At 47.9% G+C, this 576,716-nt stretch overlaps 4 protein-coding genes and 1 long non-coding RNA gene across 10 annotated transcripts; 3 read left to right on the top strand and 2 right to left on the bottom strand.

The window, feature by feature from the left end:
- The first annotated feature begins 50,085 nt into the window (after positions 1–50,085).
- Tamm41 (TAM41 mitochondrial translocator assembly and maintenance homolog) lies at positions 50,086–87,656 on the top strand. Of its 2 annotated transcripts, XM_059258398.1 has the most exons (8): positions 50,091–50,276; positions 53,583–53,765; positions 56,511–56,603; positions 64,005–64,155; positions 76,505–76,650; positions 79,031–79,196; positions 80,590–80,652; positions 87,526–87,656. In XM_059258398.1, the coding sequence occupies exons 1-8, from the start codon at positions 50,142–50,144 to the stop codon at positions 87,600–87,602; spliced, it is 1,014 nt and encodes a 337-aa protein (XP_059114381.1). In that variant the 5' UTR covers positions 50,091–50,141; the 3' UTR covers positions 87,603–87,656. The 2 variants fall into 2 exon arrangements, with proteins under 2 accessions (XP_059114382.1, XP_059114381.1); XM_059258399.1 differs by lacking the exons at positions 80,590–80,652; positions 87,526–87,656 and having other exon boundaries at positions 50,086–50,276; positions 79,035–79,181.
- Positions 87,657–124,427: 36,771 nt separating this feature from the next.
- Vgll4 (vestigial like family member 4) lies at positions 124,428–243,929 on the top strand. 3 transcript variants are annotated; one of them, XM_059258395.1, is made up of 6 exons: positions 124,428–124,666; positions 136,591–136,666; positions 210,970–211,159; positions 239,704–239,902; positions 240,997–241,123; positions 241,429–243,929. In XM_059258395.1, the coding sequence occupies exons 2-6, from the start codon at positions 136,603–136,605 to the stop codon at positions 241,698–241,700; spliced, it is 852 nt and encodes a 283-aa protein (XP_059114378.1). In that variant the 5' UTR covers positions 124,428–124,666; positions 136,591–136,602; the 3' UTR covers positions 241,701–243,929. The 3 variants fall into 3 exon arrangements, with proteins under 3 accessions (XP_059114378.1, XP_059114377.1, XP_059114379.1); XM_059258394.1 differs by lacking the exons at positions 124,428–124,666; positions 136,591–136,666 and adding an exon at positions 176,167–176,720; XM_059258396.1 differs by lacking the exons at positions 124,428–124,666; positions 136,591–136,666; positions 210,970–211,159 and adding an exon at positions 228,566–228,664.
- Positions 243,930–244,605: 676 nt separating this feature from the next.
- Positions 244,606–471,092, bottom strand: Atg7 (autophagy related 7). 3 transcript variants are annotated; one of them, XM_059258393.1, is made up of 20 exons: positions 471,035–471,086; positions 439,613–439,779; positions 439,001–439,055; positions 434,687–434,804; positions 432,209–432,286; positions 427,808–427,924; positions 426,085–426,234; positions 409,257–409,345; positions 407,471–407,592; positions 402,467–402,557; positions 399,926–400,070; positions 398,494–398,652; positions 395,792–395,986; positions 394,610–394,810; positions 393,500–393,615; positions 389,067–389,142; positions 377,044–377,124; positions 335,098–335,220; positions 269,742–269,809; positions 244,606–244,840 (listed from the first exon to the last, which is right to left on the bottom strand). In XM_059258393.1, the coding sequence occupies exons 2-19, from the start codon at positions 439,758–439,760 to the stop codon at positions 269,789–269,791; spliced, it is 2,085 nt and encodes a 694-aa protein (XP_059114376.1). In that variant the 5' UTR covers positions 439,761–439,779; positions 471,035–471,086; the 3' UTR covers positions 244,606–244,840; positions 269,742–269,788. The 3 variants fall into 3 exon arrangements, with proteins under 3 accessions (XP_059114376.1, XP_059114374.1, XP_059114373.1); XM_059258391.1 differs by lacking the exon at positions 269,742–269,809 and having other exon boundaries at positions 439,613–439,775; positions 471,035–471,092; XM_059258390.1 differs by lacking the exon at positions 269,742–269,809.
- On the top strand, positions 264,938–271,894 carry LOC131907299 (uncharacterized). Its single transcript, XR_009378361.1, has 3 exons — positions 264,938–265,253; positions 266,091–266,197; positions 271,820–271,894. It is a non-coding gene; the product is annotated as an uncharacterized LOC131907299 (long non-coding RNA).
- Positions 471,093–538,176: 67,084 nt separating the features above from the next.
- On the bottom strand, positions 538,177–540,339 carry Hrh1 (histamine receptor H1). Its single transcript, XM_059256841.1, has one exon. The coding sequence runs from the start codon at positions 540,315–540,317 to the stop codon at positions 538,848–538,850; it is 1,470 nt and encodes a 489-aa protein (XP_059112824.1). The 5' UTR covers positions 540,318–540,339; the 3' UTR covers positions 538,177–538,847.
- Positions 540,340–576,716: the final 36,377 nt, after the last annotated feature.

Below are 576,716 nucleotides of genomic sequence, written 5' to 3'. Positions count from 1 at the left end.
TTAGACAAGACGATCTTCAAGATCTTGCAGCTTGTGGAGTCTGCAATTACAGATGGCATCTCAATGTGCGCCCAGAGTCGTGCCCTCCCACGCAGCACAGCCCATCTCCCTCCTGCTCGCTGGAGGCAGCATCACTAGAGCTGACCTACTTTGTACGGCCAGGAGAGAAGGACAGAGAGTGGGGCTCCCTCCTCTCCCCAGACCCTTCTCCCCTCCTCTGGACCCTGTCTCCCATTGATCCTCTGAATGCAGCAGACTTAAAACGTCCCCAGGTGGCAGGGTGACTTCCACACAGGGCCTTTGTTGTTCTGTGATGGTGACTCACCTGGGGAAACTGACTTTTCAAGCCAGGCTTTGTCAAAGCCAGGCTGCATGATCCGCAGGGTGTTTAGGTACAATGTAATGGCAAGGTGCAGGAAAGCCTGGGTCGGGGAGCAAACAGCGGACCTGAAGCCCTCTGGGCTCATGCCAGGAGAAAGAATAACCGCCCCTGGAAGGCAGCCTGAGCCTGGTGATCATGTGTTTGTGAGAGGGAAGCTGTGCGGAGGTGGGCAGAGCAGGACAGGAGCCTTGCTGGGTCTCTGTATGTGTGTGCCCAGGTTTTAAAACATCAGGAAGCAGACATTCCTCCCCAGTGCTTCCTAACTCCAGACGACTGCTATCACAAAGTGCCACAGACAGTGGTTTGAACAAGAGGAGTGTATTTTTATTCATTCCAGAAACTGGAAGCCTGAAACCAAATGTTGGCCGAGTTAGTTCTCGCTGAGATGGCCTCTTTTCTTGACTTGTAGGCCACCTTCTCCATATGGCCATCCTTATGTGTTTGTCTAAAGCTCCTCCTTCTCATGAGGACCCTGATAATATCTAATCAGGGCCCACCTAAATGATTCATTTATTTTTGAATCAGTTTCTCACATATCCCAGACTAGCCAACAACTCACTATAACCAAAGGTATGCTTAAACTTTTGAACATCACACACACATTGAGTATGGAGATTGCCAGTATGGACAACCACATGAGCTGGAACCTTATATTAATCAACTAAAAAAAAAAATTAAAAACAAAACACACATACATATGTGTACACACCCATCTCCAAATGCAGTCATACTCTGCAGTAGAGGGATATTTAGGACTTCTGTGTATGAATTCAGGCCCTGGCACTGGCCTGTGCTGATGAGCTTAGCCCTCTAAGACCAGGGGTCCCCGAGGAACAGGAACAGGTTTTCATATTCACTCAACTCTCTCTGAACATCTTCATGAGTAAAGCTGTGCTTTAGGGTGGAGGCTAATGCCAACTTGCGTGAGATTTCATTCTGGTCAGGAAGGCCACAGGTAAATGAAAAAGAGTGTTTGGCTGGGAGCCAAAAGATCGGGTCATCAGATTCTGGCTTTGGGCTGAGGAGTGTGCCTCACTCAGTGGTAGAGCTCTGGGCTCCATCCCCAGCACCAAAAAGAATAAAAATAAATTAAAAAGGTTTAAATCCAGGCGCTGTCGCTTGCCCACTGAGTCTCAGAAAGCCTGTGGGCCTCTGTGCTGTCTGTAAAGTGCAGATCATAATATATGCTTCGAAAGGGAGCAGAAGAGATGAGAGAGGGCAGGTCTGTGAATGCCTGGGGTGCTGTCGGTGTTCAGTGTACAGCAGGGCCTTTCACATCATCTCTTCTATTGTTACCTTTTCTTTGAAAAAAAAAATGGTTCTTTTATGTGTACAGGTGTTTTGTGTATGCCTGAGCACCATGACTGCTGGCAGCGAAAGCCAAAAGAGAGCATCAGATCTCCTGTGGCTGGAGTTACAGGTCATTGCGAGTCACGTGTGAAGGTGCTGGGACCCGAACTCCAGTCCTCTGCCAGAGCAGCAAGTGCTCTTAATTGCTGACCCACCCTTCCAGCCCTCAAATTTATTTTTAATTGATATGTAAAGACCTAAAGATTGTACATATTTATAGGGTACTACATGGTGTTTTAATACATGTATATAATGCATAATGCTTATGTTGGAAGGAACTTATTTCCTCATACATTTATCACTTCTTTTGTGGGGGGGAGCATATTGTGTATGTTGGGGTGTGTGTATGTGTGTATATGAAATCAGTGGCACTGGGGAGCATTCAGAGGACAATCGTGCTATTTCTCAGGTACCTTCCACCTTTTGGTTTGAGAAATGGTCTCTCCTCAGCCTGGGACTTTACCAAGTAGGCTGAACTGGTCAGTGAATGCCAGGGATCCTCCTGTCCCTGCCTCCCAAGTGATGGGGTTATAGACACATGCCACCAACCCAGATTTTTATGTGGGTTCCGGGTATTGAACTCAGGTCCTCCCACTTGCAATACAAGCATGTTATTAACTGAGCCATCTCCCCAGGCCTGTTTATGATTTCTTTATACTGAAAATATTCAAAACCCTTCCTCCTAGCTGGATTTCATGGTGTACACCTTTAATCCCAGCTACTCAGGAGCCTGAAGCTGCACAGATCATTCAAGCCCAGAAATTCAAGACCAGATCAGCAATACAGCAAGAATTTGGCTGTCAAGGCAAAATCAAACCAAACTTGCCTTTTTTTCATTTTTATTTTTTAAATACATACTACCTTTCATCATCTATAGTCACAGCCTAATATTCATCTTGTGTCACCTGCACAGTGAGTTCCCCGGAGCAGAGGGTGACATGCCATTGTTATGGCTCCACAATGTAGCTATGAACAAGGCACTGGCCACCCCTTTTTCTGGAAGCAGTTCACCAGACCAATCTGAGAGACCATGTGGGTATTCCCCAGAGGGGCTCTCAGAAATACCATATAGGCCATGTCTAAAAGCAGGCTTCCTAGATGAATAAAATATGAGTATTAATGTAGCATGACCCTCTAGGGAGCCAGAGACTGAGGATCTGAAGGATGTCTGAGCTATATGTGAAACTGCCTTCCACGCCCCCTCAGAACTCCCCCAGCATCATGGGCAACACATCAGATTGTAGCAGACATCTGGAGTTTGGACCTGTCGGGTGTAAAGCACTGTTAGGCTTTCCAGAGAAGCAGGACCAGAACCATGGGATATATATCAGTATAATATATATAATATATCTATTCTTCCATATATATACTATATGGAAGAAGAGGTATGCAACAGCATTGGCTCATGTGCCTTTGGAGGCTGAGATTCATCACAAGCTTCTCTCTACAAACTAAGGAGCTTGTCACAAGCCAGTGTCCTTCAGTCCAAGGCTAATGGCTAAAAATGGAAGCCTGGGAGAGTAGTCCCAGTCTGAGTATCAGGAGCACTAATGACCAAGCATGGAAAAGATAGGTGTGGTGGTTTGAATGAGCTGTCCCCCATAGTTTTGGGGATTTAACACATGATCTCCAATTGATGGGACTGTTTGGGAGGCTTAGGAGGTAGGCATGGCCTTCCTGGAGAAAGCATGTCACTGGAGGCCCGCTTTCAAAGCCTTCAAAAAAGAAGTCTCGCCGGGCGGTGGTGGCGCACGCCTTTAATCTCAGCACTTGGAAGGCAGAGGCAGGCGGATCTCTGTGAGTTCGAGGCCAGCCTGGTCTCCAAAGCGAGTTCCAGGAAAGGCGCAAAGTTACACAGCAAAGCCTCTTGCCGTTCTTAAGAAGTGAGCTCTCAGCCGCTGCTGCAGCTGCCATGCCTGACGCTTGCTGCCTCTGTTCCACGCTCTAGAACTGTAAACCCAAACAAACTCTGCCTTCCGGGAGTTTCCTTAGACATGCCTTTATCACAGCCACAGAAAAGTAACTAGGACCACAAGTCTCGGCTCAAGGGGCAAGGGATTGTCGTCTCCTCCCTCTGCTTTCCTTTCCATCCAGGCCACATCAATTGTACGATGGCCACCCATTGAAAGAAGGGGGAAGAGTGGGGGCTGAGGCGAACATTGATTGCTGCCATGGACACCCTCATAGATACCCTGAGAGATCACACCTGTTTAGACAGCCCTTAGTCAGTCAAGCTGACACACGAAATTAATCATCACGGTCTCCTTTCTTCTGCTAGCTCAATTCTACTGTCCCTTAGGGATCTACCGTCATGCATGCTCCAGCCTTGTGTTTAAATGGCAGACAACATCTCCATCTCTGGGAATCCACACATGGCTCAGACCTGGCCTTAGGGAGTACTTCATTTCCTTGTTTTTCTAGTTCACCATTTCTAGTTAGTTGACTCAGAGACTAACACATGATCCCAGGTGGACCAATCAGAGTAGTTTCTTCAGGTTTCACTGGGATTGTCAGAAGATGTAAAAGCACTCTTGCTTCAATCAAGGTTAATTAACTGGAACTTCTGGTAGCCATTTGCCACCATGAAGGGAAATCATGCCTGAGTTCTTACATACCTTATTTGAGCACCTAAATCTAGCTTTTCCTGGAGCTAGGAAGACTAAACAACCCGGTTATATAAGGAGCCAGTGAGCATTTCTTATACTATATCTTGGTTTTCATTGATTTTTCTGTCATTCACAGTGAGATGAGTAGCATGCAAAGGTTTCCTTCTCTGTGGTTTCTCTCTGCCCTAAGTCCTCTCTGAGTGACCTAGAGTGATTCCCTGCTAAACATCCATTCACTCAGCAAACAGCTTACCTTTTGAATTTATGGAAGTTTTTCACATATTGAGGGAAGGCTAGCATACAAATGGAGGGGTGTAAACAGATACTAAAGCCAGGAAACAAAATGAGGTTTAACTGATAACCCCATCTGTCAGTTGTATCCAGATGCTGATGGTGATTCAGCTGGGACACCTCTCTATCTGGTGATAAATTTCATATTCTAGGCCAGTGTTGTAAAGTGGGCTTGCACTTGCTAGTGAGATGGTCTGTTAAACATTAGGGGACTGGAGCTCATTGTTGGTCACTTGACACAGCCACAGCTGTTCACACTATAGACTTCACTAATTCTACACATCAAGCTATTGCCCTTTCTTGCAAAATCAGCAAAGAACAACAGACCCCAGCCTTGATTCCACAGAACCCCAAATAAGCAGCAAGAAGGGATAGTGACCAACAGTGACAATCACCACCAACATCAATATCCTTCCTCCTTAAACTTCTTACGTGTGTTTTATGTGTGGGTGTACACATGAGTGTGCAGGTACACCTGCCCATGTGGGCACCTGTGGCGGCCAGAGGTTGGCATTGTGTGTCTTTCTCTATCTTCTCATCTTATTTATTAAGACAGGGTCTCTCATTGAACCCAGAGCTCATCGATTGAGCTAGACTGCTGGCCAGGAGCTCCCCGGATCCTCACGTCTCCTTCCCACATCCCCTGCCAGGGCTGGAGCTATATATGCATGCTGCCACACCCAGGGTTTTATGTAGATTCTGGAGGTCTGAACTCAGGTCCTCCACTTGGCTGAACTATCTCCTCTTCCTTCCCAATATCATCACTGCTCCAGCCGTGGGTGGCTATAGAATTTACTGCTCTCCTCTTTTTGTTAAAGAGTCAGAGCCTGGGAGATACCGACCCGAGGTCCAGTGGCAAAACTAAGAAATGAACACAGGGTTTTGGATCCCTTGTCTACGGCTGCTTCCCAATGCTGTGGGAGGTGACAAGAACATCAAAACATGGCCTAAACAAGCAACTTGGTTCTGGGCCTAAAAAAGCTGTTTCTGTAAAAACAGCATTTTAACAACGTCTTTCTGAACAGAGGTGGCCAATTAGCCAAGATGTTGCCCAAGGATTAGCAACAACACGACATATTTAATCTGCTGGGAAAACAGCACTACCGCTAATAAATTATATACCTCACATTTGCACACAAGGCTTTGGGGAATAAAGCCTTCCAAGTCTGTCACTGCTGTACACCAATTCCCTTTAAATAATTTAAATAGTTGGGCCCCACGTGGCAGATTGATTAACCCAAAACCCACACCCACACTCCTCTCTCTTGACTGTAACTATTAAAACAGTCCAATAGAAACAAATATTTTTTACATTTGTGATATCCCTCAGAGTCCTACAGACATGTGGTCTGGCTTCTTTCTTTTGTTATTTCTCAATTTAATCAAGTTGACAGTCAAGATGTGATGCCTGGGACCATAGCAGCCATTTTGTAATCATGAGTTGACAAGACAAAAAGCTAATTAAAGTAAAGCAAATAGACAAGAGAGATGCGGAAAACAGTCTAAATACTGAACTGAATAGGAAGTTTCTGAAATAAATTATGTCAGGTGCACATTGTACACTATTTGGTTATTGAAAAAAATAATATTTTGTACATATATGTGTGCATCTGTGTGAGTTTATGTGCATTGTGTGCATGTATGCAGGAGCCTGAGGGGGCCAGAGGAGGGCAGCAGATTCCCTGAAATGGGACAAGCAGTTGTGAATCACGGTGTGGGAGCTGGGAACTAAACACAGGTCCTTTGCAAGAAAAGTAAAAGCTCTTACCTGCTGAGCCATCCCTCCAGCCCCAAGTTATTGTAAATTGATACAAGATTCTTAAATTTGTATTCTTAAACACTATCCTTAAGTTACACATAGATATTTCTTAGGTGAATGTGTGTGTGTGTGTGTGTGTGTGTGTGTGTGTGTGTGTGTGTGTATACACAGCTGTCCCTGGGCATGTTGCTCATCTCAGACTTTTAAGGGTTTCAACAAAACACTGAAGAATTTTTATAATGAATAAATACATGCAGTTGTAAAAAGTTGTATCTTGGGGAGGAAATTTACAAAACTGTATTTTTCCATGTTAGAAAATTTACATATATGTTTTAAATGAAGGCATTTGTGCCTTGTTCAAAAAGTTGTTGGTTTTGATTTTTAAAAAAAAAATTTTGAGACAGGGTCTCACTATGTAGCCCTGGCTTGCTTGGAATTTACTGTATAGACCAGGGTGGCTTCAAACTCACAGAGATCTGCCGACTTCTGCCTCCTAAATGTTAGGGGTAAAGCCATGAGCCACCATACCCAGCCCAATAATTTTAATATTTTAAAGATTTATTTCTTATTTTATATGTGTGTCTATGTGACTATACGCCATGTGTACAGATTCCCCTGGAGCTGGAGTTCCAGGAAGTTGTGAACCACCCAATACGGGTGCTGGGAACAGAACTTGTGTCCTTGAAGGAGCAGCAAGCTTGCTTAAACACTGAGCAATCGCTTCATATTAAAAAAAAGAAGAAGAAGAAGAAGAAAATGTTTAAGGGAGTGTAGTTCAGTGGCCAAGCACTTGTGTGAAGTCTTGGGTTAAGGACCAGAGAAACCCTTTCTTGAAAAACAAACAAACAAAAACACACTCAGCCTTCATTAGTTTCTTTAAAGTAAACATGCCTTCAGTTCACTGGGTTGGCACCAATTACCCTTGTACTGTGCTCCCTGGCCCCCTCTGCCCCCTGACTGCATTCTCTGCCTAGCCTTTCCTTCCCACCACCACCAGCAACCGTCACTCAATGGAACTGGGTCCAATTTCTCTTCATTCTCTCCAGAGTCTCAGTCCTGCTTCTCCACTTGCCTGTCAGCATCCCAGCAGGGAGATGCTCCACCCACCCCCACCTCCCCACCCCCAGCCCTCAGATCCTTTAGCTGTTACTTGACAAATCATTACTTATCTGGTAGGGTTGACTTGGTGATTTATACAACAGCTGCCTGAAGCTTGAGTGTGGACCACAACACTTGGGGTGAGCAGAGTCCATCACACGGATAACCCAGAAGCCCTGCAGTTTCTGACATCTCATCCTATAGCCTGGAACGATGAACTCTCTAAGGAGGAAGCCAGAACAACAGATCACAACTACACCATTGGCCCACAGAGCTGTCACTGTGGATCAGGGGAGGCTGATTTTTGAGCAAACCTTAATGACCCTAGCAGTTGGTCAAGTGTGAGTCAGCTTTCTGCAACTTTAACAAACACCTAAACTAATTTACTTATAAAGAGACAGGGGTTGTTTTTGCTCCCAGGTCCTTAATTGGTTGACCCTACTGTTGTGGGTCTGCGGCAAGACAGCACAGTCTGGAAACACTTGAGGGAAGGAACTAGAAAGTGAAGGGAAAATAGGAAAAGAGGCCAGGGTCCTACAATTCTCTTCACGGGGATGCTTCTGATGGTCTCACTTCCTCTCACTGGGCTTCACCTGCTCAATGTTCTGAATGTTCTGCTGCCTCCCAGTGGCACCATGGGTTGGGGGCCTTGGCCTGTGGGGGGCAGTGTAGATTCAATACCAATAGGTGGTTTCAACTGCAGGTGGTTGTAGTCCTGTTTCTGATGCTGGTTAGCTACGGCCTTGGTGGATCACAGCTGGTTTATTTAAAGAATGAGGGTGACAAGAGTAGAGACATTTGTCCCCACAGTGAGTACAGGACTACAGTTATAGCTCAGTGGATGACCAAGGGCAAAGCCCCGAGGGCAGTGCCTGACACATTAGTGTGTCACACAGCTCTTGGCTGTTGGTATAATGGCATAGAACACTTTCTCTGTGCCATGGCCATGAGAGCAGTGAGTCTGTCCTCAGTGCAAGGGTTGTGGTGCAGAATTTGAACTTGGAGCTACCGGACACTGTCAGAATCCTAATCATTAACTTGTCTCAGCTGCTCTCTCTAACCACCTTCCCAGTTCCTTCTACTCCCCATAACCTTGTCCCCCCTTTATGCTAGGGATACGGGCCTTTGCCCTGTCCTTATCCATTCCTGTAGTTATCTTTCTATCCTTCTTCTCTGTCTCTCTGTGCCACAAGCACAGTGCTGAGGAATGACTGTAACACCGGTCATATCAAAGGTCCAACTACAGTGGCTCAAACACATTTGTATTTTATTTCCTCCCTCTCTTATATCAAAGAAGAGAGCACTTTAGAGCAGGTATGGTGCTACATCATCAAATAGACGTTCTTATCTCATGGCTTCCATCTTCAAAGTCATGGTGACAAGATCAGGGCTTCACTTCCAACTACCACACGCTCATTCTAAGCAGGAGGAAAGGCCAAGATGACAAGAGGTGACGGCACTGTCAACGCCCTTTAAAGACCTTTCATGAGCACCTCACTCGGGTTCTGTCTTTTGACCACTCTTATCTTCAGCGGAGAGCTGCGGTCTTTCATGTGGGCACACTGTTGTTTCTGACTGAAATCAGAGTCTTCCTACGGAAAAAGAAGAAAGCCGGCCGTGTGTAGGGCCGCACTACCTTCTGTAAGTAGTGGGAGAGGCTGGGGACTTAACTCAGTTGGTACAGTACTCACCGAACAGGCAGGAAGGCCTGGGTGCAAGGCCCAACACCACGTACACAGGACAGGGTGGTGCAAGCCTATAATCCCACCTCTTGGAAAGAAGAAGCAAACAGATGAAAAGTGCAAGATCATCTTCAGTTATGGAGCGAGTTTGAAGCCAATGTGGGCTTCTGGAGACTGTCGGAGAGGGAAAGAAAGAAAGAGGGGAGACGGCAGGTAGGCAGCTGTCTCTTCACCACTGTCCTTAAAATTCCTTCAAAGAACGCTGTACAGGGTTGGGAAGAATTCTTTTGGGGACTTTTTAGGCAGGGTGATAACACACCAGAAAATATGACCAAAGATGTATGTGTCCCGTCCTTAACTCACCTTTCAGAGGAGAAAGCTGAGATTGGTTGGGGCCTTTTGTTTTGCCAAATGGAGATGTAGTTTGAAGGCCAGGCTGTTTCCTCTTAGAAAACAGAGAGAGTAAATACTGCCAAGAGGCCGATTTGTTTGCATTCTCAACACCCAACATCGCCCAGCCTCATCTCCAAACACTCTCTTAGACATTCAAAGAATGAGAGCTTAAAGAGGAGCCTGATTGATTATTAGCCTGCCTGGAAGAATGACTCGTGCTCTGGACGGACGTCTGGCTCTTTTCCTCCTGAGTACACAGAAAGAGGCTCACTTCCAGCCCTCTGCAGTGACCCAGGGCCTGATGGCTAATGCTGGCTGGCAGGCTGCTAGCAGAGGTAACAGATTTCAGGTCCAAAACAGAAGCTTCCTAGAGCTGATCAGTGTGCCTGGCTTCTCTCCTCCCCAGCAGGGGTCTTTGCTCAGGGAGTGGAGCCACAAAACAGAAGCATCCTCAAGTCTCTTGAGTCTTAGTGCATGGCTGCTTGGAAGTCAGGCTCCCTGAGGACTTTTACCACTCAAGAAATAAAATTTTTATAATACCACAGAATCTGATAAAGAGGTTAATGGATTATGGTGTGTCTCTACAATGAAATATTATTCAGCAATAAAAATATTCAGAACTACTGATCCATGCCACAAGGGTAAATATTGAAAATATTATTCTTGCTGGGTGTAGTAGAGTATGCCTTTGATCCCAGCACTTGGGAGGCAGAGGCAGACAAATCCCTGTGGGTGCTAGGCCAGCCTGGTTTACATAGTAAACAACAATAACAACAAATTATACTAAATGAAAAAGTGCCAGACACAAAAGGCCATGTGTTGCCTGACTCCGTTTCTGTGAAATTCCCAGAAGAGACAGGGACAGGAAGCAGATTGATGGCTGCCAGGAGCTGGGCTGAGGAGTCGATGGAGAGGCCATTCATTCATGTGTTCCTGTATATAGGGTTTCTTCATGGCACAGGGAAAATTTCTAACATTAGGTTGGTGATAGTTGCATAACTCTGTGAATATACCAAAAATCATTTAATTGAACCATTTAATCAGGTGAATTTGATGTCATACGCATTTTACCTAACATATTCATCAAAGGAACACATCTTTGTTGTGCTTAAACACTGAGACTGCCGGGCTAATTTGCCACCACTGCAGCATAATCTTGTCTGGCCTAGATAAAATACTGCCTGAGGTGCCTCTATGTCTCCAGGCAGCCTTTCCTCCTTCCTTTAACAGAGTATAAAAGAGGTCATATGGCAGCATAGATCAGGAATTAGCTAATTCTGGCTAGTGAGTGGTGGAAGAAGTAACATCTGAGTTCTGTAATGAATAATGAGGGGACTAAGTCCTCTTCCCCAGAAATGGATGGATGGGTGGGTGGGTGGTAGATGGGTGGGTAGATAGGATGTATGTATGTATGTATGTATGTATGTATGTATGTATGTATGTATGTGTGGTGGGTATGTGGATGGATGGATGGATGGATGAATGAGTGGGTGGATGGATGGATGGATGGGTGGGTAGATAGGATATATGTATGTATGTGTAGATGAGTATGTGGATGGATGGATGGATGGATGGTAGATGGGTGGGTAGATAAGATGTATGTGTGTATGTGTGGGTGGGTATGTGGATGGATGGATGGATGGATGGATGGATGGATGGATGGATGGGTGGATGGGTGGGTAGATAGGATGTATGTATGTATGGGTGGGTATGTGGATGGATGGATGGATGGATGGATGGATGGATGGATGGGTAGGTGGATGGTAGATGGGTGGGTAGATAAGATGTATGTATGTATGTGTGGGTGGGTATGTGGATGGATGGACGGATGGATGGATGGATGGATGGATGGATGGATGGATGGATGGTAGATGGGTGGGTAGATAAGATGTATGTATGGGTGGGTGGATGGATGGATGAATGGATGGATGGATGGGTGGATGGATGGATGGATGGGTGGATGGATGGATGGATGGATGGGTGGGTGGGTGGGTGGATAGTAGATGGGTGGGTAGGTAAGATGTATGATGTATGTATGTATGGGTGGGTGAATGGATGGATAGATGGATGGATGGACAGATAGATGGACAGATGGATGGACAGATGGATAAATGGGCAGGCAGACAAGCAATTGTATGGATGGATGATGGATAGAATATGAGTAGTTATGACAGAACATAGACTCATTGGAAGAAGACCTTGAAGAAACTGGACCTCACTGGACATGACAGGGAACGATGCCTCCATCACCTGTGATGGATATGGTAAGACAACAAAGGGCCTTGAGCTCCCAGCCAAGATGCCAGGACTTGATCGAGCTAGATAACAAGGACTTCAGAAGGACTTTTAGGAGAAGATTGGGGTGGGGACAGGACTCTTTCAGATCACTCATGTGCACCAGGACAAAGCCAGATTTGTGGAAGGCAAATACTGGGTCAGAGACTGGGTAGCCTGCGCCTCTGGGTTCCTGAACACAGCTTTTCCTACCACCCAGTAGATCTACGTGCCTTGCACATGCTTCCCTTGCCTCTTCTCCCAGTATGCCATCTCACCCCAAGCTGCAGCACCCAAGTCTATTCCTGTAGGAAGCCCACCTTGATCCACAGATGAGAGGGGTCCTTACCACTGCTTTTAGAGCACACTGTCCTAGCAGTTGTCTCAATTGGGCTTTCAGTAATCCCTTGTCCATGGTTTCAGCTTCCTATAGTCATCCATGGTCCGAGAATATTAAATGGAAAATTCCTGAAGTAAACAATCCATACATTAAAAATAACTTTTGGTGCAATATATTGTTATAATTGCAAGATTGTATCATTAAATATCATTGCTAATATCTTACTGTATCTAATTTATAGATTAAAACTTATCATAGGTGTGCATAAGGAAAACCACAGTATATATAGAGTTGGGTACTGCCTGTAGCTTCAAATATATTCTAAGACCTCTGGGGGTCTTGGAATATTTGCTTTATAGATAAGGGGGTGCTGCTGTGTGTGTTTGTGTTGTTAAGGTCAATCCAGCTTGTCATTTCACTTTATTATATATATATAGAGAGAAAGGGGGGCATGGTCTCATGTAGCTATGTGGCCTCAAACTTACTATATAGCAAGGATAGCCTTGAACTCTTGATCCTCTTTCCTCTACCTCCCAAGTATTCAGTTTGTCCTTTTAGATTGCAAGCATCTCAAGATGCTGGTGTCATTTACCACTGTTGGAAGCCTTGGGTTCTCAGCTGACTCCTCCCTGAGTCTGGAGCACACTGGGCTTGCCTCTCTGCTGCACCCTCACTGGCCAGCCCAGCAGCTTGCCCACAGCACCACCTAACACACACTGAGTGAATAAACCAAGTAGGTACATGGTGACTATTGATCTTCATTGCTCCAGTACCCCACAGAACATGTGTTTGAGAGCCACTGGTTTAGGTCAACAACACACCATTCAAACTGATAAACACCCATGGAAGATTATGAACTGTGACCATCTTCACTCTCAACTTAACAGGATTTAGAATCCCCTAGGAGACACACATCTTGATAGGCCTGTCTGTGAGAGCATTCCTGGACAGACTTAGCTGAGGAAGAAAGACCCACCTTGAATATGGACAGCATCATCCTACGGGTCTTAATGAAATAAAAAGGGAGAAGGAAAAAGTGAGCTGAGCACCAGTATTCATCTCTCTCTGCTCCCTGACTACAGAAGAAATATGACCAGCTGCCTCAGGCTCCTGCTGCTGCACCTTCCTGCCATGATGAGTGGGGAGCCAGGGCAAAGCCTTGTTCCTCTTAAGTTGCTCTTTGTTGGGTATTTGGTCACAGTAATGAGTAAGTAACTGAAGGTGACACTGAGCCAGGTATCTCTGAGAGAAAATACAAAACTGTGCTGTTAGTCCAAGTGTTGTCGTCATTGGAGAGGGACGGGGAAACTCTACAAATAGGAGGAGAACAACAGAAAACTAGGGAATCGAATCTGCAACTGTTGTTTACGGCCATAGCCCCCATCCTCCAAAAAATCTAATCTCATCCGATTTTGAAAGCCAAACAGAATCAGGCCTGGTTAGTTCTTGAAGGATCTGAGCCTTCAGCAGGAGGTAGGCCGGGCCCCCGGGACAAGCAGTGTGGCCTAGGAGAGAGAAGCTGGCTCTTCCCAGCTGCAGGCAGACAAAAGCAGACAATTGTGGGTGTGTGGCACCTCCTCTCCCTCTGGCAGATCTCCAAAGGGCAGAAGCAGTTGCTGAGGCCCAAGCTTACCTCACACCCACGAGTCTAGCTTTCCCCACAGACGGAGAAAAAAAGCCAGACTGCCCTGGTCCTGAAATGAGGAGACAACTGGACAGCTTTGGGAACATTGTAGCAGCCCCTAACTCAATTTCTTGCCTATCATCCTGGTGAAATGTCTGCAAGGAACACAGGTCTGTGGCCTGGTTAATGGGAGCACCAGACATCTGGAGGCAGACAAGCATCCCAGCCACAGAATTCATCTGGAAGACTCAAAATGGGAAAGGGGGAGGGGAGTCACAAAAGATAGGCTCTGATTTCAGTATCCATGAGAGAGACCACGTGATGCAAATAAAAGCCACACCCAAGGCCAGGATGCAGCTCAGTGGTACAATACATGATAGGGTTGAAGCCCTGGGGGTGGGGGGAAGCAATTTTATTAGTTACTTTTCTTATTACTGTAATAGAACACCTGACAGCAGCAACTTCAGGGAGTTCCGGTCCACTTTGACTCAGAGTTTGAGGTGGAGAAGTCACGGTGGGAGGAACAGGTGGCTGGCACACAGCACCTGCAGTGAGGAACAGAGAGATGAATGCTTGTGTCCTGCTCAGTCCAGGGTCCCAGCCCACAGAACGGCACTGCCCACATTTAGGGTGGGTCTTGCTGAATGAAACCCGTCCTAGAAGCTCCCTCACAGATCCCCTCAGAGCTTTGTCTCTTAGGAGATTCAAGAGCCTGTCAAGGCTGTGGTAACATTAACCACCACAGCAGCCCTTCTGTCGGAGCTGCCCCCTGCGGCAAGAGCACTAAGTGCTCACATAATCCTCACCACAACCCTACAGAGCGGATCCAGTAGGCCTTCTGAACAGAAGGGCATTCAAGTTCACAGGGGAGGGCTCAAGGTCACACCTCAGCAGCAGCAGTGTGGACTCAGTGCTCTCTTTCAACCACTTTCCATCTTGCTTCTCCCGTATAGTGGAGCCTATACATCATTGCCTGCTTTGGCTTTTAAACAGAAAAAGACAAGTTCTTTCTCTAACTGTGGAGCATGATCACTTCCCCTGCTGAGTCCAGGAGACACAGAGAGCGGCAGACCCTTGCTCCCCACATCTAGCCCAGTTCCCGCTCTGCAGCCATGAAAGGGACTGGCTTAAAGATGGCTAGGAGGCCCGGGCTACAACCTAATGAACATCCAAAGCTTTGAAGGGGGCCTGTACCTGAGAAGGGGAGGCTGTTCTGAACAACTGCCTTTGGTTTAGCATCAGAGCTTTCTGCTGTTTGAATTTGCCCTGGGCATCTTCAGGGACAAACCTTCTGTTTCAAAGAGTCACGCTGAAGTGGCCACAAGCACAGCCATTTCATTTCCTATGTGAAAAAAAAAAAAAAGGCCCAGTGACATTTTGAACCAGCTGGCAGGTTTTTGTTCTCAAGAGCAGCATTGTCATTGTCCCTAGTTCTTATTTTATGCCTCCACCCCAGGGCACTCCACGGCTCCATGACCTCCACCAAGGTCTGGTCTTCATCCCCCTGGCTGAGCTCAGAAGCTGGAAAGCCCCGGCAGGCGAGGACAAATTGTCTGTTTCCACAATGAGAAGGAAAGGCTGAATGGCAGATGCCACGAGGAAGACGAGGTGAGATCTTTGCAGAGCAGCAGCCAGCAAAGACCTGACATCACCTCCAATCCTAACTCTGCCCTTTGATGGCCCACCCCTCAGATTGTCTGGGTGACAGCCGTAGCAGACACAGGGCTGGAAGCAGACTCCAAGTCAGGCTTTCTAACAGCCAACAAGTTAGTGAACCAAGAAAACAAGAACTTCAATTCCTTTTTTTTTCTTTGTGAGCTAATGAGAAAACCTCTTCCCTTAGGTTTTGAGCTTGCCAGTAAGCTAGGGAATGACTGGATTCTATAGTAGATTCTGAGTTCATTTGTTGGCTTGCATCCAATCATTTGGATTTGGGATCTACCTAGCTAGCAAGTTTACAAGCAAACCCTTGGTTGTGGCTCAGTAGGAGAATACTTACCTAGCCCCCAGCATGCACAAAGCCCTGAGTGTGACCTCTAGCACCAAAATAAAGCAACAAGCCAGTTCTCACTAAACCCTCTTGATTTCTTCTTTGAAGGCAGTCTTGGTATTTCAGATAGCAATAGCACACTCCTTTCTCTTCCTGTCTAGTATTCCATCTAGATCAATAGCTCGCAATTTTTCCATTCTACTCAAGTAGATGTTTGGTTTATTTCCTCATGATCACTGAAGTTAGCATTATTGTGAATATCAATCACTGCTTTTGTGTTGTCACGAATACATGTGGGCTTTTTTTTCTGTTGGGCACATGCCTACGAATGCAATATATATGTTCCATTTTAGTAAACACTACCAAATTCTTTTCCGTTATCAATATGTAAGGGTTCCAGGGTTGGGACTGTAGCTCAACAGTAGCACGTACAAGGTCCTAGTTTTGATCCTTAACACTGGGGAAAAGGCAAAAAGAAGGATGAGGAGGATGGAAAAGAGAAAGAGAGATCTCAGCTGCTCTGTGTCTTTGCTGACTCTTAGGTCTGTCTGTGTAGGTGGATGTACAGTAGTATCATTTTTCATTTGGAGAGTAGACTTTTTTTTTTCAGTGCTGGGCATCAAACCCAAGTCTTCCCCTGGCTGGGCAAGTGCTGTACCACTGGGCTGCACCCTGGTACTCAGACTCATTTTAAATTCAACTCTACCAGAACTAATGAAATTGAATGCCTTCTCAGTTCTTGTCCATTTGGACATCTTCTTGATAAGGTTCCTAATTAAGTCTCCTCATCCTCCTCCTCTTCTTCTTCTTCAAGCTTTGTGCCTTTCCCTTACTTACTTGCAGACATTCTCTCAGGACTCTGGGTGGAAGTCCTTCAAAGGGCACATGTATGACAACTTCTCTACCTAATGGGCAGCCTTTTCACTCTATTAGTCCTAGTTTTAACAGACAAGAGTGTATCACAGCTTTATTGAGCCGTGATCTGGACCTTGACTGTCTCCCAAAGTACCACATGTTAAAGGTTTAGTGACAAACCCGTGATGCTACCCAGAGGCAGTGAAATCTTTAGGAGGGATGTGGTGGAAGAAGGGAGGTCACTAGCATATGCTCTTAAAGGAGATATTGGGGCCCTGGCCCCCTCTTCTCTCTTTGATACACAAATACCACAAGGTAAGCAGCTCTACCCACTCTTCTCTACCATAATGTGTAGCCTCCTCACAGGCCTGAGAATCAGTGGCACCAACTGACTACACAGTAGCCATGAGCCAAAGTGAACCTTTCCTCGGGTGCTGTGAATAAGAATGGTCCCTCTAGGCTCATATATTTGAGTGCTTGGTCATTAGAGAGTGGTGCTACTTGACAGGGATTAGGAGGTGTGGCCTTGATGGAGGAAGGGTGTCACTGGGGTAGGCTTTGACATTTCAAAAGCTCAAGTTAGGCCCAGTGTTTCTCTCTTCCTGTTGCCTACCTATTCGTGTGTAGAACTCTCAGCTACCTCTCCAACACCATCTCTGCCTGCATGCCACTATGCTTCCCGCCATGACCATAATGGACTAAACCTCTGAAACCGTAAGCCAACCCCAAATAAATGTTTTATTTTGTAAGAGTTGTTGTGGTCATGATGTCTCTTCACAGTAATAGAGCATTGACTAAGACACTTCCTTTAGGTTAATTTAGATGCTTGTTGCCATAACAAAAGCCATGTGACACAGTGGAGTGCCATCTTAGGATAGTTTCTTGCTCACATGGCCCTTGGTGCTCTAGTGAACCAGGATCCTCATCTGAATCCCCACTCATGTAGTAAGTACACTAAAAACTAGGAAACAAAGTCAGTTTCAGAGTGCTTTTGAATGCAAGTGACAAAGCAGTTTTGATTTTTTTGTTTGGTTGGTTTGGTTTTTGGTGTTTGAGACAGGCTCTCTCTATATAGTTTTGGCTGTCTTGAGTTCATTGTATAAACCAGGCTGGCCTTGAACTCACAGAGATCTGCCTGCCTCTGCCTCCTGAATTCTAGCTGGGCTTGAAAGTGTGCACCACCCACCCAACCTCTTGATTTTTTCTTAAGCTAGCTGGAAGATAAAGAAACCATGGGTCTAGATAGACAACAAACATAGGTAGGTAGACCAGATGGCTTCATATGTTCAATCCAGTTCACCTGTCTTTCATGCTCTTCCCATGAGAATTTGTCCTTCAGGACTTATCAGTTTAGATCCTGGGTACCCTAGGAAGAGGTTTCACTACTATCCCCTCTGATAAATGAGGAGAACTTACGACAAATACCCAATGGACCCAGGGCCTCATGCACACAAGACAAGTACTCTGCCTCTGAGCTATATATCCCAGCCCTGGATCCAAGATTTGAAGCAGGTGTGTTTGTCTCTATCCCAGGCTCTGGACCACTCCACTCTGTGGCCTCTACCAATACTATCTCAGAGAATTCTGCCTGAGAGCAAAGCTTCTGGAAGAAACTGTGCGGTCTCTCATCTGCAGCAATGTTCTGGCTTCTGGTTGGAGTATAAAGAGCTCCCAGGTGAAGGGCAGGGCTGTCATCCACCCACCCATCCCTCCTGTGCATTGTCTGCCTACACTGTTAAATTTTTCTGCTAAACCCTCAGCTTTCCTCTGCCTTTCCCTCCCATGGCTTCTTTTTTATGGCTTCAATATAAATAATTTACCGGGAATTGTCAAGCCCTCAACTGCTCAGACTGCTAGAAAAACCAATTTCTGCAAATCTACAGTGTAATTGAATGGTTGGAGCACAAGTACCCTTACCTCGACAAGTCCACAATGGAGACAGAAGGGGGCCACCACAGCAGCCACAGTGTGGTGTGTGCAGTGGTGCATCTCAGAACCTGCCTGGGGATGCTGTGGACAGAAGCAGGCATGTGCCTTCGCTCTCATCTCCAAGGGTGGCTATTGACTCGTTCTGTTTTTGTGAAAACTTGTATCTGATTTGTTGAGCTGCCTCGCTTTTCCCAAAGCACCCATCCTTTGGGGTGACAAAAGGCAAAAAACAGTTGGTGAATATTCAGTTTATTGACCATTTCCTAAGACAAACAGTCAGCCAGCCAGGACCCCAAAGTTCTGCCACCACCCACAGTCACTAAGTGTGGACATTTTCTGGGGAGATTTGAAGTCATCCAAACAGTACACATCTCTTGGGACTTTATTGTCTGCAGTGCTAGTGAGCTTTGGTGGCCCTGGAGAACTGAAAAGGACTCCTTTTGTCCTTCCTACTCAAGGTCTCAGTTGATACTCCTTAATGTCCCTAGTGAAGGACAATTTCCCCAAGCTGTCATGAACAAAAACTTTCATAAAATACAATAAAAATGAATTACTAGCAGAAAAATTTAAAGTCATGAAATAAAAGCTCAGATATTTTATTAGATTAAATGGCTGGAAATTTACTGTCAGATTGCTCTAAAATTTTCTAAGTGCTTCTGATTTCAGTTCTTACCTTGTCCTAGACCAGTTCCAAATGGTTTACAAACCAGTGCTGACCCACAGACCACAGATAAACAGTCCTTTTACCAAGATGTAGAAAGCAAATTTACCGTGTATGTGCCTGAGACCAAAGCAGGCATTACTAGTTGATCACAGTGCCCACTCTTCACTGGGGCCCCAGATTCAACATGCTCATCCATATCCCTAATCAGACTGGGTATACAAAATGAAAACAGTTTGGTGTTCTTGGCTCCTTTTATCCAGAGTCACATTTTGTCTTTTTTGATAGTTCTTCACTGGTCTTCCACTGAACTCTCCTTTCTGCTCTTTCTGGTCTGGGAAAGTCATTCTTGCCATGGGATTCATGGAGGAAAGGCAAAGCAAAACAAACCTCAAGTTTCGGAGGAAGAAAAGACCAAGAGAGTTCTCCTCCATCTAGCTCTATTTTCACTCTCTTTAAAACCTTCTAGAATACAACCTAATCGTATGCTTGGCATCTTTTAGTGGAGGTGCCATATGTGGAGCACCTGCAATGTTCCTGGCATTATTCTTGGTGGTAATTTTTGCTATCTTAAGTTATTATGCAACAATCCCACGAAATAGCCATCATGCTGACCCCACTTTAAACAGATGATAAAACTTGGAGAGGGAAAACGATTTACTTAAGGTAATGGCTTTGCGCTAGAGCAAGCATTGCCACAGGGGTCTGCTGCCAAGTTTGCATCATCCCCATGTAGACGTGGTGGGTAAGACAAGTTCTAGTCCCCGCTCTAGGTGACCCTTCACAATGCACAGCCTTCTCCAAAAGGTACTACCAAGCAGGAGATGGAGACATTTCCCCCTCCTTACCCCTAGAGGGCAGTGGAGGGCAGACCAATGCTCAGCCCCACACTCAACGTTGTTTATTTTAAACATCATAATTTAAGGTACCTGAAGGGATACCAGTGGGTGTCCCTTCCCACAGCCCGTGGATGATGCTAAGGCATTTCACTGACAGTATTCATTTGCTTCTTGGGGTCCTGGAAGCTTGGCATTTTAAGGTGGGAGTCAGAGTGTCCACCCAGAATAACTGAAGGAATGAGTTAGTATTTTACCAAAATCATTGGCTGGAGAATTCACCCATCTGGCCCCAGCAATCTGGCTTCCTAGACAACTACAGAAATAAATAAAACCAAATAAGCGAATGAGAATAACAACCACTACTATTTATTGATCTCCATATGCTGAGCACTGCTGAGCAGATAGATGTATACCTAAAAGTAGACAGTATTCTCTTCCCGTGCTGCATGCAGCAAAGGGAAATCTTCATTCTTTGAGAGAGTGCTTTTTTTTCCTCCCCACAAGACCCTGAAGTCATTTTGGTATACAGGCAGATGAATAAGGTGGGTGATGGACCTGAATCACAGCTGTATTTATGTAAAATGAAACGGATGACTTCAGAATAATGAGACCAATTTCCTATGTGCTTTAGAAACTCACTCTGAGAAATGTTGAAGAGAAAGCTATGGAAAATTTTGTACAGTGGCAGTCCTTCAAAAGAGTACTTGTAGTTAAGGAGATTTTCCCCCCTCCTTTCCAAAACACAGCCTTTGTTTGTTTTCTGAATTACAGAGGCTATTTATCATTACTGTAGAAGGTAGAAAATAGGGAAATTAAAAACAAAAATTAATACTCTGTCATCTCACCACAATTCTTGTGTCCAATTTTGTTGCTATTAAAATTATTCCACAATGAATATTTTCTTAGTTATATACTTCTTGTACATCTTTGATTATTTCCTTAACACGTCTTGAGAAATAGAATGTCTGGGTCAAAGGGTATGTATATTGCCAAAGCTTTGAAAAAGCATTACTGATCCCACTAGGTGACAAATCTTACCAAATTTTAAAGTGAGTGTTTTGATTATTCATAAGCCAGAACTTGTAACCTTTGGGAGCGTTTTCTTGTCTATGGGTTGCTGGTTCATGACTTCTGGTTATTTTCATTAAAAATATCTTGGGCTGGGCATGGTGGCACATGCCTTTAATCCCAGTATTTAGGAGGCAGAGGAAGGTAGATCTCTCAGTTCAAGGTCAGCCTGGTCTACAGAGAGAATTTCAGGACAGCCAGGGCTACACAGAGAAACCCTGTCTCGGAAACACATATATGCGTGTGTATACAATATATATGTATATGTATGTATGTATGTATGTATGTATGTATATATACACATACACATATGTACTTTGGATGAATTGGTTAATTTTCTGAGGGCTGCTTACATACTAGAGAAGCTAACCCTTTGTGTATCATGGTTTGTGCTTTCTCTCATTTGTTGATTACTTTTGAATGAAATGGGTCTTTTTTTTTTCCCAAAGCTAGGACTGGATCTTAGGGCCTTAGACATGTTGTTTACACTGAAGATCATACATTGGCATGCTTTTAAAAATAGCAATGCATGTCATTCCCATAGCCTGTGGAGCATGCCCTCAATACTTTTAAAAGACTTTTCAATTTTATTCTTTGATAATTGCATACATGTATCTTGATTATAGTCAACCCAAGCTAGGCTTGGCATCTCCAAAACCCTTCTCCCATCTATGTTAGGATGTTGATTGGCTTGATCTTGTGCAGGTGACCATAGCTGCAATGAGTTCATGAGTGTGATGGCCCTGTTGTGTCTGTAAGACAGCATTTTACAGCGCTATTCCCATCCTCTGGCTCCCATGTGTTATTCTGCTCTCTCTCTCTCTCTCTCTCTCTCTCTCTCTCTCTCTCTCTCTCTCTCTCTCTCTCTCTCTCTTTCTGGTACACTTTTAGCTTCTTTACAGTGGGGTCTGTTAAGCTTTTCTTGCATTGCACTCATTCTTACTTATATTCTTTTTTTGTCAAGACTTATTTTATTTTTAATTCTGTGTATGTATATGTATCCATGGGTGGGTATGCATTGAATTCCCTGAACTGAAGATTCAGGCAGTTTTAAGATGCCTGGTGTGGATGCCTGGGCATTGAACTCAGGTCTTCTGCAAGAGCAGAACGTGTTCTCTTTGCCTCTGAGCCATCTCTCCAGTCCCTGTGTTATATTCTAAAGAGGCCTTTCCTACTTGGAGGTACATATTCACTAGAGTGACAGTATTGTATGGAACAACACATTTTGAGATAGAGTGAAGAGTTACATTGTTTTTAAAGTCTCATATAGTCAGAGTTATAATCTCAAATTCATTCATTTGATCTTTTCTCCGATTCACTAAATCCTCACTGACATCTGAGGTGAGTCTCTGTCCTAGTTAGCTTTCTATGAATGTGATAAACACCATAACCAAAAGCAACCTGGGGAGTAGAGGGTTTATTTCAGCTCATAATTGCAGTTCATCAAAATGGAAGCCAAGGCGGAAACTGAAGCTGAGGCCACTGAGGAATGCTAATTCCTCGTTTGCTTCCCGTGGTTTGCCTAGTTTGCTGTCTTACATAACTCAGGACCACCTGCCCAGAACAGCTGCCCACCGTGGGATGAGCCCTTTCATACTAATCACCAATCAAGAAAGCGCCCCCACAGGCTGGCCTGCAGGCCGGTCTGATGAAGGCACTCTTTCAATTAAGGTTCCCTCTTGTCAGATAATTTCAGCTTGAAGTTGACAAAACCTACCCAGCAGAGTCCCTCTATTTGCAGTAGCTGGAAATGCAGATACATTTAGTCCAAGCATTTGTGGACCCACCTGACCCTCTTCCACATTGGCCATGGTCCAGTGTGACAACCAAGGAAGCCACAGGAAAAGGAGGGGGACTTGGGACTTGGAGTAGCTCTCCTCATTGCTCTCCTGCCCTTGACCTCCGACTGTCCCTCACATGCTCGTGTTTCCCAGAATTTTTGTCCAGGTCTTTCCCGCCTCACATCCCACAAGGTGTGCTGCCTTCATATCCATGTGGGACCCTGAGCACATCAAACCCACATCCTCCAATCAACTGCATTTCCACATCCACTCCCAAGACCTTGTTCTGGGCCACTTTAAACTTGTTCTTCAATTACTGCCCAGCCTCCAAACTAAGCCACTTGTTTCCTGTCTGGTTCCCACAGCAGCCAGGAGATCTGACCATGTCACATGTTTCCTTTAAGACCCATTAGTTTGTCCTCACCAGCCTCAGGGTGAAAGTCATGCTTCTTTTTCTGCAGACCCCTGTGATACGACATCTTTATACACGTCTGTCCAAGTTCTCTCCGCACCTCCCTCCTCCTCCCAACCACAGAGACCCTCCACAAATCTCTGGATAAACCAAGATTTCTCTCAACTCCTGAGCATTTGAAATGCTGCTTCCTCTGCTTGGAACTCCTTCACCTGACTCCTTCACCTGTCTAATTCCTCTTCATCCACAAGGCTTAACTTAGAGACAACTTCCTCCAGGAAGAGTCACTCAAAATTCACCCTCATGCTCAATGCTTGAGTAAATAGCCCTCCTCTGTGCCCCCACACTCTCTTTTCTTGTTTAACATCAGTGTTGTGCATAGCTTCCTATTTATCCGTTTCCCTCTTTCAACCACAGCACAGCTGCACAGACATTTTATTGTACAGCTCCCAAGAGACAATGCTGTCGACAGTGACCTCACCCAACCCCAGAGAGCAAGAAGACTATGTCTTCTTCACTCATGTTTAACAGAACACAGCTGTTAAATGTTAGAACATATTTGGAGTATGTTGGGCTACATGAGACCCTGTCTCAAAAACTTAATAAATAAACAAATAAATAAACAAAACAGGGGCTGGAGAGATGGCTCAATGGTTAAAAGCATCAGCTACTTTTGCAAAGAACTCAGGTTCTGTTCCCAGCACCCACATGACAGCTCACAGCCATTTGTAACTCCAGTTCTGGGGCACTCCAACCTTGCGACCTTCACAGGCACCAGGCCCTCACTAGGTACACATACATACATGTAAACAAACACTCATATACATAAAATAAAATATTTTAAAAGAGACTATTCCATTCTAAAAGTAAAATAAAATAAATCTGGGCATGGTGATGTAGGCTTATAAGGCCAGCACACAGGAAGCAGAGGCACGAGGGTCAGGGGCCTCAGTAGCATATTGAGGTCAAGGCCATATTGAATAGAGACCTTAACTGAAAATAATAAATAAATTGTTAAAATAAAAAATAAAAATAGGGGTTGGGGATTTAGCTCAGTGGTAGAGTGCTTGCCTAGCATGTATGAGGCCCTGGGTTTGGTCCTCAGTTCTGAAAAATAAACTAATAAAATAAGATAAAAAATAAATAAATAAAATAAGAGCATACTTGTTGGCTTTTGGGATGGATAATGGGTTGGATGGATGAATGGAAGGATGGATTGGATAGGTAGGTGGATAGATGAGTAGGTGGGTGGATGGATGGATGGATGGATGAATGGATGGATGGATGGGTGGGTAGGTAGGTGGGTGGATGGATGGGTGGGGAGGTGGGTCATGGATGGGTGGGTGGGTGGGTGGATGGATGGGTGGGTGGGTAGGTAGGTGGGTGGGTGGATGGGTGGGTGGGTAGGTAGGTGGGTGGGTGGATGGATGGATGGGTGGGTGGGTGGATGGATGGATGGGTGGGGAGGTGGGTCATGGATGGGTGGGTGGGTGGGTGGGTGGATGGATGGGTGGGTGGGTGGATGGATGGATGGGTGGGGAGGTGGGTGGGTGGATGGATGGATGGGTGGGTAGGTGGGTGGATGGATGGATGGGTGGGTGGGTGGGTGGGTGGATGGATGGATGGATGGGTGGGTGGGTGGGTGGGTGGGTGGGTGGGTGGGTGGGTGGGTGTATGGATGGATGGATGGGTGGGTAGGTAGGTGGGTGGGTGGATGGGTGGGTGGGTAGGTAGGTGGGTGGGTGGATGGATGGATGGGTGGGTGGGGAGGTGGGTGGATGGATACAGAACATGCTCTTTGATCTCCATGATCATTGGTGTGGCCAACAAAAGTCCACACTATTCATTGTCCTTACCATCTCCCATTTGCTTACCTATGACCAGTTCATCAACCCCTCTCTTCCAAGACAAAACTGACTCATTCCTAGAAATCATTTGCTTAAAATCAAGACATACGTTGTTTAATTGGTGCCCCAATTCCTAAGATGGAGTCAGAAATGGCAGATCACCTAAGATTATATTGGTTTCATTTCTGATACCATTACAAACTAACCAGGCTCTCTCCCATGCTTTCTGGGGCATAGAAGATTTGAAAAGAAAGCAGCCTGCCTACATCTTCTTTCCTTTCCTTTTCTCTCCCTTTGTCCACTGTCTAAAGTGAAATTGCTTTTAGAAAATTACAGACATTTTCCCCTCATGTGAAAGACGGGGAGGAAAAGCTTTGAAGAATTTTGCTGGAGGTTTGAGTCTGGCAGGGGTGTTTCTCACCAGCAGAGCACTTACCTAGCAGGTGCAAGACCCTGGGTTTAATCCCCAGCACTGCCAGAGGGAACACCAAAGTCTCACCAATCCAATTCAGAGGCTCCCTCTTAGCCCTAACATTGTTTTAAATCAGGTTATGAAACAGTCAATATTATGGAACACAGCATTGCTTGTGACTTAGCTTTTCTTCATTCTGTCTTTTCTACATTTTCCAAATCTCTTCACGAACATGTGTTGCTTTTTAATCAGAAAGGAAACATTGCTGTTTTTAAAGCCAATCTGTACATTACAATCCCATATTGGTAAAATCAAAGCTACAAAACATACAAGTATATCTACACATGCGCACATGTACATGCACACAGCTTGTAAGTATGTGATATATGTCAACAGTTACAAATCCACAAGAAAAACACTAAAAGGCTCAGCACCAAAATATTAGCAAGGATTGTCTCTATGTGGTAGGGCTCTAAACAGTTATGGTTTTCTTCTATTTGCTAAAGTGTGTTTTTGTATAATAGACATAGTTTATGTGACAGCTACTGTTAGTGGTCAACTTGAGAATCACCTAGGAGATGGGCCGATGGCCATGCCTGTGAGGGATTATCTGATTAGGTTAATTGATGAAGACCCATCTTTACTATGGGCGGGACCATTCCCCGGGCAGGAGTCCTGTACTCTCTAAAGTGGAGAGGGCTCATTAGGCAGTCACATTCATTGTGCTCTGCCTCCAGACTATGGGTGTAATGTCACCAACTATGTCCAGCTCCTGTTGCTGTGACTTCTTGCCATGGTGGATTTTACTACAACAGTGAGACAAAAAACAAACAAAAAACGCTCTTGTCCCTAAAGTTGGTTCTATCAGGATATTTTATCACCACAACAGGAGAGTAAGATTTTTAATAATCAGAATAATATTCTTTTTAATAATTTGGGGGTTTTTTAACTTCAGCATCAGAATTCTCTTATAGAAAACTGTCAGTGAGCTGGGTGGTAGTGGCACATGCCTTTAATCCCAGCATTCAGGAGGCAGAGGCAGGTGGATCTCTGTGAGTTCAAGGCCAGCCTGGTCTACAGAGTGAGTTCCAGGACAGCCAGGGCTGTTACAAAGAGAAACCCTGTCTCAACAAACCAAAGAAGGAGAAGAAAACTGTCAGTGTTTTTTAAAGCCATATTTCTACTCCCCCTCCCACAAAAAGTTGATCTTATTTTTCTATCATGTAAAGCATACTCCATTATTCATGGAGGAGTGAAACCTGAGGGGCTTCCTGAGAAACTGCCAGCTGAAGCCTCGGCTTTGGGATTTGCCTGCAATCATGCTGTTTTAAATAAAGACTAGAAACATGTACTGCCTTCATTACATAACATGCAGCTCTTGCTAATGCATGATGCTCTTCCCTCTAAATTACCAACTCTGGGCATTAGAGCCAGTCCTTCTGGGCTGTTATGGTTTTAATGTAAAATGTCTCATAGGTCCCAGCTCCTGAAACCTTTTTTAGGGGGCAGTGTTCTGGATGCTTTAGGACATGAGGCCTGGCTGGAGGAACTAGGTCACCAGGGGCTGGTCCTTGGGGTATCTTGTCCCTGGCTTCTTCCTATCTCCCTCTCTCTGCTTCCTGTCTTCCATAAGGTGAGGAAAATCTTCTGCCCACATGCCTGCTGACACAGTGTTCTGCCTAAGTTTGTGGGACTAAGCACAGGAATTGGGGTGTCTGAAACTGGGAGCCAAAATGAAGATCTCCCCTTCTCAGTTGTTTCTATTAGGTACCCAGAAAGTAACAACGACACTGACTGCCTGGAGGATTATAACATCACACAGACCTAGTTCAAACTCTGATTGCTGAGGGGAAGGGGTGAAGATTGGTGGTAGGACACTTGTCTAGCTACTGTGAGGCCTTGCACACATACACACACATACACACACACACACACACCAGTGAAAGTAACACGTTCCTTTCAGGGTCAACGTGAAAAAGAACCAGTGAAGGCTGGAGGGATGGCTAATTGGTTAAGAGCACGGTCTGCTCTTCTAGAACATCCACATGCTGTCTCACAACTGTCTATAACCCCAGTTCCAGGGGATCTTGTGCCCTTTCCTGACCTCTGGTGGCACCACCTGCCCATGGTGCACAGACATGTGTTCATGTAAAACACCCATACATGTACAATAAACATTTAAAGAAGAACCGGTGAGGGGAAGGTCAGGAAAATCCTGGGTAGATAACACAGATGCTCTCAGCGCTGGTTCTTCTCAGAAACTTGGGTTAGAAAGGGGCTGTTGGCTGTTTAGCCTCCATTTCCTCGTTTGCAGTGAGGGTGTTTCCGTTCGCCTCCATGCTGCTGCAGTGGCCGTGGAGATGAGCCGCCCAGATGTCCCTTCAAGGAGTGGCTTGTCCCCGCTGCCAGCTCCTCTGCTCAGAGGCAAGCCCTCACCGAAGACTGAACTGAGAGACGGAGGGCCAGCCTCATCCAGTCACTGCAGCACACCTCTGCAAGCATCAGCCCAGGGTCTGTTTTGTCTGCGTCGTAGTTCAGCTTCTCTCTCTTCCCAGCCCTCTCCCTCCCCAGCTAATGATCCCTGATCAATATCCCACATAGGCAACTCCATCTCAGCAGCTGTTCAGAGAGCCTGATTGGTGACAGTGTCCAGAGGAGTCTGATAAAGCAGGCAATAGCAGGGGGTGGTGGGAGCTTGGATCCCGATGACTAATCAAAAGGTGAGGACAGATAGACCCAAGTGTGAGGTGACCCTGACTTGAGTGTTACATGCCACCTGTGGGGACTTGGGGCAGGGTATATGTGTGGAAGGGATGCACTAGCTGGCATGCCATACGAGGCATGGGAGATGTGCAGGCAAGTCGTTGCCATGGAGACAATACAGTTAGATGGAGGCTTAGTTTCCTGACTGCCATAATAAATTACCACTAACTTGGCAGCTTATAAGAGCAGGAAAATGTTCCATAGTCCAGAGTCCAAAGTCAAGGTAGCGCCCTGCCTGCTCTTCTGGGAACTCTTTCTCCTCATGGCTCCCGAGAAAGCCTGGGGCTTCAGACTCTAGGTCTGAGTCCACCTTCATTTGGTGTTGTTCCCAGTGTCCTCTGGGTTTCTACACTTCCTCCTCCCTTCTCTCATGAAGAAGATCTCTCTCGCCTGAAGGAATGCTCACCTAGAGTATGCGTTCATGTTGAGGACCTTGAAGCGTACCTGCAACGACCCCATTTCCCCCTCAGATGTCTGAGATAGATGTGTGTTAGAGGAACCACAGTTGAACCCAGGGCAGATGCTTACTGAATAATATGTTACTATTAATGCCTGTTGTTCCAGCTACTGAAGCAGAAGGATGGCTTGTACCCAGGGGCTTAAGGCCAACCTGGGCAACAGAATGAGACGCTGTCTCTAAACAAAACCAAAGAACAACACCATTAAGTATGAGAGGAGGGGGGGGGAGGGAGGGAGGGAGGGAGGGAGGGAGGAAGAGAGCATGAAAAGTTGCTGGGTAGAAAGAAAACTGACATTGACAGCTACCTGTGAAAGTCAAAGGACCCTCCCACCAGGAGCACACAAAAAGGCTGTCATCTAGAGCAAGTGGACAGAGGGGCCAGGTGAGATCCTGGACTTCATACTTAGAATGGCCACGGTCCAGAGAACATGAAGTATCCAATCAAGGCAGATCCATATGCCAGGGCTGGGCCCTGCCTAGGAGAAGAAATAGGGGCTGACACTTGAGCTGGGGCCATCTGGTCTGGAGTATCTGCCTGAGAAGCTCTGAGCCGGCAGCAGCAGCTGCCCAGTCTTTCCCAGCCAGCCCTTGCTCAACAATAATGGGGTGACTTCTCCCCAACAGCACAAGAGCGTCCCTTCTGCCCTCCTGGCCATGAGGTCCACATCTAGATGAGTGTAATGAAGAAAGAAAAAGGTAACACCCTCAGAGAGAGACCTGGACAGCATGTGTCCATACTCAGATACAAGCAGAACGGGATACTAAGGACGTCTGGTTAGCAGGCCTGGGGATTTAAAAAAAAAAAAAAAGGATTCTGGGGAGTTTTTTAGTAATTTCTAAGCACACTCCCAGGAAATGAGAGTTAACACTCTGGAAAGAACACGCAGGAATGGAGCAAAGTCCTTGGTATGTTTATTCTCGAAAGCACAAAGGAACAGTGGCTCACACTGAGCTGTCTTTGCCAAGGAAGGCTGCAGAGAAGATGAGAACACTCAGACAGTCTGGGAAGATGGCTCGATGGTGTCCAGCATTTCCATAAATGCCAGGCAGGTGTTGTGGCCTGCCTGTAACCCCAGTACCTGGGAGATGGAGACAGGATCGTTGGGAGCAAACTGGCTAGTTATGACCAGGTAAGCGGGCAATCTCTGGGTTCAAGTGAGAGATCCTGCCTTAAAATGTAAGGTGGAGAGTGACCAACGAAGACACCCAATATTAACCTCTGGCCTCCATGTGCATGCACATGAATGCACACATGTACACACACACTGTGAACATATATATATATATATATATATATACACACACACACACACACACACACACACACACACATACACACACACACACACACACACACACACACACACACACACACATATATATATATATATATATATATATATATATATATATACCATGCACACACATACAAGCAAAATCATTATTTTTTTAATGCTCAAAGAAGATGATTGTGTCAGAGTCTGAAGAGAAACAGAAGCAACAGAACACACACACTGTGGACTGGCTTACAGTACTATGGAAGCTGACAGGCCCTAAGATCTGCACTTGGCAAGCAGGGGACCCAAGGGAGCTGGTACTGTAGCCAGACCCAGGGAAAAAGTCTTTCAGTTTGCTTGTCAAGGCAGGAAAACCTAGCCGTGGTAGCAGACACTGGCTACATAGTAAGCTGAGGCAGGTGGATCACACGATGCTAGGGATTTGAGGCCAGGCTTGGCTCCACAGCAAGACCCACAAAACAAAACTGCATCGCAGACCTTCTGTGTAGCCAGGACTACGGAGAGTCGGGGCTGTTAACAGTCGGAGGACCGGACTCCAGAACAATGGCGGCCAGGTGGTGGAAACCATTGCCAGAAGCCAGGTGGAGATTATTACACCTGGAAGAATGCCCAAAGTGGATGACTCAGAGAACAGCTCACGGTACACGACATCTGAAGGCAGCACAGATGACAAAGTGTGCTACCCAAGGGAAAAAAAAATAGAGGTGATCTGCAGGTTTAGCACGAGGCTCCCAAGGGACAGCACAACGCCGTGCCCTCTTCCAAACCTGAGTCAGTTTGGAGATCTAGAATTCCACAAAGAGAGGCTGAGTTAGGACTGTGCCTCCACACCAGCAAACACAGTGGGGACTAACTGGATCCTGCCCTAAAGGTACCCATGGCAACCGTTCCCGTCACTGTTCTCTAGAGAAAGGTGGATGTGCTTACAAGACTTAGAAGACATGAGGACATGCCTGCAGTGTCCTAACCTCCTCTGACAGAGTAGGGACACATGGGGACAAAGTCATAAATGGATTCCTGGCTCCAGAGACTAGGAAAATGACTACCCCCTCCTCGCTGCCCTTCATCTCTGCTTCCGCTCCCCATCTCTCTCCGCCTCTCTTCAAGCTTAAAGCTCTTCCCTGCCCTCTGTCTCTCTGTTGCACTTCTCTCTCTACAGCCCTCCCCTCTTAGCCCTCCACAGTCTCGCCCATCCCTGCCCTGTTAGAAGCTTAGGCACTGGGTCCATAGGCCCTCTCCTCCCTTTCTTCTAACTAACTTCTATACTCAGTTCAGAAATCACCTCTGAGGCTCTAGGGGGATTTCCTCAAGGTCTCTGTACTCTGCTCAAGGTAACCATCAGAGTCCCTGAACTGATGTGCGGACTCAGTGCAATCCCTGTCAAACGCAAACTGACTTCCACTCCGAAGCTGGAAAGTTGATCCTAAAATTCACCCAGGAACACAGGTGGTCCAAAACAGACAACCCCACGGCAAAGCAAGGCAGCGCAGATTAACCTCAGGCTCCTACAGCCACGGAGGAGAACTGATGCACAGAATAAAGCCTCAGGTCTAAGGACAACTGATTTTTGTCAGGAAATTCAATGAAGAACTGATCATCCCTTCAACAAACGGTGCAAGAACAAGAGGAATCCACGTGTGCCCGAGATCCAGTTCACAACAATTGGCTGAAACAGCTCCAAGACCAGAACTGAAGAGATGAAAATGTCTACTTGAAAACTGGAAATTAAAAGCCCTTCTCCATCAGGGATATACAAGTCAAAACCACGAGATCCGACAAACATGACTATAATAAAAAGACAATTAATACGATGGTCCTTTAAGAAATTAAACAGAACCAGGCAGGGTGTTGCAGGGCAGGAATGCCAACCCTCAGGAGGCAGAAACAGGGAAATCAGAAGTTCAAGGCTAGTCTCAGCTACATAGTAAATGCTGCCTGGGTGTGGTGGTTAATGTGAACTGCCAACCTGACAGACTCTAGAATCACCTGGTGGATGGACCTCTGAGTATGCCTGTGGGAGGACTGTCTAGATCTCAGAAATTGAGGTGAGAAGACAATCCCACCCCCACTGTGGGTGGCTCCATTCACCTGGCTGAGATCTTAGACTGTGTAAGCAGAGAAAAGGAACTGAGCAGCAGTAGGTATTCATACCTCTCTGCTTTGTGCTTATGAAGCCATCTGCTTCCAGCTGCCGCCACCTTGACCTCCCCACCACAATGGACTGTACTCTTGAGACTGTGAGCCAAAAGAAACCCTTTCTCCCCTAGGTTGTTTTTGTCAATTTGGGGGTGTGTGTTTGTTTGTTTGTTTGTTTGTTTTATCACAGCAACAGGAGAAAATGAAGACACTGGGCTGTTGCTAGAGTTTTCCTGCCTGGCCCACAGTCAGGACAAATCTCTCTCACCTGCCAGTCCCACAGCCACTCAGACCCTACCAAGTAAACACAGAGACTTATATTGGTTACAAACTGTATGGCCGTGGCAGGCTTCTTGCTAACTGTTCTTACAGCTTAAATTAATCCATTTCTATAAATCTATACCTTGCCACATGGCTCGTGGCTTACTGGCATCTTCACATGCTGTTTCTCATCGTGGCAGCTGGCAGTGTCTCTCTGACTCAGCCTTCCACTTCCCAGCTTTATTCTCCTCCTTGTCCCGCCTACACTTCCTGCCTAGCCAATGGCCAATCAGTGTTTTATTTATTGACTAATTAGCAACACATTTGCCATACAGAACATCCCACAGCACTGGGCTATGTAAGACATTGTCTCCAAACAACAGAAAAAGAAATGAAGCAGAATTCCCCTATGATCTAGCAGTTTCACTCTGGGAAGCGAACAAAGCAGGAACATGAAAGGCTGTCTGTACACTTGCCTTCACGACAGTGCTGTTCACAGTGAGCAAAATGCTGAAGCAATCCCAGCATCTGTCTACTGAAGCGCTGATAGATGCTGTCTGCTCAGACAAGGGAATGTTATTACTCGGCCCTTTTTACGGCGTTTTATTTATTTATTGTGTGTGCACATACACCCACAACATGATGCATCTGTAGATAAGTCAGAGGACAATTGGAAGGAGTCACTTCTCTCCTTCCACCATGTGGGCTCCAGGGATTCAGTTCAGGTTGTCAGACTCGGTGACAAACACCTTTACTGAGCCCACTTATCACATACTCAACCTTCAAAAGGAAGGGGAGGGGCTGGGGGATGGCTCCGTGGTTAAAGTACTTATTACTGAAACTTAAGGTCCCAAATTTGGATCCCAGAACCTACGTGGTGGGTGTGGGGGCCCATCTGCAATTCCAGCCTCAGAAGGTGGAGACAGAGGATTCCCAGAACAAGACGACTAGCAAGACTAGCCATATCGATGAGATCTGGGTTTGATTAAGAGAATAAAGTGAACAGTGGAATGAAATGGAACAGTGATAGAAGGTGATTTCCAACATCAGCCTCAGACCTCCACAAAGACTTGCCCAGTTTCCCATGCATTCACACACACCTGCACTCACACGTGTAAAACACACTTATACCAGAGAGAGAGAGAGAGAGAGAGAGAGAGAGAGAGAGAGAGAGAGAGAGAGAGAGAGAGAGAATGAGAAAGAAAGGAAGGAGATAAGGAGATTCTGGCATGGGCCACCACATGGATGAACTTTAAGGACACCATGCTAGGTAAAATAAGCCAATCAGGATAAAAGACAAATGCTGATTGACTCCATGATAACAGCACCTAACATCATAAAACTGGTCAAGTAGACAGGCAATTGCCCAGGCTGGGAGAAAAGAGGAGGGGACATTCATAGTCAATGGATAAAGAATCGCAGTTTAGGATGATGTTGGTTTTGGCAATGGGTGGTGATGGCCGAAGAGCATCATGAGTTTACTTAATGCCCCTGAGTTGTGAGATTAAAATGGAAACTTTTTCATTATATATGTTTTGCTACAAAAGTAAATAAAGTGATTTTATAGTTGCCTAACCATACCCAAAATAAATGGGCTCAGTAGAGTAAGCATGTAAAAGGCCTGGGATTCCATCCCAGCATGCCCATCCCTAAGCATGTAGAAGACCTGGGATTCCATACCCAGCATGCCCATCCCTAAGCATGTAAAAGGCCTAGGATTCCATCCCAGCATGCCCATCCCTAAGCATGTAGAAGACCTGGGATTCCATCCCAGCATGCCCATCCCTAAGCATGTAAAAGGCCTAGGATTCCATCCCAGCATGTCCATCCCTAAGCATGTAGAAGACCTGGGATTCCATCCCAGCATGCCTATCCTTGCACTAAGCATGACTAAAGGTCAAAAAAAAAATGTGAAAAGCATGGGAAGACCATGGATCAAGACCTGCTCCCAGCTTGGAGTCTCGGGAAACTTGTGGCCTCCAAGTGTAATTTTAAAATGTCTTCTAATCATTTTAAATCCTTCCAAACACAACCTAATAAAACATTCTCTTGCCTTTCAAGGGCTGCCCAGAACAATAAAGACACTGGTTTCCTCCCTGTGGACTGGGATTATATCGCTTCAAGGTGGACCCACAAGTTATTAGTTATAATTTTTGTGGAGAAGGAAGGGATCAGTCTGTGGTGCTTACATAACAAGCTGCTGTAAGAGACTCGAGTGGACTAGGAGCCTGTAGGCATCCTGGGGAGGTGGTGAAGAGCCAGCAAGGGTACAGCAGATGGAGCTGGGGCCACTGCAGCCACAGCTTGAGAAGGAAGGGTGTCACATCTGAACAGGCAGAGTAACCTGAGTCACAGAAATCTCATCACAGTGGCGCCAGAAGTCCTATCACAACCAGGAAAGGGACGGAGGAACAGTGCCTCCCACACAGCAGCTGAGACAGAGAGCTGTTCCCAGGACTGCTGATTCCCTAAGTCAGCGGCTCTCAGAGGACTTGTTAAAGCACAGAGAGCCGGGCCACCAGAGATGCTGTTTAACAGGCTGGAGGAAGAAAGAGAATGTGCCTCTGGTGTTGCTGCCTTGAGGACCACATGTTGAGGATTCTGCCGTCCTGTGCTGATGCAGACAGGGTGTGGTGTGCTACAGAAACGAATTCTCAAAGCCCAGTGGATTGACACCATGCAAGCTTGTTTCTGGTTTACATCACTGTCCAATGCAACCTGGAAGATCCACCAGATTAAAAGAGAGAATACTGGAAAAGCACAGGAGAAGTTTCGAAAGACAAGGTTCAGAGCTTCCTGCTTCCCATTGGCCAGACCCCAGCCTCACTGGGATGTAGTCTTCTGGAGGCCCAAGAAGAAGTTAGCTCCACCACACCAACTCACGATGCCCTCCCACCATTGTTCTTTTCTCCTTCTCCTGTTTCTGCCTAACAGATTTCTTCTCTTTCCCCAGGAGAGGAATGTTGGTCCATCCTCTGCTCTAGAAGAGGGTCCCTTAGACTAAGATGAACACTTTACCAGCAACGTCACCAGGAAGCCAGGTTTGAGCCAATTAGTGCCTGTTCTCAGCCGTCATTGGTCCAGGGGTGGTCATGTGACTGAATTCAGCTATGGAGTGTAGTGGGCAGTCATTCCAGCTTTGACCTGGAAGTACTGCCCCTAGTGAGGCTTCTAGTAACTGTCATGCCTACCTATGACCTGCTCCTGGGGTGGGGCCAAGACAGGTGCCCTTAAGACCCAACATCCGGATATGCTGGGTCTCTTGGTTCCTTGTGATCCTGGATGCTGGATAGTAGACTGAGAAGAGTTCTCTAGAGAACACTCCTGGACTGCACTCCACCTCTCCTGGATCCTGTAACCAACCCCTTTACTGGCTGTAAGTTACCCCAAAATAAACCTCCTTTTTAACTATGTGGAGTTGCCTTAATAAATTCCCTAATAATAGAGTGAGGAAGTTCCTGCTTCAGTTGTCACTAGCAACCACCTCTGGCCAAGCCAGATGATGGCAGGACCAAGAGAAGAGTGGAAAAAAAGAAACCAAAGCCCTGTTGTCCACCTCAAGCCTACCTGACCTCTGAATTTATTTTAATTTGTCAAACTCCAGATCTGTTACAGGTAGCAGGAGATGAGTAATCATTTCTTAAAGCATCAGGGCAAGAACAGAGATAATTCATTTCCCTACCCTATACCTTAATTTCTGCAATCTCCTACAAATGAAGAGATGATGTCATGTTCAATAAAGAGCCAGAGTTATTATGGGACCAGGATCTTGTAATATCTACAGCGGTAAGAGAAACATGTAGCAGGAATTGTTAGGAGGTCTTATTAATAAAAAAAAAAAAAAAAAACCCGAGCTGGGTATTGGGGTGAATGCTGGAAGGTCAGAGAAGCAGAACAAGCCACAGCCCCCTCACCTTGCCAATTCCTCAGCTGATCCTGTTTCCTCGGACTGGAAGCCTCTGTGTCCTTATCCAAATGGACCTCAGCTAAACTGCTTCTCGAAAGCCTAAAAGCTTAACCAGCTAAAAGCTTCTAGTTCCTGGTCTTCACGCCTTAAATACCTTTCTGCTTTCTGCCCTTACTTCCTAGGATTAAAGGCTCACTTCTTGGGATTAAAGGCGTGAGTCACCATGCCTGGCTGTTTCCAGTGTGGCTTTAAACTCAGAGATCCAGATGGATCTCTGCCTCCCAAGTGATAGGATTAAAGTTGTGAGTGCCACCATTTTCTGGCCTCTATATCTAGTAGCTATTCTGTTCTCTGACCCCAGATAAGTTTATTAAGGTGCACAATATTTTAGGGAACACATTATCACCATAGAAACACTGTCAACCCAGAGTTCTATATGTAGCAAAAACAAAAACAAAAATCCCCAGAAATGAAGAAATCAAGAGAATCTTAAACAGAGGAACCTGAAGAGCACTCATGACCAGCAGGCCTGGTCTAAAGGAAGTGCTTCAAGCAATTTCTTCAGGTATAAAAATCAAGATGACACCAAAAGGAATTTTGGATTCAGAATGAGGAGAAACCATAATAAATGTATTTGGGGGGTGGGAATGTAACAAAATACAATATCCATTTAGGGCCACAATTTTCGATATCCTCAACCCAATAATATTTACTTTAAAAGGGGGGGGGAGTAGCCTATCCTTGATGCCACATAAATGAAGGACAACAGGACAAACAGAAGGATGTCCACTTTTGCCATCCCCATCAACTGGAGCTCAGTGGATGCAATAAGACAAGAAAAGAAATAGAAATCAAAGATACTGGAATAGAGGAAATTATACTGTCCACAGTTGCAGACAACAGGTTTTCTCTGAAGAAAAACTGAAAGGAATCTACAATAACTTATGGGACTAATAAGTAAGTTTAGCAAGGTTAGAGGCTATCAGACAAATATAAAATATATTTTTGGTAGTTTTTTTGAGACAGGGTTTGTAGTTGGCCTTTTTGTTTTGTTTTTTACTCTTTGCTCTTTGGGAGCCTGCCACCCAGCTCCCAAATAAACACGTGGAGACTTATTGTTACTTGTGGATACCTGGCCTTAGTTCGGCTTGTTTCTAGTCAGCTTTTCCTAACAATTATCCCACCTACCTTTTGCCCCTGGGTTTTTACCTTTCTCTATTCTCTGTTCTTCTCTTTACTTCTTACTCCATTTTTGACTGTGTGGCTATGTGGCTGTGTGGCTGGGTGGTTGGATGTCTGTGTGGCTGGGTGGCTGGGTGGCTGGGTGGCTGGCCCCTGGTGTCCTCTCTCTTCTTCTACTTCTCTCACTCCTCCCTCTTCTTCTCTTCTCTCCTATTTATTCTCTCTGCCTGCCAGCCCTGCCTATCCTTTCTCCTGCCTTGCTATTGGCCATTCAGCTCTTTATTACACCAATCAGGTGTTTTACACAGGCACAGTAACACAGCTTTACAGAGTTAAACAAATGCAACATAAAAGAATGCAACACGTCTTTGCATGATTAAACAAATATTCCACAGCATTAATGAATGCAACACATCTTCAACTAATAATCCACAACAAGGGTTTCTCTTCATACATAGCATTGGCTGTCCTGGAACTTGCTTTGTAGACCAGGCTGGCCTCAAACTCATAGAGATTGGCCTACCTCTGCCTCTTGAGTACTGAGTTTAAAGGGGTGAGTCACATCATCTGGAGAATAAAAATATTTTTAGACAGCAGTGAAAATTGGAAATGAAATTTTGTAAATGTGGGCTATTTTCTAGAGCTCAAAAACTCTCAGGTATTACTCTAACATAGATTGTTCAGTAATCTATAGGCTGAAGATTATAAAAGAGAATTACTGCTTCAGCTCCAGCAAGTAGAAGGTGTGGATGCCACAGCTGCCATTCACACAAGAAAAGGCTGGGCAGCTTGAAAAATGATGGTATTTCCTGAACCCACTGAACAAGGAAGCAAAGAGCCCCAGCTCCCTGAGGTCTAGAGACACACACAAATCCAGAGACGCAAACCTGATCTCCTTACTTCTGGAATCAGAAGACTGTAGGATCCTGTTAAATGCTAACTTTGAAGAACTGCTGAAGGTTGAGATTGGACTAGCACCTGTGTGAGGAACCCCCTGGGGGGTGTACAGTCTAAGAGTTGGTTACTTCCATGCAGCTCACCAGACTCCCCTAGTTATGGGTCTAAAGGGTTTGAGAAGGGGAAAGGGGAAGCAACCACTGTGAAAGAGCCCAGAGCACCCCCTGCTTCTACGCACCACACCCCTGGGTCTTTCAGAGTCCTGGTCTACCCACAGAAAGGGCATTTCCCTGACTCTGGCGCCCCCTAGCCTTCCTATGTCACTGAACAGCACCAGGGGAGAAACGCTGAAGGTCACAGGCTGTGTTCTCAGGTCCGAGACTGAGAGTTAGTCAGTTAATCCCTTTCCTATACTTCTGGGCTTGTGAGCAGTGTCCCAGTGCAGGAACAGCAGGTGACAGCCACAGAGCCTGGACCAGCAGGGCCCCAGTGCAGTGACAGGTGACAGCCACAGAGCCTGGACCAGCAGGGCCCCAGTGCAGCAACAGCCACAGAGCCTGGGCCAGCAGGGCCCCAGTGCAGTAACAGAGGGTGACAGCCACAGAGCCTGGACCAGCAGGGCCCCAGTGCAGTGACAGCCACAGAGCCTGGGAAGACAGAGACTTGGTCTGAGGAGGACTAGCTAGGGAGGACAGGACAGCAAGGAAGACAGAAAAACAACTTCAGAGGAACGAGAAGCTTCCGCACTTGCGGCTTCAGCAAACAAACAGCCGAACCATAGCCAGGTCAACATGGAAACTTCCCTCTAAAGAACTACATGCTTGGCACTTGGAAGGTAGAGACAGGTGAATCTCTGTGAGTTCGAGGCCAGGCTGGTATACATAGTGAGTTGCAAGCTAGCCAAGGCTACAGAGTGGTAACCTGTCTTTAAAAAAGGAAAAGAAAAATTCCATTTTCTGATGCACGCACATCACTTTCACAAACTGTTACAAGGTGTGCTAAAAAGCAAGAGAAAGTAACAGTCTAGGGGCTGGGGAGATGGCTCTCTGCAAGAGCACAAAGACCTCAGTTTGGATCCCAAAAACCCATGAACATGACGGTGTGTGAATTCGCAAGGCTCCAAGGGCGAGATGGGAGGTAGACAGAGGGGAATCCCGGGAAACTTCTGCCAGCTACACTGGTGGATACAGTGGTAAAGAAGAGACCCTGCCCCTCTCTCTCTCTCTCTCTCTCTCTCTCTCTCTCTCTCTCTCTCTCTCACACACACACACACACACACACACACACACACACACACACACAGATAGGATACAGACTCAGATGTCTCCGATGGGACACAGATGGTGGAATTACCACATAGAAAACTTGAAGTACTCATCATTAGTGTGCCAAGGGCTCTGGTGGAAGACACAGGCTACATGCAAGAAGAGGCAGGCCATGGAAGTGCAGTGGCAGAAGTGCTAAGAATCAGAAGGAGGGACTGGAGAGATGGCTCAGAGGTTAAGAGCACTGACTGCTCTTCCAGAGGTCCTGAGTTCAATTCCCAGCAACCACATGGTGGCTCACAACCATCTGTAATGAGATCTGGCGCCCTCTTCTGGCTTGCAGTCATACATGCTGTATATACAATAAATAAATAAATCTTTAAAAAAAAAAGAATCAGAAGGAAATGCAAGAAAAGTATTTAATGCAACAAAGAAGAACAAAAAATGCCTTCGATGGGGCTCACCACACCATGGATGTGACTAGGAAAAGCCCCTGACTTGAACACAAGTCCATATAGACCCCCAGACTGAAGTGTGAGGAGGAAAATGAGTGTGGAGAAAATAGAATAGTGAGATGAGGTGGGTCAAAGGACAGAGTACAAGGAGGGGACCCCAGCTTCTGTGCACTCCTAGGCATGGACCCCAGCTTCTGTGTGCTCCTAGGCATGGACCCCGAGATTCTATACACTCCTAGGCATGGACCCCAGATTCTGTGCACTTTTAGGCATGTCTTCCTCCTAGCATCCTGATGTGGTCATTGACCCAGAAGCTCATCAAATATGCTCAGTCAGAGGGTTTTTTTTAAAAATATTTCTTTTTAATTTTATGTGCATTGGTGTTTGCCTGCATGTATGTCTGTGTATGGGAGTTGGAGACTCTGGAACTGGAGTTACAAACAGTTGTGAGCTGCCATATGTGTACTAGGAATCGAACCTGGTGCCTCTGGAAGAGCAGCCAGGGCTCTTAACTGCTGAGCCGTCTCTCCAGCCCCTGATGTTGGAGTCTTAATAGCACTTATTCTCCAGCCTCTGTGTCACCTTTGTAGATCTGGCCCAGAGGATGGGGCTGAGGGTTCCAACCCTTCAGTCATCTGGTCTTTCCTGTGACCAGTCTCATCCCAGAGAGTCTCATCCTAGACTCAGTCTTCTCAGGTATGATCAAACGGGAGCTCTTTGCTTTGTTGTATGCGTGCGTGCATGCATGTGTGCGTGCCTGTCCACGTGTGTGGTGCATATGTGTGTGTAAGTGCAGATGTGTGCACATGTGTATGGAGGCCTGAAGTTGACATGATCACTCCACTTCTTTTATTGAGGCAGTCTCTCGCTGGAGCCAGAGCCCCCTGCTTCTGGATAGTTTAGCTAGTGAGCTTGAGGTGCTCTCTGAGTAGTAAAAGACACTCAAATATCCTAGGAAATTCCAAGGATTTTAGGAATGCTGTGCCAGAAACCAAAGAAAAGAGCGAACTGACTTCTTCTACAGGGTGCTTATGCCTGGTGTAATATGTCTTCTCCATTCTTCTGCCTATGAAAAGGCCCCAGTGATGTCCAAAGCAGTAAGATGCCAAGTGAAAGGCTCACAAGCATATCCTACAAGTTCTTGGGGTTTTACAGCCACAGATTATGAGTACTGAGTGAAAATGACAGGAGGTATTGTTTTGGATGGGGCTTCTGAACAGGCCAAAACTAAAAATCAAAATGGAGTCACTGGTCCTAAAGTCACCCATCACCCACTGAAAGCTGTTTACCAAGCTGATTAGGCAGAAGAGAGAGCTAACAGCCAACTCCCCAGGCATGACAGCTCCAACTGCCATACTAGAATTTTCTCTGCCTTAATTGTCACACTGATATGGAACCTACAGTTACCTAGTGCTAACCCATCAGATATCTGCCTGTTGTTCTGTCTACCTGTCCCCACCTGACCCGGAACTGAATTCAAAATAAACACTATGCATTTGTTCTTCTGTCTGCTCTGTTCCCATCCTTCTCTGTCTGTGAAGCTTAGCCCCGCTTGGCTCACGGGCACACTGACTCTGTTTTAGAAAATGAAGTATTACCCGATGCTGGAATAAAACAATAGAGCTGATTAAGAACTCTAAAGTAAACTCTGGTCATTTTGTTCTCTGACAACAGTAATTAATGTGCCGGGAAGCTATCCAATTTCTCTCCCGGCCACAGGATGCTCCAGTGTCTTCAGGCAAAAGAAGTTTGTGCAAATTGGCCTTGATTAGTTTGGGAGACTGAGATAGTTCTGTGACTAGGGAGTGACTAGCACCAACCTAAATTGATACCACAGAATATGAACCCCGATGGTAAGAAAGGAGCGGGGAGAGGGAGGGAGACGGGAGGAAACCCAGGCTTGGAAATCTCCAAGTGATACCTGTTCCATTTTTCCTGTGAAGGTCCCTAGTGACACCGTAATGCCCTGAGAACTCCATGACGAAGGGGCCCACTTTTCTTTATTTAACCCAGAATTTCCAAATTTTAGTTGACTTTGGAATTTTTTCCAAAATGTCAGGTAAACCCATCTGGGGATAGACTAAAGATCTGATTGCAGGCCTCGGTGTCTGGGGGATGGATTTTGTATACAGCAATTAGTTCTTTTCTTTAGACTAGATTTTTTTGCCATCTCATTTTCTTCCAAACTTTAGGCCAGTTTTGGGGACATAAAGTAGCTAGCTGTTCCTTGCCTGAAGATCAGGGACAGTAGAGAGTAATAGCAACCACATCCATGGGGCCCACTACACATCAGGAGTTGTAGACACTCTGTTTGTCAGCCATTTTAGTTGTCATGACAACCGAAGTATATCATGTACACATGAAAATGGAGGCAGTCACTCATCAAGTCATAAGTCAAACACGTAGAGAAGTTTTCAGTTTTACTCTTTCCCTCCAAAGTTTTAATGATTTCAGTTCAGTCCATGAAATAAACTGACACTCAAAAGAAAAAAAAAAAAACAGCAAAAAGAATGCACAGATGGTCGGGCGGTGGTGGCGCACGCCTTTAATCCCAGCACTCGGGAGGCAGAGCCAGGCAGATCTCTGTGAGTTCGAGGCCAGCCTGGTCTACAGAGCGAGATCCAGGACAGGCTCCAAAACTACACAGAGAACCCTGTCTTGGGAAGAAAAAAAAAGAATACACAGATTTTTTTCCCATGTTTAAATGTAAGAGCCACACATATCCGGTAATAGTCTCACAGAGGGACAATATGGCTGAACTCCTGCTGGAGTTTACAGAGGAAAGGGGGTACAGCTTTTAGGCTGTGGAAGGCCAGGGAGAGGAGGAGGGCAGCAAGCAAGGGTTACCTTTTTTGTTGTGTTGTGGGATATTTGTTTAACCAGATAAAGATGTGTTACATTTGTTTATGCTGTGGAATATTACTTTAACTGTGCAAAGGTGTGTTACATTTGTTTATACAGCATTTGTTTAATATGTAAGGCTGTGTGTTTAATATGTAAGGATGTGTGTTTAATTATGTAAAGATGTGTTGCATTTGTTTCACCTTGCCTGCCTAAAGCACCTGATTGGTCCAATAAAAAGCTGAACGGCCAATAGCTAGACAGGAGAGGGATAGGCTGGGCTGGCTGGCAGAGAGAATAAATAGGAGAAATCCAGACTGAAGAAGAGAGGAAGGAGAGAAGAAGGAGAGGAGAGAATGAAGGACACACCTGGGGCCAGAAGCCAGGCAGCTGACAGACAGACAGACAGACAGACAGAAATGGTAAAAGTAAGTTATACAGAAAGAAAAGTAAAAAGCCCTGAGGCAAAAGGTACATAAAGAGAAACGGGTTAATTTAAGGTAAAAGAGCTAGCCAGAAACGTGTCTAATCTAGGCCAAGCATTCAAAACTCACCAGAAGTCTCCCTGTCATGGTTTGGGAGCTGGTTGGTGGGCGAAAGCCTGGTACACTGTTGTCTTTCATCTCAGTGCTCAGGAATTAAACCCAGGTCCTCACACAGCTAAACACTCTGCTATTAAGCCCCAGCCCACGGGCTGTATTAACACATGGGTGAAGTCTCCCAGTTCATCTGTCTGAGCTGCACATGTCCAACCCTTCTCCCCAGCCCCCCTACTCCCTCGAGCTGTTCATGTGAAAATATCCTTCTAAAGCAAAAAGAGTCTCGGGAGTGTCACACAGGAATGTCTCTACCAAATCCATTGTTTACTACTGTAGAGAGATGTAAATTTCCTTCTGCAGGGCCCGGAATGTAGCTTAGCAGAAGAACATGATGATGAAGACCTAGGTTAGGTCCACGGTACCACAAAAAGAACTAGATTAAATTGTCCGGAGAAGTTCCATCTGTATGTTCTAAGTGTCACAAGTACACTAGCTATGATTACACCAAATTCCTTTCATACATTGTCTCTTAAGAATTCAGGAATTGGGGTGTGACTGGGTGGTGGGGTGCCTGCATACTGTGGCTGAGGCCCTGAGAGTTTTGTCTCCAGCACTGAGAGAACTGAGTAAGATGGAGAGTGCTCGTTGAGAGCTTACTCTACGGCAGGCGCCAGGCTACTACGTACATGCTAGGCGGCATCTTATATACTCAGTCCTCTGAGATAGGTGTCACTACTAGCCCCACTTTACAAACCAGGGATAAAAGGTGGGGGGGGGGGAGAAGCTGGCCATGGTAGTGCACGCCTTTAATTCCAGCACTCAGGAGGCAGAGGCAGGCAGATCTCTGTAAGTTTGAGGCCAGCCTGGTCTACAGAGTGAGTTCTAGGACAGCCAGGGCTACACAGAGAAACCCTGTCTTGAAGGGGAAAAAAAAAGACACAGAGAGGTTAAATTTTCTTGTTCAAAGTCACACAGCTATTATTAAATCTTGGGGTCTGGATTCAAATTCAGGTGATAGTCCAGAACCCCTGACCAGAAACTAAAGCTTTGTTAAGGTACGCTCAGGTCGGGGCACACTTCAACAGTTGAGCAGTTTCCTAGGATGCTTCAGGCTCTGGGTTTGACTCCCAGCACTGAGGAGGCAGAAAACAACTCTGTTATTCTGCCCTAGCTGTGACAGACTGATGGGGTGAATATGAGAGCATGAGCTCCCTTTGATAAGACAGGGATCCAGGGGCTGGAGAGATGGCTTAAAGGTTAAGAGCACTGGCTGCTCTTGCAGAAGACCTGGGTCCGGTTCCCAGCACCTACCTGGTGGCTCACAGCCTCTGTTTCCCCAGTTCCAGGGTATCTGATGCCCTTTTCTGGCCTCCTTGGGTCCCTAGCCCTCACATGGTACATACATACATGCAGGCAAAACACCACACATAAAACAAATACATCTTTTTTTTTTTAAGTATTACACATTTAAGAGCTGGAGAGCTGTCTCAGTGGTTAAGAGCACATGCTACTCTTCCAGAGGACCTAGGATTTGATCCCATGACCCACATCAGACAGCTCACAACTGCCTGTGAGTCCAGTTCCTGGGGCTCCAAAGCCCTCCTCTGGCCTCAGATGAACACACACACATCTTTTTAAAATCAAAGAAAAAAAAAAAAGAGTATACACCTTTATTTTAAAAGAAAAAGAAAGACAGACCAAGACCCCTCTCTGCTTTGGGCAGCAGTCAGCTAAACAAGTGGTTTAATTGTAACCCCCCCCCCAGACCCCAGATCTCGGGGTGCATCTCAAGAGCAGAGTATGAGGCCCTGGGTTCCAACCCCAACATCACAGAAAAAGTGAAGGAATAATATAACCAGAATTTTTTCCCCAATTATTTTTCCTGTTCTTTTAAAGCACCGATGAAAATAAAACCCAAGGCCTGAAAGGTACAGGCATTATACAGAGCACGCGCACACAGCCTGGGTGAATCTTGTAGGCAAATCCTAGCCTGGCAATGTCCTTGTTAAGGGCCACAGAGACACCTGCTAGATAAGCTAGATAGGAGGCTCAGCATTCACTGAAATCAAGTGGCATTTATCTTTGGAAATGGCTCTCAAACATTTTTATTTCGTTGGCATGAGCTTTCCAACAGAACCTTGGAGCTATTAGATAGAACACAAGGGCTTTTTAATAGCTCCTAACGCAGCGAGCCACGGTAATTTAGAAGAGAGCGGATGAGCTGAAGGGAGCAGGGGGATTTCTGCCGAAGAAAACAAATGTGTTCTCTGTTGCTCGGCTTCTGCTTCTGCCCGGGCAGAGGCAAAAACACACACAGGAGTGGGGTGGAACTTTCCAGCTGGAGGTTTTGTGTTAGCAGGAGGGAGTGTGCTGTGAAAATGAAAATTACTGATAATTAGATGTAAGAGCCTGTAAGGGAGAAAAATGGTGTCGCATTATAGACTCTATTTCCATCAGGGACTGAGCCCTACCGGTGCCTGTGTGAATTCATGTGTCTTTTGCAGGGGGATTTAGCAATGTGCTGACACTTAGACCCAGCAATTCCACTTCTAGGCAATAAGCTTTTTAGAGATGATGTATTAGTGTGTGTGTGTGTGTGTGTGTGTGTGTGTGTGTGTGTGTGTGTGTGTGTGTTATGCGTATGGGGATGCATGGATGACAGCCTATGTGTGAAGGTCAGAGGGCAACTTCTGTGGAGTCAGTTCTCTCCCTTCTCCCTTCTGTGGGTTTCAGGAATTGAACGCAGATTGTTCGGCCTCCAGAGCAAGCACCTCTACCTGCTGAGTCATCCTGCCAGCCCTGGGAATCAACTTTACATCAATATAATACTTGGCATGGACAAAAAGAAAGACCCAGAGGGCTAGCCCAGCAGACAAGAGCACTTGCCACTCAGCCTGATGACCTGAGTCCAAGTCCTGGAATCCACTTGGGAAAAGAGAGAACCAACTCCTCCAAATTGTCCTCAGACCTCCCCAGGCATGCCGTAGCATGTATGCGCCCACACACATGCACATAAATGTAAAAACACCGTTAAAGGAATAGCCAAAAAGATATTCACCGTAGTACCGTTTTCATGTATGAAAACTAGAAACGGAGCTGGGGGTCTGGCTCGGTGCTACAGTATTGGCTGCTGCACGCGAGGCCCTGGGCTGCACTCCCACGATTGCAGAAATGAAAGAAGAGAAGTCATCTATGTCCATCAATATGGCATATCCATATTTTAGAATAATTCTCTGCTAGCAAATGGAATGAAATCTATATACTCTGACAAAGATGCCCTTGGTACGTGAGGTGGGGGGGGAAAGGCAAAGTGAAAAATAATATCCATCATCCGATTCCATTTAAAAATGTTTTTAATGTTAATATATTCATAAGAATATCTGGAAGACTATGTACTGAAGATTACCAGTGGTTTTCTCAGGGGGGAGATGAGACACATAGTTTGTAATGTTTACATTTTTATGAGCATGCATTACTCTTGCCAACGAGGGGGTGGGAAGAATGTTGAGTTACTTCCTCCAGGGGAGAAAGAAGATGAGAAACGGCTGGAAACATTGTTCATTCAGTCTCTAGGTGGAAGGGTTCCGTGTACTTCCACAGTGAGAGCCTCTCAGATCCAGACCATCTGGACAAGGGTGAGGGTTCTGCAGCATGAATCAAAATGCCTGTTGCCACACGGGGAGCCCGAAGCTCCAAGTCTTTCAGCCTGCCTTTCTCCCGACTCCTTCTCCTGAAATTATGCTCATGTTTCCACCCAGCTGATTTCCCATGCCTGCAAAGCATCTCCCAGGCCATGCCAAGACCTGGCTTTGTGGCCTGCCCTTCCCCTCTGCGGCCCCGCAGCTCCCCCAGAGCTGATTCATGTCCTCTTCTTGGAAGGATAAGTTGGTCCCTCACAGCACCGGGTGCCTGCTGCATTACTGCATGTTTTGTTGCTTAACTGTCTGTCTGCCACGGACCCTGGATTCCTGCAAAATTCTGGGCACCAACCTCACTGCAGCGTGGAGAGCGTGAATCCAGGTAACTGACCTTCCAATGGAATGAGTCTGTGCTGTTCCTGCCTCTGTCCCCAGCCCTGCTGGGCCTGGCCACTCTTTATTTAGTTCATGGTGACCCTGTGGCAAGAGCTTCATCTTCGGTTTCCCTGCCTCTCCTCATAGGTCATTTGACCCCACTGGGTCCCTGCTCAAAACCCTTCAGGGATGGACTAGAACGAGAGAGACCTGGACGTGTGGCCAGGCCTGAAGCCACATGCTTCTGTGAGTTCAATCAGGTTGCTCTCTCCTGAGCTTCACTTGTAAGATGGAGATGATGTTACTACTTATCTTTCTCATTTTTTTGTGTGTGTGTGTGTGTGTGTGTGTGTGTGTGTGTGTGTGTACATACATGTAATGGTATTTGATCCACCCGTGACCTTGGACTATAAGGCCTGAAGGAGATGGTGCTTCTTACTGTTGTACATGACCTCTTAGAGGAGAAACGGGTTACGTGGTCCCTTTTTCCTTTAAATTATTTATTTATTTTTAAGCCTGGCATGATGGACTCCGGACGACCTGGGAATTGAACCTGGTTCCTCTGGAACAACAGTCAGTGTTCCTAACCGCTGAGCCACCTCCTGACTCCTTCAGGCCGTATAGCCCAAGGTCATGGGTGGAGCAAATACCACTACACATACTCACGCATGCAGAAGTGCCACAGCACACACATGGAGGTCAGAGGACAACCTCCAGCGTAGGTTTGAGACAGGTCTCTGGGTGTCCTCTGTTGTGTACCACAGGCTAGCCAACCCTCAAGCTGTTCTCCTGCTTCTGCCCCCCCCTCACCATAGGAGTTTGGGGGTTCGGCGGTTACAGACTTGGGCCACATATGACTTTATATGCTTCTGGTGATCTAAGCTCAGGTTTCCATGTTTGCACGTGTAAGCACTTTTCTAGCTGGACCCTCTCCCCAGTCCCTTAGTTGGGGTTGTTGTTTTAAATTTTTATTTTTATGTGTCTGAGTGATCACCTGCATGTACGTACGTATGCCATGGGCACGGCCTGGTGCCCTCGAGAGCTCAGAAGGAGGCATCAGATACGAGATCCCCTGGAGCTGGAGTTCCAGATGGTTGTGAGCCACTGTGTGAATGCTGGGAACTTCATCACTGAGCTGCAGTCCCAACCCCATTGGTTAGTACGTTGTCATTTGCTGTGCTTGGGATGGAACCCAGGACTTTGCTCATGCCAGACAATTTCCCCAGCACTGAGCCACGCCACCCAGCCCTAATACTTTGTTGCCATTTCCTTTGAGAGCAGGATCTTTCAGAATATCTCAGTCCGACCTAAAACTCACTATGTAGCTAAAGCCTGCTGAGAACTCACCATCCTCCTGCCGGAGCCCCACAAGTAGCTTGGACTGCAGGTGGCCATGCTCATCTTTGAGAGGCCGTGCAAGTTAGAAAAGAAAGCGCAGCTTCAAAGAATCTGGGAGCTCAACCATGTCCCAAAGACTCCTGCCGTCTTGAGCAAGTGTCTCTCATGGTGTAAAGAACTCTATGGTATCTTCTACCAGATCCCATTTTCTCCAGAAAAGGCATGTAAATTAAAGAGCCCTTTGTGAGACCATTCCCAAAGGGGCATGGACTTTCTTCTCTAATCCTAAAATTGAACGAAAATATGAGGGAATGTTTGTACAATGTGTTCACATTTATGGAGCACTTTATCTATTATCAGACTTGAATGGGGCTTTTAATGTGAAGAAACCACGGCCAGTTTCTAACAATCACAATCTCCTGGTGGTAGAGTGGGCATGTTTTAAAATTTTTTGTTTCTCTAAATCTTTAAAATCTCCTACAGTTTAAAGTTAGAGATGATAAAGTGCACAATATTTTGAACATGGTAGCCCATGCCTTTATCCCAGCTCTTGGGAGACAGAGGCAGGTAGAGGGCTATGAGTTCAAAGCCAGCCTGGTCTACATAGCAAATTCCAGGCCAGTTGCATAGTGAGACCCTGTCTAAAAGAAAAAAGAAAAAAATTCGTACACAATAAATGCATGACTTAAAAATCATTCGTAGAAAAAACAAAGGGGTGGTGGTGTGAGCTTGGGAGAGACGGCTCAGAGGTTAAGTACTCTGGCCGCTCTTCCAGAGGTCCTGATTTCAATTCCCAGCAACCACATGGTGGTTCACTACCATCTATAATGAGATTTTGTGCCCTCTTCTGGCGTGCAGGCATTCATGCAGGCAGAACACTGTATACATAATAAATAAATCTTAAAAAAAAAATCGTTCCTGGCTTGAGTGCTACAGAGGATTTGCAAGGCTCTGTAGCAGGTTAGCAGTCCCAGGCTGGGCTTGCAGCGCGCTCCTCCGCCCGCTAGGGGGCGCGACGGAGTCCCGGCTTCCCTGCTGGCCGCCAGCCGCCCGCTCTGAAGCGCGTGTGCGTGGAGGGGCGGGGCCCAGGCGGAAGCGCGGTCCTCGGGACCCCGAGTTGGGAACACGGGGTAGGCGCTGCACTCCCTACCCTGTCAGCGTGCTCGCCTGCCCGCCCGCCCGCCCGCCGGCCCATGGCGGTGCAGGCGCTGCAGAGCTCGGGCGTGGGCCTGCGCAGGATTCTGGCTCACTTCCCCGAGGACCTGAGCCTGGCCTTCGCCTACGGCTCGGCGGTGTACCGCCAGGCGGGACCCAGTGCACACCAGGAGGTGAGTCCCCAGGCCCGCGTCTTCCCGACCAGCCTCAGCCTGGCACCTGCTCGCCGGTCCCTGTATGCCTTCAGTCCCCGCAGAGCCCCGGACACGCCAAGCGCCAACTAGTAAAATGTTCATCCTACCAAAGTGACCTCGGTGTGAGCTGAACTAGTGGGTTTCTCAGGTCGGGGGCTGGCTGGAACTCACTACATAGACCAGGCTGGCCTCGAACTCACAGTGCTGGGATTAAAGGCTCGTGCACGCCCAGGAAAATGTGTATGTTGACGTTTCTGTTTACTTACTTGCTGGTTATGTGGCAGGCGCACATGCATAACCAGCGTACACTTGAAGGTCAGAGGACATCTTAAGGGAGTTGGTTCTCTCCTTGCACCACGTGGGTCCTGTGGGGGGATTGAGCTCAGTTTGTCTTGTTTAGCTTCAAGTTCCACTGTCTACTGAGACATCTCTCTGGCCTGAGCTGATAAGTGAAGGATAAGTAGTCTATTTACTTAAATCTAAATCGGGAGCTGTTAGGAAAAGGTGGTGGGGAAAGTAGCAGATCCTGTTGAAGGGTTTTCAGCCTTTGGAGTTTTCCAGAGGGTTTTTGGGTTTGTTTTTTTTTTTTTTTTAGAAATACAAAGGCTGGTTTTGTCTGCGGGTTGATTTCGCTGGCCTAGGATGAGGCTTGGACTTGAACAGTGTGTAAAACATCTCAGGTGACTCTAATTCGCAGCCAAGTTTGAAAATCACATCTAAAGATAAGGAGAGAATACAAAATGATTCCTGGGCTTCAAGAAAGCTGGTAGACTGGGCAAGGGCTGGGGCAGGAGACAGTGCATGTATTCAGCTCAACACATTTAACAAGAGTCTGGTTAGGATTGAGCCTTACTGCTCTTCAGAGTTGACTGGGAAGAGCAGTACACATCCTAATGTGGTCTGCAGAATTAAGTGTACAGGTTACAGTAGGGCATCCTGGATTTAGCGCCTAGCCATATCTGTCTTCTGCTTAAAATTCACCTCCTGGTGTTGCTTGAATTTCTTCTGTCTCCCACCTGTTTTCTGTAACTTGGCTGCATATGCATTATCATAATTACTGCTTTTTGACAATTGTCCATCAGCCAGGCGTTGTGGTGTACACTTGTAATCCCAGCCTTAGCGAGGCAGAGACAGGTGGATCCCAGGGGCTTCCTGGCTCCCTACTTGGTGAACTCCAGGCTAGTGAGAAACCCTGTCTCAGAAAATGAGAGTGTAATTGAAATTGAGAGCAACAACCAGCGTCCTCTGGCCTGTAAACACATGGACTCGGGCATCTGTACACACATACACAAACACACACACACACAACAGTGCCCTATCCAAATTACCTCCAATTCTTTTTTTTTTTTTTTTTTTTTTTTTTTTTTGGTTTTTCAAGACAGGGTTTCTCTGTGTAGCTTTGCGCCTTTCCTGGAATTCACTTGGTAGCCCAGGCTGGCCTCGAACTCACAGAGATCCACCTGGCTCTGCCTCCCAAGTGCTGGGATTAAAGGCGTGCGCCACCACCGCCCGGCTACCTCCAATTCTTAAATAATATTACCAATGGTTTGAGGTTGCCCTGGGAAATGCATAGCATTTCTTAGCCTCCTGATAGCCATCCTGTACTCAAGGAGGGTTTTTTGTTTGTTTGTTTGGTGTTTTTTTTGGGGGGGAAGGGATTTGTTTTGTTTTTTTGAGCTGACCTAGGATTCTCTCCTAGAAAGGGTCCTTCTTTCTCCTTAATTTCCATTCTCTACGTTCATGCTAAGAAGTCCGATGTATTCTCTCACTCACTCAGTGCCTTAGCTAATAACACCATTTTGTTTCTTGAGTGGAACCTTTCAGTTTCTCTCTAGCAGAGTTTCCTCATCTGTGATCTCCTCCCTCCATTCAGCTACTCTGGAAAATTCTTTAGTATGGAAAATCACCCTGCTCTCATTTAGTACCACAAGAGTATGTTTTGTGACACCAGCATCAAACTGCAGGTCCTGGAGCACGCCTGGCCCCCAGCCTACGGGGAGCAGTTTCCTCTAACCTAGCTACCCTTTGCCATGCTTCCCGGGTTACTTTTCCGTCCTGTGTTTCTCTCTTACATTCTTGAGAATGCATAAGTGTCATGTCCAAGAAAAATCTTCCTTATTCTCTTGTTCCAATCGGTTCTGAGTGAAGTTGATATATGTTCCTTCATAGAGTCAATTTAGGCATAATTTGTCTATCTTAAGTGGTAGACTCTTGAGATCTTTGCCCTGAAACTTATCAGAACTTGAGTTTTTTGTTTGTTTGTTTGTTTGTTTGTTTGTTGGCTTTTTTCTTAATGATTTTTTAAAGATTTATTTATGTGTTTGTGTAGCTAGAGTTTTCCTGCCTGGCCCACAGTCAGGGCAAATCTCTCTCACCCGCCAGTCCCACAGCCACTCAGACCCGATCAAGTAAACACAGAGACTTACATTAGTTACAAACTGTATGGCCGTGGCAGGTTTCTTGCTAACTGTTCTTATATCTTAAATTAATCCATTTCCATTAATCTATACCTTGCCACATGGCTCATGGCTTACCGGTACTTTACATCTTCCTTGTCCTGATGGCGGCTGGCAGTGTCTCTCTCACTCAGCCTTCCACTTCCCAGAATTCTTCTCTTTGTCCCGCCTATACTTCCTGCCTAGCCAATGGCCAATCAGTGATTTATTTACTGACCAATCAGCAACACACTTGACATACAGACCATCCCACAGCATGTTTGAGTATTTTACCAATGTGAATGTATGTGGACCACATGCATGCCTTGTGCCCACAGAAGTCAGAAGGCATCAGTCCTCTCGAGCTAGAGCCACAGATGGTTGCGAGCCACCATGTGGATGCTGGGAATGAAATTCAGGTCCTCTGGAAGAGCAGCCAGTGCTCTTAACCACTGAGCCAGCTCTCCTTGCCACACTTGGGCTCTACACCTTTGGGCAGAGCGCTTTCCCTGGCCCTTCATTTCCTTTCTATACAGTTGGATAACATACTTGCCTTGTGGGATCGTGTTGGAAGTAAACTGACTGATTGTATGTCAGCAATCAGACGAGTGCTGGCCCTGTGGCACACAGCGAGCGAGCGAGCGAGCGAGCGAGCGACAGTGCAATGTCATCGTTCGTATGGATAAAGCCAAGGTAGCGCTGCTCTGTGGGACTTGCTCAGGTTCCCGATGACAGCCCTTGGCCTTCTGACCATGGCATGTAATATTGTAGCACTTTAGAATTCTGTTATTTCTCTAGTGTTTTCTTCAGGTGTTAGTGCTGAACACTTCCTTGTTCCTCCACTTTCCAGAACCCCATGCTAGACTTAGTGTTCACAGTAGATGACCCTGTCGCCTGGCACACCAAAAACCTGAAGAAGAATTGGGGCCACTACTCCTTCCTCAAACTCTTGGGGCCCAGGATCATCTCCTCTGTGCAGAATAACTATGGTGCCGGAGTCTACTTCAACCCACTGATCATGTGTGATGGGAAGGTGAGTGCCTTCAGCCCTTGGCCCTAACTGGGGAGCTGTAAAATGACAGCAAAACCCTGGTGAAATATGTGTGTCCACCTTCTCAGGAAACAGTCACAGCTTGTCCTGCTTTCTTAAAAACCCAGGCACAGACAGAACTAGAGTCTCGATCTGTCAGGCTGTGACCGGGGTGTAAGAAAATGGCTGCCAGAGACTGGACTTTACCTTTTGACCTTCGACCAAGTAGTTTTCAGGTTTTAATCTGTTGGCCACACTGCTAAGTGGGTCCTGGGTAGGGATTCACATTTGAGGACTGCTGTCTGGGCCGTATGGAGAAACAGTGGGGCCACTGAGGAGCAGGATGGAGTGATGTCCTCTGGAAGAAGGAGCAGGTACTACCAGGAAGTGAAGAGGCCGTCTGCTGCCTGGGAGCAGTTCTTGGTGTCAGCGGGTGGGTAGAATTTGAGTTGCATGTCAGAGGGCAGGTGAGACGTTTGGATCCCGCCCCCAGTAGATCGTCTTATGTCAGGAACCCTATGTAGACATAACACTTCGGGCACTGGCGATCCAGCTTAGTGACGGCACTTTCCTAGGTCCTGGGTTTGATCCCCAGCATGGGGCGGTCTAACCTTCACAGGGTGAGTCTCCTAGGGATCGGGTTGAAATGCAGCTCCACGTTCAGTTAGTCTAGGATGGAACCTGAGATTCTGCATATTTGACAAGCCCCAGAAAATGATACTATGATTGGTCAAAGGACCAGGCTGTGAAGGGCAGGAGGTTGGTGTAATGACAGGAGAGGCTTTGAAAACCCGTCTGAACTTGGCAGAGAAATGATTATGTGGCTGTGCAGTGATGTCTTCATAGTCTTCAGGCCGTGCCTTTTCTTTTTTCCTTATCATTGTGTTGTTTTTGTTTAGTTGTTTTGAGATAGGGTTTCTCTGTGTACCTCTGGCTGTCCTGGAACTCATACTATAGACCAGGCTGGACTTGAACTCAGAGACCCGCCTGCCTCTGTCTCCCAAGTACTGGGATTAAAGGTGTGCGCCACCATGCCCAGATAGGAATGGGTTTTCTGGTCTTTTGAGTACCTTCCTGCTCAGTGCAGACAAGGAAACCTCAGTTCAGAGAGGGCAAGTGACGTTTTAAGGTCCCGCAGCTACCTAGTGACAGGCCCCTGAACTTCCAGGCCCACAGTGTCCCTGGGGCCTCCTAGCTGTCACTTGTCTGAAGCAACACAGCCCTTCTGCCTCCCCTTTTGCTATGCACGGCACACGGCTTGGTTCTTCCTTCATAATTAGTACTCTGCCAAGCCTGTCTTTGATTAATAATTTCCAAACAATATTATAAGCTCCAGTAACCAAATGTTTGCGCATGCTTGTATGCCACAAGGGCTGTACTTTTTTATTGTAATTTTTTAGCTACTTTGTAAATATTTGCAGCCTGAGAAGGCTGCTTAGATACTTGTTGACACAATGAAAGAGTAAGTAAGCTAGGAAATCCACATTGGAGCTTTATACACATTACCTCCTCTGTCATTCCATGTGCTTGGCACTGAGAGGTGGGTTTTCATCTTTGGGTGTTCATTTGCAGTTTGTCACCATTTGAAAGAGTCAACAGCACTGAAAGTGACTGTGGGGAAAAGGCCATTGAAAATTTTAGTTGAAGAATTTCTAGTATTTTGTAATGCAAAGAATGTGGGAAGCCCGGGCTGCAATTCTAGGATGTAAGTGTTAAGCCCTTATGGTTATCTGTTATTTGAGACACTTTGCTATCCAGCTGATCCCAAACTACTCCTGGGTTGAAGCAATCCAGCATTCCACTAGGCTCTGGGATAGCAGGCATGTGGGCATGCATTGCTGTGTTAAGCTACAGGACCTAGGAGGCATGCATTGCTGTGCCCAGCTGCAGGACCTAGGAGGCATGCATTGCTGTGCCCAGCTGCAGGACCACGCTCTCAATCTGCTGGTGCAGTGCCACTGTGACATGCCATTTACTGTGGCTGGACCTCAGATTTCTTTTTAAGATTTACAGTGTGTGTGTGTGTGTGTGTGTGTGTGTGTGTGTGTGTGTGTGTTTCAGTCAGAAGACAACTGGCGGGATTCAGTTCTCTCTTTCATCTCACGGGTTCTAGGGTCAAACTCAAGTCATCAGGATTGGCCGCAAGCAGCTTTACCTACTGAGCCCTTTCACTGGCCCCTGGCACTCAGTTTCTTATTTCTCAAATGAGGAACATTACCTAAATCATCGTTTCTGAAATTGGAAGGATCTAGCATTGAGGACTGATACTAGATGGTGTCTAAGAGCCGTTCTGCCTTTAACAATCATATACGTTAAAATACTGGTCACCTCACTTCCTGTACCTTGGGAGCCAGGTCAGTCTTGACACTAAATCTCTGGGCAGTTTTGATAGAGATAATGGGTTTTCTTTTTCAGTTTGATTTGGGTTTTTTGTTTGTTTGTTTGGGGGTTGTTTGTTTGTGAGACAGGGTTTCTCTGTGTAGTCCTGGCTGTCCTGGAACTCGCTCTGTAAACCAGGCTGGCCTCTAACTCAGAGATCTGCTTGCTTCTGTCTCCCGAGTGCTGGGATTAAAGGTGGGCGCCACCACTGCCCAGCAAGATGTGGGGTTTTGAAGGGTAGGTATTTTTAGTTGCTTAGCAGATGAGCCTCCTGTTCCTGAACAAGCCCTTAGCCCCTCCCTCCCTTCTGCCTGTGGCAGCAGCAGCCTGGTGGTTTGATATTTGTCATGCTCGTGTCTTCTCTTGCAGCTTATCAAATACGGGGTCATCTCCACTGGTACCCTAATTGACGACCTCCTGAACTGGAATAGTCTGTACATCGCCGGACGCCTCCAAAAGCCGGTGAGTCTGTGCCCTCCATGCCACCACAGCTAGCACAGCCACTTGTCTCTGAACTTGACCTCGATTTGATCTCTGTGAGCTCATAGATAGGAAATTCCAGGAAATGGAAATGTTGGTGGTCCTCTTACCCTCTACGAAGTTCATTACCCCACAGTATAAAGAGATTCCTCTATGGTGTTGTGCTATAAAAGGAGATTTTGTGCATAACATGTAGACATGCATCTGCGTGCATGTAGTATGTGTGTAAGACGTATAGTGGGCTTTGTCCTGGCTCCTGGCAGAGAGCTCCTAAAACCCTTGGAATTCCTGAATGGAACAGAGGGGCTAGGGCTGTCACCACTGAGCCACACTCCCAGGCCCTGAGACTGGATGAGCATGTGCTTAGCTTCAGGACAGGGCTGATTAGCAGAGGAACAAACCGTGCAATGGGTAGGCTCCAGGCTGCCCAGAAGGCTCCCCAGCTCCAGGAAGTGAGGGGTACTGGAAATTGAGTTACTCAGAAAAGGCTGTGAGTTAATCAGAACTCAGATATCAGAACTGCCTTAAACAGGAAGCTGGAGAAATGGCTCAGTGGTTAAGAGCAGTGCTCTTCCAGAAGACTCTCAAGTTCAGTTCCCAGCACCCACATGGTTACTCACAGCCATCTGTAACTTCAGTTTCAGGGAATCCAGAGTCATCTTCTGACCCCAAACACCAGGCACATACATAAATATGCAGCCAAAACACTCATGCACATAAAATACATACATCTTCAAAAACAAAATCCTAAACAGCAAGATCCAGAGTCATGTTGGTGAACACAGTGAGGCACTGGAGGTGGTGTTTTTCTTTTTTCATTTATTTATGTATTTGGGGAGATAGGGGGCGGGGGGTAGAGAGAGAGAGAGAGAGAGAGAGAGAGAGAGAGAGAGAACGAACAAGAGAGAACACTCTGTGTTGATGGATGTGAACTCTAAAGAGTCTCCCATCTTAGAATCTGTACTTTAAATGTGGTAGTGCAGCTCATTCACATGGCCAGGATTGTGTATTTGGAGCAATATGACACATGTATATGCATATTACACATGCTTGTGCTCAGGTAAACACCTACGGGGGTGCCTTACCTATGTCTATGTGTGCTGTAGTCTCTACTTCAGGTAGAGCATGTGGGTGTCCTGGGATTGGAACCCAGGGCCTGCTGCAGACTGGTTGAAGCACCCTACAGCTGAGCAGCATCCCTATCCCAGGAGAAACATTTGTAAATGTCCATGAGCAGCAGGCATCCTGAAATTGTTCCACAAGTATTCATAAGAAATAATTTTATGTTTCGTGAATGTCTCAGGGTTTTCATTGCTGTGAAGAGACACCCTGACCGTGGCAACTCTTATAAAGAAAACATTTAAGTGAGGTGGTTCACGTACAGTTTCAGAGGTTTAGTCCTTTATGGTGGTGGCGTGCAGGCAGATGTGATTCTGGAGCTGAGAGTCCTACACCTTTCAGGCCACAGGAAGTCAGCTGACAGTCACACTGAGTGAAGCTTGAGAAAAAGACCTCAAAGCCCACCCCCACCGTGACATACTTCCTCCAACAAGGCCACACCTCCTAATGGTGCCACTCCCTTTGGGGGCCATTTTCTTTCAAACCATCACAGTGGACAAATCACTTCAAGGCCCTATACTTGTAAAACCTGACATTAAGCAAATGACTGCAGTTGGAAGTTTGTAAATACACATTTTCTGTCCCAAGTTTTCTTCCTGGTTTTTGTTTTGTTTTTTCCTTGAGACATGGTCCTGTCGTGTTCCCCAGAGTAACTGGTACTACAGGTGTGCACCAGCGTATCCAATCCCAAGAGTGTGAGCAACTGCTGCTCCGCCACTGGGGGGACATCCTCAGACCTGTGAGGTTGTTGGGATTTTATTTTGGTGGGATTTTATTGGAGGGGGTGTTTATTTTTGTTTTTGCAAAATCTGTAGCTTAATGGGGAGTAGTGACTAAAATAAGAAGCCTTGGGTCCTCCTCTTTTTCTGCCTCTGTTAGCTGTTCATGTGAACTTGCACAGTTGGGTTTTGTCTCTAAATCTCAGTTAACCCATCTGTAGAATGGGTGTGGCGGTCCTGCCCTGCCTGGAAACTGGAAGAAGGGTGTGCTCGAAAGAACACAACTTTTTAGAACCCAATACAACTAGTCTTTGGTGTCTGCTTCTCATCTAACTGCATGCCTCACGCCGATGGCTGGGTCTCCCTCCCCTCAGGACATTCTGTCTGTGGGTGGACATTCCGAAGTGTTTGATTTAGTAGACACTCAGAAAATGCTGGTTCCTTCCCAGTGTTCTTGGCTGTCTGTTATTTTCAAGTAAAAAGAGCTTGAATCAAAATATAATAGTCTCTGTGCTACACTTTTGCCTGGAATACTTTAAAACTTTTTTTCAAAATTTATTTTTTATTTTATATAAATTGTGTGTCTGTGCACCGTGTGCATGCAGTGCCTATAGAGGCCAGGAGAGGGCATCTGATCCCCTGGACCTGAGTTATAGACAGTTGTGAGCTGCCATATGGGTGCTGGGAATCAAACCTAGGCCCTCAACTGCTGAGCCTTCTCTTCAGCCCTTTAAAGAAAGTTTTTTAAACTAGCCTTTAGAAAACAAAAAATGCTAGCTGGGCAGTGGTGCATGCCGTTAATCCCAGTACTTGGGAGTCAGAGGCAGGCAGATCTCTGAGTTCAAGGCCAGCCTGGTCTACAGAATTGAGTTCCAGGACAGCCACGGCAACATAGAGAAACCCTGTTTCTAAAGAAAAAAGAAAGAAAGAAAGAAAGAAAGAAAAACCAAAATGCTGTGGAATCACAGAATGAACACATTCTAAATGCCCTTGGTGGTATTTGTTTGTTATGCTGGGGATTGGACCTAGATCTTCCTGTGAGCTGTCTATAACTGTAGTTGCAAAGGTCTGATATACATATTAAAATTAAATCTTTTGAATAAATCACTGAAGACAGTGAGCAACATTAACACCCCCACCCCACCCCCACACACACCCCACACTGCCAGCCTCTCCCCATTGGGAGTTGCAGATAAACTTTTGACCTGTAGGTGGCAGCAAATACTTGTGACGATTGAGCAAAGCTGATACAGGTTGATGGCATCTTCTACAAGAAAATGAGCAAATGTCTCAAAGAATTCTGAAATGTGTGAACTCCTCATCTTTTATGTTTTAAAAGGCATCGCATCAAATTATATTGTCAAAAGCTTCCAAAGTGTCTGTGTCTTGCAAACTGAAAAGGGATTTCTCACCCACTAGCAAGCTAAGTGTTCAAAAGGAATATAAAGGATTTGAAAAGATGGACATTTCTAGAAAGGGTTGACTGTAAATTATACTTCTATTACACTTTCACTGGGTAAGGTGGTGCATGCTTTTACCCCTGCTCTCAGGAGGCAGGGGCAGGTGGATATCTAAGTTCCAGGACAGCCAGAGGTGCATAAGTGAGACCCTATCTCAAAAATAGAAAAAAAAAAAAATTAAAAAATTTATTTCCTACTTTCCTGTCAGCTTGCCTCATGGTTGAAAAGATACCCTATTTTTATTTCCTGGACAGCTTTAAGTCCTGAGTCACTCGCTGTCTGTGTATGTGTTAATGTAGGTGGGTGGGTGTGCTTGCCCATGCATAGTGCAGGGCATGGAACCCAAGGCCAGCAATGAGCTATATCCAAGGCCTACAACAGATATGTTTCCAGTAAAGAATCATGGAGTTTGAAGTATTTAATGGAGCTAGGCGTGTGGTACAAGCTTTTAATCCCAGCTCTCAGGTGGCAGAGATAGTTGACTCTGATTCGAGGCCATCCTGGTCTACCTAGCATTCAGACCAGCCAGAGTTACACAGTGAGACATTGTCTCAAAAAATAAAAAGTAACTAAAAATAACAGCTTTATTGAGAAAGAATTGATATCCCATATGGTTCATCTGTATAAAGCATAAGATGGAGTGGTTTTTTAGTATGTTCACACTTAGGTGATTTTCTCCATGTTGCAGCTTCATCGATGTACATTCTGAATCCCAGTGGTGTAAGGGAGGCCTGAACTAAGAATTGGGAGACCTGGTTTCTCAGTTCCGGCTCTGCCCTACTGTGAGCTAGCCTTTGGGCATCTCACCTTTGAAATGCAAAGATTGAGCCGTTCATTTAGTGACTCGGAGGCAGCCAAGTTTCTCCTCCATGCATGCTGAAGGAATAAAACTATAAGACCCCCATATCAGTTGTCCTCAGGGCCCCCAGTCCAGCAGGTGGAGCAAGCAGCCACCTGCCCTGGGGTTTAGATGGGGAGGTTCTGGTGGAGACCGAGTGTCACAGGACTGCAAGGGTCTGGGTTCTTTGAGACTACAGGTTCACTCTGCACTTTGAGTAGTCTCTGCCTGTCACTGTGTTATACTGGAGTCCCTCGTGTGACTCTTTTTTTCCGGGCTTGAAAGGTACTCACAAATCTCCCTTTGAAAGACCCTTCAAGCCTCGTCCCCTCCTCCCGGCAGTTCAGATTGCTAATGCCGTCTGCAGTCCAGGTCGGAGCATTCCCAGTAGGTACAAACAGCTATTCACAAATCTGAGGGCTGGCTTCTTTTCCCAGGCCTCTCTGGCAGGGCCCCAAGCTTTCACTGGCTTTTCACTCTGAACAACAAATAGCAGAGCTACGGAAGGAGACGAGGTCCTGGTTCACCTTTCGTCGGAGAACCAGAGCCACACATTTTCCCCTGGAGTAAGGATGCTTTTATGTTCAGTCTCTTAACCTTAAATAGCAAGCAGACTGCTCTCTGACAACGCAAGGAGAGGGGCCTTCTTAGAGAACAAGTGGTATTTTGTTAACCAGGAAAAGACGCCCAAGGTTATTCGTTTCTCTGCATCTTTTAGTTATTCACATCCCAAAATAGCTTCTGATTCCACTGGGTTTCTGTAAAAGCCACAGAAATGTACACAAAGAGATTGTGGCACTGTTAAGAAGGACCTGGTAGATGAGGCTGAGAGTGGGAATGTGGACGTCGAGAGGCATCATGGGACAAATCAGGAGTCGGTCCTCTGGAGGCAGCAGAACCACTCTGTCCTCAGTTTCCCCGTTAGTGAGATGAAGGTTGCCTTCCTGGATCCGTGATTGCAGATGGAATGCAAGGCTTGAGAGAGCTGTCAAATAAGAGGCCGGTGAGATTTGATTCCTGGAATCTGTGGGGTGGAAGGAGAGAACCGACTCCCACAAGCTGTCCTCTGACATCTGCACATGCGCGCGCACGCGCGCGCACACACACACACACACACACACACACACACACACACGCACACACTCTCTCTCTCTCTCTCTCAATTAAAATGTTTAAAGGAAAGTTAGGGAATGAGCACAGCAGTTATTTTAGACCTTTAAAGTGGGGCAGGGAGCGTGGCTGAGGGTGCCGTGCGTGTGGAAGAGCTTGGGTTTGGGCTATCCTTAGCACTGGAAAAAAATGTTGTTGTTGTTGTTTTTGTTTGTTTTAACCATCTGTCAAGATGAGAAGTACCTCCCCGACTGACTCCGTGAGGCAAACTCCAAACACTAGAACTTGGTTGTCGAGCACAGGCTTCACTTTAGCTTGCTGTTACTTCATCACTCAGCCTTTGGCTGTCCTAGACCGTTTACTTTTACTCAGTGAATTTAGTGATACTAAGCTCACTGGGTACTGAAAGACTTAACTACGGACCCATCATGTTCTCATCATGAGGGTGGAAGAGGAGGTGTTGAATTAAGTGCCTTTGCCTCGCCTGCTGTATATGAGGCTTGAGTGTTAAAAATATTCCTACCTCAGGTAACACACACCTGCGATCTCACCACATACAAACAGGGTGGAGTATTACCACAAGGTCAAGGCTAGCCTGGGCTACATTAAAAAAAATACCCAGATTCAAAGACCCAAGCATAGTGGTTCGCCCCTTTAATCCAACACTCAGGAGGCAGAGGCAGGAGGATCTGAGTTTGAGGCTAGCCTGGTCTACATAGCAAGTTCCAGGCCAGCCAAGGTTACATGGTGAGAGCCTGTCTTTAAAAAAGAAAAAAGGAAGGAAGGAAGGGGGACTGTTGGGCTTATTTCCAGGGTTCTCCTAGGTCTGTCTAATTAGAACATGATGATAAACTGCCGTTAATGCTAGCCCAAAAAAGAAAGAATGAAAAAAACGAACCCTTAAAAAGATAAAACCAGAGAAAGTTGTTCGGTGCATAAGAAACCCAAAGAGGTTCCATCAGTCTGGGGCTGTTTGCAATGTCTCCTTCCGTTATCCCAGCAAACTTGTGGGATTGGTTGGTGAGGCCATTTTATTGCTAAGGATTTTGGGAAGCCACAGAGCTGGGATTTGGAAGGTCCTGTTAACCATAGCACAGACTTTAAGCCTAGAGTCTCAGAGCAGGCTGGCTGCTGTGCAGCCACACAGGGAGTCAGGGAGCAGCTCCTGCTGCGTTGGAAGGAGAAAGCCCTTGTGTTGAGCAAGGTGATTATAGTACAGTGGGTACCGTGGCTTGTATTATACTCAACCTTTGTGACAACTCTGGATAGATTTGGATCTGGACTTGAGTCCTGAGAGGGTAATTGGCCCTAGGCTCACACAGTTGATAAAGACCTCAGCTTAACTCCAGACAGCTTCAAAACCCAGGGTGTGTCTTGTCAAGATTTCCTTTTGTTTTTATTTGTGTGACTGTCAGCCTGTGGGGGCCAGAAGAGGATGTCAGATCCCCCGGAGCTAGAGTTACAGGCAGTGGTGAGCCACCCGATGTGATTGCTGGGAACTGAATCCAGGTCCTCTGGAAGAGCAGCAATAAAACATGAACTACCCAGGTTACATGTGGGCAAGAAGAGAGCAAATTCTGTAAAAAGTAAAATACAGTCAGTGCAAGAATTATAAAATTTTTAAGTTTAATTCCTCCCAGGACATTTTTTCTTTTCCAAAGCCTGTGAGAGTTTCCTCATTTAAGAAGACTATTCGGAGCTGGAGGGAGGGCTCGGTGACTAAGAGCACTGGCTGCACTTGCAGAGGATCTGGGTTCCATGCCTACCAACCATGTGGGGCCTCACAACCACGTGTAGCTCCGGTTGCAGGGCATCTGACCCCCTCTTCTGGCCTCTGTAGGCAGTACATGCACATGCTACATGTATTTACATGCAGGCAAAACACTCAGAAATATAAAAAAATATATATTTAATAAGAATATTAACTGATTTTCCTTGAGATCGTGATCCTTTGCTTTGTCACACTTTCTCTGACTGTCATTCAGCAGGAGACTCTGGGACTTCTTGTTAGAGTCCTGAGAGCTTCAGGTCACTGGGCATATGTTCTTATCTTTTCCGTGGCCGGCAGAGGGGACCGTCAGTGTTGGAGCAACACCTGCCCCTGCAGTGCTTCCTCTCAATGGTCCACCTTTTCCAGGTGAAGATTGTATCGATGAACGAGAACATGGTTCTTAGATCAGCCCTGGATAAGAACCTGAAGAGCGCGGTGACCGCCGCCTGCCTCATGCTCCCTGAAAGCTTCTCCGAGGAAGACCTCTTCATAGAGATTGCTGGGCTCTCCTACTCAGGTTTGTAGGGTGCGTGCCCGGACCTTCCCCAGGGAGACCTCCAGAGAGTTTATGGTACCAGCCCCACCCCCAGGCAGCTGTTAGTACATTTGGGGTGTGGCCCAAGCACATGTATTTCCAGCCAGTTTGTGGGTGACTGGTGCCTCTGCAGGGGTCCCCGTTTGAGAACCACTGTCCGCTGGTGTTCACCATACTGCCCCACCCCAACCCCACCTGGCTGTTAGAACTATGTTGTGTAGCCAGAAGGTTTCTCTGGTCCCGCCTGGCCCTTGGTCCCACCGCTTATAAAATAATCACTCAGAGGCTTAATATATTTACAAACTGCATGGCCTATGGCAGGCTTCTCGCTAGCTAGCTCTTTCATCTTAAATTAACCCATTTCTATTAATCTGTGTTTTGCCACCTGGCCATGGTGCTGCCGGTCTGCTGACATCTTGCTTCTCCTTGGGCAGAGGCTAGGCATCTCTCCCACTCTCCTTTCTTCTTTCCATATATCTGCTTGGATTTTCCCACCTGCCTCTAAGCTGCCTTGCCATAGGACAATGCAGCTTTATTTATCAACCAATCAGAGCAACACATATTCACAGCATACAGAAAGACATCCACAGCTATGTTGTACCCCTGTATCCCCTTTAGGTTATACGTCCCAGTGTGTGTTTCCTAAGAGTAAAGAGATTCTCTTCATGTTCTCTGATCGTGTGCCATCTGTGTACATGAAACTTGTGCACATAACATTCCCATGCCATCCTTGACTTAGCCGCTGCCTCAGCTGCCCGTTCACACTGCACTTCTCTGTACCAGTGACAGTGTGGCAGGTCCTCAGGTCCTCAAGTCCACCTCTTCCCAAACTTAAAGGCTTTTCTTTCTCCTCTGTTGATTCATTTGTGTTATTTGTCTAAATGTTCACTTTTCCTTTGAACCAGTTGTGTCCCTCAGTCTTGGCAAAGCTTCCCCCCACGCCCCCCCCCACCACTCCCCTCACCCCAATGAAGTCTAGAGGGTGGCAGAGAGGACAGAGTCCCTGCCTCACCCCAGCTGCAAGGGGATATTACAGTTGTCTGTTCAGCACAGTAAGCTTCCATGTACAGAGGACAATGGAGTGCTTCACCAGCACGCACTCAGCTCAGGTTCAGTCCCAGCACCACATGTATACACAGATCTTAACCGACAGAAATGATGCTTTAAAAAAGGTATTTGTGGCCAGCAGATGACTCGGTGGGTAAGGGTCTCTGCCATGGAGCTTGATGATCTGAGACCCACATGAGAGAACCAATTCTGGTGAGTTGTCCTCTGATCCTCTACGCGCGCGCGCGCGCGCGCACACACACACACACACACACACACACACACACAGTTTGAGGTCTGAGAGTGTAGCCAGTGGCAGAGTGCTTGATTCACACAAACGAGACCCTGGATTCAATCCCCAAAACCACAAAAAGGAAAAAAGATTTGAGAATGACTCCCTTAAATAAATACCCTGTTTCCCAGTGTTTAAGTTAAGGAACCTTGAACACACAGCAGTGGTGCGCTGATTCTCTGAAGCCCAGCGCACAGATAAGGTTTCATGGAAATGTAATGCCTTGAGGGGCTCTGGAGGCCCCGTTCTCCGGTCTTCTCCTAAACCTCGTCCATCACAGCACAGCTGTAACTGCAGCTGGGGAGAGAGGAAGTGGGCTCGGCTCCACCTTGGCGGCCTCTGCCTTTACCTGGCAGCACCCCACCCCTCATGAGAGCACAGACCGAGTGGTCTGGTCGCACACCCCAGGCACAGGCCTGGGAGCACTGAGTGGGAGAGAGCAGCCTCTCATTAGCACAGTTTCCTCCTCCGAACTGCTGGAAAGAAAAGGGCCCAAGTCCTCTGTGCCCGGCTGACTGTGGCTGATGCAGGACTTCTGGGTTTGGCCCACAGCATTGCAATCACTCCATTGTTCCAATAAAGTCAGTGTCACCATCGTGCTGGGTGGATTCTGGGAGTAGTTATCTATAAATGTTGAAACTTGACTGAAGTTTATCAAATTATAAAGCAGTTTTCATCTATTTATGGGCTGTTTTCTCCCCCACCCACCCCCCCATGGGAATAGAGCCCGGGGGCCTTCTGCCTGCTGACCACATACTCAAACACTGAACTAAAGCCCCAGGTCCTGACCTTTAAAACAATATATAGGAGACTTTGTCTCCCAACAATATATATATATATTGTTGGGAGACAAAGTCTCCTATAATACCAGCTGGCCTTGAACTTGAGCACCCCCTGCCTCTACCTCCTGGGATTACAGGTGGGCACCACTGTCCCTGAACCCCGTTTTTGCAGCGAACCTTCAAACCGCGCTGAACCTGCAGCTGGTTTTTCTTCAGGAAGTAAAGGATCCAGCTGTCCGCGGAGAGCTCACCACGGACCACCTCAGGCAGTGTGTGGAAGGGCTCTGCTTCCTCCTGGCTTTTCTGGGCTCTTGAGAACCCAGTGTCCTTGGGCTGCTCAGATTCTATCCCTTTGGCAAATACCCAGATCTCCCAAGTTTTCAAAACGTTCCAGCATTTAAATTGCCCCATTTTAGTCTTCCAAGTTGAAAGCTTTGAAATGTAATTGGGGGGCGGGGGGGCACCTGTCTGTGATTGGACAGGTTCCTGCCAGTACTTGGCAAAGGCAAGCTGGGCCAGTATTGGCAGGAATAGTACTATGCCTGTTCATTTTGTGTGACACCCATGACCACTTTGCTGGCAGCATTCATGTAAATGACAGGTAAGGAAGGAGTAGGTTGGGAAAGCTGCCTGGCCCTTAAGTTGTTCTGAGAAGTGACAGAAGAGAGAGTCCTAATGAGTGGGATCACCTTGAACTTCCTTATGTGGCTTTAAAGTATTAAAATGACTAGTTTCAGGCAAGGATCCCCGTGTAGCATTCAGGCGGTTCAGTATCCCACCTTCAAAAGCTGGAGAGAGAATTCTGCTGTACGGAGTCAGAGAGACAGCTTGGCTCACACTGCTCCTGTACAGGACCCCGGCTTGTTCCCACAACAGACAACTGCCTATAGCTCCAGCTTCTGGGGCCCAGCACCCTCTTCTTGATGGTAAAGGCACCTGTACTCATGCATGTATGTACACACACAAAATTAAAATAAATCTTTACAAAGGAAAAATACCAGTGCATGAAACAGACGAGGGAATGTTTAGGGGGAAGTGTGTGGTGTGCCTGGAGCTTGTGGCTTACAGCAGGAGAAAATGGCATGCATTGTTGTGCGATAGGAAAACCCCCAGCAATTCCAGATGTGACAACTAATTAAACAACGACTTTGCATTGTGTTGTCGCCCATTCTACAGATTCAAGAACTGAGATTCCCTCCATCTAGTAGGGGCAGCCTTTCTGTGGGTGTTTAACCCTTTCAAAGTCTCCCCCTCCATTTTCTTGTTTGTAAAATAGAAATATGTATATTATAAGGCGGTTCCAATGTGATAATACAAAGCTACACTAGCTATATGATTGATAAGTAATGCTCAAATAATGACCGCTATTGCTTCTAGTTATTTTTATGGGCTGTGTAGACTTCCTCAGGCTGGAGCACCGCTGTTTCCTCCAGTCAGTGGTTGACACAGCTCTCTTTATCATTTTTATTGATAATCGCAGCAGGTCTATTTGTATAAATTACTAGGTAGGAAAGGGCAAAGTAGGCACCAGTTACCTTGGGTGTATCTCCAGGCAGGAGTTGAGCTGTCAGTCATAAGTCCTATACATGCTGATAAAACATATTAGGCAAAACCAGGTGAGCATTTAGATCATGGGGTGATGGGCCTGTTTTTCCTGCTCTTTAGATCTAAGGGGTGACAGGACTGTTAGGTGCTTGGGTAAGAGAGAACCAGCTGCTTTCCATGCCAGAGCTGAGGGGATCCACAAGTGATGGGCTCTGCTGAGAGCCACTAAAGGGGCCACTTTGTGTGGCTTTCATTGCCAGGGCCTGGGCAGGGGCCTGGGTGCTGTGGACTGGGTTAGGAGTTACAGGACCCTGCTTGGGCTGCAGGTCCGCACACAGCAGCTCCTGGGCTCCTGGGCGGCCTCCCCTCCCCCATCACTGGGTCCCAGGCCTGAGTCTTTCAGTCCTGGGATTACAAACTGGGTCCGAGCCACATTTGTGTACTCAGGTCCATAGCTGCTGAGTGCTGGCTGAGCTAAGGGTGGGCCTGGAATCTGATCCTTGAGGGAAGGAGTGGCCATGGGTTTTCTTCTCAGGTCGCCCTCTGCCAGGGCACAGGCCTCTGACCTGTGCTGGCACCCCAGCTCCTTCCCTGCTTTTGTTCTGTTTCACTTTCTGGTTAGAGACAGCATGTATCTTTAACCTTTGTTCCAACAACTAGGATGAGATTTTTTTAAAAATGCCTTTTTGGTGTGTGTGTGCGCGCTCTCTCTCTCTCTCTCTCTCTCTCTCTCTCTCTCTCTCTCTCTCACACACACACACACACACACACACACACACACACACACACACACTCACTCACTCATCGGAACCCTGCCTGTGCCCGCCAGCCATGCCTGACTCCTGTACACTAGGTGCCCAGTCAGTGTCTGAGGATGGGCAGACGGCCATTTGGGTGGGAGAGGGGAATTCTGTCCTAAACCATATGGTGGGCCTGGTTCTTTATTCCTCCCTGAGCTCAGCTGTGTTGCATTTGCGTGAAGTGTGAAGGGGAAACATGCCTGTCAGCAGCCCCTCAGCATTCTCTGCACTCACACTCTCGTGTCGGTTAGCCAGACCAGTGTCTTTTCTGCAGCTAGGGAAGAACCTTCCAGAGTGACATCAGGGCCACCTGAAAACACTGCCTTAGTTACATCTGTTCAAATCAACCGTGTGCCCACTTGCAGGAGAATGAAATTGGGTTCCTAAGTCACACCATATACAAAATGAATTCAAACTGGATCCTGGACGTAGAGCTAATTAATGTACAAGCTAAAACTGGAAAACTCTTAGACTTGGGATTAGGAACTAAGATTACACCAGAAGCTGAAACAACAAAGAAGGAAAAGGCCGGGCGGTGGTGGCGCACGCCTTTAATCCCAGCACTTGGGAGGCAGAGCCAGGCGGATCTCTGTGAGTTCGAGGCCAGCCTGGGCTACCAAGTGAGTTCCAGGAAAGGCGCAAAGCTACACAGAGAAACCCTGTCTCGAAAAACCAAAAAAAAAAAAAAAAAACAAAGAAGGAAAAGAAAACAAACAGAAACAGTACACCCTTAATCCCAGCACGCAGAGGCAGGGAGTCTCTGTGAGTTTGAGGCCAGCCTTGTCCACAGAGCGAGATCCAGGCCAGCCAGGCTACGGGATGAGACTTTGTCACAACAAATTAAGTAAATGGAACCGTATTAAAAATTGTAATGTCCTGTAAATAGTGTCTTCCCAGGAGGTGAAAAGACACATGAAATGGGATGATGTTTCAAACCAGTGTCCTTAGAATCCCAGCAAAAATAACCCAAATTAAAAGCAGGCAAGGCCTTAGGGAAGAAGTGTGAAGTTCCGGCAGGCACACGGGTGCTCAGCCATCATCGTGAGGGGACAGCCAGCAGAGCCAGATAGATCCCGCCTTCAACCTCAAGCCAGTGTCCTCGAGAGGAGGCAGGAATGAGTGCTAATAAGTGGAGGAATCGGAGCCCTCTGGGTTGCTGATGGGAAAGTAAAGTGGCACAGAACGCGCTTCCTCGGAATACTAAGCATGTTAGCGTGACGAAACACCCCCCACCCCCCACCCCCCACCCCCGTCTACTCCCACATGAGTAACTCAAGATAAATGAAAACATGCTTACCTGAAAATTTCTCCGTGAATGTCACCACATCGTTGATAATGAATAGCTTAAAAGTTGAGACAACCCAACATTCATCTACTGAAGTGGGTAGATAAAATGGGTACGTCCTCACAGTAGAGTTCACAAAACGAGTTGATGACTGATCTACTACACACAGCATGGTGTATCATGACACATTTTCTAAGGTTGTGTGAGACCACAGGCAGTGGTTCCACATGAACCAGAGGGACTGGGTGCAGCTCAGTAGGGTAGCACTTGCCTATCAGGCATAAACTCCTAGGCTTGAAGAACCAGGAATGGAGGGGCACAAGTGTAACCCCAGAAGTTGGCAGGCCGAGGCAGGAGGATTGTGAGTTCCAGGCTGGCCTGAGTTGGGTAGCCAGTAAGTTAAAACTGTGGAGACACTCTGTCAGCCTCTGCCTGAGGCTTGGGTAAGGAGTGACAGGAGATGGTGGGTGGTTATTAGTGGCACGGAGTTTTTTGTGGGGAGAACAGAACGCTCTTAGGCTGATGTGATGGTTTCATTATGCCTAGACATAAAAACATTTGAGTCGTGCACCTTAAGTGGATGAATTGTCTGGTGTGTGAGCTCAGAAACTGAAAAGTTGGTGTTTTATTTTTGCCATGGCAGATTCAGTTCGAGCTGCAATCTTTAAACACTGAAACCTGTGCATGCTTCATGGAGTAGGGTCTGTACGTCTCCAGGGTCCAGTGTGGCTTCTGGTGCTTAGCAGCCACGCAAATACTCATTGTACTGCAGTGATGTTGGTACTGTGTTAGTTTGGAAAGGCAAAGGGACCCAGTAGTTGTTACTTTAGACCAAGGGCTTTGTCCACCCACTGTCCTTTCCCTGCCACCAGTGTCCGCTTGTTCCTTAACAACCGTTCATCTGTTCCCCAACTGAAGTCTGAAAGCAACTGAGGCATTTTGTGACTCGCGTAAAATGTGATTTTCATTTTACTGAAAAGGAAACTGGTTCAGGTGGTGTCTTAGAGTCACTATTGCTATGATGAAACACCATGACCAAAAGCAAGTTGGGGAGGAAAGGGCTTATTTGGCTTACACTTCCTCATGACTATCCATCATTGAAGGAAATCAGGACAGGAACAAACAGGGCAGGAAGCTGAAAGCAGGAGCTGATCAGAGGCCATGGAGGGGTGCTGCTTGCTGCCTTGCTCCTCAGCCTGCGTTCTTATAGACCTGCCAGCCCAGGTATGGCACCACCCACAGTGGGCTGGGCCCTTCCCATCAATCACTAATTAAGAAAATGCCTTACAGCCGGATATTATGGAGGCATTTTCTCAACTGAGGTTCCCTCCTTTTAGATAGCTTTAGCTAGTGTTGAGTGGATAGGAAACTAGCCAGCACAGGTGGAGGTTGTTTGTTTTGAGGTAGTATAGCCTCATTGTGTAGCCCAGGTTAGCCTAGAACTTAAGATCTTTCTATTCAGGAAGATGAAGTAACTTGACTCAGATCACCATGGGGCACTGTCTGTCCTGAAAGCCAGAATCTGTGTGCAGGTACTCCCGTCCCTCCCTGCTGAGCATGTCTGAATCACAGCTGGCCAGCTACCCAGGGTTCCCAGGCCTCTGAGCTCAGCCCCTGTCAAAGGCGGAGACAAGTTGTCCCTCCGTGGTTTATCCTCGCAGCTCTCTGAGTAGAGCAGCCAAGGGTTAAAACCATCCGGAGAGATACAAAAGAAAAAGCAGTCGTCGTCTGTTTCTCTGGGTCCCTGCGTTTAGTTGCAAAGGGATTTCTGAGGGTGAGAAACGGAACCGTCAGGTGTGGTTCGTGCTGTGCCCGTTGTTTTGCCCCTCCGTTCTGAAGAAAGGAGAAGCCCCCCGTTTCTCTCCCCTCCCGATCTGAGCTGCTGTTACTGCACTGCCCTGGGAGAGTTCAGCCCAGCAGACGGCTGTCAGTGCACCTTGCCTGCCCCGGACAGCTTGCAAGTGGCCAAGGGTCCAGAGGCAAACAAGCGCAGTCCTTGTTCTGGGAGACCAGAGTGTTTGCTGAAGTCTGTAATCACAACTGTCACTTTGTGGGAGGGTTTGGGTTAGCTTGCTTCTTCACATTGGTCAAGTGCAGTCCTTCTGTAGAAAGTAACTGTCTCGGACGTAAGAACCTGAGTTTGCGGGGTCTAGAGAAAGGGAAGGGATGACACAAGCTGGTCTTACACTCAGAGCTTGCCTTAGACTCGGAGTCTGGTGACATTTCAGTCCTTTGGCAATCGAGAGTCCAGTTTTATATTAAATGTTTGTCTTGCTTTGTATTGTTTTTGTTTTCCATGTTTTATGTGTATGGGTATTTGCCAGCATGCTTGCAATGCCCTTGGAGGCCAGAAGAGGGTATTGGATTGCCTGGGATTGGTGTTAAAGATGGTTGTGAGCCACCATGTGGGTTCTGGGAAAGGCAGCCTGTGTTTTAACCACTGAGCCATCTTCAGCCCCAGGATGGTTGTTTTATTGTCATAAAAGCATAAAGAAGTTAGCGGAGAGGGCTCCATAGGTCAAGTGCTTGCCAAGCAAGTGTTAAGACCAGAGTTTGGATCCTCAGGCAGGTGTGGTAGCTGCCTGTAATCCCAACATTTGGGAAGCAAAGATGAGATTCCCCACCATTCCCTAGCAGGATGAGCTGCCAAGCTGAACTGTCTGGAATTGCAAGCTGCAGGTTCAGTGAGAGACCCTGCCTCAGTAAATAAATTGGAGAGCAATTGAAAACAATAGCCACCAGGCAGTGGTGGCGCACGCCTTTAGTCCCAGCACTTGGGAGGCAGAGCCAGGCGGATCTCTGTGAGTTCGAGGACAGCCTGGTCTACAGAGTGAGATCCAGGACAGGCACCAAAACTACACAGAGAAACCCAGCCTCAAAAAAAAGAAGAAGAAGAAGAAGAAGAGGAAGAAGAGGAGGAGGAGGAGGAGGAGGGGGAGGAAGAAGAGGAGGAAGAAAAAGAAAAAAAAAACAGTAGCCAATCAGCCTCCACATACATATACATGCATGTGCCCACACACATAAAAAAGGCATAATAAGGGTTACACATTGGACACTAACCCAGCCACCATTCTGTTTTTACTTGATAAATCATTACAAGTGTGCGTCCCATGCATTTTAAAATGTGGGAATATACCAACATGGCAGAAATGAGGGAAATAGTTGTCTCAGCCATGGGTACCCTGGTACTGAGGAACATTTTCTCGGCATCCCAGTCTCCTCATCTGTCCAACTTGGAATGGAAATAGCTCCTGCTTCAGAGAGCTTTGACACTAAATGAGAGAGCGTATGTATGCTTGTACACATAAAAGCCTATTACAAGGCTGGTGAGATCTTAGCAGTTAAAGCACTTGCCTCAAGAGCCTGGCAGGCAATCTGAGTCCATCCCTGAAACCCTCTAAAAAAGCCAGATGCAGTGTCTTAAAACTGTAATCTCAGCATTCCTTAGTAAAGTGGGGGACAGAGCCCAGGGCCTGCTAACCTGGTGTGCAGAAACAGGAGAGCCTTACCGACTTCCAAAAGTCACCCTCTGACCTCCACATGCATGCTATGGCGTGGGTGCACTCACACATAGGGACATAAGTAAACAATTGAAAACGGTTATGTGCGTGTGTAGAAACCAGGGCCTTGCTGATGGTAGGCAAGCCTCTGCCACCGCTGCCCTTCAGGTTAGACTATACCATTGTCTTGCTTTATATACATATTTTAAAGATTTTTAAATTTTATTTTATGTGTATAATGAGTGTTTTGCCTACATGTATGTATACTACATGCGTGCCTGGTGCCTGCAGAGGCCAGAAGAGGACATCGGATCTTCTTGGCCTGGGGTTCCAGATAGTTGTGAGCCACCAAGTGAGTGCTGAGGTCCAAACCCTGTCCTCTAAAGAGCAGCAAGCACTCCTCACGGTTGAGTCATCTTACCAGCCCCTTGTTTTATATGTTTTTGTCAGTATCTTTTATACATTTTTTACTCATTTTCTACCAACTTTTATATAGTTTTCTAACTTGCTGTGTACGATGACTCCTTTTTAGTGGTAATGTACGTGGTAGAGCATGGGTGGACCATCTAGTGTACGGCTTTTCTGTGCCCCTCAGATGCTTGAGCTCTTTCCTTACAGATAATGCTGTCATGAACTGTGGGAACTGGGGGAGCTGAGCGGTTGAACCAGTGTTCTTCTCACTTTCCACTAATGAGGCAAAAGAAGCAAAGACAGAAGAAATGTCTTGGCTGCGGAGGCTGCTGTTGGTCAGCTTGCTCCGTTGCCTGTGGTCAGTCAGGCCGCAGCGTCAACGGAAGTCATGCTGAGGGAATGCCATTCACTTCATGGCAACCAGGAATCAGAGAGACAGAGGGCCCGAGAGACAAGATAGACCCTTCAAGGCATGCTTGAATAGCCCATTGACGTGTGAGCCAGCCCATCCGTAGAGTAACCACATGATAATGTTAGCACCTTTACAATCCAGGCCCCTTTCGGTAGCACCACTAACTGAGACCAAGCCTTCAACACATGGACTTTTGTATGGGGGTGGGAGGACCATGGCTAAACCCTGACACTAGGGCCTGTGTGTGTTAGGCAAACACTCAGCCACTGAGCCTATACACCCTCAGCCTAATGAGCAGATTTTTCTTGTATGTTACACGTAGCATATTAATTTGCACCCTGGAAAGTCTGAGGCACATGACCTAACCTTCAGGCTTCCTCTCCAGAGATGGCTTTACCGACTGACTGCTTTCCAGAAGGACTTTGGCAGATCGTGATGTCAACGGCAGCATTGAGACAACCAATGTCTTGACACTCTTAGCAATGTCCCTTGGCATTCACTGTGTAAATAGTAATGAAAAAGCAAGTTCATCCGAATGTGGGCAGCTTCTAGAGACTTGAGTAGGCAGACTTGGTCTGTACCAAGGTCAGCCTCCACAGGCTCTTTAGAAGGCTCGCCCTCCTCAGCTGCATGTCCGTCATATTACAGTGGAAGTTGGGCCTTTGATGCTTAAACGTCAGTGTGTCACACTCCTCACTACAGTACATGCTGTCGGGCATGGGCTCGGTCTGTTTTCTGTTGCTGGTAGTGCAACACCCTAGGCTGGGCAGTTCCTAAGGAAGGATTCCAGTTCTGGCCAAGGTCATAGGGCCTCATCTGGTGACCTTCTTGCTGGCAGTGTCCCAAGATGGCACATGGGATGAGAGCAGGTTAATAACTATCTTCTGCTCAGTATTCCTATGAGGCCACCCATATCCAGTCCTGGGAACTCCCACCATGAGGACCCTGTCTAGTCAGGGCCACTCCAAAGGCCATGGACAGACAGTTTCTACCCTCTTTCCTCACAGTAGAGACTACACCCCAACATGAGCCTGGGAGCCACACTCATCCTGTTGCAGACAGCCTCATACTTGTACTTTTCCCCCAGAAGCCACCAGTGTGCTCAAGGAAATTCCACTATGGCAGGCCATAGCCTCTTAGAATCCTTCTCCCTCCAAGAAAAGAAATTGGCAAAGGTAATATAGGCTCCGATATAATTACCACAGTGCTCTCTTTACCCCCAGAAGTGCCTCTTTTGAGTGACAGATTCTCTCACCATCCTACTCCCAAGGAGCCTCTTCGGCAGCTGTGGCCTCTGTCTGCCCGATGAGGGCTTCAGGACATCACTCGTGGGACTTCACCTGGGAGTCCTACCTGTTCTTTCCTGGCAGCACCAGGATGTAACCCGGAGCCTTGCGCCAGCCAGAAGAGTGCTCCACCCCTGGGGCACATACCCTCCCCAGCCCACCAGCCTCTTGCATTCACTCAAGCGGTCTAGTTTACTGTGCTTTCTCTAGGACTGGCCGGTCATCCTCAGGAGCAGAGGAGTCACTTCTCATTTGCTTCAAAAGTTGCTCCAGTGGGTCTGGTGGCATGTGCCTAGAACCCCAGCAGAGCAGGAGAATCAAGAGTTGAAGACCAACTTGGGCTACATAGCAAGTTCTAGGCCAGCGTAGGCTTATATGAGGCCCTGACTCAAAAAGTCCAAAGTAAACAAGATAGAAATTGCTCTTTTTCTTTCAGAGTAATTATTTTGCCCGAAATTCATCCTGTAGCAAATGTTACATCCTTCATTTCTTTCCACTTGAAATTTTTAAAGGTGTATTTTATGTGAATGAGTGTTTTGCCTGCATGTGTGCCTTTGTGTTATGTGCATGCAGTGCCCTCAGAGGCCAGAGATGGTGTTGAATCTGCCAGATCTGGAGTTACAGGTGGTTGGTTGTGACGGCCACGTGGGTGCTGGGAACCTATAGTGACGGTCCTAGGCAGGGTTTCCATATTTGCCAACCCAAAGGTTTCCTTAGTGGAAAAACAAGCTCTCATGGCCAGGCCAGTGACTTCTGTGAGAGGACCACTAGACAGTAGCTGGCGTGCAGGGTTCTGGGACTTCAGAGGCTCTTTTTGCCCAGACTCTCGAATGCCTCTGTACCATGATAGGCATTTTAAAAGAGAAGGTGTTCTGCTGAGGGATCCTGCCACACTGCTCAGTGAGCCACGGTTGTTCATGGATCAGGTGTGAATTCTTCTCAAGACTGACTTTCCTACTTGTTTTTACTAGGTGACTTTCGCATGGTGATTGGCGAGGAAAAAGCAAAAGTCTTGAACATCGTGAAGCCCAACGTGGCCCACTTCCGAGAGCTCTATGAGAACATACTCCAGGAGGACCCCCAGGTGGTCTATAAAATGCAGCAAGGCCGACTAGAGGTGAGCTGTGCGAGCCCTGACTCCGAACTCCCAAAGGAAGAGGTAGTGTGTGTGTATTCGTTCCTTATTCATGGTTTCTGAGTTGGTAGTGGTTGAAGCTGTCCCTCACACATACTAGACAAGAATTCTACCACTAAACTACGTCCAACCCTCTGGCCAGGATTTCTGCTTGCTAGGGTTTGCAGTCATGGGCTGTAACGCACTAGGATTCATTGAGTTCTTGTAAAGACCAGACTTCCTGGGGACGTGATGGGGGCCATCAACACTTTATTTTTTTGCTGGGGCTCTCTAGAGAGATGGCATTGTTGGGGTGATGGAGGTTGGGTAGGAGAGAGACCACTTACTAGTTCATCAATCTGTAGGCCAGGCTAGCAGGCTGGAGACCCAGGGAAGAGTTGATGCTGTAGATTTGAGTCTGGAGGCAGACTGCCTTCTTCAAGGGACCATGGACGTTTCTCTTATATCCTTCAGCTGTTCACTGAGCCTACCCTGCTGTGATGGAGGGTAGTCAGCTGATTTACACTCGCCTGGTCTAAATATTCATTCTCCTCGACATCTGGACTGGTATTTGACCGAGTAGCTGAGCACTGCAGATTAATCGAGACACACAAAATGGCCACCACACCCCTACGTCTTCCTTGTGTGCAAGTAGCACTAATCCCTCCTCCTGAGATGTGATTCTACTTTCTCGTACTGCTTTGCCCGGGCGGGGTGTGTGTGTGTGTGTGTGTGTGTTTGTGTGTGTGTCAGCCTCAGAGCCTCCGCTTAGTCCTCCACAGTGGTAGCTCCAACATGCCTCCATGACGTTTGCTCACGGGAACAATCTCAGGTCAGGCGCCTCTGCACCCAAGGGCCTCATCTGGCTCTGTGAGGCTGCTGGGAGCTGGAGAGCCCTTCAGAGTTCTTCCGGTTCAGAGCAGGAGGCCAGGTCTTTACCTCTGACCAACCTACTTAAACAGCAAGCCAAGTGAATGCGTTCATCCTGAGACTGTTCCTTTTCTTTGTTTGTTGTTAATGTTTGGGACAGGGTCTCACTATGTAGTCCTGGCTGGCCTAGAACTCACTATGTAGACCAGGATGGCCCTGACCTTAAGTGATGCGTGTGTGGCCCCACATGACTCTGTGGAGTCGGTTCTTTCCTACATGGATCCCAGGGGTGAAACTCAGGCCACCAGGCTGCTGAGCCTTCTCACCTGGCCCTGAAGCTGTTCTTTTCTTCGATGCTAAAATCTCAGCATTTGTGAAGGTGCTGTGAGGTGTGAGGAAGGGGTTGCTGCTGCTGCTGCTGCTGCTGCTGCTGCTGCTGCTGCTGCTGCTGCTAACAGAGCAGGCAGCTGCACTCCCGTGTCACTTCCCTGTTTTTATATTTTCAATTCCGTGAAGCAAATACACTGTATTAGGGAGCTGGTCTGGTCTCAGTAGTGGGGCTAACTTTTGATTCAGGGGTCTCCAGCAATACATAGTTTTATTTCTGTCTTTGTCCCTGAACAACTTGCTGTATTTAGACTGCATTAGAAACAGACGCAGCTGGGTGGCTCAGTCCTGTGTAACAAGTAATGACAACTAAGTTACGATAATCAGTTACAGCCGCTGCCTCCTGAGCTCTGGAGGAGTCAGGGTGAGGCAGCTTTTGTCATTTGTGAAGTCCAGCATGGAGGCCCAGAGCAGAGGCCCAGATTCCGATCCCGTTGTCTCCTGTTGACTTCCCTCACAGCATTCAGTGTGAGGAAGAACCTGTAGCCCTGGAGTTGATCTGCACTTGTTAGCTGCAGCCCCGCCTCCTTTAGCTGTTGGTTTAAGACAAGTAGAACGTTGTAAACTGCACGTCAGAAACTGATCCACCAAAGAGGTTTCCCTGGGAGCCGGAGAGATGGCTCAGTGGTGAAGAGCTCTTGCAGAGGACCTGGAATCAATTCCTAGCACCTCCATGGTAGCTAACAACTTTCTAACCCTTAATTCCAGGGGATCTGACACCCAGTTCTGGGCTCTTCTGGAACTAGGCACACATGTGGTGCACAGACATACGTGCAATCAAAACACCAATGCATAAATAAAATATTTTTTTTAATGTTTAAAAGGCTTTTCTTCTTTACTCATGAAGAAGTGAAATATTCTAGAACCAGGGCTGTCCCTTTTGAAGGGACTGTAATCCTGACCATGTAAATAAGTACTCAGTTTCCTTTGCCACCTGGGGTAGGTGTGGCACTTACGTCAGAGGACAGAAAACCTTATTTAATTACAGATGTATGCATGGGAGTCCCACATAGTGTGAGAGTCTTTCTGTGGGATTTCTAAATAGAAGCCATGTGTCCTACTGTGTCTAGACTTCAGGGCACTTGTGAAGACGTCATCTCTCTCTCTCTCTCTCTCTTTTTCCCAGATAGATAAAAGCCCAGAAGGACAGTTCACTCAGCTAATGACATTGCCCAGAACCTTACAGCAGCAAATCAATCACATCATGGACCCTCCTGGGAGAAACAGGGATGTGGAAGAGACCTTACTGCAAGTGGCTCAAGACCCTGACTGTGGTGACGTGGTGCGGCTAGGTGTGTCCACGAGTTTGGTGTTAGGCAAGGGCTGGCTGCGGTGGAAGCAGCCTCTGTGGCCTTCAGACGCATTCTTTCTTCCTCCTTGCCTAATGAGATCAAGAGAGTGATTCCGTCTGGGGAGAAGAAAAACATGAACAGTTTGGGGTTTTTCAAATCTCAGTGTTCACTTGCTTGAAGCACGTGGTGGGAACATTTTCAGGGTCCTGGGCCCTAAATCACCACCAGAGGTTGAAGCAGTGCTTGGGTTTCCAGATGTCAATTGAGAGATGTGTCTGTCCCTTGTGGTATGAGAAGGACAGAGACCGCTGCCATCTCCAGCTTCTCTCTGACTAGCCCCAGGCTCTGTCCACCTGAAACACGAAGTCTATTTATTAGGGTACACAATATATGACCACATCTACCCTCTGGGGCCTCTCAGGCTGTGTTTCTCCAAATTTGCCCCAGGACCGGACCTCCCTAATGTTTTATCAAAAGATTCAAATCTGTGTGGTGGGGCAGGCCTGTAATCTCTGCACTCAGGAGACTGGAGCAGGAGATTTGCCCGTAGTTCATAACCAGCAGAGACTACACAGTGAGTTAGTTCAGGGCCAGCCTGGGCTAAGTAGCAAGGCAGGGCTCTGTCTAAAATCAACAGAAAAAATCTCACCCTTTTCTTGAGAGACCCACCTCTCTCTAGGGTAGCAAAGGACAGTAGGGAAGAAGTAATTATGAAACTGAAGATGGCCCTGTCTCTCAAACGAGTCCATTGTCCTGCTTTTCCTCAGGAAGTATTTGTTGATTGGCAGTGCAGTTTGCAGTAAGGAACTTGGAGGGTGACTCACAGCTAACGTGAGGCTGGCCCCACTCGCCCTCACTCAGGAACCTGCAGCACCAGGTTTCGTGAGTGTACCCATGTACTCGCTCCCCTGCAGCCCAGACAGGCTGTTACTGGGTCGTGCTGTCGTAAGGCGATGGGAGATTTGGAATCCGTGTCTTAGCATGTCCTTTTTATTTACTTTTACAGTGGACGCTTTTCTCCTAGATAAAAAGGAAACATTTCTTTCAATCTTTCTGCATCTTGGAACTGAGAACTAGAAGACCCAAGCAGCTTTAAACTCCTAAGATGACCCTTGAGGGTCACCTGCCACCGCTCTTGTTTTGAGGTGGCCAAGTTGGACAGCAGCCCAGGCCTTTGCCAGTGGTCACACAGCTCGGGCTGACCCCAGCTGCCCTCCCCAGTGCCCAACCTCTGTTTGAACGCCCTTGTCACAGTCACCCCCAACAGGGACATCACTCCCCCGCTAGTGCTGTTGAATAGCTGCAGATACCTGGTTTCAGAGTTTTAAGACTGCTCAGATGACCACCATCCGCCTGGCTTCTCTTGATGTCCTTTTGTTTTTGTGTTTCACAGGGGTCTCGTCAATCGTCAGGCCTTCGAGCATCAGGCAGAGCACCAAAGGCATTTTTACTGCCGGTAAGAGTTTTGGCACTAGGCGCCTGTGGTGTGCCTGCTGGACAGAACGGCTTACAAAGCTTTGCACATGCCTCTCCCCTGTACACTTCACTACCGTACACCGGGGCACTGTAGTACCGTAGACACAGTTGTGACTGCAGTGTGCCCTGAACACAGTGACCCTACCAGGTCACTGTCGGAGGTGCTGGCGGGAGGCTGGGCCTCTCCTCTTCGTCCCTCTGAGAGCTCCTGTGTGGGGTCACGCCCTCACATTCCTGTATTGAAGCAGTGGTGCCAGGTGCCCCCTCCCCAGCACCCCCCCCTCCCCAGCACCCCTTCACAGAGAGCTGCTGGGCTCTCAGGCTCTCAGTCTCTCAGTGAGGGGTTTCTTTCCCTGCTGTTCCCTGAATAATGAATTTGTTGCCCTTCCTCTGCTCTCCAGCTCTAGGACGTCTCCTGTGGGTAATCAGAAGGCAGTGCTTGGGCCCGTTATGTCCTCCCTTCTGTCCCTGTCCTCCTGTCCGGCCCGCCCACTCACGGCCTCCCTCCTGCCTCAGTACTCCCAGTCGTTACTGAAGGTTCAATGCTGAGATGTGGCACGTGGTGTGCTTTTCCTCCTCTGCCCCAGGGAGTGTCTTCGGCTGCCCCGTGGGCTCTGCCTGGCCCCTCTGTCTGTGCATTTTCCTCGCTTGGTGCATGCACAGTGTCCTTTGGATGAGCAGGTTCCTGAAAAAGGCTGAATCTGCAGACTGTGTGCGTGAAACCTTCTCTCTCTATCCTTACGCGTAGTTAGCAGTTAGGCCGGGTAGAGAATACAAATAACTGCCCTTCAAACCTTGAGGTCACTGGGTCTGGTGGCGCACACCCGTGACCCCAGCACCCAGGAACTCACAGTTCAAGGCCATCCTTGTCTCCATAGCAAGACCCTGTTTCAGAGCAGAAAAGAGAGGGGAGGGAGAGACAGAATTTTTAAATAATTACTGCAATTATTCTCTCACTTTCCAGACTACCGTTGAAGTTCAAAGCCTTGCTGCTCCTTAATCCATCGTGTGTGTTCTTTCTGGTAGCTTGTGGAGTCTTCCTTCTCCCCGGGGCTCTGGAGGCTCAGTGGCATGCTGTGATGTGATTGTTTTGATCTCTTTTCCTGGCCACTCTCTCAGTGGGAAAACCCAGAATAGTCTCTCCTTCCCCATTTGTTTCTCAGTCCTCTCTATCCAGACGCTCGCGTTCCTAGACCAGGGGTTTTCTTTCTCTTGTCCCCATGTGTTAGCCTTGTGGTCTTTTCCCTCTGCTCTCTGGGAGGTTTTCTCAACTGTGATTCTGATCCTGCAGGTCTGTCTGTGTGTGGGTGTGTCGTGTGGGGGGTGCTGGGTATCACACACTATACAAGTACTTTCCCACTGAATTTCTTCCCTGGCTCTGCTCCTTTGGTTTTTTTTTATTTCCAGCACTTTTGTCAAATGTATCCTCAGATACTGCCAATTGCCCACCAAAGTGGCTCTACCGATGAGTGGGGTGGGTAAATCTTCTTTCTCCCCACTTTCCAGCACTTAGTATCATCATGGTTGTTCAGAGACCCGTGCGTTAAGCATCTGTCCTGGGCTGGCTGCTCAGGATATGAAAGTGGGCATTGGCCATCCTGCCTCTTGAGCTGGAAAGGGAGACAGACACACGTGTTAATGGAAATGGGACAGAGGTAGCTCCCAAACTGAGTGACCCTTCATCCTGTACCTGCTCCTTGGGTGTGAGACTGCCCTGGAGCTGGTGTGGCCACACTTCTTAGAGTCTCACAGCCCAGTGCATGCCCCTTGAAGTACTTGTTCCCAGGATACGGCATTGCCCTTCTGAGGCTGTGGAAAGACCTGGCCAGGTTTCAACAGTAGTAAACACTAAGTCAGCTGCAGAAAAGATCTCCCACAACTCAGTGCATAGCCTTGTATTTCTAACTAAGATAGTCATTTATTCTGTGCTCCTGCTAGTGTGCCCTGGCAAGGCTGACATGGGGGTGCTTTTGCTTGGGTGAATCGGGCTCTGGATTTGTGCTGTGCCTGTGGCTGGCTGCTCCTTGTCATGATCATCCTTGAGCGAGACTTACAGGTTGATTTTCTTGAGCAGGGACTTCCTAGAAGGAACATTTAATGCTTTTAGTTGTAATAATGGTGTTATTGGGTTTGTCTTTTAATCTTATTCTTTCAGAGAGACATACAAAAATATTTATGGATAAAATAATATGATACCTGAGATTTGCTTTATAATAAATGATGGAAGGTAGTGGATTCTGGATTGTTTCTGAGCTGGTGTGTTATTGAAACCCAGTAAAGATAAGTAGGACTGTATTGATACTCTGTTATTCTATCAGTATTTGTATATTTTTATTTAAGACAGGGTATCATATAGCCCTGGCCAGCCTCAAACTTGCTATGTAGCCAAGGATGACCTCAAACTCTTGATCCTCCTGCTTCACTTCCCATGTACTAAGACATAACAGGTTTGCACCACCACACCTGGGTTTATGTAGTGCTGATCAAATCCAGGGCCTCATTCATGCTGGGCATGTGTTCAAACTGAGCCACATCCAGACCTTGTTGGTTTTTTGAGAGACAGTATGTTGCTATGTAGAACAGGGTGAGCCTCTGAATGCTGGAATTTCTGTCTGTTAATGTCAGTTTGTGAGTATGTTTGAGTCTTTCTGTAATTAAAGATTTAGGGGTGGGGGATTTTAGAAAAACCAAACTATTTTTCTTCACTGGACTCCTTTGGCCAATGAGAAGCTTTACTTACTGCTCCATCCACGTACACTGTGGGGTAGAACCATACTGTTTGTCACTTAAAATTTTTTGGCACTTTGGGTCCAAACAATGGAGAAACTGAAGGATTTCATCCCATTGTGTGCCTGATTTTAATGAAAGTAACTTCAGTTGTGGCAATGTCTTACTGAGAAAAGCAGCCTCTGTAAAAACTGAATAATGGTCCCGTCATAACACACACCAAAATAAACCCAAAAATTGCTTCTCCTGTTTGAATAGTGAAGATTGGATAGGCATGAAAAAATCAGTGTGAATCCCAGCCCCACCTCCTGATAACCTCCAGCCTGAGCCAGGCCCGGGTCCTCTTTCCACTAATTCCTTCTGTTTGCCAGCAGAGGGCAGTGTCAGCAGAACCTGCCACCCGGGTTCCCTCTAGGCTCCGGACAATGACTTGCTCCATCTTCCTTTCCAAGGCGCCCACACTGCACTGTGGGAGCCCATAGGCGGCGGAAACTGTAGGAAAGGATGAGTCCTGCAGTTCTGTGGGTCTTCTGGCCTTGCTCCTGGCCTCTCTGTGGATGCCGTGGCTTGTGACATCTGTAACCAGCCCCTCAGATTGTGTTGGGAAGCGTGGCCAGTGTGGTGTGGGCCCGACCCCTCTGTCTTCATGGCTTCCCTCTGTAGTTCTCCCTATCAAACACACTCGTTCTGGTTGAGTACAGAAATATTCGGTTCCTTTTCTCTGGAAGTTTCTTCTTTAGGAGCTGATCTCCGTCTCTCTTAGACCATGTTGTTAGCAGAGCAGCAGGGCTCTCCTCAAGTTTTGTGGGTCATCAAGAACTGAAGCCAGCAGGGTGCCCCTGAAGAAAGTACTTTGCTGTTGAGGGTGTCACATCTCTGCTAACAAAAGACTAGCTAAGCCAACTGTCATTGTCTGAGCAGCAGCCCGTTACAAAGTGTCTCTGCCAGGCTAGAGACAGCAGCCGAGGAAGCTGGTGTGGGGACAGGCAGGCAACAAATGGGAGAGGCAGTGACCAGCCTGAGAGATAGGCCAGAGCCCCACAGAGGATGGCCCCAAAGCTGCATTCAGCCTTCAGGAGTACAGAGCTTCCTGAGGGCAGAGGGGAGCCACTGGCCCATGTTGGAAGACTGCAGCGGCAGCGGCAGATGGAGAGGGGAGAGCTGTAGCCAGAGAGACCCGCAGATAGGGGTACAGCCAGCCAGCTGAGGGACCCCTGCAGCCCGAGCCCAGTCCAGGGCAGCACAGACCATAGAAGAGCTCCCAGAATGGAGTGTGGGGCACATGAGTGGGAGCGAGCAGTCAAACTCAACTCAAAAAGTTTCCGCCTTGGGAGGCCGTGGGGCCACCCTCTGAGGTGCTGGGAGCTGGGAAGGCTCTTTTCTGATTTTCCCCACCTGTCTTTATGGTCAATCAGAATTAACTCTAGGGGCAGATCCCTCTCCCAACTTCAAAAGATTCAGCTGAATTAACAAGACAGGTTTAGTCTTGTCCCTAAAAAATATCCCAGCATGCCTCACTGCTTCTCAGCCCTTTCCTGAAACACAGTGGAGCCATGGTTATTTTCTTTTTACATCGCCTTTCTAATGTTTATCACTTAATCCTGAACATCTACCCTCCCTCTCTCCCCCTCCTCTTCCTCCCCCCTCCCTCCCTCCCTCCCAGCGGGGTCTGTGTCTGAGGCTGCAGTGAACTCGGCTCTTCTGGCTTTGGTCCCTGAGTTCTAGGACTGTAGAGGTGTACTGCCACGCCCAGCTAAATCTAAAACTTGTCAGATTAAGTTGTAGCTCTGCCTCGGATGACCTTTCCCGTGTGGATAGGTCTTCATTTGGAAGTCACTGCAAGTATTTGGAGGCTTACCTGCTTTCTCCTTGAAGGTGTGAATATAGAATTGCAGGTTAGAGTTTTGAACAGCTGAGGCACACCCCTGCCTTAGAGTGTTTTCTGGAGAATGCCCTGCACTAATGGCCCCTTCTTGTTGATGCTTTTTCTTTCTGAATTGAACGTGTGGTCTAGATGGATTTTTTTTTTTCCTCTCCTTCTGGCCTGCCTTTGTTGCTAGACCAGGGCCCCCTGCATACTGAGCACTGAGCATATACCTCAGAGTAGAGTAGAGCAGCCCCTGGAGCCCAGTTCTATGGATGTGGTTAATGCAAACAACCCCACCCTGGAGTTCCACTCTGCACTCTCCGTAGCCTCTTCATGGGGCTTTCCCCTCCCCAGTCAGGGTCACCGACCTGTTCCCTGTGTTTCACAGCCCTTGCTGTCTTTTGAGGAACACTTGGCCTGTTTCAATTTTATGAAATTGATGGTTGAAAACTTCAAAGCCTTTGTTGAAATTAACCTGTTTGTTCTTAACCTTGCGCAAACCTCAGAGCCTGTGAAAACCTGGTGGGATTGAGCACTTTCAGGGTGGTATGGCTACGGACAGAGCCCATGAAATTTTGACCTCCGGCCCCTCTGCGTGGAAGTACACATAAACACAGCCAACTTTCCTGCAGCTTTGGGGAGCTCGCATTCACAGCCAAGCCTGTCTGTGGCTGGACCCTCTGTTACCTAGGGTAGCATCCTACAAATGAGGCCCAGAAAGGGGAAGTCACTGTCACACTCCTAGTCCAGCCGCACCCACAACCCAAGCCTCTGCTCTTTGTAGCACGGTTCCCTGCTGCAGCCTTTCTGACAGAGCTGAAGGAGGGAGTGTGTTCAGTCAGGGGAGGCTTTCAGTCATCTCAGCAGCTGAAGGTGGCCACTCAGCTATGTTCAGTATTTACCTGCCGTTCCAGCTCGGAGGAGCTTGTCACTAAGCTCTCTGAAGGCCTCTAGCCATGACTCAGCAGCCTGGGCTTGCTGCGCTGAGTCTTGCATGTGTGACTCCCTGGCTTCCACTCGGTCTTCTGGTTGGTTCCGCTGGAATTTGAAACAGCACCTTATGTAATAATCGTCCAGCCCCAGTGCTCAGGTGGGTGAGGCTGGCCAGAGTCATGGCTCCAGGGAGAAAATTAAGAGGGGTGGAGGCAGGGAGAAAGCTCTGGGTTTCTCAACAAGATCGTGTCGAGCCAGGAGCACACATCCAGACTCCTCACTAATGATTTTGGGAGCCCTGCCTTTGTCTCTGTCACTGCCTGCAGTAGCCACAGGTTCCAAGCAGGCGAGGCAGCTTCGGGGTCACAGGGCCAGGTAGTTTAGAAGATCACTCCTTGGAATGAATTGTGCCCCCTCGCCAGCATGTTCACCAAGCCCACAGCCAGAAGCATGCTCTTCCAACCACAGCACAGATCACAGTGTACAACTCCAAGAGAAAAAGGCTTCAGCTCCTCAGGCCACACCCTAAAGCACTGGGCGACCTCACCCTCAACACAAGGAAGTCAGATCTGTAATAACTTCCACTGGCGGAGGAGCTGGGGAACACTAGCCTACCACTTATCCCTTTGTATGCGTTTCCCATCAGCCCCAGCGAGCCTCTTCTCTGGGGTCTGGTAGTTGGGATGAAGTCAGAGCCGGGAGGGCCGGCCTTCCCTCTGCCACTTCAAAAGACTCAGCTGAGAACCTGTTGTGTGTTGCTGGGGAGCAGGTACTGCACTAGCTGAAAGGGATACAGGGTGACTAGAACAAGGTCCCTGTCCTGCAAGAGCTGTCAGTCTAGGCAGAGAGGCAGGAGAATCGAACACTGTACAGTGTGGTAAATGTTAGGTGAGAGACGAACACCAGGCCTGAGAGCGACCTGGCATACGTACTAAGCAGGAAATAGTGAGAGTAGCATTTGGTCTAGGCAGACAGGAGGCATGTGTGGGTCACAGAAGCTGCGAGCTGCCGAGGCTGGGTGCAGGTGTTCCTCTCCTCTGAAGGACCTGTGAAACTCAGTGGCTGCCAGTACCCCTGTAACTCAAAGACATGCTACCCCAGGAAGTCTAGTTCCATGAGCAGCGTTGTATGCACAGCAGAGGCCCAGCTCAGAATCTCTACTACACGTCTCTCTTGGCCTTCAGCTCCCAGGTTCTTAGGAATGTCCGGTCAGCCCATCATAGCCCCAATCCAAAGACAAGCCTCCGGTCAGCAACACTGGCACCCTCGCTATGTGTCCGCTGAGCAAGGCTCATTTTCTCATCCACACTTCTTTTTCTCTTGCAGGTGTGAAGAAGTCCGTGATTTATAGTTCCCGGAAACTGAACAAAATGTGGAAAGGCTGGTTGAGGAAAACACCCTGACTTGCTGTGTTTGTGTTGTGTATAGATTATGAATAAATGCTCTGTGCTTTTTGATGGGGCTTTCTTTGTCACTCGGACTGGCTGCTTGGATTGAGGAGATCGGGGTTGACAGCATGCTTGGTAGGGTTTGTTTTGGGTTTGTATTTTGCTTTTAGACAGGGTTTCACTCTAGCCCTGGTTGGCCTCAAACTCACAGAGATCCACCTGTCTCTGCCTCCTGAGTACTGGGATTGAAGGCGTGTGCCACCATGCCTGGCCATGCTTGTTCCGTTTTTTGTTTTTTTTTTTAATTCACGAGTCAGACCCTAACTCAGGTACAACCCAAGCACATGAGAGGACTTTGCATCCCAGGAAATGTCTTCTGTGTACAGAGTTGAAAGGATGTTTTGTGATCCAGGTTGGCGAAGGGGTTCTGACTTTGAGAACACAGTCTGGGTCATGATGCGTGCTGCTGTGCTTTTGAACTTGCAGCCTGGAAAGACTATAAGCCTCCCGAGCTGCTTACCTTCCCACGGGAGGCAGCTTCCTCCCAGGCTCGGATGGCAGGAGCAGAGGAGCTCCCTGGATGTGAACCAAGGCGGAAGGACACCGGCAAGCAGTTGCGTCATCCACCACAGGTGGCTTATCTGTCCCGTCACCTCAGGGTCTTCGTAGCCTCGTGTCCTCTCTGTCCACCTCATACTGTTTCCGTTGTCAGTACTTTGGTGCTGACCCTCCAATTCTGTGTGAATTCTGACAATGTAAGTTTCCTACCTTAGAGTTCATCTCATTTCAACCTAAATTAGAAGCTTGTACTTAGTGCCCCAGCTTGGCTTCCTATTGCTGAGATAAAAGACCATGACCGAAACCAACTTGGGGAGGAAAGGGTTTATTTCAGCTTGCAGTTTGTAGTCTTATCATCCGGGGAAGACAGAATAGGAACTGGAGGCAGGAACCGAAGCAGAGGCCATGGAGGGGTGCTGTTTCCTATAGTGCTCCTCTTGGCTTGCTCGGCCTGCTTCCTTACAGCACCCAGGACCACCTGTCCAAAGGTGGCACTGCCCAGAGAGGGATGGGCCCTGCCATATCATCAGTCAAGAAAATATCCCGCAGACTTGCCTACAGGCTAGTCTGATGGAGGCACCTTCTCAGTTGGGGTTTTCTCTCCCCAGATGACCTTGGCTTGTGAAGTTGACAGAATTAACCAGCGTACTTAGCAGATGAGTAAACTCTATTGAACACAGCTTCACTACCAACTCTGAAGACTTTAGGCAAGTTGTTTAGTCTGTGTGAACAGTGTTTCCCTCTGTGAAATGGGGATGGCGTTTCACAGTTCCTCCGGGGGCTCTCTGGTGCCCGTTTTGTGCTGTAAGCCCACCTGTTTCTTCTTTCCGTGGTGGTTACTGCCGCTGTCTTTCTGTATCATGGCATCAGTGACTTTTTTTTCCCATAGGAAGCTAATATGATCCCTGCTGTTTAAAGACACAACAGGAACCTCCCCCCAGGCCAGGCAGCATCCTCTGCTAGAGCTCTGTTGCACCTTCTGTCCCATATCCGGTAAAGTCTTTTCTGTCCCACAGTAACTTCTGTGCACTCAGAAGAGCTTGCAACATCAGGTTCATTTTCCAGATGTGGAACCTGAGGTCTCCTGAGAGGAAGATACAGTCTAAGGTCGTAACACAGCTAAGTAACAGCTGGGACAGCAGCCCTGGCCCGTTGGCTTCTGTCCCTGCCTTTTCCCATACATACAGCCCGCAGGGTTTACAGGTCATGAGCGTGTGAGCCTTCCCTTCCTCCTGCCCTGGACTCTTGCCTCTCCTCTGTGCATTCCTAGCAGCAGATTTATATCTAAATTGGAACTCATCAGGCATGTATATAAGAATGAAAAATGAGGTGTCGTATGAGGAAAACTTCGAGGCAAGAAGTCCTTTCTCAACCCAGAGACCTGAGGTAGGTCCAGCTCTGCCTCTCTTCACAGCTGTATCCCGGCTGTTCAACCTGAGGAGCCTCGGGTTTTTGCATCCATAATACTGTCAACCTCAAACCAGTATGTCTAGGTTGTTGTCAGAACTAAATGAGATGGCATCCATAAAGCATCTAGTGTGTTTCGTAGCACAGTGTTTCTTCAAGCATCTGCTAGTGTGTTCAGATGGTGTGTTTGTATAGCATAACCACAGATAAAACCAGATGTATCTGTCAGTCTTGTCAAGAAAAGAAAAACTCCCAAGGTGTATCAGATAGAGTTTAATACTAGTTCCCAAACATTGGAGGGGCCAGTAAACAAAAGAGGGTACTTGAGAGGAGGAGAGGGGTGACATTCGGAAGGCAAGGAAGGTGCTGGCACCCCTGGGCTGGAACCAACAGGCCCGTACCTGCTGCTGAGTTGCTAAAGTAACTGCCTGTGGAGGTTTTAAAATGTGCATTAATGTTGGCCCTCCTCCCACCAGTGGGCGGAATCTAATTCTTCCTTGACTGTGAGCTGGCTTTAGTGACTTCTAACAGATAGAATGCAGTGAGCAAGATCTTAATGTGATTCCAGAGGCCAGCTCCTAAAGACAGCTTCCACTTGGCTCTTCTAGATACCTACCGTTTTTTTTTTTTTATTATTATTATTATTTTATGTGCATTGGTGTTTCGCCTGCATGTATGTCTGTGTGAGGTTGTCAGGTCCCCTGGAACAGGAGTTCTAGAAAGTTGTGAGTTGCCATGTGGGTGCTGGGAATTGAACCCAGGTCCTCTGGAAGAGCAGTCAGTGCTCTTAACCACTGAGCCGCCTCTCCAGCCCCTAAATACCTGCTCTTAGAACCAAGCTGCAGAGGCCACCATTTAGAGAGCCCAATGTTTTTGACCTGGCAGGTAAGTGAGTGGGTAAAGCTTTGTGATACCTCAGCCTGGCCTCTGCCTACCTGGGTCGTCAGCTCCCCGGTCTAAGGGTGAATAAGCAAATGAATGCTGTTCACAGTAAGTTTGCTTGAGGCCTGTATGCCAGGTTAGACAAAGAGGACAGTGTCCTGCCACTGCCAGATGCCACTTGGCAGCCACCATGATGGCTGCTGCTGTGATATGAGTCAGGCCAGGCACCTCTCTTCCTCCTACCTCGTCTCCCACAGTGTCCCCAGTGGACAGTAAATGCCTAATGGGAAGCTGGCTACTGAGATGGCCTGAAGAACATAGTTTGCGGGCTCTGGTCCCCAGCATAACAGCGTGGAGCAGATAGCACCTGGCCTGGTCCCCTTCTGGGGTGACTTAGCCTCTGCTCTGCCCTTCATTCCACACGGAGACATCAGTCCAGCAACAGCTACAGCCAACAACTTCAAACAAGAAGCAACTGTAAGGGAAATGGGCTCAAGCTGGCTGGAAAGGATAGACGTGTACCTAGCTCTTAAAGCTATCCCGTTCTGCTCTGGACAGTGGCGATGGTCTTAAAACCGCAACCCTAGATGAGTTCTGCTTATTCTAGAGACTCACTGTAGAGAAGTGCAGGCATGAGGGTGGAAACGTGGTATCAAGAGCACATTTCTTCCTCCTGCATCTGTGTCCTTGCTGGCCTTTGTAGTCCTGCCACTAAACATGCCATCAGGATCTACTATTGAAGCCCAGCAGTGGTGGTGCTCACCTTTAATCCCAGCATTTAAGAGGCAGAGGCAGGTGGATCTCTGTGAGTTTGAGGCCAGCCTGGTCTGCAGAGTGAAGTTTGGAGGACAGCCAGAGCTACCCAGAAAAGTCCTGTCTCGAAACACACACACACACACACACACACACACACACACACACACACACACACACACACACACACGGAGCAAAAGAAGATCTATTGAGCAGTGAGCCTGATGTAACCGAGCAGCAACCCTATAAGGCATTATAGGGTTTTATTCTAACTTGACAGTTGAGGAACTAAGACTCGGCTGTTAAGTAATTCACACTCAGAGCCACTTAGTTAAGTGACAGACTGGGTTCAAACCAACTCCTTTGAGTGGTGTGGTTTCAGCTAGTACCTTAGCTGCCGCCTACCTTGGCCGAGCAAGCAAAAGGGCTCTGAACAGTAACTCTTGGTGCTATTTCACTAGGTACTGCCTCTTGGATTTATGGATCTTCTTTTACTCCCTTGCCTAAAAACAGTCCACTAAAGTGATGCCTGGCAAAGAAGCTGTTGTCCCATTTCTGGTAGAATTTCCTAAAACACTGCTTCAGAACTCAGAACTGCCATTGCAAGTAGTCTACATCCCAAAGACAGAGCTTTTCCATATTAATCCTGGGGATGGAGAGATGACTCAGTGGTTAAGAGCACTGGCTGCTTGTTCTTCTAGGACCTGGGTTTGGTTTCCAGCATCCACGTGGCAGCTCACAATTATCTATAACTCCAGGTCAGGGGATCCAACACCCTCTTCTGACCTCTGCAGGCACTGTATACATACCTGCAAACAAGCAGGTATACACACACAGGAAAAATACTTTTTTAAGATTTATTTTTAAACATGCCTCTGTGCATGCGTGCATTCCTAAGAAGGCCAGTGGTGTTAGATCCTCATGCATTTGTGAGACACCTCACTATGTGAGTTGAACTCAGGTTCCCTGGAAAAGTAATACGTACTCTTAACCTAAACTGAGCCATCTCTCTACCCCATCCAAAAAAAAAATTTATTTTAAAAAGAGAAAAGTATAAAATAGCAATTGAGGAAGACACCTGGCATTACTGACCTCCCCGCATACATGCATACATAAACATAAATACATACACACACACACACACACACACACACACACACACACACACACACACACACACGAAAAAGTAGGGGTTGCAGAGATGACTCAGCAGTTAAGAGCACTTGTGGCTCTTGCAGAGGACCTGGGTTCAGTTCCCAACGTTCACATAAGATGACTCACAACCACCTGTAACTCCAGCTCCAGTGGATCCACTGACTTCTAAATACATTCAGGCATGCACAGTAAATACTTTTCTAGGTAGGGAAGATGACCTAGCACTAATGGTAGACTGCTAACATGATGTGTAACTGCCCTCATTAATCCTACAACAAAGCTAGGACCTTCCTTTTCTTTCCTTGGCCATCAGGGAAACAGGAGTGTAACGGTCAGGGAACAGGGGCAGTCTCAGCAGGCTCTGAATTCAGTCTGTGCCTCCCAAGTCTTCATCCCCAGCACGTGGGGCCTTCGGAACTCACCTTCAAGGTGTGGTCCCTTCTCTCTGGGTTCACCCAGATGACGTCCCTTGCCCTCCACTGGTGGCTACAATATAAAGACACTTGTGCTTCCTTCCATTTTCTGTTTCCTGCTGATATCAAATCAGGCTGTAGAAAATTCCCTCCCAAGGCTGCCTAGGATGGAATTCAGTGGCCCAGCACTTAGCTGTATGAAGATGCCTTTGCCTTGGGCTCCATCCCCAGCATTGCGTCCTCCACAAACAAAAAAAAAAGCCTACCTAGAACGAGTCACCTTGGAGAGATGGTGTATGACCTGACAGAATTAATAGACTTCAAAACCAGCGAAATGGTCTCCCTTTGCAGGTAAGGCAGGCCAGTCACACATGTGACTTCCAGGGTCACAGCTATTTGTTGACAGTACCAAACCCAAGTGTCTTCTTTTACATTCCCCTTTATTTCCACTGTCTCTTTTACCCCCTCAGCACACAGGGAGGTGGTTTTATAGTCCAGGGCCTCCACATCTACGAGTCTGAAAGAACACAGTCTCTGGGCTAAGTGTTTTTAAACGGTACAGGACACCCATAAATGTGATCCCTCCCTTTGGCTTGCATTCATTGTCCTTAACCAATCCCTGTGTGACTAAGTGAGCGTACAGCAGGTTGTGTTAGAAGTATTTGGCAGAATGTGGAATGTAGAAGAGTCTAAAGGCTATTCACGGGAGAGTGTGTTCCACCTGGTTTCAGCTAAGGGTCTGCCAATAATAAAAAGCCACTAATCAGCCTTGGGTTGGGGAGAGAGGTGTGCCACGGTGACTGTTGTGGAGATTCTGTCTAAATAGGAGAGAGGATAAGTCTCTCCCCTCACAAGACAACATGAGTCATGAGGGTCATTCATTCATTTAGTCCAATAAGTAACAAAAATTTAACAAATTCAACCAAGTGTGGCGGCACAGGCCTTTATCTCAGCGCTTCAGAGGAACCAGATCTCTGTGAGTTCAAGGCTAATCTGCATATTGAGTTCCAGGCCAGCTAGAGATACATAGGAAGATCCTGTCTTAAAAGAAGCTAGGTGGTGGTGGCACAAGCCTTTAATCCCAGCATTCAGAGGCAGGCAGATCTCTGTGAGTTCGAGGTCAACCTGGGCTACAGAGTGAGTTCCAGGACAGGGTCTAAAGCTACACAGAAAAACCCTGTCTCAAAAAACAAAAAAAGAAAAAAGAAAAAGAAAGAAAGAAAAAGAAAGAAAGAAAGAAAGAAAGAAAGAAAGAAAGAAAGAAAGAGAAAGAAAGAAAAAGAAGAAAGAAAGAAAGAAAGAAAGAAAGAAAGAAAAAATGAACAATTTTTTATGGTGTTCTAGGATCCCGAGGCCTGGAGCATTGTCTCAACTCTAATGATCTTAGAATACAGAAAGTGGTCACGTGGGTAAATTATGGATCTGTTTCTCTATAAGTGCTTAATTGTAGGGGTAATTATAGTGTGCCATGGAGTTTCATCAAAGCAATGGCAAACATTGGGTGAGCCATTACAGTATGTCAGGTACTGTCCTAAGGACCTTCTTCATACTTACTTGTTTAATCCTGACCGCAACCTTATGTAATAAGACTCTTTTTATCTCTGTTTTCTGCATGAGGCAACCGAGGCGCAGAGATGTAAGATCTTGTGTACAGTGTTGCAGGCGGCGATACATGGAAGCCAGGATTCAAAACCGGGCCATCCAGTTCCAAGGCCCTTTCTCTCTCACCCTCTTGGTTAAAGCACTTTTAATTACTTACTGTTTTCGTCAGGAGGGAGAAGTGAGTGATGCCTGGCTTTTGCCATAAGAACAAGGAGAAGTTGCCCAGAGGAGAGCAAAGTGTCCCAGGCATAGGGTGTGGATATTTAGAAGCTCTGAGTGTGGAGAGTGAGGGATTTAGGGAACGATTGGCCGAAGGTGAATAAAGTAGCAGGCAGATTCTGTTCAGCAGTGCGGCTGTGAGAGGCCCAGTCAGGAAAGGCCTCATAGGGCCTGTTAGGTCAGTCCTGATCCCCAGAGCTGTGATGGTCAGCAGGGAAGTTTGTGTTAGTGACAGAGCAGGGTTTGCACTTTGTGAAAATTAATATAGATGCAACATAGAGAATGGATTGAAGGGGAAAGACTAGTCAGTGGCAGAATCCTTGAGAGTGGGTGGCAAGGGGCTGATGGAGGTGGTGTTACAGAAGCAGACTCGGGACACACAGTGGCTGACTGGGGAAAAGGCGGGTGGCACCAAGGTTCTGGTTGGGTGGGGGGCAAGGAGGACAGTGATGCTCACATGTCTGCAGCTGGGAACCCAGAAGAATAGATTTAGGGGTGCGTGAGGACCGTGATAAGTTCCTGTCTGAGCATCACCTGGGATGTCTGTGGACCGTGTTCAGTAGATCACTATGTACCCATTCCAGAGCTAGAGATGTCAGTGTGAGACCCGGCATTTAATAGATGGCTGTTTCCGACACCATGACAGTGGATGAGATATATCGAGGAAGGCTGCAGAAAGCAGAGAACCCAAGATTGTACCCATCAGAAGGGAAGGGAACAGGCAAAGTCCTCAGAGTGGTGCCTGGAAGTCACAAGATACCTGTGTGGTGAAGATGTGTTTGTGCCGGTGCTTTCCCTGAATAGCCTGGTGCCTCTTGCAATGGCTGCATCCCTGAGAGAGGAACAATTTTCCTCCCTGGCTGCCAACAGGGTTGGCATCATGACTTATGTTGACCAATAAAGTGAGAGTGGAATGGTGCATGTCACTCCTGAAAAGAAACCTTAGTGCAGCCCCAAGTTTACTCATTTTCCCTCAGCCACAGACTGGGGAGAGTCTAGATCAATGCTGCTCTAGCAACTGGGGCCTGGTATAATGACCATGTTGAGCAGGGTCACAGCTGACCATGATCTCCCCTGACCTTGAGTGAGAGAATTATCTGTTGCAGTCTGTGTGATTTGGGAATCACTTGTTGCTATCACACCTAGCCTGGCCTGACTGACAGAGAAGTCAGACTTAGCTGGAAGGGGCAACCGAAGTTTTTGATGATTTGACAAGGGTTCCAACACGTAAATGAAGGAGGGAATAACCCTTTCAATGACTCGTACTGGGCAACGGGATACCCACCGTCAAGAAAATGACATTGATCCCTCATCACACACTATCTACCATACCAACTCAATAGGGCGAAGACTGAAATATAACAGCTAAACAACAAAGTTCAGAGGAAAAGATGAAAGTAAATCTTCTCAACCTTATTCAGTGACTTCTCAGGCACATCTCCAAAGTGTAATCAATAAGTAGTTAAACTGAGTATCACAGGGCTAGGGATGACTTCATTTGGTAGAGTGCTTGCCTGGTGTGTACAGAGCCCTGGCTCCAGTCCCCAGCACTGCACAAAGCAGGTGTGGTGGGGAATGCCTGTCATCCCAGCCTACAGAGAGGGAGGCGGAGCCAGAAGTTCAGGTCATCCTCAGCTGTATATGAGTTGGAGGGCAGCCTAGACTATATTGAGGCATTGTCTACAAATAAAGTTGTGTGTGTGTGTGTGTGTGTATGTATGTATGTATGTATGTATGTATGTATGTATGCAGGGTCTCCTATCCCAGCCTAGCCTCAAACTGACTTTGTATGACCTTGAACTTCTGATCTTCTTGCCTCTACCTCCACATTAGAGCTGTATGCCACCAGACCTGTTTTGAAGATCAAAGTGCACCGTCAAGAAAATTAAGGTGGGTGCACGCCTTTGATCCCAGCACTGGAGGCAGGGCAGGTGGATCTCTGTGAATTTAAAGCTAGTCTGGCCTACATAGAGAGACACTGTCTAAATAAATAAACAAACCACAGTGAGATACAGTTCCACAGCCACTAGGAAGGCTTAAGTGAAAAAACATTCTAACGAATGTGAAGAAATGAGAACCCAGTTTTGCTGCTGATAGGAACATAAAGAGGTGAGGCCGCTTTGGAAAATATTTGGGCAGTTCCTTACAAGGTTAAACACCCAGTTACTGTATGACCTGGCGATTCTACTCCTGGGTCTATATCCAAGAGAAATGGGTACATACATCCATACAAAACCTTGGACATGGCTGTGCCTGGTACCCTCATCCACCATAGTTAAATAAAAACAATCCCATTTTATCAACTGGTGAATGAATAAATTAACAAGTGCCAGGGCTGGAGAGATAGCTTAGTGGTTAAGAGCACTGGCTGCTCTTCCAGAGGTCCTGAGTTCGATTCCCAGCAACCATATGGTGGCTCACAACCAACTGTAATGAGATCTGGTGCCCTCTTCTGGCCTGTAGGTAAACATGCAGGCAGAACACTGTAAACATAATAAATAAATAAATAGATCTTTAAAAACAAACAAACAAAAACCCCAAATGCCATGCAATGGACTATTTGTCAGCAGCAACCACAAAGAATAAAGAGGCAGAGGAGATGGCTCAGCCACAAAAGTGCTTGCCATACAAGCCTGCAGACTTGAGTGCGATCCCCAGCACTCATGTGAAAAGCTGGGCACCTCAGTGTGTGCCTCTAATCCCAGCACTTTGGAGGAAGAGACGGGCGCATTCCTGGGACTTACTAGCTAGCCTAGCTAAAATAGGTGAGCTCCAGCTGCAATGGGATAGTCTCTCTCAAAAAAACGAGGTGGGGGTGGTTGCTGAGGAGACATCTCAGTGTTTAAAGTGCTTGCTGTGTGAGCATGAGGACCTCAGCCTGCATCTCAGACCCCACATGAAAGCAGAGCATGGCATCATTCATCTGTAACCCCAGCACCGGGAAACATGAGAGAGTGCAAAGACAGATCCGCAAAGCTCAGTGGGCAGACCAATTGGGGAGATTCAGGTTTGCTGAGAGACCATTCCTCAAACATGAATGCAGAGGGGCTAGGGAGATGGTGCAGCATTTAAGAACACTTGTTCGTTCCTCTTGCAAGATGAACTGTTTGTGCAATTTCCAGCATCCACATGGTGGCTCACAATCATGTATAACTCTGGTTCTAGGGAATTCCATGACATTTTCTGAATCCTGCAGGCACTAGGTATGCAGGTGGTGCTCATACATAGATGCAAACAAATCTTCCATACACATAAAGTAAATAATCTTATTGGATATGGTGATGCATGCCTTGAATCTCAACACTCCAGAGGCAGAGGCAAGCAGATCTCAGTTATTTTGAGGCCAACCTATTTACATAGTGAGTTCCAGGCCAGCAAGCCTGTAGTGAGTGAGACTCGGTTTCTAAATAAATTAATTAATCTTTTTAAAATTTGCCTAAGGGCTGGTGAGATGGCTCATTGGTTAAAAACACTGGCTGCTCTTACACAGGTCCCAGGTTCAGTTCCCAGCACCCACATGGCAACTCCAGATCCAAGGAATCAATCACCCTCTTCTGGCCTCAGTAGGCACTGCATACATATGATAAGCCAACATAGATGCTGGCAGAATACTCCTACACATAAAATGAAAATAAGGACCATGATGCCTACAAGATGTAGGACTCTCAGCTACTCCTCCGGCACCATGTCTGACTGCATGCCACCATGCTCCTCGCCATGATGATAATGAACTGAAACTGTAAGCGAGCCACCCCAATTAAATGTTTTCTTTGTAAGAGTTGCTATGGTCTGGTTCAGGGTCTCTGGTTTCTGGCACATCATCATCACTGGGCCCTCATCAAAACTCCTCTCTAATAGCCTGTTGTTGCCCCGAGTCATGGAGATTCTGTAGTTATAGTTCTGCAGGACCAGTCCCTTTCACACACTGTGTGACACACTGCAGCTCCCGATGCCATTAGGATGAAGAGATGTCGGAAAGATGGAGGAGCAAGAGTTGCCATGGTCATGGTATCTCTTCTTCACAGCAGTAAAATCCCAAACTAAGACAGTTGCCCACTTCACTGTCTTGTGCATGTACTCATACCACTGAACTGCCTGGGACTCTTCAAATTCTCCCCCATGACCATTATACCCCAGCTAGTACCACACTGACTCTTCAGTTTTACCAAATCGCCAAATTGAGTCTAAGACCTGTAATTTTACACACACGCGTGCACACACAGGAAGGAAGGAAGGAAGGAAGGAAGGAAGGAAGGAAGGAAGGAAGAAAGAAAGAATAAATCTTTTTTAAACTTTCCCTTAAGCTATTAAAATGTAAGAAGGATTTCACAGAGGAGATATTTGAAATGATCGCAAAAGAGTTAGAAGTTAAGTAAGTAATAGAAGAATGTCCCTAGTGCCTGGCATGGGGTGGGGGTGGGGCAAGAAAGAGAGGGATTTTTTTTTCTCCTTAGTTCAGTATTTTGTTTTGGGTTCTGAAGCCAGAGCTGCCTCTCTTCATAAAGCAAATCTGAATTTAAAATACGTGTGTGTGCCTGTGTGCACATACGTGTTTATTCAGACATACACATATACATCATTAACAATTAAAAGCTTAAATATGCCGGGCGGTGGTGGCGCACGCCTTTAATCCCAGCACTCGGGAGGCAGAGCCAGGTGGATCTCCGTGAGTTCGAGGCCAGCCTGGGCTACCAAGTGAGTTCCAGGAGAGGCGCAAAGCTACACAGAGAAACCCTGTCTCGAAAAACCAAAAAAAAAAAAAAAAGCTTAAATATAACATTTCTTTATTGTGTGTCTGTATGTATGCAAGCATGCTCAAAGATCAGAGGACCATTTGGGAGACTCCATTCTCTCTTTCCACCGTGTGGATCCCAGGGAACAAATTCCAGACCAGGCTCTGTGGCTATTGCCTTGACTGCTGGGCCAGCTTGCTGGCCCTAAAGCCGAATTTAAAGACACAAACGAGAGCCAGGCTACACAGAGAAACCCTGTCTTGAAAACCACAGTGTGTGTGTGTGTGTGTGTGTGTGTGTGTGTGTGTGTGTGTGTGTGTACAATAAAAAGACACAGACATAAATCAGAGAATGTCATCCTGTCTGTCTCTTGTCAAATGCTGTGCAAAAATCCCTGGTGTCCTCTCCACTGTCTCCAGCACTCTGCCAGAAGATAGGAACCATTGGCCATCCCCAGAGCTGATCATGAATCAGTTGTTGAGAGCTGAGTGTTTATGAACCTTGTATGGATAGGGAGGCAGGGCAAGAATGGCAGCTGTGTGGCACCTAATCTCTTGTTTGCATGCTGAGGGGAAGGTTCCCACCTTTCTTTATAGAAATGATAAGATTTCTGAAGCTAGGAAGTTGTTTTGTTGGCCTTGGACTCACAGAGATCCGCCTGCCTCTGCCTCCCGAGTGCTGGGATTAAAGGCGTGCGCCACCAACGCCCAGCCCGGTGGACAGCCTTTGTATGGTACTATCCATATTATCAGAGCTGAAGGCTTGAGCCTGCCAGGTGACTTTCCAAATTGAGGCAAGGCAGACAGCCTTTGTATAGTTCTATCCATATTACCAGAGCTGAAGGCTTGAGCCTGGCAGGTGACTTTCTTCAGATGTTACTATTTGCACAGTAGGACTCAGCTGGGAGCCTTCAGAGTCAAGAGGCTTACCAGCTGAAGCAATGCCTGCCCCTTTCTAGAAAGAAAATCCCAATAGTGCTGAAGTCAGAAAGCCTTCTGGATTTTTTTTTTTTTTTTAATGGTTGGAAACCTTGGTGCCTCCATAATTCAGGAGAAACCTCCAGAGAGCTCTTTCCAACCAAACCTTCTTTTCTAGACGTCATAAAACAGTGTAGCATCGAAGCAAGCCAGTAAGCAGTGTGCCTCCAGGTTCTCTGCCTCAAGCTCCTGCCATGAATGCCTACCCTGGCTTCCCTCAATGACAGACTGTAACCTGGACGCTAAATAAACCTTTTTCTTCTCAAGTTGCTTTTGGTCAGTGTCTTGCCGCAAAGAAGTGAACTAGAACATACATTCTAGTTGTTTCTCTGACAGGGGTAGGTATCTTTCTTAACTCACGGATTATTTTAAAGTTTCCTTTTTGGGAGTAACAGCTGTGTGCTTCAAATTTTGGAACTACTTCCAAACATGAAACTATTGGAAGCAGAAAACTGAATTCGCTTCGAGGTGGGCCTCGCCAGTTCAGCCGGCTGGGAAGGGTGGGGGCTTGGGTTTTCCATGCTTTTATTAGGACTGCAGGCACAGCTCACACAAGTGCAGAGAAAGCAGTGGTTTGATTTAACTAGAACAACAAGCATATGCTTTGCAGATATTTTTACTCAAGACAAAAAAAAAGCATCTGCCTTTCCTTCCAATAGAGTGAAGGCTTAACTTGTTTATAAGTGTGAAATGCACTTAAAAAAATAGAGTCACCCCAGGGGAGAAATAGATGATACATCTACATGAAATGCCATCATGAAACCCATGGATTTCAGTGTTAGCTTAAAACAGGTTTTGAGGCTGGGCAAGTGCTGCACACCTTTAATCCCAGCACTCAGGAGGCAGAGGCAGGTGGATCTCTGAGTTCAAGGCCAGATCTGGGCTACAGAGCAAGTTTAAGAACAGCCAGGGCTTCACAGAGAAGCCCGTCTGGAAAAGCAAAAATCAAAACAACAACAAAAAAAAAACAAATTCAGCTGTGTGTCAGCATACACTTGCTGTATAAGTTCCATGTACTAACAGATTAGGCCACTGCAGACACACACACACACACACACACACACACACACACATAAGATTCTCTGGGTTTGCCCTGTGACTCCGCTGACTAGTTCTCTCACTTCTGGTAGATCACTTAAACTGTGCCTCAGTTACATCATCTTGTAAAAGAGTACTTTTGTCTTTCCTTATCTACAAGGGATTGCTTCTAGGGCCTCAAAGGTACCAAAATCTGCAGGTGCTCCTGTTACCAGTGGGGTCGTGTTTGCATAGAACCTATGATCATCCTTCTGCATGCTTTATATCTTCTAGGGTGCTTTGTAATGCTGGCTTCAATGTGTAGACTATGTAAATCGCTGTGACATACTATTTAGGGAATAAGGAAAAGGAAAAAAGTCACAGACCTTCAGTCCAGAAGCAACCATCGTAGGCTTCACTGTGTACATGTGACAGTCTATGGTTGGGTGACTCTGGAAGCAGATGGTCTCACGAGGCTGGAGCACGTGGCCATTTTGCAGATGGTTACATAGTTACAGGATCCTGCAGCCTCACTTTCAACTTCTCCTTCCTCATTAGTCACAGGAGAGCACATTTCTACTCTAGCAGTTCAAAACAGCGCCTGCATGCGATCCTTCCCTCTGCAGAGCAAATCCCCAGCCTTTCCATGCCACTGCAGTTCCAGGCTCACTTTCTGCCTCAGAAAGTGGGTTTCACAGGCCTCAGCAGGTAGTCAGAACTCAGTTCAAATCCCAGAGTACTGCTCCTGAGCAGAAGGCCCCGGGAGCCCGTTTATCCTCCAAGAAGTTGCCTTTCTTCCCCTGGAAAACAAGGATAACATCTACCTCCCAGGGTTGGCTGGAGTCTCAGATAACTGCCATAGTATCTTATCCATCCTTAAGCGTGTGGATGTTGTCTTCTTGGATTAAGTCAGGTGATTATGAGCTTGTGGTGTCTTCTGACAGAGAGAATGCTGGATGTGGAGTCCACAGAGGGAGAGAGGGCCACAACACATAAGTACCCACTACCAGACTGGCACCTTCTGGAAGCCGTATTACTCTCCTTCAACAGTGCGGGGGGGGGGGGGGGGGGGGCAGTTGCTGATATTTCCATTCTGCAGCATTCATCTCGCTGTGCCTCGCAGGCTCAAGTTCAAATTTCCATTCACCACTTACTGTGTGGCCTTGGGGATTTCACTTATCCTCATCAGTGCCCTCGGTTTTCTCTGTGAAGCTGTAGTCTCATCAATCCTGGCACCACTTAGTAACCCCTCCACTCCTTTTTGAAACCTCAAACTCCTTGGAGCTCCAGTGACCCTGAAAAAAGCAAGGAAGCTCCATGGTTCTTTGCTTTTCTTCCGGCTTTATTAAGGCCTGGCCGACAGGGCTGGAGAGACGGCTCAGTCGTGAAGAGTGTGCACTGTGTTTACAGAACACCGGGGTTCAGTGCCCAACACCGCATTGGGTGACTCATAACTGCCTGGGACTCCAGCTTCTGGGAGATCTGATGCCCTGCACTCATGTGTACATTCCTACCTGCACAGTCACGTGTACACACACACACACACAGATATGTAAGTCTGTGATGCTTTGATTGTCTCTGTTTCATGCCTGATGTGACTCAGTCTATTCAAATGGTTAATTTCAGGTCCAGTCAGAAAACATACTGTAATACCTTGTGCACAGTTGAATCATGGTAAGTGAACAGTAAACCCAACATGAGCCAAGTCACTTCCACCAGCATACTAGTGTGGCTTTCTATAAAATGTCTTAACATACAAACCTCCTTAGGACTAGTTTACACTCTTAAAGATCTCTTTTACAAGCATGGGGGCCAAGGTCTGATCCCCAGAACCCATATTTTTTTGAAAAAAAAGTTGTGGCTAGGCATGGTGACATATGCCTTTAATTCCAGCACCTGAGAGGCTGAGGCAGGTGAATCTCTGAGTTTGAGGCTAGCCTGATCTATATAGTACATTCTAGGCCAGCCAGGGCTACATAGTAAGACCTTGTCTCAAAACAAAACAGAAAGTCGGGCCCTGCAGCTTGTCCCTGTAATCGGGCAGCTAGTCTAGTTGACTCAGCAGCTCCAGGTTCAGTGGGAGACTGTCTCAACAAATAAGATGAACAGAAACTGAGGAAGACAACCAACATCAACCTGAGCCTGCACATGCGCACACATGGACACACGCAGACACACACACACACACACACACACACACACACACACACACACACACACATGAGTATACATACACAGAGACAGACAGACCAAAAGCAAAACGAAAACAAAAACTGGGTAGGTTTGTATATAGCTGTTGGAAATGAATGGCCAGGCTCACCCCATCTTGATGAAGGGTTAACACGGAGAAGCTGTGTTCCTGAGATGCATGGCTTCAGGGCAGGTCATTTAAGTGGGTTTTCGAAAGGATGGAGTTAGGAATGTGACAGAGATGAAGGAGGTGCAGGGAGCGCAAAGCCGGGGGCCAATATGGTGGCTGAACAATGATTAGTGAGTGGCAGCCATGAGGAATCGGTCTAGTTCATAGTTCGAACCCTGCTACGTCTGAAGGGTTTTGTTCCCCCAAACTCCCCTGTTGAAACTCTTGCCCTTGAGATGACTGCGTTGAGAGATGGGCTGTGGGCTGGAGAGATGGCTCAGCTGTTAAGGGCATGTGCTGCTCTTCCAGAGGACCTGAGTTCTGTCCCTGCATCCACATCCATCGACTCACAACTGCTTGTAACTCTAGCTGCAGAGGCTCTGATGTCCTCTTCTGACTCTGTGGGTGATGCACTCACACTCGCACAAACCCCTACACACACATGCACACACACAAATTTAAAAAATTAAATAAATCTTTACAAAAAAGGGTGGAGCCTTTGAGGCAATTAGTCCTTTATAGGAGACCCCCAAAGGACATGATCTCCTTCTGCCACTGAGAGGTGAACCTTACCAGATATCGACTCTACCAAGGCTTCCAGAACTGTGAAAAATGCTTTTTTAATTGTTTATAAGCCGTTCAGTTACAGCAGTTTCTTAAGAAGTCAAATTGGTGAAGACAAAATCTCAAAGGGAGAAGGGTAGGGTCAGGCCCAGAGCATGTCTTGTGTCTGGGGCCTGCAGGTTCGGGCCATAGGACAGTGGCATGTGGCTGTTCTATGGAAAACACTCCCTTTTCTGCCCTTGGTACAGCTGGCAGGTCCTAGGGCAGCCTTCCAGTTACCACCTGCTCATCCTGCAATGTTGCTGTTGGGAGAAGGGTAGTGGTGGGCCTGGTCTGCCACTCCGGTTCTGAGAAGAGCATTCTCCTCAGACAAAAGGCTGTTGTACCTACTGATTCTCTGTGCCTTCCAAGCTGCTAAGAGAACTCTCCTTGGCCCTGCTTTCTCCAGGAAGTTCCCTGTATGTGCACGGAGCACCCATCTAATCAAAGCATAAGGTGCCCAAACCTGTTTTAAGTGTCTGCTTAGCTCAGAACACATCAGTGGGTTTAGTGTTGAGCTCCACCTAGGAGCATTCTGCTTAATTAAATATGCACGCTGTTGTAAATTAGAAAAATCACAGCCATAAGCACAGTGGCTCTCAAGAAAACAAGCTAGTGAGCTGGCCAGGACCATGTTTGCAAGTGTCTCTCTCAGCCAATAGTTTCGGTCATCAAAGAAAACTTAAAATTGCCACTAGTCTTTTGTTTGTGTGTTTCGTTGTTATTTAACGGTTTTATTTATTTTTGTAAGAGTATGTATGTGGTATATGCACATATGTGTGAGGCCATGTGTGTGGAGGCCAGAGGAGGAAAAAGGGGTTCTTCTCTGTCGCTCTCTGCTGTATTCTCTTGAACCAGGGTCTCCCAGTGAACCTAGGGCTGGGCTGGCAGCCAGCAAGCCGCAGTGATTCTCCTGTCCTCGTCCCCTGCAGCACTGAGGTTCCAGGACCCTGCAAAGACATGTCTGCCTTTTTACCTGGGTGCTGGAGACTCAGCCAAGTCCTCAGTCCTGCGGAGCAGGCATCTCCGCATCTTGTGTTTTTGCTATTATTTGTTGGGGTTTTTGTTTTGTTTTGTTTTGTTCTGTTTTTGTTTTTGTTTTTTAAGCAAATCACATTTGGGAAACTTCAGAGTAACCAGACCAGAGGTTTGAATCAAAAGCCTTAGGTTTGTGACACTGAGCATCTTGGTCCTAGGAACCCACATTCTCCTCTGGGACCTACTGCACAAGGAAGGATTCTCAGGACTAGCTTGCATACATGTGAAGCCCATGACACGGTTCCTGCCCTTAATCTGAGGTAGTATCAGAACTCTTTGTCCAGCTCATGAAGCACCAAGAGGGCCAAGCTGCGCTGGAAAAGGTGGGGGGGCTCCTGACTCAAGTTCCCTCATTAGCAAAGGAGGCAGCTGAGGTCATGCAGAGGGGGACCTGGATCATCCAGAGAGAGCAAGGTCCCACGGAATCCCAGGCCTGGTGGCTCTCCACGGGCTCTGCTGTCCTCTTCTGCAAACCACAGCCTCTCTAAGATGCCCCACATGCCTCCCTGGAGGCCACAGGCTATTGCCTGTGTTCCCTTCTCTTTTGGTAGCCAGCCAAGAGGAACAAGCTTGCCGTGACTCACCAGGTGAGCCAGTCCCCAGTGACTCTTCCTGTTACAGAAAACACTCCTCCCTGACAGTGCCCACAGGTTTGTATTCCCTGTTATTTTTTTTCCTCCATATTGTTTGGAGAATTCATAACGTGTGTTTCAAGGCTACCCCAGCACACGGCCAAAGCCTGGCATGCTGACCATGTGGCCACCTGGAGCAGAAAAAGTCTGGGTAGGTAGTTTGGCATGAGTTCAAGGAGGTGCTGATGCAGCCTCAGGGCTGCAGGGAGCAGGTTTGGGCAGTAGGAGGGGACGGAGCGAAGGAGGAACTTGTTGGCGCTTGTCTGCATACTCAGCCTGCTCTCTGGGGAGAAAGAGACACCTGGCATATTCAGAAGACAGAGGCAACACAGAGGAACCCAGGAGGCCCTTAGAAGTAGCGTTGTTTCTCGGATGTGAGACTCTCTTTTCTTGCTTACAACACACCATGTGCTTTAAAAGTTCCTGGTTGGTGGCCCCCATAAGCTCCTCAAATACACTGGCCGCCCTTAAGCAAGGCTATCAGTTTGCATGCTCCGCCTTTCTGCTTTGTGGTTCTGCGGGTTATGAGTGACTGCCAACCCAATGGTGCTCCTGAAATCCCCATTAGGTCATCAGCAGCCAATCAGAGCTGCTGATCAACTTGGCCTAACCAGTGTTTCTACCTGGGTTGACTTAATCCTAAAAGCAAAGAAACTTGACAGCTTTCTTCAGGCAGCAGAGCCTTTAAAACATCTCTTTGAAAGCCTACAAGTGTTTGCAGGGGGACCCTGTTATTCCCTTGGGGAAATCCCAGTCAAGAGACAATGTGTAGCCCAGACTCAGTCTCAGGCTCAGCTACTGGATGGGGCTACACAGGCGTTCTGAGCAGATCACATTTAGCTGACCTCCAGTCTCCTCCGCAGAGCCATGTTTTTACAGAAGCGTTGCATACACTCATACATTTCTCAGGCTCTTCATCCTAAGCTGACTGATAAGTGCACTAGGCTAAACAGTGAGATCCTGGCCAACTTGGGCTATGGAATGAGACCCTGCCTAAAAAAAAAAAAAAAAAAAAAAAGGCAAAACAAGCATAAATCTCCCAGTCCAGGGCTGTCCATGTGGCTCAGCTGACAGAGTGTGTGCCTATCACATACAGGGCATTGGGCTCAATCCTCAGCACTCTACCAACCAAGCACCATGGTATATACTACAACTCCAGCACCTAGGAAATGGGAGGCCGGAAAGTCAGAAGTTCAAGGCTATGTTCTCTCTTGTCCTGTCAAACTTATAAATAACCTTTAAGACCAAATCCAAACAGCTAGAGAGAAGGCTCAGGGGCACCCACTGCTCTATCAGGGGACCTGAGTTTGGATCCCAGTACCCACACAGGGCAGCTCACAAATGCCTGTAACTACAGCTCCCAGGCATCTGACACCCCACTTCTGACCTCCCTGGACACCTGAACACAAAAACATACATAAGCACACATGTAAATAAAACAAATCCTTAAGGGAAAAAAGCCAGAGCCAAGCAGGGTGTGGTGCGACCCACCTTTGAGCCCTGCCCTCGGGAGGCAGAGACAGGTAGATCTTTGGGAGTCCAAGGCCAGCCTGGTCTACATAGCAAGACCCAGGACAGCCAGAGCTATAGAGAGAGACTCTGCCTCCAAAAACAAAACAAAAGAGTTCAGGGCCATCCTCAGCTACATAGTGAGTTTGAGGCCAGCCTGGGACACGTCAGACTGTCATCACTGCCATTTCTATGGCTCCCGCCTCTGTGCTCCTGGAGCCTGGTGTGTGAGACACTGAGCCATGAGAAACCAGGGATCTTGTTTCATTCTACCCCTGCCAGGAACAGATAAACGTTCTGGACAAAAGCCAAGTTAGGTTCAGACTTTCATTAGACTGCCAGGAAGCTGAGCATGGCATTGTGTCTATGGTTTGACTTCTGCCTTGGCCTTCTTCATCTCTGTGTCTTCTGGTAGCTGGAGCAGCAAACGTGCTCAAAAGATGACTGGATGGGTGTGTAACTCCAGAAATACAGGCTGTTGTTCTTCTAACAAGATGCAAGAAACTAACTGTCCTACTCACTTCATCTTCGGGTACATTCGGGACCTACCATAGGAAGCATGCCAGTGAGCACACGGAAATGCTCATCAGGACAGTGGAAATCAAAGGCCCAAGGCCGTCAGTGCTTCGCACGCACGAGGACGGCACTCGTGGTAAAAGGCATAACCCTGGCACATTGCCAGTGGAGCTGTAACACAGTAAAGCCGCTATAGATGGCAGTCTGGTGGCTGGCTCCACATGGCTATCAAGACTCCACTAATCTGCTGCCTCAGCATTTGAGAAGCTGTGGCTACAGGCAGGCACCACTGCATCTTTTTAGTATACATACATACATACATACATACATACATACATACATACATACATGCTTGTGTGCATGCACGTGTACGCACATGACATGTCACTACATGTGGAGGTCAGAGGACAGCTTGCAGAAGTGGATTCTTCCATCATGTGAGTCTGAGAATCAAACTCAGGTTGTCAGGCTTAGCAGCAACCTCCTTTGCTTGCTGAGCCATCCTGCTGGCCCCAACAGCCCAAGAATATTAAGTGGTGTTCCTGTTGGATGATATTTTACACTTGTTAGGAACCATAGGCTGAGCCCATACAGCCTATAAAAATTTTCACAGCAGACTCAAGTGTTAATGCACTGCTTAAGTTATTTAGTTAGTTATTCTGTGCTCATATATTCTAAGCAAGTGTCTAGCATTGAGATCTTTTAGTCCCCAGAGTTAGGAAGGAAGGAAACGGAGCTATAATGTTAATGTTGAATGTGTTTCAAATATGAGCTTACAGAATAACTGCAGAAATTCAGTGTGTGTGTGTGTGTGTGTGTGTGTGTGTAGCATGCATATATGTATTTAATGTGGAGCGTATTCTAAGGATTTGAAACTAGAAGTGACTTGGTTTGGAATGCTGTCTATACCTCTTGTAGATCCATAACTCACATAAGTTTCATAACTTCTTCAAATCTCAATTTGACTATGTATTGAAAAGGAAATTATGGTGTGGCCACCATAGACTTTTGATGACTAGAGTTTAATGAATGGCTAACACATGTAAAAGGCCTGATATGATCTGCCCCTTGGTTAGGGGTTGACACATGGCGACTGGTGAAGCGTGGTGATTTATGCACAGCTGCCTCCACGTATACTTGTGCGTGGTGGTGGTAGGGGTATAAAAGCTGGGAGCCCAGAAGGTCCTGAGTCCATTTAATAATGGGATTGTCCCTAAAGAGAACCACACAAAAGGCTTATATCTGTTGTCAACTCTGCAGGAGAAACGATGGGAAGAAAACAAAGCCGGGTACCATCGCATACAATTTAAATGAAATGAGAACAGCAAAACTCCAGAAAAGCAAGAGCAGGGCGCCTGCAGCATGTCAGTGGGTGCTAAGTCATAGCGCTGCCTGCAGGCCGCGGTCTGACAGGACTGAGTTTTCTTTGCCAGCACAGCACCGGATTTTTCTTTCCTTTTTTGTGGGGAGGGGGGAGGATTGGCTTAAGACAGGGTTTCTCCATGTTGCCCTGGCTGTCCTGGAACTCACTCTGTAGACCAGGATGGCCTTGAATTCAAAGATCCGCCTGCCTCTGCCTCCTGAGTGCTGGGATTAAAGGCGTGCGCCGCCGCCGCCGCCGCCGCCGCCGCCGCCGCCGCCGCCGCCGCCACCACCACCACCTGGCTTAGCAACACTGACTTCTAAAAGGGGTGTGTGTGTGTGTGTGTGTGTGTGTGTGTGTGTGTGTGTGTGAGTGATTTGTGTTACTTTATACATGAAAAGGCTCATATACAGCTTAAATAAAATTTGTAAAGATTTATTTTTATTATTTTTATCTATGTGTATGTGTGTGCTCCTGTGGAGTGTAGAAGAAGCTGGAGTTGTAGCTTAGAATATAGAATATATGAACACAGAACAAATAAATAACTTCACGGTGCACCTGACACTTTAGTCCCTTGAAGGCACATGTGACAGCTTGGTCCTGTCTATTACAGTGAGGTTGGGAGCTGGTGAAGGCCTGCAGAGGTGGGGTCCAGATGGAGGTTCTGGGCCCCGCCCTTCCTTTCTCTTCCTCTTCTCCCAGCTGCCATAAACAGAGCCATTTCTTCCATCACCAAGATGTGTTACCTCACGGGCTCCAAAGCAAAGGAGCCAGGAAAGGGGACTGAGAGGGTGAGAAAAAGGAACGGAATAAGCCCTGAGGGGGAGTTTTCTCAACACACACACACACACTAATATACTATATTTTTGGGTGTATATGTTTATATATTATATATAATTTATTACATATTGTATTGTATATAATTGTATATATATTTAAATTATATTTTATAAATTTTTAAATTAAATTCTAAAGAAAACAAGTAAGGCTGAATCTTATTCTTAAGCAACTAGCCCATAACCAGGCTTGAAAGAGACCCTGAGTGTGTGTGGTGTCTCCAAGCACACTGCTGTCACCCTGCCCTTAATTAGGGTGACTGCCACGGTCAGTGACGGGAGTGACACAGAATCGTCTCTAAACTGTGGAATTAGAGCAAAGATTAAGCAACCCTGTGATTTACTTCTGGGTGACCTGCGGCTGAGGAGCTGCTGGTGGCACAGAGAGTAAGTCACAAGGCATTGTCATTTTGCTGTCTGAGACCAGCAGTTCATCAAGCCTCTGTGTGGGCCTGATTCCCACCCAGGGAATAAACAAGGTGACATCATGGTGCCACACTCTCAAGGGACTGTTTGAGTTGGCCTGCTGTTTGCTGGTTGGAAGAGGCTGGTCTCTTGGGATGCTTGTCATCTCTATGGCTCACAGTCCTGTCACTCTCAAGGGACGGGTGACAAACTGCAGTCTCTCGGTCCCTTTGCCCTCCTCATGGCCTCTGTACTCAGTCTGCTTGTTTCCACAGTCCAGAGAGTTCTGGAAAGTACCTGAGCATCTTAGGTTCACAGTCCGCTCTGCTAGGGAGCAGAGTACTACTGACTCCAAGGAGTCACTGTGAGTTTCAGCTACGCATCTACGTGGATCACCCCTGGTGAAGGCCAGGCAGAGTGTGGACACCCCACAGATGACGGCTCCTGACTGCTCTTCATGGAAAAGACACCACTTCAAATGTGTATTGAGGGGGCTGGAGAGATGGCTCAGTGGTTAAGAGCACTGGCTGTTCGTGTGGAGGATCCAGGTTAGATTGCCAGCATCCACTCAACTGTCTGCAACTCCAGTTCCAGAAGATCCAATGTCCTTGACTGGCCTCTGCAGGCACTATATATGCATGTGGCACACACACACACACACACACACACACACACACACACACACCTCTTCAAATATCCATTAAGTGAGAATAGCACTCAGTGACCAGAAAAGGGAGGAGAAACCATCCTATCAGATACCATTGCCAGTATCCAACATGCATTAGCTGTTCAATGACTATGACATTGAGAACCAACACTTATTGAGCACCTCAAGAAGCAGCAACATTTAGTGAGCATCTACTATATAACAGGTACTATTTATAGGTCATTTGAGCCTCAAAAAGACCTGAAAGGACTTGTTTTTAACAGGAAAGTTAGAATTTGAATCCAAGACTATCTGATGATCAGCCATTATATAATGCTGGACCATGTCACTCATGAGGATGAAGAGACAGGTTCCAGCTTGTGGAGGACAGCTATTTTATGAATGAAAACACTGTGGGTCCTGTAAGCAGTCTAGCAAATCTGGAGCCTATAACCAGCAGCCTCCACAGAGTGAATGAGTCAGTCAGCTCAGGGCTGTTAAGTGGTGTGGTCAGCAATGCAGAGCTGTTTGGAGGCTTCTCTGTAGCTCTAGGGCCCCTTGGCTGTGACAGGAGGGGGTACTTTACCAAGCAGTCTTGGCAGGGACTGTGGAATACATTTCAGCAGAGGTGACATGATCCTTCTCTTCCGGGGCAAGCTGAGCATCATGGGTGGACAGGATCAGGTGTTCCCATCCCTGGAAGGCGGTTGCATTTGCCTGACTCCCTGTCCATCACCTTGGGAAGATGATGTACTGGTTAGTATTTTGTCAACTTGATCCAAGGTAGGACCATCTGGGAAGGAGGAGCCTCAGCTGAGAAAGAGCTTCCATTTTTTGGCCTGTGGACAAGTCTGCGAGGTTTTTTTTTCTTGATTAATGATTGAGGGTCTAACCCAGTGTAGCTAGTGCCACGCCTGGCCAGATGGTTCTGGGTTATGTGAAAAAAATCAAAGAGGCCAGGCGGTAGTGGCGCAGGCCTTTAATACTAGCACTTGGGAGGCAGAGGCAGGCGGATCTCTGTGAGTTCGAGGCCAGCCTGGTCTACAAAACAAGTTCTAGGGCAGCTAGGGCTGTTATATAGAGAAACCCTGTCTTGAAAAATACAAATAAATAAATAAATAAATAAATAAATAAATAAATAAATAAATAGGCAATCAAAGCAAGCCACGAGAAGCAAGCCAGTAAGCGGCATTCATCCGTGGCTCCTGCTTCAGTTCCTGCCTGCAGGCTCCTGCCCTGAGTTCGTGCCCCGACTTCCCTCAGTGATGGGCTGTGAGCTGCGAGTTGGAAGTTGTAAAATAAACCCTTTCCTCCCCAAGCTGCTTTATCACAGCAATAGTAAGCCATGGAGGACAAGTAGATTTTCTGACACGGGTGCTTGGTGGACACTGTCCACCTCCTCTCATAGTCAAACCTCCTCCCTCTCCCTCTCTTCCCTGACAGCCCTATCTCCATGTCTTTAGTCTGTCCATGTCCTTCTCTGTTCCTGTGTGGTTGGGAGAGGGGCTAGCACTGGTGACCTTGTGTTTTGGGTCACATGGGGGAGGTCTGTAATGCCCAGACTTCTGACGAAACCTAGTCATGTCATTCTTTGCCTGATCCCTACGTGTTACGTTGTCTGGTCTCTCTAACCTTGAATCCCATTCGTAAGTACCCTTTATCAGCTTAGTGTAGACATCTGGCCAGGCTGGGGCTGAGGGAGTTAGGGAGGTAGGAGGAAGGGGGCCACCACCCAGGATCAGGACAGTGGGCTTTCCCAGGGTTTCTCAGGCTAAGTGGGTACTCTTAGCAAGCTTACTCTGTGGACAATGTGAAGAGCCAATTGGAAGGGAGCGGGATTCGGGTCAGATGTGCTCAGTGCTGTGGCCCTTCAGGGAAGGGTTGTGAGCATCTGGTTTAGATGGCCTTCTGCACTTCTGCCTGGCTCTGTCAGGCTGACTGTGGGCTTTGGAGAAAAAGCTGAACCTCTCTGAGTCTTTATTTGCTCAGCTATAAGGTAGCAAGTGATACTCCTGTCCTCCCGGTCATTGTAAAGGTGGAATTTAATCCCCACTGTGAGACACTGAAGAAGGACCTGTGACCTGATGCTTGATGCTTGGAGGAGGGACTGCTGGAGGTGGTCAGGGTTTAGTGAGGTCACCAGGGTGCAGCCTCATGGTTGACTCCAGCCGCTTTGTAAAGACTGTGAGAGGGGCTAGGATGCAACTGGGTGGTTCAGTTCTTGTTTAGCACGCATGGAATCCCGTGTTCAATCCCCAGAACTGCCAAAAAAAAAAAAAAGGTTAAACTTAAAAGAAGAGAAAGCAGGACTCATATGCTCCTCTCCCTGTCTGTCACTGATTTCTGCACCTTCTGAGACTGGGCCAGCAAGCCGGCCCTCGCCAGATGCTGGTGCCATGCGCTTGAACTCCCCACCTCCGAAACTATGAGCCGAATTATTCATTTTTAAAATTAAATTATTAAATTATTAAAAAATTAAAATTATTCATTTTAAAAATTAAAAAATTAAACTAGCTTATGTGCTCATTTGTGTGTATATGTGTGTGGTGCACACACGCCACAGCACATGTGTGGGGGTCAGAGAACAGCCTGTACCAGCTGGTTCTTCTCTTCCACCATGTGATTCCTGGGGTCAAGCTCAATCGTTAGACTTGGTAAGCACTTTTACCCACCAAGTCCAAACCTTTATTTTTTTTTTTTTTATAAAATTACCATGTCTGTGACATTTGAGTATAGCAACAGAAAACAGATTAAGATACTTGGTTTTGATCTTTTTCTCCTGAAAGTAACCAGTTCCCAAGACAGACTTATTTTATTTTATTTTATTTACAAGGTCTCTTGTAGCCCAGGCTGGCCTTGAACTCTCTATGCTGCTGAGGATGGCCTTGAGCTTCTGATTCTCCTGCCCCCACCTCCTAGGTGGTGAGATTACAGGTGTCCTCCACCAGGAGCTCTCCATACCTCCTGATGACTCCATACCTCTCCATACCCACAGAAGTCATGGCACTGCCCGTGACTTTACTGAGCTAGAGTGTAAATCTAAGCTCCAAGACTTCAGTCACCATGTGTGTGTCATGGAGCTGTTGGCCGTGGTCCATATTTGTGAACATTACAACCTAAGGGTTATTTTAGAGGGCCAGACTCAAGCCTGCATCCTAGAAAGTGTTTTACAGCTAACTCACTACAGAGGAAGCTTCCTTGAGATGGAAGTCTGTGATGTCTTGACTCTGTGCACAAATGTTCTGGTACCTTAACTGCCACTGAGCAAAACCAACTCTTGCCCTCCTTGGAAACCAACGTGCCAGCTAGCAGTGGCCAGGGGTCTCAAGCTGCTGTGGGTGTGAAGGGGCCCTGCCTGCTGCTTGGAATCTGAATGCCCCACATCTGCTTCTAATGATTCATTGTGTTGGCTTGGTCATGTTTGGATTTGTAGACATTTCTTATGTTATGGGATTGATTTATAGTGAAGAGAAGTATAAATAAAATTAAATATATAGTTGGGAGAGAGGGAGAGGAAGGGAGGCAGGGAAGGAGAAGAGGGAGGGAAAAGGGAGGGTAGGACTACTGTCTCCTGGGAAATGTTCATATCCCACATACATTGCTCCCTTCTGAACAAAACCCTGTGCCCGTTGCCCATTGTTCGTGAGAACCGAGCTCCCAGCAAGTGCAGGTGGGGATTAGTTTGTCTGGCATGCTGCTGCAGCAGAGGGCCCAGTGAGAGGTCAGAAGGGCTTTTCTATACTTTGGATCTTTGTGGGGTTGAAGTTGTGGGGTGTTGGAACAGAGTCTTACTATGTGGCCTAGACTGGCCATGCAGTTATTATTTCTCCTCTCCGGGAACGCTGAGATTTCCAGCCTGTACCACCATGCCCAGGTTATAGCTCGGATACTCCCTAGTGGAGCATGTTCTGAAGGCTTCATTACTACTGGGGTGTTACTGGGAAATGGAAGAATCTTTAGGAGGTACAGCCTAGTCAGAAGTTAGGACATTTGGGGTGTGCCCCTGTTGGTTTGTGTGTGTGTGTGTGTGTGTGTGTGTGTGTGTGTGTGTGTGCACATGCATGCATGATGTGTGTGTGTGTATATCACAGCACACATGTGGAGATCAGAAGATCTCCTCTGACAAGTGAAGGATCTCCACCTTGGGTGTCAGTCCTACCTCGTTTGAGACAGTACACTTGGTTGTTTGGTCCTGTGAACACCAGGCTAGCCAGACTGCAAGCTTCTAGGATTCTCCTATCTCCACCTCCCATCTTGCTGTAGCAGCACTGGGCTTACAGACATGTGCTACTGTGCCTGGTTCCGAGGATCTGGACTCAGGTCCTCAGGCCTGCACAGCAAGCACCTTGCCCGCGGAGTCATCTCCCCAGCCCATGGGATACGCCCTTGAAGGGGATGGTGGGACCCCAGCCCTTCCTTTCTCTCTTTTCTGCTTCCTGGCTGCCATGAGGTGACAGCCTCCTCCTCCATGTACTCCCGCCATGATAACTATGCTGCCATGAGCTCAAGGAAACAAGTGACCGTGCACTAAAATCTCGGAATCTGCAAGCCAAAATAAGCATTTCCTCCTGGGAAGTTACTGCACGTATTCACCACAACATTAAAAAGCTAGCGAACAGTGTTCTAAAAGCAGTAGAGCAGTAGAGTCATGTTATCATGTGTCTCATACATGTGTATATATGGCAAGCACAAGCTATTAGTAACTGTTCTCATTTTTCTTTAAACTATTTATTTTTTATTTTTAATTAATTGTGTGTATCTCCGTGTGTATGTATGTGTGTGTCCTGTCTCTCTGTCTGTCTGTCTGTCTGAGGGTTTGTACACATGAGTGTGAGTGCTCTCAGAAGCCAGAAGAAGGCATCAGATCCCTCAGAGCTGGAGTTACAGGCAGCTGTGATCCACACACCGTGGGTACTAGGAACTGAACTCAGGTGGGTCCTATGCAAGGGTAGCACGTGCTCTTAACCACGGAACCATCTCTTCAGCCCCCTTTTCTCATTTTATTCCAACAAAAGCAACTCAAGGAAGGGAGTGTTCTTGTGGTTCACGATTGTGGGTACAGTTTATCATGGCGGGGAAGGCATTCCAGCAGGAGCCTGAGGCAGAGGTCACAGTATGTCCCCAGTCGGGAAGCAGACGATGGAGAGAGGATGCTGCTCAGCTCACTTCCCTGTTTTTATTCACTCTGGGAACCCAGCCTACGAGATGGTGCTGCCCGCAATCAGGATGGGGCTTTCCTCCTCAGTTAAGCCTTGCTAGACACATTCCTATAAACACATCCACAGGTGTGTTTCCATGGTGATTCTAAATGTCAGTTTGGCAATGAAGATGAACATTTACATGCAAGAATGTTCTTCACTGGCCTTGGTGTGTAGCTTAAAACCAAGATGAGCCCTGAGGTTTGTCCACAGCTGAGTGGCTACACAAACTCTGGTCTGTCCACACTACAGTCTTGCTCAGCAAGATGAATGGGCTAATGATACATATAACTGCATGGATGGATTGCCAGCGAATTACACAGAGAGAAGGAAGAAGATACCCCAAACTGCCCCCATCCTGTATAACTCCACTTCCGTAAGTTTGAGAGGATGATATTTTAGAAATGGAGAATATATTGCTGTTTTCCAAGGGTCAGTGGTGGTGGGAGGCTATAGGGTCAGGGAAGAGAATGTGGTAACAAAAAATGTCACATCAGGGGGCCAGTCATGGTGGCACAGGACTTTAATCTCAATATTCAGGGGGCAGGGGCAGGTGGATCTCTGTAAGTTCAAGGCCACCCTGGTCTACATAGTGAGTTCCAGGCCAGCCAGGGCTACTTAAAGTGAAACCTTGTCACAAAAATAGAGAAACTTAAACAACATAAAGCCATTTCGAAAATCTTTGCGTGACAGAACCATCCTATGTCTTAAGTGGGGAGCCGCACATGTGAACCTACACACAAGCTATGATGCTTAGAACTGAACGCATACTCGTATACACACACTACTGTGGTTGGCATGTGTGTGCACCCATTGAAACTTAACCACCACGGTGTTGGAATTAAAAAGTGGGGCTTTTCTGGGGCAATTCAGACCCTTCCTCCATGGGATTAGGTACTGTTGGAAATGAGTATTAATCATCCACTTGACATAATCTGGGATGACCAGGGAGATAGATAGGCCTCTGGGCATGCCTGTGGGGAATTACCTTGATTGCATTAATTGAGCTGGGAAGACCTGCCACTGTGGGTGGCACCATTCCTCTGGCTGGGATCTTGGACTGCCTAAGCAGAGAAAGGGAGCTGAGCAGCAGCCTTCATCCCTGTCTGCTCCCTGACTGTGGATGAGACATGACCAGATGCTTCAGGCTGTCTTGACTCCCCACCGTGATGGACCGCAGCCTGGAATCATGAGCCCGAAGACACCACTTCTTCCTTAGGTTGCTTAGTCAGTGTGTTATCACAGCACGAGATAAGTAAGATAGGACCCTTTATACAAGGGCTTGAGAGTAGAATTCAGCTCTCCTGCTCTCCCGCCTGCCACCAGATGAAGACTAAGCATCAGGCACCATCTTGAAAGCAGAGGTCAGCCCCCACAATACCAATGCCCAGGCTTAGACTTCCTGGCTTTTGTGCTAATGTCAGTGTCCTAGCTGTGAGAAAATTGTGCCCTGGGGGTCCTGGGGCCCTCCGGGGGAGGGGGGGGGAGTATATGGGATCTCACTGCTATATTGCTTATCTCAAGTATCTGTGAATCTAAAACTGTCTCCATTATTTTTTAAAGTGTATGTGTAGGGGGTAGCAGTAGGGAGCCAAAAACACTAGGAATCTGGGGTTTTATTTTAAGGGCTGTGGGCAACTGTTGAGGAATTTTTCTCAGGCGTGACACGTGTCTTCATTTAGCATCTATTTTCTGTCCAACGCTAGGATAATATTATCCTGGCCTGACTTACGACTGTGACATTTTAATTTAAAATACTACCCCCCCCCCCACCGCCTTTTTTTTTTTTTTGTCCCTGTATACTTTCCCAGATTTTCTAGGGAAGCAGTTTCAGGCTCCATGCATGAGCTCGGATTCTTTCTGCAGCAGAAAGAACCAACCGGGAAGGGTTCTTCCCCTCCTTCCTTCCACAGACATTTTGTAAGCATCTGCGGGGAAGCCAGACACCAGAGACTGCAGAAGTAACAAGACAGTCCTTCCCACCTGTCGGAGGCTGCATCGTTAGCTCTGGGGGGAAAACAAAACACAGGCTCCAGAAAGAAGTGGATCCACTTGAGCCTCATGTAGTCAGTCTCAAGTCTGGGGACAAAGGGACCAGAGTTAAGGCAGGGGCCTCACGGGGCCGGCAATGTCCCAGTTTCCACCATCTTTAATGTGTCTTCCATCTCCCATATGTGTCTTCAGACAGAGGCTCTCCTTAAAGGTCAGGCTAGCCTGGAACTCCCCGTGTAGCCTCGGCTGGGCTTGAATTCATGGTAATCCTCCTGCCTTTGCCCCTCCAGTGCTGCTGTGATTACAGGTGTTAGCCACCATAACCAGCTACATGTTTCCATCCTTAAGCTTGCCATGAGAGCGTTTTAGCTCATCACTATGAGTACATTAATATATGTTCTATTACTGTAATGAAGTACTTGAGGATGGATATTTCTTTAAAACAGCATCGCACTATGTAGCCCTAAACAGCCTGGAATTAGCTACAGAGAGCAGGCTGGTCTTGAACTCACAGAGATCCACCTGCCTCTGCCTCCTTAGTGCTGGGAATAAAGGTGGGCACAACCATGCCTGGTAACTCCGTCTTGCTTAATATGACTTCCTCAAAAAATGGATATTATAATTCCATTTTCTAGGGGAGGTAATTGAGATGCAGGGGTGTGTTAAGTACCTTGCTTAAGATTCCAAGACTAACAAGAGTGGGGCTATGATTCAAAACCAGGGTTAGCTTAACTGATGGACTGCTTTGCCATGGTTTCTGAAATTGGGGCTGATAGATACATTTGTAAGAATTTATGAGCTGCCTCCTGGGGAAGCCTTTTGTTGTTGTTGTTGGTTGGTTGGTTTTTTGAGACAGGGTTTCTCTGTGTAGCTCTGGTTGTCCTGGAACTCACTTTGTAGTCCAGGCTGGCCTCGAACTTGCAAAGATCCACCTCCACCTGCCTCTGCCTCCCGAGTGCTGGGATTAAAGGTGTGCGCCACCACTGCCCAGCTCAATTTATCAGTTTTAAAGATTTATTTATGTTTATTTTGTATGTATTGGTATTTGTCTGTGCACCACATACATACAGTGCCCCCAGAGCCCAAAAGAAGGCATCAGGTCCCCTGGAACTGGAGTCACAGACAGTTGTAAGCCACTATGTGGGCGCTGGGACCCCCAGGTCCTCTGGAAAAGTAGCCAGTGTTCTTAACCACTGAGTAACCTCCTCAGCCTCTCAATTTAGCAATTTTTATATTCATCTTTAAAGATTTGATATAGGCAAATACCAGAGGTAGACACAGTTTCTAGCTGATTTCAGGGCTGCCATTGCTGGCACAGGCTGGGCAGTTAAAATGTGTTTTATTGTTATTGCGGGAGGGGTTTTTGCATTCCAAAGCATGTGGTGTAGAGGTCAGAGGACAACCTTATGGAGTTCTCTTCCACCTTTACATGGGATCCAGGGACTCACACTCAGGTCCTCACAAGGACTTTTACCCACTGACCGTCCCAAGGACCCATGCTGAGCAATTAAAACTGCCCCAGCTAAATGACAAAGACCCCAGCTGGTTTTAAGGTGTTTAAAAGCTGAAAGCCTCTAGGGGTTTCTCTTGGTTTTATGCTCTTCATATCCGAGTTACAGGAAAACAAAAATAATATGTCAGGCTGGAGAAATGGCTCAGGTTCAGGTCCCAGATCCCAAATGGTGGCTCACAACTGTCTGTAACTTTAGTCCCAGGGGCCCCAAGGCCCTCTTCTTGCTCTGGGTTTGGTTGCAAACCCTCCACCGCACGTGTTATATTTGGGAACAGGAAGCCCCCTACGTGCACCTCTTTCTTTGTAAGATTCTGACCTGGAAGCAGGTAGTTTTTTGTTTAGTTTAGTTTAATTTTGTTTGTTTTTCTCTTTCCTCCCAAGTTCAATGAAGATGTTGGGGAAACACCTCTGCTGAGGGTCCAGAATGATTTGCTCTTCCCTCACCTCTCTCCGATGTCATTTATTTATTTATTTTGAGACAGCTAACCTCTAACTGGCTTTGTACCTGAGGAAGACCTTGAACTCCTGAAGCTCCAGCCTCCACCCCACAAGTCCTCAAGTGCTGGGATTACAGGAGATTTGGGGGGCACAAATAGAGAGACAAGGAGGCCAGAAAACAGCTTGTGGAACAGGGAGAGGCCCAGAGCTGGTCTACACAGTGTCCTCAGGTCTTGTGTGTGTTCTTATTCCTTTTATTTAATTAAAAATGTTTTTTATTTTTATCTCAGGTATATGTATGAGTGCTTTGCCTGCAGATATGACTTGTACCATGTGCATGCAGCACCCCTATAGACCTGAAGAGGGCGTCAGATCCCCAGAACTGGAGTTACAGATGATTGTGAGCCATCATATGGGTGCTGGGGATTTAACATAGATCCTCCGCAAGAGCTCTTAACCACTGGGCCATTTCTCCAGTCTCTATTTTAATTTTTTAATGGTTAAGCAGGAAAAGTTCTAGACACAGGTTAAAAGCAGACAGGACAGGACACACCTTCTCCCATCCTCCTAACACCATCCTCCCAGTGCCTTTAGGGAGCTCTGAAGAGGACCAAGGCAGGCCAGCTTCTCTCTTCCCCACCTCCAGGTACTCTGCTCCTTAATTACTTGAAGTTTTTTTTTTTGTTTGTTTGTTTGTTTTCAAGGCAGGGTTTCTCTGTGTAGCCCTAGCTGTCCTAGAACTTGCTCTGTAGACCAGGCTGGCCTTGAACTCACAGAGATCTACCTGCCTCTGCCTCCTGAGTGTTGGGATTAAAGGCTGGTGGCATTTATAACTATTTTTTTAAAAATAAGCTGGTAATTTGTGAATTCTTGATTTTGAGACACATTTTCAGCAGTTGTGTATGTACGAGCTAACCTTCACTTATTCAGTGGGCTGTGTAGGTAATATTCACTTATGATTTTTTCCCCAATATTTTTCTTGAGTTTCTTAGGCATTAAAAAATGTGGTAAAGCCAGGCAGTGGTGGTACACGCCTGTAATCCCAGCACTCGGGAGGCAGAGGCAAGTGGATTTCTGTGAGTTCGAGGCCACTGTGTTCTATAAAGCAAGTTCTAGGACAGCCAGGACTACACAGAGAAACCCTGTCTCAAAAAAACAAAAACCAAACCAACCATGAAAATTACCATTCTAACTTGTTCTTGTTGATAAGAATGGGTCCTGCTGTATCATCCAGGCTGGCATTTTCCTGCTTTAGTCTTCTGAATAGCTCAGACTACAGGTGTCTACCACCATACTCAGCTTTTAACTTAAAAAGGTCTTATTGCATATATATTATATGTATATACATGTATATATGTATATATATAATATATATTATATATATATTATATATATCCTCCTAAAATTGCTTTTCATTTCATTTTTAGCATCACATATAAGGTACTTTGCCAAGTGCCTGAGTTTGTCATTTAATACCTGGATCCATGCAAAGTGTTGCAGACCACTGTGCACTGTCAGGCTGATTACTGACCACAGGACATTAGAGTTTTGGCTCTAATTCTCCTGGTTCCTTACAGCATCCCCACCCTGTGTTTTCCACTCACCTGTTTACACCAACACACTGAAAACAGCCAGATTCATAGGGTATTGGACGCTGCCAGAGTTAAGTTCGCTCCTGCTGATGTAAGGCAGGGAGTGAGATTAAGCCCCACCAAGGTCAAAGACTGGTCACATCCATGAGAAAAGCCGTTGGTCCCTATGATTTATCTACAGAGCAAGGCTCCGTCTAGCCAGTGATGGAAATTAAAGAGGCAGTTTTAGACCTCTGCCCCGACCCCAAACGAAAATCCCTTAGCAGCCAAGGAGTGCCAACGTTGTCGCGGAGATCCAATGAGATAATGATATGTGGGGTCGCTTTGTCAGCCAGAGGCTGGGGTTTGAGATGTGCAGTTGTGTTACTTGTTATTCTTGTTCATGTGCTCCATCCGAGCAAGTTTCTCCCCTAGTCCTCTGTGTAAAGTGCCAGTCAAGAGAGAACTGGGGAGATGGAACTTCGTGACACCCCTCTGCCTCTTCCTTAGTCCCTCCTGAGAAAGAAGTAACAAGCCAGAGCCCTCATTCTCTATTTGTGTATTTTGCACATATTCTTTATCAGCTCTCCCCCCCACCCCAAGACAGGGTTTCTCTGTGTAGTTTTGGCGCCTGTCCTGGATCTTGCTCTGTTCTGGCCTCGAACTCGCAGAGATCTGCCTGGCTCTGCCTCCCGAGTGTTAGGATTAAAGGCATGTGCCACCGCCACCACCCAGCTCTCTTTATTAACTCTTGAGACTTGATGAACTAAACAGAGTCTAAGTTTGAAAACAGCATTGTGAGGCTGGAGAGATGTCTCAGAGAGTAAGGATGCTTGCAGTCAAGTCTGAGACCCAAGTACTATCCCGGGACCACTTGAACGAAGGAGAGAACCAACTCTTGCAAATTGTCTTTCCATCTCCACACTCAGGTGCTTACACACACCATCAGAAAGTTGGGGAGCCTTCCTAGCTAGCACTGATCCACGATTTTCTTTTCAAGGTTTATTTTTATTTTTAAATTATGTGTATACATGGGTGTATGCACATGTGAGTGCAGGTGCCTGCAGAGTCCAGAAGAGGGTGCCAGTTATCCTAGAGCTGGAGTTACAGACAGTCGTGAGCCTCCAACGTGGGTGCTGGGAATAGAAGTGGGGTCCTCTAGAAGAACAGCCAATCCCCTTAACAGTTGAGCTATTTCTCTAGCCTCTTGTTGGGATCCTGATCCATGAATTTTTGTTGTTGTTGTTTTGTTTTTTGAGACAGGGTTTCTCCGTGTAGTTTTGGTGCCTGTCCTGGATCTCCCTCTGTAGACCAGGCTGGCCTCGAACTCACAGAGATCTGCCTGGCTCTGCCTCCTGGAGTGCTAGGATTAAAGGTGCCACCACCACCTGGCTCTGATCCATGAATTTTAAAGGAGGAACTAGGAAACCCCAGGGTGGCCACACTTGGATCTTCTCATCCTGTGCCTGTGTGCCTCACAAGGGGCCACAAGCCCCCAGGGAACTGCTTTGCAAAACGAATGGCCTCTACCTCTATTGTTATTCGTAGGGGTGACATTCTGGGGATGTCATATGACCCAGTAACAGAAGGGAAAACAGCTTGGTACTCAAAAAACAATTTTTTTCTTTTCAACGGTGAAGTAACCTACTGATTATTTTTATGGCATCTTGGGAGCCCCCTCCTAGGGAAAGCCCTTGTGATATGGGTTGTCATTGTCTAATATGATTTCTGTGCTGTGATAAACACCTTGATCCAAAGTATCTCCAGGAGGAAAGGGTTCATTTCAGCTTACAGCTTGCAGGGAAGTCGGAGCGCGGACTGAAGCAGATGCCATGGAGGAATGCTGCTTACTGGCTTGCTCCCCAAGGCTTGTTCAGCTTGTACCACCCAGGACCACCTGCCCAGGGTGTCCCCACCCACAGTGGGCTGGGCCCTTCCACATCAATACTAACTAAGAAAATGCCCCCACGGGTTTGTAAAATGGAGGCAGCATTTTTTCTCAGTGGAGGTTCCTTTTTCTCAAATGACTCTAGCTTGTGTCAAATGAACAAAAAACTAACCAAGACTGTGGTGTGGTGTGGTGTGTGGTGTGGGGTGTGTGGTGTGGGGTGTGTGGTGTGGGGTGTGGGAGCTTTCTAGAAACAAAGGTTCGAGGACAGCCAGAAGGCATGCAGGTGGAGCTGTGGTAAAACCAGCCAGAAGTCCAGCCTCTGCCTGTTTTATGAAGTTAGCGACTGGTTATGCTAAGCAAATGTTTTTCTTAATTGTGGAAGTATGAGAAAAACAATGGAGGGCCCAGGGCTGCCGGGGCGGGGGCGTGTCCACTTCCCCCACCCCAAACATCTCCAGAGAATGACAGCTAAAAATTAAAGCCAGGCTTGGCCTTCTCCGGGTCACGTGCCCTCGCCAGAACCTGCACCAATAGGAAGCGTTTCCCTCCTCCCCCGCCCCTGCCCGTCCCACTGCAGAGCTGGCTGGTGGCAGCACGAGTTTGCCCAGCGCAGCAAAGTGCAGCGCGCCCCCAGAGTGCCCTGTCCGCGGCTCCGATTTTCCTGAGTTTCCTCTTCGCAGCTCGGGGGTGGGGAAGCCGCGCGTGAGTGCGGACGCGTGTGCGCGCGCGTGGAGTGCTGGAATGGGAGGGAGCCCAGCCGGCTCGGAGTGTTTTGATCCGAGGCTGTGCTTCTGATTCTGTGGCACCCCGAGTCCCCACCTTCCAAGCTTGTGCGACCGCTCTGTGCCTTCAGGTACGTGTGGCTGTCGGGCAGGCGCGTCCCAGTGGCTTTGGGCGTAGGGTTTGGTGACCAGAGGGTGAGGCTGCGAGTGGCGCTCCACCGAGCTGCCGCCGCGTGGGTGCGAACGTGGAGCCTAGACTCCTGGGCGGCTACCGCCCCGCCTGCCCTCGGGCTGCAGGGAGACGGGTCGGTGTGGGGTCTGAGATGGTGGCCCGGGTGCCCCGTGTGGCCGACTGAGCGGGCAGGTTACGGGGAGACGGGCACGGAGCGTGGCGGGACGGTGGGGCGGAAGCCTGCTGTGAGCGCGTGGCTGGTTGCGGCGGGCACCTAGACGCCGCGCCCCGGAGTGCCCGCGGGTGTTCGCGCGTGTGCCGGGAAGGTGCGTCCGTGGGACTCGGGGGGCGTGACGCGCGAGGGATGCTGAGGGACGCCATGTCCATGTGCCCTGCCCCGCAGAAGCAGCTCGGGGGAGCATCGCGTCCCCAGCGACGTTCGGGCCGGGAGCTCTGGATTCCGAGCGCGCGGCGCCGGAGGGTACGCGCCGCTCGTGGCCGTGCAGCGCGGCCCCGCGGGCTCACCTGGGTGCGGCCCCACCTGCCCGGCCCGAGGGGCGTGTCCCGGGCGTGCGTAGGGCGTGGCTATGCCGGCCAGGAGGGGACCCGGCGCGGGCGGGCTGCGCCTCATTCCAGGGATTCCTCGCGCTCCCGAGCGTGCGCGCGTTTGGAGAAGCCGGAGGAGAGGAGCGCGTTCCCGAGTCCGCGCGCCCCTGAGCGTGCCCCGCCTCCGTCCTCTGCGCCCCCGGCGGGGCCCCGCCAGCCCGAGGCGCGCAAGCGGTGAGTGCAGGAAACCCTGGCCCAGGTCCGGCGACCTGAGGAGACAGGGACCCGCCGCGGAGCGAGAGCGGCTGCTCGTGCTCGCGGGTCGGTCCAGCTCCGGCTGACCCGGGTCCCAGGCGCGCGCGCAGGCCCCGAAGCTAGGTACCCGCTGGGTCCCGGCCGCGACGCTTTCCTCACACTTCCTGCCCCCTGCTCAAAACAGGGCTGTGCGCCCTTCCAGGACTTCGTGAGGCCTCCCCGGAAAGCTCCGGTCTTTGCCTTTTTTTGGGTTTTGTTTTGCCTTGCTCAAGAGTCTTGAATTCATCACACGGAGACGTTGAGGTCTTAGGCGAGGATGACAAGACTTGCTGGGGCGGCCTCGTCGTTAGCGCTTTCCTGGCTTTGCGTTCGTCGGTTTCAACGAGATGATTAAAAAGTCGGTTTCACTTTGATCGTTGGTCCCGTTTGTCTGTTCCTTGTGTTTCCTCCTCTGGTTAATAAGAACCAGCAGCCTGGTGTGGGGGAGGTGGGCGGTCTTGGAGTGTTTATCAGAACCCGCTTTAATTTTTTTTTTTTTTTTTTTTTTTTTTTTTTTTTTTTTTTTGAGACAGGATCTCTCTCTTTGTAGTTCTAGCGGGTCTGGAACTCGCTTTGTGGACCAGGCTGGCCTCAAATCCAAAGCGATCCACCTGCCTCTGCCTCTCGAGTGCTGAGACTAAAGGCGTAAGCCACCAGGTCGCACAGCGCCCTCAATTTGAAAGCTACTACCACTCTAGCTATGGAGTTTTGACTTTTTTTCCACCCTAAACCCAAGAAAGTAGGCGCCTGTTTTTTCCTTCTGGGAACAAGGTCAAAAAACAACACAGGTCCATTTGCAATTTAGGATTTGAAGGTCAGTTTTGCATACCATTCTGACGTGCCAAACTTTACCTCCTCTTCAGTCTCTGCGGTCATTGTTCCCTGCAGCCGCTAATTAGGAGTCCGCGCATGCCCACGAGGCCAACAGAGTGGGACGTATGGAGACCTCAGGGCTGGGTGGCGCAGAGTCCGAGCTGGTAGTGTCTTCTAGCAAGATCTTGTTTCTCCCCCTCTCCCTTTAAATGATGGATTTATGGGCACTTTTCTCAGAAGATTCTTACACCCAATATAGTTTGTAAAGCCCCTTTCCTCCGGCGGGGAGCGAGGTTCAAGTTACAGTTAGATGTGGCTGAGAAGCTGTCTCCCTTGCTTTATGTTTTATTTTTATTAATTTGTTTGGTTGGTTAGTTAGTTTTGTGAGACAGCCTTCCTCTGTGTAGCCCTGGCTGTCCTGAAGTTCACTCTGTAGACCAGGCTGGCCTCGAACTCAGAGATCCTCCTGCCTCTGCCTCCTGAGTGCTGAGACAAAAGGTGTGTGCCACCTCGCCCAGTGTGCTTTGTGTGTGAACTCTGGTTTAGCACTGCTGGGCTGTCATCTGCCTTTGCTTTTGATTTGGAAGAGAGAATGTGAACTAATTTTTTGTATTGACCAAAACACAATACAATTAGGAAGATAATTCTACTGTAAATAACGACGTCTGCGTGGTGAATGTTGTAGTAAAAACAGCTTCAGCTCATTGTTTCTGCCACTTACTGGTTCCGTCCCAGATAAATCTAAATACACCAGATGATAACCTAACATTCTGTTTTTTTTTTTTTAATTACAAATTTTAAAGATTTATTTTATAAGTTTGGGTGTTTTACCTGCATATGTCTGTGTACTATATGCCTGCAGTGCTGTGGAGGCCAGAAGAGGGCTTCATGTCCCCTGGAACTGGGGTTACAGATGTTTGTGAGCCACCGTGTGGGTGCCGGCTCCTAACCCCAGAGTCATCTCTCCAGTGCGTTCTCTTTTCTTCTGTGAGAGACTGACACTCTACGCCAGTGCATCAGAGAGTTTCAGAATTCCAGGAGAAGCATGCACTTCCAGCAGATTTTGTATCAGGTTTGGGAAAAGCCTCTGAAGAGGCAAAAGCATATCATAAGCGTGGACCTTAAAGCTGGTTCCCCAGGTGACTTTGCAGTGACTTGAAGATTTCAACAGTTGCAGACATAGCTCTGAGAGTAACACTTTCACCTTTAACTATTCTGTATTGGAAAGTTCCAGTCCTTCTGGAGTCAGCCTTGTTACCCACCTCTGGTGACTGTTCAACCCCACAGCAAAGTCTCTGTGTCTCCTAAGGTTACGTTGTCTGGAGATTATCTGCACAACCTTTAAAAAAAAATAAAATAGGTGAGTTACGACAATAAAAGCTGTCTTGTGGGGGTTGGAGATGGTTATGTGGGTGAAATCTTCAGTGAAGAAGCATGAGGACCCGAGTTCAGAACCCCAGGATCCATTTAAATCTGGGCCTAGGGGCTTGGCTGCTCTTGCAGAGGGCTGGGGACAGTCCCCCCCCCCCCACACACACATGACAACTCACAACCATCTATAACTCCAATTCTAGAAGATCAGATGCCCTCTTTTGGCAGCGAGAGACTGTCTCCAAACACATTCACTTAGGAGCCGGGAAGGTACCCAAATGTAAAAAGTTTTCTTGGAACTTTGAATATGATTTTATAAAATACTGTCAGTTGAAAGTTCTGATAACAAAAGCCACACCTGGGAAATGTGAGGGAATTGAGGACAACTGGTGATTTTCAATGTCAGGTTTTTTTATGGCCTGAGATAAGGTGTTGGAGATAGGAGAAACCAGAGAAAGAGAAAAGTATGTGTAAGAACTTTCTGAGGCTTGGTATAGCTATACACACGTGTAATGCCAGCAGGTGCCAGAAACTGTCCCCCAGGGCTGCGGGTCAAGTTCTAGGCAACCTGGGTAAAGGAGACCCTATCTTAAAAAATAAACAAAAAGCCATCTCCAGTGTGGTATGATAGCCACGGGTCATTCATGGTTGTAGTTGGGTGGAGGACTGGGTGAATTCAGGTGAATGGTGCCAGCTGGTTAGCAGGGGCTTGTGCACCTAAAGAACAAATAGCCATGACAAGAAACTTGGGCAGGGTTGCCAGAACTGGAAGGCACATACTGCCAAGACAGGAAAGTAAGGAAGTGTTGACACCAGGCCTAGGAGGCGGAAATCTGTGTGGGATATAGTTTAATGGCTCTTTGGCAAAGGAGGAAAACCTTTCAGAACTCCTTTGTGTGTCTTACGCTTCGTGTCTGCCTAATGAGGTGTAGTCAGTTGCCATTATTCACGTTTACACGTTGTCTGATCACTGCAGTTTGTGACTGCCTCCCGGAGCAGAGCTCGCACTGTGGGAGGTGGAGGTGGAGGGGCAGGTTTAAGTCTCTCCGTGCACACTTCCAGGGTGATGCTCAGGCTTTTCCTAGTGCTGTGTGAGCATTGGTGTGTGTTGGGGGGAGGGGAGGAGGGCTGGTTCTCTCCATTTTCATGCTTTTCGTGGTTGATTTGTTTCAAACAACCTCCAAGCATGATGGTGAAGATGCTTTAGGGCCTTCAGCTAGGGAGACTGTGCTGTGCCGTGTGTGGGAAATGTGTATTGGAAGGAAGAGGAAGTTATGGGTGCCTGGCAGAGCTGGGAGCTGTGAATTCCACGTTAATGAATCCACAGGTATTCAGTAAGATATGTTTAAACAGAAACACGCTTGAAACAAGGCTGTATATTGGTCAGTCAGCAAAATGTGTCTAGAGGCTGAAAGGAACCTCACTGAATATTTATGGTGTTTAAAAATTTTTTATTTTTATTTATGTGTATATATATATGTGTGTGTGTGTGTGTGTGTGTGTGTGTGTGTGTGTGTGTGTGTGTGTGTGTGTGTATGTGCTTGTGTGTATGTGTATCACATGTGTGCAGAGTCCACTGAGGTTAGAAGAGGGTGCTAGAGCCCATGGAACTGGAGTTATAAATCATGTGAGCTGCCATGTGGGTGCTGTGAATTGACCCAGGTTCTTTGCGAGAGCATGGAGTCCTCTTCACTGCTGAGCCATCTCTCCAGCCCCCAATTCATGATGGTTTTGCAGAACTTAATTATAGTAAGTTAAGAGAACTAACTGCAGTTACTAATGGCCATGACCAGTGTGTCTAATGATACAGTATATCCTGATTTAGAAGACTTATCTAGAAGCTGGGCATGGTGGTGCACGCCTTTAATCCCAGCACTGGGGAGGCAGAGGCAGGAGGATGTCTGTGAGTTTGAGTTCAGCCTGGTCTACAGAGCAAGTTCCAAGACAGCCAGGGCTGTAACACAGAGAATTCCAGTCTCGGAAAAAAAAAAACAAAACAAAACCAAACTACAACAAAAAAGACTTATCTAGGTTTTGACAGGCTGGGAGTTAAGGCCAGAAGAGGGCGTGGGATCCCCTGGAGCTGGAGTTACAGGTGATTGTGAGTCATAGAGTTCACTTTTATGTAGGCTGACAACAGTGGGAAAAATGCTGAGAATTGGTAGTCTGTTAAAAAAAAAAAAAAAGGTCAAGCCTTAAGCTTTTAGACATAGTAGGTCAGTGTGTGCCTGTCACAAGGTTTACTCTCCATGGGTTCCTTGAGAGAGATGAATGAACTTCAACCGGCAGAAAGAATGTAGGCCGGCACCACACAGCCTTGCACAGGGTCCTATGGTGTGCTGTGCAGCTTTGAGCCTGTGTAGATGGCCTCGGTTGGCTCACGGTCTACTACTGTGGAGGCTGAGAAGGAACTGTGTTGTCAGGGCTGAGCATGTAGCTCAGTGTAGAGTGGGATCCTAATGTGCTCAAGGTCCTGGATTCTATTCCTAACACTGTGTGCAAAGGCAACGACTTTCTGGTGCTGATGGCAGTGTAGTGACTGAGGTGGTTAGACACCGCATGGTAGCGCTGTCTACTACCAACTGGGGTTGTCAGGGTCAGTGAGAAGTCATCCCTCCCTTTATGTGGGGCTGAGGAAGGCTGCAGAGTCAAGCCTTGGGCCACTATAGCACGAGAAAACATGAACACAGTTAAGCAGCACATTCCTTTAGGATTCTGGCCCAGAACAGTGTTCCTTTGTACTGTTCAAGTCCACTGAGGTCTTCTCTAGCTCTGGGCAGTGGGAGGTAGACAGACCATGGGTAGAGACGAAATGGCAGGTGCCTCCTGCTACCGCCTTCTGAAATCCAGTGTGCCCAATTTGAAGAGTAGGAGGATGAATCATTCCAGAGGAGACTTGTTTCCTGCAGAGGTGACCCAGGAGGGTCCTCAAGCCCTTGCAGGTAGAGGACACACCTGGAGCTTCATTCTGGGCCACGTTCTAGGACCATAGGGGGGTCATAGACAACAGTACTAGCTCTTGATGTGCAGCTGATTGTGGAGGCCAACAGCTACCTGGAAGATCCCTAACTAGGATTTTAAGTATGCACACACCTTTTTAATTCATAGGACATGCAGGGATATTACCTGTATTTCAGGCATCTGCCCTGATGGATTTTCAGGCATGACGGTGTACAGATACAAGGAGGTGGATATAAGTCAAAGCTGGCCAAGTCCTTGGTATCCCTGGTGCTTCAAAGGGTAGCCATGTGGGTCAGTTGCCCATCCTTGAACATGCCCAGGGTTGGAAAGCTGGCGGTATCAAAGGCTCTGCTGTGGACGTTTGTTAGTGGTACGCCTGGGGAAAGAGCAATTTTTAATAGGCTGTAACTCCATGGCTGGGGAGGCGGAGACAGGAAGATGTCTGGCCAGCCAGTTTAGCGAAATCGGCAAGGTCCAGGTTCAGTGGCAAACCCTGTTTCAAAAGGTAGGGTACAGAGTGATTGAGGAGGACACCTGGTGCTGGCTTCTGCCCTTTACGTTGCATGTGCACACTCATGTGTACATACATGGTCACCACACACATATTTAAAAAAAAATAGTAAAAGCAGGAGGGGATGGATGGGGAGAGGTTGACTCATGGGTACCAAGTTACACATCATTGTCTTTAAGGGGTTGTATTAGTTACTGTCCTGTTGCTGTGATAACGTATTATGGCCATGAGCAACCTGGGGAAGAAAGGCCTTATATATGTATGGCTTACAGGTTCAGGATAGAGACTCCTGGCAGGGCAGGCATAGGGTGGTGGGAGCTGGAAGCTGGCTGATCACATTTTTTTTTTTTTTTTTTGGTTTTTCGAGACAGAGTTTCTCTGTGTAGCTTTGCGCCTTTCCTGGAACTCGCTTTGGAGACCAGGCTGGCCTCGAACTCACAGTGATCTTCTGGCCAAGTTTTACCTCCGAAAGGTTCCATAATCTCCCCCAAACAGCACTACAACCAGGACCAGGTGTTCAAACACACGAGCCTATTGGAATGTGTGTGTGTGTGTGTGTGTGTGTGTGTGTGTGTGTGCGCGCGCGTGCGCGCGCGCGCTCCACATTTTTAAAAATTTATTTTTATTTTATGTTTGTTCACTTGGTATTTTGCCTGCATGTATGTCTGTATGAGGGTGTCAGAAGCCCCAAAAGTGGAGTTTACAGACAGGTGTGAGCTGCCATGTAGGTGCTGGGAATTGAACCCGGGTCCTCTGGAAGAGCAGCCAGTGCTTTTAACTGCTGAGCTATCTCTCCTGCCCCTGTGTATACACATTTCTTGTTCAGACCATCACAGGGACAGGGACCTGGGGAGAAGGTAAGTGGCTGGCCATCCCATTGGCTTTGGACATGCACAGGAAAGCCTAGCATACAATGGCATTTCTGTGAATAAATTGGTTTTCTGATACTAGTGCCCTGTCTGTATTGACTTGACAGATGGTAAACCATAAGAAAGAAAAGAAGGAACACAAATGGAACATATTTTTTAGCAAGAAGAACAGAGAGTGTTGGTCTGACATGCGGCTGTGAAGACATGTATTACAAGAAGCTGGGTCTTCATGGAGCTGTGGTTGTCTGTGGTCTCTAGATTTTGGTGACTGCGTGGCCTGTGTCTTAGTTAGGGTTTCTGTTGTTGCTATGAAACACCGTGACCAAAAAGCAAGTTGGGGATGAAAGGGTTTATTCAGCTTATACTTGCTGTTCATCACCGAAGGAAGTCAGGACAGGAACTCAAGCGAGGCGGGAGCTGATGCAGAGGCCGTGGAGAAGAGCTGCTTTCTTCCCATGGCTTGCTCAGCCTGTTTTCTTATAGAACCCAGGACCACCAGCCCAGGGATGGCACCACCCACCATGGGCTGGACCCTCCTCTGTTGATTACTAATTGAGAAAATGCTGTACAGATGGATCTCATGGAAACATTTCCTCAACTGAGGCTCCTTCCTCTCTGATGACTCCAGCTATGTCAAGTTGACACAAAACCAGCCAGGACAGGCTGACTCTTCATTTCAGCTTCCTAGCTGACCACAGTGTGGGCTGCTCTGGGTATAAATAAGCTGCTCCCAGACAGGGCGCTCACCGTTTGTTTTTGGTGCTGTCGCATCTGCTACTGGATAGAAAGAGAGGAGGCCCAGTGAAGCCCTCTAAGCTCTTGATGGCCAAGAAGGCCATAGCCCTGGCAGTACTCACACTTCTGGCTTGTACTGTTGTCTCTATTGGAGGAGGGGGAGCTCCTGGCAGGGGAATGGTTTGGACTGCTGATGGAACAGGGCCTGTAGGAATTTGGGGGTACTTAATCATGTGCAGCTGGAAGTTGGGGAACCATCAAGTGTCTCTGGGATAGTTTCTCACACATGGCCAAGTGATGGAGTGGCAGGAACTTGAGGCAGCCTGACTGTAACTTCTGCTGTCCCCGTCTCCTCCAGTGACCATGCTGGCTAAAGAAGAAGGTTGTTCCAGGCCAGCCTACGTAGGCAGATGTAGTAGTCACTGGTGCTCTTTGGGCAGAGTCCGGCAGCTCTGTACCGCCCATCTGGAACTCTCCTGGGAAACTTCCGTGACACACGCCTTGAATTCTGTTCCTTCCCTTGGGAAAAAAATAAATCAAATATCCATCATAATTTTGTTCCCAAGGCAGGTGCTGTTGTCCCCTTGTTGGCTGAGAGGGCACAGATATTTATTTTGGTGAGGAAGGGCAAAATGGCTTTTAGGTTTGTAGTTGAACTTCATGGTAGCGCTGAGTGCTCCCAAGTTTTAATAAGTAGCTTTGGAGTTGGAGACCTCTTCCTTCCTCCATCACAGTAAGCTGACTGGGGACAAGATAATCTTAGGAAGGGAGTGAGGCTGGCAGAGAAAATATATGAGCATTCTCTCTCTCTCTCTCTCTCTCTCTCTCTCTCTCTCTCTCTCTCTCTCTCTCTCTCACACACACACACACACACACACACACACACACACACACACACACACACACGATACCCATACATGTGTGTTCTGGTTCTGTTCCTCATGAGTGATGCTTGCATTTGACAATGTAGAAAGGCCACAGGGCTGTGAGAATGGGCTTGTGTCCCGGTGGTGTGCTGTTCCGCTCACTTCAGTCCTAGTCCAGGTGTCAGGTGGCACACAGTCTGTATTTGGTTAGTGCTGCACTATGTGTCGGAGCAGAAGACGGCATTCTGGGGCTGCACATAGACTGCCTTCCGGTTAGCTCTTGAGACTCCTCTGCCATCTGAACTTGGGTTTTGAGAAGGACGGAGAGGAGCCGGGCAGCCACCCCCCTCCTGAAGACGCTGGACTGTCTTCCATGTTGCACCTCCTCTGCCCTAATTCCTGCCTCCACTGCCGTCTTCAGGGAGACCACCCTAGCTCACCCTGTGAAAATAGTGGCTGATGCTTGGCCCGTTTTAATCATTTTCCTCTTTTTATCATAGGACATTATTTGCTTGTTTTGTTTTTACCGAGTATGGGGACTGAGCCTTGCTCTCCTGCTGACCTACATACCCAGTCCTCATCATGTAGGAACATATGCATATGTTATTTACAGTTTGCTTAATACACTTGCACATGTATTGACATTTTGTTTCCTTTTGGTTCTTGTTTTGGGATAGGGTCTCATGTAACTCAGGTTGGCCTTGAACTCTCAAGTTATCCCCATGTATGTGTGGTTGTTGTGGGTATGTGCACATGAGTGCAGGTGCCCACAGAGGCCAGTGGTGTTAGATTCTTCAGAAGCTGGAGTTACAGGTGGTTGTGAGCGACCCAGTGTGGGTGTTGGGAACCAAACTCAGGTTCTCTGCAAGTGGATGGAGTACAAACTATTAACCTTCGAGGCATCTCCGCAGCCCTGCAGCCCCTGAACTCCCTCAATCTCTTCTTGCTTTGGCCTCCCTGGTGCTGGGATGAACTCCCTTGTAGAGCAAATGCTTCGAAAGCCCATTCTCTGTCCTTATCTCACGTCGTCCGGTTCCCACAGATGTCCTTTTATTAAGAGCCTCAGCTGCTTCCTCCATCAGCCTTTCAGAATCCACCCTAGTCTCTGCAGGGCTTGGCTCATGAAATGGTTTGGAATTTCACACAACTGTTTGTAATCCACCATCACCCTTTCGGAGACGCTTCAGGTTAGCAGGGTGGCTGGTGGAGGTGGGGTAAGGTCTAGTCCCCTGCAGAGGGTCCAGCAACACAGTGACAGCACATGCAAGAAATCTGCTGCTCACCAGTTTGCTTCAGGATTCTCCAAGTGAATTTACCATAGACAAATTTCGTTTTGTTTTCCTGGGCCAGCAAGATGGCTCAGCAGGTAAAGGCGTTTGCCATCAAACCTGATGACTGGAGTTCTATTTCTAGGACCTATTTCCAGGAAGGGGAGAACCAGCTATGAGCTGGCTTCTCACTTCTACGTATATGCCATGGTGAGCACTGGGGTGGGAGGTAGGAGAGAAAAATAAATGTGATGGCCATGTAGGTGCTGGGAATCACACTTCGTTCCTTTGCAAGAGCAGCAAGTGCTCTTAACCACTGAGTCATCTCAAAGCAGTGCTTTGGAAACCCATCCCTATGGCCTGAGTTCTTAGAGAGTCGTGTGCCACACAGACCACAAGCTCTTTGGAGGCAGCTGCTTGTCTTGGTCCCGTTCCTTCCTTTAACCCCAAGTACATACTGTACGATTATTGAGTGAAGTCACACTGCAGGATCAAGAATTGATGCCTCCTCGGAGGCCTGAAGTATTTATATTAGAAAGAGAAGCCCGGCTGGCACAACCAAGTGACCTTCATAGTAGGTTGTAGTAAATGTTTGCTAATACTGAATAAATAATTCTGAGTGTCTTTAAAAAGTGGAGTTTCAGGCTTTCTCCCTTTAGTTCCTGAATTAATAAACAGTGTTCTCGTGATAATTGAATGTGTTTATTTATTTGGTGGGGTTGTTTGATTCAGAAAGGGAAGCGGGTCAGAACCAGCCTCATTTTTAGGGATTTCTTCTCCCTTTAAGTCTCTTGCAGCCTCTGCTTTTACAGCTATATCATCTCTATGGGGACAGTTCACTGGAGTCCAGTGTCAATAAAAGCATGGTGATCTGGGCTGGGGTAAGGTCTGTGTAGCATGCACGGCTGGGGTTCACTGCACGGGACTGCAAAACAAGCAGGCTTGTAAAACACCGTGGTACAGAATTCAACACTAGTGGTCACGGTACACGACACTGGGAAGATCCCTGTTGGAACCAGAGTGCGCTTTAGCTCTCCAGAAGGTTGAGTGTTTCGGGCACACACTGCAGATGGGAGTCTGCGGCTCTCTGGCTGTCCTGAAACCCTCAGCTAGGAAGGCAAAAGCACAGAGTGCTCCAATTATGGTTGTTTCTGCAAAGACTCCTCACTGGCAGAGAGCATCACCACCACCAAACTCTCAGATGGGTGGCAAGTCCGTGTTCACAGACAGCCTTTGTTCCCCAGACTAATTTTTATGGGGTGTGTCTGCACAGGCTCGCCATGAACGAGCATAGACACTTATAAACACTAGTGACGTGGGCAGGAACATTCAGTATCTCTCCTTAGAGCGCCAGCAGAGTTCCTGGGCTTGGCAACTTCCTGACCAGGGCCCTGCTGTCTCTATAAGCAGGAGGAACTTCACTCTAGAAGAGGTATTTGCGGCTGATGGAGGAGTTACTTTGTGGACTACTAAAATTATTTTCAATTCTCTTTTTGGTGCTGGGCTTGAACCCAGGGCCTTGTATGTGCCAAGCATGCACTTCAAGCTGTAACCCTAGTACGCTCTTAGCTACCAGAATTCCAGATGAGTCTTGGCAAGTTCTATTTACGTGTTTTGTTTTTTTATTCATCTATTCTGTTCCCCTGCAGGCTCCCCCAGGAATGGAGACGCCATTGGATGTGTTGTCCAGGGCAGCCTCTCTGGTGCATGCTGACGATGAAAAACGTGAGTCGAGTTATCTGTATTGAGTGCCTCCTGTGCCAAGATTAAGCTACCTCCTTCTCTACCTAGTTTTGTGACTGTGTGTTGATAATTTTGGTTGCTTTTCCAAAAAGATAACAGTGTGTTTTCCTCGTGCTCATGTCCAAATTACCAGGGGATGGTTTATTTGTATTTGTTGCATGCCAGGCAAGTGCCCCACCTCCAAGCCTCATCCCAGAACATGTATTTTAGCTGCCACTTTGGTTGCTAGGGCTTGAACTGCAGTTTGTCCTTCTGCAGTCTGGTTTTTGAGATCAGTAATGGAGATAATTCTTTCTTGGTTTGAGACAGTGTCACAGTGTGTAACCCTGGCTAGCCCGGGTGGGATTCATTGTGTAGACCAGTCTAGGCCTGAAGTCACAGTACTGGGAACAAAGGTGTGCACCACCCATGCCTGGTGCTCACTGAGCTTCATGACCTCGTGGTGTACAATGCTTGCTATTAGCTGTTGGGCCAACTTTTCTAATCCTGGTTATATATATCATCAAGGATGGGAAATGATGCCTGCCCGCCAAGTGCTGTGGAACTGTGATGGGCTCTCATGTGTTGGTGCCAACTTTCGTTTTCACCTCCTGGTGGAGAGCGCCCATGTCAGGCCCTCTCCTAGTCTTTGTTGTTATCAAGGGATCTCCGCCTCCAGTCACACAAGGTCATCATTAAAGAAGTGATTGGACAAGATAGCCATCAACCCTGCCCCACCTCCCCAGCCTCTTGCACAATTCCCAGGTATTGAGTTTTTGATCACTGGGGGATGTGACTGAATACCTTGTGATGAGGTGTAATTACCCCTCCCCAGGGAAATGGAAGCTTCAGGATGCTGAGTGTCATTTCCAAGGCCACAGGGAGAGGCAGCTCTGGTGACAGGATGTTATCGGAACTTCAGAAAACTCCTTGGCGTCCTTAAGATGGCAGCACATGGGGCTGACTTGAGTAGTTGTCTGGGATGTGTGGCACACTGATGTAGCGGTGGGAAAGTTCCCTCTAGGTAGCATTTGGCTTTCTGTATGTTAATACCCAGTCTGGGATCATTTAAGACAATGAAAATTGATGTGACCCTTTGTATCCTTGAGTGTGGATTTGGAGAATTTATTATCCTCTTTGCCCTGACTCAGGCCCCTCTCCTCCCAATTCATGAATATCAGTTCCAGAATCCTACCCACCTACCTAGGTTCCAAACAAGCAGTGATTGTGTAAGGGGGGACCTAACGATGGAGGGCCATAACGATGAAGCTCTTGTAGCGCTTAGGAACATGTTTTTGTAGAAATTCAAAATGTGTAGAGGAGGTGGTGAGTATAGAGATCAGAGCCACCTTCACAGAAAGAATTACTGCCAAGGGGGAGAGGACATCTTGCTCTCTCTGCCCATGAGGCCCTGGCCTGGAAGTGTTTTGGCAGAATAAGAGTGAATCACAGGGAAGGCCACAATGGTCAGATGGTAGACTCAGGAGCATTCCTTACCCCTGATGACTCCAGTTGGTTCAGGAATGGGCTGGGGTGCTTCTGTAATCCTCCATGTTCCCCACATGGTTGCAGCTTCTTGGAATCTGGTTTTGCAGAAGAGGGGGAAAGTGCAGAGATGTCTGTAGTTGCTCTAACATGTAGACATTCCTTTTTGTATGTGGTCTTAGGGAATGACCCAGGGAGCCTCACATGGGAGGCATTCACTCCGCTGCTAAGCTGCATTCAGCCCCTGGCAACATCTTGAGAGGATTTCCTTCTGGTCTTATTCTGTTTGCCAATAGTAGGTTCAAAGGATTCGAGACATAGGCATTGTTAGGATTCTGCCACTCCTCTAGCTGCATGACCGCACATGCGCAGTTCAGTAGCTAAGCAAGGGGCCCTACGTCTTACGTCATCAGCACACTGCGCATGTGTGGCGTAGCTCTGTGTGGGGAAATCCTTAAAAAGCTGGTCACAGACTCCTCCCTTCTCTTCTGCCCCCCACCCCCTTCACAGGCCTGGTCACACACTCTTCTGTTCCCTCTCCTCCTCCTAATAAAGCTCTGATACTGGGTTTTGTCGTACCTCATGGCCTTCCTCGCATCATAACAAGTACCACATTTAAAACTAACAGGCATTGATTTTCTGTGTCTATCCACTACAGCAGTGGTGTATCTATCTTCTGTGAGTGCGTGAGAGTTCACAGAGACACAGTTGACCTGACGCCGCCAACATCTCTCACTAGATTTCTTAGACTTATCTGGACCCGCCCAGCCCGCACGACTCAGCTTACTTTGCCCTAGATTAATTCTATTTTGGCTTTTGTTATAAATTGCTCTTACACTTTAGGGGTGGTTAACATTCTCTCCAACACTTTTAAAAAGCCTGTGTGTGTGTATAATCTGATTTGGGTGTCTCATTACGAACACAGAACTGTTTCTTGAGATCAGCTTCTCAGTACATCTCGGTGACCCAAATGAGTCTCTCCGCTTTTCTTCAGCTCCTGGAGAACCGAAAACTTGGGGCATTTTGGAGGGTATGATTGTTCTAGCATTTGGGAGCGAATGGAAGGCCTCGTGGTAGCTGATAGCCTTAAGGTTCCATGAGGTCATCCAGCAGAGAATAAAGGCAATATCTGAGGACACCAGCGAAAGTAAGTGGAGAAAGGGAGGTTTTGTGGTAACACAAGCTTATCTGGGTATCCTAGAAGGAATAAATTTACCCAAAATAATCATTCTACCACTCATGAGACTTTGGTCAATTCCATGAGCCACCAGGGCACAGGTGGAACGTACCCAGTGAAAATACAACTTGACGCTGCCATTCTTGTTCTCTTTGACTGGGAGAAACTCTCCTTTTGGGGGTCGTTCATGCTGAGGTTGGTGTCCGCAACTTTCTTTAACTTTTACTCACTTAGTAGTTAAAAAAAAAAAGCACCCCCCCCCAAAAAAAAGGTGATCAAAATAGGGACCAGATACCTGACATATTGAATAATAATACCTTTGTGTCTTTATATTTGCCTGCGTGGATGTTTGTATATGTGTGGGTATGGGTGTGTCATGGCTCACAAGTGAAGGTCAGAGGACGACTTTGTGGTATCATTTCTTCTCTACTACCATATGGGTTCTGAGGATTGAGCCAGATTCGTCAGGCTTGGTGGCAAGTGTCTTTTCCCGCTGTATTAGTTACTTTCCTATTGCTGTGATAAAATACCATGACCAAGGTAACTTAGTTCTCTGGAAGAGCAGCAAGTGCTGTTAATGACTGAGCCATCAGCTCTTGGAGAACAGCTTTATTTTAGGGGTTTGTGGGGAGGGGTCCACGTGAAGAACAGCATGGGAGGGCGCAGCATTGTGCCCCTGTTTCATACCTGCTCTGCTGGCTCCTTCTTTGGCAAAGGCCCTTGAAAGGTGACTGATGAATGAAGCATAAGTGACCATAGCCCTTCCCAATAAGGAAGTCTGAGGAGTCCAAGCTTTCATTTGTAAGAAAGAGATTGGCACCCAGCTGTGTGGAACATTTTCATCTCTCTAGGTTGATGTTTATTTTGCCTAAAAATTAAAGAAGCAGAATGTGATGGAACACACCTTTAATCCCAGCACTTGGGAGGCAGAGGCAGGTGGATCTCTCTGAGTTTGAGGCCATCCTGGTCTACAGAGTGAGTTCCAGGACAGCCGGGTTACATAGTAAGACCCTGTCTCAAACAAACAAACAAACAAACAAACAAACAAACACACAGGAGGAAATAACAGATTCTGTCCCAGTGAAAATGCGCTCACATCGTTTTCTCAGCGTGAGAGATTGTGACGGCTTGTTTTGGCCCCCACATCAAACCAGCCTGTGCAGGGCTGGAGTTTGCTCCTCCCTCCTGTGCTTTCCCCTCGTTATCTTGCCCTTCCTCAACACCTAATGTTGTGGCTTTTGGACAGTGTGAAGATGGTACCTAGTGCGAAAGCAGTTTGTGTCATGCTTGACCTTGTGCCCTTGCATGGATCTGATCCTTGAAGCGCTGGAGAGAGCCCCACACTCTGACTGCGCAGTGCGGTTCTGTTAAGGCCCAGGGTGACGACCCACAGTTGGAGCAACCTTGATGGCATCTCTCTGCTTTGAGATAAACTTCCTCCTCTTATGTGCGAGGAGGATTGACCAGCATATGGGCTGTGGAATTGCAACTAACTGGGGTACTTGTCCCAACAGAAGTGGACCGTGAAATAAGGGGGACACATTGATCAGGAAGCCTCTATCCGGAAAGTGGTCACTGTCTGTGTCTCTGTAGTTTACAGATTCCCGGTTTCCTTAACTTGTACTTCAGAAAAGCAAGATCTACAAATAGTTTGTTATAAGATCTCCTTATAACAAAAGACTCTGATCCCGAGAGTCTGTGCATCGAAACCTCCGCCTGTCGAGGGCTAGTTCCCTCTGCCTTGTCCTAAGCATAAGCATACACCATTTGGTACATATGTCACACACTTAAACATTTATTGGCAATAAAATAGCCACTGGCATGGCTTCTCTCTGAGGAATTGGTTTATTTGGCACCAGTGAAACCGACTTATAATGACCATTGTTGTAGTTGAAATGTACAGTTTCTGAGCCCCACCCCTACCCCATTGTATTTGATAGCACACTGTAGTTCAGAAAGCATTTTCTTTTGATTCTTACAGCAAGAGCATGCAAATGGCCATCTTAGAAATACCAGAAAGTTAAGCTTGTAGAAGCTAGATGCCTAATTGAAGATTAAAACAAACAAAAAAGAAACATGGATGGAGCTTGCAAAACTCAGCATGATCTCTCCCTAACAAGCAGTCCTTGAGGAGCAGGTATTAACTGGGTGTGTTAATCCCCAGTACTTGGGAGGCGGAGGCAGGAGGATCAGGAGCTGAAGGACATCCTTGGCTACACAGCAAGTGTGAGGCTGGTCTCAAACAGAACAACTGATAGATGAGGTTAACCACTACTGAGTACTGCAGAGCTCTTCAGGATTGAGTGTCACAGGGTGCAGAGGAGCCCTTTCTTGGTCTCTTTTATTTTTTAAAATTGTTTATTTATTTACTTCTTTTTCTTTCTTTCTTTCTTTTTTTTTTTTTTTTTTTTGAGACAGTCCTAGCTGTCCCAGAACTCCACTTTGTAGAACAAGGTGTCCTCGAACTCACCTGCCTCTGCCTCCAAAGTATTGGGAATTAGCACACCCAGCTAATAGCTGCTTGTAGCGCCAGATGTAGCATGAATCTTAACAGGTCTTATTAATAAAATCAAACCTGAGGCCAGTTATTGGGGTGAATGCTGGAAGATCAGAGAAGCAGAACAAGCCACAGCTACCTCGCCTTGCCAGTTCTTCAGCTGATCCTGTTTCCTTAGACTGGAAGCTTCTGAGTCCTCATCCAAAATGGATCTCAGCTGAACTGTGCTGCTCAAAGTCTAAAAGCTTAACCAGGCAAATGTTTCTTGTTTCTGGTCTTCACGCCTTATATACCTTTCTGCTTTCTACCATCACTCCCTGGGATTAAAGGCGTGAGTCACAATGCTTGGTTGTATCCTTGAATACATGGATTTCTGTCTCTGGAATGCTAGGATTACAGGTGTGAGTGCCGCCATTTTCTAGCCTTTATATCTAGTGGCTGTTCTGTCTCTGACCCCAGATAAGTTTATTAGGGTGCACAATATTTTGGGGAACACAATACCATCACAGCTGCTCTTCAAGGACTGCATGTTAGGGAGAAATCATGTTGAGTGCTGGGATTAAAAGGCATGGGCCTCCTCCGCCCTGTTTGGTCTCTTTTATTTTTGATGGTGCCTGGAGCATGAAAGGCACACGCTCCCATCACTGAACACCCTCTACCACCAAGCTTCCTTTTGCTTCTTAATGTAAACACGGGATGAGGCTGTGTTCTGAGCTTGCTTCAAGCTCCTTTCAGTGTGTGGGCAGTTACCCTAATCAGATTTGCATCCCAGGCTAGGCATTGAATCAGAAGGGCTTCCTCCCTCCAGAGGCAGCTATTTAAAATCTGCTGTTTTTATAGTTTCATATCAGATCAGATTAGCATAATGAGTGTTAGAAATGGATCTGTGCTCTGGAAAAATAAAGTGGCTTGTTAATTAGCATAATGGATGTAGAAAATGGCATTGAATAGCTCTTCAGACATTTGAGGCCAGGTTATGTTTCCCTTAGATGAATATTTCTCAACCTTTTGGAAACTCATGTTTTTCTTTATTACACACACAAAAAAATGTGACAGTCTATTTTCATGTCATTTGCAATTCAAATTAAAATATCAGAGCCAAGAATCCATGGAAGAACGACTTGATTTTTTTTTTTCTAATACACTTCCTTATTTTATGTTATGTGTATGAGTGTTTTGCCTGCATGTATGTGTGGGCACCACGTGCATACCTGATGCCCACGGAGGCCAGAAGGATCACCCAGAGCTGGGATTACAAATGGCTGTGAGCCACCATGTGGTTGCTGCGAACTGAACCCGGGTCCTCTGGAAGAGCTGCCAGTGCTCTAACCACTGAGCCATCTCTCCAGCCCACGCCCCCATCTCGAGTGAAGGATTTTTTTTCTGTTTTGTTGGCTGCTTTCCTTCTCTCCTGGTCCTTCCCTGTGCGTTGTGAGGATCCTCTGCCTTAATCAGATCTGATGAAGCATCTCTGGCACACACACTCTGCTGTCTTTGTGTCTTCTCCACCAGCCCTGGCTTGTCAGTGTCCCCCTGAGTACTCTGACTGGAAGTGCTTTTTATGTGCAGTCTGGTGAGCACAGTGTGCCCAAGACCATCTTGGCTTTTAAATCACCATGGGGGCAGGCTGGTGTTCTTACAGCAAGGTGGCCCTCCTCAGCTGCAACCCAGCAGGGCTAGTTCAAGAGCCTTCTGCATGCCGGGTGGTGGTGGCGCACACCTTTAATCCCAGCGCTCGGGAGACAGAGGATCTCTGTGAGTTCGAGGCCAGCCTGGTCTACAGAGCGAGCTCCAGGAAAGGCACAAAGCTACACAGAGAAACCCTGTCTCAAAAAACCAAAAAAAAAAAAAAAAAGCCTCCTGCCTGTGTCCCAGTTACAGCTCTAGAGAGCTCAGGTCAGCCGTGGTGGGGGTATTTACACAATGGCCAGTGCCTGGGGCTTAATTTCTCTTTGTAGAAACTGTTTATTTTTTATTGATTTTATTTCATTTGCCAGCACATACCAGCTCCAGCTAGTTGCTTTTCCATGGGTTGTGGGGCTAGCATTGTCAAATTTTGTAATTGTTGTGGAAAAAACAGCTTTTACGCAACTTTTTATGAAGAGTTTATGCTAATTTCACAAGTTTTAGAATTTAGTGAGTTCTTTAGCCAGACTGGACTTTATAAATGGCTTCTGGTCTAGTGACAGGTAACGGTAGGTTTTTTTTCCCCATTTTGAAGTACTGGGGACCAGCCTAGGACTTCACCTGTGACTCAAGTGTGCAACCTCTGAAGTATGCTCTCAGTCCTAGCAGAGTTCTTTTTGCAGCTCCCTTTTTTTTTTTTTTTTTGAGACAGGGTTTCATTATGTAGACCTGGATGGCCTGGAAAACTTTATATTGACCAGGCTGACCTTGAACTTCCAGACCCACCTGCCTCTACTGAGACTAAAAGCAAGTGCACCATGCCCAGCCTTACTGCACCCTCCCTACTCCAGGTGTGAGTGAGGGTAGCAGATTTTTTTTTTTTTTTTTTTTTTTGAGACAGGGTGTCTCTGTGTAACAGCCCTGGCTGTCCTGGAACTCACCCTGTGGACCAGGCGGGCCAAACTTAGAGATCTACCTGCCTCTGCCTCCTGAGTGCTGGGATTAAAGATGTGTGCCGGGCTCATTCGGTAGCAGATCTTTAAGCACAGAAGGAAAGTGATCCGTACCTTAATCCCTCTCACAGCTTTGTCATTATCTCCGTGAGGAAGTTCATTAAAAACTTGAACATGCCGGGCATTGGTGGCGCATGCCTTTAATCCTAGCACTCGGGAGGCAGAGCCAGGCGGATCTCTGTGAGTTCGAGGCCAGCCTGGACTACCAAGTGAGTCCCAGGAAAGGCGCAAAGCTACACAGAGAAACCCTGTCTCGAAAAACCAAAAAAAAAAAAAAAAAAAAAACCCAAAAAAACTTGAACATTTGTGTATCTTTGTGTGTGTCTGTGTGTATATGTAAGTGTGTATGGGTGCGTGCGTGCCATGGTATTAGTGTGGATGTCAGGACAGCTCGCGGGGTGTGCGAGCTCTCTCCTTCCACCATGTGGGTTCTGGGGATTGAACTCAGGTTGTCAGGCTTGGCAGTAAGCACCTTTACCCATGCTTCAGAGTTTTTTTTATTCATTATTTTTGGAGAATTCCATACATGACTACATTTTTAAAAGTAAGTTCTTTCTCCCTGTGTAGTTCAAGCTGGCCCCAGCTCATCTCCTTGAGTGCACAGATTTCAGGTGGTCACTAGCTCCCCAGACTCGGAATTTAATTTTGCTGTGTGCATATCTTTCCTCTCCTTTCAGGTTTTTCTCTTCCTAAAAGGCTAAATAAAGCTGCATCCCTTCCCATCTTTCGCTTTTTTAGGGATGAATGTCACGGGCTTACAGAATTCTTGTTGCCTGAGCATTTGATGTAGGTGTAATGTGAGGCAATATTACGTTAGTGTTCACACGCTCAGAGAAATTGAATCAAGCGTGAACAATCAAACCAGCGCCTCCTGCTTGGTTTAGATTTGCTGCAGCGGCCGTTTTATTGAATCTAACTCTCGATTCCTTGTAAATGAAATGGATAAATCTTTGCCTTTCCAATTGGATAAAGGGCTCATGCTCCTTTCGCCCTGCTTTTCTCATCCATCCTTCTGCAGAGTGTTCCTTCCTTACTTTGTTAAAATGTTGCTTACATGTCTCTTGTTTCAGAGAACTTATCTCGCTAATTAGACTGTAGTCCATTTTTTTAGAAATTAATTGAATGCAAGATAAATTTATTTTTTCTTTTTCTTTTTTCTTTTTTTGGTTTTTTGAGACAGGGTTTCTCTGTGTAGTTTTGGTGCCTGTCTTGGATCTCAGGCTGTAGACCAGGCTGGCCTCGAACTCACTGAGATCCGCCTGCCTCTGCCTCCCGAGTGCTGGGATCAAAGGCATGTGCCACCGCTGCCCGGCAAGATAAATTTCTTGATTTTGTGTGTGTGTGTGTGTCTGTGTATGTGTCTGTGTCTGTGTATGTGTATCTGTGTGTATTGTGTACTTGAGTGTAATGCTCACAGAGGCCAGAAGTGGGTGCGAGATCCCCTGGAGCTGGAGTTATAGGTCATTGTGAACCACTTGACGTGGGTGTTGAGAACTGAATTTGGGTCCTTGAGCCTTCTCTCCAACCCTTGTAGTTCAGTTTTTGAGATCAAGTCTTGAAATGTAGCCCAGGCTGGCCTTCAGTGTTCCTTGCCTCCTGGCAGGCTGTACAACCACGCTAGACTCTGTCGTTGACATTTGTTCTTTTGGCTGACTTTGCCAGCTGCTGAGATTGCAGGTACACAGCACTGCACCCAGCCTGTATTGACCTTTAGAATAAATTCCACTGAGCAGGAAAGCTGTAACCTGGGGCATCTAGAGGAAAGGCTTTGTAGTTCTGGAGAGAAGAGCCTGCTTATCTATTGAATAAAACAATTTGAATTAGAAAGGACTATCTCCTTGGGAATTCTAGAAGACAAACTTAATTCTGAATCCATAGGTATGCCTTTGCCAGAAGTCCTTTAGAATAACAAAAAAGGGATATTTATTAAAAACAAATCGACAGCATCAACATCAAACGGTGCTGGAAAATTAGGGAGGGGGCTACTTTCCTGCCAGAGGGGAAGCAGGTGAGTTAAGATGGACAAGACAAAATTAAAAACAAAATTGTAACTTGAAACAGCTCCTAGGGAGAGGGGGGTTAAAGCCTGAGTTCTTTGTGTTGTATGGCTCAGGGGTTAGAACTCAGGGCCTTGTGCGTGCTGGACTAGCATTCCAGTCTGCTGTGCCCAGCTCCTGTTCCTCTTGCTTATACCTAAAACAAATCTAGCCTTTGACCATCTCTGTCCCCCCAACGTTTTTCCTTTGAGATTGGGTGTTACTATGAGCCCTTGACTGGCCTGGAGCTTTTTATGTAGACCAAGCTGTCCTTGAACTTCAGAGATCCCTTTATTAAAAACCTCAACACTGGTTCCTGGGACTGCATGGTACTAAGATGAACATATTAAAATTATGTATTAAAGCATTATCTTTCCTTCCTAGTCATTTTTTTTTCCCTTCAGAGCAAAAGATAGGATGTTCCGACGAATTGAGATCTGAGTCATAGTTTTTCCTGGATGAATGAAAGGCACGACGAGCCCTGTTCTTGAGCAGTAAACTCCTGATACCACTTCATTGTTCAGCTGCTCAGTTAAGTTGTAAAACTGTGTGATGCACAGCGTTAATCCCAGCACGAGGGAGACAGAGGCAGGTGGAGCTCTGTGAGTTTAAGCCCAGCTTGGTCTACATAGCGAGGTCCAGACCAGCCAGGGCTACACAGAGAGGCTTTGTCTCAAGAAACAGACAAAAAAATAACAGAGCAAATCAAAAAAGACCCTGAAACAATATTCTGGTGGTAGGACACTGATTCTGCCAAAAAAGCAGAAAATCTGTAATTATGTGAAGGGTCAGATCAGAAGTCCCCTTTCCCCTGTATTTTAAAATGTTAATGGATTAACATAAAACGATCACGTTTTAACTTATTTACTTATTTCATGAACTTCATTTAGCATTGTGGCTTACTAATCTCCTTTTGTTAAGTAAGGTGCTTACGGTTAGTGACTTTGTTCTGCTTAGTTGTTTCATAATTTCAGAAACAAAATTCTCAAGTAAAAGAATATTATTAATTATTATTTGAGCAGCACAAATGTAGATTTAAGAAAGAACTTCTGAGAATGGGAGGGGGTCCAAGGGAGGAGAACCCTGTTATTATTGAGAAAAGATCTCTAGTAGCCCAGGCTGGCCTTGAAGTCACCATGTAGCCAAGGATGACCTTGAATTTCCACCTACCCTGGATGGAAGCACACCTAGTTTGGTTCTGTTTTTTAAGATTTATTTATTTTATCTGTATGGGTGTTTTGCCTGCGTGTGTGTCTGAGTACCACAGGCATGCAGGTGCCTGGAGGTCAGAGGAAGACGTCAGATCTCCTGAAACTAGAATTTACCGATGGTTGTGAGCCCTCATGTGGGTGCTGGGAACTGAACCTGGGTCCTCTGCAAGAGCAACCAGGGCTCTTAACCAACGAGCCATCTCTCCAGCTTCTACACCTGGTTTAATGCAACCCTGGAGATCCAGTCCAGCGTGCCAGGCATTCTACCGACGGAGCTACATGAGTAGTGTCAGTGTTTTGAACTGTTTCTTTTTGTTGTCAATGTGTGTGTGTGCATTTGTGTGGGAGCATGTGCATGTGCATGTGAATGCACGAGCAGGTGGAGGCTAGGCAGCCTGGATCCCCTGCAGACAGAGTTACAGGTGAGCCTCTGCCCTGGGAGCAGGGAATTGAACTCTGGCCCTCTCTGCAAGAGTGGTACACGCTCTGAGCTGTTGAGTCGCCGCTCCAGTTCCCCCAAGACTTTTATTACCTGCTATTTTTATATCTTTCTAGAAGGTTTTGCACCAATTTACTGTGTCACCGAGGTCATGTGTTTATATTAATGTTCCCTGTGGTGGATATTAGACCGGTTTTCCTTTTTTTGAGAATTTGTGACTCACTAGATAAAACGTTAAACTTCAGGGCCTTGCTCTTTTGTTCTTTGGTGGTTAGAATGGCCTGTGGGTGTTGTAAAGGAGTTTTTGTTGTTTAAACCTATAGGAGTTTTGAGTTGTTCGGATTCACTGTGGGTTTTAGAGCCACAGGAGAAGTGTAGCTAAGAGAGAGTGTAGAGGAGCCCAAAGCAGTCCCAGAACTGGGAAGACGGAAGCAGGAGGTCTGTGAGTTTGAGGTCAGCCTGGCTACATAGTGAGTCCTGGTCTTTGATCAATCTGTTGGTTCTGTTTCCTTGGCCTGCCCTCCAGTCTGTCTCTTCCATCACCATTTTTTCTTTTTAAGCTTATTGAGTCCACGCAGCTCTGCCAGTATGTGTATGGGAAAGTAGTTTTGTTTCATTTGTTTGTTTTTGAAACATGGTCTCTGTCTAGCCCTTGTTGGAGTGGAACTCACTATGTAGACCAGGCTGGCCTAGAACACCTGCCTCTGCCTCCCCAGTGTTGGGATTGAAGGTGTGTGCCACCACCGCCCAGTGGGAAAATATATACTACGGTGTGGGGTGGGAGTGAAATGCAGGAAAATACAGAGAATCAGAGCAGTTTACACTAGTCCAGTATTAAACTATTAGTACCAATTAGACTTTGAATAGGTGTTTCATCTCCACCCAGTGTAGTTGATGCCATGTATTTGCTTTGATTGAAAATGATTAACCAAATGACGTTTATTGCCTCATCTTTTAAGAGATCTAAAAATAGTTCCGATTGACTATTCTGGCAGAACAGGTGTCAGATGTCAGCCAGATTCATTTTCATAAGGACAGGCATTGTTTGTCTTAATTTTTAAACTGGCTTGCTTGTGGCCCAGGCTGGCCTTGAACAGACACTCAGATTCTCTTCTTTTTTCCCATTGTTGGGATTACGTGTGCACTAACTACCCAGCCCAGTTCAGGCCCTTGTTCCCATGAGCTTCTGTAAAGGTTTATGGAGCCGATAACTTATGTATTATACATTTATGGCTTCCTGTGGACCATTTTCCTTGTTACAAATTGAGGTGTAAGTCCCTAACATGTTACCTAGCTCACCTGAGATCCCGAATTCAGTCTCCAGGACGTAAAGACAGTGAAAGTGAAGGAACTGAGTAAAACCATGAGTTGGCTTGTGAGTCACCAAGCCCGCAGAGTCAGATGAGCCCCACGGTACCTGGGGATGCTCTGAACCCAGCAGATGCAGCCGAGAGGCGGAAGGCAGTGTGGTCCATTGCATTGCGATGAAATCGGAAGACATGATTTGAAGGGTGTGCTGACTTAGTGACAAGTGAGGCCTGTCACTTGATGCCATTGAGGTTGGATGCTCCAAAGCCATTTTGTAAACTGTGAGGCCTGCATTTCCAGACTCCTGCCTTTCTGGGGATGGAACCCAGGTCCTCCGCATGCAATGCACTTGCTCCCCACTGAGAGATGCCCCAGCCCCTAGAGATGTCCTTTATTGCCTCTCCACTTCCTGTGTTCGCCATTCTTTCCCCTTTCCTTACCACGTTTTCTTTTTCTTTATCCTTCCTTTGTTAATTTGTGTATGCCGGGGGTGGGGGGTGGGGGGTGGGGGTGGGGGTGGGGGGTGGACACCAAAAATCTTTAAAATCAGGAAATAAGTATTGCAGGTCTTACATTTCTGGGCTCTTCCTAGTGGCTACTTTGAAATTGGTAGTTGTGTCCAATGGGTAGCTGCATGCTTGGTTTATTAGTAACAGTAATAGGAAAGCGTGAACACGAAGTTGGGAGGGAGATGGGATGGGGGCACTGGGTGGGTGGGGGCTAGAGGAAAGGTGTGATGGATTGGATATGACCAATACACATTGTATGCATTTATGAAAATTTCAAGCTGGAGAGATGGTTCCACAGTTAAGAGCACTTGTTGCTCTTGCTGAGGACCCAAGTTCAATTCCCAGCACCCACATGGTGGGTTTTAACCATCTGAAACTTCAGTTCCAGGAGATCAGATGCCCTCTTCTGACCACTGGAGGGCACCGAGCATGCACAGGATGCACATACATACATGCATGCATGTAAACACACAAAATGAATAAATCTAATTTTAAAAGTGTACAACTAGAAAAGATGTGCTTTCAAAGAATAAAAAGTATTATTTTAAAAGAAAATACAAAAAAAACAAAAAAATTGTGTCTCTGATGAACACGTGTAGACTCTTATTTGCAAAGACTACGGTAAGAAATGATTGCTGTAGTTTCTACTGATTGTATTTGTGTTATCAACCGTTTAGAGATGATCTCAGGTGCCCGGAAGATTTGAGTCCCGTTGGACACCCACTCAGTGTCCCTCTCTTTTTTGTTCAGGTTGAGACCTCTGTCTTGTTACCTTGTTTCTTTGTTCTGACCCAAGCATGTGCTTCCTCTTAGCATCCTGCTGAGGCCATGGCTACACTCGCCAGAGACCGACTGACAGCCATGTGATCCTGGAGCTTACTCTTTCTGTTAGTTATTTTAAAGGATGGTTGTTGTTCACTGTAGTTACAGTGTGATGCATAGGATATCAGGGGTCACTCTTCTATCCAGCTGTAACCTTGAACCTCAGCTGTTGTGGGTGTTTGTTCTTCTTCATTTGGTGGCCCAGGCAGCCCCTCTACCTGTACGTTCTTTCCTGGGAAACTTGTACATAATCTTATCGTAACTTTCCTTGTGTCTGCTAACTCCTTTCTTTCCTGGCGACAGGATTTTTCTGCCCTGTCATGGCCGGCTTTCCATCTTTGCCCCTTCTTGCCATCTTGATCTAATACCATTTTTTCCTTCTTCTCCCCCCGTCCACCCCAGACAGGTTTTACTCTTGCATAGGCCAGTCTTAAACTTCTGGCCTCAACTTTATTTTCTAATCCATCATTTTCTTTCTTACAGTTATTTAAAGCATCATATTTGATTTAATGGATGGTATTTTGCTCTGAGGGAGTTGATATATATATATTTTACTTATTTTTTCAGATGTGTGTGTGTGTGTGTGTGTGTGTGTGTGTGTGTGTGTGTGTGTTTGTGTGTATGTGTGTTGCTGGGTATCAGACCCAGGGCCTCATACATGTAAAACACATGTTCTGCCTCCCTCACCCCAGCCAAAAAAAGAGAGTTTTCAAGATTTCTTAGTTGTAGACTTGTATTATGTGTTAGAGACACAGCAGATACTCAGACTGAAGAGAATTAAAAGCCCCATGCACTTTGGTTGCTTTCTTTAATCATTTTTTTTTTTTTTTTCAAGACAGGGTTTCTCTGTGTAGCCTTGGCTGTCCTGGAGCTCACTTTGTAGACCAGGCTGGCCATGAACTCGGAGATCAGCCTGCCTCTGCCTTCTGTGTATTGGGGATTAAAGGTGTGCACCACCATGGTTGACTTGGGTTGTTTTCTTTGATTTGAAGTCTTCCACATTTGAACTTTGCTCAAATATCTAGTTATTTTCTCAGGGAATGAATGATTGAGTTCTAGTATAGGGAGATCCCTGAGGGACATCTGGTGTGGAACCCCCAGCCTCAGGATCTGGGCCTTTCCTTCTGGACTGGTCAGGTTTCTCAGAGGTTCCCAGAATCCAGAAGTCCAGCTGCTGGCTTTCTGAGAGCCACGTGGGGAATGTGTCATCAGTGTGCCATTTTCACTTGGTGTTTAAAGTAGCGGAGAACGGGGATGCTGAAGACCCAGCCTTGTTCACGAGTCTACTCTGCCCGCCTTCAAACATGGCTTCATCGAGATGCTGGGACACGCACACTGTTCCACTGACCAGTTAAGCTGCAGTTCAGCAGTGGTGGTGGTCTGCTTGCACAGTTGTATGGCCCATGCTTCTTTTTTATAATATTTGTTATTTATTATAATATAATTTCTGATGTTACAGTGTGCTTGTTAGTTTTTGTCAATTTTATAGAAACCTAGACCTAGCTGGGAAAAGAAATTTATTTATTTATTTATTTATTTATTTATTTTTTGAGACAGGGTTTCTCTGTGTAGCTTTGCGCCTTTCCTGGGACTCACTTGGTAGCCCAGGCTGGCCTTGAACTCACAGAGATCCGCCTGGCTCTGCCTCCCGAGTGCTGGGATTGAAAATTTTAATTGAGACGATACCTCCAGAAGACTGGCCTTATGCAAGTCTGTGTGGCATTTTCTTTATTATTGATGTGAGAGAAGCCCAGCCTACTGTGGGTGGTGCCAGCAGCCCTGGGCAGGTGATTCTGAGGTGTATAAGAAAGCAGGCTGAGTGGATCCTCCATGGTCTCTGCTTCTGTTTCTGCTGCCAGATTCCTGCCCCCACTTCCCTTCACCATAGACCGTGATCAGGACATGGAAGTTGCAATAAACTTTCCTCCCCAAGTTGCTTTTGGCTTCGGTCTTTTTCACAGCAGCGGAAGCCTAATTAGGACACGCAATGTGCAAGATCTAAGACCCTCACTGGAGGGGAAGCTTTGTAAGGGGTGGGAATTTATATTATTAGTAACTCCTATAGGCATGGAATGTGTGTGCATGTGCCTCTGTGTGTGTGTGTGTGTGTGTGTACACATGCGCACACATGAGCACATGTTGTCCACACAGTTGCCCATAGGTCAGAGGTCAGGCAATTCTTGGGATTTCGTTCTCTCCTTCTTCCCTGTAGGGTCCTGGGATTGAGCTGTTTGGAGGGATTCGTTCAAGAGCCTCTATGCACTGATCCTCTGTTGATTTTCTTTGCCCTGCTTAAATTAACCGTACTTAGTAAAAAAAAAAAAAAAAATAATAATTAGTAGCAGATTGACTGACAGACCTATCCTGGTAGAACAGACGTGTGGATTTGCTGTTTTAAAACAAGTAAATGGGCTCTGTCTACCTGGAGAGCCAGCAACAGCCACAAAGTGCAGAGCCGGAAAGGAACCGAAGTAAGGGGAGGGCTCATAGGCAGAGGGATCGTTGGGTTGTTGGGACCAAGAGGTCTGGCTAGAGTTTTAGGCAGATGTCCTTCTCTGGGGAAAAAAAAATTCTAGGCATTTTGAAAATCTGCTTTTGGGAAGCACGTGACTGGGATCCTGGGCTTTGAGCCAGGGTCTAGCTTGGTGGAATTTACCCAGTTGAATTTAAAACAAAACAAACAAACAAAAAGCAAAACCAAAAGTAAAGTTTAGCTTATGAACCCTCAGTGAGACCCCTCAGGTTGCGTGCTGCCCCCCAGGGGCCGTTCTTGACACCTCTGTGCCGTGAGCCTGGGGCTCTGGGTGGTGGCTTGTTTGGCACAGAGTCCCAAGAGTGCCTATTTCGACAAGATCTGCAAGTGAGTAGTGTGTGCTGGAAACGTTGGAAGCTCAGAGCTTTACCATGGTAAGAATGTTCTTTTTGATTTTCTCAATTGACTATTATTGCAAGGTGGTATTTTGGTGTTTCTTTAAAGAGGTCTGGCATGTTGACCTAAGGTCCTCTGCCTCAATGCTTCATTTGCGTTTGAGGCCAGCCCATAATCTTCTTCAGGTCAGGATGGATCCTGCTTACTGTTGTGGGGTGTTAGCCAGAAGACTGCTCGGTCATAGGTTTAAGCCATGGAAAGTCTTTATTAGCTGGCCGGCGAGTACACTGGGTGCTCAGGATCTCAGTGTAGCCCTGAATCTTTCTCAGGGTGAGCTTTTAAGCACAAAACCATGTTCCGAGTTGACATACTTCAGTTAACAAGAACAGTTAGCCAGAAGTGGAACATAGAAGCTTAAAAAGCAAAGTTAGTACATTTAGAGACTTTCCCAGAACTGTGGACTTTGATGGATTAGGCCTTTGTTTTCACGTGTGGCCTGAATGGTACTTCTGTCATGGAGTTAGTTGTGCTAAGGTCTGGGGCCCTGTTCCACTTATTGTCTTTCATTGAAATTTACACTTTTCCACACTCACGTGCCAGCAGGTGATTTCCACCAAGGATATGGGGAAAAGGTATAGGAAATTGACAGAGAAGTTTTATTTATATCACTTTAGTCTTAAAAAATAAGTGACTTTTACAACTGTTTAATAGAGGTATTAATGATATTACTTGTATATAACACAGATTGAAAGCATGTCTAGGGTATGGATGTTCACACGTTTCATGGTGGGTCCTTGCTTAGATCACTTCTGAAGGGGCCTCTGCGACTCAGGTGAGTTAGACCCTCCTTTGGATCTGGAAACACTGGGAGATACTGTGTTACACTAGAGGGAGCAGACACGTGTCTTAATGTAAATGTACAGAAACTGCCATGCAGCTGCGTACCATGGCTTGTGCCCATTATCTTGGCTACTTGGAAGATGAGGCAGGAGGATCACTTGAAATCAAGACTGGTTAATATAACGAGTCTCTGTCTCTTAAATATGGGAGGAGTAGGTTGGAAAGACTGGAGAGAAAGCCAGTGGGGTCTGTGGCTGGCAGGTCTGTCTATGGTAGTACCTTGGCTGGCAGGTGCAGGGCCCTGGGTCTGCAGGAACAAACAGCATGGAAATTTACCTGCTGAAGTATGATTCTGTTTGACTTTGCACGGTCACATCAGAATTGATACAGGTGGAAGAATATTCTAGAATCAGCACCCAAGTATAAAAACATGTCACATTGATACCGTTCCTGTGCATACCCACAGTAGCTCTCTCAGCCTTAAGCTCTGTTTTGAAATAGCATTTGAATTTCCAGATAATCGCCTTCTTATGAATAACACATATCCAAGTAATTAGACATTTCCTAGGATCATAATGCCTGCCGAGGATATTTTCTGTCACTTAAAAGAAGAATGTTGCTGGGTGGTGGCGCACGCCTTTGATCCCAGCACTCGGGAGGCAGAGCCAGGCGGATCTCTGTGAGTTCGAGGCCAGCCTGGGCTACCACGTGAGTTCCAGGAAAGGCGCAAAGCTACACAGAGAAACCCTGTCTCGAAAAACCAAAAAAAAAAAAAAAAAAAGAGAGAGAGAGAAGGAAAAAAGAAGAATGTCAGACTTAGGAGGAAGATTAGATGTTTTCCCAAAGGCAACATCTGTGAGCTGCAAGTTAGAAACCCTCTGGTCACAAACTGATTATGCCAAGCCCTGGGTGCCAGAGTGAGGGATGTGTGGTCCTGCCCTTGAGGTGTTCCACCCAGGAAGGAGGAGACGTTAGGCGTGAGTCCCAGTGTGGCTGAGCAGGAGCCCAGGGTGGGGGTGTTTTGGCTTGCTTGGTACTGAGCTGGCCACAGAAGTTTAGCCAGTGGCTTCGTGGAAGATGAGTTGAAAAGATTTTCTTTGTTTCAGGGAGGGAGACAGCCATGAATTGACAAGTGTACAGGCAGGGGTGGGTGTTGTGCACCTTAACGTGATGGCTCAGTTTGTGTGAACCACGTGCCCAGCGGCAGTCCTGAAAGGTTATTAATGAAGCAGAAAGATTCTTGTCACCTAGTGATGTAGGAGCCACGGATGGATTAATTCTTCACTCCTGGGCTTGTGGTGACACTGGTTTAAAAGAGACTGACTGTGCTGACAGTGTGTGTCATCACACACGGACCGGCGGACCGCACAGGGTATTTGATGATGGTGACGAAGGACTGTTGTTGGTTATATGTTTATTGTACTTTTTATGGTTAGAGTTTGCTCTTCTACCTACTGGGGGGCAGGGGGACGGTGCAAGGGGGAGGTTTAGGGGCTAGCAAAACGGCTCAACAGGTAAATGTTGCCTGCTGCCAAGCCTGAGGACTTGAGTATCATCCCTGGGATTCACATGAAGAAAAAACTGACGCCTGCAAGTTGATCTCTGATCTTCACACATGTATGCTGAATTCAAGCCCAGGAATTTAAGACCAGTATGGAAAACACACACACACACACACACACACCTCTCAGTTAAATTTTATTTTTTTATTTTTATTATTTTTTTATTATTTTTAGGAGCTCACCATGTAGCCCTGGATGGCCTGGAATTCACTATGTAGGTCAGGCTGGCCTTGAACTCACAGGTATTCTCCTATCTGCGTTCTTAGAGACCTGAAAAGTACACTGGTGTAGTTGGTTTGATTTCTTCGTTTCCTTTCCTTTTCTTACTGCTTTCTCTCTTTATCTTGAAGAAATGTGTTGTTTCCTAGTTTAAAGATAGGAAATTGAGGCCAGACATGGCGGGTACACACCTTTAAGCCCAGCACTTGGGGAGGGAAAGGCAGGTGGATCTCTCTTGAGTTTGAGGCCAGCCTGGTTTACATAGTGAGTTCCAGGACAGCCAAGGCTACATAGTGAGACCCTGTCTCAAAACAAACAAACAAACAAAACAAAAAACAACCCCAAAAACCCACCACCAACAAAAAAAACACCAAAACAAACAAATAAAAACCAAAAGATAGGAAGTCTATACCATGAGATCAGGTCAGAATAGTTGTTTGCAGGGAACCTTTGTTCTGGAATCAAATGCTAGGCTAGTACTGGTGGAGAGCTTTAGAGTTAATTTTCCTTATCTGTTTTCCATGCCGGGTCTCCTCCTGTTGTCTCACATTCGTCCATGGTATTTCCTGTTCTGTTCCATTTGTTTCTGTGGCACTGGGGCTGAAACCCAGGGCATCATGTGTGCCAGACATGATGCTCTGCCACCGAGCCACATCCCAGTTCTTGTACGAGTGAGTATTCATTGTGTGCTGCATCTGTATGCTGGCCATACACAGAAGTTATATAAAGGCAATCAGAGTGATCCTGCCTGATTGTACAGCCTTATGGGGAAGATAAAACAAACAGATAAGAGGTATGTGGGATTTTGTCGCAGCACACGCTGTCACTTTCTGCCATTAAGCAGATTGAAATGACGCACTCTGAAGATAAACATGTGATAAAATGTTATGCAAGTTAGAGAGCTAGTATCAGAAAACTCGCCTGTCCTTTGTTGCTACAGAGAGGGGTCCTAGCTATGGCTTCTGTCCCCAGCCATGTACCTCTGGCTGTAGCAAGAGATGTTGGTGAAGGTGAGTGGCTCAGAGTAGGTCTGAGTGGGTTGGAGATGCAGGACGATAAGTACATGTATCCAGGATACTGTTTTAATATACAGTGGTGCTCCAGAGCGTCTGTCTAGGGATGCGCCTGTGTGCACCTGTGTGTAGGGATCATTGCTTAGAACCATCAGAGCCGCTCAATGAAAGAAGTAAAGGTGGGTTGGGGATGTGGGCGTGCTGGAACAGGCCTATCATCCCAACACTAGGGAGGCTAAGCCCAGAGGATTTCAAGTTCAAGGCCAGCCTGGGTTATAGGGTGGTTTCAAAGCCAGCTACGGCAGGCATCCTACCACTGGGTACATTCCCAACCCTTTTTGTAGTTTCTGAAGTGACCTATAGTGTAGCAGAAGTTTACAGGCTTCAGCTCTTCTACCCTCTTTTCAGTGTGAATAGCAGTGATGGTCAAGTACGCATTTAAAAGTTTGGTTGACTGGTCAAGCCACACAACTGTCACCCTCATTCAGAGGGCCTAGTGCTGTCACATGCAGGCTCCCCGGCTGTCAGTCCAGAGTCCCAGAGCTGGCAGTGGGACCAGGACTTACCCGGGGCACATGAACTGACTTTTTAGAGCCCATTCCCTATGGTGTGATGCCATACTCAGCCTTGATGCATCGGGGAGGGCTTGGTCCTGCCCCAGTTTGGTATGCCAGCCTGTGTAGAATACCCAAGGCCTTACCCCCTATGAGGAGTGGATGGGGGTCGGGGTGGGGGGAAGTAGAAGGGGGTGGGAGAAGGGGAGGGAGGAGGAACAGTGCTTGGTATGTAAAATGAAAGAGAATTTTCAAATTAATTAATTAATTAAAAAGAAAGAAAAGAAAGTTTGGTTAACTGATGGTGCTGGAGAGATGGCTCAGTGGTTATGAGCACATACTGTTCTTGCAGAGGACCTGGGTTCAGTTCCCAGCACCCATGTGGATGTTCACAACTGCGTGCAACTCCAGTTTCAGAGGATCTGACACCCTCTTCTGGCCTCTCCTGAGCACTGTATACATGTGGTACATATACATACATTCAGGCAGACACTCATACATGTAAAATATAAATTAGTTGACATTTTTTCATTGTTGTTAATAGAGGTCCAGTCACACACAACTTCCAACTGGTAAATCTGCTGGGTCTGCCCTTGCACATAGGCTAGACCTGGCCACCTCTTACTGTCCCCATAGCTGGTACCCTTGTTCTCATACAACCAGCTCTTGCCTGGATGATGGCAGCAGCTTCCCCCATGTCCCCATGGCTTCTGACCCTGTGCCCTTTCACTCAGGTCTCAACACAGATCCTTTAGAAATGTCAATCAGATTGTGTGGCTCCTGCTCAGCACACTTCCTGTAGCTGTCCATCCCACACAGAGGTAAAGCCTGAAGGTCTTAGGTGACCTCTGAGCCAAGCTGGCTTTTCTGCTGTTCAGATGAGTATCTTCCCCAGGACCTCAGGGCCTTTGCAGTTACCCCACAGCCCAGAAAGTTCTGCCTTTACAAATCCCTGTGGATTTATGTGCAGATGTTTTCATGTGTTCCCTTCAAACACACCCTTTTAGAGTGAGTGGTCTTCCTGGTTTTACACTCTGTCCCCACCACTGACTTAATCATGTTTTTCCACTTTATTTTTTATTTATCCTCTGCTTCCTACATACACTAGGATGTACAGCCCCGGGAGTAGAGATTCCTGCTTCATGTACGGTTGAGTCTATGCTGTCCAGAACAGATCCTAGAATATAGTAAGTGGTCAGGAACTTGTGTGCAGAAGGGAGAGACACTGTGTTGTCTTCCATCCTTCCTGCAAGGTCTCCTCTGCAGCAGGTCAATTGTCCTTTCGGGTAAGACATTTATCAGAGGAATCATTAACACCTTATGCAGACAGACAGAAAGCAACATGATAGAGCTCTGAGGAGACTTCACACCCATTAGACAGGGGTGATGATCCCTTCTTAGAGGTCCCAGAGGAAGAGGGGAAGTTTCACATGGTCGGGCTGGCTCTCATTCCTGAGTGTCAGGGAGAAGGGAGGAAATTCCTGGGAAGGAATGTATGTGCCACTCTGAGGGTGAGGGTACACGTGTAGTTCATGTGTATCCATCATTTCTTGGGGATGTAAGAATGGTACCAGTCATTCTCCTGGAATCCAGGCATCATACAATCAGCTGTAGAGAGGGCTGCTGCAGATGGGCGTGACCTGAGCAGCATCTGGGATTCTGAAACTTACTTCTCTGATAGTTAATGATGATTGACACCTGTGGACAAGGATGGACGCTGGTTGTCTGCTTGGTGTCTTCCTCCAGCTGCTTGGCTGGTGTTTTGTCTGCTCAGCACTTTCTCACCTCTGGGTGTGGGCTGGCAGCATGGTGCCTGATGGTCAGCAGAGCCACGGGGTGGGGGTGGAGCAGGGGTGAGCTGTGGTGGGATCTGAACACGGGCTTTTAGAGCAGATGAGGATGTGGGGATTTCTTTAACTTTCGGCAAGCAATGCTTAGAATTTGGTTTTGTAAGAAACGTCTTTTTTTTTTTTAAAAAAAGATAGTTAAGAAGCATTTTAAAAATCTCTGGTTGCTCTGGCAGAGAACATGTGGACAGATGGAAGACAGAGAGACTGCTGAGCTGTGAGGAGGAAGCGGAGAAGTGCGTTTTTAACTGCGATGTAACTGTTCAGTTGGAGTTAAGGTCTGCTCTGCTTTATGAGAGTTCTTTTGTGTATGTAATGGGTGAGCGCAGACGCCACAGCACTGCAGAGGTCAGAGGCGAGCTTTCAGGAGTCCTGCCCCTGCCCCCCCTCACTGAGTTAGGGCCTCTGGCTTCTGCTCCCTCGCTGTGGATCCAGGCCCATGAGCTTCCGGCCGATTCTCCTGTCTCCGACTCCCATCTTTCCACTGGAGTGCTGGGATTGCGGATGCGTGCTCCTGCGTGTCACTTTCCGCAGGAGTCTCTGGAATTAAACTCTGTCATCTGGCTTGCACTCCAGGCACTTTTTTTACCCATAGAGCTATCTCAATGGCTCCGAAGCCAAAGTTTAAATGTGTGCTGTGGTTTGTCCTGTTCAGATGGTGAGCATTTCCTAGTGTACAGAATGCAGTGGTCTCATGTGATGGTGCGGGCCTGTAATCCCAGCATTTGGGAGGAGGTAGAGGCAGGAAGATCAGGAGTTCAGGGCCAGCCTGGGCTATGGAGACTATCAGGACAAAATTTAAGACTGAAAGCCCACAAACCAACCGAAAGAACACTGTCGTGAATTTTCACATAATATTTCTGTGGTGGTTCGGTTTCTCTTGTTTTTGGTTCCTCTTGGAGCCAGGGTCTCATGTAACCCAAGTTGGCCTCAGAATTACCATGAAGCCAAGGATGGCCTTGAACTCTTGATCCCCCCTGCCTCCACTTCCCCTGTGCTGGGCTCACAATCAGGTGCCACCACACCTGGCTTTATTAGGAAGCTTTTGAAAAAAAATTTTAAGTTTATTTTTATTCGTGTGTGTGTGTGTGTGTGTGTGTGTGTGTGTGTGTGTGTGTGTGTGAATTAATGAATACCACATGCTTGTGTGTGTGTACACACCTATATACGCCAGAAGAGGGTGCTGGATCTTCTGGAGCTGGAGTTAGTGGCTTTGGCCTCCCAAGATGGATAAGTGTTTTCATCTGTTGGTATTTATTCAGCCTCCTGTGAGGGAGCTTTTAAAGACAGTTTGCTTAGATATGTGATGGAAATAATGATTACTTATCTTCAAGTAAACCACCAAGACCCCACAGCCAGGTAAATACTGCCTTTGTCGAGTCTGTGTGTTTAACTTGATGTCATTACTAAGGTAAAGAAATACAGGTATAGGGCTGGTGGGATGATTCAGGGAGTAAGATCACTGTGCAATCCTGACAACCAGGTTCGATTTCCCCAAAACTCACTTAAAGGTGGAAGGAGAGAACTGACTCCACAGTTTTCCCTTGACCGCCCCATATGTGCACCATAGCAACCATGGCCACACATATCATGTGCACATACATGCATGATAATAATAAGTAAAACATTAAAAAAGCAATACAAGCACTTTTAGCTGTTTGCCTCCAAGCAGACCCTGCAGGAACTGGCAGCAGGGACAAAGCCACTCCTTGAAGGGACATCTGGGTGGCTCATCTCCACGGTCACTGCAGCAGCATGGAGGCGAACGGAAACACCCTCACTGCAAACGAGGAAATGGAGGCTAAACAGCCAACAGCCCCTTTCTAACCCAAGTTTCTGAGAAGAACCAGCGCTGAGAGCGTCTGTGTTATCTACCCAGGATTTTCCTGACCTTCCCCTCACCGGTTCTTCTTTAAATGTTTATTGTACATGTATGGGTGTTTTACATGAACACATGTCTGTGCACCATGGGCAGGCGGTGCCACCAGAGGTCAGAAAAGGGCACAAGAGCCCCTGGACAGTTGTGAGACAGCATGTGGATGCTGGGAACCAAACCCAGGTCTTCTGCAGGAGCAACAAGTGCTCTTAACTGCTGAATCATCTCTCCAGCTCTACACTCCCTTTTTCAAAATGAAAATGAGTAAATAAATAAGAACAGCAGTTACACAGAAGGACCCTGCTGAGATGGAGACACACGAAAACTTGCATGGTAAGCTCAATTTAAAACTGGGGTGCCGTCATTTGCAGGACCGACAGCACATTCAGTGGCACTGAGGGGCGTGTTCTGAGAGTAAGGGGAACGAGTAGGAGGCGGAGTGCCTGGCCTTTGGGGGGTCTGCTGCCATTAGCACTCTGTGACAGTGCTGTGAGGCAAACAGCACATCTGGGAAGCCCACCTTGCTCCCTGTGAGATCCAAGCCGGCAGAGTTACAGTAGGTTGTTGTAGATGCCAGCGTGGCATGGAAGGAGAATGGCCAGACAGATGTTAACTTGGTTTTCCAGAGAATAGGAGGTAACATGTCCAAGCCCACATCCTCGAAGGATCGTGCTTCCCTTCTCCAGCATGGGGCCTTCGGGGGTATCTTCGTATTTTCAGGGACTGCGTGTGGTTTTTATTGAGACGAGGTTTCTGTATGTAGTCCAGGCTGTCCGTGTGTCTGCCACCAGCCCTAGGTTCTCAGTAATGCTTGTCTAAATAGTCAGCACCCGGCCGGGCGGTGGTGGCGCACGCCTTTAATCCCAGCACTCGGGAGGCAGAGTCAGGTGGATCTCTGTGAGTTCGAGGCCAGCCTGGGCTACCAAGTGAGTCCCAGGAAAGGCGCAAAGCTACACAGAGAAACCCTGTCTCGGAAAACCAAAAAAAAAAAAAAAAAAAAAAAAAAAAAAAAAAAAAAAAATAGTCAGCACCCACCCAATTGTTCATAGATGACCCTGCTTTGCAGTTCTGTTAAGGTCTTGGACAGATGTCACTTTATGAAAATCTACACTCAAGTCTCTGTGCAAAGTGGGCTTTCTCCCTTCCCTGCCTTCTAGTGTGTGTGTGTTTGTAGCTCTTGTGTTTTGTACTCAGATACAAGCCTTTCTAGAACATAGGCTTTGAAGTCTTTCTGTCCAGACCCCATTAGCTGCTAGGCCAGTGAGGTGGGAGTTTTTTCTCTTTGCGGTGCTGAGCGGAAATCTCTCTGCGGAGCTAGAGTTCTAGCCTATATGGAGGCGTTGCCGCTCTGTCCATGGGTCCTAATTCTGTGATGTCTTGCTTGCTGTGCACAGAGCCACCGAAATCAGCACAGAGTACTTGAAAACACAGACAAAAAATTTGTCTGTACCTTGGTGTTAGCACATTTCAGATTGTCATGTGCACCTTGATCCTGTATGGTGTGAATTTATGACCAAGGCATGCAGGCAGGGTCAAGTGTGCCCGCTGTGATCCTGCTGTGGGGACTCAGCTACCGTCTATCTAATAGAATAAAGGCTAGGTGTTTGTCTGAAAACTTTTTGGCTCTTTAAGATATCTCCATGTACATAACAGGCTGTTGCACATTTCGTAAGTGTACACTGGCCACCTTGTTCAAGCTCACTTTCTTGTTCAACATTAACTAAATGTGCATTTACGAGGGGGAATCTGAGGGCATGAGCTCTCTCTTTGATGAAGAGTCCTGGGCCACATGCCAGGCCAATAAAGTGAATGAATTCCTGTGTTCTCATTCTCTGGCCTTCCTGCTGCATTAAACTGGTAGCTAGCTTTTGTTTTTATTTTTGTTTTAATTAGTCATGATACTGAACGCAGGAATGCTGCTGCCGTGATCTGCCGTGAGGGTGGTGGAGGGGAGCTCCTGGCTCAGTGATTGGAGGGAAGTGGTTGCTGTTTCTGTCAGCTTTCCCTGCGAGGAGATGGGGGGGCTGGGAATGGGAGGTGGTAGCCCCTTCCTTGGGGTTTCCAAAGCCAAGCTAGAAACTGTTACCCAGGACTTTGATGGCAGCCATTCTGAATTCGGTGGCTTGGTTACTGCTCTGGGGAGGGGATGCCCCTGAGCCTGCCTACACAGGCTGCATTTTCTCTCCTCCCTCACAATGGGCTTTACTGAGAAAATGGAAGAGTGAGTGGGAGGAAGCATTTATTTGGGTGCAATGTGAGTTGGAAGCACTCTACTTGGAGTCATCACTTTCTTGGTCAGTAGGCACTGTGGGGCTGTGTATACAGGTACCTTGCAGCTGGAAGCCTTGTATACACTTTAGACAGAGTGGATGGTGGAGGAGCCATTCACAAGTAATAGGATCTTCCCTGAAACTTGGGTGAGTGAAGTCTGCTATGGTCCCTAGTCCGCCAGGCTGGCCTCATCCAGACCTGTGTGCAACCAGCCACTCATCTCAGGTAACCATGACTCCCTCAGTGGGGCCCGCAGAGGAACACAGACCTTGGGGTTAACTGTAAATGATTGTTGCAGAGCTAACTCAACCAGGAGAATGAGAAGCAGATTCTGTGTTCGTTATGATCGATAGATAGTCTCTTGCCCAGTGTCTCTCTGTTTCTGTCTGTCTGTCTTGCCTCCTGGAAGGCAGAGCACTAACTAATGTGCCCCCCTGTATGTAGTAAGAAAACAATGTAACCCAGCAGAAGGTGGCAGGCACCAGTGTTCTGTGAACCAGTGTTCATGTGGGAGTGGGTGGGGGTGAGGGGCTCAGGGGAAAGAGGAGCCCCCAGAACGCTGGGGTTTTAGAGGGGTGCAGGTGGGGTGGTGGTGGAAAGGCACCTGGTGTTCCATACCTCAGTCTGCAGGGGAGGAGAGGCTGGGCCAGGTGATTAACCTTTTGTGGGAAGTCAGGGGAAGTGTACCCTCCTTCAGTGCAGTCTGCTTAAGTGATAGATGTGTGCTCCATGTGAGTTTTGAATATTTTGTAGCTTTTTAGAGCAATAATCTTTTTTTTAAAAAATGTATTATGTATACAGTGTTCTGCCTGCATGTCAGAAGAGGTCATCAAATCTTGTTACAGTTGGTTGTGAGCCATCATGTGGTTGCTGGGAATTGAACTCAGGGCCTCTGGAAGAGCAATCAGTGCTCTTACTAACCTCTGAGCCATCTCTCCAGCCCCAGAGCAATAATCTTAAAATTTTCTGAGCAATTCACCTGAGTGTTAAGGGGGCAGGGCCAGTTGAGTCTTAGAAATCCACCCGAGTGTTAAGAGAGCCGTTAAACGGGCAGTGGCAGTGACCTTTGCTCCCGCTCTTTTTTTTTTTTTATGGCTAGTCCTGTTTGACGTTCTTTGGGGTTGGGGGCAGGGCAGGCCTGTCACCCTAACAGCCTTGGCATCTCTTCCGGAACACGATGAAACCATCGTGCAGGAAGAATGACAGCGGGAACTCTGGGTTTGAATTTCCTGGTTTGGCCCTAGACACCCCTTCGTGATGCAGGGATGGGGCTTCTGCCATGCTCATTCGCACACCAGGAAGTCAGGAGCTGTGCAGTTACTTGATAGAGACCAAGCAGCCGAATCTGTCAGAGCTGGGCCGTGAGCCCAATCCTTTCTGACTGTCTAGGGCTCTTTTCTCAGGAAGCCACAGTGCATTCAGAGAGAAAAGCAGGTCAGGTGTCCTGCTGCCCCCCACCCCCCACCCCCCCACCCCCCCACCCCCCCGTGACGCCTGCAATGTCCATTTCATGCTCCTCCTGAGCTCACTGCAGGAGCACATTCTGTGTGTCCTTCTGGGCTCTGTCTTCTATGTCTACACCTTCTTTGCTCTTTCTAGACGGTGTCTGCTCCCTCACCACGGCTTCCCTCTGTGGCTCCCTGTGACTGGGGCTGCTGTTCCTTTTCAAAACCTGGTTAGAACCTCAGACTTATGGAGTGTGGTTCAGTGGTTAGAACCCCGGGCTTATGGAGTGTGGTTCAGTGGTCAGAACCTTGGGCTTATGGAGTGTGGTTCAGTGGTCAGAACCTTGGGCTTATGGAGTGTGGTTCAGTGGTTAGAACCCCGGGCTTATGGAGTGTGGTTCAGTGGTTAGAACCCCGGGCTTATGGAGTGTGGTTCAGTGGTGGAGTGCTTGCCTAGCTTGCTCCAGGCCCTGGCCTCCATCCCCAGCACTGGTGGTGGTTTGAGGCCGCAGGGAACCTAGTGCATTTCCAAAGCTGTCTCATGTGTCACAGAGCTGGGAAACGATTCTAGACTTGCAGCTGGCTACGAGGTCATTGTGGTAAGAACTTGCTCCCCTGTGCTGGGGAGATCGAGTTAACTTTTCAGACCCCACATGTGAGATCTGATTGGAAGTCCTCTCCTTCTTGAGAATTTGACAGTGTGTTCTCACTGCAGGACTTGGAGACGTAGAAACACGGAAGCTGACAGAGAGTTGGTGTTGTGGCAGCTCTGCTCTGTGTTACTGAGGACCTCATTGTCCTCGGGCATCCCTGCTCTGCTGGATGCCATCCATACGCCTGAAAATTCAGGAGTCCATTGCCACCCCAGGTGGTATTATTGAATGGTTCTGGGACTTCGTATGGTGTATGTACCTTATCTCTCTGTTGTATTCCTTGTGAGGTCTGTTCTCCCCCTTCTTTACACATTATGAAGGGACCTAAGGGAAAAAGAAGCCATGGGATCATGATGTCTGCTTTGGCCATCTCTGTTCTCTGACTGTTCAAAGCATCAGGAGCTGTGGGGTGTAGAAGGCAGGGGTCCCTTTCCAGTGCCCGGGACTCAATCAGAACCAAGCAGTGCCTTGCCTGCTTTCTTAGGTGCCCAGCTAAATGTACAGGTCCTTGTTCCAATTGGTTCTCTCAGTACACATTTATTGACACCCAGCGGTGCCAGGTGTCAGGTGCTGGGGAAGGCATGGACTGTGAATGGGAGGCCCGTGCTTGAGGGCACTGCGGTAAAGAGACAATGACCTCCACTCAATACAGCCGGAGAAGACTGGAAGTTCTCTACCAGCTGCCTCGCAGGGACAGCCTCTGGGAGGGACCTCCCTCTGAGGATGGGTCGACAGGAAAGCCTGCTGAGCCTAGTTCCCAGCTGCCTGATGGAGAGAGCTAGGAAGCCTACCGAAGAAGACAGGCTGATGGTGTGTGTGTGCCTGTGTGTCCTTCCCTGTAAAGTAAAGGAATACTGAAAGCTTAAGTGTAATGGGGAGGATGTGGTGTTGAGTCTTAGGTTGGCTCACAGTGTCCCCTAGCTGTAGTGAGGAGTACTGCACCAGTAAGGCTGGGCCTGCCGCCAGGGGCTCCCACTAGGAGAAGCATTTTTTTTTTTTTTTTTTTAAACTGTCTGTGGTGTACTCTTGTAAGTCGGAACTTCAGGTTTCTGCTTCCCTCACCAGAGAAGTCCTGGTGCCCTGGTGAAGGAAGTAGGGACTGGACTATGCATGGCGGCTTTGAAAACTCCTGGCTGGCTCCAGTGCATGGGAAAACGGCCTCTTCTTCCTTTGTGTTTTTAGAAATAGGCTTTCAGTGTAGCCCAGGCTAGCCTAAAGCATATGCTCTATTTCAGGCTCTTATGTGCTGGGTTGACAGTTGTGGATGACAACACCCTGCTCAAAAACCCTGTGACTTCTATTACGTTTATTTATTTTGTGAACATGTGTGTGGTGCAGAGATTGGAGCCCAGCTTGCCAGAGTAGGTTCTGTCCTTCCACCATGCGGGGCTCCAGGGATCAAACTCAGATTGTCAGGCTTGTCACTGAGGTTCCTCCCAGGCCCCAAACTGGCCCATCTTGTGGGTGGAATTCGGGTGGTCATATTAATCTCCACATAAACACAGCATCAGTACAGACATCGGAGGGATGTCTCTAGGGTGACTATGGCAGATCCATCTTGGAAAACCTGGGCTGTTTGCTTAGTGAGAAGACTTAAACATCACTGGCCATTATTTGGCTTAGTGGTACTTTCAACAGAAGTACTTAGTTTCACTTTACAGTACTGAATGCAGTTGACAGGATTAAAAAATACTAATGGGAGCTAAGAGAGGTGGTTCTATGGTTGAGAGTGCTTACTGCTTTTGCAGAGGACCTTGGTTTGGTTCCCAGCACCCACATGGCAGCTCACACTGTCTGTAATTCCTGTTCCAAGGGATCTGATGCCCTCTTCTGGCCTCTGTGGGTACCACATGCATGTGTTACATAGGCGGACACTCGGGCACAAACACGTAGACAAATTAAAAATAAGAAAAATCTAAAAAAAGGAAAAAAAAGATCTGACCTCGCTCTGACTATACCGTTGAGAGGATTGAAATAGGAACTGGGCTGGGTGTGACTCCAGGTGCTTCCCTCATGTGGGTGGAACTCTGCTTGCAAAGACCCTTATACTATGCCATACGCCCTCCCCATGCAAAGAAAAATGCCCTTTGCCCTCTATCCCTCAGCTCGGGAGAGGTGACAGCTCTGGGGTGATGGGCAGCAGACCCTTGAGTTGCATCAGACAGTTGTTCTTGTCTAAGGAGGAAAAGTCAGGAAATGATCTGTTTAGACTTTAGCATAGCACAATTACCGTTTTTGTCTAGGTAATTGTGTGTGTGTGTGTGTGTGTGAGAGAGAGACAGAGAGAGACAGAGAGAGACAGAGACAGAGACAGAGACACACAGAGACAATGTGAGTGAAGCCACCCAGTGCATTATGGGTGGTCAGCAGCACCGCAGACTTCATCTTGTATGTGTTGGTAGCACCCCCAGTTAATAACAAGACAGGGACAATAGGGGCTGTCTTACATTAACAGGATTAACAGGTATGTTTTTTGATTTGTAAATGGGACCCTGACTGAGGAAGGCTGCCTCTGAAGTGCTGTGTAAGCCAAGGAGCTCGGAGGCCACAGGACTGGTTAAAGGATCGTGGGTCATCAGCACTGGCGGTGAGCACTTTCAAGGCCGACCCTCTGGGACACTAGCCCCACCTGGTCTCTCGGAACTGTCTCGTCTCATCTTTGCTGCAGAAGTTAGTTCTGGTCAATCTTGCAGGATATACCTGTGGATATTTAGGATTTGTTACAGTGTGACTATCAGTAATGCTTCTCCAGTGAGTGATCTGTGGATAGGATTTCACGAAACCTAAATTGCTTGTTGTCTTGGTCAGGGTTACTATTACTGTGATGAAACACTATGACCAAAGCAATGTGGGGAGAAAGGGTTTATTTGGCTTATGCTTCCACATCACTGTTCTTCATCAAAGGAAATCAGGACAGGAACTCAGACAGGGTGGGAATCAGAAGGCAGGAGCTGATGCAGAGGCCATGGAGGAGTGCTGCTTACTGGCTTTCTCCCCATGGCGTGCTCAGCCTACTTTCTTATAGAACCCAGGACCACCAACCCAGGGATGACCCCACCCACAGTGGACTGGGCCCTCCCACATCAGTCAGTAATTTGAAAACCATTCTACAGGCTTGCCTACAACCCAGAAAATACCTTACAGAGGTATTTTCTCAATTGGGGTTCCGTCCTCTCAAATGACTTCAGCTGTGTCAGGAGAAATAAAATGAGCCAGCACGCTTGTAGAAACAAAAATCAGTCGTCATTTTTGGTTGCTCTCGTTGTTGGGCATGGAAAGCAGTAGCTGTAACACTTGGGCACAGTGCTTTGCTGGAACACACTTTCTGGGATGATAAATTGTCCTTTTCCCATAGCGCCAGATGTTGGCGGTGGCGGTGGCGGTGGCGGTGGCGGTGGCGGTGAACTGGAACTCACAGTGGTCCTCCAGGATCAAAGACTCACAAGTGCTAGGATTGCAGGCATTAGCCCCACTCCACTTGGCTTTTTCTAATTATTTCAAATGCCAGGAGGCTGAAGAGATGGCTCACTGGTGAAGGGCTCTGGCTTCATTGGCAGAAGCCTGGCTTTTGATTTCCAGCACCTATATGGTGGCTCACAACCTTTGTAACTCCAGTCCTGGTGGGCTGGCGCCCCCTTTTGGCCTCCATGGGTATTGCCTGGGTATGAACAGGGTGCACAGGTATGCGTGCAGACAAACCATACGTGTAAAATAAAAATAAAGTTAAAAAAGGAAAAGAGGCACCATGATTCTGAGTATGTACTCTTTAAGTTTACTTATGCCTTGAGTTCATCTTAAAGCCAGTTTCCTGTTAGTCCTGTGATACCAATAGAATTGGTTCTTCATCGTATTTTTGTTTTAATTTTAAAATTAGTTTTAATTTTGTTTTTAGTTTAATAAAGGTGAAGCTGTTTGGTAAGAGGCATTTTCTATGACCTATCTAGATAAAAACAAGGAGCTTTTGTGTTTGAGACACAATGTCCACTGGGGACTTCGATTTTCCGAGTTGCTACTGTGATTTAAAAGTGGCCCCTAGGGGGAGGCGTTGTACTGAAAATCTACATCTTATTCGAAGAGCTCTTTTATGTTGTTTTTCTAAATTACACGAAAGTGTGTTAAACCCCCTCAACACACTTAATGAGCATCCTATGTTACTTAAAAGAAGTTGAGTATATTTGAACTTACAACTGGTCCCGTTTTGCAAGGAACAAAATTTAAGACATAGGTTAATGATATACTTTGAAAAGGGTTTTTGACACAATACATTTTAAAGTGTGTCAGTTTGAGCAATTCCACCTTGCAGAAGTAGTATGACAAACTAGAGGTCTTTCTCAGAAGGAAGTGTGATAGAGGGAACCTAATAGATAATTCAGATTTACCGTGTTGGTACTTGGACCACTTGAAATTTGATTTCACCCTTTCCATGTGGTTCAGATAAAAGTGCCCCTGCCGAATCAGCGTTCAAACTATGTAGGCCGCGTAAAAGTGGAAGGAGAAGCTGCAGGGTATCACTACACACACACACACACACACACACACACACACACACACACACACACGCAGAAATTTGATTATTTTCCCTCCACCTGGATAACAGTGTGCACCTGTTTAAACACTCCACCTCATATAATAGGTCTTCATTCACTCGTCTTAAGACCTACTATGTGCAGATTGGACTTTATTGGGTGAGACAAAAAACAAACAAACAAACAAACAAACAAAAAACCCACAACTTCTCAATCTTGAGTTAGAGCTGAGTGCAAGTTTGATCTCAAGTACAGTGGCCTGGACAGCTTAGTCCTCCTTTGGTAATGGTTCTTAGAGGAGAGTTGCCACCAGGTCTTGGACTTTGCGTCCTTAGTGGTGCTTACACAAGCCAGTTTCAAGTGTTTTTCCTTTGTCATCAGTACAAAGTTTTAACTTAAAACTCTTTGTAGCATGGTGGCTGTGGCTGACATGCTTGAGGCCCTGGTCCCACTCTGGGCACTGCAAACACCAACTAACCAATCTCTCCCCACACCCTATGGTTTCGTTCTCACAAGGGTAATATCATGATTAAGAAAGGCTAGGAGTGAAAGTGCCCTGGCCAGTGCAGTGTCTTGGATGGTTGATCATCTTCTGCTGAGGAGTGCCTGTAAGCTTGAGTTCTCACTCATCCAATTATTGAGCTGATGCCAGATATCAGCTCATTTTCTCCATTTGCTAAAGTCTTTTTTGGATTTTTTATTTATCCACATATCAGGTTAGGCTTATTTTAATTGCTGTAAATGGTGAGGGGAACCACCTTTAGAAAAAAACATTGTCTAATATCTAACTACTGTAGAATTCCAGAGCAAAGAGTTGACTGTGCAGTCATGGGGACTGGATAGCTCAGCAGGGTTGTGTGTGTTCCCAGAGTCTTCAGGGAGATACTGTCAGACTTAAGACAAATGTTCCCTTCTCTGAATGATTTCTGTGGAAACATTTGATTCTAATAAGTATCTGGAAAGTGCTCCCAGACCCCTGGCTTTTCTTAAGCTTACCATGGGTTTTGCTGGTGTAGTCTAACTCAGTCGTCAGCCTTCTGGCAGGGAGAGTGACTTAGTGATTCCTGGACCTGCTCCTGTGACGATCACTCCATCTCTGTTTCACCAGGAGGCTGAGCCATAACCAACATTTACAGATCACCTGTTGTGTGCTGTGGGGAGATTTATATTCACAGCTGGGCTTGGTTTTCATCTTTTCCACAAGTCATGTGCTTTGGGCATCTGATACCAACTGATGCCAGTATGTGACCCACTCAGTGAATAGCAGGAGTGTGTCACATGAGTGTGCACACCCCCTACACACACACACACACACACACACACACACTCACCATATAGACATGCATTTCTGTGGTCCTGAATGTTTAGAATTCCCTGTCAACTTTGCTTTTTAGGGTAGATGATTCAATCGTGGTTCTTTGAAGATAATTAAATACTTAGAATTTTACTGTCTTTAGTTATTAAGCTTAAATCCAAAGATTAACAACCATGTGCCACTGCCCCCTGCAGTTAGGGGTGGCGGTGGCACATGGTGTGGTCTTGGCATTAGCGGTGCTGAGACAGGAGGATCATGTGTTCAAGTCAACCTTGACTTTAAAGTGACTATAAAGTGAGACCCTGGCTTAAAACAAAAACAAGATGTATAGGGGCTGAAGAGATGGCACAGTGGTTAATAGCACATCGTGCTCTTACCGGGGATCCAAGTTCAGTTCCCAGCACCCACAGTGGGCAGCTCACAACCATAGTTACAACTCCAGCTCCAAAGGACCCAACACCCTATTCTGGACTCTGTAGGTACCTGCACTCACATGCATAGCCCCATACTCTACACACATGCACATAATTAAAAATAAAAATAAATCTTAAAAAGTAACATGTGGTCCCTTGATTATGTCTTCCTAGGAAATATTGTCTTGCCTTTTAACTTCAAAGAGGAGAACTTCCTCCTTCATTTTCATTACATAAGAGAAATACTGCTTGTGGGCTGATGAGAAATATGGAGAAATGTGAAAGCACCTGCCGTTAAAGCTGAGTGTATCTGAACTGGGCATAGTGGAGTATGCCTTTAATTCCTGCACTTGATGGGCAGAGGCAGGTGGATGTATGTGTTTGAGGTCAGCCTGGTCTACATAGTGAGTTCTAGGACAGCCAGAGCTTTAAAGTGAGACCTTGCCTATGGGGGTGGGGGTGGGGGGGATGGTGGTGGGAGCTGAGCATGTCTGTGTTGGCTGTGCTTCCCAGTCTCTCATAGTTTGTGTATGTCAGCATGTGGTCATAAACATACATGCAGGATTTGGGGTATGGTGAGTGTGTTTCCGTTTAGTGGTTTGGTTTCTTTCAGGTGTCCTGGGGCACACAGTGTAGCTGGGGGCACTGCATGCTCTTACAGGGAGTGTGGCTGCTGCACCATCCACAGCCACAGCTTTGATTCACTGTTAAGGGTCTCCTGTGTCCACACTCTTGTCCGTAGCAGCAGGAGCTAGGGATGGAGCTTGGTGGTTGAGCGCTTGCAGAGCAGGTGGGAAGAGCTGGGTTGGCTCTTCTGCATGGCAGAAAAGAGTAGGGGAGGTAAGTTAGCCAGGCGTGAGGAGTGCCCGCTGCTGGGGATGCTGAGGCAGGAGGATGGCTTTAGCCCCAAGTTTGAGGCCAGCCTGGGCAATATGGCAAGACACTGTGTCTTTGCCAACTAAATCTCATTTCCTTACTGTGGTGTTCCAGACGTAGAGTCAGTGCAGGGACTCTGAGCCTGCTGTGCCTTGTGGACGCTGTTTACACAGCCTTTAGCAGTGAGTAAGAAGATTGGAAAGCAGTTCTTTTGGCAGGTGGGAGCATTGAATTCCTTATAAGAGCATAAATTTGAGTATTCAATCTGATTACTCAGGGGTAGGGGTGTGTGTGTGTGTGTGTGTGTGTGTGTGTGTAGTGTGTGATACCTGGATGAAGTGTTTTGGTTTTTTTGTTTGTTTGTTTTATCAAAACCCTTTTTCTGTCTTAGGCAGTGCTTCTATATTCCAGATCAGGTAGCAGACACATACCTGTGGCAGCTGGTTTTTAAGCGTGAAAGTCATTTTCAAAGCACATTTTCACTTTGGCCCGTAGACGAGGGCCTGTGTGGCTTCTTTTCCATATAGCTTCTCTCACGGCGGTCGTCTGTATCTTCTCTGTATAGAATTCAGTTTGACGGTGCTGCCTCTTTGGTTCCCCTTGTCACTTCCGGGAAGGGTCATGGCTGCACGGTCTAATACAGGATCGATGCCGCCTTCACCTGGTGCTGGAGCGTGGCCTGGGGTCTCCCGGTGCTTGACACTGTTTTCATCTATGCCCCTAGCCCCAGGGACAAAGTTCATTTTGTTTTTATCTTTGGTGTGGCTCAAATTCAGAACCTCCCCGCCAGGCTTTTTTGTTTGTTTGTTTTGGTTTTTGTTGATGCTGGTTTTTTTTTTTTTTTTTTTTTTTTTTGAGACCAGGTTTCTCTGTGTAGCTCTGGCTGTCCTGGAACTCACTCTGTAAAACAGGCTGACTTTGAACTCAAGATATCCGCCTGCCTCTGCCTCCTGAGTGCTGGGATTAAAGGTGTGTGTGTGTGTGTGTGTGTGTGTGTGTGTGTGTGTGTGTGCTACCTCCTAACTGCACTCAACGGTCCCTCCTGCTGATGCTTTGCTGTGATCAGTCTGTGAGCAGGTTTGAAAATGGGCATGTTTGGTCGCCACTGAGTGTTTTCAGTGGAGGAACTGAGCAGATCTGAACTATGGTCAGAACCCGCAGGGTGGGATGCAGACGCTGCCATGCAGCATGCCGGTGGAAGAGGGAGAGGCTGCCCTTCAGCTAGGTGCTTTACAGTTGATTTTCTTTATTATTTCTTGCATGGGTGTGCACGAGTGTGTGTGCTGCCTATGTGTGGAGGTCAGAAGACAACTTTTGGGAGTCAGCTCTCTGTCCACGATGGGTTCCAGGAACTGAACTCAGGTGGTCAGGCCTACATAGCACATGCTAACTCCCTGAGCCATTGTACTGGCCCCCAGGGGTTTGTTTTATTTTCAAATTTTTTTTATTTTATATTCTGTGCTTGTGTGTCATAGTGCAGATGTATGTGCAGGTGCACATGTATGAATGTGTGGAATCCCTGTTCTAGGTTGCTTTCTGTTGCTGTAGTAAAACACTGACCAAACTAACTTCCTGGTGGTGAGGGAAGGAAGGGTATGTACTTCAGGGTACCGCCCAGTCCATCATCAAGGAACCCAGGGTAGGGGCTGCAGCAGGGGCCATGGAGGAGAGAACTTGTGGCTTGTTGCCCATCGCTTGCTCAGTTTGCCTTCTCCTCTTTTGAGACAGGGTCTCACTATTTGCTCTAGCTGTCCTGGAACTCACTTTGTAAACTAGGCTAGCCTCAAACTCACAGCAGTCCACCTGCCTCTGTGCCACTACCATGCCTGGTTTCATATACAGCCCAAGACCACCTGCTCAGTGTGTGTATGTGTGTGTACATATACATTTCAGTGTTTAAGGGTGTATGCATGCCATAGTGCATGTATAGGTCAGAGGTCTACTTCTGGGGAGTTGGTTCTTTCCTTTGACCATGTAGGCCCCCAGGATTGAGTCTGGCGTTCCCTTGCCTGAGAACCACTGTATTTAATGCTGTTGAGTCATGGAAGGGACATTGCTAAGCATTTTGCTCATTTCCCTATATCTGTATTGTTTCAGTCATGGGCTTAAATTGTTTTTTTAAAAGATCTTCATCTTAGCACTCGGGAGGCAGAGGCAGACAGATTTTTGTGAGTTTGAGGCCAGCCTGGTCTACAGAGTGAGTTCCAGGATAGCCAAGGCTACACAGAGAAACTCCGTGCCCCCCCCCCCAAATTATTATTTATTTTGTGTGTATGGATGGATGTTTTTCCATCAGGTATATTTGAGCACCATGTGCATGTAGTGCCCATTGAGGCCAGAAGAAGGCATCAGATCCCCTGAGATCCCCTGGAACTAGAGTTACAGGCGCTTGTGTGCAGTGGGGGCAGGTTACATCTACACTTGTGAGTGAGTGCTGGGTACTAAATTTGGATCCTCTGCAAAAGCAGCCAGTGCTCTTAGCTACCGAGCCACCTCTCCAGATAGTGTCCCCCACCCACCCCATTCGTGTGTGTGTGTGTGTGTGTGTGTGTGTGTGTGTGTGTGTGTGTGTGGTGGGGGGGTTGGGTCTATAGGCTACTCACTTACTTAGTCTTGGAGCCTCAGTTTCCTCTTCTGTGGAAAGATTTGTCTCTGGTGTCCTGTCTATCTGTGCAGCTACAGGGCTTAGGAAGGAAGTTACGTGTTCATTGACTTTGGAAGTGTAAACACTCACTGTGTCCCTGGACATAATAAAACCGTCTTACAAAGAAACAAAGAAAGCTTGTACGGAGCAGAGCACACCCCAGTGGAAGCCCTGGGTTCCCAGCCCCTGGAATGAAGTCACCCGAAACTTAAATTCCATGTAGTTTGCTTCCACAGCTGATTTTTTTGAACTTTGTGCTTAGCCTACCCCCAACCCCAAAACAAAACAAAACACTCCAAAACTTGCTGAGTTTTCTTCCACGGCCTCTGGCAGCCTTTGGCTCCTGTGAGGAAAGACTTCTTGCCGCCCCTGCGCCTCGCTGTCCCCTCCTCTTTCTGCTTCCTGCTAACTCTGCATGCGCCCAGAGCCTGAGCCTGTGCCGAGGCTCCAGTGAGCATGCTCAGCCCCCACCTCCCCAAGCCGAGGAAGCTGGTTTACATACGAGTCATACCAAGCATAGCCAGCATGTCAGAGCAGTCAGCTTGCAGCCGGCTGTGAGGGAGAGTGCCTTTGTCCTAAGAAATGTGCTTTGTGTTTTTCTTTCTTACTGCTTTCTTTTTAAACCCTTCAGACAGGCTTTGGAAGACGGCTGAAATGATTTTTTAAAGCTGAGTAGAGGACACAATACAGACCCTGCCTTCCAATAAGCCCTTGACGGGTTTTGTTTGAGTCTGATTTTGTGTGTGTGTGTGCGCCTGATCTTTTTTTTTTTAAACTTTTACATCTTTGTTTTGATCTTGTGAGGCTGGGCCTCTATCTTCCTGAAGTTTTAGGAGAGCCTGGAGCTACTCAGCTAAGACTGAATTTTGAAACTTTCTCTTCGGGGGTGAAAGCAAAGAACTGCTTTTCTTTGCTAGCCGGACAGATAAATGCTGTTTATGAAGATGGACCTGTTGAACTACCAGTACTTGGACAAGATGAACAACAACATCGGCGTTCTGTGCTACGAAGGTAGATGTTCTAGAATGGACTTCTTTTTTACGTTTGTAACGGCCACTCCTCCTTTCGGGGGGTTTTCTGATCGGCTTCTGAACCTTTTCTTGTCTTTCTTGGGATAGTGGAGTGCCTAGAGAGAGAGAGTGCACCATTTCAGGACAGTTAGCGGGTGCCTGGCAGGAAGGTGGCAGGGGGAGGGCTGGAGGGGACACATTGTTGCAAGTTTGCTTCCAACTTACTGACAAGATTGTTACACTTTCAATTCTTTCCTTTTTTGATTTTGTTGCCATTTTACTAGGGGAGGAACTCAGAGGAACCAGGAGAAGTTAAGCATGTGGGTGTTAGAGCGGAGGGGAGAGGCTCCGAGACATTTTTAAACATATCACCGTGTACCGTGTGCTGTGTGTGTGTGTACTCTTGCTCTGGAGTTTGTGTGGTGAAAAGGACAACAACCAAAAGCCACGATGAGTTCTTGTTTTCTGGGGCCATCGTCTCAGACACTAAGGATTTTTTCTGTGGAGTTTGTGGGGCTGGCAAGGCCTGGTGTCACGGAGCCCAGGCCGGCTCTTTGTCTGCCGCCCCATTTCCTGTGTCAGTGAGACAGGCTCCTTCCAAACCCTGGCCCCGAGCGATTACACAACCCAGCTGCCAGGAGGCTAAGGAAAGTGGCAGATGCCCCCAACCCTAGGTTCTCCTTGCTCATCACCTCCCCTTCCCCCGGACACTCCCTGGAGCGGGGAAGAAGAGAAAACCCCAAGTCCATCTTTTAGAATTTTACCTACGTGCCATTTGAGTCCAGGGTAATGGCCTGATTGAGCTTGGGGACTGGCAGGGCAGAGAGAGAGCTGGGGCTGCCAGGGAGTTTGTCCTGGTAAAAGCATGTAGAAATCAGGGCACATCTTCTGGGGAGCAACCGGCTCTGTAGTAAACTGAGTGGGTTGTTTTCCTTTTCTTGGACAGAAGTTAAAGCGGGGAGCAGTTGTGGTTTTGTGTAGAAGTTTCAGATCTGTTTCTTAAAGCAGTTGAAAACATACCCTTCCTCTTTCAAGCTTGTTTTAAAATTAACTCTGTGGATAAGAATCTCATATTTAAAGGGTTGTTTTTTTTTTGTTGTTGTTGTTGTTGCTGTTCTTTTTAAATAAGATACCACTTTAACAAGTTTCCTCTACATGTAAGGAACGTCTTGGCTTCTAAACTCCCTCATCTCAAAGGCCCAATTCTCAGAAGCTGTTTCTGGTGGGATTCATGTATTGTCTTAAAAAAAAAAAAAAGAAATCTGTAGCCCAAACAAAAGGTGAAAAGTTTTACTATGATTTCTTTGTCAACAAGTAATCTGATATTTAAAAAACAAGCCGGTGAGGAGCGCTGAAGCTGCCAGGACACCAGGACCAGGTTTGTCCCTTGTGTCTGGGGAGGAAGTTCCGCAGCTCCCCCAGGTGGGCGTGCTGTTCCGTGGAAAGCACATATGCCAGCGCTTAGTTAGTTGTCTTGTTTCTCCTTCACCGTTCGGAAGAACAGACTTTGAGGCCGAGTGGCTGTGTGGGATCATAGGCTATCGTCTGTTTAGTTTCAACATCTGCTCCCGTTTTCCTTATTATGAAAGGTAATATTATTCTAACACCAAAATAAATACACAGGAAATGAAGAAAAGCACAGCAAAACCAGAGTGGCGTTGGGAGCCGGTTGTTTACGTCCCCCGGTTTCCTCACTGTAAACACCACACACATCTGGTCTCAACTGCCAGGGCCGTGGGGAAGGATGGGTATAAGTCAGTCGTACATGGGATTCTCTCCTGTAAGACGTCAGCACAGGGCTAGGCCTGGTGCCTTCAATCCCAGCACGGAGGAGGCAGAGGCAGGTGGATCTCTGTGAGTCCGAGGCCAGTGTGCTCTACAGAGCTCCAGGACAGCCAGGATGACATGGCGGGACCCTGCCTCAAACAAACAAAGACGCAAACAAACCAAAGAGAAAAGTTGGTCCAGTTGAAATGAAGTGTGCCGCCATAGTTTGCATTGGACATACCAGCCCTCCAGAGTGCCAGGGCACTTCTGTGGAACAATGAGTGGATGGGGTAGGTGGCATTGATCTGTCTGTTCTGGGGCCCAGGCCAGCCTCCTGCCTTTTCACGGGGGCAGACTCAGTGTTGGCCCTGCTGGCTTCAGCAGTGAAGGTGGAGCTGGGGGAGCTTTGCTTGCCCAGGTTGCTTCTCCCATTGTTGGTTGTGTCGGGCGAACTGTGTCCTTGCCGTCTTCTCTCAGCAGCTCCCGTGGAGATGGGTCAGCCATTTGCTCTGCAGCACACAAGGACCCTTGCATCTTTCTTTTGAACCCATGCTAGCTTGTCCTCCCTCCTTGTGGTCTTGGGCCTGAACCCACATTATCTTCTGCTAAGTCCACCTTCTCCACGGTAGCTCAAACCTGTTCTAAATGGCTGAGGTCACCTCTTGCGTGGTAACTGCATCCTTGTACCCACCCTCATAGTCACCTACAAGGAGGATTGAAAGGCCATTGCAGGTTCTGGGGAGCAGAGATGTTGAGACAGAAAATCTGTAACGTCTGGGAACTAGTTTCTGCACTAATAACAAGTGACTTAGTACAATGGCTTCTGTTGGTGAGTAGGCCCAGGTGCTTCCTGGCCTCTTACCACTGTGCCCAACAGCCAACCACTTCATCCTGCCTCATTCTTCTGGTTGGTTCCATTGTACCTACAGGAAGTTCATTTCACCTCTGTCTCCATAAAAAAGGCATAGGTCAATTCCAGCCAGCCCTTTTACCGTTCCCTCTTTGAACTCTTGGCGCACCCCAATGGATGGTCACAAGCCTCATGAAGGCAGGGTGGCTGCCTTGGTAACTGCTGCAACTCCAAGGCATACTCAGGGCCCTCGGGGGCTCTAGGACGTGGTTTATGGTGAAGCTGGACTCACAACAACAGAAGTCTGCAGACCTTCCCCTGGCGGCTCTGTGGCCACTGCTGTGTATACTACAGTCTTTAATTACAGACTGTTGTTTTCTTTAATTAACTCCTCACCACAGAGCCAACCAGGGTCTCAGACATCATCTAATACCTTCGCCTTATTTTGGCTAAGGAAGTCAAGGCCCAGAGTTTCTCCTCGATCAGGTACATTTGGGGGTGTGTTGCATTGCAGGACTGAGGTGAGGTTGCCCAGGGCATTTCACTCTTCTCTGGGCCTCTTCTTCCCATATTGCCTTTCTTTCCAGGATTGCTGTCCATCTCATCTCTGCCCACATCCTCAGGACTGTGCATGCTGGGGTGGGGTACGGGTGGCTCGCACCCGGCTTGCAGGGCATTGTCCTGATGCCAGCTGGTGCAGGTTCCAAAGCTGTTTGATGTTCAAGGAAGAGTAGTGATGCTAGCTGCAGGTAACCGACCTAGAACTTTCTCTCCCTGCCACTATAGAATGTGGGATGGGATTGGAGGAGGAGGAGGAGGAGGAGGAGGAGGAGGAGGAGGAGGAGGAGGAGGAGGAGGCGGCAGCGGCGGCCATGGCTGGAGGTGAGATCCCCGAGAGTGAGCCCTCCAGGAAGCTGAGGAGAGTGGGGGTGTTCAGGATGGCTGACAGCCGTATTTACATAATTACTCAGTTCTGAAAAGTTAGGTCCTAATAAATGCTCATGGTTGGCTGTGGCTGTAAACTGCTGCTAGTGATTCTTCAATTAGGGGTTAAGAGCCATTAGTGTGTAATTTGGTAGAGGAATTCTCTCCTTTTAATTTAATAGTGTGATTTGTCTTGGGAGAAAGTGAGGATGAATTGCATATTGTGATGGGCTCAGAGCTTCGGAGAGAGGTCCTCAGGGTTTAGAATGGTCGTTTTAGAACGTAATTACCACTTGTTTCACTGCAGGCTGCATTGAGATCCGTTTTCCTGCACTGGAAGGGAACCACACACACTTGGGCTGCCCAGCAGAGTGAGGCCCTGCAAGTCTGGGCATGGGGCTCCTTTGTTTCTTGCCAGTCTACCAGCAACAGGTTGATGGAGGCCCAGCTTCATTGTCCTTTGCCCGAGGAGCTCAGAGGCTTTGGGAGGCTTCGGAGCCTCCAATGCGGTTGGCTGAAAAGGCCACAAGAGCCAGGCTACAAGTCCCGGGGCTGGTCCCTCGCCCTGCACACAGGTCACGTGACCTGCTCTTGATCTGGTTGTAATCTGTGGTGGTGCCTGTAACCATGTTACGATGGAAATTCTTTCAATTTTAGCATCTTACAGGTGTGTGTGTGTGTGTGTGTGTGTGTGTGTGTGTGTGTGTGTGTGTGTGTATGCATACGTGCACATGTTGATCTAGAAGCCCAGGTGAACACTTCTGTGCTTGTGTTTCTGCTAATCACAGCTTGTGCCCGGAAGGTGTGGTTAGAACCTCTTTTCTTCCAGCTCCACGCCCATCGTTCTCAATCCTCTTCTGGAAGGATTGTTTGACTTGGGCTGTTAGCTCTGGGAGCCAGTATTTGGCTTGTTCGAAGTCAGCCTTCCTTTGCCTTGTGTTCCTGAGGTGTGTGGGTTCATTGCTGTGAAACAAGTTTTTAAAATTGTGCCATTTAGATAGAAGAGTCTCTGGGCCAGGAAGATTGCTCATGGGTAAAGGTAATTACAGCCAAGCTACTCGATGACCTGATTCCTGCCCCTCCGACCAACATGGTGGAAGGAGAGAACTCACTCCCAAAAGTTGTCCTCTGACCGCCACACTGAGTCCTGGATCTACCCCCCCCCCCAAATAAATGTAAAAGACAAAAACAGAGGGAGGGAGAAGTCCCTGTGGTGTGTTCAGAGCCTCTCAGCACAGTTTAGTTCTGCCTCACTGCCAGAATGCTGAAGAAAACTGGGTTTTGTCATGAAGAAATTAGATCCAGATTTAGCCCTGTGCTTGTATACAGAGCTATAAAAAAAGTCTTTTCAGGGAAGGCTCCTGGCTGTATCTGCTTCATCTCTATGTATTTAATGTTTATTTAATGACAGTTTATAGTTAATGCTATTTGTATATTTAGCTCATGGTAATTATTTTTTAGCCTCGCTCAGCAGTGTATGAAGCAGGCCCTCCTCCTCTCCCCTTTTTTATGTGAAAAAGAAGTCATGAGTTAGTTGTTCTCCTACGAAAGCAAACATGCCCCACCCCCACCCCGTCCCAGGTGCTTCGTTTTTGAGATGATTTCTCTCCTGTTTGCACCATCACTTCCCTGCATGCTCTCGCTTGCCTCTCACTCCCCAGGTGGGTGTTTCATGTTGTCTAAGTTTATCTATTTACTCATTTATTTATTTTTTAAAAGACTAACTTTTCTAATATACGTGTGTGGGTATGTGCACCACACACATGCAGGTGTCTGAGGAGACTAATGAGTGTCAGATCCCTTGGAGCTGGGATCACAAACAATTTTGAGTGCCCATTTGCATTCTGGGAAACAGATACCCATCCCCTGCAAGAGCAGCAAGCAGTGTTTTGTTTTTTAATCACATATATGATATGGGGCGGGGGTTGTGTGTGCCTTGCACATGGTGGCAGTCAGAGGACAACTTTGTGGAGTCAGTTTTCTTCCATCTGTGTGTGGGTACCAGTACACAGGCTGTCTGTTCACCCATGTTCTACAAGTTTTCTTTCTGCTGGTTTGCTTTACTGTGCTGACTTTTTAAAACTTTTAGAGTCTTACATTAGTGTGTTTGTGTGGTGGGGTGCCTATGGAGTCCAGAAGAAGTCATTGGATCTCTTGGAGCTGGTATTAAAGGTGGTCCTGATCCACCTGATGTGGGCACTGGGATGCACACTGGAAATGTAGCAAGCGTTCTTAACTGGTGAGCCATCTCTAGCTCCCACTGCGTCAACCTTAGAATTCTGTGGATTGTTTTAACTTCGGGGCCTCATGTAGAGTGTCTTCACTATTAACAGTGTGAATCACTGCTAGTTGAAAGAATGTTTATTTACCGTAGATGAAAGTAGAAAATCTAGCCACACAGTGGTGGCACATACCTTTAATCCCAGCACTCAGGAGGCAGAGGCAGGACGATCTCTTGATCGAGGCCAGATTGGTCTAGAGTAAGTTCCAGGACAGCCAGGAATACACAGAAAAACCTGTCTTGAAAAACAAAACAAAAAAATAGAAAATCTATTTTATTTACTTATTTATTTTTGATAGGCTATGAAGCACTAGCTAGCCTGGAACCCGATATGTATACCAGGCTATCCTCAACTCACAGAGAGCCTTCTGCCTCTAAATCTGGAATGCTGTGATTAAAACGAGTACATCACCATGCCCGAACTGTAAATGGGGTTTTAAAAAAAGATTTTACTTTTAAGGGGTGTGTGTGTGTGTGTGTGTGTGTGTGTGTGTGTGTGTGTGTGTGTGTCTCGTGCCTGGGGAGGCCAGCAGAGGTTGTTAGATGAACCAGAGTCATAGAGTGTGTGAGTTGCCATATGGGTGCTGGGAACTGATGGGTCTTCTCCAAGAGCAGCAAGTGCTGCTGATCCTTATCTCCTCCAGCCCTAGCAGATGAGCTTTGTTTTGTCTTGTTTTGCTGTTCTAGCTCCGCGTAATTAGAATTACTCTGTATGCCATCTTTGGGAGGTTGTGGGATATGCTGGGGGTGGAACCCAGGGCCCTTACACGTGCATAGCACATGCTCTAACCCTGAGTTCTTGTGCTTTAATGAAATCTTGTGAAGCAGTTGCTGTCTTTTCCATGGGTGGCCAGGCTGCAGCAGGGAAGGTCTCCTCAGCTGAGGGATTGACACCGCCGTCCTGTTCATTCACTAATTGTTAAATAGCTCTTGATGCCCCAGTTGGATCTCTCCCCCCCTCCCTCCAGTTAGTATTTCATTCACATTCCCACCTTTTAAAGATCATGTTCAGACCATCTCGCACCATTTTTGGAGAGTGCAATTGGGTGGCACTTGGGATGCCTGAGTGGGGAGACTGGTTCTTTATCGATAGGCAGGTGGCTTGAAGCTGTGACATGTTAACTTTGCTGCCGCAAGAGCTTCTGATGGCCTGAGAAGCAGGGACTTTAGGAAACAGAAAGAGCTTAGATAGAGCCAGTATCCAAACAGTTCTTGGCTTTGTGCGGGCAGGAAGGGGGTGTTATTTTCAATAATAGTGGTGTATTAGTCAGGGTTCTCTAGAGGAACCGAACTTATTAAGTGAATGAATATCTATGTATCTAGCTATCTGTCTATTAGATTTATTAGAATGGCTTAGTAGCTGTGGTCCAGCTAGTCCAACAATGGCTGTCTACCAACAGAAGGTCCAAGAATCCAGTAGTTGCTCAGTCTGAGAAGCTGGATGTCTCATCTGGTCTTCAATATATACTTAAATCCCAAAGAAGTAGGCTCTAAGGCTAGCGAAGGAATGGACTTGCTAGGGAGAATTGACAGCAAGCAGGCAAAGAGACCATGCTTCCTTCTTTCATGTCCTTTATAGAGGCTGCCAGCAGAAGGTGTGGCCCAGATTTAAGATGGATCTTCCCACCTCAAAAGATCTGGATTTAAGGAGGATCTTCCTACCTCAAAGATTGGGATTAGAAATGAGTCTTCCCACTTCAAATGATTTAATTAAGGAAGAAATCCCTCACAGGTGTGCCCAGCTATTTTGGTTTTAGTTAATTCCAGATGTAGTCAAATTGAAAATCAAGAATAGCCATCACAAGCCCCATGCTGCTAAAGTTATGAATGAAAAAGCATTATCCATGTGCATTGTTCTTAATTTTCATTTTATGTCTGTTTCACATGAAAACAGTGGACTGTTAATTCCTCTTGGCTAATGATTTAACTTTAATAGAACAATCTCCGGGATTGAATATTTTCATGCAGACGTGTGCTGCCAAGCAGTTCAGTGGAGTTGTTTATCCTACCCATAACCCAGTTAGGCACTGGGTTTCCATGTTTCTTCCCTGATAAATTAAGGGAGCCATGAATGCAGCTTTTGAACAGTTTTTCTCAGCTGTACCATCCCAGAGTTGGGGCTGATTTTAATTTTATTATTGGCAGGACTTTCATTTACCCATGTTCTTCCATTCTTACTCTGTGTGTGTGTGTGTGTGTGTGTGTGTGTGTGTGTGTGTGTGTGTGTGTGTGTGTCCCGCAGCTGAGTACCAAACCCAGGGCTTTTAATTTTTTTTTAAAGATTTATTTTTTTATATGTATACAGTGTTCTGCCTGCATGTATGCCTACAGATCAGATCTCATTACAGATGGTTGTGAGCCACCATGTGGGTGCTAGGAATTGAACTCAGGACCTCTGGAAGAGCAGCCATTGCCCTTAACCAGTGAGCCATCTCTCCAGCCTCCAGAACCCAGGGCTTTGCACTTGCTGGGCAAGCACTTTACTGCTGAGCTAAATCCCCAATCCCTTACTATGAATGCATTAAAAAAAACTATTTTTAATGTGTTTATTTAGTGTTTATATGTGGGTATTTGGGTGCTCACACAGATAACACAGCTTTCCTTTAGAAGTCAGAGAACATCTTCCTTTCCCACCTACAATCCCTCCCTCCCTCCTTCCCTCCCTCCCTCCCTCCCTCCCTCCCTCCCTCCTTCCCTCCCTCCCTGTTTCTTCTTGGCTCTGGGCTCTGTGAAAGTCCAGCTCACCACTAGGTTCACATCCCCCACCAGGCTCATGTTCCCCACCCTGTGGCCTCAGGACTAAGAATTGTTTCACCTTCTTCTTCCTCTGCTGTTTCTTTCTCTTTATGACGTGCTAGCACACAGCTTCACACCCTTCTCTGTGCCATGTGATCCCTTTCAGCTCTGAGACTTTGCCTTGTCCAAGTTACAGGAAGGAGAAAGTCTGTAGAACCTCTACTTCCTTTCCGGCCCCTCGTTCCACAATCCGCCACCATAAGAGTTTTTTAAGAAGCATTGTTAGACAGCCGAGTGCAGTGGTGACGCACGCCTTTAATCCCAGCACTTGGGAGGCAGAGGCAGGAGGATCTCTTGAGTTTGAGTCCAGCCTGGTCTACATAATGACCTCTAGACTACTTAGATAGATAGACTCTGTCACAAATAAGCAAACAAACAAACAAAAAGAATTATTTATCTAGGCTGAGGAGATGGCCCAGTGCTTAAAAGCCTTGCCGCATAAGCCTGAGGGCCAGAGTTCAGGTGGTTAGAAGCCATGTAAGTGCCAGGTGGGCATGGTGGCCCATTAGTGAGACTAGGCATATTGGTGAGCTGAGTTTGACACACATGTACATCTGCCCACACAAAGAACATGCATACCACACACATGAAAATGGACAACGAATAAGGAATTTAAACTTACTATGCACATTAACTGAGTCTACCATATTTCAGTGCTTGCACTGTGATCTGGTTTCTGCTCCCATACCCCATTGAAACTCCTCTGGACAAGGTCATGAAATGATTATAGAGACTCCGCTCATTATACACTTTTTAGCTCTTGTCTTGGGGACCTGGGGCTCCCCTGTTAGGCTAGGTTGGCTAACTTTGAGATTGTCATATCTCAACTGCCCTGATGCTGGAGTACCAGCCATCACACAACTTTAAAAAAAAAGGTTTATTTTTATTTTATGTGTTTTAATGTTTGTTTGCAGTTATATCTGTGTATCACTGTGAGCAGTGCCTGTTGAGGCAAGAAGAAGGTGCCAGATCCTCTGGAACTGGAGGTACAGATAGTTGTGAGCCACCACATGGGTGCTGGGAACCAAACCTGGGTGCTCTGCAATAGCAACAAGTGCTTTTAACTGCTAAGCCGTCTTTTCAGCTCCCATTCTCCTGACTTGGATCTTCATGCTTGCAAGTATTCAACTGGCTGAATTAGCTCCAGCCTCAATAGATAGAGTTCCTTTCTTTTCCAAAAAAGATTTTATTTTTAGTTATGTTTGTGTATGTGTATTCATGGACTTGGCTGCAGTGCCCACAGAGGCCGGGAGAGGGCCTCAGATCCTTCTTGAATTGGAGTTACAGGCAATTGTGAACTGACTAATGTGGGTGCTAGGAATGGAACTCGGCAAGAGCAGCCGGAGGTCTTAACTGCTCAGCGTTCTCTCTAAACCCTAACCAGGGTTTCTTAACTCTTTGAAGGTTGTTCATCTAGGAAGAAAGCAAGCAGAAAAGGGGTATATAAATGAGGTACAGAAAGTAAAAGGCAGAGAAGCTCAGTTGGTGTAGGAAACACTGGGGTGTGCTATTTGGAAGGCAGTTGCCCTGCTTGTCCTGATGTTTAGTCCTGACGTTGTAGTCTTGACGTTGATCAATCTGTTAACTGACCCCATTGTTTATGGGAGATCACTTCTGCTCAGTTGTGTGCCAGGCACTGTTATGTGCTGGGGATATAGCTATTAACCAGATATATGAACCACCGGATGTTAGCCTAAACACCAGCAGGGGAAACAGAACAGGTCAGTGCAGAGGATTAGGGCAAGTGCTGCCATTACAGGTGTATGCCTTTCAGCTGATACACTATTGGCAATGTCATATACACACTTGAAAAGTCACGGTTTTTGTTTGCCAACTGTAGAACACAGAGACGAACGGACTGGTCCTGTGAAGGTTTTAAAAGTAGATGAAGGAAACATAAAACAAACTCACTGTAATCTTAAAAGTATGGGGTCTTTTATTTGGTTTATTAACTATTACCGAAGTAATGTTTTTTTTGCAGTGTTATCAACTTTTTGTTTTTAAAAGGTCATGTGACTCATTAGGACTCCAATTAGGAACAAAATATATTTAGAATAAGAAAATTCAATGAATTAAAGAAGACCCAAGAATGATTAGTTCTATATTCTCAGACCTGAAAAGATAATGCCCGACTCTTAATCCTTCTGCTTCCTGTTCTGCATAGATCTTTGATCCTTGAGAGATGGGTGTGTGATAAAGACATCACTCCAAAGTCTCTTATTCTTTGCACATTGTCCAGTTGTGAGTCTCTGTGTTAGTTCCCATCTACTGCAAGAAGAAGCTTCTCTGTTGAGGGCTGAATGATGGCCTGATCTATGTGTGTAGCAGTTTGTCATCAGAAGTCATTTCATTGCTATGTTTCTTTAGCAGAATAATAGTATTAGGTTTTCCCCTAGGCCTGGGACCTGGGTAGTCTCAAGTTCTTGGCCAGTGTCAGGTATGGGCTCCTCCTCATGGAGTGGGCCTTGAATCCAATCAGAAAATGATTGGTTTCTCCTACAACATTTGTACCACTGTTGTATCACTGTATCTCACAGGCAGGTCACTGTTGTAGACCGCAGGGTTTGTAGCTGGGTGATATTGATGATTCCCTTTCTCTTCCAGTAGTGTGCAGAAGCACCTTCCAGAAGCATGGATGCTAGTCAGTAGGGGTGAAGCTTTTTGTTGGGCACCAGCTTGCCTTCTCCATATTTGATGACATAAGTAAGTGCTGTTCTCCCAGTAGGGCCTTACCATCATGTTGTTGAGAACAGCCAATAGCCTCAGCAATAGTTTGGGGGGTTTGGGGGGTTTCGTGGGATTCCCATGGCCAACAACTCCACAAGACATAACCCATTAATGGCACTGCAGGTCTTACTTGGTGGCATAGGATGTCTAGTTGGAGCACTGTCACCTCTATTATTTGGTGACACTATTTAGATTCCTTTCATGTAGGTTTATATTTTAGGACTCTCCTAATGTAGGTTTCCACATGGTTTTCAAATGCTCTTTAGTGTTATAGTTGTCCTTCCCCATATCCCCTCCTTTACCCTTCTCTCCCATCCCCCTCCCTATTAATTTTCCTCTTCTAGTTTTCCATTTCTCTCTCCATCACCCTATATTTTAATTTGCCCTTCCTTGGGAGGTCCTCTCCTTTGCCCTGATTCCTTACTACATCCCTAACTGTGACATTTTAATGTAATTGGCCCCCATAATCTCAGAGGGAGTGGCACTATTAGGAAGTGTGGCTTTGTTAGAGTAGGTTTGGCCTTGCTGGAAGAAGTATATCATTGTGGGGGGTGGGCTTTGAGGTCTCATTTATTCCCAAGGCACACCCAGTGCCTCAGACCATTTCTTGTTGCCTGCAAGATGTAGGACTCTCAGCTACTTCTCCAGCACCATGTCTGCCTGCACGCTGCTGTGTCCCACCATGATGATAATGGACTGAACCTCTGAAATGTAAGCCAGCCACCCCAGTTTAAATGGTTTTCATTATAAGAGTTGCCATGGTCATAGTGTCTCTTCACAGCAATAGAAACCCTAAGACACTAACTCCTGCCGTTATTCAGATTGTAGCACACATATTGAAAGCTTAAAAGCTAAGTAATATCCACGTATAAGAGAAAACATGTAATATTTGTATTTGGGGGTCTGGGTACCTCACTCAGGATGATTTTTTTCTGATGGGTGACTCCAGGGAAACAGTATCTTTCAGACACAACAGGGCTGATGTACGTCTGAACTCACAGAGACTGGCAGTATACACAAGGCCTGCCTAGCTTCAAGCCAGATAGGATCCCACCCCTAAATAAGAAGCTGCCTTCAATTGCTAGCCACTGGCAAAGGGAAAGTCAGTTTTCTTCAATGGCATGTCACTGGGTGTATCAACCATGCACCACAACGGGCCCCATGCCCAGGAGTAGTTGGCCAACACAAAATGAACTAACTCAGTGGTATTTTTGTGGAGTTTTTGTTTTGTTTTGCTTTGGATTTTTTGTCCTATAGGTCTTGTGCTTGTTTGTTTTTGTTTTTCTGGTGTGTGTGTGTGTGTGTGTGTGTGTGTGTGTGTGTGTTTTGGTTTTCTTTCTTTCTTTTTTTTTTTTTTGAAAGAGAGATTAAACAGAACAAAGTTAGATAGGTAGGAACTGGGAGAGGGGGAAATTATATAGAATAAAAAAAATGTCTTTAGTTAAAAAAAAAAGGAGAAAGATAATGCCTGTTGCAGACTCTTACTCTCAGATGCCACGGTACATGGTGTTTTCAAAACCAGATGCAGATCCTGGGCTTCCCTTGGATGGTGGGCCACGGCTGTTCATCTGCCTGGCTTTCCTCCAATGTCCTTGCACTTTTATTGAGATGTCACTAACTGCTGAAGAGAAGGCTTGATCATTGCTTTCCTTCTGTTTTATCAAAAATAAGATTATATTAAGTAAGAATTTTACTTTTGGTTTTTCGAGACAAGGTTTCTCTGTGTAGCTTTTGGAACAGTAAGTGAACTGGGAGACCTCAAAGCAAAAAAAGGCTGTGTCTGATTCCATGGTGTGCTGGTGCCGCCAGTTTGTGGAGGGAGTCCCTGAGTTGAAGCAGATTTGTGTACAGCCGCTTCGTTCTGGGGAGTCATCCTAACTGTGCACAGAAAGCTCTTCTGGGGGTTTTGTTTAGGGTCAGCATTTGGGGAAGTCGGGGTGACCTGGGTTTTGGTCATGAGTGGTTGGCCCTCACATCTCCAAACTATACCTTCTGTTTTTAATTTGTTTGCTTTGAACAGTTTATACACATCTATCTTGGTTGAGTACCAGATCTAGATTAAGGATCTTGTAAGCTTGGTGTGGTGCCTCACACTGTCATTTGAGGCTGAGGCAGGAAGACAAGAACTTCTCAGGCCAGCCTGGGCTACATAGTGAAAGCCTGTCTGATCCAGGACCTTGTGCCCAAGAACTATGTGATGTTTCTTTGTGGCTGCTCACACTTGCCACAGGGTGTCATCAAAGTCAGTCCCACCTGCCTTTTGAGTCTCATCTCAACACACATTTGGATCCGCTTCTCGCACGACCTCGAGGCATAAGGTTCATCCATGTTGTTGGATGACCAGATACCGTTCTGTCATGGTATGGCTCGTTGTGTTTGTGAACCTCTCTGCCCTGAGGTGGGTGGACCTCCAAGTTGTTTCGGGGTTTCACCTGTCAAGAATACTGTTGTTCTGGGTATGTCTTGTTATGGCAGACTGTTCCAAACACAGTGTTCTTTTGTGCCTGTTTTAGGTGTCGCTTGGAGTCTTTAAGCGCTCTCATGGTGTTGACACAGCTTCCTGTGAACATGCATGCTCGTGTCTTCTTTTTGAAAAGATTTGTTTTATGTGTACAAGGTTTTGCCTGCACATCTCTCTGTGCACCCTGTGTGTGCAGTGCCTTTCGAGTCCAGAAGAGGCCACTGGATCCCCAGAATTGGAGTTACACATGGTTGTAAGCTGCAGTGTGGGTGCTAAGAACCGAATCTGGGTCCTCTGCAAGAACAGCCAGCGCTCTTAAATGCTGAGCCATCTTTCCAGTCTCTGTTCATTTCTTTTGGATCAGTACTTACAAGTGGAACTGTTTGGTCACTGGGCATGGTAAACTTTTAAGGAGCTGCCTCAGTGTTTTCCGTGGAGACGGCGTCATTGTGCACACGCTCTCTCTGAATCTTTATCTGCACTTGAGTCCTTTGAACTTCAACTCCCACGGGTTGGACAGTGTTGAGGTATTTCTCGTGGCTAACGTGTAATCTGATCTGACAAAAACACCAGTCAAAACTCTGATGGTTGGTGCCATATGAGGAGGGACACTCTCCTTGGTGAGCTTCTTGGCAGGTGGGGGTGGGGAGGGCTGGCAGAGTGTGTTTCTGCCTGATTTCAGGACAGTAGAGGTGGTGATTTGTGTGTTGTCAGAGGTGAGTCTTGTTTTTCCACATGGCAAATCCAAGCCTATAAACCAGCAGAAGCCAGATGAAGGGATACGGCAGACACTGATGTGGCACAGTGGGCCCTCAGCCCACGCTCACAGTGTTCTGGTAGTGACTTTTCCCATACCAGTCTGTTTGTACAGAGCTCAGGGGCTGAGCTTTCCTTCCTGCCTGGGGTTTTTGTTATTGTTGTTTGTTTAAACAATACCAGCCACTAGGAAACAGGAAATCTCTCTGTCTCTTTCTGCATCCACCCTCCTCTCACAGAACACTTTCTGCTCTCCAGGAGTGGCCTTATAGAAGCATTCCTATAAAATTGAACAGCTTTCTTTTTCTGGATTGTTCTGTGGCCGGTTCCATAAGTGGAATCTGAAATATTTTGCAGCCAGTGACAATTTTCTTTGGACAGAGGAGGGATCAAGTCACAACTAGAGTTGGCTGTTAAGCAATGTACTGTCATTTGATTAGATCCGCCGTCACTGTTAAAACTGCCTTCTCCACATCACGGCGTCTTAAAGGAAGTTTCTTGAGGATTGTCCATATCTATAACCCCAGCACTCCATAGATGGAGGTAGGAGGATCAGGAGTTCAAGGCCAGCCTGGGCAGAGAAGGCAGGGTGGTGGTGGTGATCTGTTGATAGGAATCTGTACCTTGGTGTGTCCTCTTTTCCAGCAGCACTAAGCAGTCATGCAGAAGAGCGAGGCCAGAGATCCCTGCAGCTGGAGGGCAGACACATCTGTGGTGTTATCCTGGGACCACAGCTGTCTTTGGCTTTGTCTTCATTCTGTTGGGCTTTGTGTATTCTCTTGTATGTCGTGAAGAACAGTTGCCTGTGTGGAGCACAGCAACCTGTTCTTCACCGCTCTCCGTGGGGCTTGCTGACTCCCCTTGCATGTATGTCTGTAAGCGATTTTCTGCAGGATGGATGCCCCACTGGCCCTGAAGAATGGGATGACAGTAGCTCAGAACCCACAAGTGATGTTTAGAATGCAGAGAATAGATGACATTTTCAGATGCCTGTTTGTGCTTTAAAGGCTCTAAAAGCCCCTCTGTGCTAGATCTCTGTGATGGTTTGAATAACAGTGTCCCCCACAGGCTTGGGCATTTGGACATTTGGCACTCAGCTGGTGGTGCAATTGGGGGAGGCTTGGTAGTACAGCCTTGCCGGAGGAAGTCTGTCACTGGGCACGGGCTTTGGAGGAAGTCTGTCACTGGGCACGGGCTTTGGTTTCCTGATCCTTCCGCCTCATTGCCTGCTGCCAGGCTTCCCTGCCATGATGGACTCTAACCCTCTGGAACCATAAGACCAAATCAACTCTTTCTTCTCTAAATTGTCTTGGTCATGGTGTTTTATCATAGCAGCAGATGAGTAACAAATACAGTCTCTTATCTTTTCTGTAAGGAGAACACAAGAACCTTCAGGGAAATGAGGAGGGTTGGATATGTGTCCACCCATGAGAGTGGGCATCTTGTTTTGACTGATAGTAGTGGTGGTGATGGTGTGTGTGTGTGTGTGTGTGTGTGTGTGTGTGTGTGATATAATTTACTTATTTTTGTATAATAATTCCTTTCTTGGGGCTGAGAATTTCCACGCTTTGCTAATGGTTCACATTCAGCCATCATCGCAGCTGTGACAATAACTTCTGTAAGACAGTGTCTGTAGCACGAGTTCTAATTGGTCTTAATAATAAAAACCTGCAGCCAGATATCAGGGTAAGTGCTGAAAGATCAGAGAAGTAAAGGAGCAGCCACTAGAGAGACTTCTTACCTCTATCGAATCCTCAAACTGAAAGGAGCTGAGCTCCTGTCTCCACCCAGGCTTATCACTTCCTGTCTGTTGTCTATACAGACCTCCAGACCTCTATGGTTAGCTAGTGGCTAGCTCCACCCTCTGAATTTCAGGCAAGCTTTGTTAGAGCACAAATGAAATGTCACAAGTGTCATGGTCCCAGGAACAATAACAGTGTGGTTTGTTATTGGTGTCTGAGTGATGGTTTTGGTTCCATGCTTTTTTTTTGTGTGTGTGTCTAATTCAAGCTGGAGATACGTTCTGTTTGTTTTGAAAACACCAATTGTCCATTTGTAAAAGCTCGGAAGCAGACATCATCTAACCCAAAGCCATGAAGGATGGCATCATGTGCTTTATAGCTTTTGCCTCAGTTGTCATGGAGCTAGGTTGTGGACCTCCAGATGTAAATAAGATGCAATGCCATGATGAATTTTATAACACGTATGGAAACACACGGCTATCCCAAATGACCCTTCTGTCACCAAGTAGCCTTTGAAAAATATTTGGATCAGCAGCTAAAGCCCTCGACACTGTTGGAATTTCCAAAGAATGCACCTCTATGGGAGAACAGACTTACTGAGGAAAAGTTGGTGTCAGTCCTGGTTATTTGGCCTTGTTGATTTGAGCCAGTGGTGAGGCAGTGTCTTGTATCGGGAGCTCAGGGTGGCCAAGAGGCCATGCCTCCTTCAAGGCCATGTCCCCAGCAACCTAACTTCCTCCCACGCACAACTGGGGATCCAGCCTTGACCACACGGGCCTTTGAGACACTTACCTGAACCGTAGCATGAGTTGTTTTATTGTCTATGTCATAGCCGCTGTCTGTGAATATTCACAAAGTGGAAGGAGGTGTTTCCAGAAGGTAGATCGATCTTCAGAGGCACTTCACCGTGCTCTGTACCATCCATTCTCCAGCAGCGTCTCAGAGGAGCCTGGCATGGCTTTGTGGAGGTTTTCCACGTCCTTAGGAGGTTAGCTGGAGGAATGCCTTATTCCCTCTGAGTTCCCTCTCTGCAGTTAAAGCTTCCCTCTGCCCCTGTGCCCATCCCTCCTGTTTCTGTAGGTAGACTGACTCCAAGACACGGACTGACTGGAAGTCACGGACTCCTGGGGCTTTGTTTAGAGTTTTGGGGGAATGAATTACAGGAATTGGGTGATGGCTTTTGCCTTATACAAACTAGAAAGCAGCTAATGTCAAAGGTAGATTCCAAATGGGAAAACTGAGGTATCAGCCAGGTAAAAGGAGGCCACTTACCTAAGTTTCTATCTGTTTATAAGAGGCAAACATTTTAAAAACACCAATGAGAATAATGTCTGGTACAGGGGTGACTGCGACGTGAGCCCCACAGGGGAGTTGGGGGTACAGATGTTTAACGAGGTCATGAGAGGCCTGGATCCCACGCTTTGAGGCATCGAATCTCATGTCATCACTGCTGCCACGTCGCTGCCTGAGGTGTCTCCTTGGCAGTTTGGAAGGTTAGATACAGACTGGATCGATCCCAGTATCGATCACTTTGAAAGTGGGGATGCCATGAGCCTGCGAGGCTCTGCCTAAGTGCTGTGACTACAGAGTTTTGATGCCACTGGAATATTTTTAACTGGGACTAGGTAGGGGCAGGCATAGAAATATGTATCTAGCTCCAGCCTAATGGGTAGTTCTGCTGAGTGGTCCTCCTTGCACTAAGCAAGGAAGAGAAGCCTTGTAAGGAAAAAGGCAGAAAATGTCTATGGATTGGTTAGAACTTACCCAAGAAGTATTTTGGCTTTACACAGGAGTGCTGAGGTTGTGGTCAGTATGAGTTCACTGGATCCCAGGTCTTTAGAAGCTCTCCTGTCTGCCCCTTGCAGATGGTCACAGTGGGTGGTCACAGGCATCTGAGTATCAGCAATGTTCAGAAAATCTTAAGATCAAAAAGCTCATTTTGCTCTACTGTCCTACAGTCACTTTGGCCTGCAGAGAGGCAGGTTCTTGACTGTGTGCGTCTCACCCACTCCCAGCATGTCCCAGGAGAGAATCAGGCATCTTTGCGAGGTAGTGCATCGACATGGGGTATATGTGGCAGTGGGGTTGGGTATGTGTGGGGTCGCTGTCTTCTCTGCTTTCGGCCACTGTTGAGATCCATAATGGGATGTGCAGTGAACAAAGGTTGATGTGTTGACGTCTGAGGTTATCTGCTGAAATGCATGTGTGTAGCCACAGTGGATTATTCCAAGCTGACAGTTCCAATGAGAAACAAAGGAGAATATAAGAGTCCTCGCTTGGGTGCAGCCCACCGTTGTATTCTCTAACAGGATGGGGCTTGGGCTGGAGGATGGTGTGGATTGCTGCCATTGTCCCTAGAAAGCATGATTGAAGTGAGATGGACCACCAGCTAGACCCTTGAGACCCAGAGAACTCATCATGTCATAGCCGAGCCTGCAAACCACCCATCCATTTAATTTGCCAGATGCTAATAGACACTAGAGCATCCCAAATCAAAACATTCCACTTTTGCCTTATTTCTTCATTAGTCTAATTCCCATTGACCTCACGTCACAGCTGCAGCAATTTAGGAACATTGTAGCAGGGGAGCTGTTTCCATAAGCATTGTTAGGGAGGCTTTAAGGAAGAGTTGGCAGCGCACATGTGGCTTCTGCAGTTAGTGACACTGGGGTATGGCACTGTCAGGAAGGAATGCTTTGGGAAGATGGCTGAGTTCCTGAGACTCGGGAATGTTTATGGGAAATGTCTCTATCATTTATTATCCAAAGTTTTACCACCCAGATATTGGGTAGTGGGAATTTAGCAGTGGCCAGTGTGAGCCAGCTTCTCAAGAAACAGAGCAGGAGGATAAAGGGGAAGTCCTTTGCTCCAAAGGTAAAACTATAAAGGAAAAGATAGATCACAGGATGGGAGGATGTTTTCACAGATGTTGTCTGTGAAAGGGACTGTTCAGGGTATATCTAGAACTCTGAACACTCAAGGACACAGCCAGAGGGTTGGAGAGGCGCTCAGACAGTGGTGAAGAGCACTGGCTGCTCTTGCGGAGGGACCTGGGTTTAGTTCCCAGCACCCACATAGTGACTCTCAACCATTTTAACTACAGCTCCAGTGGACCCAATGCCCTCTTCTGGTCTCTGTGGGTACTGCATGTATGTGTAGCGTGTGCACAGGCAGAGCACTCATACACAAACAATAATAAAATCTAAAATCAGATGATGAGGACTACTGCACAACTCTGAGGATACATAAGACACATTACATTGGCTCCCTTAAAGGGTATGTGACTCTTAATAAAGCAACTATAAAATGAAGGTACTTGGAATAGAACGTATTCAACCACTCTGTAAGTATTGGAATGTTCTGTGTATATGTGTCTGTTTATGTTGCAACATTTGGCTAGGTAATGGTATCTCAGTTAGCAACCTTACTGATGATGTGAGGTCATTCCCAGCTCAGGGCGGTCTTAGCTGAGCTCTGTGCTGCAGTCCTGTTCTCAAGTGGGTGGTCTGGCATTGCTGTTCATTTCACCACCAGGATCAGCTGTTTTCATGAGAAAGAGATTGTCACCATGCATGTTGTACATTGAAATCTCTATAGAGCATGCATGGTGTGTGTGTGTGTGTGTGTGTGTGTGTGTGTGTGTGTGTGTGTGTACACACTTGTACACATGGGGCCAGTTGTGGCCTGGGGGTGAGGAGAGGAGAAAGGTGGACTTATAGATGGAGTCTGTCAACAGGGCAGAATCACTGGTGGCCACAGGCACATATATATGAGTGTCACACCAGGCTCAGACATTGTCATTGGCTTCTGTAGTTGCACTTACCGAGGCTCAGCATATAAGATATCCTTTGGCTGTGTGTGTGTGTGTGTGTGTGTGTGTGTGTGTGTGTGTGTGTGTGTGTTGAGACAGTGTCACGGTGTGTCTCTGGCTGTCCTGGAACTCACTGTGTAGTCCAGACTGTCCGTGAATTCTCAGAGATCCTCCTGCTTCCGCCTCCCCAGTGCTGACATTTAAAGACGTGCTCCACCTGCCCAGCTAAAGGGCAGCTCTTGAGTAGGAGTGAGAGGGTTTTCACGACGGCAAGTGTGGCTGGAGTGAGAGGAGGGGAGGGCACACAGCAAGCAACGGTCTCACATCAAGGTGTGCTTGTCTGGGCATACCTGGGCCTGCTCACCTGCCAGTGACCGGCTCTGTTACAGTCCTCTGAGGGGCACAGATATTGCAGATGTGCTCTTTTTGAGTCAGGTGGCATTTTGGGTTTTCCTTAATCCAGAGTGTGGCCTTGGGTATGTTGTTGACCCACTTTGGTGTCCGTTCTCCCCGAACGAAACTAGCAATAGAGCCCGCCTCACCACAAGTGGGTGGGCCAGTAGTGCCCGCCTGACAAGACTCCGGAAATAAACGTGCGTGCATCAAGCCTCTGCAGCACCTAACAGCTCTCAGGAGTCACTTCTGGATGCTCCCTGTGGTTGAGTCTTCATCCCAGGCCCAGTGGGCTGCTCTCTGCTTTGCATCCTCAGCATGGGCCTTATCTTCCCTTGGTCCTTGTCAATCTCCTGCAAAGCCGTTAGGATGGCAGAACTGCAGTTAAGATAGCCTGAGTATTAAAGTCAATCCAGGGAAGCGAGCGTGTGAGGATTTAAGGGTCCATCACACTTTCATATCTGCAGCTCCTGGGTGCTGAGATGCTGAGGGTGGGTGGTTGTGGCTGGGGTGGGTTGGAGGTATCTGCAACCCTCAGCCAGCCTCGTTTGCTCACGCAGTGGCTCTGTGTCAGCTCTAGTGCAAAAGCTGAGGGCCAGTCCCAGGCGAGGGCAGCACGCCTGCCTATCCGCTCTCCTCGTCAGACCTCTGGGAATGGAGACTTAGGACCACGTCCACCCACTCCCAGAGTTGACATGGCTTGAGCTACACACCGTGAGGAAAACTGCCGAGGTAGAATCGTGAGCACCTGATGGCATGCCAGCTTCTTCACACCGTCCTTGGATCTCAGTGTTTTTGTTTGTGCCAGCATGGAGGCAGCATTTCCCTTCTCCTTCTCCCTCCCTTCCAGGCAGAGAGCACAGGAATCTAGGCTCGCCCTCACACTTGTGATGCGTGTAGTCAGCGTGCAGATGTGTGGCTGCAGGAATGTCACCCGGTCCATTAAGCTGCAGCCAGAGCTTGTGCCCCGGCACTCCGCTGTGCGCTCAGGGCTCATTTCTGGACCTTTGAAGTGGCCGCCAGCCTTTCATCTTCCCTCATTTTCACTTAATGACAGCCCGGCCTTTGATCAGCCCAGTTTTCGTCTGTCTTTGGCTTCAGGCTTAGTCGATTGGAGGTAAGCAGAGACCTTAAATAGGCCTGAAAGTGCCCGGCTTTTATGAGCACAATGACTACTTAACCTTCATATCTTAAGCAAATATACGGAAGGGGGGCTGGCCCTTCCTGGCCTCTCGGTGATAGCCTTTGCTCGCCGGTAGTGTAAACTGAGAAAGAGGCCTGAGTGTGGAGGGCGGAGAGAAACCGAGATACCGCATCCTGTCCCCCCACCCCAGCCCCCAGCCCCCAGTTTCAAGTTGCAGTGGCCCATCCCCCACCCCAATCTTTATGTCTTCATAGGAAGCTTGTCTGCATGCTGGGGAAGATTGTGCTGGACGTGCACCCCGTGCGCAGTGTTTCTTTTCCAATGAGAGGCTCTTGTTTATCATTGAATTGTCCATTGTTATGGGATGTGGTGTGTATAAAGTTCTCTTCCATGAGGTGTATCTTTTGCATAACGATTGCAGACTTTGAATTAATATTAAAATCTTGGGAATAATCTATATCCTATGGAAAAATAGCTCACAAATGCAGTTCTGTGATGGAGCTTGGCTAGCATGTGTGAAGCTGGCATGCACCCCCAACATTGAGTCACCGAATTACAGAGTCATGTGATCTTTCTGCACCATCGTATTTTAATTGTGTGTGTGTGATGTGTATGGTGTGTGCATGTATATGTGTATAGTCTTTTCTCTCCCTCAACTTTTACATTGGCTCCGGGGATTGAACTTGGCAGTCAGGCTCGCATTGCTGGATCACCAGCAACTTTACCCCACTGAGACTTCTTGCTACTGTACAATCATTTCCTTTAAAATTTTATTTCTTATTGTGTATGTGTGTGTATAAGATATGGGGGACGTGTGCATGCCATGGCATGTGTGAAGATCAGAGGACATCTTTGTGAGTCAGTTCTCACCTTCCACCTTTACATGGGATCTGAGGATCTCAGCAGGCCTTCCACCTTTACATGGGATCTGAGGATCTCACTCAGGCCTTCCACCTTTACGTGGATCTGAGGCTCTCATGCAGGCCTTCCACCTTTACATGGGATCTGAGGATCTCACTCAGGCCTTCCACCTTTACGTGGATCTGAGGCTCTCATGCAGGCCTTCCACCTTTACATGGGATCTGAGGCTCTCACTCAGGCCTTCCACCTTTACGTGGATCTGAGGATCTCACGCAGGCCTTCCACCTTTACATGGGATCTGAGGATCTCACGCAGGCCTTCCACCTTTACGTGGATCTGAGGATCTCACTCAGGCCTTCCACCTTTACGTGGATCTGAGGATCTCACTCAGGCCTTCCACCTTTACGTGGATCTGAGGATCTCACTCAGGCCTTCCACCTTTACGTGGATCTGAGGCTCTCACTCAGGCCTTTCCACCTTTACATGGGATCTGAGGATCTCACGCAGGCCGTCGGGAACTGGCAACTGCTTTTACACGCTGGGCCACTGTCAGCCTCCTGATTCTTAACAGAAAATAAATATTTATTCCTATGTATGGAATTAGTTGTTTGGCCCTCATATGAATCTTCACTAAACATTTAACACTTTATCCAGTTAGCAAGTGTACTCTTATTTCCTATTTATTTTTAGTTTTATTTCAGACATAGGGCCTTGCTGTGTAGCCTAGACTGGCATTGCCCTTACTCTGTGGTCCAGACTGATTGCAGACTGCATCGATCCTTTTGCCTCAGTTCCTAAGTGCTGAGATACAGGCAGGAGCCATTCCAGCTCACTGGGAAGTCTTAACACGGCCCCTGCCGCAGAACCAGGGCTCTTGAGTTTACAGGGGGAGAATGAGGGGCTGAGGTCCGACTCGGGTAGAATATTTCCTTCAGTGCATGGTCCTGGCTTCAGTCTCCAGCACCATAGAACCATACCGATGAATTAATGAAAAATAAAAACAAAATGAGGTCTAGTACATCTGTATGGATCCCATGATTATCACTCCATCTTTCTTCTTCCCTTCTCTTTTTTTTTTAAATGCTAGGGCTGGAATCTAGGGCCACTCCATGCTAGGCCGGTGCTCTGCTACCAGCCTCACCTGGCCCTCTGTCTGTGGCTTTAATGCAGGCCAAGCAAAAAAGCGAGCCCTCTGTTGCAGCCACCCTGGTCTTGGACACATGTCGCCCTTGTCTTCTGTCTTTATACATGCAGCTGTCCTCGTCTGGAACGCCTGGACCCACCCCCACGTCCAAGGACACAGACTCTGCTGCTAGTTCTCAGAGCTAGAGTTGCTGCCTCGTAGCTAATGTCCACAGCCTGCCCTCTCTCCCTGCCTCTCCTGACGGCTTTCCCTTCATAGTAATGTTTCAGAGCTGCCCCCATTGTGGTTCTTAAATGGGCTATTAGTTTTCAGTGCTGCTGTGACAGAATACCCTGATAAAAAGCAAGTTGGGGAAGAAAGGGTTTATGTGTGTGGCTTACAGTTCCAGAGGGGATGCTGCTGTCAGTCATGTTGAGGAAGGCGGGGCAGCAGGAGTGTGAGTCTGGCTTGGCCGTCAGAAAACAGAGATCCAGTTTCACCCACACACAGGAAGTAAGGCCAGCCTATACAAACTCCAAAGCCTGCCAATGATGGCGTCCTTCCTTCAGCAAGGCTCCACCTCCTGAAGGTTCCATTACTTCTCAAAACAGTGTCACTACCTGGGGACCAAGTGTTCAAACACATGAATCCACAGAGGACATTTCACATTCAAACCACAGTATAAGGTAACTGTCAAAATGCATGTGGAAAAGGAAGCTCTTGGGCTCCCCAGTGGTTTTTGTTGTTGTTGTTTTGTTTTGTTTTTGTGTTTTTGTTTTTTTCCAGCAGCGGTATTAATACTTCCTTGAGCTGAGCAGTAGTGGTGCACGCCTTTAATCCTAACACTTTGGAGGCAGAGGCAGGTGGATCTTCTGAGTTTGAGGCCAGCCTGGTCTACACATCGAGTTCCAGGACAGCTAGGACTACACAGAGAAACCCTGTCTTGAAAAAACAAAAACAAACAGGCATACAGAAAACTTTCTGGAACACTTCTGCCCAGGATAGAGGGCAAGGATGGGGAGGGTGAGGTCAGTGTCCATCACTCATTTGCCTGAACTCTGTGGACCACTTATTCAGCAGACAGTCATGATCACTTGCTGTGTTCCGGGAGGTATAAGCCAGCCCCAGCTTGTGCTGGCCCATCATCTCTCCATACCCACAGGAGAGCGGTTTTAGGACTCCCTGGATGGAGTCAGTTCCTGATGGCAGTACCAGCACAGTGCTGTGAGAGAGGCCGGCCTGGTGTTTTGTTCAGACAGAGTCCTGGTGTGAATGAACCCTGTGCATATTCGATATCCACAGTTTCTAAAAAATACTTTAGATCCACACTTGGTTGGATGTGGGACATGACTCGGGAGGGTGGAGGGCCCACAGTGACAGGGTTTCTCTGTGTAGCTTTGGAGCCTGTCCTGGAACTCTCTCTGTAGACCAGGCTGGCCTCGAACTCACAGAGATCCGCCTACCTCTGCCTCTGGAGTGCTGGGATTAAAGATGTGCACCACCACTGCCCGGCTCAGATAGTTTTTAAAAGGAGAAACACAAATGGCCAGTAACACTGTTAGAGAAATGTGAATTAAAACTACTCTGAGATTCCATCTCATTTTTGTCAGCCTGGCTAAAACCAAGAAAACAAATGACAACAAATGCTGGAGAGGATATAGGGGAAAAGGAACCCAAATGCTGGAGAGGATATAGGGGAAAAGGAACTCAAATGCTGGAGAGGATATAGGGGAAAAGGAACCCAAATGTTGGTGGGAGCACAAACCGGAAACTAGGTGTGGAGGTTTCCCTGAAGGTTGAAACTAGAACTGCTATATGACTCAGCTGTACTGCCCCTGGGCATATACCCGAAGGACTTTAAGTCCCATTACAGAGATGCTTAGACATTCATGTTCATTGCTGCTCTCTTCACAGTGGCCAGGAAATGGAGCCAGCCTAGATGTCCATCCATAGATGAATAGATACAGGATATGTGGGGCATATGCATGGTAGAGTTTTATTCAGCTGTAGAAAGAAATGAAATTTGCAGACATGGGTAGATCTGGCAATGACTGTAAAGTGAAGTAATTCATTCAGAAAAATCAATACTGCATATTTTCTCTCTTGTGAATACTAGGCTTTGTGTGTGTGTGTGTGTGTGTGTGTGTGTGTGTGTGTGTGTGTGTGTGTTGTCAGTATAGCCATGAAACTATGAAGGAGACTATGGGGGTTCTGGGGGGAGGGAAAGAGATGGACATTGGTGGGATTAGATGCAAGAGATGAAATGACATCACTGAATAGGACTTCAGAGGGATTCTGGGATTCTGAAGTCCCTTCCGAAAGCATGTTCTCCACTGATTTGTGGAGATCCCTTTAGGCTTTGCTTGCCAAAGGTCACACCTCTCCTCATTGTCTTACGGGGGGCTAATCTTTCAACCCATGAACCTTGGGGGCAGACCTCATCTTGGTTGGTCTGTGTATTTCTGGGCCTCTGTAGGTTTACATTGTCTTTGTCTCAGGTGTAGAGATTTCCTAGAAAGTCGTCAGGTAGCTGCCCCCAGGTCACACCACTGGCTCTGGAGATCACTTGGAGTACTCATTGACCCCTGCTTCTGGTCGCTGTGTCCCTGGCCTTTTCTGTTAGTTGGAAGAAGCAGCCAACAGAGCAGGAAGAGAGTGTTGTCAGTGGGCTCCTTGGTCTTGTCCTCAGTGGGACTGTGTCTGCTGACAGTACCGTAGGCTACCTGTTTTGGGCTGGGAAGCTTCTTCTAAGTTCTCCGATTCTCATGGTAAATGAAGAAGGGAAGCTTTTTCTAAGTTCTCCAGTTCTCATGGTAAATGAAGAAGGGAAGCTTTTTCTAAGTTCTCCGATTCTCATGGTAAATGAAGAAGGGAAGCTTTTTCTAAGTTCTCCAGTTCTCATGGTAAATGAAGAAGGGAAGCTTTTTCTAAGTTCTCCAGTTCTCATGGTAAATGAAGAAGGGAAGCTTTTTCTAAGTTTTCCGATTCTCATGGTAAATGAAGAAGGGACGGACGCTCGGGGGATGAAGCGACCACTGTGAGCGCACGGCTCCATTTCAGAGCCTACTCTGTACATGTCCCTGTCTCTGGGCCAGGATGAATGAGAAGCCCAATGCCCCAGAGGCAGCCTGACCAGCTGTGCACCTCAGGTTAGGTGCTGTTTCGAGGGTCCCTGTCCCATCCCAGTACATGGGAGGAAGGAAAGGTTGGGTTTCCAGTCTATCCATTCCCAAGATTCTGTGTTCTCCCCCAGTGGTCAATGATGGACTTCAAGTTGCCCACCCTCCTGGAACTGTAACCCCACCTCAGATGCTAGACCTTTCTGTGTGGTGGAGGGGCTTGCTGAGCAGCTCTGTGGCATTTCAACAAAACACTGACAGTTTGCAAAGGCCATAGCATGTCCTCTCTACCTGACCGTGGTACATCCTGACCCTCAAGCCATCTCTTATGGAGAAGAGGTCTGAGCCAGGGCTTTGTCTCTTATACTCATTCACCAGCACTTCCTAAATATTGGGAATGGAGTCTGATTCCAGAACCTTCTGCAGATAGTTTTCTTCTTTAGATCCCTTTCTTCTCCAGGACCTCCTCCATTTGGGAGGGCTCCTCAGTGTACTGAGAGTGAAGGGGCCTGAGCCACCTTTGTCTTGCTGGCACTTGTGGCCACGGAGGACATGTGACACATAGGACCACTGCCAAATGTGCTTGGGTTCAGGTGGACACCAAGTCTGTACAGCCAGAAGCAGGCTTGTCCACCAGGAAGCTCTACTGTCTCGCTCTGCTGAGGCCCCTCTGAGCAGGGAAGGAGGACGCAGAGAGAAGATGCTGGCTAAGTGAGGATTAGAAAGCAGAGACGCCAACAGGTGTTCGGCTATTTTGAGTCCCAGTTAAGATTTATGAAGCCCAAACTCAGCTTTAGGGCTAGACTCCAGTTTTGTAAACTGGATGTAACCCAGTGTGGAACTGAGTTTGGGGGTGGGAAAGTTTAGCAACCATTAAAGGTTTCTGCATGCATGGTGACCCGAAACAATCCAAATGGAGAAGCATGCAGAATCTAAGGTGTCTCTGGCCATGCTTATCCAGGTCACATCATGTGAATTCACTGAGCTTGGTTCTGAGCATACAAATGGGTATATTCCATCACACCATGCACAATGCTGGCAAACTCTGGAAAACACCGTGGCTCATATTGGAGATGACTGTGTTATGATCCTTCGGCTTCTTACTGCACATACCCCCGAGTTTTCTGTTCTTATGGAGACTAAATATGGAAAACAAAGATTTTTAACATTTTCCTGCCGTCATTCTTCAGCATGTATTAAAGTAGTATCTTGGCTAGAGAGATGGCTTGGTGGTTAGGAGTGTGTACTGTTCTTTCTTGCAGAGGATCAGAGTTCAGTCCCATCACCCATATCATGTGGCTCACGACCATCTGTAAGTCCAGTCCTAAAGGAGCCAACACACTTTCTGGCCTCCATGGGCACTGCATGCACATGGTGCCCACATGCAGAACACCAGTACGCATAAAATAAAAGTATATACATTTTTTTAAAAATTACTCTCTTTGCTTTGTATTATATTTGATTTTGAAAACTCTGCTTGAATTACTGATGAGTTTCATGTAAAATAGCTAAATGAAATTTGATTTGGGATTAGGATAGAATTTCTAGCACTTTCTGAAATGGCTCCAAAAAAACCTTTTCCCTTTCCCATCTTGTACTACATATTTATGCAAAGCAGCATTCTCAGCAGTGACAGCTGATAAAATGAAAATACTGATCAGTCCTGAAAGATGTTGAGGAATATTCAGTCAAGATTTAACTGTTTATTAAATTTAAATGAGATGTACATCCATCTCATTAGCCTGCAATTTACTTTCATCTATAATAGATGGTAGAATCATATGTATACCAAAGAATTGTTCTATAATACATTTCTTTTTTTTCTCTTCTTCTCTCTCTATTTTTTTTTTTTATTTTCAAGACAGGATTTCTCTGTGTAGCTCTAGCTGTCCTGGAACTCTCTTTGTAGACCAGGCTAGCCTCAAACTCACAGAGCTCCAGGCACTGGGATTAAAGGCATGCACCACCACACTTAGTTTACAATACATTTCTTTCTTTTTCTTTCTTTTTTTTTTTCTTTCCAAGACAGGGTTTCTCTGTGTAGTTTTGGTGCCTGTCCTGGATCTTGCTCTGTAGACCAGGCTGGCCTCAAACTCACAGAGATCGGCCTGGCTCTGCTTACCAAGTGCTGGGATTAAAGGCGTGTGCCACTGCCACCCAGCTACAATACATTTCTTAATGATTATTATTCATAAATATTTTTATACTTAATTTATATATGTATGTACTTGGGTCATGTAAAAGTTTCTTGGGCCAAAAGAGTTTGTGAGTAAAAGTTTAAAAAGCCCTAAGGCTGCAGAAATGGGCCAGTGGTTATAGCATTAACTGCTCTTGCAGAGGACTGGAGTTCTGTTCCTAACACCCAGGCCAGGAGGCTCATGACCACCTGTAACTCCAGCTCCAGGGAATCTGATGACCTCTTCTAGCCTCCATAGGCAGCTGCATGCTCACACTTGGCAGTCACTCATATTCAATGCATGCAAAAATAAATCTTTGAAAGCAAGCAAGCGAGCTCTGCCCTAGACAGCCTTTCCTACAGCTTGTTCATCTGCTTTTACCTGGGGGAGCGTCCTTTGTGGTGCGGTAACAGGTTTGACATTAAGAGCCTCTTGGTGGCAGGCCCACCCAAGTTGCCACATCATGCACTTCTGGAGTCACTGTTAGAAGCTGTGCTCTGAAGGAGAGGGCAAGGTCTTTACTGTTACTCCAGGGACTACAGATGGTTTTACACAGTATGGACTGGTTGCCTCCGCTAATGGCACTGTCTGGGTATGATTGTAGCAGTTTTGTCTTCAAAGTATTTTAGTACCTTTTGATATTCAAATTAACTTTTCTCCTCTGTGTTTAAAAGTGACTTTAGTGCAGTGGATGTTGAGAACTATAAGTGTCATTTGGTTGAGATTTTTTAAAAAGATATTTGATGCTCTGTGTGTGTGTGTGTGTGTGTGTGTGTGTGTGTGTGTATACCATGTACATGTAGTGCCTGCAGAGGCCAGAAGAGGGCATCTTATCTCTTGGAGCTGAAGTTACAGGTGATTGTGAGGCACCCAACATGGGTGTTGGGAACTGAACTCTGGAAGAGTAGGAAGTGCTCTTAACCCCAATGCCATCTCTCCTTCCCCTTGTTGAGAATTAACAAAAACAAACACTGTTGTCTTCTATCCTCTGTGGAATTTTAGATGCTTAAACAGGGTAAGACTGTGGACATTGTCCAGTCCTCATGGACCAATGGTGTCTGAACCCCTCCCCGCACCCCCCCCCCCCCCCCCCCATCTGCAGACAGCCAGAGTGTCTCTGAGAAGTCTCTGGCTCAGCCAGTGGACACCATGCTTCTTGGGCTCTGCATCTGGGTTTGGAGTACAGTGTGCATCTCTGTGCTTTTTCTGGTGACACTGGGGGGGGGGGGGTGTCTGCCCTCTTCACAGCGGCCCGTTTTGCTCCTCCTGGCCTGGGTGGTCCTTGTCTGAAAGTGGCCTCAGTTCCATGGGCTGCCCTCAGCTCAGCCAGGCCACCAGGCTCTCCAGCTGAGGCCTGTTTCAGCCTGTCACAAGTTCCCCTGTGGCCCTCCAATGACCTTTCTCTGTTGTTAGCTGAAGGCCATTCAGGTGCTCTTTCTCCCCAGTCTCGATGTAGCTCAGCAGTCAAGGCCTGCTCGGGGATGGACCCGACATGGCCACACTGGCCTGGCTGGCCTGGCAGGCTCTGGTTGGCAGAGCTCAGCCTTCTGGTTTGAGATCTGGCTGGGAGCACTGGGGGCGTGGTTCTGAGCCGCAATGTGAAAGGTGCTTTTGTTTTAACCGGAGGGAGTGCTGGAGGACAAGGGCTTGGTCACTGAGCAGTAGAAGAGTGGGCCAGATTTGTGCTGTGACAGACAGTGTGTCACATCTTTTATCTCTCCTGGCTTGGGCCTGCTCACCGAGTTGCCCAACGTCCCTTTTAAAACACAGAAGTGAACAGGACAGCCACAGCTGAACTGTTGAAAAGAGGCCAATTCCACTTCACCTTCAGCCCAGCTGTTCCTCCCTGTGATGGAGATCATTATTTAAAAGAAAATACATGTGCCTCAGCTGCCTGGGCCCCTGCCCCACATGGCCTAGGAGAGGGTTGTGCAATGTCAAAGGGCAGATCTTGTACTGGGGTGCCTTCTGTCCCGCCGAGACAGTGACATCAGCCTGGTCACCATGGCTGTGGTCAGACGGGAGACACACACTAGTGCAGCCGAGTGGTTGGTGTGGGGAGCTGTGGTTTGATGTTTTGACTTTAGGTTCAAACATGGCGAAGGGCGTGTGGGGGAAGGGAAGTGCTGAGAGCAGTAAGCTGTGGAGCAAGTTGAAGGTTAGTTGTTGGAAGCTGGTGCAGCTGGCCGTGGTGGCACGCTCCTGTAATCCCAGTTGAGGCTGTGACAGGAAGAAGAGGAGTTTGAGGCCAGCCTGTGCCACATGGTGAGACCCGGTCTCAACCAGTGAGTGAGCAAGAGAGCGAATATACACTGCTGTTCTGAAAGTTAAGTTCTGTGTTTTGTTGACTGAGAAAGGCGAGGAAGCAGCAGCCAGTTGGTAGCAAGTGTCTGGCCATTGCCACTGTGTCCGGAAAGTGGTGTCTTAGAATCCTTCACATACAGGATTTCAGATGAGGCTGTGCGCTGGTCTCCCCCTGTCCCCGCATTCCAGCGTGACTTTGATGCGACTGCTCATGTATGGCATCATGGTAGAGCTGTGTCTTTTTCCTCCCCACCCCGTGCGTGCATGCGTGTGTGTGTGTGTGTGTGTGTGTGTGTGTGTGTGTGTGTGTGCACAGTACCAGGGATGGTGCCAGGGCCCTGTGTGTCCCAGGGCAGTGCTTGGCCTTCAGCCCTTTCCTTTCTATTAATTTTTTTTCCTTTAAAATAAATATATGCTGATACTTAACGAAATACTGGGCCAAAAGAAACTCTTGCTTGTCTTCCATTGGGGGATGATGTTTAAGGAGTGCTTCTGCGCTGTGGTGAGTGGAGTAGCAGGTATATAGATAGCATTTGCATGTGCCTGGAGTTTACCCTCAGCGATAGTGCTAGGGATGGAACTCGGGGTCTCAAATGTCCTAGGCAGGTGCTCTGCCTCCAGCCGCTGCTGAGATCATTCTACCTCCTCTGCCACATACAAGAGCATAGCAAATGGGCTCCAAAACATGAGCGTGGGACAGCTTCCCTTGTGGGGGACAGGAGGTGGGGGTGTGGGGGTGGACCCAAAGATGAGCAGAAGGGTGTCGCTGGCCAGATCCGGTCACCACTGAAGATCGTTGCCCTTCCTTCAGCTTCGAGTTAGGGAGGTGTTGGTCTGGCTAACAGAAGACATGCTTCCTGTCTGCAGCTCACCGAGCAAGCCATTCGCTTTACCCTGGTCATGTGTTACCTCATCCATGTAGTGAGACTGCAACGGTGCTCATGGGGTCCCAGTGCTGCAGGGGTCCTCCAGTTCCTTCAGGGTCCTTAGTCCCCACTCCATTCCTGGAAAACCTGTGGTCTTTTCTTCCTTTGTGCCCGCCTCTGAAGCGCCATCCTGTGTGAACTTCAAATGGAGTAAACACCGTCCTTTAAAGACGGCCACAGCCTGAGGGCACGGAGCCAAGTGCTTTCTCCACCAAGCATGTGCTGTATAGCCACTGAGTGCCTGGCCTCTCTGTGGGTAACTTCCCAAGTGATGGGGCCTCTGTGTGGCTTCTGTCCTGAGGCTGGGCCGCCCCATAGCTGCTGTCCTGAATGACTGCTCCTTTTTTGGACCCCTTGGAACTTGTTGCTGCGGTGATTGTTTCCATAGCAATGTCTGTTGTCCCAGCAGGCAGCTGATGAAACGGCTCCCGAAACTCTGGGGTCCGTGCTGAGCCCACGTCCTTCCCACTCCTTGGCCCTGCCAGGGGTGTTGGGAAACACTGGGCACAGAGTGTGGACCGTGTGGGCCACTTGGTGTGGGTTGGTTTGCAGGGATAGTGACTTTCTGGGGTTTCATGGGTTCTTTGTCTGCTCGCCAGATTCTTAAAGAGGCATCTCTGCTCTGTAGAGGAAGAAGCCCAAGAAACAGGGCTGGGGAAGGGGGCAAGAGGCCAGGGAAGGAGTGAAGCTCGCACCTTCTCGAGGTCTGAGGACGAACACTGCTTAACCTTGTTTTCGGGAACCAGAGGTTAGCAGAAAGGAAGCTGAGGTCCACCCAGATCAGCCAGAGTCTGAGAGAGTGGCAGGGTGGTCCAGGAGTCCATGTCGAGCTATTCTGTGCAATATGGAAAGTTCCAGTTTGCCCTGTGGCCAGAAGCCTTACAAGAAATCCTGCCAGGGGGTGTATTACAGGTCACTGTATATTTGCAAGTTTATATCTTGCTCTCTAAACTGGCAGAGTTTTTTATTTTTCCTGGTGGATTCTCAGAAGGCCTTTCCCTCCCTCCTTCTACCTAACAAAATCGCATTTGTCGCCTGTGACGCCTGTTTGACAGCCGCACATTAGTGAGGACATGAAAGGAAGTGAGTGGTCACAAAGGTGGCTTTTCTTGGGTACCACAGCACCTCCGATGAAGTCGACTTCATGCTAATACGAGTGTTAATTGTGACCGGTGGAAATAAGATTGGTCAGGCCCCAGAAGCCAATGTGTACTGCCCAACAGAAGGGTTTCTTTGTGTGAAGGAGTCAGCCCGCCCACTCAAAGTAATTATAACTCCTGTTATACATTTTAGAAGATACAAACCCCATAGTATTTGAAAGGCCATGCTTGTCTTGATTCACAACCAGGCACAAATTTATCTCTCAGCTCAAAGCCCCTGACAACAGCCCAGAAAGTCAGACCTGTCAAAGCAGATCTGTGTCAGAGCCCTTGTGAGCACCTAGCCTTGAAACACATTCTGAGAGTTGCAGCTTGGGGATGGAGAGGTGGATCAGTGGTTAAGAGCACTTGCTGCTCTTCCAGAGGACCTGGGTTCTGTTCCCAGTACCCATGCCGGACAGCTTACAACTGCCTGTAACTCCAGCTCCAGGGGATCCAACAACCCCTCCTGGCCTCCATGGGCATTGTGTACACACACACACACACACACACACACACACTAAAATTTCAAAAAATGTAATAAAAACAGCAAAATCAGCTTGTCAACAGTGGTTTTATGCACTTTCTTAAAGATATAAGATTGGATTCCCGAGAATCAAAGGGCCTTCCGAGTTTTAACTTCCCTTTGGGGATTGCTCACGATCAGTTTTCCACTCTTGGCTGTTTATAGCAACTTTTCTATTTAAACTCTACCCTAAAGAGCTAGTGCTGGCAAACCTCGTTGATGTCAAATGTCCCCTGCTTGGCAGTGGACGCATGCCCAGACCATGTTCTGAGAATGGCAGGCTGCCTGCTGTATTGCCAAAACTTTCCACAGAGAGAAGTTCTGCAAGGGGCCGGGCAGGGGGCCAGGGAGCTAGGGGACCGTGGAGACCACAATGGGGGTGCTTTTCCTGCTGGCAATAACATCCCCGTTCTCTTTACATAGGTGAAGCTTCTCTCAGGGGAGAACCCAGAATGCAGACCCTCCCGGTGGCCTCTGCCCTCAGCAGTCACCGCACAGGCCCACCCCCCATCAGCCCCAGCAAGAGGAAATTCAGCATGGAACCCGGGGACAAAGACCTCGACTGTGAAAACGATCACGTCTCCAAGATGAGCCGTATCTTCAGCCCCCACCTGTAAGTTCTGCCCCTCTGGGCTCATGCTTGCTCAGGGCCGGGCTGTGTTTCCTTTCAAAACCTTTCTGCCCCAACACGTCATTATGATTTCCTGCGTGTTGATAAGAGGACATTGCATGCAGGAAGGTGTCAACCTGACTTTAGTGACCGGGCCAGAGATGAAATCTGATTTCCTCTCAACTGCTATAACCTCTCCCTCATGGAGGCCAGCAGCCCTTAGGACCTCCTGTGGGCACGGTCTGGAGAACCTGTCTTGGTGCCTCTGCTGGCCAGTATGCAGATTGATAGTGGGTGTCTGTCTTTACACACCCAAGAAATGACAGCGAGTACCTGTGAAGACTGGGGTGTGTGTGTGTGTGTGTCCAGTACTGTGTCCTGGGGAGCAAGCACCCCTTTGTGCCTGTGGCTCATCACAACTGGAGTTAGCCTGGAGCGATGGTAAGAGCCCTCTTGGTGTCAGGAGACTAAATTCTGATTCTTGATTGGCATTGGCCTAGTGTCTTCTCTGTCACTTGCGCTTGCTTGCTTCCCTTCCTTCCTTCCTTCCTTCCTTCCTTCCTTCCTTCCTTCCTTCCTTCTAAGATTTTATTTATTTTTATGTGCATTGATATTTTGCCCGAATGTATATCAGTGTGAAGGTGCCAGATTCATTGGAACTGGAGTCACAGACAGTTGTGAGCTGCTATGTGGGTGCTGAGAATTGAACCTGTGTCCTCTGGAAGAGCAGCCAGTGCTCTTAACTGCTGAGCCATCTCTCCAGCCCATCTCCTAAGACCATTTCAACATGAAGGGGCTTAAAGCTGAAGTTCTCTGAATTTGTGCTGTGGTATGGCTGGCCCTGGTTAAGGCAGTGCAGGCCATTTTGCATTTTCAGGACTTGGTGGGCCCTGGATGTCTGAGCTGTGGCAGTTGTGTAGCCAGACCATGTCCCCAGGTACAAATGAGTGGTTTGTAATCACCCTACAGACAGGGCGCAGTGGTGTGGGCAGCAGGTGCAGCTGCAGGGTCCCTCCTGTGGACAGCACTCTGCAGCTGGAGGCGGCCCTGGCCTCTGCTGCCTCAACCCGCGTCCTCACATTCCACGCATGCCAATCTGCCTGGTCTGTTGTGTTCAGTCATGAGACACTGACAGAGGTATTTATCCTCAAATAAATCACTGTAGTGTTAGTCAGAGGCTGAGCCTGCAGTCTGGAGCCTGGAATTTGCTACACTCAGGAATCCAGCGGCAGAGGCTTGTGAAAAACAGTGCCCCCCCCCCCCCCCCTCTCTCTCTCTCTCTCTCTCTCTCTCTCTCTCTCTCTCTCTCTCTCTCTCTCTCTCACTGCCGGGGAGGGGCTCAGATGACTGCTCATTGCCGAGATGTCTGGCATCCATTCTGGTATTACTAGAGTCTCTCATTCTCTTCCATCCAACTTTCCCAAACCCAAATAAGAGACTTTTGACTCTGTTTTCTTTCTTTCTCAGAGGGAGGGGAGAGGGGGAGGAGGAGGAGGAGGCAGCCTCGTGCCGTGCAGGTTGGGAGTATGTTTTAGTTGAAGTCTTCATTCTGTGGCTGGTAAGAAGCTGTGAGGTGTGGACCTGGTTCTTCTGGACCCAGTGTCCTTACTGGAAGGTGGCAGTGATCAGGTTAGCAGATAGAGAACCTCGGAGTTAAAACAGGTAAAGACAGCTTTTATCACTAATAGCCTTCACTTTTCAGCTGTCGGCTGTGGCGACAGTAGAGACCAAGAGTGTGTGGTGTTAAGTGCTGGAGAATGTGTGTGTCTTTGGGTGCCCTGGCTCAGATGCCACCACCTTTATGTCCCACGGAGCAGAGATTGTGCCTTCTTGTTAGATTACTTAAGTACTTAGTTCAGTAAGCCTGGTGGGGTCAGTACTCTGCGTTCTTTGTTTCCTTGAGGCTGGATCTTGTGTGACCCAGACCAGCCTTGAACTTACTAGGTAGCTCTAGCTAGCCTTGAACTCTTGATCCTCCTGCCTCTGCCTCCCCAACACAGAGATTATAGACGAGTACCACCACACCTGGCTGTAGTTAACAATGTTAGAGTGTTAAAACACTTGAAAATTAGTTTTGTAACTTCTTGGTGATTGAAAACAAGAGCTTGAAATACTGGTCTATGGTGACACTCTAAATAGCTTTAAGCCTACACAGTAGTATTGTGAGGGCTAGGAGTTCTGCTCCATGTGTGGCAGATTCTGCCTGGGTGCACAAGATCCTCTGCTCAGCCCCCAGCACTGTCGAAACAAAACATTGGTCAGATGCGGTGTGCAGCTCCCAATTAGCATCATCATGCAAAGCTGGAGGAAAATAGAAACTGTGTCCTCGTTCTGCCCGGCTCTCTGGGCTCCCTAATAGCTAGGTGGCTTTTTCCCCATTTTTAAAATTTATTAAAATACACCTATCATAAATTCTCTGTGCATGTTCATGTACATGAATGCGTATGGATGGGTGCAGGTGCACATACGTGTAGGTATATGTGGAGGCCAGAGATTGACATTGGCTGTTTTCTTCAGTTTTGCTCACTCATGTTGTTGGTACTTACTAGGTATGTTGATTGACTTATGAGATGTGTCTTGTTTGAGCTGTGGCATGTTCTTTCCTCTCCCCCCCCACCCCCCCATGGCTAAGAGGACAGTAGGAGCTACTATGTTTTGGGTCAGAAATGGTCCTCCTATATTTGTATCTTGAAAGAGAATGTAAGGTGTGTGTGTGTGTGTGTGTGTGTGTGTGTGTGTGTGTGTGTGTGTGTGTGTGTTTCAGCTTTCTAGAATTTGCCAATGGTGTATAAGTAAAGTATGTCTTATTTGCTTTATGGGAAGGGAATTGCTGTGATTCTGAGGAGGCCATGTTGTTGAAACAAAGTTAGAGCCACTAGCAAAGAGGGTCTTGAAGATGTGCTTCCCTGACTCCATGGTGTGATGCTGTCCGGTAGAGATGGCGCCATGAGGTTCTGAGGCCGGGTGGGAGCTGCAGGAAGAAGGGCTCTCTCCAGGGATTCCTCCACACTTGCTCCCTCGTCACCTGAGTCATTTGGATCCAGTTAATTTTCTCGCCAGACTGGCGACCCCAGGAAGACAGTCGCTAGTTAAGAAAAGTGCCCAGAGTATAGATGTTGGGGAGTCGGGAGGAGCTGGGTGGGTGGGGTTGCTTCTGCGGAAGGGTCAGTGAGTGGCTTTGGTGTGGCCTGTCTTGTGGGGAAGTGTGCTCCTTGTTCACACTGCCCCATGAGTTCTGTGTCAGCCTCGTAGCTGTCCCTCGTCCCCTCCTTTGCCTCCTGACCTCCGCTGCTGAACACTCTGCTTAGCTCCTGCGTCTAGACTCCTTGCCCATTGCGCTGGCTTCATGACCACGTGTGCAGGAAGCCCCGCTTCCTCTTCATGGGGTGTAGTGGGTGATTTAGTCTTACTATGGTGTCTCTTGAGTCTTCTGATACAGTGGGTACGAGCCACAGCCTGTGGTACAAACAAGAAACAAAATTTGGGAGCTGGGGGTGTGGCTTAGTGGCAGAGCATTTAAAGCATTTGTTTTGGTCCCCAGCACCACAAAGTTAAAAGTTGAATTAAGAAAAATTGAGAGTCCCATGTTCTCAGTTGCCCAAGCTACATCTTAAGCTCAGGAGCCACTGTGACCAGCAGTGTTTATTGTAGGCAGCCAGCCCAGGAGCGGGGCCATCTTCTCAGGGGGCCCTGCCTAGCACTGTTTTCTAGACACTTCCCATTGGCAGGCCCCAAGTTCCTGTCCAGACTGCTGTTCTGGTCCTACCCTACAGAGTTCTTCCTTCCCTCCCATTCCACATCTGACTCTTCTCCCCAACTCGGAATGCCCCTTCCGATGCCCGCTCACTCCTGCAGGTCAGCCCTGCAGTGTGCTTCCAGATGGCTCTGTCCATAGGTGCCACTCTGAGAAAAACCTGAGTTAGGGCTTTGGTATGTTTGCTGGTCTCTCCATGTTCTTGTGACTTTATACATTGTTGCCTCTTCCTGATCAGCATGGTTTCAGTTATTTGTTGCGGTTTATATTGAGTTCTAGATTTTTTTCTCTTTGTTGATTTTATTTTATCTTTTTTTGTTAGTTTTTCTTTTTTGAGACAGTGTTTCTCTGTGTAGCTCTGGCTATCCTGGAACTTGTTCTATAAACCAGGCTGGCTTTGAACTCAGATATCGTCCTGGCCTCTGCTTCCCAAGTGCTAGGAAAAAAGGTGTATGCCACTACTGCCCCGATTTATTTTCTCTTTAGGTGTTAACCTGCTTGCAGTAGTGAAACCATTTTAGAAAGTGCACCTGGCAAAGTGCACCCTTCCCCCCTGAGTCACTGGCCTCTGTGGCACTTCTGATTGCAAGTGTGTGAGTTCTGACACCCTTTTCCTTACACTGAGGCCACACAGTTTTTCAGCTCCCGGGGCATTGGTGCTTTCACGCAACAGTGTGTGGTAGTGATCCTTCACACCTGTGTCATGTCCACAGCTGCATTGCAGTCGGGCCCCCTCACTCCCAAGTGCCCTCACTAGTCCCTTGTGTACAGCCCTGGAGGTGATTCCCAGCACTTACAGAGTAATGCTGCCTGGAAAGCGCTGAGTGTCCTCTCTACTAGTTTAAGCTGAGGAGGGCCAGCAGCTGGTACCAGGCAGCTGTGCTAAGTTTGACTGGCTTTGGGACTTGTCTGGGGCTCTTTGACTGGTGGAACCTGGGGAGGGTTCTGTGCCAACCAGGCCATAGCTGCAGTAAGCAATGCTGATTTCACCCGCACGTTTACAGCAGGATGTACAGGTGAACTGTTGAGTTAGCCACCAGGGAGAGGGCGGGAATGGTTAGGGAGTGCTTACCCAAGGCTGGCCCTGCGCTAGATGCTTATAATTTATCACCTGGACATGAATGGTAACTTTTACCATAGGTGGACTTCTCGCTGTCTGTCTATCCGCTTCCCTCCCTGCCTGCCTGCTTGCTTATTTGAGCTGATTTTTGTTTTGTTTTGTTTTGTTTTGTTTTGTTTTGTTCTATGGAAGCAGACATTGGGATATTATGACCAAAGCTGGGATTAACCCCACTGTGTGTGTGACACCCAACCGTTTCTATATGATGACATATATTTATTTATCTTACCTGTGGAATGGCACACAGCTGTAGGGATGGATGACAATCACACTTGACCATTCTGATGGCTGACTCCTGTGTTGGTTGTGCTCCACTTGGAGTGGGATCCCCCTCTTGATCAATGGGATGTGTATGAAGTAGTCAGCACGCATGTCGTAGACCCGATTAAATGATGCCCAGTGAGAGAAGAAGGGTGGATCCAACCAGCCCTGCTTCCTGCCTGTGGCTGCTCCTGTCAGCCCTTGTCCTTCCTGTGAGCTGCTGTCCTGGGGTGGAGCAGGCCCGCTGTTCTTGTGGCCAGGGCTTTTGTGGTTTTCTCTACCTCTGATGTAGGCAGTTCTGGTGGAGCACTCCATTGTAGCCTGTGTGCCTTCTCTCTTTTTCTGTCTGCTTCCTCTCGGGATCCACTGGGAGTTACTCTTCTCTCTGTGACGGTAAATGGGGAACCGGCGAATTCCAAACTGGGACTCTCTCCGTCTGTAAGAAGGCTGGAAGTGTTTGAAACCAAGAACCGGGCATCTGATGGGAAAAGCTGATCTCTGGTTCTGATGAGACATCTGGGGTTTCCTGTGCGTTCGCTTACTTGGGCAGGGGAGCTGGTGGCACCTTCTCTTTTGCAGGGCCCATGGTTCTTACTGTCCCACACAGGCTCACTGTGCCTTGTTCCCCAAGGTGGCCCTGCTTCTTGTTTCCTGAGTCCCCTAGGTCCCGATGTACGCTACCAATAGACTTTTATTTTACAGACTTTCAAAAGCCAAGGAAACAATCCCGAGTCTCAAATGAAAACTGAATTCAGAGGCGACCGAGCAGTTGGGCTGATGTTGCTTCCTTGGCTTTGCTGAACTGGGACTGTGAGGGAAGCAGCGGAGCCATCAAGGGGCAGTTAGTCTGCTGAGGTACACTGTAGACATCCTGTCACTCAGCATGATGGCTGCTACTAGAGAATGCTTCTCTGTAGCAGTAGCCGTTGAGTGTCTACTGTGCGCCACCCGTGTGCCGTTTCATGGGCGTGAACCTTATTCTGGGACGTCCGTGTTCCTGCTATGCCCCTTTTCAGACATCAGCATGGGCGGGGCCTCTGTAACTCTGTTGAGGGCTCACTGCTGGCTGGTGATAGCGGTGACAGACTTTCCCACCCACCACCCCTAGAAACAGCCTTACAGTGGTATCTATGGCTCATGCTTGTGTCTCAAGTTCAACCTTTAGACCTTAGGGTTGTACTTTTGGACAGTCTGAAATGTCAGTACAATCGAAACAGAGTTGCCGATACTTTGAGGTTGAGGGGTAACAACTGCTCCTTTAGTGTATGTAGGAGGGGCATGCGGTCCTGAGGGGCTGGCAGAAGTGAACAGCGCTCAGTGTCCAAGGATGGTCTCCGCAGGGACTGTGGAAAGAGAGCGGCTGTCCAACTAGCTGCTGGCAGACAAGCCTGAGGTGGCGTCTTCGGACCCGAAAGAGCCTTGTAAGAACAAACAAGGAACAAGAGGGTTCTCTTTTTCTCCATTTTTTCCTTTTCTTTTGAGGCAGAGTCTCTCACTGAACCTGGAGCTCACCAGTTGGCTACACTGGCTGGCCAGCAAGTTCAAGGGATCCTTCCGCCTCTCTTCCCCATCACCAGGCTTGTAGACACAGTGCCACTCCCAGCCTTTTATGTAGGTGCCTGCTGGGGATCCGAACTGTGGTCCTCATGCTTGGACACCAAGCACTTTGCCCACCAAACCATCTCCCTGTCCTGTTTTTCTTTAAAAAGGAAAAAAAAAACAAACAAACAAACCCAGTTTGCAGTGCCAAGACTGGGGCCCAGAGCCTTATGCCTGCCAGACCAGAGCTACACCCCCAGTCCCAGGCAGTTTTCTGTAGCCCAGGAAAGCACATTTTTAATTATTTAAATTCTTACTTAAAATTTCTGACTGAATTCTAAATTAATAGCACAAACCAGTAGTAACTTTTGCTTCAAAGATTTAAAGTAAAGGATCTTAAAATCCGTTTTAATGTGCTGGCCGGTGACTTAGTTCAGTTGGTAGGGTGCTTGCCCTGGATGCGTGAAGCCCTGGATTCTCTCCCCAGCAACTCATAAAACCAGACATGCTGTCTGCCTCTAATCCCTGGAAGTTCAAGGTCATGCTTGGTTATAGAGTGAATTCAATGCCAGCCTGGGATTCCTCAGACCTTGTCTCAAAAAAGATAATAAAAAAATTACCTCCCGCCCTGTCCCCCCACATGGTGTTTCTCTGTGTAGCCCTGGAACTAGCTATGTAGACCAGGCTGGCCTCAAACTCAACAGAGATCTGCCTGCCTCTGCCTCCCAAGTGCTGGGATTAAAAGCATGTGTCATCTGCTTTAAGTGTATAAAAAGATTCCTTTATTTCATGTGTGTATACATGGGCACATAAATACTATTTATAAACAAATAATAAATGCAGTTAGTTTTTTTAAATCAAGAATTGTTAATCAGAGGCTGCTTCGTGGAACCTTTCAAATTGTGTGTCTCCTCCCCGACCGTAGCTTCTTCCCCAGATGTCCACACTTGAAATGGGTCCACAGCCGTGCTCGTGTTCTGTCCGACGCGTTCTGTAGCCTTACCAATAGCCCTGGAAGTGTCCTGGGGATTTAGAGACTATTTTACAGCCTCGATCATAGTTACCCTAAACAGGAACTCAGAAACTAAGATGCTGCTACATTGGGATTTTCTCTCTTTGTTGTTTGTTTTTTCAAATCCCCTTCCACTTACATGTGTTTGACAGAGAAGTGTGCTCTCAGAGCTGCTTTGTCCGAGATTAACTGTGCCTTTCACACTTTCGTAAGAGCTGGGAACTGGCCTGGACTGTGCTGGACACACAGCTGATTTTTAATGGTGACCTGGGTGATTGTAACCACACCCCCTTGGGTTCAGTCGACAGTCTTTGCTAATGAAGTGTGGTACCTTTAAGTAAAGGTCACAGGCCTGACCTGGGTTGTGTGGGTTTCTTGTTTGTCAGGCTGGAGGCATTTTCTCATTTTCACAGTTGAGCTGAAAACAAAGGCCGCCTTATCCTAGCAGGGAGCTGTGCTCAGAGAGCTGACATCAGCCTTTTCCCAGCAGGCACTGCCTCTGCCTTAAGAGTCTCCACAGAGCTGCTCAGGCAGGTCACCTTCTTGCTCCTGGCATTTTTCTGGCTGAATAACACATAACACATTAAATGAAGAAATGCCAAGGGTGTCAGGAGCCAGAGGACAGAACAGAAGCAATACCGTCCGAGTCCATTCCAGGCTGTGTGGAGACTGGCCAGCTTGGTGGCTGTAATCTGTGGCGTGGGGGTTAGAGAAATGGGTCAGAACCTTGGGGAAGGAGGATTTGCCAGGATCCCGAGCGTGCGCAGGGTCACGTTCTAAAGGGACACACTAAAACCATAAAATAGGAGCGTGTTTAGAATGTGGGTTAGGTCAAAGACGTTTATTCAAAAGTAGGGGGAATAGAGGAGCCCTGAGCTTTGGTTCCCTCTCCAGGCCGCGAGCACTCAGCTGAGCACGCGGATTGCAGCTGTTTGGAATGTAGACGGTTAATCTGGGCATCGCTTGTCCATCGACTCTTCTTACTGGAACACAAAGCTGGCCTGTCCTGAAATAAAGTGCTGTTCTTTTAGGTCTCTGAACGATCCAACTGAGGGAGGAGGGAGATAAGAAACTGCTGAGGGGTGGCCTGCGTGTGCTTCTCCTCTGGCATCTCCTCTGGGTCCTTTGGTGCATTTCTTCACAGGGTAGGAGGAGGCCCCTGGACCTCTGGTGTTTACACTTGAGTGGCACAGTGCTCGTCTCCTGCTGTGCTGTGTTGTTGGGCTGAGACACTTCCTTCTCACATTTCTTCACGTTGTCTCCGGAGCATACGAGCATACGAGCATACGAGCATACGAGCATACGCAGAGAGCTTGGAGCTGTGTTACTGTGCTGGGGTCTGGCGATAGGTACCTGGAAGGAGGAGCTATGTTCTGGATCGCAGCGTCCCGGCTGGCAGAGGTGAAGTGGGGCCTCTGTTCTGCAACTCCTGCTTAGGCTTCTTCTGGCCTCCCTTGAAGAGACCTAAGAGATGGCACACCTGTGATCGCAGCAATTGGAAGCTGACGCAGGGGATTGGAGAGTTCATAGCCAACCTGGGCTACATAGCAACAGTCATCTCCAATAAAAGAAGGGAAGGTGGGAAGCTAACGGACCCTCACAGAGACAGTTTCAGAACTGGATGTTGTAGGAGTCAGTTGTCTCTCATTAGGTCGGCAAGCTCAGGGGTTGTTGAGGTTGTCTGTTGTCGGAGCTGCTGAACTAACTCCTGGAGGTATGTCTATGTAACTTACCAGGTTCCGGGCCAGACAGTGTTCGCCCCCGAGTTTCTCCAAGGGAAACAACTGGGGGATCTGTTGTAGACTAGATAATATTCCTCCACAATCCATGTGTTGAAGCCCTGCCCTCCAGTGTGGTGGTCTTTGGAGCTGATGAGGCCAGGAGGGTGAGCCCTGGTCAGGTGGGGTTAGTACCCTAGTAAGAAGAGACCACAGCACAGTTCCCTCTTTCTGTATGAGGACTCAGGAGAGGACTGTGAGCTGCATGCGTCGCCAGCCATGCCGCACACTGGTCTTGGGCCTCCCAGGGACTTCAAGTGGAGAACAACTGTCATTTGATATCTGTTGTTTGGATCCATTGTTGATCCTTTGTGGAGTCCAACCTCTCTCAGGGACACTGCCCAACAAAACGAGCACTTGATTTCAGAACTCCGTTGTGACCTTTCAGACCCTTAAAGCTGGACTGTGAAATGAAGTGGCAGAGTCATTTCCTGATTAACACTGGGACCTGTCAGGGCTGAGGGGCAAGAGACTGAGGAGCCTAGGCCAGCTTCTCCCCGTGCTCTGCCCACAGTGCAGCAAGGTCAGTGAGACTGCCCTTCTGCCATTCACTAGGGACCTACCAGGTAGCCGAGATGGGGGACACGGATAATTCCATGCTGAGTGTGACTTCCTCTCTCTTGACTGACCCTCCTGTGACCCCCCTTTTGCTGCCTTTGGTCCCTTCCTACTTTGGGGCCACTTTCCCCAGGATCTTTTCTCTCTCTCTTTTTTCTTTCTAGTTTTGTTTGTTTGGTTTTTGGAGACAGGCTCTCACTATATAAGTATAGCTCTGGCTGTCCTGGAACTCACTATGAAGACCCAGGCTGGCTTCTGTCAGCCTACCTCTGCCTCCCAAGTGCTAGGATTAAAGGTGTGTGCCACCATGCCTGGATGCCCAGGAGCTTTCAGAGACTCCATTGCTGTGACAAAGTACCTGAAGCTCTTTAACTTAGAGAAAAAAAGAAGTTTATGTAGCTTACTGTTCCGGAGGTGGAAGCCCGAGAGTTTTGGCTGCTTCTAGTGAGGACTGTGTGCTGTGTCATGGAGGAGGAGCAGAAGGGGAACAGAAGATGGGGGCTCTGGAGAATGAATGCATTTCCCTGAGCGCTAGCACAGACTCTGGAGAATGAATGCATTTCCCTGAGCGCTAGCACAGACTCTGGAGAATGAATGCATTTCCCTGAGTGCTAGCACAGCCTCTGGAGAACGAATGCATTTCCCTGAGCGCTAGCACAGACTCTGGAGAACAAATGCATTTCCCTGAGCGCTAGCACAGACTCTGGAGAATGAATGCATTTCCCTGAGCGCTAGCACAGACTCTGGAGAATGAATGCATTTCCCTGAGCGCTAGCACAGATTCTGGAGAATGAATGCATTTCCCTGAGCGCTAGCACAGACTCTGGAGAATGAATGCATTTCCCTGAGCGCTAGCACAGACTCTGGAGAATGAATGCATTTCCCTGAGTGCTAGCACAGCCTCTGGAGAACGAATGCATTTCCCTGAGCGCTAGCACAGATTCTGGAGAAGGATAGAATCCCTCTTCAGGGTCCTCCCTCCCACACCACCATGTCATAATCCAGTTTGAGCATGCGTCTGGCGACAGATAGTGTTCTCTCTGCGCGTCCAGGCTCTGTCCTTCTTGTTGCACTGACCCTTTTGGTGATGCCAGGCAGGCTGGACCTTACATTACCACTCCATGTAGGAAATTCCCATGTTGTTATCTCTGGGCAGACCCACTGTTCACACAGACCTGCCTCCTTTTACATACACACTCCATGTAGGAATTTCACCGTGTTCAAGGTTGATGAAGAGCTTTCTGTCTGCCTCCAAAGTCATCTCCTGCTTTCGTGCCCCCATCTCCATGCTGAACTCACCGCTGTATTCTGTTGACATAGTCTGCCAACTCTTTTCCATGTGAGCACCTGCCTGGGTCACATTGTAGACCCCCTTTCCACACAGACCTCCTTTCTGGGGCCAAGTTTCTGGAGTATTTGTCTCTGTGGCTCCTGGTCAGCTATGGGGAATTACCGTATTACCGAGTCCCCGGGCTGCAGCCTGCCCCAGGGCTCAGGGCCTCGCCTTCAGGCTCCTGAGCTGTTCAGAAGCCTCTCCTCCATGGTGAGCCAACAGTCTCCATAGGGTATTGTTGCTGTCACTGTGTGCCTTTCTCTGTCCCCTCTCTGATAGCTCTTCTGTGTCAGGGCTGGCCTCCTTCAGTCAGAAGCTCGTACCTAGTGCAATGCCAGATACTCCTAGAGGCTAGGTCACCCCTGGAATAGGAAAGGAACAAGAGACCTTGAAGCTTTCTTCCTTCTCATGGAGATGAATTGTACAAGCTTGGCTTTCAGGGCACATGCCTTTAATCCCACCACCCTGGAGGCAAGCAGATTTTTGTGAGTTCAAGGCCAGCTAGGACTACATAGTGAAACCCCATCTCAAAAAAAGGATAATTGTTAGACATGTAATGTCTTAGGTAGCATTCATTACCTAGGGTACCTCCTTGTGTTCTGCGGCCACGGTGCTCAAAAAGTCCACTATCACTGCCTATGCGTCCCTGCCCCCGTACCCCATCTTCCAGCACAGGAACCCCAGGAGCCCCTTGGATCTGTGGAGGTACCTCATCCAGCCTGCGTCATGGGCCTGCCTGATAGCAAGCAGTCTTATCTTGGTGTTGACTCAGAGGAATGAGCCTTCACAGTTTACTGTGTGAATAAAATGTCTTTTTTTTTTTCTTCCATTCTTCTATTTACTTTTTTTTCCCCCTGCAACTGGCATCGGTCCCAGTAGAACATGATGTGAGGTGTGTGGAAACAAGGCATTGAATATGGTGGGGTGAGTGTCAGAATCATTGCTGGGAGGCGGCTGGATATGTCTCTGGGTGGTGCAGGAGCCGATGTGAAGCCAGGCATTTGAGAAACTGAGGCAGGAGAATTGCTGGGGTGGCACAGGAGTTCCAGACCAGCAACATAGTCAGACTCCACCTCAGATAAAAAGAAAAGAAAAAGGACAGTATATGTGGCTGGAGAGAGGACTCAATCATTAAGAGCACTGATTGCTCTTCCAGGGGACCAGGGTTCAATTCTAAGCACTCACATGATGGGATCTGGTAAGCCTTTCTGGCCTCTGTGGGTACTGTGCACACATGTGGCTCATATACATACATATATCCATGTAGGCAAGCACTCCATATACATTAATTTTTTAATCCTTTTTTTTTTTTTTTTGAGACAGGGTTTTTCTATGTAACTACCCTAGTTGTTCTGGAACTTGCTCTGTAGACCACTCTGGCCTTGAACTCACAGAGATCTATTTGGCTCTGCCTCATGAGTGCTGGGATTAAATGTGTGTGCCATCACCGTCTGGCTGTTTTTAAAAATCTTTAAAAAAAAAAAAAAAAGTAAACACTCTCATCTTGGGAAAACAAGCAGGTCTGCACCCACATGTGTCCTTCACATTCGCCACCAACCACTCTGTCCAGGCTCCACTTGCTAGTAGGTTCACTGTGTTCACCTGTTTCTGAGTGGTGGCCCAGGACCCGTGCCAGTCACAGCGTACCTCTCTGCCCTCCCGCTCTGGGTCATTCTCGGTCAGTTGTTTCTAGGCAGGGCTGTGAGTGGGCAGATGACAACCCTCCAGGCCACCGGGAGTGCCCCTCCATGGTGGCACCTTGGTGAAAGGAGTAGGAGCCAAGCTGAGCTCTGTTGACAGGTCTTTTTCCAGAGTCTGTGTGTGGGACACCACTGGGTTTGTCCATGGGCTGTGTCTCCTTGACTACAGAATAAAATCCACACTCCTTGTGTGACCTTCAAGGATGGAGGAGCTGTTGGAACAAGCTTCTTTCCCAGAAGGCACCTCCCTGGACTTTCATGGAAATGCTGTGGTTAAATTTTAAGAGAATTCATGGAAATCTCTGTCGTCCCTTGTCTTCAGGGCAGCTAAGCATGTGTTGTCTGCTTGTGTGACAAGCAGCTCTGACACAAGTCAGGGCGAGTACACAGGATGGTTCTGTTTTCGCTTGTGACCTTAATCATTGGAAACCGTTGCCCACAACATCTTAATGCATTAGGTTCCCAATCATACCCCAGCCAGCTCTGGTGGGAGCGTCCTCGGGGACTCCCAGCAGAGAGATCTCCGCTCATTCCACGGCCTGAACTTTAAGTCAGGTTGTTCTAAGCTGTCCGTCCAGCATGTACCCTTCCCACCCACTCCCACGTCCACAGCAACACTCCGCATTCTGGGAATGACCGAGGTGCTGCCTCTCAGCTCTTGGCTGGTAACTGCCCCACATCCCAGCATCTCTGTTTCCTACACGTGCAGATGGTGATGTGGTCTACCGAAGCCTTCTTCGCTGTCAACGACGCCTTCTACAGATAGCTTGTGTCTCTCTATAGTCTGTGTTGCCCACAACTCCCGATGCTTCTGCTCCAGCCTTCTGAGCAGCTGGGACTCTGGCCTTGTTTTCTTTGAGCTCTCTAATGCTTTTTCTTTATTCCTTTGTTTAGATTAATTGGTAGTTTTAGAGCAGGATGCAGTTACGAACACACAGCGTTAGAGATTTTTATATAGGAGAGCTGTTCTAGAGAGGGTTTGGTGGCAGGTTTTGGTCCTGGAGGGTCACCACCCATGAACTCGCCTGCTGAACTAATGGCAGGGGCTGCTTGTCCGTCAGTACTGAGGTGACACTATCTGCACCGATGGAGTGCTGTCCCGATCAACCCGTAGTAAACTGAGGGTGTTAGCTCCCTGACATAAGCCTCGGTGGGGCTGGTCTGGGTGCTTTGGTATGCGGGTGCCTGAGAAGATCTCATTACATAGTGCCAGCCCAGGAAGAGGGCAAAATTCACTGTCCAGAGTACAGTTTCTCCTGCTGCACCCTCCGTTCCCACCACGGGGAAGTGGAAGGCCCGCTACATAAGGCAAATGTCGGAGGGATTTAGGGTTGGTGTGTGGTTGCCATGTGGGGGAGGCTGAGCTCTCAAAGAGGGCATGAGAGAAAGTCAAAGAAAGGGATGCTGAAGGAAGCATCAGGCTTGGAGGTCACCCGGCCGAGATGCAAGGCAGGTCACCTCTGCCTTAGGATGGCTCTCCTTTTCATAGTTTGACCGGTACTCCAGAGGCCACTGTTTCCAGCCAACTAGTTAGGCAGTTTAACTAAAAAACAAAAATAAAAACAAAGAAATAATAAACCCAGTTACTCATGACCAAGGTTTCTTTTTCTTCTTAACCCAACCAAAATAGATTGTTTTCCTATGATTGCCAGTTGTTTACTTGTTGATAATTCATTTGAAGCTCAGATTAACACCACCACCACCACCACCACCACCCGTCACACACACACACACACACACACTCACACACACACACACACACACACACACACACATACACACTTCTCTCTGTGTCCCTGAAGTGCTGGAGATGGGACCTCCATCCCAACCCACGGGTGGATTCTGTAGACGGAATACTGGCAATGTGTGCATGTTTGTACTGGGGAAACATGTACATGGGTGTACCGGGCATCTGGAATCTCCAGCGCATCTGGAATCTCCAGCAGCAGCACGGTTGATATGCAGCTGAAACGGTGGTTGTTGAGAGAACAAACTGGCCTCAGTTTCACGGTGCTGCCAAGGATGACTTCTGATCCTTCTGCCTCCGTCTCGTCAGCGCTGGGTTGACAGGCACGCCACCACACCTGGTTTATATGCTGAGGACTGAACGCAGGGCTTCGTTCATGCTGGGCGAGTGTCCTGACTACAGCCCTGGCATGGTCTCAGGACTTCAGGCTTGTTTGTGACTGCTCCTTCATGGGTCTGTACTCTGCTGCATGGGCGCTGAGTGTGCTCCCAAGTGCTGGGAGGGAGCAGGGCCAGGGGCATTTCTCCCCTGGGTCCGCCTCATTTTTCCTATCTTTAAAGATTGGTTAACTGCTTCCAGTTGGTCCTGTCTTTGAAGGTTTTCCTGTTGCTGGTGACTGGAAGAACTTGCTAGCAAGTGAAGATGCTGGGGCCGTTCAGGAGGTTTGTCTGGGCTTTGCAGGCCTCCTTGGCACCCGCTTCCTGTTCATGTCTAGTATCCCATTTTTCTGAAAGTGGACTTGGTGGGTTGGAGGGTACCGGTTTGGTGTCTGGTAACCTGGGCGCACCTCGCCTTTCCCGCATCTCCCCAGGGATGACTACTTCTCACTTGTTTAGACTGTGGGAGTCAGCATCTCCACTCAGCTCGGCAGCTCGCTCTCTGGCTGTGCCTGCTAGCTACACGTGTTCTTCTGTGACTGTCCGGCACGCTCCTGTCTTCTGAAGACTTTCAAATAGTACGGTGTTTGTAGAGGAAAGGTCTTTCAGGCTGGACTGATAGCCCGGTCAGTGAGGCAATACAGACTTGATTGAGTTCTTCCATGCCCAGAACCACAAGAAAAAGCTGGTTGGGGCCACACACTGTCACCCCAGTGCTGGGGAGGCAGATCCCTGGGGCTCCCTGGCCAGTCAGCACAGCCCACTTGGCGTGAGTTTCAAGCCAGTGAGGCAGACACTGTTTTTTAAAAATCAATGACAGCAGCAAAAAAAAAAAAACGAACCCAAGGTGGATGGCCCGTGATGAAGGACACCGGACGCTGACCTCTGTGCTGTCTCCCACGCCCTTCCCCCAACACACAGGGTTTTTCTTTGGAAGTGGTTGGATCACTCACTATATCTTTTTCTTTAGTAGGAAAGCCTTCTAAAAGCGCTCTAGAAAGGACTGAACTGTATTGGATAACACTCATAACACGTGGCTAGGACGGGGCAGTGGTAACTGCTCAATACATGTACATTATGAACCATTATGGACGTCACTGGTCTGTTTAGCTAGGCTCTTTCTGATAGTCTCCTGCATTAGAGACAGTGGGAGCTGGAGGGGTTTAGCCCTGGGTGGAGAGGAGGGGTGTGACTATGGAGCGCAGCGGCGGCTGACCAGGGCTCCTCACTGTGGAAGGGGGTAGGTCTGCCTCCCGAGGCCTCCCTGGCTGTCTCCCATTGCTCTTTCCCTTCCAGGACCGATCCTGCAGAGCTGAGCCAGGAGCGTGTGTTACTAGTCTCTGGTTGGGTGCTCTTAGTAAACTCTGAAATCCAAAATGAAATTGTTTTTATTTAACCATTTTACCAGATGTTCCCTGGGTCTTGATGGATGCAGCATTTACTAGAAAGTTACATCCTGAGATGCGGTGTTATGGACATGGTTGCTATAGACAGTGACAGTTGGTAGGGCTGGAAGACAGCCTTTGCATCTTCTTTCCTTTTTTTAATGTGTTTTCCTCCCACAAGAAGTGCTCTTTCATTGGGGTGCTTTCATCTTCTGTGCTACAGGTCTGGCTTATGAAGGCTTGCTTGATATAACTGCAGTTCTGTTGCCGTGTGAAAGCAGCCAGCAGGCCTGTGCATGTTGCAAGTGTGGATCTAAAGGAACCAGGCAGGCCCTTGACTCCCCTGGTCACTGAGGCTGCTGGCCTGGGATAAGGTTCATAAATTTGCAGAAACGACCAGATGATGTGCCCACCCGGGCTAGCTGTGTCCTGCTGGCCTTCGGCACTTCTAACAACAGCCTCTCAAGTGGGGTCTGTGAGGAGGGCAAGAGGACCAGAGAACCCACAGAAGCTGAACTGCAGGCCTGTCCCCTCCCTCCTGCCTCGCCCCTTCCTGCCAGCATTTCCTTTGGCCAAGTTGTAGAGTTTGCTAAAAGCCTGATATTATGGAAGGTAGGGAAACAAAGAAAGAGGAAGTGGCTTGCTGTAATTCTGACAGCAGATCTGTTTTCTCTGAAAATGGAACTGCAGCGATGCATGCAACGTTCTTGGCAGGCGGCACTCTGTAAATAACGCCTCCCAGGAGTTCCCAGCCTCTCCCAGGCCCGCAGGAAGCTTCCCCTGCAGCGCGGGGCAGGCGGCCCCGCACCTCACACCCTCCTCCGGGGGACTCTTATTCTGACGGGGCGCGCGCCCGCCGTTCCTGCCAAGTTTGTGAGGCCCCAGGCTTTCTTGTGGGAGGACGCTGGGCTGTCTTCATGCTCCTTGGCAATGATTAAAGTGAGGTTAGTACCAAAACCCCCTTTCATTTCATTCCCTTATCCTGCCGTTTTCAAAGCAGATGGCAGCGCTGTATTTTCAGCTGTAATTAATTTAAGCTGGGGGAGACAGAGCTGATGGGCAGAGAGGGACGTTCCTCCGGTCCCTGTCTCCTGGCCGCCCAGCACCTTGTTCCAAGCCCAGCCATGTAGCCACCAGATCCTCCTGCAAGGACCAGGGGGCTGTCAGGAGAGCGGAGTGTGGAGTGTGGAGGGAGCTGGCAGAGTTAAGCAGTCGTCCAGGTTCAGGTGCGGCTGTCACGTGACAGGGTCTAGTTGGAGAGGAGCAGCTGCTGGAGGCCCTGTTCCTCCTCCTCAGAGCAGATGCCAGGCTCATGCGTCTGCTCTCCAGTTTATTCTTAACAGAAGATAAGGATAAATAAAGGCACTTGGCGAAGTCTGGAGGCTCTGACCTCAGCAATGGGGCCTTCCCCCTGGACTCTCCACTCAGGTTCCTCTGGCCCTCATCCTCAACCATCGACCTCTCAACCTCTCCGGTCTGATAAAAAATGCTTTTGTCCCAGCTCTGGGGAACTTGCACAATAGCTCTTCCAAGCTCCCTCCACATCTTGCTCTGAGACCTGCCCCCTGCCCAGCTAAGCTGCACCAAGCCGAGGGACCAGCAGGTTGGAGTGAGTGCCCTTGTTGCATGGAATGGTGTAGACACGCTGAGGACTTGGTCCCACCACACACTGCAGCCACACAAGTGGTAGCTATTACTGTTAACTTAGCCACCCCCGGAAGACTTGAAGCAATTGTTACAGGCTCCTAGTGAGAAATGAGAACCGCAGCTATGTGGCTGTGAGTCTCCCAGAAGCTCGCAGCTGATCACAGCCACAGCTCCACACTGTCGTGTATTCTGGTGGGCTGGGAGGAGGGCGCGCATTAACATGTGTGCCATGTTCACAGTGTGTGTGAGTGCTGCTCTCATAACCCAGGTAGGCTGTTTTTAATAAGGCTTATCAGTTCTGTGCTGGAGGACCAGACAGACCTGTGCTCCTGGCAACCTTTCTTTGGTTTCTCTGTAGTAGGGAGAAACAGGTGGTGAGAGAGAGACGTGTTTTAGAGTCAACCCGATATACTACTGTGATTTGTCAGAACTTTTGTTTGTTTGTTTTCGAGACAGGGTTTGTCTGTGTAGCCTTGGCCTCTAACTCATAAAGACCCACCTGCCTCTGCCTCTGAGTGCTGGGATTGAAGGCGTGTACCACCACTGCCTGGGTTGTCAGAACTTTTAAGGACAAAGACCAAGAATCACCCTATGATCCAACAGCTCCTCTTCTGGGAATTTACACAGAATGATTGAAAATAGGGGGTAATGGTTCCTGTTTGTACACCTAGACTCACAGTGGCTCTGTTTATATAGCCAAGAGCTGGGAACAGCACAGGAAAATGCCCATCAGTGGGTGTATGGCTAAAAGCATGAGTCTGTGTATTGCAGTGGATATATTCAGCCTTAAAGAGGCAGGAAATTCTGACACATACCAACACATGGCTGAACCATGAAGGGTATCACGCTAAATGAAATAAGCCAGAGTCAAAACAATGACAGTCCATGAGTCAACTTATGCAAGGCCTCTAGTTTGGAGAATGAATGGCTTGGCTCATCTAGAGGGAATGTGGAATGGCCATACCCCAGAGTGGTCTGAATGGGAATTAGTGCTTAGTGGGGACAGTAGAGAACTCATGGAGGTAGGTGGTGGTGATATTTATTATATATTATATAGCTGTATTATTGCTCCTTAAATATGGTATTGTGGGGGCTAGAGAGACGGCTCAGAGGTGAAAGACCCTGGCTGCTTTTGTAAAGGACTAGAGTTCAGGTCCCAGCATTCACAAAGTAGTTAACAACCACCTGTAACTCCAGTTTTCGAGGGTTCCACACCATTTTGTGCAGGAAAACACTCATACACAAAAATAAATTTTAAAACCATTAAATGATAGTGTCCCTTACCATAACACAGAAATAAACCATGGGGCTAGTGGTGAACTTTGGTTCAATTGAAGAGCACTGATGAGTGTCACGGGTAGGTATGTCGGCACAGTGGCTAGTGCTGCGGGGTGGAGCGCCAGCTGTCTGTTGTTGGAGCCCATCACCTACAGGTGAAGTCACAACTCCAGGGGCAGTGACTTCAGTTGAATGCATTTGTAAGAGGAACCGTGGCCATCTGGCTTTTGGAAACTCTTACAGAGTGGACAGGTGTAGGGCTTAGAATCCTCTGCACAGGTCTAGATAAAACGCCACATCAGCGATGAGCAGAAAGTTGGGTCCCCCTGTTCATTCTCTTCCCTCTTCAGAGCTCCAGGGTTCAGACTGAACAGATTGTAACAGCCAGGACATTGCTCTTAGATGTCAGTGACCACCAGGGAAAGCAAAGCACACAGCTCGGGGAGAGAGAATTCTAGATGGTGATGCACGCCTGCAGTCCTAGTAGTAAAGGGAGGTTGAGGCAGGAGAATCTCAGATTGGAGGCCAGCTTGGCCTACATAGCAAGACCCTGAATGGCAGTGTGGAAGGGCAGTCCTGTGACCTGGAGAGGGATGAAATAGGCCTTCAGTGATGGCCTCTGTGTCTGTGGGGAACTTCTAAGAATGGAGGACCTGAGTCATAATTAGCCCACCCACTTGCTAGCATACTGTAGTGTTTCTAAGCACTAAGATAATTCTCAAACCATCTTTCCTTAAAATAACTTAAAGCTTATTTCTACAATTCAATATATGTATTTTTTTTTAAAAAAAGAAAATCCTCCCCTTCCCCTGAATTTGGAAAATGGAGTTCAGCAAGGACAGACTAGGTGCTTGGAGACAATCATGTCCCTGAACACTGAGAATCTGTGTCCTCCAGCTGGAAGGGCCTTTGGGCCCTTTATTGGTGCTGTTATGTAGAAACCATGGTGGGTGTGAAAAGATCACTTCTCAGGTGTGTATCTCCTTGCTGTAGATTTTTCAGTACCTAAGGCTCATGTAGCTAGCTTTATGATAATGTAGTGGGTGATTTTTGTTGTGGTTTGTAATTTTCAAAGTCAGTCAGGGTTATAGGTGACTTGAGAAGAAAAACTTCCTTTCTGGTTTTTATTTGGTGTTGAATCAGTGTATGAAAGACTTCACGAAGTAATTTGGAACCTGTCACCACCAGCTGCAGGGTGCTGGCATCCTTGTGCAGAATGTGAGTGTGCAGCCATGTGGATCACACACACGTGTAGCAATGCAGGGTGTCTGCTCCAGAGGGGGGTCACAGGTAGATCTGAATTGAAAGGAATGCTTAAGTGTGAGCCCCACCTTTCTTTTTAGATTAACTTATTTTATTTTATGTGTATGGGTGGTTTACTTGCATGTATGTCTGTGCATTACAAGGGTGTAGTGCCCACAGAGGCCAGAAGAGGGAGTCAGATCCCCTGGAACTGGAGTTACAGACAGTTGTGAGCCACCATGTGGGTGCTGGGGACTGCAGCCCAAGACCTCACCTTTTGTTTTGTTTTTTCGAGACAGGGTTTCTCTGTGTAGTTTTTGGTGCCTGTTCTGGACCTCACTCTATAGACCAGGCAATCCTTGAACTCACAGAGATCCGCCTCTGCCTCCCGAGTGTTGGGATTAAAGGCATGCACCACCCACTGCCCGGCTGCTGACTTCACCTTCTTATTGGACACAGGTGCTGAGGACTGCAGCCTGGGGTAATCGGTCTTAATTTCATCTAGCACACAGGTCTTCAGTTTAGAGATTACCACTGTGCTGAGGGAGCCAGCTTTTCCCTGGGTGCGCACGGGGGGTGGGTGGAGTGGGAGTGGGGTAGGGATGGGGTCCCAGTGCTCCTCTGCCGTGATGTGGAGCGCCAGGCACTGCTGTGGGACAGCTACTCACAGTGGAGTGTGTGGTGCTGCTGGTGGTCTGGGGGGGACCTGGCACTGGAGTAGTTTGAAGAGGCTGGTGTTTGTTGCCGAGTTCTGGCAAGTCAGAAAGACTTTTCTGGTAGCTGGAAGAAGGAATAAGTTCCCTGAGTTTTTCCAAAAGGAAGACGTGGCGCGAAGACATGGCCTCTGAAGGCACCTGTCACTCATCAGAAGGCGGGCTCTGTACTGAGTGGCCTGCCCGAGGAAGGAAGCGGTGTCCCTACAAGTGTCTAAGCATCGGTGCAGCCATCTCTGTGGCTGCTGCCGCCGAGCACATGCACCCCCACCCCACCCCGTGGTAGGATGAAGCTTCTGATGTTTTCACCTACAGTCCGTTATTTTCCAGTGGTTTTTCTGCAGAAGTGTGGAGGGAAAACTAGGAGGGAACCTTCCCAAGATTCAACAGGAAGCTCTGAAAAGTCCCTGTGTCGGCAGGGGAACCGTGGGGGATGCGGCTGACATTGTTTGCAGACCTCTCCTCTCTGGTGGATTTGTGATCAAGGATTACCCCGCTGGAGTTTCTCCAGGAGTCCTGATCCAGGTGCTGCCCTGTCTGCCCAGCCTCATGAACTCCTCTGATGCTGATTCCTCCTAAGAATGGGTTTGCTTTTTGAAAGTCAGTTCATTCATAAAACTGTACCTGCTGCTGTGCGTGACACCAGCTGGTCCTGTTCTGTTTGATCACTCCTGGTGGCTGGAGGAACTGTGTCTTTACTCCTGGTCAGTCACGGCCTTCCTACAGGGGCATTGGGAGCTAGGGTCCTGCATTCTTCTTTCCTAACCCTAGGAAAGCTTGTCTGGGGGAAGCTGGGAGTGGGAGAGGGAGGCAGGGTGGAGGTGGGCTTCCAGGAGGGTCTGCAGGGAACTCGTGCTGGATGTTTGGCACGTCCCCAGCTTCTTCCTTCACCCCATTCTCCAGTCTTCATCTCAGTGGTCCCAAGTCCTCCCTAAAGGGTAACAATATAAATGTTAGCCCAGTGGTGCCCGTCCCTGGGTGAAGAGGGAGTGGTCTAGAGTTTTCTGTCTGTGGCAGATGTGGCAGCTGGGGCTTCGGCAGGAAGAGCCTGATGCTTTCCATCCCTCTCTGGTTTGAGGACTGCTTAATGCCAAAAACACGATAGTGGTTGTGCTTCTGAGTATCATTCATTGAGAGGCTGTATAATGATGAAAACAGCTGTACACCCAGGAGCAGCAGGGATCTCAAGTGAACAGTTATTAATCTCGGCAGCATCTCCATTCATTAGCATCCGAGCGTGCATGTGTACAGCACATGATCCTCAGGCCCTGTAAACCGTGCTTGGTGTGCACATGGGTTCTTGGCCTGTTTGTGTGCAGTCCTTGGGGCTTTGTGGCCACAGGTGGACCAGCTTTTGCTTGGCTAACATGGCGAGAGCACAGTGCTCCACCCCCAGTCTCAGGGCAGACCTGATTCTCAGGCTTCCGTTTCTTTCTGTTGTCTCAGCTAGTGATATAAAACACATGCAGACAGTTCTGGGCTGGGGGGACCCGGGCTGGAGTCAGAGTGGAGCCAAAGTGTGAGGCCCAGCCCGGGTAAACTCGGAGAGCTGGGCTTGTGAGTGGGACCATTCCTCGAAGACACAGAGCCAGAGCCACCTTGGACTGACTCATCTGGTTATTTCAGATCATTTTAGTAGAGTGTGTGCCTTTCTGGGGACATGGGGCAAAGGAAGTAACTGCTGGGAATGTCCCCATGGTTTGCACTGGGAGGAAGCTGAGCCGGAGACTATATTTCAGTGGGGCAGTGCACTGTGCCATCAGAGAGGAGTATTTGTAAGAGGCCCCGCATGGCTGTCACATGACAGGAAGAAGTGAACTGTGTGGTGCTCCAGACAGGTCTCTAAGATTGTTCAGCTTGCACTTCAGCTTCCAGAAGCCTTTACCGTACCTGGGTGCTGCGACACTGTGGCTCTCGGTCACAGCTCCTGAGTACCCTTGCCTGTTACCTTGCTCTTTGGGATGCAAGTGACACCTGGGCTGCTGGAGGGGCCTGGGGAGCAGGGTGGTGGTGGAGGGGATGTTGTCGTTCATGACACAGTCAGGCTCTTTCATGAAGTCCTGGGCTCAGTTGTGGGGACAAGTACCTAATCCTCATCAGAAGGGTGGCAGGCAGGGGCATGTAGTTCTCAGGCTCTTCTACCCAGCAACCTTTGCCTCATGTTACAGGAGTGGTTGGGTGACCCTGCATGTCACCTACCCTGCTGGGACATGGGCAGATCTGTCCCCTTTCCCTCGTACAGCGCAGTTCTAAGGTGGCACCTCAGAGCTGGTTTGGCACTGGGGGAGGAGGGGGAGTGCCCCCCAGCTGTGGTGGTGGCAAGTGGCAGTGAAGGAAAGCGGAAAACCAGGCAAGAGCTTTCCTTCCAGCACCTTCCAGAGTTGCTGAGCTCATGGGTCAGATGAGCGCCAGCTCCACAGGCATTCCCCTCCGCAGGCAGGGAAGCGGATATGCGGGTATCTCACTGGCTTCTGGAGCAGCCAGGCCCAGGGCCATGCACTCTGCATCCTCGCTGACTGGCCTCGGCCTCCTAGCCTTATACACCAGGCTGTGACTCGGTGCATAGCATGTGTTATCTGAGGGCCAGTGAGACTTAGGGTCCTTGCTTCTGGAAGACTCTAAAGCAGGAGCTGGAGAGATGGCTCAGAAGTCAAGAGCACTGGCTGCTCTTCAGAGGTCCTGATTCAATTCCCAGCAACCACATGGTGCGCACAACCATCTATCATGAGATCTGGCGCCCTCTTCTGGTGTGCAGGCATACACACAAGCAGAACACTGTATACATAATAAATCGTTAAAGCAGTGGTTCTCAACCTGTGGGTCGAGACCCCAATAGGGGTGGTGCATCAGACATCCTGCATATCAGATATTTACATTACAATTCATCACAGTAGCAAAAACAAAAATCATTTTATGGTTGGGGTCACCACAACTGAGGCACTGTAAAAGGGTTACAGCCTTGGGAAGGGTGAGAGCCACTGTTCTAAAGCTTTAAAATGCCTTTGCATTAATTGTAAGTCAGTCAGCAGAAAGCATCACTGTAGAGTACTTCTAGAGGTCTATAAAGCAATTTGGTGCCAGAGGTAGAGGCAGAGCAGTGGAAAGATAGGGCCATGAGCCTGAGAAGCCAGCCATGTGCATCCTGAGGAATGAGCCGTTGGGTGACTTTTATCGTCATGCCAACTCAGGTCATTGGGCTGGCAAGGCAAATGAGCAAGGACACACGGAGTCATCTTGCTGGCCCAAAATGTTTCATTTTTACCATTGTTGATTTTTTTTGATAATACTTATTAGCATAAAATTATTACACAGCTGGACAAAAATGTTTTCTTCATACCTTTTTAAGCTTTAAAAACAACTTTTATAACTTTTTTTTTTTTTAACTAAGGTATAAGCACGAACATTAGTGGAGGCTAGCCCAGCCGGGATCAGGCTCCCTGGCATCACTGGTTTCTAACTCCTTTATCTGATGTGAATAGGCAGAGGCAGGCAGATCTCTGTCAGTTCAAGGCTAGCCTGGGTAACAGAGTGACTGGTTTCTTCTGAGGGAGGCTGTCTTAACTTCCACCCTTGGTCTGTCGGTATGGTCTTTGCTCTGAGTGCCTGTCACCTTAGTCACCCTTCAGTGGCACTGAGTTGTGGCTCTGGTAACCTCATCTTAGTAGATCTGGTCACACATAGCATCTTTCAGGGGACCTCATTCAGACGGTGACAGAAATTAAAGGCGATTCACGGAAGAGAATCAAATGTGTTGCTGAGAGATGCGTGGGAACAGTGCTCTACCCCATCACAGAAAGGGGAGGTTTCACAGACAGTGAGCTGTGCACTGGAGGCCTTGCCTGAACCAGCCTGGGAACTTCAGCTGGTGCCTTGGCCCTCTGAACCTGTTTCCCTCTTTGGAGTTAGTTCATCATAGTAAGGTCTGAGCACTCAGAAAGGGATGAAAAGACCACCAGCAAGAATAGCTCGAGGGGGCCATCCTCTCCCAATGATACGCTCCCACAGGAAGTTCCCCAGCTGGGACTCGGGTCTCAGCTTCCTGTGACAGAGGGAATGAGGCATATGTTGGTTGGCTAGTTCCCTGGAGTTGTTTTGAAATTTCACTGATCAGAAAGTGAGACAGCACCTTTGTAGACAGGGACAGAAATGTCAGCCAGCCTCAGTGGTGGTGGTGTTCATGCTCTTGGCTTTGAGGCGGACATGGGAACATGGCTTTCTTCCTGATTGTCAAGGGAGAGAAAGCTATGGTTGGGGGCATAGAGGACATGGTTTGTGCCATCATGCCACCGCTAATGACACGATTCTTGTCAAAGTAGATGGCCTCAAGATTAGTCATGGCTTTGGGAGGGTCTGAAGGCTTAGTTTCTGTCCCCCGACTATTAGTGTTAGGCTGTGGGGAGGCTTGTGACTGTCATGCAGGTTCCCAGGGCACAGTGTGAGCACATGAGGGGTTCTGCCCCGGAACACAGTGATGCCACACAGATTGGTATCAGGAAGACTCACCCTGTCACCTCCAGGATATCCTGTGTGTTATGGGAAGCCCAAGGCTGGGTGGGCCCTTCCTTATTCCTCTGCCCGGCCAATGTACCATGGTTCCTAAGGCTGAGCAGGATGCTGTGGGGGCTAACCCTCTGCTCTGCACCTGGTTGAGGGCCAGACACTTGCTTCACCGCTGTGTGTTTTCGTTGGAGTTGGACTTCCTGGGATCTGATCTAGTCTACTTTCCACAAGTGCTGTTGACATTTTGTCTTCTGAGCTCAGACAGTGATCAGGAGGAGCACATGGCGACTGTCCCCAGAAAACTCTGGCCTGGATAAGTGTGGTGGTTTCTCTTGCCTACCCACCTTTTCTGTTTCTTCCTAAAATAATGGAAATGCCTGCCCATGGGCCAGGCTGCTGCCCCCAGGCAGCTCCGGGAGTCCTCTAGGCCCTAGCAGGGCCCCTGTTGGTTTTCCATCCACCAACTTGGTCTTTAAGGAGCGGCAGGATGTGTGTGGTTTGGGTCAGCGTCCTGACGGCACAGGACGCATTGGGCTGTGATTCATTCAGAGGGGGAGGGACATGGAAAACAATGTCTGTCTTTAACTCCAGGAACCAGGAAAATAAGCTGGAAATATGAGTGATGTGTAATTTTACTAAAATTAACCAGCAAGTTCCCAGGCTTGTTCCACGTTTCATGGTATTTTGTCTGGTGGACCATGCCCAGTGCCAACTGAATGATTTCCTAGGTGTTGAGTCCTGGAGGCCCCTGCAGGTACCCCCTCATTCTACACTCTGTGTATCTCATCATTGAGGTTGGTGCTTGGCCATGTGAAAGTGCTGTGGGGATCCAAAGTGCTAAGGACTGGTGACCTTGAGGTCACGGGGACATGTGATGCTAGCCTGCCTGAGTCGTCTTGTCATCTGTAGGCTGTCTTCCTCGGACCCTCCAGCCCTCCTTGTGGTGCTTCTCTGGACTTGTTGCCTGCTGCAGGTTCTTTGGGAACCGTAGTGCTCCCTGCCATTGCCTGCCCTTGTTAGTGTCTGCCGCTTGAGTCCCCGGGCGTGTAGACGCCATCTCCCTGGGCTTCACTGGTTCCCATGATCCTGCCTTTCCCTGTGCAGGTGGTCTGAGGCTCAAGACAGGCCGGACTTTGTCTCCACAAAGCTTTCAGTGCTGGTGTAGGATGGGCAGAGGTGATCGGCAGTGGTGTGGTGGTTTCTGCCCTGGGGGTTTGCACAAGTGCCCTGGAACTCAGGGCCAACGCACATTCAGAGCATCACACTATGGCTGGCAAATGGCAGGTGGACAGTTGTTGCTGCAGCATCAAAGGTCTGTGGCACAGAGCCAGAGGTGAAAGTGGAAAGGCAGTTGGGAGCAGGGTTAATGGAAAAGGTGGTGGCTGCTGATGCTTGAAAAGACGTCTGTCGGGTCAGATTTGCTTAGTAAAAAGATGGCTTTGAGATGAGCACAGCAAAGTCAGAGGATGATGGGGCTGGTGAGCGGTCATGTCAGTGCCCTGCAGGGCAGTTTTACAAGAGGTCACCACTGAGAGAAAGGGACGCTGAGTACCCAAGATGGTGCTGTGTCGCTTCTTACAATTAAAAGTTAATAAAAGGTATGGCTGTCACACGTGGGGGTGTGTGTGTATGGTGTGTGACTAAACATTAGCACGTTGTATTTGGCTGGCCCAGCAGGCAGGCATGGCTGCTGTCTGCTCAAACAAAGCCCAATTACACATGGCCTGCTTCCCTGATGGTAAAGAGCAGGCCAAGCAGAGCTCGCCTTAGGAATCAGCCCCCCCACCCCCTTTTCCTCCAGAGTTTTCAAGGGCTCGCTCTGGCAGCTGTAAAAAGGGACAGCCCCTGAGCAGTGTGCTGGTGACGGTTCTAGAGTCAGGGGGACGGAGGGAGGGCAGAGCTGAGCCTGGAACAGTTGTGGAAGCTGGCCTTGCAGGTTCTCATGCCATACGTGTGTTGACACTCCCTAAAGCCCCTTCTAGAGGCGGCAGCCTTGGGCATCTGGCCTGTGGTCCATGTGGCATTTACCAAGTGTGCAGGCCTCTACAGCTCAGGGAAGCTGCTGTCTTCTTCAGCTGCTGCTGTGACTTCCGGGTGCAGGCGCTGCCCACTGGCTGCCACCTTCTGCACTAATGAGAAGCAGACCCACACAGAAGAGGTCGTCAGTAGATGAGCCAGTCACTCAGGTGCCCACTGCCTTGGTGTCCTGTCTGGGCTCTGCTGCTTAGGAGCAGACACCAGAATGGTCTCACACCAGAGCTGGCTCATAGCACGGGTCAGGGTTCCCTGGCCATCAGCATTCCCATCCTACCTCAATGACCAACGGTGGTCAAACTGAGCACGTGGAGTTGACCTCACATGTTGGCAGGCAGGCAGGCAGGCAGGCAGGCAACACTGCTGAGTGACATGTCTGCCGGCCAAGGAGGGAGGCCACAGAGCCAACTTTGGCTTAAAGGTGCTTCTCCTGTATTTAGGGCCTGGTTCCTCAACTCAGCCTTTGGTCCTACCCTTAGCGTCAGGGTAGGACTGTCAGTGGAAACATCTGGGGCAAGTGCAGGGCTCCTCACCAGTCACCCCTCTCTGAGCATGCCCCTGTCTTTCAGGAATAAGACTGTCAATGGAGACTGCCGTGGCAGAGATCCGAGGGACCGGAGCCGCAGTCCCATTGAGCGGGCTGCAGCCCCCGCTGTGAGCTTGCATGGCGGCCACCTGTATGCATCCCTCCCTGGCCTCATGGAGCAGCCTCTTGCACTGACGAAGAACAGCGGTGACACGGGCAGGTCGGCTGTGGAGCGGCAGCAGGTGTGTGTGGGATGCCAAGCCGCTGGCTTTTAGTTCTCGAGGTGACCAGGTCAGGCGGGGTGTGGGGGACCAGGAGCTGCATGGAAACCTCGAGTGAGCGGAAGTCCGGAAGTTGAAGGGACCTCGGCTCCCCCAGTCCTGAGGCTTCACTGCTTTGCATAGTACAGGGTTGGAGTTGGTGAGCGAGGCCCCCCTCCATGGTTCCCCCCCCCATCTTCCCTGACACTCTGTTCCTCAGGATCAGTGTAGTAATCCTCCCGAGAGGCCTGTGCTTACCCCGTGTGATTTCACAAAGTTAAATGGCTTGCATCTTATAAAGTCAGTGGTCACGAACCTGTCATTAAGACACAGGCTCTTTTTTATTATTATTAAAGGAAAATAAAACTGGGGAGGGGGTGTGATTCAAGACAGGGTTTTTTCTGTGTAGTCTTGGCTGTCCTGGAACTGGCTCTGTAGACCAGGCTGGCCTTGAACTCACATAGATCTGCCTGCCTCAAGAGTGTTGGGATTAAAGGCGTGCACCACTACCACCTGGCAAGATTATTGCTTTTTAAAAAACAAGGCCAGATCTGATATTTCAAGCTTATAATCTTAGCTACTTGGGAGACTGAGGCAGGAGGATTACAAGTTCAAGGCAACTTCATAAGACCTTGTCTCCCAAAGAGCAGGCAGGTAGAGGGATGCTGAGGACATGAGCACTTGCTTACCTTAGTGCCACACACAGCAGGCCCCAGAGACAACAGAAAGGTGAGGTTTCTGACAGGAACTGTGTGAAGAGGCTTTAATGGCACCGAGACTGTGGGCAGCTGTGTGTGACCCGCGGCGGGCCTGGTTCCCAGTTTCCACTCATTGTACACACTCACTGGCCCCGAGGAGATGCTGTATGTCAGGGGCTCACCTCCAGGGGCGGGGGGTGTGGGGGGAGACCCCAGCACGTCTAGTCTCCCCTCTGGACCTGCTGTTGTAGCACAGGAGCAGCTGAGTGTGGGGAGGTCCGTGTCAAGAGCTGGGCCCTCCGGCGGCAGCAGCAGCAGCAGCGGCTGCTCAGCGCAGTCAGTGGATGAAGAGGGGCTGAGCTGTTCTCCCTCCCACAGAACCGGCCCTCCGTGATCACCTGTGCGTCCGCAGGCGCCCGCAACTGTAACCTCTCTCACTGCCCCGTCGCACACAGTGGCTGTTCGGCACCCGGGTCTGCCAGCTACCGGAGGCCGCCGCCCAGTGGTGAGTTTCCCACCGTAGCCTGTTACACCTGTGGGAACCCTGGATTAACCTCTCCCTAAAATTCACGTAGCGTGGAGCTGAAAACCATTGCTTTTGAGCACACGTGTACCTTGAATTGGCCATGGTTTGGGTGGAAAGGGATAAGAACATTTGGTCCCTGGCCCCTCCGGGCTTCAGTGACAGGCTCCACCATTGTTAGTGAGTGCCATAAAGACACTCGGGACTCACACTCGAACCCAGCGTGGCTGCCAGTGGGGTTAAGCACCCCTGACGCAGCCCCCTCTCTCCTGATCCGTCCTTTGCAGCAACTGCCACCTGTGATCCTGTGGTGGAAGAGCACTTCCGCCGGAGCCTGGGCAAGAACTACAAGGAACCGGAGCCGGCACCCAACTCGGTGTCCATCACCGGCTCTGTGGACGACCACTTTGCCAAAGCACTAGGGGACACATGGCTTCAGATCAAAGCAGCCAAGGACAGCGCTTCCAGCAGCCCAGAGTCGGCCTCACGCCGGGGCCAGCCAGCTAGCCCCACTGCCCACATGGTCAGCCATAGTCACTCCCCCTCTGTGGTCTCCTGAAGGGGGCTCTACCCTCCAGCCACACAGGGATCTGCATGGTTTGCCTGAGCTTTCAGCAGTCAGTGCTTAAGGGGGAAAAACAAAAACAAAAACAAAAAAAAATCTCGGGGGGAGGGGGGAGGGTGGTTTATTCGCAAAACCATGTTGTCTGGACTTTTGTTCTGCTCTGTTTTTGTACTTGCTTGGTGTTCATACAAGGGGTCTCAATATGGCAACAGGAACAGCACGGAGCATCGGTCCAGCGGAGCATCCTTGCTTCCTACCCTGGTTACCAAAGAAACCTCTGCAGGTTTGCCACCTGGCAGCCGGGACCCTGCGGCCCTTTCTTAGTCACAAGCCATGAAGACATGGGGATCCGGACGCTTTGTGCTCTTAGCTTTTGAGACTGAGCATGCACGGCTTGGCTTCCACCTGGGGTCTGGGCTCAGTCTGTGTGTGCATGTGTCTGCCTGGAAAGAACTGTTCCGATTTGCACTATGGAGGGCAGGGCTGCCTATTGGGCAGCGTCTGAGATGCCAGCACGAGGGCAGACTGCTAGGGGACACTTCTGACCATGTGTGTGCTTGCATTGTCGCTGAACTTGGAAGGTCTCTAGCAGGTTCTAGGTCTTTCTCTCTAGTCTTGAGGTGCTCACAACTGGACTGCAGACTCCCCCCGACTATGGGCATTTACCTTCTCTGAACACTGCAGTTTGTGAGGCTAGTGCTGAGGCTCGAGGACTCGTAGTGCTTCTGACATGGTGCGTGTCTTAATCATAGCTGGTTTCTATGGACTGTAAGTCAGACTGTAGCACTGACTGGCTTCTTGTTGGCGGCATTAGCCTGTGTCGTCAGCTACAGCCCTAGATACATTCACTGCTGGTACAGCTGTGCTTCTGAGATGTGAGGTCGAAGCTCACTTTACTCTGAGGAGGAGCGCACAGCCGGTGGGTGTGGTAGGCTGGGGAGCCCATTGCTGCTGATTCTGTGCATCCTGGGCTGGAGACTTGAGTTCATGTCTTTAGGCTCCTTGATGCAGACTGCTCCTTTCCAACTCCTGGCCAAACAGCAGGTGCCTGACAGTCTGCACCCTGGGGCTGCGTGCGCTTCCTCTCATGCCGGGGCCAAGGCTGTACACATTCCTCTATGATAACTATACAGTTATTCCTGCATCACTATTGCCCGCTCTATTAATAGCTACTAACTAGACAGTAGAAGCAAGCAGGACAGACATGGCTGGGGCTGCCCCGCAGCTGCTGCTCCTCCGGCCGTGAGCATTTCTGTGCCCTGGCCAGGACCACCTCCCCAACAAGGCCTGGTGGACTCCTTGCTCATGGGAGCCCCCGGGGCTGACTTGCAGTAGGAGGAAAAGCAGGTTAGCTGTTGAACTTGGGGAAACAGGCAAGGGTGGAAGGCGGGGACTGACGCCGTAGTCACAGGGTGGCTACCGGCCTTTACAAAAGTGGACAGCCCTCCTGCCCCGCACACAGTTCACTCCACTCTCCTGGGCTTCCAAGCTTGGCATTCAGGCCCCTATATTTTCTGTAGGAAAAAAAGAATTGTTGAGAACACTTTTTTTATATAGGTAATTTTAAAGACCATCATTACGCTGTGCGTAAAGAATGTACAGAGAAATTTGTAGGTATTTTTGAAGAACAATTAATTTGTTAATGATATGTAGCTATTTAATTTTTCCCTTTCCTATCGTAATCAGTTGTTGTTGTTTGGGAAAAAAAGTTGATCTTTTTTTGTCATAGGTGTGTCTGTAATCGTGCAGGTCCACAGTTACTCCATGACAACACTGCGTCCGCGTTACTAGCCATTCGTTTGTTATTCTGCAGGCTACTGAGGTGGTCACAGGAGAACCACCACACCGCGGACTGGCTCTGTGGGCGACAGGCCTCAGACACCCGTCAGGGAGCGGGCTGTTGCTGGGGGGGCGGGGGTGGCTGGGTCTCTGGTGCACTGACCTATCTGGAATAGGCTGTGCCCTGGAGGGGACTTCCACACACGTCAGCCAAGGAGTGCGCCATCCTGCCTGGGCAGGAGCGTGTGACCTCCCCGGAACCGAGCCACCCATGTGCGAACTGACCCTCTCTGTGTTTGTAAATCTGTAAAATACCATTCTCTGTGGCCTGTTTTCCTGGAAGAAGAAAAAAAAAAAAGGGTTGGCAGGCCATCTTTCTTTTTTTTTTGTTTTTTTGTACTTAAAAGTAGCCTTAAGAACAATAATAAAGTGCTCTTAAACCAAGGCTTTGTGTGGCTCTTGTGTCCTAAGGTGGCATGTGGTGCCCGGTGCTCAGGCCTGTGCTTCTGGGAATCATCGTGCAGGTGGGTAGCCTCTGTTGCAGCCTCTACTTTAGGCCAGGGGCCTCTCAAGTCTCCCTTACTGAAATCTGCCCAAGTCAGCCATGTCTGGGCTCCTAGTCTGGACAGGAGACCAAAGTTGAAGGTGTGTAAGTGTGGGAGGGGCGTGCTAGGAAGAGTAGTAGTCCATCTCCTAAGTGACCCCACTTGCCAGGGACCCACCCGGAAGGAAGAGGGAAACCAGCCTTGCCCCAAAAGCAACCCCAATGCAGCAGCTGCCTGTGGTCCAGCTGCACACCAGTCAGGCAGAGCTCCACCCTGCTCCCCACCAGCACCGTGGCGGCAGCTTCTCATCATCCCTGGAGCACTGTGGCACCACAACATGCCCGCCGCTGAGGGTGGGCCAGTGTGGTGCTCCACCTGAACACTAGGGGCAGTAAGCTCTGCCCTCACTGCTGCCCAGGGCCCGCTGCAGGTGCTCTCCCCAGGGGAGCTCCTAGCACGTCCTTGTTCGAGCTGAGTTGGGTCAGATGCTCCCTGCCAATGTGAAAATATCCCGGGGAATCTCTGGACAACAGGAGGGGAAAGAAGAAAATCAATGCACGTGGAAGGACCCGAGCCCCAGATCAGTGGCAATGCCACAGTTATTATTGACTTCCGAGCTGGTGAGATGGCGCGGCAAAGAGCGGAACTGGGCAGCAGAGGGTACCCCTAGTCCTCGGGGGAGTGGGTATCAGAACCAGGGAGGTGGCAGGACCCAGATCACCAGTCGTGGGGAACAGTCCTGCGCTGAGGGCCGAGCACTCCTGAGCTGTGGTTTCCTCAGACGGTCTCCTCGTCACTCATGTCCCAGATCTGTGTGGAGAAGGGGAGACACTGAACTCGGGCTCTGCTGCCCCATGGTGCCCACAGATGACATTTCCCAACTACAGCTTCCATGACAACAGAAGCATACACTCCCACAAGCACTGTGTATGTCTCCCAACTTGGGATTCCCCTCCGTAGAGCTGCCCTGTCTCTGAGGACTGATACCCTATTTCTTGTTCAACGGATTAAATCTCAAGTTTCTTCCTTTCCCAAGACCTCAAAGCCAGTGGGCAAGCTGAATGTGGATGGAGGACTGTATCAGCTGGGCAGCTGCTGCTCCTCCTCCTCCTCCTCCTCCTCCTCCTCCTCCTCCTCCTCCTCCTCCTCCTCCTCCTCCTCCTTCTCCTCCTTCTCCTCCATGTGCCCGGCCAGCCCCTGACCTTTACAGCATGCACCACTGGCCTAGTCGGCTTGTCTAGCTGTACCCTGTGCTTCTAGAAGCTGTGCTTGTGAGGGCAGGAGAGCACACGTCACCCTGTGCTGTCCCACTGTCCATGCTGCTTGGGCCAGGCGCAGACACAACACTCTAAGGCAAGGGAGCTAGCTGTCACTCAGAACAGCTCTCCCCCAGCAACCCAGGTTACCTAGGCAGGGTAACAGAGACTGCCAGATTCTGCCTCTGTGTATCCCTGGGGAGCCTGAGGGTGTGAATCGGGGAGGGAACCACTCCAGCAAAACCCCAAGAAGGAGGTGGCCCCTCAGGCCAGGCCTCTGTCCCAGTAACTCCTGGCAAAAGTCCTGCAGAGAGGTGACCTGAGGTCAACACAGCAGGTCCCGAGACCCTGCTACCCCCAGAGAGCTGGGCCCTAAAGCTACGCCTTCAGCCTTCCAAAATTCCTAGAATGGGTTGCACAAGGCTCCCTCAGGCCTTGCAGAGCTGAGGAAGGGGACGGCGTGTTGGCAGGAGTCAGGCGGTCTGGCCAAACATTCACATCAGTGCTGGCTGTCAAGGATGTGGAAAGCAACATAGAAGGTGACTTCCTCTCTTGAGCTAGGGTGACAGTGTCCCCATACTGTCCCTCATTTCTACACAGGCCCCGTCACAGCAAGGGAACTTGCCACCTGTCCTATTGGGCACTGTCCCTCTGGTCCCAGATCCCCACCAGAGTGGCGCCTGACCTCATGGGGTAGGTAGCTTGGCTGCCTGGAAGAGCTCCTGACCTGGATCTGCAGCTGAGCTGGGGAGATGGACCCATCAAAATTGCAGCATGATTCAGCTACTCATACTGGCCCATCCAACAAGCACATTTACATAATCCCCTGTCCCAGGCGGTGTGACCACCCAGAGCTAAGACTCCCATGGTGCCTCACTCCTGCCAGTGAGTTGAGGGAAATGGCTCAGAGAGGTAAAAGTCTGCCTGGGATCACACAGCCAACAAGCTGCCAAGCTGGGGAGACCATGTATAGAAAAGGCTGGGCAGCCAGTGGAGGAAGGGGATGGTGAGGACGGGGTTGTAACTGGAGGTATCAGACCAAGAGGGAGGAAGGTGAGCGCCAGAATCTTCTGCTCAGCCTTCCTGGGTGCCGCTGAGTGGCATCCTCTGTGGATGGGCAGGTAGTCCTGGGCAGCTCATCATGGTTGCTCCTGGACTGGTTCTGACCGCTGGGGCTGCTGCTGGCACTGCCTGGCCCTTGGAGAGGCTCCTGCAAGCCACCCAAAGGTGACTATGAAACCATTGAGGTCTTCAGACCCAACTCCTAGGCACAATGGGGGACTTCTCCACTAGGGCAGCCTGGCCATGCCCAATGGTGGGGTTCACATAGCACTCAGGACAGCACTGGCCTAAACGGCTCACAGTTGTCTTCTGCATGAATGAAGATGGTGGGTTGGCAGAGATTTGCTCAAATGATAATGCTTGGTGCTGGCACAGGACAGTTACCAAGTTTCACTCTCTAGCCCAGGCTAGCCTTGAGCTCACAGCAATGCAATCCTCCTGCCTTAGCCTCTCAAGTCTAGGGTTATAGGCAAAACCCACCATGGCAAGTTTCTATACTCCTTTTTAAAGAGAAAGGCACCAGAAAGGTTTGGTTTGGATATTTTTGGTTTTTCAAGACAGGTTTCTCTGTGTAGTCCTGCCTGTCCTGGAACTCACTCTGTAGAACTCACTCTGGCCTCGAACTCAGAGATCCACCTGCCTCTGGCTCCTGAGTGCTGGATTAAAGGTGTGCACCACCACTGCATGGCTATAAAGCTTTTAAAATGTCTATGTTGGTTAGTTTTGTTTGGTTTTGTCACCCCGACACAAGTTAGAGTGACCAGAGAGGGGGAACCTCAACTGAGAAAATCCCTCCAATTGGAGGCAAGCTTATGGGCGTCTTCTTAATTAGTGATTACTATGGGGGCCCACCCACTGTGGACGGTGCAGCCACTGGACACAAAACTGGCTAAGGGCTGCAACTCCCTGAGCTCATTGTGGTCAAGATGAGGTCTCAACAGGCATAAGGCACTCTGCTTGCAGCCAGTGAAGGCGAAGACCTAAGACACCCAGAAATGAGAAAGAAAGAAAGATTCGCTTTTTTTTTAATTCCCGAGAAAGGGTTTCTCTGTAGCTTTGCGCCTTTCCTGGTACTCGCTTTGGAGACCAGGCTGGCCTTGAACTCACAGAGATCCGCCTGCCTCTGCCTCCCGAGTGCTGGGATTAAAGGCATGTGCCACCAACTGCCTGGCTAAGATTCGCCTTTTAACAGGAATTAAAAAATTCTGATGCTTGGAAAAAAAACAGAAAATGTTTTCATATACAAAGGGCTAGTGTAAAGAACTCTACTTCTTATTTCTTAAAAATAGGCAAAAACCAAAACTGAACAGATACTTCACAGTGGACGCATGTTAGTCTCTGGGGAACTGCCAAAAAGCCCACAAAGGACTTGAGGAGATGATGGTTCACTGGGTAAATAATACTTGTCATGCAGGTATGAAGACTGAGTTCAAGTCCCTAGGACCCCTGTAAAGCTGAGCATGTGGCATGTTGTCTGTGACCCCTGTGCTCCTACAGAGAAGTGGGAAGTAGACACCAGCATCACCAGGAACTCGTGGGCTAGCCTGCTGTACAAAGTGGCAAACACCAGAGACCTTGCCCATGAATGAGGTGGAAGGTGAGGACTAACATGGCTTGCTTCTTCCATATGCACACTGCTGCACGTGCACACACATGCATACACATACACACACTTGCACATATCAAACACATGTATTTAGTTAGGGTTTCTCTTGCTGTGGTAAACACTATGACCAAAAGCGACTTAGGGAGGAAAGGGTTTATTTTGCTTCCACATCCACATCACAGTCTCACTGAAGGAGGTCATGGCAGGGACCCCAGCTCTGCAAGGAAAGAGCAGGTCAGGCCGCGGCTCTAAGATGAGAGAAGGGCCCTTCTAACCGGTACTCATGCAAGGAGCCAGGGAGGACATCTGCCTGGACCCACAGCCCCAAAGGGCACAAAGGTGTGCCAGCTGCAGCCCAGGCATGGCACTCTGGAAAGGAGCAGCTGGCATCCAATTCCAGCCTGGGTCTGTGCTGGGCACACTGCGGTGCACAGCATGGGCTGAGGGCCTCTTCCACACACACACTGTCAAAACCTGGGAATGGCACAATTATATTTTGGGGTGTGCTAAATGTGTTCACTTGCTAACGTAAACATCTTAAACCACACTGCAGCTTGTGAAAGCTGGGGCTGGCATTTCTTATGCCGTGTGGGCCTCTGCACGGCCCACTTCCTACCTCCCTACAACATGTCCCTCTTCTGGGAGGGACAGGGGACAGGAGCAGGGGTGGACTGGGCTGGGACCAGGTAAAGAGCTTGGCCTGAGCTTCCTCCACAGAAAGATTCAGACCCCCTGGGGAGGCTGGCAGGTCTGTCATGTTCTCCTGAGGGATGTTAACCCCACTCATCCTTCTGTGTGCCGCCATCCCTCACAGACCCTTCTAGGCAGCTAGCCCTAGGTTTAGGGGGGTTCTATCAACAGGTAGTACCAAGACTAGGAAGGGCTTCCTAAGACAAAATGCCTAAGCCAAGAGTGAAGACCAGAAAGAGGACAGGCTTGTGGGACCCTATGGCTGATGGATTGTGTGCTGGTGTATGGCCCATGACATCCTAGACTGACTAGGACAGGCAGGAAGCAAGGTGGTGGCGGGGGGAATAAGCAGAGGGGTGGTGGAGGTCACAGCCTGGAAGGCTGGAAGCTGAGGGAAGGGCTAGCTGGGGGTGCTATGTAGCCTCCTGAGGCCCATCCGAGAGGCAGGCAAAGGATTTCGTTGTCGCTGGGTCTCCACAACCCCTTTGGGACAGTCTTGCAGATAAACCTGCAATAGTGTAGGACAGACCAGGCCTGCTTGTCCAACATGCCCAGGGCAGGAGAGAAGAAAGGCTTCCCTCAGCCATGTAGGCCTCTCCCTCGTGGTGGGGTCAGTAAGGAGGAAAGGGAAGCCATATCCCTGAGGATGCCTGCAGCCCCTCACCAACTGTTGGTCAGTTCTAATTGGGGGTTTCCTTGGGGCTGGGGATGACCCTGGGGGAGCAAGTTATCACAGACCCTCTAGCTGCCTTTCCTTGCCTCCAGAAAGCAGGCCACATGCCCTGCAGTCTCTGCTGGTGGCTGGCAGTTTTCTTCATTCTGCTTTTGCCTGTGAGGAAGACTAGTCCCACCCCCTTGCAACTGCAAGGTAAGTTTATAGCCTGTGCCCCTTGGCAGGTAGACTAAGCCAGACGGAATCGTAGGGCATGCAACTTCCCTCCAACCCTCTGCCCCCTAAAATTAGCCTTTAAACATCAGAGAACCTCCTTTGTTCTCGGGGTTTCCTAGAGCACACTGAAAGGCCTGTCTCTCCCTTCAGGATTCCATCATTCTGTGCGAGGGAGCTTCTCACCTGCTTGCCAGATTTTTGCCTCCTTCCTCCCATCTCTCTCACCCCATCTTCCTCCCATCTCTCACCCCCTCTTCCTCCCATCTCTCTCACCCCATCTTCCTCCCATCTCTCACCCCCTCTTCCTCCCATCTCTCTCACCCCATCTTCCTCCCATCTCTCACCCCCTCTTCCTCCCATCTCTCACCCCATCTTCCTCCCATCTCTCCCACCCCCTCTTCCTCCCATCTCTCACCCCATCTTCCTCCCCATCTCTCACCCCATCTTCCTCCCATCTCTCACCCCCATGCTGTCTCTGATGTAATGTTCTCTTGGCTGCTCTCCTACTTCGGGGTGGTATACACCCTCATGGCTCAGAGACCTTCTTCTAATAAGTTGGTAATTACTGAGGGGTAATCTCATGTCATTTCGGTGTCCAAACACCGGTGTCAACACAAGCTAGAGTCATCAGAGAGAAGGGACCCTCAATTAAGAAAATGCCTCCATAAAATCGGGCTGTAGGCCAGCCTGTAAGGCATTTTCTTAATTAGTAATTGATGGGGAGGGCCCAGCCCATTGTGGGTGGGGCCATCCCTGGTCTGGTGGTCCTGGGTTCTGTAAGAAAGCAGGCTGAGCAAACCAGTAAACAGCACCCCTCCATGGCCTCTGCATTGGCTCCTGCCTCCAGGTTCCTGCCCTGTTTGAGTTCCTGTCCTGACTTCCTTCAGTGATGGACTCCAGTGCAGATGTGTAAGCCACATAAACCCTTTCCTCCCCAACTTGCTTTTGGTCTTGGTGTTTGTCACAGCAATAGAAACCCCGACTAAGGCAGCTCCTTCCAGAACTTTCCACTTGAACTTGTCTTTTGTTGTTAGTCTTGTTGTAAGAGATGTGGAGGGAGCAGGGGAGGTGACAGCTCCCCATCTGGAGACCTACAGACCTTCTAGCACATTCTCTGTGGCAGGGAGGTCCCAACTGTCCCTCTGAGGAAGGGTGAAGGCCAGGGTGAGGGGCAAGGAGAGAGGGGAGGTGGGTCCCACGAGCCTGGGCCAGAACCTCTGCCTCCTACTTCAGGGAGGGCCCGAGCCTGCCATGCTGGTGCAGGAAGGGGTCCAGGCCTGTTTGCAGGCAGGATTTAAGGGCATGAAACTTGTTCCTAAATGGATTAGATGAACAGAGAAAAACCAACCCTATGCTTGGTGACAAAAGTAGACCGAGATGAGGCCAGGAAGTGAGAACAGGATTCCGCTGTTGGGACCCCAGGTGTGAGTTCATTCTTCCTTGATGCTTTCACAGTGCTCAGTGCGCTCTCAGACCAGAAGCACTGTGTGTGCATGCGTGCACATGTGTGTGTGTGTGTGTGTGTGTGTGTGTGTGTGTGTGTGTGTGTGTGTGTGTGTAGGGGGTTTGCTCCAGAAATTGGGGCTGGGGCCCTGTCTGTAGGAAGGTCCACACACACCTACTGGTTTCTCCCAGAAACTGCTGAGCAGACATGGCATCAAATGGACTCATGGAAGTTCCGAGATGGGAAGGCCTCAAATTCCAGCCCCCAGCCCTCTCCTGCCTCTTCACCTCAGTCTGGAAGATGGGCCCGAGGGTCCTTAGTCCCCTCCCCTGGGATGTCAGTAAAGGAGCTCTGGAGAGTGTCACCTCGGGTGAGAGCCACTGAGCTGGGTAGCTAACACTGACTAACAAGGGAGCAGACCACGGTGGGGCTTGGCCTCGCCTTTGACCTTCACTGACCATCAGTCTAAGCACAGCCCACCAGGGCGTTGCCAATCACCTCTTCAGCCCCTCCCTCTGTGGAGTTTGGCCAGGAGGTGGGATGTGTGGGAAGAAGTGTGGGGAGACTGACAGACAGCCTGAGCTTGTTTGCACTCCCCTAAGCTTCAAAACACATTTTTTGAATTAGGTGGTAAGAATACAGGGTAATTTTTGTGGCACCAACATACTTTCTTTCAAGATATGATTTATATGTTTGGCCCACATCTTAAATGCACTGGTGATTGAGATAAATGGCCACGCTGGAGGCTGCAAAGTGGTTTCCATTATGTAGCTCTGATTTTTGGTTCCTTAGAAAACTTTAAAGTGGCAGATGCATTCATGGCCTGCCCTCTACCTCACAGGGCTTTTGGGGTCACCATTGGAGAGTGTGGGAGAAGGGAAGAAGGTAGGAGCCCTGAGAACTCTGGGAGGGTATGGCTACGCACAGGCTTCCTGGGAGCTCATTCTGACACTTTATGTACAGTAACAAAGGGGACCTTCAGGATAAGGGACCCGAGTCCTTGGAAAAGCTGTGCTAACAGGTTTGTGTACCCCATCAGAGTCCCCAGGGCTCTGCCCCTGGGGCTGACCATCACCACCAAGGCATAGTACAAACCCCGGCCTCCTAAACTCTCTAAACTACAGCAAGCAGACAGTGTGGCATCCAGGTAAGGATGGGAACACAGAGCAATGTGGTCAGCTGGGCAGCAGCCCTGGGTTCCTCCTGGGGACCAGAGAAAGTCTGACAAGGCAGGGAGACGGGGCAGCTGGCCTTCATCGAAGGGGCCACGGGATTCAGCAAGGCAAACAGCTTTGAGCAAACAGTGCTGGGAGGGCTGGACACCGTAGAAAAAGCCACTGCCACCCCCGCCCCGCACTGCACACCACATACAAGAACCAGCTTAGTCACAGCCGGGTGCGAAGCTTTGCCGTCACACGTCTACAGAGAACATAGAATGTGAGTCTCACAGCGGGCGGAATTTTCTTAGGACAGCAGTAACAGGAGCCAGAAAAGAAAAGAAAAAAAAATTCAACTGGATACCACCAAAATTAAAAATGTTTTTTTCTCTTAAAGAAGACATCAAAAGGCTGGGTGTGGTGGCCCACACCTTTAATCCCAGCACTTGGGAGGCAGAGGCAGGTGGATCTCGGTGAGTTCGAGACCAGCCTGGTTTGCACACAGTTCAAAGCTAGCCAAGGCTGTATACTGAGGCTCCATCTCCTGTCTCTTGCTATGTTGCTCAAGCTAGTCTGGAACTCCCAAGCTCAAGCAATCCTCCTGCCTCGACCTCCTGAGTAGCTGGGAGTACAAGTGTGTGTACCAGTTGGTTTGACAGTCTCCTACCACTGATCACTGGGCTCTGCCCACCCAGAGACTTTCGCACGCTGGTGGGGTTCACTAAAGCTCAGCTGTGATTTCAGTGTGCCCCGCAAAGTCCGTGTACAACCCCAAGATGCCCGTGTTGGTGGTATTCAGAGATGTCCAGTATGTGCCTGGTTAACACACAGTACTTGTGTGGCAGTACTGGGGAGTGGGGACCTTGGGAGGCAGGTAGGATTAGATGAGGTCATCAGGATAGAGCTCCCCTGATGGGGCGACTGGCTCTGTGGGAAGAACTCACACCCTTTGTCTGCCTCATGCTCAGACTCAGCGGCACCCTCCTTAGCACTCTGACTTCCTGCTTCCAAAACTAGGAGCTAAGGAGACCTCTCTTCTTTTTAAGTTACTCATTTGGGGGCCTTTGGTTATAACAACTAAGCAAAGCCCCAAACTGAAAACAACCCTAATCCCAAGTGGAAGCAACCGATACCTGTATAGGGCGAGGCGGATGCTGGGGTGCAGTGTGCTGTGGTCACCTTCCCCTTACTATGGCTTGTTTAGCGGCAAGCCCATCATTAGGGAGGAACAGCTACTGAACATAAGTCTTGACACCTTGAGATTGCTGCCCTGGCGTTGCTGCTTTCTGTGAGCACAGGGAGCGGAAGGTGAGCAGCCTCACACAGCAGCCCCTGAGGAGCTGGGCCTTAGCCCGACACCAGCAGGGTGGTCCTGGCTGCCCTGTGCTAGCTCACAGCAGCTGGGGCCGTGCCGGAGGACACTGAGGCCACACAGCCAGCTGTCCAAGGATGCGCCCTATCCGAGGGTTACCACAGGAGCGTTTACTCTGAAAGCAGACAGCCATGACCTCCCTGAACACAAACATCCTCCCTGAGGTGTGCACAAAATTGCCCTTCGCTAGGGAAATGGAAAGTTTTGATTTCTTCCTCTCTGTCCTGGTCAAAGAGCCTGGGAAGGAGCAGACCTATGCCAGCTCCAGCTTCCCTCCCAGAACAACATGGAGGGGTCAGAGCACAGCTGCTGGGCGAGGCCAGGGAGAATGAGTTGCTGGTCACCATGCCTCGGTCTCCTTGAGCCTAGACTGGCAGGGGCTAAAGAGACCAGGACCTGTGGGGTGCCATGCTCAGCAGCTGGCTTGAAAGATGGTGGGTTTTGTCTAACTTGATCTAAGGAGCTGTCTGCAACACGCTGGACCTCAACTCTCCGCCATCCTGCCCCTCTGGCTTCAGACACCGAGGCTGGCCTGTAGAGTCGTGGCCATCTAGACCCCACAGGCATCCTGTCCCTGTGGGGCAGGGGCCTTAGACTGTGTTGGGTGCCTGAGGGCCTCTCCTTCCTCCGCACGCAATAATCCTATCATCCTTTCCCTGCTGGGGAAGCTTTGGCTGTGTGTGTGTGTGTGTGTGTGTGTGTGTGTGTGTGTGTGTGTGTGTACGCACACGTGCATGTGCATGTGTGTGCACGAGTGTGTCTTTAATCATTAGAGTAAGGGGTGAGGCTAGCAGAATCCCTGAGGCCAGGGCAGTTCCCAGAGCTCAAGAAGGTTCTGGGGAAGCCATTAATTGAGAATAGCTCTCTTGGGAGTCAAAGCTACAGCTTAAGGGCAACAGTGTTCTGAGGCAACACGAGGGTGTCTTTCTTACCCTGGCTGTTTTATGTCCTGCCTAAACATAGAGACACCTCAGGACAGGCAGCCATGGCCATCACAGTACCGCATGGCCCCACTGATGGCGGCAGAACCTGTCATGGCACAATGGGGTCCTCAGGGAGGCTTTGTGCTTCCCCTTGGCTCCTGCCTGCCTGAGAAGTCCAGATAGGAGCTGATTTCCCACAGTCACACTGCCCAGCTTGACAATGAGCCACTTGGAGACCCGTGTGGTCCCCACTCTTGCTTTGTAAGCACATTTCCACCTGCTTTGGGGTGAGCAGCTCAGGAGACCGAGAGGCAAAGATTCTGGGCTCAACCTTTGCCTTGACAAGTCTTCAATCCAGCCAGTGAACCGGTCAGAGGACAGCAACAGGGGTCTGTGGCTGTGCACGGAAGAGGCCTGAGCTACAGAGAGTGGAAGGCTGGGTGCTCAGTGAAGGTTCTGCAGGGCATGGGCTAGCCTAGGGCATGGAGAATGGAAAGTTCCAGAAGAAATGCCCACAGGGCCTCCAGGGAGGGCCCCTGAGCAGGACATCCAAGAAATCTGACTTTTCAGGAAGGCTTCCTGGAGGAGGGGTCTACAAGGAGACAGAAGCAGGGGCGTCTAGCAAGAAGGCACTGAGGGAACTGAAGGCCGGTGGGGGAGACTCCCACAGGAAGAGCCGGCCAGCAGGGCAGCTCAGGCGCAGGCTGTCTGGGCCAGAAGAGAGGGGCAGAGTTGTTCTTCCTAGGCATGGAGACTTTGGAGGCCCCATATGAGAAAACATGACTTTGGCCACATTGCCACCAGGCCCCTGATTTTGAGAGACAGAAGACAGTGGACAAGGCTGGGTCACTCAGAGCTCCATGTCATGTTCTGCTAAAACGGAGTATGTGGTGTCCCTTCAGTACAGCAAATAGGAAGCTACTGTGTGTGGTCCCTGCCCAGTGGCACGTACCCACCCAGCATCAAGGACTGCCATTCAGGAAGGGCTGATGCTTTCCAAGCTGCTGTGGCTTTGGGGTGCTGCCTTTACACCGTGGCACACAGGGCATGCAGTGGGCTATGAGGCAAGGACAGACACACGGCCGCAGCTCCAAGGGCAACAGTGTTCTGAAGTAATTTGGGGGCGTCTTTCTTTACCTTGGCTGTCTCATGCCATACCTAAATATAGAGATGTCTCAGAACGGGCAGCCATGGCCATCAAGACCCGCACTGCCCAGCTGGCCGTGGCAGGACATAGCACTAATGCTCATAGCTTTTCCCCAGAGTTGGACGACTCTGGTGTCTTGGTCTATTACAGACTGGGACATCCTTGGCAGCAGGTGCCAAGGCCAAGACCTGGACTCAGGGGCATGACCATGCCAGCCTGTACAGCAGCTTCTCCTTGGGACACAGGGCTGGCCAGGCTCTGCTGGGCAGTACTTTTCCAGCCACTTGGACTTGTTCAGGCTGGGCATCCTCTGAGGGGCCTTGGCCATGCCAGCCTGTGTGGCAGTGTCTCCCTGGTACACAAGGCTGGCCAGGCTCTGCTGGGCAGTACTTTTCCAGGCACTGGGTCTGGATCCCAACTTTCCCTTCATGGAGACACATCCTCAGTGGTGGGAAACCCGCCTCAGACTGAGTCCAAGGTCTGCGACTGCTATAACATGAAAGCCTTTCTGTTTTGAAGAGTGAAAATGAAAGGGCGGTTGTTTCCCTTAATAAACACTCTTTTAACCCACTTTACAAACAAACCAGCTTTCTGCTTCTGGTTTCTTTCCTGTTCCTCTTTCTCCTCGTTAACTTGATAAGCGGCAGGCGCCAAGCTGAGGCAACGCTTTGGTCATAGGGCTAAGAAAGAAAAACTGTGCCTTTGAGAAGTGGCCTCTGCGTGGAACCAGCTCCGCCGTCCCCCTTCCATCCCCCACCTTCCAGACAGCACCCTTAGTCAGTATTTCCTGCTGAGACTTCTGGGGGCTGAAGAGGTGGCTTCACGGTTAAGAGTACACTCTGCTCTTCCACAGAATCCACGGTTCCCAGCACCCAGGTCAGGCGGCTCCCAGATCCTGTAAACTCTAACTCCAGGGCATCTTATCTGGTGATGCTGATTCCTGTGGGCACCTGCACACGTGCACAAAACCCACATGTACACACATAATCTAGAAAATCCTCAAGAAAGGAGACGAGAGACTTCGGCTTTAGTAAGTTTATAGACAGAACAGAGGTTTTGCCCTGAGAACAGGATAAACAGCAGCATATAGCATTCAATTCTAACAAGAGGGAACAGTGAGCAAGCTCCTGGAAACTCCCCTCCTCCCCTCCTAAGGGACAACACGCTGGACTGGAAAACCAGCTGCTGCATAAGGAATCTCTGCACAGATGCTCAAGACTGCCTCCTTTGTTTTCGTTGGCTCAGGGTGTAAATGAACACAAGTGGGGGCAACTGCTCTGACACCCCAAGAAGCTCCCACCCACAGCAGCCTCCTGGGCTCTGGGGCAGCTTGCAGAACAGAGCCAGGGTGAAGGTGCTGCCCTGTCTGCTCTGTCTTGGGCCTTGCCTCTAGTCCTCCCGCCTCAAACTGGGGCTTCTCTTCCCCACTGTCTGTGAAAGCTGCCATGTTAACATGCAAAACTCAGGGTAGGCTGGGTCACCACAAGCCCTGGTGTTCGGGATGGTACAAAGATGACTGACAAGCTCAGGTCCAAACCCAAAGAGCAGGTTTTCATGCACACATTAACATTGTCAAAATCTACCCAGTGCTCTTAACTACCGGCCGACGGGGCCTCCTGCTGCACCTCCTGCTGCCCCTCCGGCCCCTCCGGCCCATCTGTACTCCTGTCCACTCTGCATTCTTCTCTTTGGGCCCCAGTGGCATGCACACTGGTTTTCTCCATGCAGGTGATGTATCTGGCTCCTTTGCTAGTTCTGAGTCGGCACCATATCACGGCACCATATCTCAGCACAAGCCCCACTGAGCCTCCTCCTTCCCACCGTTTTAAACCTGGGCACACACTGCGTCCTCAGCACCTGTCATCTTCACAAAACAATGAGGGACTAGCTCACTGGCTGGTATCCATGTCATCCTGCAGCTTCTGGGTTAAACTGGGCACATTCTCAGCGGTGGTTCTGGGGAAGTGTTGGCAGGTGCAGTACTCTGAATGTCAACTTTCATGCCATGTTGTCAGGACAGACTTTAGCAAACAAGGATTCGCAGCTCACAGATGAGGTGACAGTACTTGGACCTTGCAGCTGAGTCCCTTCATCCCAGCCAATAACAGTTAGGCACACAGGAGGAAGGGGGCCTGAGTTGGGGGCTTCATCTGCCTAGGGTGTGCAGCTAGGCCATTGTAGTGCATTCATCAAAATGCTTGAGCACCAGTTATGAAGCTCTGGAGAGGTTGGTCCCTCCCATTCCGGGGTACCCCACTCTCAGGCCAGTGGACAGGAGCCTTGTCTCCCACGCTAACACCCCTCACCCTTTTGCTCTGGAACCTGGGCTGGGTACCCTGCATCTAGACTAGCCTCCATCTCCTATGGCAACAGACCTGGGGCAGGACAATCAGGCTGGGGGCTCAGCTGGCTAGGTAACCCATGAACTGAGCCCCAGGTAGCTGGAGAGCTTCCCTGGTGCCACCTACAGATCTGGGGGCGGGGACACATTCACCAGGACTAGGCATGGAAGCCAGTTTCCTTTCCTCCCCCCACCCCCCACGCTTGGGATAAATCTAGGGCTGGTTTGCTAGAGAAGGGCTCTACCACTGAGCCACACCCCCACTCTATCACGGCAGTGATCATTTTAAGGAGTAAATAATTCTGGTGAAAGGGCTGATGGAGACAATGAAATACTCAGAAGTGGGGAGAAACATTTTGGCATATGGTCTTGTGGGGTGCAAGTTAGAAGGGTTTGGGGGTTTTCCTGCATGTCTTTGTTTTACTAATGCAGACCACTCCTCCCACTGATCACTCCTTCCCCACTGAGCACTCCTCCCATAGATCACTCCTTCCCCACTGAGCACTCCTTCCCCATTGAGCACTGATGCAGACCCCTCCTCCCACTGATCACTCCTTCCCCATTGAGCACTGATGCAGAGCCCTCCTCCCACTGATCACTCCTTCCCCATTGAGCACTGATGCAGACCCCTCCTCCCACTGATCACTCCTTCCCCATTGAGCACTGATGCAGACCCCTCCTCTCACTGATCACTCCTTCCCCATTGAGCACTGATGCAGACCCCTCCTCCCACTGATCACTCCTTCCCCATTGAGCACTGATGCAGACCCCTCCTCCCACTGATCACTCCTTCCCCATTGAGCACTGATGCAGAGCCCTCCTCCCACTGATCACTCCTTCCCCATTGAGCACTGATGCAGACCCCTCCTCTCACTGATCACTCCTTCCCCATTGAGCACTGATGCAGACCCCTCCTCCCACTGATCACTCCTTCCCCATTGAGCACTGGGGTTTCTTAGAAGCAGAGGGAAAGGACTCTAGGAGCTGCTCTTGCCAAGATGCATCTCAGGGTCCTTAGGGCTCCTTAGACACAAAGGCTGCATTTCCTGGAATTCCCCACAGGTTGCCCTCCGCTTCACCCTCAGCAGGGCAACTGACACATGCAGCTGGGGCTCTTGTGGAACAGAACAGAGCATGCAGCTGCCTGCAGGGCCTTGCTCCTGCTGTGAGTGGCCCTGACAAATGCATTGATTGTTCAAAGCAGACGAAGCTCGTTTAGTCATGTCTGCTGAGGTGGGAAGGGCATCATAACACATCTGCACCCATTCCTTCTGTGTGACCACCCAGGTTCCCACTAGCCAGAGGCCTGTGCACAAATCCCCAAAACACAGGGCACACCTGCTCCATTGCATGCACCCTCTGAGTGCCTCCTGTCTTGACCACAGTGGGACAGGACAGAGGGCAAGAAGACAGTGTGGAGATGGGGATGGTTGAGCTGGTGGTTACAGAGCAACCTCTGCTCCCTGGAGTGGAGACTAAAGGTCTCTCCATCAGAATGATGCGCGTGACCTGCCATGGCTGAGACTCAGTATACTGCCATCAGGAAAGGTCCCAGACAAGAAAGGAAACGAAGACTGTGGAGTTCAGAAGCCAGATGGTAGTGGGGTGGGGGCAGACCCCGCCCAGTTTCATGCTGTCAGTAACCAGGTCACACACCTTGGGGACCCTCCCTTGCCAACACCTGACCAATAAAGCTAGCAGGGCTTGTTTTGTGTCTGTAAGTCCTGGCTGAACAGGATGAGAATGAGTCTGTCAGCTGGAAGCATAGACCTCAGGCTGTGGTCTATAGCAGAGCCCTCCCCTGGCATGTGAGTGGCCCAGGGCTGAACACTTTGCTGCTCTGTGTGCACTGGGCAGAAAGGTAGTGTTCATCTGCTTCTCTTTGCTGCTGTCCATACATTTAACTGTACTGACTTGTTCTTTCCTAACCAATGACTTTAGTTACTTTTAATAATCAAAGAGTGTTTGTTTGTTTTGTTTAGAAGCAGGGTATTGAGTCAAGGACGCTGTGCCTATGAGGCAAGGGTTTTACTATGGTGCTGCATACCCAGCCTAAACACACAGCTTGAATTCTTTTTTTTTTTTTTTTTTTTTTTTAAGATTTATTTATTTATTATGTATACTGCACATATCTCTGAAGGCCAGAAGAGGGCACCAGATCTCATTATGGATGGTTGTGAGCCACCATGTGGTTGCTGGGAATTGAACTCAGGACCTTTGGAAGAGCAAGCAGTGCTCTTAACCTCTGAGCCATCTCTCCAGCCCACACAGCTTGAATTCTTAAGCAAAATAAGGAACAGTGCTGGGCTTTTGAGGTACCCCAGAATGTGATCCCAAGTATTCAATTCCTGCTTTTTCTTCACCTTTCTCTACTTTCTCATCCTCTATACTTGGGAGATCCCACTGTCACCTGAATGCACAGTTCCCTGTTCCCACTACACCCTGATGCAGTTTTTCTTTTGGCTGACCCGTTCCCCAGGCCACTTTTGTAATCCTTTAGGAGAACATGGGCAGGCTGGCTGGCTGTAGAGTAGTGAACTCAATATTTTATGTATGAGTTCTCTTCTGTTGGGCCCTTGAATTGGGTTGTATTCTTTTGGGGAGGGAGAAGGTCTAACTATAGCCCTGGCTGTCCTGAAACTCACTATGTAGACCAATATGGCTAAGAACTTGCAGAGATCCACCTGCGTCTGCTTCTTGAGTGCTGAGATTAAAGTCCTGTGCCACCATGCCTAACTTTGTGGTTTTATTCTTATGTGGTTAACTTTTTAGATGCATTTTAACTGTTTTGCTGTACTGGTAATGAGATACAGGTCTTGTACATGCTAAGCAGGAGTTCTACCAGTGGGCTACAGACTTTCCTCTTGTAAACAAGCTTCCTTAACTCAGCAAAACCTCCAACAGATACCAGTTAATGGTACAAGTCTCAGTGCAGTCAGGACAAGCAAGAACTCTGCTGTGGATGAGGTCAGTACCATTCAGACAAAGCACCAAGACAAGAAAACAAGCTACACAGAGGGCTGCATTGACAGCCCAGTGGTTAGAGCACTGGCTGCTCTCCCAGAGGACCAGGGTTCAGTTCCCAGCACCCACATGGTGGTTTACAGTGTTTGTAAATTCATTGCCAGGGGCTCCAACATTTTCTTCTGAAATGTTGGAGGGCATTGCATGTGAGTGGTGCAGACATACATGCAGGCAAAACACCCATAACACATAAAATTTATGAATGCATTTATGAATAAAAATTAGAGTTTTAAAATTGTTATCTACAGAAGGTATGATTAACTGGGAGACCTAAGTAAATTTTCAGTTGACTAAAACAAGAAAGAAAGGTTAAGAAGATTGTCAGATAGATGGCATATAAAATCAAAGTTTCTTGTACAGCAATAATAACTTAGAAAAAAAATCAAAAGAGCCAAAAACATTATTAATAATCCTATTGTTTGTAAGATGGCACCTGAACAGCAGTCAAAGGAGTTCTCTAGCTACAGCCTTACACAATGGGTTGAATCAAGCTTATAAGCTGTCACAGTTTTGACCATGAACTTGGCAGGCAGAGCCAAGGTAACATCATTTCAATAAATACAGCATTGTGCAGTTTACTGATCTAAATCAACTGTCACCATAGCATTCTTCAAAAGAACATGGACAGAGCTGGAATCTTTATTTTATGCAAGACAGCAACAGAAATTTTTGGTACTTTCTGCTGGTTTTCTGAATTAATACTGGCTTTAATGAGGTATTACTATGGCTGTTTAAACAGATGTTGTATCAGGGCTAGAGAGATGGCTCAGCAGTTAAGGGCATGTACTACTCTTGCATAAAACTGGAGTTTGGTTTCCAACACCCTCAATGATTCATAACACCAGCTCCAGGGGGATCTGGTGCCCTCTTCTGGACACCATGAACACTGCACTCACATATGCACATCACTACACATAGACATACACATAAAGAAAAATTAAATCTTTTAAAGATGCTATATAAATCAACGAACAAGTGTGTCTAACACAAGGACAGAGGGAGCAGGGAAAACCCTAATGAATGATGTGTCAAGAGTCTCTCCTGAGTGAAGTCAATTACTCTGGTTAAAGGAAAGGGGTGCTTTGCTTTGGCTTCCCAGGAAATAACTAAGGTGTGATGGGATGCTGAGGGCAAGGCAGGACATAGGAGACTTGTTCCTGCTGCACTGGCTCAAACATCTGCTCACAGATAAAGACTACTAGATGACAGGACCATGGTGGGTCTGCTAGACCTGGAGTGCCTGGAACTGATTAAGTACATTGAAAACAGACTATCTTCACTAGGAGTCTTCTGCTTTTCGGAGAAATGTGTACTTCTGTATTTCTGTAATATGCCACCGTCCAAAGGAAATGCCATATTGGTTTCCCAGGGCCCCTTTGCTGGTGGCCAGAAGACAATGTCACCCTTTACCTGCTGTGCTTCAGATGCCCTTCTGCTAAGGCAAGGCTCAGCTAGCCAGGGGGAGCCTCCAGGCAGAGAAAGCTGAGCATAGAACAGTGGAAAGACTTGGGGAGGAGAGGGTGCCTCTTCTAGAGAGACAACCATGAATGGGAAACATAGAATGTTTGAAGCTGCTTTTGAACACCAAGTTTTGAAAACAGCTCTGTCTGGTTTGGCCTGGGGCTGCATACTTAAAATGATAAAAGCCATACTTTCTGCTCAGCTTTAAACCACAGCCAGTGTGAGCATGCAGGGTGCATCGTTTTGGAGAAGAAAGGGCTAGGGCAGGGCACCCAGAGGCTGCCGCTGGTCAATGTGGAAACTAAAGACTGGTCCCGCCAGGCTTTCTCCAGTTCCTTGCCTTGTGTGGGCTCAGTTTCTCCTCTTTCTCTCCTCCCTAGCCTTTCCATGTTAGTTGGGTTTCACTACTGCTGTTTTGGCTGTAAGCAGGGATGCAGTGGGTATAATTATTCTAACAGCGTGAAGGGCAATTTTGCTTCCAGAGCAACACTTTAAAATCTTTGTTGCCTGCTGTGTGCCAGCATCACCAGAGTGCTTCCTTCAGAGTGCAAGCAGAGCGGCACTATAAATCAGGTGTGAGGCAGCCAGCCTCCAGGAGGCAAATCCACATTCAGGGCTCCCCAAGGAATGGCAGCCTGGATTGGCCAAGACTGAGCCAAGCAATTCAGGATTTCATCTCTGCTGGAGAAGGTCACAGTATCCTGGTCCTATCTCTACGCCTGGGGACAGGCTAGATGGACAAAGTTCGTGCCTGCCATGTGGTAAAGCATCAAAGTGCAGAGAGGATGCAGGGAGGACTCGGAATTTTGTGAGGATCATTTTATCAGAACTGAACATCCTTCCTCCTCCTCCAAGGACAGGGAAGACATAGAGAAGGACCGAGTTTGGTGGATGGCCCATCATTTCAAACCATGGTTTCCAAGTGATCCATACAATCTAGGGGTGGGGAGGGATGAGAAATGACTGGAGTCGGACCCGTTATGGGTTCTGAGACCCACATTAAGATGATCTTATCATCATGTGGGAAGTACTTGACAAAACTTCATGCAGCATCCTTCTAGCGCTGCTAAAGAGTCCTCTGAGGAATCAACGTGTCCATTTCACAGAGGAATAGATGTCTGAGTACAAGGAGAGACAGGCTTGAGGCCTCAGCTGGCTGGCTGGTAGAGAGCAAGCAGCCTGGAGTGAGCTGTGCCTGGGTGGGGTGTGTGTGGGGTGAGGATAGAGGGATCATCTTTGAAGGGGTTTCCTGCTGTGAGATGCCAAAACTTTGTGTCTGCAGCACAAGCTCCCAGGTCTAGAGTTGGGCATGCTGTGAGTGGTTAGGAGTGTTTCATTATTCAATCATATTTTTAAACTTGGCTGTGCCACTCGGATATAAATGAACATTAGAAGCTGAGTCTAAATTCCATGAATAATTAGGTCTGCTGCCCTGGGGCATGACTCCTGCTCCAAGCCTATCCCAGCCCAGTGCAGTTTCTCCCGGGGGAGGTCTCAGTGATCCTTCCCAACCCGTGGAGAGTTCTGCTACCCTGCACAATTGTGCCCCTCAAAGGCTCATCCCCGGACCCATAATTCCTGAGCCTGCTCAGGAATCCCCAGATATCTCCATCACCTTGCAAATTATGTTTGAAGAAAGACAAGAACACGTCAGACGGTAGTCAGTGCTCCTCCACCCCAGGATGTCACTAATCCTGCCATTCCAACAGGGACATACCCGGTCTCTTCTGCAGTGCCTTCTGCTCTGGGACAGAAGATTCCCAGATAGAAGAAGAGGAGAAAGCAGGTGGATAGGGTGGGAGTTATTAAAACCTCTTCCTCCCAAGAAGAGCCCTGAGATACCTGGCCAAGGGCTTGAGTCCTGAGGGTTAGGTCTACCTGGCTCTACCTGCCCTTAGCGGATGGACCTGGAATTTGTTTGTTGTTGTTGTTATTGTTTTGGTTTTGCAAGACAGGGTTTCTCTGTGTAACAGCCCTGGCTGTCCTGGAACTCATTTTGTAGACCAGAACTCACAGAGATCCACCGGCTTCTGCCTCCCAAGTGCTAGGAATAATAGGCATGTACCACCACTGCCCGTCCAGGACAAGTTATTTATACTCAGTTCCTCAGTGTCCCTTTCCCTAGCCATCACAGAGTAGGAGTGAGGAGCAGTGACAACTGGTTCTGTAGGGACCAGCACACTCACCTCTGCTGCTTCTATGCTGTGGTGGGCAGCAGCAGTGAGCTCACTGGATAATGTAAGCACACGGATTATTATAATTTTAGCGTATGCCTCATCCCACACCCAGCTTTCTGGGACGGCCACAGAACACTGGCTCTCCTGCAGACCCAGCAGGAGAGCAGGCAGGCGCACAGGTGCACAGCCCCGTGCCCGAGGTCCTGGGCGCCCCCCTCTCTCCTTCCCACGTTGCCTACCTGCAGTGTTAGTCCTTTCTTCTCTGCCACAGATCTGTAACTTCTGCACTGGTGAGTCACCCTTTGTGACATTTTGCCACCCTTCCCATTCTGTCCCAGCCACACCCTGTTTCCTCTGGTCTCTGGCACTCCAGCATATCCAGCCTGTGCACTAAGCCCTTCTTCCACTGGAGGGAAGTACAGGCAGCTGAGGCTGGTGACTGCTGCTTCACACCGCACAGATCTGACACAAGTCACGCCTGAGACAGCCGACTACGGTCTGGAAAGACTGTCCTCCGGCAAGCATGCCGGGGAGGCATGCTGACCACTAGCGCCATGTCTCAGAAGGGAAGCTGGTAACTCCAGTGTCCGCTCTGCCATTCCTCTTCAGTCCTGTGTGTGTGGCTGACAGCACCAGATACCCCAGCTATGCCAACGTGGCAGCTTCCAGTGCTGGTATGTGCCAATTTGCTTCCAGAACACAGACCCAAGGAGAGAACTCACAACCGCCTATGTCTGTGATAGAGATGCATTCTGGGAGCAGGGAGGTAGAAAAGAGTGTGGACTCTACTGAACACCAATTTCAAAAATTAATACTAAATGAGCATCACTTCCCGAATGCATGGTGGATCCCTGACAAGCTCAAGCCTGGGTCTGAAATGATGTCCCTAGCTAGGGTTGCCGGGAAAGGGCTGAGTAAGAGAAAGGGAGGCCCTTTCGGTGCAGAGTGTGGACAGGAGGAGTCTTCCTCATCCCTGTCACCGTCGTGCCACTGTCTGGTACAACAGTCATAAAGTACTTCTAGACAGCAGAGCCATGCTGCCATGCTGTAGACCAAGAGCTATGTGCGGACAGAATGTTTTACTCCTCAAAACGTCCCGAGGAAGTAGATGGGTCATCTCCACTGGTTACTGAAAGAATAAACAAAGGAAGAGGGGGCATTTCCCATATCCCAACTCTTTACTACATCATGGCTACAGAATGCAGTCTAATCCTGTCCGACCCCGGCAGGATTCTGCTGGGTGGAGGATGGGGCGGCACCACTGGCCTGGGCTCCAATCTTGACTTGGACAAGTTTTGTCAGGTGACTCAAGTTTTGTCATGTGACTCTAGGGAAGTTTATTAAGTTTCTTTAAGCCTCAGCCTCCCTGTGGCAAGGTCTCATGAAAGGTACAGAAGTACAAGGCAGAGTCTCTGGTGCCTCCCTGGCTTCTCTGACTGACTGAGGGGCCTGCCCAGCAGAGCTAGCTCCCCTCCAAGACAGCGTGTCCTAAAATGCCTGGTTATTTGCAGGTGGAAGCAGAAAGTGAAGATCATTTGTGCTGAATCAGAGTGGTTAGGAAGCATGTGGATGCCTCCGCTCAACTGCGTGGATGATGGCCAGTACTGCTGACAGAATGGTGAGCAAGTATGTCAGCACCTGGGACCTGTCCTGTCCCTCAGCTGCATGGCTCAAGGCCACCCTAAGAATAGCACCAGAATCAAACTGGAGTCAGGTTCAAAGTCCAGAAATTTTCCATCCAGGAAGGACACATGGGTCTGAAACCATCACCTCCATCCATCCCTGCCCTCAGCGCTAGAATGGGGACATCAGTACTGTGCTCCTTACACTACACACATGCTGGGAGAGAGACAGATTTTCTTAGTATCAGGAAACTTAAAGCCATTGTGGTGGTCTGAATGAAAATGGCCCCCACAGGCTCATGTATTTGAATGCTTGGTCCACAGTTGGTGGAACCGTTTGGGAAGGATTAGGAGGTGTGGCCTTATTGGAGGAGGTGTGTCACTGGGGATGAGCTTTGAGGTTTCAAAAGCCCACACCATTCCCAGTGTGCTCTCCCTGCCTTGTGCCTGTGAATCAGGATGTGAGCTCTCTGGGCTATCGCTCCAGTGCCGCGCTCCCTCCCATGATGGCCACAAACTCACCCTCTGAAACCGTAAGCCCCCAATAAATGCTTTCTTCTCTAAGTTGCCTTGGTTATGGTGTCTTATCAATGCAATAGAAAAGTAACGAAGACAGCAGTAAATGGGGAACTCCATGGCCTTATGTTTACAAAATAAAGTCAGAGCTTCAGAGAATCCAGTAATTTACAAACAAACAACAAAACCAAGCTCACTGGTCAGAGAGTCTCTAGTTGGAAAGCTAGTGAGGTGAAGTTTCAGAGTGAGACTCTGTGTTGAGGCTTGGTGAGAAATGAACGCTGCTTGGGCTTTATCCACGTAGGCAGGGTGCTCTGGGCTTCCAGCTTGACGAACAGACCAGCTGAGTGCTCAGAGTGGCAAGGAAACCTGGGACTGCACAAGTCTTCCTTCATTAGCCAGGTGGGAAACTTGGATTCTGTGACAATCCTAGTCATTTGGGAAGGGGAACCTCAGTAAAGAAGGTGCCTCCATCAGACTGCCTGTAGTCAAGTCTGCGGGGTGGTGTTTGGATTGGTGATTGATGTGGGAGGGCCCAGTCCTCTGTGGGTGGTGCCACCCTTAAGGCAGGTAGTCCTGGGTGGTATAACAAAACAGGCTGAGCAAACCACGGGGAACAAGAAAACAAGAAAACTCCTCCATGGGCTCTGCTTCTGTTCCTGCCTCAAGTTCCTGCCATACTTCCTTCAGTGATGGACTGTGACCTGGAAATATAAGCTGAATAAAGCTTATATTTATTCCCCAGTTTGCTTTGGGCCATGTGTTTTATTCTAGCAACAGAAACACCAAGAGCTAAGAGAAATCGAGGCTTCTGTGGTCCGTCCACCTTTCCCACTGCAGGTCAACACTGACAGAGTCAATGGCGCCGTCTGGGGAGCTGCTCAGATGGTACCACACAGGCTTTGAGGGTCTTGTCAAGTTTTCCTCTGTGCTCTAACATGACACCACTTTGGACACTGGCCACACTGGCAATGGGAAGGATGTTTATTCTAGAATCTAACAACCCCCACATGTCCCTCCACAGCTCAGGTTTTGGTCAAAGTCTGATGGAGCAAAGCAAGGCATAGCAACTGAGGGGAATGCACAACACTGCTCCTGCCCAGGGTTTCCGGCAGCCTCGAACTTAGCATTGAATAGCCTCATGGCACAGTCTGCACATCTCAGAGCTTTGACTTTTCTCCTTCCACCCTCACCTGGACCAGAATCCTCAGAGTGCCACAGCCCCTTCTCTCCTCCTGACTCACTCCCCAGCCACCTCTGTATGGCCTCAGGTTGCATCCACTTCTTCCCGAGCCTTCCAGACCACAGTCTTCTGACCCTCCTTCACCCCGCTGTCAGCTCCAGCCCCTCTTCCACATTGTCACCTCTAGCTCTCCTCCACATGAAGCCTGGCTTCCTGGTGCCATGTTTCTGAAGCAGGAACCCAACCGTGTATCCTGTTAAAGGGTCCATCCTCTCATGGCTCTCCAGAAAGGCTGTATCCTTATAGAGCAGGCAAAACCTTATAGGTTCAGCTCTGCTGAGTCTCAGCCTCAGGCTGTCCCCTTCATCATTACCTCCGGTTACAGAGTATTTCCCCCTCTCTGTCATCACTGGCCCTGGCATACTGTTTCTTCTGAAGCTTACAAGCTTTCTCTCTCTCCTTCCTGGCTCATCAGAGACATGTTTTTTCCTCTCAAAAGCCTCCAGTGACAGATACCCTCTAGGCTGGTCAGTGTCCTCTCTGGCTTCCTCAGGGCACAAAGAACCTAGGCTTCCTCAGCTCAGCAGGCCTCTGCCACTATCTACTCCTACAGCTGGCCCAGAGAGCCCTGAGGTCTGAAGGTTTCTGAAAGATTTCGGAGCCATAAAAATGCCTTGCTGTGCCTGACCAGGCACCTCTCCCACCTCTGGCAACCACCATCTTCCCGCTGCCTCCAGAAGCAGCCCTCTCCAGAACATCACGTGGCTGTGGCTATGCAGCAGGTAGCTGTTCAGTTGGTTTCTTTGACTTCATAAAACACATCTACAGTTGCTCTGTATCTTTTTGTGGCTCAAGAACCTTTTTTCCCCCAGAGTAATATTCCATTGTCTGGATATACCATGATTTTCCCATTCACTTGATGGGGGTGTTTAGCTATTCATTCTATTGTGTCCATGTGTGTTTATTTACTGTAGTGGGGATCAAACTCAAGGCCATGAACATAAGCTACACAGAGTTGCATCTCAGCTCCCTGAGCTGCTTAAAATTTCTGGTGAGTATGAAGGAGGCCGTGGGTTCTGTTTGGACATAAGTTTTTTGTTTTATTTTGTTTTGTTCTGTTTTGAACTCATTTGAGTAAGTACCAAAGAACTGTGTCACTGGATTGCACATCTTAAGTAGGAAACTGCCCAGCTGTCTTCTGAATGGGTATGCCACCTTGAGGTCTCCCTAGCAGCGGCTGTGAGGGCCCATCATTTCACATCCTCTCTAGCACTCAATGGTGCCCATTCTTCACCTGGGTCTTTCTCAGAGGTGTCTGGTGGTTCCTCCCTGCTGTTTGATTGGCTGGTCCATCATGGCATCTTGATGTCCATGATGGTCCATGATGCTGAGCACCTTCTTCCTATGAGCCGCAGGGATAATGAAGCAGGGATTCAGCTGTATAAGGTAAAGCTATACCTGGAAGAATCAAGGAATTCTTCCAGAGGAACCCAAATCTCAAGGAGGTTTTTGGTGTTATTTGGCTTTTAATATATCAGCTGTTTCCTGCCATGAAATTCATGTGCACTCTCATAGTCCCCAAGAACTTCTAACAGTGTTTTTTATCTGAAATACCTCTCAAGCATCCAAGACAAATGGCAGACAGAAGGACTAACTGCTAGTCTCCTGAATTAAGGTAAACACCCTTACGGAGACACCACTTGTCTCCTAGACCTAGGAGAGACAGACGTTAGGTGCATAGCTTTGTTTCTTGTGCAAGTGATGTTCAGACCTTCCTTTCTCTCACAGCCCAAATGGCATTCCAGAGCAACTGACTCAGAACAAAAGGGCTTTCTGCATACCAGGTGCAGTGAAGCTATTAAGGCAGGTTTCCTAGCTCCGAGCAGAGTTATACTGCCCTGCCAGTAAACTGTGACATAGAAAGAGAGAGGCAGTTACATTCTAGTGACTTATAGACTCTTTTACCTAACCACCTGTAAGATTGTAGTTTGAGCACATTTATGATAGACTCGTAATGTTTCACCTAACCACTTATAAGAATATATTTTGAAAGCCGGGCGGTGGTGGCGCACGCCTTTAATCCCAGCACTCGGGAGGCAGAGCCAGGCGGATCTCTGTGAGTTCGAGGCCAGCCTGGGCTACCAAGTGAGTTCCGGGAAAGGCGCAAAGCTACACAGAGAAACCCTGTCTCGAAAAACCAAAAAAAAAAAAAAAAAAAAAAAAAAAAAAAAGAATATATTTTCCATTTCTGACTTATTCCAGGCCTTATCTGACCCCACCTCTTATATTCACTCCCCTTTTTGTGTTGGAAATTAAGCTGACTCACTGCTCTTGTGGGGACCTTGGAAGCCTTGCACTGTGTTGTGAGAGTTACCGCTTGCAAGGTGGTAGACCAGTTCTCCGAGAGGAAGGGGAAGGAACTAAGATGGAGAGAAATGCAGATGAAGATGAGGATGAGGCAAAAAGAGCTTAGCTAGAACTAGGATAGGACAGGAGGAGAAGGGACAGAGAGGAGCTAAGCATGAGTACAGAACGGAAGCTGTGTAGCTAGAATTTAATCTCAGAGGAACAAAGTGGATGGATGAAAGAACTCGATATACTTAGATTCCTTCCTTCAGATTATTCTTGCCATTGGTAGTGTCTCTTCTGGACCCTGAGAAGGAGACTAGAGAGGCTGGACCCCAATTGTTTGCATTACCTTCTCCTGGGCTCTCCCTTGCTAAGCTGGGATGCACTTTGCTCCTCTCTGACCCTCTAACACAGTGGTTCTCAACCTTCCTAATGCTGTGACCCTTTAATACAGTTCCTCATGTTGGGGTGACCCCCCCAACTATAAAACTATTTTCATTGCTACTTCATAACTATAATTTTGCTACTGTTATGAATCATAGTGTAAACATCTGATATGCATGATATCTGGTATGTGACCCCTGTGATAGGGTCATTCAACCCCACAAAAGGGTCACAACCCACAGGCTGAGAACCACTGCTCTAACACCTCCAGTCAGTTTTTAACAAGCATCGCCTGAGGAACTCAACCCTATTTTAAAACAGAGTCAAGCAGGGCGGTGGTGGCGCATGCCACTAATCCCAGCATTCGGGAGGCAGAGGCAGGCAGATCTCTGAGTTCAAGGCCAGCCTAGACTACATAGTGAGTTCCAGGACAGCCAGGACTACAGAGAGACCCTGTCTTGAAAAAACCAAACCAAACCAAAAAACAAAAACAAACAACCAAAAACCCAAACCTTCCAAAACAAACAAACAAACAAACAAACAAACAAAACCAAAAACCCCACAAAAAAACAATGAGACCATGCTCATGCTCTGCTCCGAGGCGCACTTCCTCCTCCTGTGCTTTTACCCTGGCCACTCCACATCCCAGCATCCCATTGCCTGTGCTACTCAGTTCAAGACAGGCTGGGTCTGCCGCTGCCATTTTCAACCATGCAAGCCGTGTCGTCTGCCTCATTAAATTGTAAGTTCTTTGCAGAAAAGGGCCGTCTCACACGAGGACTCTTTTTTCTAAAAACAGTATAACTTTTTTGTGTACAAGAATATTGGTAACACACACACACACACACACACACACACACACACACACACAGAGAGAGAGAGAGAGAGAGAGAGAGAGAGAGAGAGAGAGAGAGAGAGAGAGAACTAACTAATAAATGATTCTCTCTCATGGAAGCATCCCAAAGCCCGAGTCTGTCTCTCCTGCCATCCCCCACGCTGTCGGACACGTCAGCGCTGACCACAGTGCCTGCCATCTATTCAGCAGGATCGTGGTTCTGCAAGGGACAAAGCCTTCTATTTTTCAATTTTCCTTGTGGCTAGCAGTGCGCTCGGTGGGCTCCATTAACTCGCTTGGAGACTTTCAAAAGCAGAGCTCTCCACGCCTTCCTATATTGGCTATTGACAGAGATGCAGCCGGCATTCCTGAGCATCAGCTGTCCTGGAAGCCAGAGGTCCGCTCGGCAGAGTGGCCATCTGGCTGAGTAACAAGAGCGGGTGCTGTCTCCCTGAACACACAGCCCAATCTCATGTCTCCCTCTCCCAGTGGCGAAATCCTAAGGCCCTTCTGCAGAAGGGACAGGGACTGAGCACAGGGAAGTGCTTGCTGATCTGAAAACCAGCAAGCTCGGGGAGAGAACTACAACCAACCATCCCCCGAGTCAACTCTGCCCCTCTCACAGATCCCTGCGCTGGAAGGAAAACCTGCCAGGCTGGCTCATGACAACCTCGGCTTTTGAGTCACACTGCCTGGCTCCAGGGCTCTGGCTGGCTCCAGGGCTCGACTCCACCACTTTCCCTAGAATTGGACCCACTACTTTCTCTTTTGGAGCCCAACTCTGCTTCCCCACACACAGGCTACTAAGACATCAAAGAGCAGCCACAGGGGCCCAGTGACTGCATGAAGCTCCGGCCACAATGCCTGGCATGCAGCAGATGCCCCTCAGACGGCAGCTGCTGTTTGTATCCTGTGCTCTCTGCCTTTCAGAAATCATGTCACACCACCAATCCCTTCTCTCGTTTGCGAGGCACGGTTTCTCCGGAAAGGTGAAACAAAGCTCAGAGCTTGGGTGGTCCTGTCTGGAGGCCTGGTTCGGGGGTCTAGCCAGCCTGGCACCGGGGTGGGGGTGGGGCTTGAGTACGTGCAACTGTACGCTGGCGAAGGGTCCCTTTTCCTTCTGGAAGGGCGTCGGCAGTCAGACCTGACAGAGGCAGGGCTGGGAACCTCGGGAGTCAAGGAAGGATGAAGTGAGGGAGTTATTCCACACCCTGAGTGGGTGAAGACACAGATGTTGGCCTATTACCTAAGAGAGCCGGGGAAGGCTGCAAATGGCACACACTGACCAAAGTAAACATTTACACTTCAAGCCATCAACTCTACCACTAAGCGTACAAGTCTGATTGCCAAGAACAGCAAAGTCAGACACACACACACATACACACACACACACACACACACACACACACACACACACACACACGGGCACAAAGTGAAAAAGAGCACAGAATCAGCTAGTATTTCCTGTGAGAATGTGCTGTTTTCAGCAGGAAACCCTGGGAAGTTCGCACAGGAAGGGTGGGCCTCCTGGGTAGATTCTGAGGATGGACACCCAGTGTATGGAGGCAGGAGTGGGTGGAGCAACCTTGCAGGGGACGGGAGCAAAGCATCCTTCACTGGGGACCAAGGGAACAGGGGAGGCTTCTAGTGGCTTCTACTAGGGTCAGAGTCTGCTGAGGCTGTTCGGTTCCATTGCAGTTACTCTATTGTGTGAAGGTCACTGCAGTGTTTAGTTTTGGGGGGGTGGGGCAGGGACTGTTTTGGTTTTTATGCTTGGGGCACGGTCAAACAATGGGACAATTTTATAAAGCTAACTCTGACTGGCGCGAGGTTGTTCTTGTGAGCCTAGGGCTGTCTATTTTAGACAAGCAGCAGCCCCTGAGCTCCTGTGGCCTGTTGGGCGGGGTTGGCGACATTCTGGGCAGGATGAGAGAAAGATGATCCTGAAAGGGGGCGAAGATATAGGATTTCAGTCAGCTCTGTCAGACACATGCCTTCCTCCTGGCTCCTGCAGTTACCAGCTGGTTGGAGGAAGGGGAGAGAGACAGGCCAGAGACATATAAAGGTCCTATTCTGTGGTAAGGGAAAACAGGAGTGTCCAGAGGGAAGAAGCCCTTCTGGGTTCAAAGAAATCAACTTAGAAAGCTTTGCTTATAAAAATAGCCATCTGCGGATCTATTTATATCTCAGGCAGAGAGCCCTATCGGAATCCTGGGCTGAGTCATAGAACCTGGAAATCTTCACCATGTGGGATTATTTTTGATTGATGGGAGATGTCTGAAACACTACTGGAGCCACTGAGTCAGGGAAAATGTGAGCACTGGCAACATGGGGCCATTTCCACGGGGCTCTAGCTTTACAGAGAGATACACGGGTTCCTGAAAAGTTGGCTCTGTAATGAGCTCAATTAACAGAATATTCATATTTTCCTAGTGAATCACATTTTAAAAGTAGAAATGGGCTGGGGGAGGGGTGGCAAAACCCATCACAAAACACCAACAACTGTGACCGGGAGACTAAATACAGATCACCCTTAATTGCGAAAATGTCCAAATGCAGCATACTTGAAGGGCCATTATTAATGCTATGACACAGAGGCTAGTTGTCGTCAGCAGACGTGGCTATGCCTGGGATGTGCAAGAAGTTTCGGGGGGAGGGCCTGGAAGACCTTGGGGTTTGCTTCTTTGGCTTTTCCACTCTGGTGCTTCAAAGACAAAATACAACACTCAAGTTACATATGAAAAAAAGTCTGCCTGGATTTTGCTGACCATGCACAGGGCCTACCTGGCCCTTTAATGGCTGTTTGGGCTTCCAGAGCTCTGCCTTCCTCCTGCCAGCAGGAGCCTACCAAACTGGCCTGGGTACTGCTGTGCAAACCAGTCATTTGTAAGCTGCAGGTCCTGGCTGTGTGGAGCTGCGTCACAACTGCTTGCTTATCTAACTAACTTGGGAAGGAAGAAATTCAAGAAATGGCCTGAGAGTTTTAATCAAATAAGATACCTGAAGGTATTTAAAGCTCTCTGAAAAGGCCTTTGAAAAAGCCATCTCCTTCTGAGGCCATATACTAACAGCAACATCAACAACTGCAGGCACAGGGACAGAACTGGGGACTGCTCGCTCAACACATGCTACATGTGCCATAAATACTGCATGCCTCAGGGACTGGGGCCACTGTGGGGCTCGGCACAGCTGTTAGGAACAAAACTCTTCCTTTTGCTAACTCCCTGCCTCAGACTTGAAGCGTTACACTGTCAGTGGTACTGTTTTTATTCTGCAGTGATGAACCAAGCTGTGGCCCAGACTGCTTTTGATTCTATTAGCTATTTTCCTGACTAATAGAAGGGTCCCATTTTCCATTAGCAAGGGACAGGGCTGTCTAACTAGGAACTACATTTCCCAGACTGCTTTGTGCTCTATATGGTCACAGGACTCCCTGCTGGCCAATGAGATCCAGGCTTTCAAAGAAAATTTCTCCTCTCTAGTTCCTTTTTCTCTCTCTCCAAAGAATGCGCTTGCTTATTCAGGTTGGCAACCCTCAACAAGGCTTCTTACAGTTGAGGCCCCAATATTTCCAAAGGGCCCGCCCATGAGTAGAATTCATTTGTCTGTAAGTTTGGTTGGGAAAAGGAAAAAAAAACAAAAAAACAAAAACAACAAACTATTTTTACTAACCTCTACCAGAAAGTTAGCATTTCCTCCACTTATACCATAGGGAACAGAGCACAGCAATATGGGCAATATCCGTGGTTCTGCTGCCAACAGAAATGACATTGGACCTATGATACTTGCCACGGACTATGTAGAAATATTACAAATACCCACCACAAATTTGAAATCACAAGAACCACCTGGATGCCACTGGGTAACTACTGGATACAGTGAGAACACACACACAGATCACGAGCTTTTTTTTTTTTTTTTTTTAATATGTTGACCATTGCATTTTAACTCTATGCATTTTTATCTTGCACACTAAAAACATTAACCATGTGAAGTGACCTGCTGGCTCCATCACACTGTCAGAGGAACCCCAGACCCCGAATGCATTAGGAATCGTTACCAGGGCAGTGCCATAACAGGGGTGTTATGGGCTGACTGCCCTCCTGAGCCACGCCCATCAGGTTCCTACCACACCTCCAGACTTCCTGTGATGACTGAGGGGCTCTAGCTGTGCTGTCCAATATGGCTGCTGCTAGCCAAGGGGCAACAGCCTTCTAAATGCTGCCAGGACCACACAGATGATGACATACTCTTTTCAACCCATCTGTTTGAACAGCAGTGGGCACTTAATGGCCACCATGTCGGAAGATGCTGCTCTAGACTGTTCTATGAGGGGGAAAAGGAGAAGCACATTTCTAGCTTCGTAGTCTGGGTCTCTGCTTTAGTGAGCAAGCCTAGGCGGTCTTACTCATAATAAAAAGAGAGAGGAAAAAAGCCGGGCGGTGGTGGCTCACATCTTTAAGCTGATCTACAAAGTGAGTTCCAAGACAGCCAGGGCTGTTACACAGAAAAACCTTGTCTCAAAAAAACCAGTGAGAGAGAGAGAGAGAGAGAGAGAGAGAGAGAGAGAGAGAGAGAGAGAGAGAGAAGGGGGAGACAGGGAGGGAGGCATATCTGCAGAGAGACAAACTTATTAAAAAGCACACTAATTGGGTTGTGTGTGGTGGCCTGAGCCTGTAATCCCATCAGGAAGTGGAAGCAGGTGGTTCAGGAGTTCAAGGCCAATCTCAGCTACATGGTTGGACTACATGAGGTCCTGCTACTACAGAAGACAACATCTCCTCAAACCTCACTAACTGTAACTAAGGGCTGCTTAGGAAGTTTCCATTAACAAAGCCTTATTGCATATGCCATTTGTACCGGACCCCTACAATCCTCCTGTGATGAGGATTGCCCCCCGTCTTACTCTAAGAAGGGTTAGGTGACTTTGATGAGGTTACCAAGGTGATTCAGCTGGCATTCACCCGTCCCAAATGTAGCAGAGGGCACCGGAACGCGGAAGAGCTGTGAGCTGCACTTTGCCACACCCTTGCCTCTAGAACACGTATTTGGCAAGTCTTTTATTTTTGACCCTAGAATTTTGGGGTCCCCCAGACACCTGCATTTCCCAATTTTGGGCAAATTCCCATTTTGAGGGCTGGAAGTGGTAGTTAGGGCTTTGCAAGTCCAAGGTGAGCACGGGGAAGGGTGCTGTCTTTTGTGAACTTGACTGTGAGCATCAGTGACAGCTCATTTTCCTCCATGTGAAGACAGTCCAAAGATAGAATAACCAAGCGATGTAGAAGGTGAGAGCTTCAAGTCACAGAAGGTCAGTGTCTTCATTAACGCAGACCAGCCAGCACCTGTGGGGGATCACAGCTGCATCTCAAGCTGCCTTAGGGCGGGGCCACACCCAGCTCCCTGCTGCCTCTCTCTGAGAGCTCACCCTTCCCTCAGCCCACAGAACTAGGCTCAGCTTTTTTAAAAGCACAGACTGTCCACCCTTAACATTCTCTCCTCCCACTTGGTCTCTGAAAGAAGTCCTCATTTGATTAAAGCCATGTGATCACAAGGCTTATCCCCCAACTTCCACTCTTCAGAGAGACTCTGCTTCATTCTTAATTTCCCTGTGTCAGAACAGCACAGGACATTGTTACTTCTTGATGTCTTGATTTTAGACGTTGTATCGTACTTCGCATCTGGGTTTGGTGAGGTTTTAACTCTCTTGCATTGCTATGCAACTCCAGGATTGCAATCTTATCTTCTCATCTGCCTACTCTGCCAACATGATAATTGCACTTCAATAAATCTCTTGTCTTGACATTATTATGACTGTCTAATTGCTGTGTCTAGGTGAGCCCTATCATACCAGGATTATTTATTTATTTATTTATTTATTTATTTATTTATTTATTTATTTATTTATTGGCAACAGGGGATAGAACCCAGCAGGGCTTTGCACAACCTGGACAAGGGATCACTCCTGAGCTCCACCCTAACCCCAAGATTATTTTTCTTTCTTGGACCAGATTGGTTTCTCCAGAACTAAGAACTCTTTTAGTTATCATTTTGCTTTACTTCTGGACTCTTGTGCATCACTTATTTCCAGACTTTCTGTCGCTCTCTCACTTTACTGAAGACAAACTCAGACACATCAGGTATTCAAAGCTAAACTCCCAGCTTCTTACCACAGTCTTCCTGTAGGGCTGCAGATACGGCTCAGCAGTTAAGAGAACATATTGATTAGGTTCTGAGCATCCACATCGTGCTTTCAACCAGATTCAGAGCCAGGTTGGTTCCCAGCACCCACATGGAGGCTTACAAGTATTTGTAACTCCAGTCCAGGAAACCTAATGCCCTCTTCTGGGGTCCTCAGGCACCAGGCACACACACACATGTGGTACCTATACATACATGCAGGCAAACATTCATATACATCAAATAAAAAAAAATAAATCTTAAAACAAACTCAACCCAAACCAACAAACGAACAAACAGCCTTGGAACATGCTGGCCTGACTCAGACTCTTTGGTGAGTTGGTGCTTTGGGGCCACTGCCACCCTAGGTTTTTCTGCTGCCATGCTGATCTGTTTTTTTTTTTTTTTCCCAGCCTGAGTTCCTTCTCATACTTAGGGAGGAGAGATGAAGGCTGTTCCAGGTCCACCTTTACTTGATGTGGGCACATCTGGCTGAGCCATCACATAAGAGCCCCTGATATCTGCTCTCTGGGGCTGGTCAAATTTCCTGGAGAAGGACCATTCACCACCTCACCATTCACTAGAGGTGTTTTAAGACCAATAACCAACTGGTCGTTGTGGGGTCTGTTATGGGCAGGGCTCTGAAACCTTAGTATTTTGTACTTCGTCCAGTGTTTTCAGCTCTCCACCTTGCTTTCAATGTGGCTGACCTGCTGTAGTCCAGTGAGCCCATTTCAAATTCACCAGAAAACCCCTCAGCTGCCTTCCTGGAGCAGGGTGGGGCAGCTGTCCGAGTACATAGGAGAGGCAGCTCTAAGAACCTCTTTGTAATTTCAACTGACGGTCTTTGTCTCAGGCCTACTATAAACCTTCTACCTTCTAATGCATGGATGCCTGATCCCCATATGTCTTTAGGGATCTCAGGACCAGCTGTTTTAGTCATTAACTTTCTCCTAGTCTTTTCAGACTCCACTCTGATTGTCTAAGAGTGTTTTTAATATAATATTGTAATTTATTCTTTGAGAATTTCATACAATGTGTTTTTATAACATTTTAATTTATTTGAGAAGTTCATACAATGTATTTTGATCATACCCCTACCACACTCTCTGTGAAAGTTTTGTTTTTTTAGTAATTTTTTTTGGGGGGGGGGCAAATTACAAGACAGGGTTTCTTGGAGCCTGTCCTGGAACTCCCTTTGTAGACCAGGTTGGCCTTGAACTCACAGAGATCAGCCTGGCTCTGCCTCCTGAGTGCTGGAATAAAAGGCGTACACCACCATGTCTGGTTTTCTAAGATGTTGGGTGTAGAATATTATTTTAAGGTGTGTTATTTTTGTTTATGTTGCATTTGTTTAACTCTATGAAGCTGTGTTACTGTGCCTGTCTAAAACACCTGATGGTGTAAATAAGAGCTGAATGGCCAATAGCCAGGCAGGAGAGAGAAATAGGCAGGGCTGGCAGGCAGAGAGAATATATAGAAGGAGAAATCTAGGAGGAGAAAAAAAGAAGTAGCCAGAGAAGGAGAAGGACCCAGGGGTCAGCCACCCAACTACACAGCAAGCCAGGGAGTAAGAGTAAGATTTACAGAAGGAAGCGCACAACGGGAAAGCTCAGAGGCAAAAGATAGAGACAGGATAACTTAAGTTAATGAAAGCTGGTTAGCAACAAGCCAAGCTAAGGTCAGGCATTAATAATTAAGAATAAGCCTTCATGTGTGAATTATTTGGGAGCTGGGTGGCAGGCCCCTCAAAAGAGTAAAAAACAACCAACAACAGCTGGGGGTCAAACTGAAGGCCTGCCACATGCCTCTCCTGACCAGCACTCTACCAACAAGCTACATTCTTGGTCTCCCCCCAAATCAATCTTTTCTTTCTTGCCTTTTGTATGAAGTTTTAGAAGGGAACAAAAGGAGAATGCATGTGCTTGGCCACTCTTTAAAGCTAGTTTATTTATTTATTTGGCAACTACAGACTCTCACAATTCAAGATTCAAAAGAAAGGGAAAAAGACCAAGTTTCTCTCTCCCATCTGCAGCCATCAGTTCTCAAAGATGCCTTCTCTAGTCAGAAACCAACATTGCCATTTTCTGACATCCTTTTGATAAGGCCAGGATGTGGCCAACCTGTCTGTGCTAGCCTGTTCCCAGTGTCCCTGTGCTCTGAGCTACTCCAGGAAATCCACTTCAACAATGGAGTCTTACCAGCCCCAGGGGGAGGACTGTGACATCTCACCTCATCTTTACTGCCCCCTGAGTCCCATGTCTCTCCTCTGTTGCCCCTGTGGCCCCATTACTGCCCCAACCATGTCTGCTCTGCTATTAAACTAGCTGGACCACAGCTGTCACAGAGGCATGAGTGACTGACAGCTGGGCCTTCTCGGCAAACTGTCACCCAGGGCAGCTGATCAGGCCCACCAGAAAATAGGATGAGGCAGGTGCGGGCTTTAGACAGGCCGAATTTCAAACCAGCCACATTTTGAACCAAGTGAATTCAAAAGAACTGTCCCCCAAAAGAGTGTGTGGCAAAGCTGAGCAGCTGAGCGGCCACTTGGAGCACTCAAAAGTGTTCTCAGAAGCGCTGCAGAAGAGAGCTGTTTTCTCCCTGAGTGAAAAGTAGCCGAGGCAACCTGCTGGGGCATCACCGCTGGATAGGGGGACTGCCCTGAATGACGAATCTTGAAAGTGCCTGTAAGAATGAGTGCCAGCTGGGCGGTGGTGGCCCACACCTTAAATCCCAGCACTCGGGAGGCAGTGCCAGGTGAATCTCTGTGAGTTCGAGGCCAGCCTGGGCTACCAAGCGAGTTCCAGGAAAGGCGCAAAGCTACACAGAGAAACCGTCTCGAAAACAAACAAACAAACAAAAGAATGAGTGCCTAGACAGGTGGTGGTGTTGGCCTTTAATCCCAGCATGTGGGAGGCAGAGGCAGGAGGATCTCTGTGAGTTTGAGGTGAGCCAGGTCTACAGAGTAAGTTCCAGGACAGCCAGGGTTACACAGAGAAACCCTGTCTTGAAAACCCAAACTGACCAAACAAAAGGATGAGTGTCTAAAGGAAACATCATGGATATCAAAATAGCAAAATTCTGATTTCCAGTCTGAGTATAATATGGTGAATACTGTCAGACTTACATTCACACTAGCAACAAGAAAAGCTGGATAAATATGCAGAATAACATGATGAGGTTCTGTAAGGGAACTCAAATGGAGAGAAGTCTTTGGACAGCGTGAGGCAGAAACCAGAGGTAGATGTGGCCATGGAGCCTGGTGCTTTCAGAGAGGGAGGTAGAGATAGGTGAAGGCCAGGAGGAGAACCCAGCAACCTGCAGTGAAATCCTCAGCTAACTCCTGAGCTGCAGAAAGAACAGAGGATGTCTAAAAGTCAACAGGGAAGTGCTGAGTTCTCCCAGAGAACCCATGTTCAATTCCCGGATACAGGACAGACTCACAACTTCCAGAGAAATCAATGCCCTCTTTTGTCTTCTGTGGGCACAACCTGAAGTGTGTGGGAGACACTGGACTGGGGATAAGATGGAGTGAAAGAACATACCAAACATTTAGCCATGTTTCCAGAAAGATCACCCATATCCACCATGCTCTAAGAGTAAGAGAAACACTGAGACAGATCTGTCCCCAGGGACCTAATCCAGGCTTTAAGAAAGTCAGAGTAACAATAAATAAATAAACATCTTCTATAGCCTGTACCATAACCCAGGATTTTTATTATTGACAGTGTATGGAACATAATAAAAATTACTGATTACTCACAAGACCTGAAAAAAGTAATCAAGTATACCCACCTAGAAGCTGGGTGATGGTGGCGTTTGCCTTTAATCCCAGCACTTGGGAGGCAGAGGCAGGCAGATCTCTTTGAGTTCAAGGCCAGCCTGGTCTACAGAGCGACTTCCAGGACAGGCACAAAGCTACACAGAGAAACCCTGTCTCAAAACAAAACAAAACAAAACAAAACAAAACAAAACAAAACAAAACAAAAGAATACCCACCTAGCATGACTGATGTCCTGGGTTCAATTCCAAGTACCATAAACAAACAGTAGAACAAAAACAAACTCAAACAAAGCCCCACCCACTCATACTAGTAAATACATTAAATATAAATGTCATTTTAAAAGCTACTTAAAAGATGAAGACTATCGGCCGGGCAGTGGTGGCGCACGCCTTTAATCTCAGCACTCAGGAGGCAGAGCCAGGTGGATCTCTGTGAGTTCGAGGCCAGCCTGGACTACCAAGTGAGTTCCAGGAAAGGCGCAAAACTACACAGAGAAACCCTGTCTCGAAAAACCCCAAAAAAAAACAAAAAACAAACAAACAAACAAAAAAACTATAAAAAAAAGATGAAGACTATCATGGTGTAGTAACAAACAAACAGATGCAGTCAAAGACAGGAAGATCACAGTTCAAGGCTCTCTGGGCTACAGAGTGAGTTCTTGTGGGAGCCCACAGAGGCTTCCTAGTGAGAAGTTACTCAAGGTCAGAGAATCTGAGCTTGCTTTACCAAGCAGGGCTGCATAATGGGATGATTTGAACACAGGCATGTTTACCAGGTGTTTGGAAGGGTCTACACTTGGTTGAACATTATGCTTTGATCTTGCAAGGGGGAGGTCTTTTGCCTCCCCCCTCCCCCCGCATGGTTTAAAAAGTCCTTTTTAATGAACGAAGAGGCTGTTGGGTATTGACCTAGGCCCTCTTGAAGCTATCCTGTGTCTCTGTCTTTCTCCTTATCATCTAGGTCTATCTTTCTATCTGATATTTTCTTATCCCTCTCCCCTCCACCTAAGAACCTTCTAAAGGTGGGAGCTGGACTCCCACAAGTTCTATGCCAGCATGGGCAACTTAGTGAGAATCTGACCAAAAATCAAAACAAAAAACCACCGTCATCAAAACAGCTGGGCATACGGCTCAGTGGCAAGACACTTGCTTGCCATGTGCAAGGCCCCAGGTTCAATCCATAGAACTGCAAAGAAAACAGAACAAACAAAAGCAAAACCAGGCTTAACTATGCTGTCTACAAGAAATGCATTTTAAATACAAGGGAGAACTGGAGAGATGGCTTGGGAGAGAAAGGCTCTTGCTCTTTAAGTTGAAGACAGGACCTAAGACTTCCTTCCCTAAGCTAGCCTCTGACCTCCACGGGTGCCCTACAGTGGGTCTGGAGACCTACAGACAAGTATAATAGATAAGTAAAAGTGTAATAATTTAAAAAAATACAAGGGCAAAGATAAACTGCAAGTAGATGCCTTACATACAAGCCTTGCGTTAACGTAGGTAAACAGCTGTGAAGGTAGGTTGTGTAGTAACAGGTAACTAGAATGCTCTCATGACAAGACAAGGAATCAGGTCACAGAACAATTTCCCAATGACAGACACACACACACACACACACACACACACACACACACACACACAGTATTATTGTTCTGAAACAAAAAGTTGAGAAGAAAAAGTAGACAGATGTGAAGGGACTTGGTATAATTGGTTTCCACCTTTTTTTTTTCTTTTTCTTTATCTCTAATACATTACATCCCAACTGAAGTATCTTACCAACACATAGACAGGCATTCTTAAAGTTAGAAGGAAAGGCAGGTAGGTCATAAGTGAGATTAGTCCACTGCAGAGGTCAAGTTGAGAATTGAGTCCAAGGAAGAACCAAGTGTTTAAAAGGTGAGTGCTGGACCAGCATGTGGATACAAGAGTCCAGAGCGTGCTAAAGATGAGTGGATTGTTCCAGGTGGAAGTGTGTGATGAGAGGTGGATGAAGGTCCAGAGGCTCGCAGAAAGTGATGCTCTGACTCCAGACTCATTTTTTCCCCAACACAAAGCTCCTGAGTGACTACTCTGCTGGACCACGTGAGGACTGGTTCTATATCCTCTGGCTCTGGCCTCGGCGGTGCTGGAAAATATAATTACCTACAATGTTCCAGTGGAACGCAAGTCACTTCCTCCGAAGCTGCTTGCTGGACTTCCACCTTGGCATAAGGTATGTGCCACAAAGCCTCTGCCCTGAGAAGGAGGGATACCCACAGCTTCGATCACAGTTGTGTCCTAATAGTTTCTCACTCAAATAAGCCCGGGGTCAAATCTGTACCTCAGGTGCTCGTTTTCCTGAAAAAATGACAGAAATGACCGAAGGGATGACATAGTCACAGGATTCCTAAACGGGTCATTGCAAATACACACAGCTGGGAACAAGGAATGAGCCAAAAGCCAAGGATTTGAAGGAGGAATTTGAGTTGGACAGATGTGTGCCTATGAGTCAAAGCATTTGAAATGCAAATGAAGTAAAAGGACAAGTTTATTCCCCATTAAGGGGTCACTGAGCACACCTGAGAGGCCAGCTGCTCCCCAGCAGCTGAGGACAGCCGGTCGCCACTCCTGGAGCAGCTGGCAAGGTTCAGATGCCAGGTTCACGTCACCTCATTTGCTGTGGAAAACTTCAAACACAAATGGACGGCAGAGCCTAATAAACCTTCGTGAACATAGATGTGCAAGGACTGCCCACATCCCGATCCTCACTTCCTGTGTATTTCTCATTTCTGCATTTTCAACAAGGACACTGGAGTATTTTAAAACAAACCTCAGACATCATGCCATTTTAGACTTATCTTGTGTGTGTTCTTTCATGATTGTATGAGTACCATGTGCATGTGTGGGGTCTGCAGAAGGCAAAAGAGGGCATAGAATTGCCTGGAACTGGGGTCACAGATGGTTGGGACCTATCATATGGGTGCAAGGCACCCCCAACTGCTGTCATCTCCCCAGCACCCATCATTTAAATATACTGAAATACATTTTGTTATACTTCAATTGATAATGACTATATATTTATATATCTATACACAAACAAATGTGGTGTGTGTGTGTGTGTGTGTGTGTGTGTGTGTGTGTGTGTGTGTGTTCATTCTAAGACAGGGTCTGACTATGTAGCCTTTGCTGGCCTGGAATTCACTAGATCCACCTGCCTCTGTTGCCTGAATGATGGGTGGCCTAATAATTATATTCTTGTGTCTCTGTGTGGTATGTGTATGTGTGTGCATGAAACTCAATGTCGGCTACCTTCCTTAGTCACTTCCACCTTAATTTTTGAGCCAGGTCTCTCAATGAACCTGGAGCTTGCTGATTTGGCAAGATTGGCCAGCCAACCAGCCAGCTCCTGGGCCTCTCCTGTTTTTGCTTCCCCAGCACTGGGGGTACAGGAGCACACTGTCAGGCTTAGGTTTTTACATGAGTGCTGGGGATCTGAACTCAGTGACTTTGTTCATGCTAGGGAAATGATATACCACTGAGATGTTCTCTTTTTATTTGTGTCGGCCTGAAGGTCTCTCAATGTCGTGAAGTTTTCAGTTAAAAAAATCTCTGATGTTACTGTGTGTGGAATAACTTTTCTTCCCCTCCACTTTTTGATTGTTCACATCAAATCCATAAAGTGGATGTTTATAGATCGATCTTGCATCCTGCAAGCTCAATGAATCCACTTACTCATTCTAGTATTTTTCTTGAGGGTGACTAGGGTTTTTTACATAGAAAAACCACAAATAGGAAGTTTCTCTTCTTCCTTTCCAACACCGATATTTGTATTTTTTTTTTCTGGCCCGACTGATCTACTCCTATGTCCTTTTGGCATGACTCTTTGGTTTGGAGAAATAGTTTCCTCCCTGTCCCCTCTACAGCTTGGAATTGAAACCTACCCCCCACCCCGGCTTGTGTTTTGAATGCATGGTGCCCTGCTGGTGGCGCTATTTTGAGAGGAAGTGGAAACTTCAGATGGGAGTTAGCTATCTCTGGGGCTGGTCCTTGGGTAGGCTATCCTTGGCCACTTCCTTTCCTGCTCTCTGCTTCCAAGTTGGCCATGTAGCAAACAGTTCACCCCAGCCATACATTCCCACGGCCATTATTGCCCAATCATATTGGGTCAACCAACCATGAACAGAACCCTTGAAGCCGTCAACCAAAGCAAAGCCTTCATCCCACGCATTGTTCGTTAGGCAATCTGGTCACAGAGATGAGAGCTGGCTAGCCCCCTCTCTCTCCTTCCCTTTTTCCTCTCTTCTTCCTTCTTTCTATACCTAGGGCCTTATGCATGCCAGGCAAGTACTCTACCCCGACCTATATTCCCAGCCCTGGACTGATGTTGTCTGTTATTAAAAAACACACTCAGGGGTCTAGAGAGATGGCTCAGAGGTTAAGAGCTCTTGGTGTTCTTGAGGAGAACCCAGGTTAGATTCTCAGGCCCCACACAGAGACTTGTAACTGTGTATAATTCCACTTCCAAGGAATCTGATGCCCTCTTCTGGCCTTCATGGGCACTGTACACGTGTGGTAGATAAACATGTTTGCAAAACACTCATGCACATAAAATAAAGTAAAAATAACATTTAAAAAATGCATTCAGATCTGCAAACAGCCATTTTTCCTTAGAGTACTGCTGACTAGATTTTGGGGACAGTGTTGGCTCCTCTGGCTGTCATAATTCCACACCAGAAAGGGGATGATGGCAGTTCAAACCATCTGCTTGCCTGCTCCATGACCACCACATTACTAGTCTGTAGCCTGGCCTTCCATATAGACTGTGGGAATTGAATGATGTGATGCAAAGTCCTTGCCAGGTGTTTCTTAAATTCTTCTACACCAGCTGCAGGCACTCTGACAAAGCCAAGAACCCAGGCCTTCAAAATCAGGAGGCTGACCTGGAGCCATGTAGATGGACCTGGGCTGAGCAGCTGGTAACAGGGAAAATGTCTCTCAGCATGGCTGTGTCACCGTCCTCTGCAAGGGCCGGGCACTGTCTGCAGCAGGCACACACCCGAGGGCATCAAGATTGGTCTGCCCCATTTCCTTAGCTGAATGTCAGCTGATGCAGACAGACTCCTTCAGAGCTTGCTGCTACTTCGTGTTGAATCCTCAGGCCACAACGATGAATCAACATTCACTGCTTCACACACCCAGAGCCTTCCCCACACCTGAACCAACGCACTCGGAGGTCTTCCCAGTAGGGCAGACTTAGAATTGGAAGGGGGAAGCATGAAAGTGGCTCCTTTTATGAGGAGGAATGGCATGCTCCAAGGGATAGGCCTGGCAGGAGTCAGCACAACCTGTAGGAAGCTGGGTCTGGAAGGGGTCCTGTGGGTTCAGATGTCAGGGTCACTCTTTGGAAACATCAAGCAATTTGCAAAGGACTCATAGTACAGAAGCTGGACAGGGGCAGTACGCGCTGCTCCCCCAGCCCAGAGGCAGAGGAGTCCCTGTCTTCTCCTGGCTACAGCATGAGCCCAAATTGATACCACGTCCCAAAATCAACACCCTCAAATCCACACCTATGGAACAACCAGACTGAGAATGCTGGGAGGAAGAAGGGCAGAGTCAGAGGAGATGCCAGCCAGACAGGGAAGCAGGACATGTAGAAAATGAGGTAACAAGCCATGTGCCACGTGGCAAAGCATAGATAAGAAATATGGGTTAATTTAAAAGTAAGACTTAGCTAGGCTAGGTGGTGGTGGTACATACCTTTAATCCCAGCACTTGGGAGGCAGAGGCAGGTGGATCTCTGTGAGTTTGAGGCCAGCCTGGTCTATGAAGTGAGTTCTAGGACAGCCAGAGCTGTTACACAGAGAAACCCTGTCTTGGAACCCCCTTCCCCCCAAAAAAGAGTTAGCTAGTAACAAGCCTGAGCTATTGGCTGAGCATTTATAATCCATATTAAGTCTCTGTGTTGGTTATTTGGGAACTGAAGCAGGAAAGAAAAGTCTACCTACATGTCACTCTGGCTCCTCACATCATAGCATCAAGTCCATGTGAAATGCTCCCCAGCTGAGCCCAACCCACCCACACTGCTTCATTTCTTGCTGTCATCTATGCATGTACCCTGCTGTCACCTGCAACAGGCAAAACCTGGCCCTCAGACTTCCTCCTCTTTCTGTTCCTTGTCTGTTATAACCTGGACACATATCAAATGGCCTCTGTTCTGCAATGTCTTCCGTACATGGAAACTGGAGCCCTCCTCTCTTTGGCATGTGTATTGTCTGGTTCTAGTGGCCTTCATATAGCTTCTTCCATTATAAATGTGTGTATCGGCAGCCTTTAGCAGCAGAACACATCAAGAGAAGGCAGGGCTGATATTGTGACAAGTGGTCACCCAGTCCTTGACTGTCCCCCAAAGGCCCATGAATTACAGGCCAGGTCCCACAGGAATACAACTGGGAGTGATGAGACCCTAAGGAGCCTACACCTGGGTGGGGGTGGGCCTCAGGTCAAGCATCCTTAGGTAGGTACAAGTTTCTTTGGAACATGACAGGCACTTGAAATAGTGCCCCAGGCCCTTCCCCTTCCTCTCCTAGAGATCTCTGCCTCAGTTCTATAGTCACAGAGAAAACAATTAGGAACTGACTGAAAATGTCCTCCCTGCTGACCAACTTCGTGCCAGAAGGTGCTGTGCAGACAGCTGGGGAGAAAAGATACCATCGATCCCTGTAGCCAACACCAACCAGTCGGGAGAGATGTGCACACTGATGCAACAGTGGCATGAAGGTTGTGTGGGTAACCAAAGGCTCTGGGGTGGTTTAGAGGCCTATTCTACAGGAAGGAATTCAGCCTGGTGCTGTGAGTCTGGTCAAAAGCCCCACAGCTTAACAGGTCATAGGCCCTAGGGGGAACCTACTACCGTTGGTTCACTAAATGACATTCGGACAGACTGCCTTCTAAATATTTAGGGCTGGCCCTGTAGATCTCTGATGCTCTCAGCCTTGGTCAGAGAAGCTTCTGCAGTAGCAGCAGTTAATGCAGAGACTCATAACTGGCCAAAGTGCCAAGAATAAGAGACTGTTAGTGCTCAGCATCAAACAGGACATCTACATCAATCCCCCAAAACAGCGGACACTGTAGGAGAGGGGCAGAAAGAATAGAAGAATGAAGGATGCTGTCTTCAGGACATGACACGGCCACCGTACTCACAACCTCACTGCAGCTACAGTTACCTGCATAAGATCAATAAGATTCGTCAGCATCCCAACAGGCTGACTAATTAGATTTTGTGGGTTATTAGCAAAAATAGTAGAGGATATGAAGGGAGAAGATAATGTATTGGAGGTTCCTGGGGGAGGGGAAGGTTGGGGTGCATATAATCAAGATGCATTATTATTTATTTTTTTGTCCGGAGCTGAGGACCAAACCCAGGGCCTTGCGCTTGCTAGGCAAGCACTCTACCACTGAGCTAAATTCCCAACCCCAAGATGCATTATTGACACGTATGAAATTGTCAAAGGATAGTTAGATACTCTTGGGGGGAAAAAAAAAGAGTCTACATTGGAAGGGAGTTCAAAGATTATTGAAGACAACCTCCACTCAGTGCAGAAGTTTCCGTTTTAGCATCCCCTAAGGATGCTCAAATGGATTGTCTTTGAAGCATCGCCATGCCAAGGGACTCAGTAGAATTAAGTTACTTGTGTTTATTGATGGCTTGCAGGAGGCCCGGGGCACCCTGGGAACAGGCAAGGTGATTATGACACCACACTTATATCCAGAGGTGCGTGACTCTGCCCTGTGCTAAGTGCTAGGTGCTGCAGAGAATCTGCACCACGGGATGCTTGGCGTTTTCAAGGGATGCACCGTGAGCCCAGCATCTGCCAGGTGCTGCACGCAAACCACTAGGTCAAGGTGGGCTGTGCACCACAGCAGCAGCTGCTGTCTCATTTCAGCATCTGACACGGTCCTAAAATTTAACAAAACTCACAGAAGTTTACCAAAACCTCCTAATCACACGGCACCCAAAAGAGAACAAGAGTGGCAGGGTCCCCTAGGATTCTAAGGGTCAGTGAAACACCAGGGTGTCCAACAAGAACACTCAGCCATTAAACTCAGCACTCAGTTGAAAAATGGTTACTTACAAAAAGTGTTCACAGTTTTTTCTTTTTTTTTTTTAATATATGCAGTAGTACCTCCATGTACTTAGCAGATAGCTAACTGTTGCTAAAGGGACTTCCCAGGGCTCTGTGGAATAATCTCTGAGACTCTAGAACACTCCTGGTCCCTAGGAGCTCACAGCTGAGTGGCAGGGCAGAGAGGGGTCGGGCTCTTTAATCTGGGCTATGGGAGGTGTTTGCTCGTGGGTGTGGACTAGTAAACAAATCGGCCCTGAAGGAAGAGCAATCCCAGGTGGGACGCTGTGGGCAGCTGGATGGTTAGAGCCTGTGACTGCCACTGCTTGAGAAAGCAGTTGTGCACAGCAAAGGCCTGGGTGCCACAAGCTCTCCTCCTTCAACAGGAGCACTCCAGCAGTGCTGCCCAGACAGACCCCTCCGACCAGGAACAGCGTCTCTCAGCTCCCCGGGGAAATTCCCATGTTAGAATTCAAAGTGAGGCACACTGCAAATGCCTGTGTGCACGGTCTGCATGGAAACCACAAACCTTGGATTCCAGCAAAGCCTGTGAAAGAGGTGGGGGTGGGGAGCAGGAAGGAGAAAGAACTGGATGGAGCCAGGAGAGCTGGGGTTGATTCCCAGCCAGCCCTCCAAGCTGGAGCTGGCCTAAACTTCTTCCCTCTTAAAAGGAGGGCCCCATTTCCTGAGAGGCAAAGAATGGCTCAGTCTCCTCTGAGGAGGCTTCACGCCCACCTGGGTGTTAGGTCAAAGCTTTGTGTGCACTGATAAGTGGAGCCAAATTGTGGTTTTGATCCTTCACGCCAAGGTTTTCATTTATATCAACAAAGGACTCTCTATTACAAAGCTACCAGAATCTGGGCCCTGTAAGCAGTTCTTACTAAAATATCAGCGACTACACAGCAGCCAGGAACACTGGTAGTGTTACCAGAACTGAATCAGTGCACCGGGGCCGTCCCCTGCCTATGGCCGACAACACCCGGGGAAATAACTTTGCGCTGCACCTCCAGGGACTGAGAGCCCCCACACAATGGGCTGAGGTCCCCAAAGGCAGGGAAGTCAGTAGAGAGGACGTGTCTGTAGCTAATGATCAACACAAGAAACACACAGTGCAGCTTTATACCAAACAGCAAAGTCCCATAAGTGCTTCTTGACCTGCTGAGGCAGGGTCTGCCTACGTTGCCCAGGCTGGTCTTGAAATCTTGGGCTCAAGCCACCCTCCTGCCTCCATTACAAGTAGCTGGGATGACGGAGGTGCAGCACCATGTTCCACACACTGTTGTTTTATTTTTTATTGTGTTTATTTACTTATTTTGTGTGTAAAGGCAACCCTCTGTAGGCGGGTGGGTTGTGTCTGTTTTGCTTTGGGGGTGGGGTGGGGAAGGGCATTCATTCTGTCCTTGGGAAGCTTGCAGGATCCTTTCCCTCAGTGAGTTTAGGCAAACACAATCTCCACCGCCCACCCTTCCAGCAGGTCAGGGAGCTATTCAGAGAGAGAGGAAGTGACCCAGAGGTGGCTGAGGAGAGGTTGACAGCACCCAGCAGCCCCACCCGGCACGGCAGGGAAGAGAGGAGGGTGCATCCTGTTTGACTTGGCCTTGCCAGGGCCAAACCCTTTCTTTGTGAATTTTTTTTTTTAGAGAGGAGAACAAGGCTGTCCTCCTCCTAAGAGCGTAGGTTCTGTGAAACAGGCCGCTAGGCACCCAGGTACCTGCTCCCCGCATAAAGCTCCTTCCTGTCTGTGGGGTGGGAATAAGGTCCATGGTGACTTCACCACGGGCTGTTGCATGGGGAACACCTGGAAAGAAATGTGAACAGGATGCACTAGTGAAATCACAATGCGGGGTGACGTGGGGTAAGGTGGAGTGAGGCACTAAGGCAGAAGGACCACTCAACATCCACCAGAAATTAACACCAAGTGAAGCTGGGTTGGCAAGTCATTTATGGGAAAATAAGCAGATAATATGGGAAGTCAAAGAAAAGTAGATGGAGTGTGCAGGTGGCTAGAGCTAAGCAAAGCATCCCAGAGCCATGTGTGAACAGAAAAGAAACTTGGCACCCACACCGTGGGAGCCACGGCCACCAGCCATGATGACGTAAAGCTGCAGTTTAGAGGGGCGTCAGGAGAAACGGGAAACCGCAGACGGGGCGGGTGGGCGGGAAGATAACCAGCCACCCTTGCTGTGTATCTGCTAAAGAGGCGCCAGTCTCTCTTGCTCTTGAGGAAACTGCCCAGGCAGCAGAATTACTAAATGAAGCTTGGTCTGACCTGGTTCTCTGCTGACCAGCAGACACAGGAGTGGCCGGCACTAGGGTTCCGCTATTGAGACCTCTGAAGAGACTCTCTGCTTGAGGCCACTTGAGAGTACCCCCACTTCCCGCTCAGGGGCACCCCTCTGCTGTCCTCCCCAGTCTGTGCAGAGTTTGCTTTTACTATTTCCTGCCCCCCATCCCACCTACTCCCTCAGGAATTCCCACTTTCTTCTCTTTGGTTACCGGGGCTCACTCCTGCCCACATTTCAAGACCTACGATAATCCTTAGCTCCTGTCTCAGGCTGCCTGAGCCACCTCAGAATTCAGCACTGTCTGTTTTGATGCCATGAGCACATAGAGACCACAGAATGTCAGGGCTAGGTGACACCGTTTTAGCATCTGTCCCAAATCTGCACCAGGAGTACTAGCCCCACTCTGCGCCTCTAACAGGGAGCAGCGAGGGTCCTGTGGCTAGGAAAGGTCGAGAATCAAGAACCAAAGTCAGAAACAGTCTGAGCAGCTACATCCAAGTTATAGCTTGGCTATAATTATATTATTTGTTCGTATGATAATGGCGGAGGAGGCTCAGCCAGTACAGTCTGTGCAAGCATCCCCCAACTTCACAAACACCTGTGCACGTGGCAGTCCAGATAAGGAGTTCTCACTCTGAGTATACACATATGCTCTTATCAAATGGAGTCCTCCACATCTGCTCTGTCACAGGGCTACCTGATCTCTTCTGCTGAACAGCTAGCCACGCCCTATGCCTTCTTACTCTGGCTTTGCCCCCAGAACACCTGCCTTCCTCACAGGATGGCCCCTGATATAGGCTTTGAGACCCGGATATACACCTCCTCTCTGCTTCTTCCAACCCAGCCACTCAGGCTTCAACTTGAGAATGTTCTTAACAACATGGTCTCTAAGCCTGGTTCTCAATGTTGAGAAACTTTCAAGGATGGCACCCAGAATTGAAGGTGGCACCTCAAGCCTGGGACATCCCTTCCTAGAGGTCCAAGTCAGCAGTGTGTCCTGATTCTGCCCCATGGACTCATGCCTGGAAACATGCAGAACCCCTTGACATGAGGCATGCCTCCCACCCTGTACTCTGGGAAGCTCTCACACTGTTAGGACCAAATCAGTGACCTACACCCGGGCTGCTGCTGCCTGGCTCTTACCTGCTGGGATCTCTTGGGACCTGGGTCTCAGGACTTCCTAGCTCAGTATCTACCCTGAATTTCTTGTATTCCTTTCCTTTCCCTTCCTTCCTTCCTTCCTTCCTTCCTTCCTTCCTTCCTTCCTTCCTTCCTCCTTCCCCTTCCCTTCCCTTCCTCCCTCCCTCCTCCCTTCTTTCTTTCCTTCCTTCCTTTTCTTTCTTGGAGACAGGGTCTCACTATGTAGCTCTGACTATGCTGAAACTCTCTAGCTGTCCTTGAACTCACAGAGATCCCCCTGCCTCTGCCTTCCAAGTGCTGGGATTAAAGGTGTGTGTCACTATGCTTGGCTTGTGACCCTGAATTTCTTTAAGACATGGCAATGTTGTTTTCATCTATGCCATGAATGAAAATGTTTAAAAAATGACAGTTTTGAGAACTCAGCCTTCTAGGTGTATCTCTGTCCCTGCAGGACACAGACTGCCTTGCACAATAGCAGACATATAATAAATGCTTACACAGAATTGTAGCATTGACTCAAATTCTATCCTGTATCAAAGAGTGTTACATCTTTATGGTAATGAGGAAATCTGCCCCAGCTCTTTCTTCTTGTGTTCATTTCTGTTACTCCAGCTTTCTCTCTCTAGCCCTCAGAACTGTGCAAACCTGCAAAGCCAGGGAATAACCATGTCAGTAATGGGTTTCTGCAGCACTGTCCTAGTGTCTGTCCTGAAGGGCTGTAAAAGACCCTCTGCGTTAAGGAGATAACATCTGTAAATCCTCTGCTTTCCTGTTTGTCTCCCATGTCAACATAATAATAGCTTCTTTGCAGTTATCTCTACCATCAGGTAAACAGAGGGAGTACCACTTCTAAATATAAAGATTTGAGCAGGGCTGTGCAAGCCAGGGTGGATGCATAGAATCTCATCTCACACCTGCAGGAGCTTAGCGTGCTCCCCATGACATGGGGGAGGGGAGGACAGTGGGGTAATTCTGCAGATGGAGCCCTAGGTCTGCAAAAGAAACTCTAACCGACAAAGGCAGGCAGGGTCGGTGTGTGCCAGGGGCTCACGGGCATGTCAGGAGTCGGAGAGGTAAGCATGTTCTTATTCACAGTGGGGAGCACTCAACTGTGAGGCTGGCACACCCGGAAACAGGACCTAAGTGCCCTGGTGAGCTGACAGAGCAGACAGCAGACATGTTAGAGTATGGGGGAGAGAGGGGAGGGGAGAGAAGGGAGGAGACAGGAGGGCCCTCAGTTCCACAGACAAGGATGCTGCACTCGACAAGGATGACGGAACTCATGCTCCTGCTCAAAAGCAGAGGCAGGCCGAAAGGCCTGGGGCCCAGGGCTCTTGTTAACCACTGGGCTGGAGGAGGTTCTGAAAACTGGCACACTCAGCTCACCAAAGCCCTGGCCAAGTCTGGCACTGTGGGAAGCAGTTATATGACAGGACCGGTGATTCTGCCTTTCTTGATGCTCTAAAGGACCATCACTTGCAATTTAAGACTCTCTATGATATTCTGATAACAGGAACCATCTGAAGCGATAACCTGTGCTATGAAGCACAGGAAACCTGGAGTTCCAGGTTCTGTGGCAGCCATGCAAGCTTTCATTTCCCTGATAGAGACATACATAGAACCTAAAATGCATCCCAAATACAGGGATGGAGAGATGGCTCAGTGGTTAAGAGCTCTGGCTGCTCTTCCAGACGACCTGCCTCCCAACTGTCTGTAACTCCAGTCTCAGGGTAACCCATGCCCTCTGGTGGTCTGTTCAAGCACTGCATGCACATGGTGCACATACACCTTTGGGCAAAACGTTCATCACAAATAAAACTTAAAAACATTACAGCAAATACATGATAAACTTTGACTTAAAAAAAGTGAAAGGATCTTGATTCTTTTTTTTTTTTGGTTTTTCGAGACAGGGTTTCTCTGTGTAGTTTTTGGTGCCTGTCCTGGATCTCACTCTGTAGACCAGGCTGGCCTCGAACTCACAGAGATTCATCTGCCTCTGCCTCCCAAGTGCTGGGATTAAAGGCGTGTGCCACCACTGCCCGGCCATTTAAATTATTTTCAAGTGTGCAGTTCAGTGGCATTAAATACATTCACATTGCTGTTCCAGTGACACATCATACCCCTCCAGAATTTTCTCCTTCTCAGCTGAAAGTCCCCACCTGCTGATCACAAGGCTCCTGTCTCTAGTAGTAGCTAGCACAGGGCTCTGCATAGAGAAGTCCAAGAATTGGTCAAAAGTACTCAGTGAAGAAAACCTGATTTTATCATTCTACAAGAAGATAATAGCAGTGCCAAAAAGAAAAGAAGACCAACTCTCATCTAGCATTAAGAAGACAGATTAGAGGGAGTCCGTTCTCCCTATAACTAACGAGCAGTTGCTGTGCTGCTGAGAACAGAGTGTCATTTATGGCTTGTTTGCGCTGCTGGCACCAGCTCCAATCATCTGCTGTGACTGAGGCCTCCTGCTCTCTTCAGACATGTCAGCAGGTGGTGGCTGGGCCTGCCGCCGCTGCAGGGGAGAACAGGGGAGAGCAGGGGAGAGGCCAGGCAGTCAGAGTTCAGCTGCTGGCTGAGCTCTCAGGTGCATAAGACCCTCCCGTACTGGCCACAGTCCCCCTCCGTGGAAAGCTTGCCTTGATTGGTCTGTGGACATAACGGTGACCTTGGGATGGAAATCCACTGAGGTGTCTTGGATGAGCAAGGACTACTCAGGTCAATTGCTAGTTGCAACTCTAGTCTGGAGAGGAGGCAAAAGGCTCCCCAGCATCTTTAGGAGATGTCCGGAACCATGAATAACAAGGCTTTTGATGGATCCCAGGGCCCAACAGAAGCCTGAGAATCTTGGGCAGGTGGCACCTTTACTGCAGTATTTTATCATTTGGACGGATACATAGCTCCAGTATAGAAGGCGACATGGAAGTGTCTGTCCAAGGGAGGGGAGCTGAGTTTTAAGAAACCAAGGAAAGAACACACACACATGTATACATGCGCGTGCGCGCACACACACACACACACACACACACACACACACACACACACTGGTGACCAATAGGATGGGTTACTGGCCAGCGTCCTGTGGCTATCACTTGCCAAAGCTCCAATGTTGGTGCCTTTAGCTTTTGATCTGTCTACCACTGCTGGCTGAAGTTTTCCCTCCACAGTTTTGGGGATGTGAATCACTTTGGGTTCCAGCTTTGGAATCTGGGGCTGGGAAAGCATGCTGAGCTGGCACCAATGGGGCGGGGGTGCCATGCTCTAAGAGAGGGGCCTGATGGCTTGCTAGGCTTTGGATGTAACTTTATGGTGTTTGGATTTGGTGCTGGCATGGGCATACTGCTGTCATACGGTCTATGGCCTTTCCAAGAACAACTCTATAAAACAAAAATACTTTATTGCCACGACCTTTGACATCTGCAGTCACACAGATACAGCAGTCTCTTGCAACATTTAATTCCAGTTCACCTGAAGAGGATTGGTTCCGAACATATCCACTTTGCGTTCTGAAAAGCTCCAGTCTTTGCTGAGGCGTTGGTGTGTTTGCTGGGTGCCAAACTGTTACTTCACATATGTGAAAAGAAAATTGGCACCAGGTCCACATGAACTAAACTCCTGGCAAGGGCAGTGCTGGAGCTTGCCATTGAGAAGATTAGATTCCCAAGAAACCTCTCGGGCTGTGGCCAACATCCACAAATTCAAAAGGAGCCTGTGTGTGTGCAAATATCCACACAGAGGAATATGCTGGCTTCTCCCTGTGTGTTCAGCTTGGGGGTCTCTTAGTCACTTGGGTTACCTGGACCTTAAACAGCTCAGCTGTACACATGAAATACTTAGCGAATAATAAACATACATTAATAAGAGAAATGGGAAATTGAGAATGACTATTTTTATTCAAGTCTGAGCTTGTACATTGCAACCGTCTTCCTTATTAGCCTAGTAAATAGGGCACTCCATATCCTCCTGGTAAGCAAGACTGGTTAGATCATGTTTGGTGTGTGTGTGTGTGTGTGTGTGTGTGTGTGTGTGTGTGTGTGTGTACGTGTGCACGTGTGCACACTGTGACTTTTTCCAGTTGCTATAATGTGTTCTCAAGCCTCTTGCTCTCTAAACTGGCTTTTATAGGCTTTTTGCCTTTTCGCCACAAAGAAGGGAGCAAACCAAGAGAGGCAGAATTTGATCATTCAGACGCTTACAAGTGATCCAAGCACCGAGGTGGCTGGAGATGCACTTCCTAGAACCCCGAAGTCCACATGGCTCAGTGGTAGCACAGCCATGGCAATGAGCCCATGGTGGAGGCATCTCTAATTCCTCCTGGTTCGTCTCTTTGTGAACCTCTTCCCAGGCCATGCTATAGAGGGGCTTGGGGATAAACTGAGATTAGACAAGAGAATCATTTGAAATGCACACAGAAACTTGTTTTTAAACTTGAGTCTCACAAGGTGGAATGTTTCTAAGTAAAATGTCAAAATTCACTTTGAGACACATTTGGAGAATTTTGGGGGTGATAGTTTGAAATTTCAGGTTAACTTTTTACTAATAATCCTGGACTTTACTCAGTCGCTGGAATACCACTTACAGGAAGAAACCATTGTTTCTAAGTAACAGGCCTGTCAATTTCAGGACTCCATCTTCCTTGTCCTGCCCACACGAATAACATGTGGTCCATGCTTGACCCATCGCATGTACTATTTCATTGGTCAAGAGGTAAATATACAACCCAATGGGGACAATCTGGGCCTTTTCTATTTTTTCTTCTTCTCCCATTTTTTCATTTCCTTCCTTCCTTTCCTTCCTTCCTTTCCTTTCTTCCTTCCTTCCTTCCTTCCTTCCTTCCTTCCTTCCTTCCTTCCTTCCTTCCTTCCTTTCCTTCCTTCCTTCCTTTCCTTCCTTCCTTTCCTTCCTTCCTTCCTTCCTTCCTTCCTTCCTTCCTTCCTTCCTTCCTTCCTTCCTTCTTACTTTTAGAAGTACTAGGGACTGGACCTAGGGCCTCATGTAAGCCAGGCAAGTGCTCTGAACTAGTCTAGATTGTACTGGTATTTGCTCTGCCTATGACCTTGGGCTATGTGGCCCAAAGGAGGCAAGGAAAGGGAGGGGTCACATGGTCCCTTCTTCCATTTATCTATCTATCTATCTATCTATCTATCTATCTATCTATCTATCTATCTATCCATCCATCCATCCATCCATCCATCCATCCATCCAACCAACCATCCATCCATCCATCCATCCAACCATCCATCCATCCATCCATCCATCCATCCATCCATCCATCCATCCATCCATTTATGATCCTGATGTGATCAGACTCCTGGTTCCTCTGGAACAGAGGTCAGTGCTTTTAACCACTAAGCCACCCCTCTCCTTCTTTCCACGTGACCCCTCTCCCTTTCCTTATAAGAAGTCATGTGCAATGGCAGAAAGCACCGCCTCCTTTGGGCCGTATAGCCCAAGGTCATGGGCAGAGCAAATACCACTACCCTAGATACTGAAGAACATGTGAAGACAGCTGCCCTCCACCAGGGAACCTGTGGCCGCTGGTGGCTAAATTCTCTGCCACAGAGAAAAAGCCGGGTGACTCTTCAGAATGAAGCCCCACACATGCAGGCTCAGCTGAGATCAACAGAGAACTGAGTCTCGAGTCCCACCTGGAGGCCCGATTTCTGCCACTCTTTTAATCCACAAGCAGATCCAACATTTCACAGCTACATAAGCAAAGACAATTTTGTTCAGGTGGCTTAAAATGTGTCACCACTGAAGAGTCTGGGTTAAGAGGGGCTTCTGCATAATGAGTAGTACCATTGCTCATTCACACCCAGAACACCCTAAATAAATGCTGAGGCTGAGGAGACAGATTAGTGGGTAAAGCACCTGCCTCACAAATGTAAGGAACTGACTCTGGACCCCTACGACCCCAAGTGGTAGCAAGTGTCTATAATCCCATTACTGTTGCTGTGGGATGGAAGATGAGGAAGGAGAGTCCCTATAAGCTCATGGGCCAGCTAGTCTCCTGCATGTAGCAGCCAACAAAAGACCATGTCTCAAACTAGGTAGAACCTGAGGACTGATGCTCAAGATTGCTCACTGACCTCCACACTCGTGTACCCATACACGTGCACACAAAAATTGTAAATTTTGTCATGCATGTGTTAGCAGTAACAAAAAGTATAAAAACATTAACTATTTATTTTATATAAGTACACTACTAACCTGAAATATACCTATTGATTCAGGAGTTTAGAGCACAAACATTCTTGCCTATATTTTATTATCACCTTTGTTCATTTACCTTACGGCACAAGAAAGGCTAAGAGTCAGATTGGAGCAACATAAAAGCATCCACTCAGAGAGAAAGGCTTGAGCCTCTCATCTATGTGTTCATATCAGCTTCCTCCTGCTCACCAGGGCCAAAGATCTGGAAGATGCTGGCAGGTACCAGCACGCTCCCTTTGAATTACACCACCAAACTGCTTCAATAACCGATTGCCAGATAAATAATTATAATCAAGAGCTCATTGTGCTAACAATCATTTAATGACTGCCATCCGAAAACACAGTAATAAACAGAGCTTTAATGAAGAAAACTGGAGAGAGGCCAGGGTTTTATGGCGGTTTGCTTAAAGGGAACGAGAGCCATAATCTGTATTTAAGATTCAAAGAGGCCTTTAATCCACATGCTCCACGTTAAATGAGGGAGTGGAGTCATGTTTTGATCAAAAGTTACTGCATGCATAAAAGAAAGGAACATAAATGTCCCTTTAGGAAAAAGCTCCAGTAAATTACATTAAGTAAGTGTTTGTGACCATTTGCTTTGGGGGTTAAAAGAAGAAGAAAAACATCTGATTTTCATTTTGGACAAGAATACTTGGCTAAAATAAAATAAATGGGAAGAGGATTTGATTTGTCTAGTATCATTGAGAATAAAGTGAGTTACGTCTCCATCCCTCACGGCAGGCATCATTTACCTTCTATCCGTCCTGCTTATCTTCCGCTCTCCCTTTGCTAGGCCAGGACTTCGGCTCTGCGAAGTCTGAATATATTCTGACACGAACTCCCCATTGGGTGACTTTGCCACTCTCAAGTCTAGTGAGCAGTAGAGTGTTTAGCTAAGGGCTAGATGGGGGAGCAAAGCCCAGCGTGTTTACACGGGGCAGCAGGCTACTCCAGCCCCTGCCGAAGTGGGGCTGGGGGTGAGGGGGACTGGCTGACACAGGCTCCTGGAACTATAGCCATCTTCTGCAAGCTCATATGTGGCCTGGCCAGGGGCAAACACCACAGGCTCCAATTGCTCAAGTCCTTTCCAGGCCAGGGAGGAGGCAAAGAAAACCCTAGTCCAGGAACTGTTGCTACAGCTGAAGCCAGAAGCGGACTCCAGTGCTGCTTCAGCCTTACTGTGCTGAGGCGTGGAGATGACCTGCAGATCACACTGCAGTGGGGCTTCTGGGGCCCTCCAGTCCTTGGAAAGTCACAACGGAGAGTGACCCTGAGCATCTGGAGAGAATTCAACCCCAGTGGAGCTTTGGCCTGTCCCAGAGTGAACATTCAAGACCAAATAGGCTGCTTCGGCATGGGTATGGGTAGGTGACATAAAGTGACACAAATAAGCTGAAGTCAGAGAAAAAAATAATCACCTACTAGCCTGGGGTGGGCAACACACACAGGCCAAGCCAGACTTTTCAAGACCATGCTTTCTTTGCACTGACCTAGGAGAAGTGGGAGGAATTCATTTTTGACATAGGCACATTTTTGTGACATTCTGTGTTGCCAAGGTGCAACCAAAACATACTGATGACTCTCTAACAAGGGACTTTTATTTGGAAATAAAGGCTAGAACTACAGTCCAGACACTGGCCCAGGGTGGGCTCTGCTGAGTACATAACAAGGGGAAATCTGAGGCTTGTCAGGACAGAGGAACCACCAGTTAGCTAATGACACTTCAGGTATTTTAAGGAAACCTGACTGGCAAGTGGTGGCAGTGACTCTAAGCCAGTGGCCTGGGGCTGGAGCTCAGTGGCCTGGGGCTGGAGCTCAGTGGCAAAGCAGCCCAGCCTGTGAGCCGCAAAGCAGCCCAGCCTGTGAACCGCAAAGCAGCCCAGCCTGTGAGCCGCAAAGCAGCCCAGCCTGTGAGCCGCAAAGCAGCCCAGCCTGTGAGCCGCAAAGCAGCCCAGCCTGTGAGCCGCAAAGCAGCCCAGCCTGTGAACCGCAAAGCAGCCCAGCCTGTGAGCCCCACGGCTTGATTCCCAGCACTGGAAGGTGTGGGTATTAGTCTCAAGGCCATGACGGTTTTGTGAGCAATTGCTAACTACAACAGTCTTAAAAGTAGGGCCAGCGGCTTCCCTGATGGGCACTTGGGAGGAGGACTCCTTGGAGTAGATGTCCCTGGCCTGACCATTTCCCTTTTCTTCATGGTCCCGAAACTCCAACTGAATGGAATCTGTGAGAAACAATTTTGTTCTGGATAATTTATTTTCACAAAGAGTATCTATCTACTCTCCTTCGGGAACTTGCCCCTTCCTTTGTTGAGTTGAGGTAAAGCTGATGGAGTCTTGGTGTACAGAGGGAGCACTAGTTGTCTCAAGTGTCTCCCCAGCAATCCTGAGTGGAGAAAATGCTATGTGGCTGCCCCAGAAGAAAGCATGCTGAGCCCACCGGATGTCGAGCCCACCCAGTGCTGAGCCCACTGGATGACGCTCAGCACGCCTGATGCTAGTCTGGTTTTTCAATGTTCTGGAAGGCCCATGGTACTACTGAAAGCGGGCCTGATGAGTGGAGATTAGGTTGCTCTTCAGGAACTCCCATCTCATCTCACTTTTCACTTTATGAGGTGAACACCTTGTCCCATCCCATGCCACGCCACAACCACACCATGCTGCTCACAGGAGGAACTCAGCTTCAAAGCCCCCAGACATATATACATATGTATTCCTTGAGGTAGCTAGATGCCAGGCATCACAACAAACTATGACATGCAAATCACTCCCCGTCCAAGGCTCCACCACCAGCAATCTCCTGGGGGTCAGCATTTATGGAAGAGAACACATGGGCCACCCGTGTAGTCTACCACTTCATTTGGTTCTAGGGAACAAGAGAAGTATTAGCCACAAAAGACACAGGAAATAGTCAGGTTGGACACAGGTTGTTCTGCTTGCTTGGCCCCTTGATAAGCACAACAATTTTGGAAAATTTCACCAGTCTCTTCCTGGTGGGTCACATGACATGAATGGAGCTTCCTCTCCTCGCTATTACTGCTGCTGCTGAAACATTCCCAGACTTGACCAATGTGCTACTCTCTCCCCACCACACTGACTGGGTTACCGGAGGAGGACCAGTCCAGCAGGCCATCACCAACAGGCTTGATGGACTAGCTGAGCTTGGAGAGGTGGCGCAGAGCTGTGGCCGCCATGTTACAAGGCAACAGCCAGTCAAGGGCAGAGATGAGAAGCTCATCATCTGAGTGCTTGGATCTAGTAGTGGTTTTACCCTAGAATTCCCGGAGCATTAGAATGTCTGCTTAAAGCCTCATTCCAACCACAGGTTGAGCTGCACAGTAACCTTGGAAAGTCAGTTCTGGAGGAATTAAGAGGAACTCATTAAGTACTTTTTTTTTTTTTTTTTAGTTTTTTAAGACAGGGCTTCTTTGTGTAGCCCAGGCTATCCTGGAACTCACTATGTACACCAAGCTGGCCTTGAACTCACAGAGTTCCACCTGCCTCTGCCTCCTGAAGGCTGGGGTTAAAGGTGTGTGCCATCATGCCAGGCTCATTAAGTACTTTCATTGGTTAGTTTTTTTTGTCAGCTTTACACAAACTAGAGTCACCTGGGAAGAGGCACCTTACCTGAGGAATTGCCTCCATTGGACTGACCTATGCGCATGTCTGTGAGGCATTTTCTTGATTAATAATTGGTATGAGAGGGCCCAGTCCACTGTGGGTGGTGCCACCCCAGGGCAGGTGGTCCTGGGTGGATAAGAAGCAGACCAAGCAAGCCATGAAGAACAAGCCAATTAGCCTTCCTCCATGGTCTCTGCTTCTGTTCCTGCCCTGACTTCCCTCCATGACAGATTGTAACTTGTAAACTGAAATAAGCCTTGCCCTTCCCTGAGTTGGTTTTGGTCCGTGTTGTATTACAGAATCAGAAACACAATCTAGGATGGCACTTTCCTGAGGTTTTTATTTTACTTTTTTAAACAAAACAAAATAACAACAAACCAAAAAAACATTGGGTGAGACGTATTACTGAGCCCAGATCTCTTTAGTATGAGACAATTGTACTGTGAAGCCATTGTGTGTGGAAGTACCCCCTGATCTTTCATCTTTAGTTCCCTGCTAAGAATCAAACATGCACCCACCCACTCATCCATCTACCCACCCATCCAATCATCCATCTATCCCACCCATGCACTTATCTAACCATCCATCCATCCATCCACCCACCCATCCATCCATCCATCATTTATCCATCCACCCACCCATTCATCCATCCATCCATCCATTCATGCATGCATACATGCATCCACCCATTCATGCACCCATCTGTCCATCCATGCATCCATCCATCCACCCATCCACATACCCATCCATGTACCCACTTACCCATTTTTCTATATACCCACCCATTCATCCACCCACCCATGCACCCAGTCAGCCAATGATGTATGTTTTTATTAAGTTCAAGGCCAGCCTCAGCCACTGAGCAAGGCCTCAAAGTAAAAAGAAGAGGCTAGAGGGCATAGCTTAATGGTAAAGTACTTGCCTAGCATGTGAAAGACTCTATGTTCAACATCACACACACACACACACACACACACACACACACACACACACATACACACACACGGGGGGGGGGGAGAGGGAGAGAACCATCAGTGGACTGAAAATAGTAGGTTTTCTGATGTGGTTTTACACTTATCCTTACAGCAGATCTGAGGGACATCTTGTTAGTAGCGTTTCTGCCATCTAACTACCTTCTACCAAGTCACCCTCCGCTAACAAGTCAGGGCTTAATTACCAGTGGGCCTGGCTTAATGATGCAAATAAGCACACTCACTGAGAGACGAGAGAGGGCCGCAGTGCGGAGCCCAACAAGCCAGGGCAGATCAGGCTCCAGCATGTCCACCGGCTACCCACTCACACCGAGTGTGGCGCCAGCAGCGCAAAGCTGCCCCGTCTGCACATGAGTCCACTTGGGGGACTGTGCTAAACACCCCAGACCAAGATGACATCTGTTGAGCCTCAGATGAACCCAAGTCCCTCCCAGAATCACAGGTGAGCAACGGTTTGCCCCCTCCTTAACCCGTCAAATGTGCCTAGAGTCACACAGGAATCGAGAGAAACAGGCCACAGGACTGGAGAGAACGAGGCAGGTGGGCCGAGAGTGCTTTCCGCTGTGGCTCAGCTTTTTCCATGATGTAGTTCACCGCCAAGAATGCCACTTCTCCACAGGGAGAGGACTAATGATTAACAGGAACTCACTCAAGGAACTACACATTCGGATGTCCACTTCTCTTGAGCAGCCCAGTGCCTAAGTGGCTGTGGAAACTTTTGGAATTGTAGTGAAAAAGAGCCCAACAGGGACTAGGGAGATGGCTCGGTGGTAAAGAGCTTGCTGTGAGAGCATGAGGACCTGAGTTCAACTCCCAGTACCCACAAGGAAGCTGGATGTAGTAGTGGTCTGTGTCTCAAGAAATACAAAATAAGGTTGAGAGCAACACAAGAAGACCTCTTATCAACAAAGGTCAACACATGTTGCCCTCTGGCCTCCATAAGTATGAGCACAGGTAAGTACATCTACCTGCGCACGCACGCACGCACGCACGCGCACACACACACACACACACACACACACACACACACACACACATTTGGGTGGGTGGGAACCTAAGGGATGGGCTGGGAGCACTAGGGCAGCAAGGGTAGAGAAGTGGGGAGGACGGGACATGAGGATCCACCCTCTTGGGAAGGCCAGGTGGCTCATATTCGCTCTCACTCAGCTCCACTTACTCCGTCCACTCTCCTGAACTTATTCCGAGCCTGCAGAATCCTCCTCTGATGATTTATTTGTACCAACTCCAAGCAGTTTAAAAATAATTTGCTAAATACCTTCCTAGAGACATGGAAACCTGAGGCCTTTCTGAGCTCTGTCCAGCCATACCTCAAAAGGGTGAGCAGGGTGGAAAGTCATGCTTCCATGGCGGACTTCCCAAGTGAGACAGCTGCCTGTCAGTCTTCTGACGTCACACACTAACTGTGCCACCAAAGGCTGAGTGAGTGTCTCAGAAAACCAACCACACTGTAAGAGTCCTGGCGTTTCTGAACAGATCGTCTCTGCCCATTTCTCCCTCGGCTGCTGTATGGAACCCTCGCTGTGGCATTAGGAGAGGAAATCCTCTTAAATTCTGCACTATTTTGGAATAAGAGAAGTCAAAAGTGAAAGGAATAAATAGCATGCATTAGTCACCATCTGAGGTGTGACATGTAAAGTAGGAAACTAAAACCTTTGCTGTCTTGTGAATGTTATCTGAGTGGGGCTGGCTTGGGAGACGGCGCACAGACACAGACAGATAAGTGATTTCCAACAGTGATAAGATCCATGTTCAAAACAATGGAGGAGTAAAGAGTGGTCGGTTGGGCTGGTGATGTAGCTCACAGACAGAACCCAGGCTTAGCACATGTGAGGGCCTGGGTTTGATCCCCAGTACTGCAAGAAACAAAAGCGAAACTAAACAAAACCGGAGCTATGGTCTCCTGTCCATTTTGAGGGTCGATTGGGCGAGGCGCTCAAGCATGTCCAAATACTGAGAAGTGAATTTAAACCCGGAGCCTGCCCGATTTCTGCCTGCTCCTAAGAACTCCCAAGCTTCTTTTTAGTTTCCCGAGAACAGAGCTCCTTTGTTCCAAAGCCCTCCCTGTGGGACGACAGCAGAATCCTGAGGTCTCTGAATTCAAAGGCATGTGGTCCAAGCTGTGACCTGATGCTGATGCCAGGAGACACTTGATTCCTACAGATGATACTTGACACACTGTCGTCCTTAGCACAGCCCTCTGAGAGGTTAATCACCATCCCCACACTTCACAAAAGGGCACTGGTGAGGCCTCAGAGGTAAGAGATACTTCCAAGAGGCCGGCGCTCACAGCACGGCACCAGGCAGGCCTTGCCCCTTTCTCTGCTCCTTCCATTACACCACACAGCCCTCCAGAAGACTCCTTGAGGAGCTTCATCCATCTCTGACCGGACAACAAGGCAGTGACTACCTTGGCCGTGCACATGGGAAGGAGGGACGGCTTTATGTGGCTGCCAAGGGAGTCTCCGGTGCCTGGGACGCGGACGCAGAACCGGCATCCAGTAGCACAGCATTCTAGAATTTTCTCATCTCTCCTTCTGGGGTCCACAATTAAGATGTGGGAAAACACACTATGTCTCATTCAGAACTCAGAAAGTCACAAACCCCTGGCTGCTGGCGCACCTCTCTAACCCCTGTAATCCTGCTGCCTTGTACTAACAAGTCCTGTGATGTCTGTAGCTGCTCTTCACTATGGTGAAGCAGCTGCTTGGCGGGGCCCTTCCTCTGGTGCCCACGAGATCATTCCATTTTCCACATTAGTAATAAGCCACAGACGTTAGATTCTAAAACAGAGCCAGAAACGCTCACTAGAATCCAGATGCCCCTAAATATAATTAAAGCTAAATTTTAGTGCCCACTGTGGAAGACACAAATAAGGAATATTGTACCAATTTCTAGAACATGCTCCAGAGAGCAAAGCTCTGGACAGACCCATCCTGGGCTTGGATGCCTAGAGGTCCTTACAGCTTGCAGGAGGCGGTCAATCCCCACCCTCCTACCTCAAACAGTCCAACTCAGACAAAAAAGCCCAAACACACCAGGGTAGCAGGGAAAAACAGGCTTATTCTAACAGACCAGGTCTCCACAAAGCTCTAGAACTTTCTGAGGTATCTCACCTACACTTACACAAACACACACATACACACACATACACACACACACACACACACAGGAGAAAGACAGAGAGGGAGGGAGGGAGGGAGGGAGGGAGAGAGAGTGAGAGAGAGAGGAGAGATTTACATTTTCAGAGGTTTTGTTTTATGAGACAGGATCTCAACTGTGTACCACAGACTGACCTCAAACTGGTGATCCTCCTGCCTCTGCCTCTTGAGTACTGGGATTACAGATGTGCACCCACCATACCTAGCTTCAGAGACTGATTTGTTAAACAAAAATATCATCTTCATTTATAGTTAATCACTGCTTCCAAGATGTTATTAAAAGAAATAATTAAACTCTGGTGGAAATAACAACCTCACCTAGGACAAGTGAGAAGCAGCATAAATGTGGGCCAGGCTGTCAGGTGTGACTGTCAGGGACGGTGGTGACGCTTGCTGTGCGCCAGGAACTGTGGGATAGCCTTTAGCTACACTATCTTATTCAGTCCTCACAGTACCCAGGCTATCCCACCCATTTCACAGAAAAAGGGCTGCCTCTGAGGATGGATCTGCAACTACCCTGAGGTTGCACAGGTATTGAGTTTTGTAGTTAAAATTGTGTGTATGTGTATGTGTATGTGTAAGTACACTCACCTGTATCAGAGGCTAATTCTGAGGTTTCTTTGTTTGTTTTTGAGACAGGGTCTTACTATGCAGTCTTACCTGGCCTAGAATTTGCTTTGTAGATCAGGCTGGCCTCAAATTCATAGATAACTGCCTGATTCTGTTTGTCAAGTTCTGGGATCAAGGTGTGCACCACCAACCAGCCACCTTACATTTTGAGGTTGGGTCTCCTGCTAAACTGTGAACTCATCATTTGGCTAGCCTAGCTGGCCAGCAAGGCCCACAGAATCTTTCTGTCTCTGCTTCCCTAGCACCCCCTTCGCTCGCGCTCTCTCTCTCTCTCTCTCTCTCTCTCTCTCTCTCTCTCTCTCTCTCTCTCTCTCACACACACACACACACACACACACACACACACACACACACACACACGAAGCGGGCTTTTACGTGGTCCTAGGAATCTGAACTCATGCATACGTACCAGTACTTTACCCATTGAACTATCACTTCAGCCCCTGTGACTAAAACTTGAGTGCAGGGAGGCAGTTCTAGAACCCTCTTTGTAGCAGCCTTGCCCCTACTTGCAGAGAGCAGCAATTTCAGCCACTTGCTGCCATCAGATCTTTCCAAACTCAATTTGGGTTTCATAAAACTGACTTCCGGCACTCAGTTTTCATTTAGGGATACTTAATTACATTGTATGATGACAACAAGTCCATCTGGCGTTCCCAGGTTTGGCAGGAAACCTGAATGACTCTCGGAAAGTATCTGCCTCAGCTGGTGGCCACGGAAATTTGAGGTAATCTAGAAAGCCATCCACCAGCTGAGAGCAGCCAGCATCTCCCGGGCACCGGGTCACACTCAGGCAACCATCACCTAGATCATCAGGAGAGCTGGATAAGGAGTCAGTTAGGAAAGACCTATTGACAACACACAGTACAGAAATACTCTAGTCTTGTTTCCAGCTTGGTCCTGACACTTAAATGATGCCCTCATCCCTCTACTCATGAGCTCTCTGGTGGCCACAGATCTGTCTTGGGAATGGTCTTTTCCTTAACTTTGGTCATACCAGGTCACAGGCCTCATCCTGGGACAAAGCATTTTCTTCAGGTTAGAAAAGATGTGGGCCATTTCTCCTTGGATTCACGATACTCTGTTTCAGGCATCCATGGCCCTGCATCTTGAGAGATGCAGGTCTGCAGGAAAAGATCCAGTCCCTGTTCTCCTGAGCTGCGCTTCTCCTACTATGAGCATGAGGAGTTTGAGCTGCCTGGTGTCTGTGTTTGCCAGTGACAATTCAAGGTGGCTTTGTATCACTTGAAATGAAAAATCTGGGAATAATTTAGAAATGGCACCAGGAAGGGAGAGCTGAAAACAACCTTGTGTAAATGCAGAAAAAGATGAGCCAAGGTGGAGCTAGGAGGCCCTGGGAAATCCCCCATCAAGGGTGGAGAAATGCCCAAACACTGTCACGAGGCTCTAAATAACCAACTGCACAGGACAGAGGACAGTGTCAGATTACCAGAGAGAAGCAGCTGGTGTTCCAAAAGGGGCAAGAACCCCAGGGCAGGCTCATCTCCTGTTTCTCATTCTTTTCCTCAGGATCTTATCTGTCCACCTAACCTATTCCTTTCTCCCAGGCTTCCATAGCCCACCCCAGCCCTCATCTTCCCTCAAGGTCTCACAGTTCAAAGTGTGACATCCTCAGAAGTGTGACCCACTAATGAAGGCATTGGTAGTGTTTCAAATAGGACACTCTCAGGAAAATGGGGGTATGGTGTGCAGGTGACTGTCAAAACACGCCCCACAGGCTTACACACACAGTTAAGTTGGAAGTTAAGTTGGAAGAATGAGCCACTTACGTGTGAACTGACCTGTGTGGCTGCCACAGGTAGTTAGGGGACTTCCTTTTGTGTTCCAAGGACAGTTCATGAGAATACTCACTAACTTATTGTATAGATACTATCTGTCAAATGTTATATGTCCCTGAGCTAAAAGGGGGGTTGGGTGGGATTTTGGTGTCTTTTTACACAATGGGACTTCACAATGGCTCAGTGGGTCAAGTGCTGCTGCCCAAGCATGAGGACTGAAGTTTAAATTCCCAGGACCATGTGGCAGTCTGGGCATAGCTGTATGCACTGGGGGGTGGGGGGGGGAATTGCTGGGATTTGGTAGCTGTCAGCCCGTGTTGAGGTTCCATGAGAGTCCTTGCCTCAAGAGAATAAAAAAGAGAAAGGTAAAGTAGGTGCCCAGTGTCTCCCTCTGGCCAGCGTACACACATGCACACACCTGAACACATACATGCACACATATCCCTACTACCACAGGCAATGGGAATTTGCTGATTTTCTTTTTGTGGAATGACTGAAGGAATTCTGTGACTCATTACACCCTGCTCTTCTCTTTAATGGAACGTCACCCGAAGGGGAAATTATCTCAGAAGCTATCAGTTTAGTGGAAAGGGCTGCTCTGCACAAGGTTGGTAACGGCAGGCTTTGGTGCTCTGAGCTTCCCGGCAGACATCGATGTGCAGCCCCGAGGGGCATCCTACAACACAGCGTCCTAGCGGCAGAAGGATCATCTGCAAGCTGGCCAACGGGAGAAACTGACTGAGCTGCGCAGTTGCCCTGAGGAAGACCAGATATACCAGGCGTCAAGGGGCACATGCATGATGGTCTTCAATCCACCACTGAGCAGTGCAAAAAGATGCTCAGAGCCCCCGTTGTTCCTCCAAATTCAAGATACCCGTTCTCACAACATCAGAAGAACCACCAGCTCAGCAAGCTCATCTGTCGGGCATGTGGGTACTGTGGCCACTTACACATCATCTGATTATTGCAGCTGTAAATGAGACATTTTGTCCTGAGGCGGCTCAGGGCTCGATGCTGTGAGATGCACTAAGTTAATTTCTAAAATAATTTCCCACGGGTGAGAGGCAGTATGGTGGACGGAGAAAGATCCTACCCTCCCCCCTGCACTGTTCCTAAGTCCTGGGCCAGTTGCAAGGCCTGCAAATACTAACGCTTATAAAGTGCTTAAAACAGCACCTGGGACATGAGTATAGCTCCTCCAACAGCCCCCCCCCTCACCTGGGGGTGGGGTGTGTTCCAAGACTCCTATGGACATCTGAAACCAGAGCTAGTGCTGAACACTACACTGCTGGCTTCTCCTACATGCCAACACACACGATAAAGTCCACTCTGTAATCAGACACAGCAGCGGGGAGACAAGAGGAACTGATAACCAGAGAACCCTGACAAAGGAGGGAGATGAACTGTCAGCCGCGTCATCCTGGCAGCTTGGGGCCATTGTGAGGAAAAGACACTTGCACCCTGATACTGTGGCAGACAACATGACAACTGAGCTGGGTGCTAAGTGACTGAGGGGTGGGCAGTGTACACATCACGGATGTGCAGAACAAAGGGACCATTCATGGCCCAGGCTGGAGGGAGGTGGGCTGAGCCCCTTTGCCATGCTACTGGAAACACCATGGCGCTCACAACTTGGGAACTTCTGATGTCTGGAGTTTTCCGTGTACTGTCTTTGGAGCAGAGTAAACCACGGGTAGCCAAAGCCACTCCGTGTGAAGAGTTGAATAAGAGGACCACTGAGTTACACGTGACCGGCTCAAATGCCACAAATGGCTAGGACAACAGCTCATTGGCTACCAGAGGCTGGGTTGGTGGCCGTCTCATTTGCAAGTGGATGGCTTGCTTCCTGACTGAGGACATTGTCCTGATAAAAGGCTGTTAGGAGAGGCCAGGTGGGGTGACTGGTGCCCCCAGTGAAGTCACTCTGTCTGCCATCACAGAGCAGAGTGGCCTCTGACTTTCCTCTTGGCTTTGCCTAAAGGAGTTACAGAGTAACAGTGCACGCTTCTCTTCCAAACCTTCCACAACTTAAGTTTTCTACCATAATTGCTTAAAAAAAGTGTCCTGGCTCTTTTTAATTTTCATTCTGAAGGGATTATTTTTATGTTCTATGGTTTTATGTTTAACTATATGTAAAACCTTCAGTGTTTCGTTTGAATGTACATAAATACAGAAGCATACATTTGTCATTCTTGTAGCTGAATGTCTGCTAAGTTCATGTGTCTGAGGTGACATACGGTTTTTATGTATGGCACACACTGCAACCATCTACAAACACAGGGCAAGTCTCGGAATGATCCCCAGAGATTCCACAAGGCTTTTAGTATGTTAAATGTCACCGGAAAGACCTTTGCTAAAAAACAAAAAACAAACCAGGCAATGCTGGCGGATGCCTTTAATCCCAGCACTCGGGAGGCAGAGGCAGGCGGATCTCTGTGAGTTCGAGGCCAGCCTGGTCTACAGAGTGAGTTCCAGGACAGCCAGAGCTACACAGAGAAACTCTGTCTCAGAAAAAAAAAAACAAAAACAAAAACAACAAAAAAATCAACCAACCAAAAACACAACAAAGATTCCTACTTCACAGTCAGAAGTCAAGGATGGAATCTGAGACACGAAAGGCTGGGCACAGGGCAGAATCCAGGTGGCTTCTTCCTTGTCCACCCCAGCTCTCACAGGAGCCAAAACATGTTCTGATTTCATTTTGAGTCTACAGAGGAAAATGAAGAAGGGCCTAGGCAAGTGTATGAGTGGGTCAGTGAAACCCAGCTCTGATGTCCAGGCCAGGCTATTTCTGAAGTCCAAGAAGCCACTTTAGCCCCCTCAAGTACAAAATCAGGATACTAGTTTTGAGCAGCTAAATTAACTTTGAAACTCTTGAAGTGTGTGTGCATATGCATGTGTGTGAGAATGTGTGCGTGTGTGTATGTTTTCAAAATGAAGAGCTGTTTTGAAAACACGGCTCCAGTTACAGAAATCCAAGTTCTCCAGGATGTGTTTCTGCTACAGAGGCCCATTTTATTAAAGATGTTCTGGGTCACTTAGAGTCACAGGCTGATTCCAGAACATCCATCCATCCAGTCACCCATTGAGCTAGCATGGACAAGGTCTGGGGCATATATGGTCATATAAGACTCAGCCCCATGACCTTCAGGGGCTGAAGGTTTAGAGAGGGCGTCAACACAAACACTTGACTGCTGTACACACACTCATCCTGGTGCTCACACTGGCATAGTTAACTCATGTGACCATCTTCTTGGCTTGTCTGTCTCAAAAATCCACTCCAAAGCAAGCTACCCGGCAGCCAAGAGTGATTAACTGGCACACTGAAATTTTCAGCCCTCCCTAGACTGGCAGTTACCTGGTACATACTCTGTTCTGGGCAATTTGAACTTTTGTTTGTTTGTTTGTTTTCTTTGGCCCAGGCTGGGCACAAACCTCTAGGCTTAAATAATTCTCCTGCCTCAGCTCCTCAGTAACTGGGACCAGAAGTGTGTACTGTTACGTCTAGCTGAAGTTCTTATTGTCCTCCAATGGTTTCTCCCACCAAGAAGGGAAGAATGTAAGTTCTTTGTTATCATTTAGGGTAACCCGCTCCCTGAAGAAGAGTTCGAGCCCCTATCCCCCCTCCTCCGCACTGCCCTTTGAGCTGGCCCCGGTCCTCTCTATCTGGAGTCTGTCACCACTCACAACTGCCATCTGTTGCCGGAGAATCAAAAGCTGGAGTCACCGCTCACTTCAAAGCAGCTTCCTGTCATGTCCTGTGCTTCGTTATCTGAGAAAGAACCATTTACCATCAGTGCTGGCTAGGATGGCCCTTTCTGCTGGGAGGATTCTGAAACATAACACTCTGGCCTGGCATGTGGGTAGATCCCAAGGCAGTCGCCAGCCTCCATTTTACCAGGCGGCCATCTCCCCTCTCCGTGGGTGAAGCTGTAATATTAGGTTCTCATTGAAGGAGAAAACACCTCAGGCTGGCTCCACTTACTTTCGACGGTTTCACAGCCATCTACATCTATTGGCTACAGAAGCACAGACCGCAAAGCCCTCTTTGCAAAAGCCTGTTCTTCTCCCTCAGCACCACGCAGTGTGTGTTGGAAGGAGGCCATGGAGGAAGCTGCCCCTTCCTTACGGCCTGACGTACACCTTCATTTCTTCCTGCCCACCATGCCACAGTGCAGACCAGCAGGTGCTGGACACCAGTCACAACATTTGTGTTGGCCTATCCAAGTTTACATGGTTGGTGACATTCACAGCTGAGCCTCCAAGAGCCCCACCACCTTTACAGAAGAACACAGATGAACAGAAGATGCCATGAGTGGCATGCACCTGAAAGCACAGTGTTAAGGAGAAGCAGGGGGATGCTGAGGGGCTTGCCGGTCAAACCAAGCAGCTCCAAGTTCAGTGCGAGAGCCTGTCTAAAATAAATAGATAGATAGATAGATAAATAAATAAATAAAGTGGAGATCTGATGTCAGAGTCCTCCACGTTCACAGACAAACACAAATATGCCACACACACATATAGTGATTGTTATTAAAGAGAGTCACCATGTGCCCCAGCAATTCCACTTCTAGGAAGGTACCCCAAACAACTGAAAACTGACATCATCATAACAACCTGCACACAAATATTTACAGTGGCACTATTCTCATGCTCCAAAAGGGCAATGACCCACATGCCATCAGTAGATGAAAAGGGAAATACAATGTGCTCTTTCCATACAATATATTTGGCAGAAATGCACAGTATTGGCAGAAAAAAGAGTGGAGTTCTGATACATGCTCCAGTGAGGATGAGCCTTGAAAACTTTATGCTAAAAGAAGGAAGCCAGCCAGAAAAGATCATATATTGTGGGAAACCATGTCTACGAAATGTCTAGAATGGAGGGTCTATACAGAGACAGAAAGTAGTTACTGCTCAGTACCGTGAGAAACTGCTTACTGGATCGGGAGCATGGTGCTGGGCAATGAGGGCGATCTGCTGCAGGGTGTGTGGGGCTTTTTCTTGGGGGTGTGTGTGTAGTGTTTTGGGGGAATGAAAATGCTCTAAACCAATAGTGGTGGTGAGCACAAAACAATGAATATATTTTTTAATTATTACATTAAATCACTTTATTTTTGAGATGAACTCCCTATTCCAGGCAGGAAATGACCTTGAACTCATGATTCTCCTGCCTCATCTCCTGAGTGCTGGGACAGCAGGTATGTATCACTCACCATGCCTGATTTTTATGAGGGGGTTGGGATCAAACCCAGAACATCATCCATACTAGACAAACACTCTACCCATTGACCAACATACCCAGGCCCCAAGAACATACATTTTTAAAGGGCAATTCATAAGGTATATGTTTTATATCTCAGTTAAAATGGTTACTCCCCCTCAAAATGAAAATGTTAATCCTTTAGAAGCTCAATGATGGTGAAATAGTCTGGCTTGAAAGAGATCCCTAAGATATGCTAAGTATCTGAAGGTGTGCGCGTGCGTGCGTGCGTGCGTGCGTGCGTGCGTGCGTGCGTGCGTGTATGCATGTGTGACATATTTGTCCAACTCAGTGAGAATGTTCTCTGACAACCGACATGGAGCTTCTTCATGCCAGGCTCTGTGCCACAGGGTGGGCAGGAGTGAATGATGGCCCCAGGAAGAGTCACAATTCATAGTTCAAGAGTCAGAAAAGCCTTCTTGTGGGCTTGCAGGCCCAGGAGCCCAGGCAGGAAGACCAGGAGTCCAGGTCCGTTCTCTCACTTTCATCCCAGCCAGGGCTCACCTTCCAATGGGCTCCACACTCAGTCAGCCAGCACAAGGCTGCCCTGGCCCAGGTGTCACTATTGAGATTCATGTCCTAATTCTGGCTCCCAGGACAGAGATGAAGTGCTTGCTTTACGGCTGAGGCCCTAAGTCTGATCACTAGCCAGTGCTGTAGGCTTCACACAATGTATTTTATATCTTGGGCTTCAATTGCCTGGTTCCACCCTTTCCTGAGTGGAGAGTGGGGTAACCCCACCAGAAAATCACAGGGAGGGGATGAGGTTGTGGGTAAGATGGTCTATGGGGGCAGATTTAGAGTGCTTATTTGAAAAGAAGCAAGTGTCTACACAGCAGAAACAATGGGCAGCCATTTGATTGCGGCAAAGTTGTGGGTTTTGTTTGGGTTGTTTTTTGCTTTTTCCACGGCTAGGACAGAACCCAGCACCTCAGATTTGCTTTGCCACTGAGCCACACTCCCAGCCCCAGATAGCTAGTCTAGTTTCTGTCCCCAAGAGCTCAGTGTCTCTGCAGGGAAACCTGAATAAAATTGTTGGTCCCATGAATTAGAGTAACAGTAAAGAGACTATTATGTGAATGGAAAAGGTCACTTTACAGGCGGCATATCAACCCTACGGTGGCATTTATCTACACCAATCTCCTCTAATGCAGGCTACTTTCTCCTGCCCATTTCCCATAAGCCCTGGGTAGAGGGGTTACTTCTGTGAAACCTAGAAGCCTTCCAGATGGAAGGGCTAATTGACCAGGGCCAGCTGTCGGGGAACTTCAGTGAAGGAATAAAGGATATGCCACCCCAACAAACAGTGGCCCACAGATGGTTTCCAGCAGAAGGTGTCCTAGAGCGGCAGTTACAGAGAGAGTGACTTCAGTGGCCTTTTCCTTATGGGCAGCAAGCCATAAAATTCCCACGAGAAGGATGCTACTCCTGTGCTAACACAAGGAAATTGACCCTTATTAGCAGGAACTGCCATCCATTTTAGATGGATCTGTATAAGCCAGCTCCCTGGAGTAACATGTAGACAATGCCTATCTCCTTATCTCCTACTGGCTACTGCCTCTGACTTACTGCCCTAGCCTGGCCATAGCCCTTCTTCACAAACTTACCATTTGTTTCCAAAAGGTCTAAAAGCTTTCTCTCTCCTCCCTCTCTCTTTTATTTATTTATTTATTTGTTTATTTATTTTTGAGATAGGGTCTCACTATGTAGCCCTGGTTGTTATGGAACTTGCTCTGTAGATCTAGTCTCAAACTCAGATCTACCTGCCTTATCTCCCGAGTGCTGGGATCAAAGGTGTGCACCATCATGCCCAGCAATATTTTACTTTTGTTTTTGTGTCTGTGAGAATGTGCACATGCAAACACATGAATACAGGTGCCTGTAGGGGCCAGAAAGGCACTTAAATCCCCTGGAACTAGAGTTACAGGTGGTTGTGAGCCACCATGTGGGTGCTAGGAACCGAAACCGAGTCCTCCGGAAGAGCAGTCAGTGCTCTTAACCATCTTTCCATGCCCTAAGAACCTCCCCCTTTACTCTTTCGAAACAGGATCTTGCTTGTGGTTCAGGTCGGCCTTCAACTCGGGACACTCTGCCTTATCCTCACAGTTCCTTCTACATTCTGCTTTGGGCATTTTCTTGGTTCTCCACTCTGTTGTCAGAGTCCCATGCACACGCAAAAACCAGTAAACCATGCTCGCTTTTGTCCCGTTGATCTGACTCATGCAGGCCTGCCCAGATCCAGCTCAGGTCGGAATTCAGAGACAAGCTGGGCAGACTTGGTCCTTGGCCTCTGCTATGTGTCTGCCTCCACTTCAGACTCCAGCTGCCCTCTCTGGCACTCTCCTGTTGCAAAGAGTGAGCTTGGACCTTGGGAATCCTGACATGTGGACACAGCAAGCCGATCCCAGGCCACCCTGGGGATGCGCACACACCACTGCCAACTCATACAATGCAATGTGAATTGTCTTTTTTCACGAGGTTCCTCCAGAGAGGGTCTGTGGGCAGGATGACTCACAAGAGCGCTAAATGAATTCGCCCCACAGAAAAGACAAAAGGCTTGGAACATCACTGAAATGAGAAAAATTGGCCACAGCAGCTGCTGCACTTGAAGGTCTTCTAAACAGACGCCCTCCTGCCTATTTCTCTGCCCACTGCCAGCGGTGAGGGCATCCCCCCTCCATGCTAACTAAGGTTCGGCTATTGTTGGCAAAGAGGGACAGCAGAGGCTGGGAAACAGTCCCTTCAGAGAGTGTCTTTTATCCCTCTGAGTTTTCTGGAATTATCTTTTTCAAAGACGTCTCTGGATTACTCGGAATGACTCCCAAACATGTTGGCTTCTCTCTAGGTGGAAAAAGTGTTAACAAAGCTGTGGACAGGCCTTTCCACACATAAGGACACTCAGTGCTCGGGCCACATGGGAAGAAGTCCATGGCCCTGCCTGTCCTCTTCTTGGACATCTAGAAAACTCTTGGTCACTTTAGTGTGAAGCTGACCACACCCTCTTTTCATAGTCCAGGGAGGGAACCTCTTGGCTTCAGGGTTGCCCCTCTAGGCATGCTTGGCAGAACTGGGATACCCCATGTTTGCTAAGAAAGGGGGTTATTTATCTTTCCCACCCTTTGAGGTTTTAACATAAATATGGCCAGTGGTAACGCAGCCTGGTCCCCCTGGATTGTCCCTGGCCTACTGTGGCCACTGGTATATACTGCCTGCAGATAAGAGCTGGTCTTGGCTTGGGTTCACAGCAATGATAAATGCTGGCCAACTGGACAGCTTTGTTGGTAGCATGTAGATGTTGCTCTGCATTAAAGAATGCTAGAGAGAACTGGTTTCAGCACCAAAACTTCTCTCCTCCCCAGAAAAAAAGCTGGTCTACCTGCATCTGTAAGCAGAGTTGGGAACCCTCAGCTTCATGGTCTTTACTGAGGCTCTGGGGTGGTCTATGTAAATAAGCCTTGCTAACTGGTTCCCCATCTGGGCAGGGATAATGGGGGAGGAGAGGGACACAGGACAGGAGACTCTGCAAGTCAGGTCAGCACTGGGAGTCTGGTTTGCAGATTAACCCTGCTGTGGCTAAGTGCTCAGTGAGCTTTCCCATGGGTCTCACTGTCTCCTTTTTATATACACAGATCATAAATGCACCCATCTGAGGTACTGTCAGTGGGTTTAGTACCTCAGAGCTGTGCATCCACCACATCTATCTAACTCAGTACCATTTTCTTTGTCCCCCTAAGTAAGCCAGGACACATCACAGCCACTCCAACCTCTCCGCTCCAGCCTCTCCGCTCAGACTTCCTGGTAAGGGCTCACCTCTTCTGCGTCTCTGGGACTTGCTGCCCCTGCCTGTTCAGTTTCTAACAGCAGCATCTACCAAACTTTCCAGGGGTTACCATGCTTTCTGGGGTGCTGGTTCTTAGGAGGTTCTACAGTCTTGGGAGGGAGCCAACTCTGGGGCCTGCCTACAGTGCCTGAAACAACTGCTGTGTGGACAACTCCCAAGGCTTCTCCTAGACACAGGAGCCCTGAGACCCACTCATATGAGCTGGCAGAGGCTTTTTGGCCCAGTGGCACCCAAGGTGAAATCTGTCAGCTGACATCAGTCACCAAGCTCCATTGGGTACATGCTGATGGGGGTGGGTCGCGACCCTGATGACCTTCCCTCCCTCCTCATCCAGTATTGGGACCAACCCCAGCTTGGTAAATAGCCAGATGCTCTAGGTTGTTTTAAATCTGCCTTCTGTCCCATTCTTCCCGGGTCTCCAGCAACATGGCAACTGTTGTCCGGGGCCACACTGACCAAATATCCAAGGAGGGCATGTCAAGGTGTCTCTGTCATTGAAAATAAGTCAGGCTTGGACAATGGAATCAGTGAGAAATGAGACACTCAGAACAACACAGGCTGCTGGTGAATCATTTACTGAAAGACACTGCAGGTACAGCAATTGCAGAGACTTGGAATTTCCAACTTCAGTCAAAGTGACAAAGAGAAACTCAGTCTTAATTCAGAAAGTCAGAGCCTACGTAACTCCAGAAGGCATACAGAGCTTGGAGAAGAGGGAGCTCGCTGAGCAAAAGTGTGATGGCTCAGGGCCGAGATGGCTCAGTGGTTAAGAGCACTGGCTGACATTGTGTTCAGATACACTACACCCCCACTCCTAATGCCAGCACCACCTCTCGATTGCCGAGCTCCAGCTGAAGGAGAAGATGGGTAAGTAAGTATGCCCATTCCATGGCTCATACAAAGCAGACTGCCCACAAATCCACCAGTGATGAAGCACCTAGAAAATGGGCCACAAAGCAGCTAACAAGAGTGCGCCCTCTACTGGAGGGGTGAAGAAGCCTCGGGTACAGTGGACTCCATGAAACCAGACGCTATCTACCAGAAGTCCACTGAACTTCTGATTTGCAAGCTTCCGTTCTAGCATCTGGTGGGAGAAACTGCTCAGCACTTCAAACAGATCTGTGCTTCCAGGGTGCAGCCATGCGTGCTTTGCCTGTTTGAAGACACCAACCTGTGTGCTATCCACGCCAGACGTACAACCATCATGCCAAAAGATGTCCAGCTAGCTTGCCACACATGCACATTTCATTCTCAAATTTTTTTTCTTTTCTTGTTATCAGTAGTTCTGAATGTTAGATAATTTTTCCATGGGGTCAAAAGGTACCAAACTATAGGACTGTAAGTGGGAAGATGGGACAGAAATCAGGTATTGGCAGTTTTTCCATGTTCATTTGTGTGTGAATTTTTAATACAAATGCATGATGTATAAAGCATTAACACAAGTCAATGAGTACACATTTCAACTTTATAACAATTAAAAATAAACCTATTGAAGTTTCCTGGACAAGGTCAGCATTTGGATTTTTAAAAAATAAAAATGCTTGGCACTAAACAGTGTTTGCAGCACTTTTAATCATATAGTAGATTTCATCCATTCACTATACTTTTCTGAGTTGTTCTACATGCAAGTACATGTCTTTGATGTGTCTGAGTTCAGTGTGGTTTCTGAAAGATTGTTATTAAAATACATCAAATATCTAAAAATATATTTTAATGTATTATGTATATATATTAAAATATATATGATTAACACACACACACACACACACACACACACACACACACACACACACACACACACGAGCACTGGCTACTCTTCCATAGGACCCAGGTTTGATTTTAGCACTCGCAAATTGGTTATCAATGTATGTAACTCGAGTTCCAGGGGATTAGATGCCCTCTTCTGGACTCTGTGGGTACCAGGCAAGCATATGGTGCATAGACATACATGCAGGCAAAATCTCATATGTAAAAAAAAAAATAATTAAAAAATGGGAAGTCTTGCCGGGTGGTGGTGGTGCACGCCTTTAATCCCAGCACTCGGGAGGCAGAGGCAGGCGGATCTATGTGAGTTCAAAGCTAGCCTGGGCTACAGAGTGAGTTCCAGGAAAGGCTCCAAAGCTACACAGAGAAACCTGTCTCAAAAAAAAACCCAAAAAACAAAAAACCAACAAAACAAAAACAAAGGAAGTCTCTGTTCCCACTGAGCAACAAACAAGATGGTCTGAAAAGACCTCCTCCATGTAAATGAGTTGCTGCAGCCCCAGGAGGTGAACACCAAACCTTCCAATCACGAGCTGCCTCATATGTGTGAAGCGGTAGATGGACTGACTACCCCACTGTCTAGTTCACACCTGTGAGTTTGGTTTGTGGGAGTCAGTCCTCAGGAGTCCTCAACAACTAGGGATCATGGGACATGACAGTAACCACGAAAAACCAAGTCTAAGAACAGAGCTTAGGGAAAGTGAGACATTGCGGCCTGCCACTCAGAAAAGGTAGGCCTGTCCAATACGAAGAGAGGCAATTCAAAAGGGGAAGGAAGGAACATGGGCTTCCTGCCTCTGACACTCATCGGCTCTTGGACCGTGGTGACGGAAGTGGCTACTTTGTCCCTTAATTTCCTCATCTGGGAAATCAACTGGGGACACTGAGACAACCCAAACACACACCTAGTACATGGGAACAGGGCAAGCTCTGGTCGGCCATTACAGCATTGTCTAGACGGGGGACAGAGCACGCACTCTGGTGCGCAGGCTCCCCATAGGCTCACAGCCGAAGGCAGCGTGCACACATGCTGCTGTGCTACAGTCATCACAGGGCAGCCCTGCCAATGCTCTTGACACAGCAGAACGGACACGGGGTCTCAGAAGCTCCGGTCTTCCCTGGAGGCCACTGCACAGGGTTCTGAGGGCCTGGCAGTCTCTGAGGGTGGTTAATGGGGGGAGGATGGGGCTCTCCGTCCCCCCACAAACCAACATCTAATTGTGAAGAGGAGATGGGCAAACCACACAGCTGCTGCACTGAGGCTGGCCAGCCATCCAGTGCTTCATTAGGTTTTTGTTTTTAATTAGTGGGAGAGCCATAACCAAAAGAGTGGGCGGGAAACACCAACCCAGGCTCACTCCCTCCTAAGGGGCAGGACAGCTTGCCAGTGTTCTATTAAAATCCACCGCATCCCCTTCCCCTTCTGCACTCCATGCCTACCCCCTTCAAGGTACAGTTCCCCACCTCATCCCCACACACCTGGCAGCCCATTGTCTATGAGAGTCTTCTCACACAGAGCCTGTCCCTTATTTATCTCTGACACCGTCTCCTTCCCATGGATGGCAGGCTATGTTTGTTGGTCACAGGGCATAAGGCAGGCTTCCAAACAGCCCCCACTGCCCATGCTATGGCTGCCCTCCACCCCTGGCCCTTGTGACAAGTCCTTTATAAATGGCGGTTTCAGGCTTCCTTGGGGTTCCACGGGGTCTGGACGCTACACTAAACGTTTACTATGCTGATGTAAAAACACAAGGAAGGGAGAGACTCCCAGGCCTTGTCATGCAGGGAAGGGGACACCATGAAGCTTCATCATACTGAAACTAGCTAGGTTTAGAGATTTCTCCATGGCCCCACGAAATTCCTGCCCCTTCAGGCAAGAGAACAGCTAGGTGTTTACTGAAATCAACATCTGGGAGCAATTTGTTCAGCAGCAACGGCTTCTCCCGCCTCCTCCTGCACCAGATACTCCACTGGGGCCCATAACTCCACACTGCTCACTTGTGTGAGGCCCAGTTTGTCACTCATGTCTTTTTCTCACACTAGTCTGGAGGCAGAGACACCTTCTGACCCATGGCTATCTGAGCAGAGAGGAGGCCACATACTGACCTCTGACTCCCTCGCTCTCAAGTCCACACTGGAGCATCAGAAGGGAAGGTTGTTCCCCCTGCTATCCAGGAGGTCCTGCCCCATGACACTGTCAAGTCCTGCATAGGAGTCTCAACCCAGAGTGACATTTCCGGGACTGCAGAGAGAAGGCGGCACTCTGTGCTACAACCCCAGGGAAAGTTCTTTCTTTGAGGGGTGTTGAGCCTTGAAGTGAATTCTTTGAGAGAATGGCTGAATGAAGAGTTTGTTTTTGGTGTCTGTGGCTAGATGACAAGATGGGGATAAATCCAGACAGTGAAGTCCAGCTTGGTGGCAGTCCTTGGGGACTGTTATTTCATGATTTGCACCAAGCTCCTCAATTTCAATAGTTCCTACAAAAGTGAGGACAGGGACAGATGTGCAGGTCAAATTAATAGTACATAGATTCATGCTAGGTGGTGGTGGTGCATGCCTTTAACCCCAGTACTCGGGAGGCCGAGACAGGCAGATCTCCAAGTTCAAGGCCAGCCTGGTCTACAGAGTGAGTTCTAGGACAGCCAGGGCTATACAGAGAAATCTTGTCTGGAAAAAACCAAATAAATAAACAAACAAACAAACAAATAAATAAATGATGCTACTGTGCTACTGAAAAAAATAGTAATTTAGAATTGTCTAAGCCCATGTTTCTTGCTACTTGGAAACAAGAACCACCCATTGGCAGAATAAAGGTCAACAACAATAGAGAACAGAGATAAGCCATAGAGTCAAGGATGGCCTTGACATGAGATGCCCCCAGTGTAAAATCCTCCAGCCTGAGTCCATAAGAATTTTGGGGTGGAGGATACAAAGAGAGCAAAGTTATTTGGTGAATGCTGAGGGCAATCATCATCCAAAAGAGACTAGATGGGAAAAAGTGCCCTGATAAGAGTCTGGGAGGCCTCTAGGGCCACACCGAAGTCTCATTCATCATAGCATGGGCTCAGGACACAGGACTGTCCTCAGCCATTCAGGGCCATGTGGAAGAACTCTTCTTGTTAGTCCAAGTGTCTTGTCCTCACGCCCTGCCGCCAGTGTCTCCACTTGTGTCAAGTCCGGTGTGAAAGGCCATGATGAATCTCAGCTCCCAGGATGGATCATTCTCTTTTCTGTCCAACACCCAAAGGCTTTCACCATAACCCCATGACTTCCCAGGTCCCTGTTCTTGGCCATGCCTGCAGCATGGGCAGAAGTACTCAGAATCGAGCACCCTTACATTTATCTCTTCAGGGTTCTTCTACAGGACCATCTCAGTGGTGGTAGGGTCTGGCCATGGGCCCTCACCATGTTCCCACATTAACTGTAAGAATTTTGTCATCACCCATTTGAAAGGCCTCCTAAAGATATGTGGTCAGTTCCTTATGAAGTATACATCTTGATCACTCAGCTCTGTGGAACCTTTTCCTGAAGTAATGCCTGCAATAAATTACTTTTTACACTAAATCCAGGTTGAGCTTTTGGCTTCTGTTACTCATAACCAGTATCTAGAGGGCTAAAGAAGCTTCTCATTGAAGAAAATTGCTATGGCAACCCCAAGCACAAATGCAGAAAACACACTCTGAAAAACACCAGGTACAAAGCAAGTGTTGGACATTGACCACAGGTGGAATGGCTATGCCTGGCAGAGGGCTCTGGAGCAGCTCTGGGATGATGCAGCAGTGGATTCTACAGTACTCTGTTATAGAGGCTGTTGGGTCTCTGGAACATCTTACTGCTCTCTCATAGCCCCCACCCTGATAACCACCCCTGCAAGGCCCAGCCAGATGGCCGTGCTCTTTACCAACTCACCCAGCTTATGGACCATGATATGTGCTGGGGACTGAGCAGTTCCCTGACAACCTAGACTCACAGAATCTTACAAGAGGAAATCAATGTCAGCCATTCATTGAGGAACAAGTCTAAGGCAGAGCATAAGGCTCCTTCCTTTCAAGGCTCTTTCAGGGTTTCCTGGCAGTGCGCTTGGATGGGTATTTTGCCATCTACGAAGCAGTGCTTAGAACGCTGGCACCAGTGTGCTCCATGGATGTAGTGAAGGGATTTCCACCTTGTTATCTTTCATCACAAGAGCAGCAGAGAGTTCCACAGAGAAGTTAGTTAATTAATTAATTATTTATTTATTTTATATTCACTGGTGTTTTGCCTGCATGTGTGTCTGTGTGAGGGTGTCAAGTTCTGGAACTGAAGTTATAGACAGGTATGAGCTGCCATGTGGTTGCTGGGAATTGAACCCAGGTCCTCTGGAAGAGCAACCAGTGCTCTTAACCACTGGGCTACTCTCCAGCCCCAAGAAGTTAATCTTGATTCAGGGTGTGGACCAGGAGGACAATCAAAACTATTCAAGCTGGGTAGTGAAGACCCACTTTCTCATCAGAGTGTAGGACGCTGAGGGAGATGACCTCATCTCTGACCCTCTGAAGCAAGCTGGTACAGGTGTGTTCTGAGCACTGTCAGCTTTCAGAACACCTTCCCGACAATTCTGATGGGCGCACAGCTGGAGAAGAGTTGGGACTCTGACCAAGGAACATGGCTCATCTGGGATTAGAATGCCATCAGCAGGCCCCATCATATTTTTCAAGTGAATAACTAGGTCATGCTACTGTGCTTTCTTAACACAGTAGAACATGCCAGAAACCTCAGAGTTGAAATAGAGGGACAACCACTGGAAAGAGGAATCCAAACAATCACAAGTGTAAGTTGCTAACTCCACTGATAATCAGGACAGTGGAAATCAAAAGCCTAATGAGATGATGTTGCACATCTAACAGATTGGGGACAATTTCAAAGTGTGATGTGCCAAGAATCCGGCAAGGCCATGGAATTACAGAAGCTTAAACTGGCCCAAATGCTGCTGGAAGCCTGGCTGTCACAACTGAGGAAGCTGAAGACACATATTTTCTGTGACTCAGTTCCTGGTCCCAGGTAAACGGTATACAGCTCAGTGAGGGTGCCGTCTACCCCCAAAGGAGTAAAACCTGTGTTTGACAGGTAGAAAAAAAACCAGACATGATCATTGTAGGTGGTCCTATAAAATTGACTCTATCCAACATCCTTCATTTTTAAGTTAAACTCTAGAATTCTAGCATTCCATTTTCTCCCTGGGAGGGATGATAAGGAAAAACCTCAGGGCACACTGACACAGTGAAGTGCAGTACAGGACCCAGCCATGCCTCAGCCAGCATCACGTCCCCAGAGAGCACTGGAGGGGGGGGGCGGCTTTCTAACTAGGGAATGTATCAATGGCAACAGGCGCGGGCAAACTTCAGCCACAAGCGCAGACCAGATGTAGCACAACTCCATTCATGAAAGTCCAAGACAGAACTGCATTGTTTAGGGATGTGTCCCCCAAGCTGAAGATGAAAAAGCAGAGTGTGTGGAGCAGCGGCCACCAGGGCCGCAGGCAGTGAGCAACACATGAGCTGGGTGGGGAGGGCAAGGTTCACAGCACACTGAGTTACGAAGACATGGAGGATACGTTACGTCTTTTCTGCATGTGCTGTGGATCACTTTAAAATATTAAAACTGAAAAGACAAGCAGGAGGGGATTTCCTTGATCTTTGTCATTTAATGTCCAGAAAGCAGTGTGGGCATCAAGTTCTCGCCCTCAGAGAGTCATGTGGTGCTTACAGAAGCCTGTGCACCTGGTCCCAGCGAGTCAGAACCCATTTCTCAAAGGAGGTGAAGGCTCATGTTAGAAAGCTCAGCAGGAGTCCCTGGCAGATCTCATGGGGAAGAAAACAGGCCGAGACAAGATGAAGGAATTGAAAAACGTTGGGGACCACACAGCAACAGAAGGATGGACCATCAGCCTCCATCTCTTCTGGTTCCATAGCCACAACTCAATCAAGTGCAGATGGAAAGATGTAAAACACCATCTCACTGAACAAGGACAGGATTTTGTTTTGTTTGTTTGAGGCAGGGCCTCATGTAGCCCAGGCTGGTCCTGCATTCCTTATGTAGCTGAGGTTGGCCTTGAACTGCTCGTCCTCTGGCTTATACCTCCCAAGTGCTGGGATTACAGATGTGCAGTATCACTGTGCTTGGGACTTGTTTTGTTTTCTGAGACTGGACTTGAACTGGCAATTCTGCCTCAGTCTTCTGAGTGCTGAGTCTAGCATGTGCCACCATGTCTGGCTAGACTTTTTGCGTTTATTGTTCCTTAAGCAATATACTGGAGGTAGAGGCAAGCAGATCTGTGAGTTTGAGGCTAGCCTGGTCTACAGAGCTAGTTCCAGGACAGCTGGAACTACACCGAGAAATCCAGTTTTGAGAAAGAAAACAAAACAGACTGAGAAAAGCTTTCCATTTGGTTCACTTGTACTTAGCTTACATTAACTAATTTTGTATCACCATCTAAAGACTTCATTTTTAAGTTTTCAAATTATTTTCTCTGTCTGTCTGTCTGTCTCTCTGTCTGTCTGTCTCTGTGTCCAGGCACTTGAGTGCTACAGGACATGTGTGGGAGCAGAGGACACCTCTGCGGAGTTCCTTATTTCCACCTGTTTCTTCCTCATTGTTGCTGCTGCGCACTCCAGGTTGGCTGTTCCATAAGATTCGGAGCAATTCCATGCTCTCCATCATTCATCTTGCTGTAGAAATGCCAGGACAGATTTATGCTCCCGGATCTAAGATGAGTTTTGGGGCTCAAACTCAGGTTGACAGGCTTGCATGACAAGCATGTTTACCTCCTAAGCCATCTCTCTGGCTCCTCATCTTCTAAAGATTCTAAAAATGTGCCAGCACCTTTGTAGCTAGGTGTCATCTCAGATCCCAGGTGAACTCAGGCAAGAGGAAGTGATACAAATAGTGGCAGGCCCAGGAGGAAATCCCGCCTCTATCTCCAGCATGCAAATCCCTGGGCTATCCTAGCCCCTCAGGTGTACATTTCTAAGGCTGAAGCGGGCGCTGCAATTATGGGATGAAATCTATCCCCACAGGTTACTGACTAGAGGGAGGGAGGGAGTGGAAGGGAGGGCAGAGGGAGAAGCGTGTCAACAAGTATCTGGGCACAGAAACACAACTAGCTTGGTTCTGAACTGGTGCTTTCAAACGTCAATGCTCACAGCTGAAGGGCGACTGAAGCAACACAAGTGTTTATGTGTGCAGTCCTTTATGAACATGAACTATTTTGAAAACTCTTTTACGAAGCCAAGTTTCTTTCCTTTTAATAAAATGCCAAGCAGAATTAGGTGGGGTCTCTTCCAAGGAGGCTTAAGGTAGGATAAACACAAATACTTTAAGTTAGCAAATTAAAAGAAAACAAGGGGTTGAAGTCAGGCTCAGTGGCAGAGCACGTGAGCTGTAGGCACGAGGCCCTGGGTTCCACGCCCAGCATGGAGACAGCAACAAAAACCTATTACCTATTTCTAGCTTGTTACATTTTTTTTTCTTTTTAAACCACACAGCTTCGTAACCACAAATGATGGCCAGCTCTTAATTTTCTCTCCAGTTTAGGGAATGCGGAAGCTCAGAAAGAGAGCTCATCCGAGCTGCTCTTTTCAGAGTGGTCATTGCAGATGAGTCACGAGTTTATGGGGAAGAAAAGCTCTCAGGGACCCTCAGATTTTCTTAGAACCCAGTGGAAGAGTAAGAGGGCACAGTGGGGTGGCAGATGCCACAGTACAAAGAGACAGGCCACCAGAGAATTCAGCAAAGCCCTCTACCGTGTGTGGGAACTTCTAGGCTTAGTATGCAAGCAGAGACTCCCTGTAAGTTAGATCCATTTTGGCATCCAGCTTGTGTCCTCTCTGCTCCCAGCCTGTAAGGTGTACTGTAAAACCGTACCATGTGCACAGAGTGAAGTGCAATAGCATGTAATCAACTTTCCTGTTTATCCCTCTGTCCCTCTACAGCCTCATCTGTAAAATGAGTACCTCTTCCTCATAAGATGGCTGCAGGTATCCAGGAGAGCAGTATGCTGGTGGTGACAGTATTAATTACTGGCCTACTCTCCCAGGCCTTGGGTGCTCTCCTGCCACAGGCACGTGTGGAAGCTCTGCTGTTTTCCTGTTCTATTCCTGAGTTCCAGCCTCTAAGAACCAATGCTTGCTCTTTCCTGGAGCCCCCTCTGGCATGAGAACCTCCTGAGATCCCACAGAAACAAAAGACCCGCGTGTCAGACTCTGCACCCGTGGCCACAAGACCCGTCACGCTCACATCTTCCCTCCCCCAGCACGGTGGCACTGCCCCTCAGGCCTGCCTTCTACCTCTTTGCTTCCACAGCACCATGAGCTGGGCGGGGCTGGTACACACTAGCCGGAGACATCAATGACATTGGATTAAAGGCACACAGCTTTGGTGATCTCTCTCTCTGCCAACCCTGAGCCCCACAGCCAACTGAGAAAGTTCAGAATTGTGACCTCAGAGCTACGAATCCATTCAATTTTACAGTCTTCAAATATGGACTCCCCCCAAGTTCAACACAAGGCAGCTGTTTTGCTCACAAATGAGAAGGGTCAGCTGTGAAAATACAGCCCCTAGGAAACAAGGACAGGGCAGGCTGCATGGACACCTCCAGGGCCTCCACCGTGGAGTCAGGAAGTCGGGTCAGCGGGGCCTGGCCCACGTGCTACCTAGCCCAGGAATTCATTCAGCTGCCACCTTCTGGCTCACAGACTCTATCTTAAAAAGCCTCCCCACCCCACCCCCAACTCAAAATGCATCCATTTAGCTTAGTGTTTTCATGATTTAAAGATATATACAACTGCCAATCAAAGCCGAGGACCCAGTCAGGCAAATCCAGACTTAATTCCTCTCTGACATGACTGAATCGGTTTTAAAAATATTTTTTAAGTTAATGTAATATCTTGACGTCTTTATGGTTTTATGTCTTTTGGACTTGAATCTCATGGTTTAGGGAGGATTCTATTCCCATAGTTTAAGGAGGACTGGAGGATGGCTCTATTGTTCAGCTCCGTCTTGTCTGCTTGTAGCATGTGACTCCCTCTTTCTCCCTCCCATGGCCTCAAAGTAGATTGCACCATCCAGACTCCTCTCTGAAAGGTAGGATTCCACCCAGACTTTGCTGTCTGTTCTTCAGCAGGACCATCCCTAATGCCCACATATATAAACATCTCAAACCTCTGCAGATAACTCTGACAGCAAATGAAAGGGACACACTTTATACAGCGGGTTCTCGATGAGATGCTGCCAAGCTGGATTTCAAAAGACAGGCTCCAGTTTCCAAGCCAAGCAGCACACGGCTCAGTGCCCGCAGTTTCTGCCTCTCCTCCCCTCACTCAGGAGAGAGGGCCAAGGCTGATCCTGAGGGATTGCTTCATAAGGAAAAATGAGGGCAGGGCCCCATCCCAGGACAGACCAGGGGAGAAGGGCTAGTGGAGGACTCTGGGAAGATAGAGCCGGGTGCATGAACAGGCTCGTGTCAGTTCCCACAGTGAGCCCTCTCCATTGCAAACAGGTCTGAGTGCTGACACGGGACTTCCCGCAGCTTCCACTGGCCTCCAAAGGCATATTTGTCATCAGAGGCCCTTGATGAAGCCGTACATAAATATCTGACTGTTGTTAAATACAAAACAAAACAAAAAACTACTCCACAGAAACCAAATCAAAACCAGCTGTGAGGGCGAGGGGCCAAAAACTGGGGGTGCAAAGGCCGGGCACAAACACTTGTTAACAGCGTGCCTGACTGAGCAGGAGAGGAAGTCGCTGAGCCCCAGTCACACCGCATGACTGCCATGCTTCTCCAGTGACTCTGCTGTGAAGACAGCAGACATTCTACCTCCTAGAATTCTGTTGCCAGTGAGGTAGAGTTTGAATCTCAACTCTGGATGCATCTGTCAGCACAGCCCTCCTGTGGCTGCCAGCCTACAAGGGGCTCTAGGACCTATGTTAACAGTTAGTGCTCAGCTTGTCCCCCCCATTGCCACTGATTAACTCCCCAAATCTTCAGAAAGCATGGGGCTTCAGCCAAACTTGAGGACATAAATGGCATGAGCACAGTGCTAAGACTCGGATGACGCTGACATCAGTCTTGGTGCAGGTGCCAAGAGGCCTGAGTGAGGGGCAGGCGGTCTCAAGCTAATCCCGGAGGCAGGAAGATGGCTGACTCCTGGCTACAGGATCTGGGAATCTCAGTCTCTTGAGGATGGACCAACACCGCTTGTTTCGTCAGCCCTCTTAGGAGTCATCCTTTTCTCTGCAGTTAGATGGGGTGGAAAAATGTATCTTGGCGTTTCTCAGAGCACGATGCTGAACCCACAGTTGGAATAAAATAAAAACATGGAAACTGATATTTTGTCCCAGGATGAGAAATAACCCTGGAGGCTAAGTTGAGCCAGTTTCTTAAAATGAGGCTAATGCATTTGCATGTTTGAGTCAGACTGAGACTTTCCTTAAGAAATCCATTAATTAAAGCAACCCTCGGGGAACTCCTCAGCAGATCTGTGGTAGAACACCCTGTGGTTCATCAGCTTGCAATTTCTATTTCCTCAGGTTGCGAAGAGGAAGAATGAGGAAGGACCAGGGAGTCAAGGCCAGTCTCCGAGGTAAAGTGTGAAAGCATCCTTCGTACAAGGCCATGTTTTAAGAGTATAGAAAGCTGAATGAGGCCTTTCCTCTGTGGGGACTTCTCGCATTCCATGGGCCAAATGAAAACACTATTTAACAGCTGAATGGGAGTCAAAGGATGTGGGTGTCTGTCCAAGGTACCATCTTTACAAGATAAAATACAAGCCAAGGCAAATGGCCTTCCCATGGAAATGCTTTTAAACTTTCCACACATAATCCACATCAAGAACATCTGGATTGCCACTTGGGTGGCAGAGATAAGCTAATCTCTGAGGTTGAGGTCAGCCTGGTCTACATAGTGAATTCCAAGCCATCCAATGCTACACAGCGAGACCCTGTATATAAAAACAAACAACAACAACTGTACCCCAGCTCAGCAGTCTCTCCTCACTGTGACAAACAGGGTAACTCCTTGTTCTCTGCTATGATGGTTCACTGGTCCTGTTACTTTACCTTCAAGCTTCATCCCTAGTGACATCCACTCACTGTCCCTCATATTGCTACCACAAAAACATTACCACCATAAACAAGGCATCTGGCCCAGGCTCTATCTGCAACCATGCTTGTTAATTCCTCCTCCCCATTGCCTGCTGGTCTCCAGAGCAGGACAGGCACGGTGACCTTGAATGAACTCACTGCCGTCAGTCAGGATGAGTGACAGCGGAGGGAGGGGCGGTGCCTAGCAAAGCTAGGGTTGCCATGGTCAATCTCATTGAACAAAGAGGGCCCTGCTTGGCTGTATCTTTGTCACTGTGGCCTTTCTGTGGGAACAAGGGGACATGTGGTCTCTGGCAGGTTCAGCTGGGCACTCTTCCTTCTCTAAGGAGGAGTGCTGAATGGAGACACAGGCACTAAAATACATGCAGAACTTTCCAGAGATTAGTGCTGGAGGGGCAGGGACAGGAGAGTGACTCCATAATGGGCATGTTCATTTCTGGGGGTGATGAAAGTGTGCACGTGGGGGCAATGATGACCCCACTCAGGGCAAACTAAAAACTCCAGAATCATACACTTGGAAAACGGACGAGCCCTATGGCTGTCACATGCTCTGTACATCAGGAAGGCTGGGGGCGCTGCTCCTCTCCTCCCCAGCCTCTCAATGACCACATGCAGCTTTTGTTTATAAAGACGGTTGCTCATCCTTTAAAACTAAAGGGAAGGTGGTTGTCTTCCCAGAAGGCTTTCCTGCATCCTGACTCCGGGAGGCTCAGGACTTAAGGCCTACAGAAAGGCTGAACATTTTTGATAGCACCTCAGCTCGCTGCCAACACCTTTGCTTCTCACAACGAACATGAGCCTGTGAGCACCACTGTCTCATTAACCCTGGTCCAGAAACCACCATGGCGCCTGGTGTCAGAGCTTCAGAAAAAGTTCAGTAATTTTTAAAAAGTTACACACACACACACACTCATACACATACACTCACACATTGACTCACCTCTCTCTCTCTCTCTCTCTCTCTCTCTCTCTCTCTCTCTCTCTCACACACACACACACACACACACACACACACATTCACAATGCACATAGTCTTGTGCTCCAGCACCACAAAAAAATTTAAATGTTTTTGTAAACAACATATATTATGAAATAGTGCATATTACTTTAATAAGTGTTTTGCAACAACATGAAGCTCATGAAAACAGTCCATCCAAAAGGGAATTATCATCTTCATTAGGTTGCATTAAAAAATATGGAAGTTCATATTTTCATACTGAGCATCTATAAATTCACCAGAAATAAGTCTAAAAATCAAAATACTATATTTATATAAACATGTTTTTGTTTTGTATTGGAGATATGGTTTCATGTAGCCCAGATTGGCCTTGAACTTACTACATAGCTGAGGATGACTTTGAACTCCTGATCTTCTCCTTACCCTGGGGCAGTGAGGCTTGGACTTCCACAAGCTAGGAAAGTGCTCTACCAGTAACCTATACCCCAGCCACTCTCTGACATCTCTATTTATTCTCTTGCACGTACATGCTCTTTTCAGAACAAAGCAACGGCACACGTGAGGCAGGGACTTTGCTGCTCTGCGGTCCCCTGGGGAGTGCTGTATTTTCGCCCTTCTCTTAAAGCTTCAATTTAGAGCTTTGGTAAGTCAGGGGTTACAGATCCAAACTCCCAGAAAGGCTGTCAACTGCAGAGCATGAAATTAACCCAGAACATGGCTGAAGGGTGAAGAAACAGCATCTGTCTCCAGGAGAGGAAATGGAGCCACGTGACAGGCATGACAACTGTGTGTCTATAGACATTCCTAATGTGGTGTTGGCGTTGCGCATGCTCGGAAGCACTGCACCACTGAGCTGCACTCTCAGCCCATTACATATTTTATGCCTTCAAAGTCTGCATCCTATGCATCATTTCTTTCTTCTTCTTCTTCTTCTTTTTTTTTTTTTTTTTTTTTAAGATTTATTTATTATGTATACAGAGTTCTGTCTGCATGTATCCCTGCAGGCCAGAAGAGGGCACCAGATCTCATTACAGATGGTTGTGAGCCACCATGTGGTTGCTGGGAATTGAACTCAGGACCTTTGGAAGAGCAAGCAGTGCTCTTAACCTCTGAGCCATCTCTCCAGCCCATATACACCATTCTATACAGAAGGTGTCTGATTTTTCAAAGAAGTTGGAAATAAGGAAATTGAGACTTTTATGTAAAAGATGTGATTTTCAAATTCTGGCTTTCTTCAAAATTTAACACAGGGCAAGCTCCAAAACACCACAGCTGCAAGCCACATCTGGCTCATAGGCTAACAGACTATTGACACCAAGGCTGGCAGGGACTTGTTTTCCTCTGGGCCTTCGAGAAGGATATAACCAGCTGAGCCACTAAAATGCAGACTAAGCGGATGTGACCAAGGGCTGAGCCCACTACTCTGACATCTGCTCTGTCTCTAGAGTGAGATAGAAGGAAATCTCTGCTACAGCTCTTCTGAGTGGCTAAAGAAGTTGTGAGACAGAAGGAAATCTCTGTTACGGCTCTTCTGAGTGGCTAAAGAAGTTAATTCTGTTGCTGGCAAAGCCTCTTGCCATCAGTGATATCAGAGCTGCTGAGATCTGCAGGTTCCTCCTCATGCACTTCCAGGTCACAGGAGCTACCATCAGCAAAACATCCTGAAACCTGCCTGGGACCCCAGTCTCAGTCTAGGGGACAGTTTCATCTCTCAGGGCTCTCCAGAGATGCTCTTCACTTCCTGGCTCTGAAGATGAGGGACTCTCCAGCTTCTAAGTACCAGACATCAGTGAAAGACCACATCTGCTTAACACCCCAGCATCCGAACAAGTTGAAGAAAATTCGCTTTCAGCTCTAAGCCAAGCGCTAGAGGCAGACTGCCTTGTTTCCAGGGTGTCCCTGTCAATCTCACCCCAACCTGCTCATGAGTCCAAGCAGCCATACTCTGGCTTTTCCAATGGTTTCTTCTACTCAGAGCTCATCCCACCTCTCCAAACGGCAGCCCTTATTCCACTGGCTGGCCAGGACTGGTTCAGGCCGGTCACTCCCTGACTACTTGGGGCCTCCTCAGTGGTGTGGAGAAGCAGTCCTTGGGGTGTTTATCAATGACCAGGACTCATGACTCGCAGCACTGAGCCAGGTCTGTAGAAACTGGGATGGCAAGGGTTCCCTGCACAGCCAGGGAAGTGCCGTGAGGGCCTGGGTCACCTTATGACCCCTTCAGGGGAAAGCCATGGCTGAGATGCTGTCCTCATTCTCAGTCACCCACTTTGAGGAACTGTGGTCTTCACTGCTCCCTGTGTCGGTCCCTCAGTCAGGGACCTGCACAACTCCCAGGCCAGGCAGGGCTATTTCACAACAGGTCAACGTTGGTACCTAAGACTGACCAGGCTGTCAACAAGCGGGCCACATTTTCTCTGATGACACAGCCAAAGCCCAAGGTCCTCACTGACTTGTGTTTTCACAGACACCTTAAAGACCATTCTCCAACAGCTGTACTCAAGCACACCTTCCAGAAACACAAGCAATGCTCAGAAATCAGGGCCCTCGGCTCGCTCTGCCTTGACATAGTGCTTTCGACAGCTATAGGGCAGACACCTTGGCACGACAGGGTGTGCCACTGATATCAAGGTGCTACCTGCTCTCAGGGGAAAAAAAAAAGCTAAAATTAACCACTCTATCCCCTTTCACAAAGGCAAGAGTCTGGCAGGTTGTAAACCTCAGTCCTCGGGACAGAAATGCTGTGTTCTTACCTCTGCAGCTTGGGTCTCTTGATGGAGCAGTGTAAGTCCAGTCAGGTCTTCTAAGAAGGAATGTGAGGAGTTAAACACCTTCGCTAGGAAGGCAAATCCTTCCCGCTCGTATTGATCAAGAACCTGCAAAACATTGGTCCTTTTAGAAAGGGAGCTAGAACTGTTAGATATGCACTAAAAGGTTCTTGTTTCTAACAATCACGTGTTTAAAACAGGGGGGTGGCTCAGCAGGCAGAGGTGGCTATCACCAGACTTCATGACCCAAGTTCGATCCCCAGGGCCCACAGGGTGGAAGGAAGGAACCGATTCCTACAAGCTGTACTCGGATCTCAATATGTACCCCATAGCACATGCATGGACACAGCACACTCAAGTATAAGTAAACAAATGTGCTAAAACTTTTTTTTTTTTTTTTTTGGTTTTTCAAGACAGGGTTTCTCTGTATAGCTTTGGCACTTTTCCTGGAACTCACTCTGTAGCCCAGGCTGGCCTCAAACTCAGAGATCCGCCTGCCTCTGCCTCCTGAGTGCTGGGATTAAAGGCATGTACCACCATTGCCTGGCCATAAAACTTTTTGAAAGGAAAATAAAATATAAGGTAAAAATGCTACCTGACAGGCAAAAAAGAATGGCTGGAGAGATGGCCCAGGGGTTAAGAGACTAGCTGCTCTTGCAGAGGACCGGGGTTCAGTTCCCAGCAGCCACCATCAGGTGGCTCACAATTGTCTGTATTCTAGCTTCAGGGAATCTGACACCTCTGGCCTTCTCAGACACCTGTACTCACAGACAGACAGACAGACAGACACACACACACACACACACACACACACACACACACACACATACACACACACTCTGTCTCCTCAAAAACTCCTTAAGAAAGAGTAGAGGAAGACTGAGTATTTACTCCGCCTCTGCTTGCGAGAGTCACATCATCTTCTGTGTGACTCCAACTTCTCCCAATAAAGTAAGTTTCGTGCAAGTTTCTGAATGCTCTGCAGGACTCAAGCTACTGGGCCCGAGACTCACTTGTTACAAAGTGACAGGAGTGAAGATCCAAGGGAAAAATGGAAAGTGATCATGGGAGTGGGCAGGACAAAATGGTTTGTCAGAAATCTGACATCCCAGCTAGCCAAAAATCATTTTAAAACCTAACTGTTAGAAATGGAAAAATGAATGTCAACAGGAACATCACAGATGAGGGCAATCCACACAAGAATATACTCAACACCACATGTTTTCAGAGAAAGAGAAACTAACTACAATGAATATGCCCTGTACTCACCAAAGGGATTACAAAAGTCAGGACATAGCAAGTGTTAGCAAGGACATGGGACACTCGGGACTCCCAGGAAGTGTAAGATGAGACCACCCCTTTAGAAGTTTGGTACTAGTGGCCCTGGTGGTGTAGGTGTGGGAGAGCCGGCCTGAGGGCATGAGAGCAGGAGAACTGGTCCACCCCCTGCTCCTAGCTGCATTAATTAGCTGAGGGAACCCTGGAGAGCTCACCCTGGTGGTGGGGACAGGGAGACCTGGTGGGCTGACCAACCCAGCATCTACCCAGGCCCAGAACCAGGGCTATGAGTTGGCCCACCCCAACATCCATCCTATCTATGATCTGCTGGAACACGTGAAGGGGAAGGTCCTGCAAATCCAAAGCTGCAGGATCTCCATGATACAGGGCAACACCAGGATATCCAGGAGGAGTCCCAGTGAGGGCCCAGTATTGATGGGGTAGCAGAAACCAGAGACCTTGAACCAGACCAATGACTCTTTGAAATGAATACTTGCAAGTAAAGATATATGGATAAAAGGGTTTACTGTGTGACTCACTGTGTCACACTACAGCTTCCACAACAAGGTTTTTCTTTTTCTTTTCTCTTAAAATTTATTTTATTTTGGGGAAATTTGCAAGGGCAGAGGGTTGATATGAAGTGACAAGATGAATGGGATTGAGATGCATGATGTGAAAGACACAGGGAATAAATAAAAAGATAGTAAAAAAAAGTTTAGTACTTATATGCCCTGTGACCCAGTAATCCTTAGGTACCCACACAAACAAAGATGTGCACCCAGGAGCATCAGAAGACACAAACGAAAGTGTTCATGGCAGCACCACTCATGATAACCAAACTAGAAGTCACTTAAGTAACTATTAATAGTAGATGAATAAATGAATTAGGTATATTCAGGAATGGAATACTATATAGCAATAACATAAATTATAATTACATTCATCAAACACATTACAGAGAAGAATCTGTATGCACTGCACAATTACCACTCTACAAAGTTAAAAAAAAAACAGGTAAAATTAATCCAGGGTGTTAGAATTCAGGATAGAAGTGGACCTATGGAGAAAGTGTGCCTAGAAGAGGGGTGCTCAGGGTGCTAATAATATCGGGTGCTGGATACATAAAGCACATGTTGTGAGAATCCATCTGAGCAGTTAAGATGCAGACAGAACTCCCATAAGCGCATTACTCTTCACATAGAAGGCAGGAAGACGAAAGGCCAGTTGCCTTGACAAGAGAACAAGAACTCTCAGAGCAAAACATGTGACTGTCACACCCATGGATCAGTGATCACAGGGGCTGTCAGCTGAAGGGCAGGCAGTGAGCTGCAGGGCCTCGAAAGTTCTCCTAGAACCCAGAAGAGACACGAGAAGAGAATAAAAAAGACAGCAGACATTGGGTGCATCCAGGAATCAGTAGACACATGAACAGACACCCGAGAGGCAGTAACTTAATAGAATTTTAAAAAATTCTCCTTTTGGAAAAGCATAAACACCACAATTAGCAATTTCACTTGTGAAAGTTTCTATGCGGTTGTTTGTAGCATGAACACAGATGTAAGACTGCTCATTGAACCACTGCAGCAGAAAACCTTGAAAATGGATATCTGACAGGGGACCGTGTAGCCGTATTATGCCACATTTACAAGCAGTGGTATAACTGTAACTCATTAAAAAAAAAAAAAACCCACACGGCTCTGAACGGCTGGTAAAAGCTGATTTCCAAGACATGGCAATATATTAAAAAAAACAATATCCAGACTGTGTATGTGTACTGTGTTTAAAAGATGGAGGGAAAATAGAAAGGGGAATGAACTCAGGCCCATCCACTCCTTCTACAGTTTCGGTGTCCTGCATAGGAAAATCTCTACATCAGCTGAGTGCTGGGATGATTTACAGGCGGAAGTGTCCACTGTGTCCTGTGGCTGACCACAGATCAAATTCGGGCATACTACAGGTACTGCATTAGGCTGCCCTAGGGCCGTGAGTACAACCTGCTTAAGAAACACAGATACCGAGTCATGGAGACCCCACAGTTATCGTTCCACAGAGACAGTCCCTTCACAAGCTCCAGCAGGTCCTAGCTGCGGTAGATGTCAGGATGGACCAAGCCCAGGCTGTGGGCCTGGGTGTCCTTGAGCTCGTCAGTCCAGGCTCTCCTGTTCAGGCGAGGGGTGGAGCCAGCTTCCCTACACCTATGCCATCAGAGTCAGCTCCCTGCTGCCTGTGGTTGAGAAGTTCCGGTGAGGATCCAGTGATGATGGTGTACCAGAAACCAGAGGCCTTGAACCAGACCAGTGACTCATTACAATGAACATTAGCAGGTACAGCGGATTGGACAAAAGGGTAGACTATGGGACACACTGAGGCTCCCACGGCCACCAGGACAGATGAAGAGAGGCGGGAAAGATGGAGGAGCGCAGAGGTTTTCTTTGTTGTTTTGTTTTTTGCTCTTTTTCTTTTTGTATTGGTTTGATTTTCAAAAAATTTTTATTTTTGGGGGGCCACTGCATTGGGAAGGGGAGATATGGAGGGTCTGGGAGGTGAGTGGAATTGGGGTGCAGGATGTGAAATTCCCAAAGATTCAATAAAGAAATTATGCTTAAAAATTTAAAAAAAAAAAAAGGAAACAGGTGGACTAGGCGGTGGTGACACACACCTTTAGTCTCAGCACTTGGGAGGCAGAGGCAGGCAGATCTCTGAGTTCGAGACCAGCCTTGTCTACAGATCAAGTTTCTCCACAGCCAGAGCTACATTGAGGAAAAAAAACTGTCTCAAAAAGAACAAAAAACAAAAACAAACAAACAAAAAAAGACAAATGCACTTAGTATGCAGGGTCAGCTCCCCTGCCCCAGGCAGTGTGGCAGTTAAGAAGGGGCAGAGAGCCGGGTGGTGGTGGCGGCGGCGGTGGCGGCGGCGGCGGCGCACGCCTTTAATCCCAGCACTCGGGAGGCAGAGGCAGGTGGATCTCTGTGAGTTTGAGGCCAGCCTGGGCTACAGAGTGAGTTCCAGGAAAGGCGCAAAGCTACACAGAGAAACCCTGTCTCGAAAAATTGGGGGAAAAAAACAAAACAAAACAAAACAAAAAAAAAAAAACAAAGAAAGGGCAGAGAGACATAGGAAAGCCAGGGGCTGGGGCTGGAGGTGGTGAGAGGGGGTGAGGGGTAGAGGGGTTGGGGTAGGAGACAGAGTTTGTCTCAGCAGTGCTGGGAGACTGAGCTAAACGCCTGCTCAGGAGAGAAGGATGTCTCCTGAGAAAGTGAGTGAGGCTCCATCTGTGGCTCCCCAAGCTGAATGAAGGAACGAGAGGTGCTTAGGAGTTGACAACATCAAGAAGGGGCTGAGAAAGGTGGGCATGGTGGTGCACACCTTTAATCTCAGCACTAGGGAGGCAGAGGCAAGTGGATCTTTGTGTGTTCAAGGCCAGCTGGTCTACACAGTCAGTTCTAGGCCAACCAGGACTACACAGTGAGCCTGTTTCAAAAATGAATGAATAAATAAATAAACAAATAAATAAAGTAAAATAAGGAGATGAGACGAGCCCAGGTAGGGAGAAAATGATCCACAGGCTGATAGGTCCCAGCAGGAGACCTAGAGAGCTGAGCAGCCTGGCTCAGCCACAGTCCAACTCATGGATTTTAGAAAGCATTTAATAGCTGGGGGTAGGGGGAGTTGGGTGGGTGGCAGCGGCGCATGCCTTTAATCCCAGCACTTTGGAGGCAGAGGCAGATAGATATCGGAATTTGAGGCCAGCATGGTCTACAGTATAAGTCCCAGGACAGCCAGGACTACAAAGAACATCCCTGTCTTGAAAAATCAAAATAAATAAATAATAGAAAGCATCTAAGAAATATGGGATTCCCTCAACCCTCAATAGTGAGATTCCTTACAAATCAGGATGGTGTCTCAGAAGAATGGGTATGTAAATTAAGTGACAGGCTTCCAAGTGTTAAGTAGGATCTTTTTAATGACTTTTTAATGAGAGTGGATATTTTTGTTGGACCTTAGTTGAACTCTAGGACTCTAAGCCCTTGTTTCTACAGATCACTGTGTAGCCTACAAACCCAAGAGTGGACGAGGACAGCAAGGACAGAATGAAGGACAGGCAGCATGGACCTAGGGTGACAAAAGTTTAATGCTAAGGCTGGAAACTATGTGGAAAAACTTAATCCTCTTGGAGCGTGTGGAATCACACACGGACCTCCAGTGCCGAGTTAACCTGCTGAACACAAGCACCTTCTGAAAGGTATCAGGCCTTTCTCCTCCTGGCAAGGGCTTAATCTTCTTAGAGGACGGAATGTGTCTAAAACTATAAAAACAAACGAGGAGGAAGGGAGGGAGGGAGAGAAAGCTACAGTTAAAATGCATCTAGCAGTAACCTACCAATCTGCACTCGACACAGCATGGCCCTTAAGCCAACAAGGGTTCCTGAACAGCAAACCCCTTATCCTGGGAAATTACAAGTTCAGGTTTGGATGATTTTCCTAAATAAAGCAGTGGCATGCCCCATCCCTGCTGTGGATATCGTTCTGTATAAATAAAACACTGATTGGCCAGTGGCCAGGCAGGAAGTATAGGCGGGACAAGGAGAGAGGAGAATGCTGGGAAGTGGAAGGCTGAGTGGGAGAGACACTGCCAGCCGCCGCCATGACAAGAAGCATGTGAAGATGCCAGTAAGCCACGAGCCACGTGGCAAGGTATAGATTTATGGAAATGGATTAATTTAAGCTATAAGAACAGTTAGCAAGAAGCCTGCCACGGCCATACAGTTTGTAAGCAATATAAGTCTCTGTGTTTACTTGGTCAGGTCTGAGCGGCTGTGGGACTGGCAGGTAAGAGAGATTTGTCCTGACTGTGGGCCAGGCAGGAACACTCCAGCTACACACCCCCTTCTGCTCCCCTTTCCCCCAGCTGCAGTAAAGGTTCTCAAGTGAGGTGAGGGGGCAACGTAGAGGATTCAGTGCTCTCTCCTATCACGTGATCCTGGGGCTTGAACTCAGGTAGCCAGGCTCAGCAGCAAGCACCTTTACTCCTGAACCAACTGGCCGGCCCAGCGTTCACTCCTGTCCAATGATGCATGCATGTCGCATGTCCTTCCTGTCTGAGCTTTGCTTTAACCATTTCTGCACAGCTGGAGTTTTGCTATTTATGATATACAGGAAAACAACAGCCCTGGACCAAGATGGTAGAAAGAGACAGTACCAGGAGAACCACTCTGCAGCTGGGACTATGCTAATGCTTGCTCTCTGCTCCATCAAATGCACAGTCTACAGCTCAGCACTGACACCCACCAAAGCCTTCCAATTCTGGGCAGCTCTGGAGAAGGCTTTCACAGGACTCTGATCACCTGATAATAAAATGCAATAGTTTTTTTTTTCTTTAGAAGTATTTTTATTACATTTATTTATTTGTTTAGTTAATATGTGTACCATGTGTTGTGTGTATGCCAGGACACAGAGAATAATCTGTAGAAGTCAGTTTTCTCTTTCCACTATGTGGGGCCCAGGGACCGAACTCCAGTCATCAGGCTCGGCAGCGATCACCATTTCCCAAATGAGCCATTGTGCTGGCCCAATGTAATAGTTTTCATCTCATGAGAAGCAAAATGGATTCACTAGTTTATCTATTTTTCTTCCTTCCTTCCCTTTCGTTCCATGTGTGTGCCTGCATGAGTTTATGTGCACCAGATGAGGCAGAGGCCCACGGAAGCCAGAGGGCATTGGATCCTCTGAAAGCAGAGCTATAGATGGCTGTGAGCATCCTGGTGTGGGTTCTGGGAACCAATCCAGGGTCCTCAGTACGAGCAGTACACACTCTTAACCATTGAGCCACCTCTCCAGCCCCTTGTCTATTATTCTTAAACAAGGGCAGCACAAAACACATATCCCAGTTTAAAAACCAGCTTGTATATTTTAACAGGGATGTGAACGTGCAGTTTCTATAAACCTCCTGTTAAAGGTGGCTTTTGTTTAGGCGTTGTACTTCCTTGCACATGAAAATTCAAAACTATACACAAGCACCTATTTCTGTAACACTTAGTTGAGGTCACAGGTCAAAAAACTGTTTCCCACACTGAAGTCACAGGCAGGCAAGACAGGACTTGTAAGAAAGCAGACAGCCTGAGGGAACTGGCACTGAGCAGGAAACCTGCATAGTAACAAACAGAGGGAGCCTCTGGGAGCCTCAGATGGAAACTTCCAGGAGGATGAAGCCCCCAGGCTTTTGTGAGTTTTACAGCCCGGAGCTCAACTCTGATATTCAGAGTGAATATCAGAGAAAAAAACCCCTTTGCTTCCAGCAGCAGCGGGGGCTTCGAGGTGAGATACACCAGCTACTCTTCTAACACAGGCAAGGTGGAGAGCAGAGCCTAACCGGGTGGGCATTTGTCAGAGGCTAGCTGATCCAGCAAAGGGAAATACATACCTGCCTGGCCCGTGGGCCCGTGTGGGGAGGGATTGAGACAGTCATCAGGTTCGCAGTCCCAAGGCTCAGGGACTAGACGGTGCCCCCTTTCCCCGCATCCTGCCTGCCCCTGCCTCAGTAAGGCCGTTTATAGCAGTTTTCTCCATGGGGTATCATTTCTATGAAGACATAAGGAGGACTAAAGGTACAGACAGTTTGAACAGACAGAGTAAACACCCGAAGCAGACATAGTAAGCATGATGGGATTAGCAGACCAGAAGTTGAAGCAACTGGAGTCAGCGGATGAGAACAAAGATGAAAAACAATATGAACGAAGGAGGGTGGGCAGTGGAGGTTTGATCCTAAGAAAACACAGAAAAAGTCTTTTACTTAAATTATGTGTATGTGTCTGTGTGGGTATGTGCACGTGAGTTCAGGTGTCTATGGAGGTCAGAAGAGGGTGTCAGACCCCCCAGAGCTAGACTTAGAGGTGCTTGTGAGCCTCTGCCATGGGTGCTGGGGACGGAACTCAGGTCCTCTGGAGAGCAGCACATGCTCTTAACTGTTGAGTCATCTCTTCAGCCCCACATGGGGCTCTGTGAGTTACAGAGATTGAATCTAGGTGGTCAGGCTTACCTAGCTAATGCTTTTATCCACTGAGCCACCACCCTGCCCTATTTTCCTGATTCTTAATTAACTTAACGATCTGTTCAAGGTAACAATGTGTGTGATCACGGATGCTTACATTTGTTTATGTGTCACTGAAGTGAATGGCAGCAGTGACATGAGGCAGGAAGGAGGAATTAGGACAGTGTGTTAATGTAAGGGGTCCACTCCACCCGACTGGTACAACATTGCTAACAGCAGCCCTGTATTAGTGGTAAGGTATATTAAACTCTAGTGTAGTGCACTGGTTTAAATGAGAATGACCCCCATAGGCTCAAGTGTTTGAATGCCTGGTCCCCAGTTAGTGGAACTGTTTGGGCAGAATTAGGAGGGATGGCCTTGCTGGAGTAGATGTGTGTGGTCTGTAGCATGAATCTTAAAAGTTCTTATTAATAAAATCAAACCTGAGCCAGGTATTGGGTGAACACTGGAAAATCAGAGAGCCAGAACAAGCCACAGCTACCTCACCTCACCGGATCCTCAGCTGGTCTTGTTTCCTCAGACTGGAGGCTTCTGAGTCCTCATCCAGAATGGATCTCAGCTGAACTGCTACTCAAAAGCCTGAAAGCTTAACCGGCCAAATGCTTCTAGTTTCTGGTCCTCACACCTTATATACCTTTCTGCTTTCTGCCTCACTCCCTGGGATTAAGGTCTTGCTTTCTGGGATTAAAGGTGTGATGAGTCACCATGCCTGTCTGTATCCTTGAACACATGGATTTCTGCCTCTGGAATGCTAGGATTAAAGGCGTGTGCTACCACTGCCTATCCTTTATGTTTAATATTGTGGCTGCTCTGTCTCTGACCCCAGATAAGTTTATTAGCATGCACAATATTTGGGGGAACACAATACCACAGTGGTCTTGCTGGAGGAAGTGTTTCACTGGGGATATGCTCTGAGGTTTCAGAAGCCCACACCAGGTACAGTCTTGCTCTCTCTGCCTGCAACTTCCTGATCAGATGTGAGCTCTCACTCTCTCTCCAGCGCCATGCCTGCCTGCCTGTCACCATGCTCCCTGCCATGATTATCATGGACCAACTTTTTGAAATTGTAAGCAAGCCCCCAATTAAATGCTTTTTGCTATGAGTTGTCTTGGTCATGGTGTCTCCTCATAGCAATAACAGTAACTAAGGCAGGCAGATACTAGAAAAGATACAATTATAACATAATATGCTAAGAAAGGGGAAAAACAGTGTTGTAGAAAATGTACAATCAAAACCACAAAGATGCACAGAGAATTACAGGCAAATCCAGGGAAAGGGACAAGGGAGAAGAACAGAGGAGAAATGACAAGCGACAGGCTGGTGCCAGTTCTAGTCAGCCCTGAGCATCGTAGGTTCATCGTAGGTTCTCCGTCTGCAGATTCAACAACCACAGACGGCAGGTGTTTGAAGAAAGAAATCCCAGCTGCATCTGCACTAGGCACATGATTTTGTGTGTGTGTGTGTGTGTGTGTGTGTGTGTGTGTGTGTGTGTGTGTGATGTCCTCTAAAGAGTTCCGCACAGTCTTTTAGACAGCATTGGCAGTATTGGCAGTGTACTGGGCTCTATAGACAATCTACAGATGACTGAGCAGAGTAGAGCATATATGCACAGGTTATCTGCAAATACTATGATGTAAGAGATACGGGCACTTCTCCCTGCACTGAGGATGGAAGCCAGGGCCCTGTGCAGAGCAGACGAGCATCCAACCACTGGGCTGCACCCTCAGCCAGGTACCTAAAGACCCACAGCTTAAAATAAATGTAGAAAAATATAGTATGTCAACAGAATTCAAAGAAAAGAGTATATCAGTTTCTGAGAAGACTCCAAAACAAGCAAAGATGTGGAATAAAATGAGAGGCTCTATAATGTGGCAGGAGTAATTCTCCAAGAAGGCATGGTGATTGTGTTTTGGTTTGATTTTTCTATTAAGTGATGGAATTCAGAACCTCAAGCATGTGAAGCAAGTTTTCTATCACCACTGAGTTATGTTGCCAGCACCATACTCTCCCCCACCCCTCGCCGTGCGTGCGTGTGTGTGTGTGTGTGTGTGTGTGTGTGTGTGTGTGTGTGTGATGTGTACAGGTGCACATGGAGGCGGGGTGTGGTGGTGCACTCCTGTAATCCCAGCAGAAGCATGAGGATCAACTGAGTCCAGGAGTTCTTTTTTTCTACCGAGACAGGGTTTTTCTGTGTAGCCCTGGCTGCCCTGAACTCACTCTGTAGACCAGGCTAGCCTCGAACTCAGAGATCTGCCTGCCTCCCAAGTGCTGGGATTAGAGGCATACGCCATCACCACCAGGTAAGTTCAGAGTTCTAGGCTGTAGTATACATGCCAATCATGTGTCTGCACTAAATTTATCATCAATATGGTGACCTTCTGGGAGCAGGGGATAACCAGGTTGCCTAGGGAGGGATGTACAGGTACAGGTCAGAAACGGAGCAGTTGGGTGCACGTGGAGGCTCCCAGATGACACCAGCTGTCTTTCCTTAATTTGTCTTCACTTTTATCTTCTCGGACAGTGCTGCTCACTGAAACTGAGACTCACCGATGGAGCTAGTGCGCTTTAGGGATCCTCTTGTCTCTCTTCCCAAATAAAACAGGGATTCAGGCTATGTCCAGCTTTTTATGTGAGTGCTGGGGACTCAAGATCAGGCTTCATTTTTGTCAGCAGTCACTGTATTGACTGAACTATTTCTCCAGCCCCACCACAATATCAGAGTAAGGGGATAACCAAGGCAAAGGCCAATAGGCAACAGGGAGGAGATGAAGCCTCTGTTAGCACTGGAGATGCCAGTCATTCTCTATCAACATGCAGAGTTAACGAGGACACATCTGATTGCAAAATGCTAACTACCAATGGGCTATACCCGACATCTGATGGACAGGCACAGAACACACACTCTTCCCAGCTAGGAACACTTCCTGCTCTTGCAGAGGACCCATGCTAGCTCCCAGCACCATGCTGAGCTGCACACAACTGCTTGTAATTTTAGCCGCAGGGCCCCATGCTCTCTTCTGGCTTCCTCGGGCAACTGTATGTACATGCACATAGAACGCCTCCCCCCTTTACAAATAGGCACAATTAAAAATAAAATTATTTTTAAAAATAAGTTACATAATGCCTCTCCCAGAGCACAACAGAAAGCTGATCACAATAATAAATGCAAAACACATGAGACGGAGAAGCATATCCACACAACACACTGGTCAAAGACAAGACGCCAAGAGAAACTGAAACTCTCTTGAACTAAGTGCAAAAACAGCCAGCACATGTGAATTTCCCACAATTCGGAGAAGACAGTGTTTAGAAAGAGACACAGAATGGAAGGACGTGCAGGAAAGAGGACAGAACGATAGCCAATCCCCTAAGACTACACTAACCTTAGAAAGGAGAGATCCACAGCCAGCTTAAAGCAGTCGTTCTTAGCTGTGGCTGAATGTCAGAGGCCTTGCACATCAGACACTCACATTACGATTCCTGACAGTAGCAAAATTACAGTTCTGAAGTAGCAATGAAATAATTTTATGGCTGGGGGTCACCACAGCATGAGGAACTGTATTAAAGGGTCACTGCATTGGGAAAGTTGAGAACCACTGGCTTAAAAGAAATCAAAATTCTGGTCCCGCTACTTTCTATTAAAAAAAAAAGAGTTAATAACTAAGATCTTCCTCCTCTGCAAAACAGCAGGCCCAGACTGTCATACATTTAAAAATAAACCACACTAACCAGGTGTGGTGGCATGTGCCTGTAACTCCAGAACTTGGAAGGCAGAGGAGGATTATTTCAGGCTTGAAGCCAGCCTGGTTTCATAGAGAGTTCCAAACTAGCAAGGGCTACACAGTGAGACCCCGTCTCAATAAATAAAGAAACAAAACCAATGACTTCTAAGGTTGGTTTAACACCATTATTTTTTTTAAATTAATTAATTTATTTTTTTAATTTTCCAGAGCTGAGGACCGAACCCAGGGCCTTGTGCTTGCTAGGCAAGCGTTCTACCACTGAGCTAAATCCCCAACCCCTTAACACCATCATTTAAAGTACACTGTCGCAGCAACAGGCTACAAAGGGAAAGTACACGATTATATCAGGAAGTGTATCAAATATTTGGCAAAATCAATAACCCATTCATGACAAAAACCAAACGAGAAACAGTTTCTTCAATTTAATACAGAATTTCTACGAATAATCTACCAGTATTTTTCCCCATTCCTTCCCTGCCTCTCTCTGTTCCTTCCTTTTAAACAGATACTATTTTGCCACATGTCCAGGCTAGCCTGGAAGTCATGATGCTCCTGCCTCAGTCTTCTCAGTCCTGGTATTGCAGGTGTGCACAACCACACCCAGTGTCTCCGGTAGCTGATGAGAGAAACGGAAGGGCTAAATAAAAGGAGGGGTGCTATAGGTCTGCTGACGGGCAGATGGCTGTGTCAGGTTGCTGCTTCTTCCAACCCAGTCTACAGAACTGATAGAATCCCCATCAAACCCCAGCAGTTTATTCTTGCAGGTGTCGATGGTAAGAGTCTCAGGTCTTGTAGGGAAGCAGAAGGAGCCAGAAGAGCCAACACTGCATGAAAGGAGAAGAATCACATCGGGGGACCGGCAGAACGCAAGATACAGCCAGTCATAAAGTCAGCAGGTTGGTCAAAGAGTAGACAAATGAACCAGTGAGACAGAAGAGAGGGCTCAGAAAAAGCCCCCAAAATGTATTCACCTGACAAAGGAATAAAGGAATACAGTGGAGCAGTCCTTTCAACAAGTGACACTGGGGCAGCTGGAGACGTGGACCCAGCCCCTCCACTCTGCACACCATCAAGTCAAACTGGGTCCCAGGCCTGGGTGTAGCATGCAAACCGATAAAGCTCACAGAGCTAATGTGGGGAAATCCAGCACTGGCACCAAAGGTACGGTCTGTGAGAGGAGGAACGAGAGAGCTCAGTTCTGTTAAAGTTAAAACTGTCAGTTTCAAGAGGGAACAGATGTCATCAAGAGAATGAGAAGACATGCCATTGACTGGGAGAGAATGCCAAAGACATCCGAGAAAGGACTGCTCTCCAACAAAAATAAATAAGCATGCTTCAAACCCACATGTAAGGTTACAAGTCATAGTCTGAAAATGGGCCAAAGACCTCAACACACACCTAACTGAAGATATGCGGCGGAGGTAAGTAAGCATATGACAGATTCTTCATGCCATCTGTCACCAGAGGAATGCAAACTAAACAGTAGTGGGCCACTGCCACACACCTATCAGGATGGCCAAAATCCAGAACACGACAAACGCTGGTGAGGATTGAGAGCGGCAGAAATGTCACTCACTGCTGGCAGAGACCGAGCAGCACAGCCTTCTGGAAGAGACTGGTGATTCCTTATAAAAGTAAGGCTATTCAAAACAAACAAACAAACAAACAAAACCCCCAAACCCAACCAAACCAAAACGAAGGCTACTCTTCCACCTGACCCGGCAGACACATCCACACTAAAGCTTGCACACGGAAGTGAGCAGAGACTATCATGACCATCAAAGTGTTCTTCACTGGATGAATGGCACAAAACAGTGGCGCAAACGAACAACCGTGCATCCAGATGGGGATAATCCTCAGCACTAAAGAAAAGGAGCCACCGAACTCTCAGGAGACACAGAGCAGATGTAAACATGCATTCGGAAGCACAAGGGGTATGTGCCGTATCCACGATGTGGTGTTCTAGAAAAGGCAGAACTATGGAGCCTAAAGAAAGCTCACTGGGCAGGGGGCTGTGAAGTGGATGTGTTTAACTATATACTGCAATTGTATACTTACTATACACAAATACACTATACTGTGTGCAAAAGTTAAAAGAAGGTATTTTAAAGGTCCGGGCTGCGGTAGTACTGCTTGGCATTGTACCTTCATATATTATATATTTTCCCAAACACATAAAGTATATAACACTAAGAGTGGATCTTGATGTAAACTATGGACTTTAAATGAGAGGTATCAATGTGGGCTCATCAACTGTAATGATCATACTGTGGAGAGGGGACTGAAATAACGGGAAACTGTATTCGTGTAGGGCATAAGTAGAATATCTCTGGATTCCCCTCTTAATTTTGCTATGAATCTAAAACTGCTTCAAAAGAAGTCTCACAGACAGTTGAGGAGACTTCTGCCCAATGCACCAGGCACGGTGGCAGAAGCTATGGCTGGACACACCAGGGCCTGCCCACTCTACGAGAACTTGTCTCTCCTCCTTTAAGAACAGGCACTTGGCTGGTTCTGTCTGCAGAGGCCTTACTCCACAGAGAGGCGAGCCGGAAGTTTCTCAGGACTTTTGCAGGCAGTCACTGCACAGGGGAGCTCTCTGTTCTGGGTAATGAGCTGGGCACATTGGTAGTAGGACAAGGACATCTCTTGGTTACTTTCTGTCTCCTGCTGTTCTGAGGTTTCTTCTAGAACATCAAAATTACTTTATTTATCAGGACAGGAATAAACAAACCCTGATTTCAGTGTGTGTGTATGTGGGAATTTGCCCAGCATGAGCAAGGCTGTAGGTTCTGTCTCCAGAACCTCCAAACCTTTAACAAACACCTCATTTCAGCAGCTGGCACAAAGCTCCACCCACCACCACTCTCCCAGCACCTGCACAGGCTGATCACCTTGGGAAAACTCCAGGTCTTTGTCTTCCCACTTGTTCCTGCCCCAGAGGATCTGCTTCCCATCAGATCAGTTCACTTTCTTCCACTGCAGCTCAGCTCAAGTATCAACTCCCGCACGAAGCCTGTGCTAACTATTTCTACTCCTGTGTCTCCCCCTCCCTTGGCGTTCTGACCACACCCTCACGGTGCACTGACCTGTGGATGGATCTGCAGGAAGTGCTCTGCCTTGTGATATTGGGCATTTCCAAGTAGCAACCTGATAGTTGGCAACTTGGTTTCTGTCTCCATAAGAAACAGAGAACCTGTGAAACGGCATTTGAATGGATGGGAGGAAACATGGCGGTGTGTTCTCTTGAACACAGGCGATACTTACTCATAAAGCCAGGCCTAGAAAGTAGAACAGATCTGAGTTCAAGGTACACAGAGAATGTTCCAAATCAGAGCACTTCCTGGGCCACTGCCAGCATGTCAAGAATGCAGCCCAGGTGACCCTAAAGTCACTGTAGAGTGCTCCTTTCTCTCCAGTCCTCGTGGAAACTGGGCAACAGGGTCAACTAGAGGGCTCAAGAGGTTTCACATCCAAACATCAGCTGCCTTTAAAACTGAGCAGACTGACCATGGAAGAGATGTCCCGATGCTAGTGTTTCAATGAACTGCTGGTGCATCACACAACTGTACTAAAAAGAATCAGACAGCCATTCTGTGGGAACCACACCAAAAAGTAAAACGTCTACCAAGGTCAATTGAGAAGGAAAGATGTTCAGGGTGGGGAGTTGGGATGCACCTGAGAGGACACAGGACGAAATACAGGGAACATTTCCCATCCTACAGCTACCCCAAGCCTGTTTTCTGGTTACTGAGAGAGATTTCAGGCAGACATTGAGCCAGAATGGACCCCAGCAGGAGCGCATCTTCTCCTAAAATACATGACTGTTCCCAAATGCAGTTTACAGAAACAGGAAACACATGATGGTGACACATGAAAGTGTCCCCCAAAACAGTGGCATGAAAGCCCCGAGAATATCATTATTCATTAGGAGAAAGGGTACAGTGACAGATTTGGGGACTGTTTACTCAAGAAAAGCAGAGACCTGGCAAGAAGCAATGAGGGTTTTTGTTTGTTTTGTTTTTGTTTTTGTATTTTCACTTCAGTTGCCAATCCTTACCCACCTCAAACCCACAGGAGCCTTGAAAACCAATGACAACTATACACACGGAGAACACTTCTAAGAGGGGGCAGCTTGGGGTAAGAGCTAACTGCCCAGCCCGTTCTCAGACAACTGCCACCTTCAGGACCTCCTGGAAGACCCTGCTCTGAAGTGGTCCACTCAGAAAGGACCTCCTGTGAAAGGCTCTTTTCTGGGGCCAGCGCCTACATACTAGTTTGTTTAAAATCATCGACTCTTAAGGTGGCAGGCAGGTTAACAGTCTGAGCAAAAGGGATCCCACCAAAATGTTCAGGAAGATGTAGGAACTGTCCCAGACAGCTCTGATGAGCTCAGTATATTCTTGGCAATGCAGAAGAGCAGGCATGGACATGGTGCTAGGTGCATGTTCCAAACCACCTGTGAGCTCAGCAGAGGTCTGAGAAGGCCTGGGCGTTTAGGGTGGCTGACCTGAGCATCATGCCAACAGGGATAAAAGGCAGGGCAGGATTATTAATTGCCTGCCTGCTCATGGAGGCATGTCCCAGCATGCAAAGAGCCCCTTGGCAGAGGCTGCAAGGGTCATTTGAGGAAATCTCCATTTATTCCTGACCACAAAACTAACTGAGCAGAAATTTCAGTGCCACACAGTATAAGATTGCAACCTAACAAAATCCAAGACAAATAGTTAAAAAAAAAAGTCACTGAAATAGCAATAGCAAACACTGAAAGAGTAAGTCACAGAGTAGAGAATCTGACGGTTTGAGCGGCTGTACTATTACTCAAAGGGCTCAGTTCTCTAAGGGAGGGTAATAGTGGGGGTGAGCATGTATGATCAAAATACATCATCTACGTGCATGAAAATGTCATAGCAAATCCATTACTATGAGACACAGGAAGCCAGACAGCTAATCAAGAGAAGGGGTTGCTATTTCATAATAACCATTTCTTGAAAACATACACACAGACACAGACACACACCCACGTTTGTTTCTTTCTTTTATGTTTGAGTTTGCCTACGCGAGTTGACATGCACCATTAAAGAGGTCCCCTGCGAGAGCAGTAAGCGCTCTTAAGCACTGAGACATCTTTCCAGCTTCAACAACCATTTCTTAGAACTGACAAGAACCTCACAAGCTCAACCTAGTCCTGTCAGAGGGACGCCCAGCGACCTCATCACCATTTCTCAGCCCTAAATACCAAGGCCATTTTACCTCTTAATATGGTCAATTTGAGGATCAAGTGCTTTACACAGGGACCCCTGGGAACAGTCTCAGACTGTATACAAACTGTAGCACGCTCCCAGATGAAATGATAAGAAATCTCCCTGATCCTGGATTTGACAAGTTCCTAGTTCAACTGGCAGCACTGGCAACTGTAGATTTTACTTCAGCAAACCTTAAAGCTCTTGTTTCTGAAGACTACAGGAGGGTGAAGGAGGCCAGTGAATAGGAAACATCAGCGTACTGTGTGGGGCACTAGTTCTGTAGTGCTGGTACCCAGAACCCATCAATCAGCGGTACAGTCCCTCAGTACAGACCACAAACACACCTGACAGAGGGGCAAAGGGCTGAGCTAAGGGTATGGAAGTGGTTCCAGGAAGACATCCACATGACTGCTCACCAGGGAGGAGCACTTCAAAACCTCAGGGAGGTGGACACCACCTCGCACCTACAGGATACCACTCCACACCTATAGGTGACTCTAAAAAAATTAAAAAGGAAGACTAGAGTGAAACAGTGTCTTCCAGACATGACAGAACTCACTGTGCTCATGTTTGCCTGCATAAGATCAAACTAGTCAACATTCTGAGCACAGTGGGACCTACGGACAATTAATGGCTTTGGGGGGGGGGAGTCAGTTTTTTTGAGGGTGTATCCTCTGGTAAGTCAACCACACTCCAGGAGATGGCTTTATACCAGAAATACATGGGCAGTTCAAATTGGACTCAATGGGTTATTTAAAAAAAGACACAAAGTTGGAGGTAGATCTGGGAGGAGTTGGAGAGAGTAGTGAGGATAAATATGACAAAAATTACTATGAAGTTCTCAAAGAATAAAAATATTGTATCTGAAAACGGACGGCAGTGGTGGTGGGAAGATGAGAACTGGAATCTCCCTCCACTGCTAACGAGGGGTAAAGTGGTACAGTGGTCAACCAGCCAACAATTATCTCCCGAGTATAGACTCAAGGGAAGTGAAAATCTGTGTTCACACAAACATTCCCAGCAACCCAAGTGGACACAATCCCTGTGCCCATCAAATGACCAGCAGGCAAGCCTGGGTTGGATCTGGCCAATTGGGCATCATTCAGTCCCAAAAGGGAGGAAGGCACTGAAATGCTATTGTGTGAACAAGCCTTGAAAACACCGTGCTGAGTGTAAAAAGTCATTCACAAAGGTCACATTTACATGACCTGCCCAAACTAGAAAAGTCTGTAGGAATTAGAATTAGACAAATGCTTGGCAGTGTCTGGGAGATGATTGATGATTGACGGGTACAGGGCTTGCAGGGAGACTGATGAAGACATGGTGGAATCAACATGATGACTGTACAACCTTCAGAATACACTGAGGAAAAAGGCAACTGAACTGTACCTTTAAAAGGAAAACAGTTATCATAGTATTTGACTTCCATCTTAACTAAATGCATGCCCAGACCTAGTCAACTTCAGGATGAGGATTAACGGAACAGTTGGAACACCACCTGGTGGATGAACATACCAATCCATGTGGGGACTCCCAGGAAAGGTTTCTTCACTGTGTCATTTCTCAGCCCTAAATACCAAGGCCATTTTCCATTAGGATTGTTCAACCATCTGTCATTTCCTGTCAGCTAAGTAAGTACCAAGGCCATTTTCTGTTAGACTTGCTCAATTATGTGTCATTTCCTGTTAGCTAAGTAAGCACTGATTTAAGTAAAGACCAAGGGTACCTCTAAAGATCTGCAGAGAGGCAGAATATTACAGGGAAGTCAAAAGGAGAGAGGCCTGCAGTCTCCAGGCACAGAGGAGTGGGAAAGAATCAGAAAACCTGTGTGATCCCCGGGAAAGCTAATGTGGAAAGAGACGTGAGGTGGGAGAGGAGCAGGAAGGAGGGATGAGGGGGAAAGGGGAAGGAAAGGGGGGGATGGAAAGAAGAGAAGTTGAGGAAATGCTCACTTACTACCAGAACCTTCTCTGCTTCTGTGAGGTGACTGTCCTTTCAATTCCATCAGGAACTAACTGTAGCACTCTTGTGGAACTTGACTTCACACACTGGGCTAATGGCCAGGTACTACAACAATCAGAACTCTCACTGACGATGCTCTGACCAGCCCTACTCTCTTTGGGTTTATATTAGAGATGATCAGTCCAGGGAGGGGTCTTCCCACAAGGACAGGAGCCAACACAGAGGAAACCAGAAACACACGAAGCCACCCTAGGACCTCCACAGCAGAGACAGAGGGGCCATCAGTACAAACAGCAGCATCCGAGACCCTGCTGGAGCTTGCTGCTTCTTCCAGAAAAGCAGGGTTTGGGGCCAGAAGTGCCCCCATTCCTCATGGAGGGGTGAGCATCCGAGGACACGCCCACACTATGTGGTGCACTCAGCTGTTTCTGCCCTGTGACAGTCAGGCTCTGGCCTCAGGTCCACACGGTGAGATTTTTTTGAGATGTTAGTTTTCTTTCTTTGCCACTGGTACCCCCATTAGTTTCTACAGCTAACTTAGGAAGAAAGGAACCAAAGGAGTTTTCCTACCTAAGTTTTAACTACATTTAAAAGAAGTACTTCAATTATGAAACACAGCCAATTCACAGGGAAAAATCCTAAAAGTGAATAATTTACAAGTTTACAGGTTGCGTTGTTTCACATTTTTAAAAATCTCTTCCTCCCTCCCTCCCTCCCTCCCCCTCCCTCTCCCTCTCCTCCCTCTCCCTCTCCCTCTCCTCCCTCTCCCTCTCCCTCTTCTCCCTCTCCCTCTCCTCCCTCTCCCTCCCCCTCCCCCCCCGTGTGTGTGTGTGTGTGTGTGTGTGTGTGTGTGTGTGTGTGTGTGTGTGTGCAGAAGCCCTTGGAAGTCAGAAGAGGACATCAGATCTTCTGGAGAGTTACAGATGGTTGCTAGCAGCCATGTGGGTACTAGGAATCACCCTGGGACCTCTGCAAGAACAGTCGGTTCTCTTAACCCACTGAGCCATCACTCCAGCCCTCCAAAGCTATGTTGATGATTACACATCAGTAAATAGTTATTAAAATTATCAGAGTTCACACTTGCAATGGGGATAGTTGTGGTATCTATCTTATACTTTAGATTTGGTTCTAAGCCCATAGTTTTTGTTTGTTTGTTTGTTTGTTTGTTTGTTTTTAAGTTAGGTGTGATGGTATGTGCTTGTGATCCAAACCTAAGGAGGTAGACAGCTGGGTCCAGGAGGCTTGCTGGCCAAGCAGGCAGCTTACTGGGAATGTTCCAGGCTAATAGGAGACTATAGTGGTTTGAATGAGAAACGTCTCTCCATAGGCTCTGGCATTTGAACCTTGGTCCCCAGTTGGTGGTGCCATCTGGGGAGGTCTGGGAAGTGTGACCTTGCTGGAGAGAGTATGTCACTGGGCGTGTGGGCTTTGAGCTGTAACATCCATGCTGTGGATATCGTTCTGTATAAATAAACACTGACTGGCTGGTAGCCAGACAGGAAGTATAGGTGGGACTAACAGAGAGGAGAATTGAGGGAACAGGAAGGCAGAGGGAGAGACAGCTGGAGCCGCCACCAGGACAAGGAAGATGTAAGGTACTGATAAGCCACGAGTCACGTGGCAAAGTATAGATTAATAGAAATGGGCTGAATATAAGAGTAAGAGCTAGCCAGGCGGTGGTGGCGCACGCCTTTAATCCCAGCACTTGGGAGGCAGAGCCAGGCGGATCTCTGTGAGTTCGAGGCCAGCCTGGGCTACCAAGTGAGTTCCAGGAAAAGGTGCAAAGCTACACAGGGAAACCCTGTCTCGAAAAACCAAAAAAAAAAAAAAAAAAAAAAAAAAAAGAGTAAGAGCTAGACAATAATAGGCCTGAGCTAATGGCCAAACAGTTTAAATAATGTAAGAGTCTGTGTGTTTATTTTATAAGTGGGCTCTGGGACTGGTGGGACTTGGCGGGAGCTGGAGAGAAATTCTCCAGCCACACATCCATGTGCCATTTTGGGTGCTCTATCTGCTTTGTGCTTGTGTTCAAGATGTGAGCTCTCAGCATCTTGCTCCAGTTGTCATGCCTGCCTGTGACCTTTGCCCCATTGTTACGAACTCTAATCCCTGGAACAGTAAGAGAAAATAAACTCTTTCTTATGTAAGTTGCCCTGGTCAAGATGTTTTATCACAGCAATAGAAAAGTGTCTAATACAAGGTAGATGGTACCGAAGGAACAATACCTGGGGTTGTCCTCTGACCTACACACACATATACACACTCTCACGCATTTGCACATTCACACACGCACACACATAAACCCACACACAGCACAAATATCAATAATATCAACATCTCTCTAATTGTGGTAATAACCTCTGTTATTACCTGGTCTAGCGCCCCCACTCCCTGTGCTCTCTACAGAGAAAAGGGCACCAGGAGGTTCTGGGTGGTGATTAGCCGGTGCATGCAGGCTGCCCAGACACCACCAGCAGACTTCAACATTCATTATCCTTTCATGTCTGTGCTGAACGACATAACCACCAGGATCCCCACCATTTACACAGAATCAGTATCCTCGGATCCAGGAAGGCCCATACATGAGAAAGATAACAGGTGGGCTGGAGCCCTGAAAGCCAGCTGAGCACTCCCGTCTGGCTTTGTGCTCTGTGTCTGCTTTGCTGCTCTGTGTCCATGGATGGGAGAGGAGAAGGCATCTCTGTGTTGGGCTCTGTTTCTCCACTCTTGGGTCACTGTGTGAATGTCCGTCGTCGGTGCTTAGCTTGAGCTTCGTTTCCCAGCTTTGCAGAATCCAATGGAAGAGGACCCCAGCAGAATAAGAGTGGGTAGGAACTTCCCTACTTTCAGCAATCCACAGCTCTCCCCAACAAAAAGCAAATAGTGATACATAAATGAATTGGTATCATAGATCAAGTTGATTGAACATTGTATTCTCTTTGATCACAGTGGAATAAGACTACAAATCAACAGCAAAAGAAATCCCAGAACACAGACACACTCATGGAAATTAAACTACACACTATTCAAAGATGAACAGCTTCTTGAAATCAAGGAGAATAAAGTCTGAACTCCTAAAATCAGATGAAAATGAAAACTCAACACACCAAAACCTATGGGACACAACGGCACAAAGCAGTCCTAAGCAGGAAGTTATAGTTCTAAAGGCCTTCATCAAGAGATCAGAGAGCTCAAATAAAGAGCTTAGTGATATATCCCTTTGCTCCCTAAAAAAGCCAAACCCCAAATTAGTACACAGGAAGAAATTTTAAAGATCAAGACAGAGATTAATGAACTGGAAACAAACAAAATTACAAAGAATCAGTGAAACAAAGAGTTGACTCTCTGAAAATATAAACAAAATTGACACACCTTTAGCGAAAAAACCAAGAGAAGGAAGACTCAAATGAATCAAATTAGATATGAAAAGTGAGTCATTATGACAGATACCAATGAAACTCAGAAAATCATTAGTTCTTACTTTAAAAACATATTTTACTATACTGTAAAATCTGAAAGAAATGCATTTATTTCTAAATAAATATGACCTGCCAAATTAAGCCAAGACAAAATAAGCAATTTAAACAGGTTGGTAACAAACAATGAGATTGACGCCGTAGTTGAAAACCTCCTAACTAAAAGAAATCTAGGCCTAGATGGACTCACTGGTGGATTTCACCAGACCCTCAAAGAAGACAACACAAATGCTTCTCTAAGAACTCCCTAAAATAAAGGGCACTATCAAGCTTGTTTTACAGAGCTAGTATAACCTGGATACCAAGATCAGATAAACATAACAGAAAGAAAATTACAGACCAATTTCCCTGATGAACATATGTAAAAATACTCAACAAAATACTTGTGAGCTAAATTCAAGAATATACCAAAAAGATCATCCACCATGATCAAGTTGACTTTATTCCAGAGACGCAGGGGTAAAAATTTATATATTTATAAATTTATAGATGGATTCAAGGGTAGACATCACATGGTCATCTTGAGAGATGCAGAAAAGCCTTTTGACAAAATTCTACATTTCTTCATGCTAAAAGTCCTGAAGAAATTTGGAATACAAGAGACGTATTTCAATGTAACCAGGGCCATATATTACAAACTTACAGTCAACATTATATTAAATGAGAAAAACACAAAGCATTTCTGCTAAAATGAGGAATGAGACAATGCTCCACTCTCCTTCAATATAGTACTGGAAATCGTAGTTGAGTCATAACACAAGAGAAGGAAATCAAAGGGAAACAAACAGGAAAGGAAGAAGTCAAAGTATCTCTGTTTGCAGATGACATGATTCCTATGCACTAAGACACACTAAAGACTCCACCTAAAGACTCTACTAGAAAACTCTTACAGCTGATTAGAACATTCAGCAAAGTAGCAGGATACAAAATTAACACAAAAATCAGTAGCCTTTCTCTAAACTAAGGCAAACACACTGGAAGAAATCAGGGAAACAATTCCATTCACAATAGCCTTTTTTTTTTTTTAACCTTGGAATAAACCTAACCAATGATGTGAAAGACCTCTACAATGAAAACTTTAAAACACCAAAGAAAAAAACCAAAGCAGACTAGAAGATGGAAAGACCTCCCAAACTCATGGATTCCGAACCATCAATACTGTGAAAACAGCCACCACGCAAAAGACAACCCACAGATTCAGTGCAGTCCCAATCAAAATCTCAGCAAAGTTCTTCATAAGAAATAGAAAAACAATCTTAAAATTCATACAAAAGCACACACAAAAACAAAAACCCCCAAACAAACACGGAACCAAAGCCAAAGTAACACTGAGCAAAGGAACGATGCTGGAGGAAGTGATGTTAGGTTACCTTACAGAGCCGTAGTAATAAAAACAGCATGGTACTGCACAAGAAAAGGACACACAGGTCAGTGGACAGAACAGACTATCCAGACACAAGTCCATGCAACTAGAACCACCTGATTTAAAAAAAAATGCCAAAAATATACACTGGAAAAAGAACAGCATCTTTAACAAAGGTACCATAAACTCAGTCACCTACTTGTAAAAGAATAAAACCAGATCCTAATCACTTACTCTGCACAAAATTCAACTCAGATGGATCAAGGATCTCCTCAGTGTAAGACCCAGAAGCTCTGAAACCTCTAGAGGAGTCAAGACAGGCCTAGGCCAAGACTTTCTGAACAAGACTATTGGCAGATAAAATAACTGACAAACGGGATTGCATAGCGTCAATAAGCTTCTGTACAGCAAGGGATGTCATCAACTGAGTGAAGAGGTAGCCCACAAAATGGGAGAAAATTTGCGAATTTTATGTCTGGCAGAGGATTAATATCTAGAATATACAAAGAACTCAAGAAATTTAACATCATGGAAACAATCCAATTTTTAAAATGTGCTATGGACCTGAAAAGAGAGTATTTAAGAGAATATAAAGGACTACCAAGCTTTTTAAAATGTTTAACATCACTAGCCATCAGGGAAAAAAGAACTTTGGGGTTCTATCTTACCCTATTCAGAAAGGCTGTTGTCAAGAAAACAAATGATACATGCTGGTAAGAATGTGGGGGATGTAAACTAGAGTAGCCGCTATGGAAATCAGTGTGGGGGTTTCTCAAAAAAGTAAAACCAGAACTACTATAAGACCCAGTTATACTGCTCCTGGCATATACACAATATCCTACTGCAGAGATTCTTGCTAATCCATGTTCACTGCTGCCCTATTCAATAGCCAGGGAGAGGAACCAACTAGATGCCCATCAGTGGATGGATGAATGAGTAATAAAATGTCCTCAGAAGAGCCTCATTCTGCACTGGGCAGGTTACTGCAGAGACTCAAAACTGGTCAAAGTGCTGAGAATGCGTGTGTGTGCTCAGCCCTAAACGGGACATCTGTATCAACATCTCCCCTAATGGCTCAGGGAACATCCTGGAAGAGGGGCTGTGTGATGGTTTAAATGAGATGTCCCCATAGGTTCATAGATCTGAACACTTGGTCCCCAGATGGTGGTGCTGTGTGGGAGGTTTAGGAGGTACAGCCTTGCTGGAGGAACCAGGTGACTGGAGGTGGACTGGGACATTAAGTACCCACACCATTTCCATTTCTTACCATGTCTGCCTGCTGTCATACCTCCCCACAATGACGGTGATGAACTTTAACCCTCTGGAACTGTAAGCCCAAATTAGTTTCCTGGGTCACGTGTTTTATCACAGCAATGGATGGATGGGAGGAGCGCTGTGAAATGCTGCATTCTGGAGACATGACATGGCCATTGCCCTCATGAGCTCTCTGCAACTATGGCTCCCTGCACAAGACCAAGCCAATCAACAGTCCAGCATGGACAGCAGAGGTGCTGGTGTGGCTCCACTCCTGCTGAGAAGCTATGGGCAACTGGATGCAGCTGATGGCAGGTTACCCATGCTCCAGTGGACCTGGGCTCCACACTTAGGTGCACGCAGATGGCACTCATTGGACTCTGTGGGCCACAAGAGGACAGAGAGGAAGAGGCAGAAGAGGAAGAGATAAAGATGGAAGTGTTGGGGGTATCATAGTTTTTGTCAATTTGTCACAAACCTAGATAATACAAGATATCAATTACAGCTGTCTCAATCTATAAGGGATGGTTCCCAAAGGAACATAAAGAATAACAGACGTTATCTGTCTTTCCATCATCCTTCCTTCTTCCCCTTGCTTACTGTTTCCTCCTCCCTGTTTATTTAGGGTGGCCTTGGACTCACTATGTAGAGCCAAGAATGACCTTGAGCTTCTGACCCCTGCCTTCTCCTCCCGAATGCTAAGGTTATAGGTGTGTGTCACCACAACCTCTTTTGTGGTGCCAGGGATCCAAGCCAAGGCATTATGTATACTAGGCCAGCATTCTACCAAATGAGCCACATCCTCAACCCTAGAAACAACTTTTTTGTTGAAAATTCTATCATTCACGATACACACAACTTGCTAGCAATACTGCACAAGGACCTCTAACCTTGCATATAACCCTGGGATACACGAATGTGGCAACCCAGGCCAATTTAAGACCATACAGAAGCACTGGAAACTCAGGACACTCAACAGAAGATCCCACTGACTCCTTCAGCTAAAGCGAGCTGATGAAATGAGACTATTTCTGCCCCTGATCTACTCAACTTTCCATGTGAAATATTTGTTTACCTGAAGAACCACAGCTGGGGCCTCTTCTAGTTTGCACAGGCATTCTGGACGACTTGGCCTTCGTGGCCGCTTACTGAACATTTGTATGTGTGGCAACATTTGGTCTGAGACATGACTTCATTGTTATGGGCCTGGTAGCATGATGCCTCTAGCACTGGACGCTACCTGTGTCTACCAAAACAACGTGTGCTGTTTGGGAGATGGGCTTGCAATTTCCCAAAGAAGCCTGTTGGGACAGAGCCTCATAGCAGGAGTGGATTCTCACCGAGCCGAGGCACAAACTTGCCATTCTGGACCTTCCAGGAGAAAGGCTGTTTCCCTTTAGTGGGGTAAACCACAGGAAGCTCCACAGACAGCCTTGGGGTGTGGGCTCCTCAGGCCTGGTACGCTGCCAATCATGCCTGCACTGTCTTTTGGCCCCTAGAATGCAAGATACTCCAATTTTATTTTCTTTTAAGAAATTCTCCCCAAATATCTGGCCTCTAGATTCTATTGAAAGTGACGTCATTTAATCAATGCCGATACTAGGAGGGATGGAGGAGAGGCAGCGAGGTCACTTCAGCAGGTCCGTGAAGACCGAAGCACCAGTGTTTTCAAAGCAGCGTCTTCTTGTAGCAGCTGCATGTCCCTAACCCTCCAAATGCTTGATTTAAGCTGAAAATGAACTAAAACAAAAGGGAACTAAGTTTGTTCTAACAGAAGGCAAAGCTTTAGACTCTCATAGGGCATCTATCAAGCTGCCTACAGTTTTCCTGAGCATGGTCTGAAATGTGACCAGGCAAAATCAATCTCTTTAGGTAGCAGAATGTACTTCCAAAGTCCAAACCTCTAAAGACAGCAGACAGTATCCCCACTCAGCCTGGCTGCCAACAGTTCCAGTGGAATCTCTCCTGCCCTAAGAGAGCACAGTGGCTAGCCTGATCATGTTACTGTGAGAGTCGGAGGCACTTAAGATTCAAGCTGGGAATCCCAGACCTCATGTCCTCTGAGCCTGAAGTCCTAATGTCTGACAGATGAACAGCTATCTTGCTAGCCATCTCATAGGGCACTGCAAAGGACATGGAGATAGCCTCCATCATGGCTACTGAAAGAGCCAAGGGCAACTCTCACCCTGTGGGCACTACCCGGCCCCCACCAGTTTACAGCCACAGCAGGGATGAGCAAGGGCCCCAGACTTCTAAGAAGTAGTGGAACAGGGACAGCACAGCCATGCAGCTGCCACTCTGTCTCCTGTCCCTGCTGCACAGAGAGCAGAGATTCAGCAGTCAGCTCACAGGTGACTGCTCCCCCGAGCTTTCTGCTGGCTCAGCTTAAGTCCAGGTATCTGAGCAGACGTTCTGGCCTCAGGACAGCACAGACATCCTCCTCCCTACCATCACTTTCTCAGGAGCACCAACTGCAGCTGTATGGAGGTTAATAACTAAACTCCTAGGTGAGCAGATTCCATCAAGTGGAAAGGCACAGGCTCTAATACCCCGTGCTGGCATCTGCTTCCTCCTAAGCGCCATTGCTTTGGCAAAGAATGGTTCACCCTTCTTGTTTCTGTCCCCCTTTGAGGACCTCTACAAAGGGGAGTTTTTTACATTGTAAATGACAAAATGAGAATATTTATTAAAAAAAAGAAAAAGAAAAGAGAGAAGAGAAAATCACCCAATTTCTGTTCAAAGGAGACATAAAGACACTTGCTTTTGGGTGGTAGTGGTACATGCCTTTAATCCCGGTACTCAGGAGGCAGAGGCAGAAGGATCTCTGTGACTTTGAGGCTGGCCTGGTCTACAGAGTAAGTTCCAGGTCAGCCAGGGCAACACAGAGAAACTCTGTCTCAAAAGACAAGACATGTATCCAGTCCAATTGACTGATGCCAGGCACACAGTCTCTTACTTCATTGTTATGACCATTGAAAAGGTATTTTAACTTTTATACCAGAGGAAGAAAATCTTAGGAAGTCTGAGCCGTGCCTCCAAAGTCATACAAGATCACTTGTGTGTGTGTGTGTGTGTGTGTGTGTGTGTGTGTGTGTGTGCACTCATCTCACTGCCCTGGCTACAGTCATCTGTTAGCATTGAATGGTATATTATGTGATGCCCAAATCCAGCTTCAGGGGATCCAGCATAACCCTTTATGTAAGCTGTCTGTGTATTACCTATGCACACCCTTCTACAGACTTGACTCAGCTCTAGACTACTTAGTATACTGACAGGATGCAAATGCTAGGTACAGGGCGATCATAATACTGCGTAGGAGGACTAAGGATGGCAAAGGGCCTGAGCACCTTCAGTATAGACTAACTCTTCCCCAAACAGCTCTAATCTGTGATCAGTCGGCCTCATGGAAGCAGAGCCCACAGACACAAAGGATATTCAAAACCCAAGGAAACTGCAAGGTCCCTTGAGCTGATGGCACTTATTCACATATGCCTGCTGTTTCAGGTTTTACCGTTCCTTTCATCATTAGACCTTTTCCAGAGAATCGCTCATTCTGTTTATTCATAATATAAAGTCTCAAATGACTTGCAGAGGCAGGATGGCCTTGAGAGTGACCCAAGCCTGAGCTAACAAAAGACTCTGTCTCATAACAAACTCTTTAGGAGCTGGAGATCTGGGTCAGTGGTTACAAGCACTCACTGTTCTTCCAGATTCAGTTCCAGCATCCATATGGTGGCTAACAGCTGCTTGTTAACTCCAGTTCCAGGGGGTCAGTGCCCTATTCTGGCCCTCCATGGGCAATAGGCCCACAATTGGTACACATACATACAAGCCCTGCCCCACCCCCAGAACATGTATTTAAAATTGTTTGTTTTCTTTGAGACAGGGTGTTACTATGCAGCCCTGGCCAGCCTGGAACTTGCTATGTAGACTAGGTTGGTCTCACACTCAAAGAGATCCACCTGCCTCATTCTCCATAGTGCTGAGATTAAGGTATGCACCACCACCACACATAGCTAAAAAAAAATTTAAATAAATAAAAAACTTAAAAATAAATAAATAAACCCACCCTTGGAGAATTCTCCACTCTGGAGGTTACTGAGAGGAGTACACCATGAGCCCAGAGACACTTCCTCAACTTGTCTGCAGTCTTAAGCTGGTCAGGTATGGCTGACACACACGCACAGCTTCTCTCAGGCAGTGCCCTGTAAGGGTCCCTGGGGGGCCATCCTCCTGCAGAGCTGGGCAGGGTGGCACAGGTCTCATTTTCCATGTATCCTCCTGGTGCCTACAGGACGGTATAAGGCACGAGGAGTGGGGGTGGGGGGTGGGGGAGGCTGCTGGGGCAGACAACAGCAGTTACTGTGTATCTGGAACTCCACCTGCTCTGCTGGCCCAAAGAGCTGTGCGTGTTTTTCTTTCTCAGGTACTACTTTATACAGGCATTCCTTTTCACTTTTTATTTTTACACCTGACTTATGTGATACCGAGGATCAAAGCCAGGCTGTAAATGCATGCAAGGCAAACACTACCTTCTTAGCTACACCGCCAGCCATTTACTTACTTATGTGCATGTGCATGCATTGTGTGGAAGTGTGGGCGCGCCTCTGCTATGGCAGATGTGTGTGGAGGCCAGAGGACAACCTCAGGGATTGGGCCTTGTATCTTCCGCCTTGAGACAGGGTCTTGTTTTTTCCTGTGTACACCTGGCCAGCTGCCTTCCAAGCTTCCAAAGAGTCTGTGTCTGCTTTCTATGTCCCCAGAGGGGCGCTGCGATCATGAACAGTCACATTATGTCCCTGGTTTTTATGGGACCTCTGAGGATTCTAAGTTGGATCCTCATGCTTGCATTCAGCAAATAATTTTTTTTTAATTAATTAATTAATTAATTTGTGTGTGTATGTGTGTCTTTTCTAGACAAGGTTCCTCTGTGTAGCTCTGGTTATCCTGGAACTCACTTTGTAGACCAGGCTGGTCTTGAACTCAGAGATCTGCCTACCTCCACCTCCCAAGTGCTAGGATTAAAGGTGTGCACCACCACTGCCCAGCTGCAAATACTTTTTACCTAGGTTCTTTTTAGCTCTCTCTTCAACACGTTTATTTTTAAAAATCTGCTCACATTATGATTGAAACTGTTTCTCTGTGTCAGTCAGATCAAATTAAACTAATGATTAAAGTCAGCACATGGGGATATTTTACAGAGTAAAGAATAAACATTGTTCCTTAAAGGGCAGCAATGATGTGCACAAGATTCATGTTCAGGATGTATGGGAGCTGGTGTGCAGAATGCGGCGCTGCCCTCAGACTCCACTTCTACGATCCCTTCCCTCCAAGGTCCTTCAAGAAAGAGCAGATGTAGAAAGGAACGACCACGAGAAGCCCAAGCATATCTCTTGCTTCCACAAATTACACCAAGTCAGAGTGCCAACAAAGTCCTTAAAAAAATCCAATGCCTCAGCAAGTCTACAGTCAACTGTGCAGACACTGAAGCTGTGTGGCAGTGGGATGATGGGAGAATCTGACCATAGGGAGCAAGCCTGGCACATCCTCCCAAACAGTCAGTGTGGGGATGGCACCTGGGTGTCAGGACACTGAGTGCTCCTCAGACTCACACACTTGGAGGTCTGTTCCCCAATTGAAGGATCACAGCTAGCACACCTGCTGCTCTAAGGGCCACGTGGAAGAGATTTCCCAAGTCTAACGAGGGCTGACAATTCAAGATGCATTGCTCCATGTGCACTCTAACCAGCCCTCTGATAGTCTGGGAAGGGGAACATGGAGGGCCTTTGTTTTTTAAGTAAAACACAATGATAAGAATATCATTAAAGCAGAGAAGGACAGACACTCTGGATGTATTGCTGTCATCATGTAACATAAACAAGTCATGAGGACATTGACTTTGTGAACATAACATCAATTCCTTTTCCTTTCCTGTGGCAAAAAGTCTACAATGCTAAATATTTTCAGAAATATCAACGGGGGCAGCAAGATGGCTTGGTGGGTGACGGCACCTGCTGACAAGCCCGACTGACCCGAGTTCAATCCCTGGGACCCACATGGTGAAAGGAGCATCAACTCTAGCAAGCAGATCTCAACTTCCACTCATGTGTCACACACACAAAACGAAGCAAGCGAATGCAGTGAAAAAGAGCATTCCTCTAAAAAGAAAGATACCAGGGTAGCAAAACAAGAGGACTTTGGGAGCGGGCATTTCAGAAGCCTGCAGGAGAGCCAGCAAAGCCTTCAGAGAGTTCACTGCTGGAATGCCCTTGAATCCAATGTTAAGCCAACTTTTGTAACTCCCAACGGCAAACTCTGGGCATGATCTTCCAAGAGAGGAACAGGTCATCAAGGGCGTCACTAAAGCAGATGGGAATGTAATGCCAAGGGGAAGCTGATGGACAAACAGAACACTGAAAGACCACATCCCTACCTGCGCACCAACCAGCAAAGGGCACCGTGCTGTCGTGCCTGGTGGTCAGCATCCCACTAGACAGAGGCCCTGGGAGTGGTGGCCCGTCTTTCTTTCTTTCCACTTTGTGCTGTTCATTAATGTATCCACGAGTTATTGGTTGTTCTCACCATTCATCACACACTCAATGTTTCTTACCATCTGCCAGAGCCTAGCATCCCCTGCAGCCTATGTTTAGCTGCTCGTTGAAGATGATTAAGAGACCTCATGCACAGGAAGGTGTCACCATCTAACCTTACTGTCATGTCCAGAGGAAATCAACAGAAACTATCAGCCAAAAATATTCCAAAAATTATTAGTTATTAGTATTATTTTAGTGTTTTGAAACAAGGTCTCCCTCTGTAGCCCACTTGGGCTAGCCTCAAATGCCTACCTCAGTCTCTTGAGTGCTGGGATAATTAGAGTAATTCACCACTTCTGGTGTCATAAAATTATTTAATTGAATTGCTTTAATAGTAAAATAAGTTCATGTAACTATGTCTTTGGATATTATAAAAACTCCATTTAGATATTTACATTGAGGCTGGAGATATGGCTCAGTGACTAAGGACACTTACTGCTCTTCCAGAGACTCGTGTTCAATTCCCAGCACCTACAAGGTGCCTCACAACCACCCCTAACTCCAGCTCCAGGGCATCTAATGCCCTCTGCTGGCTCCTGTTGGCTCATGCACACATATGGTACACATGAACTCAGGCAAGTGCACACATGTACACATAAACATAATATATAAGGGGTTGGAGAGAAGGTTCAGCAGTTAAGAGCACCTGCTGATCTCCCAGAAGAACTGGGTTCAATTCCCAGCACCAACATGGAGGCTCACAACTGCCCATCTTTAGTTCCAAAGGATCTGATGCCCTATTCTGGCCTTCAAAGGCTCCTGAATGCATATTGTGCATATAAACTCACACAGGCACATACACACTAAAATAACTAATTGCTAGGACTCTGCGCCCTCAAGAGAACTGACCCACAGAACTCTGAGCAGGCTTATGCCCCAGTTGGTTGCAGCTGGGCACAAGACACACCCAGTGGCAGATCAGTCCTTCAAACAGTTTGCTGTGGTTAAAGACAACGTATCCCCAGAGAAAGCTGATAACTTTCCAAAGCCTGAGAGTCACAGTGGGACCGGGCTGGTTGCAGGGATCGCCTCCCAGTCACTTGCTACCATAACAAGCCTCAGAGGGCCAGTTGTCCTATCAGAATGACGTCAGAAAGCCACCCAAACACTCTGCAAAGCTACAGTGGGTGTACATGTTCAAAAAGTTGACTGCTTTCGTCAACATGAACACAGTCCATGACCCAAAAGACTTAAGAACCAAGAGGTAGATGTGGGATGGAGGCTCAAAGTGAACACAACTATTTCCAAACTGAAAAGCCTGGTGCTTCAATGTCCTGAAGACAAGCAGGCCTGACAATCAATAGACCACTGAAGAAGATACACATGCCCTGTATTTTCTGGTCTTCATAGGGGACAGGAGGAAGCCTGAAGGGAAAGGTGTGCTCAGGTGACCGCAGGCAACAGGGAAGCAGGATGACCTCTGCTGCTGACAGGGAGGAGCAAGGCTGAGTCCTCTGAAATCATGAGGAGTGTATTCTCAGTGGGCTGTGAGGGGACATGAGGGCAGCCTTGAGCCCTGACTGCCATATCCTAGACTCTGTCCTCCTTGTATCTGTCTGTGGAGAAAGAGTGCAGCTCGAGGAGGCACCACACACCCAGGGACACGTGGGGCCACCACAGTGGTCTCTGTTTGCTTCCTGTTTCTGGTGTCAACACCAGTCCCAGGAGTGGGCAAAGGCCCTGGTGCCTGGCCCGGGAAACTGGATATGCGTCAGCCATTGCAATTTCCCTGGGAAACAGAAAATATTTTCCTCGCTCTATGGATGAGGAAATTGAAGCAAAGGGAGAGACATCCGAGATTTTCCGAGGAGGAGGAAGAGCCAAGAGTTGTGAGGTTAAGGCTTATAGTTGAGCACTGATCCCTGGCTCTGGCGGGACATCCCAGCTCCTTTTGGGAGCCCAACAGCTCTGGAGATCGGAGAAACATGAGTTGCTAAGGACGTGATGTGGGATACCACACAACCACACATATGGATCCCATCACCCACTCAAATAGAAAGCTTAAGGCCTCGCTGGGTAAGTAAGATAGGAAAAGAGGACCAGAATCGGGGTTACTCATCGTTTTCCCAACAAGAGATTTATGTCCCTTTTGGAAAGGGAAAGAAAACCCTGGCTACAGCTCTGTTTTGAGTAATACTTGCCACTGAGAAGCTGTATGCAGAAACTCCTGGCAAAAGCCCTCGGGAGCTCTTCCGACTGGGCGCTGGCCAGTCCTTGTAGAGGGCTGAGAAGCAGGGAGGATGCTTGACACAGCACTCTAATCCCTCTACCTGCAGATCATTTCCAACTCACAGCAGTAGTCAGAAAGATCATCTGCATGTCACATGAGCACACGCCTTTTCTGACCAATCAAGGCCACAACCCACAGTTCACAATGGCAGGTAATAACTGAGGGCCTTCTCAAATATATCCTCATGCTTTTCTGCAATTAAAATGGACTGCTGGTCTGGGATGTGGTTTGGCTCTGGCTTCCGCCCCCAGCACAGGACACACAGACACTGCCAGGGGAACAAAGGCTGGAAGAAGAGCACTCGAAAGTGCAGAAGCGAGTAACTTGAGGAGTGAGGAGAGCCAGCATTAGCTCATCTACTGACTCACTGGCCAGAGGAAGACATGGGGGCGGCAGAGGCAGAAGCACCTAGCTTGGGGTCACTCAGCAGGCCAGGCGGTGAAGAGAGCCAGGACCCTGGGAATCCCCCACTGTGGCTGCTTAATGCCATAAGCTGGGAAAGCCCCTAAGCTCCAGGCGGAGGTGAGAGTTTTATATGGAACTGTAAGATTTAAAACAGAGAGGAACACACTCCACCTCGGGAAATGCTGCTCATGCAGGCAAATGGCTAGTCTCATTAAGTCCCCCCTGGGTACCCAACAACTTGAGTGCACAGTGCTTTCTCTGGCCATTGTGCAAGCTGTCCCTGCCCGGAATTGCTTGTGTTCTCTCTCCATGGGTTAAATCTGTCTTTTAGAATGACAGATTGTCTTTAAATTTGTCTTCTCAACTCAGAAGTGGCTCTCAACAATGCCTCCTCTGGGTAGCCTCATTTATACAAGCAACTGGTTGTAAAGACGGGGGGGGGGGGGGGGGGGAGGGATATACCAGAACGCAGAGCAGGACACAGGGTGGTGGTAGCTTTGCCTGACAGGTCTGTGTCACTCTGCAGATCTCATTTCTTTCTCTTTTATTTATTTTCTTTTTTAACCATGTATGTGTGGGTGGGTGCACCGAGTGCAGGTGCCCACAGAGGCCAGAAGACAGTGCTTGATTCCCTGGAGCTGCAGTTACAGGTTACAGAGTGCTGGGAACCAAACTCAGGTCCTTTGGAAGAGCAGCAAGTGCTTTTACCTGCCGGGCATCTCTCCAGTCCCAGCACGTCACATTTCTTGAGGATAATGCCCCACCTCCTTTTTTTGAGACAGCGTCTCTCTCTGGGTAGCCCTGGCTGTCCTAGAACTCACTATGTAGACCAGGTTGTCCTTGACCTCACAGAGAGCTTCCTGCCTCTGCCTCCAGAGTACTGGGACTAAAGGTGGCACAGTTTCTTTTGATCATTGTGATAGTCACCTTCCAGGTACTGTAACAAAACACTTGAGACAATTTTAAAAAGATACTGTTTGCTGTGGTTCATGGTCTTAGAAGATTCAATTCATGGTGTTGGCCCATTGTTTCTGGGGGTGAGGTCAGATGGTTACACCATGGTAGGAGTCCATGGTAGAAAGACCCTTCCCTCACTGCCAAAAGAAAAAAGGAAAGAAAGAGGAAGGGTCCAATATTTCCTTGAAGGGACACCCCCAGTGACCTCACTTCCTCTCAAGGGCTCCCGATAGCATCAAGCCTTTTATGCACAGGCATCTGAGAACCTCTCAGAGGTAAATGGTAGTAATGGTGTGTGTCTCTGGCACACAGCAGGAACTCAAACTAACTGAGTACTGAATGCCTACTGTTGGGCGCTGAGACAATAGAGTGGTTTTGTTCTGTTATTTCATGCTTCTTTAAATTTTTTTTGTGTATGTGTACAGGATCATGTGAGTGCAGGCCCATACATGCCGTGACACTGTGGGTGTCAACTTCACCTTCTACCTTGCTTGACAGGTTCCTTGGCAGCCGGTGAGCTTTCTGAGATTTTCTTGTTCTGCCTTCCACTGTCTAGAGGTGACAAGATTACAGATACGCACTAACCATGCAGCTCTATGTGGCTTCTGGGGATTTGAACTGACGTCCTCACTCTTGCACAGCAATTGATTTTCTAGCTGAGCTACCCCCAGTCCCCAATGCTTCTTCCATCACAGGGAACTGTACAACAAAGAACCTTTCTTGGTGGTGTTGTATTATATCACAGGATGAATGAGCAGGCCGCTGTGAAAAAGGGCAAGAAGGAAACTGTTTGCTATCTGATGACACCAGCTGGTGGCTGTCACTAATGCTGCCTTTCCCTCCCACCCAGGACACTCACCCAACACCTCAGACGTGCCTTACAAGTCGTCAGCAGAATCCCCTCCACAGGCTCATCAGCAGACTGAGGATGTTATTAGCCTTGCTCGTCACTAAGCAGAACCTCAAACAGCAGGTCTCTGGGCACATTGCTACATCTGTGCAGGACGCAGGCCTCAGATGATATGCAAGACAAGCTTGAGGCCTGCTTCCTCCCAGAGGTGTTTCTGTCACGTCACAGATGCTGTGGGTGACAGAACCATGCAGCAATAACAAGCTTACTCCTGCATACTGCACCTCAGGTGAGCAAGCTCAAGATTTCTGCCCACCCCAGGAACAGCCCTGCACCTCATTCTGCAGTTTCTCAGAAGCTGTTGGCCAACTTCTGGGTTCTAGAAACAAAGATACTGCTATGGAAATACTAGAAGATGTCTGGACTCCTTAAGGGGAAAAAAAACATTCCCAGTATGTGACATCTTCCACTCTCTTGTGGAAGAGGCTAAGAAAGTTCTAGAGTGATGGAGGTATTTTACATCCTGTCTAGTCAATGTCACAGAATTGCTTTAGAGTGAGAGCATTCCATTCTAGGAAGCAGACAAGAAAGAGAAAACCATGATAAAGATGGAACTCTACTTACTATGCTCCTTTTCTTTCGGAATGTGTGTGTGTGTGTGTGTGTGTGTGTGTGTGTGTGTGTGTGTGTGTGTGTACATATGGGCCTATTGGTACCTGTACATAAGTGTGTTCATGCATGTGGTGGCTAGGTCAACATTGGGTTGTCTTTCTCTCTCACATTCCACCTTTTGTGAGAGGGTCTTCCATTCCATCTGAAGCTGTCCTTGCCCTGCTCTCCCTCAACACTGTGGTCGCAGGTGGATATGTGGATGCTGAAGATCCCACCTCAGACCCCATGCTCACATGGCAAGCACTATACTGACCGAGTCATCTCCTCAGCACCATTCTGAAGCAGCAGGGCCTAGCTGTTTTGTAATTTCTGTGTGTTCTGGATGAGAGCAGGTAAGTCCCATCTATTCAGGATGAGGGGAACCAGGTTTCTCCCTGTTGGAAAAGGGAACTACTCCTCACAGAAAGAAGTTAACACCACCAGTGGCAACAAAACATGTCACATGCCTCCAGACATAGGGCACATTACTTCTTTGGTATTCCTGTCAAATTCATAACCTGAATCTCCTCAGAGACAAGCCTTAGACAGATGAGAACCAAGGGAGACTCTACAAACATCATGGACAACGGCAACAGGGCAGAGCCAAGGAGGAGGAGAGTAAACAGACCTCTCCCAGGCTGAGGGAGGTCAAAAGAAACGTCACAACTATATAAAGGTCGGGTCTGACCCTGAGTGGGTCCTCATCCGGGAGGAGGAGGAGGAAGACGGGAACTCCGTTAAGAACAGGGCGGGACAGACGACCCTGTCTGAAATAGAGCCTGTGGCTCAGGTACAGGACTGCTAACACTCAGCAGTCTCCATTTCCTGTGTGCTATGTTGGTGAGGGAGGGTCTTTGTTCTTAGGAAATTCACAGGGAGATGTTTGGTTGAGAAGGAACAATTCCCTGTTGACTCTGGAAAATTTGAGAAAGAAACGAGAAGGGGCAGAGCTAAGGAAGAGGGGCAGCAGAGAGGATGATGGTGGAAACTGGAGCTGACTCTGGTGAAGGCCACACAGGAGCTGACTCTGCAGTTTTCTGTAAGTCCGTTTGTCCTTTCCTTTTAAAAGATGTACTTACTTTACTTTATGTATACAAGTATTTTTCTTGAATGTATGTGCACCATGTCTGGTGTCAGAGAAGCCAGAAGAAGGAGTTGGATTCTCTAGAATTGGACTTATGGATTGTTGGGAGCCACCATGTGGGTGCTGGGAATTGAACCCAGGTCCTCTGTAAGAGCAGCCAACATTCTTAACCGCTGAGCCATCTCTCCTGCCCCACTTTCTGTGAGTGTGAAAGTGTTTCAAAAGGACTAGGGATACTCAGTGGTTAAGAGCACTGACTGCTTTTGCAGTGGAGCGGAGTTCAGTTCCCAGCACACACCAGGTAGCTGCTCACAACTACCTGTAGCTGCAGTTCCAGGGGATCTGATACTTCCGGCCTCTGCAGGCTCTCCACTCTGCCACCCCACAAATATAAAATAATACATCTTTTAAAAACTGTACCAACATTCAAAGTTACTGAAATAAAAGAGAGAAAGAAATTAAGAGACACACTGCTGCTAATAAATTACCTCAATGCATTCTGGGATAGCTTTTCAGGATTCCTGGTTCACAATCATACTTGTTGGCCTGACAGACGGTCACTAACACTCTAGAACTGAAAAGCAACTTGTACATGTGTCAAAAAGGCCTCTAAGTTCTGGCGGTAGATGCCACCATTTAAGGAAGTTCTGTGAGACAATGAAACAGAAATTAAAATGACAACAAGAAAACAACCCCTCAGCACCCACACCTCTCTGCAAATATGTGAATGGAACAATTCACGCAGCTCTGTCCCAAGCTGAGATCAAACGGTCGTGGACGTGCTGAGAGGGACAAGGATGCCACCTTCCTAGACACAGGGGCAGAGGCCCATGTCTTTCTTCAACTCTGGCCACACGATGACAGCAACAGTGTCAGTATCACGTTAATAAACAGGAGGTTTGCTACTCACAGACAGCATCCTGTTCCACCTACCCCCCGCGGCTGTATTTGAAGCTAAGTCCAGACAAGAGTAGGGTTAAGCCTTTCTTCTTGGGGAAACTGCTGAAGGAAAACATCACCTCAAGGGAACAAGAGCCAGAGGCTCAGTGCTCAGTGCTCAGTGGGACATCCTTCTAAATATCACCACCGCCATGGCTGGGAAAGACCACAGGAGAGGACGCAGAAAGGATGTAAGAGCTGAAGCGTGAGGAGAGCCACAAAATTTGAAGTTCTGGACTTGGCACGGTGATCACCCTCATGAACCCAGAGAAGCTACGGTTACCTGCAAGAGTCCTGAGGGGCACAAATCTAACCAAAATTCCAGCACAGATGGGCGAGCTGGGCTCCAGCCCCCAATTCCTTACTGGGGAGCTACAGTGGGTTGATAGCAGCTAGAGAGGAAGAGTCATTGTTTTTTGAATGTGTGGTCACTGATAGTTTCCCAGGCTCCAGAGGATGGAGGGCTCCACACCCTCGCACACATGGAAAGTGCTAATGGGATTGACGTTATTAAAGGGAGGGCATGAAGTTGGGAGGGGGCTGTATTGGGGGACTATTTGAGGGGAGTTAAAGACGGGAAATAGAGGAAGATATGATCATGTGTCATTGCATACACATTGCATACACGTATGAAATTCTTGAGAATGAAGAAAAAAAAATGACTTCACAAGTATCAAAGGAGAAATTTCTAGAACTCATTTTTAGCTCCAAAGAATTTCGATCCAAACAGCAGCAATTCAGACATGACTCAGGATAAAAACATCGTGCTGAGTAAGCGTTAAGAAAACATTCTCATATAGCGACAAGGCATAATTGGAATTGTCATTTCCAAGTATCAACGCTTGGTCTGCAGATGATGGTGAATGACAGGGAAGGAGGCCAAGAAAGTAAACGAGGGGCTTCTCCTGAAGGAGGTGCAGCCTTCTCGGCACAAAGGAAACCCAATATCCAGACCACATGAAAAGTGATCGCTATGGGAACGGCGCAGCTGTGAAAATCCACGTCAGTTTGTATTAACTTGCCTGGCAAGTTTGTGTAATGCAGGACTCTCTGGACGGCCACCGACAGGAAACAACTCTGGTAACAAAGACACCATACCTGTGTTTAATCTGATGCTTACAAGGAGCGAGGACGTAAAACAAAAAGGCCATTCTCTCCTAAAGAATAAGGAGGGGCAGGCAGTCTGAGGTATGTTTGGGGGGTGTTATAGGCAGTATCTTCTGGGCCAGTTTAATTAGAAACAGAACGAGAGAGGGAGTGCTCACATTTCTCCCTAGAACCCAATTATCTTCATTTCATCGATGAGCTAGACCTGCAGAAAGCTGCAGGAAGCTTCTGACACTGAAGGGTTTCAGTTTGAAAATAATACTGCCAAGTTATTTGGAGACCAATTAGTTCAGTTGTACAAAGCAAAGACGGATGGACTGACAGACAGAAAGTCATTTCTACTAAGGAGCACACCATCCCGAAACATGTCTCTGCAGATAGATGTGCACATCGCTACACTCAGGGTCCTGCCAAAGAGGACACAGGATACTTTGAGCCACAACAAGAGGAATGAGCTTAGAGGTCATTTACCCACAAATTATAAGCTTTAAATCTCAACCAGGCACTTGAGATGCCCAACAATAACGCAGGCTTAGTTTACTCTCAGAGCAGAAAGGAAAACAAGCCACTCTTCACTTGGGAGTGCTTAGATTTAACCAAATCCATCACTGTGGCTCATCGATCCCAAATTCCTGTTAGACAAACAGGTCAGGGCTTGGCTTCTCAGAAGACTCGGCTGTGTGCAGTTTTCAACAGAAGTTTTTCAACTCTAAGTACACTTTTCCTAGAATTCAATTTCCTTAGCACCGCCCACTGAGGCACAGCTGGGAAATCCCAGATCTTTAACTGAGAAATGTCAGCTTGGGATGAGTGACTCTCATAAGCTACTCTGCATAACACCCCAAGTAGGAGTCCAAAAGGGCCAGATTGAAGGCTTAAAGCAGTGGTTCTCAACCTGCAGGTCGCAATCCCTGGAACGAAATGACCTTTCACACAGGTTGCAGATCAGATACCCTACATATCAGATATTCACAACAGTAGCAAAATTACAGTTATGAAGTAGCAACAAAAATAATCTTATGGTTGGGGGTCACCACAACATGAGGAGCTGTATTAACTGCAGTAGGAATGCATGGACTTAAAGGGACATCCAAAAAGGAATCAGCTGTCACGTACAGTACACATGCGAGAATAACTCAGAGCCTATTAAAAACTGAGATACCATGGAGCTCTGAGATGCATCAGCCGGTTCCCATTACGATGGACAACAGCCCTGCTCTATTTTTAGAGCTGCTGCAAAGATCAAAGAGGCAGGGGCCTGTTCCAGCCTCCCGATCCAGGCCCCTCATCTCTGCTTGCTTTTCCTTTGTCATTAGGAACATCTCCAAAACACTCACAACCGGACTGCCCGAAACCCCCACCTTCTGGGGAAAGCTTAAAAAGTGCTCTGCTCAGTAGGCTCAAGGAAGGAAACCCTCAGGAGAGGAACAGAACTTCAGGAGAGGTTCCGTTCATGTTGAAAGTACTTCAGTGCAGGCACAGACCCAGCATCCAGCTCAGGCTCTCTCTGCCTTCTAGAACCTGCAGTTTCCAAGGCTGGAGTCTCAGAAGATGAATGCAGATCAACAACAGCAGGACCAAGCCCTCCAGGCTCCCCTTCTTCTACACACACACACACACACACACACACACACACACACACACATCCCAAACAAACAAAATACAAAACAAAACAAAAAAAACCACCCCACTGGCCCTGGTGGGTTAGGTTGAGGTTAATTGCTCAGAGGCAAAATGACTTACTTTGGGTGAACAGGCTGTACATTTGTCAAATGCCAGGCTGACAGGAAGGACATTATCGAACCGTGACAGAAATCCCCGGATCTAAAAACAAACAGAACAGAACAATTACTCATTAGGCAAGGGATGAACACATCTATAAAGATGCATGTCTGGTGGGTGACAAGGAGGAGGGAATGGTTATTAGGGGTCCTGACACAAGCAATTCTGTGACTGTAAGCAACCCCCATCCACCATACTGTAATAGGTTTGAGGGAGAAATATATTAGGTTATTTGTTAACAAGATATACATGATCTTTAAATATTTGAGGCCTAAAATCAAATTTACTTAAAAATATGAAACAGCAAGGTGGGAGATCTAAAGCATGTCTCAGGGCTGTGCTGTATCTCAGTTGGTAGAATCCTTGGCCAGCATGCACAAGGCCTTGGGTTCCATTACTGGCATGGTATAAACCAGGCTTGGTGGTGCACACCTAAGAACCTAGCACAGAGGAGGTAGACGCAGGAGGATCAGGAGTCCAATGTCATTCTTGGCTGCAGACATAAGAAGTCTAAGGCTAGCCTAGAACACATGAGACCCTGTCTCAAAAACAAAATGAACATAAAAATACTGTTCAAAGAAGTGTCTGAGAGCCAAGGTGCAGCTGAGTGGCAGGTCGTTTGCCTGGCAAGCAGGGGCCACGGTTCCATCCCAGCCTCACAGAACCGAACAAAGCTGGGTAATCTAGGTTGCTCTGACTTGCTTCTCCCACGGAAATAGAGGCTTGGGGGTAAGCGTGCATTTCCACAGCGCTACATTGACTTCTCAAGAGCAGACAGCTTCTCAAGGCAGAGACTGTTGTTCTAAAGGTAGGCCTAGTGACTAGGTGCTGAATGCAGACCCCACAGAAATAAAAATGCACAATTACACTATTGCTGGGGAGACAGCGCCACCTTGAGCAGAAACATCGGATTGCAAGCAATAAAGCCACTTTGAGAGCAGCTTGTGGGTTCCAGCCACCAAAAGTGAGTGGTGACGGGGAGCTGCAGCCCGTTGCATGTATCAGGGAGACACAATAAAACTCATGATGGTAAAACCTTGAGCATTCCCACAGAAGCCAGCATCTGCAGCAAGCAAGATGACACAAATCTGCTTGAAAGTTTGCTTGATGCCAGAACTTCCTGTTTGAAGTTGATGAAAGCAGGCTTAGAAGATGAAGCAGCCTGGCAAGGTAAGCAGGAGGCAATAAAGCTACATTCCTATTGCTGTCATGGACACCATGACTAAAGGTGGGCGTCTCAGTTTTCTTGTGGGAGCCCACAAAGATTCCAATTTGTGGTTTGACTCAAGGTCAGAGTTTAAATTGCTCTCCAAGGCTGCATAATAGAGTGCAAAGTGATGGTTACCAGGTGTCTTATACTTCAAGGCCTAATCACAAGATGCTTTGCCATGGGGCATGGTTACCAGGTGTTTTGAAGGGTCTACACCTGGTTGTACATTGTGCTTTGATCTTGAAAGGGAGAAGTCTTTTACCTTTCCCTTTCTAGTGTATAAAGGGCCCATTAGAAATAAACTTGAGGCTGCCGGGTATTGACCCAGGGCCCTCCCAAAGCTATCCTGCGTCTGGTTTTTTTTTTTCCATCATCTACTTCTGTATTTCTTAACTAGAATTTCTCAATTCCCCACTCCCCCCTTCAAGGGACCCTTCGATAGGTTGGGGCTGGACCCCAACTCTGGTCTCCGACATTTTCTACTGTTGTGAAAAACACCATGACCAAAAGCAAGAACCTGGAGACAGGAGCTGATGCAGAGGCCATGGAGGATTGCTGTTTATTGGCTTGTTCCCCATGGCTTGCTCAGTCTGTTTTCTTACAGAACCCAGGACCACCAGCCCAAGGATGGCACCACATGCAATGGACTGGACTCTCCCACATCAACCACTTAAGAAAATGCCCAGCTGGGCAGTGGTGATACACACCTTTAATTCCAGCATTCAGGGAGGCAGAGGCAGGCAGATCTCTGTGAGTTTGAGGCCACCGTGGTCAACAGAGTGAATTCCAGGACAGCCAGGGCTATTACACAGAGAAACTGTCTCAAAAAATAAAATAGAAAGTAAAAAAAAAAAAGAAAGAAAAGCAGAGAAAATGCCCTATAGACTTGCCTGATCTCATGGAGGCATTTTCAAAATTAAGGCTCCCTCTTCTCTGATGACTCTAGGTTGTGTCAAGTTGACACACACTATCCAGCACCAGGGTTAAGTCAGAGCTGACTCCTTGGGAACTCTTGAAAATGTGACGTTTAGTTTCTTGTCTCTGAGGGATGTGGTGGCCATTTTACAAACCAGAACAAAAGACAAGTCCAGAGTGGAAAGTCAGCTAATCAGGAACCAGGAGAAGCCACCAACTGAAAGGACCTTAACGGCAAGTCACAAAGGACAATGTTGAGATCCTTATGAGGCCCAATGCTCCAGGTTTAAATGCATGCTCCGGGGCCAGTGAGATGCTCAGCAGGTGCCAGGCCTGATGACCTGAGTGAGATTCCTGGGATCACACGCTAGACGGACAGACCGACTCCCACAAACTTGCCTCTGACCACCACGTGTGTGCCATGGCTCACACACTCACACCCATGTACACATACACAAATAAATAGAATAAAAAGATAAGGTGAATGTATGCTCACAGTATGCCTCGGACAGACATGTAAGTTGCTTTCATACTGAGTTCTTTTAAAGCAATCCGATTTAACACATTTTCCATAAAAAACACTGTGGAAAGTGGCCTACACATCCGTGTTTCCATTCTGTGGTGTGATGTTTTCTGCTAAACTTATGGGGGAGCAGAGCTGGACAGAAGGGAGCGAGCAGACCTAGTTATAAGGCTGAAAAGAAGAGCAGGAAAGGAGGAAGGGGAGAGGCAGATAAGAAAGGGGAGGGGGAGGGAGAGGAAGAGGGAGGGGGAGAGAGGGAGAGAGGGAGAGGGAGAGGGAGAGGGAGAGGGAGAGGGAGAGGGAGAGGGAGAGGGAGAGGGAGAGGGAGAGGGAGAGGGAGAGGGAGAGGGAGAGGGAGAGGGAGAGGGAGAGGGAGAGAGAGAGAGAGAGAGAGAGAGAGAGAGAGAGAGAGAGAGAGAGAGCAAAGGCCAGCAGCAACATGGGTGTCGGTTACTACTGTGTGATGAAACACCATGACCAAAGAGCAAGTTGGGGAGAAAAGGGTTTATTTGGCTTACCCTTCCATATCTGTTCATCATCAAAGGAAGTCGAGACAGAAACTCAAACAGGGCAGGATCCTGGAGGCAGGAGCTGAAGCAGGGGCCACGGAGGGGTGCTGCTTACTGGCTTGCTCCCCATGGTTTGCTCAGCCTGCTCTCTTACAGAACCCAGACCATCAACCCACAATGAGCTGGGCCCTCCCCTATCAGTAACTAATTAAGAAAATGCTTTACAGCCAGAGCTCATGGAGGCATTTTCTCAATTACAATCCCCTCCTTCCAGATAACTCTAGTTTGTGTATCGAGCTGACATAAGATCGGCCAGCCTAGCAGGTCACAGGTGTCTCACCAACCTCGTGAGCTAATCTTTATTCATGGCATGAAGTAAGGGTCTGAAATCCTTCTTTTGCATGGACAAATTCTGTCTTGCCACAGATGTTTCTGTTTATTTTGAGCCAGGGATTGACTCTGTAGCCCAGGCTGGCCTTATACTAAGGCAATCCTTCTGTCAGTGCTGGGATGATGGGTGAACCCCCCACACCCAGCTGCAGAGCTACTTGCTGGAGAACATTGTCCCCATGTGTGACCCGTTGGCCATGTGGGTAGGAGTCCAAGGCCCTGAACAAATGCTGCAGTATTTGCGTACAGCAAGGCTACAGACCATGAAGAAATGGAGCCCAGAAATGAGCTCTTAGGTGTATATGTTGTATAATGGCCAGCTATATTCCCTCAGCCTGACAGAAGATGCATGAGACTTACAGAGGCTGCTGCCAACAGTTCAGCATCATACTTAGACATGCATAAACTCCCAGAGTGACCCATAATCCAGATTATGCAGAAGTCCTAAAGGATATATCCAGATCTTTTCAGAGAGGCCAGGCACCAACTCATAGTCAAAGAAAGTATTGGAATTCTTTCTACATTTTTAGAAAGAGCACCATCATTCCACCTTATGAGCCAAATTAATATTTAAATTAAGAGTCTGTAAGGTGGTGTCAAAGATTCTGTTCTCTGCCCTTTTCTGTTTTTAGGACTTTTGTGTGTGTGCGCAGTACCCATGGAGAGAAGTATTAGGATCCCCTGGAGCTGGCAGTTGTGAAATTTCAGACATGGAATCTGGGAACTAAACTTGGGTCCTCTGCAACAGTAGCATGCGCTTCTACCACGGAGCCGTCTTTCCAGTGACCACTCTCCCCTTTTCACAGATGAAAACGCAGAGGAGACATAAAGGCAGAAATCAGAAATACAGAAGTCAGATGAGTAGCTGCCAGGGGCTTCAGGGGGACTGGAAAGGATGCCAGCCCAAAGGAACTGCTGGGGTCACAGATGCACCAAGCCTCCTCTGTGGTGGTGAGATGGGAATGTAGGTGCTTGTCAACACTTATTAAAGGGTACAGTTGGTAACTATAACGTATGCCTTGGAAAGGTTGACTTAAAAACAGTTTATAAATTTGGTATTTTCAACAAGTTCATAATGAAATGTTCCTGAAGCCCCCACCCCCAAATAATCACCAGCTTCAGTGTCCAGTGTATCTTTCTAGAGGGAAATGGTTTTCATTTATTTATTTCTGGTTCTTGACGCTAACCCTGGAGCCTTATGACTGCTGATTCTACCACGGAGCTGTGTGTCCTCCTGCCCAGAAGGAAAGATATGCCTAAGCCAACCCAAAATATGTGTTTCTTTGCTGCTACCTGCAATGCGGCAGGACCCTGGAAGAAAGCTACCTATGCTTTCTTGGCTCCTGCCCTGCTATTCACTGTGAGACCCCAAACAGGAGAGCAGGTGAGGGGAAATCTCTGCTGTCAAGCAGCTCTGGGTTATCCCCAGCTTCGCTATCAGGGCTTCGAAGACAAGAGACACTGCCCTGGGTGTGAGATGAGAGGTGGTGGCGGGAACCAGTCATGGGTGCAGGGCTGTTCAAGGGGGGCCGGCAGGCTCAGCACTCTGCTGTGCAGTGTGGCCAGACTTCAGCAGGCATACAAGGCCCTTTCAGAAATACACCAAGCAATGACAAATGGCAGAGCTTAGTTCAAGGAGTGGGCCTGGCCACCACAAAGTCTTTCTTCCTAGCTCAGGGTGGTACATCTCCAGTGACTACATCCCTGGAAGTTTCCAGTGGTGGCTCTGGGCTGTGCTGGTGAAAGTTTATTCTGGAAGGGCTCAGAGGTGACTGATGGCAGAGCAGGGACGGGAACCCCTCCATTGGGTTGTTGTAATTTTAGCTAAAATGACTCCAGTTTTATACCAGGGCCCTCACACCTCTAGTCGGCTCTCCATGCCAGGTGAGGATACAGGGCATTCCCACGCACAGGCACCACGCCAGGTCTACATGTTGAGTGTTCTCATCTGTCCTATGGCAGCTCATTTGGGTGTGACTGTCATCCTGTGACCTTCCACCACTTCCCAGATAAGATAACCAGGACTCAGAGAAACAGCACAGCCTTACAAGCGTCAAGGAGAAAAGCCAAGAATCTCATTTCTGGTTTCTTTGGGCTCTAAAAGCCTGGTGGAAAAGCTAAAATGCACAGAGGAGGGAAGGAGGAGGGAGGGAGGGAGGGAGGGAGGAACTCAAACACACTGTAAAACAAAATTGCAGAGGGCAGAACACCTCTCAGGTGACTTCAATTATCTTCAGTGGCTTTTGCCCAATTAGATACAAAATAAATCTATCAGGAAAGGAGGGGCCTCTCTCTCTGAACCACTGTCCTGGCCATGTTTCCACCTGTGCTCAGTAAAACTAACTTTGGTGCCAAGCCCACTTTGCCTCCATGGGAAGCTAAGACCAACTGCCCAGGAACAAACGGCCACCCCAAAGGTACTCCGAAGCCCCCTCAGAGTCCCACTGCTCGCTTGTTGCAGCAGCTCCCTTCAGGCTTGGCAAGGTTGCTAGAGTTTGGAGTCTGCATGCATAAAAACGTGCTCCAAACTCCAGATTGATTCTGGATGTTGAAAAGGAGTCTTAATCACATTCCGTGCCAAGATGGAGTTTAGCAACAGTGAGCCCCAGGCACACTGCAGAGGTCTTTGTTTCAGATAACAGCTTCCGTTCCCATCCCTGGCTGCCTCTCATTATTGAACTGGAGCCACAGAGGGACCAAAGAGCTAAGCTGGAAGCCAGCCAGTATCATCTTCAGAAAATACTGCAGGATACAGCTAACTCTCGAGACGTAGCGAGCATTGTTTCTCGAGTTCTAGGATTCTTCCTAATTTCCTGTTTAGAGATAAACTTCCACTTTAATAAAAAGTGGAAAGAGAAAGAAAGCCAACACAGGCAAGTGTCTCATGTGCCCTGAACTCTGCTAGTGCCTAATAAATACAGTCTATATGTGACTCAAGGGCTCGTTATTAGGTTGTCCTTATTTACAGACAGAAAACAAGAGGTTCAGAGGAGATGAGACACTTGCCCAAGGAGAAGGTAGACAGGATGAGAGTGTGGTCAGATCATACACCCAGGACCCTCCTAGCTTTCAGGTACTTCCTAGTGGATGGAGATCCTGTCATGTTCTGATGGTCCAGTTGTGTCTACTACCTTAGACTACACCCAGAGCAAGCACTTCGTTGCTATCTCTGATCCCATTGTGCCCTGCATACTCTGTGCCTGGGAAGTACCTGCTTGGTTAGTTGGAAGGAGAAGGTGGACAGCATGACCAGGTCAGAAACCACAGCAGCCAACACAGTACAAGTACAGACCATCCACTTTTCCTATCACTGTCTAGCGGAGGGCCACAGCATCCAAGCGAAGGAAGCAACGTCCTCTTGGCTGGACCTCCTCTAAGTAGACAGTCTGTTCATCTCTCAGGGCACAAGAGTTAAGCATCCTTGAATCCCAAAATAAAGAGACCTTATTAAAAATAGAAGGCCTAGAGGTGGAGAAATGGCTCAGTGGTTAAGAGCACATACTGCTCTTCCTGAGGACCTGAGTTTGATTTCCAAAACACACACACATCAAGCAGCTTACAACTGCCTGTAACCCCAGCTCCAGGGGAATCTGACACCTGACCTCTGTGGGCACTTGCATTCGTGTGCTTACATCCCAGCCCCCATAATTAAAACAATACAATTAGATCTTAATAAAAAAAAATAGAAGACTGAGGCCTGGGGAGAGGGGCACCAGAGCCTGAGCAGACAGGCAACGAACAGTGGCTAGAGCTTCCGGTTCCCTCTCTACCTTACCTCACTTTGAGGCCTCTCAGGCCAGCCTTTGCTGGTGCCCGGCCCTAGTTCTGCTTCTCTGCAAAGAACAGAAATAAAGAACTCAAGAGCCCCAGAGAACCATGGGTTTCCAAGTGCAGACCTGGGGGAAGGGCACACACACCCAGGCACAGGACACATGCACTCAGAGGCTTCTCCTCACATCTACCTCAGAGTTCATTTCTGTCTTTACAAAAATGCTAACTGCTCAGACTGCAAGACAGAACAGGGACATCTGCTGCAGGGTCCTTTTGAGGCATTCAGGCAAACGTCATTAGACACAGGCTACTAAGTTCTGTCAGTCTGGTGATCTTCTGCTATTCTGTAGAGCCAGCCTTCACCTGAATCCCCCCAAATCCTGAGCTTTGTCTCCCAGTGAACAGAACCCATCCTTATGAAGGAGGTCCTATGTACTTTGCATCCTCCATCAACAGAATCTATCCTTATGCAAATTACAAATCCTTCTTCCCTAAACCCTTACCCTGAGCACTGTTCATCAGCCAATAGAACTCTGTCTTATTGTAAGGTCACAGGTGCTTTGCTATAAAGATGTACATTGCAAGGGAGTTTCTTTTTTCTTTTCTTTTTTTTTTTTTTAAGATTTATTTATTATGTATATAGCATATATGACTGCAGGCCAGAAGAGGGCACCAAATCTAATTACAGATGGCTGTGAGCCACCATGTGGTTGCTGGGAATTGAACTCAGGATCTCTGGAAGAACAGCCAGTGCTCTTAACCTCTGAGCCATCTCTCCAGCCCTGCAAGGGAGTTTCTATGGAGCCATCCCTGAAGCTCTGCTGTGGTAACTGTCACGTGGAGATTTCCTCTTAAAGTTTCACTCTGCTTAAATGAGTAAGAAAAATAAACCCTTTGGTCAGACTCAGCGCCTGCCCAAGTGGTGCTAACCTGAGTTTCATTCTTTACCTCGTGTGGATCATTTCCTTGCCAGCCAGGAGGTCTGCAGGGCCAACAATCTCTCTCTGCGTCCTGACTGAGGGTACAAGGTGACATGTGGTCTCACAATCCTGTGGCCACACCCTCTTCACTGCACTGGACTGTGATCTTAAACAAAGCCTTAACTTGCCCTGCGCAGATATTTGTCACCAAGAAGAGAAAGTAAATAATGCAACAAGCTTCCCATCTCTTCCTCTTTTAAATGTGTGGGATGCACATGTGTGCAGGCACACACATGCGTGCGCGTACACACACACGTATGTGCAAGTGAGTGGGGACCAGAGGTTGGTCTGGTATCTTCCTTGATCACTGTCCTCCTCATATATGGAGGCAGAGTTTCCCACGTGAACTCAAGGCTCGATGGTGAGGCTGGTCTAGCTAGCCAAAGGCTCCAAAAGTCTCCTGTCTTCTTCCCAAGTGCAGGCTGGGGTTACAGGTGGGCAGCCATGCTCACCCTGCACTTCTGTGGATGCTAGGAATCTGAAATCTGATCCTGCGCCTGCGCAACACGTGCTTTATCCGCGGAGCCCCCTCCCCCACTCTCACTTTGGAGTCAGGGCCTTACTATGCGCCCTAGAGAGCTTTGAACTCTTGACTACAGCTGTGTCACCATGCTGGATATATCATTCTCTTAATAAAAGATCCAGGACGGTGGGAGTGGACGGGATGGTGATTCTTTGCTGAGAACTACAATCTTGAAGTTGTCTGCCGAAGACTCCTGACCAAGGGGTACATACTGTAGGAACCCGCTTTCAGAAAGCTCAGAGTCTGACAAAAGCCTCCTGTGAGTTGAGAGAAGTTCATGTGTGTGTGTGTGTGTGTGTGTGTGTGTGTGTGTGTTCACTTTGTGAGTGCTTGGATCATACATTTAATGATTTGGGTCATTATCTGTATGTGGTTTATGCATTAATACATTTTTTGAGGAAAAAAACCACTCTCTTTAAAGACAAAGCAGTTTTACTTTCTGACTGCTTGCAGTATCTAACCCCTGTGTGTTGGGCCAGAGACTAAAAAAATAAGTGAATACAAAAAAAACAAAAACAAAAACAAAAACAAAAACAAAAAAACAAAACCTGCCACCCAAAGAGCCTGTTTTCTCCCATCAAGTGGTTTTTCACAGTTTTCAAGTCCTGTGCCCAGTTTCATCAGCTATAACATTCAGCTGACTTCAGTTGGGGACTAATTGGGTCTCTCAAAGTCCCTTGACAATATCTGGATGGGGTCAGTTTACCTGTGGACCAGAGTAGGGCAGAGCAAGCCATGGCCTCCCAGGTCCCCCTTGGAGGACAGCAGAGAAGTCAAGCAATGTTCTCCACTACATAGTGGTGTTCAGGAGGTGTTGGGGGTGGGGTGGGGCTTTCCAGGCATCTCACTCCACAGGCGCAGATTAATAAGCACTCTCCTTGGGGCACTGAGAAAATGAGCCAGAACCTTACAGGTCATTCTTTACAAGCAAAATATACAAAGGGACTTAGCTAGCGCCTCTCCAACAGGAAACCATTTGTCTCTAGAGTATGGAGGAGGAGAAAGAGGGGAGGGGGGAAGTGGGGAGAGAGGAGGAGAGGAGGAAGGGAAGGAGGGAGGAGGGGAGGGGAAGTAGGAGGGGAAGGGAGGGAGGAGGGGAGGGGAAGTAGGAGGGGAAGGGAGGGAGGAGGGGAGGGGAGGGAGGAGGGAGGGGAGGGAGGAGGGAAGGAGAGGGAGGAGGGAAGGAGAGGGAGGAGGGAAGGAAGGATGCTGAGCCTGCTACCAGGCCCAGCTCTGGGGAGATAATGCTCCCTAATCACAACACAGTTGCACAAATAGAGTCCCCTTCTCTTGAGAAAAAGAAAAAAACAAAGAACCCAAACATTTGTTTAAATGGGGACTGAACAACTCTGATTAATTTTAAAGTTCTTTTTCCACTTTCCTTTTTAGAATGTAGCTAAAAATAAAGGCTTAAAGGCTTAAAACTTGAAATAAGTAAGCAACACACACACACACACACACACACACACACACACACACACACACACACGGCTTTTACCATATACGGTGGCCTTATTCTTCAGCCTTTGAAAAGGCCAGATGAAGAGATGGCCAACAACCAAAATAACCCTTCAGACAACTGCAGAGGAAGAAAGCTGGAAGGCTTGGTGAATGGCGGGCAACTGCCAGGCCCACTCATGGGGCTGAATGCCCACGGAGCGGTGCGTTGCCATAGCACTTGGGAAACACAGGCACATGCATCTGACACAGCCATCCCTCCAGGGAGGGTGCTCTGCCCTCTGGCCTCAGCACTGAGGAAGCAGCAGGGGCTGCAGTGTAACTTCAAGGGAGGAACCAGTACAGGGCATGACTGAAAATTTAGTGAAGACCCTCCTCAGCATGAAGTTGGTAAGAGAGACGGGGCCAGGGCTCCAGGGCAGGAAGACCTGGAGAAGATGTGAAGGAGAGCAGCCCAGGTCAGCCCAGAAGCCAGCAGTCCTGTGTGTGGTGGGGGAGGACCGGCTACTGTATCACCAGGCTCTGCTGTGAATGTGTCTGTGGCAAAAGACTAACACGTTCAGGTCATACAAATGCCACGCTTGGGACCTCTGAGCGGAAGCCACCTTTCCTGGGGTTCTGTGGTTTCCAAAGTCGAGGCAAAGGTACTCCTGGACACTTGCTAAGACACCTACTTTCCTGACATGAGCAGGTTAGAGACAGGAAAGCAGGTTTAAGACAGGAGGGGTGCAGACGAGGCAGATGGAGGAGAGCGGGAGGCGGAGGCGCCACCATGCAGGCCCGGGCTCTCCACCCACAGAAGCTTTGAGAGAGCACCAGTCACGGGCAGAGTCCGGGTGGGCTTGGAGCGCAGCTTCTCTATCTAACTCTGCATGGTGGTGGTCTAGCTCTTCCTTCTGCTGACTCACTCACTCTGGAAAGCACCAGGCAGAGGAGCGGGGCGACTACTCAGGGCACATGTTTAGTATGCATGAGGCCCTAGAGTTTCACCCCAGAACAAAACAAACAAGTTAATTTGTCAGGCAGAATCTGCACTGAAGGGACACATCCCAGTTATGGAGTGGAATGCATGGGACTGTAGAGAACAGCTCCCCAAATGTCACGCTAAAACTGTCCTCATGTTCCCAAAGGCAGCATGCAGACTATGAGACACAGGACCTGCAGGCCTCATCCCACCATGTCTTCTTCCTTTTCAGCCCCAGGCATGGACCCTGCAGGTTGTGTTCTGCAAAGGCCCTGCTTCTGGGTGACCCGGCTAACAGTCTGCCCATGCTTGCTCAGAAAGGCTTCCTGCCCAGGTAGGGCACTGGGCACTGAGGGCTAGCCAGCTACTCTACATCCGCTGGGCTGGCACCCATTAGCCTGGCCTCTGTGACTACCAGGGAGCTTAGTGTGGTTTGTAGACAGGAAAACAAGGCCCTGAGAAGTTTTGAGACTGGGCCAGGGAAGGCCACACATAGCAGGGCTGAGACTGAACCACGCCTGGCTGTCCCAAAGCCCGTCCTTTCTTTTCCTACTGCATGGTGGAGTCTGGTCGGCAGCTTCACATCCAAGTCAGGTGTCCCCAGAACAACATTCCCCAGGTCACAAGGCCCCTGTGAAGCCTCAGCTGCAGCAGTTGTGTTGGTGGAAGAGTGAGGTGTCCCCACCTTCCCCTCCACCAGAGGATTGGGGCAGGACCCCCAGTTCATTCCCAATCACTCACCTGGTGAGGCACAAGCCCTAGAGAGGTGGGAGGTTCATTCATGCGGTCGTCACTGCTGCTGGCGATGGCATAGCCCCTGCAAGAGGGAAGCAGGAGGGCCCTCAGCTCACAGCCCACGTGTGCTCATGCCGAGTACACGAGAGAGCATCTAGGGGCACTGGACAGAGTAGAACCAGAAGCCCTTTGCTGGGCCTCATAAGCTAGCAGGAGACTCATTCCATGGGAGCGAGGGAAAGGCAGTCACTAAAAAACGGGCACCATGGAGTGGGGAAGAGGAGAGTGAGCTTGTGTTGTCTCTAACCAAGCCGCTCAACCATTAGCTGTGAAGCAGGAGCAGGGTAGGGTGGGGTGGGGGTGGGGGTGGGGGTGGGGGGTGGGGGAGACGGACTGTATGATACATCAGGGGCATGTGAGATAAATCGCCAAGTGCAAGGCTTGCTCGCTTCCCTCCCCCTCTCCCTCCCTCCCTCTCTCCCTCCCTCCCTCCCTCCTCCCTCTCTCTTATCCTCACTCTTTCCTTTCACAAGCTCTCACTACACTGCGAAAGCCAGCTAGGCTTGGACTCTCCTCCAGCTCAGCCTTCCAGCAGCTGGAGCGGGCTGTGTACCCCCACAGCCTCCTCTCACCTGCTACACTGATCTAAATGCCATGAACATGGAGGAAGGAGAAAGAAAAGGGATGAACTGGGCAGAAGTAATGGGCTCCTCCCAGAGAGGGGCCACACTCATTTATGTCCTGGACAAAGGGGACAGGGAGTGGGATCAAGGAGGTGCAGAACCAGCTCTCAAAGACTGTACTTCCTACCAGGGGTAGTAAGAAACTTGGATGGCAGGGGAGGCGAAGGCAAGGGAGGACATAACTGCTCATTCTCCGTTCACCTTGTTCACCAGTCACTGAGGCCCTCTGAGTCACGTGACAAACAGACTACTGCTGTGGCTGTCCACACTGTCTTTCTTGGAATTCCATTTGGATGAAAACTAAGTATTTTCTGCACTTGATTCTCTCCACCTGCACTACAAATGGCACACTTAGCACACCACTCCAAAGCAGGGTGTGGCGGCGATGGATCCATGCTGGAGGAGCCACAGCCTGACTGCCACCCACTGGCCGCTTGAGTTTTACACACCAAGCCTAGCTCCCCATCAGAAACAGGACTGATAAGCAAGGGGAGATGGCAGGAACTTGTCATGCTGGCAGACTGGGGACCACCCTGAGTGGGAGGGCTATAGGAGTTCAAGGCAAGCCTGGGATACACAGTGAGACTCTGACCAAAAATGAGAAAAACAGAATCACAACTACTAGTTTTCTCCTAGTAAGTTCAACAGGGGGTTGAAGAAGTAGACAGTTGTAACGTTCTTGGGGCAGGGCCTTGCACAGACTTTTGAGAAATGAACCACTGCATCTGCAGTCCAGCGTGGGCACCTGTTTGCCCGCAGGCCAAAATCATAGCTTCAGTGGATAGTAAGAGTAGTGTGAAATGAGATCATATGGAAGGTCTAGACCTGAAATGTAACAATGGAACTACAAACCTTGATGGTTTGAACCTTTGCCAGGCACAGAGAAGAAAGAGTCAACACACAGGCAGAGGAGCCAATCAAAAGAATGTGCTGAGGCAAGGGAAGACCGGGAGAATGTGAAGGATGCAGGGGACTCTAGTGAGAGATGCAGGGGGACCTGACAGAGTACAGTTCGGAGTCCTAGAGAGAGCACGGAGGATGAGAATGGGAAGAGTGGTTCTAGGGGACAGGGCAGAGAAGTTACACTACAGATGGAACTCACCATGCAGGAGATGCCAGAAGCTGCAGAAGGCTGAGCCAAAATGAACTAGAGCAGACAGACTGCCCCAAAGTCACCGGGGGACAGCCACAGGGAGAAGAGGGAGACCACTCAAAGGAGATAGTAAAAGGGATGAGAGATGACTCACAGGGCCTGAGAGACAAGAGCTGGCCGGGACCCCCGTGGTAGAGTACCTGCCTAGCATGTGCGAGGCTTAAATTCCAATATCCAGAAATGATGCAGGGTGGGGTGGGGGGAGGAGAAGAAGGGGGAGGAGGAGGGAGAGGTGAGGAGAGGAGAGGAGAGGAGAGGAGAGGAGAGGAGAGAGAGAGAGAGAGAGAGAGAGAGAGAGAGAGAGAGAGAGAGAGAATATACTAGTCTAAAATTCCATCAAAATGAGAAACTTCCTTAATTACAAAGACATTTTCAGACAGACAAAAACTGAAATGCTTAAGGGGAATTCTATAGGCAGAAGAAAATGCCTTTGGGTCACACGTTTGGAGACACAGGAAGAATTGAAAAATGTTAGGAAAACTAAATAAATATTAACCATGTAACAGTGTCTTCTGGGGTTTAAATATGTGAAGAACTTTCAAAAATGAATGTGAAGACACTGCTGGTCATCTAGTCAACATTTAGTCTCCTCTTCCACCTCTCACAACTTTATTTGGAGAGGCAACAGGCCCAGCTGACAGATTTCTTAGCATTCCTAGCTAGGTGAATCAAAGGATGCATCTTCTGGAAAGGGTTTTCAGGGGCAGCTCACAGGTCTGCATCACCAAGGCAGAAAAGGACCCAAGGAGAAAGTGGCTGACCCACTGTCCACGGCTGCTATGACAGTAAAGAAGCACAGGAAACAGTGGTCTTGGGACTACGCAACCAAAATGGCACCTCGTGGCCTTGAGGATGTGTGCTGATGTGAGCCTCGTGGGTCTACAGAGTGGGGAAGCTGCCCTTAGAAAATCCAAACTAATAACTGCAAGGGTATGCTGAGGTCGAGACAGCCAACGGCCCGTGCTTTGCCTGCCGTGGGCTGCCTGGACTGAAAACCGCAACAAGTAGTAAGATCTACACTCAGGATCAGCAGGGAAGGCACCGAGCCTGCACTACCCCATGAAATACAGACAGCCCTGGGAACGTGCTGGAGCAGCCAGGCTGGAACTGGGCACAGGCACGGGCTCTGTGGGGAGGGCTGCAGTTCTGGAGAAGCAGCTGGTGACAAGACAGGTGCTCAGGTTGAACAGGAGGAGGGACATGAGCACTCATCAAGAATCTGTTTAAAATCAGATCCCAATAGTGACAACTCTCTTATTTGTCAAGCTTGCCCCTGGCAGCTGGTGAAAGAGACACCAGCCTGATGTCACCTGTGACCTTTCGGATGGATTTTGTCCATTCTGTAGTTAAAAAGGTGTGGTGGTGTTTTAAGCTGTAGTCATCTGAAAATGTTTCCCAGAGAAGAGTAACAAAGGGGCCCTGCCACTCACTGCTGAGCTATCACGACTGATGGATTCTGGGAGGGAGGGAGGGAGGGAGGGAGGGAGGGAGGGAGGGAGGGAGGGAGGGAGGGAGGTGCCCACTGCTGAGCCCAGCAGGCTCAGTGCATAGCCCAAAACCCATGGTCACACCGCTGGCTCCGGGGAAACTCAGTGGGTCACAAAACAAACAAAGAGTCGTGTATATGACAGAGACATTTATAGGGTAGAAGGGGAAGACGGGTGGTCGGAAGGAGAGTAATCAGCATATAATCATGTTATGTACACGTAGGAAATCACCCAAGAACAAATCCATTAATTAAAAAAGCAGAAAATGAAAGGAGTCCCTTTGTCTGAAGCCCCATGGCTTTTACTTTGCTACTAAAATAAACGCTTATCTGCCTGTGAGTAGGTACTGTCACACAGATTTGATCATGGAGAGCACAGCAGCACCTTGTACCCAAAGCTGAGGGAGGCTGAGTGGCACATGTTGAGCCTCTGGACCCACCCTGGACTGTGGACTTTGAATTTTATTTGGCCAAGTCCCTGGACATGGAATTTGGCCACAAGCAGCTGACACAATTCCTACTGCCAGTGACACATTATATACACAGTATATACAGTATACCCATTATATGGTATATACAGTATATACACAGTATATACAGTGTACCCATTATACGGTATATACAGTATATACACAATATATACAGTATACCCATTATACGGTATATACAGTATATACACAGTATATACAGTGTACCCATTATACAGTATACACATTATATACACAGTATATACAGTATACCCATTATATGGTATACACATTATATACACAGTATATACAGTATACCCATTATACAGTACATACATTCACAATGTCCAGGGCTAAGAAAACCACAATAGACTAACAAAAGAGAAGTGTGAAAGACCAAATGCCCCTTCCAAAGTCTTCCTTATCAGCTGCCAAAAAACTCAGAAGAATTCAAGGGCACAGGGCATACCCCAGAAATCACATACTGAGTATTTGGGCCAAAGAATTGGACTAGGTTTTTTTTCAAGTCTTGTTTTGAGGTCAGAAAAGCCAAGAGGTTGAGGGAGGCCAGGAGAGTCTAAGGGAGACAGTGCCTAGTGATTACTGACAAGCACTCAGTTCAAACATTCGTCTCTGGGCTCCAGACTCACCCCTCAGGATGCTGCAGGACAGAAACCATCAGCTCCACAGCCAGGGCACCTGCAATCACGGCCAGGCCTGGGCGGCTCACCGTGCACTGCTGGTCCAGTGTCCGGTCTCTGGTTGACTAACAAGAAACAATCAGTGACATGTATAGAATATTCTAGTCCAGGCAGCCCTAGGTGAACCTGAAACTCTCCAAGACAGAGCTTTAAAATACAACCAGATTGTTGTAGCTGACAAAGGCTGGCCAGCCTCACCCTATTGTGTCTTGGGAGTATCATAATAAATAAAACAGAGTATGTAATTAAATGAGGCAATATGCTAAACAGGATGTGTACTTGTTAAGAGACAGAAACGGGGACATTGACCATCAGCAGCATGGCCTCATGGTGGTTCTGCACCCAGTGCTCCTGTAGAGGAATCCATCCCCTCTTCTATGCTTAGTGGGTGTGAGGTTGAGTCACAGAGTAACAACTGTGAGTAGCTGGTGACCCTGTCCTGCCATGCTCCCCAAGGTAATGGCTCAGAGTGACTCTGACTGAGGAAGGAGCCACAATCTCCACCCTGCTGTCCTCTGTTCCTGCACATTGCCTCATCACCTTGACTGTAGTCTGAGGACTTAACTACAAAACCCCAAGCATTTGTTACTATCTGTTTCCATACACAAGCCGAACCTCAGTCAACTCCACAAATTCTAACCTTCCAAATGGGGGCAAATCCAGCAGTTATTTGATGCTATAAAAATTTCATAGACTGAAAAGACATGGCTGCTGTGGAATATTATTTTAAGGTGAGGAGACAGTGGAAGGCCTGGACTAGAACCCGGGGTTTTAGTCTCCCGTATCTGGGGCTCTTTCTAGAGCTCTTTCTATAATGGACCAGCTTCTGCAGACGTTTCCTTACTCAGTTTCTGTCAGATGGTTGTAGCCACATTCATGCAGTGACTGTGGCTCAGCCATTCAGGAAAGGGTGCCAATCATGGCTTCTGGTTGGATAATGCCACCCACCCCAACTAGAGAATGCTCTTTATTAGACATCTTTAAATAGCCCTAGGAGAACCCTGCCCCAGCACACAGGATGCTGAGTAGAGCTGTTTGTAACCATGGAATTCGACTTACATCTCCTGGAGCCACTACATCATTGCAGAAATAGCAGCCAAGCTTGTATCCAGGGATGTTAGCAAAGAGCGAGGAGCCCAGGTCAGCAGGTGCCACAAGGTGGCTTGGGCACAGGTCCCCAGCTCCCTGTTGCTTGGGTTTCTTCAGGCCGTGTCTCATGACAACAAAGGTGTCAAACCCCAAGGCAGCGTTGATGACGAGCTGTTGGCATTGAAGGAACAAAAGGGAGTCAGCAGAGACAAACTTCAGGCCAAGGCTAAGTTCACATGCAGCTACCTTTAAATGGCTTTCTTCTTCCTGTGATGTAACTAGACTTCAATAGTCAATTGAAACCTGCAAGAGACTTGATAAACTGCTAACATAAACCATCTCATTTAAAGCCCCTACAAACATTGCCTTTTCATAGACAAGGATATCGAAGGTCAGAGTTCTAGCTCTGTCCCAAGGTCATGCAGCTGATAGGAGAGGGGTGGAGAGCAGTTGGTGGGTGCCCACAGCATCTGCCCTGTCCTTTCAGTTCCTTGGAACGTTTTTTACTGAGACACCATTTGTAAACCATGATCACCACCACATGGGCTTTAAGAGACACTTTCTTCACTTGTGCTGTAAGAACTCTTCTTGGTTGTGGTTTAAGTTTTCCCCCAATTTTTGGTCACATACAAAGAATCAAGAAAATGCATGCTGGAGAAGAAAATAAAAACCTCTCCTGATACAGCTCAGGGGTTCCAGAAACTGCTGGGACATTGCCTCTTTTATCTTCTCTCCCTTCCCTTCTTGTCCTTTGCCTCATACATGATAGACAGAAGACAGATAGATGATGGGTGACGGATGGCCGACAGACAGATGGGGTGGATTGTGGTAGAGGCAGACATGCATGTTTTTATAGAGAGATGTAACACTTAAGATTCATATACTATTTTATCTTATAGTACAGTATTTTCTCATCGCCATTCTTTGAAAAGCTCCCTGAGAGTGAGAACACACTTAGTAAAGCAATCCTACAGCACAGGCCCTTGACCTTCATCTGAACCCAGAGTGGCAGCTGCAGGGATTGCTAAGAGAACAGTAAGCACACCCATGCTGGGTGATGGTGTGAGGTGAAGAAGGGCTGTAAGGGCACAGAGGTCACCGTTCCCGGGGGAGGGCGGGCTGTGGACACCTCTCTCTTGGTGGCACCCCCACCTTCCGCTTGCTGGCTGCAATGACAGCAGGAAGCCACCGGCTCTCTCTGGTGTCCATTAGCAGGAAGATGACATCATGGCTCTCGATGAGCTGCTCCAGCTGCTCCACGTCTCTGCGGGCCTGCTCCAGCGTGACGTCAGAGAAATTCACAGGATGTCCCGGCATGGGGATGCTCATGTTGAATCCGCTGGCATTCTAGGGAGGCAACGGCCATACTTAGATCACTTACAACCAGGAACTTTCTGTGTATAGTGTTACTGCTCTTTCCCTCAAAGACCTGGGCCTATTCACCACCTTCTCCACTTCCTTGAGCCATTTATGTGTGTGTGTGTGTATACGTGTGTGTGTGTGTGTGTGTGTGTGTATACGTGTGTGTGTGTGTGTGTGTGTGCATGTGTGTGTGTGTGTGTGTGTCTGTCTGTCTATGTATACGTGTGTGTGTGTGTGTCTCTGTGTGTTTATGTATGCGTGCATGCATTCGTGTGTGTGTGTGTGTGTGTGTGTGTGTGTGTGTGTGTGTGTTGCTGAGGATGGAGCTCAGGGCCACAGGTGTAACACAGCCTGGAATGTTCACTTTCCACAGGAAGAAAAGTGTGCCAGCATCACAAACTGCACCTCAATCTTCTGCATCCCACTGGCCACAGGCAATTGTGATAACATTGGCTTTCCCAGAGCTGTTGAAACACTGACTGGAAAGATGATTGCAGGGGGTGGGCAGCAAGTCTGCAAAAGCTCAGAAACTAAGTGGCAGCACTGAGATTCAAAGCAACATCTGCACGGGCCAACGGTTGGTTCACAGTCCTCTCCAGTGACAGACTGGACTGCTCTCCCAGGTGGGCATGCCTGTCTAACCTACGGTAGAATGACAATCTGTGCCTTCTTCCGTAGAACTCTGCAGGCTTCCCACTGGGGAGACAGAGTACACTGCCTAACGCCACTGAGCCTGGGCTTGGCCTGTGTATTGCTTGAGCAATGGGAAGAGAATGGGAATTGCTGTGGGAGGTTGACATGAGACTCTCTAGCCTTCTGTTCTCTCTCAGAACTGCAGGACCAGGAGACTGTGGCTCCTTAAGCCTCCATTTTGAAACAATCACATACAGAGCAGACTGGAAGCTGAGTCCAGCTTTGCCTATCAGCTAACACATACAGCCTGCATACCTCTGGTGTAGACTCACAGGTGGATGCCACTGAGATTTGGGGACTATGAGATACGTCACGCTGTGCTAGAGAGACCTAACTAATGTCTCAATGATGGGGCTGTGGCTACCCAGCACATAGCTGGGTACACGGTGGATACGTAGTCAATGCTATAGAATTCCACTCGATAAATGATGCTCCTGAGGGGGCTTGTGAAACAAAACCATTAACAACAGCAGGCTTCGGTAACAGACGGTCAATACTGAAAGGCTAAAGGCAGGCAGGCTTTCCATAGCCGGGCTGAGGGGGCTGCTTCTAGCCCTGCAAGTACAAGCAGCGCCTCAAAGGTCACTAACGTGTCCCCTGTCAGGTAAAATGATCATGTTCTTGCTGAAAGGCTTAAAACGCATCTCAAAACTTACTTTTATTCAAGTGTGTTGAGTGTGCTGGCTAGTTTTTGACAAATTTGAACCTCAATGGAAGAATTGCCTCTATCAGGCTAGCCTGTTGGTATGGTGCTGGGGATGCTGTGAATGTGTTGCTCCAACTGATTGATAAATAAAATGCTGATTGGCCAATAGCCAGGCAGGAAGTATAGGCGGGACAGGCAGAGAAGAGAATTCTGGGAACAGGAAGGCTGAGTGAGGAGTCGCCAGCCAGACACAGAGGAAGCGAAATATAAAAGTACCTGTAAGCCACAAGCCACATGGCAACTTATAGATTAATAGAAATGGGTTAATTTAAGATGTAAGAGCTAGTTAATAGTTAGCCTGAGCTAATGGCTGAGCAATTTTAATTAATATGAGCTTCTGAGTGATTATTTTATAAACAGTTGCGGGGTCCATGGGGCTGGGCAGGACTGAAGAAAACTTCAGCTACAAATGGTACCCAATGGCTTGAGTTTCCACCTCAAACCTGAGAATACTTAATAATCAATTCTAGACAGAGCCAAAACCAGATTCCTCCTACATGTCTCATGCGGGTGGCTAGACGCCGCAACATGCGGGCTTGAGGTACTCTATGGTGGGTTTGGCAGGCGTGCAGGTTTGACCTGCATGCAACATGGCAGATTCCAAGCCTCGCAGTATGCTGCGGGGTGGATCTAGCTTTTGCTGACTTGCCAGCTTCTGGGGACTCTCCTGTCTGCCTCCTTTCTCACCATGGGAGCACCAGGATTACATACACATACTTCCATGCCTGGCTTTATATGGGTTTTGAGGATTCAAATGCAAGTCTTCATGTTTACACAAAACATTACATGCCAAAACTACACAGAGAAACCCTGTCTCGAAAAACCAAAAACAAACAAACAAACAGAAAACAAAAAATTTTACATGCTTTACCCAATGACCCCTCTCCTCAACATCTTAGTAGTGCTTTTAGAAGGCCACCACTGAGGTGAGGCAGTAGACTTGGTCATATGACGCCTGTCTGGTAGGAAATACCACATGTCTGATCCTCAGTCACCAATACTACAGAGCCTCATTCCCCAGGATCCCCAGGACTTAAACATTTACAGTTTACAGGGCAAGAGCATGACTATTCCCCGCAAATCATCAACATACCACTCCGGGAAATATTTTCTGGAGCCGCTCTGCTGCAGCCAGGGCCTTGGGCCTGCCACCCCCCAGACAATCTTCAAATTCATACAGAGGCTGCCTCACAGGGTTGGAGTAGGAGATCTTGGCGTTGTCCACAAATGTGACATGTCTGACACCCCAGCCCTGCACAGAAACAGGAAACCATACCTGATGAGCATGTCTCAGTACACATTTCTAGAAGTCTCTAGGAAGGATTTTGCTTCTGAGCAGCTGGGGACCTTAAAATATAGGAAACTGAAGAAACTGAATTGTACAAATCCAGTTTTTGATCATTAGAATGTCAACTTCTTTTTAAAAGACAAAATAATTATATGCCAGGGCCTAGATTCCCACAGTCATTAGACCAGGAAATAGCAGAGTAATTGTCACTTACAGTGTTATTTTTGACAGTGCCACTAGGGCAAGACTGCAAGTGAATGCTAGGAGACCGCCACTGTGTTGATTCAGGGTGAGTGGGCACCCCACAAGTGAAAGCTAGGAGACCACTACTGTGTTGTTTCAGGGTGAGGGAGCACTCCCAGATGTCTTTGGCTTCTCTTAATGAGTAACTAAGTATAAATATCAACTTCTCTGGAAACTCATTTTGGATCTCAATTAACTCCAGAAAAATGACCAGCAAGTGGTCCCCATGTGAAACAATGAAGAACATTCTCAGAGTATTTCTCCAGCTGGAGAAACTTGCTTATAACCCAGTCTTACAAGGTGAGTCTGTGTTCTCATGTAAGTTGTCATGACGGACATTTTCATAGATGAGACCATTTCTGGAAAGGTTTTTATTTGAAGATCCGTTTGTTTTATGCAGTGTTTCGCCTCCATGTGTGTACATACATGTAATGCCCAAGGAGGCCAGAAGAGGGCACTGGATCTCCTGGAGCTGGAGCTACATGCTGTAGAGAGCTTCCAGGTGGATGCTGGGAACGGAACACACGTTCTCTCCAAGATCAGCCAGTGGTCCTAACCTCTGCGCCATCTCTCCAGCCCCTATATTCCCTTACAATTTTATACAACCACATAGTTTTAAAGTTGGACTAATAAGTTATAAAGAAAACTTTTTATAAATAGCAGTCTATAAGACAGACAGCTTTTATGAATATAAATGAACAGATAAGTGACAAGGCCCATGAGTGGCCTCTGTTTCCTTCAGCCAGGACAACTCCTGGCCTCAGTGGTAATGTCCTTGTGTATGGAGTCTGACCATTTGTGGGAAGGGAACTGGACCGGGACTGGAAGGGCATCTTCCGCTTCTGTCTCACAATGACTACAGATTGCTCTTAGCACTAGCGTTGCTGAGGAGAGCCGAGGAGGAAGGGGAGGGAGGCACCGCGGAGATGGGAGGCAACCGTGCTGGGAAACAAGCGGCACAGCTGGACAGCTGCACAGAGGTCCCCAAACTCACCATCAGTGTCCTAGCTACATTACACCCCAAGGTACCAGCTCCTAGCAGCAGGCACTTGACAGACACGACCTTGTCCAAGTCCAAGGTGGGGACCAATCGCCAACACATCAGCTTGAGATTCAGATCCACAGATGACTCAGCCAGCCTGGAAAACAAGGGATTGATGTGCTGGTGAGTCATTTGAATGAAAAAAAGAAATAAAAAGGAGAGGACATGACAGCTGGTAGGTATGGTGGAGGAAGGGAGAGCACAGTCAGAGGCAGGGACATCTGGGACAGTCCAGAGTGGACATGACCAGACTGAGCTAGGCCAGATGAGGAGAGAGGGGGAGGGAGAGCAAGAGAAGAGCCACTGACCAACAGTGGGGGCTTGGGCCAAGAGATGGGCATACATGTGGTGGTGAGGGCAAGGGAAGGATCCCCCACCCCCACCCCCGTCTCCCCTGCCAGGTGAGGAAGCTGACCTTCCCCGTTATCAGCTGCAGCACTCAGGAAATCGGGCCCTGCACCTCACTATTGATGGATGAGGGTGAACTGGCCTGAGAATGTGAGCTTGGGAAATCTGGCTCCACCCTTCATCTGCCATATGGTGGCATAGGCTGGGGAGAGATCCCCCCCCTCGATGCCTGTGGAGTAGAAGAGCTGTCCCTGCCCCTCACCAGCTGTAGCACTCAGGAGAGTGGACCCTGGGAAACACAGTAGAGCTGGTCCTGCTGTTGTATGTGCACGTGCCCTGAGGGTATGAAAGCAGGAGAACTGGTCCTGCCCCTTGCTCATTACTACAAGCAGGGGTAAACTAGCCGGGGCAATGCTGGAGATCTCACCCTGGTGGTAAGGATGGAGAGAGCTGGTGGGCTGACCAATCCTGCAACTACCCAGGCCCAGAACAAGGAGTTGGCCTACTCCAACATCCACCCCATCTATAATCTGCTGGAGCACATGAAGGGGCCGGTCCTGTGTACCCAAAACTGCAGGATCTCCATGACACAGGGCAACAACAGGATGTGGGATGTCTTTCTGTACACTGTGAATATGTGGTTCTCTCATTGGTTGATAAATAAAGCTGTTTGGCCAATGGCGAGGCAGAATAATGTTAGGCGGTACATTCAAACTGAAGATGGAGATGAAGGGCAGAGTCAGGGCAGATGCTGTGAGCTGCCCAAAAAGCAAGATGTGAAAGAACCAGTAAGCCATGGGCCATGTGGTGATACATAGATTAATAGAAACAGGTTAATTTAAGTGTAAGAGCTAGTAATAAGCCTGATCTACTGGCCAAACATTTATAATTAATATAAGCCTCTGAGTAATTATTTTAAAAGTGGCTGCGGGGACTGGGTGGAACAGAGGAAAACCTCCATTTACAGAGTCCCAGTTAGGGCCCAGCATCAACAGTGTAGCAGAAACCTGAGGCCTCAAACCAGATCAATGACTCTTTGCAATGAACACCTGCAAGTAAAGATGTATGGACTAAAGAGTAAACTGTGTGACTCGCTGTGTCACACTACAGCGTCCATGATGAGATTTTTCTTTTCTTTTTCCCTCTTAATTTTATTTTGTGGGGAGGTTGCAAGTGCAGAAGGCAGATACGAAGGGACAGGGAGATGAATGGGATCAAGATGCATGATGTAAAAGACACAAAGAATAAATTTAAAAAGTAAAAAAGAAAAACAGAGAGAGAGAGAGAGAGAGAGAGAGAGAGAGAGAGAGAGAGAGCGCCAAAATGTCTGGATTATACAGGGAAGGGCAGCCCAGGCCCTGGGACTGTTCAGGGTAGGGGGTAGGATATGCCAGTCATACCCTGTAACAGGTAGGGACTGAGGGATGCTAGGAGAACCTGTTGGCCAGGTCTGCTTTGATATGTGTTAATGGGCACCTCAGCCATTTGACCCAGGCTTGAGACCTAACACATTCACATGTGCTCCAGTCTTCATTTTTAACAGACAGACATGATCTATGGGAGGAAACAAGATAGAAATAATCAGGCAATCAGAGTCAGAGTAAAAATGAGATGAAGCTTGTAGGTAACAGAGTGGGGAAAGGTTATCATGCAGAAAGCAGGCCACTACCGCTGCGATTGCTGGGGTGGGCCAAAGTCCCTATACGGAGCTCCTAAGAGCAAAGGGAGAGGGAAGTTAGAGCAGTCCCGAGCTGTTGTGTCGGCTTACAAGAATGGCTCTTCCAAGTACCAAAAACCCTCCCAGAGCGTAATAAAGGGTACGCGGATTCTCATCCTTGAAAGTAATGTGGCTTCTCCACAAATGCAATGCTCTTTATAAAATCCTTCAGGGGTGGCAGGTAGGACAAAGTCTACAGCCGGGAATAAAGAACTAGAAAGGGAGGCAGAGGCAGGTGATCTCTGCAACTTCCAAGCCTGCCAGGGCTGCACAGTGAGACTCTAAACAGCAACGACCATAGAAACACTAGTCCTCAGGACAATGTGGCCCAGCAGTAGCTGGCTCTACTGCCGTTACCAGCACCCCTGAACTACACGGCACAGCGTCGGCCACACCCACTGGAGACAAGGGTACCCGTCATGTCCTACCTTTTGGGGTCCATGCATCCGCTGAGGTTCACCATCCTTGGTCCCATGCCTCCTTTCTGGTTCTTCTCCCAGCCAACTGCTTTAGGACAATCTTAAGGTAAATAAAACATAAGGCTTACTAAAGGGGAAATAAAAACAAACCTGAACTCATGTCTTCACGCTTGTGTGGCAAGCACTTCAGACTGAGCCCTGTTACCCAGCTGCCCTCTCCTTCCTTCACATTGACTGCCCTCTTCTTTTTATTTTATGTGTATGAGGGTTTTGCCTGCATGTCAGTACACATGTATGCAGTGTTCTCAGAGGCCAGAAGAGGGCATCAGATCCCCTAGACCAGAGTTACATACAGTTTTGAACCACCATATGGGTGCTAGAAATTGGCCCTCTGCAAGAGCAGCCAGTGCTCTTAACTGCTGAGCCATCTCTCCAGCCCAACTGTCCTCTTTTATCTCCTGTTGCAGGAGCCCCTGGAACTCCAATCCCAGAACTCGCCAGAGCTTATCTTATTCTGTGCTACAAAGAATGAGATGATATTTCCACGAGTGTAGATCTGTCACTGTGTGGAGTGCTCTTTCCACATCCTGCAGTTAACAGAAACCCCTCAGGGCCACAAGATCTCTCACAATTCCTGCTGCTGTTATGGGACCTCCGTCCTCTCCTTTTCGCAAAGACTTCCTTCTATTTAGAATAAGCTTCAACCACTGAGCAGAGAACTCAGCCTTAGGTTACATTTCAGTATTACTTCCAGTGTCTGCTCTAAGTAAGGCTCTGGGGCTGTGCTGGGCTGTGCTGGGGCTGGGCTGAGATGGGGCTGGGGCTGGGCTGGGGCTGGGCTGTGCTGGGGCTGGGTTGGGGCTGAGGCTGGGGCTGGGCTGGGCTGGGGTTGCAGCTTGGTAGTAGAACAATATTCAGTGTGTGAAAGCTGCAATAATGGAGTTGAGTTCCATCATCAGTAACACACACTCTCACACATGTGCACACCCCACATATATGCTAAAACACATGCACAGGTTTAAACACAAGATACACAATACACACAACACACACACACACACACACACACAAACATTTACATTCAAACTCCTGCACACTCAAATAGTCATCTACACTAAGACACCCACAAATACACACTGACAAATGCCACTCTGACAATGTCACATTTACATATGTGTACACGTGGACACACATGCTCATCATTCAAATATACATTCACTGACACACTTAGATACCCACAACTCACAAATACATTGACATATAGGTATGCACACATACATTCACCTACATACACTTACAAAGATTAAGCCAACACATACATACAATATTCAAACACAGACACAATCTTATACATGCCCACCCACAGTCATATTAACACATGTATCCATACTAACAGAGAAATGTGCACTCACATCCACATATGCACTTACAGGCTTGCATACCAAGTCACATACATAGGCTCACACTCTCACACTATGAAAGACACTCCCAACACATGCTCATGTCAACTCATACAGATATATAGGCTCACAAATGCATGCTCACATACAATCATATTCACATGCATTCACACATGGTGTACATTCACACACACATAAACACACTCACATTCATGAAAATATACTTAAAGACCTTTAGAGTTGCATATATGTGCACACAAATTTTCAAACTCACACATATTCATATGTATATCAATACATGCTCATATACAAGTACCAATTCACAAAACCCTGTTGTGGAATATTACTTTAAGATGTGTTACATTTGTCTATGCTGTGGGACATTTGTTTAATGATACAAAGATGTGTTGCATTCTTTTATGTTGTATTTGTTTAAACTCTGTGAAGCCGTGTTACTTTGCCTGTCTAATAAAGAGCTGAATGGGCCGGGCGGTGGTGGCGCATGCCTTTAACCCCAGCACTCGGGAGGCAGAGCCAGGCGAATCTCTGTGAGTTCAAGGCCAGCCTGGGCTACCAAGTGAGTTCCAGGAAAAGGCGCAAAGCTACACAGAGAAACCCTGTCTCGAAAAACCAAAAAAAAAAAAAAAAAAAAAAAAAAGAGCTGAATGGCCAATAGCCAGTTAGGAGAAAGGATAGGCGGGGCTGGGAGGCAGAGAGAGTAAATACGAGGGAGAAATCTGGGAAGAGAGATCTGGGAGCGAAAGGAAGAGAGGTGGACATCAGAGGCCAGCCACCCAGCCAACCACAGAGTAAGAAGGAAGGACAGACATATAGAATAAAGAAAGGTAAAAGCCCAGAGGTAAGAGGTAGATGGGATAATTTAAGAAAAGCTGACTAGAAATAAATCAAGTAAAGGCCAAGCACTTATAAGTAACAATAAGCCACTGCATGATTATTTGGTAGCTGGGTGGTAGGCCCCCAAAGACCAAAGAGTAAAAAAAACCAACTACACAACCCCCCCCACACATGTGCCCATAAACACTAACACTCCAAATCACACATATAAAATACTCTCTCACATGCACAAACACATATACACACAATTACACAAACCGTCATGAATGCACATGCTTTCACACTCACTAGCACTCACATGCTCACTTTTATTTAAGGATACACTCAAGCACACTCCCAAAACTCACACACACACTTCATGCACACACACTCAAACGTATGCACATGCTCACACTAACGCTCAGATGAAGGCGTCAGGACTCCTTTACTACGGACAAAGGGCTTCGGAGCTCCTCACTCATTTTCTACTGTGAATTCACTATTCTAAACTATTCTTACATCATGTTTTAAAAATGCTTTTCAGATACTACCACCATGACACAAGCCATGGTCTCCCCTTTACATAAATGGCACCTAAGACAACTGGACATTTCAAGTTAAAATATCTACATACACAAGCCCCTCCCTTTCTATTTACTTATTTGTTTGTGTGCTTATTTATTTATTTAGAGACAGGAACTCATGTACCCTTGAATTCCTGGTTGGCCTTGAACTCATGATCCTCCTGCCTCTACTTCCCAAGTTTTGGGATTACAGGCATGCACTTCCATGCTTGGTTATCTACAGCCATTGCTAAGAAAATTAGATGCATTGTAAACTTATTAATAATGAAAACTACTACATGTGAAGATTAGTAATCTACACATCTGCTTCTATATAAGCCATCCTCAGAACACACAGTCCCAATGAAGGAAGGACGTGTTGGGAATGAGACGGTGTCCACTCTAGCTGGGAACGAGGCAGAGCACAGGGGCAGGGGAAGCTGGATTGCAGCTCACCCCCAGCAGTGGCCACACCTGCTTCAGCCAGTGTCCAGAACAGCTTTCTGCTACCATGGAGGCTTTACCACTTCTCACATCACTGCTGTTCCAACTGTAGGATGCCTTAGAGAGCCACATGTCGCTTAATGATGGGGGGAGTTTGGAGAAATAACAGGCTGCTGACTGACCCGCTCTGAAAAGACCACAGAGTGTACTTATACAAATTAAGTGGTCATGAGATCCCTAGGCAACAGACTCTTAAGGGACCACCGTGCTATGTGGTGGATGTTGTTATGTCACACATGGCTACACTGGAGAGTGTGGCTATGGAAACGCCTTGGGCTCACATCATGATGCTAAGTAAGTCTTCATAATGTTTATTATACAGCTTTATTTGCAGCTAAGTGGAAACACTAATTTATATGTGAAACAGAAGGAAAGCGCCCCTTCTAAGATGAGTAATCACTCTTCAACACAGAGCATGAAGAAGATGGCGATGTAGACGCCTTCATCAGTTGGGAATGAATAGCAGGCCTGGTATTGAAAAGCATGAGCCACACCAGAGAGGGGAGCAGAGTGGCTCAGTGCAATCACAGGAAGACAATGTGTCCCCACGGGATAAAATTAGGAGCATGGGAAAGGGTCTGGTGGCTGCATCTTCTTGGCTTCACTTTTTAGTGACCCTCTGCATACTCTACTTTTGAGTTGCAACTTAATAAAGGGAAGTCAGTGCATCTTAAGGGAGCATGCCAGGAGCTATTTCAGGATGCACCAGAAGAGGGCGCCAAGCCAAACGCTAACCAGAAAGCCTCTGAAAGGTGGCTTCCTTTCAGAAGATTCTCTGTTCACTTCTGTTGTATTTAAAATCTCCAGGCTGGAGCACAGAGTCAACAAGAAATGGGGCAATCTTGAGTCCTTCTGACTTCAGCACTTGGGAAGAAATGAGGCATGCCACCACCTGATGCCCCCACACCAAGGCACACCAGTGCACTGAGGAAAGCTGTGCAGTCTGCGTGGAGCTGCTCTGCAGATGTGCATCACATGGATGTTGGGGATTCATCTGGGAAGAACTATGCAGTGATAGTGTGGACAGTAAGCTTAAAAGATCCCTGAATGAGCAGCATCATGGGCTGGACACTAACTACTCAGCTTTCTCATGGGACACACACTTCACACACAGTACTTTGTGGTGTGGGCATTTTCCCCATTCACTCAGACTTGTGCATGAATTCTACCTTGAGTGTGTATGCATTGCATGTCTGTACATATACTTTGTATAAATTTGAACAACAGACACATCTATTTGTAAAATGCCTCTCAGACTGTTTCCTAATCTATAAAACATGGATAAATGCTAACACCTGCCGCGCAAGGGTGAGAGAAGACATTAGAACTGGAAGGAGAAATGTGCTTTTGCTGACTGATACTCTGTATGGAGAACAGCGTTACACATACCTTCAAGTACTCAATGAATAAACACGTTAATTAATTAACTTCCTCAAGGAAGAGGCATGAATAAAGATTTTGTGTTGATCAAAAATTAAACAAATAAACATAAAGCTGGAGAAACACCTCTCAGACTGGAAAAGTCTGCTGGAGAAGCTGCCAGCGAACTCAGCCTCTGCTCAGGGCTGACCACAGTTGCCCTCTGCTCCAGGTAGGCTCTCACACTGCCTGCGAGGGGAGCTGTGCCTTCTCTCGGGCCATTGTGAGGCTGGAAGCAGGAAGCTGGGTCTCTGGTCACTCATTATACACATTGGCAAAGACTTGCCAATTACCTGGGCTAAATGCCATTTCTGGAAGTTTCACCTCGAAGATGATGCTGTGTGCCACATCTCTCGCCCCCTGCATGGTGCGGTCTCGAAAGCAGAGGACTTCAACGGTCTGGAAACTGCCGCTCCTGTTGCCCCCACCGGATTTGTGTTTATTTCATTTGATTAAAAAAGGAGAAGAAAAAGAGCTGGCGTAAGTGCTTTCCAGGCCAGCTGTAGAGAATCCTGGGCATGCAATCATGCCTGTCTGACCTCCTTAACCTTGGAGAGATTTTGAGCACATTCGTGCAGGCACCCTCTGTCTGTGCATTTAGAGTCTGGCTGCCAATTTAGCTGGGATTTTTTTCCCCTTAGGTGAACTTTTCTAGAGCAATCACACAGCAGACAGAGAGTTCTGACAAAGGAAGAAGCTTTTAAATATGGGGTGGGATGCTCCCAAGTTCTTAACATGGGACCCCTGAGGCCCTTTGCCAGCAGCCAGGAGACACACAGCAAATGTGCTGGGATTTGCTGAGTGCACGAATAACCAGTCTCTCTAGGGTCTGTCAAAATTTGTCTATCTTTATATTTTTGAGTAAACATTTTTACTTAAGTAAAGTAAGCATAGAGAAAATCACACAATCCCTCTAAGCTTGACCACACCTATCTGGAGCACCCCTCCTAGGCCCTCACAGTGACTTTGCCTGATGTGAACTACATAATTGGAATCATGACATGTATTCCTTTAGGCTGGCTAAATTCACTAAACACTGTGTTTGAAAACCCATCTATAGCTGGTTGTACTGGTGAACACCTTTAATTCTAGCACTCAGGAGGCAGAGTCAGGCAGATCTCTGTGAGTTCCAGGTCACCAGAGCTCTCTACACAGTAAAACTCTGTCTTAAAAAAAAAAAAAGGCACAAATATGGTGCACATACATACATGGGCAAAACACTCAATACACATGAAATAAAAATAAGCCTTAAAAAAAAGCAAGCCGTGCATGAAGATACACTCGGATAGGACACCTCCTATGAGGTGCCTCCCAGGCCTCTGCCATCCATTCAGAATGGAAGGGCATGAGGCTGGGGCTAGGAACCACAGTGCTGCTATACACTGTGTGTGTGTGTGTGTGTGTGTGTGTGTGTGTGTGTGTGTGTGTGTGTGTGTGTGTGCCTGCTTGCATCCAGCCTGTACCACTGTGATCAACAAGCTCAGAACACCACCACTGAGCCGTGGGTGTTTTTAACTCCAACAGATCCTATCACAAGTGTCGCAGCATCTTTTGTGAATTTTGCTGCCTCCCATTTCAACTATACAAGCATAGTCACTTTCATAGGTGGTTTTTGGCAGGGCTGGGGCCGCTGACCTCTTACAGGTTTATTTCCCTGATACCCAGTGATGCTGAGTGTCTTATTAAGTGTAAGTTGGCTTTTCCCAATACCCCTTTTTATTATTTTAGGATTAGGAAAGTTTTTTAAAGGTGGGAAGTGGTAGCAATAGGAAATTCCTGTCTAAAAGCAGGAAGGGAGGGCTGGAGAATGACAGTATCAAAGCCTCCAGGTATAACCTCACCATGATCTAAGTGACTTCAGCATAGTACAGGCTGGGGCTGAGGCTGGGACTCCTTAGCAGACCTGCTTAAGAGCACCAGGGGTAGAAACTGGACCACAACTAACTTAATTGGCTTATTTTCTAGTTTCCATGCCAGGAATGAAATCAATGCCCTTAGGGAAAGATGCTGACATAAGTAGACCCTTATAAGGGAAACATACAAATGAAGACACACAGACATGGACACACATGTAAATACCATCTGTGGGCTGCCAGGACCAAAAAATTCCTCAAAGGCCATCCAGGGTACTGGGCTAGGTTACAGGGATCGTACACACCAACTGTTATCTGTGAACAGAAAACACTAGCTGAGAGCCACACACCAGATCAGTTTGATAGTACCACACGAGGCTAACACTCCATAGAAAGTGGACACTTGGCGGAAGGCTGAAGGGAAGAAAGGCTTGGGATCTCACCCTAGACAAGAGGACTCCTGGACAGGTAAGAACTGGAACATTTTTCCCTGTGCTCCCTGGCCCAGCACACAGCATGGCAGACAGCAGGAACTAGAGAGAAAGGACAGGAAGGGATGGAGAGAGGGAGGGGAGGAGGAGGGGCAGAGAGACAGAAGATAGAGGGCTGAGGACTGCACTCAAGACTTACAAGGAGAGCCCTCTGAGAGATGCAAGCTGTAAGAATGGTCCATCTGTGTGTAATGAAGACCAGAAGTGAGGACAAGGCCTGGGCCCCGAGTCTACAGTTGGTTCAAATTCAAAAGCTACATGTCTGCAGAGTGGGAATACATGTTCCTCCCACCTCTTTCCACTGCTCCCTTAACCCTGACTTCCATCTGGAGAATTCTACTCAGCTTCAAACACAGGTCTCCAGTGAGGGCTTTACTTGGGGAGGTCTGGAGCTGCTCTCCTCCCACAAGCCATCACACACTATAGGTGAGGAGTATCTTTCCCCATCTCCTTTCTGTCAAAAGGTACCTGGTCTCGGTCTCTCTCTCTCTCTCTCTCTCTCTCTCTCTCTCTCTCTCTCTCTCTCTCTCTCTTTCCTCGAGACAGGGTTTCTCTGTGTAGCTCTGGCTGTCCTGGAACTTGCTCTGTAGACCATGCTGGCCTCAAACTCACAGATCCGCCTGCCTTTGCCTCCTGAATGCTGTGTGCACCACCACATCCAGCCAGATACTGATTTCTAAAATCCATTCTCCAATAACAGATGTCAGGGGGCCTTGGACACGTGGCTGATTTTAGAGCTGAGACAGAGAACACAAGCTGTGCCTGGACCATCTTAGAGTACGAGAAAACAGGAAGTACTCAAGGACCATCTTAGAGTATGAGAAAACAGGAAGTACTCAAGGACCATCTTAGAGTACGAGAAAACAGGAAGTACTCAAGGACCATCTTAGAGTACTAGAAAACAGGAAGTACTCAAGGACCACCTTAGAGTACCAGAAAACAGGATGTACTCAAGGACCATCTTAGAATACCAGAAAACAGGAAGTACTCAAGGACCTCCTTAGAGTACCAGAAAACAGGAAGTACTCAAAGACCATCTTAGAGTACCAGAAAACAGGAAGTACTCAAGGACCATCTTAGAGTACCAGAAAACAGGATGTACTCAAGGGGGGAAAAGAATGAGGCCACATCAGGGAAATGAAGAGAGCAGTACAAAGAGCCTGAGTGTCCAAACAGGAGCAACCAGAGGACAAGTGAGTTCAGGGAGACGTCACCTAAACTATAATAAGTGTCTATGGCCCCATGGCAGAGTGCCTGCCTAGTGTGTGCCAGGCTCTGAATTCCATCCTCAGCTCTGCCAAAGAAATCGATAATCCACACCCATCAATATTGGAATTAATAAGTCAATAAGAACTCAAACAATAGATATGGATGCTGTCCTCTTTAGGAGAAGACCTTAATCCTCCCATCTCTGGGGGAGACTGAACTGCGGGATTTGTTTCCAAAGCAAAAACAGTAACTTTATAGGAGAAGGCTGTAACCAAGAGTGCCATGTGGATATCAGGGATCCCTGGGGAGGAGGAAAGAACAGGGGAACTTGATTACATCTGGATTCTTTAAAAAAACCCATAACCACATTCTTTTTTAAAAAATTTATTTATTTTTTATACAGTATTTTGATTATATTATTTCCTCTCCACCAACTCCTCTCATACCCACCCAATGTTCTTTCTCCCTAAAACAAAACAAAACAAATACCAGCACAAATAAGTAAATACACACACACACACACACACACACACACACACACACACACACACAATAAGTCAAAAATACCAAAATGAAACTAGATCAGTTATGGGGCTAGAGGAAGACCGACTACTATTATTCTGGTAAATGAACATAGCAATAAAATGATTCCTAATGACATATTGCTATGCCCATAGATCAGAGCGTTGCTCAACCCTCATCAGAGAAGCTTGTTCTTGTAGTAGATAGGAATTAAGAGAGAGACCCACAACTGGACAATGTGCAGAGAGTGAGAGACTTTGGAGCACTCGGTCCTAAATGAGATGTCTTGCAAAAGAGGAGGCAGAAAGACTGTAAGAGCCAGAGGTGGTGGACAATTCCAAAGAGACAGCAGGATGGACACCCATGAACTCACAGAGACTGTGGCAGCATGCACAAGGCCGGCACTGTGCAAACCGAGAAAATCCCAACACTGAGAAGGGGAATGGACACCAAGTCCCACCCTAACCAAGACGATACTCACTGTCACTGAGAATATCAGCTATACTGCAGGGCAGGCCCCATGGCTAGGAGTGGTTGGCCAATGCAAAACAGACTCACCAATGCAAAACATGTGCACACACACACACACACACACACACACACACACACATATTAGGTTTTTTGTCTTAATTTTTTGTTTAGTTTGTGTCCATAGGCACATTTTAAGAAGGAAACAGATATTCTGAAAACATAGCTGAACCGTCCAAATTGTCAAGGTCATCAACACAAGACAGTTTGGAGAGCCTAAGACCCTAAGGAGACACGGCACAACAGAAAAACTGCAGTGTGATGCTCTGGGTCAGGAGCTACTGGGAAACCCAAAGGACTGCAGCAGCCCTGGCTACTGAGCTCTGAAGAAGGAGCAGGGGTGGAGGTAGCAACGTGAAGGAAAACCGAAACTGCAGAAGGCCAGGCCGGAACTCTGCACCACTCTGCAACACATTCTTTTTGATATTTTCCCATTTACCTTTAAAATTATTTTGTTTTTTATGTGTATGAATGTTTTCCTTGCATGCATATTTTTGCACCACGTGATAGCTGGTGCCCACAGAGGTCAGAAGAGGGCACTGGATCCCCTGGAACTGGAGTTATGGATGGTTGTAAATTGGTACATGGGTGCTGGGAATCAAACCTGGATCCTCTGGAAGAGCAGCAATGCACTTCACCACTGAGCCATCTCTCCAGGCCCACTGGTTACTTTTAAAATTGTATTTTATGTGTATGGGTGTTGTGCTTGCATGCATGTCTGTGCACTGGGTGTAAAGTACCAAAAGAGGTCAGCAGATTCCCTGAAACTGGATTTACAGATGGTTGTGAGCTATCAGGTAGGTGTTGGGAATCAAACCTTGGTCCTCTGGAAAAGCAGTCAGTGCTCTTAACCACCGAGCAATCTCTCTAGTTCCTGCAACTATCTTCTATAAATCTAAAGTTATTCCAAAATAAAAGTTTCATTTTTAATGATAAAGTGGATGCTGAGTGTCTAGACAGCATGGGAAATCCTTTCCGTCCTTCTACGATCTTAGACATATAGTAGCTGTCTAGTAAATGTTTATTGAATGATGGAAAAATGGATGAACAAAGGCTAGGATGGACTTTGGCATTTGTCCAGTATGTGCAGGTCCTGTGTTTGATTCCCAGCACTGTCAGAAAGCAAAACAAAACAAAAACTACAGCCGAAGGCTGGACATAACTGGGAGGGAAGGGAGCGAGCATGAGGAAGGAGGCGGAAAGATAGCTGGCAGAGAACCACGCAGCCATGGATTCCCTTTGTAAGCACAATGTAGATCAAATAAAAACATGGTTGACATGTGTGTGTGCATGTGTGGGGAGGAAGGCAGGGAGGGGGAAGGAGAGGGAGAGAGGGCCTATGCTGGGGACGTCTTTCTGTATGCTGTGAATGTGTTGCTCTGATTGATAAATAAAATGCTGATTGGCCAGTAGCCAGGCAGGAAGTATAGTATAGGTGGGATAAGGAGAGAGGAGATTTCTGGGAAGTGGAAGGCTGAATCAGGAGACGCTGCCAGACACCGCCACGAGAAACAAGATGTAAAGATACCGGTAAGCCACGATCCATATGGCAAGGTATAGATTTATAGAAATGGGTTAATTTAAGATGTAAGGTCTAGCTAGCAAGAAGCCTGAGCCATTAGGCAATACAGTTCATAATTAATATAAGCTTCTGAGTGATTATTTTATAAGTGGGCTGTGGGCTGTGGGACTGCGGGGGCTTGGCAGGACCTGGACAGAAACTTCAGCTATAGGGTAGTGATAGAATAGATATTGGGGAGAAATGGGCTTATGCCATCATGCACGTGTGGAGGTCAGAGGACAACTCTGTGGAGTCAGATCTTCCTTCCACCTTTACATGGGTTCTAGGGATTGAAGTCGGGTCACCAGGCTTGCACTTGCACTGTAATAAGCACCTTTCCCCAGCAAGCCCTGTCACCACCACCACCACCACCACCACCACCACCCCTCCCTTTTGAGACATAGTGACAGTCTCACTATGCAGTTGTGCCTGTCCTGGATCTCGCCCTGTAGACCAGGCTGGCCTCAAACTCACAGAGATCCACCTGCCTTTGCCTCCCAGTGCTGGGATTAAAGGTGTATGCTGGAACACCCAGTTCTGTCTTACTTTTCATTTAAATTAGCCCAGAAACTTTATGTAATTGTTTCATACAATGCTCAGGGTGATGTAAGCCAAAAGCAGAAGCTGAAACAACATTGAGATTGAAAAAAACAAAAAACATCCCACAACCATGCCATATTACTAACAGCTAAAGGAACCTCTGTCCACATCTTCATGCATGACTACTGTCCTGGTTGGCTCCCCGCCCCCCCCCCCCCCCGCCCTTGCCAACTTGACACATGTCAGAGTTATCTAGGGAGAGAAATTAAATGCCTCCATCCAACTGCCTATAGGCAAGTCTGTAGCACATTTTATTGATGAATGATTGATGTGGGTAGGCTCAGGGGGGACCAGACCAATGCTGGAAGTGGCATCCCTGGGTAGGCGGAGGTCCAGGGATGTGTAAGAAAGCACGTTGAGCAAGCCAAGGATAGAAGTCAGTAAGCAGCGCTCCTCCACAGCCTCTGTTTCAGTTCCTGCCTCCAGGTTCCCGCCTTCACTTCCCTTCACAACAGATGACAACTGTAAGATGAACTAAACCCTTTCTTCCTCCAAACTCCTTTGGTTATTGTATTTACCACAGCAACAGAAATTCTAGCTAAGACAACTGCCCCTAACTATTTTTTACATAAATATATTTGTGTTATGACTTCTAAGCAGAAGTGGAATCATGCCATACATGCAGATTTATGTTTCTCATCATCTCATAGGCTTTTCCTGGCCTGCAAATATTCTACAGCCATTGCCAATAGTGGCTGAGTAGTGTTCCATGGCGGAGATGCATGAGGCCTTTTCTGTGTCCTACTGGGAGACAGGTCCATCTTCATCTATCCTCAATCTCAGAAAATGAAATTTGCTACTGCCAACATCTAGTTAATACATTTCTTTCTTTCTTTCTTTTTTTTTTTTTAATTTTCCGGAGCTGAGGACTGAACCCAGGGCCTTGTGCTTGCTAGGCAAGTGCTCCACCACTGAGCTAAATCCCCAACACAAACAACTTTTTTTTGTGTGTGGGGGGGTGGTTTCTGAGACAGGGTTTCTCTGTGTAGCTTTGTGCCTTTCCTGGAACTCACTTTGGAGACCAGGCTGGCCTTGAACTCACAGAGATCCGCCTGCCTCTGCCTCCCGAGTGCTAGGACTAAAGGCGTGTGCCACTACTGCCTGGCCAGGAAAAGATCCACATTTCTTGATTATGTAAAAACTTCTTCGTTTTTGAAGTCTTTTCTAGAAGTATCTTCATGTATTCAGGGCAAATAGATGTGTGTCTACTTACAAATAAGTTCTCTTCAGATGGATAAATATTGTCAGCATACAGAGAACTTTCATGAACACAGCTATCAAAGCCACGCTGAGCCCTGCCTCTTATTATACGAGCAGCCAAGGCCAAGCATTCAATCCTGTGGGTCTTGGTGGCCCTACGTGAATTGTGACAAAATCATGGCACCCACCTAATAGGGCTGCTGTGGAGATTTAGTGAGATGACCCTGAGCACACAAAGCCTGGCATGCACCCGGTGCTATTAACCGTAGCAGGAGTGCCTCCCTGCCTCCAAGGGGTACTCAGTGACCTGCATCTCCATCAACCTTCTCAGTAATTCTGATGCAGCTGCTTGGGTCTGTGAACTTGAATTTGGGAAGCACTAGAGCGGGTAGTGCTAAGGAGCCAAGAGGAAAAAACAAGACAAGACAAGACAAAACAAAACCTGTGAGGCTTTTTCTCATGCCCTCAAAACCCCTGGACTGGCTTTGTAGCTTCCCATGTCTCTCACTATGGTGTAGAAGTCAGGAGTATCAGTGTTCCCCGGGGAACTTTGCCCTCTTCTCAGCCTGCTAGCTCAGAGGAACCTGGGGTCTCCCAACACCCACCAGGGTTTCAACATCGGTGCTCCCCTCTCCCTGCCATGGCTCTGCTTCTCACACTATGCTTAGTTGCCCTGTGGGGAGCTTTTAAAACAATTGCTCCCTGGGTTCCAAGTCCAGAGGTTCGGATCAAGCAGCCTGGGACTTGGCTTCAGCAGTGGGTTTTGGTGCTAGAGATGGTAGCCAGGGCCTCGCGTGTGCTACAACAGCACTGTAGTGCTGAGTGCATCCTCAGATCCATTGCTGGATCTCGGGTGGTTCTAACAACAGCTGAAGACCACTGCTAGAAAGGATGGCCACATACCACCCACATCACAGCTGCCTGCGCTCAGGCACACATCCCATCTGATCCCCTGCCTCTCTGAGGGAGAGTACCTATGTGCTCAGCAGACACCCAGGACATTCTTATGCACAATCATTTCAGTGCTAACACTTCAGAGTCTAAGAAAAAGAGCACTTGCTTCAAGTGTGGTCACTGCAGCTTTTTCCTTACTGTAACCGGTTATTTTTTGTGCTTTAAGCCTGCACTCGTAGCTGCAGACAACTGAACCAGTCAGCTTCTCCAGGCCCGTTACACCACCCCCTTGCACCCAGTATCTGGGCATGGGTCCTGGAGCAGCTAGAGGGGGCGCCTCTGTTTGAGTGACTGAGACGGGAAGCTCACATACAGAACTACAGCACAGCATCCTCAAGTTCCATTTCCTTCCCTCTCCATTCTTAGCATTCATTTATGTCAGTTTTAACACTGGAATTCTCCTGGCCGAGGATGGGGGTGGGGGTGGGGGGCACTGGCAAGCATGACAGCTCTGAGATCTGAATTACAAGCATTTCCTTGAGCTCTTCTGCTCTGGCTGCCTGCCACACAGCCACCTGCCACACTGCCACCTGCCACCCTGCCACACTTGTGCTGCCCCCTTTTAATGTTCCCCTTTATGCAGCAAGGAAGGGGGAGGGGAGAACATAGCATCACTCCTTCTGTGACAGCGGAAGGGCTTACACTAAGGCTTACACAATGGAGAGGGCACTGTCCACTGTCCGCAGGTGTGTGCTAACTCTGCAGCTGACTGACTGCAAGACCCAAAGGGAATTTCACCCTTGCCTGCAAACGAAAGGGTTGAGGAGCTGGGGACATAGTGTGTGCAGGGTTTGTCTAGCATACAGGAAGCCCTGTGTTCAATCCGCAGCACCACATACACCAGAGCAGTGGCACACACCTGTGATCCTGTCACTCAGGAGGTGGAGGCAGAAGGATCAGAAGTTCAAGGTCATTCTTAGCTACATAGGGAGTTTGGAGCCAGCTTGGACTGTGAGGTCCTATCTCTATCTCTAGCACCAAAACAGAAGGAGGGAGGGAGGGAGGAGGGAGTGGGGAGGGAGGGAGAGAAAAGGAAAAGTGCTGACTTGTTTTGTCTCAAAGGCCTCTTTTCAGACGTGGAGAATTTTGGATGACATCATAGAGAAAAAAAGAATCACAGCTAGGGCCCAGAACAGCAGAGACCAGTGAAGCTTGGCCCCACAATTTTAAGAGCACCCGGAGGTATTTAGGAAGAGCCTCAGTATCAACCCAGAAAATGACATTCCTCTAGAGATCTGAGTTTCAACTGTCAAATGTAACTTCAAAAAAAAAAAAAAAAGTCGGCCTGTGCAGAATGTTCTTTGTGACTCACCCTTCGGGGACCTTTGGTAACTGACTGAACATCTCTGAGCTTAGTTTCCTCATCTCTCAAGTGATTCTCACCTGCATTCAGCACAGACTGAGGACTACCATCCAAGAAGCAGTAACCATAGCAACACCACAGACAGACAGCCCCTGCTGCAGTCACCTCCCCACATCCTGTTCCAGTTCAGTCCATCATCACAGACCACCTCCATCTCCAGTTCCAAGGCCCTTTTATAACTGGTAGAGAAAAATTAAGGGTACGAGGACCAACTGATCAACACTCTTTGGGTCTCAAGTTTTATCATCCATCTCAAGTAGAGATGGACCCAAATGCTATCTACACGGTACACACTAGAATATTATACCCCATTCCACAGCAGATGCCCAGCCTCAGAGAAGTGTGTTTCTAGGTAGGAAGGGAATAAGAAATCTTTGAGCAGAAATGGCCAGTTTCTTAGAACACCCTGACCTAAGATGAGCCATACAGAACAGGGGTGATTAGTTAAAGAGGAACATCTGCCATGCACCCACAAATGGGGGTCAGGCTGAAAACGCTTGAAGGGAGCTCTCCAATGGAGACAGGCATGCAGGGGGCAGACATGCACAGCACAGGAAATGAAAAAGCCCACTTGACAACGGGCTAAGTATTAAGTATCATTTAATCTTCCTTTAAGGATGTGAAAGTGACTCCAAAGTCTCTCGGTGTTTTAGGCGTTAACTTGGAGCCTTAGTGTCAGGAGAGGTTATATGGGGCAGTGAGTGCTAGGTGAGCCGGCTTAATGAGAGAAATAAAGACTAGGAGTTCTGGGTTCTAAACCTGGCTGAGCCACAAAGTGACTGCATGAACTTGGCCAAATCACTTCCTTTTATGACCAAGCAGCCAAACAGAGTTGAAGAGGAAAGCTGTTTGGAAGGTTTATAAATACGTCTTCCTTTCTGCTTTGCTGAGAGCGTGCGGTTGGGTGAAGTAGCACAGCTGGAATCTGGTGACTGTCCAGGGAGCACTTTTCAGAAAATGACAGCATGAGAAAAAAGAGGGCAGAACAGTCAACCTGACCATCTTCAGTGGGAGGGTTTTCCTGTAAGGATCCCATACAGATGGCTGCCTTTAATACTCAAACACTCAATATCCCGGGCAATGGACAAAGAAGACTCCTTTTTAAAAGCAGAGGGAAGAAAATGCAAGTCTCAAGTGCACTTCAAGGTCACAGCCTTCAACAAAGACACAAAGCAGTACCGAACACTAAGTGGTAGCTAAGTGAAGGGCAGGCCTGGCTAGCAGAGATGGAAGACAGAACCACAGGGGAACCTTGCTGTAATTATGAAGCATTTTCTACTCTTCGGTAACCATGCTGGACGAAGATGAGCAAGGCTCTCTGGGGACAGGCGGCGGGATGCTGCTGCTGCCTTGGAAGGAGATGGCCTTCCGTGGCAATGCAGTGTCACTGTGGAATCACTCTGTCCAGGTGAAATCAACACTTCTTGTAGGAAATAAGAATTTAAACGGGGGCCATTTCTGAGCCTGTCGAGTGTGTAAGAACACAGAGCATCTGATGCCCAGGGGTGGGGGAGGCACACAGCAGTGTGTGGCAGTAGTCACTTGCACTAGTGATCTCAACATGGCTCCCAGGACCGGCCGTCAAGACGTTCACCGGCACACCACTGACTGCACCACACACCGAGTGAGTCCTCCCCAGGACCGGCCGTCAGACATTCACCGGCACACCACTGACTGCACCACACACCAAGTGAGTCCTCCCCAGGACCGGCCGTCAGACATTCACCAGCACACCACTGACTGCACCACACACCAGGTGAGTCCTCCCCAGGACCGGCCGTCAGACATTCACCGGCACACCACTGACTGCACCACACACCAGGTGAGTCCTCCCCAGGACCAGCCATCAGACGTTCACCAGCACACCACTGACTGCACCACACACCAGGTGAGTCCTCCCCAGAACCGGCTGTCAGACATTCACTGGCACACCACTGACTGCACCACACACCAGGTGAGTCCTCCCCAGGACCAGCCGTCAGACATTCACTGGCACACCACTGACTGCACTACACACGGGGTGAGTCCTCCCCAGGACCAGCCGTCAGACATTCACTGGCACACCACTGACTGCACCACACACCAGGTGAGTCCTCCCCAGGACCGGCTGTCAGACATTCACTGGCACACCACTGACTGCACTACACACGGGGTGAGTCCTCCCCAGGACCGGCCGTCAGACGTTCACCAGCACACCACTGACTATGGACCATAACATGTTCAAGGGTGATGAGATGGATCAGAAGATGAAAATGCTCTCTGGACAACTTTGTGCAGTTGGTGTAGGAAGAGAAATGACTTGTAAGTTGTCTGCTGACATCCACAAGTATGCCCTTCTCTCTCTCTCTTTCTCTCTCTCTCTCTCTCTCCCTCTCTCTCTCCTCTCTCTCTCTCTCTCTCTCTCTCTCTCTCTCTCTCTCTCTCTCTCTCTCTCTCTCTCTCTCTCTCACACACACACACACACACACACTAATAATAACTAATAATAATACTTTTATAAAATGTTTACTCTCAGGGCTGGAAAGATGGCCCAGTGGATAAGAGCATAAACTGTTCATGTAGATACCAAAGGATGGTTCCCAGCACCCATGCTGGGCAGCTCACAAGTGCCTGTAACTCCAACTCCAGGGGTTCTGATGGCTTCTTCTGGACTCCCCTGTGCACAAACCCATAAGCACACACACACGCACACACACACACACACACACACACACAATTTTTTAAGTGATCATCTCTTCAATTCAGTAATTCTTTATCTAAAGAGCTTTTCTTTAGAAATAACTCAAGATGCAGGTGAGTTGGGAAGGAATAATTCATACATTTAAAAAAAATCACCAGGCAGTGGTGACACACGCCTTTAATCCCAGCACTCGGGAGGCAGAGGCAGGAGGATCTCTGTGAGTTTGAGGTCAGCTTGGTCTATAGAGAGAGTTTGAAGATAGTCAGGGCTACACAAAGAAATCCTGTCTCGAAAAACAAAAACAAAAAAACCCAAAAAAACTAAAAGTAACGAAGTATGAGAGTTAGCTGTCAAAAATAGTAAAGATAGTCTATTATTATACGCCTTTTAAAAGGGTGTATAGGGCACGATGATATTATCCTAAAAGGCTACAATCAAACAGAATATAATATAATTTTTGTTTCAAGCACTGCACAGAAAAGGTTACAAGGAAACACACACAGTTTATTTCAAAAACAACCAAAGCTGAGTGAGGTAGCACAGGCTCATAATCCAGCACTCAGGAGGCTGAGGCAGGAGGATCTCAGGTTCCAGGCCATCCTGAGCTACATATTGATACCTTTCCTTGAAAATCAAATAAAAACCTCAAGATGTAAAATAAATGGTTAAAGAACTGTGAAGTTTTACAACAATAGTGGCAGGCTGAAGCCAGGAACTAAGCACACACCCAGAACTCAGCCAGCACGGTGCATGGGTGCACTGTTTGTACAAGCTATTTACTATTACTATTACTACTGTTATAATGGGGTATATGGTGCACATGTGCACCACGGTGTATATGGAGTTCAAAGCTACTCTGTGGAGTTGGTCCTCTCCTTCCACCTTTGCTTGGGTTCCAGAGATCTAGCCCAGGTCTCCAGGCTTGGGTGACAAGCACCTTTAACCAGTGAGCCATCCCGTCAGCTAGGAGATGACCTATTTGTGGCTCAAATAACTGAGTGGATCATAACTAGAACTTCACAAAGATAAACCATGAGCTGGGGTGTAGTTCAGTGGCAAACTGCTTACCCAGCATGCACGAGGCCTTGGGCTCCATCCTCAGCATTATAAGGGGTGTGTGTGTGTGTGTGTGTGTGTGTGTGTGTGTGTGTGTGTATTTCCCACCATACATCATCAATCATCACATGCACATTCTGCACATTCTCTCTCTCTCTCTCTCTCTCTCTCTCTCTCTCTCTCTCTCTCTCTCTCTCTCTGTCTCTCTCTCTCTCTCTCTCTCTCTCTCTCACACACACACACATATTTTGGGAAACATTTTTGGAACACCTGAGTATTGAGTTACAATGTCACAGGTAATTTTCACTCTCAGTTAAATCCAGCAAGTATGCATTAAATGACCTGACATCAGTCAAGAAGGAGAGAAAAGTTGTCCTGGGTATATGAGCCGAGAACACCCACGCAGGACCTGTCACTGAGCTAGCAAGCCCGGCTAGATGTGTGGGGCTGAAAGTGACCCAGGAGCGGCTTCTTTGGTAGGTAGGGTCCCCATTTCTGCAGATTTTTTGAAAACAAAACAAAGAAGAAGAAGAAGAGGAGGAGGAGGAGGAAGAAGAAGAAGAACAAAAGAAGAAGAAAGAATCTTTGCTTTTCTCAAAATCCCCAAAAACAGCAACAACAAACAAACAAACAAAACAAAAAAAGTCGGGTATATCAGCGGACTCTCCTCCACAGGCCTGACATCAAAAGTCACACATGTCAGTAAAGAATTCAGCTGTTAAGTTCAGAGTGAAGACACTCAGATGTTTCATTTGGGAAGCACCACAAGAGATCACCGCAGACAAGGTGATGGATGGATCAGAGGCTACAGGAGACCCAACGAGGCCCATCTAGAAGTCACTCAGTGACACAGAGGAAAGGCAACCACCAGCTCAGGTGATGGTCGAAAGGTACAGGGAGCAGACTGAGATGTTGAGAACCTGAGAGCTACAGGAAGAAACTATGCGACAAGGGACAGGGAGGTAGCCAGCAAGTGGTTGGAAGCAGAGCCATGATGATGCCCGTAAGAGGACCAACAGCCTCCTACAGGGAAGGTCCTGAGTTCAGCGGGGAAGGAAGCAGGAAGATAGATAAAGTGGCGAGGGAACCACAGGAAGTTCAGGTGTGGGAGGAAATGGTTGCAGGAGTCACAGGCATAAGGATATCACCTAGGAGGGACATTTGGAGGATCTCAACACTTCTCCACCTTTCCCATGAAGACAGGAGGCTCACTGGGAACAACTTCTGGATGGAAATGCAGCTGGGAAGGGGAGGCGGGCTGCAGTGTAGCTCAGCCAGAGAGGGTGAGTTGTCCTAGGTTCCATTCCCAGTACTGCCAGTGGGGGGAGGGGGAGGGCGGAGACACAGAGACAGAGACAGAGACAGAGATCAAAGAGGAGAGGCTGGGGGCAGATGTGGTGTGGTGGCAGGAAACAGATGGACCCCGTTTGAAGGGTGAACACACCTGCAGGAGCTCACATTGAAATGAATGCCTGCTCTTAGAAGAGGGTCAATCATTCATGGAAACACCATGATACAAGGAACACTCAAGAGAAGCTGGAATTATCTGAACAGCAAACTAAGGCTAAGGCAGTAAAAGCAGGCATACCTAATCTCACCTGGACTCTTCAGAAATATTTAGAGGGGCTCTACTATAGCCTCTGTTTCTTAGGAAGCCTGCTTGGATGGCACCAGGCCATGATGGCCTCTCCCTTTCTTCTACTTTTACCAGTGGGTGACTCTGGAGCACCCAGGTTGCAGTAAATGTGGAATCCACAGAAGGGGCACAGCATGGCTGCTGTGCTGAGAGTGTTCACCAGCTGCCCAGAACCTGGGCCAGAGGACCGTGAGAACGCACTAGCATCATGTCAGAATGCAAGGGGCAAAGAGGAGGCTGCAGCTGGACCCCATATGAGGACAGGAAACAGTGCACATAGTCAGTTGTCACTTTGGGGGAGATAAATCCATAAGTAGGGCATCAACCAGTGAAGACAAAGGGAAGAGTCCACCAGAGGGCAGAATGCCAGCATGTGGTGTTTGGAGGGCACGGCTGCAGCTAGAGTGCAAGCTTCACCTTGGGGAGCAGTGGGAGACGAGGCAGGGCTAGCCAAGGGCACTTCCACTTTATCCTGAAGGGCTGCAGGGAGAGGAGGGATGTGGCCATAGGCTAGAGAATAGAAGGGAGCACTCATGGCCACAGGCTGGAGAATGGAAGGGAGCACTCATGGCCACAGGCTGGAGAAAGCATGTGGAGGATGGAAGGGAGCACTCATGGCCAAAGGCTGGAGAAAGCATGTGGAGGAATGGAAGGGAGCACTCATGACCACAGGCTGGAGAATGCATGTGGAGGATGGATGGGAGCACTCATGACCACAGGCTGGAGAATGTATGTGGAGAATGGAAGGGAGCACTCATGGTCACAGGCTGGAGAATGCATGTAGAGGATGGATGGGAACACTCATGACCACAGGCTAAGAGGCTGGCAAACTCCAGTGAAGTTACCAGTGTTCACAGCTGCTGTGACACTTTCTACAATGTGAAATAGCACAGGTAGCCAACCAGTGTATCAATGTCTCATTTCTTTGGGCCTTTTGTTTGATTCCTTCAATTGCCATGAACTTTCATGTGGGTGCCTCTTCGGCTCTATAAGGCTCTGGGGTCTGTGAGGACAGCTATTGCAGTGTCTGTCTTTCAAGTTCTAGTCCACAAGGAGGCAGTCAGCACATGTGCTGAGCGATCCAGGCTTTCCTGAGATCTGTCCTTAACCAACAGTATAATTCTAAGCAAGTGAGGGGCAACGGTCCTGGCCGCACAGGTCCTTGGTCACATGAACCCCTGCAGAGTTCAGAGGAGACTCAGGTTTGTGCAGTCTCTTAAAATATGCTGGGGAATGAGGGGAAAAAAACACAAGGAGGAAGAGAAGTGGGGGTGTACTTAGTGCCTGCTACATAGTGAGAGCCTGCTACATGTCAAGAATCCACACTACACATTAGGGCCTGCTACATGCAAGGCACCCACTACATATTGGGGCCTGCTATATGATGAGCACTCACTATGTGCTGAGCATTGGGTGGGGGGCAAGCTCTCTCTATCTAGCCTTGGCTGTCCCGAAACTCACTATGTAGATTAGGCTGGCCTTGAACTCACAGAGATCCACTTGCCCCAGCCCCCTGAGTGCCGGGATTACAAGTGAGTGCTACCACGACCTGCTTTCGTGCTAATCATTTTATTCACATTAGCATGTTTAGTTCTCACCAAATCATGGAAAGAGAATCTCTGTGGTACTTGACAGAAATACCAAGGCAAGGCAAGGTCACTCTGCTTCCCCGGGGCCACAGAGCTAGCAGGTGCCAGCACTGGCATCAGACCCAGGTCTATTTAGAAGCCCAGGGTCAAGCAGAGATGGCCTGCACCACAGCAATGTGGAGATGGGAAGGCAGAGAGTGCAGGCTTCTAGGGAGCTGGCCATAGACACGAGGGGACTGTCGGTATCACATTCTTCACGTAGGAAATGCAGACACTGTGACACCCATTTCACAGATTTATTATGAGATTTTGAGTTTGTGAGAGTCCTGTGGAAGTGTGCTCTGTGAACGGCTATGTTGCTGAAGTGACACCGAGGACAGGGGCATGGATTTGCTGCACTCAGCCAGGCCTCTAGCAGCTTGTCTGCTATCACAGTCGGGCTGTACAGTAGGCTGGACCCTAAGTTACTAAAGGCCTGGTTTACTCAGCAACCACTACAACTGTCTATTATCACCTGGACAAAAGAAGAATTTTAAAAGTGAAATCTTTATTCTTTGAGGACTTTTCCTCTGAAAAAGAAAATGAGAATGCCATTGATTTTTAAAACAAAGACATCCTGGCTGGGAGTGGAGCTTGGTTTAACATTCACAAGGTCCTGGGTTCTAGATTCAAATTGGCCATCAGTTAAGGGCCTCTTTTTTCTCAACTCTCAGACATTTTACTTACATTACTCCACCTGATTTCACAACTTCCTAATACTTGTGGACCACATTTTAACTCACAACCTGATGTATGGCTCAAATTACATACAAATACAACATATCTATTACTTAAGAAAACATTTGCAATACTCTTATTCATTCAAAAGAATTTGATTGAGGGCCCCAGACAATTGTTACCTACACACTCCACAGACATCAACTGATCAACAATGGCCCTGGTTAACAGTCTAACATGATACAAAAAGGCATTTTTGGACCAGGGACTGAATGGAGGGAGGCCAGATAGGGAAAGAACACACATGGCCACCCTGTGAGAATGCTCTGCAATGGGAGGAGACTATCACTGAGGACAGAGAGTGTTGTAGACGCTCACAGGAAGATGACACAGTGCGAGTGAAAACAGACAGAAAGAGATCTGGGTGTGTTTGGTTGGGTGATGGTGGTGGGATGTAGAGGCTGGATGAAAGCAGGCAAGCTTAGTTAGAGCAATGGTTTATGGGGAGAATAGTAGAGGATGGACAGAAAGGTACTGGGACCAGAAGAGAGGCCCCAGTAGGCTCTATTCATTGAATGACTGAGTGACATGAGCCATCTGAGGATGACTCTTCCATAGCAGTATTATGCAAGATTCCAGCTGCCCAGGAGGAAGGCAAGCTTGGTGGTGAGGCTGGCCATTCGAACATGGATGTAGGACATTTCTAGAGGGAAAACAGATCTCTTCATCACTAACAGAAGGGAGGAGTCACACCACGAGCTATGAGTGAGCCAGGGGGATCCCAAGGAGGAACTGAAGTGGGGACAAGGGGTGGAGAGGACAGAGGAAATGTTCTAGAACATACCATGGAGGGCTAAGGAAATGTGAAGTTTCATTGATAGTGCTCTATTAGAATGCAAACTTCAAGTTTTTTAACTGCCTAACAAAATGATACCCATAGACTCTGACCTTTGTCCTTTGACCTTGGAAGAAATCATTGTAGTGTTTGAGCAAGGAGACCAGCACAGTGTTGTCATCGTACTTGATTAAGAAGTATGGTAAGGCCGTGACTCCTTCAGCTTGACACAGATCATCATAGGCATGCTCGAGGGCCTGGATCTGAAAACAATGGAGGTGAAGGCACTCTCTAGGAAATACAGCTCTGAGATAAAGACCAAAACCGTCAAAGGAACTGCAAAGCCAGCTAGCTAGAAATATCCAAGCTCACCAAGTGCCCATTGATACCACCTCTTAACCTTTCCATAACCTTTTCCCTGTGCTATGCCTTCACAGGGGCACAAAGGGGGCACTTTGTGGGTCAGAATGGTGGCTGCCTAAGCTGTCAACAGAGGTTTACAGAGGTAAACAAGCACTCTTCTGTGATAACCCAACATGGTCTAACCAGTGAGAAAATTTGCCATTATCTTTACAGTTTTGTTATGACACAATACACATGTCCTACAATTCATCCATTTAGAGGGCAGAATCTTTTGTCTTGAAATTTTTTCACTTTTTATTTTATGTGTATGAGTGTTTTTCCTTTATGTGTAAATATGTACCAGGTGCCTGCAGTGCCTGTGGAGGCCTGAAGAGGGCATCAGATCCCCTGACGGTAGAGTTAGGGATAGTTGTGAGCCATCACAGGGCTGCTGGGAACCAAACCTGGGTCCTTAGCGTCAACAAGTGCTCTTAACCATCCCTCCGGTCCAGGACCTATGACTGTTTTTTTCTTTTGGCAGCATGTTACAAGGTTGGGTAATAGTTCCTGAGATGATCTGAGAACTTTTTTTTTCCTTCTTAAACATCAACATTGAATCTCCAACTAGAATGTGTTGACTCAAGTTAGGTTTCTTCTTAGGAAATTAGTTGCAGAAAACTACAACCATGCATTTGTTCTAAAATAAATTAATTCTTAAATATTTTTTAAAAGGTTTATTTATTTTTATTTTATGTATATGAGTACTTTCATACATGCGTGTCTGTACAGCACATGCATGTAGTGACCAGGAGGCCAGAGGGGGGGTTTGGTCCTTCTGGAGAGGGAGGTACAGCTGCCTGGAACTGCTATGTGGGTGCTGGGTAGGGACCTGGGTAAGAGCAATAAGCCCTCTTAATTGCCAAGTCATTTCTCCGCCCCCACCCTGCCTTTAAATCTTTGCCAGCTTCAGAATTCTGCATCTTAATGACATGCTTCTGGAATTCACATCATCTTGACCCTCAGCCAAGGTCTTTATAACAATCAGAATTTTCTAGCTAGGTCTGTGTTCTGCCAGCCTGATTATCTTAATGGTTCTTGGGACTAATCTCTAATGAAAGGACTAGACCTGTATTGGGTCTGGGGTGGGGGTGGGGCTTGTCTCATAGACTCTCTGTAAGGGCTGTGGCTTTATGTCTTCCCCAGACTGAAGATGAAAAACACACTCATAAATTCTCAGTCTTTCAAAATGTTCCTGTAATTCCTCCCTGTGGGCTTAGCATTTCACCAAGTTTCAGGGCCACCTGGAGGAGGACGGCTCCTCCTCTTCACACTGACCTTATCAGCACTTAGTAAACACAGCTCCCGCACCCTCTGGAGAGTGCCAAGGTGCCTTTTCTCCATCCAGTGACTGCTGCTCAGCTGCCTTGTGAGCCACACACCTGCTCTCAGTTAAGCCCGACTTCACTTGCATTTTTTTTTTTAACTTGCTGATACCTGTTTTGGTGAAAGCCTTTGATCCAAGCCCACAGGTCCCTGGATTAGAGGGATGCTCTCAGGAAGACAGAGGGCGGGGCAGCAAAACCAATAGTAGAAGTGGTACTTCTTCAGGTCCTAGGGTAAACACAAATCAGAACAAAGTTGTATAGAACATCGTGTCCCACAAATGAAACCAACACACATTTATCAATGTAATATATTAAGCTAGGAGCCGTGGTGCATGCCTGTAATCCCAGCACCTGAGAGATGAAGACAGGAGGAACACAAGTTTAAGGATGTCCTGATCTACATAGTTAGAGGCCAGCCTAGGTTACCTAAGACCCAGCTTCATAACCCACCACAAGAAAAGCCGGGTGCATTAAAAGCTGATGTACACTAAGTATGCCCAGATCATCTCCATCAGAGATGGCTAGAGAACACAGAACTTGTGCCTGGACCCCAGGCTTCCTGCCCACATCATCTCACAATATATTGGTAAACAGACTTTCTCATTCAGAAGCAGAAGCTAAACCCTCGACCTCTGTATGCTTTAGGAAGAAGCTACCCTAGGAGGTAGCCTCTCATGCCATTTCACACCCAGGAGGCTTCCCATGGTGACCCCACCAAAAACAACAACAACAAAAACAACAACAACAAAGCACACAGCTATGTTCAGTCCTGAGGAAGCAGTGCTCTGTTCTCTGCACACGGAAGGGACCTCTTCCCCAAAGGCTTGGCATTTGAGGTGGCTCAGATTTTGCAGTTTTTCCAGATGTCAGACTATTTGCATATGTGCTCTGAAATATCCTGTGAATGGGACCTAAGCCTAAACAGGAAATTCATTTTTGTGTTATATACATCTTATCTCCACAACTTGCATGAAATTTTATACAGTATTTTTAGTGCAGCAGCATTTTAAGTGTGGAATTTTCCATTGTGTTACCATGTTGATATTCAGTCCTGATCTGGAAACATTCTGGTTTAAGATTAAGGATGTTTCCCTGTTTGATATGTCTTCTTGGTCAAGTGTAAATCAGCGACTATTAAACACCTACTGTATACAAGGCAAAACATGACACTCAGACAATACAATGACTATGCCTCGGTCCTAGCCATCAGCTGCTGGCCTTCCACACAGAACAGAGATAGTGAGTGTGACTGACAGTCGGAGTTAAAGCAGGCTCCAAACTGAGGTATAATGATATCATGCAGGGAACAGCTGGTCACTCCCATACCCAGGGAAAGCGGTTTCTGAGCTGTTCTCAACTCGCCTCCCATTCAGCCCCAGGGCCTCAAATTCTTGTGCCATTAGGGCCTGACTCTCTCATGGGATAGGACCCCAGGGTGCTGTGGTCCTGGATAGCCTCTTCCCTCACCTGTGATGCAGCGTGAAGCTCTGATGCAGTGTTTTAGCTAAGGAATCACTTTTCTCGAGTCTTGCTAAGAATGAGAACTGCAGAGCTGTCACATGATTTTGATTTAGATTTTGTTTGTTTTTGATTTTGTATATGTATGAGTGTGCCATATATGCATATATGGGTGTATGTTCTCATGTCTGTGGGCACGTGTGTGCACAAGGGTGCATGTTTTTACAGGTGCTTGTGCACACACGTGGAAGCTTGAGGTTGCCATCAAGTGTCTTCCTTTTTCCCCCGCCTTAAATACTGAAGCAGGGTCTCTCACTGAACCCAAAGCGCATGGAGGAGACTGTCTGACTAGCCAGCTTCTCTGCCCTCCACACCCTTGGATCACAGGTGGCTTCCGTGCCCACTTGGCTTTTATGTGGTTCTGAGGATCTGAACTCAGGTCCTGATGTGCTTTAGCCAAGCCATTTCCTCAGGCCTTAGAAGCCCCTTGTATCAAAACACAATTCAAATTAGAGAAAACCATCACATTTACACAAACAGCTTTGTGGAGTTTGTTTTCGTCTGACACAGCTGAACCACCAGTAATTCTTGAACATTTTTATTATTCCAAGAAGAAACCCTGTCCTTACGAGCAGAACAGCCCCGCTCCCCATTCTCCCAGACCTCTGGACACAGCCAGATATTCTCTGGGGATATATATTCCTGTTTCCAGAGTTTTCATAGGAATCAAATGAGTCAATGACTTTTAAAATCAAATATGGGTATATGTAACACAGTTCCAGACAAGAGCCTAATGATTACAGTCTCCACACTCTCCATCTTGGTCAGGAATTGATGAACTCAAAAAAGAATTCCTTTTCACAATGGCAAAGCAAACTGTCAAATTGAAATAAATGACGGGCCTGGCCCTCTGAGGCCTGAGAACTGCAGAGAGGAAAACTGAAGGCCTGGGAGTCCGCTCTCCACCTGTGCATGAGTGATTTGTCATAGCTGATCTTCAGCAAAAGGTTAAACAATTCAAGATGGGGGACTGCACACAGGCCGCCAGCTTATCAGGTCATCTCCAGAAGCCAAAGCTTTCTTAGAGCTGTGCTTTGTTTTTCCTGGGATGCAAAGGATCTTGGACAAACTAAACATAAAGCCCTTTGTGTCTGAAGAGTTTAAAGGACCATTTTATTTTTTTGTACAGCCCAGCTAAGAACATTTTGCAAAAAGGGACAGCAAGGCAGATAGCCACTGACTCTAGGAAACTGCTTAAAAGTTGAATAAAAGCTGATGTTATTTTCTCATTAAGCTGAAACTGTTAGTTGGGATCCTTGGTATAAAATGGATTAATGTTTAATTAACAAGAATTCTTAGTATAAAAAGGTACTCATGATCAGTAACAAACTCTGAAACCTTTAGCACTAATTAAATCCATCCTACCAAGGAACTCGTAAGTAGATAAATGACTGACATCCACGCTGCACCTAGCAACCGAACAGAGCCCCAGAGCATCCTTTCTCCCACCATCACCCACTGGGCAGTGTGCTCCTGGAGCTGCCTGAGGTGTGTACCCTGCCAGCCTCTCTTGTGCCTGGCAGGGAAGGACACAGAGGGCATTTGGAGAAGCAAGGCTCAAACAAAAATAACTAAATTGGTACCTTTCTCCCAATGTGTACGAAAACATTTTCTTAATATATCCAACTTTATTAAGCAAATAAATATATCAATGTGTGGAAGGAGACTGATGTCCAGAGTTGATGAGGCTGTGGCAAAGCAACACACTTTAACACACAGGGACCTTAATATGCCTAAAAGCACACACACAGCCAGAGAGGACAAATATCAATATGGCTGGCCACTGTGGGTCATGGAAATGCTGTTCACACTAGGGGACAGGAATCTAGTCCTGACCGTAAACTGGAGTCTATGGACACCCACTTGACAGTACACAACAGTATTTTACAGACATCTGCACATGCAGATGCCTTCCTCAGCTATGGTTTGTGTGCAAACACACTAAGAAAGCAGCTCCTGGGTTCTTGACCAGTTGCCAGGCTGCCCTTAACAGTTCTAGAAATTAAGTCTTGCATACAGACAGTCTTCTTTTTCTTCTGATAAACAATTGTATGTGTGCTAAAGCCAGGTGGTATGACTGCCTCCATCCAGAAGCCCCTTTCCTCTATGCAATGGCTGCTCCTGAGACTTTGGATCTGAAGTGTCTTCAGAGGCAAGCAAAAGCTTGGTCCCCAGGCTGTGGTGCTGAGATCCAGTCAAACCTTTAAGAGGCAAGGGTGGGGTTTGGGAAGTAGAGAGCAATAGGATGGAATTAACCCACTGAGGGCATGCCTTTAAAGGGGACACTATGCACCCAGCCCTTTCCTGGTTCTCTCTCTGCTTCCCAGGCACTGAGATGAACAGCTCCTGCTTCATGCTCCCACCATGATATTCTCTGCAAGCACAGGACCAAACACGGTGAAGCCAAGAGACCCTAGAGCAACACCTCCAAAATTACGAGCCACATTCTTATAAGTTAATTATCTCGAGAACTTTGTCGTAGTGACAGCAAGTGGAGTGACATGATGGAAAGAATGCTGGGAGCTTATTTGTTTTTCGTTTGCTTGTTTTGAGATGTACTGTTGCTATGCAGCTGGCCTGAAATTCACAATGTATACTAGGCTGGCCTCAAACTTGTGAGTATCCCTGTCTCCACCTCATGAGTGCTGGGGTGACAGGTGTGTGTCACCACACCTGGCTGCAGGATCCTATTTAACACAGACATTTTCCGGCGACAATGGAGCCTCTGTTCCTTGCACCTGCTCTATCCTGTGTTGAATGACAGGAGTTGGGTGACTACGTTTGAGAAATTATGCAATGGCTGTGGATCAAGAGGCACAGATCAGTCCTGCACTGCTCACACGTGCTAGCATGATCTCCACTACTCAGCAAGCTTCCCGCTAATGGCCTCAGCACACACTCCCAGGGAACAGCGCTAAGAGACCAAGAGCGGAGCCTCCTGTGGGCCCATGGGGCAGAGTCAGGGTTGTGGAGTCTCCGCCCATCTACTTACCGCGAAGGTCAAGAGCAGAAATTTGTTGAGGAGCATGGGATTCTCGAGAGCAGCGCCTGACTTTATGGCTTCCCAGATCTGCCAGAAGAATGAGGAAAGGCATTAGGTCGGGCTGCTGGTTCCTCTGGCCAGCCGCTGCTCTCCAGCACTGAAGTGGCTCATTACCGCTCTCGGCCTCCTTCACACTGCCTCTCCAGCAGCCTTGCTCCACCATTATCAGCCGGCCGGAGTACCTGGCACCTTCCCTCAGGGGCACTCAGCACGGAGAAGGCAAGTAGACACTCACACCCTCGAGATGCTCATCAGCAGGGATTTGCTACTGTCTGCTGTGTGCCAGGCATGCCATGGTTGCAGAAATAAAAAGTGCATGCTCAGCTCCATGCAGGACTTTTGTCATAGAAGCGGACACCTGACCCGTCGGCAAGTGGGAATTCCAGGGAGGGGAGGCTCTGAAATGAGTGATTTGAACTAAACTACACAGTGTGACTTTCTTTCTTTTGGGGGGCTGGGGGGTGGGTTGGGAGGCATGTTGCCCTGGCTGGTGTGGAATTCTCTAAATAGAATGGGCTGGTCTCAAACTCAATCGATCCCCTGCATGTGCCTCCTGAGTGCTGGGATTAAAGGTGTGCCCCACCACAGCCATCCCCACAGTGAGGCTTTCTCCAAGCTCGATTTGGAGCTTTGAGAGATGAGAAAATGAGCATGGCCTCCATGTCTGAACACAGGGCCAGTGCTGTGTCTGTGGATGAAAGCCAAGGCTGTCACCATCTGGTCACAAGATGTTCAGAGCTCAGCTGCTAAACTATGTCACTACAAAAGCCACAGCAAATGCTCATAACAAGAACCATGCTCCAAATGCACGTGTGAGAGGAAAATAAACAGATATCACCACCCTGGAGGCACTGGACCATGAACGAGTGAACCTCATTTTCTATGAGCTGGCTGGGGTAGGGTGGGGACCACAGGAGAAATCTGAGCCTGGTCAAGGTTAGGATTTTTCCATTCATGGAGGAAGGCCTGATGTAACTCTCTAGAGCTGCGTTCACTTCGAGGGAGGTGACCACTGGGACAACACAGAAGACTGGTCTCTCATGTTTTTCTGCCACGTTGGTGTGACTATTGTTAGTGCGGCTCTTGCAGAAGGTCCCTTATTAAACCAGCTCATAACACACACACAGATGGTAGTGACCACAGCAGAGCAGTTAGCTTTCTTGTGTGGGGGGAGGGGATCCTCAAATCCCTTTCTTCTAGTTATCCTGAGATATTCCACTGTCAAACAACCCCTGTACTGTGCTGCGGGGAGCTAAATGTACCCCTCCCCACTGCTCAGTATCTCCCATCCGTCCTCTCTGGCCTCTCTTGCTTTCTCCCTCCCCAGCCTTTACTGTTCTGTTCTACACTCTGCTTGCGTTGAATATTTTCAGACTCTATAGTGAGTGGGGCTCTGGGCTGTTTGTCTTCCTGTGCCTGCCTCATTCCACTTCCTCAAAGGCCTTCCTGTTCTACCCAAGTTGTCACAAATGGCAGGCTTTTATTCTTCATGAGTAAGAGCCCTGTGTGTATGTACCATAGTCCTGCATGAGCTCACCTGCTCAGGGCACCCCGGCTACCGTGGACAGGCTGCAGATGTGCCTTCAGTGTTTAGACCTCACTTTCTCTAGATGAGACACCAGTGGAGCACTAGCTGGCTCTCATCTTAGTCCCTGAGCACTTTTACATCCTCCACAGCAGCTGCACTGACTGCATCCTCCAATGGTGTACAAGATGCCATCTGTTTCCTAAGACCAGTGTGAAGACCCCTCAAATAAAGGAGACAAGAAGACAGGCAAGGACCACCCCCTTCACCCCATTCTTTCATTCTCCTCCACCTCAGAAGTGAAGAGGCAATCTAAAGGCATCCAGGTTGAGAGCACATCCACGGCCCAGGGAGAGGTAACAACACAGAGCAGGTGACAAGCCACCTCACCCACTTGGTACCTCTGAGACACAGGATGCAAGGGCAAGATTGACAGGGCAGAAATGCCAGAGGTCTCAGGGGGCTCACAAGTCAGCCTGGCACCGACTAGAGTTGGCCCTGGCAATACTGGAGGTCTGTAAGTGCCATTGTGGCTCAGGACAGCCAAGCCTCCTGAGGGACAAAGCACAGAGCCCCATGTGCATTTGGTCACAGCAACATAATTCTCAGAGGCCACACTGCTGCAAATGTTCCCTGGACTCCAGCAGCCAAGCTCATTCTCTACCTTAGCCCTGTGGGAACCCCACCCCCAGCCCCACTCTGGAGCCGAGCTGTCTCCCCCTGACCATTTTCTTTGTACAGGAGAGAGTTGACCATATTTCCTATGGGAAAAAAGCCCTCAAACTCGCCAGCACCTCTATGTATCGACTATTTCTGTGATCGACCCGTGTCCCTGAGCAGGCACAGTGCACTTGCCTGGACCCCAGGAAACGCAATGGAGCCATTTTGGCTGAGCAGCTAACCTCATTGGCTGACTGTTCCAGGAGGAGCTTCTTGTCTGCAGTCTTGAAGGCCTCGAGCGTGTTGGTGTTGTACAGGGTCCCCATGGCAGGGCAGCAGCGGGCAGGCGTGGGGGCACTCCTAGACATAAGACCAACAGTTACCCAGCATGGCTGGGACCCTGAGCAAAGCACGGGGTGACGAGTGAACCCGACACCCCTGATGGGGAAGCGGACCAGTGTTTCTTTGGTCCAGCACAAGAAAGCCAGTGCTGTCTGGGGACCCTCAGCGGTCAGCCTCCCATTCTTCCCAAGGGAAGTTCATCTTTATTTTCTCTCATGACCAAACTGAGGAGGAACTGGCTGAATCAGGAACTGCCAAGGGCCTGAATTCTAACTAGCAGCTCTCGGCCTCGTAAACCTCATGAAACTGCCTGGTGTGATGGTTAGTTCATGTCAACTTGAAACAAGCTAGTCATCCAGAAAAAGGAACCTCGTTTGAAGATTGGCCTCCATCAGATGGCTTGTAGTCTATGTGGCATCTTCTCTTTGTTGATTGGTGTGGAATGGGGGCGGGGCCACCCTCGGGAAGGTGGTCCAAGAAACCAGACTGAGCAAGCAACGGAGAGCAGGACAGTAAAGAGCATTCCTCCATGGCCTCCGCTTCTGTTCCTGCCTCCAGGTTCTTACCCTGACTTCCCTACATGATGGACTACACCGTAAGCTGAAATAAACCCTTTCTTCCCCACGTTGCCTTTGGCCATGCTGTTTATCACAGTGATAGAAAGCAAACCTGGACACCTGGGGTCACACAATCACAGAGCAGAATGTGCAACTCCCACTAGTGGACTCAAGGTACACCCCCACCTACCCAGTGCCGGCTCCAGCCCACATGCCCCAGGCAGCAGCTCCCATGTTCCTGGCTAAAGTCTAGTATCCCAGCACATTTTCAAGAATGGCCTCACATACCCTGGAAGACAGAGAACTTCCCAGGAGTCAGGAATAAGTCCTTCCCTACTTGTCCCACCAACTGGCCCACACTTCACAGCTCTGCTCACAGCTGTTACGTCATCTGGGCCATGGATAAAATGCAGGATGGCCAGACTACTGTCAATCTAGGGCACCAGCCACATGGTTCACACCCACTACACTTCCCCAAAGGTCCCACAGGAATCGGAGAACTAAAAGTGAAGAAGATGGACTGATTCTAAACACAGGCTTGGACAGGGACCCATCTGCTGTCTCTGAAGTGATCAGCCTGAATTTTATATAGTACTGATGTTAAAAGAAAATAAACTTGGTGCTGGAGAGGTGGCTCAATAGTTAAGAACACTGGCTGCTCCAACAGAGGACCCAGATTCAGTTCCCAGCACCCACATGATGGCTCACAACTGTCTCTAACTCCAGCTGGAGGCAATCCATGCCCTCTTCCGACCTCCATGGGCACCAAGCATGCACACGGTACACATAGGTATGTTCATTCAGGCAAGACACTCACCCACATAAAACAAATAATTAAACCTAAACATTTTTTAAAAAGAAATATTTCCGCTGCTAATGGCTTAATGCTATTGTCATATGGAACTTATACAGCGAGAAGTTTCTGTTATTCATCATGCTGAGGACAGTACATGTGTCAGAAACATGGTGTCTATTGATATCTTTCCATGTGTGGTGCACAAAGGAGCTGCGGGGGCTGATGGAAAGAGATGCCAATCTAGGACAGGTGAGGAGGGGCACATGAGTAACAACGGCTCTGCTAAATGCCACAGGTAAGCCTTAAATAGCAAGTCCTGGATGTGTGTGTGTAGGGGGTCATCTTTCAGCGGCCACAGCTTTCCCTTGAGAGCCATGAGTCATCACATCATAGGCTGTCTGTCATCACATTCCTCCACTAAAAGAACATTCCTCACCTAGGCAAGGTGAAGGCATGGAAGACAGTCTTGAGGAGAGAGAAACCAGACAGAGCACATTTGGGACTGGAGAGGAGAGAGAGGCAGAGCCTCTGCTCAGCAGGCTTCCCACACCAGACAGCTCTATGGAATCAATGCTGAGGCAGAGGGAAGGAGGCTGGGGTCAAGCACAGTGCAAGAAGGGACTCTGTCCAACATGTCCTAATACCCCAGGTGTGTGCAAGCTGTCACAGAGCCCTGCTCCTGGCAACACCAGACACAGACAAGCTACTGACCACATCTACATCTGACTAGGCTCCCACCAGGAATTACTAGGATTTAATTTGTTAGTAGTAGGTAGTTATGATGGAGAAAGAAAGCTGTAAAGGGAGGGGCTGGAGAGATGACTCAGCAGTTAAGAGCACTGGCTGCTCTTGCAGAGGACCCAGTTTTGAGTCCCAGTACCCACACAGTGGCTCACAAGCACCTGTCACTCCAGTTCCGGGGACCTGACGCCCTCTACTGGCCTCCTTGGGCACTGCATGCATGTGGTATATATACATGCAAACAGACAAACACACATACACAATATTTTTTAAAGAAGCCTCTGAAGGAAAAAAGAAATGCCAACAAGTATTTTATAAAGATAAACACTGATACTGCTCTGCAATTATGTTATGCTTTTAAGACCTGCAATTTGATGGGGATAAAGGAATAAAGTACATTAATCTTTTGAGAGATTTAACAAAAATAGAGGAGGCCAGTGAGATGGTTCAGAGGATAATGGCACTTGCTGCCAATACCAACCACCTACATTCAATCTCTGGGGTTAACATGGTGCAAGCAGAGAGAACAGCCTCCTATAAGTTGTCCTCTGACCTCTACACATGTTCTATGGCAAACATACACCCATGTGCATGCACACACATTCACAATAACAAACAAAATGTGACTTGTAAACATTTTTTTAAAGGACTAGTGTAGTGGGTAGCTGTTCCAGCTTTGACCTGGAAGTACTACCCCCATTGAGGCTTCAGTAACTGTCATGCCTACAAGGAGGGACTGAGACAGGAGCCCCTAAGACCCAAGATCCTGATGTGCCAGCTCTCTTAGTTCCTGGATCCTGAATGCTGGAGGTAGATTGAGCAGAGTTCTCCAGAGAACACCGCTGGACTGTGCTACACCTTTTCCAGACCGTATAACCTATCCCTTTACTTGTAAGTTACCCCACAAAATAAACCTCCCTTTTAACTACATGGAGTTGCCTTAATATAACATCCAATATCTAGCACCCAATGTGGGGCATATCCAGGTTTCTATTCTGAGGTCAACACATCTTTGAAATAAACCGGTTGGTTTAGCTCAGGAGTTTTGTCTGTTGTCCAATGTCTCTACACAGCTGTTGTTCCTTTCTCATCAGCATTGAGAAAATTCAAGGTTAATAAAGCACTATGCAATCTATTTCTAGGAGTCATTGTTACTTGTTGCTGTTTATTTAGCATATCCTTTAAAGTTCCATTGTATCTTTCTATGACTGCTTGGCCTGTGGGATTGTGTGGTATACCTGTAACATTCTTTATATTGTAATAAGCAAAAAACTGTCTCATTTTATTGGAGACATATGCTGGGACATTGTCTTAATATGTACAGGTATTCCCATGAGGGCCATAACTTCTAATAGGTGTGTAATCACAGAATCAGCCTGTTCAGAACTCATAGGAGTTGCCCACTGAAATCCTGAATAGGTGTCAATGGTATGGTGTACATACTTTAATCTTCCAAATTCTGCAAAATGAAACACATCCATCTGCCAAATTTCATTTCTTTGTATACCTTTTGGATTGCTCCCTGAAGGTAATGGACATTTTTTTTTTTTTTTACAATATCCTTAGCTTGTTGCCAAGTGATGGAGAAATCCTTCTTCAAACCTTTGCTATTTACATGATGTTCCTTTCAACCAATAGAATGGAATGATGGTTCAACAGAGAGCACTGGCTGCTCTTGTAAAGGACCCAGGTTTGATTCCTAGCACCCACACAGAGGCTCACATCCATCTGTAACTCCAGTTCCAGGGAACCCAATACTCTCTTCTAGTTTTTGTGGGCACTGCACACATGTGGTGCACAGACATATATGCAGGCAAAACTTATTATATATAAAAAATAAAAGAAATAAATCTTTAAAACAAAGAGGTACTAGAAAGAATCATAAAATATTCTATAATGATGATCTGGAGGGCTGTTATCTGAGCTCCAATCAACTTAGATGGTACCAGGTACAGGACAGGCTCTGAAAAGAACTAATTTTTTTCCTGCTAAACAAATGTAGCAGACTCAGTAGGAGGCACTGGCTCCGCACCAGGAGCTTCCTTGACTGCTCAAGGGAACATTCACTCCTTGCCCAAAGTAGGCAGGGTTCTTTGGACTCTGCACAGATCAATACTCACATGTCAAAAGCACTGAACTCCAATGTCAGGCGGGTGGGCAGGCCAGCAGAGTCACCTATGTGAAACATTATATCTCAGTGACAAACCAGAGTGGTAGTACCCATGTAAAAACATCTATGGCTAGGCATGTCCTTTTATTTGAAAATAGAGCCCAGGGGCCCTATCTGAGTCTACTAACCCATGACATGCAGATAACATGTGCACAGATAACAGGGGATCTTGAGAGAGACTGACAGGGAGGGACTTGTAACCAATATACAAGTATACCCTGAGAATTCCCCACCCCCCTAGCCTCCGCGCGCGCGCACACACATACACACACCCCGGAAGCTAGCTGAGCAGTGTTTGCTACAACTTGAGTTTCTCCACTCCTCTTTCTTTCCCCAGAGGGAAATTTTTTTTTATATGACTTGGGAGCAAACGTCAAGAAAGACACAAGAAGCTAAAAAACCGTGGATGTAAAGGAAAAGCATGTCCCTTATCTAGCATTCATGAGGTGCTGGGTTCCATCCCCAGCACTCTAAAAGTAATAGTAACAAGTGCCGAATGAGGGCTGCTGTCTCCACAGAGGAAGGACAAGAACACAGGGATGGGGGTGAGGAAGGCACCTACCATTGTAGTAGTAGCCCCTGATGTCCTTGGGGGTCTCGTCCAGGCGATACTCATTCAACTTCTTCTGGGTTAGTTCGTGCCAGAAGCCAACATCCAGGGCACTATTAAAGGGGGCGAACTGCAGCTTGGACAGTCCAGGGTCCCCCATGGCCACTGTTCTTACCTGTCTACCAAAACAAAACACACAAAAAATAAAGCTTAAGTAAAGCAAACCATTGGGGTTGGAAAAACGGCTGAGGGGCTAAGCACACTTGTTACTTTTGCAGAGGACCCAGGTTTAGTTCCCAGAACCCACATGGTGCCTTTACACCTACCTGTAGCTCCAGTACCAGGAGACCCAATGCTCCTTTCTTCTCTGGCTTCTACCAAATAAATCTTTTCTTGAAACAACTAGCCAAAGGCAGTTCCAGTGTATAGGCTCCCTTAAGACACTGCTCCTAGAGTGCACAGTCACTCTACCCAGAGTGTAATGTTCACTCACAGACCTCTGGAGCCGGTCTAACTCTTGACAACAGTGCTCTGCACCTTTTAACTTATTATTATTATCATCATCAGCATCACTAATTTTTTTAGACAGAGTCTCTCTACATAGCCCTAGCTGTCTTGGAACTCGCTCTGTAGACCAGGCTGCCTTGAATTCACAGAGATCTGCCTGTCTTTGCCTCCCAAGTACTGGGATTAAAGGCATGAACTACCATGCTCATCTCTGCACCCTAGTAGTTCCCTGACCCCCTCCCAGGTGCCCAGCACCCACCACTCTGTCACCGTGAGACTGACACCACAGATCCCTTAGCGAAGAGGACTCATGCATGACTTAAACTTTAGTGGCTGGCTTATTTTACTTAAGACACAACTTTGAAAACATCCTGAAGAATTTGTCAAGCTCAGTCTTTTATAGGAGTAATTTGTATAAGCATCCTTTCTGGCATTAACTTCTTGTATCTTGTGTTAGTGATGAGCGTGCACCCAGGCCCCCTCCCACTTGAGGCAAGCACTGGAACCCTGAACTGCACCCTCCGCTCTGCCCCTGACTCCCTTTCTCATGAGTCAGCTGAGGACTGACTCCTTGGAGACTGTCACAGGCTATGCATCCAAAAGCCAGAGTCCCGTCGGTCAGAATGTGGCGATCTGAGCCAGGTGTGGTGTGACAGTCTGTCATCCTAACCCCTGGAAGATGGAGGCAGGAGGATCAAGAGGTCAAGATCATCTTTGGCTACTTAGTGAATTCAAGGCCAATCTGGACTACATAAGACCCTGTTGGAAGGAAGGCAGGAAAGGAAAAGAAAAACAAAAAGAAAAGGCAAGAAAGGAGGGACAGAGGAGGAGGAAGACCAAGCTGGAATTCTGCCTGTCTGAGATCCGTGCTGAGCACTCCAGCTGAGGTGCTTTAATTCCTTTAAAATCTTCAAGCTGTATCTCTTTTCCCTCCCCATAGGGTCTGTGCTAGGGTGGAGAGTGTTGCATCCTTAAGTACATTTTGCATTCTGCATCACAACATGAATTTTAATGTTTTTATTTCCCCACTCAGGTCATCAAGTGCATATGGCCCCGAAAGCGACCCTGCATATGCACAGGACTGTGAAGCACCCATGTGCACACCTGGGAACTACATATGTGCACCGGGCCTGTGAACCACTCATGTAGACTATGCATGTGCACCACACCTATGAACCATCCACACACACCATACACGTGCACCTCACTTTCGGGTGCTCACATCTGGATGAACATAGCACTGCAGCAGTGTGGAGTCGGCCTCAGCACTGCAGGCTTGGGAATTTCCCAGTGGCCTGTATGCACAGCTTCCATTTACCAGCACACATTTAAAATCCTAATGCTGTCTGAGCCAAAGGAAAAATGAAATTCAACTTAGCAACAACCTTGTTTGCCAAAGAGCTGTTTCTGCCTGTGCCTGGCTGTGTGTCTATTTAAAGAAAAACTTGGGTTCAGAGTCACCCACCTTCACTTACTGCATGTTTGGCCACCCACATGGGCTGACTTACCCAATATGGGCCTGGATCATTTGGGCTGACTTGGTTAACTCCTGCTTACTCTCCACATTAGGCAGTACATTGTCACTATTTTTCCTGACTTCTGGCCGAAAGCACACTTGTTTCTGAGTATTTGCTCTTAACTATACAGGCATGCATTCATATTGGTTTTTACACCCCAGAGCCAACAATTCCACTTTTAGACAGCCTCTGCATTTTCTAGAAAGAAATGCTATGCATTTCCAGAAATTAATCTTAATTCCTAGAATAGAAGCTATTTTATGAAGAGCTAAATCTGAAATCTTTTATTTAAAATGTTATGAGTTAACTATCTTCTAAAGGTTGACTTTATTTTATTTTATTATTATTTTTTTTTTGAGACAACATCTCACCATGTATCCTTGGCTGGCCTAGAACTCACTATGTAGACCAGGATGACTTTGAACTCTTAGAGATCCACCTACCTATGCCTCCCAAGTGCTGAGATTTTAGGCTTGTACTACCACACCCTATTGAGGTTTATTGTTTTACACGAATATTTGAATAAGGAAAACCTCCCCCGTGTAAGATGCCTGCAATCCCAGAACTGGAGATGCTGGAGTGGGAGCACTGTAGGTTAGACGTGAACCTGGGTTACACAGGGAGCTCCAGGATGCTGGAGAGGATCCTGAGGCCCCACCCCTTTTGGAGAAGCTGCTGGTGACTGGTGGCTGCTGAGAGAGGAAGAATCACTCTCCTTCAGGGATGTGGCCCTAGTAGGTAGCTTATGCCTCAGTGGGTGGCCACACCCCCATGTGCACACAAGCAGCACTGATTGGAATCAGGTAGTTACTAATTATGAGAGATGAAATGAGGACAAGACGCTAGAAGGAGATGATAGGGCTCTCGGGGAAGCTAGAGGGAGATGACGGGGCTCTCGGGGAAGCTACAGGGAGATGATGGAGGCTCTCGGGGAAGCTACAGGGAGATGACGGGGGCCCTCGGGAAGCTAGAGGGAGATGACGAGGGCTCTCGGGGAAGCTAGAGGGAGATGGTGGGGGCTCTCGGGGAAGCTAGAGGGAGATGATGGAGGCTCTCGGGGAAGCTAGAGGGAGATGATGGAGGCTCTTGGGGAAGCTAGAGGGAGATGGTGGAGGCTCTCGGGGGAGCTACAGGGAGATGACCGGGGCTCTCGGGGAAGCTACAGGGAGATGGTGGGGGCTCTCGGGAAAGCTAGAGGGAGATGACGGGGGCCCTCGGGAAGCTACAGGGAGATGGTGGAGGCTCTTGGGGAAGCTAGAGGGAGATGGTGGGGGCTCTCGGGGAAGCTAGAGGGAGATGGTGGAGGCTCTTGGGGAAGCTAGAGGGAGATGACGGGGCTCTCAGGGGAGCTAAAGGGAGATGGTGGGGGCTCTCAGGTAGGATCAACAGGCATTGTACACATATATGGAACTTCCAAAAATAATACACACACACACACACACACACACACACACACACACACACACATATAATGAAGAAAAGAAAGAAAATAAAAGAAATGCGCTTCTGACTCAAATTAATCATTAGTGTTTAAACTAGGTCAGCAAATGTCACAATGAGTGTTAAATGGTATTTCCTTAATGACCAAGCAAAATATACATCTTTGAGCTTTTTAAATAGCACAAGAATACAATCACCAGCTTGCAGGTGATTAACCACACATTTACAACACTTGCTTTTTGTTAGTATTTATAATTTTCTTTGGTAACGCAAACTGAGCTCCTCGTTTCCTATAATGTGGTTTATTTAACTCTGTTCCAAATCTGGATTAAGAACCGAACTGAGGGCTGGAGGGATAGCTCAGCTGTTAAAGGCTAGGCTCACAACCAAAAATATAAGAACCGAACTGAACTCAGTACTATTTTTTCTTTTGCTTTTTATATCTATAAAATTTCTATAAAACAGGCTTTATAGAATTTTTCAATTGAGAGAATTTAAATAGAAATAGCTAACACAATAATTTCAGTTTATCAGGACTGAAGATACTATCTATTTTAAAGCCTTTAAATTCCTTTAGTATTCCACATAGCAAGGATTCTTAAACTCTTCCTGCTTATAACCACTATATATTTGAGACCATTTTACACAACCTGGATACATGGGTGAAATGGTTAACACTGATTACCAGGATGGACTGTATACTCAAACTGTGTGGTTAACACTGGTTACCAGGATGGACTGCATACTCAAACTGTGTGGTTAACACTGGTTACCAGGATGGACTGTATACTCAAACTGTGTGGTTAACACTGGTTACCGGGATGGACTGCATACTCAGACTGTGTGGTTAACACTGGTTACCAGGATGGACTGCATACTCAGACTGTGTGGTTAACACTGGTTACCAGGATGCACTGCAAACTCAGATTGTGTGGTTAACACTGGTTACCAGGATGGACTGCATACTCAGACTGTGTGGTTAACACTGGTTACCAGGATGGACTGCATACTCAGACTGTGTGGTTAACACTGATTACCAGGATGCACTGCAAACTCAGACTGTCAGCCAAACAACCCTGTTCTTCCTTAAGCTGCTTCTATCAGGTGTTTTGTTACAGTGATGGGGAAAGCACCATTACAGAATATTGGTTCCCCAAGTAGGGTCTTTGCTATGAGAAGCCTGATCGTGTGGTTCCTGGGCCCTTGGAATAGGGTTGAGGAATGAACGTGAAGGGTTTGGAACTCTGCGCTGGAAGAGCCCAAGACTGCTATAAGCAGAGCTTAGTGGGCATTTTGGTGGGAGTTCGGAAGACCCCAGAATGCCAAGGGATACATGCACAGTGGAGGCCAAGATCGTGAGTTTTCAGTGGGAAGAAGAGCTCTAACTGGGAACTGTGCCACAGATTGTAGCTAGAGTTTTCTCTCCAGATTCCGCCAAGCCTGGCAGTCCAACAGCCCACTTATAAAATAAACACAAAGAAAAGTTCATTATTTAAATTGAGCCTAATGGCTCAGGCTTCTAGCTAGCTGTTCTTATACTTTAAATTAACCCATTTCTACTAATCTATAAGTTGCCACATAGCTCGTGGCTTACCGGTATCTTAACATCTACTTCTCATCATGGCGGCTGGCAGTGTCTCTCTGCCTCAGCCTTTCACTTCCCAGAATTATTCTCTCTCCTTGTCCCACCTATACTTCCTGCCTGGCTACTGGCCAATCAGCTTTATTTATCAATCAATCATCCACAGCAATAGATCATTCATGTTGTAGTCTGTCAAAGAATCTGGCCTCATTCTGCCCCTGTTCTGAGAACTTAAGTGAAGCTGAACTCGAAAGCAATGGACTAATGACGTGATGGCACTCAGGCCATGGTATGGTCACCACTCACTGCTCTTATCCAGATCTTCAGTGGTCAGGGGAGAAAAGTATGTTTTCAAATGTGCTGTGTGGTGGAGAGAGGAGAGGGGTTAAATCTGCCCACCAAGTGGGTACAGAGATCAGTTGTAACCATTAAAGGTATTAACACCATTCAAGAGAAACCCTGTGTCCTGTACCAAGGCAACAGAAAAGGAAGCCCAAGGATACACACTCCTGTGGGCTCCCACCTGTGAAAACAGGAACTCACTTGAGAGGGGAAGGAGTTCCCTGCTCTCAGCAGGACCCTGGGAAGCATTTCCTGAAGACACAGAACAGAGGGGCTGTTGCAACTGTGGCCATGGTGACCAGTCTACATCTTGAGTTCACCGAAGAACCTGAAAGCTGGTTTTACAACCATGAAAGATGTAATGGTTAGGGGGTCCATGGAGGCTTATGTCAAGGTTCCTGAAGCTCACCAAAGCCAAGCAAGGTGAGGCAGTGAAGGTGACACCAGGGTGTTGGAGATGCTCACTGTGAGAAGGCATACAAAGGGATGAGAGCCAGTCCACAAAGTGCAGGGCTACCTAAGCCTTTTGGGGCCCAGATGATTCCATCGTGAGCTCCAGACACTGACATGGAGCTGCAGGAGATGGTCTTCAATCCTGCTGGGCTTCAGTCTTGTTTTGGTCTGATCTTTCCCCGCTGCGCCTCCATTCCTCCCTTCTGGAACAGAGATGTTGGCTTGGTGCCATTGGATATTAGGGATATGCAACTTTTTAAAAAATAGATCCTCACAATTAAGAGGCTGCCTTGAGTCCCAGAAGAGATTTTAGACTTTGAACTTTTGACCAGTGTTAAGGGATGTTAAAGACTATGGGGACCTCTTAAGCTGGACGGACTTTGCATTTTGCAGGATGATGGCTATGGGTCTGTGAGGACAACAGGTGAAAAGGTTATTGCTTAAAAGTGATATGTTTGCATCTCAGGTCGACAAGAGGTAGACTTGTGTTGGTTAACACTGACTGTCAACAGGATCAAGAGTCATTAGAAGACAAGCCCCTGAGCATGTCTGTGAAGGTTTCTAGGCTGGGCTTATTGAGATGAGAAGATCCACGCTAAATATGGGCGGCCCCCTCCAGTGGGCTGGGATCCTGGGAAACTGAACTGAGCACCAGCATTCATTTCTCCTCGCTTTGTGACTGTGGATACAATGCTGCCTTAAGCTACAGGTTCCATGATTTCTATGCCATGATCAACTATACCCTGGAACTATGAGCCAGAATACACCCTTCCTGTCTTCCTTCAGTTTTTCCATCAGGTATTCTAGCTCAGCGATAGGAGAAGTGTGTTATACAACAGATAAGTAATAGGCATAGAAATCAAACATTTACTGATAATAAACCATGAAGAAATGTATTTGAAAACAAGTCTTTGGTATACATATAATTTTAGCATTTATGAGATGAGAACAAACTAGAATACTTATTAAGGTTTATTTTTAATAATGTGTATGTGCCTGTGTGGGGGAATACACACCTGAGTACAGGTGCCCATGGAGGCTAGAAGAGGGTGCTGGATCCCTTGGAACTGGAGTTACAGGTGGTTGTGAGTTGTTCAGTGTGGCTGCTGGGAACCTAACTCAAGTCCTCTGCAAGACCAACAAGTGTTCTTAACCCCTGAGCCATCTCTCCAGCCCCCAGGACATTTGTTTGCTTTTTTGTGATGCACCAGTCTGAATCTGTCAGCCCCAAATGAAAACAATACCCATCATGCCTTTGCTACCTATGAGTTGGGGCTGATTGCATTTAAACAGAATTCTAATAAAATTTATTTACAATGCAGAATGAAAAAGTAGGCTTTTTTGGTCTTCAAAGTTAGTAAAGTCTTGACTTTTGACCTGTTAAGAAACATTTTCAATGACAACTGAGAGACTTACATAAAACAGGTTTTACTGCACTCCAGTGCTAGCCCATTTCATGCCTGATGTAAAATGCAGCATTTGGTATTCTCTATGCAATTCATAATGAAGACTCTGTCTGGTTTGGGAAAGTGAAAATGTGCCTTGACTGCGAGATGAGGTATAATTTACAGGAATTATCCAATGTGTGTCATTTTAGATAACAAGGAGGCATTTGCTTTAGTTATTACTACGGTCAAAGGGCATTTAGACTGTTCAGTAAACTCATGAAACTGAACTTGTTAGCAGAGAGATGAGTCTATATATGAAATAAAAAGTGTTTATGTTTGCTAGTAACTCCCAGGCCCTGAACCACAATGATTAATTCAAATAACTGTATTGACTATTTGGAGAAGATTCAGGGGATGGGAAGATGGCTCAGAGGTTCAGATGCTAGCACCCATGTTATTGGTTTACAACTGCCTATAACTGCAGCTCCAGGGAGACCCAATACCCTTTTATGGCCTCCACAGTCACGTGAATTTATGTGGCACAGACACAGAGAGACAGCACAAATATAAAGAAGTAATAAAACATTTAAAAAGACTCCTTTGCTATCATCCAGAGTGGTTTTGCACAATGTTTCTGCCAAGGTTTTTGAGACACTCAGTTTTCCCACCTTTCTGGATTTCAGAGGCAGAAATAGGGAGCTGTGACAGCAGTGGTTGTCCACCAGAATGCATCTGTGTCTGCCTATCAAGGACCAAGACTGTGGGCGAAGGAGCTGGGTGCCAGGCAGGGCCACAGGAAAGCCTGGGTGGAAGAGCAGGACTCCAAGGAGCCTGGAAAGGCTGAGTTCTGGTATGATGGGTGGGTAGAGGATCCAAGGAAAAGGGAGAGAGAGGATTGGCTCCCATAGGAGTGGGAGGAGACCAGCCACCCCAGAGTGGAGGCCTGAGCCAGTGCAGCAGCACAAAGCTGACTGGTTACAAATACCAGCCACAAGAAGCTGGGAAATACGGCTGAAGAATCCTGGATAGAGCTAGCAGCACGGACACAGAGTTCCACATACCCGCAGCAGCAAAGGACTGTGAATGACAAAGTCAGTTCAGAGGCTGGCCATGGATGTAGCTCAGTCAGTAGGGACTTCTTGTCTACCAAGCATGAGTCCCTGCACTCCATCCCCGCTGCAGACAAATAAAGAGGCTATGAACTGACGAAGAACTGAGTGGGGCAGAGAGGTGAGAACAGAAAAGAGGCGGTTCTTCCTGGGACACTTAGGAAAGGTGACCAAACATGGTCTCTTGAGGAGTTCAAGGGACGACAGGGCCAAGGTTGTAGTGTGAATATGTTCTCGAAAGCGTGAGACCTGGATCTAATCCCTAGCACAGCAAACACAAACCAGAAAGAGGAAGAGAAAAAGCCCTGTGGGCAGCAGGCATGCCAAGCCAGGGAGAGTGACGTTGGGCTGGCAGCAGGACGTGGGTATAAACACAGGACAGACCCTTTTACTTTTAGGGTTTGTTTTGTTTGTTTGTTTGTTTGTTTTAAGACAGGGTTTTTCTGTCCTGGAACTAACCCTTAGCCCTGGCTGGCCTCAAACTCAGAGATCCTCCTGCCTCTGCCTCCCAAGTACTGGGACTACAGGCATGTGCCACCACCATCCAGTTAGACATTTCAGCAGAGGATGATGGACAAGGAAACTGAGGTAGGCCCAGAAAAGTGATCTGGAGAAATAAGGGGCCGAGCTACTGCGCTAATGGAGGACATGGCTGCCTCTATCAGATCTTGGGTGTTTTCCTTCGAGTACTTAGATCTGAGTTGAATTTTAAAAAAAATAAGATTTATTATTTTATGTGTATGATTGTGTGCCTGAATGTGTGTCTATGCACTGTTTGTGTACAGTACCTTTGGAGGCCAGAGAAGGGTGCTAGATCCCCTGGAACTGCAGTTACAGATGGCTGTGAGGCACAATGTGGGTGCTGAGTCCCTGGGTTCTTTGCAAGAGTAGCCAGTACTCTTAAATACTGAACCATCTTTCCAGCCCTGTGAGTTCACACTTGTACAGTGTTACACCCATCTCTCCAGCCCTGTGAGTTCACACTTGTGCAGTGTTACACCCATCTCTCCAGCCCTGTGAGTTCACACTTGTACAGTGTTACACCCATCTCTCCAGCCCTGTGAGTTCACACTTGTACAGTGTTACACAGGGGGTTTGGGTTTCTGTCTTCTACACGCCAATGCCCACTTTTCCCAGCAGCATCTGTGGAAGAGACTGTCTTTTCTTTCAATATATGGTCTTGGTGCCTTTTTCAGGAATCAATTGGCTACAGCTACATGCATTTATTTCTAGGTTCCTTATTTTATCCCATTGGTCTACATAATTGTCTTTACAATAATACATCGTGCTGTTTCTGCTACAACTCTGTACTATAGTATGAGTATGAGTGTGTGTGTGTGTGTGTGTGTGTGTGTGTGTGTGTGTGTGTGTGTGTGTATAACATATATTAGAAAGGGTCTCATTGTGTAGCCCTGGCTGGCCTGGAACGCTCTATGTAGACCAGGCTGGCCTTGAACTCAGAGATCTGCCTGCCTCTGCCTCCTGAGTGCTGAAATTAAAGGCATGTGCCACCATGTCCAGCTTCTATAGTATATTTTGAAATTAGGTACTGTGGTGACCCCAGCATTGCTCTTTTTGCTCAGAATTGTTCTGACTCTATGGTATCTTTTGTGTTTCCACATAAACTTGTTGTTTTATTTTCTTTGAGCCCAGTCTGGCCTCAGTCTCTCAGTCTTCCTGCATCTGCCTTTCCAGTGCTGAGATTACAGTCACATTTACCATATTCAGCTTCCTTCATATGTGTTTTAGGATTTTTTTTCTAGTTTCATGAAGACGATCATTGGCATGTTATTGGGGACTGTAGCTCCAGTAGTGTGGCCATTTGAAAACAGTATTAATTATGCTGACTCATGGACCCTAGAAGTCTCTATGGAGAAATGTCAGTTTCTTTACTGTTCTGGTTTTCATGGTAGAGATCCTTCACCTCTTCAGCTGGGTTGATTCCTGGGTTTATTTTGTTTTGAGTAGTGATGGTGGTTGTTTTCTTCCATTTCTGTCTCAGTGAGTTCATTACTGGTACACGGAAAAGCTAGTGATTTTTCAGCATTGATTGTGGTCTGCTCCCTTACTGATTTGTTTATGGGTTCGAAGAGTCTTGGCGGAGTCGTGAGGGTTTTCTAACAACAGATTCCTGTCATCTGCAGTCAGGGGTAATTTGACTTCTCCCTTCCTGTTTACACTCCTTTCTTTCTCTTCACAGCTGTTCTGGCTAAAATTCCAAGTATTGAATGAGCCCTGAGTACAGACACCCTCATCCTTTCTGTCCTCTGAGGCACTGCGGCCAGTTCCTGCTCCTCAGCCTGACAGATGTCCTGGGTTTGTCCTGTTCTGCTTTTTTCACTCTGAGCTGCAATAGCTCTGTGTCTGCTTTCTCGGATTTTCAATTGAGAGGATAGCCTGGCTTTTATAAATGCCATTTTCTGTGTTCATTGAGATGACGATTCAGTTTTGATGCTTGGGAGCTGACATATGGGACTACATCAAATTAAAGAGCAGCCACACTGAGAGTGGCAGCGACAGAACAGGAGAACTTTGCAAGCCATGCATCCGACAGAGGCTTCACTATCCAGAATATGTGACAACTTCAGTCAGAGCGACAGTTCTCCAACCATCAAATGGGCAAACAAACTGAACAGACAGTTCTCAACAGACTATGACAGCCAATAAATACATAAAAACGTATGTTCAACATCTTTTGCCATTAGGGAAATCCAAATAAAAACATACATTGATACTCTATCTCACCTTAGTTAGAATAGCTGACAAACAAAAATTAATAATCATCATTAAACAACAACACATGTTGGCAAGGACTTAGGGAAAAGGAATCCAAGGACTTAGGAAAATGAACCTTATATGCTGTTGGTAGAAAGAAAAGTAGTTCAGCCATTATGGAAAAAGTACAGGGTTCCTCAAAAACCTAAAATGCTAACTAGCAAGTAATTGAGCTATACTGTTCCTGGGGCATGCACCAAAGGGCTCTAAGACCTTATATACAGGAGACATCAGCATGCCCATGCTTATCACAACACTGTACATATTGGTCAATCTCTGGAATCAGCCTGGGGCCCTTCAGCAGATGAATGGCTAAAGAAAATAGTAAATATACACAATGGAGTGTTAGTTGGCTGAAGAGAAGAATGAAACCAGGCCATTTGCTAAAAGTCATCACGTTAAAGGAGGCAGAGAAAGATAAATGGCATGTGTTTCCTCTTAGCTGCAGAAGCCAGAATTAAAACAAAGAAATAAAGACTATTAAGGAAGAAAGGGTAAGAGGTGGGAGGGAGGGAAGGAGGGAGGGAAGGAGGGAGGGAAGAAGGGAGGGGAGAATAAGAGAGCATCACAAGGAAAAATGTTATCAAAGCACAATATCTACATGTATTGAGGTGGCACAGTAAACCATTAATATGTGCAATAAATATCCATTAATAATTACAAATCAAAAAAGGGGCTGGGTGTGGTGATACACATCTTTAATCCCAGCATAGGGGGCAGAGGCAGGAGGATCTCTGTGAGTTCGAGGCCCTTAAAGAGCAAGGACAGAGGACACTACAGGATGACCTTCTGTACACTGGATTTTAATACCTATGACTCTCTAAAATGCAATTTAACAGAAAACTGCTAGACTGGGAATAGGCTGTGAACTCAAAGTCGCTACAGGAGAGGAGCTGCCCGAGTCCCCAAGGCTTGGGCTAGGTCACTTTGCTGCTGGATGCCCAGGGGCAGCTGCTTTCCACAGGCTCAGTATGCTCCATCCATTTAAAAGTATGCTTGGTCACCAGGGCCCCAGCGGGCATGGCTGGAACACTCTCAGCAGGGCTTGGGAAACCGAGAAAGACCAGCAGAAGACAGCAGGTGGGATCAAAGTAATTACTCCCTTCCCTATAGAACTGGCGAGTTTCACTGATCACAAAGGGCAACATCATACATCAGGCAAAGGCTCACCCAGGGTCTCACCATATAGCCCAGGTTGTCCACAGACTCTTGATCCTCTTGCCTGAGCCTCAAGAGTGCTGGGATTACAGGTGTACACCATCATACCTGGTTCTCTGTAAGCGTCCGAAAAATAAAGTGTGAGCTAATGGTTAAGAGCATGTGTTATTCTTCCAGAGGACTGGAGTTGAGTTCCCAGCACCTACATGGCAGCTCACAACTTTCTGTAACTCTAGCTCAAGGATATCTGGTGTCTGGAGGGCACTGTATGTACGTACAAACAGATAAAAATAATAAAAAATAAAACTTTTTTAAAAACTGAGCTGCCTGGGTCCTGTGTGTTCTTCCTATGCAGGGACAAAGAACAAGACTGGTGGCCAGAAGCCTGTAAAGTCTGACCAGTAGCCCGGTGATGCAGGAGGATCTCTGATGCTACTTTGGAGATGCTGGCATGGCTGCTGTTTCCTGACCTGAGGCCTTTGTGGTATTCTAAGGAAATCTTCCCACTCTTTGCTGGAAAAACCCCTTCTCATCACTTAGAGTCCTTTATACAGCTCCTATTAACACCCACAGCTATTTGGATGCAGTGACTCCTGGTCCCACAGGTAACAGCTTCCATTACAGCTTTGGATGCCTTTTAAAACATGTATGGGCATGTGTGCGCAGGTGTATGTGTGTGGAGACAGAGAACAACCCCAGCGGTCATCTTCAGGAACGACACCCACCTCATTGCCCTGGAGCTCAGACACTAAACTGGCTGGAGACCCAGGCATCGCCTTGTCTCTGCCGCCCTAGCACAGCGACTACAAATGCTTGCCACTGTGCCAAGCATTGATTTTTACGTTATTTTTTAATAAGAGGAGATGCGGTGTGCAAGCATGTCATGCCATACAGGAGAAGTCAGGGGACAATTTCCAGGAACTTGTTCTTTCCTTCCACCTTGTGGGTCTGTGATTGAATTGAGGTCATTGGGCTTGGTAGCAAGTGCCTTCACACTGCTGAGCCACCTTGCTGGCCTATGCCCAGTATTTACACATGGGTGGGTTCCAGGGAGTAAACTCGGGTCCTCATGACCCTTGCTGACTAAATTATCTCCCCAGTACCCTTTACAAAAACTCATGACGGCCAGTGGAAAGTGTTCTCCCCAGACTGACGCTCATTCTGCCAAGCACCAAGCACTACACTAAACATTGTACACACCCTTCCCATGACAACCCAGTATCAGTTACATGGTTTTCTTTACAGACCAGTAAATGAGGCACTGAGAGGTTAAGCCACTTGCCCAGAGTCACACAGTGAGGGGGTGGAAGAAAGGATACATGGCTGCTAGCTTCAGGGCCCCTCTGTCCTCCCTGAGCTGCTGGACCTTGTTGGGAACAACCTCTTCAGAATCTATCTGGTCCACCAGTCCCTGTAAGCTAACCAACACCCAGTGTCTGGATACTCATTTGCATGCTGATTTCCTTCCAACACAGACAAAGCCAACAGGACAGACACTGCCAGGGCCGGGGCCATCACCCAGTGTATGAGGAGACTGAGCCAGGAGCAGACAGCGGTGCACCTCACCGGAATGCTGCAAGAAGTCAGCTGTCGGCGGCGGCGACTTCCTCCTGAGGACCAGGCTCCCCTCTTTTCCCTGTGCTCTCTGATGACCTGCTGAGAGCACTGAGATGGAATTGTACTGGGGCCAGATGATCCCAGAGATAAAAGAAAACATTCTATAGCTTTAGGGGCTGGGAAGGTCACCAGGTTGACTACTTAGAAGGCAAGAGAACATCTGTAATATCGGCTACACCTCAGTAAAGCTGTTGGGAGGCTTCTAGAAAAAACAAACAACAACAACAACAAAAACCCTGAAGGCAATAACCCGTGTGCTGACAGTGTAAAAGGCACATGCTTCAAACTTTCTTTGGCTTCTTTAGCTTTTGAGAAATTCTGAGCAGACTACGAGACCCTATTTACTTTCTAAGAGGATATGGCTGGGCTTCACTGAGTTACAGGAGGATGTAGCAAGGACAGTAGCACAGGATCAGGAATGTGCTGTAAGCATTAGGGCAGGCTAGACCTCTGAGGAACCTAACACCATGCCGGTTGCTAAGTTGGAAGGGAAGATTTAGGAAGTGACATGCAGGGGACCTGGAGCAGCAAGGGGACCAGGGTGTACAGTCAGTCATGCCTGTCTCCGGCTCTCATTCCTCCTGAAAAGCTAGGTTCTGCAGCTCTGGACAGGGCAGGAGAGACCTCAGCCTCTTTAGAGCTAAAACCACTCTGCCATTCCCACCTGGGCACCATGTTCAGATACGGGTGGCCACCGTGTTCAGATACGGCCCCGAGGCTGATTGTGGGACAAACCCCAGTCTCCCAGGGTGGGACTGTTGTTTCTGGTGCAAGAAGACAGGCTTTGATTAGGGCTTGACAAGCAACACACGAGAATCCCAGCAGCCAAAACTCAGTCAAGATGAAAGTGAAATGACGGCGGCTGGGCAACACAAACCCCAGGGCTGCGTGTGCCACACAGCACTGGAGCTAGTTGTAGACTTTTATCCACGGAGCCACATCCAATGACGTACATGTGGGAGCTCAGATGTCCCTGAGTGTCCAGACTAATCAAGAGAAAGAAGCTGGGGAGGAGGGAAGGGCAAGACACAAGAAGGCAGGAAGTAGGAGGCAGGAAGAGGGGGCAGGAAGTGGAGGACAGGAGTCTAGGGAAAAGAGGCAGGGGGCAGGAGATGGGAACTGGGCATGGGGGTGGCGAGGGCAGGAGGAGAGCTGTGGCAGAGGCAGGATAGGGAGGAAGTAGAGGGTGGGGGTAGGTGACAGGGATGGTGAGCAGAAAGCAGGGGGCAAAGGCTGGGGGGGGGTAGTGTTATGGGAACAGGATGAGGTTTGGTCTTTCACTGGGTTATGGACATTTGTCATCCTGTGTGTGTGTGGTTGGTTACAAGTTGTTATTGGATATGATAAAAAAAAAAGGGGGGGGGTAGATATGATAGGACAAAAAGGTAGATTATTGATCTACTTTCAAACTAAAAAAGCAACTACTAGTTTTAAATAAGTTACATTGGTATGGATTTTTTTTGTACATTGATACAAATATAAGGTTATTTTTGTTATACTGTATATGTTTCTACTTCTGTTTAAGATATTTTTGTATATTGTTACAAATTTGAAATTATTGTCCTTATACTGTACATCTGTTTCTATTTTTGCTTAATGTATTACCTATACAGCTTGTTTTAATAACTTAGACTTTTCTTGACATGAGATGCGTCTGCTCCTGGCAGCACTGATCTACTTCTAAAGAGGATATTGGGTATCAAAGAAACTACATATGGAGTTTGCTTTCTTTGTGGCATAAGCTAGCCATTAGGGCAAGAAACTGCCCTTGCCTTGACTGTTGACAATACGCTACCCAAACTGGACAAGCAGAACACAAAGAATGATGACTGCTGAACTTTGCCAAAACAGGGTAGGACAATCTTTCAAAATTTCTTGCTTCTAAAAAAGGTCTGTCAGATATTCTCGGCCTACAGGCAAAAGATGGATGCCCCACCATTGCAGAGGAATCTTGGGTGACTGTCTAGGCAGCCAGTTGTCATTTCTCACATTTTTGGGGAGTTGCTTACTTGTACTCCCTGCTTACTCAGTTAATATTATTTCCTTATCAGGTCTTTGATGGGGCTAAAGACTAAACAGTTATAATTACAGTTCTCCTGAATCTTGGCAAAAGGCATACTAGGTACAAAACTTTAGACTTTTCAGGAGAGGACAGCTAATGGAGTCATCTCTATAAATTTGCCAGTTACTTATGGAGTAGACATTGAGATGTATTTCTTACTTGATAATTGTTCTTGTTGTATGTAGTTTCATTTTTGTTAAGGTTATTACTTTTCCTTTCTTCTGGACAATACTTGATAATAATTCTTATTGTATACAATTTTACTATGTTAGAGTTAGAACCTTCCCTTCTTAATGAGACAAAAAGGGAGAAATGTTACAGGAATTCTGTCACCAGTCCACTAGCCAATTCAGAGGAGCATTTTTGTCCGAGAGGTGGGGTTTTCACTGGGGATGAATGTGACCAAGAGAAAAGGCTGAGCAGAGAAGTGCATGGCCCCTTTGAGCCAGGAGCAAGTGACTGCAGGTATTAGCGGTGGTCTGTGATTTGGATCAGGTTCCTCTTTTGTTCTTTAATATTTGTGCATGGATTTTGTTTGCTAACAAATGGTAAAGAGATTTTACAATAGGATAGGAGGCAGGAATGGGCAGGAGGAGAGCAGGAGGCAAAGGGCCAGGGGTTGGGGCAGGCTACCGACAGAGTCACTCTCTGAGTCTTTCTAACTTGGCACATGTATCTGGAACAGCAATACAGAAATAAGGAAAATAAGAGTGCTTTTCTTTCTGTCCAGACAAATGGCCATGTGGACAGCTTGGTGATGCTCTGAGTCATGGATGGGGCAGGCCTTGGTGTCAGGTACCCAGCACTGCCATCAGTGCCCCCAGCTGACTACACCAGCACCTCGTCAACCTGTGCTCCCGCTGATGGGAGGAAAAAAGAAAGATTTTGGCAACCATGTCAGATGGAAGAATTCTGTATATTTTTTAAAGGATGGAGACTATCTGTGATGACTATTCTTGGTTGTCAACGTGAGTACATCTGGAATTCACTAAAACCCAAGCATCTGGGTACATGTGTGAGATGTTTTTCTTAATTAAATCATTGGGATGGGCAGGTCCTCTTTTCATCGGAACCAGACCTTCTACTAGCAGCCTGTGGAAAGGACATTGAAAAGGAAGCTTTGCTTTCTGCCTGCTTGCCCTCACTCTCACTGGCAAGTCCATTCCTTCACGACATTAGAGTTTATTTCTTTGGGATTCCAGAGTATACTGAAGACCAGCTGAGACGTCCAACCGCCTGGACTGAACAACTACTGGATTTTCAGGCTTTCCGTTGGTAGACAGCCAATGGACTAGCTGGACCAGAGCCTGAAAGCCACTCCAATAACTCATTCTATCGGTTCCTCTAGAGAACCTGACTAATACACTATCGAAAGGATATTTTAAAAATCTAAAAAGAAAAGAAAAGAAATTAAAAAAACCAAAACAGACTTTTTTTTTTAATTTTTTGGTTTTTGGAGACAAGGTCTCACTATGTAGCCTTGGTTGTCCTGGAACTCACTTTGTAGACCAGGCTGGCCTTGAATTCATAGAGATTCACCTGTCTCTGCCTCCTGAGTGCTGGGATTAAAGGTGTGCCACCATCACCCAGCACAGAAATATATTTTAAAGACTGAAAATTGCTTAAAACTGAATCTTTAAGATTTTTTTTTTAGTTTTTATTTATATGCATGTGAGTCTCTCTCTCTCTCTCTCTCTCTCTCTCTCTCTCTCTCTCTCTCTGTGTGTGTGTGTGTGTGTGTGTGTGTGTGTGTGTGTGTATGCATGTATGTGTCTTTATCATGAGTGTACAGATATCCAGGGAGGCCACAAGATGCCAGCCGATGGAACTGGAGTTACAGACAGTTGTGAGCCACCATGTGGGTGTTGGGTACCAAACCCAGGTCCTTTGCAAGAGCAGCCAGAGCTTGTAACCCCTGAGCAATCTCTCCAGCCCTAAAACCTGAATCTTTTACCTGCAATGTTTTCATTTTTAATGTTAGGAGAATAAATTCAATAAATACTTTTTTAACATTAAAAAGAAGAGAAGGTTGTCTCATCCACTTCTCCTCAGCTGAGCACAGTGCCTGGAGTACAGAAGATGCTTGACAAATGCTGACATGGAATGTGTACTCTTGTCTTCACTGAAGGCCAGTGCTCAGATGACACACAGTAAGACAGCATCACTCAAGGCCAGTGCTCAGATGACACACAGTAAGACATCACTCAAGGCCAGTGTTCAGATGACACATTATAAGACATCACTCAAGGCCAGTGCCCAGATGACACATTATAAGACAAATTCCATCAGAAACCCCAAATGACAATTGTTGCCTGAGTTGTCAGAAAGGAAATGGGCTGCTCATGCCTCCCACTAGTGGAAGCATTGGAGCATCGCTATGAGGATCATTTGTCAAGTGATGGTGCTCAGAGGATGCTGTGCCAGAAACACCAGGGGCCCAAAACTTCCTGGAAGCAGCTAGAAAGTAAATGTTTTAGAAACTGCAAGCCACAAATAGTTTCTGTCATATATTATTCTCCCTTGTTACACCCTTTAAAGATATTAAAACCAAGTTGGAGAAAGGACTCAGTGGTGGGAACACTTGCTGATTCCACCTAAAAACCTGAGTATAGTCACACACAGCTATAACCTCAGCACTAGGTGGCAGGCAGGTGGACACTAGAAGCTCCCCGGGCAGGTGAGTCGTAAAACCGGTGAACTCCAGGTTAAACAGAGACCCCATCTCAAGGAGAAAAGGCAGAGTGATAGAGCAGGAGACCCAGTGTCCACTCTGGCCTCCGAAACCACTTATCCACAATTAAAAAAAGTAAAAAAATCTGGTTTATTTTGGTTTTTATGATGCTTTGTTTTTATGCTTTACAAAGACTGAAATTTCTGCCAGAATATTTTACAAGGCATTAGAAATCATCGAGGAGCTGGGTGGTGACACACGCCTTTGATCCAGCACTCGGGAGGCAGAGGTAGGCGGATCTCTGTGAGTTCCAGGCCAGCCTGATCTATGGAGTGAGATCCAGGACAGCCAGAGGCTGCTGCACAGAGAAACTCTGTCTTGAAACAACAAAAACAAACAAAACAACAACAACAAAGCATCCAGGGCTGCTGCTGAAGGCCAAGGTAGGAATCAAAGGCCACAGTAGGTTGGTCTAGGATGTGACCTTGGGATACTGGGCATACTAGACAGGGGAGCGTGGCAGGGTTCTGTACATAGCAAGGGCTGGCTGTGAATGTTCTATGAAGACTAAGCTGTCCCCTGAACTCACAATCCCTGCTTGGATCTTCTGAGTGCTGGGAGTACAGGCATGTGCCACCATGCCCAGCTCCCTGTAAACATATCTTTATGATCAGGTAAATACAGTTTATGCAGAACACTCACCCAGTTCTCAGCATTAGATGAAGCACAGTTAAATTTTATTGAGACTTGGTAACACCTTAGAAAGGCTGAATCTGCAGGACTCCAGGTCCTCAGAAGCTCAGTACCATATCTCATCACCACACTTCCACATCTTGGGGATTTCCTTCACACTTTCTCCTGGTCTCTGCCACTGCCTGTCAACTCCTCCACTCTCAGCTCATGTCCCTGCCTCCCTACAGCTCAGACTTGATGTTCAAGAAAAGGCAAGCTGCCTACTGCTCCCTAATGCCTGCTTTCAGCTGCTGCATCAAAGCTCTCCCTGTCAGAGGACTGCTCCTCCTTCTCCCCAACACTCACCTATCAGACAAGCAAGCATAGGGGATAGTTTAGTAACCTGGGACTCCACTTGGTATAAGCTATACACACTTGCCTCTTCTAACAATGCACCTGGAAGCCTGAGACATTTACCTGCCTATACTATACATACATACACATACCTCTTTGAACCTGTTAGCAACCTAGGACCCCAACCTACATCTGCCTACTCATACACACTACTCCTCTCCCAACAATTGAATGGGTTTCTCCTTCCCTTGACAGTGGTCAAATTCAGACAGATTCCAGTTAATTCTGCCCACTTTGTGTCTAGGTATAAGAACCAGTTTTGGTACAATAAGGTAAAACTGCATCCTCAGGTGAATTTTTAGGGACAATCCCCTACCTACCATGTGCAGAACTGGAAGTGCATATAACTAAAATCAGATACAGGGAAGGACATATACAGCAGAAAAAGTATTACGTGATCTAATCTATCAATACAGAGAACCACCCAAAATACGAGGTTCCTTAGCAACAGCCTCTCCTTCTTTAGACCCCATAAAGAGAACGCAGGCAGGGGCCCCAGAGTATCTTCATGCTTCTGGCTGCTCTCTTGCAGTATACTCTGAACTCTTCTATCACTTTGATTTGAATCAAGTTTCCTCACTACCTTGTCATCTGTATGGACTTTATTTTACTCTTGAATAAGAGGCCAAGAACCTGGAAACACTCAGACCATAGTGTCACAGGTGACACTGCCTGCCGAGCATCCTGAAGCCAGCGTGGGGCTTCCGTGTGCTTGAAAGCCTTCCCAATGCTCCTCACACAGTCTCTCACCAGCAACAGGCCAGTACTGCTGTTCGAAGCTGGCTCTGCATTGGGTGCCATGTTCCCTCTTGGTTTGCCCAACCTCCTCCACCCACTCAGTTGTAAATTCCCAAAGTGCAGATCATGGTTCAAGCTCACCCGCTACCCTCATCACCAGTCCTTTGCAAAATGGCTCTCAGTGTCATGAGAGGGATGGTGAGAAGGGTCAGTGGGTAGACACTTGTCACCAAACCTGACAACCTAGGACCCACATGGCGAAAGGAGAGACCCAGCTCCTGCAATTGTTCTCTAACCTCCACATGAGTGCCATGGCATGCGCACGTGCGTGCGCGCGCGCGCGCGCACACACACACACACACACACACACACACAAATACTGTTGATGATGTCAAAGTTAATGGCAGCAGACAGACATTCTTTGCTGTCAGGTCAAATGAAGGAGAACATGGCTGCCCTGGTTATAAACAGCAAATGAACCCAAACTGAAACACTGTATGCAGAATGGATGGCCAGGACTGGCTGACAACTGTCCAAGATGTCACAGAGTCAGAAGTCCGACTGAGGCCCTGCTGCAAACTGAGGAAGTAGAAGACACACTAGGCGTGGAAGGAACTAGGGCTCAGCTTCACTAAGGAGTATTGCTGGATAAAACCAGAACAGAAAGCTGAGTATGCTGAAATGCTAGTTCTCCTTGGGAGACTGAACACACACACACACACACACACACACACACACACACACACACACACAGAGAGAGAGAGAGAGAGAGAGAGAGAGGGAGAGAGAGAGACAGACAGACAGAAAGAGACCAACCCTGAATGGAGTTTCTAGGAGAGAGATCAACAGGGTCTTCTGGCAATATTTCTGCAAAAGATAACACTGAGAAGACCCATGTTAACACCTGGACACACAGCTTTATTCTACAGCAGGAAAACTCCATCGACAAGATACTTTAAGTCTAAGTCAACTCCAGGTTAGGGGCAAGTAGATGGCTGAGAAAGGGCATAAGGAAGCCTTCCAAAAGATTCTAGAGCATGAGCTGGGTTGCTTATGAGGCATTTACCTTTGTAAAGACATAGTCATGATCATTATGTGGTAGGATAAATCTAAATAAAAATGAGGAAGAAAACCTTTCATGTTCAGACAAAGCTTCAAGGTGAAGGTTGGTAGCGGCGGCGGCGCACGCCTTTAATCCCAGTACTTAGGAGGCAGAGGCAGGTGGATCTCTGAGTCTGAGGTCAGCCTGGTCTACAGAGTGAGTTCCAGGATATCCAGGACTACACAGAGAAACCCTGTCTCAAAAAAAACAAAACAAAAAACAAAAAAAAAAGAAAGAAAGAAAGCCAAAGCCAAACCAACTCCACAAAGAGCCTCAGAGCCACATTCCGGGTTACAGATGACGCCTTCCCTCTAACACAGAACCTGCTCTAGATGAGGCCTGTCCTCCATGAACTAGTGCTTCTTCAGCTCTTCTGGCTCTTTGTGACCAAATATGCTGAAGGAGGAGGTTCTTGGGCTTTGATGTTCACGAAATGAAGAGAAGATGTGTCTGCTGGGCTGTGGTGAGGCTGCCCAGCAGTTGTCTCTCAGCATGGGCCTAATTGGATTGGACACAGCAAATTGCAGGCCAGTGTAGGATTGTTAGAAATGAAGGAGGCACACTGGTAGAAAATTAGCAGCCAGAGAAAAACAAAAAGGCTCTCTTCAGGGAAAGTGGACCTGGAGAAGGAACAGATAAACACACCAGCTTACCCATCCCCCCAAATGGCCTCACTATCATTCTTTGTCTTGGGCTTTTTGTTTGCTTGCTTTGAGAGAGCAGGGGAGTTTTTAATGGTTCAGAGAGAAAATGCCAGCAACAGAGTTGGCAGGATGCACAGTGAAAAATCTGGTCTGAAGCCCCCTAGAAGCCAGCCTCCAAGTCCACTTGATACTAGCTGAGAAACCTAAATTTCCCGTTCTGTAATGTAGAGACAGTTTTCACAACCCAGGATGCCAGGATGCCTCTAAAGATGAAGGAGGATGGAAATGTTTGCCCAGGGCTTGGCATCCAGGCATAGCTCAGAGGCACAGCTGTAATCCATTTTCCACTCCCTCTCTGTGCTAGCCAACAGTGATCCACAAACATGGATCCCCCAACTCTGCCCAAGGTGTGCCCACCTGGGGTCCCCTCCCACAAAGGAGCTCAACAGCTACAGCACAGGCTGTTTGGGAATGGAGCAGCTCCTGCTGAGAACCCCCCTAGAAAAGGCAGGAAGGAGGAGTTCCTAGGGCCCAGGGCTCCAGCAGGGAAACAGGAAGTAGGGGGCAGGAGAATTCCCAGAAGCTCCCCTACTAGCCAGCATGGTGCACACAGTGGAAAACCAACAAAGAGACACTGCCTGTCTCAAACAAGGTGAGAGGTCATCTGACCTCCACACTGCTGGTTTCCTCCTCTGCAGCAGCCTGCCTCTGCCACCAAAGCACTTAAGTTACTACGTCATCACCTACCGCCAGGTGCCTTCCCACCTTCAGCCTTGTGACATGTGCACCCCTTAAAAGTGTTCACGAGGCATAGCTCGATCTCTTGCCTCTTGCTCCTCTCTTGACTCTCTTGCCTCTTGACTCCTCTTCTTCCTCTTGTCTCTTCCCTGTTCTCTCAGTCTGTCTGTCTGACTGCCTCTCTCATGTTCCCACTCCAACATGACCTTTCACCCTTTCACTCTTCCCCTCCCCCAATAAACCTCTTGCACTAATTCTGCTGCACGTGGCATGTTTGCTTAGTGGCATACCTTGGCAGGGCCCACCAAAGGCACCTACCTATTCCACCTTTCTCTCTTTCTTTTTTAATCATTACACACACCTGCATCCTTATTCACACACAAAGTATGTGCACATGCACACACACACACACACACACACACACACACACATTTCTTTTAAAGTTTCAGGGCTGGCACAAACCCTGTGATCTACAATGATGTCCTGCCTGCAGGCTCTGCTAGGGCAATGGTGGCACAAAGTCTGTGGGAGCAACCAACCAATGTCTGATTTGACTTAAGGCCCACTCCACAAGCTGGAACCCATACCTGACATTGTGTGGTGTCAAGAACCAGAGATGAGATAGCCCAGAACCTAGGGTAAAACCAAATAATCCTGGTCTAAAAAAAGAAAAACAAACAAACAAAAATACCATTGTGACAAAATAACTCCTAATGATATTCTGCTATACTCATAGATGAGTACCTTGCTCAGCCATCATCAAAGAAGCTTCCTGCTGCAGCAGATGGGAACAAATATAGAGACCCACAGCCAGACATTACAAGAGAGTGAGAGACCTTGGGACACTCAGCCCTAAATCATATGTCGCAACTGAATTCCTCCCCTCAGAGCTCAGGGTACCCCATGGAAGACTGTAAGAACCAGAGAGGATGGAGACACAAAGAAAACAAGGCCCTCTGTGGTTGTTAGAAAGAAAATGGTCCACAAAGGGAGTGGCACTATTAGGGGGTGTGGCCTTGTTGGAGTAGGTGTGGTTTCGTTGCAGGAAGGCTTTAAGGTCTCATATATGCAAGCCATGCTGAGTGAGACAGTTCATTTCCTGTTGCCTATGCAAGATTCAGAACTCTCAGCTACCTCTCTAGCACCATGTCTGCCTGCACACTGCCATGTCCCACCATGATGATAATGGACTGAACCTCTGAACTGTAAGCCAGCCCCAATTAAATGTTTTCCTTTATAAGAGTTGCCATGGTTGCCAGGTGAGGTGGCACATGCCTTTAATCCCAGCACTTGGGAGGCAAAGGCAAGCGGATCTCTGAGAGTTTGAGGCCAGCCTGGTCTACAAAGCGAGTTCCAGGATAGCCAAGGCTGTTACACAGAGAAACCCTGTCTCAAAAAACCCTTAAAAAAAAAAAAGGTTGCCTTGGTCATGGTGTCTCTTCACAGCAATTGAAACTCTAACATACTCTCTAAATCAACATATGCAAAGCTCATATGATCTCACACAGACTGGAGCAGCATGTGCAAGGCCTACACAGGTCTGTACCAGGTCCTTAGTGTATATATTATGGCTTTCAGTTTAGTGTTTTTATGGGATTCCTGAGTATACAAACTGGTGGTTTCTGATTCTTGTGCCTTCTCTTGGCTCTTTTCCTTCTATTGGTTCTAACTTCCATGAGATAGTTGTTAATCTTATATTTTGTTATATTTTTTTTTTATTTTTATTTTTTTATTTTTTTATTTTTTTAAGATTTATTTATTATGTATACAGTGTTATGTCTGCAGGCCAGAAGAGGGCACCAGATCTCATTACGGATGGCTGTGAGCCACCATGTGGTTGCTGGGAATTGAACTCAGGACCTCTGGAAGAGCAGTCAGTGCTCTTAACCTCTGAGCCATCTCTCCAGCCCTTGTTATATTTTTTAAAAAATAAATGAATGAATGAGTGCATGAAAACCTAGCCACTAGGGTAAAGGCTAACAACTTCTCTGTCATTTATACCTTTCTATTTGGATGTTGTTTCATTTTGTGGTTTGTTTTTTTTTTTAAAGAAGTTAAAGTTGGCTGAATAGGAATGAGGAGAGGATCTAGAAGGCCTTGGGAGAGGGGAAGAATATGATGAAAATATATTCAAATCTAAAAATTGTTTTCAATAATAAAAATTATACAATTTAAAGAAGCTTCAGGGCTGGCGATGTAACTCAGTAGTTGGGCTCCTGCTCAGCCTGTGTGAGGCACTTGGTTCAGCCTACAGCACAGGAAGGAAAATATTTCTAAGAGGACCTGAAACCTAGAGACAGAACACAGTGCAGTCTGGTACACTGGAGGATGAGATGAATGAGAGAGAGGAGGACACAGTTTCACAAGCATCACATGAGATGCTACTGACTGCAGCATCATGAGGATTCAATCAGAAAATGCACATCGTAGCTGTGTGAGAGGCACACAAGACAGATAGCCAAGGGGCTGGAGACTTAATTCAGTCATAGAGCCCTTGCTTAGCAAGCATAGGGCCCTGAGTTCAGTACCCAACATGGGAGTGATGAGCTAACACCATCAAAACGTGTTAAAGACGTACAGATTTCCTGCCTTTCAGCAAACATTTACCCAATCTCCTGCCCCCACCCACCATGCATGCTCTATTTCAGGGTTTGTAGCAGACAGCAATAGGCCCACCTTCAGAGCTAGCTGTGTTAGGCAATGCATGCTGGGAACAGCAGCACAACTTGCAAGTGAAACAAGCACAGTATGTAGTGTGTGGCAAAGGTCTGCAGAGGTGTAGGGGGAGAGGAGAAGGGATGTCTAACTGCAGTCACTAGGCTAGAGTGTTTCCCAGGGACACCCTTCAGCCAAGGTTTTAAAAACCAGACCAGCACTCTCAGTAGGGACCTAGGGCAGCCTGAGTGGAATGATTTTTTTTCTTTTGAGCTTCACACTGCAAAATGTTGAACTTGGCCAGTTCCCTCTCAATTAAAAGAAAAAAGAAAAGTGATATCTTGTGGTTACAAAGCAAAGCAAAGCAAAATAAAACAGCCCAACATACATCTAAATGTTGAGAAATGGGGGCAGCTGGCAGCAGCAGCACTAATGCGCACACACACACACACACACACACACACACACACACACACACACACACTACAGTAGGCCAAAGGGAGAAGGGTAGGCAGGAGACTTCAGCATACATCTGCAATCCCAGCCCTGGGGAGAGTGAAGCAAGAGGATGATGAGTTTGAGGCCAGCCTACACTAGAATAAGACCCCATCTCAAAATTAAAAAAGAAAACAAAGAGGAAGCTGTTTTCCTTCCACATCAATTCCAGAATCATCCAATGGCTTCTGTACAGCATGCAACATTCCTGTCCTATACACTCACACAGTTATTTTCTTTCTCCCTTTACATCTCAGCCCTACCATCCTTTCTACAGAAGACCTTCACCTTGAGTCCAGTCTTTGACACCGCACCTTCCAAAAGCACTCTGCACCTCACCTTACCGTGCTAGTTTCCATGCTCCCACCACTGTTTTCCCAGCCCATGCCTCAGTCCCCAGCCACTCACATGTACCTAACACAGGCTTGCTGATGACCAGATTGTGGTGACATTTTGTTTGTGCTCCAACAAATAAAGCTTGCCTGAAGATCAGAGAGGGCAGAGCTAGCCACTAGAGGCCAGGCAGTGGTGGCACACACCTTTAATCCCAGCACTTGAGAGGAGGAAACAGGGAGTGATATGGCTAGGTGGAAGGAGGAAGTGAAAAGTCGGGGTGAAGACAGGAGCTTGGCCCATTTCAGTCTGAGGATTCCTAGAGGTAAGAAGTCTCTCTAGTGGCTGGCAGCTCTTCAGGCATTTACCCCTATATCTGACTCTGGGTTTTTATTAAGACAAATTAGAATTCACACCACATCAGATCTAGGAATGAATGGACAGCAGGATATGTTGAGGCAAACAGGAATGGGCCTGGACACCATGAAGGAGAGGTGCAAGGACAGCAGCTGGAAACATTCTAGTCACCACAGTAGGCAAAGCCATATCCTAAAGGGCCTGATGGGAAAAGGACTTGCATTCCAGCAGAGCACTGCACTCCATGAAGGGTTGTGCAGTAGCAAGGGTAGACTGCTAAGATGGGCCAAGCAGCAGGAGGCAGGGCAGGAGTCTAGGCAAGGCAAGGAGGCATAGAAAAGGGACTCTGAGGTTCTTTCTGGAAGACAGGAAGAAGATGGCTACGGAGTAAAGGATGCAGAAAGGACAACAGAAATGGTAACACGCTTCCATTTGGACTCAGAGTATGAGGACGACACTCAGGGTAGGAGTGTCCCATGACACAGAGCAGAGATCACAGGTCTGTTAGCATGAAGTTGTGGGTGAAAAGGTCAAAGAATTGTGGGCATAGCCCTGGAGAAAACTGGTATTCAGAGCAAAAGAACGGAAAGAGCCCATGGATGTAATCGAGGAAAATGCCCAGGCTGGGAAGCACAGGGCAGCACAGCAATGCACATATGCCAGCAGTTCACAGATGAAGCGGGAAAGCTGGGGAGTCCAGTCAGCTGCTTGGGGATAGCAGTGTGGTGGGTGCTGGGCACAGGCAGCATGGCAAACAAGGAGGATGGGAGGAAGCAGGATGCTCCTCGTGACTCTCACCAACGCTGTGGCAAGAAAGGTGGACAACAGTTAATAGAGGGTGTGTCTCTTTCCACCAGAAGAGAAAACTGAGGCTACTCAGGTGGGGATGGTTAGTAGAACAGCAAAGAAAACGGACAATGAAACCAGGTCCCAGGGAAAGAAGATGGGACCTCACAGGCAGAGGAATCAGCCTCATAGTCTGTGAGCTCTCCATGCCTCTCCTGAGCCTCCTCCTCTTCGGCAGCTTCCCTCCCTCCCTTTCAAACAGCCACACTATGGAGTCAGCCGGGCTTCCATCTGTCTCAATCCCCCTGCCTCAGTCTCCCCAGGGGTGGGATTACAAACTAGCATCAGCCACCAGATCCCTGCCAACACATTGTCTTCCCCCAAATTAGAATAAAATGCAGAGTGCTGGCTGAAGAAGACCGGGTGAGGAGCCACCCGATTGCCTCATCCAGCCTTAAGAGAAGAGGTGGTGCCTTGTCTCACTGTAACTTGATATGCCATGGCTGGCTGATATCCATGGGAGGCCCGCCCTTTTCTGAAGAGAAACAGGAGTGGATGAGGTGTTTCTCTCTCTCTCTCTTTTTTTTTTTTTTTTTTTTTACTCTTTTGGGGGCCTGCCACCCAGCTCCCAAATAAATACATGGAGTCCTATTCATACTTATGAATGCCCGGCCTTAGCTTGGCTCATTTCTAGCCAGCTTTTCTTAAATTATCCCATCTACTTTTTGCCTCTGGACTTTTACCTTTCTTTATTCTATATGTTTTTCTTTACTTCTTACTCCGTGGCTGGTTGTATGGCTGGCCCCTGGTGTCTTCTCCTTCTCCTTTTCTCGCTCCTCTCTCTTCTCTTTTTTTCCTCCTATTTATTCTCACTGACTGCCAGCCTCGACTATCCTTTCTCCTGCCTTGCTATTGGTCATTCAGCTCTTTATTAGAGCAATCGGGTGTTTTAGACAGGCACAGTAACACAGCATCACAGAGTTAAACAAATGCAACATAAAAGAATGCAACACATCTTTGCAACATTAAACAAATGTTCCACAGCAGAAACAAATGTAACACATCTTCAACTAATATTCCACAACAATAGGAGTAGGGGAGGGACTGGGATGAGAGGAGAGAGGGGAAACATTGGTTGGGATGTAAAAACCAACCAACCAAACAAACAAACAAACAAAAAAGAGTGGGTGAGGAGCAACAGAGAAGGGAGAAGAGCCTTAGCTGATGGGTGTAATATGGTGAGCTCAGCAAGAGGCAGAGAGGAGGACTGAGGGGAGGAGACAGGAAACAGACAACAGCTTCCCACAGCCATGCAGACAGCCTTCAGTCCTTACTGGAGACATAAGCCCACAGCCATGCAGGCAGCCTTCACACCTGCTGGAGACATAAGCCCACAGCCATGCAGACAACTTTCACACCTGCTGGAGACATAAGCCCACAGCCATGCAGACAGCCTTCACACCTGCTGGAGACATAAGCCCACAGCCATGCAGACAACTTTCACACCTGCTGGAGACATAAGCCCACAGCCATGCAGACAGCCTTCAGTCCTTACTGGAGACATAAGCCCACAGCCATGCAGACAGCCTTCAGTCCTTACTGGAGACATAAGCCCACAGCCATGCAGGCAGCCTTCACACCTGCTGGAGACATAAGCCCACAGCCATGCAGACAGCCTTCAGTCCTTACTGGAGACATAAGCCCACAGCCATGAAGGCAGCCTTCAGACCTGCTGGAGACATAAGAGTGCAACCGTAGGAAGAACATGATGTGTTTACTAGGTCACTAGCAGGGCTTTAGGGAACGCCAAAGAACCTGCACCCTACACAGCTGGATTCTCTGAAGACTTCCTTTCCACACATGCTCCAGTCTGACATGCAGAAGCCAGTTCAAAGTGGGGTGGCCTGGGCAAAGAAGGTAGGGAGTACCGCAAATTCTGGAGTTGGGCTAAGAGCCAGTGAATAAGACTTGTCCAGTCTGCCATGAACATGGAAATTCCAATTGTCTCTTAACTCACCTAGGTCTACAGTTAGCCTTCAGACACTGGGAGAGGGAAGGAAAACCAGAAGACGAGAAATGCATCCGTGGACTTCATTTCTCTGGGGAAGGGCTAAGACTGAGGCCAACTGACACCAAGTCTAAGCTCAGAGCTCTGCTGTTGCTGCCACACCACACATACACTGAGGCTGCTGTCCTCGTCACCTGGATCACTGCCACAGAACCCTGACAGGTCCCCAGGTAGGCCTTCCCTGTGCAATGCTGCCAGTTGCTGCCTCAGTGACTTAGAGATGACAACGCATGCCCTCCTTGCTTAATATTCTTCAATGCCCTGCTTCCCACTTCCAACACTTTCAAAATAAAAGCCCACAGCCCACCATACCCCGCACACCTTGAACTCTTGATCCTTCCATGCCTTAGCTTCCCAAGAGCTGAGATAATGGTAAACACTACCACCTCATTAAAGTGTACAATTTACTGACAATCACCACCATCATGACCCCTACATGGGGTTATGAGATCCTGTTTCATCTTTAGGGCTTACAAGTGAAGCCTGGACAATCAAATACACCTTTCATTAAGTGTATCCAGGCATATTTGTTAAGCATATATAGTATGCCAGACATCTAGAAAGGTATGTTGGGACTTACTAATAAGTGATATGAAAATCCTTGTATATCAGTAGAGCTCACTCTGGGTAAATAACTAAATGCATTTAGCTACAGAAGGATGAGGAAGGTAATCTAGCATTTTTCAAAGAGATGCAGGTCAGCTGAGAGCAAGTGTAACTTCAAAACCGACAGCGCCATGAGCTGTGGCTGCTGACCACAGTCCTCAGCTCTTCACATGACTTTTGCAGTAAGAACTGGGGGAGGCAAGCTGGAAGCAACAGGAAATCATGAGCTTTCACAAACTGAGGCCAGGAAGCTGAGGTGTCATAAGACAAAAATGCGCAGTCTATGGGAAAGGAGAAGCCTGAGACAGAGCTCTGAAGTCTACAGCCACAGACACGTCTGTTCACCAGTTATATGGGTTAAAAATTTTTTTTAAAAAAGACAAACAACGCCGGGCGGTGGTGGCTCACGCCTTTAATCCCAGCACTCGGGAGGCAGAGCCAGGTGGATCTCTGTGAGTTCGAGGTCAGCCTGGTCTACCAAGCGAGTTCCAGGACAGGCTCCAAAGCTACACAGAGAAACCCTGTCTCGAAGGGGAAAAAAAAAAAAAAAAAAGGAATTAAAATAAAGATTACGTACAGAGACACAGGTTGAATTCGGTCTCAATTTGGAATGTGCTGTCAATTGAACCCGGAGCCCTGGAATGCTGAGGAAACGCTATGGCACTGAGCTACACCCCAGGCCCCTTTCCCAGTTTGCGAAAAGGTCTGTGTCAGATTGCCGAGGCTGGTCCTAAATACCAACTCTCTTGGCTCAGCCTCCCTGCGGCTGGGGTCGCTTCTCTACGGGACTGTACTTGGCTCAGAAACTTTCTGACACGTGCATTTGCCTCACCAGGCTGATTCCTATAGAGTATTAGTTTGCAACCTCTGGACCCTTTAACAGAATGCAGATCCTTTCTTAGAGAAGCCTTAAACGAAGAACTGTGTCCTCCTCATAAAACAAGTAACAAGATCAAAGCCCTTCACAGACCAGAGGCACAAGCTCACTCCTGGGCCCGTCCACACACACCGCAAAGGCAGGACTTGTCAGAATGAGATACCAGAGGTGTCTCCCGACACCGGGATCGGAACACTTCCTGCCGGGGAAGGAGGGGATGGAGTAAAGACGGGTAAAGAATATTTCAGAGCAGCCCCCAAACTAGCCTCAGCTTTCCTAAGTGAACCACGCCAACCCCGCGCCTGCTCCGCAACCACGACTTACTTACCGCCGCTCAACTTCCGGCAACCACAGCTCCAGCCGCGCCGCGCAGCCCAATGACGTAGTAACCCAGCCCACACAAACGCGGAAGCCCGCGCGCGTGCGCACATGGATAAAAACAAAAAGGGGTCCCTAGCACCGCGCTAACGGGGGCGTAACGCCTGAAAGCTACAACCTTGTAAGCCTTGGGCTCTTAAGGAAGATTACACTTTCCTGCTAGTGACTACAGAGGACAACAAAGTGACTGTCATTATTATCAAATTCCCAGGGGGATTCTAGAGTGCAGTTGTAGGAACAGATTTGCTTTTGTTCTTTGCTTTTAATCCAATTTTATTTTAAAGAAAAGGTCAAACGACATAGCTGTGGCTATTCTGGACCTGTATACACACACCAGTCTAGTCTCGAACTAACAGACCCACTTGCCTCTGCTTCCCACGACTCCGTGTTGGGACTAAAAGCTTACACAACCTCGCCTCACGAAAGGATCTGATTTACATAGGAAAAGCCCATGACACTGGAAAACCAAATAGTATCAAAAATACCGTTCAACCTACTTCAGCCAGCAGCTAGAGTGACTATGAAATCACTTCTTAAGAATGTACTATGAGGCCAGTCTGTGATGGCACACGCCTTTAATCCCAGCACTTGGGAGGTAGAGCCAAGCGTATATCTATGAATTCGAGGCCAGCCTGGTCTGTAGAGCAAGATCCAGGACAGGCACCAAAACAACACAGCCAAACCCTGTCTCGGGGGGGCGGGGGGAAAGAACCTAATTATCCACTATGAGCTAGGCCAGGTGGTTTATAGCTTCACTCACAGCCTTTGGGAGTTAGGGGCAGGTGGATCTCTGAGTTCTAGGTCACCCTATGCTATAAAGCAAATTCCAGGACAGCCAGGGCTACAAAAAAGAAACTATGTCTTGAAAAACAGTTTTGTTTTTTACAATAAAAAAAACAAAAAACAAAAAAAAACAGACGAACCAAAAAAAAAAATACTACAGGAAAACCATGGGGAACTTTTTTTTGACAGGACAAAGAACATGATGAAATGCTCTAGCCTGGGAACTCTTGTATATAGGGAGGGACTTCTTTAGAGACAGTTGTGCACTTGACATGTTTTAGTACTGTAGTCCAGGATGATGAGAGTTCAAAGTGAGCATCCTGATACCACATCTCCATTGCTGAGATTACAGACTAGGGACACCTTTCCTGGCTCACAGTGCCTTTGGAGTGCCTTTAGGGACTCATCATAAGAGGAAGGACTATTTATTGATTTCTTAATTCAGAGTTTCCTATTTCCAATGGATAAATTACAAAAAGTCAGCATTATATGTGCCTCCTATGAAGGGGAAAAACAGGAGTAAAGAAATGTAAAGTGGTTCCTGGAAAGAAAGGATCCTTAGAGTCAGGTGGACAGTGAAAAACCAGACTCTGGCAAATTAGAAAATACAGTTTTATGGAGGAGCCTTGAGGTTAGGCAACAGGGATGGAAAACTACTGGAATGGGAGACAGCCCTGAGCGACAGGTAAGCAAAGGTCTGAGGACAGAAGCTGGCTACGAGTTCCAGCTGGTCGATGATGTTTTCACCCAAGTCATAATCTTGCCACAAACATCATAGAGAACAAGATGACAGGTGTGTGTTCTTGTGTCTGATAACAGTTTTCTTTGCTGAAGAAGGAACACGCAAGACCAGAAAAAAAAAAAAAAAACCAGGGTTGGGGAGGTAGCACAAAGAAGAGTGGGCTGGGTACAATGCTGGACTGTTAATTCTTCTATCCAGCATGCTCTCTGGGGGATTTTGATGGTAGAAGATGAGTTTTTGAACACATGAAAGAATGCCAGGGCAGTGGAGTGGCACAACAACAACTCAGGTGGCTGAACTTCATCTATGGTTCATGCAGACTCTTGGGTTATTTCATCTTTGAAGAAGAAGAAGAAGAACTATGAAGGACTGGCCACTGCCTTATCTAAGAAAGAATTAAGAGGGAGCCAAGCATCATTATTACTCCAGTCACAGTCTGAAAAAGAAGAAATTCTATTGATCATTGAGCCATATCACACTACACAAAATCTTACTATAACGGCTTTCCCAACATGGTGGCCTCAGGTAACCATCAGTGTTCCAAATCGACTGATTATGCCAAGACATTTTGACTGGAAATTTAGATCATATTAAACTAATTCTACATTTTTTTTTTTTGGTTTTTTGAGACAGGGTTTCTCTGTGTAGCTTTGCGCCTTTCCTGGGACTCACTTGGTAGTCCAGGCTGGCCTCGAACTCACAGAGATCCGCCTGGCTCTGCCTCCCGAGTGCTGGGATTAAAGGCGTGTGCCACCACCGCCCGGCTAATTCTACATTTCTTAACACACTTCCACAATCCACTCTCAAAATGTAAGAGATAATCAAAGGTTCAGAGAAAAAGATCATGACAAGGAACGGCAGTATGGAGACACTGTATTGCAGCTTCTTAGTGACAGAAGTTAGAACAAAAGGTACAAAAGAAACAGGAGAGGGAGGGTACAATGACTGAAAAGGGAAAGATTTCTGAAAGGATGGTTGGAATGTTTGAGAGTTACATTGAGAAAGACTGGACATGGGTGTAAACATTGATAAGAAGACTAAACACAACAGAGTGGGAGGCCACACCAAGACAAAAAACTGTGGCAAGAGATTGAGAGAGAGATATTAATGAAAAAGAGCAGAAAGTATTAAGGACAGTCAATGCCATTTGAAACACTGTCTAAAAAGAAATAAAGAAAAAAAACCCTGGCACACAGTCTGGCATAGCACTTTGGCACCTCAACCTCACCCCACCTCAACCACTAGAAACAGGAAGGATGATGGATGTGTGTTCAGTTCCCAGATCTCAGTTTAATATTTGGAAGAAAGGGACCACAGCCATGATATGGATGGGACAGGAAAGGGTGGTGTGACTCAATAGTCATTTACCTCTCTTTGGCACAAGATTTATCAAGAGGTCCCAAAGCACCAGAGAGTTTGCATCATGTGCAAAGAGGCACAGGGAGTCTTGCATAAAGGCAGGTCAGGTACCACAGTATCTCTGAGGAATGGCTGGCAGGATTGAATACATGGCTCAGAACAGGGAGCACTTCAAAATGGCTGCCCACACCTGGAAACTCCGGACAGGTATATTTGGAGACTGGGGAAAAAGCAAATTTATTCATCCAAAACAACACAGGGTTTAGAACTGGACTGTGCTACAGGGGACACTGTCCTGAATCCCTAAAGGAGATGGAGAGATAGCAGGTCTACAGGCAAGCAGGCATGCAAGCAAGCAAGTAAAAAGCAAACAAGCAGGACAGCCAACAGCAAGCAAACAGCAAGCAAGAAAGAACACATGCCTGCCAGCCAGTTAGCAAAGAAACAGCAAACCTGTAACTGATGGAAGATGCATGTGTAGCTCATGTGACCACTGGGCCCCAGATAGGGAGCAGACTGTGACTCAGGGCTCAGGCAGGACAACAAACACTTTATACTCCATGCTCAGTTGCATGGTGAGACTCACTCCATAAGGAAATGCAAAAGCAACTATTTCTGTATGCGTTAAATGTCACCAGCTTCGTTCAGCAACCTAGGGAAGGGATACCAATCAGTGTGGGGAGGTGCAGAGACCACTCATTCAGTAGGTGAGACAACTTTCACTGAAAGCATTAGGGACCAAAGGTCAGACCTCAGCATAGGTGTGAATGTTTGCCCGCTCAGGTCCATGCCTGCAGGTCAGCCAGCCCCAGGGACGCTGACTGGAGGAGCAGAGGGCCAAGCTGTTGTCCAGAAAGCCTCACCTTTAGGTCAGGGAATAAGACCGAGGCTCCAAGGGCACAGGCAGAACGTCATAGGGCAGAACAACCAGCATCTTCCTGTGCCCCCTCCAGATACACGAGCAGCAGCCTCCCACAACACAACAGCCCTAGCAAGCTAGGCCAACACACACACATGTATACACAAATTGAGAGATTCGCCAGGTTGCATGGCTCATGCCTGTCAATCCAGCAATCAGGATTCAGAGGCGGGAGGCTGGCTCCCTGGCTCCAGGCTAGGCAGGCTACACAGTCAGGCCCAATGGAGCTCCTCTAAAAGACACCCCAAGGCGCTAGGCAGGACCTGAGGCTCCAGAGCCCAGCCGCCTCTCACCATTTCCAGCACTAACCATGGACCAGCCGAGGTTGAAGCACCTCTGGGGCTGGTTCTGGAAGAGGTGTTCTCGCTAAGCCTCAGCTGCCTAAACCTCACCAGGTAGCCCTGGCTTCCCTTAAAGTGAGGTCCAGCCATCTGCCTGGGTCTGTGTGAGGCTTAGATCCAAGTGGTAAGGTCCCACGCTGAGCTGTAAGGCGGTTCTTTCTCTTTCAAATGTGCATTTGGGCCGTGCGCATGCGCAGAGGCGCCTGGGAAAAATGGGTCCCTAGCACCTAGCTGAGAGGGGTGTAACTCCAGCCTGCTGCAGCTGCTGCCTCAGGCTTCTCACCAAGGCGCTGCCGGGCTGCTAGGAACTCCAGACCACCCCAGGATGACAGTCTTCGCTGTCAACCAGCCCGGAAGGCCTCCTGAATGTCCCGTGGAGATTTGGGAAGACCTTGTCTTCTTTCATTTTCATTTAGTCGGATGTGGTGGCGCCTTGTTGTTGCTGTTGGTGACAGAAGGTCCCACTGGGAAGCCAGGGCTGTCCTAGACCTCGACCAGTACCAGGCTGGACAGAACCCGATAGATATCCACCTGCTTCCGCCTCCCGAGGGCTGAGAACATAAGCAAGCACCAACAGGAGGGTGGAAATAACTGGGAATGCTCCCACCAGAGGCTAGTACACTCGAGAGGAGACAAGTTCCAGAATGCCCCCTTCCAAAGCTCTCACCACCACTGCCCTCAGGCTGAACTTCGGGGATAGCCATTGTTCAGAACCTACCAGCAGGCTGATTCCAGGCAGCGTGAATGCATATGTTGAATTGCCTTGTCCTGGGAGGCCACCCCAACAGAGTACCACACCTGAAGACAGGATTCACCAGCTAGGATCTAGTTCTGCAGTCCAGCCTGGCCTGGAACTACAGGTCAGCATTCTGCTGTCCACTCCCCCATGCCGACTGTCTAGCCCAGTGCCTAGGTGCCCGGCCAAAGCTCCTTTGCCTTGGCTCTAGGGATCTGTGGTCCCAGGAGGAAGGACTTGGGATTGAACCTCACCCTTTGGGCCCTTTGCATCTCCAGTTGTGACCAAGGGTCCCGAGAAGGCAGCCTATTGATAAACCTCAGAGCGGCAAAAAACACAGGAGGTTAGACATGAACAGGTTCCAGCTGGAAGAGAAAAGGCCTTGCAGGCAGGATGACAGTAAGACTTCGGCCTCTGACCACTGAGAGCCAATCTAGACTCTGGGAGGGATCATCAGGATAGACAAGAGGGGTGGGAACCTTGTGCAATTTGGAAAACACCATGAGCAACAAGAAGACAAAATGCTCAAGAAACAATCTGGCTTGGGCAGTGGGAGGCGGGTGTGCCATTTCTGAGACCATCTAATCATGGCACCTCAAACGTCTCCTAGAAGAAGGATGGTGAGTGTGAGTTCCCTTTCCCAGGTGCCAGGTTTCTCTTTGGTAGGAGGACAGCACAACCATGATATGTAAGGCAAAGGACAAGGTGGTGTGACTCCATAGTCATTTAGCTGTCTTTGACACCAGATGCATCCACAGGTGCCCAAAAGGCTGGGGCAGGGGGAGGGCATGCATGATATACAAAGAGGCACAGGGAGTCTTGCCAGGGGGCCAGTAACCTTCCACAGCTGCTGTGAGGAATGGCTAGCATGGATGTGCACGTGGCTCCTAACAGTGAGCAGCTCAATATGCCTGCACACACCAAGAAGCTGAGGTCTTTATATTGGGAGTCTGGGGCAAAGGCAAAAACGTTCATCCAGAACTAATTAGGAGTTCAGACCAGCCTGTGTGACAGGAGACACTGTCCTGAATCCCTAAAGGAGGATAGAGAGACAGAGGATATTTGGGGCAAGCAGGCATGCAAGCAAACAAGGAAGCAAGCAATCCAGACAGCCAGCCAGCAAGCAAGACAGTAAGCTCGCATGCATGCAAGGCACTTAGCAAAGAAGCAGCAAGCTGGTAGCTGGTGGGAGATGCCTGCATCCCTCATTTGACTACTTGGTCCTAGAGACAGAGAGATGTCTGTGACTCTGGGCCCAGGTGGGACAACAAACTCTTCACAGTCCATGCCCAGTTCTGAAGTGAGACTAAGTCCATAAGGAAAAGCAAAAGCATCTGTGTGGAATTCTGTATGTGTTAAACGTCACCAGCTTCGTTCAGCAACCTGGGGAAGGGACACAAATCAGAGACCTCTGCTCATTCAGTAGGTGAGAGAGCTTTCCCTGCAAGCATTAGGGAGCAGAGGTCAGACCTCAGCATAGCTGTGAATGTTTGCCTGCTCAGTTCCATGCCTGCAGGTCAGCCAGCCCTGGGGGACTCTGAGACTGATGGAGCAGAGGGCCGAGCTGCTGTCTAGCAAGCCTCACCTATAGGTCAGGGAATAAGACCGAGGCTCCAAGGACACAGGCAGAACATCATAGGGCAGAACACCCAGCATCTTCCTGTGCCCCTCCAGATACATGAGCAGCAGCCTCCCAAAGCACAACAGCCTAAGCAAGCTAGCCCAACAACACACACATGTATACACGCATTGCATGAAGCGCCAGATTGCATTCCTGAAGACTGTCAATGCAGCACTCAGTTCTCAGAGGCGGGAAGCTGGCTCCCTGGCTCCAGGCTAGGCAGGCTACACAGTCAGGCCCGATGGAGTTCCTCTAAAAGACACCCCAAAGCGCTAGGCAGGACCTGAGGCTTCAGAGCCCAGCCACCTCTCACCATTTCCAGCACTGACCATGGAATTTCCAGCCTAGGTTGAAGCGCCTCTGGGCTGGTTCTGGGGGAGGTGCTCTCGCTAAGCCTAATCTGCCTAAACCTCACCAGGTAGCCCTGGCTTCCCTTAAAGTGAGGTCCAGCCATCTGCCAGGGTCTGTGTGAGCCTTAGTTCCAAGTGGCCAGGCCCCACGCTGAGCTGGAAGGCGGTTCTTTCTCTTTCCACAGTGAGTTTGGGCTGTGCGCATGCGCAGAGGCGCCTGGGAAAAATGGGTCCCTAGCACCTAGCTGAGAGGGGTGTAACTCCAGCCTGCTGCAGCTGCTGGCTCAGGCTTCTCACCAAGGCGCTGCCGGGCTGCTAGGAACTCCAGACCACCCCAGGATGACAGTCTTCGCTGTCAACCAGCCCGGAAGGCCTCCTGAACCCCCACGGAGATTTGGGAAGACCTTGTCTTCTTTCATTTTCATTTAGTCGGATGTGGTGGCGCCTTGTTGTTGCTGTTGGTGACAGAAGGTCCCACTGGGAAGCCAGGGCTGTCCTAGACCTCGACCTGTACCAAGCTGGCCAGAAACAGACAGGGATCCACCTGCTTCCATCTCCCTAGGGCTGAGAACATAGGCAAGCACTAACAGGAGGGTGGAAATAACCCGGAATGCTCCCTCGAGAGGCCAGTACACTCGAGAGGAGACAAGGTCCAGAACGCCTTCTTCCAATGCTCTCACCACCACTGCCCTCAGGCTGAACTTCGGGGATAACCATTGTTCAGAACCTACCAGTAGGCTGATTCCAGGCAGCGGGAATGCATATGTTGAATTTCCCTGTCGTGGGAGGCCACCTCAACAGAGGACCACACCTGAAGTCAGGGTTCACCTGTCAGGATCTAGTTCTGCAGTGCAGCCCGGCCTGGAACTACAGGCCAGCATTCTGCTGTCCACGACCCCATGCTGACTGTCTAGCCCAGTGCCTAGGTGCCCGGCCAAAGCTCCTTTGCCATGACTCTAGGGCTGTGCGGTCCCAGGAGGAAGGACTTGGGATTGAACCTCACCCTTTGGGCCCTTTGCATCTCCAGTTGTGACCAAGGGTCCCGTGAAGGCAGCCTATCGATAACCCTCAGAGTGGCAAAAAGCACAGGAGGTTAGACATGAACAGGTTCCAGCTGGAAGAGAAAAGGCCTTGCAGGCAGGATGACAGTCAGTCCTGGGCGTCTGACCACTGAGAGTTAATCTAGACTCTGGGAGGGGTCATCAGGATAGACAAGAGGGGTGGAAACATTGTGCAATTTGGAAAACACCATTAGCTACAAGAAGACAAAATGCTCAAGACACAAGCTGGCTTGGGCAGTAGGAGGCCGGTGTGCCATTTCTGAGACCAGCTCATCATGGCACCTCAAATGTCTCCTAGAAGAAGGATGGTGAGTGTGAGTTCCCTTTCCCAGGTGCCAGGTTTCTCTTTGGTAGGAGGACAGCACAACCATGATATGTAAGGCAAAGGACAAGGTGGTGTGACTCCATAGTCATTTAGCTGTCTTTGACACCAGATGCATGCACAGGTGCCCAAGGCGCTGGGGGGAGGGGCATTCATGATGTGCCAAGAGGCTCAGGGAGTCTTGCGTGGGTGTCAGTCATCTGCCACAGCTGCTCTGAGGAATGGCTGGCATGGATGTGCACGTGGCTTCTAACAGTGAGCGTCTCAATATGCCTGCACACACCAAGAAGCCCAGGTCTTTATATTAGGAGTCTCGGGGCAAAGGCAAAAACTTTCATCCAGAACCAATTAGGGCCTCGGAGCGGTTTGTATGAAAGGATACACTCTTGTATAATATTAGAGGGACCAGCCTCAATATTATACATCCCAAGAGCTCAGGAGAGAGAACTACTGACTGCGAGGACTATTTTCAGGAAACAGAATATCAGCACATCAAGCTCTTAGTCCATTCACTTTTTTATTCCCCTCCCCCCCCCCATGTCTCTTGCTTCACAGTTATATATTCCCCAAAAATCACAATCCTCCCCTCTACCCAGGACATCCAGCTTGAATTTCCTCAGGCAGTGATTGTCCACTATCAGGATCAAATGAAGGGGTGATAAGAATCACAAAGAGGGGCAATAATTGTTAATTACCATTTGAAACCCAAAGGGGAAGTGACTAATGATTTAACTAAAGGCTAAATTCGAGTAATATCTAAGAAGAGGGATCTTATGTGCACAACTATAATCTTAAATGTGTTTGGTAAAAGATGTTAAAAAACTATAAGTTGCTAGGTCAATGGGAGAAAATAAAACTGTCTTCTTTTTTTCCTGTGGCTCCTATCTGTCCAAGCTATCTGCCATTTTTTTTGCAGGGTGAGAGAAAGTGTGCTCAGTCTCTAGGCAATCCGTGTACAGGTAGATGCCTCTGGTGATAGTTAAAGAGAGATCTGGAACTGGAGGTAAAATCTGGGAAAGGAGGAAGTTAAGCTTAATTGGCACATACGCCAGGCCTTCTCAAACAGGTAGCCTGGATTAAGTCTGTTCTTAGAGAGTACAGAGGTATCTCTGATAAGGTACTTTCCTCCATCCGGTGATGACCTGGCCGGATGCTACCAATAAGGATAATTACAGGGAGGCTTGAACTGGGAGTTCTGGCTGAGCATAGGTGTTAGTACAGAAAGTTATCTAAATATTCCTAGAGGTGGTCAGGTAAGGAGTTAGAGGTCTATAAAGTTAATAAGGCTGTAAGAAAGGAGGAATCTGAGCTAAATTGTATAAAGCTATTACTTAATGTCTACCTGACCTAGGCGGTGTCCCCTTGTGGAATTTACCTTAAGTCAGGAGACTCCCATGTGGGCTGTTATCACTGTTAGTCCTCGGAAATGGGGTGACCACCTGGGTGGTGTCTTCTTTAGTACTTGAAAGTGGCTAGGGGGGATATCTGATTCCAGAGAAAGCCTTTCCTGAGGCTGTTCTCCAAATACCTGGAATGTGTATGTCTGGAGAGTGATCAGTCCACATGTTAGCGCTTCTTAGGGAAAAATCAATTGGGAAAACTATGAAGGCACACATGATTTTCATAACAGAATACAGCTGACATATAACAAGCAAAGTAAGAGCAAAAACTCCTTGGGATTTGGCTTCCTCTGGAGGAATTCCCTGATCCCTCCAGGTAGTGACTTTGCCATAGCCAGCTCAGTTCTTATGATATATTCCTGTGGCCCGAAGCAACACACTGTCCTGAATCCCTAAAGGAAGATAGAGAGATAGAGGGTCTACGGGCAAGCAGGCATGCAAGCAGTCATGCAAGGAGGCAAGCAAGTAAGCAAGGAAGCCAGCCAGCCAGCCAGCAAGCAAGCAAGCAAGCAAGGAAAGAATCAAGCAAGCAATGTATCCATCCAGTCCATAAGAAGACAGTAAGCTGGCATGCATGCAAGGCACTTAACAGAAGCAGCATGCTGGTAGCTGATGGGAGATGTCTGCATCCCTCATTTGACCACTTGTGACTCTGGGCCCAGGTGGGACAACAAACTCTTCAAAGTCCAGTTGCATGGCCCAGTTGCATGGTGAGACTAAGTCCATAAGGAGAAACAAAAGCATCTGTGTGGGTTTCTGTATGGGTTAAACGTCACCAGCTTCGTTCAGCAACCTGGGGAAGGGACACAAATCAGAGACTGCTCATTCAGTAGGTGACAGCTTTAATGCAAGCATTAGGGAGCAGAGGTCAGACCTCAGCAGAGCTGTGAATGTTTGCCTGCTCATTTCCATGCCTGCAGGTCAGTCAGCCCCTGGGGACACTGAAACTGGAGGAGCAGAGGATCAAGGTGCTGTCCAGCAAGCCTCACCTTTAGGTCAGGGAAGAAGACCAAGGCTTCAAGGGCACAGGCAGAACGTCATAGGGCAGAATACCCAGCATCTTCCTGTACCCCCTCCAGATACACGAGCAGCAGCCTCCCAAAGCACAACAGCCTAAGCAAGCTAGCCCAGCAACACACATGTATACACGCATTGCACGAAGCGCCAGGTTGCATTCCTGAAGACTGTCAATGTAGCACTCAGTTCTCAGAGGCGGGAAGCTGGCTCCCTGGCTCCCGGCTAGGCAGGCTACACAGTCAGGCCAGATCGACTGAGCTCCTCTAAAAGACACCCCAAAGCGCTAGGCAGGACCTGAGGATTCAGAGCCCAGCTGCCTCTCACCATTTCCAGCACTGACCATGGAATTTCCAGCCTAGGTTGAAGCGCCTGTGCGCTGGTTCTGGTGGAGGTGTTCTCGCTAAGCCTCAGCTGCCTAAACTTCACCAGGTAGCACTGGCTTCCGGCTTAGATCCAAGGGGCCAGGCCCCACGCTGAGCTGGAAGGCGGTTCTTTCTCTTTCCAATGTGAGTTTGGGCTGTGCGCATGCGCAGAGGCGCCTGGGAAAAAAACGGGTCCCTAGCACCTAGCTGAGAGGGGTGTAACTCCAGCCTGCTGCAGCTGCTGGCTCAGGCTTCTCACCAAGGCGCTGCCGGCCTGCTAGGGACTCCAGACCACCCCAGGATGACAGTCTTCGCTGTCAACCAGCCCGGAAGGCCTCCTGAATGCCCTGTGAACATTTAAGAAGACCTTGTCTTCTTTCATTTTCATTTAGTCGGATGTAGTGGTGGTCCCTGTTGCCACTGGGAAGCCAGGGCTGTCCTAGATCTCGACCTGGACCAGGCTGGCCAAGAACTGACATGGATCCACCTGCTTCTGCCTTTCGAGAGCTGAGAACATAGGCAAGCACCAATAGGAGGGTGAAAATAACTCGGAATGCTCCCGCCAGAGACTAGTACATTCCCGAGGAGACAAGGTCTAGAATGCCCCATTCCAACGTTCTCACCACCACTGCCCTCAGGCTGAACTTCGGGGATAACCATTGTTCAGAACCTACCAGCAGCCTGATTCCAGGCAACAGGAATGCATATGTTGAATTGTCCTGTCTTGGGAGGCCACCCCAACAGAAGACCACAGCTGAAGACAGGGTTCACCTGCCAGGCTCTAGTTCTGCAGTCTGGCCTGGCCCGGAACTACAGGTCAGCATTCTGCTGTCCACTCCCCATGCTGGCTCTCTAGGCCAGTGCCTAACTGCCCAGCCAATGCTCCTTTGCATTGGTTCTAGATATCTGTGGGTCCCAGGAGTATGAACTTGTGATTGAACCTCACTCTCTTGGCCCTTTGCCTCTCTGGTTGTGACCAAGGGTCCCATGAAGGCAGCCTATCCATAAGCCTCAGAGCGCCAAAAGACACAGGAGGTTAGACATGAACAGGTTCCAGCTGGAAGAGAAAAGGTCTTGGAGGCAGGATGACAGTGAGACCTCGGGCTCTGACCACTGAGAGCCAATCTAGACTCTGGGAGGGGTCATCAGGATAGACAACAGGGGTGGGAACCTTGTGCAATTTGGAAAACACCATGAGCTACAAGAAGACAAAATGCTCAAGACACAAGCTAGCTTGGGCAGTGGGAGGCGGGTGAGCCATTTCTGAGCCCAGCTCATCATGGCACCTCAAACGTCTCCTAGAAGAAAGACGATGAGTGAGTTTCATTTCCCAGGTGCCACGTTTCTCTTTGGTAGGAGGACAGCACCACCATGTTATGTAAGGCAAAGGGCAAGGTGCTGTGACTCCATAATCATATAGCTGTCTTTGACACCAGATGCATGCACAGGTGCCCAAGGCGCTGGGGGGAGGGGCATGCATGATGTGCTAAGAGGCTCAGGGAGTCTTGCATGGGGCCCAGTCACCTGCCACAGCTGCTCTGAGGAATGGCTGGCATGGATGTGTATGTGACTCTTTACAGTGAGCGTCTCCATATGCCTGCACACCAAGAAGCACAGGTCTTTATATTGGGAGTCTCGGGGCAAAGGCAAAAACTTTCATCCAGAACCGATTAGGGCCCGGACTGGTTTGTATGAAAGGTCGCACTGTCCTTAATCCCTAAAGGAAGATAGAGAGATAGAGCCTCTACGGGCAAGCAGGCATGAAAGCAATCATGCAAGGAAGGAAGCAAGCAAGCAAGGAAGGAAGGAAGCCAGCAAGCAAGAAAGCAAGCAAAGAATCAAGCAAGCAATGCATCCATCCAGCCCGCAAGCAAGACAGTAAGCTGGCATGCATGCAAGGCACTTTGCAAAGAAGCTACATGCTGGTAGCTGATGGGAGATGCATGCATCCCTCATTTGACCACTTGAACCTAGAGACAGGGAGATATCTGTGACTCTGGGCCCAGGTGGGACAACAAACTCTTCAAAGTCCAGTTGCATGGCCCAGTTGCATGGTGAGACTAAGTCCATAAGGAGAAACAAAAGCATCTGTGTGGGTTTCTGTACGGGTTAAACGTCACCAGCTTCGTTCAGCAACCTGGGGAAGGGACACAAATCAGAGACTGCTCATTCAGTAGGTGACAGCTTTAATGCAAGCATTAGGGAGCAGAGGTCAGACCTCAGCGTAAGTGTGAATGTTTTCCTGCTCATTTCCATGCCTGGAGGTCTGCCAGCCCCGGGGGACACTGAGACTGGAGGAGCAGAGGGCCAAGCTGCTGTCCAGCAAGCCTCACCTTTAGGTCAGGGAATAAGACCGAGGCTCCAAGGGCACAGGGAGAACATCATTGGGCAGAACACCCAGCATTCTCCTGTGCCCCCTCCAGATACACAGGCAGCAGCCTCCCACAGCACAACAGCCCTAGGAAGCTAGCCCAACACACACACACACACACACACACACACACACACACACACACACGTATACACTAATTGCACGAAGCGCCAGGTTGCATTTCTCATGCCTGTCAATCCAGCACTCAGGACTCAGAGTAGGGAGGCTGGCTTCCTGTTTCCAGGCTAGGCAGGCTACACAGTCAGGCTAGATGGAGCTCCTCTAAAAGACACCCCAAAGAGATAGGCAGGAACTGCGGCTCCAGAGCCCAGCCGCCTCTCACCATTTCCCGCACTGACCATGGACCAGCCTAGGTTGAAGCGCTTCTGGGCTGGCTCTGGGGGAGGTGTTCTCGCTAAGCCTCAGCTGCCTAAACCTCACCAGGTAGCCCTGGCTTCCCTTAAAGTGAGGTCCAGCCATCTGCCTGGGTCTGTGTGAGGCTTAGATCCAAGTGGCAAGGCCCCACGCTGAGCTGGAAGGCGGTTCTTTCTCTTTCAAATGTGAGTTTGGGCCATGCGCATGCGCCGAGGGGCCTGGGAAAAATAGGTCCCTAGCACCTAGCTGAGAGGGGTGTAACTCCAGCCTGCTGCAGCTGCTGGCTCAGGCTTCTCAGCAAGGCGCTGCCGGCCTGCTAGGGAATCCAGACCACCCCAGGATGACAGTCTTCGCTGTCAACCAGCCCGGAAGGCCTCCTGAATGCCCCGTGGAGATTTGGGAAGACCTTGTCTTCTTTCATTTTCATTTAGTCGGATGTGGTGGCGGTCGTTGTTGTTGCTGTTGGTGACAGAAGATCAAACTGGGAAGCCAGGGCTGTCCTAGACCTCGACCTGTACCAGGCTGGCCAGGAACGGAACGGGATCCGCCTGCTTCTGCCCCCGCGGGCTGTGAACATAGGCAAGCACCAACAGGACGGTGGAAATAACTCGGAATACTCCCGCCAAAGGCTAGTATACTCGAGAGGAATCAAGGTCTAGAATGCTCCCTTCCAACACTCTCAACACCACTCTCCTCAGGCTGAACTCGAGGGAAACCATTGTTCAGAACCTACCAGCAAGCTGATTCCAAGCAGCGGGAATGCATATGTTGAATTGCCCTGTCATGGAAGGCCACCACAACAGAGGACCACACCTGAAGACAGGGTTCACCTACCAGGATCTAGTTCTGCAGTCCAGCCCGGCCTGGAACTACAGGCCAGCATTCTGCTGTCCACTCCCCCATGCTGGCTCTCTAGGCCAGTGCCTAGGTGCCCCGCCAAATCTCCCTTGCCATGGCTCTAGATATCTGCCTGTCCCATGAGTAAGAACTTGGGAATGAACCTCACCCTCTGGGCCCTTTGCATCTCCAGTTGTGACCAAGGGTCCCATGAAGGCAACCTATCCATAAGCCTCAGAGCGGCACAAAGCACAGGAGGTTAGACATGAACAGGTTCCAGCTGGAAGAGAAAAGGCCTTAGAGGCAGGATGACAGTCAGTCCTGGGCCTCTGACCACTGAGAGTCAATCTAGACTCTGGGAGGGGTCATCAGGATAGACAAGGGGGGTGGCAACCTTGTGCAATTTGGAAAACACCATGAGCTTCAAGAAGACAAAATGCTGGAGACACAAGGTGGCTTGGGCAGTGGGAGGCGGGTATGCCAGTTCTGAGCCTGGGTCGTCATGGCACTTCAAACGTCTCCTAGAAGAAGAATGATGAGTGTGAGTTCCCTTTCCCAGGTGCCAGATTTCTCTTTGGTAGGAGGACAGCACCACCATGATACGTAAGGCAAAGGGCAAGGTGGTGTGACTCCATAGTCATTTAGCTGTCTTTGACACCAGATGCATCCACAGGTGCCCAAGGCTTTTGGGGAAGAGGCTTGCATGATGTGCTAAGAGGCTCAGGGAGTCTTGCATGGGGGCCAGTCGCCTGCCACAGCTGCTCTGAGGAATGTCTGGCATGGATGTGTAAGTGACTCCTAACAGTGAGTGTCTCAATATGCCTGTACACACCAAGAAGCTCAGGTCTTTATATTGGGAGTCTTGGGGCAAAGGCAAAAACTTTCATCCAGAACCAATTAGGGCCTCGGACCGGTTTGAATGAAAGGACAAACTGTCCTGAGTCCCTAAAGGAAGATAGAGAGATAGAGGGTCTATGGGCAAGTAGGCATGCAAGCAATCATTCAAGGAAGCAAGCAAGCAAGCAAGAAAGAAAGCCAGCGAGCAAGCAACCAAGCAAAGAATCAAGCAAGCAATGCATCCATCCAGCCCACAAGCAAGACAGTAAGCTGGCATGGATGCAAGGCACTTAACAAAGACACAGCATGCTGGTAGCTGATGGGAGATGCCTGCATTTCTCATTTGACCACTTAATCCTAGAGACAGGGAGATGTCTGTGACTCTGGGCCCAGGTGGGACAACAAACTCTTCAAAGTCCAGTTGCATGGCCCAGTTGCATGGTGAGACTAAGTCCATAAGGAGAAACAAAAGCATCTGTGTGGGTTTCTGTATGGGTTAAACGTCACCAGCTTCGTTCAGCAACCTGGGGAAGGGACACAAATCAGAGACTGCTCATTCAGTAGGTGAGAGAGCTTTCCCTGCAAGCATTAGGGAGCAGAGGTCAGACCTCAGCATAAGTGTTTATGTTTTCCTGCTCATTTCCATGCCTGGAGGTCTGCCAGCCCCGGGGGACGCTGAGACTGGAGGAGCAGTGCCGAGGACTGGGTCTCAGTAGGGCCACCAGACCGAGGGAGAACAAGTTGAAGGTACTCAGGATAAGTGAGATTCAGCAAATGACAGTAGACACAGATACCAGAGTATGCTGTGAAACTGCTGCAATTTTACTCAGATCAAGCAGTGTTTTTATATATTCATTAGAGGAAACATGGCAATCGGCCAGCGGGGCGATAGACATAGAATTAACAATGTGGTCACAAAATTTTCTCAGAATGACTAACAGATCTCATGAGTACAGGTGTTATTTCCTTTTTTGTGGTCCCTCATCCGGACAGAGAACATTACGGCCCTAGCTGAAGTTTTCCTTCTACATAATTATTTCACTTTTGTTTTGTATCAAAATTAAACCCTTCCCACCATGGTTCTAACCATGGTTTCATTTGTGTGAAAATATTTAACCTTTGCCTGCAGGTGGGAAGGCACCAGGGGGGTTGGGACCTAGCTTTTCTTTCCATGAACTGTAACTTATGCCATTCTGTTTTCATACTATTATGATTCACCCATTGGTTCCTATGTTTATCATAAGCTCCCATAAAGGGCAATGGCTCCAAATAATTATTATATCTAGTATTAAAGTTAGGGGGTTGCCACCACCGACCCTTGATGAGAAACTCTATTTGTCCCTGGATAATTCTTGTAGGACTGGCTAGTTCCTGTAACTGCTTCCTTGCAGGTGCTGTTGGCTGCACGTGTGGATTGATTATGAGTTCCTGGACTTTTACTTTCATTCTCTCTTCTCGAGAATCTTCGTCCCTCTGAGTCATAAGCTCTTTTTGCTCTAAATCATTCATAAATTCCCCCAAACTTATAGGACCCTCTTTAACTGTTTCCCTAAAAGCTTGAATTATAGGTGGGGATATTGAGGCCACTTTTGAGGAATCACTATTCTCTTTATGGGGCACATCAGGAACATTGAGAGTTAACTTCCTGAAATCACAGCTGCAAAGAGAAAAAAGGCAGAGTGCCAGCCAGCCTCTGCAAGCAGATTTTGCATGGTTCCGTGTAGCCTGGCACCATGATTCGGGCAGATTGATAAGGGGTCGCCGGGGGCATAGACCCGAGGCCGCGAGCCCCCCTTTCCCACGTAACCACCTCATCCAAGGCATTTGTCACGCGGGGACACCTTCGTGGGCGTGGCCGAGCAGAGGGCCAAGCTGCTGTCCAGCAAGCCTCACCTTTAGGGCAGAGGCAGAACATCATAGGGCAGAACACACAGCATCTTCCTGTGCCCCCTCCAGATACACAAGCAGCAGCCTCCCACAGCACAACAGCCCTAGGAAGCTAGTCCAACACACACACACACACACACACACGTACACAGGCATTGCACGAAGTACCAGGTTGCATGGCTCATGCCTGTCAATCCAGCACTCAGGACTCAGAGGCGGGAGGCTGGCTCCCTGGTTCCAGGCTAGGCAGGCTATACAGTCTGGCCCCAACGATGGAGCTCCTCTAAAAGACACCCCAAAGCGCTAGGCAGGAACTGAGTCTCCAGAGCCCAGCCTCCTTCACTATTTCCAGCACTGACCATGGACCAACCTAGATTAAAGCACCTCTGGGCTGGTTCTGGGGGAGGTGTTCTCGCTAAGCCTCAGCTGCCTAAACCTCACCAGGTAGCACTGGCTTCCCTTAAAGTGAGGTCCAACTATCTGCCTGGGTCTGTATGAGCCTTAGATCCAAGTGACAAGGCCCCACGCTGGGCTGGAAGGCAGTTCTTTCTCTTTCAAAAGTGAGGTTGGGCTATGCGCATGCGCAGAGGCGCCTGGGGGAAAAATGGGTCCCTAGCACCTAGCTGAGAGGGGTGTAACTCCAGCCTGCTGCAGCTGCTGCCTCAGGCTTCTCACCAAGGCGCTGCCGGCCTGCTAGGGACTCCAGACCACCCCAGGATGACAGTCTTCACTGTCAACCAGCCCGGAAGGCCTCCTGAACCCCCATGGAGATTTGGGAAGACCTTGTCTTCTTTCATTTTCATTTAGTCCTATGTGGTAGCAGTCCTTGTTGTTGCTGTTGGTGACAGAAGGTCCCACTGGGAAACCAGGGCTGTCCTAGACCTCGACCTGTACCAAGCTGGCCAGAAACAGACAGGGATCCACCTGCTTCCATCTCCCTAGGGCTGAGAACATAGGCAAGCAGGAACAGGAGGGTGCTCTTCCAGATGCTAGTACCCTGGAGAGGAGACAAGGTCTAGAATGTCCCTTCCAAAGCTCTCACTGCCACTGCCCTCAGGCTGAACTTTGGGGATAACCATTGTTCAGAACCTACCAGCAGGCTGATTCCAGGCAGCGGGAATGCATATGTTGAATTGCCCTTTTGTGGGAGGCCATCCCACTGAGGACCACACCTGAAGAGAAGGATCAACTGTCAGGATCTAGTTCTGCAGTTCAGCCTGGCCTGGAAGTACCGGACTGCATTCTGCTGTCCTCTCCCCTATGCTGGCTCTCTAGGCCAGTGCCTAGCTGCACGGCCAAAGCTCCTTTGCCTTGGCTCTAGTGATCTGCGGTCCCAGGGGGAAGGACTTGGGATTGAACCTCACTGTCTGGTTGCTTTCATTCTCCAGTTGTGACCAAGGGTCCCGAGAAAGCAGCCTATCGATAAGCCTCAGAGTGGCAAAAAGCGCAGGAGGTTAGACATGAACAGGTTCCAGCTGGAAGAGAAAAGGCCTTGGAGGCAGGATGACAGTAAGACCTCGGCCTCTGACCACTGAGAGTCAATCTAGACTCTGGGAGGGGTCATCAGGATAGACAAGAGGGGTGGAAACATTGTGGAATTTGGAAAACACCATGAGCTACAGTAAGACAAAATGCTTAAGACACAAGGTGGCTTGGGCAGTGGGAGGCAGGTGTGCCATTACTGAGGCCGGCTCATCATGGCACTGCAAACGTCTCCTAGAAGAAGGATGATGAGTGTGAGTTCCCTTTCCCAGGTGCCACGTTTCTCTTTGGTAGGAGGACAGCACAACCATGATATGTAAGGCAAAGGACATGGTGGTGTGACTCCATAGTCATTTAGCTGTCTTTGACACCAGATGCATCCACAGGTGCCCAAGGCGCTGGGGGCAAGGGGAGGGCATGCGTGATGTGCACAGAGGGCCGGGGAGTCTTGCGTGGGGGCCAGTCGACTGCCACAGCTGCTCTGAGGAATGGCTTGCATAGATGTGTACGTGACTCCTAACAGTGAGCGTCTCAATATGCCTGCACACACCAAGAAGCTCAGGTCTTTATATTAGGAGTCTCGGGGCAAAGGCAAAAACGTTCATCCAGAAGCAATTAGGGCTGTGTAACAGGAGACACTGTCCTGAATCCCTGAAGGAAGATAGAGGCAAGCAGGCATGCAAGCAAGCAAGCAAGCAGTCAAGCAAGCAAGCAATCCAGCCAGGCAGCCAGCAAGCAAGACAGTAAACTCACGTGCATGAAAGGCACTTAGCAAAGAACAAGCAAGCTGGTAGCTGATGGGAGATGCCAGCATCCCTCATTTCACCACTTGATCCTAGACACAGGGAGATGTCTGTTACCCTGGGCCCAGGCGGGACAACAAACTCTGCACAGTCCATGCCCAGTTGCGTTGTGAGACTAAGACCATAAGGAAAAGCAAAAGCATCTGTGTGGGTTTCTGTATGTGTTAAATGTCACCAGCTTCATTCATCAACCTGGGGAAGGGACACAAATCAGAGACAGCTCATTCAGTAGGTGAGAGAGCTTTCCCTGCAAGCATTAGGGAGCAGAGGTCAGACCTCAGCATAGGTGAGAATGTTTGCCTGCTCAGTTCCATGCCTGCAGGTCAGCCAGCCTCGGGGGAACCTGAGACTGGAGGAGCAGAGGGCCAAGCTGCTGTCCAGCAAGCCTCACCTTTAGATCAGGGAATAAGACTAAGGCTCCAAGGGCACAGGCAGAACGTCATAGGGCAGAACACCCAGCACCTTCCTGTGCTACGTCTAGATACACGAGCAGCAGCTTCCCACAGCACAACAGCCCTAGGAAGCTAGCCCAACACACACACATGTATACACGCTTTGCAGGAAGCGCCAGGTTGCATAGCTCATTCCTGTCAATCCAGCACTCAGGACTCAGAGGCAGGAGGCTGCCTCCCTGGCTCCAGGCTAGGCAGGCTACACAGTCAGGCCTGATGGAGATCCTCTAAAAGACACCCCAAAGCGCTAGGCAGGACCTGAGGCTCCAGAGCCCAGCTGCCTCTCACCATTTCCAGCACTGACCATGGACCAGCCTAGGTTGAAGCGCCTCTGGGCTCGTTCTGGGAGAGGTGCTCTCGCTAAGCCTCAGCTGCCTAAACCTCACCAGGTAGCCCTGGCTTCCCTTAAAGTGAGGTCCAGCCATATGCCTGGGTCTGTGGGAGGCTTAGATCCAAGTGGAAAGGCCCCACGCTGTGCTGGAAGGCGGTTCTTTCTCTTTCAAATGTGAGTTTGGGCCGTGCGCATGCGCAAAGACGCCTGGGAAAAATGGGTCCCTAGCACCTAGCTGAGAGGGGTGTAACTCCAGCCTGCTGCAGCTGCTGGCTCAGGCTTCTCAACAAGGCGCTGCCGGGCTGCTAGGGACTCCAGACCACCCCAGGATGACAGTCTTCGCTGTCAACCAGCCCGGAAGGCCTCCTGAATGCCCCATGGAAATTTGGGAAGAACTTGTCTTCTTTCATTTTCATTTAGTCGGATATGGTCGCGGTCCTTGTTGTTGCTGTTTGTAAGAAAAGGTCCCATTCGGAACCCAGGGCTGTCCTAGACCTCAACCTGTATCAGGTTGGCCAAGAACGGACATGGATCCACCTGCTTCCGCCTCCCGAGGGCTGACAACATAGGCAAGCACCAACAGGAGGGTGGAAATAACTCAAAATGCTCCTGCAAGAGGCTAGAACACAAGAGAGCAGAGAGGGTGCAGAATGTTCCCTTCCAAAGTTCTCACCACCACTGCCCTCAGGCTGAATTCTTGGGAAAACCATTGTTCAGAACCTACCAGCAGACTGATTCCAGGCAGCGGGAATGCATATGTTGAATTTCCCTGTCGGGGGAGGTCACCCCAACAGAGGACAACACCTGAAGACAGGGTTCACCTGCCAGGATCTGGTTCTGAAATCCAGCTGGGCTTGGAAGTACCGGCCAGCATTCTGCTGTCCACTCCCTCATGCTTGCTCTCTAGGCCAGTGCCTAGATTCCCAGCCAAAGCTCCTTTGCCATGGCTCTAGGAATCTGCAGGTGACAGGGGGAAGGACTTGGGATTGAACCTCACTCTCTGGACACTTTGCATCTCCGGTTGTGACCAAGAGTCCCGAGAAGGCAGCCTATACATAAGCCTCAGAGTGGCAAAAAGCACAGGAGGTTAGACATGAACAGGTTCCAGCTGGAAGAGAAAAGGCCTTGCAGGCAGGATGACAGTAAGACTTCGGCCTCTGACCACTGAGAGCCAATCTAGACTCTGGGAGGGATCATGAGGATAGACAAGGGGGGTGGCAACCTTGTGGAATTTGGAACACCATGAGCAACAAGAAGACAAAATGCTCAAGACACAAGCTGGCTTGGGCAGTAGGAGGCAAGTGTGCAATTTCTGAGACCAGCTCATCATGGCACCTCAAACGTCTCCTAGGAGAAGGATGATGAGTGTGAGTTCCCCTTCCCAGGTGCCACGTTTCTCTTTGGTAGGAGGACAGCACAACCATGGTATGTAAGGAAAAGGACAAGGTGGTGTGACTCCATAGTCATTTAGCTGTCTTTGACACCAGATGCATCCACAGGTGCCTAAGGCTCTGGTGAGGGGGGGGGGGAAGAAGGGAGTGCATGCCTGATATGCAAAGAGTCATGGGGAGTCTTGTGTGAGAGCCAGCCGCCTGCCACAGCTGCTCTGAGGAATGGCTTGCATGCATGTGTATGTGGCTCCTAACAGTGAGCATCTCAATATGCATATACACACCCAGAAACTCAGGTCCTTATATTGGGAGTCTGGGGCAAAGGCAAAAGTGTTCACCCAGAACCAATTAGGGCTTCAGACCGGCCTGTGTGACAGGAGACACTGTCCTGAATTCCTAAAGGAAGATAGAGAGACAGAGGGTATTCGGGGCAAGCTGGCATGCAAGCAAGCAATCACGAGAGCAAGCAGGCAAGCAAGCAAGCAATCCAGCCAGCCAGCCAGCCAGCAAGACAGTAAGCTCGCATGCATGCAAGGCACTTAGCAAAGAAACAGCAAGCTGGTAGCTGATGGGAGATGCCTGCATCCCTCATTTGACCACTTGGTCCTAGAGACAGGGAGATGTCTGTGACTCTGGGCCCAGGTGGGACAACAAACTCTTCACAGTCCATGCCCAGTTGCGTGGTGAGACTAAGTCCATAAGGAAAAGCAAAAGCATCTGTGTGGGTTTCTGTATGTGTTAAACGTCACCAGCTTCGTTCAGCAACCTGGGGAAGGGACACAAATCAGAGACCTCTGCTCATTCAGTAGGTGAGATAGCTTTCCCTGAAAGCATTAGGGAGCAGAGGTCAGACGTCAGCAGAGCTGTGAATGTTTGCCTGCTCAGTTCCATGCCTGCAGGTCAGCCAGTCCCGGGGGACCCTGAGACTGGAGAAGCAGAGGGCCAAGATGCTGTCCAGCAAGCCTCACCTTTAGGTCAGGGAATAAGACCGAGGCTCCAAGGGCATAGGCAGAACGTCATAGGGCAGAACACCCAGCATCTTCCTGTGCCCCCTCCAGATACACGAGCAGCAGCCTCCCACAGCACAACAGCCCTAGCAAGCTAGACCAACAACACACACATGTATACACGCATTGCGCGAAGCGCCAGGTTGCATGGCTCATGCCTGTCTATCCAGCAATCAGGACTCAGAGGCGGGAGGCTGGCTGCCTGACTCCAGGCTAGGCAGGCTACACAGTCAGGCCCTATGGAGCTCCTCTAAAAGACACCCCAAAGAGCTAGGCAGGAACTGAGGCTCCAGAGCCCAGCTGCCTCTCACCATTTCCAGCACTACCATGGACCAGCCTAGGTTGAAGTGCCTCTTGGCTGATACGGGGTGGGGGTGTGGGGGTGTGGGGGTGTGGTGGTGGGGGAGGCGGGGGAGCGGTGTTCTTGCTAAGCCTCAGCTGCCTAAATCTCACCAGGTAGCCCTGGCTTCCCTTAAAGTGGGGTCCAGCCATCTGCCTGGGCCTGCCTGAGGCTTAGATCCAAGTTGCCAGGCCCCAAGCTGAGCTGTAAGGCGGTACTTTCTCTTTCAAATGTGAGTTTGGGTCTGGCGCATGCGCAGAGGCACCTGGGAAAAATGGGTCCCTAGCACCTAGCTGAGAGGGGTGTAACTCCAGCCTGCTGCAGCTGCTGGCTTGGGCTTCTCACCAAGGCCTTGCCGGTCTGCTAGGGACTCCAGACCACCCCAGGATGACAGTATTCGCTGTCAACCAGCCCAGAAGGCTTCCTGAACCCCCATGGATATTAGGGAAGACCTTGTCTTCATTCATTTTCATTTAGTCCGATGTGGTGGCGGTCCTTGTTGTTGCTGTTGGTGACAGAAGTTCCCACTGGGAAGCCAGGGCTGTTCTAGACCTCGACCTGTACCAGGCTGCCCGGAAACGGACAGGGATGCACATGCTTGCGCCTCCAGTGTGCTGAGAACATCGGCAAGCACCAATAGGAAGGTCTAAATAACTAGGGTTGCTCCCGAAAGAATCTAGTACACTCGAGACCAGACTAGGTCCACAATGCCCCCTTCCAAAGCTCTCACCACCACTGCCCTCAGGCTGAACTTCCGGGATAACCATTGTTCAGAACCTACCAGCAGGCTGATTCCAGGCAGCGGGAATGCATATGTTGAATTGCCCTGTCGTGGGAGGCCACCCCAACAGAGGACCACACCTGAAGACACGGTTCACCTGCCAGGATCTAGTTCCTCAGTCCAGCCCGGCCTGGAACTACTGGCCAGCATTGTGTTTTCCACTTCCTCATCCTGGCTCTCTAGGCCAGTGCCTAGCTGACAGGTCAAATCTCCTTTGCCTTGGCTCTAGGGCTGTGCGGTCCCAGGAGGAAGGACTTGGGATTGAACCTCACTCTCTGGGCCCTTTGCCTCTCCGGTTGTGACCAAGGGTCCCGTGAAGGCAGCCTATGGATAAGCCTCAGAGTGGCAAGAAGCACAGGAGGTTAGACATGAACAGGTTCCAGCTGGAAGAGAAAAGGCCTTGCAGGCAGGATGACAGTCAGTCCTGGCCTCTGACCACTGAGAGCCAATCTAGACTCTGGGAGGGGTCATCAGGATAGACAAGAGGGGTGGCAACCTTGTGCAATTTGGAAAACACCATGAGCAACAAGAAGACAAAATGCTAGAGACACAAGCTGGCTTGGGTAGTGGGAGGCGGGTGTGCCATTTCTGAGACCATCTAATCATGGCACCTCAAACGTCTCCTAGAAGAAGGTTGATGAGTGTGAGTTCCCTTTCCCAGGTGCCAGGTTTCTCTTTGGTAGGAGGACAGCACATCCATGATATGTAAGGCAAAGGACAAGGTGGTGTGACTCCATAGTCATTTAGCTGTCTTTGACACCAGAAGCATCGACAGGTGCCAAAGGCACTGGTGCGGGTGGGGGGGGCATGCATGGCATGCTAGAGACAAGTGGAGTCTTGTCGGGGGCCAATCACCTGCCACAGATGCCCTGAGGTATGGCTGGCATGGATGTGTATGTGACTCCTAACAGTGTGCTTCTCAATATGCCTGCACACACCAAGAAGCTCAGGTCCTTATATTGGGAGTCTGGGGCAAAGACAAAAGTGTTCATCCAGACCCAATTAGGGCTTCAGACCGGCCTGTGTGACAGGAGACACTGTCCTGAATCCCTAAAGGAAGATAGAGAGACAGAGGGTATTCGGGGCAAGCACACATGCAAGCAAGCAATCAAGCAGTCAAGCAAGCAAGCAATCCAGCCAGCCAGCCAGCAATCAAGACAGTAATCTCCCTTGCATGCAAGTCACTTAGCAAAGAAGCAGCAAGCTGGTAGCTGATGGGAGATGCCTCCATCCCTCATTTGACCACTTGGTCCTAGAGAAAGGGCATGTCTGTGATCTGGACCCAGGTGGGACAACAAAGTCTTCACAGTCCATGCCCAGTTGCCTGGTGAGACTAAGTCCATAAGGAAAAGCAAAAGCATCTGTGTGGGTTCTTGTATGCGTTAAACGTCACCAGCTTCGTTCAGCAACCTGGGGAAGGGACACAAATCAGAGACAGCTCATTCAGTAGGTGAGAGAGCTTTCCCTGCAAGCATTAGGGAGCAGAGGTCAGACCTCAGCATAGCTGTGAATGTTTGCCTGCTCAGTTCCATGCCTGCAGGTCAGCCAGCCCTGGGGGACTCTGAGACTGGAGGAGCAGAGGGCCAAGCTGCTGTCCAGCAAGCCTCACCTTTAGGTCAGGGAATAAGACCAAGGCTTCAAGGGCACAGGCAGGACGTCATAGGGCAGAACACCCAGCATCTTCCTGTACCCCCTTCTGATACACGAGCAGCAGCTTCCCACAGCACAACAGCCCTAGGAAGCTAGCCCAACACACACACATGTATACACGCATTGCGGGAAGCGCCAGGTTGCATGGCTCATGCCTGTCAATCCAGCACTCAGGACTCAGAGAAGGGAGGCTGGTTCCCTGGCTCCAGTCTAGGCAGGCTACAGAGTCAGGCCCAATGGAGCTCTTGTAAAATACACCCCAAAGCGCTAGGCAGGATCTGAGGCTCCAGAGCCCAGCCGCCTCTCACCATTTCCAGCACTTCCCATGTACCAGCCTAGGTTGAAGCGCCGCTGGGATGGTTCTGGGGGAGGTGTTCTCGCTAAGCCTCAGCTGCCTAAACCTCACAAGGTAGCACTGGCTTCCCTTAAAGTGAGGTCCAGCCATATGCCTGGGTCTCTGTGAGGCTTAGATCCAAGCAGCGAGGTCCCATGCTGAGCTGTAAGGTGGTTCTTTCTCTTTCAAATGTGAGTTTGTGCCTTGCGCATGCGCAGAGGCGCCTGGGAAAAATGGGTCCCTAGCACCTAGCTGAGAGGGGTGTAACTCCAGCCTGCTGCAGCTGCTGGCTCAGGCTTCTCACCAAGGCCCTGCAGGTCTGATTGGGACTCCAGACCACCCCAGGATGACAGTCTTTGCTGTCAACCAGCCCGGAAGGCCTCCTCAGTGCCCCGTGGAGGTTTGGAAAGACGTTGTCTTCTTTCATTTTCATTTAGTCGGATGTGGTGGCGGTCCTTGTTGTTGCTGTTGGTGACCGAAGGTCCCACTGGGAAGCCAGGGCTGTCCTAGACCTCGACCTGTACCAAGCTGGCCAGAAACGGACAGGGATCCACCTGCTCCCGCCTCCCGAGGGCTGAGAACATAGGCAAGCACCAACAGAAGGGTGAAAATAACTCGGAATGCTCCCAGGAGAGGCTAGTACACTACCGAGGATACAAGGTCCTGAATGCCCCCTTCCAGTGCTCTCACCACCACTGCCCTCAGGTTTATCTTCGGGGATAGCCATTGTTCAGAACCCACCAGCAGGCTGATTCCAGGCACCAGGGATGCATATGTTGAATTGCCCTATCAAGGGAAGCCACCCCAACAGAGGACCACACCTGAAGTCAGGGTTCACCTGTCAGGATCTAGTTCTGCAGTCCAGCCCGGCCTGGAACTACAGGCCAGCATTCTGCTGTCCACTCACCCATGTTGGCTCTCTAGGCCAGTGCCTAGCTTGCCTGGCCAAAGCTCCTTTGCCTTGGCTCTAGGGATCTGCGGTCCCAGGAGGAAGGACTTGGGATTGAACCTCACTCTCTGGGCCCTTTGCATCTCCGAGTGTGACCAAGGGTCCTGAGAAGACAGCCTATCGATAATCCTCAGAGCGGCAAAAAGCCCAGGAGGTTAGACATGAACAGGTTCCAGCTGGAAGAGAAAAGGTCTTGGAGGCAGGATGACAGTAAGACCTCGGCCTCTGACCACTGAGAGCCAATCTAGACTCTGGGAGGGATCATCAGGATAGACAAGGGGGTGACAACCTTGTGGAATTTGGAAAACACCATGAGCTACAGGAAGACAAAATGCTCAAGACACAAGCTGGCTTGGGCTGGGAAGCAGGTGTGCCATTTCTGAGCCCGGCTCATCATGGCACCTCAAATGTCTCCTAGAAGAAGGATGATGAGTGTGAATTCCCTTTCCCAGGTGCCACGTTTCTCTTTGGTAGGAGGACAGCACAACCATGATATGTAAAGCAAAGGACAAGGTGGTGTGACTCCATAGTCATTTAGCTGTCTTTGACACCAGATGCATGCATAGGTTCCTAAGACACTGGGGCGGGGCATGCATGATGTGCACAGAGGCACGGGGAGTCTTGTGTGGGGGCCAGTCGCCTGCCACAGCTGCTCTGAGGAATGGCTAGCATGGATGTGTACATGGCTCCTAACAGTGAGCATTACAATATGCCTGCACACACCAAGAAGCTCATGTGTTTATATTGGGAGTCTGGGGCAAAGGCAAAAAACGTTCATCCAGAACCAATTAGGACTTCTGACTGGCCTTTGTGACAGGAGACACTGTCCTGAATCCCTAAAGGAAGATAGAGAGACATAGGGTATTCGGGGCAAGCAGGCATGCAAGCAAGCAAGCAAGCAAGCAAGCAAGGAAGGAAGCTAGCAATCCAGCCAGCCAGTCAGCCAGCCAGCAAGCAAGACAGTAATCTCCCATGCTTGCAAGCCACTTAGCAAAGAACCAGCAAGCTGGTAGCTGATGGGAGATCCCTTCATCTCAAATTTGAACACTTGGTCCTAGAGACAGGGAGATGTCTGTGACTCTGGGCCCAGGTGGGACAACAAACTCTTCACAGTCCATTGAGAGAGAAGGAGGTGGGAGCGGTGCTGATAGGGGAAAGAACTAGACAGATGAGAACCTAGAAGGGACAGAACTAGATGAAGGAATTAAGATAGACCTAGAGGGGACAGAAGATAAATATAGAAATCAGGCAAGAGAGGAGCTAGATAGCCATGAGAGCAGAAGAGAAGCTGTGTAGAGAAAACTATCACCGAATAATAAAGTGTATGAACTAAGGAGTTTCGTGTACATAGATTCATTTCTTTTTATGAAAGATTAATTATCAGCTGATTGTAGATTCTTCCCGGACCCTGGGAGGGTCTGGACCCCCATAGTCCCCTGTACCTTGCGCCATGAACAGATTTAACTGTTTACGTGGTCAGGGGACTGATAGGAAGTAAGTTTTGGAGCATATCCAGGGATAGAGGTATGGCTTCACAGAGGGTTGCCCACTTAGAGGCTCAACTCTTCGAGAGGTACGATTTTTCAAGACCTCTGGAGTATCAGCTACAATCAGTTTTCACCGAATGATGCTGCAGATCCCGGGGACACCGACCCCCCCCTCGTTTGGAGCAGTGAGTAGCTATGAATACCCCCCAAAATAGTCAGAATGAGTCAAAAGAGAATCAGCTTTTAATAGAAGTTACAGGACACAGGCTTAAGACAAAAGGCACTTCAGTCAGCTCCAGTCTGTTTACAGGCTTAGATAAGGAAGCAACAGACTATCTTAATCCCATAAGGCCTCCCAAAAAACATAAGGAAAGATTTAGGAGACCCCTAAAAGCTGCCAACCTTATAAAATTGATTTACCGTCAGACTATGATAAGCGGCAGAGATTCTAACCCCTCCCTTTTAGGGAGAAACCTGCCGTTACTTCATTCAGGGTCTTACAAGGAGGTAACACAATATTACCACACTACAAGACCTCCTGAGAGCTTATACTAGAACTATGAAGTTCACTATGTTCTCCATATAGCAGCAGCGTCCTGCTACAAATAGCCTTTCTTGCTAAAATTAATTGAAATCCGAAGGCTAACTTGAGCTGTAAACTTCTAATTGCTAACTAGAAGCTCGATCCAGCAGCCTTCATTTAAATAACTATGCAAGCCTCACAGCCCGAGCCGGTTTAAAAACTAATGGCAACTTCTAACTCTCCTAAAAAAAAGTGTCCTTTTTTCTCTTTCCTCTTTCTGGGTTGACTTTTAAGTTCTTGGTAATTTACGAAAATATTGGCCAAGTACAAGAACTTCAGTTAACTCATCGCAAAAACAGGTCCTGGTTAGGGGACGCCCTGCTACGACCTGTATGGATTCATCAGAACGCTGAAGATGTTTGGGGGTTGGAATCCTAAACATCTGCCTTCTTCTCTCTGAACCTAACTATCTGCTATCTGCATCTCAGCTCACTTCAGCCTGTGAGTCGTCTCCACCCTCCTCCTCACCTTGCCATTCCAGGCGGCTATCTGGCTTGATTACAGACTGGACAAACTGGCTGCAACTGCTATTTAAAAAAAAAAAAAAAAAATCCTCCTCCTCTGTTTTAGTTTGGGCCTTTTACTGTGCTTGTCTCATTTCATGATACACTTTAAAGGATTTATTAAATTGTTACTCTCCTCATATACTATATTTTTTAATAAGAGTTCCTGTCTTTATATTAAAATAACTTCAGTACAAACTTAATATTTTTTAAGGCTAAAGCTGACAGGTATAAAACCTAAGTTCTAAGTTTATAAAGAAAACTAACTTATAAATTGTTAACAATAAGTTTACTTTAATTAAAGATAATTAAGAAATAAAACTTGTTGATTGATTGGCCGACCTAAACTGTAAACTGTTAAGGATAAGTTGTACTTAAGCTATAAGCTATTAGAGATAATTATCAGGATACAAATTAAAACTTGATCATCATAAATGATCAAATTCTCTAGTGTATACAAAATCATATTTATATGCTATGTATGCTAAATTTCATATAATCAATTCATTACTTAGCCCCCTAACATTTAAAAGTTTAAGCTTTGGACAAAACTGCCACACCCCTTATTGCCAGGGTTCTTTCCAAACTATGCTTTGAGATAATTTAGATTATGTTTCCATTTACCAGGTTTAAAGATAATTTGCCTTACTATCCAATTTCAAGTAAAAGATAGCTCACCTAACAGATTTCAAAATGACTCTTTATTGTTCCTTTATTAAAAGATTGAGGTCTGAGATATATAAGCTTTAGGAATGGACTTACATGCCTTAACACAAGAGTCTGTGGACCTCTCCAGAAGGGACACTGGGGCTAAATATAGGCTGTAGCTCCTCTTCTGTACAAGGTATAAAGATTGTCCCAGTAAAGGTTGATCCTGACTTTACTAAAGAAATTAAGAATATTGTACAACCCTCTACAAAAACAATTCAGATTCATGCAGGGCAGAGCCTAAGGGAGCTGCTGGTGTGAATTCCAGTGATATGGCCTTCTGGATTCAGGAAATTAAATATTCCAAACCAACTAAACACTTAAAATACAGGGGAAAAAATAATTGGCTTGCTAGACATAAGCACAGTTGTTTCTTATATTTCAGGAAAAGATTTGCCAAGTACTTAAGATGACTATTACTCCATCTCTTATAGGCCTAGGTCAACCTAATATTATTGCTAGCAGCTCAAATATTAAGATGGTCAGATAGATAAAATTATGACATATTCTGCCCATATGTCATCCGCCATACCTAACACACTATGAGAAAGAGACATACTGTAACAAATGGATGTACCATTAGTCTCTGCTATGAACTAATATCATCTCAAATGCATTAGATGGGTTTAAACTTAAACGAACTTAAGTAAACAAGCTCAAGGAATAATTGGGCCCTTTATTCCAGAAATTATAAATGACAGACGTGGCCTAAGGTATCAAATTTTATCCTAGGGGCCACTCACTGTCCACTGTTGACCCCATTACTTGTAAATCTGATGCTCCTATCTGGGTTAAGCAGTGACCTTTAAATGCTGAGAGAATTGTAATTGCTACCTGTCTGGTGGAAGAAAAACTTAAATATTGGGCATATAAAGCCCCCCCCCACCAGCCTTTAAATCACCCCAATATCTTTTTATTTAGGAAAATCAGGCTTATAGACTGTTACAAGACCTTAAGAAATTAAATACAATTTATTAAAGCCAAGGGGAACCTCACAGCCTGGCTTCCCATCTCCCACAGCCATGCCCAGAAACCAAAAAATAATTGTCATAGATGTACAAGATTGCTTCTTTACCATACCTTCTTCACCCTAAAGATTGTCAGCATTTCAAATACTTTTAGCTTGCCTACTCACCCTGCCATGATGGAGGCCAAAGCAGACATACAGAGTAGGAAATGTGAGTTCTGTTTATCCAGGACTCATTCTTTGAACGGAGTTCCTCATTTTATCCATACAGATTAACTTTCAGAACTGTCAGCTATAGCTTCCTCACAGTCCCCCAACCTAATAATATATATATGTATATATGTATGTATGTATATATATCTTACAATAACTTTATTGCACAGATGATATTACATTTATGTCAAACTATGAAACTTATGAGTCTATGGAATGGCAAATAACTGCACAGGATATACTGGCACCTTTTCTTATGTCTGTCCAACAATTACAATTTCTTTCCCTGTGGAAGCTCACCATGAGGCTTACATACTTACGATTTATGGTTATGAAATAAGAAGTAATACACCACTTATTTTATTGCTTTTCAATTTTAGGAATACCTAGAGCCCATATATGGACCAAGGCCTTACATATACTCCAAGAGCTCTTAAGAATTGGTGCTCAATTTTTCATATCTCCCACTACAGGCATTCCTTATTACCCCCAGGCCAAGCCACAAGTTACACCTAAGTCTCTGTGATCTTCTCACTGGTATATGTATGTAAAGGTCCTGATGTTTTCATAATGTCAGGAAGAGGATATGCTTACATGCCTTCACAGGACATTGACCCGCCTTTATGAATCCTGAATTGCCTGGTCACACCTAGCCACTACAGGACAAAGGCGCTCTAAAGCTGCCAGACTGAATACAGGCTGTTATTTACCTCTAAATTCTTAAATATTGAGTGTTGAATATGAATAAATTGATACAATTCCAGATCCTTTTGATGAACTGTTCATCAATGATATAAAACTTACAGAAATATGATTAGAAATAATAATTCTCTTCTAAATGTATTTTATTAATTTTTGTCAAAAAAGGTAAATGAGACTTGAGAGATATATAAATGACACATTTCAGACTTCATTCTCTGGCTATCCTGATTTTGTTCAGACTCCAAGGATTCATAATTTTGCTCTGACAAAATTTACCACTGTTATATTTCTAACATGTCTAAGATTTTTGTCTATTAAGAAGGTTCTTATAAGCTTCAGGAGATCAAAATTTGCCAACGCTCACAAGCCAAGAAGGACTGGGAGGAATACAACCTAGCTACAGTTCTTATTTCCCACTTACAAAATTTCTTTTTCTTCTCTGGGTGGGGGAGGAGCCTTCCCTCTCCCTGGCCTGGTATCCCCTTCTTTCATCTGCTAACCATGCATTTAATATCCCATAGGTACACCTAAGAGAAAAAGTTTCCTCTTTAAAACTCCTCAGCTGCATGTTCTACCATTGATACACATATTTGTTTCCAGCAGAAATTCTAACCATTTAAAGAGTTACAGGTTGTCATTCTCTGGACAACGGACATGCTGTCTAGCTGCAGGTCTGCACCCCACCCTCCAGCCCACACCGATGTGCTGTCCGGCCCAGCCCTGCGTCATGCCCTCCAGCCCACGAGACAGAAAATTCTGCTACACTGCGTGTCTCACGGAGCCTGAAACAGCCTGTGCTTCCTGGTTTTCCACTGCATTCCAGGCCTCAAGAGCCCCAGCTTCGCCCCCATATCCGCAGGAAGTGACCATGAGAGATTTCTACAGCCCCCTTTGTCACGTACCCCTTTTTCTGATCTGAACTCTCCAGCCCAGGGGCTGGACTGCCCTTAAAAAATGCTCTGTTATTAATTGTATGAGTTCTGCCCATGATCCTGAAATGTATGTACTATCAGATACTCTCCTCATGTACTTATGACAATTGTTCTGTATGTAAGTCTTGCTATGTATACCTTGACACAGGTTATTACTGTTTTCTCATAGCTAATAGATTAATATTGCATTGGTCACAAATTTAAATTAGGTAAGCTTCAGCTGCAGCCTTGGTCCCACAGGTGCTCATGACTTACTCAGGTAACTCTTTAACTATGCCTCCTTAAAATACAGGTTAGCCAAATTAATACCACTAACCTAAGATTAATAGATACAGTTAATGTTCTAAACTAACCATTTCTTTTTGATAAGTCACAATCATAGTATTCAGACACATTTGACCATATCATGCCATACTAGCTAAGGATAGATTTTTACGTTACTCCTCTGCTCCCTTTTTGAGACAGAGATATTCTAACTACATACAGCTATACCAATTGGATGGTTAAACTAATCCTCAGCCTGCCATCTATATAGAGTATTGATTATAAATACATATTATAGGTACAATACTGATTAAATATCAATGTTAATCATTACTTATCATTTTCCAGAAATCTCAACTTAAGTTTATCTACATATTCACTGTTCTAAAAAAATTTTTTTTAACTAAATGAAAAAAGGGGAACCGGGCCGCAGGAATATATCATAAGAACTCAGCTGGTTATGGCAAAGTCACTACCTGGAGGAATCAAGGAATTCCTCCAGAGGAAGCCAAATTCCAAGGAGTTTTTGGTGTTACATGGCTTGTTATATATCAGCTGTCTTCTGTTATGAAAATCATGTGTGCCTTCACAGTTTTCCCAATTGACTTTTCCCTAAGAAGGGCTAACAATGTGGACTGATCACTCTCTAGACATACACATTCCAGGCATTTGGAGAACAGCCCCAGGAAAGGCTTTCTCTGGAATCAGATATCTCCCCTAGCCACTTTCAAGGACTACAGGAGACACCAACCAGGTGGTTGCCCAATTTCCAAGGACTAACAGTGATAATAACCCACAGGTGAGTCTCCTGAATTAAGGTAAATTCCACAAGGAGACACCAACCAGGGGGGCGCCCAACTTCCTAAGACTAACAATGATAGCAGCCCACAGGCAACACTCCTGATTTAAGGTAAATTCCACAAAGAGACACCACCTAGGTGAGGTGGACAGTAAGTAAATAGCTTTACACAATTTAGCTCGGACCCTTCCTTTATATAACGGGACTTCCAGGGCACAGGAGGGAGAAGAGAAAAGAGAATGGAAGAACTAGATGGGTAAGAACTTGAGAGAAACAAACTGAGATGGGGAAGAACTAGATTGAAGGGCTAAAAGAGAGTACTAGAGGAACGAGATGGAAGATGAGGAAGAGCCAGATGGGGAAGAACAAGATGAGGAAGAACTAGATGAGAGAGAAGAAAATGGGAGGGAGAGGAGCTGATAGGGGAAAGAACTAGATAGATGAGAACCTAGAAGGGACAGAACAAATCAAGGAATTAAGATAGAACTTAGAGGGGACAGTAGATAAATATAGAGAGAAATCAGGCAAGAGAGGAGCTAGATAGACATGTGAGCAGAAGAGAAGCTGTGCAGAGAGAGAACTATCACAGAATAATAAAGTGTATGAACTAAGGAGTTTCGTGTACATAGATTCATTTCTTTTCATCAAAGATTAATTATCAGCTGGTTGTAGATTCTTCCGGGAGCCTGGGAGAGGACTGTCGAGGGGCGGGACCCCCATAGTTCCCTATAGTCCATGGCCAGTTGCATGTTGAGACTAAGTGATAAGGAAGAGCAAAAGAATCTGTGTGGGTTTCTGTACGCGTTAAAAGTCACCAGCTTCATTCAGCAACCTGGGGAAGGGACACAAATCAGAGACTGCTCATTCAGTAGGTGAGAGAGCTTTCCCTGAAAGCATTAGGGAGCAGAGGTCAGACCTCAGCAGAGCTGTGAATGTTTGCCTGCTCAGTTCCATGCCTGCAGGTCAGTCAGCCCCTGGGGACACTGAGACTGGAGGAGCAGAGGGCCAAGCTGCTGTCCAGCAAGCCTCACCTTTAGGTCAGGGAATAAGACCGAGGCTCCAAGGACACAGGCAGAACGTCATAGAGGAGAACACCCAGCATCTTCCTGTGCCCCCTCCGGATACACGAGCAGCAGCCTCCCACAGCACAACAGCCCTAGCAAGCTAGCCCAACAACACACACATGTATACACGCATTGCATGAAGCGCCAGGTTGCATGGCTCATGCCTGTCTATCCAGCAATCAGGACTCCAAGGAGGGAGGCTGGCTCCCTGGCTCCAGGCTAGGAAGGCTACACAGTCAGGCAAGATGGAGATCCACTAAAAGACACCCCAAAGCGCTAGGCAGGATCTGAGGCTCCAGAGCCCAGCCGCCTCTCACCATTTCCAGCACTGACCATGGATCAGCCTAGGTTGAAGCGCCTCCTGGCTGGTTCTGGGGGAGGTTCTCGCTAAGCCTCAGCTGCCTAAACCTCACCAGGTAGCCCTGGCTTCCCTTAAAGTGATGTCCAGCCATCTGCCTGGGTCTGAGTGAGGCTTAGATCCAAGTCGCAAGGCCCCACGCTGAGCTGGAAGGCGATTCTTTCTCTTTCAAATGTGCATTTGGGCCATGCGCATGCGCAGAGGCGCCTGGGAAAAATGGGTCCCTAGCACCTAGCTGAGAGGGGTGTAACTCCAGCCTGCTGCAGCTGCTGGCTTGGGCTTCTCACCAAAGCGCTGCCGGGCTGCTAGGGACTCCAGACCACCCCAGGATGACAGTCTTCGCTGTTAACCAGCCCGGAAGGCCTCCTGAATGCCCCATGGAAATTTGGGAAGAACTTGTCTTCTTTCATTTTCATTTAGTCGGATGTGGTGGCAGTCCTGTTGTTGCTGTTGGTGACAGAAGGTCCCACTGGAGAGCCAGGGCTGTCCTAGACCTCGACCTGTACCAGGCTGCCCAGAAATGGACAGGGATCCACCTGCTTCCACCTCCCGAGGGATGAGAACATAGACAAGCACCAACAGAAGGGTGAAAATAACTCGGAATGCTCCCGGCAGAGGATAGTATAAACGAGAGGAGTCAAGTTCCAGAATGCCCCCTTCCAAAGCTCTCACCACCACTGCCCTCAGGCTGAACTTCGGAAAAAACCATTGTTCAGAACCTACCAGCAGGCTGATTCCAGGCAGCGGGAATGCATATGTTGAATTGCCCTGTCGTGGGAGGTCACCCCAACAGAGGACCACACCTGAAGACAGAGTTCACCTGTCAGGATCTAGTTCTGCAGTCCAGCCCGGCCTGGAACTAAAGGCCAGCATTCTGCTGTCCACTGACTGTCTAGGCCAGTGCCTAGCTGCTCGGCCAAAGTCTTTTGCCTTGGCTCTAGGGATCTGTGGTCCCAGGAGGAAGGACTTGGGATTGAACCTCACTCTCTGGGCCCTTTGCATCTCCAGTTGTGACCAAGGGTCCCAAGGAGGCAGCCTATCGATAAGACTCAGAGCGCCAAAAAGCACAGGAGGTTAGACATGAACAGGTTCCAGCTGGAAGAGAAAAGGCCTTGCAGACAGGATTACAGTAAGACCTCGGACTCTGACCACTGAGAGCCAATCTAGACTCTGGGAGGGGTCATCAGGATAGACAAGGGGGTGGCAACCTTGTGAATTTGGAAAACACCATGAGCTACAGTAAGACAAAATACTCAAGACACAAGCTGGCTTGGGCAGTGGGAGACAGGTGTGCCATTTCTGAGACTGTCTCATCATGACACCTCAAACATCTCCTAGAAGAAGGATGATGAATGAGTGTGAGTTCCCTTTCCCAGGTGCCAGGTTTTTCTTTGGTAGGAGGACAGCACAACCATGATATGTAAGGCAAAGGACAAGGTGGTGTGAGTCCATAGTCATTTAGCTGTCTTTGACACCAGATGCATCCACAGGTGCCCAAGATGCTGGGGATGGGGAGGGCATGCATGATGTGCAAAGAGGCATGGGGAGTCTTGTGTGGGGGACAGTTGCCTGCCACAGCTGCTCTGAGGAATGGCTGGCGTGGATGTGTATGTGGCTCCTTACAGTCAGCATCTCAATATGCCTGCACACACCAGGAAGCTCAGGTCCTTATATTGGGAGTATGGAGCAAAGGCAAAAACTTTCATCCAGAACTAATTAGGGCTTCGGACCGGCCTGTGTGACAGGAGACACTGTCCTGAATCTCTAAAGGAAGATAGAGAGACAGAGGGTATTCGGGGCAAGCACACATGCAAGCAAGCAAGCAAGCAAACAAGCAAGCAAGCAATCCAGCCAGTCAGCAAGCAAGCAAGATAGTAAGCTCCAATGCATGCAAGCCACTTAGCAAAGAAGCAGCAAGCTGGTAGCTGATGGGAGATGCCTCCATCCCTCATTTCACCACTTGGTTCTAGAGACAGAGAGATGTCTGTGACTCTGGACCCAGGTGGAACAACAAAGTCTTCAAAGTTCATGCCCTGTTGGGTGGTGAGACTAAGTCCATAAGGAAAAGCAAAAGCATCTGTGTGGGTTTCTGTATGCTTTAAACATCACAAGCTTTGTTCAGCAACCTGGGGAAGGGACATAAATCAGAGACTGTTCATTCAGTATGGGAGAGAGTTTTCCCTGCAAGCATTAGGGAGCAGAGGTCAGAACTCAGCATAGGTGTGAATGTTTGCTGCTCAGTTCCATGCCTGCAGGTCAGTCAGCCCCAGGGCAGGATGAGACTGGAGGAGCAGAGGGCCAAGCTGCTGTCCAGCAAGCCTCACCTTTAGGTCAGGGAATAAGACCGAGGCTCCAAGGGCACAGGCAGAACGTCATAGGGCAGAACATCCAGCATCTTCCTGTGCCCCCTCCAGATACACGAGCAGCAGCCTCCCACAGCACAACAGCCCTAGGAAGCCAGCCGAACAACATACACACATGTATACACGCATTGCGTGAAGCGCCAGGTTGCATGGCTCATGCCTGTCAATCCAGCAATCAGGACTCAGAGGCGGGAGGCTGGCTCCCTGGCTCCAAGCTAGGAAGGCTACACAGTGAGGCCCGATGGAGATCCTCTAAAATACACGCCAAAGCGCTAGGCAGGAACTGAGGCTCCAGAGCCCAGGCGCCGCTCACCATTTCCAGCACTGACCATGGACCAGCCTAGGTTGAAGCGCCTGTGGGCTGGTTCTGGGGGAGGTGTTCTCGCTAAGCCTCAGCTGCCTAAACCTCACCAGGTAGCCCTGGCTTCCCTTAAAGTGAGGTCCAGCCATCTGCCAAGCTCTGTGTGAGCCTTAGATCCAAGTTGCAGGGCCCCATGCTGAGCTGGAAGGCGGTTCTTTCTCTTTCCAATGTGAGTTTGGGCCGTGCGCATGCGCAGAGGCGCCTGGGGAAAAAATGGGTCCCTAGCACCTAGCTGAGAGGGGTGTAACTCCAGCCTGCTGCAGCTGCTGGCTCAGACTTCTCACCAAGGCGCTGCCGGCCTGCTAGGGACTCCAGACCACCCCAGACACACAGTCTTCGCTGTCAACCAGCCCAGAAATCCTCCTGAATGCCCCATGGAAATTTGGGAAGACCTTGTCTTCTTTCATTTTCATTTAGTCGGATGTGGTGGCGTCTAGTCTTTAACCACATCAAAGACCTCAGAAGGATATACTACTACCTGAGAAATGGAGAAGGATATAAGCAACTTTTAGGAGTCTTGTAGGGTAGACAGAGACAGCTGGCAGCCTGGACAGTCATTCAAAGTTCTCTTGTAAAGTTGGGGCATCTGTCTTCAGCCCACAGGCCTAGAGTCTCTTATTCACTTTTCTCTGTGTCCTGTAGAATGTCTGGCAGATTTCTCTGCAAAGCAGGAACCTGAAGGACCATTTTGTCAAGCAAAGTTCAGTGGTCACCTTTGTATGGGTCCTGCATGTCCAGTTGATCAGGCAGTCCAGGCAAGAACAGTTTCTTGCCCAAATGGCTATTTTTGTCAAGGTGAAGATAAACTCCGTATGGAGTGTCTTCGATGCCCATCCTCCTCTCTGAAGTAAATCGGTGCTGTCAGGAGCAGACATGTCTCACTGTCCAGAAAGTCTAAATTTTTAAAACATTTTAAATGCCATATTCTGTAGGTCTTTGAAGTGTTTGAAGACTACCTATCTATCTGAAATATAACTATGTATACCTAGAAGACTTAACTAACATGGCTACAAATATGATTATCATAGATGACTAATTATTAATCTATTTTTTAATTATCCATTATAATTTTAAATGAGTTACATAAACATAATACCTCAAACAAGAATAGAAATATATATACAGTATAACAAAATTAAGTTTAAACTTGTATCAATAAACTAAAATCTATAGCGATGTAAAACATTTTAAACAAGTTGTTACTCTTTAAAAGTAGGTTCATTAATCTACCCTTTCATCCTATCATATCTAAACTATCCCCTTTTTTTCTTTAGAAAGAGATTGTATTTATAATCAACCTGCTTTAAATAAAAATATTGTTTTTTCTCTGTCCCACACCAGAGGGCTCTTCTGATTTGGGACACAAGAATCTCTTAACCATTTTTTTTTTTTTTGAGCAATATGTCTGGGTTTAGAGGGAGAGTGAGCCAATTCCATCTCTAAAGCCAGCTTGGTATATTTGGGAATTTGGGCGTAGCTTCTCTTACTACTTCCTGCTGGAGGGGGGCGCTGTATCTTCTGGAGACAGAAAGAAAATTTTAGGGTCATGGAGTAGTCCGTGAAGCTGTATCGTCTGAGCCAGTTGCCTTGGAACCATTCTGGATGTTGAGTCATCTGGGCCATGGTGTCATTGGAGACCTTTCAGGGGGTCTTGGCTGGTCAAACCTGATGTATCTTAATCTGGAACAAATCCATAATGTCTGGCTTTCTGTGGAAACAAAAGCAGAGACTCTTTTCCAAAGCAACATATCCTTACATCCAAATTTTGAAGTCAAGGTACCTTTAAAATATACATTTTGGCATAACTCAACAGCTTTTACAATCAAATGTTTTTCTGCAGTTACGAATATCAAAGAGAACATAATCCAGATTCTTTGTGTGGTAGCCATCTTTACGTGGCTTATTTTTTTATATTAGCGTGAGCCTATTGCTTTTAAACTGCAGCCTTCTAAGCCTGAAACGGCGCAGTGGCTGCTGGCTCCGCACACTTCAGCTTCCCAACATGGCGGTGGTCCGCTTTCCGCCAGCTCTGGGAGCCATAACTCTCAGAAATAGTGGGTCTACACTTTTACCAAAGTAGCGTGTAGCCCAGAAACCTCTTTTTTTGTTTTGTACTAGCAAAGGCTAAATTCACCACACAGTTTAATGTGCTACTTGCAGAGGCCTCATTCCCACCATACTGCAGGTCGAGAGAGCACGCTAGGAACCCGCCAGTAGCTCAAACCGGCAGCTGCCGCTCATTTGAGAGAGACAATTAGGAAGCTGTTTTTAGGTCCGTTTTAGAATCTTTTTTCTAAGTTTTTAGGTGGAAACTCTTGCCACCACGTTGGACGCCATTTGTTGCTGGAGAATTTCTCTCCAGCTCCCGCCACCAAGTCCCACCAGTCCCAGAGCCCACTTATAAAATAAACACACAGACTCTTACATTATTTAAACTGCTTGGCCATTAGCTCAGGCCTGTTATTGTCTAGCTCTTACTCTTATATTTAGCCCATTTCTATTAATCTTTACTTTGCCACATGGCTCATGGCTTACTGGTACCTTACATCTTCCTTGTCCTGATGGCGGATCGCAGTGTCCCTCTCTCAGCCTTCCACTTCCCAGAATTCTTTTCCTTGTCCCGCCTATACTTCCTGCCTAGCCAATGGCCAATCAGTGATTTATTTACTGACCAATCAGCAACACACTTGACATACAGACCATCCCACAGCACTTCCCCTTTCCCTTTTCTTTTCTTAAAAAGGAAGGTTTTAACTTTAACATAGTAAAATTACATATAACAAAACAATTATCAAGCAAGAATTACAGTTACAATATTAACTATCTATCTATCTTATATTTGTAAGTTTAAGGTTTTATATCTAACTTATCTTTTATTATAACTAAGGAAAATTGTAAGTATCTAGTCTTTAACCACATCAAAGACCTCAGAAGGATATACTACTACCTGAGAAATGGAGAAGGATATAAGCAACTTTTAGGAGTCTTGTAGGGTAGACAGAGACAGCTGGCAGCCTGGACAGTCATTCAAAGGGACACAAATCAGAGACTGCTCATTCAGTAGGTGAGAGAGCTTTCACTGAAAGCATTAGGGAGCAGAGGTCAGACCTCAGCATAGGTGAGAATGTTTGCCTGCTCATTTCCATGCCTGCAGGTCAGCCAGCCCTGGGGGACTCTGAGACTGGAGGAGCGGAGGGCCAAGCTGCTGTCCAGCAAGCCTCACCTTTAGGTCAGGGAATAAGACCGAGGCTCCAAGGGCACAGGCAGAACATCATAGGGCAGAATACCCAGCATCTTCCTGTACCCCCTCCGGATACACGAGCAACAGCCTCCCACAGCACAACATCCCTAGGAAGCCAGCCCACCACACACACATGTATACACGCATTTGCAAAGGCTCAGGTTGCAAGGCTCATGCCCGTCAATCCAGCATTCAGGACTCAGAGGCGGGAGGCTGGCTCCCTGGCTCCATGCTAGGTAGGCAGGGAGTCCGGCCCGATGGAGCTCCTCTAAAAGATACCCCAAAGCGCTAGGCAGCACCTGAAGCTCCAGAGCCCAGCTGCCTCTCACCATTTCCAGCACTGACCATGGACCAGTCTAGGTTGAAGCGCCTCTGGGCTGTTTCTGGGGAGGTGTTCTCGCTGAGCCTCAGCTGCCTAAACCTCACCAGGTAGCCCTGGCTTCCCTTAAAGTGATGTCCAGCCATCTGCCTGGGTCTGTGTGAGGCTTAGATCCAAGTGGTAAGGTCCCACGCTGAGCTGTAAGGCGGTTCTTTCTCTTTCAAATGTGAGTTTGGGTCTGGCGCATGCGCAGAGGCGCCTGGGGAAAAATGGGTCCCTAGCACCTAGCTGAGAGGGGTGTAACTCCAGCCTGCTGCAGCTGCTGGCTCAGGCTTCTCAACAAGGCGCTGCTGGACTGCTAGGGACTGCAGACCACCCCAGGATGACAGTCTTCGCTGTCAACCACCACCGAAGGCCTACTGAGTGACCCATGGAAATTTGGGAAGAACTTGTCTTCTTTCATTTTTATTTAGTCGGATGTGGTGGTGACCCTTGTTGTTGCTGTTGGTGACAGAAAGTCCCACTGGGAAGCTAGGGCTATACTAGACCTCAATCTGTACCAGGCTGGCCAGAAACGGACAGGGATCCACCTGCTTCCGCCTCCCGAGTGATGAGAACATAGGCAAGCACCAACAGGAGGGTGGAAATAACTCGGAATGCTCCTGCCAGAGGCTAGTACACTCCAGAGAAGTCAAGGTCCAGAATGCCCCCTTCCAACGCTCTCACCACCACTGCCCTCAGGTTGAACTCAAGGGAAAACCATTATTCAGAACCTACCAGCAGGTTGATTCCAGGCAGCGGGAATGCATATGTTGAATTGCCCTGTCGTGGGAGGCCACCCCAACAGAGGACCACACCTGAAGTCAGGGTTCACCTACCAGGATCTAGTTCTGCAGTCTAGCCCGGCCTGGAACTACAGGCCAGCATTCTGCTGTCCATTCCCCATGCTGGCTCTCTAGGCCAGTGACTAGTTGCCAGGCCAAAGTATCTTTGCCATGGCTCTAGGGATCTGCGGTCCAAAGAGGAAGGACTTGGGACTTAACCTCACTCTGGGCCCTTTGCATCTCCAGTTGTGACCAAGGGTCCCAAGGAGGCAGCCTATCGATAAGCCTCAGAGTGGCAAATAGCACAGGAGGTTAGACATGAACAGGTTCCAGCTGGAAGAGAAAAGGCCTTGCAGGCAGGATGAGAGTGAGACCTCGGCCTCTGACCACTGAGAGCCAATCTAGACTCTGGGAGGGGTCATCAGGATAGACAAGGGGGGTGACAGCCTAGTGAAATTTGGAAAACACCATGAGCTACAAGAAGACAAAATGCTGGAGACAGAAGCTGGCTTGGGCAGTGGGAGACGGGTGTGACATTTCTTAGCCCGGCTGATCATGGCACCTCAAATGTCTCCTAGAAGAAGGAAGATGCGTGTCACTTCCCCTTCCCAGGTGCCACGTTTCTCTTTGGTAGGAGGACAGTGTAGGGCCCTGGTCTCCTCCCATATTGAGTAAAGCTGTTGCCTGCTTGCCGACCTTGACCAGATGTCCTCCCTATTCTAATTCCCTGCCGGTATCCACCCTCCTGAATGCTTTAGGGAAGTTCCTTGTTTGTGTATCCTGCATATTGGGCGTTAACAGCTTAGATGCAAGAATGTAGAACATTCAGTAGCAAACTTCTGCCCTCCGGGGATCCGCCATTGTGCTGTAAGCCTGTATTTAAGGTTTCCTCCCTCTTTCAATAAACGGCATTTGGCATTTGGCATTCTGCTGAGGCAAATGACCCGCTGTCTCTTGTCCCTTATTTTTTAATCCACAGCCCCTCGCTCGGACATGGTGAACGGGTGACAGTAACGCGGGCGTTACCGTTACAAATGGAGGTCCCTACCGAGATTCTACCAAGACGTTACCAAGATCCGAGAAAGAAGGGACAAGCTGATGGACACCCGAAAGGTAAGGCTGGCCAGCAATTTAAAGAAAAAAGAAAAGATAAGGGTGAATTGAAATGGGTGCAGCTAGCTCACAGTCAGTTGATTGGACTGTTGAAGCAGGAAGGCACCGAAGTTAAGAAAGGGCAAGACAGCTAAAGATTTTAAATAAAAAAGGAAATCTTCCCAAAAGAGAAAAGGGAAGGAAAGGAAATTTCCCGTTAGAAAAGGGAAAAAAAAAAAAAATCTTAATCAAGAAAAAAGGATTTTCCCGGTAAAATGGGAAAAATTTTGAAACTAGGCCTAAAGATTGGGGCCCTGTAGAGGAAGGATGACCAAAAGAAAAAAGCCTCTTCCAAGTGATAATGGAGGAAGAAAAGACTTTTTCCAATTGTAGAATTTTCAGGATAGCTGAAACTCTGAGCTCTTTCTGCAGTGCAGCATCTGAATTACAAAGAATGGGCAGGTAGGCCTCATTGCTGCTGGCTGAACTAGCAAACAAGCCCAGAGCTTAAAGTTTTGCTGTCTGTTTGCTTATTTTGGTTCAAATGCTTTTTATTTCTCCCTCGGAGTGGGAATAATTCAATATTTAGGATGGATCCCTTCATGGGAAATGTTTTTCTGTTTTTCCCTTATGGCGGGAATAACTCATTAGGTAGTCCCTTCATGGGAGTAGGAAGTTTAAACATGAGTTTGTGTGTGCGGGGCGCGTGCCCAGTGGCAGCAGTGGTGGACATGCACAAGATAGCCCGGAGCAGCGGACAGACAGGTACAGGCCTGTGGGAGGTGGAGCTGCAATGTAGCGCGGCCCGGGCGGGCACCAGCACTAGAGCCTGGGCACTGGACGGAGCCAAAGCTAAGCCACAGCTTCAGCTCGCTCCAAGTGAGCAGAGGCCCAGGAAGGGACTAACGCTAAAAGTTTAAACAGAAATGTGTGTGTGTGTGTGTGTGTGTGTGTGTGTGTGTGTGTGTGTTGCATGTCCAGTATGGCTGTGGTCAAAGGCACATGCTGCAGCAGCAGTGTGTGAGATAGCCCAGAGCAATGGGTGGGCAGGTATGCCAAAGCAGGAGGTGGAGCCACAAGGCCAACAGAATGGACCAAGCCAGCAGAGTCCGGGAGAGGGACTAGCGCCTAAAAGTTTAAACGGGCCTAACTTCTGGTGAAAAATGGTTTCGGTCAGACATGGAATGCTAAGTCAATGCTGTTGAACTTCCAGGGATATTAATTATTCATTGTATAAAGGATGTTCTGTCCTTTTGATTGTCTTAATAAATGTTTGGATTCTCATGGTAGATAAACTAAGGAACAGAATTCATAATTGTGAACTATATATTAGGTATGCTCTTGTCTGTTGATCATTACTGAAAATTTGGCTCTACTCTTTAAGTTGCTTTCTAGAAATTCTTGGTTTAATTCTATAGAAATATAACACCTGAAATGTATTGGGTTGTTAGCTTATTAAATAATGTTGCTAAGATAAACCCATAAATAATAATCTTTTACTGATAAAGAGGTTACAAAATTATTTTTCCAGTAAATAAAATACAGGTAAATTGTTTGGTCCACATTGTTAATAATTGGCAATTTACATTAATGTTACTTGGAATCTATAAAAAAGGATCCTAATTTTAACATTTTATAAAAATACTCAAGAGTATTACCTAAAGTTACCTCTTCAAATCCTATAGAGATTGTATTTAATCCTTTTATAATTGGTATATGTAAAAAGGACCATGAAAATAGAAGCTGGTGATAAAATTGCTCGATTAATATTGCTTTCCTATTTTAATTGCAAAATGGCACCTATATGTAGAACTGGAGGCTTTGAAAGTATAGGAAAAAGGTGTTTTGACAAACAGTTATCAATGATAAACAGCCTAAATTAAAAATAAAATTATATGGGATTGAGATTAAAAGATTACTGGATTCTGGTGCTGGGCATATCTATAATTTCATAAGAATCCTGAGATCCCAACTGGCCACTACAAGAAGTCAGGAAAATGGCGGCTATTACAGGATCTTAGAGCTGTAAATAAAACCATGCTTCTCATGGGAGCAACACAACCTGGCTTGCCTGTTCCTGTGGCAATTCCTAAACATTGGCATTTAATTGTGATTGACTCATATGGATGATATTTTATTGGCTGCTAAAGATAAAAAACTTGTTTTTGATGCCTTTTCTAAATTACAAGAAGTTCTTAGCCTGGCTAATTTACAGATTGCCCCAGAAAAGGTACACGTATCTTTTCCCTATCATTATTTAGGTCATGAATATTTTGTTTTTCTCATTCACCTACTGGAGCGTTTTGGCAAACAGGTTTTATTCTATGGGTACATTCCCCAGCTTCTCCAGCAAAAAACATCACTCCTTATCCACAGGCTATTGCTCAGATTATATTTAAGGGAATCAAGATCAGTGTTCAAACTTTTGGTAAGGAGCCAGATATTGTGGTGACCCCATACACCCAGTCTCAAATAGCATGGTTGCAAGCTAATGATAATGATTGGACCATATTGACATGCTCCATGCAGGTCGGTTTGATACTCACTACCCCTCCAATGATGTGTGTCATTTTTTTAAATTGCATCCTGTTATATTTCCCAAGATAGTACAGATGACTCCTATTCCTCAGGCCCGTGTAGTATTTACTGATGGCACTTCACGTGGTTTTGCTGTGGTGGTTTCTGGTAACATAGTAAAGAGAATAAAAGTCCAGGGCACTTCTGCCCAAATGGCAGAGGTACAGGCGCTGTTGCTTGCTTTACAGATGTTTTCTGATGAGAGTGTAAATATTTATACTGATAGTCAATATGTGGCACATGCCATTATGCCTTTGGAGACAACAGCCTACATACCATCCATTTCTCCCATTCATGAATATTTATTGCAAGTGCAAGGACTTATATGGTCCCGCTCACATAACCTTTATGTGGGCCATATTAGAGCTCACACTCAATTGCCTGGACCTCTAAGTGAAGGTAATCAGAGGGCTGACGCCATTACTCGTATGGCTGTCACATTAATTTGCTCCACCTTTGATAAGGCTACTCAGTTGCATCAACGTTATCATCTTAATGCTGGATCTCTTCGTCATCATACAGGCATAACCCGGGAACAAGCCATCCAGATAGTTAAATCATGTCCTATTTGTGTTGAATTTTTACCTGTTCCTCATTTGGGAGTTAATCCCCGAGGACTTTTACCTAACCATGTGTGGCAGATGGACGTCACGCACGTGCCTTCCTTTGGAAAATTACAATATATCCATGTGTCTATTGATACATATTCTTCTTTAATTTTTGCTTCTGCCCATTCAGGGGAAACGGTTAAGGATGTAAAGAATCATTGCCTTCATGCTTTTGCTTACATGGGCGTGCCAAAATGCATAAAAACTGATAATGGTCCCGCCTACAGCAGTACGGGATTTTCAAAATTCTGCCAAGACTTTTCTATTGTTAATAAGACTGGTATTCCTTATAATCCTCAAGGACAGGCTATAGTAGAACGCTGCCATCGTACCTTAAAAACATATATTTCTAAAGTAAAAAGGGGGGAGCTAGGGGCTCATCTCTCCTCTCCACATTCTATTCTTTCCCTTGTTTTATATATTTTAAATTTTTTATCGGTGGATTCTGCTGGAGTATCCGCTGTAGATAAGCACTGGAGGGCTCCTGTTGCAAATCATCCTCTGGTGCGATGGAAAGATCTTTCTACTGGCACTTGGAGGGGACCCGATCCGGTGTTGGTGTGGGCCCGGGGATCTGTTTGTGTCTTTCCGCAGGACAATGAAGTTCCTCTTTGGGTTCCTGAACGCTGCGTGCGCCCTGTGGCTGCTGCTGAAGCCCAACATGGCAGAGACCTATTGGGCCTTCGTAAAAAACTCTCCCCTTCTGATGCCAATGGGGATTGAGAGCCCAATACGGCCAGCCTTGGCAAACATTATTGTAAGCCTAGGGACTGTAGCCATGTGGTTGGATTCTTCAGAAGGTAATGTATGGTAACTTTTTTCAAAAATGTTGAGAATGTGTCACACCTTGGAGATTAAGGATAACCCCGAAGGTCAATGACCTTCATTTGTTAACAGTAACATGCCAGCTAAGCCTTTTCACATTTTGCAACCCTCTTCAAGGTGGTATAGTACCCTACTTTTCAGGAGTGGCTCTGTGCAACATCTATTGGCCTCCTGAAGTTCATCTAGCCTCTTTTGTAGACACCTTAAAATTTGTGAGCCTGAATGTAGCCATTTATGAGACCATTAGTTCTGCTCCTTGTTTGCTGTTTTTGTTTTTGTTTTCTTTATGGTTCTTAGTTGTTCTTTTGCAGACCTGCCAGCCTAAGTAGTGCTGGGATCAAGAAAAATGGGCCTTGGTGGTTCGTGTTCCTGGAGCTGCGTCCATGCCAGTGGACCATGGCAGTTAGACACAGATGATGCTCACACGCTCCAGAAGAGACTCGGACATCGATGTTGCCATTGTTGCTGTTACAGCGGTGGTGGCCACTGCTGCTACTATTTCTGGGATGGCTATTTCATAATTGGGTTCTACAGCTAGCACAATGGAGATCCTGGCAGCAAAAGTAGCTACTACAGTTAGTTAATCTTTTATTGGGCATGATAAATTTAATTCTACAGTTATACATTTAAATTGGCTTTGAAAGTTGTAAAAATTATTTAAACTCAAGTTCCATTTGTTTTTGGGATACCACTTTACAAGGACTCCTATTTGCAGTAAGGCTCGTTTAAGAAGGGAATGGCTCAATCGCCTTTAGCCTCCTGGCTATGGGTGGGTTAGGACTACTGTTGGTCTTTTCTGGGTCGCACAGATTGCAAGCCCAGCGCCACTTTGAGATCTTTGGCAACAGTTTACTCTACAGCTCACGTGGTTGAGCCTGTATGATAATGAGTATTCAGAGACGGGTAATGCTTGGGGGGCGCTCACCAACCTAAGACAGAGCACTTGCGGGGCCTGGGCAGGTGTCTCCATGACGGGTAAGGTGACCTGCTGACGTCCCACGCAACCTAAGTCAGAAGCTCATTTTTTAGTAAAAAGGGGGGACCTGTAGGGCCCTGGTCTCCTCCCATATTGAGTAAAGCCGTTGCCTGCTTGCCGACCTTGACCAGATGTCCTCCCTATTCTAATTCCCTGCCGGTATCCACCCTCCTGAATGCTTTAGGGAAGTTCCTTGTTTGTGTATCCTGCATATTGGGCGTTAACAGCTTAGATGCAAGAATGTAGAACATTCAGTAGCAAACTTCTGCCCTCCGGGGATCCGCCATTGTGCTGTAAGCCTGTATTTAAGGTTTCCTCCCTCTTTCAATAAACGGCATTTGGCATTTGGCATTCTGCTGAGGCAAATGACCCACTGTCTCTTGTCCCTTATTTTTTAATCCACAGCCCCTCGCTCGGACATGGTGAATGGGTGACAGTAACGCGGGCGTTACCGTTACAGGACAGCACAACCATGTTATGTAAGGCAAAAACAAGGTGGTGTGACTCCATAGTCATTTAGCTGTATTTGACACCAGATGCATCCATAGGTGCCCATGGCGCTGGGGCGCGGGAGGGCATGCAAGGTGAGCAAAGAGGGACAGAGAGTCTTGCGTGGGGGCCAGTCGCCTTCCACAGCTGCTCTGAGGAATGGCTGGCATGGATGTGTACGTGACTCCTAACAGTGAGTGTCTCAATATACCTGCACACACCACGAAGCTCAGGTCCTTATATTGGGAGTCTGGGCAAAGGCAAAAATGTTCATCTAGAACCAATTTGGGCTTCTGACCGGCCTGTGTGACAGGAAACACTGTCCTGAATCCCTAAAGGAAGACAGAGAGAAAGAGGATATTTGGGGCAAGCAGGCATGCAAGCAAGCAATCATGAGAGCAAGCAGGCAAGCAAGCAAGCAATTCAGCCAGCCAGCCAGCCAGCAAGACAGTAAGCTCCCATGCATGCAAGGCACTTAGCAAAGAAGCAGCAAGCTGGTAGCTGATGGGAGATGCCTGCATCCCTCATTTGACCACTTGGTCCCAGAGACAGGGAGATGTCTGTGACTCTGGGCCCAGGCGGGACAACAAACTCTTCACAGTCCATGCCTTGTTGCATGGTGAGACAAATCCATAAGGAAAAGCAAAAGCATCTGTGTGGGATTCTGTATGTGTTAAACGTCATCAGCTTATTTCAGCAACCTGGGGAAGGGACACAAATCAGAGACCGCTCATTCAGTAGGTGAGAGAGCTTTCCCTGCAAGCATTAGGGAGCAGAGGTCAGACCTCAGCATAGGTGTGAATGTTTGCCTGCATCTTCCTGTGCCCCCTCCAGATACACGAGCAGCAGCCTCCCACAGCACAACAGCCCTAGGAAGCTAGCCCACCACACACACATGTATACACGCATTGCGCGAAGCGCCAGATTGCTGTCAATCCAGCACTCAGGACTAAGAGGCGGGAGGCTGGTTCGCTGACTCCAGGCTAGGCAGGCTACACAGTCCGGCCCTATGGAGCTCCTCTTAAAGACATCCCAAAGCCCTAGGCAGGACCTGAGTCTCCAGAGCCCAGCCGCCTCTCACCATTTCCAGCACTTCCCATGGACCAGCCTAGGTTGAAGCGCCTCCTGGCTGGTTCTGGGGGAGGTGCTCTCGCTTAGCCTCAGCTGGTGCTCTCACTTAGCCTCAGCTGCCTAAACCTCACCAGGTAGAACTGGCTTTCCTTAAACTGAGGTCCAGCCATCTGCCTGGGTCTGCCTGAGGCTTAGATCCAAGTCAGGAGTCGCCACGCTGAGCTAGTAGGCGGTTCTTTTCTCTTTCAAATGTTTGGGCCCTGCGCATGCGCAGAGGCGCCTGGGAAAAATGGGTCCCTAGCACCTAGCTGAGAGGGGTGTAACTCCAGCCTGCTGCAGCTGCTGGCTCAGGCTTCTCACCAAGGCGCTGCCGGCCTGCTAGGGACTCCAGACCACCCCAGAAACACAGTCTTCGCTTCCAACCAGCTCTGAAGGCCTCCTCAATGCCCCGTGGAGCTTTGGAAAGACCTTGTCTTCTTTCATTTTCATTTAGTCGGATGTGGTGGTGGTCCTTGTTGCTGTTTGTGACAGAAGGTCCCACTGGGAAGCCAGGGCTGTCCTAGACCTGGACCTCGAAGAGGCTGGCCAAGAACTGACAGGGAACCACATATTTGCGCCTCCTGAGGGCTGAGAACATAGGCAAGCACCAACAGGAGGGTGGAAATTAATCGGAATGCTCCCGCGAGAAGCTAGTACACTCGAGAGCAGACAAGGTCCAGAATGTCCCTTCCAATGCTATCACCACCACTGCCCTCTGGCTGAACTCGATGGAAAACCATTCTTCAGAACCTACCAGTATGCTGATTCCAGGCACTGGGAATGCATGTGTTGAATTGCCCTGTCCAGGGAGGCCACCCCAACAGAGGACCACACCTGAAGACAGGGTTCACCTGCCAGGATGTAGTTCTGTAGTCCAGCCTGGCCAGGAACTACAGGCCAGCATTCTGCTGTCCTCTCCCCTATGCTAGCTCTCTAGGCTAGTGCCTAACTGCCTGGCCAAACCTCCTTTGCCATGGTTCTAGGGCTCTTAAGTCCCAGGAGGAAGGACTTGGGATTGAACCTCCCTCTCTGGGCCCGTTGCATCTCCGGTTGTGACCAAGGGTCCCGTGAAGGCAGCCTATTGATAAGCCTCAGAGTGGCAAAAAGCACAGGAAGTTAGACATGAACAGGTTCCAGCTGGAAGAGAAAAGGCCTTGGAGGCAGGATAACAGTCCGTTCAGCCTCTGACTACTGAGAGTCAATCTAGACACTGGGAGGGGTCATCAGAATAGACAAGAAGGGTGACAACTTTATGCAAATTGGAAAACACCGTGAGCTACAAGAAGACAAAATGCTCAAGACACAAGCTGGCTTGGGCAGTGGGAGGCGGGTGAGCCATTTCTGAGCCTGGCTCATCATGGCACCTCAATCATCTCTTAGAATAAAGAAGATGATTGTGAGTTCCCCTCCCATGTGCCAGGTTTCTCTTTGGTAGGTGGACAGCACATCCATGATATGTATGGCAAAGGACAAGGTGGTGTGACTCCATAGTCATTTAGCTGTCTTTGACACCAGATGCATCCACAGGTGCCCAAGGCGCTGTGTCTTGGGAGGGGCATGCATGATGTGCAAAGAGGCTCGGGGAGTCTTGCCTGGGGGCCAGTCACCTGCCACAGTTGCTCTGAGGAATGGCTGGCATGGATGTGCACGTGGCTCCTAACAGTGAGCATCTCATCATGCCTGCACACACCTAGAAGCTCAGGTCATTATATTGGAATCTGGGGCAAAGGCAAAAACGTTCATCCAGAACCAATTAGAGCTTTGGAGCAGTCTGTGTGACAGGAGACACTGTCCTGAATCCCTAAAGGAAGATAGATAGATGCTGTGGATACCACTCTGTATAAAAAAACACTGATTGGCCAGTAGCCAGACAGGAATTACAGGCAGGAATAATGGAGAGGAGAATTAAGGAAACAGGAAGGGAAGGGAGAGACTGCCTGGAGCCTCCTCCAGGACAATAAAAATGTAAGGTACTAATAAGCCACTAGCCACATGGCAAAGTATAGATTAATAGAAATGAGCTAAATATAAGAATAAGAGCTAGACAATGGCAGGCCTGAGCTAATGGCCAAGCATTTTAAATAATGTAAGAGTCTGTGTGTATATTTTATAAGTGGGCTCATGGACTCGCAGGATTTGGTGGGAGCTGGAGAGAAATTCTCAAGCTACAAATGGTGCCCAACGTGTTGGCAAGAGTTTCCACCTAAAACCTGAGTAAAAAGATTCTAAGACGGAGCTAAATCTGTTCCTAGTTGTCTTTTTCAAGTTAGCAGCCACCTGCATGTTTGAGCTAGTATGTACTATGGCAGGTTTTTTGTGTGCACGCTCCACCTGCAGTATGGGGGGAATGAGGCCTCTGCAAGTGGCACCTTAAGCTGTGTGGTGGATTTAGCCTTTGATAGTACAAAACAAAAACAGGTTTCTGGGCTACACGCTGCTTGGATAGAATCATAGATCCACTATTTCTGAGAGTTGATGGCTCTCAGAGCTGGTGGAAAATGTACCACCGCCATGTTTGGAAGCCCAAGTGGGCGGAGCCAGCAGCCATAGCGGGGAGGGGGGGTGTTTCAGTCTTAGAATGCTGCAGTTTAAAGCAATAGATTCACAATAAGACTGATTCAGACGGAATAGTTTACAATGTATGTAAAAATGTACATAGGCTTGAAAGATAGAGAAAAAGGAATATATACAATTATATAAACAAATAGGTTTTAAAAATAAAGTCTTTAAAGAACCAGTAAAGGTACTAAGCCACGTAAAGATTACTATCACATAGAGAATCTGAATTATGTTGTCTTTGATATTCGTAACTAAACAAAAACATTTGATTGTAAAAACTGTTGAGTTATGCCAAAATGTATACTTTAAAGGTACCTTGACTTCAAAATTTGGATGTAAGGATATGTTGCTTTGGAAAGGAGGTTCTGCTTTTGTTTCCCCAGAAAGTCAGAGGCTATGGATTTGTTCCAGATTAAGATATATTAGGTTTGACCAGCCAAGACCACCTGAAAGGTCTCTGATGACACCATGGCCCATATTATCCAACATCCAGAACCATTTCAAGGCAACTGGCTCAGATGATACACCCTCACGGACTACACATAATCCTAAAATTTTCTTTGTGTCCCCATAAGATACAGTGCCCCACTCCAGCAGGAAGTAGAAAGAAAAGCTACCCCAAATTCCCAACTATACCATGCTGGCTTTGGAGATTGAATTGGCTCATTCCTTCTCTAAACCCAAACATATTCCTAAAATAAAAGGTTAAAAGATTCTTTTGTCCCATATCAGAAGAGCCTTCTGGTGTGAGACAGAAAAAACCCAATATTTTTATTTAAATCAGGTTGATTATAAATGTGATCTCTTTCTAAATAAGAAAAGAGGATATGATGTAGATATGATAGCATGAAAAGGTAGATTAATGAACCTACTTTTAAAGAGCAACTTGTTTGAAATGTTTTACATTGGTATAGACTTATGTTCATTGATACAAATTTATAGTTAATTTTGTTATACTGTATATATATTTCTATTCTCGTTTGAGGTATTTTGTTTATGTAACTCATTTAGATTGTAATGGATAATTTAGAAAAACAGATTAATAGTCATCTATGATAATCATACTTGTAGCCATGTTAGTTAAGTCTTCTAGGTATACATAGATATATATTACCTATCAGATAGATAGGTAATCTTCAAATACTTCAAAGACCTACAGAATATGGCATTTAAAATATTTTTTAAAATGTAGACTTTCTGGACAGTGAGACATGCCTGCTCCTGACAGCACCAGATTTACTTCAGAGAGGAGGATGTTCTTGCCTGGACTGCTTGATCAACTGGACATACAAGACCCATAGAAAGATGACCACTGAACTTTGCTTGACAAAATGGTCCTTCAATTTCCTGTTTCCCAGAGAAAACTGCCAGACATTCTACAGGACACTGAAAAAAAATGACTGAGACACTCTAGCCCTGTGGGCTAAAGACAGATGCCCCAACTTAACAAAGGATCATGAGGCGACTGTCCAGGCTGTCAGGTGTCTCTGTCTACCCTACAAGACTCTCGAAAGTTGCTTGCATCCTCCCGTTTCTCAGGTAATATATCCTTCTGAGGACTTTGATGTAGTTGAAGCTAGATAGTTACAATTTTCCTTAGCTATGATAAAAGATAAGTTAGATATAAAACCTTAAACTCACAAATATAAGATAGATAGAATATCTTCTTTAATATTGTAACTGTAATTCTTGCTCGATAATTGTTTTATTATAAGCAATTTTACTACGTTAATGTCAAAACATCCTTTTTGAAAAAGAAGACAAGGGAAGTGCAGTGGATATCACTCTGATTAAATAAACACTGATTGACCAGTAGCCAGACAGGAAGTATAGGCAGGACTAATAGAGAGGAGAATTGAGGAAACAGGAAGGGAAGGGAGAGACTGCCTGGAGCCTCATTCAGGACAACAAAAATAAAAGGTACTAATAAGCCATGAGCCACGTGGCAAAGTATAGATTAATTCAAATGGCCTAAATATAAGAGTAAGAGCTACACAATGATAGGCCTGAGCTAATGGCCAAGCAGTTTAAATAATGTAAGAGTCTGTGTGCATATTTTATAAGTGCGCTGAGGGACTAGCAGGATTTGGTGGGAGCTGGAGAGAAATTCTCAAGATACAGAATAGAGGGTATTCGGGGCAGGCAGGTATGCAATCAATCAATCAAGCAAGCAAGCAAGCAAGCAATCCAGCCAGCAAGCCAGCCAGCAAGACAGTAAGCTTGCATGCATGCAAGGCACTTAGCAAAGAAGCAGCAAGCTGGTAGCTGATGGGAGATGCCTCCATCCCTCATTTGACCACTTGGTCCCAGAGACAGGGAGATGTCTGTGACTGTGGGCCCAGGTGGGACAACATAGTCTTCACAGTCCATGCCCAGGTCTGAGGTGAGAATAGGGCCATAAGGAGAAATAAAAGCATCTGTGTGGGTTTCTGTATGTGTTAAACATCACAGGCTTCGTTCAGCAACCTGGGGAAGGGACACAAATCATTCAGTAGGTGAGAGAGCTTTCCCTGAAAGCATTAGGGAGCAGAGGTCAGACCTCAGCAGAGCTGTGAATGTTTGCTGATCAGTTCCATGCCTGCAGGTCAGCCAGCCCCAGGGGACGCTGAGACTGGAGGAGCAGAGGGCCAAGCTGCTGTCCAGCAAGCCTCACCTTTAGGTCAGGGAATAAGACCAAGGCTCCAACGGCACAGGCAGAACTTCATAGAGCAGAACACCCAGCATCTTCCTGTGCCCCCTCCAGATACACGAGCAGCAGCCTCCCACAGCACAACATCCCTAGCAAGCTAGCCCAACAATACACACATGTATACACGCATTGCGCGAAGCGCCAGGTTGCATGGCTCATGCCTGTCAACCCAGCACTCAGGACTAAGAGGCGGGAGGCTGGCTCGCTGACTCCAGGCTAGGAAGGCTACACAGACCGGCCCCATGGAGCTCCTCTAAAAGACACCCCAAAGCGCTAGGCAGGACCTGAAGCTCCAAGCCCAGCCGCCTCTCACCATTTCCAGCACTGACCATGGACCAGCCTAGGTTGAAGCACCTCTGGGCTGGTTCTGGGGGAGGTGCTCCCGCTTAGCCTCAGCTGGTGCTCTCGCTAAGCCTCAGCTGCCTAAACCTCACCAGGTAGCCCTGGCTTCCCTTAAACTGAGGTCCAGCCATCTGCCTGGGTCTGCCTGAGGCTTAGATCCAAGTGAGGATGCCCCATGCTGAGCTGGAAGGCGGTTCTTTCTCTTTCAAATGTGCGTTTGGGTCGTGCGCATGCGCAGAGGCGCCTGGGAAAAATTGGTCCCTAGCACCTAGCTGAGAGGGGTGTAACTCCAGCCTGCTGCAGCTGCTGCCTCAGGCTTCTCACCAAGGCGCTGCAGGCCTGCTAGGGACTCCAGACCACTCCAGGATGACAGTCTTCGCTGTCAACCAGCCCGGAAGGCCTCCTGAATGCCCCGTGGAGGTTTGGAAAGACCTTGTCTTCTTTCATTTTCATTTAGTCGGATGTGGTGGCGGTCCTTGTTGTTGCTGTTGGTGAGAGAAGGTCACACTGGGAAGCTAGGGCTGTCCTAGACCTCGACCTGTATGTACCAGGCTGGCCAAGAACGGACATGGATCCACCTGCTTCCGCCTCCCGAGGGCTGAGAACATAGGCAAGCACCAACAGGAGGGTGGAAATAACTCGGAATGCTCCCGCCAGAGGCTAGTACACTCCCGAGGAGACAAGGATGCCCAGAATGCCCCCTTCTAACGCTCTCACCACCACTGCCCTCAGGCTGAACTTCCGGGATAACCATTGTTCAGAACCTACCAGCAGGCTGATTCTGATTCGAGGCAACAGGAATGCATATGTTGAATTGCCCTGTCGTGGGAGGTCACCCCAACAGAGGACCACACCTGAAGACAGGGGTCACTTGCCAGGAACTAGTTCTGCAGTCCAGTCCGGCCTGGAACTACAGGCCAGCATTCTGCTGTCCACTCCCCCAAGCTGGCTCTCTAGGCCAGTGCCTAGCTTCCGGGTCAAAGCACCTTTGCCATGACTCTAGGGCTGTGCGGTCCCAGGAGAAAGGACTTGGGATTGAACCTCACTCTCTGGGCCCTTTGCATCTACGGTTGTGACCAAGGGTCCCGTGAAGGCAGCCTATTGATAATCCTCAGAGCGGCAAAAAGCACAGGAGGTTAGACATGAACAGGTTCCAGCTGGAAGAGAAAAGGCCTTGCAGGCAGGATGACAGTAAGAACTCGGCCTCTGACCACTGAGAGCCAATCTAGACTCTGGGAGGGGTCATCAGGAAGGACAACAGGGGTCTTGTGGAATTTGGAAAACACCATTAGCTAAAAGAAGACAAAATGCTCAAGACACAAGCTGGCTTGAGCAGGGGGAGGCGGGTGTGCCATTTCTGATCCCGGCTCATCATGGCACCTCAAAAGTGTCCTAGGAGAAGGATGATGAGTGTGAGTTCCCCTTCCCAGGTGCCAGGTTTCTCTTTGGTAGGAGGACAGCACATCCATGATATGTAAGGCAAAGGACAAAGTGGTGTGACTCCATAGTCATTTAGCTGTCTTTGACACCAGATGCATCCACAGGTGCCCAAAGTGCTGGGGGGGGGCATGATGATGTGCTAAGTGGCACCGGGAGTCTTGCGTGGGTGTCAGTCATCTGCCACAGCTGCTCTGAGGAATGGCTGGCATGGATGTGTCCGTGGCTCCTAACAGTGACCTTCTAATATGCTTGCACACCCCAAGAAGCCCAGGTCCTTATATTGGGAGTCTGGGGCAAAGGCAAAAATGTTCATCCAGAACCAATTAGGGCTTCAGACCGGCCTGTGTGACAGGAGACACTGTCCTGAATCCCTAAATGAAGATAGAGAGATAGAGGGTATTCGGGGCAAGCAGGTATTCAAGCAATCAAGCAAGCAATCAAGCAGTCAAGCAAGCTAGCAATCCAGCCAGACAGACAGCAAGCAGGACAGTAAGCTCCCATGCATGCAAGGCACTTAGCAAAGAAGCAGCAAGCTGCCAGCTGATGGGAGATGCCTCCATCCCTCATTTGACCACTTGGTCCTAGAGACAGGGAGATGTCTGTGACTCTGGGCCCAGGTGGGACAACATAGTCTTCACAGTCCAAGCCCTGTTGTGGGGTGAGACTAAGTCCATAAGGAAAAGCAAAAGCATCTGTGTGGGTTTCTGTATGTGTTAAACGTCACCAGCTTCGTTCAGCAACCTGGGGAAGGGACACAAATCAGAGACCTCTACTCATTCAGTAGGTGAGAGAGCTTTCCCTGAAAGCATTAGGGAGCAGAGGTCAGTCCTCAGCATAGGTGTGAATGTTTGCCTGCTCAGTTCCATGCCTGTAGGTCAGCCAGCCCCAGGGGACGCTGAGACTGGAGGAGCAGAGGGCCAAGCTGCTGTCCAGCAAGCCTCACCTTTAGGTCAGGGAATAAGACCGAGGCTCCAAGGGCACAGGCAGAACGTCATAGGGCAGAATACCCAGCATCTTCCTGTGCCCCCTCCAGATACACGAGCAGCAGCCTCCCACAGCACAACATCCCTAGCAAGCTAGCCCAACACACACACATGTATACATGCATTGCGCGAAGCGCCAGGTTGCATGGCTCATGCCTGTCAGTCCAGCACTCAGGACTCAGAGGCGGGAGGCTGGTTCCCTGGCTCCAAGCTAGGCAGGCTGCACAGTCTGGACCTATGGAGCTCCTCTAAAAGACACCCCAAAGCGCTAGGCAGGATCTGAGGCTCCAGAGCCCAGCTGCCTCTCACCATTTCCAGCACTTCCCATGGACCAGCCTAGGTTGAAGTGCCTGTTGGCTGGTTCTGGGGGAGGTGTTCTCGCTAAGCCTCAGGTGCCTAAACCTTACCAGGTAGCCCTGACTTCCCTTAAACTGAAGTCCAGCCATCTGCCTGGGTCTGTGTTAAGCTTAGATCCAAGTCGCAAGGCCCCACGCTGAGCTGGAAGGCTGTTCTTTTCTCTTTCAAGTCTGAGTTTGGGCGGTGCGCATGCGCAGAGGCGCCTGGGAAAAATGGGTCCCTAGCACCTAGCTGAGAGGGGTGTAACTCCAGCCTGTTGCAGCTGCTGGCTCAGGCTTCTCACCAAGGTGCAACTGGAATGCTCGGGACTCCAGACCACCCCAGGATGACAGTCTTCGCTGTTAACCAGCCCGAAAGGCCTCCTGAATGCTCCATGGAAATTTGGGAAGACCTTGTCTTCTTACATTTTCATTTAGTTGGATGTGGTGGCGTTCCTTGTTGTTGCTGTTGGTGACAGAAGGTCCCACTGGGAAGCCAGGACTGTCCTAGACATAGATCTGTACCAGGCTGGCCTGGAACGGACAGGGATCCACATGCTTCAGCCTCTGGAGGGCTGAGAACATAGGCAAACACCAACAGGAGGATGGAAATACTCGGAATGCTCCAGCGAGAGGCTAGTACACTCCCAAGGAGACAAGGATGCCCAGAATGCCCCCTTCTAACGCTCTCACCACCACTGGCCTCAGGCTGAACCGGAGGTAAAACCATTGTTCAGAACCTACCAGCAGGCTGATTCCAGGCAGCGGGAATGCACATGTTGAATTGCCCAGTCGTGGGAGGCCACCTCAACAGAGGACCACACCTGAAGACAGGGTTCACCTGCTAGGAACTAGTTCTGCAGTCCAGTCCAGCCTGGAACTACAGGCCAGCATTCTGCTGTCCATTCCTCCATGCTGACTGTCTAGGCCAGTGCCTTGCTGCCTGGCCAAAGCTCCTTTGCCTTGGCTCTAGGGATCTGTGGTCCCAGGAGGAAGGACTTGGGATTGAACCTCACTCTCTGGGCCCTTTGCATCTCCAGTTGCGACCAAGGGTCCTGTGAAGGCAGCCTATTGATAAGCCTCAGAGTGGCAAAAAGCCCAGGAGGTTAGACATGAACAAGTTCCAGCTGGAAGAGAAAAGGCCTTGCAGGCAGGATGACAGTAAGACCTCGGCCTCTGACCACTGAGAGCCAATCTAGACTCTGGGAGGGGTCATCAGGAAGGACAACAGGGGTCTTGTGGAATTTGGAAAACACCATGAGCTATAGGAAGACAAAATGCTCAACACACAAGGTGGCTTGGGCAGTGGGAGGCAGGTGTGCCATTTCTGAGCCCGAGATGTCATGGCAGCTCAAACATCTCCTAGAAGAAGGATGATGAGTGTGAGTTCCCTTTCCCAGGTGCCACATTTCTCTTTGGGATGAGGACAGCACATCCATGATATGTATTGCAAAGGACAAAGTGGTGTGACTCCATAGTCATTTAGCTGTCTTTGACACCAGATGCATCCACAGGTGCCCAATGTGCTGGGGAGGGGCTATCCATGATGTGCAAAGAGGCACGGGGAGACATGCCTGGGGCCCAGTCACTTGCTAAAGCTGCTCTGAGGAATGGCGGGCATGGATGTGTAAGTGACTCCTAACAGTGAGCGTCTTAATATGTCTGCACACACCAAGAATCTCAGGTCCTTATATTGGGAGTCTTGGGGCAAAGGCAAAAACTTTCATCCAGAACCAATTAGGGCTTTGGACCGGCCTGTATGAAAGGACAAACTGTCCTGAATCCCTAAAGGAAGATAGAGAGATAGAGGGTCTACGGGCAAGCAGGCATGCAACAAGCAAGGAAGCAATCCAGCCAGCCAGCAAGCAAGACAGTAATCTCCCTTGCATGCAAGCTACTTAGCAAAGAAGCAGCAAGCTGCCAGCTGATGGAAGATGCCTGCATCCCTCATTTGACCACTTGGTCCAAGAGACAGGGCATGTCTGTGACTCTGGGCCCAGGTGGGACAACAAAGTCTTCACAGTCCATGGCCAGTTGCATGGTGAGACTAAGTCCATAAGGAGAAACAAAATCATCTGTGTGGGCTTCTGTATGTGTTAAACGTTACCAGCTTTGTTCAGCAACCTGGGGAAGGGACACAAATCAGAGACCTCTGCTCATTCAGTAGGTGAGAGAGCTTTCCCTGAAAGCATTAGGGAGCAGAGGTCAGACCTCAGCAGAGCTGTGAATGTTTGCCCGCTCAGTTCCATGCCTGCAGGTCAGCCAGCCCCAGGGGACACTGAGACTGGAGGAGCAGAGGGCCAAGCTGCTGTCCAGCAAGCCTCACCTTTAGGTCAGGGAATAAGACCGAGGCTCCAAGGGCACAGGCAGAAGGTCATAGGGCAGAACACCCAGCATCTTTCGGTGCCCCCTCCAGATACACGAGCAGCAGCCTCCCACAGCACAACATCCCTAGCAAGCTAGCCCAACACACACACATGTATACACGCATTGCGCGAAGCGCCAGGTTCCATGGCTCATGCCTGTCAATCCAGCACTCAGGACTAAGAGGCGGGAGGCTGGCTCCCTGGCTCCAGGCTAGGCAGGCTACACAGTCCTGCCCTATGGAGCTCCTCTAAAAGACACCCCAAAGCGCTAGGCAGGATCTGAGGCTCCAGAGCCCAGCCACCTCTCACCATTTCCAGCACTGACCATGGATCAGCCTAGGTTGAAGCGCCTGTGGGCTGGTTCTGGGGGAACTGTTCTCGCTAAGCCTCAGCTGCCTAAACCTTACCAGGTAGCCCTGGCTTCCCTTAAAGTGAGGTCCAGCCATCTGCCAGGCTCTACCTGAGGCTTAGATCCAAGTGAGGATGCTCCAGGCTGGGCTGGATTGCGGTTCTTTCTCTTTCAAATGTGAGTTTGGGCCGCGCGCATTCGCAGAGGTGCCTGGGAAAAACGGGTCCCTAGCACCTTGCTGAGAGGGGTGTAACTCCAGCCTGCTGCAGCTGCTGGCTCAGGCTTCTCACCAAGGCCCTGCTGGCCTGCTAGGGACTCCAGACCAACCCAGGATGACAGTCTTCGGCCTGCAATGCCTCCTGAATGCCCCATGGAAATTTGGGAAGACCTTATCTTCTTTCATTTTCATTTAGTCGGATTTGGTGGTGGTCTTTGTTTTTGCTGTTGGTGACAGAAGGTCCCACTGGGAAGCCAAGACTGTCCTAGACCTCGACCTGTACCAGGCTGGCTAGAAACGGACAGGGATCCACCTGCTTCAGCCTCCCGAGGCCTGAGAACATAGGCAAGCACCAACAGGACGGTGGAAATAACTCGGAATGCTCCCGCCAGAGGCTAGTACACTCCCGAGGAGACAAGGTTCAGAATGCCCCATTCCAATGTTCTCACCACCACAGCCCTCAGGCTGAACTGGAGGAAAAATCGTTGTTCAGAACCTAGTAGCAGGCTGATTCTAGGCAGCGGGAATGCATGTGTTGAATTGCCCTGTCGTGGGAGGCCACCCCAACAGAGGACCACACCTGAAGACAGGGTTCACCTGCCAGGAACTAGTTCTGCAGTGCAGCCCAGCCTGGAATTACAGGTCAGCATTCTGCTGTCCACTCCCCCATGCTGGCTCTCTAGGCCAGTGACTAGCTGCCTGGCCAAAGCTCCTTTGCCTTGGCTCTAGGGATCTGCGGTCCCAGGCGTAAGGACTTGAGATTGAACCTCATCCTCTTGGCCCTTTGCATCTCCAGTTGTGACCAAGGGTCCCATGAAGGCAGCGTATCCATAAGCCTCAGAGCGGCACAAAGCACAAGAGGTTAGACATGAAAAGTTTCCAGCTGGAAGAGAAAGGGCCTTGGAGGCAGGATGACAGTAAGAACTCGGCCTCTGACCACTGAGAGCCAATCTAGACTCTGAGAGGGGTCATCACGATAGACAACAGGGGTGAGAACCTTGTGGAATTTGGAAAACACCATGAGCTACAAGAAGACAAAATGCTCAAGACACAAGCTGGCTTGGGCAGTGGGAGGCAGGTGTGCCATCTCTGAGCCCAGCTCATCATGGCTCCTCAAATGTCTCCTAGAAGAAGGATGATGAGTGTGAGTTCCCTTTCCCAGGTGCCAGGTTTCTCTTTGGTAGGAGGACAGCACAACCCTGATATGTAAGGCAAAGGACAAGTCCTCTAGCTCTCTTTGACACAAGATGCATCCACAGTTGCCCAAGCCTCAGGTGGAGTTTTCCTGATGTGTATAGAGGTACTGGAATTCTTCTGTGAAGTGCATTGTGTGCCACAGCTGTTCTACAGAATGGCTGGCATGGTTTTGTACTTTTGTCTGTGAGGACAGTAAATATCATAACTGGATCCTCAGTCTTCTTTCACAGTTCAGGCATCAAGTTCATTTTTCTGAGACTGATCATGCAACATCTTTGGAATAGCCTTAAAGGACATTCCATCTCCAACACCCCTAAATGCAAGGATGAAATGTCTTGGTAATGTATCTACCATAGTCAGAATGTAGTAGACCAATTTGCCTGATCACAGCTCAAATAATGACAAAGCCTGGGTGTCCCAGTCCTGCCAAAAGTGGAAAAGATGTAGCCTTCACTAACCCCTGACTAGCCTTGCCCATTAGAACATACTAGTATATTTGTCACTAGCTTAAGCCAATAATATCAGTGGTGACCTAGCTGCCCTAGGATCTCCCCTTATCTTTGCTGAAAAGGAGTCTGCAATGTCCTCTTACTGTAGTCACCATTTTGCCTTCATGTATGATGGTCGGCCCCATCATGCCTGAATCTTTCTTGTTATAATAAACACTCTTGCTGATTGCATACATGGATCCTAATCTTCTGTGGGTCTTCTCAAGGAACCTATCAGAGATGTCTGTGACCTTGGGCCCAGCCTGTTCAACAAACTCCTCACAGGCAAAGCCGAGTTTCATGGTGAGACTAAGTCCACAAGGAAAAGTAGAAGTAACTCTGTGTGTTTCTGTATGTATTTTATGCCATGAGCTTCATTCAGAAACCTGGGGAAGGGAGAGAAATCAGTCTGGAGGTGAAGAGATGCCTTTGTCAGTGAGGGAGCATTCTGTGCAATCATGGGGAGCAGAGGTCTGACCTCAGCATTCATGTTTAATGCTTGCAAGTAACCTAGCAATGTCAAAGGCTGAAACTGGAGAACCAGAGTAGCAAGTTGCTGCCTCGCCTACCTTCCTGCAGTTAGCGGCAGGTTTTTTTTTTTTTTTTTTTTTTTTTTTTCCGAGACAGGGTTTCTCGTGTTGCTGTGCGCCTTTCTTGGAACTCACTTGGTAGCCCAGGCTGGCCTCGAACTCACAGAGATCCACCTGGCTCTGCCTCCCAAGTGCTGGGATTAAAGCTGTGTGACACCACCGCCCGGTGGCAGTTTGTTTTTAAATGAATTATTGGGCTGGGGAGATGCATCAGTGGGTTAAGAATGCCAGCTGTGCTTCCAGAGGTCTGAGTTCAGCTCCCAGCATCTACATCAGGTGACTTCTAACTTCTGTTACTCCAGCCCTGTGGGATCCATGGGCACCGCTCAAACATGGTGCAAAGAAATACATGCAGGCAAATACCCATCGCATAATTTTTAAAATGTCAGTTATGATAACATCACAATTCTAGGAAGTCATTATTAAGAAAATTGTATTTGAGCATGGTGGGGCATACTATAATACCAGCCCTGGAGAGGCAGAGGCAGGTGGATCTGTGTGTTTTAGTCCAACCTGGACTACATTGTGTGTTTCAGGCCAGTCAGATCTACATAAAGTCTTATGAAAAGGGAATCTTTACCTTGTATGAATTATTATAAATTGCTATGGTTCAAATATGGTCTTTCCTTGATCTCATGCAGGAGTTTAACACCCAAAGTTTTATGTTAAAGGAATTAAGAGGTTTAAAAAAATGAATCACATGGTGGTTAGAGGTGCCGGCCTTTGGGAAGTGGTTAAGGTAGGATATAAGGTCACTGATGGGGCTTCGTGGCTGAAGCCTGAAGCCTTATATAAAACTAAGGAAAGACCAGACAGACAGACACACATCACGATGTAATGTGGCCTAGGAGAGTCCTCAGCAGAGCCTGCACCATGCTGTTTCATCCTGAACTTCCAGAACTATAAGCCAACATAAACCTCTGTTCTTTAAAAAGGAGCCTGCCTCATGTACTTTGTCACTGTAGCAAACTCAAACTAATTCATAACCCTTGCACATATTGTTATGCAGAAGTCAGTGTTTAGTCAACTTAGCAAGTTGGTCATCCAAAGAACTTGCCTGAAGTTAATCAGCACATTGGGAGAATCCTCATTGGGCTGTTATCTGCAGGCTCTTATCAGTAACTGACTCCTCTCCATAGAGGGTATATATATATGCAAAAGCCTGGTCTCCCCTGGACACTATGCAGGCCACCTACCACCTACCCCCGATTCTTCCCAAATGGGCTGAGGCTGAGTCATCTCTGTACCACAGTCCAGGACTTTTTGTATTTCCAAGATGAATCCAACAATCTAGACAGGAGCAGAAGCAGCTGATAGAGCAGAGAGGAAGTGTATCCCAGAGCCGCACAGTGGACCTCATGTTTCTCAACATCTCCGTGCTTCTGCTTGCCTGGTTATGGAAACAAGGAGAGCCCAGTATGCTCTTAGTTAGTGGTGGTAAGGCACAAAGCCTGGCTGTTGGCATATGCGGTGGCGGCAGCAGAGACGGTGGTGGCGGTGGTGATGGTGTGTGTGTATGTGAGTGTGTGTGTGTTGTGTGTTGCCCAGTCATTGTTGATGTCTTCCTTTATCTGTCCCTACCTTGGTTTTTGAGACAGGATCACTTGCTGAACCTTGCTGATTCAGCTAAATGAGCAGGCTACTGAATGCCAAGGACCCCCAGTCTCTGTCTCCCCAGCACTGGGATTAAAGATACATGCTTCCACATCTGGTCTTTTTTTAAAAAAAGATTCTTTTTCTTTTTATATGTGTATGAGTGTTTTGACTGCATATTTATATGTGCACTTTGTGTGCATCTGGTGCCCACAGATACCAGAAAAGGGCACCTGATCCCCAGGAACTGGTGTGAGCTGTCATGTGGGTGTTGGAAGCCAAATCTGGATCCTCTTCAAGAGCAGCCAGGTTCTTAACTACTGAGCTATCTGTCCAGGCCCATCTTTACCTTTTAGATTTATTTTATGTGTGTGTGTGTGTGTGTGTGTGTGTGTGTGTGTGTGTGTATGTGTGTGTGTGTGTGTGTCTTCATGTACACATGTGTACCACATGTGTGCTTTGTGCCTGAGGAGACTAGAAGCAATTGGATCCCCTGGAACTAGAGTTATAGATTCTCGTGAGTCACCGTGTAGGAGGTGGGAACTGAACCTGGGTCTTCTGTATGATTAGCCAGTGCTCTTAACCATTGAACCATCATTCCAGCCCCAATGTTTCATGTTTCTAAGTTTTAAGTGAAGGCTTCCTGTGTAGGAACATCAGGAAACCCTGAGCACCATCACAGGCACCTTGTTCTTTAGGTGACAACTTTTATTAATTGATCCATCTTGTCCCTGTCAGACCCCAAGTCAAAGCTCTTTTCTCTGCATGGCCATTTCTCTGCACCTGCTGTTTGTACTGTTCATCCCATGCGTGATGGCACTTAGCCACTGCGGAGTCATCCTTCTAAGTACCCTTCCATCCTGAGGCTCCTTGGGGAGGAGTTCACTCACAGCCTTCTCTGAGATTCTAGAAATGGGCCAGTGGCAGCCTCTAAACCCAGCAGTAAAGTCCCCAAGATTTCCCGAGCCTGAGCATGGAGAGTGTCTCAGGATGCAAGGCAGAGTGAGAGGGGAACATTCTAGAAAACAGAAGTCATTAGACTCAGAAAAGGAGGCACAAAGCAGTCATGGAACAGTACCCTTCCAAATGTCCTGTTTAAGGTAAGTGTCTCATTTGGACAGAGCATGCACACAGGAACGCAGACACAAAAGACCAGCTTTTACAGGGGTTCCTACTTGCAACACGCATTGAGGCTTAACATTACACTTTAAAATATAAATCACAACCAGACTGTGGTGTCAGTAAAACTGGATGCTCTTGTGCCTTCGAAAGGATTCACTTAGCATGTGTGACTAGAAATCACACGGTCTCACAAATAGAAACCACATTGTCCCTTCCGAGGGTCACCCTCTATGGACACAGATGTGCTCCGTGCCAGCTGCTTGAGAAACTGTCACCTCTCTTGGTGAACACCATGAGTACTTGACAGGATGCATTATTATTATTTTTTTCCTTTTCAGAGAAAACTGGTGACAAGGAGCTGGGACCACACAACATTCTCATCCCCAGCTTCTCACACGAATGTCAGGAGACATCAGGAAGCTCATCTCCCTGCCGGCTTCTCAGTTTCTCACGGCACAGACCGGACCTGCTCATGAGAGCCCCCTGGTGGAGCTTCCGAGAAACAGGCCTCTCGCCTTTCTTTTGCTTTGCTTTTAAGACACAGACGCAACTGTTCAAAATCCACTTCCTCCTCCTGACTTTTGAGGTCAGTTCTTGTCACTGTGTGTTGTTGCTGTTGTTGCTGCTGCTGCTGTTGTTACCATTTTAAGAGCCAGAAGGAATTAGGAGTTGAGAAGGATGGACTTGCAAGCTGCCTAATTTCCTAGCAACTCTGAGACACAGGTAAGGCAGGTTCCAGGGTGGGGCAGACCAGACGGCCCTGGAGAAAGCTGTAGGAGAGGCTCAGAAGGGCTGTGTTCTGAGAAGTGGTGGATGCAGTGGAATAGCTGCCATGCCTCTCCAGGTGATCCCTGGGAGGGGACAGCATCTGTGTGTATGTCTCTGCAGTCACATAGCTCTTGCTTGGGAAGTCTCCGAGTCCAAGCTTACCCTCCAGAAGAACTCTGCCACACATTCCCTGATTTGGTTACTAAGGAACTCATGTCAGAGAGCCAGACTTCCTATGAGCACCTGAGACTCCCACAGTTCCTGAGGGCCAGGCGTACTCTGCCAGGTCGCTTCTTTCAAATATTCTGCTTTCTACCCGAAGTACAATCTTCCTGCTAACCACCGCCACCTGCTCTTCTTCTGACGGTCCCTGGGAATGCCTCCATACTGCTCAGCCCAAGATCTTAGATTCTATTCCCCAACGCCCAGGGCCCTAGTGACGCCCATGCTTTCTTCCTCTGGTTCCCTCTTGGACATCAGACGCTGTCCACCCACTATGTGGCATCCTCTTGCTGTGCCCTTAGGAGCGAATGTGCAGAATTTTCTTGAATGTCTTCTTGAAGTTCTCATTGCACAGGGGGTAGATGAGGGGGTTCAGCGTGGAGTTGATGTAGCCCAGCCAGATGGTGAACATGTGCACGGGTTCGCTGCAGCAGCTGTTGCAGAAGGCAATGACCATGAAGAAGATGAAATAGGGAATCCAGCAGAGGATGAAGGCCGCCATGATAAAACCCAACTGTTTGGCCGCCTTCCGCTCTCGGTTCAAGTGCAGCCCAGACACATACTGTCTGGAATGTGAGCGGAACCTCTTCCAGGTGATCTTGATGTAATCGAGGCCACTGTTTGACCCGCTTCTCAGTTTGTCTCTGCCCAGCCCTGGCTCTATGCTGGTGTCAGAGTCTGTGGTCCGGGAGAAGGACTGTCGATCCACCAAGGTCTGGTCCTCTGATGTCTCACTGATCCGCCGGCAAGTATTCAGGTTCTGCTCATCCCTTTTGGGCTGGCTCAGGGCCTGGTCAATGGCCTCTGAGCTTCTGCTACCTTCCTCGGCCATGGTCTGTGTCTGCATGGTGTCTAGATGGAAACAGTGGTGTGTGACTGTTTCCCTATCCTCCTCCTGGCTAAAGACAGTGGGTGAGTTTATCTTCTTGGGGTCTTCGGAGGTTGACTTCTGATCTAGTCCTCCAATAGGGTCTCTTGATGGCCTTTTCAGGACCCCCCAGGGTGACTCTTTCCCAGGTTTCTTGGTACTCTCCTTGACATCCTCTGACTTCAGCTTGATTTCTAAGAAGGAAGGGAGGGAGCCATTGGTGAGCTGGCGGTGTTGACAGTGTCTCCGCACAGCCTTGTAGATCTTCACATAGAACCACAGCATGAGCACAGTGGGGAGGTAGAAGTTGATGATGGCGGTCATGATCTTGAACCACGTGACATTGTAGAAATCTGTCTCACACTTGTCTTCCCGAGGCTCTAAGGCCGGGGACATGAAGTGATGCCAGCCAAGAATGGGTATAACCCACAGGAAGGAGAGAAACCAAGCCCCCAGGATGGTGGCCGATGCGCGGGTCTTGGTTCGATACCTCAGGTACCGGAGGGGTTGCTGGACAGAGCGGTATCGATCAATGCACAGGATGAAGACACTGAAGATGGATGCTGTGCTGGCCACATAATCCATAGAGAGCCAAAAGAGGCAGAGGGGGCGGCCCAGGGACCACTTGGTCATGATGAGATAAAGGATGTTCATGGGCATGACAACTGCACCTACGATCAGGTCTGCTACCGACAGGCTGACAATGTACAGGTTGCCCACGGTGTGCAGCTTACGCTCACTGTGTACGGCATACAGCACCAGCAGGTTGAGACCTACTGTGACCAGGGAGATGCTACTTAGAACCACCACCAGGGGCAGCAGCTGAGGGCTGGCCATGGCGGTCCTGTTCCCCTCACACATCTTGTCTTCAAAGGCTGAGGAGATGTTGGGAAGGCTCATTGGCGCAAGGGCAGCCTCTAATGATGGCTTCCACCCTAGGAGAAAAGACATGAGATCAAAGTCAGCGATCACCTAAGATCAGGCTGGGAGCTACTAGGGGCAGTGGATACCCACTCCGCCCTCAGGACACATGTATTCACTCATGCATTCCTATGTCTTCACATTCCATCACTGAGTAGTTGTTGATTCCTGGCATTATCCTGGATATCAGAGATTTTCGTGGAGTTTGCCTGCCAGAGTTTAACCAGAACAGGGCAATCAGTACCTTGTGCAAGTCTTATTTCAAACACGTCTTGATTGACCTGAGCTTCGTCTTGTCATCTATGTCCTCTTTGCTGGTTGCTGGTCCTGAGACAAAATTGTGGCCAGAAAGAGGGAGTGGGGCTCACAAAGCATTCTCTCTCTGTGACAGATGCCAAGCTATGAAAACCACACTTTCCCCTCTACTCTCTTCCTGGAAGGAAGTGAGGACGGGTGTTTCGAGAATGACAGTAGTTTGGAGGTGCTCAGGGAAATGTTAAGAGAACCTCAGAGGCTCCAATTTAGGGTTCAGTTGTTATTCAACTGCTGAAGTGACCCCAGAATCTTGGTGAACACTAAAGTATAGCAGCTAAATTCTTTCTTTGCTTAGGTGACTGCCCAGGGAGAACTGACCTGTAGCTGTGAGCATCCCTGATTGGATGAGATCCTAGGGGATGGGAGAGGTACAGAGACATGGGCTGAATCTAGCCTAGCCCCAAGAAGGAAGGTCCTTGCACTATGGATATAGCTCAGGGATAGAGGTGTGGCTAACATCATCAGGGCCTTGGCTTCCAGCCCAGCACCACAAACAAGATGTTTGTTTATTTACCTATCTATTTACCTATTTATTTACTTTTGTCTGTCTGTGTTTTGGAGACAAGATCTTGGTATAGGCATGAATGGCATGGAACTCTCTGTGTAGACCAAGCTGGCCTTGAACTTGCAGCAATCTCCCTACTTCTGTCTCCCCAGTGCTGAACTGCAGGTATGAGCCACTATATCTTATTGGTTAAAATATTAAGGCAACTCCACTTAGTTAAAAGGGAGGTTTATTTTGTGGGGTAACTTACAAGTGAAGGGATAGGTTACAGGGTCTGGGAAAGGTGTAGTGCAGTCCGGCGGTGTTCTCTGGAGAACTCTGCTCGGTCTACCTCCAGCGTTCAGGGCCCAGGAACCAAGAGAGCTCCCCCATCAGGATCTCGGGTCTTCAGGGGTCCTCTCTCGGCTCCACCTTGTAGGCGTGACAGTTACCGAAGCCTCAAAAGAGGTGGTATTTCCAGGTCAAAGCTGGAACGGCTACCCACTACAATATCTGGCTTCAAAATGTCAATGTGCTTATTACTTTATGTATTGTAATAAGCAAATTAATATAAATTTTAATTTGCTTACTATATACAGTTCAATACAATTTTTTAAAAGGGGCTTAAATAGTCTAGGCTGGCCTCAAGTCACCAGGTAGATGAAGATGACTTTGAACTTCTGACCCTTCTGCCTCTATCCCTTGAGTGCTGAGATTAAAGGGTGTACCATGCCCGGCTGATGCATGCTGTGTTCCCCATCCCCCTTCCTCCTTCATATTTATGGAAGGTCTTTTATGCAAAGATAAGAACAAAAGCTGCTTAGCATGCAGGGAAGCCTCACCTCCATCCTTAGCAAAAACCAAACCAAACCAAACCAAACCCACAAACCAATAAATGAATATGATAGTATCAACTGTCAACCTGACAGACTCTAGACTTTCTCAACCTGTGGGTTGCAACCTCTTTGGGGGCCAACTATCAGACATCCAGCATATCAGATATTTATATTACAATTCATAACAGTAGCAAAATTGCAGTTACGAAGTAGCAATGGAAATAACTTTATGGTTGGGGATCGCTACAACGTGAGTAACTGTATTAAAGGGTCCCAGCATTAGGAAGGTTGAGAACTGCTCCTCTGGAAACACAGGCCTCTGAGCATGCCTGTGAAGGATTATCTTCTTTAGATTAGTGAATGTAGGAAAGCCTAGCTCCACAAGGGGTAGCCCATTCCCTGGGTAGGGGACCCTGGGCTGTGTAGAATGCAGAAAGCCATCTGAACACACATTCATTCATTGCTCTTAGCTTCTTGGCTGTAGATACAATGTGTTCAGCTGCTTCAAACTCCTGCTGCTGTGACCCACCCACCCTGCTCCCAAAAGCTGAAAGCAAGAATTGTTGAGCCAAAATAAACCCTTTCTGTCTTAAATTGCTTTTGTTGGGGTATTTGTATCACGGAAACAGAAACTAAAAAGACAAATAACTGTATGTCAGATGAACGAATGAATGAACGAACGAATGAATGAATGGTGGTAGGATCTGGCTCAGTGGCAGTACACTTGCCTGGCATTCTCTACACCATCAAAAGTAATTAAATAGGGCTAGAGAGGCGGCTCCGTGGTTATGAGTGTGTGCTGCTCTTCCAGAGGACCAGAGTTCTGTTCCCAACAACTACATTGGGTGGGTCGCAACCACCTGTAACTCTAGCTCCAAGGGAACCAATGTCCTCTTCCGGCCTCTGAGGACACTGCACTCATGTGGACACACTACCCTCCATATATAATTAAAAAAATAAAATCCTTACAAATCCACAAAGAAAACAAAGATGTAAGAGGCAGCATGCTGTGAAGCATTTTAGCTCAGAGAGCTTATTCATTCAGCCCACACTGGCTCCTTTACATCCTGCTGACCTAGCCCACCAGCAAGAAGGCTGCTTTGCCCTGCAAAGCTGCAGGCCTGGGAATAGAAGCTGTTGGGAGCTGAGTGTTTGGTGGGGAAGCTGTTGGAAGTGGGGGGCTGTGGGGGGAGCTGCTGTTGGGGGGAGCTGTTGTTGGGGGAGTTGCTGTTGGGGGAGTTGCTGTTGTTGGGGAGTTGCTGTTGGGGGAGTTGCTGCTGTTGGGGGGAGCTGCTGTTGGGGGAGCTGTTGTTGGGGGAGCTGCTGTTGGGGGGAGCTGCTGTTGGGGTGGAGCTGCTGTTGGGGGGAGCTGTTGTTGTGGGGAGCTGTTGTTGGGGGGAGCTGTTGTTGTGGGGAGCTGTTGTTGGAGGAGTTGCTGTTGGGGGGAGCTGTTGTTGTGGGGAGCTGTTGTTGTGGGAAGCTGTTGTTGTGGGGAGCTGTTGTTGGGGGGAGGTGTTGTTGGGGGGAGCTGCTGTTGGGGGAAGCTGTTGTTGGGGGGAGCTGCTGTTGGGGGGAGCTATTGGGAAGCATGTGCATGTGCAGAGAAACCCCTGTGCTCAGCTCACCCTGAGGAATGCCTGCAGTTCCATGGAAGTGGGAAAGCCTTGGGGAACTCTGGGAGCCGGCTAGGAGCCCAGAAAAAACAGGCCACACAAGGAGCAGAGCAAACAGCACTGGCCCAGCACAGGCTGAGGCAATTCCAAGAAAGGAGGCGGAGCCTTAGGGACAGGCTTGAGGGATTCTGGGGACTTCTCAGGAAAAAGAGCTGCCTCATGGGCCCATAGACTCTAGGCCTGGGGTCTATGGTCACACAGGAAGCGCTGTAGAGGGCCCACAAGAGAGATTCCCTCTACTCCATGTCCCACTCAGGACCAGCTACTTTATTGGTAGTCCTAATAAAAATGACAGAAAACAAAAGAAAAATGTTTTTTAATACTGGGGCTCAAACATACAGCTTCACCCTCCCAGGCAAATGCCCTAGCACCACACCTCACAGCCCTAAATAAAAATGTTCAAATGATTGCAGAACATCCAGGCATCTGGGGACCATTCTGAGTGCAGGTGCCGGGCAGCTGCAGGGTCACAGGGTCACAGGGTCACAGTGGCTGGGAAGTATCTGTGCTATATCCAGCCCTTAGACAGGATCCAGCTTGGAAATAACACATCCCCGCTTTTGGACCAGCAGTGTGAAGAGCAGATCCATAAGCAGTTTCTAAAAGAGGGCCAGACGCTTGTGACAAGAGGGTGAGGCAGGCCAACACAGACCTCATCCAGCCTCACAGCCCACAAAGACTACAGAGAAGGTGGAAGGCAAGACCCTATCCAGTCCTCCATCTCAAGAGAGACTGCCAAGAGGGTGGGGGACACACAGAGCAGAGACCCCCATCTGGCCTCATGTCCCACAGGGGACTGAAGAGAATGTGGGGGACAGGGGCTCCCATCTGACCTCACAGACCACAGGGGACTGAAGAGAAAGCGGGGACATGCAGAGACAGGGGCCCAGGGCCCATCGGGCCTCAGAGCTTACAGGGGACCGCAGCGAGGGTGGGGGAGGGGACGCGGATCCTTCACACCCTTATACACCTTATACACCCTCCTTCCCCAGTGCCCAGGAGACTGAGCAGCCTAGAGCAGGAAAAATTAAAAGCAGGAAAAATTGCCCTCCCTCTTCCCTCTCCCCGCTTCCCTTCCTTTACTGCTAGGTGGGGGAGGCACGGAGCTGGTCAGCTGGTCTGGGCTGTGCAGTGAGGATCCAGGGAAAGGCAGTGGTGGGCACAGCGGACAGGGTGACATTCTTCTGAGTTACAGTGGTGGATACAGACCAAAGCCATCAGCAGGTGTAGGCTCTTTAGTCATCACAAACACTATGATCCAACCAAGTTCAAGTACCGTGAGACAAGCCCAGGGTCAAAGTTCCTTCCACACTCCAGACCACAGAGAGGAAGAAGCCAAGCTCTGGGCATCTCTCACACATCAGTTATATTAACCTGAGCAGCCCAAGCTCAGAGAGGCCAAGTAACTCACTTAAAGCCACACAGCTAGAGAGCAGCACTTCCTGAAGACTGTAGTCTAGGTCTGCTCCCTTTGGGTTTCTCTCCTAAGTACCACTAGCACTTGGGGGAGGGGCCGCTCTGTGGTGGGGGCTTCCCTGTACCTGGTCTGTACAAACATCTCCAGCGTGGGACACCAGTAGCAGATACCTCCCAGCGTGACAACCACATGTCTGATGGCAGATGTTCCACGGGGGACAGAAGAAACTGTGACCAGAGCTATGACACTTTTGTCTAACCTAGGACACAACATGCATCTCACAGTAAGGGGGACTTGCTTGCGTTGTGGGTTTAAAAGTGTGTGTGTGTGTGTGTGTGTGTGTGTGTGTGTGTGTGTGTGTGCCACCCATGTGCAGGTACTCTCAGAGGCTAGAAGAGTATACTGGATCCCATGGAGCTGGCATTATGGGTAGTTGTGAACTGCTGGACTTGGGGGCTGGGATCCTCTGTAAGAGCAATTCGTGCTTTTTGTCACTGAGCCACATATCTCCAGTCCTTGTTTCGTTTTTTTGAGACAGGGGCTCATGTAACCCAGGCTAGCCTCCAACTCAAACTCCCTATATAGCCGAGGATGACTCTGAACTTCCGATCCTCTTATCTCATCACCTATGTGCTAGGATGTGCCACCATGCCCAGCTTTATGCAGTGCTGGGGACAGAACCCAGGGCTTCCTGACTGCTGCCAACTGAGCCCCATCCCCAACCCCAAGGTTGGTCTTTCTCAAGTCAGATCTTATCTAGCAGAGCAAAGAGTTACCTTGAGTGATCTAAGCTCCCTCTTCATGGGAAGCACATGACAAGCAGTAGCTTCTGTCTGCTCTAAATTAAAAACCATCCATCTTTCTCAAGGTCAAGGATCTAACTAAAACCTGCAGATGGTGGTTTCAGGTGTAGCATTCAAGGCACCTAGTACTATGCCAGGTACATAGGAGGTGCTCAATTATTGCAACTTCTATATTTTCCAACAGCCAAGCTGCCCCAATCTAGCTAATGGGACCACCATTAGCTATAACAATAACGTCTTGTTATTGCTGTGGCATTTATCTATCTATCTATCTATCTATCTATCTATCTATCTATCTATCTATCTATCTATTTATTTTAAAGGCAGAGTCTTACTATGTAGACCAGGCTGGCCTTAAACTCATAGAGATCTGCCTGCCTCTGTCTCCCAAGTGTTGGGCATGTGCCAGCACCAATTTGAACATTAGATATGATTTATCTTATTGATGAGTACTGTTCCATGCCTTTTAGACAATTTGTCTAGCCTTCCCTGGAAGCCTCAGAGTTAGAAATATGTTTCGCAGTAATCATCCACATGAACAAATATGTAGGCCCAAGGTGGGTAATCTCACCACCTTAAAGGTTGAGATGGGACAAGAGTTAAAGGTTATCTTTGGCTATTACATGACCTAAAAAAAAAAAAAATCCAAACCAAAACAAATCAACAACAACAGTGAAGCCTCTGAGCTGATAGCCACTGTGTTAGTCCCAGGGAAGACTGACTTGTGGCTGTGTGGTTTGGATATGGATGCAGGGTATCCTACAGGGGCTCCTAATTGCCAACATGGGGAGGAGCCTAGTAGGGTCTCCACCCCCTTGGGGGTGGGAAAAACTGCTTATCCTGGGGATCCAGGTAACTCTCTTGGGACCTTCAAATCTTGGAAGAACAGATTGGTACTGAAACTTGAACCTGACCCTGGCTTTCTCTGGCTTTCTATTTCACATGGTGTGGCTTTTACCTTCCACATGGGCTACAAACCCATCCCCACCATCGGCCACCACACTGGGACTGCTGAACCTTGGCCTTTTGGTCACCTGAATTCTGAGCTGCATCATTTTTCCCCTTTATAGTTAACCTGCCCTGGACATTTTGTTACAGTAACAGAGAGTGGGGGGTCACTCCAGAAGAGAACATCACATAGTCACTGATATCCAATCTAAGCACTCACGACAATATTGGAAAATCTTAGCACAAAATTAAATCTTCAAGATATTATCTGTACAGGCTGGTGCCAATTCTACTAACCAGAAGGCTCTGGGAGAGGGTGGACCTCTGTGTGCGCACAACTTTCTCTAGGCTGTGGAAAATATTATCTTTAATAATACCTTTAACAGTAGGAGTCATGGATGAGATCTGCCTTAACTTAATAACAGGAAAAATAAAAACTTGTCAACCATGTTTGTTTTTAAAAACACAATAAAATAAATTTCATTAAAAAAATACTAAAGCAATGTTTTCCCAGGTTTATTTTCTCTATAAGAAGTGAGAATTCAGGATTCCATTTTGGCACACTCCAAACAGCTCCCCATCCCAGCCTGCTCTCTTCATTTGCATAGATGCCACTTCTGGTTGAGTAAGCCAAAACATTAATTTCTTGGCTCCCACTCCAAGTAAAAAGCATGGCGGGCAAGGGTATGCCAAAGACAGCAGAGCCTGGTCAAGTCTGGGAGGGCATCATTTCCATGAAGCCCCAACCATGGCAATGCTACCTTCTGCGTCCACAGAGCAGATGCCAGTGGTGGATACCATTTGAGCTCTGACTCAACCGCAGTGGAAGAAGCAGTTGGCAGGTGTCCTTGAGCTTGGGCAGAGGCCCTCAGGGATCTTCTGAGGGTGCAGGTCTATATGCTGGTGTCTGGGGCTTGGAGAAATGGCTCAGTGGTTAAGAGTGTTTACTGCTCTCAAAGAGGACCTTAGTTCAGTTTCCAGCACCCACATGGAAGCTCAAACCATCCAGTTCCAGAGGATCCAACACCCTCTTCTGCCTCTGACAACACCAGGCACACACATGGTGCACATTTTCACACATGAAGGCTAACACAGCCATACACATAAAATTAAAATAAATAAATCTTTAAAGGAAATATACCATTTCTTAGATATTGTACTAAAGGCTCAAGCCTGAAAGAAGAAATTGGTATGCTGGACTTAAGAGTCCAACAAAGAGCCCAGCATGGTGTGGGGTGTTAGATTACACTAGATTGTGTAGCAGGAATCTTAGAAGGTCTTATTAATAAAATCAAACCTGAGGCCAGTTATTGGGGTGAATGCTGAAAGATCAGAGAAGCAGAACAAGCCACAGCTACCTGGCCTTGCCAATTCCTCAGCTGATCCTGTTTCCTCAGACTGGAAGCCTCTGAGTCCTCATCCAAATGGGTCTCAGCTGAACTTCTGCTCCAAAGCCTAAAAGCTTAACCAGCCAAATGCTTCTAGTTCCTGGTCTTCACACCTTATATACCTTTCTGTTACCTGCCATCACTCCCTGGGATTAAAGGCGTGTGTCACCATGCCTGGCTGTTTCCAATGTGGCCTTGAACTCACAGAGATCCAAAGGGATTTCTACCTCTGGAATGCTAGGATTAAAGGTGTGAGTGCCACCATTTTCTAGCTTCTGTATCTAGTGGCTGTTCTGTCTCTGACCCCAGATAAGTTTATTAGGGTGCACAATATTTTGGGGGACACAATACCACCACAATCTAGCACTCATAAGGTTGAGGCAGGATGATCACTATGAGTTCAAGGCCAGCCCGAGCTACATAGTGAGTGCCAAGCCAGCCCTGGAAAAATAAGGAGATCCTGTCTCAAACAATCATGGGAAACTCCGTGTTTCAAGAGAAAGTGTAAGGTTGCAGAATGGGAGAGGATACTTTATATTTGATCTGTATGTAATATATCCGGATATGCCCACAATTCACTGCACCTGTGACCGTGGTCACATAGGAGTGTGTAGACAAGTGGTGGAACTGACCACTTTGGGCAGACATACCATACTCACATGAATGAAACCGCCTGACAAATCCTTTCTCAGACATCAACATCAGGAAGGAGCACATGATGACAAAAAGAACCCTTCCCACACAACCATGGGAAGATGAGGAATGATCCCATTTAAAAACCAGAAAAGATCTGAACAGACATTCCACCAAAGAGATAGGACGTGCCTTAACACATGAAAATGTCTGCAACAGCGAGTCACCAGGGAAACGCAAAGCAGAACCAGAGTGACACACCGGGTTGTGTCTACTCTGCTGATTAATAATTAAGAACAGCGGCAAGTTCCGCACGTGGACAACTTCGCCTCCAGGGCTGCAGGGAAAATGTGAAGTGGTGCAGGTGCTGGGGGAGGCAGCTAGATGTTATACACAGCCCAGAGAAACCAAGACCGTGTCCGCAGGAAACAACCAGGCAAGTGCTCACAGCAGTACTCACAGTGGCCTGGAGAAATCCAAGGCCAGCAGCTCGTGACTGCATCCTGACCACACAGTCTGTCACGGAAAGGGTCACGGTATGCCAATCAGGGAGAGGGAACAAAACGGATAGGCTGAGCATGGTGGCACACACCTTTAATCCCAACACTTGGATGGCAGAAGCAGGCGGATCTGTTTGTGAGTTTGAGGACAGCCTGATCTACACAGCAAAGTTCCAGAAACCTTGTCTCAAAAACCAACCAACCGCCGGGCGGTGGTGGCGCACGCCTTTAATCCCAGCACTCGGGAGGCAGAGCCAGGCAGATCTCTGTGAGTTCGAGGCCCGCCTGGTCTACAGAGTGAGTTCCAGGAAAGGCGCAAAGCTACACAGAGAAACCCTGTCTCGAAAAAACAAAACAAACAAACAAAAAAACAACCAACCAACCAACTAAACAAACAAACAAAAAACCCACAAAAGAACAACAACAAAAGGAACAACAACAAAAAACTCACAGTGAAACACAAAGGCAGTGATTATCCAGAACCAGCAAATCAGAGACAGACAGACAGACAGAAAACAAACAGAAACAGAGAGAGACAGGAAGTTTGTAACCACTCTGAGTGGTCCGGGAACAGGAGGGAAGTTTGGAGACTCATGGCGCATGCTGCCACTGACTCTGCTAATGAGAAACTGCAAAGTTGGTAACTGAATTTTTATTTTTAGATTAATGTTAATTTTATGTGCAGGAGTGTCTATATATATATATATATATATATATATATATATATATATATATATACACACACACACATGTATATATGTGTATTGTGTATGTGCCTGGTGCCTGGGAAGGTCGGAAGAGCACACCAGTTCCCCTGGAAATGGATTTAAAGATGGTTCTGAGCTCCCATGTCGGGGCTGGGAATGGAACATGGGTCCTCCAAAAATCAGCCAGCACTTTTAACTGCTGAGTGATCTCACCTAGTATTTGAACTGTATGCCTCACTTTATGAATGAGCAAATTTTATAGTATATAAATTATAACTCAATAACATTGTTGAAGAAAAATTTTTTAAATTCCTTGGAAGCAGAAGGATTGCAAATTCAAAGACAGCTTGGGCAATGTAGTAAGACCCTACCTCAAAATCAAAACCAAACCCAGAGAAATATCTTAACAAGTCAATGCTTAAGAAAGAGGCTGCAGGGCCAGGTGCAGAGGCATGCACCTGTTACCCCAGCCCTCAGGAGGCAGAGGCTGCCTGGGGCTCTAGATCTATGCATCTGTTAAAATCATCCTCTCTCTATCAGCGTGGAAAACGGTGGATTCTAATATTCTTAGGGCCATTAATTTATTCATCTACTTAAACATTTTAAATTTGCATTTTATGTGTGTGAGTGTCTGTGAGTATGTACACCGTGTGTGCCTAGCCTGGGAAGATCAGAAGAGGATGCTGGATCCCCTGGAGCTACAGATGGCTGTGAGCCCCCATATGAGTGGCTGGATCCTCTGAGCCAAGGGTGGATGGGTGAAGGCAGAATGAATGGACAGATGGATGAATGCAAAACTGGGTGAATGAACATCAGCTGGCATCCACAGGCACACTGGTTCCCACTGCTGCATGTTCTTGGTTCTGAGCCAAACCTGGCGATGCTGAGGACCCCCAAGCATGGGAGCAAGGTGACAGCCTGTTGGGCCCAGGTTACTCGGCTGAGGGAGACAGACACGAGGGAGTACAGACCTGGATCCTCTGGAAGAGCAGACAGTGCTCTTGCCTGCTGACCCATCTCTCCCGCCTCTCAGTACCATTTCAATGACAGCCAGCTCATTGGTTAGCAGGAGGACAGCTTCAGCCAGTACCAAGACTTAACCGCTTCATGGGTAGTGGTAGAGCACATGAGCACATGCCTGGCACATGTGAGGCTCTGGGTCAAATCAAACAAATAAAGCACCCGTACACACACACACACACACACACACACACACACACACACACTTCATTAACCTCATAGCTTCCTAGTAAAGGGGACACAGTGAATGTCACAGTTAACTTTTGAGTTACTCCTCAGAATTTCTCCAGTCTTCCCATGTCACGGTGATATAAGGGTTTAGGAGTTGGCAATTGTTTGCCTGTCTGGCCCACCCCCACAGTGACGGTGAAATGCTCAATTCAGCTATTTCTTCCCCCTGTGTTTGGACATCAGTGAGGGGAAGGCAGATGGACCCGCCAAGCTGGGAAAGGCCCTGTTTTCTCAACCCTCATTCTGCTAGTGGTCTCCCCTAAATCAAAGATGTAGAAACTGAGGCTGATAGAGCTTGATGCCAACACTAAGAGACCCAAGGTGGGGAGACAATGAACTTGGGTGTGACTCAGCGACAGGGTGCTTGCCGAGTATCTGGGGCCCTGGGTTCCAGCCTCCAGCTTCAGAGATACAAAAGTCCAGCAGCCATGAGAGTAAGTTTCACTCGAAGGGCCACACCACAGCACGCCCATCTTCTCAGACCTTTTGGCGATCTTTGCTCCCCTCACTCCCAGACTTCCTTTTCCTTGGAAGAGAGAGAAGGAAGTAAATGCTTTAAATAAAAATGTTAGGGAATGGAAAATATGAACATCTGTGCTAAGGTTAGGCAGAACCAGTGAATGCAACACACAACCCAGCATGTGACTGTCATTTCAGGATACAAGGAATGAGGTTTCCTTTTTTCTCAAATCCCTGAAGATTCAGCTTTGAGAAAGACACTTCCAAAAACCAAAATCACCCAGAATGTTCTCTGCTTCAGAAGGAAAAACAACAACAATAAAACAAAACAAAAAACAGACTTACAAAACTGCAGTAAGAGAAAAGAGGTGGGGTAATGCTTAGGGACGTGCCTGGGATTAGGCACTCTCTCGTGTCTCTCTCCCTCAGCCGAGTAACCTGGGGCCCAACAGACTGTCACCCTGCTCCCACACTTGGGGGTCCTCAGCATCGCCAGGTTTGGCTCAGAACCAAGAACATGCAGCAGTGGGAACCAGTGTGGCTGTGGTTGCCAGCTGATGTTCATTCACCCAGTTTTGCATTCATCCATCTGTCCATTCATTCTGTCTTCACCCATTCATTCACAAAACCTTTACTGAAGGAAATTTTCCTCATGAATAGATGGAAGAACATCTGAAAAGCAGACCCAACTCCTGCTGTCCTGCAGTGGGCAGCTCTTACCAGTAGCTCTCACCCCTGCCTTCCCAGACCGCATCTCACTGTTCTGAACCTTCTACTTCCTGGTGATGGGTGGACATGTTTTCCCCTATTCTTTACTAAGCACAACTGGAACCCTCTGGACATGTTTGCAATGCTCCTGTAGTTCCAGCTACCTGGAGGGATGAGGCAGGGGCATCACTTGAGCCCAGCAGCGTGAGATCCATTTGGGTAATATCATGAGATTCCATTTCAAAAGCAAATGAGCAAATAAACCAATCCCCAGAAATCACTCTATATTTTTAGTCTTAATTATATGTACGAATATGTGGGGTATGTGCACCTAAGTGCAATTACTCAAGGAGGCCTGAAGGGGGCACTAGATTCACTGGAGCTGGAGTTACATGTGGTTGTGAGCTGCCTGATATAGGTGCTAGGAACTGAACTTGGGTCCTTTGCAAGAACAGTACTCATTCTTAGCCACTGAGCCACCTCTCCAGCTCCAAGACACTGATTGTGTGTGTGTGTGTGTGTGTGTGTGTGTGTGTGTGTGTGTGGATTTTTTGTTTGTTGGTTTGTTTTGTTTTTTGTTTTTTAGACAGGGTCTCACTATTTTGCCCTGGCTGTCCTAAAACTTGCTACATAGGTCAGCTGACCTTGGACTCACAAAGATCTGCCTGCCTTTGCTTCCAGAGTGCTAAGATCAAAGGTGTACAATAGTACACCCTGTCCAGATATTCTTAAGATAAGCACAAGGCTGACAGGTCTCAGAGATGCAGAGGCCAACTAACCATGAAAGTTGGAAGCCCAAGAGTGACCTGAGGATGAGTTCCCTGGACTCTTGCTTGGCCACACAAATAAAAGTATGAGGTACAGTCAGGAACCAGGGGTGCAAACAGCATGAGAACTTCCAAGCAAAGCCCACTGTGTCTAGTCCAAGGCCCTAGAAAGGGAGAGCCTGGCAAAATGGAAGCTTTCCAGTCATAATTGACTCTACTCCAGCCAAGCCCCGCAGAAGACCCTGAAACATATGCTCACTCTTGCCAGTAAAGAGACACCAACACAACTTAGCCTTTCCACACGGTTCTCTACTGTGGTGATTTGAATAAGAATGGCCCCCATTAGCTCATATATTTGAATGTTTAGTCATCAAGGTGTGGCACTACTTGGGAGGGGTTGGGAGGCATGGCCTTGTTGGAGGAAGTGTATTGCTGGCAGTGGGTTTTGAGGTTTCAAAAGTCCAAGCCAGGCCCAGAGTCTCTTTCTTCCTGCTGCCTGTGGATCTGGATATAGAACTCTCAGTGACCATGTCTGTTTGCACACCACCATGCTCCCCATCATGATGACAATAGACTAAACCTCTGAAACCATAAGCAAGCCCCAACTGAATGCTTTCCTTTATAAGAGTTGTCATGGTCATGGTGTCTCTTCACAGCAATAGAACACTGACTACAACACCTACAGACACCACTAGAGAGCAGGTCTCTCATTTCCATCAGGGGGTGACAACCCTGTACCCCCACAGTGGTGGCACTTGGGAGCAGGAGCCCTCAGTCTCTTCTAGTGTCAGCAGAAACTGAGTGGGGTGAGGTCACTTCCACCTGGAGCTAATGCAGCACATCTCCCTGAAATGGCCCCTTCTGCCCTAAACAGGGTCCTATGAGACCAGATTCAACAGAAGCCTGAAATGGGACCAGGGGCCCCTAACATAGTCCGGAACAGTGCCCACATTTCCATCAGCAATCACTTGTGGGGCAACTGCAAGTAAAAGTTTAAAAGATAAAAGCCGGGCGGTGGTGGCACACGCCTTTAATCCCAGCACTGGGAGGCAGAGGAAAGCAGATCTCTGTGAGTTCAAGGCCAGCCTGGACTACAGAGTGAGTTCCAGGGAAGGTGCAAAGCTACACAGAGAAACCCTGTCTCAAAAAACAAAACAAAAAAGATAAGAGCTGGGGCTGGAGAGATGGCTCAGATGATTAAGAGCACTTGCTGCTCTTGCAGAGGACCTGAGATTGGTTTCCAGCACCCACACTGGACATATTACAGATGGCAGTAATTCCAGTTCCAGGGGATCTGATGCCTTCTGTTGGCTTCTGTGGGTACCAGGTACATACATAATGTGCGCGCGCACACACACACACACACACACACACACACACACACACAATATGTGTATACATATAGACAAAATGCATACACATAATATAAAAACAAATAGATCTTTCTGGGTTTTTTTGGACGTAACTTAGTTATTACAATGATTGCCTAGCATTTGAGATCTGGGTTTGATCCTAGCACTACCTAAGTCAGGCATGGTGGTACAGGCCTGTAATCCTAATCCTGGCACTTTGGAGGTGGAGGCAGGATGATAAATTAGAATTTCAAGGTCATCGTTGACTACATGTGGGTTCAAGGACAGCCTGGAATACAGGAGACTCTCTTCCGGAAACAAGCAAACAAAAATGGGGGCCAGAGAGACGGCTCGCTGGTCAAGACTGCTTGCTCTTCTCTCAGAGGACCTGCGTTCCTTTCCTAGCACTCATGTGGGGCAGCTCACAATCACCTGTAACTCCAGTTCCAGGAGATCTGACACCCTCTTCCAACTGCAAGTCCCTTCCAGAAACCTGCACACACACACACACACACACACACACACACACACACACTAAAAAATAATAAAAATTTAAAGAGACAATAAAGAAGGAACAATAGAAAGATACAAAAGTCTCCCGATAGTCTGAATTTTTTTTTTTTAAAAACTGTCATAAAGTGTTTCAGGGTTCAAATGTGAACGTACTTGACATAAATACAAAAAAATTATCAGGAAAAATAGAAAGTATAAGGAAGAGCTGGATGGAGATTTTAGGATAAAAATATTTGAAATGCAAACCCCACAGATGAGCTCATCAGCACAGTGGAGGGAACAAAGTAAAGACAGGGAACTGGCCGGGTAGCCATGTCTATAAACCGAGCACTTCAGAAGCAGAGGCAGGAGGACTGTCACAAGCTCAGGGCCATTCCAATCTACCACAGGGAACCAAAACCAAACCAAAACAGAGAGAGTGAGTCAACTGGGAGATTAATCAATAGAAACCACTCCATTTCAACACAAGAGAGGAATCGACTACATTTAAAATAATAAAGCAAGCTCCAAGGAGCTACGGAACTAATACAATAGATTTCATACTTATGTAATAACATTGAAAGGATATAAGACAGTAAAGATGAATTGTACCGGGGGGAAAAAAAACCCTGCTAGATTTTCCTAAATTGACAGACAATGCAGAATGCGTTCCTTAAACCTGACAGAAACAACTGATGGAAACAAGGTTTATTCTTGCTCACTGTTTTGAAGGGATTTCAGTCCATCAGAGCAGGGCAGGGGGGCATGATGGGACAGCTCCCTGGAGGGGGACCATATAAGCTCATCCCCACGGTGATGGACCGGTGGCCTCTTTCCACCAGGCAGGCTCCATTTCCTAAGGCTTCCAGTGCTGCAATGGGGGGGCAAGCACTCACCCTATGAGTTCACAGAGGACATGTTTACTACATGAGCCTGTGAGGGACACTTCAAATTCACATCATCTCAGGTAGACCCAGCAAATCCAGACCCAAAGGGATCTTAGCCAGGACACAGCCCCAACAGCTCCTCAGCAGGACACAGGACAGTGAAATCACTGACAGCTAAGCACAGAGGGAAAATCTGGACAGAGCCCGGGGAAATACAGTCTCGCCATAATGAGAGCGTTACTTCTCATCAGAAAACACCAGTGAAGAGAGTGGTGGGCAGTGATGCTCAGAGGGTGACATGTGGAAGCTGGGAGCCCGGAATCTTAGAGAGTGAAGGAAACCAACATGTCCTCAGATAAAGAAGTTAAACAAGACTTTCATGCTGGAACAGCCATATCATAATGAAAACAAACAAACAAATAAATAAATAAAGCTGTAAAGAAATGGAGACACCCAGAGCCCACAGATGAGGAGGCTCAGCACAGTGAACAGTTCCCCCAGTGAGGTGTAGGTTTAATATAGTTACCCTCAGTTCACAGGAAGAAACCTTACTCATGTGGATAAGATTGCTGTAGGGCTGGGGAAATGGCTTGGTGGCCAAGAGTGCACTCTGCTCTTCCAGAGGATAGGAATTTGGTTCCCAGCACCTAGGTCAGGCTATTCACAACCATCTGTGATTCCAACTCCGGGGGATCTGACGCCCTCTTCTGGCCTCAGCAGGCACTGCACTCATGCAAGCATAACTGCATGTGTGCGCACACGCAAGTACACATAATGACAAATGAAAATTAAATAAAAGGATTATTCTAACATGTATGTGGAAATGCAAAAGAACTAGAATAATGAAGACATTTAAAAGATTACACTATTTATTGATTGATTGTGTATGAGGGGTATGGGCATGCCACAGCATGTATGTGAATTCAGATGGTCAGGTTTCACATCACTTGTCTTTGCCCACTGAGCCATCTCACTGGCCAGGGTCTCATGCAGCTCAAGCTGGCCTTGAACTCACTAGGTAGCCGAGGTTGACCTTGAATTCTTCACTCACCACCTGCCAAGTCCTGGGATTACAGGAATATGTGCTACCACACCTGGATTGAATGAAACATTCTGAAAAAAATAAAACAAGAGAAACCTGCTCACCCAGTTTTGAGATGTCACAGGGCAGAACACTTATAACTCTGACACAGGTAGGGAGCCATCAACAATGGAGCAGATCAGAGACCAGCAAGCAGACCCCAGACACGGCAGAGGAGCCGAGGCACTGAAGGAAGAGCAGAGGGGCTTTTAGCTAACAGTACTGAAGCATTCCTGAGCCCTCAGGCAAGAGAGCATGAACCTTGACCTAAGCCTCATGTTGGTTTAGATATTAAACTGAAAAATACAAAACTATAAAATTTCTAGGCTAGGCTAGGGCATCTCAGTCTTGATGCCAAAAGCAGGGCACAGGAGGAGAAAAAAAAAATGACAAAGTGGATCTTATCAAAATGCTAAACTTTGGAAAAGACCACGCTAAGAGGATGAAAAGCCAAGAACATAATGTGCCAACCGCATAGCCGCCAAGGACTACACTTGGTATACACAAAGAGCTCTTCCAAGGCACGGTGGCTCATGCCTGGTGGCTCAGCACTGGGGGAGTAAAGACGGGAGGATCAAGTTCAGGGGCACTGAGAGTTCGAGATCAGTCTAGGTTACATGAGATCCTGCCTCACAAACCAGACCAAATCAAACCCCAAGCCAAAGAGACTCTCAAAACTCCACAGTAAAGAAATCTGATCAGGAGACAGGGAAATGCTGTGAGAAGATGTTTAACCAAGAGATAAACAGAGGACCTATCACACACACACACCCACACACACACACACACACACACACGCACACACACACACTGTGAGAAGATGTTAAACCAAGAGATAAACAGAGGACCTATCACACACACACGCACACACACACACTGTGAGAAGATGTTAAACCAAGAGATAAACAGAGGACCTATCACACACACACGCACACACACACACTGTGAGAAGATGTTAAACCAAGAGATAAACAGAGGACCTATCATACACACACACACACACACACACACACACACACACACACACACAGTGAGAAGATGTTAAACCAAGAGATAAACAGAGGACCTATCATACACACACACACACACACACACACACACTGTGAGAAGATGTTAAACCAAGAGATAAACAGAGGACCTATCACACACACACGCACACACACACACTGTGAGATGTTAAACCAAGAGATAAACAGAGGACCTATCATACACACACACACACACACACACACACACACACACACACACTGTGAGAAGATGTTAAACCAAGAGATAAACAGAGGGCCTATCATATGCGCGCGCGCGCACGCACACACACACACACACACACACACACACACACACACACACACCCTGCACACACTTGTAAAAACACACTCAACACCACTGGCCACGAGGGAAATGCAAATGGAGAAGCCACAAGGAGACCCCACTGCACACCTATCGAATGGATGAAATAAAGAACAATGGTACAAAGGCTGCCAGGGTGCAGAGACGGCACCATGCTCATCTCATCTCCCAGTGGGAACAGGAAACGGTGCAGGCACACAGAAGAGAGCACAGCTGTGACCTAAGAGTCCTAAACATGTGGCTCCCTACAGCTCAGCAACGCACCCCTGAGCATCTGTCCCAGAGAAAAGAAAGTGGTGTTCCCACAAAAACCCACTCGCCGATCATCCGGTGGCTGTGTTGCTAATAGTCCCCAAATGTAGCACAGCACAGAATACCACTCAGCAACAAGACAGGAGCTCGGGGCTTTGGGGGTAGCCCAGTGGTAGGTTGTATTCTTAGCTTCCCAGATGCCCCGGGTTCCATCCCCTCAGCAAAAGAAGACAGGCTGCCGATAGCCACGCAACGTGAATGATGCCCCAGAGCACCCTGATGAGAGAAGCCAATCTCAAAGGCTGCTTACTGCATAATTCTGTTTACGCAGCACCTTTGAAAGTAATAAAGATGCAGACAACAGACGAGTGGCCCCCAGAGGCAAGGGATGGATGAAGGGTGTTGAAAAACAGAAGAGCGGCTGCAGGATCCTGGCATGATGCACTCGGATGCAGTGACGTCAGGATGCTGGCTGTGATGCTGGGCAAGAGCTTTGCAGGCAGCTCCCATGGAAGGAAACTGAGGAGAGAGACGTGAGATCATTCCGCATGCTTTCTTTGCTCCGTATTCATGAATTTATTTATTTAATGGGTACTGGGTCTCATGTTGGCTGGCCTCCAATTCTTTCTGAGGATGACTTTTGAATTTCTGATCCTCCTGTCTCCACCTCCTAAGTGCTGGAAGGACAGGTGTGCCCTAGCAGCCTGGCTTAAGCAAGTGTTTCATGTACACAAACATTTTCTGAGGCTCAACTTAAAATGTCTCCTTAAGTCTGAGGCACCACCTAGACAATGTGGTAAGGCAGAATCTCATTGTTTTTAAAGATTGTTGTGCCTGCATGGGTGTTTGGGCACTGTGTGCATGCAATACCCATAGAAGCCAGAAGAGGGTGTCAGATCCCTTGGAATTAGAGTTCTAGTTGGTGGTGAGCAGCCACGCGGGTACTGGGAATTGAACCTGGGTCCTCTGAAAGAGCAGACTGTGCTCTTAACTACTGAACCATCTCTCCAGCTTCCAAAATAACAAATTTTAAAAAGAGCACTTTGCCAGTATGCACAAAGCCCTAGGTTTGAACCCCAGCACTGAAAGAAAATTAATGAATGAATGAAAGAGAAAGAGAAGGAGAGGGAGGGAGGGAGGGAGGGAGGGGGAAGGAGGAAGGAAGGTGATAACAGGGAAGGGGAGAGGAGAAAGGAAGGGAAGGGAGGGGAGTGGAGGGGAGGGAAGGTGAGAGGAGAGGAGGAAAGGGGAGGGGAAGGGAGGAGAGGAGAGGAACATAAAATTAAGACATGACAATCCTTTAACAGGCTGAAGAGATGCTTGGTGGGTGAGTGCTTGCTGCTGAAGCACAAGGACCTGAGTTCAGATCCCAAACACCCAAGTTGAAAAGCCAGGTGTGACTGTGCAGCCCCAGTACTGAGTGTGCGGGCAAGCTGAGACAGAAAGATCGCTGGAGCTCACTGGCCAGCTAGCCTAGCAGGGGTGGGGGGCGTGAGTGAACTCCAAGTTCAGTGAGAGACTATCTTAAGGGGACCAGGTGGAGAGTTATGAGCAAGACACTCACCTACACACACCTACACACACGTGTGCACGTACACACAGGTGCACAGACTCATACATCACTCAAGAGCAGTAACAATAAAAATATTACTACTAATAAAAGGTTCAAGAATAGCTCGATATGAGAATGCTTGCCAAACATGTGCAAAACCCTATTCTCCAACACTGCAGGGAAAAGATAAAGGAAGAGAGAGGGAAACAGGGAAGAAGATATCGGTGGGCTTCTATTTATCTGACAAAGCCCATCTTAAAAATTTCCCCCATTCATTTATTTGATGAACGTGTGTGTGTGTGTGTGTGTGTGTGTGTGTGTGTGTGTGTGTGTGTGTGTGAATGTTACATAGCACATGTGTGGTCAGAGGACAACTTGTCCATGGGCTCCCAGGGATTGAACTCAAGTCGTCAGGCCTGGCACCAAATGCCTTCACCTGCTGAGACACTTTGACGGCCCACCCACAGAGCCCATCTTCTAAGTCCCTTTCTCTTCAAAGCTTCCCTGTGTCCTTCAGCAGGCTCTGGAGTAGACTCAGAAGATGAGAGAAGTAAGCTATGGAAGAGAAGCATTCCTTTCTGGGGGTTCTCATGGTGCTATTTTCATACTCAAGTCAGAGTCCTGAGTCCTAGCCATTCTGCAATGGAATTCCAATTTTCTAGTCAGGCTTCTACACTCTGTTCTGCTAAATGAATGAATGAATGAATGGAGTCTCATGGACTTTTGTCCTCACATGAGCAGGGGAAATGAGACATTTACCTGCATCTCCAGCACCTGGCCCTGTGGCTCTCAGCCTTGTCCGCTACTGATGTTATACAGTGTGATGGTTTGAATAAAAATGGCCCCCATGGGCTCACAGGGAGTGGCACTATTAGGAGGTGTGGCCTTGAAGGAGTAGATGTGGCTTTGTTGGAAGAAGTGTGTCACTAGGAGGTAGGATTTGAGGTCTAAATACTCTCAAGCCAGGTCTAGTGTGACACCGGCTTCTGCTACCTGCCAATCAAGATGTAGAACTCTCAGCTCCTTCTCCAGCACCATGTCTGCCTGCATCCCGCCACGCTTCCCGCTACAATGATAATGGACTAAACCTCTGAACGATAAGCCAGCCCCAATGAAATGTTTTCCTGTTTAATGGCCATGGTGTCTCTTTACAGCGATAAAACTCAAACTAAGACACACGGGTGAGCTTTAAGAGGGACTGTGGCATGAGTCCTGCTTGGGACACAATTCTAACTTAGTGGGCCCAGGGTATAGTCTAGGACTTGGGGTCCTTAAAAACCCTCTAGATGACTCCAATGTAGCCCAAGACTGTGATCTGCCAACCTAACCCACCACGCAGCAGGCCGAGAAGCCCAACAGTGATTCCCGCATTTGACTCATCCAGCGCTCATCCAATGACATCCATTACAGGGTTTCATGTTATGTTAATTCATTAATATATTCAGGAACTATTAATTAAGCAGTAACACGGTAGCAGGTGCTATGCTTGGCTGAGCTGCTGGAGATGGGGCCATAAACACGATGCCCACTTCTCTCCCTGCTCCCTTGAGCCTTAGGGAGCATGGGGGCCTTGTGCCACCCAGCTCTTCCAAGAACTTTCTGTCCTGCTGGTTAATTGGCCAGGCTCACCAGCCATCACTTCCCTGGCTGCAGGCAGCCAACCTCACTCACTTTGGACTGTTAGCTCTAGCAAAGGTTATGTGAGGACAGACCATATTCACTTCAGGAGACAGGAGTTCCTGGATGCTGGACCAAATATAGAGCAGCTTAGCCTAGACGGACCCACAGGCTACAGTAAGACAGGTGAGTCAGGTGCCACGCTACAGCCCTGTGCAGCCAACAAATACCTCTCTCTGGGAGTGGGTTTACACAAAGAAATGTAAAGGTACCAGCAAAAGATCCAGATCTTAATTATCCCACAGGCTGAAGGACATTCCTGGCAGCAACCGTCTTGGTGCTCAACCTTACTTGAAATCTCTACACATTAAGTTAAGTGCACCATGATCCCAGAACCCACCATGATCCCAGAGCCAGGAGCATTTCAAGTTCCAAACCATTCTGGGCTCCATAGGGAAGCCTTGCCTCAAAAAAAACAAACCAAACCATACGCAGCAAGCCTGGGTGCCTGGAGGACAGAGAGGCAGGCACCTGGCCCTCCCTGCCAGCAGAGGGTGAAGCAAGGCCTTCCCTCAAATCCTCAGCTGCTTCCTCACTGGACTGCCCACCCCATCCATCCTCCACACAGAAACCGTGTCCTTACAGCCGTGGCTCTATTCACCTCCGTCCCCCAAGTCTTTTGGCTTTTCACTGTCAGGTTATAATGGAAACCCGGCTATATGTAAACGAAGGTGAGCATGTGAGGCAAGGTTGTCCGGGCTGCGGCCGCTTCCCACCCCGGGTGTCAAGAGAACTGAAGTCCAACATCAAGTTATAAATACGCAGAGAGACAGACACATATTTGTACTTATATATACAGATATATACACATATACTTGAAGTCACTGAAATCTCCACTGGAGGGGCTGGAGAGATGCTCGATGGTTGATTTACTGCTCCTGCAGATGACCCAAGTTCAGTTCCCAGCACCTAAGTCTGGCGGCTCATCACTGCTTGTAACTCTAAGTCCAGGGGATCCAATGCCACCTTCTGCCCTTGGCAAGCACCTCCAATCCCATACCCGCCCCCAGACTCACACATGTCATACAATTAAAATAAAAACATAATTCTGAAACCTATTTTAAAAACCCTGCTGGGGACTCTTAAAGAGGTGGGACCCTGATGTCCTATAGGGGACCTCCCCACAGTGGGTCCTCCTCTACTCACTCTGCCATCTGCTCGCCCTCAAACTTCCCTCCATTCTCTTCAAACCTTCAGCCCGCCTCGATGTGTCCCTTTGTCTTTCTCTTCCCCTCCCCACTCCAGTCATTCTGATCCTTGGAAGGGCACCAAGTCATGTGTAAAATGAATCAACTTGGCTTTCCCCGAGAGTAGTCTCTTTTTCTGTTCTCTACTCCTATCCGCGACTTCAAGCCCCAAAGACAAGCATATGGACTCCACTCAGAGGAAGGGTCAAGGGCACAGAGAGGTGCTGCTCCCCCACAAACACTTTAGGTCACCTAAGCTTCCACTTCCCGTCCCATCAAGTGGACCTCGCCACCTACCTGTGTCTGTGCTGTCCTCTCTGCCAGGAACATCAAGGTCTTCCCGAGTTCCTAACCCCCAGCTCTGACATCACTTCCTGTTGGGTATGCCTTGACCTCCCAGGCTAGGTTCACCTACTTCCTTCTCTGGGGTTTTCTCGGTTCTGTATGCTTTCGGTTCTAAGCCTTGTCAAGCTGGGCCGTAATTGCTTAATTGCTAAGCAGACTTGCTCATGGTGTGTGGGTGTTGACTGGAGGGCTGAGTCATGTCTGGGTCCTCGATGCCAGGATCCCAGGAGGCTCTCCCTGGGGACTCCTGTGCTCCCTGGTGGTGGCTTCACGGGCAGCCTGTACCCTGCAAGAATGTCCCTGTCTTCTCTTTCTTGCTCACTCTCTGGAGAGGCCTGTCCTGACCCTGGTGCCCACAGGCCTGCTTCTCAAGTGGTTCTCAGCAGTCGGCCACCCCAGGGAGAAGAGGCAGTCTCCAGGTTAGAAAAGTGGAAGTCAGGCCATCCTCTCACCATGCCTGATCCTGTCCATGACTCCAAGGAGAACGCTTGCTGGCCCTAACCAAGTGAGTTCTGGGGTTCTGGTTTGGGGTGGCCCCCAAAGGCCTGGGAGGCACTGCTCTGACTCTGGCATGGTTCATTAACATTTTCAAGTGCTGCATCCTCCATATAGCTGGGCACCAGCAGACACGGGGCTCTTCCACTCCATCCTCCCCTTATCTCCAAGGTCTAGAATGAACAGTCACTTCTAAGAAGGCACAGAGCCAGGCCGCTGTCCCTCGTGCTTCCTTTGGTGCTGAGGATGGGACACAGGACTTCCTGTCTGATAGGTGAGCGTCCTGCCTCTGAGCCACATCCCCTGCTCAGCTTCATCCCCAGCCCCTGCACTATCTCTTCCTTAATTAACCCTCAGCCATATTTTCAGCCCCCCCCCCCCTTGCCTCTGTGAACTGAAGCGGAGCTGCAGACCTCTATGTCTCTGACACATCCTTAACCTGAAAACTGTACCAGAGAGGTGCTGAGCCCATACTCCTACCTGGGAGAGATACCTCCTCTCCCCCTGACCTAAACTGCAGGACAGCAAGTGATCAGGCCCCTGGCCAGGAGCAGTACCAGTTCATACCAGTTCATGTACACGGCTGCACTGGCCTTGCTCAGCTAGAAGAGTGCAGTAAGTACTAAATAGCCTCACACACTGCAGGGTCTCAGAGAGGAATCGAGATGGCAGAGGGGCATGGCTATTTTCTTCTGTCTCTGCTTACTGTTAGGGCGAGGATGAATGGGGGCGGGGCTTCTCCGTCTTTGCTCACAGAGCCTCATGTGCCCCAGTGGCTGCAGAAGCACCAGCTCATAATTTTATCCCCTTCTTCCAACCTCTTTGTCGAACACGGCGAGAGACTTTTCCCCTCTCCCTCCCCTTTGTCTTGGTAGTGCTACTGGTGTTTCATGTCAGTGTTTACCTAAAACAGATGAACAAGGACCGCCATGCTCAGAGGGCAGGGTTCGGAGCCCCGCGTTCTGGCTCGTCCCCACCTTCCTTGTCCTCTGCTCCCCAGAGAGCACTCGGAGCAGCTTAGGAACACTGAGAGGGGGCTTTAAGGGTCCTCAGCACAGAGGGCGGCTCCCCCGGGACGCCTGCACTTCAGGGACAGCCCTGGAAGTGGCAGTTCTTCAGACCAAGCCCTGAAGTGCTTGAAGGGAGGCAGGCAAGGCAGCTTGCTGAGAAAGAAGAAGCTGGGCTGACTCAGGAAGGAGGGAGGACTTCCCCAGAGCCTTCAGATCACGCTGGGCAGGGGACCACTCGTCCTGTCTTCTCCTTGAGTGGCATTTGGCTACAGAGCACATTGCAGCCAGCAGCTTGGGCCACTACGCCTTCCTGCCTGCGGCTTTTGAAACAGGCAACCCAACTTTTCTCCATTTTTTCTGCTGCTTTCCCAAACCAATGAAAACCTCCAGTGGGTAAAAACAGTTTAAACCACACAGTGAACTCCCTGGGAGAGGTCCATAAGTGGATAGATTTGTGATAGGCAAACAGGCCATATTTGGATATTTTAAAACCTAACAAGACAGTGTGCTGTCCAACCACACAGTGACCATTCTGCCTCTTAGGGAAGTGGCTGTAGATGCCGGGAAGGGAAAAGTAATCATCCTTTTCACAAATGGCTCCCGGGAGAATCTCCCAGTGCAAAGAGTTACTACTTCAAATATCTAGCCTGTTAAAACCCCTTGTCCCAGCCCAGCCCAGCTGCCCTCACACAGGCTCCGCCTCCAGCTATCTTGGAACCTTCTAGTCTCTAAGCCACGGGCAGGGCTTAGGGAAGCTGCCAGCTGACTGCGGCACCTACTTGAGACACTTCCCTGGACTATCAGGTTACATAAGGATGACAGGACGGTTTTCTGGGATGTGCATGGAACCCAGGGCTTTGCAGATAGGAAAGGATCTACGACACAGCCACAGCTTTGAACCCTGTCTGAGAAAAACCATGTACACGGCAGCACCACTCACAGCAGCCAGACGGAGAAACAACCCACAAGTCCACGACAGACGAGATCGGTCCCAGTGTGGTTCCAACATACAGGATGTGATGGCCAACATTGACTGCCACCTCACAGGACCCAGAAACACCCAGGAAGCACACATCTGGGCACATCTGTCAGGGAGTTTCTAGATTAGGTTTAACAGATACAGGAAGGCCCATCCTAACCGTATGTGTCACCACTCTGTGGGCTGGAGCCCCAGACTGGATAAAAAGGAGAAAGCCAGCTGAACATCGATATCCATCTCTCTCTCGACTCCAACGTAACCCGCTGCTCCACGCCCCTGCCACTGCATCTCACTGTCAGGACACACGGTAATCCCAAAGCGAGTCAAAAACAAAGCCTCCCTTCCTTGGGCTGATTTTGTCTTGGCTGGTGGGTCACAGGAAAAGTAACTCCTCCACGGTGGATTCGGTCTTACAAAAGAAAAGCTGTTCTGCTACAATGCAACAGCACAGAGGCCCTTGATCATACCATGCAGGGCCAACTGCATAGAGCTCAATGGCAGAGCACCTGCTTAGCACATGCAAGGCCCGGAGTTTTAGCCCTTGAAACCAACAAAAAGAAAAAAAAAAAAAAGGCCAAGGACTATACGAGTCCACCTTAAATTTTCTTTTATTTCAATTTTAGTGTGTGTCCGTGTGAATGTATACCACCTGTGTGCAGGTACCTGCAGAGGCCAGAGGGTGCCAGATCCCCTCAAACTGGAGTTACAGATGGCTATAAGCCGTTCTGTGGGTGCTGGGGACAGAACTCCGGTTAGTCTGTAAGAGCAGCAAGTGCTCTTGGCCACTGAGCCATCTCCCCAGACCCAATAGTCCACTTTCGTGGCCTAATGAATTCTCGGAGAGAGAAGGACGGATGCAGAAGGCCATTAGAAAGGGGATGCGGAGAATGGGGCAAGTGTCGAAGGGGACAGAGTTCAAATGTGAGAAGGAAGAGCATCTAGAGATGACCTGGGCAGGCAGCTGCATGTGAACACATCGCATGTCACTAAACCACACAGCTAAAGTCCTTAGGACCGTAAGTGTTGTGTTGCTCACGTTGAACCACAACTGCAGAGTCAGGAGAGGCCTGGCAGCATTGGAACGGGGCTTGGCTTCTCACACCGATGACATTATCAAGGTGAGGAAAATTCCTAGAATCCGGGGAAGCAGATTGCCAGGAACTAAGTGGATCCAGTACACCCCGGAGGCACTCACTATGCATGAATATACCCTGGAGGCACTCACGATGCATGAAGTCACTCTCCCTGTATGCCAGACACTGTACCCACCCCAACCCTCCCCCACACACCCCATCTCTCTCCTCTGCACTTAGGACCCAAGGCCTGGAAAACAGTCTCCTTGGGAGAAGGAGCATTCTGAATGAAATGCCAGCGTAAAATGTGAATGTTTTTGCTCTATTTTGTTTAACAACTGACGTGGAGCCCTATTGAAAAATATGGCTCACAGGGCTGGGGTACGGCCCCATGGCAAAGGACTTGCCTCGCACACATGAGGTCCCAGATTCCACGTCCGAAGAGGACAGACAGCAAACGATGCATACAGACAGAAAATGGAAGCCGGTGAAATGGGATGGGAGCAGCAGGCAGCCATTCCCAAGTTGCTATAGTAACCTTGAACCGTCTGTTCTTAGCTCGCTATAGTGACCTTGAACTCATCCATTCCTTGGAGTTTGGCTCAGGCTGTGGGAGGGTGGAAACAGGGTTTGCAGTTTAAGATTAGGAGGGAGAAGCCAGCTTGACTTTGACACACAGGGTGACAGAAACCAATTTACTGTCTCCGCTGTGTGTCGAGCACATATTTTCACCTGCAGGTGCCCACAGGAGGCTGCGCCGCACAGCACCTTGCTTGTCGTCGCTTCCCCGGGAGATCAGCAGGCCACGGTTTATTCCTACGTGCTCCTGTTGCAGCTAGCAGGTCACTCAAACTCCGCATCTCTGTTCATGGGGACCGGGGTCATCAACACAGAGGCACATGACTTCAGACAGAGAGCGCGCAGCATGTCACAGGTCAAGACTGGACCTAAAGTGGTGTTGGTGACCTCATTGCCAAGTCCTCTTCCTGCCACCTCATTAGCGCTGCTTGCTTGGGGTCAGACACGGAGCCTAAGGTTTCTCTGCATTCTTATTAAGTTCCCGCCACAATGCCAAGAGTTAATTACTGCCACGAATTACTCTTCCAGACAGGAAACAAGGTGTGGAGAGGTGAAGCGGCTTGCTGAAGGTCACGAAGCCGACAAGAGGGCCAAACGCGGATTTGGATCCAAGTCCTTGTGGTGACTGTGTTCAACATTTCCTTCCTTACCCCAAAGGTTGCTCTTTTGTTTTCTTTAAGAAAAAAAAATACAGAAATACCGCACAAATGTGGCATGAGTTCGTAGATTATTGTAAGATGAAGACCTGGGAAGAAATATTTGGCATCCATTCCCTCCCACCTATGGCTCCCACGAGTGGCAGTTATTCAGACTTTAAGGACCCCTAATGTCTGCAAAATTGCACCCCAAGGGACTGGAGAGATGGCTCAGTGTGTGAAGAGTTCGTTGTGTAAACTCGGGGACGCCAGCCTCCCAGAAAAGCCAGCTGTGGCGGTGTGCGCCTGTGATGCCGGTGCTGAGAGGGTGGAGGCAGGTGGATGTCTGCGGCTGTCTGGTTAGTGACTGGTGAGCTCCGGGTTCAACAAGAGACCCTGCCTCGAAAAATAAGGTGGGACGTGATAGAGGAAGGCCCAACCTCAACCTCTGGCCTTCACACATGCCTATGCACACACATGACCAGGCACCCCCCACACACAGGAGGGAGGGAGGGAGGGAGGGAGGGAGGGAGGGAGGGAGGGGACTCCAAGACTCTACATTCTTGCCTATTTAAAAGACTTAATATGGCTTTTTAATGTTTGAGGTGCCAAGATAGAACCCAGGGCAGTGCTCATACTGGGGAGGCAAGTCCTCTGCTGCTGAACTACATCTCAGCCTCTAACTTTTAAGTCAGACTTAAAAAAAAAAAAAACAACTTAATAGTGTGTGTGTGTGTGTGTGTGTGTGTGTGTGTGTGTGTGCAGTGCCCTTGGAGATCAGAAGAAGGCATCATAACCCTGGATCTGAGCTGCCATATGGTTGCTGGGAACTGAACTTGGGTTCTCTGGAAGAGCAGCAAGTATCCTTACCCATGGGGCTTTCTCTCTATCCTCTTTTCTGTCTGTTTTAACTTGTGGGGTTCTCTTCCATACATTTTACTTCCTTATTCTTTCTGGATGGGAAATGATGGGGTTTGAGGAGATGGAGATGATGGGGTCGGGCATGCAGGCTGTGCACCTGGCTCACTGTCACACGCTGCCCTGAACCCTGTGTGTTCTGCAGGTCGGCTCAGACTCAGGTCTGACACCTTGGGTAGGAGCTTGCCCTCTCTAGGAGACATGGGATGGCTGATTATATTATATTCCCACGCTCTTAGAAGCTGTTAGAGCTCTTAGAGTTGTCTTTTTCTTTAAAAACTTAAAAAAAAGTTATAAAATGCTCGGCATCAAATGTGCCCTCCTCACCCTGCACTTGCTCGGTTCATCGATGCTACGTATTCATATTGTGCAGCCAGCTTCCAGAACCCTCCACCCTGAAGAGCTGACATTCCATATTTATTAAACAACTCCCCATCCCCACCCCCCAGCTCCTGGCAACGCCATTCTACTTTCCATCTCTGTGAACCTGACTACCTCATGCTGAGTCACACAATCCTTGTCCTCTTTTGGCTCACTGGTTTTATTATTTTTTACATGTATTTATTTGTGCGTGTGGTACGCCATGCCATAGTATATACGAGAGATCATAGGACGTAGGACATAGGTCAGTTCTCTCCTTCCACCCTGTGAGTCCCAGGGACTGAACTGGGGTTGGCAGCCTTGGCAGCCAGCGCCTTTACCTGCTGATCCGTCTCCCTGGCTGATTTTTACAGTCTACCCACTTTGCAGCTGTGGCAGGGTTTCCTGCCACTTAGAGCCTAAGGAGAGAGATTTTACTATATCCAATACAAGAAGCCTCAGGAGGCTGAAGCAGGAAGCTCTATAGGTCAAGGCCAACCTGGGCTACCTAGCAAAGACCCTGACTCAAAAAGAGCCCCCCACAACAACAAAACCAATAACTATAAACAAACAAAGAGAAACTGACATGTGAGTCCGGAGGTCTTGAGAGACAGGCTGAATGCTGGGGACAGGCAGTAAACAAGTGGAGGCGGACGGACAGGGAGCCAGCCACCTGTAAAAGCCTGGGGACAGCACTTCTTTGAAGGGACCTAGCTCACGGAGTTCTCACTCCGAGGCTCATTCTCATCACTTTCATTGTTCCGAATTTTCACAGCTCTCTACAGCGAGTTATTAGCCTCATCACACATGCCAATTGTGCGGAGTTAGGAAATTCTGCTCTCCTATGTTCCCCGGCAGGGGGGCAGCCTAGTGCAGGCAGAGGCCAGCTCACTGCTGCAGGGGGGCGGTGAGCCACCGTCTCCCTGTCCTGCTTCCTAATGACAACCCCACCACCAGATTCCTTCCTTCCGGGTCTGCACTGGGGGCTCAGAAACCTCCTCTGGGTGGCAAACCAACCGGAGCGGACACAAAACTGGAACCTACCGGAAATGGCCTCTTGCGGGTCTCTTCAGTTAGAGAATTTTTCCCTCCAAGTAGAAAATGAAACATAGACCCTGGGGCAAGAGTGCCGAGCCTGGGATGTCCACCTGAACACACTGTTTTGGACACAGTAAGATGCTCCGTGTTGGCTGAGTAGATAAATGAATGGATGGCAAATGCAGAGAACTTCTTCGTTCCTCTCGATTCCCTCGTGGACTGGCCTCCCAGGCTATAGAGCAGCGGTGTGCCCGGCATGCCCGACATGCCCCGTGCCCAGAAACACCACCAACCAGCAGCAACTGGTTTCTTCTGGATGTGAGACCTCATCCAGGGCTACTTGCAGGTGACCCCGGCATTAGAACAACAGCCTGTGGTGTTTTCTGCTCCCCTCCAGACGGGCTGTGACAGTGAGCAATGCGATGCTCCAGCCTAGGCTTCCCTGCTGCGTGGTGCCCTCTGCTCTGAGGCTCAGAGCCACTCTGCCTCTTTGAGTTCTGTTGACCCTGCTTCCCAGAAGGCACCAAGGTCCTCTTTTCTCCCACAAAGAAAAGCATGCCTCCCTTCTCTTTCTGCTCCCTGCTCCTCGGGTTCTGGAAGTATTTCTGCCCAGCCCCACAGCACTCTCCCTTCTAAAATCTCCTGTAGCACCATCCCACATGCTGGGTGGAGGGGTCAGCTCAAATGCCACATCTGCCCAGAGAAGACTTTCCACTTGAGCACATGACCAGACCTCTGCCATCCCTCAACACCACAGTCCCCTGAGAGCCTCTTTCATTTTCCTTAGCATGTTCTGTCCTATGTCACTGGTCTTAGTAATGATCTAATGACAGCATTTTCTGGGACTGAACATACTGAGCACTGTGTAGCATGCTAGGATGTGTGTGCAGCCATCATTTGAACGTGTATGTCCCTCCAGGCAGCCCAGCAGGAACTTAGATCCAATGGCATTACAAAGTGGATCCAGGCTGGGGTGTGACTCAATGGCAGAGCACAGGCTTGGTGTGTTTGAGGCCCGGGGTTTGAGTCCCAGCACCAAGGACAATAACCGTGACAATGGTAAGATGACATGGTGCCCTTCAGGAGCAGTGAGACCATGTCAACTCCTCCCTGGAGAACAGGATCAGCAACTTTATAAACAAGGCTCCAGGAAGCTACTTGACCCTTTCACCCCTGTGCCACCTGAGGGCAGCCAGGGTCACCTCTGAGGAAGGGGTCCAGATAAAAACTTGCCAACACCTTAATCCTGGCCTTACCAGCTCTACACTGTGAGAAATAAATTTCTGTTCTTATAAATGACCCAGCCTCAGGCATTTTGGGACAGCTATACGAAAAGATAGATACATTATATTGTCTGGTATGGAACCTCTCTAACCATGCCCATTTTATGATTGTACAGGCTGAGGATTCCGAGATGCCAATGAGCCCAAGGTCACACAGCTAGTCAAGAGCAGAGCCAAGCATTCAGTCAGTCAGTCAGCCAAGCAACCCTGATTATGGTCCTACAGTGCATTAGACATATGGGAAAACAGGAGAGGCCCTACCTATAAGTGCTCTTATTCTAGTGGGGAGACACAGGCCACAGAGAAAAACTCAAGTAAATTAATGCCGGGTAGTGAGAAATGCTATGGGGTATTACTGATAGATTTAAGTGGTCAAGGTGAAATGGTGCCATTCAAACAGGGACCTAAGAAATGAGCAAGTTAATGATGCCAACAACTTTAGGGGGAAAAACATCCCAGAAAGAAGACACAGTAGGTGCAAAGGCCCTGGGGTGGACATGCCCTGGCATGTAAAAGGAACAGCAAGGAATTAGGTGTGGCTAGAGCTGAGAGTGAGTGGACTGGAGACATAGTAAGAACTTTGTTTTTGACCTGAGTGAGGTAAGGAGCCCCGGAAGGCGATTCCCTGGATCCACGCTCTTGAGTGCTATATTCTGCTACTGACTGACTGTAAGCATGAAGATCAGAAGGAGCCTGGGGCCTCTTCTCATCAAAACCAGCAGGCTGGCATCCTGAGAACTCCAGAGAAGCCAGATCTGAGCAAGCAAGGACCCTCCCCTCAGCTGCAGGAGTCTCCGTGGCCTTTCTTGCAGGGCTAGATGGGGTTTTGTGGTAGCAGAGAATCAATTTCTCAGGACTGTCCCCTGGGACGTGTTCTGTGAAATCTGCCCTGTGCTAACATCTGCGGTGACTCACCAGAAAGGGATGAGAAGTGTGTCCAAGCTGGGAAAGAATCCATTTGAAAGTGACACATTTGCCTCAGAACAGACAGAAAGCCTTTTCTTTTCCCCTCCCCATTTGAAGGAAGGCAGAGCCCTGAAGACAATCGCCTCACAGCAGGCAGAAACTGGCTTCTGAGATTCCTGTTGCAAATCTCTCTGAGGCAAAAAAACGTAACTGTGGCCCTGTGGCTGCCACCAGGCTCACGATGAAGTGCCATTTGACGGCCAGATGCAGGCACACGCCCTGGCGCTCCCCCGGGGCAAATTCTACTATTCTGATTGGCTGTCCACTTGACCCAGCCCTTCTCAAAATTTGTAGGGCGAGAGAACCCACTGGGGAGGCCTGTGAAAGCTCAGAAGCCGTGTAGGTGGGCACATGTGCTAACCAGAGGGGGCGTCTTCAGTCCCTCTCCACCTCACTTTTTCAGAGACGGTCTCTCACAAAACCTGGAGGTTGCCAGCCCGAAGGTTAGACTGGCTGGCCAGCAAGCCTGTCTTGTCTCTACCTCGCCAGTGCTGGGCTCACACTCAGCTCTTACATGGGTGCTGGGGATGGAACGCAGGTCCTCAGGCTTGCACAGCAAACGCTCTACCATCAGGCTATCTCCACAGCCTGCTGCTTTTTACATTATTTTATTTTTCAGTGTTGAGGATGGAACCCAGGGCTCACACATCAGACAAGCTCCTCCTACCAACTGAACAAACTCAGCTCAGCGGTGCTTGTTACATAAGCAGCCTCAGGCTGTCTGAGCGACACTCCCCAAATCCCAACAGCCCCAGGAGCATGAGGGTAGGCGCAGTCCGTGTTCCACATGTTTTTGGTTTATGTTTCCTAGCTTCTGATGGACTGGTCAGATGTGTCGCACCGCACAGGCACTTAGCTAATATTTACTGACTGACTGAGAGAGGGAGCCATGTGCTCTGAGAGCGCAGAGCCACACCTGTCTCCATGGTACCCTGCTCACTGGATCGAGGGGTCGTCTTCGCCCTCTAAATGGATGGGACAAGATAATGGCAGGTGCTTTAATTTATTGCTTAATTTATACAAGCAGTGCTATCTCAGTTAGCCCTGAAGGCAGTTTGACAAGGTAGAGGTTAGCCTCATTTAAGAGGCAAGGAGACAGGGGCTGGCGAGATGCCTCAGCAGCTAAGAACACTTGCTGCCTTTGCAAAGGACCTGTGTTCGTTTCTCAGCACCCACACCACAGCCCACAACTACCTGTAACTCCAGTACCAGGGGATCCACTGCCCTCTTCTGGCCTCTGCGGGCACCAGGCACACACACACACACACACATACATGCAGGTAAAACACACTTAAAATAAAATACCTCTTTAAGAGAGACTGTTCAGTGGTTAAGAACACTTGATGCTCTTCCAGAGGACCTGAGTTTGGTTCCCACAGCCCATGTCAAGAGGCTCACACTCATCTGTAGGTCCAGCTCTAGGGGATCAGAAGTCTGGCTCCCACAGGCACCATCATTCACATGCAAACACACACCTACACCCACAGAATTAAAAATAATAAAGATAAATCAGAGAGGGAGAAAATGTGTGTGTGTGTGTGTGTGTGTGTGTGTGTGTGTGTGTGTGTGTGTGTGTGAGAGAGAGAGAGAGAGAGAGAGAGAGAGAGAGAGAGAGAGAGAGAGAGAGGAAAAGAGCAAAGATGAAGACAGCCAGAAGGAGGCAGAGCTAGGATTCAAGCTAGCTCCCTCCTGCTGAGGTCATCACTCTATTAGACGACAGATTTGGTGTGACACCTTGTGCAGACACTGGTGTGGGATTCGGGAGATCAAGCCAAGGTTCCAGTTAGAAATTCAGTCTTCCTGGACAGGAGAGCTGAGCGAGGAACAAGAGTGAACCTCTAAGGCTGTGCTCCTTCCCCTCCAGCTGAGCCCATGTTCTCTTCTGTAAAATGGAGCTAACAAGGCTTGCACATGGTGAGAAGTGGGCCTGTAAGGCTGGGTGGACCTACACTGAAGCCTGTTTACCTACCATAGAACCTGACACATAGTAAATGCTCAATAAGTAACAGGGCTCACTGGCTACCACTAGAGAACCAAGACACCCACCAAAGCGGAGAGCCGGCCCACTAGCTCTCAGACCCGCCCTGTGGACTGGATGCCATGACCCCTCCTTGCCAAACACACATGTTGTGCCCTGATCCTCCATGGGACAGCAGTCGGTGAGATCTTAAGGGAGTCATCAGGCTTAGAGAAGATCATTAGGTGGTCCCCTCTCAAGATTAGGGTCCTTGTAAGAAAAGGAAGCATTCATGAGTTTCTTCCATGGCCCTGTAAGGACGCAGCAGGAAGGAGACCACTGAAGAGGCCCTTTCCAGATCTGCAATGGCACCTGATCATGAACTTACAGCCTCCAGAAGTGTGCCAAGTGTCTGCTAAGCCACCCCCATGATGACACCTTGTTACAGTGAACCAACGACCAAGGAGGAAGAATGTCTGGGAGCTGTGGGGCAGCCACCAGCCGCTAGGAGGTGCAGACACACTCAATTCTACCCTACAAAGTGGTTTCGCTGTCAAGCACACAAAGAAAAGAGGGAAGATTCTCTAGGCAATTAAAAATACCATCATAACCAATTACTTCCAAACCCCTCTCTTAATAAGTATTTCTGAACTGGGTGTTTTAAATTTTAGCATTTGGATGAGCAACACACGGCAGGGAGGGAGAGGGGGACAGGCTTCCACTACTCCCTGCAGGATGGCAGTCAGCGACTTTTATTTCAAAATGTAAAATGTGCCTGGCCTGTGGCCTCTCATGACACACAGCATCAAAACATAGTCACCAGAGTGTCAGGATCTGACCCGAAGTTCTGAGACCAGGAACACTCTGGATTTTAGACATTTTTGGATTTGGACTATTTGCATAATGAGATATCTTAAGGGATGGGACCCAGGTCTAAATCTGAGATTAACATGTGTCTCCCATGCACTATGCCTGTATGCACAGACTGTCATGTGTCTCCCATGCACTATGTCTGTATGCACAGACTGTCATGTGTCTCTCATGCACTATGTCTGTATGCACAGACTGTCATAGGTCTCCCATGCACTATGCCTGTATGCACAGACTGTCATAGGTCTCCCATGCACTATGCCTGTATGCACAGACTGTCATAGGTCTCCCATGCACTATGCCTGTATGCACAGACTGTCATGTGTCTCCCATGCACTATGTCTGTATGCACAGACTGTCATAGGTCTCCCATGCACTATGCCTATATGCACAGACTGTCATGTGTCTCCCATGCACTATGCCTGTGGGCAGAAGATAGTTTTTATTCAATGTTCAAATGGACCAACATTGTTACCGCAACCTGAGAACAGGGACCTAGCTTTTGAGAGAAGCTTGTGTTTGGGGGGTACTTCAGACTTACAGACTACTGGAAATAATATAGACAGCAGCCATCATGGGACTGGGTGAAGAGCAGAATGGGAACAGCACACTACTGTAAGTATCTGTGTGGTTTCTCTAGTGACACAGGAAGGTGTTCATGACAGTGTGCCTGTCAACTTGACAGGAGTCACCTAGGAGACAAGTCTGTGAGCAATTATTTAGATTAGGTTGACTCACCCCGAATGTGGGTGGCACCAGCCTATGGACCAAGGTCCCAGTCTGAATAAAATAGTGAAAGTGAGCCGATGAAGGTAACGTGACCAAGCAGGCTTCTGCTGCCATCGTGTCCCCGTGACGAACAGCTGGAACTATACGCCAAATGAACCGCTCTTACATGGCTCACCAGGCATTTTGTCATAGCAGGAAGACAACACACATATTTCCGTGCACTTGCACGGGAGTGCCCGCTGACAGAAAGCCTACGGAATGTCCCCTAAGATATTAACAGTGGCTTTGTTTCAGTGGAACTATTTCAAGTGCTTTCTTCCAAAACTCTCTATAGTATGTCAGGGGGAAAGCAAAGCAAGAAAATGAAGCAAATCGACTGAAAATCGCTTTAAAGGAAAAGGTTAAGGAAGCAACAGAACAGA

This window comes from Peromyscus eremicus, chromosome 3 (assembly GCF_949786415.1).
Source record: "Peromyscus eremicus chromosome 3, PerEre_H2_v1, whole genome shotgun sequence".
Lineage (NCBI taxonomy): Eukaryota > Metazoa > Chordata > Mammalia > Rodentia > Cricetidae > Peromyscus > Peromyscus eremicus.
This window is presented reverse-complemented; position numbering and strand designations above follow the sequence as displayed.

What these genes read in the sequence shown, in the direction of transcription:
- Tamm41 (XM_059258398.1), top strand. Translation starts at nt 50,142, where the DNA reads ATGGCGGTGCAGGCGCTGCAGAGCTCGGGCGTGGGCCTGCGCAGGATT. An exon ending in TGATCATGTGTGATGGGAAG is followed by an intron (nt 53,766 to 56,510) that starts GTGAGTGCCTTC and finishes CTTCTCTTGCAG; the next exon opens with CTTATCAAATACGGGGTCAT. An exon ending in CAAAGGCATTTTTACTGCCG is followed by an intron (nt 80,653 to 87,525) that starts GTAAGAGTTTTG and finishes TTTCTCTTGCAG; the next exon opens with GTGTGAAGAAGTCCGTGATT.
- Vgll4 (XM_059258394.1), top strand. Translation starts at nt 176,639, where the DNA reads ATGCTGTTTATGAAGATGGACCTGTTGAACTACCAGTACTTGGACAAG. An exon ending in CGTATCTTCAGCCCCCACCT is followed by an intron (nt 211,160 to 239,703) that starts GTAAGTTCTGCC and finishes CCTGTCTTTCAG; the next exon opens with GAATAAGACTGTCAATGGAG. An exon ending in CGGCTGTGGAGCGGCAGCAG is followed by an intron (nt 239,903 to 240,996) that starts GTGTGTGTGGGA and finishes TCCCTCCCACAG; the next exon opens with AACCGGCCCTCCGTGATCAC.
- Atg7 (XM_059258391.1), bottom strand. Translation starts at nt 439,760, where the DNA reads ATGGGGGACCCTGGACTGTCCAAGCTGCAGTTCGCCCCCTTTAATAGT. An exon ending in GAGTTCAGTGCTTTTGACAT is followed by an intron (nt 434,805 to 439,000) that starts GTGAGTATTGAT and finishes TCTTATGTCTAG; the next exon opens with GAGTGCCCCCACGCCTGCCC. An exon ending in AGAAAATATTTCCCGGAGTG is followed by an intron (nt 395,987 to 398,493) that starts GTATGTTGATGA and finishes TTGCCTCCCTAG; the next exon opens with AATGCCAGCGGATTCAACAT.
- Hrh1 (XM_059256841.1), bottom strand. Translation starts at nt 540,317, where the DNA reads ATGAGCCTTCCCAACATCTCCTCAGCCTTTGAAGACAAGATGTGTGAG.